The 537,500-nt window shown below is 39.7% G+C and overlaps 3 protein-coding genes, 1 long non-coding RNA gene and 1 pseudogene across 8 annotated transcripts in view; 4 read left to right on the top strand and 1 right to left on the bottom strand.

Annotated features, from left to right (window-relative positions):
• Positions 1 to 74,362, top strand: part of golga4 (golgin A4) — a 208,401-nt gene extending 134,039 nt beyond the window's left edge. For 3 of the 4 annotated variants that reach the window (XM_028817450.2, XM_051935773.1, XM_051935771.1), the window contains 10 exons: positions 1 to 69; positions 2,484 to 2,614; positions 9,006 to 9,107; positions 15,478 to 15,498; positions 18,077 to 18,145; positions 18,723 to 18,798; positions 26,840 to 26,934; positions 46,743 to 46,829; positions 60,323 to 60,392; positions 73,693 to 74,362. The exon at positions 1 to 69 is cut by the window's left edge and continues 53 nt beyond it. In XM_028817450.2, coding sequence (XP_028673283.2) covers positions 1 to 69; positions 2,484 to 2,614; positions 9,006 to 9,107; positions 15,478 to 15,498; positions 18,077 to 18,145; positions 18,723 to 18,798; positions 26,840 to 26,934; positions 46,743 to 46,829; positions 60,323 to 60,352 — 680 coding nt within the window. In that variant the 3' untranslated portion in view covers positions 60,353 to 60,392; positions 73,693 to 74,362. The remainder of the gene's footprint in view (positions 70 to 2,483; positions 2,615 to 9,005; positions 9,108 to 15,477; positions 15,499 to 18,076; positions 18,146 to 18,722; positions 18,799 to 26,839; positions 26,935 to 46,742; positions 46,830 to 60,322; positions 60,393 to 73,692) is intronic. The other variant, XM_051935772.1, reaches the window with a different exon arrangement.
• LOC127530076 (uncharacterized) lies at positions 52,219 to 54,249 on the bottom strand. The gene is made up of 2 exons (XR_007936607.1): positions 52,728 to 54,249; positions 52,219 to 52,624 (listed from the first exon to the last, which is right to left on the bottom strand). It is a non-coding gene; the product is annotated as an uncharacterized LOC127530076 (long non-coding RNA).
• Positions 74,363 to 99,777: 25,415 nt separating the features above from the next.
• Positions 99,778 to 440,745, top strand: itga9 (integrin, alpha 9). Of its 2 annotated transcripts, XR_003718143.2 has the most exons (29): positions 99,778 to 100,138; positions 125,921 to 126,048; positions 137,391 to 137,497; positions 140,796 to 140,919; positions 150,126 to 150,193; positions 152,724 to 152,853; positions 164,667 to 164,752; positions 167,993 to 168,055; positions 169,058 to 169,195; positions 173,930 to 174,035; positions 183,408 to 183,502; positions 186,239 to 186,329; positions 187,128 to 187,173; positions 190,510 to 190,664; positions 198,918 to 199,078; positions 283,910 to 284,062; positions 299,634 to 299,710; positions 339,219 to 339,366; positions 358,469 to 358,555; positions 364,094 to 364,173; positions 368,547 to 368,636; positions 389,092 to 389,200; positions 398,999 to 399,106; positions 412,504 to 412,629; positions 413,357 to 413,476; positions 414,502 to 414,603; positions 427,850 to 427,969; positions 436,786 to 438,467; positions 438,507 to 440,745. XR_003718143.2 is itself a non-coding variant. In XM_028817449.2 (28 exons), exons 1-28 carry the CDS (start codon positions 99,954 to 99,956, stop codon positions 436,882 to 436,884), a joined length of 3,102 nt encoding a protein of 1,033 aa, XP_028673282.1. In that variant the 5' UTR covers positions 99,778 to 99,953; the 3' UTR covers positions 436,885 to 440,745. The 2 variants fall into 2 exon arrangements, 1 of the variants encoding a protein (XP_028673282.1); XM_028817449.2 differs by having other exon boundaries at positions 436,786 to 440,745.
• A 36,663-nt stretch (positions 440,746 to 477,408) lies between these two features.
• fignl1 (fidgetin-like 1) lies at positions 477,409 to 499,164 on the top strand. Its single transcript, XM_028817448.2, has 2 exons — positions 477,409 to 477,516; positions 496,506 to 499,164. The coding sequence occupies exon 2, from the start codon at positions 496,531 to 496,533 to the stop codon at positions 498,550 to 498,552; it is 2,022 nt and encodes a 673-aa protein (XP_028673281.2). The 5' UTR covers positions 477,409 to 477,516; positions 496,506 to 496,530; the 3' UTR covers positions 498,553 to 499,164.
• A 13,393-nt stretch (positions 499,165 to 512,557) lies between these two features.
• LOC114663798 (SCAN domain-containing protein 3-like) lies at positions 512,558 to 514,337 on the top strand (annotated as a pseudogene).
• The last annotated feature ends 23,163 nt before the right edge of the window (positions 514,338 to 537,500 follow it).

Genomic DNA, 537,500 nt, shown 5'->3' with positions numbered 1-537,500 from the left:
TGAGAGAATTTAACACTCAGATAGCAAAGAAAGACCAAGAGATGGAGACTGCTGTCAAGGAAGCTATAAGTAATTGTTAGGGGTGGGGACAAACCATATGTTTCATGCAAGAATAATGGAATATAAATATGCCTCTCTATAGGTTTTCTCTGTTTAATATGGACTTCAGGATCTAGGTTTTGAGAGGAAAGGTTTCCTTTTAAGCATTCTGAATGCAATAACAATCATTCTAAACATTTTTATATTACTTAGTGTTAGTTCTGAAAGGTTTTGTGAGAAGTACAGTTAGAACAAGTCATAATATAACTTCAGGACTCAGGTGGAAAATAATTATCTTAGTGTACCCCACAGTATCTTGGGGAATGTGCTTAAAGATTGTGCGGTTCTGTTCCCACTACTGTGTTTTATTTCAGAAACAACATCAGAAGAATCTGTACATACTTAGCCTCAAGTCCATTTAGTATGTAGGTTTCATCCAGTTTGGTGTGGGGTCTTGTTTCTACCCCTTTTTTCATAAATGTGATACTAAGGCATAGGCAAGGATTGGAGAACATTTCGTTTGAGTATCTAATGGTTGCATCTCAGTTGTTTATAGGTGATGTTGTCCTCTTTGTTTTATCAGACTGTGGTTTTCATTATGGATTGGAACAAGTTACAGCAGAACGTGATGTGATCAGGTTGTTAATTAACACTTCAAAGATATAAGGTCATGTTCCACTTCTACAAAAGAGTGGCTTGCTATCTGTGGGTAAGGGTGGATGCAGCTGTCTCAGGTGGAGTAAAAGAAGTTTGTTTATGAGTATGCGCAGAGCTGAGTACAAGATTAAGTAATGATTTAGCATAGTGGTAGGATGTTTGTAAATTGGTGAGAGCTAAGTCCTTGAAATAAGTCTTTGATTTAATAGTCAAACTGCATCCCTATCTCCTTTGTTCATGAGCTATTTAAAGTATCAAAAACACAAAAGTGTAAGAATCAAAGGAGTCTGACAAGGTTGCTGGACTTATTCTCACTGGAATGTTGAAGAGTTTGGAAATACAGGAGATCGTTGGAATCGAACCCCTACTTTTCTCAGTCACAAAGAAACCATTGATGTTGTTTGATTTTGTCAAAAGCATGCCCCTGGGTGTCTCCCATAGTTGTTACTTGGAGAAAACGTGGGGATTTTCAGTAGTTTTGATGCTTTGCAGAGCTTTCCTAGTTGCGAGTTTATTTTGTTGAGAAAATGTTTTTAATGCCAGTGAATCAGAATGTAGATTGATTATGGTGCTGTCAGGTGATAACTGGGTACAGCTTTGATATGCCTTTCAGATAAAACTGGAGTTAGGGAAGCACACATGAGAGTAGCAGAATGCTTAGTGAAGCCTTGGCACAGGTTAGGAGCGCACACTAATATAGCTAATACACATATCTTGGTAATGAGGGAGCACATGGAAAACAAGAATCTGTGCACTAATGTCAGTATAGCAATGACATGTGCCTGTTTGGTCAGTGACATGAAACCTGTAGAAGAAGGAGAAGTAAGATATAAAAGACAGTTCAATGCAGTGGAATGATTTATGCTGCAGTGCAAAGAAAAAAACTGAGTTTTGTAGCTAACTTTAAAATGGTCACCATAGACACATGTACCATTCAGTTTAAATAAAAAGCTTAAGACAGAATACTAAACTTTGTAAGCAATAAAAAAAGTCTGATGTACGCAAAGAGTCTGAGAACAATTATAAATCACTGCATTGATATTAGCAGTAGAATGGATTTTATTTGTGTTGTTAGTAATGCTAGTTTACCTGCTCATGTAACCTGATTGGTTATTTGGGGAAATATGAAATTAGACAGCAAAATCAGATCCTAAATAATGAAACTTGTATTCAACCTGTCTTTAAATTAGTTTTCTTTGTGAGTGATTCATATGGAATTACAGAATAAAAGTTAACATTATTTTTGTTTAGTCATGTTCACACAAGACAATATACAATGTGCCTCATTAGTTGTATCCAAATAGATAAAAGAAACAAGCACATAGAAACAGCATTTTAAAAATTTCACCAAATTATTACCTATTACATTATCTTGAAATTATCACCACTTAGAACAATTTGGCAATAGGCTTTTACCTAGACATATTCAGCATACAATAAACTGTTTCCTTATCATATTCCTCTATTTAAATCAGAAACAAATTTGTTGCCCACCTTCCATCCATGCAGCTTAATTTCCACAGTGTTGTTACCTTTTTCCAAATGAGAACACAAGTCAACATCTTTGGTTGTCATTTGTTAAGCTTTGTTATTGTTGTTTTGCCTAGGAATTAAATGTGAAATTGTCGTGTCACTATAAATACTGTACATGTACTGTGTGCTATAGGCCACTCATTGTGAGAAGATTAATGAAAACAGTTAAGTAGAATTATAAAGGGAAAATTAAAAAAAAAAGCGCTCAAGTTATTTTGCAAATGCCTCTAAGTCCTGTTGTCTGCTTCCTTCAGGCAAAGCCCAAGAAGTAGAGGGTGAGTTATTGCAGTCTCATCGGGTGGAGGTCAATCAGTTGCACAAAAGCATTGTCCAGAAAGAGGATGACCTTAATAGAACTGCCAGGAAATATGAAGAGATCTTACAGGTAACTGCTGCTTTTATTCTTTATTTTTTCTTTTGCTGGGTTTCTATCAAGAGTAGCATTTGCCATAAGAATTGCTTTTTTTTAATTAAGTTACATCACCATTTTGCTTTATTGCACACAGATTCATGCGCCAGACAGTCAATCTTCAGGAGTCTAACAACATGAACAAATTCAGATTTGTCAGTGACTACTGTGGGTTTCTTGGCCACAAAATTGTTAAACAAATACAGCATTTTCATTATAAAATTATTTAGAACAATGTTGGCCTTTGGGTCTTCTGCACTATTTTAATTAATATTTCTGTATTTTTACTAATTGAATATTTGTGAGTACTTTGGGAATGATCATTACAGTTACCCATATGTTGTGTGCATGAATTGATGTTTCACAAAATCAAATCCCATGCAACTGCTGGTGTTACAGCAAACAAATAAATTTGACGAGATGACTCTTTAAAGCTGTACTGTTACGTAGGCACTGTGGAGAGATAGCAAAAGTTTAAATCTGATACTAACCTGAAAAATTAAATTCCTTGGGTTATGTGAATGCTAGCTATATATACCTTTCAAATGGTGTTGATTCAGATTTTTACAAACTGGTTGCTTTTAGTGAATTTTGACTGATATTGGCAAAGTGTTTCATGTTTTCATTGGTACAGCTTTGGCAAAAACAATTGTTTCAGATCATTTTCACCTAGGGTATTGATACTCATCTTAATCTATTGGGGTTCCTGATCACTTTTTGTTTTCAGTGATACTTACAGAATGTGCTGAATGTATTAAGTGAAGCCTATGTAAATTTACCATAGAGAAATAACACAACTTTTAAATATTGAAAGTAACTGAAGTTTAACAAAAAAAGCTATAATTCTAGAATAAACCTTTTTTCTCTTTTTGTCTTTTATCCTTTGTGTGTAATAACTTTTTTTCTGAATTGTTGTGATTTGTTCCTTTTTAAATTTTTACTTAACTTTTAAAACGAACTTTATTGGACTGAAAAATTTATTTTGTTAAATGTTTGACTCAGGCTGGATCCTACCATGCCAACACTGTAGCTGCTCGATTTTGGGAACCTGAAAAAGTTGCAGCTACACTAGCTAACATTACATTAGTTGCCACTGTGCTAAACCTAACAGTTTACTGGAATAACGATAGGGTAACAATGCATTATGTGTAGTAGTTTTGATATTGAGTGTTTAACAGATATTATGTAATGTTACAATACTTAGCTGACACATGGTTGAGGATTATTTATTACTGTCCTATAGACCTCAAGACCTATACATGTTGATAAAGGCTGCTAGCGTTCGCCAACATTAAGTGCTCTGAGTGTTGTTGTATTAAGTACATGTTTGTAAATTTTATCAACTCACCAGCTATCTTGCTTAATAGTTATTAGATGAACTGTGGAAAAGCACCACACAAACAACTTATAAAAGAGCAATTAGCTTAGATTAACTTGATTAATTTTATTGGTAGTTAACTTTACTGATTTAGTTAATCTCATTGTTGTCTCTTGTCATTGGAAGGACAAAATGGAGCTAAATTAAATTCATAAATGTATGGAATATATTCACATGTTCATTTTTTAAATATCTAAATGTTGAGCTTGATTTTTGTCCTGTATTTACTGCATTAAGTTTATTAAGATCATTCAGTAGTAGTATCAGTTCTTATTTTTTTATTATTCGTAGTTATATTGTATACATTATTTTTAATAGAAGTAGTAGTCATATTTTATTACTTGATAGATAGATAGATAGATACTTTATTAATCCCAAGGGGAAATTCACATACTCCAGCAGCACCTTACTGATACAAAAAACAATATTAAATTAAAGATTGATAATAATGCAGGTAAAAAACAGACAATATCTTTGTATAATGTTAATGTTTACCCCCCGGGTGGAATTGAAGAGTCGCATAGTTTGGGGGAGGAACGATCTTCTCAGTCTATCAGTGGAGCAGGACAGTGACAGCAGTCTGTCGCTGAAGCTGCTCTTCTGTCTGGAGATGGCACTGTTTAGTGGATGCAGTGGATTTTCCATAATTGATAGGAGCCTGCTGAGCGCTCGTCACTCTGCCAGAGATGTCAAACTGTCCAGCTCCATGCCAACAATAGAGCCTGCCTTCCTCACCAGTTTGTCCAGGTGTGAGGCGTCTTTCTTCTTAATGCTGCCTCCCCAGCACACCACCGCGTAGAAGAGGGCGCTCGCCACAACCGTCTGATAGAACATCTGTACTATTGTACTATTATATTATTATTAGTAGTAGTTGTAGCAGCAGCAGTATTAAAATTGTTGTTTTTGTTGTTGTTGTTTCGCTTGTCACAAGTTATACTCCGTTGGATATATCAAGTACCCGAGTAAGTCAAGGCTCCAGCCTGCAACTAAAATGGATTTCTACTTAGTTCATCAGTGGCGAATGAAATCATTTAAACTTTAAACTAATTATATTGTAACAGATGTAATAGGCCATTTTTTTATTGTTACGTGAATGTGCTATTAACATAAGTGTCAGTACAGGGGGAGATTCCACCTTGGAGATTCGTGAACTGCATTCTACTAAAGGATGGCTTATACTTGACTTGTTAGTATTGTGTATGGTTGCCGCACAGAGACAACAAATTTGCTAACTCTGTGGCGTAGCTAACAAGGTGGCCATGTGTCCCAAATGGTGAATTGTCAAGGAAGCCACCTGACTGCTGTTTCCTCATTCACAGTGATGTCTTGAAGTCTGCATTTTAAGGTTGCTGGTGTATTACATATTGTTATCATTTTACCAGGGTTCTCCGTGATTGACGGCATACAATAAACTTTGTTAAAATGGGATAGAGAAATGCCACTTTCCAGCTGTTTCTTCAGTCGTTTTGGCATGCACACTATATATTTTGTCACCAGTAAATTCTTCAGTGGGAGCTTATTAACAAAGAAACATGGAAAAATAAATTTAGTAAAATATTAATAATAGTAATAATTATAATTATTAATTCATCACTTGTCACCCAGTAACGCTGTAGAAATGTGTGCCTTGGTAAGCTGCTTGCAAAATGAACATTGTATAGGTAAAATTGTTCAAAATGTATTTTTAAAGATTGGGCAGTTTTCTATATCAAGTTCATGTTTAATATGCCTCTCTATCCCATCCACTAGAGGAGGCACTCATTTCCACAGCTGAGCCTTTGTTGTTGAAATTCTCTTCTGTTTTCAAAATGAACACTGGACAGCTAAAATTAAGCTAAATCTGTTTAAAAAGACTGTAGGAAGTCTTTTGTCACTTTTTCTCCACTGTGCCATTTTGTTCTACCCACTGGAAGGAACACTTGTTCCCCTATCTGGAACAGAGACATAGAAATGTGTGCTGCTTACAAAATGAACACTGGACAGCTGAAATTCTTCAAAATATATATTAAAAGGTTTTAGAAAATAATTTAAATCACTTTCATGTCTACTCTGGCCTTCAGTCCCAACCACTGGGACTGCTGCAGCTTCCATGATGAATACTGGAATTATAAAATTGTCCAAAAATTATTTAAAAAGATTGAAGGAAGTCTTCTGTATAACTTTCATGTTTACTTTGCCACTGTGTCCCATCCTTTCAAGGAGACCTTTGTTTCCTAGGCTAGGCCTTTGCTGTAGAAATGACTGCCCCTTCAGTCTTCTGCTTATTCAAATTGAACACTGGACAGCTAATGATTGAGAAAGTCTATGACTTACTACAGCTAATAAGGAAAACATACCAGCCACAAAAGGAAGTGTGAGCTGAGAGTGGTCAGTGTGCAATTAGGCTGTTCTATACACACACATCTTCTGCAGTGAAGACCCAGAGTTCGTTGCCCCACATTTACTGGGCAGGTTCTGTTTTTTGCACTCAGATCACACAGGATAGCTGTGCATCACCATGTGGAACACATGTCTACAAGCTCAAAAAACACTGACATTAAAGGGAGAGCAAAGCAAATTGCATAGAAAATGGAGAAATTGCTTTTTGTGTCATTTTGTCACTTTCTCCATGAATTGTTTGAGGAAATCTCAAAGTTAGGTGTTACATTTCAGAAGAATTCTTTGATTTTGCCTCAAGCTTTCACAAATATTAACAGTTGTTTTATCATAATCAAGGGCATGTCAGACAGACAATTAATGTGAATAATTGTCTATCTGACATACCCTTGATTATGAGAAAGTTGCAGGAGTCTCTGCAGCACACTAGGCTAGAATCACTTGCCCAGCATAAAAATGTGGTGCCCCAGGATAACACACAGATCTAAAGTAGACTAAAAACCAAAAAGCAGAGAAAGTCAGTGACTAATACTAATACAGGCATCACCATTCAGAACATCCAACTCAAAGGCACAAGTCTCACCAACTTTAGAGATGACCTTCAATTGCATGTTGAGAAAACAGTGGAGGTTACAGTCAATGAACTGGAAAACCGGTTTGAAAATATAAGGGTAATACACAGGAAGAAAGCTCATTGCTTCTCAGTCTTCTATCATGATTCATGGCCAAATGATTTAACCACTTTTGGAGAAAGTGAGAGTAACACTTTTTCATTAACTGGTACCAAGAAGCCTTCATGAAGGACGCATGTGATGTCGGTTTTGTAGAAATGGAATAGAAACTGCTAAAAAATTTAATTAAAGGAAAATTCTTAGACAAGTCTTATAACAGTGGAAAGTCTTTCTGTTCAATATGGTCAGTTTTCCACAATATTTTATATCTTGTTGATCATGCTTGTTGCGCCTATTTCAGCAGCTCAAAGTGAACCCGGCTTTTGAGCACAGAGCAGAATAAAATCAAAACTGCTAAACTCATTCAGTGTCTCAACCTTGTAGAATTTAGTCAGGATCAGCACAGAAGGCCCATCATTTGAGCAGTTTCATCCTGAGCCCTGTGTCAAATACTGGCTCATTTCAAACAAGAGTAAAAGAAGACCCAACACTGGATGGCCCTTTGACAATGACATTCTGATGGGTGACACAGACTCAGAGCCTGATTTTAAAAGGTTGCTGGCTCACTTCAGACAACACGAAAAGAAGACCAAATTACACTGTATGGCACACTGACACTGACATTCAGTGACATAGACTCAGATTCTGAATGAAATACTCTGTTCTTAATGATTGAACATAGTGTGAAAGTTACAATATTCAGTTACCCAGACTCTTCGAAGGTTGGTTTAACTGTTGAAAAAAATGCCATGTTTAACATCCAAAGAGGCTAAAGTTGACCTGGAGCAATCTGGAGTAATGATTTCAACCTATACTATATACTGCATGTTAAAGTGAGGAGGCCTTTATGGGCAAAACAAAGAGAAGAGCCCAGTGTTGAAAAATAGTCAAAATAAGCAAGAGTGGTCTTTGCCAAAACCTAGCTAGAATAACCAAAATCCTTCTTGAAAATGTTCCATTGATTGATGACACTAAAATAAGTCTCTTTTGTAATTCAGACCAGCAATTTTTTTTTGTTTGTATATAATGAAATAAACTTATAAGGAGATGGCACCCTACTAATAACTACAGTTAAATATGGCAGATGTTCCATAATGTTGTGAGGTCACTTTGATGTTCTGGAACTGGATTCCTTGTACGTATTAAAGGAATCATGAAAATCATAGGATTACCAGGACATTTTAAAGTAGAATGTGCTACCTGGTGTTAGAAAACTAGGTATGAATTGAAGATCGTGGGTTCTCCAGCAGGATCATGATCCAAAATATATCCAAAAATTACAAAATAATTAAAAAAGGACAAAATTAAATAAGTTAAACTGGCCAGCAATTATTCCTGATCTCAAATTAAAGCATTTGGACAGAGATGAAATCACTGAAGAGAGCAAGAAACTACCAACAGAAAGGTTCAAGAAGCTCATAAATTCCTGCATGTAAATGTCTCGAACGCTGTTGTCATTGACATTGGCTATGCAACCAAATTTTAAGGAAGGGTGCCTTTTAATAATGTTCAGGTCATATTTTCATTTACACATTACACATGCAAGCTGAACAAATATCTTTTTAGTTGTACAACTTTGGACATCTATTTAAATATTGTGAAGGTCAACAGTTGGTTCATTTTCTGTTATTTCTGAGGAAACTGTGCATTATATCCCTAAAATACAAGGGTGCTAATATGTATTCTTATTGTTATTATTATTGTTCACAGATATGTATCTAATACCAGACTAACAATGTAAAGCTGACCAACAGAGAGGCATCATTAATTTCATGATCTTGTTTAACTTAACTCTCTGTTGACATAAGGAGACATTTGCACAAAGTTTTGTTTACATAAAACTTTGTAGAACAGATATTTGGGTAAAAGTGTCAGTTCTGGTAATTTTTTCTTATGCAATTTTTACACCGTTATAATTTTAAAAATTGGTTACTTGTTTTAGAGCCGAGAAGAAGAAATGACAGTCAAAGTGGATGAACTACAGAAATTAACAGAAAAGCTTCAGGCTGAGCTGAATACTGAGAGGAACCAAAAGATTGAAGGGGTATGTGTTGTTGCTTGAGGAATGCGGTTCAAAGAACATAATGTTAATAAGTAAAAAGTAATTTTATGCATCTTTGTAGAAATTGTAATTTAATGAGTCTTTCTCAGTACCTGGCACATTAATCTGCATTTGCCTTATTCAAAGTCGCATCCTTGCTTTTAAAGTGATGCACAACTACTGCTCTGAGGTGTTGTTTAGAAAATGTCAGCTTTGTTTTAAGCATTTCATTATATAGTGCTTATCTGATCTTGTACGTTATTATACAGTCATGCTATTTTTGTAAGTGAGGAATAATTCTGGCATCAAAGAGTTCTCTTTTTTTTGTGAAAATCTCCCAAAAATGTGTATTTTTCTAAGCTTTGTAACACCTCATGTTTTTGCTTGTTCTTACCCCTTTGTGACACTATGAAGCTTCTCTATGGTTTATCTTATCTCAGTTGACTACTGTAACATAATCAAACTCTTAAAATGCCTACCTGAAGTTATTACACCTTTTGACTCACTTCACCCTTTTAAAAGGCAGCATAAAACCTGTTTCTGAAGACACTTGCTGTATGACCCTATCCACACATACCCAGGTATTTTTTTTAAAATGTAGCCTTTTCTGTGTGGTTTGGCCTTTTGTCCACACACAGAATGCATTTTAGGTCCCTGAAAACTGACCTTTTAAAAATATTCCTTCCTAAGATTTGCTGACTATCTCTTCCAATATTACTTTCTCTGAACAGGACCTTGTTATGTTTTGACATGTGTCACTGGTGTGTGTTACCTTAATGCAAAACAAAAAGTGCCAAAGTCTTAACTATATAATAAATAGAATTTTTTTTCTAAGCAAAACAGAGAACTATAAAAAACAGGGCCAGAAGTATTGCAATAAATGAATTATCTGACCCACTAGACTGATTGTTACTTGCCCACTATCAGAAGCATTTTGCCTAAAGTAACAACATTCTCTGCCAAACTTTTTCCTATCTTTCTCTCTGAATTTCCAACCCCAACCTCCCTAGATAACTGTTCACTCCTGAGCTCCAGCCTCTAATCACTGGGCCAGATATCTTTAGCAGGTATCTGCCACACTTTGTGTGGTTAAACCAGATGCGGTGGAAAAACTCTGCTGTTCTTTTCCTCACTTCAGTAATCACAAAATAATTACTTCTGGAGAATTTTTCCGTGTGTGTATCTATATATATAATTCACTAAGGCAAGACAACCATGGAAAGCACGCCGGAAGGGGCGTGGATTCACTAAGCCGCCGACAAGTAAGACACCCATGGCGCACGCAGGAAGGAGCCACGCCCACCAACTCTAAGACCATTGGATGTGACGACAACTCGCAGAGCCACGCCCACCAACTCAGACGTGACGACACAGAAAAAACGGCATCATTTATATTCGTCTGTCGTAGAGGACACATGCACCTCCGTGCCACGTTGACTATTCATAGAGGCATGTTTCTCGCGTAGGTGAATCGCCATATGCAGCGTGTAAAACGGTTTGCGAGGGGTATCCCATGGGATCCTTAAAACAATCCTTTACAACTGAGGTTAAAACACAATGAAGTAAGCAGTCTTTAAAAACCAATACGCCCTGTGCCTCTGTTTCATTAGCGTCGGCGGTCCTCCAATTGTAAGTCACGGACAATTGTATGTTTCCCTCTCAAAACACAATGAAGGAAGCAGTCTTTAAAAATCAATAAGCCCTGTGCCTCTGTTTCATTAGCATCTCACCTGCTTCATCCAATGGTCTTAAAGTTGGTGGCCGGGTCTCCGTGAGTTGCTCTTGCGAGCGGGCACATGACCAGGGGGTGTGTAAGCTTAGAGAACGAGGGGGGAGGGGGGAGGACCAGGTAAGAAGAGGCATGTTTGTCTCGGAACTGAATTGCTGAATGACTGTGCGACGGCGGTCGGCTGGCAAAAACTGGCCAACAAATTAAACGCGTGTGCATTGTACTTACTGAAAGCACCGTTACGGATTTTGCAAATGTTCATTTTTTTCCCTCCTTTTAGACAACTGTGTCTTTCCGGAAGTGTTCAGCTATCAATATATTATTTTTGCGGCGTTTGCCTACAGGACCACGTGCAGCGAGAGAGCGAGAGCGTGTGACACACACACACACACACACACATACAGACGCGCGCGCTGGACACACAGGAATAATAATACTTCGTTACATTGATATAGCGGTGTTCTCAGTATTCAAAGCACTATCCACACAGGAAGGAACCGGGAAGCGAACACACAATCTTCCAGAGTCTCCTTACCGCAAAGCAGCAACACTACTACAGCGCCACAAGGCAGTTAAAAAATACACCGGGCTCAAATTTGTTTTCACTTTTGTGGATAGCAGTATTGCAATTTTACTTTTCTTGGTGGCTTATTACATTACGGATGTTTCACATGTTCATTGTTTCCCCTGTGCTCAAAAGACATTAAAAAAGTGTTTCTCAACTGTGACTACAAGTACTGACAACTGTGTCATTCAGGAAGTGGTCACCCATCAATACATAATTATGCGGCGTATGCTACGCCGCTGGTTGGCTAGTGTATATGTATATATATATATATATATATATATATATATATATATATATATATATATATATATATATATATATGCATGTGTATATTTAATAAGTTATTCAGTTTTTACTTTTATAGCATCCTTCACACAGTAAACTATTGAACAGTGATATACAAAGCAAACAAAAATTTTACAACATAAATAGTCATGAAATATACATGTTAAGTTGAGCAATGATGAACTTGCAGTACTTAGAGCTGACAGTGTAAGATTAGCAGGTATGTTTACATTTAGACATGTTTTGTATTTGTTTCAATATGTTTTATGTTTTGGTATATTTTTTTAAAGTGAACTACAATTTTTGTTTATGTAGCTACATATTTAGATTCTATTAAATACAAGGGGGCTCCGCCCCCTGCTCGCTTCGCTCACATACCCATGGCATTGGGTATCCTGAAATACATTAGTCGAGCTCGTTCGTTTTGGAGCCGTGCCCGCTTTGCCCGCGGCATTTCAGACGCGCGTTGTAGGCGCCTGCGTTCATTGATTTTATCCAGGCGGGCTCGTGTTTGTATATCCGTCAGTCGAGCTCGTTCGTTTTGAACCCGTGCCTGCTTTGCTTCCGCGTTCGTTTTGAACCCGTGCCTGCTTTGCTTCCGCAGTCTCAGACGCGCGTTGTAGGCGCCTGTGCACATTGATCTTATCCAGGTGGGCTCGTGTTTGTATCGTTGAGCTGTATTGTGTTTGAATTTGGTGTAAAGCGTTCAGCAGTTTGTACAATCCCAAGCAGCACATTATTCCTAACTTCACTCCGCAGTAGTGCCACTCACAATATGGCGGTGACGCCTGTGCCTTCCGTACTATGTCGGGTTTCACTATGCTGTGTAGGCGCCTTTGCCTTTCGTACTTTCCCGCGCCTTCTGTACTATCTTTGTGGACCTGTGGGGCCTCCATAGCCTCTTCTGTTTGAATCTGGGCTGCAGCGCAGAATCCTCTTTTTTGTGTGGCCGTGTCAGTAGTTGTTAGCTATGGGCGCGTTGTTGCTTCATTTCTCATTCACGTCAGTTGAGCTCTTTCGTTTTTGGGCCGTGACTCCTTCGTGCGCAGTGGATACGACTTCGCTTGCGGTGTATGAGACGTGCGCTGTATGCGCCTGCGCAGTACGTCTCATGGTCCCATCGCCGTGTACGTGCGTCCATGCCATCCGGTTTACCATTCTCGGTTAGTAATATGGATAAATGAGTGGACTTCAGTAACCTTGATTTTCATCACTAGGTGGCAGAACTAGTGTTGTAGGCTTTTGTTTAAACTGCATTAACTGCTATTTGCCATGGTCTTGGATAAAGAGGTCATGAATTTTATTGTTGCCCAATTTCCCTGTATAAATTTATTAATTTGTATGTTGGTGCCCCATTTTCCATAATTTACACTTTAGCGGATCAATAGAAATACATTGATATATTAGAAATAAAGTGCTTACATGTGATTCAAATGTGATTTGTACTTATTTGCATTATATAGTGGATCAGTATTCTTGAATGGGTGAGATTGGCCATGTTACATTACCATCCTGATTGATTCCATAAGATGTAGGAAACTCATTCAAAAATAGAGAGATCAGTAGGAATGGTATCAAATGTCAAGACTTTAATCTCTTATTATTTATCTTACGTCATGTGTTGTTTTTACTGTTAGTATGCCCACCAAATATTTCGGTTCAAGGCATTATCTGCAAGAAGAACATGTGTATGCACTCAGGGAGCCATACCTCTTAATTATAATGGTAAATGGAAATTATGAAGCTGTCTCTGTCCCCTCCAAGAACTGTTATCATGACAAGAGAAGGTTCTAGAATCTGCTGTAATGTTTATCACTGCAGTCGTACTTGTGTGCAAAGAGCTTTCCAGGGATAAAGAGATTAACATAATTAGTAGAAACTGGGCAACCGACTGTTGCGATATATTTGCAGTGATATTTATGACATTATAGTGAACAAGCAAACAAAAATAAACACCAATAACAAAACAAAACTGGAAAAAGTCAAATACACTAGACATGTAAGAATGAGAAATTAGATAAAGACTAAGGCTTTGTCCAAACTAGCACAGATAAATTTGAAAACGCTGTTTTAGTTTTCCACGCAAACATTTTCATATCATTTTCTTAAAGTAAGGTTCTACTCAAATGGGATTTCAGAAATAGATTTTTGAAAAGCTGTCAGAGATATAGTTAGAGTTAGAATGCCTAGAAAGAAAGCTACAGACAAATTAAAAGAGAAATTCATATATAATGTGTACCCTTAATGTTTCAAGATTTTATTAAAATTGCGCTATTTTTTAAAACAATAAAAAGTTTATTTAATCCATTTTTATTTCAATTAGGTAAATAGGTGCATTAGGTTTTTAACAATACTTGTAATAAAAAGTAACGAAGTACCTGTTGGGTAATAATTTTTTAAATCGTAAGATTTTATTTAAAATTATGTACTTTTTTTTTTTTTTTTTACCAAAATCTACCTATAGGTAATAACAATTATTACCCAATCAAAAATAGTTCAGTCTAAATATAGGTATACCTAACAAGAAGAACAGTCATCATCACTATTACTTGGGAGAAGCACAACTATTGCTGTTGAAGTCAATGCTATTGTCATTGATACCATCGTAATAAATATCTACATCATTATCTTCATCTGATGACACCTGTTTATCCTCCTACAAAACATTGTCCTCTCTTTGCTTGGAAGAATGTTACTCATTGACTTGATGTCTAATCCCTACATATGCATGAGTAACGACGAGCAAATAACAAGAATGACATAAACATCTGGTGAGAAAGCAAAGCGAATGCCAAAATTAAAATACTCGGTGGACAACATTTTGCATATATTACTTTAAATTAGACTCTGCCTTATCAGGCTCCAGTTTTGGTGCAAATAATCTGGAGATCAAGATCTAAAACAAAAGTGCGGTACCGGCATCAGCTGATTGGTCCACATCTGATGTTGGTGCACAACGTGTTTGTGTAGTGATTGGTCCACATCTGATGTTGGTGCACAACGTGTTTGTGTAGTTGATGCAAAATTCCCCAATCTGAATGGCAACGTTCCCCAATGAGGACCACCACATACAAGAGGTACAAACCAGATTGCGTTGCACTTCGACCACCTCCACCCATCCTCTGCTGCCACCCTTGCACTGCTGTTGCTGCCAGAGACAGCAAACACACAGCGAGAGTGGTCACAGAACCAGAGTTAAAATTATTACCTTCCTTAACATGACCACCACCTACCTACTAGTATCAAGTCCGTTGATCAAGTTGAATTTGCTGACTATAATGCAGTATAATGCAGATTAAATGGTTAGCAAAAGTTGACCGCCAATGTCTGAAGTGATAGAGGAGAATGGTAAAAAAGCTCCACCCAACAGCGAAGTGGTACCACAAACGAAACCAAGAAGTTTATACACATAATGAATTCAAGTACGTACATTCCTACTATGCAGGCTTTTTAAAAATAACTAATTAAAATTATGTCTCATGTATGATGCGCTCCCCAGTTTTTATCAAACTAAATTTGAGTAAAAATTGCATGCATTATACCAACATTTTATTGTATTTGGGTGTCTGAAACTGTACTGCTTAACCTAATAAGTGATGCTTTAAACTATTAATGTCCCATCCTGAATAACAGTCATATCTACTGTTAGTCAAAAATATCTCAAGCTTTGATAGTGTAATAGGGAAACAGTGTTGCTACAGAGCTGTACCTTACACATAAGTAGATTGACAAAATGAAAAAATCTTGTTTTTAATTGTATGTTTTACTGTATTTTTCTCCTCCTTTTTCAGGTTAATGTGAAAGAGATTCAGGTAAGATGACCACTTCCTATATCATACTGTACATAACTAAAATGTTTTATTGATATTGGTTATATCCAGTAAATGCTCTTGCCTTCAAACCCTCTTTAAGAGGAAGCTATGACAGGGTTAAAAGTGAGGGAAATGGTAGAAGGTTTGCTTAGATGCTTTGAAGATTAATCTGTTTTTGTTAAGCTCTGTTCCTACAGTCTTGGTTACAAGTCCACTTGATTATTGATGCATGTAATTAATGATAACTACTTTGTAGTTCATTTTGTTTATACTTACGTTTTTTTTTTCTTTATGCGATTACAACTCTGACCTAAACAATGGTTTGAATTTTTGGTAGGAATGCTAAACATTTCTCAGAAACCTGATAATTTCTGTTCATAATTACATACCAATTCTGGTAGCTTTGGGCACAAGGTGGAAATCCCCACTGGATGGGGTGACATTTCATTACAGAGCCCACTCATGTATCCACCCACAGTCACACTAACATGAACCTAATTTAGAAGTTGTCAGTTTACTTACTTCACTTTTACAATTCAGAGATCATGCAGGCACTGTAAAAGATTCCTTTCCACACAAGCCAAGTTTTAAAAGTAATCTGTTTTGCTTGTACCATATCCAATAAGAAAGATGGTTTCTCTCAACAGTTTGCAGTGCAGCAGCCAAGACATATATTGTGGTTTTTTTGAGATTCTGTTACTGTTCATTATTGAATTCTGTTATCATGTGTTCATTTACGGTTTACTATGGTTAACTTCTGGAGTGCATCAATTTTAACATAATACATTTCTCCACAGTTTATTGTGTCCATATTTAGTTTGTGCCAGTTTACAGCTTTTAGACTTTGAGACATCTGGTCAAATTTTCCCTACTAAAATTAAATTAAATTAAATACAGTTTTACTTATTAAATCGGTTATCTTGTATGTCTGTAGTAACCATACTGTCTGCCCCTTTGTATGATTATAAATTAGGCCTATCCTAAGCTCTCTGCCTTACCATCCTCTAGTTTTAACAATCCTTCTCTATCCTACTGTACATTTCCCCAATACATCGGTACCCCAATTCAGTTATATCCTACCACTTTTAACAGAAGGACCCCCAATATCGCTTGTATCACAGAACTGACATACTACCCTGACCTGTGTCATTTGTTCCATTGGGAAAAAAATTACAAGATCCATACTTGCTCTGGCCAGAGACCTATCCATCCGTCCAAAATGGTCTCCTACTTGGGTGCCCCCTTTAAAGCAATGGTTTTATAGTGATCTGTTAGAGTTCCACATCCCTGCCAAGTACTCCATAATCATCAGAGTTACCATCCATCTTCATGATGCTCTCATTATGGTTGGAAACCTCCAATTCTGTTGTGGATCTCCTTGAACAGTATGAACCTCCAGTTTGACCCACCTGTCTTTACCTTTTGGTCTGAAGTCTATACCTGTGGCACTTTGGAGGTACACACTATCTCCTTGAAGGACATCTGGGCAAGATCTTCCCGTGTTCTACTAAGTAATGCAGGCTAGCTACTTCCATTTACATTAAATAACCCTTCTAAAGAATTGTTGGATTGGCAAGCATATATAGATAGGCCTCTTGAAAGCAGCCTTTGCCAAAGTAATCATTAGAAACATTGGCATCCATACAGGACTTGCTTTGCATCACATATTCTCATTTCTCAAAATTTGTTGTTGTGGATTATTACTCTTGTAAAATAAAAATTTAAATATAAGTTTAGTATGAATTGTTAAATGTAAGTTTCATTTACCTACAGTAGTTATTCGTTACCACATGGACCTCTATAAGTGGCTTAAATTCCTCTATAAGCTATAATACTTATTTATACGCAGTGTATATTATGTACACTTATGTCTGCACTTATTAGTATACATGAGAGTAAAAAGCGCTTAAGTGTAATGTGAGTGATATGTAGTTAAAACATTTTAAAATGCAGTCATCTTTTCTGTTGCTAAGGTTAGGGCATACACAATTTCGTGATTCAACTCTTTCAGAATTAGTTTACCTAATTGTTATTTGAAGTGTTGCTGTACCTAACATCATGTTATATAGAGAGATGTGCATTTGTTGAACCATGGCTCATTAAGTGCATGCTTCTAGCTGATCTGAGTAACTCCAGTGTAGCTGTCTTGGCTGCCTGGAACTTCAAGTAAACTTCTTATCTGAAGGATAGCTGTACTTAGCGATGCAGGGTGAAAGGATAGTTTTCAAGATCAGGAGAAACAACGTTTTTAATGTTTTTTTTTTGTTTTTTTTTTTAAACAACGATGTACTTGGTTACTTTGTATGATGTTAGAATTTTTTGATGATTTTCAAAATGCGAGTGAATGCTTACAATATATAAGCTACATACAGTAGATATACGCTAAGTGTGTATTTGTTTTCACAGGAGTTGGAGTGTGATTTGTCATTACATCATAAGAGGTTTCTTCATAGGGCTTTTAAGCTTAGATGTTTATGAAAAACTAAATTGCAAATGTAAAAACGTTTTTTTTAATAACATTTTTGTTGTGTACAACATTTGTGACTTGATCTACTATGCCTCTTTTATGTTTTGTTAGGCACAACTGGCACAGAAGACTACTCTTCTCAGTGAAGCCAAATTGAAGGAGCAAGCTTTCCATGAGAAAGTAAGACATTTTTTATATCAGTTTTGGAGCAATAGAAAAAATGCTTATTTATATGAGAGAAACCGTCAACTCATCCATTTTATGAAATTACTTAATCCAGGTTTTAAGAGGTCATGTCTGGATGGCATTGTTGGGTGCAAAGTAGGAACCAGCTTTGGGTTTGAAACTGCACCAAATCCAAGAATACTTTAGATGAGACATCACTAAATCCAGGAACACTTTTTCACTCACACACACACACACACACACTCAGTCACACAGGGTTTGATTCACCAGTTAACCTAGCATACTTTTTTTAACATTATTATGGAGGTGCCATAGCATGGAAACTCAAGGTGAAGAAGTTGTCTTCTCCTTTGTCCAAAGTCTGTTGACAAGATGAGATTCTGGCCATTTTTTATCTCTGTATTTTTATTTATGTCTTGTTATGTATTTATTTTTTAATCTGTTTATTTTTAGAGAATATAACTAGTTTTCTTATTCATAGTGATATGATGTAGGTGCCCTATCCAAGTAGACTGCTAATACAACAAATGTTTTCATCGTTCTAATGCTTTTTTTGCTTTATTTCACCTAGATTCATACTTTAGAAGATAAGCTGAAAATTCTTCACAGAAACTCTGTGGTTACACATTTTGGAACTCCATACAAAGGTAGGATATATACAGCTGAATTACTAGTTACAGTATAAAGCCTTTAGGAGTCAGCTGCAACTTTTCATTCTTATTAGTCACTGTCTTAATAATCTAAATCTGACTACAGTGTCTCATTCAATCACTGGCATTCTTAAATGCACACGTAGTCTGTTTATGTCCCTTAGAAATACTCATTTAATTTAGACGGGGCCTGAAGAATTTGAATTCACAGCTATCCCATGATTCTTTTGTCATCTTCCATGCTTTTGGCTGAAGTCTACATCGGCAACTCTGCTTTTGGTGCACAAGTACTGAAGGAGACAGTATACTTCCCACATCTTACTTCATTGAAAGGTCAATGGACAATTGTCCACACTCCTTTTGGCAGTGAAATACTGAAGGGGTATTTTGGGAAGTTTAAATACTTTTGTATGTGACAGCCAGTAAACCTAATTAACCTTTTTGTAAGGACAGAAATTCTTTTGAAAACTTTTTAGTATCTGCAGGTCTGTACAGTGTCCTAAAAGCTCATATTTTCACATCAAAATGTTAATGATGTACAATACCCTCTCTTTTTGATGGGGGTGGGGGGATGGAGAAATGTTTGTGTATTACGAGCAATTATTTGCTTTACCCATGTACTGCAGAAAGTGTCCAAACACTTGCTGTAACTCGTTACATGTGGAGGTATGTGTTAATATTGTTACAGTGACTCAAAGGTGATTTATTCCAAGTTCATTTTTAAATTGCTGAAATACATGATGTCATACTGGCATGAAACTCAAAATTTAGATCTGCCTTATCTTAAAATGGATTTGAATAAATGTCTACCAACAGAAAATAAGTTAGTAATTACTTTTACTCACTTAAATATGACATACTCAGTTGATCTCTTTCTACCATCTTCTGAATCAGCATTCACTATAGAAAAAAAAAATCATACTTCACTGTGCTTCATCATGGTTTGGCTATAGTACATATCTGTCCTTTTCTTATTATACGTGCAAATTACATGCTGTTGTTTGGTATTGCGTGCTTGCAGTGTACGTTGTGCATGCTGTAGGACAATCGCACCATTTTTTTTTTTTTAAATACAATGCACTGTTTTGATATAAAGTTTGAGTTTATTTCAGATTTATTATCTTTTATACACATAATTACATTCCTATTTGCCTGCAAGCAGTGCTTGAAGTGGAAGCAAATTACTGGCAGTGTTCTGTTTAGTCAATGTCTTGTTTCTCCTCCCAATTTGTTACTACCATTACATAACAGGGTGGGAGGATAACTCTTTGAGGTCGGAGAATGTATATTAGTATATGATATTGAAGTGTGTGGGGGTCTTCTTGAATTGACAAGTGATGCAATACACTAACATTCGATCAAAGGTTGGTGGTCCCCTTGAAGCTTCGAGTGCCGCTGGTACCTGCCCACTTCAAGCACTGCCTGAAAGACCAAACTAGCACATCTTCATTGCCCCTTTGTTCGGTGTCTGAATCTCACTACATAGGTTATGTAAAATATAACACCACAAGGATAGCCTGTGGCTGCCCTGCAACCCTACCTAGGATGAGCGGGTTAGGAAAACGGATGGTGAATGAAATATATTGTAACATCCTTAACAAGTTGCATTAGCCTGGGGATCAGTCACCCACGTCCCATCATATAAATTAGCAGCTTCAGGGGACTCCGCAAAAGTGGCAGACCTGCCTAAGAAGCAAAAGAATTCCATTATATGCAGTCAGAGTGAGCATTTTAAGGAAAGTGAGATACCTAAAAGAGAGATGTGAAGATCAAGAAACCATAAGCACTCTTGAGTATGCTTGTACTGATGCGGTATGCTGCTACAAATATACCCACGCTCTTCCCATTCAAACTTTGTGCATAGTGCAGTGATCAGTCTGCCGTTCTTCAGCTACAGGACACTCGTGCTGAACTAGCATAGACTAGAATGTGACATGGCTCCTGCTGTGACTATGGGTTCCTGACAGTGTTCTTGTGAGGCACATGAAATTTAAAAAAATCTGATTTGATCAGTCAATCAGTAATGACATCAGCACAGCCCAACTGAACACAAAATATTTTATGTACTACCTGTTTCTCAGTGGACCATATATTTGTCCCCTGTCAGACGAAATGATAGTTTAGCATGTAGTATTGCTACATCACGCTCCTTGGATACAGTGGCTGAGGTTGGAGAGAGTGCACAATCATCAATGGCATTGTTATGGGAGATTGGCAAGGAAAAACCACTGTTAAAAAATGTGCACATGACATCTCAACAAAGGCACTCTGAGATCAGATGAAGGAATGTTCTATAGTCTGATGAGACTAAAACTGAGCTTTTTGACTTTCAGACTAAACACCATTTTTGAATACTGTACATTAGCAAAAACGTACCATCCTCACTATGAAGCATTATGGTGGTAGCATAATGCTGTGAGGATAATATTCTGCAGCAGATCAGTGTCAGAAATTCTAAATCAAATCCATGATGATTAAGCTTTGTATAACAATGAAATGTGAAAACTTTGAAGGGGGTGAATATATTTTAAAGACTATCTTGTTTGTCTATGTAACTGTCTTTGATGGGTCACTTGGTCACAGCAGAAATCAGGAAATCATATCTAATATAAAGTTTCAGGTTGCATGAACAGACTCACAGTGATATTGGCAAGGTCATTTATCAGGAAAAAAATCTGCCTAACTTGGTATAGTTCTTCCAGGTTCTGATATGTTGTCTGTAAGGATAATGAGTGAAACTGATGAGATTCCCAGTAAAAAGAATTTTAAAACTCCAAGGAAATGCTGACTTTATGAAGTCGTTTTATTAATTAACCATATTCTTTGTTATTATATTACTGGGCTACAAAGTGCTGAATTAAGACAACTGTGATTACCTTATTAGTACAACCTCCAGATACTCTTGTTTTTGTTGGGGGAAAATATGCAGTGTTGTATTCATTGTCTGCTGTTGATGTTAAACTACCATCAGTAGTCTTTAATTAACATGCATTTACAATCTCATTGTAATGTGCATTTATAACAAGAAACTTGAACTAGAATATTTGCATGGTTAATTTTATGTATATATTGTACGTTTACCCCATTCTAGCCAGCAGTCTGTTTGGTCAAGTTACCTATATCATTAAAACAGTAACTTGGTTAATGGCTGGAATGGGAGCTTACATAGCAGTGAAGACAGTGTAGCTAGCTGAAGATTTTGTTGGAATAAAGCCTAAGGTGATTTTGGAATTAGACTCTCAGTAACGTATGTTGCCAGTAAGGCCAAACTGCACAGGATAATTTACTCAACAGCAACATTTACTTCTATAGCACATTTTCATGCAAGGTGTTAACTTGAAAGTGCTTTACAAGATGTCAAGAAAATTGCAAGTAAAACAACAAAGTAGAAATAAATATGAATACATGTACAGTCATGGCCGAAATTATCGGCACCCCTGGAATTTTCCCAGAAAATGCACCATTTCTCCCAGAAAATTATTGCAATTTCAAATGTTTTTGTATACAGTAATCCCTCCTCCATCGCGGGGGTTGCGTTCCAGAGCCACCCGCGAAATAAGAAAATCCGCGAAGTAGAAACCATATGTTTATATGGTTATTTTTATATTGTCATGCTTGGGTCACAGATTTTCTTAGAAACACAGGAGGTTGTAGAGAGACAGGAACGTTATTCAAACACTGCAAACAAACATTTGTCTCTTTTTCAAAAGTTTAAACTGTGCTCCATGACAAGACAGAGATGACAGTTCCGTCTCACAATTAAAAGAATGCAAACATATCTTCCTCTTCAAAGGAGTGCGAGTCAGGAGCAGAGCATGTCAGAGAGAGAGACAAAAGCAAACAAATCAATAGGGCTGTTAGGCTTTTAAGTATGCGATGCACCGCGGCACAAAGCTGTTGAAGGCGGCAGCTCACACCCCCTCTGTCAGGAGCAGAGAGAGAGAGAGAGACAGATAAAAACAAACAGTGAAAAATCAATACGTGCCCTTTGAGCTTTTAAGTATGCGAAGCAACGTGCAGCATGTCGCTTCAGGAAGCAGCTTGCAGAGAAGGTAGCAACGTGAAGATAATCTTTCAGCATTTTTAGACGAGCGTCCGTATCGTCTAGGTTTGCGAACAGCCCCCCTGCTCAATCCCCCTACGTCAGGATCAGAGAAACTCCGCGCAAGAGAGGGAGAAAAGTAAGTTGGGTAGCTTCTCAGCCATCTGCCAGTAGCGTCCCTTGTATGAAATCAACTGGGCAAACCAACTGAGGAAGCATGTACAAGAAATTAAAAGATCCATTGTCCGCAGAAATCCGCGAACCAGCAAAAAATCTGCGATATATATTTAAATATGCTTACATATAAAATCCGCGATGGAGTGAAGCCTTTCGCGATATAGCGAGGGATTACTGTAGATAGATAGATAGATAGATAGATAGATAGATAGATAGATAGATAGATAGATAGATAGATAGATAGATAGATACTTTATTAATCCCAATGGGAAATTCACATTCTTCAGCAGCAGCATACTGATAGCAGCAGCCTCTCCATGGTCTTCATCACATGTGATGTCAGAGCAACAGGCCGAAAGTCATTCAGCTCACTAGGACGTGATACCTTTGGAATTGGGGTGATACAAGATGTTTTCCAAAGCCTCGGGACTTTCCCCTGTTCCAGGCTCAGGTTGAAGATGCGCTGTAGAGGGCCCCCCAGCTCCGATGCACAGACCTTCAGCAGTCGTGACGATACTCCATCTGGACCCGCTGCTTTGCTGGCACGAAGTCTCCTCAGCTCTTTGCTCACTTGCACTGTTGTAATTATGGGTGGGGATGTCTTTCCTATGCTGGTATCAGCAGAAGGATGTGTATACATGTTTATTTTCTTTATGTGCATTGGAACAACACAAAAAACAGAGAAAAAAAGCCAAATCTGACATCATGTCACACAGAACTCCAAAAATGGGCCGGACAAAATTATTGGCACTCTTTCAAAATTTGGGTAAATCGTTTTATTTCAAGCATATCATGCTCGTTTGAACTCACCTGTGGCAAGAAACAGGTGCTGGCAATATAGCAATTACACCTGAAGCCAGTTAAAATGGAGAAAAGTTGACTCAACCTTTCTGTTGTGTGTCTGAGTGTGCCACACTAAGCATGGAGAACAGAAAGAAGAGCAGAGAATTGTCTGAAGACTTGAGAACAAAAATTGTGGAAAAATATCAACAATCTCAATGCTACAAGTCCATCTCCAGAGATCTTCGTGTTCCTTTGTCCACTGTGCGCAACATAATCAAGAAGTTCACAACACATGGCACTGTAGCTAATCTCCCTGGACGTGGATGGAAGAGAAAAATTGATAAAAGACTGCAAAGAAGAATAGTCCAAATGGTGGATAAACAACCCCAATCAACTTCAAAACATATTCAAGCTGTTCTGCAGACTCAGGGTGCAACAGTGTCAGCTCGAACTATCCGTCGACATCTGAACGAAATAAAACGCTATGGCAGGAGAGCCAGGAGGACCCCACTTCTGACACAGAAACATAAAAAAGCCAGACTGGAGTTTGCCAAAATGTACTTGAGGAAGCCAAAATCCTTCTGGGCGAACGTCTTGTGGACAGATGAGACCAAGATAGAGCTTTTTGGTAAAGCTCATCATTCTACTGTTTACAAAAAACGGAATGAGGCCTACGAAGAAAAGAACACAGTACCTACAGTCAAACATGGTTTAGGTTCTAAGATGTTTTGGGGATGTTTTGCTGCCTCTGGCACTGGATGCCTTGACTGTGTGCAAGGCATCATGAAATTTGAAGACTACCAAAAGATATTGGGACGCAATGTAGGGCCCAGTGTCAGAAAGCTGGGTCTGCGTCAGAGGTCATGGGTGTTCCAGCAGGACAATGACCCCAAACATACCTCTAAAAGCACTCAGAAATGGTTGAAGACAAAGCGCTGGAGAGTTCTGAAGTGGCCAGCAATAAGTCTGGATCTAAATCCGATTGAACACTTATGGAGAGATCTCAAAATTGCTGTTTGGAGAGACCTTGAGCAGTTTGCAAAAGAAGAGTGGTCGGAAATTCCAGTTGAGAGATGTAACAAGCTTGTTGATGGTTATAAGAAGTGCTTGATTGGAAATAAACATGTGTATACCAAAACATTTGTAATTGCAACAATTTTCTGGGAGAAATGGTGCATTTTCTGGGAAAATTCCAGGTGTGCCGATGATTTCGGCCATGACTGTAATATTTCGAAAAAAGCAAATAAGAATGAATTGGTATGCACTTAAAAATAAAGGTATTTAAAAGTAATAGATAAAGTAGAGCCCTTAATGGACACGGTTATGTTTCTCAAGGGTATCCAGAATTGTTCCAAATACAGCTCCTGGAAAGGCTTGATCTTTAGTATGATACATATATAAAAATTACACATTCCAAATGGTTTCATTTTGAAAGGGAAAAAGAGGGAAATACTGTCTATGACTGCTATATGCCTCAAATCTTTTCCATTTTCTGGCAATCTAATTTACCTAACAGTTCATATTTCTATCTGGGTTTCCATCTAATAATATGGGATCATTGTCTTGTATCACCAGAAATATATCAGAGCATAATATAGTCTATTAATATTCTATTAACATTTTAGTATATCGGGATCAAACAGAATCTTTCATTATCTTTGTACCTACAGGATATGAAGCTTACGTTCTATTTAAATTAAGCAAACAGTTAGGTGAATTTACCATTGACATTAAATTTCTAGGATTATGTATTTTACAATGGATTTGTTTTTAAGTCTCTTGTGATTATGACAAATTCTGGACATATGGCCAAGAATGACAGAAGAAATAAACTCTAGTAAGATGCTAGAAAAAATATCTGCAGGGGTTCTAAAATCACAAAAGACTGCCCAATCCTCACAGGGCATTCTGTTTAACATAATTGTTACTGAATAAACATAAATGTACTGAAGTAGTTATTTTTTTATGCTTCATTCTAAAAATTACAATGAAATTGATTTAGTCAACATGAAATGATATGGCAAAATAATTAATGTAACCTATCACATGAAATGAAGCTGACAGGCCCAGTATACGCAAATTATTCTTCTTTGCTTCTAATGACAACTGCATTTTCCATTCATGATATAAGTTCTGTCTCTTGAAAGATGAGGTTTATGTTGTGACTATTTAATTATTCTGAGAGGTCATTTTCCTATTTAATTATTCTGAAAATTTTTATTATATTTAAATGTTCCATCTTCTATATCTCTGTGATGGCCAATGTGGATTTGTATGCTATTGTGTGCTGGACTGATAACATCACTTCAAGAAAGGCCCACCAAATCAACAAGCTAATTAAAAGGGCAAGCTCAGTTATAGGATGCACTCTGAATCCCCTTAAGGTCGTAGTGAAGGGCAGAATTAAAACAACACTGAGTGCCATTATGAGCAATGCCTGACGTCCTCTGTCTGACAAACTTACTGTATGCTGAGTACTTACAGCCAACAAATTATTCAGCAGAAGTGTGTCAAGAAAGAGCTTCTGTTAAAAGTCAAATTTCCTCCTAGGGACAAATAAAGTTCTGTTTGTCTATTTTCCTTCCATTTTACATCTTTAATTTCTGAACTAATGGATGTGGTACCTTCTTGAATGTTACACTTGTCCTCTAAGCTTGTTTGCGACTGTACTCAACATAATATCAACAGATTCATATGCTGCGGAAGTCAGTCTCTTGTTCCAAGTCCTACTGAAAATTTATGATACATCTTAGAAAGACGTATGACCATCAATAAGGCTAGAATTGCTTGTGTTAGTAACATTCCACTGATGGTTTTGCTTATAGATTTATCTATAATGTAATGCCCTTTTAGCCAGATTTTAAATGCTTAGAACTTTTGGAGTTTCCCTAATGTCAGCTGTCTTATAATTTCAGTGTTTATAGACCCATTTGTTCAAGATTGAAACTACAAGTACTTTCTTTTATTGTCTTGAGTCCATTTTTCATTTTATTTTATGAAATCTTACCTGGGTTTTCCCCCTGTCTTTCTTTATAGATGGGAATCACCATGGTGATAGTTTATCTGAACCAACAGAGTTTGAGTACCTGAGAAAAGTGATTTATGAATATATGATGGGTCGAGAGACAAAGGTAAGACTGCTGAGATTATCTGTAAAGAAAACTGAAGTATTTTAGCTGGTGTTGGAAATGTATCTTGCTCAAAATGGTACTGCTTTTTGTACTGCGCTAGAGAATTTTCAGAAAATGGTTACTTAATCAGTTTAATCATAATTTTTTTCTGTTCCAGCCCAGGTGAACACTATTACAAAACACCTTGGAATTTATTATAAAAGGGCTTATTTATACTTTGAAATTTCATGTGTATATATATGTGTGTGTGTGTGTGTGTATATATATATATATATATATATATATATATATATATATATATATATATATATATATATATATATGTATATATGTGTATGTATTTATGTATATAAAAGAAATACAGTAAAGCCTATAAAGTCCAACATCCTTTAGATGAGGCAGGTATTAGACAATGGTATATACTGATTGCTGCTACCAGATTACCATTAATTAATGCAATTGACTAATCAACTAAAAATTTTAGTTGAATTGTATTTTCTTAATCAACTGGTTGTCTCTGACCCTCCCCCATAGTGTGTGCAGGCATACTATGAAGCTCTGTATGGTTTATGAGTAGGCTAATAATTGTGGCAGCAATATCACATTCAATGGAAGCAGGTTCTCCTAAATTTCTGGCAAATTTCTCCTCTGTGTGGGAGTATTTCACTTGAAAATCTAAGAAAGTGGTCATTTAATCATTGTGTGGTGTTCCTTAATGCGTGAACATCTGAGGAGGAAGCACGCTGTATTGCAACTGACAAGCCAAATAAACCATAAGTACTTACTCACATACTTTTATTTAACTGTTCTACAATAGTCCTTTTAGTGTTGTGAAGCTGTTTAACTTGAGAAAATCATTCTTGTGACTAGCGTAGGAATGAAAGTTAGTGTTGGTATTTCTTCGGAAAGAGCAGATAAATTGTCTCCTCAATATACATTTTCTTTTCAAAAACACAACTTCACAGTAGCAGCTCTTCTGTAAGTGGACAGAGTATGTTCCTATTCCACAAACTCTTTCAGTACAGATCAACTCCATAAACTGCACTGGACTTATTTTTTTATTTTTATTTTTTTTATTACATGTTACTTAATCAGCCTGATCACTTATTTTGTGATTTATTACAATTTAATGACTGGAGAAAATAACTAAAAAAACTTTATAAAGCTTCCCTGTGTTTATATAGGATGTTATTGCTGCTCAGTTTTGGCAGCCACTGATAAATAACTTTTCTTTCCGATCCATGAGAAGACAGCCCTGGCATAATATCTGAAAAAAAAAAAAAAAAAATCGGCAAATTAATTTAATAGACTAGTCTATTGTATTAAGCTAGCCTATGTACTGAAAAATTATTTTATTTATGTACACTTGCGAGTAGTAACAGCAACACATCTTTACAACTCCATAATCTCAAAGACACTTTGGTTATTTGTGAAGCACTTTGAGCATGGGAAAAGTACTAAACAATTTTTTATACTGTTATTATGATTCAAGTAACCACGCCCGCCTTTATGTTAAGCAAGCATCCTTTTTGCAATACATTACTGTGTATTATAAAAAGACACCATAAGCAAAATGTACTGAGTAAGTAAATACAACTATGTGCTGCATAATGTCCATTTGGGCAACTTCCAACCACATATACGTCCGTGTTCCTATATGCTTATAATAGAGTTAAGAGATTCCAATCAGAGAATATGAAATAGCAGATGCAACCAGACATTGCAAATGCAACAAATTCCCTGACATAACACTTGTATCGTATATCTCTTGTATACAAAGTGATTGCGCTTCCAGTACTGTACTGTACATTTTATCTTTATTTTAATGTAAGCATTCCCTACTTACAAATAAAAGTTTACTGTATAACAGCACATGCTTTGACTCACTGGCAGCAGTGGCCAATTTTGCTTATCACGCATTTCTATAGAATTATTTGTCTGTATTTAGTCAAAATAGGTACAGTACAGCGTCCCATATAGCTTTGCTCAGTACTGTATATAATATGGTGTTCGCATTACACCCAATTTCACACAAAGTATTGTGGACAGTAAGTGCAATATACAATACCTGTACATAGCAACAAATGAACAATTTAATTTATTTCTTAACATTTTTGTGTGTGTTATATAATATGAAAAAAAAATACATACAGTGGGAAGCCTCTGACTGAGGTGTTATTCTGTCCCCAGGTATAGTAATTAATCATTGCAATCAGCATACAATCAAAGTAAAAAGTATGTGAACCCCTAGGAATTATCTATATTTATGTCTAATTCCCATATAAAACATGGTCGTATGTTCATGTCAGCCACAATAATGAACAAACACAGTCTCCTATAACTAAAGATACACAGATTTTCAGAGAAGTTTTGACCATATTGAATAAATCATTCAAATTGTGAAACTGAAGGTTGGAAAAAGTAAGTGAACACTAAGTTAATGACTTTTTAAAAAGCTCATTGCAGTCAGAATTTAGCACACCTGGAATCCATTTAATGAAACGAGTTCAGAGGTGTGGCCTAGAATTACTTTGATTGATAAAAAACACTATAAAGTTTGAGCTTTTGACAAGAAGCATATGCAGATGGGAATCATGCCTCGCAAAAAAGAGCTGTCTGAAGAGCTACATTTGAGAATTGTTAATCTACATAAGACTGGAAAGGGTTACAAAGTCATCTCAAAGATAGATATTTGAGATAAGATATAGATATTCATCAGTCTACTGTTAGGCAAGCTGTCTATAAATGGAGACAATTTGGTATTGTGGCTACTCTGCCTGGAAGTGGGCACCCTGCCAAGATGACCCCAAGAGCACAACGCACAGTCAGCAATGAGGTAAAGAAGAACCCTAGAGTGACGGCAAAGGACTTGAAGAAGTCATCAGAACTTGCTAACATCTCTCTTCATGAGTCAACTATATGCAAAACATTGAACAAGAAAGGAGTCCATGGCAGTACACCAATAAGGAAGCCACTGCTATCAAAAAAGAACATTGTTGAACGCCTGAATTTTGCGAAAGAGCACTTGGACACTCCACAACGGTACTGGGAAAATATTTTGTGGAGTGATGAAACCAAAATTGAACTATTTGGGAGGAACAAGCAGAACTTCATTTGGTGTAAAAAGGGCACTGCATATCAACATCAAAACATCATCCCTACAGTAAAGTATGATGGAGGTAACATCACGATTTGGGCTTGCTTTGCTGCATCAGGGCCTGGACAGCTTGCCGTCATTGAGGGGAAAATGAACTCACAAGTTTATCAACAAATTCTCCAGGATAATGTGAGGGTGTCTGTCTGTCAACTTAAGCTCAGAAGAGGGTGGGTGATGCAACAGGACAATGACCCCAAACATTGCAGCAAATCCACAGCACAATGGCTTTAGAAGAACAAACTCCACCTTTTGGAATGGCCCAGTCAAAGCCCAGATCTCAATCCTATTGTGATGCTGTGGAATGACTTGAAGAGAGCCATACACAGAAGACAACCAAAGAATATGGAAGAGCTACAGTGGGGCAAAAAAGTATTTAGTCAACCACCAATTGTGCAAGTTCTCCCACTTAAAAAGATGAGAGAGGCCTGTAATTTTCATCATAGGTATACCTCAACTATGAGAGACAAAATGAGAAAAAAAAATCCAGAAAATCACATTGTCTGATTTTTTTAAGAATTTATTTGCAAATTATGGTGGAAAAAAAGTATTTGGTCAATAACAAAAGTTCATCTCAATACTTTGTTATATACTCTTTGTTGGCAATGACAGAGGTCAAATGTTTTCTGTAAGTCTTCACAAGGTTTTCACACACTGTTGCTGGTATTTTGGCCCATTCCTCCATGCAGATCTCCTCTAGAGCAGTGATGTTTTAGGGCTGTCGCTGGGCAACACGGACTGTCAACTCCCTCCAAAGATTTTCTATGGGGTTGAGATCTGGAGACACTCCAGGACCTTGAAATGCTTCTTACGAAGCCACTCCTTCGTTACCCGGGCGGTGTGTTTGGGATCATTGTCATGCTGAAAGACCCAGCCACGTTTCATCTTCAATGCCCTTGCTGATAGAAGGAGGTTTTCACTCAAAATCTGACGATACATGGCCCCATTCATTCTTTCCTTTACACGGATCAGTCGTCCTGGTCCCTTTGCATATAAACAGCCCCAAAGCATGATGTTTCCACCCCCATGCTTTACAGTAGGTATGGTGTTCTTTGGATGCAACTCGGCATTCTTTCTCCTCCAAACACGACGAGTAGAGTTTTTACCAAAAAGTTCTATTTTGGTTTCATCTGACCATATGGCATTCTCCCAATCCTCTTCTGGATCATCCAAATGCTCTCTAGCAAACTTCAAACAGGCCTGCACATGTACTGGCTTAAGTAGGGGGACACGTCTGGCACTGCAGGATTTGAGTCCCTGGCGGCGTAGTGTGTTACTGATGGTAGCCATTGTTACTTTGGTCCCAGTTCTCTGCAGGTCATTCACTAGGTACCCCCGTTTGGTTCTGGGATTTTTGCTCACCGTTCTTGTGATCATTTTGACCCCACAGGGTGAGATCTTGCGTGGAGCCCCAGATCGAGGGAGATTATCAGTGGTCTTGTATGTCTTCCATTTTCTAATAATTGCTTCCACAGTTGATTTCTTCACACCAAGCTGCTTACCTATTGCAAATTCAGTCTTCCCAGCCTGGTGCAGGTCTACAATTTTGTTTCTGGTGTCCTTTGACAGCTCTTTGGTTTTGGCCATAGTGGAGTTTGGAGTGTGACTGTTTGAGGTTGTGGACAGGTGTCTTTTATATTGATAACGAGTTCAAACAGGTGCCTTTAATACAGGTAACGAGTGGAGGACAGAGGAGCCTCTTACAGAAGAAGTTACAGGTCTGTGAGAGCCAGAAACCTTGCTTGTTTGTAGGTGACCAAATACTTATTTTCCACCATAATTTGCAAATAAATTCTTTAAAATCAGACAATGTGATTTTCTGGATTTTTTTTCTCATTTTGTCTCTCATAGTTGAGGTATACCTATGATGAAAATTACAGGCCTCTCTCATCTTTTTAAGTGGGAGAACTTGCACAATTGGTGGCTGACTAAATACTTTTTTGCCCCACTGTAAGGCAGTTCTTCAGGGAAGAATGGGCTAAAATTTCCCCCACACAATGTAAAGGTCTGATCTGCAGTTACAGGAAGCGCCTAGTTGAGGTCATTGCTGCCAAACGAGGGTCAACCAGTTATTATTCCAAAGTTCACTTACTTGTTCCACTACCACTGTGAACATTGAATGCGTTTGTAAAATAAAGACATGAAAGAGCAGAATTTTTTGTGTGTCATTGGCTTAAGCTCATTGTGTATATCAGTGCCTGTGACTTAGATGAAGATCAAGGGTCTCATTTATAAATGGTAAAAATGTTGTGTACGAACATTTCCACGCTCAAATCGCGATGTATAAAACCTAAACTTGGCATAAAGCCACGCACATTTTCACGGTAGCTCCAACCCTGGTGTTTTGCTCAGTTTTGCAAACTTACAGTGTGAGTTCTAACCACGGCGTTATACATGAGGCCCCAGATCACTTTATGACCAATTCATGCAGTATACCAGATAATTCCAAAGGGTTCACAAACTTTTTACTTTGACTGTATACAGTGAAGAAGTATTATTAGTCTTGTAGACAGCACTGTGGAGCCAAGCAAACACAAACACTTATGTCATATATTTATACTGGTCTAATCTAGGACAATTGCCTGGTAACTTCCTGTGAAATTATTAAAATGTTGAACCGTGTACTGTATTATTTACCTCTATGCTGATGCTTGCAGACTCGATACAGCTTGCTAAACAAATGTATAAACCTACAAGTTGCCGTCTTTTCCAGATCATTCATATTGCAGCGTTAGGAATCCGAAATCTTTAAGTTAAAAATGTTTAAAGAGCAGTTAGCTGTTTATATATTCTTTTCACTTGTAAACGTATGTCATTCAAGTCAGCTGAGACCAGAGTGAGCAGCACACATGTACAGTTGTACCAAGATTCTTGTCTTCTGTTGAGTACCATGGAAGTATTTTAGTAGACTTTTATTATTTTTTGATTCACGCTGTGTATGAATTTAGATTATATGCATTACCCCTTCCCTGCATATTATAAACAGACACCATTTAGGAAGTAATTAAAGCTTGTTGGAACCATGGTGAGTTCAGATGCCTGGAAAAGCTTGGAAAATTTGAGAAATTGGTGAATATGCTTAACTTCGGAAGATGAATAATTAGTTAGTATGCATTTAACCATGGATGGTTGTGCTGAATTAACAGTAAAATTAATTATTTTTTTAAGAAACCATGCACAAGTCACAACCCATTTTGCTTTTGTAGTGCTTCTTTATTTATTATGTATGTGTGTGTGTGTTTGTTTGTTTATTTAATTATACTTAGCTGTTCTTTCTCATTCTATACATAATTATCAAAACTGTTTAGCATTTATCCTTCAAATGTAGCAATATACTCAAACCTGTATTTTTTCACCCATATGTCATTCAAACTGTCTGCTTCTGTGTTATTTTAACATAGGTGTGTTGTATTTCCACTACATGTTGGCATATTTTACTGTATAATTACCTGTGCAGACAAAAAAGCTCATTGGTAATCTGTGCTAATGTAGATACTGCATGAGTAGAAAATTACTTAATATAAAACATGATGGTGTAGCTCAATGCACACGTGAAGTGGTTATCAAAAACCGACACTCCATTTATTACAGTTCTGAGAATTTGCTGTAAAGACTGAACTCGATAAACCATGTCAGACCTTTTTCACTTTTAATATCATCTTATAACTAATAATATGTATGCAGATTATATGTATAGGTTATTTGTATTGTGAGGCTGAAAGTTAAACGAAAATTTGTGGACTTAACATCCACTGTGTTACTAATATGTTGCTTTGAGTTCTCATTACTTCAAGGAAGTGCAGAAAAAATGATTACCTGGAATATTATGACTTTATCATGCACACTCAAATTGTGCAATCCTTGTACGTAACAAAAATATGAACTGTCTGTAGTTAATAATATTTAACCAATTTACATACCGTTTATAGCATCCAGTTACTGTTGTGCCATTTGCATTGTACTAGTGATGCTGTTTTTTTTTGCATATTTCTATAGACCATTCAGTGTCTTTTATTTCTTGCTTTTAAAATCCTTTACTGACATTTCTAAGTTCAGGTCATCTACTTTTAATTAAGAAAGACAGCTGGTATTTGATGACATGGCATAAGGAGAAAGGATGTCTGAAGTATGTCTGATTTAATTTATCCCGCTGTCCTTGTTGCTGTCTAGCAGATACAACCAAGCAGTTACTTCGAGGCAACTTGTATCAATATTTCAGCCTTCTAGAAAAGAAAAAAATAAATGATACTGTACATATGGTACCACTGTTAAAGGATTGAATTTGATAAAGTTGTCAACTCTGCTGTACTTTTGCAGAAGGGAATGGCTTTAGGTATTCCATCATTTACTGAATTCTGTATTGTGATTTTTTTCAAAATATTTTTATATGATATGTGTACTATAGGTTTTCTCCATTTCATATTTAATTAAAATTATTTGATGCTGGACTATTTGCAGTTTTTTGTGCCAAATTGTTTATAAGGAAATTATTCTAGTTTTAATGACCTTTGATACAAATTTTGATATGTTGCTATGAAAATGTAAATGCTGTGGCCTAAGGTATTGAGGAGAAACAAATGATTTTGATGTTGTAGGATAATTCTTTTCCAAATATTCCCAGATTGTTCACTCTGTAGAGTCAGAAATAAAAAATGCTTACAAACATGTTCAGGTTCAGATCCTTTTAATAAACCCAGTGAAAGCTTTGTAAAGTCATCTAGCAAACACAGCGTTTCCGGCATGGACTCAGTTTCACGATTTCTTTCTGTTATCTCCTACTTTTGAGAACTTGGTTTCCTGTTATTTGTCCTGAGCATGTGGCCATATTCATTCATTTGCATAGTTCTTCCTGATGAAGTGGTTTCCTTTGGTGTCTGTAGGATTCTGTGTTGTCAGTAAGGAAGTCCAGAATTGATTTTATGTCAGCGTGTGTGTCCCTAAAGGACTGCCCTCCAATCTAACCTGAGAGTGGGAGCTTGTGACTGCTGTTGGCTGTTGCTGCTAAAACTGCTTCCTGTTTAAAGGGTGGATAGATATTGGGCATTTACAGACTGTACTGTTATTTTTCCATACTTATATTTGCACATATGCATTGACAACCTAGTGATTGATATCACTCTGATTGTATTTGTAAATTAAAAACGTAATGTTTTTTAAGATTTAATGTGATATATTTTGAGTGATTAGTTTATTTTCAGACAAGGCTTTCTTTCCATAGTTTTCAATCCACTTCACTTTTGTGGTTTTGTCTCATGATAGTCAAACTGGACTTCCAGCAGGCTTCTTGTTTAAATACACAGCAAATGCCTATGTTGTCTGCAAAAGAGAAAAGATGACTCCAGGATGCTGACCGTAATATGCTTTCCAACCATCTTCAGTTCAGTGTCTTTGTGTGTTAAATTGAGGTCCGTGGCTGATTAGCATCTTTTTAAATAAGTAATCGCCACACTTTCTTCTTGGTGGGGAGGGGGAGTGGCAAGAGCCGTTCCCAGGCACGATGCGGGAGAGGGCAGTTCTACACTTAAGTGCACATGTGTAGAATCATCCGTGATCCTAATTGGTGCCGAGAGCTGCTAATCATCACAGGTGTCCCACGTCCCCATTTTAAAAGGGGAAGCGTGAGTATGAGGAAGAAAAAGATTGAGAAAAAAGGAGAATCAAAAACAGAAAAAGGCTGATCAGGGTGGAAAAATGGAGAAAGGAAAGAAAAAGGCCAATTAGAGAAGAAAGGAGGTTAAAAGAATGAAAGAGAAAAGGTGTGAGGGTGAGATCTGGTGCAAGTGTGTGCATGGAAGGTGGAGAAGGCTGACAGCCAGGAGGAGGTCCTTTACAGTGCATGAACAGCACGCGGAGGCTGATGAGGTGCCCTGCTTTGAGCCAGAGAGGGCTAGAATGGGCCAAGAGTATTGTGGAAGGTGGGCGGAACTGCCAGATTGGTGCCTCCTTGGCTGCAATAACCCACATTGGGTTAAGCTAAGGAGATGCCAGGTTTTTAAGCACTGCACCGGGGCTCAAAGTTTCAAGGACAGTTTCCTGCCCTCTGATTTTTAACTTCATTTTAAATGGATTATTTATTTGATTATTTTAACCTCCTTGCAGACTTTTTTTTAAATTGCATTATTTATTGTTGTCTTTACACTGCACTCTTTGGACTCTTGTTTCTGTTTGTTTTTAACAAAAGCACTGACCTCTTTTACACCTTCCCCTTGCTTTATGTGTTGTCCTCATTTGTACAGCTTGTCCCGGCTCCCCAAATGAGAAGAGGGAGCATGGAGTCACACTGTGTTCCTTTACCTATTTTAATCTTTTCTTTTTATTTGTCAGTTTCAGATGTAGATTTTTCTTCTTAACTCTGCATTATTGGCTAGCATTCCAACATTTTCTTTTTAGTGTTGCAGATGACACTGATATTTGGTGTGTATTTAAAGAAGCCAACTGTTGATATGTGAGGCATTTATTTTTCAAACTATACACTCTGATGTAGTTATCCTTTTATGCAGTTGTGCTTCTCTGTCCTGGTTAGATCTAGTTTGCTGTTTTTTTTTCAAGATAGTAATAGGCAGCTTTGTACGAAATCTTCAGTTTCTTGACAATATGTCACATGAAATAACAGAAATAAGAGAAACAAAACCAAAAAAGTTAAATTTCAAACTCTGTTTATTCAGCTTGTGTACAGAGCAGATAAATGTTCAAAATAGGCTCTGTTCTTACTTTATTCCAAATTTCCACGTGTCACACTTTGTGAAGCCATTCATGTTTAAAGTTGGGCCATTTTCTCAGTATATTCCTTATAGATCTTTAATAGGACTGGTAGCAAAAATACATACAGTATTGAATGTGTTGTTAAAATAGAAAAAACGTTCTTCATTAAACTATAATGTTTAATTAACTTTGAGTACAGTCTGGACTTGATTTAAATGACCACAAAGTTGTGTATAAATATGTGGGGGGCAATATGCTAAAATGGTTACATTATGTTTATTAACTTTTCTGTTTTTGCAGTAGGGAGAGGAGCTAGTAAATCAAGCAAACTGACATCTGAATAGCCACTAAGAAGGAAGAGCCCCTGCTGGTTACTGCAATAATTGTGATCTCCTACAACTGTCCCCATGCTGTTTTACTAGTCAAATGGTACAATCACTTTCCACCTTTGGCCATTGCTGCGGACAATGAGGGATTTACTCCATCTTTAATTTGTCAAAATTTTATTTTAAAACAAAGCTGTTTTAAATTTGGAGCTCATTTTTGAGAATAAATGGAGACACATTTCTGAGGAGAAAAATTTATAGCTGCTAGAGGCATTTTTCTGTTTTAAAAATGAGTTACACTGCGTTTCTTTAACATGCCATTATGTATCTGTTAAATCTTAAAGAATGAAACTTTTTTTTTAAATCCTCAGAGCATTATCTTTCCACTCTAAAACCTATAATAGTTAAGAGGAGACAAAGATACAAATGTTAAGACTTCTGTACGCTCCAATTGGAGCTGTACCTTCTAGCACAAACAAGAAAGTAATCAAAAATTAATAAAATAGGTGTAGTGGGTGTCATAAACTGTGAAAAAATGTCAAACAGTTAAAAACCCAAGTATCTGTTTTCATGCTGCAGATATGAAGTCCTGCTGTTTTTAACTCTGACAGGGATCTCTCTCAAGCTAGGTATTATTCTAAAGGATTTTCCTGTTCAAAATATAAGGTATAAGCTAGGCCTTCTGTATATGTAATCTTTGAAATGTCATCGTCTTCTTTTGTTGGTGTAAGCCCAAGATATTTTTTGCCTTAAATATCTGAAAAACACCACTTGGCTTAATAATTAAAAATCAATATAGAGCTGAAACACTAACTCTCTAAGGAGTATCAACTCTTTAACAATATTATTTTATTTACTGATACTAAATATTACAGTTCCAATTAGAATCTTTGAGGTTTTTTATTTAATGTAAAATTGAACCATTTGTCCATGTTTTAGAACATGCATATTCTCATTTAGGATAATGGAAGGTCCTAGCAGTATCTACAATAAGGTAGGAGTTAATCCTGGATGGGTCACCAGTCTATTACAGGGAGTTCAGACCCTGATTATGCAACTACCCTTCTGAAGCTTTCTTGATGTCTTCATCATCCAAAGTCAAGCATGACCCATGGCTAAATGAACAAACTCACTCCATCAGGCAAGACTGTAGGCGGCTAGAACGTAAATGGAGGAAAGATGGTCTCACTGTTACCTTTGACTGCATGAGAGACCTGTGGTCTCAATACCAGAGAGCAGTCAGAGGTGCAAGGAACCGTTTTTTTACTGACATCATCTCAAAAAATTCTGGCAATCAACGTGTCTTATACAAAACACTGAATGCTGTCCTCACTCCAGCTGCAACTGTTTTCTCTTCTCCCTCCAATGCTCTTTGTAATCAGATCCTTACGTTTTTTCTGGATAAGGTCACGAACATTAGATCCCAGATCTCCATTTCTTCTTCTGGCTCTGTTGATTTAGCCGTTCCTGTACACGGCTCCCTCACCAGCTTTGAACCCATTTCGCTCCCCCCATCTGGAAAAAATCGTCGCCTCAATGAAGCCTTCGGGCTCTCCGGACGATGTGGTGCCGTCCAGACTGCTGAAAGATGTCTTTCCTGTGATTCGATATGATGTCTTAAAGATCATAACTAGTAGTCTATCTTCGGCTACAGTTCCTCGTGCTTTCAAACACGCAGTTGTACATCCAATCGTGAAAAAACCTGATCTTGACCCTGCCATCTTCTCCAATCTTCGTCCAATTTCCAAACTACCTTTCCTGTCAAAATTACTCGAAAAAAGTAGTTTATGAGCAATTAATTTATCACCTACAGGACCATCAGGTAATGGACCTTTTTCAGTCAGGCTTTAGGCCCCAACACAGCACAGAAACCGTGCATTTACGTGTCCTAAATGATGTTCTTTTGGCATTGGACTCAGGACTCTACGTGATTATGGTTCTTCTCGATTTATCTGCTGCCTTCGACACAATCGACCACGACATCATGATCTCCCGACTCGAATCCTGGGCTGGTGTATCTGGCTTAGCCCTCGACTGGTTCAGGTCATATTTCTGCAACAGGACTCTTAGAGTCATGCTAGACGACTTTTCATCTGAATCAGTCCCACTCCCATGTGGTGTCCCCCAGGGTTCCATTTTGGGGCCACTACTTTTTTCAATTTACATCCTGCCTTTAGGTGCAATTTTTAGAAAACATGCAATCTCGTATCACCTATATGCTGATGACTGCCAAATTTATTTCTCCCTCAAGTCAACTGACTCCACTAAACCTCTTCTCGACTGCTTATCTGACATTAAGGACTGGCTGGCTGTAAACTTCCTTCACCTGAACGATTCAAAAACCGAGGTCATTGTTTTTAGTCCTGACCACAAACAGACCCTACCCCTTGGCCTCGACTTTCTTCCCATTCCAGTAACTTCGTCTGTTTCCAATCTTGGAATCAAAATGGATATGGTCCTGAAAATGGATGCTCAAGTCAACAGCACAGTAAAATCCTGCTTTTTCCATCTCAGGCGAATTGCCAAACTCAAACCAATTCTGCCTTACCACCTCCTGGAATCAGTAATCCATGCATCCATTACGTCCCGGCTCGACTATTCTAATTCCTGCCTATATGGTATTAGTAAAGCCACTCTTTCTAGACTCCAATTGGTTCAAAATGCGGCTGCAGGGCTTTTAACTGGAAGCAGCAGAAGCCAACACATTATACTGATTTTAAAAACCCTACACTGGCTGCCGGTTAGATTCAGAATTGATTTTAAGATACTCCTCTTAACCTATAAGGCTCTAAATGGTCTAGCCCCTGCCTACTTGAGTGTCTTGCTCCATCGTCACAATCCCCCTTGTGTTCTTAAATCCGCAGATCAGCTGCTCCTAACCGTTCCCAAGGCACGTTTTAAAGTTCGTGGTGAAAGGGCTTTTTCCGTCTGTGCACCTAGGCTCTGGAACTCCTTACCTTTAGTGGTTAGACAAGCCGCTTCAGTCGCCACATTCAAAACACACCTAAAAACGCACTTCTTCACATTGGCTTTTAATTCTTAACCTGTCTTATTTCCACTTGCTTTTTGCTATTATTTATTGGGTCCCCTGACCTGTTTTTAGTGTCTCTGTTTTAATTCTGTCTTAATGTTTGTTTTTAATATTTTGCTTTTAGTCTTGCTTGTTTTAACTGTACAGCGCTTTGGTCAGTTGTAATGCTGTGTTTTTAAGCGCTTAATAAATAAAAATGGTATGGTATCATTGACAGTGTCTTTTTCAGAGGTATTCAGACATACCCCTTCAGACTGGGGAATATATGGTAGTCACTTAGGATGAGGTCTGCAAAATAAGATGGTGTGTTGCAGCTCCTTGAATCTGGAGTTTGCCAAGCAGCTTGTGCAACCTATGTAGACTGATTGGGAGCATTGCCATGAAGCACAAGAGGGATGGTTAACAGCTTTCCTCACTGCTTTTCCCTGGATTCACTGACAGTAACACCAAATCAGATCAGCGTATATTGACCACTTATGTGGGTCTGTTTAGGCATGTAATCAGTTTGTAGTGTACCCTCCATATAATCAAAATGTTATTAGCACTAGTGTAAACCCTGAATTTCTTTTGAGGTGGTTATTCAGCAGGATTCTATTGTTTGAGCTCCCATGTTTTTTCCCCAGTTATGAAACACATTTTAAAATTCCCCCAGGGCAAATTATCTTTAAATTTCTTCGAACTTGGAATACAGTGATAGTTCAGCAGACAACATTCTGGGCACCTAAAGTTAACAGACTTTGATACCTGGTCGAAGGCCAGCCAAATCATGTGTCATCTTTAAAAGACATCCTGCCACAATGTAATTCTACAGCCCAAACCTCGAACATTTTACTGTTTTCCAGCATTAGAAATTTCAATAATTATGCAACACTTTATCTATTTATTTATTTATTTTCAGCACCTGTGTTAAGTTTGTTTTGGAATATTTTTTACAGATTCGGGTTCCGAACTTTCTGATTGCATCTTATATTTCAAGACCAGCCTATAATATCAATAATTATGTTTTGAGCCTTAAAACAGACACTTAGAAAGTAGTGCGCATGTTGTGCTGTTTGGGTCAACCAGACCTTTAAGGGCCACATACTACTCTGGTCTAGAGCCACTTGAGGAACTTCTAGTTTCTGTTGAGAAACAGGTTTTATTAGAAGGAGAGAAAACTGCCGTTTGGAAGATGCTGTCGATGGTGGCTGCGCAGAGGTTCTTTGTGTTGGTTGTGATCCCATCTGCTGAGCAGTAGAGCAGACGAAGCAAACAGAAGGGAGGAGGTGAGATGCAGTGGCATCCTGGGAAGGGCACAGCATGCTCGGAGCTGCAGTGACTGCCAGAGGTAGCATTTCAGACCACTGGTGACTGAATGAGGTGATGGATTGGTTAGATACAGTGGGCTGCATCAGGGGAACCTCTGGTGTCCTGCATAGGAGTGAGTGAAAACAAAGAGTTTACTTCTCTACTATTTTGTAAATTTAATTTATTTAACTGGATTGTCTTTTAATTGAACATCCAGACATTTTGTAGTTTTAAAGCACGATTTTAAGGGATTTATTGGTTTATTGAGCTATTTATTTTTTTGGTCTATTTTTTGATGACTTATTTAACTATGCACTGTTTTGCATGCTTTTTGCTTGGAATTGTCTGCTCTAAAATAAACCGCTTGTCTTCTGATCTTAAAGTCTTTCTTTTCTTCCTCACTCACCTTGGTCCCACATCAGTTAATGACTATCAGCGTCCTGAGATTGAAGGTTGTGCCCATGACTGCAGGCCTGGGGCATCACACTTTAAGCCAGGCCTGGTGCAACGGGACATTAAAGTGGGGATTCTCACTTTTGGAGAAAAGAACTCTCTTACTTGTTTAACTTGCACTACATGATTTCTAGCATAGCACAAGCACTCATCCATCTAGTTCACAGTGACTCTATTTTATGCAATGCATGAAGAATTAAAAACAGTAGTTTTCATAAATTTGGAGCTCTCTTTTTAGTAATTTCTTAGTGCTTTTGTATTAGTGTTTACTGGTGATTTTATTTCCATTTTGAGTCTGTTTTGTTTATTTAGTAAGTATATTTAGCTTCCTTTCACAATAGTTATGAATATTCTACAAATACAACATTTGTTTCACATTAGCATTTATGAATACTGTAGCAACTTTGACTTGTAGAGAATCATGGCAATGAAAATCTATATGGGGAGCCTGTCAGAAAACTGCTAATAAATAGTACTTCAAAGACCAGTTAACATTGCTTGTGTTTGTGTGTCAGTCTTTCCTCCACCACATCTCAAGTTATTCCAATATGTTGAATCTGTTATGGAAGGGTAAATGATGGTGGAAATATGAATTAATTAAATAAATCTGATTTCACAGCACCAAATATTTTCTAACTTATTGTGTTGTTTATTGGGACTAAAAGGTAAAGTCTCATTGTGGTAGTTGCAATGGCTCAGTTTCAACTCTAATATCATCTCTCGGTGGTACAACTATTGTGGATTTTTTAAGAAAAAAAATTATGAATTGAAACGATTGCTTGATTGTAATGATAACAACACCCAAATGAATTCAGTTCAGCAGATGTATGAAGGTTCAGTTCCTTATGTTACATCAATATTAATTTGGCAGGTTTGAATTTGCTACATGTATATTATGTGAATTTCTGAGTGATTTGGTGACCGTGTCCAGGAGCAAATGGGTGAGTGTGCCATTAAAAGTATGTGAGCCTTTCGTGGTTATGGAAGTTTCTTCTATACTACTTTTTGCTGATTTCCCTTGTTTATTTTTTTGTGTGTACTTTATTTTGTGATTGATTCATAGCATTTTTATAAATTAATATTTTTGTTATATTTGAGAATATCCACAACGAGAGTAAGCCTCTTGTTTCAGTATATGTTTTTGGAAGCATGTTCTTTAGATGGATTGTTTTAAAATTCATAGTTTTGGTTGTATCACAGAAAAAACATTTCATGAAAACACAGAAACTGCTAGACTATATAATTGCACCATGTAAAGTCAACTAGGCATGATGTGTCACCTGCTCATCAGGCACTTTACAGTAAATTGGGAAGTGCACCATGAATATCTGATATCATCGCCTTAATCTGACTGTATTAGATAAGGTCTTAGGGGATTCCTCATAGAGGGAGTTGCCGCTTCTTTTTAATACACAATTCTCATTTTTGCTGTTGTCTCACCACTAAAACCAGGAAAATTACTGATCTGATTGCCTTTAAGCAAAATCTCTCTTTTTTCCCTTGTGTCGCATACAACGTTTTGTTTGAAGTTTTACCGAGGTGATGATGAAAACTTTTTCATAGTGTTTACCAAGTAAATGATGTGCTATTTAAATCTCTGGGTATCCTTAGTGGAATCTCAACAAATTGGTATACAGTAATCCCTCACTTATCGCGGGAGATAGGTTCCAATGCCGACCGCAATAACTGAATTTCCGCGAAGTAGGGACACCATATTTATTTAATTATTTAACGTGTATTTGGACGTTTTTAAACCCTCCCTGTATTGTTTACAACCCACCCTTTACTCTATTAATAACAGGGACAATTGCTAAGCAATATGTAATCGGTAGATAAGTTTATACTTACTGTATAGCGAAGTACACGTAGCTATATATGACGTGATGATGGTGATGAATATGCTGCGCAGTAAAAATGATGACGATGAAGGTGATAATCCCCTGAATGCAGTAGCAAGAGCACGTTAATGCTGAATGAGTGAGATGAGACTTCCTGGTTAATGCAGCACTCCGTCGTTGAGCCAATCAGCAGCACACAGGAACTTAACTGCGTGCTCTGATTGGGTAGCTTCTCAGCCATCCGCCAATAGCATCTCTTGTATGAAATCAACTGGGCAAACCAACTGAGGAAGCAAATACCAGAAGTAAAAAGACCCATTGTCCACAGAAACCCGTGAAGCAGCGAAAAATCCGCGTTATATATTTAGATATGCTTACATATAAAATCCGCGAAAAGTGAACTGCGAAGTAGTGAGGGATTACTGTAGAACTCTGACATATGTTTATTAGTATTCTCCTGTTTGATCCCATTGGCTATTCAAAGTATTCTTAGTCATTTGAATTATTTATTTTGATGCCTTATTTTCAAAACGTTGTGTTGTTCACAATGCATTATCAGCCATTTACAAACAATGTCATTTGTTGTAGCTGCCAGCTGTTTGGTGCTAGATGTAACAATTACTTTACATCTTCTCAATAGACTCTAATCACTTTTCTCATTAGATTTCATTTTATTATCTGCACATTTGGTTAGGTTTTTAATCTCTCCTTTCAGCTATTTTATAGATCTGAAAAACTTTCTCTATTACCTTTCATATAGTTTTCTTGAGGCATACTGTACTCAGATGATGTTATGGATGAAGATGTAATGATGTTCTTGCTGAGCTATGTGAGGGTGGCAAGTCCTGTCTGTTGACCAGACTGGGCAACTTGAGTAGAATGGGTGTGGAGCATATTGCGCAGTTCTGCCCTCATACTTCTGAGCTCCACAAAACGAAATTGCAAACAAATAAATTGAATTTTGCCTGATTAGGAATTACAATATGGGCTTGCCAGCATAAGTCAAAAATAAAAATCATATAAAAAGGCTTTATGGTTTTAATGACAATGTCTAATTTAGCAACTGTTTCAAACTGTTAGCAACAGATACAGTTTATTCTATTTTGAATTTGAGCAGTTTGATTCCACTGAGCAAGTACAGTGCTTAAAGCAGGAGTTTCCTGAAAGGGAGATGTGTATATTTTGTATCAAAGGGATGATGGGAACATTTTTAGTTAATGAAAGCAAGTAAAAATCTTGAGCTAGACCATGTTAAAGGAAGACTTTTGAAACCCTGTAAAGGATAGCTAAGCTCCATTTTATCTTGATATTTTTCAAGTTGTTATTCTAATAGAAATACAGTGCAACCCCACCTTCTTGCAGAGAGGCTTAGTGAAGATTTTAATTTAGAGACTTTAAATGTCTTAATGTAAAGTAAAATGGATGTCAGTCTGATCTGCTTTCCTCAATTTGAAGATCTCCTCCTGGTATGTTCTTTTAGTTCTTTTGTACATTCTGTTAAATGTGTTTAATGAAAATGAAACTACACGTGGTCCAATCCTAGACGACTTTCTTAACTGACGTGTAATTACTAAAACTCAAATAGTACAAAAATTGAAAAAGTAATACTTGAAATAAAGAAATGGTAATTGATTTTACACTTATATGTATTCATTTAACAGATTTTATTTTTATCTATGGTCATCATAACTAAGTCAGCATCAGTTAGGGGGCTGTTTTGAAACAAGTGTTACAAGACTAAGTTATAAAAATTGGTCAAATAAAACTAGAAATGCTCTAGATCTTAAAAGTAAGCAACTGTTAAACCAAGTAAAGCATAACAGAGCATCATTAACCTTACCTTAGCGATAAAAATAACCTAGCAATTAGGAAAATATTCTCAAAACAGGGAAGTTGTACATTCTCTTGCACTCCACTCATCCAGTATATTCAGAATTCCATTTGTTGAAATCAGATTAGAGGTTCACGTTTCCAAGGATAAAAATCAAATAGTTCAAATACCCCTATATATCTCAACTCCATATAATCACTTAAATAAGTTTTTACAAGGAAATTTGAATTTATTGAAATAAATGAGAATTTACATAATAATGAAAACTGAAACATTTATATAGTTATTGTACAGATGAGCAAATATCAAAACTCATTTTCAACTTGCTATGTGAAATACCAATATCAAAAAACAACAAACGTAAATATTCATTAAAACTGTCTATTTCTGCAACAGACAGTTGAAAGGTTAACGCATACTCACATACATTATTTACAAAATTATCCTCCTGTGCTGTGATGTTGAGCAGTCAGATAGAATACTCACTCCCTGTCTTGAAAATGTTCTAGCAGTGACATCTATCAGATACCTCACGTTAGGCATCTTGAATTATGTGAGTGCAGTTTATTCAAACAAGACATCAAAAGCCAAATCCAGAAAGTTGAGTGTAGGAAAATACTAAGTGCGATCATAAATTGAATCCTCCTTGCTTATTTACTAATGTAATTAGGCTGCAGAGAAAACCTGTATAACAAATTGTATGCACTGTAGTAATATTATGTCTTTGTTTTTTTGCTTTGACTTTAACATATTGCATTGCTATGCATTTTAGTTTTGCAAGGTAATATTTTTATCATCATAGTTAATGTTTAACTATAGAATTTTTTTTTTCCTGTAACGTTAGCCGAGGGTACAGAGATCATTTAACTTATGAAGTCTTCAATAATTGCTTCAATAGTTTAAATATCTCATTTTATATCCAGTTTAGATCTTGGCAAAACTGTTGTCTGGTTAATTTTATATGAATACAGAGCTAATTTTCTTTTCAAAAGCTGCCCATGCTATGATGTTTTCCCCATGTACTCATTCACCTTTCATTACATTAATTTGCTGCCATAATTTGAAAGAAATATCTGTATAATGTATAATATTTATGTGTAAACTTTTACACATAATTAGTTTGTTTTGGAGAACATTTTGTTACACACTCAAGTCCTTTTCACTTATGATCATCTTTGTCTTTCAGACAATGGCTAAAGTCATCACTACAGTTCTTAAATTTCCACCAGATCTAACTCAGAAGATTCTAGAGAAGGAAGATTCTAGACCTCTGGTAAGGCAAATATTTTTGGTACAAAACAGACTATGGCATTTTTAGTTGTTTGTTTGGAATGGAATACTGCCTATAACTCTGTATACTGAGACATATATAAAGCAGAAACTCTCCTGCAAAGTGCTAGTGTTACCTGCTTTATTAAACTAATTTATAGTATTGGTGAGTACTACTGTTACTCAATGCTCAGTTCAGGCTCCTCATTGTAAAAGGTAATTGCAGTTTACAGGAACCGCATGATCATTATAATAAAACGCATGCTCAAAATTAGTGTTAAGTAAGGATTGGGCTCAGTTTTGAAAATTGCCACTCTGCTTTACAAACATGAAGCCAGAAATGTGAAAAATATTCTGTATATTTTATGCTAGATTTTGTATATCATACTTTTTTTTTATAAATGCTACCAACAATTTTTGACGCTGTCCATATTTTTATTTAGAATCAATTAACTTGTTATTGAGCTGATGTACAAGAGGTGTTTTTGGTTGGAATGGAATGTATGAAGGTTGATCTCCATAACCACTACAGAAACCTACCCTGCATGCCTTATGCACTTGGAGAAGTGCTCAACTTCATTTTTTTATGGTTTTGTAGATGTTGTGTTCAATTAATTGATTCTATATGGCTGAGGAGATGATCGGTCTCTTCTTTGTACCTGGTTATATAAATTCATGTTCACCTGCTTCTTTTTCAGCCTCAATACATGTCCAACTTTTCATTAAAAGCGAACTGGTCTAAAATTGTTAAGGGCCCTTGCAGATAATAACGAAGTTTACTGATACACGAGGCAGCAGTACATTCATTGAACTTGCATAAAATTGGGAGTTTACAGACTGACATTGTTACATACTTTGTAACACTGTTACCAATGCAATTTTATACAGTTAAGGGGCGGTGTTAGAAACAGATTTGTGAAACTGACATTTTTTTTTTTTTTTTTTAAGTCAGTCCTATGTAAGCCTACATATGCTTTTGTTCTGCATTACCATGTTGATGCAGTGAAGGTTGCTGGTTTACAGGTCATTATGGAGCAATTATTATTTTTACACTTGAATGCTATGCCTGTTTAACACTGCTGGCAGCTAAAAACAGACAGAGTTTCAGAACATTTCAAGAATATATGAAAATTACATTTCATTATATCCTCACCACCCTAATACTTCTAGTTTGTTTTGGGCATTGCCATATTCAGGTCAGATCATGTTGGGGAGCATGCATTGGTACAACACGTTGCCGCACTCACCACACAACAAAACAGCTCAGGATTCTGGTTGGCAACCCACCAGGCAGACATGCGGTCCAGTCCTACTCTCCAGAAATGACCATCTATCTGCCACAGCCAGGTGTTACGTGGGCGACCCCTTGGCCTGTTCCAACCGCTCTGAGTCCTCAACAGTGAGGATCCTGCAAGCCAGGTTACCCTCGGGAAATCCCTTCACATGGTCGTAGTGCCGTAACTGACGCTCCCTCGCAATGCAGGTAAATGTACCTAATTTGGGACTCCGTGAGCAACTGCTCATTCGACATAAAGTCAAACCAGCAGTACCCAAGGATTCCCTGAAGAGTCTAAAGATTTGGACCTTTGTCACTTTGCATAGAAATGAGGAACGCCACACACCCCTTTCCAATGATCCCTTTCCCAATCGGTCTGCTGACTTCATAGGAAGAGTCACCATGAATGTCACTGCCAAGGTAAGTAAACCTCTCCACTAGGTCGACACTCTCTGAAGACAGACACACTGCTGATGGCTGTGCCCAAGACATTAAAGGCCTGGATCTTAGTTTTTATCCAGGACACTCGCAAGCCCACGCCTCGCTAAGTCTCTCTAAGAGAGAAACCCGATCATAGCCTACATTGACTCCGCAAAGATCACAGCATCATCAGCAAAGTCAAGATCAGTCAGTCTTTCTTCACCAACAGATGACCTCACAGGCACTGGACCCCACTGCCATATTACTTAAAATTATTAATATTATTGCTACAGAAATATAAACTGCCCAAAAAAATGAAAGGAACACTTTGAAAACACATCAGATCTCAATGGGGAAAAAAAAAATCAAGCTGGATATCTATACTGATATGGACTGGGTAATGTGCTAGGAATGAAAGGAGGACATAAAATTATTTGATGAAAATGAAAATTATCAACCTACAGTGGGCTGAATTCAAAGACACCCCGAAAATCAAAATGAAAAAATGATTCTGCAGGCATCATTGCAACAACTCAGAATCGTACTCAGTAGTTTGTATGGCCCTCACGTGCTTGTATGCATGCCTGACAATGTCAGGCCATGCTCTTAATGAGATGACGGATGGTGTCCTGGGTGATCGCCTCCCAGATCTGGACCAGGGTATCACTGAGCTCCTAGACAGTCTGAGGTGCAACCTGCCGGCGTTAGATGAACCGAAACATAATATCCCAAAGGTGTTCGATTTGATTTAGGTCAGGCGAGCGTGGGGGGCCAGTCAATGGTATCAATTCCTTCATCCTCCAGGAACTGCCCGCAAACTCTCACCACATTGTCATGCACCAGGAGGAACCCAGGACCCACTGCACCAGCATAGGATCTGACAATGGGTCCAAGGATTTGATCCCGATACCTAATAGCAGTCAAGGTGCCGTTGTCTAGCCTGTAGAGGTACTGTATGTGCATCCCTCCATGGATATGCCTCCCCAGACCATCACTGACCCAACACCAAACTGGTCATGCTGAACGATGTTACAGACAGCATAACATTCTCCATGGCTTCTCCAGACCCTTTCACGTCTGTCACATATGCTCGGGGTGAACCTGCTTTAATCTGTGAAAAGCACAGGTTGCCAGTGGTGGACCTGCCACTTCTGGTATTCTATGGCAAATGACAATCGAGCTCCACGATGTCAGGCAGTGAGCACAGGGCCCACTAGAGGATGTTGGGCCCTCAGGTCACCCTCGTGAAGTCTGTTTCTGATTGTTTGATCAGAGACATTCACACCCGTGGCCTGCTGGAGGCCATTTTGTAGGGCTTTGGCAGTGCTCATCCTGTTCCTCTTTTCCCAAAGGAGCAGATACCGGTCCTGCTGATGGGTTAAGGACCTTCCATGGCCCTGTCCAGCTCTCCTAGAGTAACTGTATGTCTCCTGAAATCTCCTCCATGCCCTTGAGACTGTGGTGGGAGAAGTTGGACCACCTGTGCAACCTCTGTAGGGTCCAGGTATTGCCTCATGCTACCAGTAGTGACACTGACCATAGCCAAATGCAAAACTAGTGAAAAAACAGTCAGAAAAGATGAGGATGGAAAAATGTCAGTGGCCTCCACCTGTTAAACCATTCCTGTTTTGGGGGTCGTCTCATTGTTGCCCCTGTAGTGCACCTTTTGTTAATTTCATTAACACCAAAGCATCTGAAACTGATTAACAACCCCTTGTGCTACTTAACTGACCAGATCAATATCCCAGAAGTTTCATTGACGTGATGCTAGATTCTGATTTAAAAGTGTTTCTTTAATTTTTTGAGAGGTATACGTTTTGTTTTACATTTGATCTTCTGCTTCTGTCCTATTAGATGAATATTTAAAGTAAATCTGTATATACTGAAATTCTTTTCTTGGTTCAGTTTTCTGAAAGATACAGTATGTGCAACCTGAATTTTTGGATTCTCTTTCTGCTGTCTACTGCTGCAGCTTCCAGATTTTAGTGTTCTTAACATTGCCTAGGTCTCCTATAATATACAGCTAAAATTATATTAGATATTGAAATACAGATAATAAGATTGAATTGCTTAAGTATATATCTATTGCCTGCAGTCTCTACTAACAACCAGTGTTATTACTTTGAAGTAGTCTGACCCAAAGAAGTGGTCATTTCATTAATATTTTTGGAGTTTGTTTTTCTGTATTGTTTATCTTGCAAATAAATTAATGCAATTTTAGAGCGTATGATTTTTCCAGGACAGGCTTCAGTCTCCAACAACACTTACGGGGATTAATCTGGTTTGAAAATCTATGTATGTATGTATATATGCAAATGATTAACTTTTCTACAATTTTGTAACAATCAGCAAGTCACTTCCATACTTAATATGTCTGAATTATATGTAATTTTCAAAATGTATTCATTAGATATTTACATTTTTTCATTAATACAGTGGAACCTTGGTTTGCGAGCATAATTCGTTCCGGAAACATGCTCGCAGTCCAAAGCACTCGTTTATCAAAGTGAATTTCCCCATAAGAAATAATGGAAACTCAGATGATTCGTTCCACAACCCAAAACTATTCATATAAAAATGATTAATACAAAATATAAAGTAAAAATACATAAAACAAATTAACCTGCACTTTATCTTTGAAAAGAATCATGGCTGGTGTGAGTTTCTGAACTCTTTTGGGATTCCACCCAACAGGACGACACACGGAAGAGTGTCCCAAAGCAATCGCAGTCTCCCAGCGCTGTAGCAGTTAACTGTAAAAGCGAATCTGAAAATATCGCAGACATGCTATAAGCGCCTGCTTTCGATGGGTGATACAAAGAACAAGGAACATTATAAATGCGCAGGGCACAGTACTACTTGGCCACGAATCCTGCCCGACTACTGTGTCTGTGTATAGGAGAGTGGCAGATCCTGCTACAATAAATAACCGCACTGTTGCTGTTTAAAGCTGAATAAAGCTGGTGTCGCTAAAGTACTGAGACTCAGCCTAGTGTTTTGGGGCACATGACAGGGACTCGCACGTCACAGCACACACACACACACACAGTCACAATGCTGTAGTAAACACTATGCGCTCGTACGGATGTTGAGTATATGAGTGAGGCACGCCAACTCAGACGGAGAATAGGAGATGATTGCCCACAATCCCGCAGCGAGAGAGAAAGAGAAGAACCATCAGCTCAGTTGTGATCACATGACGCTCAGCAGACAAAGTGCATACATAGTACTCGGGCTGCAAGACCTTGCTCATTTATCAATTCAAAATTTATTAAAAATTTTAGCTCGTCTTGCAAAACACTCGTAAACCAAGTTACTCACAAACCAAAGTTCCACTTTATATAATTCGGAATTAAAATTGACATCTATTTTTGGTAATAGCAAACTGTTTTTTCAAACCTGTTTGTCTGCCGCATTTATCTGTAGCGTTGAAATCTTCTAGTGTTATTTAAAAATGATGGTCTTAATTTTAATCTTATATTAATAATATATACTGTATTTAGAAATTGGTGTGTGTTCTTAAAAGGCCACAAGGAGGCAGCTATAAACTAGATAGCAACATGATTGCATCATGTGGAATTAATAATAATAATGCATTATTTTTATTTAAAGAGATTTCTGTGCTTTTTTTATTATTCTGCCTCTTTATGCAGAATAAATTATTATTGCAGTATTAAATTTATTTAAATAATCATGGTTGTTTTTCAGGTAAATGTGTCTTAAATAAATTATACCAACTTAATGGTTAAAATAGTTTGTTCCTTTTTTGCATTCCAGTTTTTAAATACCAATATTATGCTCTTTTAATTTATGGTTGACGACTATCTGTTTAACTTCAGATTGTAACTAACATGCAGATTTACTTGAAAGTAGCCATTGACTGACTGACTTCTTGAATGACCATCTCTGTTAACGATACACAGTTATTTTGTGAAAAATTGCCTTTTTTGGCAGGAGCCTTCATTTACTTTGTATATTGTTTCTAACTAGAGACTTTTTAGTAAAATAAAAATATCACAGCTCAGATAGTTGTAGAAACTGGTCAGATCAAAAAGGCTTTCAGAGATTTCAGGGTGCTGTTTATTGTGTGTAAAGTTAGGCAGCTAAAGGTGTCAAGTAGGCTATTGAGTAGATTTTTTTATATAAGACTTTGCCAAATAAGATCTGTGAAGGTGTGTCAAATCCACAAACGCCTGAGAAGACAACTAGGCATCAAAAAGCATTTTTCCCCCCAAAAAAAAAAGTTTTAGAATGCTCATTCTACTACTTAAATTAGAAAAATTAAGCAAGTTTTAAAAAAGCAAAAAGTAGGATTAGCGTCATATTAAATCTCTGTATATCTTTCATGTTGCTCCTTGGAAATATCTGTCATTTGTTTGATATAATCTTCATTAGTATAACTAATCCTCCTTTCTTATTTTTTGTTATAATGGGGAAAACCCCTGGCCATCAGGACCATTTGATTTACATGTGAATGTGCTCATGTACAAAAGTGAGAAAACCACAGGGTCCTTTAGTTAAGTCAACCAGGTACTGTAAGGATTAACTGTTACTAAATGAACTTGTTGCCAGGTTAATTAACTGAAAAGCCAGTCATGAAAATATAATATGATTAAATTGAATCCGCTTTATCTTGATTTTTGGCTTTATAGGTTAATGTAATACACCATACCACAGTTTGAAGAGACCAAGAAGAGTATTGTAAGTTTGAAGTCTGTGTTAAAACAATAAAAAATTGTTTTGGACTTCATCAGTTTGTTGTAAAATAAGCAGTCCACAATATAAGAAAGCTAAAAGTAACATCTTCTCTGCTTTGATATGAATGTTCTTCAAAATTATCATGAACAAGAAGAAAACTCACAGAAGGTGTTTAAAATAGTATTCAAGCTGTCCTCTCCAAGGATCTTCTGAAGTGTTTTTTTAAAGCTGTTTTCTGTGTTCATAACTGAAGAAACTAACACAACATAGTGGCAGTGACATTCATAAAACGAGAAGCAAGACAAAACTTTTGTTTTCTTGTCTGTGATTTTAAAATTGTATTCTTTGAACACTAAAAAAAGTTTGAAAAAATCTAATACTTCTTACCAGCGTGCAAACATGCTGTGTTGTGTTCTTCCTTACATGAAGCTAGACAACTTGCTGTTAAATTAAGACAGCTGGTTTTTTTAAAATCATGCCAAAATATTCTTGAGCCTCTAACTGTTTAAATGAACATTTTCTTAAAGTGTAGGGTTTTTTTTTCTCATGTTTTTGTTTGGAGTATTTATTTGTGAACAATTTGTGTTACTGTTACTTATAATTTTTGTTTAATAAGGGAATAATAAAAAAAAAAGTGTTTCCAACCTGTGACACATTATTTGTCAGGGCTTGACTAAACCTTTTTTTTTTTTTTTACTTTATTCTCCTGTAGCTCATTAAAAATTGCTTATTCTTCCCAGCTAGTAAATGCAGCCTTTCTCTATCATAAAAGCTAATAGATGAATTTAGCTTAATCATGTCTTTTTCTTCCTGAACTTAGGCTTTTAAAACAGTATTGCTCTGCATGCAGATTGTACAGCTGTATTTTATTTACATTTTTGAAATGTACAGGCTGCTGTTATCATGTTGTCAGCAGAAATAATTTATGTTCTTTTTTCTGGGGAGGAAAATACATTCTGATTATGTGAAAAGTTTGCTGGAGATGTGTCCCAGTGGACCATGGATTTGCAGGGCAGCGTGGTCTTTTATCTCAAAGGTAGAAGGCTGTCTTGCTAGATAATTACTTAATGCCTGTATGGTTGTCTCGTCTTGTCTGATCTGGCATCCTCACCAGGATGACTAATGGGTGTCCTTTAATCACAGCTGAAGCCAGGAACTCCGTTCACAGAATTCTTTTCATCTCACTAATGTAATGGAGCTGTCTGTCACTTGACGTAGGGCTTTTTAATGCTAAGGTAAAGCAAGTTGTTTTTGTAGAATTTTAAATTTTAAGATAAAAACGTGTAATAATAATACATAGTGTAAACTATTATAAATGCAATCTACCCTGAGAAGATGCTTTGCAAACCCCACAAAGAAAGATATTCACATCACCAAATAAAACTTGTAAAAATAATTTTGAGAAGTTGCTCATTAAGGAATTCCATATAAAGTAATAAATGGTAAAATGAAAGGGTCCTGCTTTTGAAGCAAAACAATACAAATTTGCCTGAGTGGATTCATTTTCAAACCTTAAACCGAACGTGGGATTCTGCAGAGTTGAACTTACAAGAGCCCGAAGATTAACCTTTTTTATTCTAATCCATGAAAAACAAGTTTGTAGCACTTGTGATGTATTAAAAAAAATCAAGTGTACTATGTTTGAATTTTAAAAGCTGAACCAGTTCTCTTCTTATGCCCTTCAAAACATCGATTGTATAAATATGTCATGGCTTGATGTCTCTTGATGATGACCAGAGGTATTGGCCATTCTCTGATAACAGAAGAAATTGTTGCTACCATGGAATAAATTGTTAATGGAAATTCAAGCAGTAATGAAGAGATAGGAGACACTGCTAGGGGTTAGTTATGGGTAAGTTGAGTCCATTCTTCAAAAACACATGCAAGGTCTGTGCATTTTGGCGGTCCAAAATATTAACTCCTGAAATAGAGCATCACTGCATCCATTATTCCAAGGAGAATCTCAAGCTAGTAAATTCAAACTGAAGAAATTTTAAGAAGTGTTCTGTCACTTGGTATGAAATTAGTAAATATCAGTATGACCCAGAGTATTGACAACAATAGGAGCAATGGAAAAATGTTAATTTTCCAACACCAAAGAAATTCAAGGTGCAGGCCAGTAAAGCAAAATCATGTGCACAGATTTTTATGATGTTGAGGTTGCAGTGCATATTGATTAAAGGGCCCACATTACTGGTCAGTACAAAACTGATTTGCTTTGGCATTGCTGTCGGTCAATCAGAGCAAATTGTCATGGAAAGCTACAACCCATTCCCCTTGGTCTTCTGCACAGGGTTCTCTATGAAAGTATGGATTAATAAAGTTGCCACATCCATCATATTCTAAATGCCTGGCCCATTGTGCTCTCACCTGTTCCCCAACCAGCAATGTTAAGGTTAGCTCAGTGTGACTTGGTATTCTACTAACAACATAGCTATGAAAGAGTTGTTGCACAAGCAACACAAAACATTGGAGTGGAACAGAAAAACTGTGTGAATTTTATAAAAGTTGTGTTATTGTTAAAAAACATTAAGTTGAAAAATAAATTTGGTATTCCTTAAATATAGATCAGGTACAAAAGGTTTTGTTCCACACTCATTGCTTAGAGTTATTGATAAATTTTGTCCATTTATAGGCTAGTGGATTAATGAATTTAAACCCATATACACTGGTTTTATAACTATATATAGACTTAAAAAGACTGAACAGTGGTCCTTCTGCAGTCGATCTTGTCCAAAGTGTGGTATGTTGCAGTAATCTATTATAGACAAGATCTAATTAACTAGGTTTCTTGCATTGATATAGTTGAACACTTCTCCTTATTTATTCTAGTGATTGGCTGTGTAGCAACCTTCTACTCCATTAATTTAGAACAGCTGGTAATGTTTACCACAGTGAGTTAGCTAAGGAATGTAGAAGCACAGTGAGTCACTGGCTTTTGCATTTTGAGATATTTGCTGAAAAATAATAAATCCCCACACCTTCAACAGTAAATGTTTGATCGATTTATATAGCTTTTGATCAGTTTTTTTTTTTTTATCAGATGCTATTTCTTGCTTAAAAATCAACTGCTTTGTTACTCTGAATTATTTTCTTCCATGAACACCTCAAACCAGCCCCCTAACCCTCCGAGAACAGATTGGTAAGCAGTAGAATTGAGGTGTGCAGTCACTTTTTATTGTAGCACATTTTGTACTGTAACATAGACAGTATTATGTGCAAAAAAAAAAAAAAAAGTGCAACTGCATGAGCAATATGGAATGTCAAGATGGCCACATCTGTTTCTCTATGGACTTGCACAATTGACATTGATTTGCATAGATAGTAGGTCACTTCTGCAAAACAATCAAGCTAATTAAAATCTAACTGTAATTTTTATTTTATCATTTCTGGAGTCTCTTTTGATTTGTTTACTTATATCAATGAAAGTCATTTTTACAAGTAACTGTTAGATATCTGTTAGAAGGAAAGAAGTGTGGAGCATCACAGAATTTTCGCTTTTTTCTTTTTGATTGATTACTCGTGTAATTTCTACGAACTGATAACTAAACGGTGTTCAGTCTCTATGGAAGGTTAATAAATAATTTATTTAGGAAACAGCAGATCAATAGTGTTACTCTTGCTTGTGTTATGTATCTCGTTTGGCAACTTAAGTGTAGTTCAGAATTTTTAACTCACATTTGAATATATTTAAACATTTTAATACAAAATATAAAACATTTTACTTTCAATACTAACTTATTGACAGCCCTAGAAAGCAATAAGTCTATTTACCAGTATGGATGAAATCTAAATTCAAATGTATACTCACTAGCCACTTTATTAGGTACACCTTGCTAGTGCCAGTTAGATTCAGCAAGGTGCTGGAAACATTCCTCAGGGGTTTTGGTCCATTTTGACATGATAGCATCATGAGTCTCCCATTCCACAACATCTCAAAGGTGTTCTATTGGATTTAGATTTAAGGGTTATTTGATACAGTGAAAGTATTGTTATATTCACAAAACCAGTTTCAGATTATTTGAGCTTTGTGACAAGCGTATTGTTATGTTCACAAAACCAGTTTCAGATGATTTGAGCTTTGTGACATGGCGTGTTATCCTGCTGGAAGTAGCCTTCAGATGATTGGTCCACTGTAGATATGAATGGATGGAGAATGGTTGGCGTAGTACTCAGGTAGGCTGTGGCATTTACTTTATGCTCAGTTGGTACTAAGGGGCCCAGAGTGTGCCAAGAAAATATTCTCCACACCATTACACCTCTGCCACCATTTTTTGTCCAATTTTGGTCAGCCCATGTGAACTGTAGCCTCAGTTGCCTGTTCTTAGCTGACAGGAGTGGCACCTGGTGTGGTCTCCAACTGCTGTAGCCATCTGCTTCAAGATTCTATTTGTTGTGTATTCAGAGATGCTCTTCTGCATATCTCGGTTGTAACGAGTGGTTATTTGAGTTACTGTTGCCTTTTTATCAGCTTGAACCAGCCTGGTCATTCTTTTCTGGCATCACGAAGGCATTTTTGCTCAGAGAACTGCCGTTCACCGGATATTTTTCCATTTTTTTGGACCTTTCCCTGCAAACCCTAGAGATGATTGTGTGTGAAAATCCCAGTATATCAGCAGTTTCTGAAATACTCGGACCAACCCGCGTTGCGCAAACAACCATGCCATCCATGTTCAAAGCCACTTAAATCACCTTTCTTCCCCCATTGTGATGCTCGGTTTAAACTTCAGCAGATCGTCTTGACAATGTCTGCATGCCTAAATGCATTGAGTTGCTGCCATGTGATTGGTTGATTTGATATTTGCGTTAACAAGCAGTTGAACAGGTTTACCTAATAAAGTGGTTGATGAGTGTACTGTATAGATAGATAGATAGATAGATACTTTATTAATCCCAATGGGATGCACCACTACTTACCATCTTCATATATTTTACAGTATCTGTTACTTAATATGACACATAGATAAAATCTTGCAACTATTAGTCTTTTGAAAACTCAACTCCAAGTGTAATCTCTCTCAAAAAAATTATTTAATCTTTTTCCAAAAGTAACTTTAACTTTGTATCCGTCCTCCTTTGTCTTCAGTTGATAATGTTACTGTAGAATTACCTGACTGATGAAAGGAACTACAGTTAGGAGAATTAGTGGTTAAATATTTATTTGTTAAAAGATTTGATACCTGAAACATTACATTTTTTGAGTGAGTGGTTGTGGTTGCTGAAACTGAATAGACAAACTTAACAAGTACAATTGACACAGCCAACAGACATTTAAAAATAAGGTGGTTGGTATTCAGTTGCAAAGGGTGCACTATTTTAGGTAGTTCAACTAAACTGTAAGTGGATGGCTTTTCGTGTTAATGAAGACAAATAAGATTTGCACAAATATATGTCTGTTGGTTTGTTTTTTGTCATAGCAAAGTATACAAATTTGCTGTGGAAAATCTGGTGAGAAATGTGTTCAAAATTCTACTGTAGCAATGCAGCATGGAATGTAAACGTTCAAACCCCTTATTGGAAACTGATAGCTCTGGGTTCAATTGTAAATTCTGTGCTTCCATGGATTACTTTAAAAGGAGATCTAGTGTTTCTTCCTCTGTTTGTCTCGTCAATACCAAGAAACTGCTTAGTTATTGTAACACTTGGTAGTAAAACAATTTTCTGCCAGTTGAGGCAACCCTTAGTTTTAATTTTACTGCAGTCAATTGCACCCTTAAATAGTAGTCTTTTTTCCTAACTTCTATAAAAAAATACAGTATTCAGGTGTTACAGCAATCGAAGACTTGCATATGAGATACTGTTGTGTCATTTTAACGGTTCTATGAGAAATACTTGCTTTATTGTTATTAAAATTCTTGCATGTTTTCGTTGTTATTGTAATGCATTTCCATTTCTAAAGGTAACTGCTAACAATCTTAATCATGTTTATTTTTAAAAAAGTCCAGAGACAAGATCTTTCATTTAAATGTAATGGGTAAAAAGCAGTGCTTCAGCAAATACCTTCTTTTTTCTGTTTGCACTGTAATAAATAATTACAGTTTAAAAATTGTTCCACCTAGAAAGACTACCCAAAATTTACATTTCAGTTTAGGGTCACTGCTCATGCTGGCAGCACTATGTACCAGTTAATTGTTGGGTCCACTTAAGCAAATGCCCATTTACACAGGGGGCAATTTAGAGTCACCCATTCATCTAATGTGTGTGTCTTTGGAGATGTGGGAGAAAAGTCTAAGCACCCAATGATAGTTCTCACAGACATAAGGGAAATGTGCAAACTCCATATGGATAGTGACTGAGTGCAGGATTCAAACCCAAGATGCTATATCTTTGAATTAGCAATCCTAAATACTGTGCTACCCCTCTACCTAAATCTATTCAGGATAAGGAACAACCAGGGTATAGATGTAATCCATCAGTGTTCAGTCATATTTTGTTGTTATTTTACATTGCTAGCTCATTGCCTAATTTTGCACAACTATAAAATCTACTTGATATTAAAACACCAGCTGATTTGCAAATGATGGTAGCTTGTGATGGACACTGGTTTTCTTCTTAAAATACCAGTAAAATAATAGATCTTGACTCATCAACTGTTGTTTACTTAATGTATATTTAAAACAATAAATGTGAATATTCTAGTGCTACCTTGTATCAACAGCACTCTTTCACTTAATTCTAGTGTTTACTAATTCATGTTAAAAAAATGTTTAAAAATATCTAACATATTAAAAAGGTCTTTCTCTACCCACACTGAGTGGAATTTTTTTTTTTTAATTGGAGATTTATTGATTAAATTTTGCTAAAGTAAGAGCACATAAGAGATGTGGCATTGTAAACGGGGATATTGGGTTAGATGTTATGTGCTAGTACTTTATCTTGTACTCACTTGCCTAATAACAGTAACATCCTTGCCTATAAAATAAAAAGTCATTCTGAATGCTAGGGGGAGAGGATGATAGGTTGGGGCAATGTTAGCTGCACCAATACCGTCTTGCTTGGCTAAAATGTGAGCTGCATGTTCTGTTTTGTTTTCTAACCATCATCCTAATACTATACTACTAACCTAGAATAACAAGATACTTTGTTTTCTTCTGGCTCTCCAGTTTGCTTCACCTCACAGTGGCATCTTCTGACCAAAAAAAGTCAAATCTTCCAATGCTTGGTAGCGTGGTGGTGAGTTGAGTACATGTTGTCTTTTATGCTTTGTGCTAAATTTTAATCTGCATGCTAACCATGATTTGATTGCTGTATCCGTATGATGGTCTTCTTCACACTGAGATAAGAGAACCATCTGATCCCTTGCTTCAGATAGAACTGACTGCAGTCCAGCAAACAGAATTATTACACAGATATATGGCTGATTTACTTTAACCCATCCAAATGTTTTGTTTTAATTGAACAATTTATATACAGTATGAAAATTGTATAAACCCTTTACATTTAAATAGTTAACATAAATATAATTACAATCATATCTTTAAACTATTAATGTTTGTTCAGTTCAAGTTCCATCATCCACAGAGATCAGAAATGTTTTCCTGGTTTGATCTTCCAATAGGGATAAGTAGAAATCCCCTAATTACCCAGAAAACATTACTGAAATCAAAGAAAGAACCTTCTATTAACAAGAACATATGTAGAGGTCACACATATTCAGACTAAGAATTGTCACAACACTTATGTAAAAGGCGTATGTAAAAGGACAGTGAAGAGAAAGGAACACACTCCAAAAAGAACAGTGTTAAGTTTATTCCTGGTCATGTGGATGATAACAAGATTCAAGAAGAAAGATAATAACCAAATATCCAAGTAATATGAGATCTCCAGAAATGATTCGGCCAGGGAGAGGGAAACCATACTGCAATTACTTATGCATTTCAGGACATATTTTCAAGGCATGATGCTAATAAAGTAAAAACTTTCAGACAGATGTGGATAAAAAAATTAGAATAAAATATAAAAATGGATGCTGTATACCCACTGTCTGTCCTCTGTTTTTGGAATATCTTTATTTTTACTAAATATCTTCACCTCTTTTTGTCTTTTTTTTAATTTCATTGTTTTGTGGTGCAAGTTTGGTCTTTTGCATTTTGTGGATGGAAGCAGTTTTTTTTTCTCCCTTTTGAGCACACCATAACAATTATAAAATATATATGTAATAAACAGTAATTTGAGTGTTGATGTTTCTAATTGATTAAATGCGTTTCCACTGAAATAATTTTGTGAACAGAATATGAATGTGATTTTGGGTGTTTGATTTACATTTTGTTCATGAAAAACAATCACTCTTGGTTAAACACTAGATGTTTCATTATCCAAAGTGAAGTTTATGCTTCTTAAGTTCTAAAATCGATTTCATTTTAGTATTTAAAATTGCTCAGTCAAGAAAAGTGAAGAACAGATATAGGGATAAACTGAAAACTCTGAGGATAAAAATGGAGTAAGGTTCAGTATATCAGTAATTTAGGTTACACTTAAAAATCACATTGTCATACTTATTTATTTTAAATGCTTTGAATATGTGACTCTTGTAAGGGATTTGTCCACTGCCACCATTGTGAATATCTGGACATTTGCAGACTGTTATCAATTTAATTATTAGCATTCATCGTAGAATTGAGAAGTTGAACTGTGCACCCTGATTTATGTATACATTTACACACATTGATACACTGGTACAATCTTAAGTATAGTGGACCTTGTATAATAATTTTATTTATTCGCACAAGTTAATAGATCTGAATTTCCAAAAAATAAAGTGCTGTCTCAGTTTGTTCTCCAGCAGACCAGCTAGTAATTGTTTTTGTTCAGTGTGTAGCATGCCTTGAACTTTATCTTTTTTTAACTTTCATTTTTGATAGCCTGTCACAGCATGATTTAAATAAAGTAAAACAAATACCTTCTTTAACTATCTCTTAGGGATTCAGTAGTTTAAAATTGTAGGGATTCTGATTTGTTCATGATTTTACTTACCCAAGATTGATCAGTCTAAACAAATCTACACCTGACCTTCTTGGGCCAAAAAAGGTCCAATATAAAAGCACCAGTTTCTTTTTAATTTATATCATATACTATACAGTATATAGTTAAAGAACTTCTGACCAGATGCAGTTCCATGAAGCTGAGTATTTGTCCCCTTATGTTTACAGGTAGTTAGTCATGTTTCTTTCCATGGTAGGAGAGCAATACTGCTTATACCGTTTACGCACTTCTGCTCTGCAGTTTTTATACCTCAGTATCACAGTAAATTACACAAAACAGACTACACCTTATTCAGATTATGTGAAAAGGCCATAAGAAGATTTTTGATACATCCTCTGTTTCATTTGGATGAAATGCTTATTCATAGTCCATACTACTCTAATGCCTTGTGGTAGTTAATAAGTAAATAATATTAAAATTGCATTATAATTTAATATACATCTAAGAGGATATCCTAAAAGCAGTAGGATATTAAGAAAATTTTTGTTGTGATATGAATAAACAGATCCTTATTTTGAAATTGTTTAAACAGAATTGTCTCTGCTAATAGATTTTATTTTCATACACATATTTTCAGTGACAGCTCTTCCTCTAGAAAACCCAACTTTTGGAAATTCAATGTGTAACAATTATTATGACATGGTGTGGATTACATTGTAGTATCCAGATAACCTAGAATTGCACCTTTAGGTCATATATTTCTTTTGGATCTTAAAAAGGGTTCCTACAGAGTAGAATGCAATATGCATTTTAGAAAAAGCAAACACTTAAATAGTAACAAGAAAACAGGGAATTTTTTTAAAATGTCCTACCATAGCACAAATGTCAGTAATGAGTATAGCAGTACATATAATATAACTAATGCATATTTTCATAGGCCCAGCAGACTGCTAAGAGATGTCATTAAAGTCTGTGGAAAAAGTCATGTGGATGACACAGAATGATGCTAATGGACATTGTTAACGAGAACCAGATTGTAGAAAGAAAAGCACAACATAGGAAAAGAGGAAGTGGGCATTTCATGACAAGGGCCTGACTATAGTCATGAAATGGATGAAATGCATGTCTTCACACCCTTGTATATTATTCCCATTCTGGTGTCAATAAGATAGTTGAAAGTAGAACATAGAATGTAAAAATCTGCATTATTTAATTGTACAACATACTCCACATATTCAACATTCAGTTATAGTTATTGAGGAATTCTAGAAATGATTAAGAATAAAATGCATGTCTGCTTTAGTCTTTGAGTTAAGTAAGTCTTCATTTTGAAAAATGTCACCCTGTTTTGCTCAGTAGGGAATGTCTGTAGGTTGTGATGGAACTTTTGCTTTTTTCTTTCTGAATATATGCAGTGTAACTTTTACTTTATAATTACAATCATTGTGCTGCTAAAACACTTATCTTCTCACTAGATGGTAGTTGTTTGTAAACAAAAATAGCTTTTCTCCTCCATCTGAACTTGATGTATTTTGAAACTATTTTAAGGAAAATACCTTCAAACTATACCTATTTATATCATAGTAATTTAACTTTTACATAAAAACCACATCATACATAATGAAAGCTTGGTTCTTTCATCAGCAGAACAGTAGGCAATAAAACTACTAGTACTGGACACATGTGACAATGGCTGCAAAGATTATTTTTTTCTTCTGTTGGTTTTAATATTTTTTTATTTCATACTCAGAAATGTATGAAATGTTTTTGACAATGAAACAAGTTCATGCTTAAATATATTTTGTACTGGATTTGTTCATTGTTTCATAAACTGTTTACTTAATGCACATTTTATTCTCTGCTGTTCAGATATTAATGTGCCTATTTTTAATTTGGACTAGCTTGGGAAATTTTAATCCACACAAAACTGTCTATTCAAGTGTTGGATATTGTAAGTGTTCTCATTCGAAGGACATTTAAAAGGTTTATTTCCATTAACATCATTTTCCAAGAGTATGCCAAGAATGTTTAAGATCTTGTAAAATATTTAAAAAAAACAATAAAAATAAAGAGAATTCATTGTCTGTGCAGTTGAAAGAACTGGAAAGTGTGCTGATGTCTGAAAGAAATACAGCAGTAATGGATTGATCTCTAGTGTACGACCTCACAAGAAGAATAGGATTTAACAGACTTCTAGTTACTGCAGTGTTGACCACAAGCAGGATCTACCCTGTATTATCCCTAGAGAGCACTGTGAACCTTCTGAAATATCTGCTGATGGCATACAGTTAGCAGTTTCCAGCTACTTGTGAGACTTATGGGTGTTACTTTTCACATTGTTATAATAGATTAAGATATTGAATACAGTTTAATTTTGTTTATCTGAATGATAAGTTGATCTGAAAATGCAAGTTTATCTGTGATTACTGACTTGTGAGATTATCTAGGACCATGTATTGTTAATCACAAGGTGTTACAGGTTTAAAAGTTTATAAACTCAAAACTGTAATCTTAAAAACTATAAAAAAAACTATTAAAAAATATGTAATTTGGTGCAAAGGATCTGTTTTGCATTATAGGTTTTATGCTCCTGAGGTGAACAGAGCCAAAATAATAGGATCCTGAGAAATTTAAAGCACACACCGGAACATTGTCTTTATCTGTATACATGTTTACTTAGGAGGAAGATTTAATACAGATATACTATAAATAGTCACCTCTTAGTACTTTTGCAGGGTCAGACAGGTTTGACACCTATCTAGGATGGCTGCTTCTTCAATGATCTACTGTTTCTGGTCCCTTTTTACCTGTTCAGTTGGTTATCAAATCTATCGATAGAGAACCAAAGTTTTAAAGCCTTAATTTACAGGGTAATTGAACAAAGTAAGATTTCATTACAATGAAGTTCTCATATATTAAGAATTCTTTTTAGGTGAAGTTTCATTACAGAGCTATTGCTACAATCAAGGTCTTTTTGATTGTAACCCCAATAACTGTACATTTCTTTATCAACTTTCTGGATCTGTCATGCAACTGTGCACTGTGAGTACTGTTCTTAGCATTTACTGGCACTTCTTATCAATAAATATACACATCTTTTCCAGTTAAATTTAGTTTAACTGAATCTGTCATGTTCACTTTAATATTGCAGTTTTATTTATTTATGTGTATATATATATATATATATATATATATATATATATAGAGAGAGAGAGAGAGAGAGAGAGAGAGAGAGAGAGAGAGAGAGAGAGAGAGAGAGAGAGAGAGAGAGAGAGAGAGAGAGAGAGAGAGAGAGAGAGAGAGAGAGAGAGAGAGATATAGATATATCCATCCATTATCCAACCCACTATAATAGATATATATATATATATATATATATATATATATATATATATATATATATATATATATATATATACTGTGTATATATATATCTATATATATATATTATATTAAAAAAATCTTGGGTTGAGACGTGATTTTCTCAGAGACACTTAAACATCCCACGAGATAAGGAGGACAGCTGCTGTACAGGCATTTAAATGTTTGAAGCCCAGTGTGACATGCAGATCACGCAGCATGGCACAAGCAGCAGTAGCAGCAAGCCAGCTGATCAAGCATAGAGGAGGTAAAAAAATGCATTTGTTTCCAATTGTATCACCGTTTAACGGATTTTTGGAGGAGCGACCACATCTATTTAACGTGCATTCGGCCCCCCTCTTCACAACGCGAGAGGCAGAGACACATAGTGGCTGCGGGTGGAAGGGGGTGGGCGAGCGAAGCGAGCAGGGGGCAGAGTCCCTAGTATGCATGTGTATATGTATGTGTGTGTGTATATATATATATATATATATATATATATATATATATATACACACACACACACAGTGGGGCAAAAAAGTATTTAGTCAGCCACCAATTGTGCAAGTTCTCCCACTTAAAAAGATGAGAGAGGCCTGTAATTTTCATCATAGGTATACCTCAACTATGAGAGAGAAAATGAGAAAAAAAAATCCAGAAAATCACATTGTCTGATTTTTGAAGAATTTATTTGCAAATTATGGTGGAAAAAAAGTATTTGGTCAATAACAAAAGTTCATCTCAATACTTTGTTATATACCCTTTGTTGGCAATGACAGAGGTCAAATGTTTTCTGTAAGTCTTCACACACTGTTGCTGGTATTTTGGCCCATTCCTCCATGCAGATCTCCTCTAGAGCAGTGATGTTTTGGGGCTGTCGCTGGGCAACACGGACTTTCAACTCCCTCCAAAGATTTTTTATGGGGTTGAGATCTGGAGACTGGCTAGGCCACTCCAGGACCTTGAAATGCTTCTTACGAAGCCACTCCTTCGTCACCCGGGCCGTGTGTTTGGGATCATTGTCATGCTGAAAGACCCAGCCATGTTTCATCTTCAATGCCCTTGCTGATGGAAGGAGGTTTTCACTCAAAATCTGACGATACATGGCCCCATTCATTCTTTCCTTTACACGGATCAGTCGTCCTGGTCCCTTTGCATATAAACAGCCCCAAAGCATGATGTTTCCACCCCCATGCTTTACAGTAGGTATGGTGTTCTTTGGATGCAACTCAGCATTCTTTCTCCTCCAAACACGACGAGTAGATTTTTACCAAAAAGTTCTATTTTGGTTTCATCTGACCATATGACATTCTCCCAGTCCTCTTCTGGATCATCCAAATGCTCTCTAGCAAACTTCAGACGGGCCTGCGCATGTACTGGCTTAAGCAGGGGGACACGTCTGGCACTGCAGGATTTGAGTCCCTGGCAGCGTAGTGTGTTACTGATGGTAGCCTTTGTTACTTTGGTCCCAGCTCTCTGCAGGTCATTCACTAGGTCCCCCCGTGTGGTTCTGGGATTTTTGCTCACCATTCTTGTGGTCATTTTGATCCCGCGGGATGAGATCTTGCGTGGAGCCCCAGATCGAGGGAGATTATCAGTGGTCTTGTATGTCTTCCATTTTCTAATAATTGCTCACACAGTTGATTTCTTCACAACAAGCTGCTTACCTATTGCAGATTCAGTCTTCCCAGCCTGGTGCAGGTCTACAATTTTGTTTCTGGTGTCCTTTGACAGCTCTTCGGTTTTGGCCATAGTGGAGTTTGGAGTGTGACTGTTTGAGGTTGTGGACAGGTGTCTTTTATATTGATAACGAGTTCAAACAGGTGCCATTAATACAGGTAATGAGTGGAGGACAGAGGAGCCTCTTACAGAAGAAGTTACAGGTCTGTGAGAGCCAGAAATCTTGCTTGTTTGTAGGTGACCAAATACTTATTTTCCACCATAATTTGCAAATAAATTCTTTAAAATCAGACAATGTGATTTTCTGGATTTTTTTTCTTTACAGGCCTCTCTCATCTTTTTAAGTGGGAGAACTTGCACAATTGGTGGCTGACTAAATACTTTTTTACCCCACTGTGTATATATATATATATATATATATATATATATATATATATATATATATATATATAAAATATAAACATAGGATCCATCACATAGCTTTGCATGGTGTTACATGTAGAGCTAGAGCTATGGCTGCCTTTGCTTGTATCATGTAGAACTTCCTCAATGGACAGGACTTTGGCTACTGCATTTGAGTCATAGAGTCCAGCATTTGAGTTGAGCTTGTTTAATCATTTGTCACAGAAACACTTGGAGACTGTATTAGTGTTGGAGCAGGGCTGGGGTCACCATCTATTGTAAAGCTGGAAGAAAAGTACTGCTGAGGTATGAAATGTTGCACTACACTGTTAGGAAGTTACTTTTGAAATGCATAAGCTCTTCATAAACTAATCGATCCTGGCAATCTTCTTCTTAACCCCCCCAAACAAAACAAATGTTCCCAACAATATTCCATCACAGACTTCATTTATATTATCTTAGCAAGTTGTGGACAATTGTAACACGCACCCATGACTCACAGTGTGACGTCCTCAGCAGCTCAGTGATTGCACTCTGCAAAGTTACTACACCAAAACCAAACGGGTTTGATTTTGATACAAATTATAGCGACAGGCTTCTGTATGCATGAGTTAAGAAGCAATGGCGCCCTCAAGAGATTTTAGAAAAATGGCTTGTGAAATTTTAGTTGTCTGTTTGACATCTTGTCTCATGCCATGACAGAATGGAGAAAGAAAAAGGTGCTCCAAGTTCATTGTCTGCTAAAATGAGTTAACTTCATCGATTCTGTCATGTAGTCTACAGTTTATATTCAGTGATTTTATGTTGTGTAGTGTGACACCAGATCTTACTATCTCTGTAATACTCTCACATTCTCTTCAATGAACATTGCCTTTTAAACAAGTCCCAGATCGTTTCAGTCATAGGTACAAGATTTTAGAGTCTGCTTTTCTCTGTTACATATGAGAGTACTACTGTGTTATTATTTGTTTTTGCCAGGGAGGAAGTAGAGAGAGCAGCAAGACTTCAAGTTTATAGCCCTGTCCTTTTCTCTATCCCAAGAAAGTACTATCAGTTTAAAAAAAAAAAAAAAAAAAAAGCCACAATGAACTTTCATAGGACAATTAACACATATAGTGCATTTCACAGTGGAGATAGTTCTAGTTTAGGTTGCATAGACCAGTCAATTTACACAGACAGGCATTTTTAAAGTTTGGAATATGACCTGTTTTGATGCATTTGTGCCACATGTACGGTTCAGTCCTTTCATATTTTAGTTTTGATATGGAAGTTTTCTTTTGTTTCTTTGTACTGTGTGACGTAACTGTCTGTTGGTGCATATTATTAAATAACCTTTACACTGACCACTTACAGTAGTCTGGGAATGAAAGTGTTTCCTTCATGTTTATTTTTGGAAGCATGTAATATGATGAATGAAGTTAGTTTCTGATATCGCCACTCCATTCCTCATAGTAATGAAAGAACTTTTCAAGAGCAGCAGTATTATCGCTTTAGTTTAAGCCCCCCTTTGGAGTTGATGACAGGAGTATAAGAGGTTTTGTTGAATGGCATATCAGAATGGTTAGGTAACAAACTTTGTGCTAAGTGCTGCTTTTATCTCCATCAGTGTAGCCCTTTTAAATAGGGTCTCCTTACAGTTGTCCTGGAATAGCATGATACCATTTTCATAATTCTGAACAGACAGTTCTATGCACATGATGTGTCTTTATATAGCAGCTTGTGTTTTTCAGAAGAGCACACATAGACATACAAGTGATGCATTATAGAAAACGCTGTAGGTGCCTGTCGGCCATGTATATTCAGATCATTGTGTGTGTTTTTTTTTTTTTCTTTGAGACAGTACAGTATTCCTGTTAGCTGCCCTTTCCAGACGATAGACAAGCTTATTTTCATGTTGCAGCAATCCTTAAACATAAGTTAGCTCTTTCCTTGAAAACTGGTATATGGAGGCATGGCATGGAAATACTTGGTCTAAATGCATGGATCTGTCTCAAAGTGCGCAAGTTGTTGCCGTACCACAGACCACACTGCGCTTTTAAGAGGTGAGAATAGCAATCCAAACCCTAGGACATCAGACGTAGAATGGCAATCCTTGATTTAGTAACGTTTATATGATATTTCACTCTTTGTGAAGACAGAGTTGGGCTCTCTGTTTTAACGATACTGTAACTGGCAAATTCAGAAGAGGATTCAAATGTAAATTTCATGCTTTCATATTTTTTATTGTCCGTATTCATTTTCAAACAGGTATGAATTGATAAATATATATTCTTCAATGTTCACCCCTAATGAGGTACAGGTTTCATCAAAATAATTTTTCTTGTCTGCCAGTGTACTGTAGAAGTAAAAGATTTTTGGAACATGAAACATACTTCAAAAACAAATGGCACATCTTGCCTGAGTCTGATATTAAATACAGTAGTGCAGCAAAAATCATTGTCCAAAACATAAGCTTTAAAAAACAAAACAACCATATGTATTCCCTATTTACAGCATTAAATGCTTCACTTTGGCTTACACAGTGTATAAGTAAGTTTAGTGTTGCCCCAAATAATCCACTGCACTGGCTCTGATGGAGTATCTGAGAAGATACTCGAAGCATGTGCTGACCAGCTTGTTGGTGTCTTCATGAAGATTTATAATCTTTTTCAGCCATCAGGAACTACTGTGCCCCACCTGAAATCATCAATCATCATCCATTTCTCTAAAAAAAAAAATAGCCACAGAGAGCTTAAATAATTATAGACTGGTTGTTCTCACGCTGGTAAGAATGAAGTGCTTCAAGAGATTGGCCTTACAGGACATTAAATCCTGCCTCCCACCCACTTTCGACCAGCATCCATTTGCTTACAGATGAAAAAGGTCCACTGAAGATGCCATTGCTATCTCACTACATACTACACTGAGCCATGTAGACCAAAGAGGGAGTTATGTAAGACTGCTCTTCGTACAGTAGACTACAGTTCAGCATTTAATACAGAAATCCCTACCATATTGTTAAACAAGATGACAGACTTATGCCTCCCCTCCTCCATCTGCACCTGGATAAAGGACTTTCTGACAAACTACCCACAAAGGGTTATACTCAGCCCTCATCTCTCCTCTTCCGTTCTGCTCAGCACAGGATCTCCACAGGGCTGTGTGTTGAGCCCACTACTTTACTCTCTGTACACATATCCTACCCTTAACCATCCCACAAACACTATCATTTGCAGACTACACTACTGTAATAGGGCTCACAGCAGAGGGAGATGACAGAATGGTGTTCAGTGAATAAGTTAATACTGAACACCACAAAAACCAAGGAACTCATTCTGGACTTCAGAAAGCACAGCACAGAATCGTTTCCTTTCTACATCAACTGAGACCCTGTGGAAAGGTTGCACACATTCAAATTCCAGGGAACCTTTCCTGGTCTGAGAACACCATAGCAATGGCCATAAAAGCGCAACAGAGACTGCACTTTCTGCTAATGCTTAGGAAAAACAATTTGGAGAAAAAACTATTGGTGGCATATTATTGTTCTGCCATTGAGAGCATCCTGGCATACAGTATTACAATATGGTACGCCGGATGCACAGCAAAAGACAAGAAGGCTCTCCAGAGAGTCATCATCACGAAAAATCTCAGGCTCCTGTCTGCCCTCCGTGAAAGACATTGTCCACTCCCGCTATCTAACCAGTGCCAGAAATATTATTAAGGATATTTCACACCCTGGTCATCACCTGTTCAACTGCTCCCCTCCGGTCAGCATTATAGATCTTTGAAAGCACAGACTGACAGATCCAGAAATGGCTTCTTTCCAATGGCCATAAATACATTGAGTAAAAATAAGCAAATTTAATGCAGGTTAAACCATTTTTGATCAGTGCTGGGAAATATACTCATACATACATACTGCTGCTGCCCTCTTTTTAAGTACTGCATATATTTTCAATACAATATACTGTTATCTGTAAACTGGGCTAAATGTGCGATATCCTTTAGTGCAATAGCATTTTTTTTAATATATACTATTTTTATGTTGTTCTTGTGTGTGTTATGTGTTGTAGTGGGGTTTTCTTCACAAAAGTAGTGTTTGCTTTTTTGTACCCAGCAGGAGTGGGTCTCGTAATTTTGTTTTGTTTTTTTTTTTTTTTTCCCCAGTGACAGTAAAGGTTTTCTATTCTACTCTTCCTATTCTGAAAGTATCCTTTGAAATATAGGCTTAGGAATCATGTTGGAAAAAAAGGACAACATTATAGTAAAGATGTCCATCAGTGTTTGCTGTTGCCAGAAATGTGAGGCCTTGTCTGGACATTTTTTTTTCCCATTTTAATCTCCACTTTACGAGGTCATGGCCAGATGAATTCCCTTTGTGGAATAATAAAGCTGACCTTTGACATAACAGCACTTGAGAAAGACCAGAGCAGACATACTAATCTGAATCAAGATATGTAGGGTATGACTAGTAAGAAGGAATTGAAGGAGTTCAAGCAAATTGGAGAGTAAGAGATTCCCTGACAGAAGGGAGATGAAATTATGAAATGAGATAGTTATAAAATTAATCAGGAATTCAATACAGAGCCATTGGGGCTTTTTAAGGATATAACTTTATTTAAGTATTAAGTATTTTGTCACATAGAGAATAGAAGATACATTGAATAATTGAAAAAATTGTGTATTTATAATAGTACTTTGGGGATCTTCACATTTCATTTACCATACCATTTTCTAATCCTGTTAAATGCTGAGCATGTTTGTGGGGGGCTTTTCCTATCCCGCTAGGCACAGGGTACAAGTCAGGAGCAGTCCTCTCAACATGGTGCCAGTCTATCGTAAGGTGAACACACACACTAGGGCCAGTTTACAATTTATCTGGCATGCACATATTTGGACTGTGGTAGGAAACCCACACAGACACGGTGAGAACATGCACACTCCACACAGTGTGGACCCAGGACGTGAACCCTGGTCTCCAGTAGCGCTACCACTTCGTGTTGCCTCACATCTCAAATAGTATTTTGTAAATGTTAATTGAATTGAATTTTGCACTTAATTGGTTGTTGTCTTCAAAAAAATTTTGCATTATTCTTAATTGAGTACTTTATCAACATTTTATGGCAAAAGCATTAGTAATTCAAATACTTTTATATTTTATACATAGTGATTAACTGACACATCGTTACAGCTTATTGCAAAAAAAAAAACTACACATTTTTGTTTTATCATTATTTGTTACATTATATTTTCTGTTTTTGTATTACTTAAAATGTGTTTTCTGTAATCCTAGCTGTAATTGCACACATGTTGGGTAAGGGCTTATTTGTGACATCAGCCTTTGGTTTTGATGCTAAACTAATGAGTCCTTGTTTGCAAAATGCCCGTGGAGGTGTAGATTTTGATTTTATATGATCTAAGTAACCAGGTAATTTCATACTGAAAACATGAGTATGGCAGTTGCATGAAAGCTTTCACGTTTTAGAACACACCTTGAAAAATGTAATTCTGTATCTTAATTGGCCTCCCTAGACGATGTTTACCAGTGGTGGAGTATAAATAACGGATATCCAGTATTTGAAGCGTAAATCCCTCAAATGAATGAATGAGTTTAACAGGCTGAGATAGCAATTTGTTTCTACAGTTTTATCAGTGACTTCTTTTTTAGTTATACACAGCTGAGCTACTCAACTATAGTGACTTCTTTGAAAGAGAAAAAAATGTTTTCTTCTTGTCTTGGACGAAGCCACAATCTGTGCTGACACCACATTTATTTGCACAGCGCCATTAGCTGATTTGTCACCCCGATAAACTGGCCTGTCTACAGTCCTCCTTTAACCTGTCATTCCTGTACTTCATGAGTGAAAATTTATCCTTTTGGTATATCTCCAGCTCTTTGGTGAGTGGAAAGGAAATGAATGTGCACCCATCCAATCACCACCCCAATCCCACCACTAGTTTAGCATTTTTATTAAGTTTTTGCTTTTCCTGACTTAACCTCATTTCTTTGTGTTTCTAGTAACTCTTTTGCACTATAGTAACAGCCGTAGCACACTTCATGTCCATCTCAAAGAAATGTCACCATTTTCCAATTTGTTTCTCTGATATTGTTTATTTTTGTCTCTTGCAGACCTGGCTGCGCTGATAATGAGGACTCAACAACGTGTGTACACTTGACTGTGTGAAGAGATGCATTGCAAGTCCTGAAGCTGGTGTATTGGAGCGTGGCTTTTTCCTTTTCCACCTACCTTATCTTTTTGTTTGATGAATTTTGAGAAATCACCAAGTAGACTAAACCGACCAGGTAGCCCATCACCTTAGTAAACTGACCATGAACTGCTGATGGCCTCCTTGTCACTGTTCTACATGAAGATTAATATACTGTAATCAGTAAAGCAAATCATGCATTTATTCTGGGAATCTGTGGTTAATTAAGACTTTTGTTTGGGTTAAATATAATTATTATTTTATTTTACTTGGAGGCTTTTTTCTTTTTTGAATGAGTACTGTCGGATGGATTGTGCAATAAGTGGAAGGTTTTGCCTATTAGCCTGTATGATAAACATTTTCACCTGATATTTATACAGCTTCTCCTCTTCTTTGCTCCTTGGCTTTTATGGAAACGGCACTGGACTGAGGTACCTTGTTTGTCTACCATTGCTTTTGTACTTTATATTTTCTGGAACATAGAAATATTCTACTGTAAATTGTAAATAACATATCTGTAACATAGGGCAAATTGTGAATGTTGCTATGTTAATAAATTTGGAAAAGAGTTAATAAAGATTTTATTTACAGTATATGTGTCTCTAGTTGCAGTTTTATAATAACTTGATCTGTTACTATAATGAATTGCCTAATCTTGGAAGGCCATCTTATACTCAAAATCAAAGGTGAGTGGAAGGCCTCCCTCCAAAGGGAATATTCCTTCCTAAACAGTGCTGATACGGATTTATAAAAATTTTAAATCTACCCAGGATAAAACCTACAACTGAGTAATGTGCAACCAGGTATTGCCCTGACTTGTCAACAGTTTTTGGCTGAAATTTCAACTTTGACATTATTAGATGTCTCTTTATTGTGTTGACAAAGTCTTATGGAGTTATCAATGACCCCTTGTCCAGCTTATTCAGGATAAAATGGTTCTCTTTTTTAGCCCTGTGTAATTTTGCTTAGTTGGATGAATCCTGATGCTGCCTTAAAGGAATACTCCACCCAAAAGACATACTTTTTTTCTTTTGCTTACCCCTCGTTCTTTGTATTGAAAAATGTTTAATCTCATGTTCTGTGGGAAAACCGACAACAACGTTCCTGATCTAGTGGGCTTCAACAGGGGCCAGTGCTAAACAACAGCAAACAATATTTAAATGTGTATGGAAAAAAAATTTCTAGTTTCTTGCGTCATGTAATCTTCCTGTCAGTTATCCAGTCATACGAGGGTTGTCTGGGTTCCACGCGGAATCACTCGAAATAAGTAGCCAAGGATTTTTTTTTCTGTTTTTCTCATGTACTTCGATCCTTTTTAAACATTTTCCAAGTATTCACTGCCAACATCAATGCACTTTTGGGCTCTTCTGACCCACGCCGCAAAACACTCGCGAAAGGCTGTCTTTGGGAGGTTGTCCAGCTGTTCTTTGACAGCTGCAATCAGTTCCTCTCGAGTTTCGAAGTTGTGGCCTCGCAGGGGTTCTGTCACCTTCGGGAAGAGCCAAAAGTCACATGGTGCAAGATCAGGCGAGTAGGGGGGTGGGTTCAAAACGTTGACACCACTGTCTTCAATGAAATGCTTCGTCGCATTAGCCGTGTGGGCTGGCGCATTGTCATGATGCAAAAAGTACCTTCGCAAGTTCTTGGACCAGCCTCTAGCCATCGCAGAAAAAACGTCAGGCAGGCACTGAGTGGTGTACTACTCAGAGGTCACAGTTTTCCTCTCCATCAGCGGAATTGACGCGACAATGCCATCGATGTTGAAAAAGATGGCAAACATGGTGCGTTCCACCGAGCGGATTAAACCATCAGAAAAGTCGTAAAAAATCATCACTCCAAAGTCACGCACGCACGGAGTCGGGAACTTCGCCGCTAGCACCGGCTGCACACTCTCAATTTGTTTGCTTCTCGAGTTCATTCGGAAGGAAGAGAGGGAGCAAAACATCTGAACAAAAACAAGCAACCACTTGAACAATCCCTCTACACAGCAGAACAGGTTTCGACAGGCTAACACTCGACAAACGATAAAATTCCGCGCGGAACCCAGACAACCCTCGTATTCTCACAATGTCTAACAAGAGTGTGTTTTTTGCTAAAACTAGAGGGCTTTGCACCCTGCTCGTTTCGTTCGCCAACCCCCCGGCTATACGCCGGCAGCTTCGCGTCTCTGTTGCTCGCATATGTGGATTTCACTTTCACCAAACAACAACACTTTTTTTTCTCCCAGATAGGCCTCTTCATTGGGAAGAAAAACTATTGTTTTCTTTTCCTGATGGTAACACAAATTAGACGATCTACAAGTCTCCGATTTAAAGTTTAAATTCGAACAATATATTCAATCTCTTTTCGGTGTTCCGTTATTTCACCAAGTAATAATTTCCATTTCTTTGCGCTAATGTGATCTTTACTATCATTTTTTTTGAGACTTTCGAATTTTCGTACGTGCATTATCTCTAACTTGCTCTGCATGTATATTGCGCCAACGTTTTTGAATTCTTTACGATGTTCTACATTGTCATCTACTCTTTGTCTTTTATTTTCAGCCCCAGCCATGGTTAAATCTCTTAGCACAAAGTCTTATCTCGTGGGACGTGAAAGTATCTCTCTGAAAAAGTCATGTCTGTTGCAACAGCCCCCAAACTCTCAATGATTTTATTAGTACTAGGGTGTTGTACCGTGTTAGCCATTATGAATGTAGAGAAACGTCAAGCAAAATGACACCTTTTATTGGCTAATTAAAAAGATTACAATATGCAAGCTTTCACGTCTACTCAGGCCTCTTCTTCAGGCAAGATGTAATCTCTCTATATTGTTTGGTTCAATTGCATCTATTTTCTTAATTGCTGGTTCAAGGAAAAGTGTCCCTCCTTCCAAGTCAGAAATACTATGCCAGAGTGTTCAAATATGAGTCATGTTTAATATACACTACGCACCCTATGAGAGGTTCAGCAGCAATAATAAATAGCCAGCCATTTCTTTTCCAAAATCAGAAGATGAGAAGTCACAAATAGTTTATAATCTTTCCTTTACTGCTAGCCTGTCTAAATCCATGTCTGTGGAGTTGTTGTCTTCCCTTAATGCATCTGTTTGTCTGCACGTTAGTCTACAGAAATTCTACACTTGTTTCTCACTGCTTTCAATCCCCTGATGCCGTGAAAGTCGGTGCTTATCTTGTGTTGGAGTAAACTGGCTTGTCATCCCTCCGAGCCATTTGGCACATTTTAGCGCCATCTTTTGAAGGCTGCTTTATTTTATCTTCTTAGGAATGTGATTTGATTCAGAGTAAAGTGCACTCACACTATGAAATTTTGTCAGGGTCAAGGCTGAGTTCTGGGAATCTGCTGGCAGAAAGCTGGTCATCGTGGAAGTCTTTGGTGTTGCAGTTCCCCCCATGTCCTCCTCTTAATATCTTGTAACTTGCCACATCTGTCATGTATGCAGCTGGCCCAACTACCACTGGAATCGATAAATGCCAAGTAAACAATTTTTTTTTCCCCTTTGAAAGGATTTCCTGATCTTTCCAATTTCCTTCAGTTTAACCCTTTAAGATCTGAATTTTGAAATACTGAGAATAGTAAAAATGTTGGAGCACTGGTGTAACTGGGAGACTCGCACATGTGGCTCGGGAGCCATTAAAGTCATTATCTTTGCAAGATGTTTAGAATTCTAGCTAGCATTATTGAAAATGTACAGGCGGCACAGTAATGCTCCTATCTTGCAATAAGGAGGTCAAAGTTCACGTTCCAGCTCTTTGATACATGGAGTTTGCATTTTGTCCCCGTTTCTGTGTGGTTATTCTCTGGGTACTCCAGTTTCCCTCCACAGTCCAAAGATGTGCAGTTTTGGTGAATTGGGAATGGTAAATTGGCCCATTTATGTGCGGCGGTGTGTTTGTGTGTGTGTGTAAGGTTGTTTTCACCCTGCTGCATTGGTGCCCCATCCAGGGATTGTTTCTGCCTTGCACCCTATGCTAGCTGCAATAGGCTCCAGCTTCCCTGTGATTCTGCTCAGGATAAGTGGGTTTGGAAAATGGATTAATGGACTTTGTCATATGTATATATATATTGTGTACATTATGAAGAGATTACAGATGGTTGCTTATTGGAGTGCAAGTGGAAGGACATCAATGAAAATTGAAAACTAAAAGGTCAATGCATTGATTGACAGGGATCAATCTGACTCCCTCGGCATATGCTGGACGGCTCAGAGCTGGCTGCCCTTCCATCTATCACCACGCTCTCCTAGTGTATTCAGGATGTTTAGGAAAGACACCACCAACATCCCCTTTCCTCCATAAATTTAGAGGGGAATGATCCACCCCAGGAGCACCGATCACTCACTCCTCTGCCTCTTCTTCCTCACACTGGCTTGGCCCACCTGATACTGCCTTCTCACTCACGGTTCTGTTTCCTTGCTTCTCCTCATTTTTTACCCTGCAGGCTCCTTTTTTTTTTTTTTTTTTGCCCCAAAGGGGGTGTACGTGAATGTGCAATCGGCTAAACACCCCAATCAACCTCAGAGCGACACATGCACATTCCCATGTGCGCCTCTACGCTCTGGGACTTCCAATTATTTATTTAAAATGCATAGTGCCACAAGCGTCTCTCATCGCAGAGTGTTGTTTATGGTCTGGTTATTTCCCTGTAATCATTCCCTTGAATTTCACCTCGCTGACAAACTCAAAAGCTGCTTTCCACCAAAACAAAGTTTTCAAGTGTCTGTTTTGCATGTGGAAACAGTGTTGTCTTGTCCTGATGATTTGTTAGATTCAAGCGTCGGAAGCCTCTCATGATGCTTTCTGAATGTAATTTAGGATCTGATATCGGACAGGGGCCAAGTGGAACTGGGCCTCGGTGGAATGAGCCATTTGCCAAGAGAAGGTCAGGGTCCTGAGTGTGCCATCCTGTGTGCCAGGTGTCATTAAAAATAACTACCCCCACCCCCAATCCACACATTTTCTTCCTTTTCTGTTTCTTGAATGAGGGAGGTCCATTTAAAAGGGCTGTAGAGACCAGAGTAGTCTGAGTGGCCCGGGTGGTGTGTCTGTCCCATTCCCAGCAGCTTTGTACTCTTAACAGTTGTGTTTCTCATTGATGGCAGCTTTTCAATTTGGCATTGTAAGCAGTTACACAAAATGGACAGCAAGTTTTTTTACTGTCTAGTCCTGTGTGTTCTGTCACTTGCAGTGCCCACTACCTGGCCACAGACTGACCTTAAGCAGCAGCCTAATACTGAAGTGGGAGTTTGAAGGGAATGCACAGCGGGACTGACTGAATGTCCTGAGAATGGAGGCGAATCTCACGGGATGGACTGGGTGGTCACACTGAGGGCCGATGCGGACAGTGAGACACACGCCGACGTGGTGGAGGTGGGGTGCTGCAGCATAGAAAGCCCGCAGGCGTCTTACACATTCCTGCCGTATGTTTTTTTCATTAGTGTCTCCTGACATGTCTGCATGGAATGACGTCTGAGCATCTGAAGCAAATTATTTTTGTGAATTAAATTCTGCACGCAGCAAACAAACATGGGTGTCTGAAGAGGGTTTATTTTTAGCTTGACCACCAGCTCGCATGCTTTTCTACCTACACTGCTTGGGTCAATTGCACCAATGACAATCAGCGTCTTGTAAAAGATACTATAAGAAAAGGAAGTTTTCACAACAGTGAACTTTTTACAGACATTACATTACCTTAGCCGTCACCCATCAAAGAGCAGCGGAGGCTGACGGGGTGAAAAACTTTAGCATTTTGGCATCAGGGAATTTTGTAGAGAAATGCTGAGGTTACAGGGTCCATTCTGAGAAGAAGTGAGACTGCAGCATGGCAATAAATGGGTTGAGAACATGAGACCTCCTGTGGACTCCCCAAGGTTAGGTGCCAAACAAGTCACTGAGCAGCTTTCTCTCTTCAGGATATCAGTGGTCTGGAGGGTACAGTTTCAGATGCCCAACACACACTGACGCTGCCTTCCATGTGTCTCCTGGCCATGTAGATCCATACACTGCCTTCCCGACATTTTGTGCATTTTTCAAAGTGAAGGCGTCTTTCTTTTTTTCTGTGGCTTCTGCTAAGATTGCGTTAAGTATATTGTGTACTTTCATTTCTAATAAATGTCTTCATTTTATTTTATACCCACTGACTGCAGGACAGACGAGTGTCTTGAGGTGTGTGGGACACACTCTCGAAGCAGTGCGGCAAGCATTTTGATAATGGAAGACTTCCAAGGCTGATGTATGACCAGTTGTGGCCACATGCATAAGTTGGTAAGAACTGGACTGCACAATAAACGTGAACAGCATATGCAACTTAACCATCCGACACTTCAGGCATTTTGTCCTGTACACTCTTCATTTGAGAACATGCTGACTAGACCGTCCCCTTTGTACCCTTCACAGTGATCACATTTACAAGGTGCTTAAGATAACACGATTTCAGTCAATCAGCCCCTTATAGCATCTTTCACGATAAGCCAATGATTCATGGGAAATTACATTTGCATTGAAAGGTAAAGTCTTGTTTTGCAAAGCAGATGTCATTGTCAAAAACCAGGGAGTCCCAAAAAGCTTGACCACTAGAGGAGGAAATCCCATTAAAACCCTGGCGTGACACCAAAAGGGCCCCATGGAATTTTTTTAAAAATAAAAAAGTTTATTCCCACACAGTGTCAAAAGAAAGCTCTATGGAGTACAAAAGGCAAAATGGAATGACCTGTAATACAAAGGTAATCCAAAACAAACAAATCCCGATACAGATATTTAGAGTGAAGTAAAAAAAAAAAAGAGCAAAATGGTTAAAATCCAAAATAAATCACAAAAAAACAGCAAGAACTCACTAACTCCAGAGTGTATTCAAAATGAGACAGCTGGAAATGTGGGAGACCCTCCAGATTTATAGGGTGGAGGGCAGTTCCTGGTGGTCATTGGCAGGTGGCCACACCTCTTTGGGGACCACCCACAAAACACATGGCACATAACACAGGCAAACTACAGTAGATCATTAATAAAATTAATATTAATATAAATAAATGGCTTATAAAACAAGACTTTGAACCCTGGCTGAGATATAACAGACAATTTTCAGAATGTGAAGATGCAGAGGACAGGAAGATATGGAAAAAGATGATCCGCTGTGGCAAACCCTAACTGGAGCAGCCGAAAGAAGAAAAAGAAGAAGTTTAGTTCCTGTTCGGAAGTGTTTTTATGCACTAAGTCCTCAGGCATCTGCCAGTCCTTTAGTGTTTAAATTAGCAGAAAAAAAAAGAAAAAGAAAAACATGGTGCGTTTCCTGTCATTGTGGTTGTTCTGGTAGTACGAAGGCTGCTTTGCCAGATAGGATATTGAGTAAATTCCTCCATACCGCTTGGGGCATACATGTCCTTGGCAGAATTCAAGAAACAAAGTAGGCGGCTGCTAGATAACATTGGCTTTCCATGTTGTTTTACTCTCATTATCTTATTATAATGACTGTATGCCCTCTGTGATACTAGCCAGGGCTTTTGATGGGATTTCCCCCTCTAGTGGATGTGCTTAGAACTGTTCAGGACCTTTGTGTGTGGGAACACTTGAGCTCATAACATTCTAATAAATGTGTTTTTTCCTGTATTGTAGTTGTATGATGAATGAGAGAATAATTGGAAACAAATTTGTCGTTCACTGGAAATAATTAAGTTCAAACTGATAAGAAAGAGAGTCATAAAAGAAGTGAACAGGCTGTACAAGCACATGAACTTTAAACATCAGTCTTGTGAATCAAAAGAGTCTGCCAACATCACGTGTGTGTGTTATAGCACGCCTGTTGAGCTCCACTGAATTGAATCTTTTGTGCTCACTAAAAGGAGTCATTAAAAAAGAACCAGTCATTCACAACTCGGCCATCACTAGAAAGCATTAACACTGTTAATATTAAAATTCTAAATTGCATGTCTGACAAACATTTAACATGCCATGATAAACAATGTATTAAAATATGTCATTTTAATTAAGAGGAAACACAAATCAGTTTACCTGATGTACTCCTCACTTCACTTGTTCATTTATGCTTCAAATTCTGCAACCTTGTGGTTAAAAACTCCAAATGAAGTGTTTGCATGAATGTGCCCTAGTATGGACTGATGTCTATCTTGCACCGATGCTAATGACCCCAGGACTGTATTAAGCATGTTTTATGATCTAAACAAAATAAGGAATCATACAGACCAATCTCACTTCTGAATAATGATGTTAAGATACTCTCCAAAGTCCTAGCTAGAAGGATTGAGAAAGTGCTGCCTTCGGTAATAGAATAAGACAAAACTGGATTTATTAAAGGCAGACACTTAGCTTCCAATCTTCGACACCTGTTTAATGTAATATATTCACCCACAAAGTCAAACACCCCAGAAATATTATTATCGTTGGATGCAAAAAAAGCATTTTATATGATTGAATGGAACTACCTTTTCACTACATTGAAGAAATTTGGGTTTGGCCTGAACATTTGTGCATGGATCAAATTACTGTATACCAAACCAGAAGCTTCAGTTTGTATTAACACCATTAATTCAGAATACTTTAAACTAGAGTGTGGTACCAGACAAGGATGCCCCTTGTCACCACTGCTTTTTGCAATTGCCATTGAGCCACTGGCAGTTCACTGTCAAAATGCTTATGAGATAAAGGGGATTATCAGAGGAGGACTTGAACAGAACGTTTCTCTATATGCTGATGATATGGTACTGTATATATCAGACCCACAAAATTCTGTGCCTGCAGTCCTAACATCACTAACAGAATTTCAAAATATTTCTGGTCTCAGAATCAATTTGACTAAAAGACAATTTGCTCCTTCTAGTGAATTCTCAAGCACACAATATTAGATTGGACACCTTCCTTTTTATCATCACTGATCAGTATAAATACCTAGGGTAAACATCACAAGTAAACATAAAGCTCTTTATCAACAACATTTTGCTGTCTGTATGGAAAAAATTAAAGAAGACTTACATAGATGGTCAACCCTTTGTCTCACTTTAGCTGGAAGAATGAACATTGTTAAGATGAATATCCTTCCTAAGCTTCTCTTTTTATTTCAAAACATTCCAATATACATCAATAGATCATTTTTTAAGAAATTAGATTTAACCATAACCTCATTTATTTGGAATTCAAAACATCCACGTATCCAAAGAGCGACCCTACAAGGGCCAAAGGCAGAAGGTGGCATGGCTCTACCTAACTTTCAATTTTATTACTGGGCAGCGAACATACAAACTATAAAAACCTGGACATGGACAGAAATAGACGAACATACACAGGCTTGGTCCAAAATAGAAATAAAATCCTGCAGTACGTCTTTATATTCCATGCTAGTCACACCAATAAATACAAGTGATCACCAAAATACTAACAACCCAATTGTGCTTCACTCACTCAGAATATGGAACCAATGTAGGAAGTATTTTAAGATAGAAAAGCTTTTATCTGTGGCACCTCTGCACAATAAGCACCTTTTTCCACCCTCTTAGACGTACGTAGTTTTTAATGCATGGAAAACATTTGGGATTAAATCACTTATTATTTGAAACTGGAAAAAAACAAATTCTCACTTAGAGGATCTGTGCAGAACTTTTTCAAAACCTGGCAGGATCTAATCAATAACATTAGAATAGAATAAGCTTTTAAAGCACTGAGGAAGCAGATTCTCTTCCCTCTTTTACTACATTTATTTTTATTCATTTATTAATTTATCTATTCACTTATCTTCACTAGCATAAAGTTTTACTCCGTTGGCCTAGCTCTCTTTCTTAGGGGTGGGAGTTGATTTGTTTTGAACATTTTTTTTTCTTTTGTAAAACTTCAGTTATGTGTATGGAATGTTTTTTGATTTTAATAAAATCAATAACATTAAAAAAGAGCATGTTTTATGATGAATGAATGAAAGGAAAACAAATAATACATTCAAATCACAAGTAATTTTCTGTGTAGCTTCACTGTATACAAAGAAGAAAAATTACTTTTCCAAAAAGCCTAAATTCATATGTGGGATGAGATTCCAATAATTCATCAAATGTTCCCAAAAACTCTTGTCAGGGTGTGCTAATAACAAATTGAATTATAAAACCATTTCTTATTCTGCCAAACACAAATAGCGTAGATGGCAGGATTCCTTCAACTAGGGCAAGTCACCTTACAACAGCTACAACTTTTAAATGCATATATCTAAAATACAACAGGGAAAGAATTCTTTAATTCAGTGCTAAAGATTTATAGTTTTTTAGTCATGTATAACATGTCTGTATGTCTGTTTGCCATTGCAGAATACACATATGGAAAACATTTTCAAATGGCATGGAAAAACGTAAGTCAGAAAACTTTAAAATTATAAAAATTAATGTTTAAACTAAACTGTCCATGAAACCTTTCTACATTTACCTATCTCCCAAAGTCAGCTACCGGAAGTGAGAGCCTTCAGCCAGTTATGATTCTTGGCCCTCCTTCTTCACATTGTGTTAAACTGAGAAATAAGAGGAAGAACTGAAAAAATGAATTGTGATTTGAGAGCAGCCTCGGCCTTCACTCTTTCACTTCCAAGCTGCCAGTTGTGCTGCTGCAAATCTCCTGTGAACTCCATGCAGCTCCGCACAGTCATGATGGACACTACGATTCTGATGTGAGACTTTTGAAGTGTCTGCTTAAGTGGATCAATTTTTTGATTAATTTGATGCCAAACTAGGATCCATAGCAAGTGTCAAGAAAGAATCTTTCATCCAGGTTGGTGGGTCTTCCTCTTTGGGAAAAATTGCAATAATATTTGGCTACCATATCTAACGTTTATATTCCAGATATGAACCAGAAACCCATTTAAAAATGATCAAAATGAGGTGGTGACGCACTTCAGTTGACTTGTAAGCTTCACCTCCTCACCTTTTCTACTCTACAATCGAGTGATCTGGAATCAGGCGAATTATCTGCAGGTAATGATTCAGTTTAACTTAAAAAGAATCGGCAAATGTTAGAATCAATTACAGGTAACGGTTTAGCTTGAATGAGAGTCGTGTGGCTTGTTCTCGGGTATTCATTCAGCTCAAATGGGTGAGCCATAAAATTGTCTGCGGCTGGGTGCATTTCTCCTTTTCATTATTTACCTTTATCTTTCGTAAATATAACATTAGCTTCCACTGTTATGTTGATGACACCCAGCTCTATCTCACTAGCAAACCTACTGCTACTCACTTATTGAGTGCATAGCAGAAATCAAATCCTGGTTTTCTTCAGATTTTCTTACATTAAATAGTAACAAAACTGAGGTTCTCCTCTTTGGTACAAAATCAACTTTATCCAAAACTGATCACTTTTCATTTGTTATTGATAATTCCTCTGTCTCCCCTTCCCCACAGGTTAAGAGTCTGGGTGTCATCCTTGACAGTACTTTATCCTTTCAGTCACACATCAATAACATCTCCCAGTCTGTATATTTCCACTTGCGTAACATTAATTGTATTTGCCCCTCCCTCACTCCCCACACCACTATCCTTGTTCATAGCCTTGTCACTTCTCATCTGGATTATTGCAATTCCCTTTCCTTTGGTTTTTCTCATAAATCTCTTTATAAGCGTCAACTGGTCCAGAATTCAGCTGCCAGCATTATTACTAGAACCCCCTCTGTTCACCATATCACTCCTGTCTTGCAGCAGCTTCATTGGCTTCCAGTTCAGTTCCAAATTCAACTCAAAATTCTCCTACTAACTTTAAGGCTATCCACAAACTTGCCCCTCCATATCTTTCTGACCTCCTCCATGTTGCCATTCCTCCCGTACCCTTAGATCCTCTTCCTCCATCCACTTGACTGTCCCCTTCGTCTGTCTTACCACTATGGGGAGCAGAGCATTCAGTTGCTCTGCTCCCCAGCTCTGGAACTCACTACCACCTGAGCTTAGAAATATTGAATCATTTTCACTTTTCAAATCTAAACTTAAAACTCATTTGTTTAAGACTGCTTTTTCTCTTTGATTACAATTGCTCTGTCTGATTTTCACTTTTGTATTTTAGTTTTGTTTTTAATCTGTGTTTTTTCTATTGTTCTGTGTCCTTGAGTGTTTAGAAAGGCGCCTACAAATAAATAAAATGTATTATTATTATTATTATTAAGAGTGTAAAGTTGAAAACTGCACATAATTGTTAGAAATTAGAATTCTATAAGGTTCAGTTTTATGTGAATTTGTTCAATTTTAATTTGTTGAATGAACAAAGGGATTTGAAACACTTCAATATTTACTCTTCTGTTTATATAGACGTTTCCACAGACAGACGGTACTTGCATATGCGCTTTAAATATCCATCCATTATCCAACCCGCTATATCCGAGCTACAGGGTCACGGGGGTCTGCTGGAGCCAATCCCAGCCAACACAGGGCGCAAGGCAGGAAACAAACCCCGGGCATGTCGCCAGCCCACCGCAGTGCTTTAAATATTTACCTGTTAAATGAGAAATGCAGGCACACGCCCTTAACGTTAGTGTTCTGCTCATCTAACTTGAATCACTGAAAAGGGTCACTCAAAAAGAACGATTTGTTTGCAGATTGTCCATCACTGATACACAAAAGCTCCTGGAGTAATCCTGGTGACAACAATGAAACTTGTCACGCTCTGTTAAAATGGACATGTGTGTCAGACGAGTAGGTAAGAATGTCATTGGATTTTGTACATGTGACCATAAATTGGAATTTGAAGTAAATCCCATGATGGCTCCCAGCGAGTAATGGAAATGAAAACTGCTTACTAAGAAATTTCAAAAAGGCTCAGGGAGTAAAAAAAAAATAAATGAGAAGGTACAAACATCATGAATACAATCAACAGTTTAACACATGTTCAGTTGTTCTGCCAGTTTCAAATCTTAATGTTCTTGTTTGGTGTAATTATGACATAAAATAGAGAAAAAAAAAATGAGAGACTGCACACTACAAAAGCTCCACACGGGGGCTCTTCAGGGGGTGCTGGTGTACCCCTCACTCGCTGTCCCTCTTGTCTTCTATGTGATCAGTTTTTGTGACGGTGGCCTGTGATGGGCTGCTTTTTTTTTTAATAACAAAAATCAGTTTAGCTGGTATAGGATGATGGCTGCTGGGTGAAGGTGGCACTTGTGCTCCACTTCTTAATGCCATTTCAGAGGTTGTTACATGAAAAGCCCCTTCTAAGTGTCAATGTACAGTAGATGTTGCTATGGCACAGTAAGATAAAGAAGTTGGGGCCCTGCAGGACCTTACTGTGGTTTATCAGGTCCAATAAGGAAACCTTGGGGTCCCATAGACACCTGGACAGAAAGCCTAAATGAGGTTCTGGGTCCAAGACTTTGGTGTGTTTGGCCACTTGAGGTCACTAGAGAGTGCTGTGCCACGGGGTGCACTTCAACTGAACTCCCTCATAAAAGCCACATCCTGTCAGGCATCATTGAGCACAGAGGAGGCAGGAAGGAGACAAACAGGAGACAATGATAGTGAAAGGAGGCAGACACAGAGCATGCTATTAACCCTTCTTCATACGAGCTAATAAAACTTCAAATGTTCTTCTGTACTCCTGGCCTTTTTGATTCAGGTCAAGATGGCACTCAGGGGTGTTCCCTGTCGATCACATCCAGTGCCCTCTCTACCTAAATGGGATGGTGAAGTTATTGGTTATTTCAGCTGCACACATAGACAATTTAGGCCTTGTGATCAAAGGACCTGGCATCCCATCCAGGTTTAACTTCTGACCCGCGCCCAGTGCTGCCAGGACATGGCCCAGCTCCCTGCAACCCCACAGTTTGTTTACGTGGATTCAGAAAAATGGACTCAAAGGAGTATAAATAAGAGTCCATCCATCCATCCATCCATTTTCCAACCCGCTGAATCCGAACACAGGGCACAAGGCAGGAACCAATCCCAGGCAGGGTGCCAACCCACCGCAGGTAAATAAGAGTCCAAACTACAAAATGTCACCTTTTATTTTTGTAGGGTCTGTCTGCTTCTGTGAATGTATGCAGTAATACCCCAGTGAGTGCCATGTGTGCCCCACAATGAATCCGTCCTTCCTGTGTGTTGTTGGCTATCAAGCAGCCCCTTGAGCAGCGTGTAGAATGGGGTGCGGACACAGCAGTGAAGGGCATTTCGATTCATCTTGCTGATTTGATTTTCAAACTATCTGTTTAAGTCAAATGATACTTTTGATTTATTTGATTTGTTTGATTCATTTCCATTCTGGCGTATGTGGGAAGTTCGGGTTGGGGGATTTGAATTTCCATCACAAATGTATAATTTAATATTTTGTACATAATTTTGATGTACAGTGTATGTTTGTGTATAAATAAATAATATTGTTTATTAAGCGATTATGGAAGCTGTGAACTGCACTGTGAAAAATATTATGGGATCGTGCTTATCTCGTACATACAGGGAACTTTTACATAAGTATGAGATGTTTTCATGTACATGCAAGATAAAGTTCCGTTACAAAAAAATTACAGAAGTGCACTTCAGGTATCTCGTTCGAATGTAAAAGTATTCCGTAGAAGGTATTTTCACATAAGTATGGAATAAGGGTTGTCCCATAGATTTTTTCACAGTGCAGTTCTGAGCTTCCGTAAGTTATATATAATTGATTATAATATATATAGGTATGCGTGTGTGTGTATAAATATACACCTGAGAGGCATGGTGGAAGCGATCGCTGAAAATGCCAGCCATCCTTTTTAACCAATACCATCAAAAATCAGCGTACAGAGGCTAATTCCATTTATCACACCGCCAGCAGTCATTACTACTGTATATATAGTGAACTCTATATATTGTGGCAGGCGGCTGGGGGCGGTACCCAGCCGGGACGCCTGGAAGGACCTTGAGAGGGACTACGCCTCGTCCGAACCATGAGAGGGCAGTCGCCCTGGTTGGTACGGGGACCGTGGGAACAGAGCATGGGAGCTCAACGCTATAGGGGCCCGTGGTCACCGCCAGGGGGCACCCAGATGCCTATGAAGCCCTGGATGTCAGCACTTCCACCACACCCGGAGGTGCTGGCAGAAGGAAAACCAGGGACACCCGGAGTGCTTCTGGGTGCTCGTGCGGCACTTCAGGACACACCAGAAAGTGCTGCAGGAAGCTCATCAGGAGGCATCTGGAGCACGTCCGGGTGGACATAAAAGGGGCCGCCTTCCTCCATTCGATAGCTGGAGTTGGGTGGAAGAGGACGAAGCCCAGAGGAGAGGACTGGACTGAGGGTGTGTGGTGCAGGGGCACCGGGTTGTGTGCGTGGTACACTGTATACAGTATATTGTAAATATGTCAAATAAATGTGTGTGTGTGTTTGAACCATCGGTGTCTGCCTGTCTGTTTCGAGGCTGGTGTCCACAACATACATACACACACATACCTATAATATATTAGGATGTCCATGAGATGTCCTAACTCACCAAGAGCTGCCAGAAGACGGCGCTCACATACATCCCAAGAAAGGTGGAATGTTTTGGAAACAATGGACAATGTTGAACTCGATGAAAGATATTGATTTGACAGAGATGGAGTAATATTCTGAACAACCCTTGAACACTACACAATTGTTCAGTCTACGTGAAGAAGCTATTCTCTGTCAACTGAAATAAAAGTGTAACGTTACAGTACATGTAAAATGCAGTTTTGTAATAGCAATGATTTCTGTATGTCACCACCAACCATTTCTTGAATTTTGCATTAAGCTTTAATAATAATAAAGCCCTCAGCAATTGCAGGTTAAGGGCCTTGCTCAAGGGCCCAACAGAGTCCATATTGGCATTTACAGGATTCAAACTGGCAACCTTCCGATTGCCAGTGCAGATCCCTAGCCTCAGAGCCACCACTCTGCCAAGTCTTTAAACGCATGAAGGAATATGCAGATTCATACATTTCCCCCACCACTCCACAGAGTGAGAATTGCCCCAAATATCACTGGTCCTATGTAAATCCTGAGCGATATCACAGTATCAGCACACAGTGGCCATTGATACAAACTGTACTGTAGTAGCAGCACATTACCCTGAAGATCAGTGAGGCTGGATGTGTGATTGACAGTGAAATGTCACACAGGTATGCTGAGCTCAGCATTCCATGAACCTCTAGAACATTCCCTTTACATTTTATGAGGCTGGGCAGGTTCAAAAAGTCTGGTAGAGACTCCTGGGGCATTGGATAAATGGCACCTCACAATGGAACACAGGAAGAGTGAATGTGACTGAAGAAACAGCTCAAAAGTAGCTTAGCAAGTCGCAGTAAGCCTCTGTAGTGAAAGGACCAGGAGAGATAATGCGCTGGGCTCACTCTGTCCCCCAGGCCTTCCATTATGGAGGTGTCCCTCATACTGTAGGTGTTTTCTGTCGACATAATAGCAGGAAGGTGATTCATTTCAAAGAGGCTGGAGCCAACAAGCATAGGACACAAGGCATGAACAATCAATAGGAGCAGTCATTGTTAAATAAATGTGCCCGTTATTGGGCTTTCCATTTCTATCCACATTACAGTATTATTCTTGACGTTAATGTGAATTATCAACAATTATGTGCAGCTTAGTGCAGTATCCTACTTTATTATGTTTTCCTCCTTCTTCTTCTTATGGACTTCTACTTTGAGTATTATTATTATATTTGTGGTGCAGCCTTAGTGTTAGCATCAGAAAACTATGAAACATCTTCTTGAGGTCCAGTTTGTGGCTCGGAGTATCGAGAAGTTGTGACATCACTTATTTTCAAGTATGGGACACTTCAAGAAACACTTCTTATGTCCTTCTCTGAGGTAGGACAAACACTAATCTTAGAGTGACTTTTAGCGCAGTTCCTAGGTGAGACGCCTGATAAACACGGGCCCTTGTCTACTCCTAGTAGTAGCAGTGCAGCACTGCCACATAAATGTGTGGTACAAATGTCTGTCTCATATGTGCTGTTTCTCACTGCCTGGGCTTCTCACATTTAACATGAGCTTCTTCATTCCAGGTCCAAGTGTGGGAGGGCCCTGATGGACAGCATTGTCCATTGCAGGTGGATTTTCCAGGCTGTTATCAGGAATTGTTCCAATTAGAGGTTAAAAACAGAAGGTAACAACCAGTATGACCTGACTGATGCAAGTGCCAAGATCGCATTCTTTTCAGCAAAAAAAAACAAAAGGTGTTAATAAAAAAGAGCATCCCTTAAACCGACCATCCTTCCATCCATTTTCTGCTGCTTATCTAGGTCCAGGTCACAGGGGTAGCAGTCGATAAGCAAAGATGCTGAGGCATCCCTTCTCCCTGCCACCTTCTCCAACTCTTCCAAGGCCGAGGCATTTCCAGACCAATTGAGAGATATAATCTCACCAGGGGTCTGCCCCGAGATCTCCTCCCTGTTGGACATGTCTGAAACACCTTCTCAGGTAGGCATTCTAATCAGAAGCCCAGACCACCTCCACCACCAACTGATATCCATACCCCCCCCCCCGAATGTGTGCACTCCTCACCCTGAGTTCTAAGGCTGAGCCCAGACACCCTGCAAAGGAAGCTCATTTCTGCCGCTTGCATCTGCGATCAAACTGTCAGTCACTCGCTGATGGACGAATTATTCTCAGTAGCACAGTGTTGCTGCAGGACTTCCCTCTACTCTTTGCCTCTTGACGGTGCTCTTGCCCCAAGCAAATCTTGTTAGCCAGGTAATGTGTCCCAGAGGTGCCATAATGTGATGATTAATGGTTAACTTTGTGTCACAGATGGACACTTTATCTTGTGTAGATTCAGTTCAAACTTTGAGCATTGGCATCCTCAGAGTTGTCTCATTACATGCGCAGTTCTAATTGATGTAAAGAACTTCAGTGCTTTTATGGACGACAAGCCCTTTTCATTCGTCTATGGTTTCATTTCACCTGCATGGACCTGAGTGTTAAATTCCAGCTGGACTCTGAAGTTTACACCTGCCTGGGGATGGGGGGGAGTACAGCCCGTCTGTAACTGGAACATAACCTCTAGCGCCCCTAAACACAAAAGTACCACCAGCCCAGTCCTTCAGTCTGGAGGCTCCATCCCTGCTTTCAGACACCACCACAATACCCAGAGCAGTCAGCATTTCTGGAGAAATCTCATCCAGTCCCACCGCCTTATCATTTCTTAGATGTTTTGTCCACCACAGTTACCTCGGCCCCGGAGATAGACATACTGCAGCCCCTTCCAGATATGTCCTGAATGGCCTGCTGGAGCTCCAGAGTTTCTCAGCTCTTGATGACGACAGCCTGGGTGTAACCTCCACCTGCCCTTCCTGTTTTGAGCTCTTCAAGGCCACCAGAAATACCGAACTCCTCCCGTTCGAGGCCAAGCACTTCAGCCATTGACATATCTGCCTCCTTCTTGGCCTCCCAGTTACAGCGTCTATAAAAAGTATTCACCTCTTGGACTTTTTCACATTTCATGGTTATACAACACCGATTCATGGTGGATTTGTTTGGACTTCTTTTTCAAGAACAGAAAATCAACAGAAAAAGACTCTTTAATGTCAAAGTGAAAACAGATCTCCACAACGTGGTCTAAATTAATTACAAATGTAAAATGCAAAATAACTGATCACATAAGTATTCACTCCCTTTGACATAACTCGCCTAAATCATAATGAGTGGAACCAATTAGTGTTAGAAGTCACAGAATTAGTCCAATGTTAAGAACACCTGTCTGCAGTTTCAGCTGACTGCACTATAAAGGCACCTTAACTGTAAGGTCCAACTTATGGGATGCCAGTATGGTGGTCTAACCCACACAATGAAGACAAAAGAACACTCCAAGCAACTCTGTGGAAAGATGACCGACAAGCACAAGTCTGGGGATGGAGACAAGTCGCGGAAGTTTCTTAGAGGAGTCCAGTTAAAACAATCATGGGAAGAGTACGGCACAGCTGTAAATCTGCTTAGAGCAGGCCGTCCACAAAAACTGGGTGATCAGCAAGAAGAAGACGAGTGAAGGAGGCCTGTGAGAACTCTAAAGCAGGGGTCCCCTACTCCGTCCTAGAGGGCCGCAGTGGCTGCAGGTTTTCATTCTAACCCTTTTCTTAATTGGTGATCAGTTTATGCTGCTAATTAACTCCTTATCCTTTCATTTTAATTGACTTGTTTTTTAAGATTTGTTCCCCAGAATTTCTTCATCGCTCCTCTGAATTGGGTGGAGTGGTGGCTCTGAGGTAGGGATCTTCACTGGTAATGTTCAAATTCTGTAAATGCCAGAAGTGAATCTACAGCCCTTAACCTGCAATTGCTCCGTCCTGGGTATGACATTAATCTGCATCCAGCCCTGCAGGTAGGCCCTCCAGCCTGCAGGGAAAAACCTGTGGCTTTAATTTCATGGCACATTGCTGCTGTTACTGTGCAATAGCAGACATTTTATGTAATTGTTGATTTTCTCTTTTCTAAGAGCAAAGTTAAAATGTTTTGTGGATCTGAGCAGATCAGCATTCCTGTGACCTTCATCTTTCTTTATTTTCAGATAATGTATGTGTGACACAGTTTGCTGGTCATGTTTTGGCTCATTTTGTATCTCATTATTGTTTGGCTGTTAATTAAGAAAAAAGAAACAATTAAGGGGTCTGAATCTTCAAGAGAGAGTCAATTAAAATGAATTTAAAAGAAGATAATTAGCAGCAAAAACAGGTCACTAATTAAGAAAAGGGTTAGAACAGGGGTGTCCAACTCCGCTCCTGGTGGGCCGCAGTGGCTGCAGGTTTTCATTCTAATTGTCTTCTTAATTAGTGAGCCGTTTTTGCTGCTGAGTAACTTGTTTTGCCTTCGTTTTAACTGACGTGACTCACACCCCTTAGTTGTTTCTTTTTCCGCAATGAGTAGCCAAACAATAATGAGACACAAAACAAGCCACCACATGACCAGCTAAACCTGAAAATAAAGAATGGTTAAGGTCTCGGTTATGTTGGTCTGCTCAGGTCACCAAAACATCTTAATGGTGGTCTTAGAAAAACAAAAAATCAGCGGTCTGCTGTGGCAGAATGAGAACAGCAACAAGTCATGATATTCAATAACGGCTTTAATTGACAGCAAGAATTGGCTTCTCATTAAGAAACTGGTTGGAGTGAAGTTGGCTGGAGTCTGACGTTCTAATTTAGCTGGTCATCTGCTGGCTCGTTTCACATCTCATTTCTGTTTGGCTGCCATTTAATAAAGAAATGAATCAATTCAAAGGACTGAATCCTTAACAACAAGGCAATTAAAATGAAGGGAAAAGGAGTTAATTAGCAGTGAAAACTAGTCACTGATTAGGAAAAGGGTTAGAATGAAAACCTGCAGCCACTGCAGCCCACCAGGACTGGAGTTGGAGACCCCTGCTGTAAAGGATTACAAGCTACAGTTGGATGAGATTGGAGAGATGGTGCAGACATCTTTTATCGAGGTGCTTCACCAGTCTGACTTCATAGGATAGTGACAAACAGAGACTGTTAAATAAAACGTACAGTACATGACATCTCAAGTAGAATTTACCAGAAGACTTATGGAAGACTCAAAGTCAGCTGGAAGACGTTTCCATGGTCTGATGAGAACAAAATTGAGCAATTTGGCTATCGGACTAAAAGGTATGTCTGGCACAAGTCAAACACTGCAGATTATCAATAACAAACCGTCTCTACCTTGAGGTATGGTGGGGGCTGCAGCAGATCCTGGAAGGCTTGTAAGAGTGGAGGATAAAATGAATGCTGCAAAAAATGGGGAAATCATGGAGAAAATCTGATGACGTCTGCAAGAAAACTATACTTCAGGAGATTTGTTTTCCAGCAAGATAACAACCTCCAGCGGGAAGCCAAAGCTAAGGTGCATTCACGAAGTATTCGGATCCCTTCACTTTTTACGTTTTGTTACGTTTCAGCCTTTAAATGATTTTTTTCCGCTCATCCAGCTACACTCGGTACCCCAGAATGACAAAGTTTTCAGACCCTTGATTTAGTAATTACTTTGAAGAACCTTTAAAAACTGTCCTAGCCCAGAGTCTTCTTGGTACTAATGTGACAAGCCTCACACACCATTCCTCTCGGCAGATCCTCTCAAGCTCTGTCAGGTTGGATGGAGACCATTAATTGACACCTGTTTTCAGGTCTCTCCAGAGATGTTTAATTTGGTTCAAGACCAGGCTTTGGCTGGACCACTCAAGGACATTCACAGAGTTGTCCCCAAGTCCCACCTCTGTGTTGTCTTTGCTTAGTGCAAGGGTCATTGTCCTGTTGGAAGGTAACACTTTGACCCAGTCTGAGGTCCAGGGTGTTCTGGAGCAGGTTTTCATGAATGATGTCCCTGCACTTTGTTCTGTTCGGCTTTCCCTCAACTCTGTCTGGTCTCCCAGCTGAATAACAATCCCACAGCATGATGCTGCCACCAGCATGTTTTACCGTTGGAATGGAATTGCACAGGTGATGACTGATACCTGGATTACGCCAAATGTGACTCTTGTTTGTGAGGCCAAACATTTCAGTCTTGCTTTCATCAGACCAGAGAATCTTGTTTCTCGTAGTCTGAGAGTCCTTTAGATGCCTTGTTGCAAACTCCAAGTGAGCTTTCACATGATGTCTGGCTACTTTACCATTAATCCCAGAACGATGGAGTCTCATAGTGGTGGTTGTCCGTCACAAAACAGGTTCTCTGGAGCTTGCTCAGAGTGCCCATTGACTTCTTGGTCACCTCTCTTACCATGGCTCTTCTCCCACAGGTTTGGCTGGGCAGCCAGTGCTAGGAAGACTTCTGGTTATTCCAAACTTATTCCATTTAATAATTTCAGAGACCACTGTGGATCTTGGAACTTTGAATGCTTCAGAATTGTTTGTAGTCTTCCCAGATCTGAGCCTCAACACAATCCTGTCTCTAGGCTCTGCATACCATTTTTTTGCTCCCCATGATTTGTTTTTTGCTCTGACACACATTGTCAACTGTGGGACCTTCTAGAGATAAGTGGGTGCCTTTCCAAACCTTGGCCAGTCAATTGAAAGGACCCCTGGAGGGCTTCAGGTAACATCTCAATGATGATCAATACAATGGGATGCACCTGAGGTCCTAACAAAGGGTCTGAATACTTGAGCCAATGGATTTTTTTTTAGCATAAGGCTGCAACCTAACAAAATATGAAAAAGTGAAGGGGCCTGAATACTTTCTGAAGGCACTTTACACAGGAACGGCTTAAAAACAACAATGTGTCAATGTCCCGGAGTGTCAGAATCAGACTTCTGGACCGGTATTTACCAGACATCTCAGAATTCCTAGGAATTTCACTAAAAGTCTGACTAAACTAAGAATTTGTCCTACCCCACAGTACGACGTGAGAAGCGATTATGAAGCGTCTTGCTCCCAGTCCGTGTGAGGAGCAGGAGGCCACGTCTAAGACTGAATGATGTAATGATTTTACAGCACACCTTGCTGCAAATTGCTGCTCACGATATCGTTTTGTAGTTGTCTGATACTAACACTAAGGCATCACCACAAAGATGATAATAATAACAATAATAATATTCAAAGTAGTAGGAGAAGAAGAAGAAGAAGAAGAATGGAAACATAATAAGGTAGGGTATGGCACTAAGCTGCATGTAACTGTTCCTACTGTAACATCAAGAATAATAATACTTTAATGAGGACTGAAATGGAAAGATCAGGACACACATAACAAATGAGAGCAAAGCCTGATATTTATTTAACAATTAATAATCCACAGCCACACTTCCAGGAAGAATCCCCCTCCTGCTGTCTTGGCCACAGGAAACTCCTTGTAAAGTAACAGTTCCTGAAGAGTCGCCACAGTAAGTCTCTTCCAGCGTTCCCAGTTGTTTTCCACAGTCTTGTGTCGTGTCTCTCTCAGTGATCCCCCCATTTTTCTGTGAGGCTCTGTTTATCCAATGCTTTGCGAATCTCCGCCTACCTTCTGGAACCTTCACAGGCGTGTAAACTATAATGTAAATGTTCCAGTGGTCATGGCCTGCAGAGCTTAGAGTACCTGTGGGACATTTCATCGTTGGTCACCCACCCCATCCCACTTATCTTCAGGGTAATATGCTGGCTACTACAGGACAGTTTGTGTTCATGTCTATCTGCATATTGATTCTGTGCTATCGCTTGCATTTCACATACCGTATATACTCATGTTTAAGTTCTCCCGCGGATAAGTCAGGGCTTGGTTTTACCATATAATTTCTAATATTTTATAATGTCGGTCGTATAAGTTGAATGCAGAAAACTCACACTATTGGTCCAAGAGATTATGATATGCTAATGCCCACCTGAGAGAGTAAACATGGAGCACACTACCTTTTTTTTTCTATGTATTGTGCCTACGTGACCACACGGTAATACCCAAGCTATTCCAAAGCAACGTTTGCAGTGATTTGTGTTTTTTGTATCTCACACCCTCACACACCTTTACCATAAAAGCATCCCTTATTTATGATGGAACGTTTGATCAGAAGAAAATATGAGGCTGGTTTTATTTTAAAAGTCGTTGAAGTGGCGAAAGAAATTGGTAAATGCGCTGCTGCAACAAAATTTGATGTGTCTGAGAAACTGATGCGAGATTGGAGGAAGCAAAAAAAAAATTAAGTGTCATATTTTTAACTGGCATATTAGTCGAGGTCTGATTTTATGATCGATTTTTTGGGTTTCAAGACCCAACTTATACGCGAGTATATACGGTATGTGTGCTCTTCTACACTTAGTGTGATGATCTTGAGGGGTGTGCCGATTTGCATGAATGCAGCTTACTTTAATATAAATTCACATGGAGGGGTGGGGGAAATCTGCATATTATCGTTGTAGGGGCATTCAAAGTTTGGTGCAAAATTCGGGAAACATTTACTTGAGACATACCTAAATCATCACTATTGCAACGTTAGCTTTTCCCTGTGGCCAAAAAGCCTAATGTTACCAACACTTCTAGTTTTGGCTGACAGCGTATAGCTCCTCCATGTAGACGGATCGATCACCTAATGCACAAGGTTTGTCATGAATATTAATTATTCCATCTCTGTCAAACTTTGCTTGATGTTGTTCAGCTTATCCAAAATATTCCACATTTGCGTGTGCATGCTGATCTCTGCTTGAACGCCATCTTCTGGCATCTCCTAGAGAGTTAGGGCAGCTCACAAGACCTCCTAAATCCTGGTGAAGTTAGGCATAGTTTCCTAAATTGATCAAATGATTGCACTCCTCGAAGAGTAGGACCAGATTTGTAGCACTCTGAGATTTTTGAGCCAGTTTTCCTGCTCTGAGACACAACTGAGAGTTTGGGACTGGACTTGACAAAGGCTGGTTACTCCTGATCTCCATGCAACCTGATAGAACTTGAGCAGTTTTACAAAGAAGAACTGTAGTGAGAAGTCAAGCAAAATGACACCTTTTATTGGCTAACTGAAAAGATTACAATATGCAAGCTGAAGAAGGGGCCTGAGTTGCTTGAAAGCTTGAATATTGTAATCTCTCTAGTTAGCCAATAAAAGGTGTCATTTTGCTTGGCTTCTCACTACATTCACAATGGCTAGCACGGTACAACACTCTAGTACTAAAGAAGAACTGGAAAGCCTGGATTGTCTGTGTGAGCAAAGCTAATGGAAAGTGAGAGACTTGAGGCCAACATGGCTGTCAAAGGTGTATCTATTATTATTTATGTTAGGTAGAATGCCCAGTGGGGGGGCTGGGTGGTCTTGGGACCCCTGCAGGTTTGTTTTTTTCTTTTCTCTAGCCTTTTGGAGTTTTTTTTACTTCTTCTTCTTCTGTCCTCCTGGCCATCAGACCTTACTTTATTCTTTGTTCCTTAGTATTGCCTAATAATCTTATTTTTATATTTTTTTCTTTCTTCATCTGGTAAAGCACTTTGAGCTACATCATTGATATGAAAACGTGCTAGATAAATAAATGTTGTTGTTGCTAAATACTGACTTGAAGTGATCATTTGTGTTATACATTTTTAGTCTAAGTAATTTGTAGAGATCTGTTTTCACTTTGATAGTAAAAGTCTTTTTATGTGGGCGGCACGGTGGCGCAGTGGGTAGCGCTGCTGCCTTGCAGTTGGGAAGACCTGGGGACCTGGGTTCGCTTCCCGGGTCCTCCCTGCGTGGAGTTTGCATGTTCTCCCCGTGTATGTGTGGGTTTCCTCCGGGCGCTCCGGTTTCCTCCCACAGTCCAAAGACGTGCTGGTTAGGTGGACTGGCGATTCTAAATTGGCCTTGGTGTGTTTGTGCGTGTCCTGCGGTGGGTTGGCACCCTGCCCAGGACTGGTTCCTGCCTAGTGCCCTGTGTTGGTTGGGATTGGCTCCAGCAGACCCCCGTGACCCTGTGTTTGGATTCAGCGGGTTGGAAAATGGATGGATGGATGGATGGAAGTCTTTTTATGTTGATTAGTGTCAAAAAAGACAAACTAAATCCGCTGTCACTCAATGTTTTATAACAATAAAATGTGAAAACTTCCAAAGGTGTGAATATTTTCCATCTGTATTGTAAATCCAACAAGTCTCCTGCTAGCACTGCATGAAGACCTCTTTCTTTACACCATTGACAGGACCATTGGCAGGACAGCTGCCTTCCCAGAGAGCCCATCCTGAAGTATGAGACCCTCCTGTGGAGCTGTGTCACATGTTTTACCTTTCTCATATCGTCAGGGCTGTACCTGTTTTAAAAAAGTTCAAACGATGTTAACTTGCATTGTTAGTCTATTATTATTTTTGGAAAAAAAAAATCTTTCTTACTCTGTTCAGTGCAAACCGGTAAATATATTCTGTTCATATCTCATGAATCTTATTTTCCGTTTCCTTAAGAAATAAAGAAACTCTTCGTGCAATCTCGTTCTAGAGATGCACCATATTAACCCAAGCCGCAGCACAACACGCTGGCTGCTGATTAAAGACGCTGTGTTGTATTGGGAGCCCCGCCATCCTCTCGCTCACACGCGTCGTTTGCCTGCCTGCCGCCAGATGGCGCCCGTGCTCAAAGTGTAACGTGATGCGCCGTCGTCGCCGCCGTGTGAAGCCCCCTCCCTCCAGGCATGAGGTGCCGCTGTCCCATGCCGAGCCCTTAGAGCGCACACAGACTCGGCGAGTTGGTGGATCTCCTGTTCGGTGACTTCGCCCACCTCGAGGATCTGTCCTGTCACTTCTGCTGCTTTTGAACTTTTGTCACTTTTGGGGTTTCTTACTTCTGCTACTACCGCTTTTGACAGCGTGGATTGCACACGGGGGAATGTATCGTCATAGGATGCCGTGCAGAAAAGCTCGAGTCCTCCTGCGGCTATGCGCTGCGCTGGTCTCGGCGCGCCTGGTCCACTCCTACAATCTGGACCTGGAGCAGCCCACCATCTTCCATGGTCCTGAGGGGAGCTTCTTTGGCTACTCCGTCCTGGAGCACTACCACGACAACACCCGCTGGTAAGTCCCACTCGGTGGCACTCTTAGCAAAAGTTCTGCAAGGAACGAGACCAGCAGGAACAGGGAATTTGTACTGGGAAACGAGGCAGTGAGCCGTCGGCCAGCTCGGGGGCTGCGAGCTAATGGAGGTGACAGCACCGAAGGCCACCCTAAAAATAGCATAACGGTTCCGTTACCTGCCTCGGTGACATACGGAAGGAAGTCTTACAGAAACTGAGAAAGAAGCGTTGTTAGCAAGTTGAATGCACTCTCGGTTGAAGCTCCTTTGACTTGATTGTGATTCGAGTAGCGGAAACCGCGTCAGTGTCACTGGGCTTCTTCACATTCTCACTTTGTGGTTGTTGGACTTCCTTGTCCGCAAACGGGCGCTTTAAACTCGACTTGTGTGAGTCACCCCATCCTTACTTTATAAAGCGCCTTTTCAACTGCGCGTTTTTCCAAATTGATTCATCCCCAACTTCCTCCCCCTACTAATTGGTACCTTTTCAGATTTTGTCACAACACACCCCTCTATCAATCTTCATTTTATAAGATGACCCCTCGTTGAAAATGAAAACCATGAGATGTCAACTGGTCAGTCTGAGCGGCGTGCAGCCAAGCGACCTGAGTGGGAACTCCATGTAAGTGCAAAATTAGGAAAAATCTGAATAAAAGATTACTAAGGAACCGAAGTTTAATACGAGCAGTTCATGCGAATCCTTCAGTATTTTCAGTGATTATTTCACAAAACCTGTCTGGAGCAAATGTGCATTAAATATGAGATATTCGCGTAAAAATATTGCGTCTTTTAATTGCGAAACAAAAGTTATATAGCGCCTTTCAGCACTGCTCTAAAGCTTACATTGCCTTACGTATTTAGCTCTGTGATTGTTATACGGTGTCAGACATGTTTATCTGTCTGTCCATACAGTCTTTATATTAAATCTTTCCATTACGATGCACACTTTATATAGCGCCTTTCAGTGGTGAGTAGAATCGCTGCATTTGTATAGAACTATAGCAGAATTGTCTACTATATAATGCTTTACATATTTAGCTATGTATCTGCTATATAGTGCCAAACATTTTTATCTGTCAATTCATTATACAGTTTTTAATTTGCATCTTTCCATTAAAAACACACACTTTATATAGCGCCTTTCATTACTAATATTGTTGCCCAGGTACAGAGCTGTAGTAGTAAATTGAGTGAGTGCCTTAAATATCTGTCTAATATATAGTACCATACATATCTGGAGTCAGTATATCTATTATATAGTGCCGTTCCGTAGTAAGTAGGATCGTTGCACTGGTATAGAGCAATAGCAGAATTGTATATTGCCTTGCATATCTAGCTATGCGCCTGTTATATAGTGACAAACATTATATGTCCATCCATTATACACACCCTTTATACTACATCTTTCCATATACAAAACACATTTTATATAGTGCCTTTCGGTGATAATATTGTTGCGTAGGTACAAAGCTGTAGTAGTAGATCTACTTTATAGTTCCTTACATAGGTAGCTATTTGTCTGTTATATAGTAATCTATCTATCTATCTATCTATCTATCTATCTATCTATCTATCTATCTATCTATCTATCTATCTATCTATCTATCTATCTATCTATCTATCTATCTATCTATCTATCTTATATAGTGTCTTCCCAATCTACATGTAGCGTCGTGTAAAGTGATCGACAAGCTGCGGACTCAAATTTTGTTTTTATTTTTCCAACATGATTTTGCCTACGTCATCAGGACCCCCAAATGACCCCCATCGACAAGTTTTAAAAGCGACTCTCCGAGCCTCACACAGGTCAATGATGGGGACCGAGCCCTCCAACTAACTTTATTTTCTTATTTCATGGGACATTAAGTACAAAGGCATTTATTGCATACGTGTGGTTGCATTCCAAATGAAGGCAGTGTGAGGGGTACATTTGGGCTCTTGAACCCTGGGCTTTCTTCCAGCATCCCACTAATGTGCGAAGCTATGCTGGCCCCATGAACGCGTCGGCCCTGCCTTGGCCAAGTTTGGTGCCCACCCGGTGCCCAGTGCTCATCCCAATTCAGTGGATTAAACAGGGGTGGGTGAACGGGTTTGGTTTTTGGGCTTCCACGTTGCTGTCTTCTGTCCACACACTCACTGCGCCAGTGCGAAGTCTCCAGTCAGCCATGCCAGCTTTGGCACGTGAAAGGGAAGCTCATGCAGACACGTGGTGGAGGCGCCAACGCCAGGATTCGAACGGGGATTTGAACTTCGGGTCAATGGAACTGTGATCAAGAAGCGCTAACTACGTCGACCCCCAATTTAGGCGAACTGGCGTTGCTAAACTGTCCACTTGTGTGTGTGTGTTCACCCTCTGATGGACCGCCGCCCTGTCCAGCTGCCGTCCTGCCTTGCGCTCGATGCCTGCTGAGATGGGCTCCAGCTTCCCTGCGATCCTGCCCTGAATAAGCGGGTTTAGAAACTGGATGGAAAATGCAGTCTGTTTGTCATATAAAGCGCACGATACGGTTGACCCCGGCCCCCCAGTTCCCCCTCACTGCCCAAAGATGCGCACTTCAGTTAATTGAGTGTAAAGCGGCTCAGTGTGCATGTGCCATTACTGTACTGTATGCAGAGGTGACCAGGCCGGAAAGCAAGCCATCCCACCAATCCATTGCCGTATCTTATTATAGGATTCCGGAGCCAATCCAGGTAGCCTAAAGACAGGAACCAAGCCTGGACGGAGGGCAAGTCCCGGACAGGCAGAGGAGACCCTATCGCGCACTCACCGACACTCATACTGGGCAGTTTTACGATGACAAGAAGTCACGTTTTTTTCCGGGATTAGACAATGCATCCCGTTTGATAATTTAAATATAACAACATGTCCCATTTTTAACGGGGTGGTCATTTAATAAAGGCATATCGCGTCGCTAATTTTGCTCCTCCGAGTGATATCAACGAGCATGGAATTCCGGGGGATGCCGTTTGGTCGCTTGATGTGTCCCGGTTCTGGTCTTTGAAAATATGGTCATTCAAGGTAACCTTGAGTCAAAAATTAGTCGCCTTCTACAGAATGTTGCATAAAAAAAGCAGAGAACCAGGGGAAAAAACACGTAGTGATCAGGGAACGTGCGAAACGGCGCTAAAGCAGTGATCGGACCGGAATTCGAATTCGGGACCCTGCAGCAGCAGCAGACAAGACGCGTTTCTAGAATTTGATGGTAATCAGGGTCTCAGACCCCTAGTCGGCGTCTTTTTTGCACGCGATACGTTTTAAATTTCACGCATCTTGTTAGTCCAGTCTGTCCCCTTCCGAGTTTCTAACGAGGCTCCCCCCATGGAGTTTTCGAAAAGCTCTTTGAGTCGGCCGTGTTGTGGGGGCGCTTGAGGATCCCTGTTAGGTTTTCATCATTCTTTTGAAGAGCGCGTGCCTGTTGATACTTTATATTAATAAAAATAAATAGAAAACGGACGAAAGATGAGGGTCTTACGCCTCAGATGCACCCCTGTCGATGTCGTTGGGGTGAACAGAAAAGTAAGAATGAAAGCCTCGCTGGTGACGTCATTACTGAAAGTCGGGGTGTTGAGGGGCGGGGCCTAATCTGCCAGTTAAGACGCATTTTGAACTTGAGAAGTTAACAGACGCACCGCACCCCGCGGCAGTCGACATCCACGGACTCGCAGAAATGCGGTAATCCGTTTTGACTCCCAGACGTGAAGTGATCTGGAGTCGCTCGTGACCCGCAGTCGTCACGTTGTCGGTCTGCCAGTCGCTGTGGATTTCAGAAAGCTGATAGACGAAAGTGCAAGATGCGGGGGTTGAGTCATAACTGAGGTTTACTATGCAGACAACAAATAAAAGGACAAACGTTACAATGGTAAAGAAAACGATGGGCCTCAGGCGCCTTCAGTTTGAGCTACCTGACTGTGCCCGTTCAGGTTTGACCACACAGAGGTCCGTCCAGCTCTTCTCATGGCTCTCATCTCAGCACGCGCCTGTGTGTTTGCGATCAACCCGTCCGTTACAATTGCTGCGTGTCGCGACCTAAGTCTAATAATGGCGCCGGACACGCTTGCCCGTGCCCTCTTTCGTTCCAAATTTCAGACCCTTTGGACCACCACTAAAAGGTTCAGTCTTGAACAGCGCTGCACTGGTGACTTCAAAGCCAGACACAGTGACAAACTTTGTCACTGAAGCCCCCCTGTTTCATGAACAATGACCTGCAATTCCGTGTAGAGATCAATGCAAGTTGTCATTAGGCTGTTTGTCTTTGTAGCTATTGGGGCACCTTCAGCCGTGAAGATGTAGTTAATGTCCCGGCTTTAACTTCTGTGTCAACTCTAAGTCTCCGTGTTAGCCTTCATTTTCACGGGCTCTCTGTTTTTTGTCCCAGCATACAGAGAAAAGCCAAGCAAAATGACACCTTTTATTGGCTAACTAAAAAGATTACAATATGCAAGCTTTCGAGGCAACTCAGGCCCCTTCTTCAGGCAAGATGTAAGTGCAGGTCAGGTTAGGTGGTGGTGCAACGTCACCCTGAGTTGGGTTGAGAATGCCAGGTCAGGTCATGTCACGTTTCCCATCAACTCCGTCTACTGATATGATGAATCTCTTAACTTAGTGCTATAAATTTAATTTGTGTAAAACTGTGCAGTAAGGCTCATGAGATTTAATGTGACGTGCAAGATGATAAATTACAGGGGCCTCAGTGAAGAATGTGAAACTGTAAGACTGGTCATGTAGGGCAAGGAGAGGCCCATCTGGATTAGAGGGTGTCTTCAGAACACAGGAGAGCCCACCTGAGCCACTCCTGCCTCATCGAGGTGATGATGGTGGTCCTCAGTGTCTCCAAGAGAAAACTGCTTACCAGTACACAAACCTTCAGCCCCCGAGCTAACGTCATTAAACAAGATAGATAGATAGATACTTTATTAATCCCAAGGGGAAATTCACATACTCCAGCAGCAGCATATTGGTAAAAAACAATATTAAATTAAAGAGTGATAACAATGCAGATATAACAGACAATAACTTTGTATATAATGTTAATGTTTACCCCCCCCCCCCGGGTGGAATTGAAGAGTCACATAGTTTGGGGGAGGAACAATCTCCTCAGTCTGTCAGTGGAGCAGGACATTGACAGCAGTCTGTCACTGAAGCTGCTCTTCTGTCTGGAGATGATACTGTTTAGTGGATGCAGTGGATTCTCCATTATTGACAGGAGCCTGCTGAGCGCCCGTCGCTCTGCCACGGATGTCAAACTGTCCAGCTCCATGCCAACAATAGAGCCTGCCTTCCTCACCAGTTTGTCCAGGCGTGAGGCGTCCTTCTTCTTAATGCTGCCTCCCCAGCACACCACTGCATAGAAGAGGGCGCTCACCACAACCGTCTAATAGAACATCTGCAGCATCTTATTGCAGATGTTGAAGGACGCCAGCCTTCTAAGGAAGTATAGTCGGCTCTGTCCTTTCTTGCACAGTGCATCAGTATTGGCAGTCCAGTCTAATTTATCATCCAGCTGCACTCCCAGGTATTTATAGGTCTGCACCCTCTGCACACAGTCACCACTGATGATCACGGGGTCCATGATGGGCCTTTTGTCCTTCTAAAATCCACCACCAGCTCCTTGGTTTTGCTGGTGTTCAGGTGTATGTGGTTTGAGTCGCACCATTTAACAAAGTCCTTGATGAGGTTCCTATACTCCTCCTCCTGCCCACTCCTGATGCAGCCCACGATAGCAGTGTTGTCAGCGAACTTTTGCACGTGGCGGGACTCCGAGTTGTATTGGAAGTCCGATGTATTAGGCTGAACAGGACCGGAGAAAGTACAGTCCCCTGCGGCGCTCCTGTGTTGCTGATCACAATGTCAGACCTGCAGTTCCCGAGACGCATCCGGTGCAAGGCAGGAGCTTATCCTGAAAGGGATGCCACCCCAGGGTTGTCAATGCATTGTCGCCACTTAAACTAGCATGCCAGTCTGTCCAGTACACCCACCTTATGGAGGGATTCAAAGCTGAAATACATTTTCTTTCATTCTGGTACAACAGCTTAATAAAGGAGAAGACCCCACTACCCACTGTGCTATCATAATTGCATTGTGTGATGATGGTGTCTCATCACAAGACCACCAGCCTGTGCTCGGGCAGGACAGTTAGGGAAACAAGTGTCGTGTTTAACATGGATGGTCTACTCTACTATAGGGGTTCCAAATGTATAAATTTGTGGTTACTCGTATAGTAAGGCAGCATGGTGGCACAGAAGGTGGTTCTGGCATCTCATGGACTCAAAATCAAAGGTTTGCTTTGTGTATTCTGAGTGGAATCTGCATGTTCTCTCAGTGTTTGTGTGCTCCAGTCTTAATCCATCATCCAAGAAGAGGTGAATGTTCCGTTAACCTGTGAGGACGGGTGTGTTCAGAGTGGGCTCTGTGATGGGCTGGTCCTCCTGCCTTATGCCTAATGCTGTTGGGATATGCTCTGCCCCATTACCCAGAAAGGTGATGTGTTGTGCTGTCATTATACTCTGCTGAGATGTTCCCAGGCATATTAAAAAAATGAGCATTCTGGAACCTTGGCATTTCAATGTGGTGGACCTTTCAAAAGATAACAGCAGTACCTTACGTGGGGTGGACTGTAAGCTGTTGTGCTTTAGGTCAGGGCTGGGTGAGTCTGGACCCCCATTATGTGACACACACTGGTCAGTGTCACCCCATGGTGGCTAAGGTGGTGGGCCGTAAACCACAGGCCTGCTGCTGTCTTCTGACTTTTCAAATATGGTGGCTGAGTTTGTGTGAGTGAGTCTCTTTGGACTACCGCTGCTCACACGTGAAGAAAAAGACAACTGTGTAAGTAACATATAACGGGATAGAATTTGTATAAAGTCGTATGAAGAACCCCCAACTCACACAACAGAAGTTCACAATTTAATGTATTCTCATAGAGTGCCTTTTATTGTAGTCTATAAGTATCCAGTTGGCCCGTACCTTAGCATTTCATTTACCGTGTCCCCTTAGTCCCCTCAGCTACTGCGCCTGGTGGTGCTTCATGCCCACCCTCAACTTTTGTTCTCGCCTCTTTAAGATTCTGTGCCTTGTAAGCTCCGCAAGCTGAAGAAGATGACAGCAGGGCACAATAATGCTGTGAAGGTTTTTGTGATTAAGAAAATGTCAAGAAAACGAGCAGCCGGGTCGCGGCCCCCAGCATGGATGTCGCTGCGCGGTACTCCCTCAGACAGGGACAAATCAAAAGCACATGGCGAACTGAGCTGTGCCCTAAAGCTACAAAAACATGCAGCTAACGCAGAACACCCGCTGGGGAGAGCGTGGAGCAGGGCCGAGGCTGGGCCAGCCCCCCATGTGTTCGCATGACATCTTTAATCATTTTCACTGCCCACTTAGACTTTTAGGTGGTGGGACCTTGGTGGGTCTAATCTGACATCAGAGGCAGAGCATTGTGCTGGTTTGTAAAGTCTGGCATCCTCATGACTCTGACAATTGGTGTGACAATGTGGCAGGGGATGATAAGCCCACTGTGTGCTAGAGTATACCTGCCAGGGTCTTCAGATGCCGTCTGATTATGTTGGGACCACTACAAGAGAGTCTTCACTATGAAGTGACGGACAAAGTGAAAAGAAAAATCATAGCGGGTGGCCGGTGAGTCACGCAGATGGGTGTGACGCCGCCATAGACAGAGAACGCTGGGGGCTGTGACAGCAGAAAGTGGAGGAGTCTCAGTGGTCTCCGTTGATGCCACAATACGCACGTCAGTGCCACAGAGCTAGGAGGCCTTAGGAGTGGAACTACTGCACACTTGGGGCCAGCATGATGTAGACACACAAACATGGGGATCCGAAAAAGAGAAGACCCCAAATGTAGACACTGAGGCCCCCGACACTGTTAAGGCACTATATAGAATATAGACGTTGGCTTTCTGATGAAAAAGCCAAACACTGCCAGCATTTTAATGGGAGCGACCATCAGCTGAGCGTCACTGTGCATCAAGTGAGTAAAGGTGGCCTGGCACTCGTACTACTGAAAAGTGGCAACCAAATGTAGGCGACATCCCATAATCTTATATATTATTATTATTGTTATGTCTGTTACATAGTGCCTTCTGTTTTTATCTATCTATCTATCGTGCAATTCATGCGTATTTGCTATTTAGTGCCTTTCATAGCTATTGACTACCTGTTATATTGTCTTATCTATCTATCTATCTATCTATCTATCTATCTATCTATCTATCTATCTATCTATCTATCTATCTATCTATCTATCTATCTATCTATCTATCTATCACATATGTAGTACTTTTCACTATCATATACAGTATTATCAATATATTCACTATATTATGTAGCGCCTTGCCTTTCATCTTTACATGTCTTTCTGTCTGTCAGTGTTATACAGTCCCTTTAATATCAATCTGTCTATCTTTGAACAAAACTGCATTTATTTTCTTTGAAGACGAGTGAAAGCTGACCATAAGAAACATTTTTTGGTGGGCCAAAGCAATCTGGCATAAGCATCACACTGCACTTCTCACTCGTCTGTAACTACAATGATGTATGAAGTGTCTCTGTGAAGCTCTAAGCTGGTGTGTTGGTATTTCCCGCCATGCTGTATCACTGAGTGGTCTCGTCCTTTTGTTATTTGTGTCTTCTGATGTCAGTCATTTGATCTCAAGTCCCCTTCAAGATGCCGTGACTGTGACTGCCTTCTCTTGCTTGTGATGATTTTAGTTTTTTTCTGGTAAAGGAAACGGCCCTGGAGTCCTTGGTATTGAAGTGCCGTCTGTGCCGAGTCCTGAGCTCCTCTGATGTTATTTGTTAGCATTTGGTGATTTTAGCAGAGCACATGTGTTAAGTAGTTCATACACAACTTGACTTAGCAGACGCAAGGCAGCCCCTTCAGGGTGATGGCTGAGTATTGACGTTTAGATCTCAATGACCTGACTTTATGTTTATTTCTGAACTGGAACTCCGATAAGTCTGCGCTGTTTCGTGTACACAGGGCTGGCTCAGGCAGTTTTTCCACCCTAGGCAGAGCTCTAAAGGTCGTGCTTAAACCAAATTCACCTTCATACTTACATTGTTCAGGCCTATATACAAGTGTTTGTGATTGTAGAGTGGGAGAGGGTGGGTTTCCTCTTGGCGTTTCGATCGTAGAGAAATGTGTCTATTTGGCCCAAGAAAAGCATGGGGCTACTGAGGGGTCCCCTTGGAGTTTCAAGTGTGGAGTTACATATACAGTATATTCAGTTGAGGAGCGGGATTTAGGTCCATGGATGGATGGATGGATTTAGGTCCCCCTGGTGTTTCAAGCTTTATGTATATTTGTTTTAAGGAGGTTTGGTTCGGACCTAAACCTTGATGGTTCTCCTGGGATGCACTGCCTTTCTGTTTTTGGTCAGAATTCACCTGCTACAGTACTTATAGGATCACCGCACTGTGGTGCCTGCATCTCTACACTGGCTGCCAGTGAAATATTGAGCGGTTTACAAGGTTCTCCTTCTGAGCTGTAAAGTTGTAAACAGCCCAGCCTCTTAGTGTTTACAATGTCGTCTCATTCTCTAGGTACCCCTTGGGTGGGATGTCCCATGGCTGTCACAAAAGAGCCTGATGGTGCAGCACTACTATTCATCTTATGCTTGGTTCTGTCAGACTTCATTTTGGACCACAGCATCACATGCTTAATCCCAACTGAGGTCTGAGAGTTGAGGCACAAGTCTGTTACTAGATAGATAGATAGATAGATAGATAGATAGATAGATAGATAGATAGATAGATAGATAGATAGATAGATAGATAGATAGATAGATAGATAGATAGATAGATACTTTATTAATCCCAATGGGAAATTCACATTCTTCAGCAGCAGCATGCTGATACAATAAATAATATTAAATTAAAGAATGATAATAATGCAGGTGAAAAACAGACAATAACTATGTATAATGTTAAATGTTAACGTTTACCCCCCCCGGATGGAATTAAAGAGTCGCATAGTTTGGGGGAGGAACGATCTCCTCAATCTGTCAGTGGAGCAGGACCGTGACAGCAGTCTGTCGCTGAAGCTGCTCTTCTGTCTGGAGATGATACTGTTTAGTGGATGCAGTGGATTCCCCATAATTGAAAGGAGCCTGCTGAGCGCCCTTCGCTCTGCCACAGATGTTAAACTGTCCAGCTCCATGCCAACAATAGAGCTTGCCTTCCTCACCAGTTTGTCCAGACGTGAGGCGTCTTTCCTCTTAATGCTGCCTCCCCAGCACACCATGGCTCACTTATGTCTTTGTAATAATAGTTTTCTACTTTTTAATCAATATCATCCTATATAATATTTTTGTTTTAAATAAACTTTCATTACTTTCCGTATTGTTCTGCATTTCTGCTTAAGTGTGCCTAGAGGCAGGTGTTGGTAGTTTGGGCTAAATGCTACAGTTATGGCCTGCCAATATGGATTAACTCTCAAGAGCGACTAAGAGTACATGTCCTAAAAGTCTGACACAGCTAAACATGTCAGCCAATCTTCCATCATGCTGTCAGCTGATGACCTCAAAGCCAATTGTATATAAATCCTATAGGATAAGAACAGACATCCCGACTGTCATGGTTTATTATCTGGACAGGAGGCCCGAGAGGAATGACTGATGGATTGGCTGCCTGAATGAAAAGATTACTTTGCCCTGAGTGGAACCTGGAACTTGGGAGCAGTTCTATCCCCCATATGGCAGGTGGCAATGGGCCTTGTGTGGCAGTCCAGTCAGGACATCCGCAGGAGTGCTTGGGAGTTGGAGTCCGGATGTGCAGCCCTGTCGATTTACGGCCCGGAAATGCTTCCAGGGAGACACAGCATAGCACTGGAAGCATTGGGTCCGGTCTAAAAGGGAGCCAGTAACAGTCAACTGGAGGGGAAAGGAAGAAGAGCTGTGTAATTATTGTGTATTTTGGCTGATTTATTTTGGATACGTGCTTTGGAGTGATAAAATATCCATCCATCCATTTTCAAACCCGCTGAATCCGAACACAGGGTCACGAGGGTCTGCTGGAGCCAATCCCAGCCAACAAGGCAGGAACCAATCCCGGGCAGGGTGCCAACCCACCGCAGGACACACACAAACACACCCACACACCAAGCACACACTAGGGCCAATTTAGAATTGCCAATCCACCTAACCTGCATGTCTTTGGACTGCGGGAGGAAACCGGAGCCCCCGGAGGAAACCCACGCAGACACGGGGAGAACATGCAAACTCCACGCAGGGAGGACCTGGGAAGCGAACCCGGGTCTCCTAACTGCGAGGCAGCAGTGCTACCACTGCGCCACCGTGCTGCCCTGTGATAAAATATCCCTTATTTTATTCTGTTGACGTGTGATGTATTGCTGTGGTTATGGTTTGGGGCTCTCCGGTGCCCCCTTGTGGTCAAAGTAAAAAAGAATTGAAGAACTAAAGCCAGTGCTACCTTAGGGTGTACTCACACTAGCAATTTGTTCTGTGCCTGAGCACGTTTGTCCACATGGAACCCCCCTAAAATCTAGTTAGTTCGACTAGAGTAATCGCTCTGTGCCGGGCCAACTGTACCGTGCTCTGGACCGCTTGAGAGAGGTGGGCCTGGGCAAGACTCAGTAGGATTTGGGAACAGTGTGATCACTAAATGTGCCTGAGCACAGAAAACAGACATGACGTTAATGATGCGAAGAGTCATTTCATTCAATGCCATTTGAGTTATAAACAGGTTTTTATTCTCATCTTACAGCTGAACATGCACTGTAGTTGGTGAGAAAAGCTGCAAATTCTTTTGTCTTTTTGTAAAAATCTTCTTGTACGTGCTGCAGGATTAAATGCTGCGCTGCACACTCAATCAGTCTGTAAGAGCGCAGAGCATTATCCTGCCCTACACGACCCCCTAATAAATACAGAATAAGTAAAATCAATCTTGACATGCATGCTGTCACTCCGTGTTCGGATCTCGTTTTGGCTTTACACAACGTTGCATGGTCATGACAAGAGCGGGCCTGGGCCCAGAACATTAAGCGTAGCGTGAGTGCAGCGGGGGAGTAGCGAGGGGGGACAATCGGACTTGGGCACGCTACAGAACAAATGTGCCGAGTGTGAGTACACCCTAAGTTGACTTCTAGTTGGAGGGGATGTCGGACTTTGACAGCTGCAGTTGCTACTTGAGTATCTTGAGGATTTCAGTCTACACGACTTAGATTGCAGGGGATGACAAAGTATGTCACTCTGTGGTGACTTGACATCTCCAAAGTAAGGCGAGCTCACCACATGTGGACAGCCAATACTGTGCTGCCTGATGACAACGGTGCAGTACGATGGACTTCCAGGGTTGGAAAATTGAGCTGAAATCTCTGCTTTTTTGTCATTTTTTCCATTCTGTTGTGATACGCCAAACCTGAGACCTCAGGCAGAGGAGCCTCTCTTCAATTTGCGAGGTCCAAAGCACCCACATTTCTTATTCCTGGTAGCAAATGATGAGGCAGGGCAAAAGCCAAACTCTTGGGTTGCCAACCAGGAAAAACCCTGATTAACCCCAACAGGAAAAATGCAATGAAAACGTGCTTGTTGGTAAAGATAATTCCCTTGAACCAGTGATCTTTCAGGGGTGCACTTTCTCTCACTCACTCAAGTATTCGGTGAGGTCCGAAATGAGACGCCACCTTCCGGGAACACCTCCCTTTTATACCGAGCCGACAAGCCGAATGGAAGGGGCAGGGCTTTTTGACCTCAAGGGGCGGAAAAAGGAGACAAGACCATTAGTGACAGCTCCCCACCCCCCTCATCCCGGGATGGTCCCAGATATCTTAAATAAGCCTGGAAGGCGACCCTCTGCATTAATGCATTGCACTTCCGGAAGAGCATTTATTGGTTGTCAGCTCTCAGAAACACACAGGATCGTCCCAACGACTTAACACAAAATCAAACCTGTGAGCTTCAGACTAGCCAGACTGACTTGTTGGGGGTTTCGGGATAAATGACCGCTGGAAACGCAAGCACGGCACTCGCTAAGATTATATAAATTAAGTCTGGGACTGGACCATCGCTGGATGATCAGCCGTTCATCTCATCCCCGTTGAGAGCTGATGATCTGAAGGCCAGTTGTCTGCAAATCCAAAATATTGAACAACTAAGTAAGAGCAGCTGAAGCTAAACACGTCTGTGATATTTGTATTCAAAAAATAAATGGGACAAAGTTCGGAAAGCCGTAGCTCCGCTTTACCTGATGCGCATTTACATGAATTACAAATTCTCAGATCACAATATTGAAGACACGTAATCCTCATGCCATGAAAATGCCCATCTCATCACGTAGATGTTGGCAGATTCTTGAAGCTGAGGGGTGCAAACGTGATTTACGTCAATGCACTTGAGCTCCCTGCTCTTCTACCAAAATGATTTCGGGGTCCTCAGCCTCGGCGTTGGTTAAGCTTCTCAAACCGCGTCACATGGCGATTTCACTGAAATATGTATAAAGGAATAAAAAAAAAAACGAAAAGATGCACAATTGTGCTTGAAGGCAAGTCCGCGCCATCATGGAGTGTTCTGATGGCTCAAATGGATGAGCTGCTCGCTCCTCATCTGTGACACTGGTGGGTCAATGGCTGAAGCCTTGGGCTGGGAGGACATGGGGGTTAGCATATTACACATCAGTCGAAACATTTTTCTTTTCTCTCATAAAAAAAAATCCTGGGAGAGAAAGACTAGGGAGACGATCACAGAAGACACTTAAAAGACCTGTGAGACAAAAGAGATTGGCCACGGAGCGTCTCACGGGACGTAGAACATGAGGTTCTTGCAAGACACGTCCTACTTACAACCAATATTACATAAGACCACGGGCAACAAAACGCTCAGTCGTGCAAAGGCTCTGAGCACACACAGATCCAGGGCTTTCAGCGCATATAAAGCGTATAAGGACGTGGCACCTGGCAACCTCTGAACGCTCTCCGGAAGTACACTACACATAATGCTGCAACAAGCAATAAAGAACTTGGGGGTTTTGGACCTCACAGATGGAGGAGATGCTGATCTGTGTGAAGTTGTGTGTTTTAATGTACCACAAGAGAATGAAAAAGAATTGCAACTGGACTTGCCGTACCAGGAAATTAGTTGTACCCGCATGGTCAGGCAGGCTGATACTTTGGAAATGTGGTACAAAGTCACTGCATAGTCATGCAATTTGTCACCTTCTGTGATACCTACTCGCAGACTTGGTCAATCCTTTAGGGCCACATCTGTCATCTGAGGGGCACACCTTTTAAACACTGTGAGTGAACCCCCCCCAACCCAGTCGTCAAGCTCTGATGATACCCAGTGGGTGCTGTTACCCACTGGGCAGCATTTATGAAAGTAAAAATGTGCACACTCCGTACACCAACGGGCATCTACACAAAGGGGCGCTATTTGTGCTACTGAAAGGGCATGCGCCCCAGACATCAAGGGGACCCCTAAACACAGGTTCTCAAAGTCTAATAATACCGACCATCCACTATGGACAACGAGGGGCAACATCCACACACCCAACTTAGAGCCCTGAATGGGCTTCAACTGGCACTGCCTCGTTGTGTAACCTGGTATCATCAGGCAGCAAGATCAGCACCAGCAGTCGTCCCCTCCGACTTAAAGTCACGTAATGTGACATCAGCTTTAAAGGCGCCGTCACACTACACAATTTCTCCAGTCCCAGATTTCATTTATAATGTTGGAGGCAGTTGTGGCAGGTGCCCGTCGCCACCAGTCATGAGGGCTGACATACCTAGAAACTTAGTCCGACCAGCCTGCAACTCACCCCAAAGAAATCTAAAGCCGATGTCACCTTCCGTGACTTATACTTGTAGGCCTGACTGAGACTGCTGATCTGTTTGCTGCTCCATGTCAAATTACAGGAATGGAATTCGCTGGACATGTCACACCAAGGGACTAAGTGCCCACCGTCCAGCACAGTCTTGCTTGTCCATTTGTGTAACAGCCAATAGTGTGCTGCTAGAATGAGCTGGTGTCGTGTAAAGGGTTAACAGCCACAATCATAACCCTCTTTTTATTTCCATTCTGTCGTGGTACCTAAAGCACAAGACATCACACAGATGAGCTTCTCTTTCGTCTGTGAGGTCCAAAACCCCCGCATTCCTGATTTCTCATCAGTGAATTATGTGATTTGATAGATAGATAGATAGATAGATAGATAGATAGATAGATAGATAGATAGATAGATAGATAGATACTTTATTAATCCCAATGGGAAATTCACATTCTTCAGCAGCAGCATACTGATACAATAAATAATATTAAATTAAAGAATGATAATAATACAGGTGAAAAAAACAGACAATAACTATGTATAATGTTAAATATTAACGTTTACCCCCCCGGTGGAATTAAAGAGTCGCATAGTTTGGGGGAGGAACGATCTCCTCAATCTGTCAGTGGAGCAGGACAGTGACAGCAGTCTGTCGCTGAAGCTGCTCTTCTGTCTGGAGATGACATTATTTAGTGGATGCAGTGGATTCTCCATAATTGATAGGAGCCTGCTGAGCGCCCTTCGCTCTGCCACAGATGTTAAACTGTCCAGCTCCATGCCAACAATAGAGCCTGCCTTCCTCACCAGTTTGTCCAGGCGTGAGGCGTCTTTCCTCTTAATGCTGCCTCCCCAGCACACCACTGCGTAGAAGAGGGCGCTCGCCACAACTGTTTGATAGAACATCTGCAGCATCTTATTGCAGATGTTGAAGGAAGCCAGCCTTCTAAGGAAGTATAACCGGCTTTGTCCTTTCTTGCACAGCGCATCAGTATTGGCAGTCCAGTCTAATTTATCATCCAGCTGCACTCCCAGATATTTATAGGTCTGCACCATCTGCACACAGTCACCTTTGATGATCACTGGGTCTATGAGGGGTCTGGGCCTCCTAAAATCCACCACCAGCTCCTTGGTTTTGCTGGTGTTCAGGTGTAGGTGGTTTGAGTCGGACCATTTAACAAAGTCATTGATTAGGTCCCTATACTCCTCCTCCAGCCCATTCCTGATACAGCCCACAATAGCAGTGTCATCAGCGAACTTTTGCACATGGCAGGACTCCGAGTTGTATTGGAAGTATTGGACTTTCAGATGAGCATTACCAGCTCACCTACGACTAAAGACCAAGTCACACTTGTCACAGACCAGTTGGAGTGAGTCACAGGGCACGTCACATTAGACGACAGAGTTCATGGGGGCACACTGCCTCCGACTCGCTAAGGTTATGGAAATGAAGGCCATGGCTGGAAATGGCTGGAAAAGTCACATAGTGTGACATGGCCTTAACAGGTTTGATTTTGTCTTAAGTAGTAGTGGTAGGCTCGTGTGCATGTGATAGCTGACAACCAATGAGAGCGCAGCCCGAAGAACAAGGGATGTAATGTAGCTGCAAGGAATTAGGAATATGGCTGTTTTGGGGCTCGAAAAACAGAACAGGGGCTCACCTGTCACATGTCTTGTGTTTTATGTACCGCAACAGAATGGAAAAATGAAAAAAAAAAAAAAAAGGAAGGGACTGTGGCTGAACTAATTTTACCCAGAATGCATTTGTGCAACCTGTCAGAACAATGAGCAAGCTCACGATACTTTCTAAATATGAAACTATATGAAAACTTAAATCAGATGTATTATTATTTTAATTATTATTGTAACTGTGCCAGAAAGTTTTCATGTAGTTTGTCACGTCCTGCGGTTTCTAGCTGTGTAATCTAAAAATCATCAAGCGATGCAATCAACAACTGCAGTCGTCAAGTTTGACATCTCCTCCGACTAGACGACACCCTACAATGTACTTTTATGTTGTAAAATTGATGCTGGCTTAGACTTGCTAAAGTTTCTCCAGTACCATCATCCATGGGCACACCACCCACCACAGACCAAACACCTGCACCATTGCTATCTGTGTTTATGATGCCCACCTGGCGCACACACATGGCCCCTGCCCATCGTTTTGAAAAACCCCACTTCATGTCTGCTTTCCGAGGTGGGCCTTCCACTCTCACGCACACATTTATTTGGAGACTGGGTGGCACTCTGAGGATGGGACATCTGCCCAATATGCCACACTGACTGGTCTGAATGTGGGCAGGATGTCTGTCAGATTTTTAAGTCTTTGCAACTTGTGTAGGGATGCCAGGGCCTTGCCAAGCTGGAGAGAAGACTGACGTAAATGTCTGCGGGTAATTGTGACTTTTTCTCTTCACTTCATTAAAACTCATCAGTCTGAATTTCCCACTTTAGCATTCTACGACTGTGTGCACAACTAAAAGCGCGATATCATTTAAGAATTGCTGGTAGATACTGCAGCTGTCTCAGGGCTCCATGACAGCAGGTTCAAATCTCTGCTCAGTTTCTTGCAGTCTAGCAGTTGTCTTTCTATTTGGATCTGCTTGCTTCCTAAATCCCAAAGACAGGTATGTTAAGGTAATGGCTGGCGCTTTGTGTGACTGTGCCCTGTGATGTGCCCTATGATGCGCTGGTGACTGGGCCCAACTCACACACCATGCAGCCTGCTGACTTAAAAATAAACTTCCTAAAGTACTCTGGGCTTTGAAAAGGCTCCCAATACGTGGACAAAGCAGAAATCTTTAATGTGTAGCAGGCTACCTTGCAGGATAGCAACAGATCAAGAACCCCTGAACTTTTAAAATCTCAAAGCAACAGACATTTCTCAACTCTGTTACCATCCATTCGTGCCCATTTATGAAATACGCTACTGATCAAAATTAACGAAGTTTATTTTTGTAGCGTTCATGAGGATCGCTCTTTAGCCAACCACAAAGGGCTGTCACCTTCATTTTCAAGACTGTGGATGCACCCGAGTGACTCTGGCAATCCTGGACACGATTAGACGGGTCTGCAGATGAAAACTCGGGCAGGAACTCATCTGGCTGCTCGAACATGTCAGTGTCGCCACACTTCTGCAGCTTAGAGATCTGCTCCGATAGCCCTTTTTTAAGAAGCAGGATGGATGATAAGCTCTGCAGTGAAAGAAAGTGAAGCCTTTCGCAACAAAGATCACATCCCCCCCCACCAGGAATGGGTATTTCGACGCGCTGAGCGACCCCCTGCCGCCGCTCCCTCGCACTTCTGCCCCCCGCTGCTCGGTGACGACTCGCGCTTTCCTGGCCAGCGCTGGCCTCGGGGCTTCCGGTGGTGGCGGTGATTTGCTAACCGTAGTGCAGAATCCCGAAGAAAGACTCAGCCGGCGCTCGAACACTTCTGTACCGTACGGCTTAGAGGCGATCGGGCAGGACAACGCGTGGATTGAGAAATGAGCGAAATGACTGGGATGAGCTAAAGAGAGGCTGTACTCCGAAAAACACCGGGGCTCTTCACTCAGTCCTGCTCCTTTTTATTTGATTATGTGACATCCATGCCGGACACTTCCTATTCTTACCCTCCGATTACGATGCTGAAAAATCAGAAAGAAACTCAAGAAAGACACTCCAAAAATAAATATTTGGACGCGTGTCCAGTTTTTCCACCATACTGAAGTCCAATTTAAAAATAGCATGTCTGTGTTTACTAAGTGTACGTATTTTATATTACCGTATCATTTTCAAAGCACGCTTACTCCTGAGCAGGGTCGCGGGGGGCTGGAGCCCATCCCAGCAAGCACAGGGGGCACAAGGACAAGAGAGGGCGTCAGTCCATGACAGGGGAACCCCGGGGACCGAAGCAACAGAGGGAACTCACGTATACTCTTAAAAATAAAAGATGCCCGACGGCTTCTTCAGAAAGCTCTACTTTGTCTTTTACTCTGTCTTTTAATTCTGAGCCTGATTGGACGTGCTTTGTTTCAGTTCCACTTGGTACGGGCTGATAATTACTTTCCATATTTTCTGAATTTGCACCTAGATTATTTTTTCTTTTTTGCTCATTTTTCTCTCCAACCCTTTTGAGACTTCCTCGCTTACTCGTCGACGTTTCATTTATAACTTATACGCTTTATATGCGCAGAGATCCTAGATCTGTGTCTGCTCAAATCCTTCACAAGACTGAATGTTTTGCTGCCCCGTTGACTTATTTGATATTGATTGAAAGAAGGGCGTGTCTTGCAAGAATCTCATGTTCTACGTCATCGCGAGACGCTCCTGGGTCAGTCTCTTGGCACAATGTCTCATATTTGAGGTCCTCGCGTGTCTTTTAACTGTCTCCGTGATCTTAACGTGAAGATCACGTCTCGACGCCCTACTGTTTCTCTCCAGGATTTTTTTTTTTATAATAGAGAGACGTATTAGAAAGTTTTTCAAAGCACAAAGAACCAACTTCACATGCAAAGAACCCTTCCTGGAATTAAATGGCTCCATAAGAAACCACACAACCCAGTAAAGAACCATAAAGTGCCATTAAAGAACCAGCATTTTTAATGGAGTAGACACAGGGAGAACATGCAAACTCCAAATAGAGCAGACCTGATGTGAACCCTGGTTTCCTTAAAGCCTGATTTTGTATTAACTTGAAATGAACTCCACACATAGATGACTTTAGTAACTAAACAAAAGTAATCTCTAACACAATTCATCTTAAATGAAACTACTCAGGTACACACTGTTCTAAAATGGCACTTTACTGGGGGTCTTATGTTTTTCTTTTTTTTTTCTTCAAATGAAAATGAGCCTATACTGCATACATGCAATGTAAGACATATTTTCCTTGACTGAAATTTCGGTTGATTATAAACTTACATAGCAAAATCACCAAAACTAATAATAATTTAATTTGTGTATAATAATTTAATAATTAATACGTAATCACTAGAAAAGTGAATGTAACTCTTTCAAAGTTTAAATGGATGTTGATTATGCAGAGTACGTCTTCACAAGAAGTTTAAATAAGATGTGCAAAAGAAAACCAAAAACAACCCGGGTGGCGTAGTGGCAGCGCTGCTTCCTCTGAGTCAATGGGTCTGGTCCTGCCTGCGTGGAGTTTGCATGTTCTCCCCGTGTCTGCGTGGGTATCTTCTCACTGTCTGACTTGCTGTTAGGTGAACTTGTGACACTAAACTGGCCACAGTGTGTATGTGTGTGTGTGTGTGTGTGTTAACCCTGTGATGGACTGGCACCCTGCCCAGAGTTTGTTCCTGCCCTATGCCCTAACCCTACGACAGCTGGGTTAGAACATGACATGACATTTATGTGACTATGACCGAATTTCTAATTTTTGTTTTCAAAGAATGTGTATTTATCAGTAATAAAAGTAACATTACGCCCACCTGTGACAAGTTTAGTTTAGGTTCACCCTAATATGAAATCCTGGCGCTGCTACTGGTGTGGAAGAATACTTACCTGAAGAGTGGCTGCTCCTCTGTAGCTACAGTATTTGTGGCCATCAAAGTCTCCACCGAGAAAATGCCCCTGAAACGAACGCACAGAGCAGAGCTTTAGTTAGTCGAATTACTAGGTATTGGTTTGAGAAACTGGAAGGCTTTCTGATCAAAAACGCATTTTAGTCTTCTTCGGCATGGTTGCATTGTGCGATTCACAGCATGGCTTAGCACTCTCGTCTCGGTCTTTTTTCCCAAAGAAGACGGCCCCGCCATAAGCCTCCGTTTAGATGGCCCGGAGTGTAAATGACCGATGGCAGCGGACCGCTGGGACTGGCGCTGCACAATAGAGCTATTTTAGATGGATAGGCTGTTCATCAGGGACGTGTTGATAGAATTCAGTTATCTTTCGGGACACCTGAAAATCAGGACTGTCCCTGTCAAACCGGGGCGTCTGGTAACCCGGGCTGGGATGGCTGGAAACCCCAAGTAGGCGATGTCGCTTTCTACAATGGGGCTCAAGTTGCGCAAAATGAGATACAAAGCGCGAATCGGTGATGCGACACAACGCTTGGCTCCCGTTTTCAGTTTGCGGCAATAGAGCTCTCTGGGTGGAGTTGACGTGGAGCGCCCATATTTGACTGCGGTACCCGAGATGGATGTGGTCCAGATGGTTGACTCTTATCAGAAGTGCATGGACACAATCCTTTTACCTCATGGAAATGTTTTCATGTGTTTGTCAGCACACAAAATAAACAATGTCACCCACTGCGCCAGAATGCCGGAGCAGGTCACTCCATATGCTTAGGGTCTGCTTTGCCCCGACCTCATCCCGCATCCGTCAGCGAACACTTTGTATTTCATCCGGAGTCCCCGTAGCGTGCACAGCAAACTCAGTCATGAGACCCCCAACCGTTTTATGTTTTGACTTGGGGTCCTATAGCTTAAAGAGAAGAAAACAAAGACCTGCGATTGAAACGTGATCAGTATGAGAGGGAAAAGGACTGACTGATTGGGAACCTACTTGGAACAAACACCTACAGTCACACGGGGTCCCTATAGACTGAGTTTGAAGACCACTACTCTACAGTGTTTAGCTTCTTTTAAATTAGAGGTTTGAGCTGCGAGTGAATTTGACCAAATCCGTTAGAGAGGCGCCAGGGATGAGTAAAGAGCCGATCATCACCTTCACCCAATGGACGAGTAAAGAGCCGATCATCACCTTCACCCAATGGACGAGTAAAGAGCCGATCATCACCTTCACCCAATGGACGAGTAAAGAGCCGATCATCACCTTCACCCAATGGACGAGTAAAGAGCCGATCATCACCTTCACCTAATGGACGAGTAAAGAGCCGATCATCACCTTCACCTAATGGACGAGTAAAGAGCCGATCATCACCTTCACCTAATGGACGAGTAAAGAGCCGATCATCACCTTCACCCAATGCATGTGACGTTCATCATCCAGTCAGCAGATCTCCCGCTCTTTCGGTGGCACCCTCAGTGACGTCACGCACACCACGAGCTGCTAAATCCATGTAAGGCTACGCTGCACTAAAAATGTCGTCGACTAACACTTTCGAGGTCTTCTGTCTTTGACATTTACAGGTTACTCTTTTCTTTCTTTACAGTTTATAAATATTTATCCCGTTTGGTAACTAAGCTGCATTTTTTTATGATTGTCAAAATTAAGCAGCTGCTGAGTTGGCAAGGTGGAGAAACGCTAAATAAAGAAAATCCATCATCCAATAAACTCCAGTCGAAAAACGTTAGTGAAAATTTAAAGAAAAACTAATCACAAAAAATTCAGAAAGTTCCCATACACATTAAACATGAAAACTTTTGTTTACTATGCCTTTCTGGTGCTAAGGTCCAATTGCGCTCTGTGTTGAAGTTTTGCTCCTTTTCTGTAGTATATTCTGATGAACTGTTACTACTATAAACAGTTAAAATAATGGCATGAAATATTACATTCAGGCAATGTCAGCCTTCATTTAAAGCTATTTTAATATGCAATACTGTTTTATGAATAATTGTTGCATTGTCCTTAAGCTCATAATGGCACAGAATTCTAAATTTGCATAAAGTTGGTATATTTGCATAAGGGAATGCCCCTTTTCCAGCATAGCTGTAAATCCTTCCTTATAGATTCCATATTTTTGCATTGTTAGAAACAAAAATTTAAGAACGGTTAGCAAAATAATATTTTGGTGTTCTGAACATTTTCTGTAGTTATACAGGCTGATTTATGCTGTGTTTTTCTGATATACTGGCAAAACAGTAGCACACCCAATGTCAGAGGAGCAACATTTCCTTCTCCACTGGACAATATAAATTCTGTTTTGCAAACAGTAAATCACACCCACTAACTAAAAGTTTTTTGTATTTTAGTGTGGTTAGTAAATGTTGATAACTTCAAACTGGTACTTGAACAGTGTATTATTACGTATGTTATATGTTTACATTTACATCACTTAACTATTTATCTTGAGTTGGTTTGAACTGACATAATTTTAATATGTAAATGTTCAATTTGATATCAATGATAATATAGTTATAATTGAGACCCGGGTTCGCTTCCCGGGTCCTCCCTGCGTGGAGTTTGCATGTTCTCCCCGTGTCTGTGTGGGTTTCCTCCGGGAGCTTCGGTTTCCTCCCACAGTCCAAAAACATGCAGGTTAGGTGGATTGGCGTTTCTAAATTGGCCCTAGTGTGTGCTTGGTGTGTTTGTGTGTGTCCTGCGGTGGGTTGGCACCCTGCCCGGGATTGGTTCCTGCCTTGTGCCCTGTGTTGGCTGGGATTGGCTCCAGCAGACCCCCGTGACCCTGTGTTCGGATTCAGCAGGTTGGAAAATGGATGGATGGATGGATAGTTATAATTGTTGGCTGCATTCATTTTACTGAGGCAAGCTGTACACTGGTCTAAGCTCTGGACTGGGTTTTGATGGTTAAATGGTTGACAGGTTATTTAACCAATAAATTACAAATACTGTACATTTTTTACAGTGATGTTTCATGAGTTTAGGGACTTGGCAGCCACTGGGCACAAAGGGTAATTTAATTTCAAACAGGATATTCTCTGTATTTGTGTTGGCTTTTTTCTGGAAATTGTAATTTTCCTTTAAAGACAAGCTGTAAGATGGACGGGCATTTCTATGGTGGCCAGCTGTGTTTGTGTATGCCAGTGTCTGTCTATCTATCTATCTATCTATCTATCTATCTATCTATCTATCTATCTATCTATCTATCTATCTATCTATCTATCTATCTATCTATCTATCTATCTATCTATCTATCTATCTATCTATCTATCATCTTTATATAGTGCCTCTGACATCTATCTATCTATCTATCTATCTATCTATCTATCTATCTATCTATCTATCTATCTATCTATCTATCTATCTATCTATCTATCTATCTATCTATCTATCATCTTTATATAGTGCCTCTGACATCTATCTATCTATCTATCTATCTATCTATCTATCTATCTATCTATCTATCTATCTATCTATCTATCTATCTATCTATCTATCTATCTATCTATCATCTTTATATAGTGCCTCTGACATCTATCTATCTATCTATCTATCTATCTATCTATCTATCTATCTATCTATCTATCTATCTATCTATCTATCTATCTATCTATCTATCTATCTATCTATCTATCTATCTATCTATCTATCTATCTAAGGCTTTTTAAAGCCTCCTCTCAATTTTCTGGGCCTGCTTTTTTAGGACAGAATCACAAACAGCCTATCCTAGGATCACTGGATTCAGTTCAGACATAAACCAGTTAAGGGCACACTGACATACATAAACACAAGAAGCCAACATAGAATTGTCAGTCACGTAGACCTGCGGATGGATAGACAGTCACTTTTGGGAAGCAAATGAGTGTTCCATTAGTGATCTTGATGTAAGACAAAGGTGCTGAAGGACATATTTTTGCCAGTTTGCAATATATCTCTCACAATGTAGAATGTGGCCTTCAAGCAAGTCTTTGCGGACTCGCCAAGTCCCAGTTCATCCACTCCCTTCAAATGTAAGCCACCACATCTCCTCGTCTTCTTTAAAGGGAGCTGTTTAGCTCAAATATATTTTAGTCAAGTATCAGTCTGTCAAGTTGCAGACCTCTGTGAAATTAGCAGCTCCACTGAACAGCCAATCAGATTTCACGTTTATGTCACATGATTTACACAGCGAAGACTCCAACAAGGGTCTGGCCAGGGGCTACAGCACTACCTGACTGGAAATTCAATGTTGGCCAGTTGTATTTGTATATATCTGAATTCCCTGGGTTGGTTTATTTCTGTTTTGAATCCATTGATGCAAAGGTAGGCTCCGGCTCTTTGTGGCCCTGAACTAAATACTTGGGCTCAGAAAATTAAAGGCGGTTTTAAAAGTACCTTACACTTGTGGTTGCTTTAAATTGTGCTAAATGAATAAAGGATTATCAAGATCCATTATAGAGATAGACAGACAGATAGTGTTATCAGATGAACGGACTGAGGATGCCAAAATAAAGGTTAGGGTGCCAACAACTGGGCAATCTTCATTAATTGAGAAAGAAAAAAATAAAAACTTGTGTGCTCGGCACTCCAATTATAAAGGATTTTGCAGCCAAAAGGTACGGCACTTCAGTGGCAGCTTTGTCACTTGTGAGGTACAGGTCCAAAATGAAGATCTCCTTCCAGGAACTGCCCATTTTTTATTTGGTTCCAGGCAGAAGGGGTGGAGCCTCTGACCATAGTGGGCGGGATAGGTACAGTCCTTGGACATCTTCTCAGAACTCCAGCACCCACTTTCATCCCAAGGTGGTATTGCTTACTTTCTCAGAGCCTGGAAGGTGGTCCTCGGGTACGCATTCATGACGATAGATAGATAGATAGATAGATAGATAGATAGATAGATAGATAGATAGATAGATAGATAGATAGATAGATAGATTGGACTTTATTTGTCCACAGGGGAAATGAAGCTTTTACACAAGCCCAAAAAATATAATAACCAAACAATAGGAACAACTCCTTCAAACACACACAATATTTACAAAAAGGGAGAAAAAAGGTCTAAATTGATTAAAGATAACAGGGTAGTCCCAATGAGGTGTTATGCAGGTGTTTGACTTCTGCTTCTGCTGAATGACTCATTGGCTGAATGTCCTCAGCGTCAGTGTGTCAGAGAGGTCAACATTGTTCATAATGGCACTCAGTTTTTTTTTTCATTCTCTCCTTCGCTGTGACCGCCAGGGGGTCCAGAGTGCGTCACATAACTGAGCCAACTTTTTAATTCACTTGTTGATTCGGTGGGCCTCTCTTAAAGTGATGTAACCAGCCCAGAACACCACAGCATAATTACAGCAATTAGGCCTCAAATTTCACATGAACACGCAGAGTTCAAAGTAGAAATAAATATATAGAATGAGTGTGGTAAACAAAGGTACAGGACAGTAGACGTCCCACTTAAATGTAATTCTTTGTTTTTTTTTGTTTTTCCAGGATCATTGTGGGTGCCCCCAAAGCAAACTCCACTTACAGCGCTTCTGTCCGGTCCCCTGGAGCTGTGTTCAAGTGTCGAGTGCACAGCAATCCCGAAAGGCGCTGTACCGAGATGGACATGGCCAGAGGTAAGCGACAGACATGCATGTCAAGTGTCCTCCCAAAGGGCTACTTACCCTGCATTGTATTTTCCCTCCTACCTGAGGTGATGGTAACAGATTTGAGGTGCAATATACTAAAGCCTTGTGTTGCTCCTTTCTTCAGCGTTGTCTCTGTTGGTCACTGTTGATCACCATTGTTAGCAGCTTTTGCTTGCAATCATCATGCTGGTTTCCTTCCCCTTTTCACAATCAGACTGAGATGGGTGACTCTGAGTTGAGTTCTGTTTGTGCAAGTGTGGCATCTCCTCTGCTGTGTGCAGCCTGATTTACTTTTTGTCTTGATTTCATGTCTGATCAGTCTGATAGAATGTTGTGTTATGAGGCGTTTGTTTTCAGGTATTATTGTGAGAAAAAAAAATACTGTAGATAGCCATGAGATGCAACCATGTGTTTAAATGTGGTGATTGACTGAAAGGGGTCAAAGCCTGAATAATCAGAGAGACCGAGCAAACAAGACAAGGGGGCAAACCATAGCATTGCAACTCAAGGACACAAAGGGAGTTCAAAAATCGAAATGATAGCTAGCACTTGGCCTACTTGCTTAGAAATCGACTACATTAAAGTCTTTGTTTGTTTGTCATCTGAAACACGGAAATGCCACCTTGTTTACACTGTCACTACCTGTGACATAAGGAGTACGGCGATCACAGTCAAGTGACTTGCCCTCCTGTGCTGCGTAAACAAAGAATGGGACAAAAGAAATCAAAATGAAATTTTGGCAGAATAGATTAAAACAGTTAGAAACCTCCATAAATGCATTCTCTGTGCTAAAAATGTAAAAGTACACAAAATAAATACTGTAAATACCAATGTGCCATTTCTACAAGGAACACAAGATGAGGAGAATTGAAAATCTTTAGTGCAATCACAAACACATTCTGAAGTCCCAGATACCAGGCCGCCCCTCTAAAACAGAACTCGGCTAATGGTGTTTAATGGCCTTTGGGAATGGGCATAACAGGAGGGTTGCATGTGGCGTAAATAAGATTCTGGGAATATCAGTCCACATTTTGGGAAACAAGTGGCTGTGCCATTAGTGATCTTGATGTAAGACTTGTTTTTTCCCACTTTATAATATAAGTCTCAGAATGGGGATGTGACCTTGAAGCAGGTCTTTGCGGGCTCACCAGTCCCAGCTCATCCACTCGCTTCCAATATAAGCAGCCACAGCTCATTGTCTTCACAAGAGGGCACTATTTAGCTCAATGTATAACTTCTAGTTCAAGAAGGGTCTCGCTGCAGACCTCTGTGATTTAGCAGCTCTGCTGAACAACCAATTAGATTGCAAGTTTATGTCATATAATTTACACAGTTAAAACTCTGACAAGGATCTGCTTGGGGCCTGTAGCATTATGTGACACTCCTACTACAAAACAAGCACCCACTGTACTAACTTGCAAGAGACAGACTCCATACATACAGAGTGGCCAGACTGGGATGTAAACCCAGGATTTTGGAGGTGTGAGTTAGGAGGGCTAACCATGATGTCATGCAGTAATTCAGCAAAATACTGGCTGGTCAAAGGAGTCATGAAATAAGTATTGTTGGGAAGGATCAATCAATGCAGTTTAACTGTATACAGTGCCTTCATGGACAGAACTTTTATCATAGGTCAGGTCAGGTCAGGTTGGGCACCATGCACTGGTACAGCGCATTGCCACACTCACCACACGACAAAACAGCTCAGGATCCTGATAGGCAACCCCTCATGCAGACATGCAGTTCAGTCCCTGCCTCTGGAAATGACACTCTATCTGCCGCAGCCAGGTGTTACGTGGGTGTCCCCTTGGCCTGGTTCAGCCAATCAGGACCCCAACAATGAGGATCTTACGAGTCAGATCACCCTCGGGGAATCTTGTCACTTGGCAATAGTGCCGTAACTGGCACTCCCTCACAATGCAGGTAATGTGCCTCATTCGGGACTCCATGAGCAACCACTCATTGGACACAAAGTCTAACCAACGGTACCCAAAGATTCTCCATAGAGACACAGTACAGAAGAAGTCCAGTCTACATCTCAGGGCACTGGATAGCATCCATGTCTCGCAACCATATAACAAAACAGGGAGCACCAGGACTCTAAAGACTTGGACCTTCATCCTTCTGCACAGATATCGGGAGCGCCACACACCCCTTTTCAGCGACCTCATGACCCCCCCTCCCCATGCTCTCCCAATCTGTCTACTGACTTTATAGTAAGACTCACCAGAGACATGAATGTCGTTGTTGAGGTAAGTAAACCTCTCGACAAGGTCGACACTTTCTCCGCAAACAGACACATTGCTGATGTCTGTGCCTAAGAGGTCGTTAAAGGCCTATTATTGTATGCTTTGTAAAATGCACAAGAATGCGGTGGGGAATCGTTACATTAAGAAAGGGTTCACATCATAACATGTAAGGATCGGGATCCATCCACCTAATGCCTGACGCTCCCTTGACTTCTCTGCACACAGCAGCTGTTTCTTGGCTCTTTTATTCAGCGACACCCTGGATAAAAGTCAAATCTCCCTGCTTGCCTCGCTATATAAGGCAGAAAGCCGAGCGATACGCTGCAGTGCAGCTCAGCACTGATGAATGGGCCGGCCGTGCCGTCATTCTTGGACGTCTGTGTGTTTTGGGTTGTTTCCCACGGCTGGAGCAGAGAATGAGCAGACCACGAGCGGCCGGCCGCTTTCCTCACACGCTTTGCCGAGGTCTTTATTAAATGGTGCCAGTGTGCTGAGGTGCCATGCTGCCCCTGGAGAGCACTTGGCCAGAAGGTTTTACTTCACTCCTGGGGCTTTTAGGCAACCCAGCTTTTGTACACTTAAGTATGCTTTAAATGTGTAAAGAGTCCAGGGCTTCTCCACAGTCTGGAAGGTGTCTGGTAGGTAGGACAATGACACAATACAAAAAGGACAGCCATTGCTGTATTTGTGCATGCAACTTGCATAGAATTTACTATTTCTGAGTGCTGAATGTGTAATCATGATGTACTTTGCTATCAATGGCCTGAAGAGAAAACAGGCTCTGCCAGGCCTGCTTGTCCGAGCGTTTTGTCATTTTCAGACTACTGTCGGGGAATAAAGGGTCAGAGAAATCAAACGGCGGTGTTTTGTAATTAATACAAATGCTGGCAGCTGCAAGTGGGAAAGACTTTTTTCCATGGGAGTCAATGACTTCCTGTCTAAGAGCTCCAGTTATAGTATCTTAATGCAATAAAAATAACTTCAGGAGCCCGGAGGACAGGAATCTGTCTGCTGTGATTTCCATTGTGGATTGTTTTCTTTTTTCAATGAAAAATATAAAGTTAACTATAGGAAAATGTTTATTTAAAAAACAAATATTAAAGACTTGAACAGTATATTACCACATCACAAGTCATTATGTCACATAATGGTTACATGGTCAGCCCCTGAAACATGTTCTCCCATCAGGATCTGCCCATGTTCATTCTTAGGAGACTCGCTGTTAGTCTGGATGGAGATTCTAGTTTGGTTCTAACTGAACAGAATTTCTAGAATGGAACACATCCTGATAACCGAGGCCAATGTGTCATGTTGGATCTATTAGTAAGACTTTAAACCACTATGCAGTAAGGACAGTCACCATCACTATCGTCACAGCACTCATACACCCCTTCATTTTCATATTCAGCTTTTTCTGCCGGCAACACGATGGCAGAGTAGTTAGTGCTGCTGCCTCATGGATTGTGTGACCGGTCTCTGTCTGTGTAGAATGTGAATGTTATGCGTATATGACGGTAAATCACAAAGCAAATGCAATTTTAAAATTACATGGTAACCACAACAAATACAAGCTGACGAAATACAACACATTCACAATGGCTTATGGGTAATTTGAAGTCACACAGTGCAGTGCTCTGCTGTTAGTCTAGCTGGTTGCGGGATTGCAACATTGTTAAACAAAGCGCCTCATTGAGATTTCTTTAGCCAGAGGGAATGAAATCTGCTGAAATTGCTCAGTGTGGAAGTGAAAATAGCATGACTCAACGAAAAGTTTATGAACTGATCGAAGGATTTAAAGCGGGAAAAGCAAGTGAAACCGATGAAGCTCAATCTAGTCGACCATCAACATCATTCACATAAGCCCACATCAACTTGGCTGATGCCTTCATCATAGAAGATCGACTTGGATATCAGCTATGGATTTGCACATGCCGTAGTGCATGATGACTTGGGGTACCATAAACTTTGAGCAGGATGTATACCAAAACAACTTACTGATCTACACAAGCAGCAGTACATTGAGGTTGCAACTCAAAACAGCCTTGCCGCTCCATGACAATGCACATTCTCATGCAGCGGTCACAGCAGTGGAGGCAATGCGACAGCTACAGTTTCGAAGTCTTCCACATCCCCAGTACAGCCTTGATGTAACCCTATGTGACTGTCAGATCTTTGGTTCATTTAAAGAGGCTGTTTGAGGTCTCAGTCTCATCTCTGATGATGAGGTTAAGGAAGTGGTGCAGACCTGGATTCATCTTCTTCTCCCAAGGAATGAAGGAGTTAGTGCAGTGATACAAGAAATGCATCAAACTGTTATGTTCATCTGCTCACAGTTACCAGTATTATAGGGTACGTTGCCTTTGCTTTTTGATTTTTTCTCGTATCTTCATGGGTTTTCCCTAACTCATCTTTGAAGATATGCCTGTAATAATAATAATTCTTTACATTTATATAGTATGTTTGTCACTACTCAAAGAACTTTTAGTGAGAGGGGAGCCACTTCAGCTAACACTAATATGTAGCATCCCGTGGATGTTGTGATGGAAGCCATTTTGGTGCCATTACGCTCATCATACATTAGATATGAGATGGTGAAGTGGTGAGAGAGAGATATAGCCAATTAGAGACAGGGGATGATTAGAAGGCCAGAATGACTAGGCCATGGAGGGAAATGTAGCCTTGGACATTGGGATACACACTACTCTTTATGAAGGATGCCTTGCGATCTTTTATGGCCACAAAGAGTCAGGACCTCAGTTTTACATCTTATCCGAAGGACGGTACCATTTTTATAGCACAGCGTCCCCATCACTGCACTGGGCCATTGGGATCCACATTCAGACTTCAGGGTAAGTGTCCCCTGCTGGACTCATTAACACCTCTTCCAGCAGCAGCCCAAGCTTTTCCTAGGTGGTCTCCCACTGGCTAGGCTGAAACATGCTTAACGTCAGGTGGATGACCATTTCTCTGAAGTGTATGTGGTATGGCTGCTGATATTAATTAGCCTGTTCATATTTGAGGGCCCTATGATGGACTGCCCACGGTTGATTGCTATTTTGTTCCCATTGCTGTCAGGTTAGGCTCCAGGTCACACACCCCTGAACTGAGATTAAGTGGGTTTGAAAATGTTATGAAATTTGTGCTGGTCAAGGCTTTGAGGAGTTCATTCTATCACAGAAATAATGGTCACAAGTCAAGGACCCCTTCTAATGGAGGTATTGGTCCAAAACAGGGCTTGCAAAGAATATAACATTAATGTACAGTATATTATATTCTTTAAAAGAATACTCTTTCCCATGTTGTTTGTTGTGATAGCTCAGAACAAAATGTATTCCTGTGTTTTTTATGGAAAACAGAATAAACAAAGGGCAATGAAGGAAAAAGGCAAACAATATCAGTACTCCCATGAACAAAAATCTCATACTCATCGCACCTTCTCTTTCTCAGTTTATCTAACAATCTTTTAGCCAAAATAGTATGTATTTGAGACATTGTAACACACAACTGGATTCCTGACATGTGGATTAGGCAGCATGAGTGTTCATGGATGTTTTGATTTTGCTTGCTGCTGTTCAGCGTTGGCCCTCATTGTATCATGATCTTTGTTATTGCCATTCTCCATAAAAAACAGAGATTAAAAGACTTTCTTGGTCATCACTACAAGCAATATGAGGTAGGTTAGGTAGACTTTATATAAAAAAATGACCATTTTCAGGTGGAATATTCCTTTAAATGATTATAAAAATAATTAAAATCATTAGTATATTAGTTTGTATTAGATACTTTATGAGTCGTTCATAAATGACGTCACACTGTTTTGTCACAAAATTGATCCCCCCCAAACACATTTCGTCACAAATCTCCTAACTCCCTTTCACGAATGATGTCACAAACTTTGGACCACCCCCTTACAAGTTACAAATAAGTAAACCTACTTAACACTTTCAAACCAACAATGCAAAAATCTTATCAGACCTTGTTTTGCTAACGCAAGTTTCTATTTGGTTTACTGTTGCATAATCAAATAACTGAATTCACTGAACTGTTTTATTCTAGTACAAGTTTATTTGTCCTGCCACGGTGATGAGAAGTGGTCTGCCATTGTGCAAGCAGGGACACTGCTGACATTTGCATAATTTCTGGCAACAGGGAGTCTACGGAGGTCCAGGTCATCTTCATTTTGCCACTCTACAACTTCTCCATTTTCGATTTGTGTGATTCCCACCACCAACTCACGTTGTTGATGGGAAGCCAGTCTTGCTGGTCTGATGATTTGATGTTTGTGGACTGCTGTGTGGCTTCACAACATCACCAGGGAGCCAGAATATTGATGTCCCTCAGTGTTGACTGGATTACCATATAGAACAGAATGCAATGTTGTAGCTGAACGATGAAGGACGTTGTTCACCTCCAACTCAAAGCTGCAGACAGAGATGGAAACTTGTGTGTGGTTACAACTATTGCTCATTCAGGCACATTACAAAAGTGGCACATTGACCGGTGACTAAGTTCAGGTGTTGGCTTACCTTCTGTGCAGGATAGCTGAGCTGTCCTTTCTGCATAAATCCGAGAGTATGGACTTTATCCATATTCATTATCAGTTACCATATAGTTCTGAGACATCACCATATGCCCACCACCCCTCCACCTTCATCACGTAGAGTCACAGAAGTCATGACATCATTTATGGTAGGCCCCTTGAATGATTATAAAAAAAGTACATTTATTATTACAGTACTGTCATATTAGTGTAAATGACACCCTTTAAATCATTACGGCTCTCGTTATTCATTTGTGTTATGGCAGCACAGTACAGTGATCAGAGTTCTTGTAGATGCTGTAGCTTTGTACATTTCCATGACGGTGTTATCTACTGTAGATGTTCTGATATCCACTCCCATTCTGAAAATGTCCCTGTTGGGTTGCCCCTCTCCGAGTGAGTGGGTGTTGTGAGGAGTCTCGGACATTCACAAACTGCCATGTGATTAGTGATCCCTGGATAGGCATTCGTGCACAGATTTTTCCAGCATTTGTCTCTTTATTCATGTCGTAGTGAAGGTGTTCTGCAACTCATCCCTGTTTTTGCATGTGCCTCAAGAAATGAGGTGAATGTACTGACACCCCGTCAACTCCTTTGTTCTTTTGTGTGTAAAATGTCTATGGGTTCATGTTTTCTTTTCAGTTTAATAGATATAATTTACGGACACAATGGCCGTACCACTGTATTGCTTACATGAGTGTATCTTTAAATTATGTTACTAAAAAATTAGCTGACTATACTTCCTTAGAAGGTTGGCGTCCTTCAACATCTGCAATAAGATGCTGCAGATGTTCTATCAGACTGTTGTGGCGAGCGCCCTCTTCTACGCGGTGGTGTGCTGGGGAGGCAGCATAAAGAAGAAGGACGCCTCACGCCTGGACAAACTGGTGAGGAAGGCAGGCTCTATTGTAGGCATGGAGCTGGACAGTTTGACATCTGTGGCAGAGTGACGGGCGCTGAGCAGGCTCCTATCAATTATGGAGAATCCACTGCATCCACTAAATAATGTCATCTCCAGACAGAAGAGCAGCTTCAGCGACAGACTGCTGTCACTGTCCTGCTCCACTGACAGACTGAGGAGATCGTTCCTCCCCTATACTATGTGACTCTTCAATTCCACCCGGGGGGGGGGTAAATGTTAACATTATTAAAAGTTATTGTCTGTCTGCATATCTGCATTGTTATCACCCTTTAATTTAATATTGTTTTTTATTAGTATGCTGCTGCTGGAGTATGTGAATTTCCCCTTGGGATTAATAAAGTATCTATCTATCTATCTATCTATCTATCTATCTATCTATCTATCTATCTATCTATCTATCTATCTATCTATCTATCTATCTATCTATCTATCTATCTATCTATCTATCTATCTATCTATCTATCTATCTATCTATCTATCTATCTATCTATCTATCTATCTATCTATAGCATGTGCTTTGTTCTCTTAAAATTAAACTAAAAAAAAAAACTGTTTGCTGGAGTCCCAGCCCTTTCCTCATAAGATGACACTCTTTGGTGTGTCCCATAAACTGGGTGGGCATGCTTTTTGTTAGCTACAATTTCCATTTAGCTATAATCAGCATGGGTGGCTCTTTGGTAAAGAAAGCACCATTTTTTATTTTAAATGTCAGACTGCAACCTCATCATGAGATACACTCAAGTGAAAAATTAAGTACACTCCATGGAAACTGTAGTCTTTTTTAACATATTTGAACAGGCAAATGGTAGATCTTCATTCAAACAGTGTCTGCAGGTAAAGGCAGTAAGTACATTTGAATAAAAACAAATATTTGAATTTTGACTTTTCAATCATGTATTCAAAAATAATATCAACAGATGTAATGGTCTGCTGGGGAGAAATGAAGTCCACCCTTCACCTCAAAAGCATGGTAATGCCCACTTTAGTAGAAACGACTTCTTGTAAGCAGTTTGCCTAACTGCTCACCATATCTTCTTAGTGATATTCTTGAACACTCCTTCATACAAAGCTGTTTGTGGATTTATGATGCAACAGAAGTCCATAGCAGCGCAAGTTTTCTTAAAAACCGTGTGGCTTGGCATGGGCTGGTGGGTGCATGGCCATGGGGTGTTCAGTGGGGGAAGCGAGCTGATTGCCTGTTACATGCAAACGTGACAGCTCAGCTGTTCCCCATTTAAATCCTGCGAGTGGTTAGGTGGAGCTCCTGATCCCATGAGATGGAAAAGGAGCTTGTGCAGAGAGCCAAGAGAGATCAACGAGAACGAAAAAGGAAAGAATATGGAGGTAGGAAAGAAACACCTGTAAGCAGAGGAAGGATTCATATGGAGCTGGTCCTGTTGTGAGCTGGAGGCAGGCTGTTGGGTTTTATCCCAAAAGGAAGAAGCATATAGCACTTGAGGGATGAGGTCGCTTCTGCTAAGTGACCTTTGAGCAGGAGGGCCCCACCAATGGAGCAAGCTCATGGGTCCCTGCAGACGTCAAGGCATGGCGGAAAGGGACATAAGTTGGGCTTGGGGCACCCCAGAGGTCACCAGATGAGGTGTTTGAGATGCAAGGTCATGAGAAGAATGACTGCACCAGCCAAGTTGAGGAGACCTTAAAACAGTTAGCTGAGGAGATACTAAATTAGAAAGGAAGTATGGTGGCTAGTACTTGGATTTTACAGAGACTCATCATGTTTTAACCTCATTTTTATGGATTATTTATTGATATTTTACTATTACTGTTAACCTTCACCCTAACACCTGTTTTTTTGGATTATTTATAGTAATATTTATATATTTATATAATGTAGTGAGAAGTCAAGCAAAATGACACCTTTTATTGGCTAACTAAAAACATTACAATATGCAAGCGTTCGAGGCAACTCAGGCCCCTTCTTCAGGCAAGATGTAAGATGTATATTTATATAATATAATTATTTATATATTCACAGTATATTACGAAGATACTTCAATTTTTGAACATTGTGTTTTGTTTATATAAAAGCACTCTTGCACTTTGCACCTACACCTAACTGTATGTGTCCTCTTTGCATGGCTCATCCTGATTATTGATGGTTTTGGGTTTAAAGATGGCATGGCATCTGGAGCCAGCCTGGACCATCACAGGATTTTCTTGCACATACTGCCCATTTCATATCTTCTCACAACATTTCAAAGGCATTCGAGTCAGTCCATAATCCTCCATTTTGTCTTTTGGAACCATTCATTGGTGGATTTGCTATTGTTCCTTGGATCATTATTATGTTGAAAGGTTCATTTCTGGTTCAGCTTCAGCTTTTGGAAAGATTGCCACAAAAACTTGTCAAAATCACTTTGATATGATGCAGATTTATAGTTGACTCGATGACTGCAAGCTGGCCTGGTCCTGATGCATAAAGCAACCCCAAACCATAACATTTCCACCACCACACTTGATATGAGGTTCTTCTCCTGAAATGCTGTCTTCAGTTTGTGCCAAACATGTCTACTATTACTGTATCCAAACAACTCTCTTTGATTCATCTGTCCAGAGCACACTGGTCCAGAAGGCCTGGTCTTTGCCTAAATGTTCAATAGCAAATTATTGTCTTCCTTTAATGTTTTAGGACAGCAACAATGTTTTCTCTGCACACATTACATGCAGGTCAAATTTTTGTGTGATCTCTTTCTGACTATAGATGCATGCACTTTCATACCATCTTTTCCAAGAGTTATCTGAAACTCCGCAATGAAATTTTGGGGGTCTTGTGGATGTCTTTTAGTGACCAATGGTCAGCTCTTGGGCTGAATTTACAGGGGCTTTCAGTCCCGGACAAATTTGCTTAGAGTGAGATGATTGATTTCAAATTAATTAAAATCCAGACTCATATGATCCACAACCTTCTTTCTGATGGCCTTACAGATCTCTTTTGATCTTGGCGTGATGACACCACACACGTAAATAGCAAGGAGAACACCAGACCCTCAATATGTGTGGTTTAAATAAGGCATGGCCCATCTGCATACTCCCTAAGGAAATTCAAATCATTGGCACTTAATCTGGAACACCTGATTCTAATTTTATGGATTTAAATTGGTCATGAAAGTAGGAGTGCATCTTTACATGACAAATCAGCATTTTTATTAATTTACATTATGAGATTAAATATGTCAGTTTTATGTGTTATTTGTTCAAGTACTTCTCCTTTATTTCTAGCCACTGTTTTCATGGAGATCTAAAGTTTGCCTGTTCAAGTACGTTGAAAAGTCAGCAATTTCCATGGGGTGTACTTACTTTTTCATATGAGTGTAAATGTGCTGCACAACACTTTTAACCTGATTATTTGATTTTATGATAACTAGCTAAATTTCAACTATCAAAAAGCTTTAAACTATCAATGTAGTGCCTTTCATGATGATGGATATATAAAGTCCTTTTGAACTTTTAGTTCACCTTCCAACCCAGGCACTAAAGGAGTGTGGACATGGGTGACATGTTAAACAAATCCTATGGTCAGCTTGTGAGTAACTTCCCAGCATGCCCTTATCCTCTAATATGCACGGCGGCACTGCTGCTGCCTTTCTTTTCTTTGCAGGTAATGACAGGACACCAACATGTGGAAAGACGTGCCGGGGAAACAGGGATGATGAGTGGATGGGAGTGAGCTTGGCTCGGCAGAACAAGGCTAATGGCGGAGTGCTGGTAAGGAAGGCAGACAAATAAAGATGTGCCATCTTTGTTGGATTTTGATGTCTTGCCACTGAAGGACCTTCCTGGGAGTTAAGGTCAAAGGACATGTGTACTGTGCACTACTGCCCCCTTCCTCACATCTCATTACAGCCTTGGCACCTGGGTTCTCACTGACTTGATGCCCCTCTTTGGCAGTTATGGTTTCTTGTCTGACACAAGTTGATAAGGATTCTTTTTCAGTTTAGAAGCTGAATTATTTGGCTTAGTAACTGTAATTTGGTTATCAATGCAATGCAGCATAAAATATCTGGAGATCTTCAGTCATGTCAGTGGTGAGGTGCTGGTGGTGTTTTATGTTAACAGAATAAGAAGAAGGCCTGTCTGTGGCATAGAACCTGCATTAGAATGAAGTGGACTGGTCTTCCTAGGTGGAAACAAATATGAGGTGATCCACCTTCCTGAACTTCATTTCAGTATAACAGTGTGGTGTAGAAGACCTCTAGCTCTTCTTTGACTGTAAGAGGTGGACACATCTGAGCACATGTGTGAGGCCTAGAGAGTCTCCCTTTACTGTTTCCCCTGATCGGCCTGCTGTCATGGGCATGTTATCATGGGACTTGAGGTGACATATAGCTAACTGGTCTACCTGTTGGACATTCTTTTCTTTATTTTTGACAAGTTATAGTTGACCTTCCTCCCTTTCTGTGTGCTGGACATTTCCATGTACTGGACTGGAAGCAGCAGACATTTAATTGTTCTAAGGTGGAACAGGTGCTTTGGGTTTTGTGTCTCTCTTTGCTGCTGTCAGCAAAATGTTACTACAATGTGGTGGAGGAAGAACGTTGGACTGAGTATAATGGATAAATCTTTCTTCTGGACATTTAGTCTTCGTCACTGCATATAAGGCAGAATACCAGTTGTTTTGTTTTCTTTTGATGGATGATTCCTACCTGCTGCTTTGAGCTATTTCTCATGTGGTAAGTTACACTGAGGAGTGTGTGATGACTCCTCAGGGCAGTGTATCACACAAGACCATGAAGACCATCCTTTATGGTCACCTTAATGGGTTAGTTGTGATGGACCTATAGACTAAAGAAAATAAGTGTGGTCAGGTGAAATGGACTAATTCCCTTTGAGCAGGACCACCTGAATGGTTTGGAGGTGATGCTGTGAATCTCACCCATGTACAATGCATTCAGAACATATTTAGAACCCTTCACTTTTTTCTCATTTTGTTATGTTCCAACTTATACTAAAATCATTTAAATTCTTTTTTTTCTCACATTAAGCAACACTCAATACCCCAGAAAGACAAACCAAAACAGAATTTTCGAATTTTTTGCAAATTTATTAAAAATCAAAATGAACCATCACGTTGCTACAGGTGTTTAGACCCTCTTACTCAGTACTTAGTCAAGCCCCTTTGGCAGTAATTACAGCCTGCAGTCTACTTGGGTATGACGGGACAAACTTCACGCCCCTGGATTTGGGGTTTTTCTCACATTCTTGACAGCGGATCATCTCAAGCTCTGTCATGTTGAATGGAGACCAACTATAGACAGACCCAGTCTGAGGTCCAGAGTGCTCTGGAGCAGGTTTTCATTTAGGATATCTCTGTACTTCTCTCCACTTGTCTTCCATTGACAAAGTGGCTAGTCTCTGAGTCCCTGCCACTGTAAAACAACCCCACAGCATAATTATGCCACCACCATGCTTTACCGTTGACATGATATTGTGCAGGTCATGAGCGGTGTCTGTTTTCTTCTAGACGTGATGTTTAGAATTGAGATCAAACAGTTTAATCTTCATGTTTTTCACAGTCTGGAAGTCCTTTAGGTTCCATTTTGCAAACTCTAAGCTGGCTTTGTTTTACTGAGGAGAGACTTCTGTCTTGCCACACTGCCATAAAGGCCAGCTCAGAGGAGTGTTACAGTAATGGTTGTCTCCACAAAGGATTCTCTTGTTTTTGGTCATCTCTCTTTTCAAGGCACTTCCATCCTGATTTTTCAGTTTGACCAAGTGGCCAGCTGTATGATGAGTGGTGGATGTTCCAAACGTCTTCTTCTATACATACCACTGTGTTATTGAGAAGCTTCAATGCTGCAGAATTTTTTTGTAGCCTCCCCAGATCTGCACCTCGACACAATCCTGTCTTTAAGCTCTGCAGGCAATTCCTTTGACATCTTGACTTGGTTTTTGCTCTGATACACATTACCAAGTCTGGAACCTTCGTATAGACAAGCATATGACTTTCCTAATCATGTGCAATCAATTGAACTGACCACAGATGGACTATAAACAAGGTGTAGAAACATCACAATGATGATCGATAGAATGGGATGTGCCTGAGCTAAATTTGAAGAGTCATTTTAGCAGAAATAACGAAGCAAAATGTGAATAAAAGTGAAATGACCTGAATATTTTCTGAAGGTACGGTATGATATTTAAATTCTTGACTCTCCTGAGGTGAAATATGGTGAAACTGCTTGTCTCCATTTGCAAGGAACTGATCCGGACAGGTCACATACTGCATCCCCCAAGTGAAAGCAGACCACGTGCTACTCTGTGGTTTGGGCAGAACTCCCTCTCTGCTTTGTCTCGTGTTTCCTTCATTCAGGCTCTGCCAAAGTAACAAACCGGCGTTGTGGCGGCTGCCTCTCAGACAGCATAGGGTTCGGGTTTCCTACTGACCTTCCTTTTGCTGATGTGTAAAGTACTCCAGTGGAGTCCGGCCACTCAAGCAGGGCACTGCTTTCATCTTCAAACCCCAACCCTCCTGGCTGCTCCTTCTCCGGCGATGACAGATTCATTCCTTGCAGTCCACTCCTCGGCCATTAATTATCTTTTTTTTTATTTTGCTCTTAGAAACCATCACAGTTTGATTTACTGTGCTAATTAAAGAGGCCAGTCGGGTGGCATTGAAGTGCAACAGGTTGTACTTATCAGCAGGAGCTTTGAAGTCACCTCCCACACTTTTACTACTTTGTCAAATGCAATTTGTAAAAGAACAGCATAATAGTATACATTTTAAGGGTGGGCATGGGCTACAGGGGGTGTCCTACAGGTTAATGTGTAAGGATCCCACAGGTAAGACAGTGAGCTGTGTCTTCTGTTGTCTCTTTTCTGTGATTGCTCCATAATTTTCCTTTCTCAATCAAATTAGTCTCTTTGTAGTGCCTTTTATGGAGGGCATTATGACAACGCAATTGTCCCTTCCACACTGGATCAAGGAAACAGTGCCTCCTGTTCTGTTTGGCACTGATTGATAGGCACTGCTTGCCCATGACGTATCTCCTCCTGTGTGTTGCAGGCCTGTGCTCACCGGTGGAAGAATGTTTACTACGAATCGGACCACATCCTGCCCCACGGCTTCTGTGCCATCATCCCCAGCAACCTGCAAGCCAAGAGCAAGAGCCTCATTCCCTGCTATGAAGGTAAAAGCAAATATGTTCAGGATGGCAGTAAGCCTGTTGAGAGTTTCAATATCGGAAAGCCAACTGTAGGATGGCACTCGCATGTACAACACACGCAGGCAAACACATACATGGTGAATACCTCAACAGGCAGTACACACGTGCATACATTTGTAAAGATAAGTGCACTTCACCACACAAGCACCAACATGCACAGAGCCCATACATCCCTGTACAAGTGAAGAATGAGTGTTCACAGCTGAAATGTGCCTCTAACCTTTTTATATTTTAAATATGTGAGCAAAAGCACATACCATTAGACAGATGTGTGCACAATGGTAAACCTGAACACATGCACAGACAAGAAAACAGATATACGCTAACACAAGTATGATAAATATTAGTCCACAATCAAGCAAACAGAAACACAAATGCATAAAAATAAACAAAACACAACATTAATATACTGATGGAAATGTACTCCTGTACTGTAAATACTCTAGGGAGGAGTATACACAGTCACAGCATAGACACAAATACACACGGCAATAGACACACACACACACTATTAGACAAAACGCACAAGTACAGGCCAATACATATACGCAATGACAAAGATAAAGAGTTGGGGCACCACTTGGTGAACACCATTTAATCGAAAGTGACGAAAAAGCCAAAAAATATACAAGAACTTTAAGAAGAGGTTTCAGCCAGTGTGTGAGTGGCATGGCATGTTATTCAGACGTGAGTCTTGATGTGACTGATGACTTCCGGTGAGGCTGTGGACCAGAAGGGTGGAGTTTGTAGCAGAAGTAGAAGTGACTTCATTGGCCATCCAGCCCCTGCCTGGTCTTCATTTCTGAGGGTAAAGCAGAGAAAGGTATAAACAACAACACCATCCTGTGACCTGGGGTGGAATTAAAATTAACATAGCAGCCCTGAAGATTCCCCTTATTCACACATGTTTGACAAGAAATTTGAATGCAGACAGGTAATCAAGCATGCAGACCATTTCATACACTTGTATGAACACAGGAGCATTCAAATTTGGACCAAACACAAGTGAATACATGTATGTGAACTTACGTAGAAGCATGTAGAGTATATGCATGCATGCTTACTATATGTAGAATACATATAGACCCACTGGCACATCTCTGCTGCTGATCATTTTAACAAATTGGCAATATAAGTGACGGCCATGTGCTCACTCAAATTTGCAAAGATGCAGTTTCCAAGAAGGAGACATCTTTTAGCATAAAACATTATACACTGCTTTTCCTCATCAAAGGTAGCATATACAATTATGACTGGTTGATTAGCACCTTTACAGAGTAAAGATTTACCAGAGTACAGATAATTACAGACAAGGCCCAGAGTATAAACAGTTTGCTTCCAGATCATCCCAGCATTCAGTTTTGGGTTGTTGTCACTAAAACTAGTTGCTTCCAGTTGTCTCCATGTTTAAGTCAGCAGACCAAACAGTGTGGGTCTCCAATGGGAAGGCCGCTGGATCGAGTTTCATTGTCCTTTCTGCAGAATTCTTGTAATCAGGCAAGCTGCACTCATAGCTGACAGTCCATTAATTTAATTCTTGCTACTTGAGAAGTGCCATAAAAATAAGAACCATTTACTATTGAACAGTGTGTAAGGTGACCACCTTGTTGACTGTTTAGGTTGAATGAACCAGAAACAATGAAAGTTTTATAGAGAGTAACTTCAGATTAGGTAGTCTCTTGTTCTCTTTATATGTTTTAAATTATTAACAGGTTGCATACAGTCCTCATGCAGCATGTAGCTTTCTTACATTATGTTGTTAAATGTTTATACTGAGGGTTATTGGACATTTTAAAATGCCAACACTCATTGAATGGCCAACTCAAAGGCTTCCAGAATTATGGGACTTGGCGTCAAGGTGGGCTGTAAATAAATAGCTTTCAGCTCTCTAAGTCACCCTCTTGATTGTTGTGTTTCTGTCTGATAGATAGATAGATAGATAGATAGATAGATAGATAGATAGATAGATAGATAGATAGATAGATAGATAGAACTTTATTTATTCCCAGGGGAACTTTGGGTTTTTACAGAAGATCAATATATCAATAAAGAAATAAACATTATTATGTTTTAACAAACAGTCCCCTCTCAAATACACACCAGAATGACTAAAAGGAAAGGAAACTTCTAACTTGACACAGCAGTCACAGTCATGAATATTATAAAGGTGCATTGCTGTTCATATAAAGGAGCCCCCGCAGTGTTTCTTGACACACTTCTGCTGAATAATTCCTTTTCTGAAAGTCCTCAGTGTCAGTGTGTTAGATAGATTATGTGCAGTATCGTTCACAATGGCACTTAGTTTTGTCTTCATTCTCTCCTCCACTTCTCCCTCCAGTAGGTCGAGAAGTGTGTCCCATAACTGAGTCTGCCTTTTTAATCTGCTGGTGATTAGGTGGGCCTCTGTTAAAGTGATGTTACCAGCCCAGCATACCACAGTGCATACTGACAGGACATAGAAGATCTTTGGTGTCAGTAACCAGTTTTTTGGTTTTGCTGATGTGAAGCTGAAGACAATTCTGTTTGCCCAAAGAAACAAACTTCTTCACCCGACTCCTCTGTCTCATCTTCTCATCAATATACCCCATAAGTGCAGAATAGTCTGAGAATTTCTGCAAGTGACATGACCTAATGGTTTATTTATATAACATTAGGCCATTAGGTCATTTATAGTCAGAGGTGTACAGAGTGAATGGAAAAGGAAACAGGACCTTGTGGTGCTCCAGTGTTGCTCACATCTGCATCAGAAACATAGTCCTATAGCCAGCTATACTTCCTTAGAAGGCTGGCGTCCTTTAACATCTGCAATAAGATGCTGCAGATGTTCTATCAGACGGTTGTGTGCTGGGGAGGCAGCATAAAGAAGAGGGACACCTCACGCCTGGACAAACAGGTGAGGAAGGCAGGCTGTATTGTAGGCACACAGCTGGACAGTTTGCCATCTGTGGCAGAGCGATGGGTGCTGAGCAGGCTCCTGTCAATCATGGAGAATCCACTGCATCCACTAAACAGTATCATCTCCAGACAGAGGAGCAGCTTCAGCAACAGACTGCTGTCACTTTCCTGCTCCAATAACAGGCTGAGAAGATCATTCCTCCCCCACACTATGTGACTCTTCAATTCCACCTGGGGGGGTAAACGTTAACATTATTCAAAGTTATTGTCTGTCTGTATACCTACATTTTTATCACTCTTTAATTTAATATTTTCTTTATCAACATGCTGCTGCTGGACTATGTGAATTTCCCCTTGGGATTAATAAAGTATCTATCTATCTATCTATCTATCTATCTATCTATCTATCTATCTATCTATCTATCTATCTATCTATCTATCTATCTATCTATCTATCTATCTATCTATCTATCTATCTATCTATCTATCTATCTATCTATCTATCTATCTATCTACAACAACAACAACAACATTTATTTATATAGCACATTTTCATACAAAAAGTAGCTCAAAGTGCTTTACATAATGAAGAAAAGAAGAATAAAAGACAAATAAGAAATTAAAATAAGACAACATTAGTTAACATAGAAAGGAGTAAGGTCCGATGGCCAGGGTGGACAGAAAAAACAAAAAAAAACTCCAGAAGGCTGGAGAAAAAAATAAAATCTGTAGGGGTTCCAGGCCACGAGACCGCCCAGTCCCCTTTGGGCATTCTACCTAACATAAATGAAATAGTCCTCTTTGTATTTAGGGTTCTCACGGAGTCACTTGATGCTGATGGTTATACAGACTTCTGGCTTTTAATCCATCCATCATTGTTGGAACATCATGGTGCTTTGGGTAGATGGTGGTGGCACAAGCCACCACCAATAGGACACCGGAAAAGAAAACAGAAGAGAGAGTAGGGGTGAGTACAAATTTTGAATGAATAGTTATTATAATGAATTGGATATACAGAGTGTCAGGATTAAATTACAGTGAAGTTATGAGAAGGCCATGTTAAAGTAATGTGTTTTCAGTAGTTTTTTAAAGTGCTCCACTGTATTAGCCTGGCGAATTCCTACTGGCAGGCTATTCCAGATTTTAGGTGCATAACAGCAGAAGGCCGCCTCACCACTTCTTTTAAGTTTTGCTCTTGGAATTCTAAGGAGACACTCAGTTGAGGATCTGAGGTTGCGATTTGGAATATAAGGTGTCAGACATTCCGATATATAAGACGGGGCGAGATTATTTAAAGCTTTATAAACCATAAGCAGAATTTTAAAGTCAATTCTGAATGACACAGGTAACCAGTGTAGTGACATCAAAACTGGAGAAATGTGTTCGGATTTTCTTTTCCTGGTAAGGATTCTAGCAGCTGCATTCTGCACTAACTGCAAACGATTGATGTCTTTTTTGGGTAGTCCTGAGAGGAGTGCATTACAGTAATCTAGCCGACTAAAGACAAACGCATGAACTAATTTCTCTGCATCTTTCGATGATATAAGAGGTCTAACTTTTGCTATGTTCCTTAGGTGAAAAAATGCTGTCCTAGTGATTTTATTAATATGCGATTTAAAATTCAGATTACAATCAACGGTTACCCCTAAGCTTTTTACCTCCGATTTGACTTTTAATCCTAATGCATCCAGTTTATTTCTAATAGCCTCATTGTATCCATTATTGCCAATCACTAAGATTTCGGTTTTTTCTTTATTTAATTTGAGAAAGTTACTATTCATCCATTCTGAGATACAGGTTAGACATTGTGTTAGCGAATCAAGAGATTTGGGGTCATCAGGTGCTATTGATAAATACAGCTGTGTGTCATCAGCATAGCTGTGGTAGCTCACGTTATGTCCCGAGATAATCTGACCTAATGGAAGCATGTAGATTGAGAAGAGCAGCGGACCCAGGATAGAGCCTTGTGGAACACCATATAGAATATCATGTGTCTTTGAGTTATAATTACCACAACTAACAAAGAATTTTCTCCCTGCCAGGTAGGATTCAAACCAGTTTAAGACACTGCCAGAGAGGCCCACCCATTGACTAAGGCGATTCTTAAGAATATTATGATCAATAGTGTCAAATGCGGCACTCAAATCTAAGAGGATGAGAACAGATAAATGGCCTCTGTCTGCATTTACCCGCAAGTCATTTACTACTTTAACGAGTGCAGTTTCTGTGCTGTGATTTGTTCTAAAACCTGACTGAAATTTATCAAGAATAGCATGTTTATTGAGGTGCTCATTTAACTGCATAATGACTGCCTTCTCTAGAATTTTACTTAAGAAAGGCAGGTTAGAGATGGGTCTATAATTTTCAAGAGAAGAGGGGTCGAGATTATTTTTCTTAAGTAGGGGTTTAACTACCGCAGTCTTAAGACAGTCTGGGAAGACCCCCGTATCTAATGACGAATTTACTATGTCAAGAACATTATCAATAAGCACACCCGATACTTCTTTGAAAAAATTTGTTGGTATTGGGTCAAGGGCACAGGTGGATGGTTTCATTTGAGAAATTATTTTATGTAAATCAGGTAAATCTATCCTAGTGAAAGACTCTAATTTATTTATTATGGAGTACTGGGGTTTCGGGGGATCCTTAGTGTTGGGGAGATATACTATGTTATTTCTAATATCATTAATTTTTTGATTGAAAAATACAGCGATAGCCTCACAGGTTTTACTGGAAGTACTTAGAAGGCATTCCTTTGAGTTACCTGGGTTTAACAGATGATCAATTGTCGAAAATAACACTCTGGGATTACTAGCATTGTTATTTATAATCTTAGAGAAATAGCAGCGCCTCTCAAGACGGACTGTGTTATTGTATTCTGTTATTTTAACTTTTAATATCTCATAGTCAATAGTTAGTTTAGTCTTCCTCCATTTACGCTCAGCTCTACGGCATGTTCTCTTTAAATCAGACACTCTTTGGGTCTTCCAAGGTATAACAATGCTAGAAGATTTTTTAACTGTCTTTTCAGGTGCAACTATGTCAACAGCAGCCCTCACTTTAGTATTAAATCTTTCCACCTTACTATTTACATTCTCCTCGCTATTATAGTTGGCACTATAAACGGACTGATTGGTTAGAATGTTTGTAAGTTTTAAAGTTGCTGATGAGTCAAAGAAGCGTTTTTTTAACAATATGCTTCTCATGAGTGTTTTCTATCATTATTTCTATATTAAAAAGTAGAAGAAAATGGTCTGAAAGACCCGTATCAATGACCTGCTTTATATCAACTTTTAGTCCTTTAGTAATTACTAAGTCTAACGTATGACCTGCTTTATGTGTAGGCTGATTAACGAGCTATCTAGTCCTTGAGTCACACAAACTGTGGTCTGCCCAACAGATAGTCCATCATCCAAGACACCACAGGCTCATCCACCTGCATATCTCTGAGTGTACTCCTTAACAGAGATGTCTGGATGGTATTGAAGGCACTGGAGAAGTCAAAAAACATAATCCTCACAGTGCTGCCAGCTTAGTTGAGATGGGAAGAACCCTAGTGGAGCAGATAGATAATTGTATGACAATAAATATTTATGGATCCATACTCACACATGTTGCCTGAATATGAATATGACAGGATTGAATATGAATATGGCTGCATGCACATCGCGTAGAAATATGTTTAGGGTTCCATTTCTTTAATGAATCACCCAAATGGACATACCTTAATAAAGTATCTATCTATCTATCTATCTATCTATCTATCTATCTATCTATCTATCTATCTATCTATCTATCTATCTATCTATCTATCTATCTATCTATCTATCTATCTTATCCCAAATACTAGATAGATAGATAGATAGATAGATAGATACAGCGTCAATACAAAGATCTCAAGTGAGCATTTTACTGCACAGTCTGGTTACTTGCACAGAATCATTTTCTGACTGAAATATATAAGGATAACACCTGTATGGAAATGCAGTTTCAATCAGATGTTTTGCTGTTTATTGTTACAGTAATATGATGTAGTGGTCCAGTGGTTTACCTTGCTTCTTTACAAGTCTAGACACTAGAGTTCAATGTCTGAATGAAGTTCACATGTTCTTTCTTAGTTTTCACACTATCCAAACATTTAGACTGATGTGTAAGTTCAAATTTGTCTCTTGTGAATCATTGTGTGTGTGTGTCAGTGTGCCTTGCATTAGACTTGGATTTCAGCCATTTCTCATGGAATATTAAATATATGACTACTGTTTTACATAGATGAATATAAACCTAGCTTAGCTGTTATTAGAGTCGGTTCTTTTACTTCACCAGTCTGTCTGTCAATCTTTATTTTCCTAAAGTACCACTGAGCACAGCAAAGCATTTAAAATGTATCAGCAAAACGCTGGGCATTCAGTTCTGATTTAATTGATCCATGGCTCTTGTTGTAAATGCACCAAGAACACAAAGGTAAAGATTTGGGATCCAAACTGATATCCCCGTTTAATGAGGATAGCAATACTTGGTACTTTTGGTTTAGACTCTGTTATTCAAAAAAGTCACTTCTAAAGGGCAAGCCTTGTCTCCTTCAGTTGTGGGTTCATCAATGAAAGACCCATCCTTTTCTTATATAGCTGATAGGATGAAAGGAGCGGAATGTCCGATGCTGAGGAGGAAGTGATGACAAAAGTCCTCCTTGGGCCTCTTCCTGTGTTCTAAGGGTAAACAAGGTTGTTAAACATGGCATCAGCCTGCTGTGTTTCCCCAATTCCCACCTTGGTAGAGCCCTGAACACGCTCACCTTGACACAAGTGCCTGGCACTGTATAGCTGTATTTACTTTGCAGTGAGCACTATCATACGGTGCCTTATAAAGATAATGAGTGTGCAACAAAGAGGAACACAGTGTAACAATGTAGGCTACAAGATCACTCTGACTGATAGATGAGATTTTAGAATGGATGCTTCGCAGAAAGTTACAGCGAGGATGTTTCACAGACCCAAATCAGCTTTCATCAGGAAAAAGACATTGGAATGGCAAGTATTATGGTGTCCACTGTACCTGCCACAGTTTTACACAGGATAGATGACAGGGCAGAGACTCTGTAGTTCTCGTGTCTGTGTAGGCTTTCTTCCCACTGCTATGGTGCACAGTGGTGCTGACAGTGTTTCACCATGAAGAATTTAGCTGTGTTGTCAGTTACCTTCTAGGAGGTTTCATTAGTTCATTTGTATTTTTCATATTTTGTTCACATATAAGTACTACCATTTTGAGTTCACGTAGTCATGATGCAATCATCATGATTTTGTATTTAAGTTATAGTTGTGTTAAAGATGCAACAGTAAAAAAGTCATTGTCTAATTAGCTGTGCCGTTCTAAATATTAAATAAAAACTTATTGATGCGTCAAAACTCTTTTAAACTTTACTTTCGGTTTTTACTTTCAACCTTGCCTAGCAGTTTTGTTTGTCAGCCAATCCTCTTGTCCTGCCGGTTTCCAACCCTGATTTATATTTTTGACTACATTCTTCTCCCTGTCCTTTATTTATCATGCTAGCCTTCCTGCTTGCCACTTCCTGCATTTGTGGCATACAATGCACTTCCCATGTCAGGTTAAATGGCAGCTGTAAGCTGGTCTGTTGTGAAAGTCAGGGTGTGGCTGAGCATGCTGACCAGTTACTGATGCTGTTCAGAAAGGCTACGGTTCAAGTGATTTGAACAGGTTTAATAATGGAGGACTGTAGGGTTGATACCTGGTTTAATGTACTATGCCTGAAGAGTTGACTCCTCTAGCTTGCTTATTTCTGTCACCCAGAAGGCTCTTGTCCACCTCGACATTTCATGTTCTACTCTTAAAATACCAGTTCTTCCTTGAGCCTTGAGTGGCAGTCTGAATGCTCAGCTAGTGATTGTTGGATTTATGCAAAACTCACACATCTCCCTCAGATGTAGGACATTTAATATTCTGGGGAACTTTACAGGCTCTGTTGGGTCTGATTTACACCGACAAGGACTTTCCTCACATCGCAGTCCTTCCTTTTAGTCAAAAAACTCTCTCTGCACTCTGCTTTTGCAACTGTTTCCATGACTTAATGGGTCTTATGCAGCACTCTAGGCCTACTGTTTTCAGTAATGTGACACCTGAGCCCACACTGCAGACTTTTACTCCTGCTCTCCTCAGCCATTTCTGTGGAAATTCACAGAGGAAGAACATAAATTAGTGCTGGCAAGAGACACTGGTATGGCTCTGAGCTCACAAACTCTTGTTTTGTTTTTCTCTTGCAGAGTACAAGAAAAAGTATGGAGAGGAGCATGGCTCATGTCAGGCTGGCATTGCAGGCTTCTTCACTGAGGTTGGTAACACCTTACGCTCTGTAGGCAACAGAGAGTGAAAAGGCACACAAGCAACGTCAAGTCCCCTTCTAATTTCTAAAATGTTCTCCAGTGCTTTGACAGCTGTCCTCAAATTCACTACCACTGCCCTCTGGGCTTCTCTGATGTCCCACTATGGCATTTCTTGCACACCCAGTCCTTCCCACTGTCTATTGATCACTATACCTGGGTTCCCTGTTACCTAAAATACCCTACAAGCTTTGCTTATGTCTCTGTAGAAGTCCTTCTTGTGCTCATAAGTTTTTATCCAATGCTGTTTTTCTCCGGTGTTCTCCAAGGCTTAGTCAGCCAGTGCCAGGTTTCCCATTAAGGATTGCAGGCACAGCGCCTTTTAAATACAAGGAAGTAAAAACATTTAAAAAGCTGAAGATATCAGGACATCTAAGGACATCTAAGTATTAAGGATTATGGCATAGATAGATAGATAGATAGATAGATAGATAGATAGATAGATAGATAGATAGATAGATAGATAGATAGATAGACTTTATTTGTCCCAGTGAGAAATTATTTGACTTAAAACCTCAAATCTGTACTATTTAGCAACTTTTTTCATAAACTAGAAGGTTGCCTAACCCATTCTATTGGTCTCAATGTATAGCATTAGAATAGCTTAAAGGCAATCAGCGTAATGTGTTTTGCTTTTACTAGTCTTTTTGCACCTTTCAAAATTAAAGTCTTGTGGCAGATGGGCAGATGAACATCAAATCTGTCCTTCTTCAAGAACCTCTGTTGTTCTGTATGGTTTATTATAGTGCTCCTTAATTCTCTCCAGAGCCCTCTAATTCCTATCTTCTCCTCTCATTATTCAAAAGCTCTATTAGGACAGCATTGGCTTTACACCAACAGGTGGGGTAAAGTAATTATTACTGGAGGACATCTGTAATTTTAGTCCCATCAGAGTTGCTCATGTCATTAACTTCTTGCAGAATGTGTGTTAACATCTCAGTAAAGATTATGGAGATGTTTACCTTCTGATAAAATTCCATAAAAATAACCCCAGGTTAATCTTGTCCCATGCAAATAGACATGTCAGTAAAACGGTGGCATTATTAGGTAAAGAGTCCACAAGACCCAGTGTAGACTTGTTTTAATCAATTAATCATGAATTCACACAAGTTTATTTTCTCCATTTTCTCTTGTTATGGGCAGGAGCAATATAGTTAAGTAGCTACAACATGTGCAGCTGTTTGGAGGCGACGACATTGCATAAACATAGAAGGCACGCCGTTCTCTATAATTTTTCCAGACATACTCTTATCCCGTGAGAATCCAGGGTAAAAGTGACCAATGTTGTGTTATAACAGTGACTTTACAGATACATCCTGAAAGCTAATCCCATCCCAATATGGCTTATGACTCCAGATGTTTTTCCCACTGTTTCCCTGGTCTTCTGCTGTCTCCATCTGCCTTAAAAACTCCTGCAATCAGGTCCTGGTGACACCATTAAGGTGAATTAGGGATTCACTTAGGGTGCAGAGGGGGGTTGGGGTTTGCACCCAGCCACACAGGTTAGCTACTGAATAGTTGGTTGATGCACTAACTAATTAATACGCCACATTAATAACCTAACTCCGGCACTGCGAATGCGAAAGGCATTGTTTAGTTCTCTCATGTTCTTCTCAGCAGGTTTTCTGGTATTCTGCTCTACTCCTCCTGTTGTCTGCATTCCTGCTCCAGGAGTTATGTTTTCTGTAAACTACTCTTCTTCTACCATTTCCACATTTTTTTCAAATGAACTGATACATAATCTTGCTTGCATATATGCCAATCCAAATGTGTGCTCACATGTACATGTGAAAAAAAACATGGAGACACATATGGACACACATACACACACTCTGCCAATACTTCCAAAGAAGAGGGTCTGCTTGTGTGAAGGGGCTGCTTTTGTTTCAAATTGTGTGTGAAGCACATCTCCATGGAACATAGCAGACACATTGGCCAGAGTTCCTTGGGTTGAGAAGGTGATTTGCAGGTGATATGGTAGAGCAGGAACAGATACTTAACTGTTTTCTTGTTCTCAGTGTTGCTTTGGAGCAGCCCTGAAAGCTGTCTTCAGGCCTCTTCTTGGCAGCAATATTTCTCATTTTTTTGTCAAACTACCCCATCCTGTTTGCCAATCTGGGCATATTCACCTTCCTTGGGGCTTTAGGATTTCCCCATTACCCTAAAATTTCATTTACTGGAGAAAACAAAAATATCAAATCTAACACTGATAACATTTGCATTAAGAGGCTTGAAAGTGTTGGGTGGTAAGCATTTATCATTAGTATTTGGTCCTGCATCTCTAGCACAACAACTTTGGCCAGATTCTTTCTAAACCTACATTTGAGTGGACTCTGTGTACACTGTGAGGTCAGGTGGCACTGGCATAACTAGATTATTTTGTTATTTCACTTTGGCCATTGACGAGAATACAATAATATGGCCTTCCAGACTGAATGCAATTGCGGTGGCACTGACTGTTTCCCTTCTCTTCCCTTCCAGGAGCTGGTAGTAATGGGTGCCCCAGGTTCATATTACTGGACTGGCACAGTTAAAGTGGTCAACCTTACTGATAATGCCTCTTACAAACTGAAGGATGGGGTTATTGGAGCCAGCAGATACAGCTATCTCGGTAAGTTGAGAAAGAGAAAGCTGGAGAATAAAGTTTTGGTGGTATAGTCAGGCAGCTTTCTGAATAGAGGGGCTGCTGTGAGGTCAATGAAAGCAAGATATTACAGTAATGCCAGTGTGAAGCAAGACAGGATGGACATGTTTCAGTAGATATCATGCAAGAGAATGGATTTAAAGTTACCTTGAGGGCATCATTAAGAGCACACTTTAGTAGGCACAGCCATACTGAAAATATTGATGGGTTTTGGATTTAGGAGGCACAGCAAAGATCAGAGTTGAAGACCCCTGCTCTATAGTTCAAAACATTAGTAAAAAATTCAAAGAGCCAAATACAATTTATAAGTTTAGATCAAAATTTTACATAGGAGCTCTAAAAACACTAAATTATAACACTAGAAAATGTTGTGCAAATGATGTCATTGTGAAGTTTTTGCCTCAGAATTTTTTACTTTGATTTTTGGTTCTTGTTTTGGCTTAGACACACAGTCGTCTTTTTGGTAATAACCTCCACTTATTCTGAATGCCCAGTCCACCCTCTCTTTATCAACCGTCAAGTCCTCTCCTTGTGGCAATACACTGAGGAAACAATTAGTCCTGGGATGTTATCCTTCAACCAAAGAAATGGGAGATGGTGGAAAGTAGGGCTCAGAGTAAGGCTGCAGTTACTTCTGATGGTACTGCACGGTATCACTAGTCTCGTTTACTAATGGGGTAACTCGTGCTTTAGTGGGATGTGACCCTGATAGGAAGTAAATATGAATTAATGGGGGATGAAGGCATTATAAAGTGAATATATTAATATATAAAACTAGAGGGTTACCCCCTGCTTGCTTCACTCGCCAACCCCCCTGGCTTACGCTACGAGCCAGCCACTTTGCGTCTCTGCCACTCGCGTTGTAATGAGGGGGGCTGAACGCACCCTAAGGAGACGCGGTCGCTCCTCCGAAACCCCCTTTTAAACGGTTATACAATGGGTTTTTTTTTACCTTGTCTTTGCTCGATCAGCTGCTGCTGCTGCCGTGCCGTGTGATCTGCATGTCGCGCACTGCTTCGAACATTTAAAAGCCTGTACAGCAGCTGTCTTTGTCATCTACTCTTTGTCTTTTATTTACGGCCCTGGGCGTAGTTAAATCTCTTGGCACATTTTCTCGTCTCGCAGGATGTGAGTTCTTGGTATTTTTTTAGTTTATAATTTAAAAACGGAATAAGAATCTGAAAATCTAACAACATCACATTAAATTTCGATAAATTCTGAAAAGAATGATACCAAACATATATATTGTAGGTTTTAAAATAAGCCCAATTTAAAGCGTGACAAAAAATGTGACATAAAAGCATCACATAAAATCATTGCACAAAATCGTTGCACTTTTAGGATTAATATTTTATATATAGAGAGAGAATAGATATTATCTGCTAATGATCACGAGGCAATCTGCCACCAACCTGGATCTCTGGAACTCTGACTGGATGTCCTTAGGGACATAACACACTGCTCTGCACCAAATGGAAAGTGGAGGTGACAGAGAGTAGGGCGATGTGTTCATTAGTATTTCTGCTTGAGGGCTTTAAGTGGGGATCTTTTAGGAAGGCTGTCACCGCGGTGCCACCCAACCAGACCCACAAGGTGTCTTCTCCACATGCATGGAACCCAACATTTGTCTTTTTTTTTCTTCTGTTTACTAAAACAGATGTGTACCAACACATATACACTATGTCAACATTTAAAAGTAAAAAAATGTCATAAGGACATCAAGTGGATGTGTACACATTCAACTTATGTGTATTGAGCTCATGTACTCACAAACACAAAATCACACGTTGAAGCTTTAACTCTTTCTTAGCTACACTCACACTCTGAACATTTCACTTGTATGTGCTTATTTGCAACACATGAACTCAGTCCTAAAGTCTGGGTTCATAACTCACACACATTTCACCTTCTTGTCTGATCTCCCTACTCACACACACACAAACAAACGCACACACAGACTCTCTATATTTAATGTGCTGTTTCCAAGGAAGATGATGTGATTGCCGCTCAGACTTTGCAGCTCACGTCACCTGCATTTCCTCATCGGGTTACTCAAGGAGACGTCCCTCCCAACTCCAGAGTCCTGTCAGACCCTTGTGCGTGACTTGATTCTCAGTGCTGCTTAACACATCATCTTATTGTTCTCATCATAGTTCAGGATCCTTCTGAAGTTTTGAATTTAATTAATTAATGTGTTGAAATTCTGAGGCTTTGTAGGGATGCATTTTATTTTAATTCTTTTAGGCCTGACAAAAATATTGTATGCATTTTGTTAATAGCAACAATCAACAACACCTAAAATTACAGAACTTGCTCTCGTCATATTCCACACAAGTACATTTCTAATCGTAGGCGCACATCCACCCCACCATACATACTCTGCACATTCCAGATTTCTGTTATGGCCGTTATTCTCAGGTTGGACAGATAAGGCCTGCCACCCTGGCACTGGGCCTCTTGGCAGCACTGTGTATCAGTTGCACTTCTGGATTTTTTTTTCATGTCTGTTTGCTTTTCCCTGAACGTGGTGACATCTGAAAAGTTTTTCAGCTCAGCACAACTGCTCCAGAGTTCAGCTCTGTACTTTGGGGGCAGGGTAATGCTGATAAGGGGGGCTTAAAGGTTCTGATTTTAAACTTGCTATATCCTACAAGACATCCTGGCTGTTAAAACACTTTAAGCTTTAGTCTGCAAATATGTGAAAGTGTCCCAATTCATACAGAGTTTCAAATTGTGCTGGCTGTTTATTGAAGAGTTTTATGACAGCATTTCTGCTTTGTAGTATTGCATAATGCATGTTAGCTGGCACAATATTTTAAGACGATGTTTCTAAATGATTTTGTGGTAGTGTTCTATATGTAATATGGCAATGTATAACATTGTTGGACCTGCTTAATCCAGGCTGGTGTTGTCGTGCACCAGGGCCAAATAATGAAAATGACCAAAAGCATTGTTAAATACAGTATCATACTTTACTTAAGACTTTTACTTAAACATTAACTCTCACAAGTGTTATATGGGTGGGAGATGGTGGCACTGACCAGAAAGCAGGAGACAGAGCTGGAGGTAGCAGAGTTAAAGATGCTAAGATTTGCACTGGGTGTGACGAGGATGGACACGAGTCCATTAGAGGGCCAGCTCAAGTTGGACGGTTGGGAGACAAAGTCAGAGAGGCGAGATTGCGTTGGTTTGGACATTTACAGAGGAAAGATGTTGGGTATATTGGGAGAAGGATGCTAAAGGATAGAGCTGCTAGGGAAGAGAAAAAGAGGAAGGCCTAAGCGAAGGTTTATGGATGTGGTGAGAGAGGACATGCAGGTGATGGGTGTAACAGAACAAGATGCAGAGGACAGAAAGATATGGAAGAAGATGATCCTTTGTGGCAACCCCTAATGGGAGCAGCTGAAAGAAGAAGAAGAAGTGTTATATAATATGTAGTTGTACACAACATTGAACTTAATTGTTATTTTTGGGTTTGAGGTAATGCAGACTATGCAGGGATAATGGAAACAACATTGCAAATAACTTTGGGAATACACATCCCATGAAAAACACTATAAGTTAATTATTGCATGATTTTACTTCATGATTCACATGAAAGGCATGGAATAAATGCTGAAGATCTGAACGTCTTACATTACAGATTGGTTATAATGGAAACCACAGAACGGGGTCCTCAGTCACAAGTTTTTGTTACAAGGCGTTTCCTAATATGAAATATGTCTTTGCTGATAATTATGGTTCTGTGAACTTTAAAAAATTCTGGTGCTCTTATTTCAGAAGAACATAAGAAATCTGAGAGAAGACCATTCAGTCCATTAAGCCCATTTGTTTAGCTAGTAGCTAAGCTGTCCAGATACTTTTTAATGCTGGTTCAAATACATGTCTTGGTAGTTTGCATAAAGAAGTACTTCCTGGCTTAAGTGCATCTTAAATGCACTTCCCCTTAACTGTGTCCTCAAGTTTGTGATTCATCATTTAGTCAGAAGAATTCTACCAGATCTACTTTATCAATACCTTTGAGAATTTTAAATACCTGGATGAGGTCCCTACGTAGTCTTCTTTGCTCAGTTTAGTTCTCCGCGTCTGTCACAGTAGGACATGTCCTTAAGTCCTTGGATGCACTTGGTTGCCCTCCTCTGAACAGCTCTAAGTGCTGCTATGTCTTTTTTGTACCGTGGTGACCAGAACTGCACACAATACTCCAGATGTGGTTTTACTAGTGCATTACATATTCTGAGCATAATGCTCCTTAATTATTCAACAGTCTTTATGATATAATCTATCTATCCATCCATCCATCCATTATCCAACCCGCTATATCCTAACACAGGGTCACGGGGGTCTGCTGGAGCCAATCCCAGCCAACACAAGGCGCAAGGCAGGAACAAATCCCAGGTAGGGTGCTAGCCCACCACATTGCACACACACACACCCCAAGCACACACTAGGGACAATTTAGAATCGCCAGTGCACCTAACCTGCATGTCTTTGGACTGTGGGAGGAAACCCACACAGACACGGGGAGAACATGCAAACTCCATGCAGGGAGGACCCAGGAAGCGAATCTGGGTCTCCTAACTGCGAGGCAGCAGCGCTACCACTGCACCAACATCTAACCTTTTTAATTGTTTCCGCACAGTGTGTAGATGATGTGAAAACTGTGTCAACGTAAACCCCTAAATCAGCTTCTTTTTGTTATTATTGTTTTCCTTTAGTCATAAAAATAATTGTGCTATTTTTGTCACCATTTTGTTTTTTATGGGCACTGCCATTCTGTGCCACTGTTGTTATGATGTGGTGTGGTTGTGATTGAGCAAGTCTCGGATCCTCATCCTCATATCTCATTTAGCCTTTCATTGTGCATTGTACTATATAACTATAATGAAACTTAATATTTAATTATATGGCTTGTTAGGGCTTTCATTTTGCCAAAACAAATTTTGATCACATTGTACATTTTCCTTCTCTGAAAATATTTTCCATATGTTTTGTGAGCCAGAATAGATATTGTCTTTCTTGGTTCATACCCTTTATTCTCCCATTTATTCCTAAATATTTTATTAACACTGACACTTAATGATGCATGTGCACATTTAAATGAGACCAAGGCTACATCCATATTGCTATGTTTTCATTTAAAAATGCTGTTTTTAAATAAATATAAATGATTTTCATCCACACTAGCATTTTCACATTGTTTACAGAAGTTTCTCTGTCTACACTGAAGTGACCGAAAATGCATATGACGTAGTCGTTCACTTACAATGGGCAATCGCATATTGGTGGAAACAGGAAGAGGAAGCGGCTACCATGCTAGACATTTATTTGCAGCTTGCATTTACACATGGAGAACAGCAATGGTGAATACAAAAAGCAAAAAACAGAGACAGATGAGAAGGAATTGTTACTGAGTATAACACAAGAGTAAAAGGTGAGCAAAGTGGCTGAGAAAATGTAATTAGGAGGATCCAATCAGGAAAGAGCCACATAAAGCACAAACCAATCAGAGTGCGATTATAGTCAAAACATATTCAAATTGTGATGCTGAGTTGGCATTTTTAGAGGTCTCAGTTTTTGGGGGTTAATGGTTCCAGAGTAGTGTGGATGAAAGGCAAAAGCGGAGACTAATGACTGTGTGGACAAGGCCCAAGTTAGCTGGGGAGCTTCTGCTTCATTTGTCATTTGTATCTCATGAACAGCAAATAATTAATATCTCATTAAAGCTGTTAAAATCTAAAATAAGCAATAAAGGGCCCTGAAATGTGAGTTAATGAATATTAGGCCCAAACAAAATTATACAGTATTAGGTTTAGCAGCAAATAAATGGATTTTAATTAAAAAAGTGTTGGAAGTAAAAACCTGAAGTCACTGTAGCCCTATACACTATGATTGAGGACCCCTGCTATAGAATACATGCTAAAAATATGAATTTGATGATATTTACCATTAAAGGCTCTACAAATGACAGACTTAGATGATCGTTGGGACTTTGTTTCATTTGCACAGAGCTAGTAAGAGGTGTTAAAAGTGCACAAAACGTATTTTTATACCTCGACTGCTTTTCATCTCACATGACCTCTGTATCAATTCACAGGAAGTGTGTACTTTCCTGATACTTGTTTGCAGAGATTAAATCACATTTCAAAGTAGGAAGCTGAGCACTTGCAGACTAATGCTTCCAGTACGAGTTGTGTGTCACATCCATTCATCACTACATTTGAAAGTGTGTTTATTCTGGTAAGGAAACTGGCAGATATGCCTTTTTTTGCTGAGTTGTTGTTTGCAATAAATGGAGGTAGAGTGATATTTACTGATGAAGTGAGTTGCTTAAAACACTCAGCAAATGCAACTTGCAACTTTTACAGATCACTTTCAAGGCAAAAAATCCAAAAAAAGTCCAAAATTACCTACTAGATGAGACTAAGCAGGATGTTCATCAAGGTGACCTCATAGAGTCATGGAGTTGGCTTATTCAAAATGTATCTGAAAAGAGATGAATATAGGGAAATTAGCTAAAAAAATAAAAACAGACAGAACAATTAATTAATTTAAATATACAAAAAATAAAAAAAGTCCATGCAAAATTATGGAGGATAAGAGGAAATGATTCCAATGTGTATGAGCTTTGAGGCAGATATGCTACTTGTGTCCCACGTGTAAATGTGGAGCCATCTTTAGTATAGATGAGTACATCAGAACAGGCTGAGTTGAAGTGCGTTCTGGGTATTTTAGACATAAATCTTGAGGGTTTATTTGCTGATCACTGGTAATTAGTTCCTTCAGTAGATGACCATATTAGACATGGCAGGTCTGCTCAGTGGCCGCACTTAATTGTTAGTATTTTTAATTGGAAGAAATGCTGGTGAGCCCATCAGAGGTGCCTACCCTGTGGTCTTTGTGTGGATTGCAATACCCCAGTGGAAGGATGGAGACGCCATCCTGTAAAAATAGTGCTGCCTTTTAGGTGAGATGTGAAGACAAGGTGCTGACTTTCTGTGTTCATAAAAGACCTCTGGGCACCCTTTGATAACAGAATGGTGTTTCCTGATGTCCTGGCTAAACTTCCCACCATGACATTTTCCATTCTGGCATATAGTTTGCCAATAATCTTCTCCACCTAATAACTAATGTGCGGTGAGCGTACCTGCCGAAGAATGGCTGTCATCACATCATCCAGGTGGATGCTACACATTGCTGGTGGTTGAAGCAGCTCCCCATTGTCCACATAAAGCACTTTGAGTAGCATGGACAATAAGACACGTGTAACATATGTGATAATTTGAGTATGTCCAAATATCACACAGAATGGCTCGCTGGTTAATGTTGCTGCCTCACAGTTCCAGAGTCCTGAATTCAGATCCTGGCTTTGGTGCTTTCTTTGTGGAGTAGGCACATTTTCTTCTGTCTCTAGGGCAGTTTTTCTCTGGTCTGGTGTGAATAAGTGCAGGTGTGTTCCTGCTTTGTGCTGGATGCTGTCAGGATAGGCTTTGGCCTCTGCAATCCAGAACTGGAGGCCGATTCCAAAACAGATGGATGGAAAAAGCATTCATTTTAAAGTATATGAAGAATAAAAAAAATGTTATATTTCTTCAAATTAGAAAACAGAACACGTATACCATGCTGCAGATGATGAAAACAGCCTATAATTATAGAAAGCGTGTTTATGAAATGGACCTGAGCTTTTAGAGGTTATGGAACAGGGACAGTCCATCATTGTAATGTTATGCTGGCACAAAGTTCAATTTAGTGTGCAGATAGACAGCAGACATTGGACATAAAAAAGAGTGAATCTGGACATACAGCATATACAGAAGTCTCTTGAGTCATTAGAAGACAAAGCTGTAAGAAAAGTCAGAGAGTGTGAAGTCAGAGGAGGATAAGCTCTGTTATTTGGCAAAAACGACCCAAGAGATAAGGAACTCTGCGATGTGACCAGTGGGACATGTCGGAGAGCAAACAGGCCAAACAGGGTCACAGAAAGAGAATATCTGAAGTTAGAAGAGATGGCGGGCAAAGAACACTAAATACTAGCTATGAAATCATAAACATGACCTAGACAACCTGACTACAGATCCACATTGTATGGAAAAAAAACATCAAAAACTTCAAAAGTCTTTGTTAGACAGTTATCTTATCAAAAGATCTCAACTCTACATCGGGCTCCTCTCTTGCTCACTGAATCTTAGCCTGGAGAGGTCTATTAATTTTGTACATCTAAGATGTCTCACTTAGAGGTTTTCCAGTGCTGTTATTTGTCCTGGTGTCTATATAAACACAGGGAACTCCAGTTTCAGTATTACATCTTGCCTGAAGAAGGGGCCTGAGTTGCCTCAGAAGCTTGCATATTGTAATCTTTTTAGTTAGCCAATAAAAGGTGTCATTTTGCTTGACTTCTCATTACATCCATAATGGCTAGCATGGTACAACACCCTAGTACTACAATATAATCCCACAAACTTATTGTCAAGTGATAGCAGGTCCATTCTGATTCCCACTTAATCTAAACGAGGGGTGTGAAGTCTGTGCAAGGAATACTGGACACTAAACAATAGCAAACCCTAGGAGGACTGCCAGTCCATTGCATGGCACACTCACACTTGGCCAGGTTAGAGCTGCCAGTCATCCATACAGTGTCACATCAAGTGAACAACTTGTACAAAGCGTGTTAGATGTGATTACATCCAGACGTATAGCATCTGCACAGCAAAGGTTTTAGTTCTGAAAAGATTCTGCAAGTGGTTTTCCCATTACAGGTAAACAGTATCAAAAATGAAACGGTCGAAGATCAGCAGAGCCATTATTAACACAACCTAACACGTGGAAGTCTGTCCATATTGTGTCTAAACAGAGACTGGAAACAAAATAAACAAAGAAAGGGCAGGGAATATAAAATAATATTTTCAGATGGATGGTGTTCTCCTCAGATAAGAGTTAATGAAAAACATGTAAAGGATGAGTGCAGTGAGGGCAAGGGCACTTCACAGATAGCCTAATGACCTCCTGGTCAAAGGAAGTGAGGCACACAAAGAAGAAATGATGAACACCAACTACCCTGACTGCTGGTAAATCACAGTTCTGAACTTCTTGCAAAACTTTGTTCAAGCCCCTTTTTTGTAACAGTGTGCTTGTATATGTTCTGTCTGTGGGGGAGATGGAATGTGAACCACAAAATGTAGGAAAGATCAGTACCAGGATAGCAGAAAGTTAGTAACCAGTGCTGCAGCAGATAGAGCCAGAGATAGAAAGGATCACAGGACTTTGCATTTATGTGTCAGAAACTAACAAGAAAACCAAAATGCTAAGAAAATGCATAGTCAAAATCTTTTGCTAGATTTGTAAATTTTTAACTACAAACAATAATCAAGTCTTCAGATTTCCTTAATCACAGGTATTGTAAGCTTACAGCACTGACTTTTAAAGAGCTATGTTAGTGATGGAGCATGGTGCAGCCATCTGAACCGCACCTCCAACAACCGCACATGGCGTCATGGTAATGGTCCACAAAATGGTGGCGCCCACAAAAAACAGCAAAATGGCCCTGCGGCAAGCAAAACATAATGATCATTAATATTATCAATATTATAAAATTATTATAAAATTATCAATATTATAAAATGTCTACAGATAACATGTTCTATAAACTAACATCCATCCCTACGTTTTCCAAACCCATTTTTCCCTTGAGGAGGGTTGTGGGGAAGTTGGAGCTTATCTCAGTAAGCTTCGGGCACAATGCAGAAACAACCCCAGGGCAAGGCACCAGCCCATCATAGGGTTGACACACAGAACCACACACACCCACACACACACGCACACACTCCCACGACACATACACACACATACATACACACACGGGTCAATTTAGCATCACCAGTCCCCCCCAACCTGCATGTGTTTAGACTGTGGGAAGAAACTAGAGCACCCAGAAGGAGCTGTAACACCCCATCGATTAACACACAGAGATAACCCCTGAAGTTCAGAACTAACTTAAATAACGTTACCATATTATCTTGACACAAGAATTTCTTTTACGCAAAAAAAATATTTATGTCTGAATGGTAACAGTGTATTTTGCACTTGAATATCACTGGCACTAATTCAAACTTTCATGTGCTATTATCAGAATCATTTCTAAATTTGTTCTGTAATATTTCTGCAGGATTTTAAAAAATTCCCTTTACCTTCTTATCAGGGTTTTGAAACATGGAGAATTTATGTCTGCTCTTTAAATATCGTTCAGATTTATTTTCTGTCGACCCCTTTTGTTTTCTTTGTGGGCGCCGCCATTTGTTGGTCTGGACGCTTTGGTAGCTTTGACACGACCACATAAAGGTCAGTTCCCAAGATTTCTGGGTCACCTGGGACTGGATTGAAAACAAACAAGCTGCTTGCTCGGTCTGTGTTTCATATTGAATTCTGATTGTTTAGAAAATTTACGGTTGTTATTTCGATGATGATTTGGGGTTCCAGCTTGTATTTTGATGAAAGATAGGAACTTTTTTGTTTTCTGAATTAAGCCAGGCTCTTGTTTATGTTTCGTCTTCTAAAAATAAACTTACTGTGCTGGCAGAATATCATTCTTAATTTTTTCATGTGAATGTGCCTGAACATCAAAGCATATAATATTAAAAGAGAACGAGATGTCAAAATACTACACACAGAATGTCACTTTAATGACTTTTTCACTTGTCTGTGACAACACCCTACTTTTTCCTCTCTGTATTAACTGGATTTCTCCTTTTCCCACGGATGAGCTCATGCATGATAATAGAGCATATTTACCACAATGCCTCTATTGCTATAACACATCAGAATGCTCTCATTCTGAAACAGACATTACAGCAACATGCCAATAGTGCCACACTAATGTCTACAACATGACAGTGCCCTGTACAGTAACAACTGGTACCTGTCAGAAGGTAATGAAACACAAAGAGGTGACCCATAGCTAAACTGTCCTTGCATTTGTACATCCATATGAAATTTAACAAGCCTCAATGCTGGTCGAAGTCTACATGCAGTCCAAGGTTGGAGGTGGTCTCCCTCATTGTCCAGAGCACATGACCCTTGACTTACCGAAAAAGTGCTCCTGGGTGTCCATAGCATGGATGGAGAGGACGGTTTAAAGGTCTTGTACCATATGCCCCTTGAATTACTAAAATGGCATCCCTCTGTGTCCATAGCATGGCGGGACGGGGTATTCCAGAGTGCATGCCGCTTGAGTTACATAAACGGTGTCCCTTAATTTTCATAAACAGTGTCCCTCGGGCGACTGCAGCTTAGGTGGCCCCCTTTGTCATGCTAATGAACTGACCACCCTGAGCAGCCTACTTCTTAGGAGGTGTTACAGATTTGTGCAGTTCCCTATTTGTTGTAGAGGTCTAAGTTCAAGTCCTGGCCTCATCTATATGGAGTTTACACAGTTCTCACATGTCAGGGCTACCTCCTGATTTTCAAATTTTTGACCATGAGGCTGACTGTTGACTCTGAATTGGCCCGGTCAAAGTGTGTCTTAGAGTAGAATGACACCTCCTCTAGCACTTGTGCACTATACTGTCAGGCCAGGCCCTGGAACTTGCAACCTTGTAGAGAATGAAAGGGTTTTAGAAAATAAATGGATTAGCAGTGGATTGTTTGATGTTAGTTTAAATGGCAAGTGAAGGCTTTCTTGCATGACAGCATTTCCTATATAATAGAAAGCAAACATTTTGTCAGCAATCCTTGGAAAATGTGCTCAACTGTGGCCGTGAGAGTCTTTTTTTGGTTCCCCTTTCTAGGTTATGCTGTGACTGCTGGCCATTTCTCCCAGCCGACGGCTACAGACGTAGTTGGAGGAGCTCCACAGGATGAAGGGTTGGGAAAGGTGGGTCCTTTTTCAACATGGTGACATCACTATTTGGCCCAAAATGTATTTTTCTTTTGGCAGAATGCTCAGTCATTGCTAGCAGCTTAGTGCTTTGCCAGATCTGATTTTCACTTTACTGATGGCTGCGGTCATTGAAAAAATTGTTTTAATGGTACAGGGTAATTTAGGTCTTTTTTTAGAATTATATTGTATTGACGAGGCAAAACGGTGGGAAACAGTTTCCACCTGAGCAGTTCTCATCTAGTTCAATTTTTAGTACTGCTGGAATGTATGTATACATAGGGCCAGGGTTCAAAAAGATGGAAGCATTGTGTGTGCCTCCTGACGTGATTAACAGTTCATATCAATGGTTTCCATCCTGGCTTTTCTAACAAAACTTAGGCTAGCACAGCACACAAATGAGTTGTCAGTGATTCTGAAAGGTTCCTGGAGCACATACAGCTTCTTTTATGACACTGAGGACACCGGACCTCCATGGTATTTGACATGGAAGTGCCTTATTAGATTTTAGTCCAGAAATCCACAAAATTGTATCTGTGGCCAGAACTACAAATTCCTGGATGCTTGTGATGTCAATGCAGATAAGTATTTTAAAATCAACTGACTATAAATTTCAACACAGGCCATGAGCAGACATTTTCAGTGTGGGAGATTAATTGAGATTTTGAAAAAGACTACTCAGTACAACATTAACGTTAAGGCAAGTGGAGACCTGGTTATCCTTCACCATCTGTGGATATGGCCCTGCACACTAAACGTTCCTGCAGGCCTGAGTTCTTGGTTCCAAAAATGAAGTGTTGTGGTAGTCCCTTAGTGATTTGGGTGTGCTCATTTTCTTTACTATGTGATTTCTGCCAGACTTGCCAGTTGCCAACTGTTTTACAAATTGGTCCAAAATCAGGAGAAAGCCGTTGAAGATTGTAAAGTCACTGCTCGCACGGTTTGAGATACGTTCGAACTTCATCCAAGTGACCTATGGGACTTTTACTGTTGGCGTGAGTTCTTTAGATGTGAGAGGTCATGCAAGCTGATTCTGTGTTTCATTTCCCCATGACCAACTGGGGGGTGGCACCAAGTTTATGCATTTAAAAGCAAATCTATGAAAAGTTTATGGACGCACAGGAAGTAGGACAGACAGGTCGAATTTTGGCAAGAGGGTCATCTTATCTTTTTCTTTTCTTTTTTGGATACACCCAATTCCTTGGAGGAAAAATGACTGTTTCCTTCTCAGAATCCATTCTGTGCAGTGCCAGATTGTGTGGGTACTGTGAAGTCTCACCAGATAAACACGCAAGATGGTTCAAAAAGCCTTCAACTGTTCACGAGTCCGTAACTTTGCATTGTGGATGCCTGCTTCCGATCAGCTTTCAGTACAAATGAACCATTAAGTGTGAAGGGGCTCCAACTTCTTAGCATCACACAAAATTGCACAGATATGTATTCAGTGGCATGACAAACTATGTGAACCCCTTGGAAATAGCCAAATATATCTGTGTTTACTAGTAACACACAGATTATATTACTCCTGTACATATTAAGTACTTCATACAGAAAACCTGAAGTCCATCCAGTGAAATGAGATTGGAAGTGTGGTTTAGAGCTACTTTGACCAAAAAAAGACTCAAACATTTTGAGTTTACTATTCACACAAAGCATCTGCTGATCTTAAGCAGGCTTAACGAAAAAGAGATGTCAGAAGAGCTACAGTAAAGAATTGTTGATTTGCATTAAGCTGGAATAGGTTATGAAGTAATTTTAAAGAGTTTAGATATTCATCAGTCCACAGTTAGACAAATTGTTTAGTAATGGAGACGATTTAGTACTGTAGTCGCTCTACCAAGAAATGGGCAACCAGCCAAGATGACTCAAAAGGAACAACGCAAATTGCTCAGTGAGTTAAAAAAACAACCCAAGAGGAACAGCTAAAGGCTTGAAAGAATCATTGGACCAAGTTATCATTTCTTTTCATGGACCTAACAAACGCAAAATGTTGAACAGGCCTGGGGAACATGGTAGGACATCGAGAAGGAAGCCACTGCTCTCTAAATAAATATCACTGAATATCTAAAGTTCACCTTGACACTCCACAGAACTACTGAGAAGATGTTTTGTGGACTGGTGATACTAAGGTTCAATTTTTTGTGAGGAATACACAGCAGTACATGTGACATAAATAGAGCACTGTGTAGCATGTAAACATTATCCCATTGATTAAGTAGCATCAAGATTTACAGCTAGGTTGCTGTCTCACAGACTGAACAACTTGCCATTTTAAAGAGGAAAATGACTTCTTAAGTTTATCAAGGTATTCTCTTGATAATACCAGGGTGGCTGTCTGCCAGCAGAAGCTCAATAGAAGCTGAATAATACATCAGAACAACGACTCTAAATATTAAAGCAAACCTGCTACAGAATGGCTTAAAAAAACGAAAAATATGCCTTTTGGAGTGGCCTAGTCAAAGGCCAGTCCTTAACCCAATAGAAATGCCATGAATGACCTCAAGAGAACCAATCACAGCAGACGTCCGAAGAATATGGCTGAGCTGAAACAGTTCAGTAACGAAGAATGGTCCAAAATTCCTCGTGAACGTCATACGGGTCTGATCCACAGCTGCTGGAAAACCCTGTTAGAGGTTACAACTGCCAAGGGGGGTTTGACCAGCTATTAAATCAAAGGTTCACTTACTTTTACCATGGCACACCGTAAATGTTTGATGAAGGTCTTCAATAAAGACAAGAAAGATTATAATTGTGTGTTATTTGCCTAAGCATATTGTGTTTGTCTAAACTTGTAATTTAGATGAACATCAGATAACATTTTATAACCAATTAATGCAGAAGACCAGAATTAATCTGTCATAAAACCCTGACCCTCAGTCCATTCCAGAGGGTTCATATAATTTTTCTTGACACTGTACAGCCAAGCACTCAGGAGAGATTTTCACTACTATAACTAAGGTGTGAGTCCATTCTTTCTCTCAAAGAACAATGATGCTGAATTCAGCACACCTGTCAGATTCCATATCACAGACCATTCAAAATATTCTGGACCCTATGAAATGCTTTATATTGAGGGTTCCATCCTTTTGGTGACTGCCAGCATGGGATCCGTTGGTGCTGTAATTTGCTAAACCTTATGAGGCTAAGGTCTTTTGTCACTTGCCACCCACTTACCCCTTTCCTGTAGCAGTGTTTAAGTCTGTTACAAATCATTTTTTCTTTTTTTTTTCTCCTCAGGTGTATATTTTTAGAATTGAAAAAGGGTCTCTGGTTTTGTTCTTTAAAGCCACTGGAAAGAAGGTAGAGTATCCATTGTTGTGATTACTCCCTGTGTCATTGTGGTATAATTATGAATAATGGTAACTGGATATGACAACAATGCCTGGAGACTGCATGTCACTTTCTAACATGCCTCAGTCTCTTTTTTATCAAAAATAGAAACATTTTGACTCAGGGTCCATAGTCTTTTCAGGTAAGCGACATATTTTAGGGTGAGGTGTCACTAACCCTAGGTCGGACTATCATACCCCATCCTTTTGCCCTTTTGTACTGGCAGGGCTGTTATATGATTTTGCTCATGTGCAGTCCTCCTTTTAAGACATATCAATATGACAAGCTCTTCCTGCTTGCTGTACTTGAACCCTCTTCATTGGTTCACTTTGGCAGGTTCATCCCCATACCCAAACTCCCAACTCACTGTCCTCCATAATTTATACATGAAATCCTGGGTTGCTCCAGTGATTCAAAACCAGCATGCCTTTCAAACCTGTTCACAGATTGGAGGACTTATGTTAGTTAATCCAAAAGTATGGACTGGCTGACTTAATGGAGGCAGCTGACTGATGCAATCATTGTTCAGTCTGTTTGCTGCCGTTCATGTTTTACATTCGTGTGAATTTGAGGTGAATTACATCAGAGTGAAGCAGCCTTATAAACTTATATGGAAGTCCTCCTGAATGAATTATTTCCAGGCTGATATTCTACTTTTCCTAGCTGAAGTTATCTTGACTGGCTGCTGATCTTGCGCAGCTCAGCTTAAAATATAATAATCACAGGAACTCAACAAACAATAACAGTATCCTTTCTGAGACAAGTTCAAGGTCCCCCCACTGATAAGCTGTGTGTGGTCATCGCACTTGGAGTCATTCACTTTCCTGTAATGTTGTGTGTCCCAGCGTTGCATCCATAGCCAAAAAGATAAAACGTTTTCCTGAATGGTGTGCATCTTGGACCAACAATACAAAACCAAATAAACAAGATGACTGCTAATATACTAACTTATGACTTGTGAATGGTTTTCAGATGGGCTCTTACTTTGGCTCCTCCTTGTGTGCAGTTGACTTGAACCAGGATGGTCTGTCGGATCTGCTAGTGGGGGCTCCCATGTTTAGTGATGTCAGAGATGAAGGTCATGTTGCAGTGTTTATCAACAAAGGAAACGTAAGTACGGTGCCTTAAAAATAATGAAAGCTGTTATGCAAAACCAAAAGTGTGTGCCTGGTCTGTGAAGACCATTTGTCTGTGAAGACTGATTAGGAATGGGTAAACTACAGTGGACTCTGAGATGATGTGAGCAATGGCCTGTCTGGCTGAGCGTAGGAGATGCTTCCTGTTTCGGACTGAGAAAGCTTTGTTGTGACAGCTTAGATTGGGATGAGTGACTCCACATTTCATTCAGGTCAGTTTAGCTTGAGGACATGGTGTCCTGTTCACTTGCATTGCTTGTAGTCAGGATGATTTTATTAAAGCAGCATTCCCATTCTGTACTGTTTGTCACCTCATGTGAATTCAGCTCAGTGTAGATTACTTCAAAGGCATCGTTTTTCACACAGATTGATTCCATTTAACCAACTGTAGGTAAATTCTTTTCAGTTCATCTCACTGTGTTGTATTCGAGTGGACTTCAAGTACCTTGTGATGGGGATAACCATAAAGTTGTTGTATAAAATGAAGTTTGATGCAATGACTGACTAGAAGTAAGTCTGCTTGAAGTCCAGTTATTTGAAAGTGTGTGCAGTGGATGATTGTCAGTTCAGTTACAGTTAAAGTTTACCTCCGTTTGCTTCAGTTAAGTTCAAGTTCCATTTCAATGACCCCTGTTTAAGTACAAATTGGCTTTTCAAACAGAGTTTGGTTCTCACCTGCTTCCTGAATGAATGGATTTCAGTTCATGTATGTCAATCCACTTCAGTTTAATTCAGTTCAGTTTATCACATTTCCATTGTGTTAGATTTTTTTTATATTCAATCCACTTTTGCTTAGTTTAGACACACAGTATGGCATAGTGATTAAGACTTTGGACTTCAAACCCTGTGGTTGTGGGTTCAAATCCTGCTACTGACACTGTGTGCCCATTAGCAAGTCACTTTACCTGCCTGCACTCTCATTGGAAACACAAAAGAAAAGTAACCAACTGTATCTCAAATATTGTAATTCACCTTGGATAAAGGCATCAGCCTAATAATTAAATGTATCTTTAAAACATATTCATTCCATTGTTAAACATTCTGAATCTTGTTCAGGGTCATAGAAGCAAGAGTGAGGTTAAAAAGCTGCCAGTCCATCACAGGGTACACTCATGCGTAAGGAGTAAAAGAGCAAAGAAGTAAAGTTAATCTAACGCAAACACTTTTGGGATGTGGTATAAGAACCAGTGTATCTGTAAAAAAATCCTATCCAACATGTCTCTGACAATAAGCAGCCTGTCTCCAGGGTGTCATGAGGCAGCAGCGCTAACCTTAATGCCTAGCTTAATAGAATCCACTAACGGCCCTGTCACATTACATAACGTTTTCAGCGATTTTCATTTAGATAACCTTGGCGTGTCGGAGTCAGCCGTGTAGTCTCACATTCCTGGCCACCCCTACAAAATCAAGCCAAAGGGGTGGGCTTGTGTGTGTGCAAAAGTTCAGAGCAAATGAGCACTTATTGGGATGTACAATGCATATACTGCAGCTGCGAGGAGTAAGGAATGCAGGTGTTTTGGACCTTGCAAACAGAAGAGAAGCTTGTCTGTCCGATGTCTCATGTTTTATGTACCACAACAGAATGCAAAAGGGCAGAAACTGTGGCTGAACTCTCTATCCTGAAAGTATATTTGGAAAGTATTTGCCCTGTTTTCTGGGCTGTCAGCATACTGTGAGTGTGCAATACTTTGAAAACTGGAAACTGTACTGGAAAGTCATGTAATTTATCATAGCCTGCGACTGCAAGTCATGTAATCTGACCTGCTCAAGCGATGCAATTAGCAGTTGCAGTCATCATGTTTGACATCCCCTCTCACCAGAAGTCACGTAATGTGCCACTGGCTGTGAATAAGTACATGTATCAGCTGGAATGTTATATTTCCACTTTTGTTCAATTCCCAATTAGGTCTAAATTAATTCCATTACTGTTTTAAATTCTTTTACAATTTTTCTTAGATTTGTATTCTTTTGATATACTATATGCAGCAACCTGCTGGAAATGTTCAATCAGTCAGTAGTATCCAGTGTGATGTTCTACACTGGGAAGTAACTTGAGCTCAAAAGACACAGAAATTCCTAAACAAACTTATCAGGAAATCCTGCTCCATCACAGGGCAAACCCTGGACACACTGGAAGCTGTTGTGGAAAAGAGGGTAATGGCAAAATTCGATACTATCACGAAAAATCCCCTCCATCCCCTCCAGGAGGCGCTGTCTTGGAGTACTTTCAGCTGCAGACACATTCCACCACGGTGTGCTAAGAAGTACCTCTGGGGGTCTTTTCTGCCCTCTGCTATCAGGCAATTTAATGATTCCTCCTGACATACTCTGTTTATTTTGAAATTTTTCCCTTCCTGCACACTGTACATTTATTTATTTTTATTTATTTATTTACTTATCGATTGATTGATTGCCTGTATTATTTGTCCTGTCAGTCTGTATCCTTGTTACTTTCTCGTATATGAAGTATCGGGGAAGTATTGTAATCGTTCAAAGATTTGATGTCAAGATTTTGATGAATCTCAATGTTTTAGATCTCCCTGACTTTCTTGTATATGAAGTATAGGCAAAGTAATGTAATCCTCTAAATATTCCATTTCGAGATTTTGTATTTCTTATTTTGATGAATCTTGACGCTTTAGACCTCCCTTAATCCAAAAATACCATGTGTGTATGTAAACATGAGTACACTTTCACATAGGTCAGCCAGATTTTGCATACAAGTATTAGGTACAACTTTTGGTTATTTCTGTTAGCCGGAAGTGGTACTTTACCTTTTGTTCACGCAGCTGCAGAGTCCAATTTATTCAACTTTACTTTTATAATAATTGCTCAATATATTATTAATTTGATTTGATTTGTTGTTGATGGTTCTTTAATGTACATAATATAAAAATATAATCATTGTCTTGCGTTTACTCCTCAAATATCCATCCCCATATCTGAGTATATGAGAAAGTCTAGGGGAGACCACTCCCGATTTTTTTTATGTTTCTGCTGCTGTATGCATGTGAATTTCCCCATGGGATTAATAAAGTTTAACTAATTGAATCGAATCTAATCTAACTTCAGTTTAAAGCCACTCACTTAAAATCAGTCAGAAAGTCATCCATCCATTCATTTGTTGAATTTGGTTTTTCCAGTACAACACTTTGAAGAATCCACAATCAGGGAGCTTGATTGCTGTAATGTTTTATCATCCTTCCACTCATTTTGTGACCCAATATTTTTCAATAAAGGGACACAAAGCAAGAACCAGCTGTAGGTGGGACACTGGTCCATCCCAGGCCATGCGTACTCACAAACGGCCACACTCATTCAGATTGGGCCAGTTCAGAGTTGTCAGTTAATCTTCTACCTCAGCCAATTCTTATATATTGTTGGTTCATTAATAACATCCGCCATTACAAGACACTTTACAAAGACATTAAGTAGAGAGAATGGATTAGATTGATTAAACACATGAAGAGTGCAGTACTGAAGAAGTGAAAATAATGCTTTGTGCAGACATTGTAACAACAGATGCTACACTGAGGATTATGGAGAGGCTGAGCAGACAGAACAGTTCTGGGAATAATAAGAGAAGGAGACTAATCAATGTTACAGCTGTTGAAGACCTAAGAATGGACCTGTGATGACAGAATCTGAGAGAGTAAGGGCCCCAAAGTTAAATGATCAGCCTCCTAGAGGTGTGCAGCAAGGCAATGGGACAGTCTCAGAAAATCTTAGTCGCCTACCTGCCCGGTTTTGTAAAGCATAAGGATTCTGGGATGTTGGTGACGTCATCTTTGTAAAGCAGCACAGAGGTGATTCTGTGTCTCATCTGATGGTGGGGAAGCAGAGCCAGATGACATGGAATGAAAGCACAGTGGCTGTAACTTAATTTTTCAGGTGTTTTTACATTGCTGTCTTATGCGATGCCTGTATTGTGAAAGGCCTCATGACATTTCCGTGTGAAAGGCACTATATAATTTAATAATTGTTTTCTTCAACCAGCAGGAGATGAGTCATTTTTAACTTGAACTTCAGTTCTGTTTTCTGATTAGCGCTTTTCATTTTGTTTTTCTTTATCATGATAATGTAAGTTTAAGAAACACTGCTGGTATTCCCCAAAAAATAGCAAATGCAACATTGTTGAGAAGCAGAGCTTGTCTCTTTTTGTGATCTTGATGCATAAAGCACCTGACATTTTGAGTTACATAAGAAGTCTGAGCTCTGTGATGTATTTGGCAGTGGTAAAAGTTAAGAATGTAAGGCACTTATTAGAATGGAAGAATTCCAGTTAAAAACTCCATGTCTTCCTGGGCATCATCCCATTGACAGCCTCTGCAGAACTGGTGTGGGTAATGGTGTGCATATAGCGCCTCTGAGTAGATACGAGATAGTTTAGTGCCATAATGACAGGGCGAGTTATTTACTGTAATCTTGTAGGGCTGATGCTGTCTAGTCAAGAACATTACAATGCAGTTCCTCTGTATATATGTTTTTTTTATATTATTTATATTGATAATGACTAATAAAATTTCTTAAAGCCAAATTCCCTGAGTTCCTTCTGTAATCATGTTCATAAAGAATGGTAACACCCAAATCCAATGGCTTCTGGTAGAGCATCAGGTGCTGAATAGTTTGGTAGTGTTCAACACCCCACTTCATCAACCCTCCTAACAGCAGCATGCACCTTACCTTGTCACCCTGTTTTCCATGGCAGGGTAACCTGGAGGAGAGAGTACTGTTGAATGGGGACAATGCATACAACGCACACTTTGGGGAAAGCATCTCAGCTCTGGGAGACATCGACGATGATGGATTTCCAGGTCAGTTTGTGGTCCTTTAACTATCGTTTTTCAATCTGTTGTGTTCACACTTTCTTGTAAAATTATGCAAGTCCATCGCTGTACTTCAAGCAGTGCACTCATGAGTCAGGGAATACGCCCTTAAATTACTTAGACTATTCTGAACTATTTGATTCCTAACATTTCATTTACAAGATCAGCAATCAGAGGTTTCTCAGCAATTTGGGAAGACCTTTATTATGTTCAAATGGAAAAATCCAGTAAGCAAGCAAGATGTTATTAGACGTTTTCAAAAATAAGTGAATGGAATTTTACCGAGTAAGAATTTAAGAATCAGTGTTCAAGATGAACCACTGTCAAATACTTCCTTTTTAAGTCTTAGTAAGAGCTAATCGAAGTTGCGTTGTAGGGGGCTGTCACCAGACATTCAAAAAGTGGACCTGCTGCAATAATTCATTTGGATAGAGTCTCCTTTGTAGAGAATTTCCTGTTAGGGTTACACATTCTATCAAGTACATCAGCTCATACAGTTATTCATCCATCCAATATATGAGGGTAAATGAAAAAGTAAAGGCAATTTGAAAATTATGTGGTAACTACAATGTATAGAAGCTAACACAATACAGCACATTTCTGATGGCTTGTGGGGCAGTTTGAAGGCACAGCTCAGTCCTCTCCCGTTAATCTAGCTGAAGCCAAGGTCAGATGAGCATGGATGCTCCACGGCGGGATTGCACTACTGTTGAACAACACCCTGTAGGGAGATTTCTTTGTGCAGAGGGAGTGAAGAGAGAGATAGAGGTTAGGAACACATGCTGATACAGCGCATTGCTGCACCCACCACATGACAAACCAACTCAGGATCCCAGATTAGGACCTGAGTGTAGCCATGCAATGGGTGACACCTCAGCACCACACTAGTTCAGATGGAATGGAACCAGTGTGACGTTTTTTTTATGGTGGCTGGAGTGCTAATTCTGCCACCAACCCCCAGGTTTTCCCTACAGGTTGGGGGGCCTGCATGCAGGGCTGGATGCAGATTAACGTCATACCCAGGATGGAACAATTGCAGGTTAAGGGCCTTGCGCAAGGGCCCAACGAAGTAGAGCAACTTTCTGTTGTTTATGGGGTCCAAACCTGAAATTTTCTGATTGCCAGTGCAAATCCCTAGCCTCAGAGCCACCACTCCACCCTGAGGGAGAGAAACCTGCTGAAATTCACCAGTTTGCAGCAAAAGAAGAGGAATGCTATCAATAACATGTAACACACATCTCCATGCAGCAGGTGCAACAGTGGTGGCAATGCAACATTGTCTTCTACATCCCCTTTACAGCCCTGGTTTGACACCATTCGACTATCACAAATTTGGTCCACTTAAAGAGGATCTATGTGGTTCTCTTCTGATGATGAAGTTAAGGAAGCATCCAATCCATGAATTGGGTACAAAGTAGAAATCGACCATGATAAGGCACCAGTCCAAGAAAGGTATGGAGAACCAAGGATTTAATAGAGTCAGGTAGCAGTGATGATCACTGTACCATCCTACAGAAATCCAGCAGCATCATATAATACATTAGAGTATCATTTACATATGATAAACATCATGGGCCCAGTAGCAGTGTACAGGAAGGGAAAAAGAAAACTCAAAACATGACAAATGTGCTGAAGGAAGCAGACTTTATACTAATTGTTCTTGCATGAAGTAAATTTCTGGGTAAACTCGGCCAGTTGGCCACTTGTGGGCATTCTAATGCAATATGAGCCAAATGATGCAGGCACAAGTTGAAGACTGAGATGCTGTCATGGGTATTGACAGAACAGGATCAGCCTGTAATGCAATTGCTACTCTCATGTGTTCTTCAGTTGGCCTATAGTTAGAGTAGAATGTCTGAATAACCACCAGATAGATAGATATAGATGTCTTGGCATTATGAAGTCAAATGGAGCCCAGGTTAGCGTTTCTCTAAAGCAGTACATGTTCAAGTGTATGTGCACACACGAAATGTATGCATAGACTGCAATGTGTATATGTATACGTGATACAGTATCTGCCAAATAACAAAAAGAGAGCACAACACGTGTTTCACCCTTATTGGGGCCGACCTCGTGTATTCACTCACCGGCCACTTTATTAGGTACACTTTGCCAGTACCACTTCGGACCCCCTTTTGCCTTCAGAACTGCGGTAATTCTTCATGGCATAGATTCAGCAAGGTGCTGGAAACATTCCTTGGGGATTTTGGTCTATATTGACATGATAGCATCACGCAGTTGCCGCAGATTAGCCAGCTGCACATCCATGATGTGAGCCTCCCATTCCACAACATCCCACAGGTGTTCTGTTGGATTGAGATCTGGTGACTGTGGAGGCCATTTGAGTACAGTGAACTCATTGTCATGTTCAAGAAACCAGTTTGAGATGATCTGAGCTTTGCAAAGTGATGTGTTATCCTGTTGGAAGTAGCAATCAGAAGATGAGTATACGGCAGTCATAAAGGAACAGCAACAATACTCAGGTAGGCTGTGGCATTTAAATGATGCTCATTTGGTACTAAGTGGCCCAAAGTGTGACACACCATTACACTACCATCACCAGCCTGAACTGTTGATACAAAGCAGGATGGATCCATGCTTTCATGTTGTTGATGCAAAACTGTGATCCTACCATCTGAACATCACAGCAGAAACCGAGACTCATCAGACCAGGCAACATTTTTCCAATCTTCTGCTGTCTAATTTTGTTGAGCCTGTGTGAACTGTAGCTTCAGTTGTTATGATATAGCAGGTCTGCGGCTCCAAAAGAATGGCGTTTTTTTTTAAATAATCCATTGGCCATGTCAGTTTCTGTGGGCACACTAGCACAGCCATGGGGAGTTGATGAGGTAATTGGGGCAAGATGCACCTGCATGTGAAGATGCGATCATTCTCAGTTGCTTCGTTGGCTTCCTGTGGTGTGTGATTGAGACACTGTCAATGGAGCCATATAAGTATAGCCTAGGAGGAAAAAGAAAGTGAAAGAACAATATAGAACGGAGGTTAGAGAAAGAAGAATGCAGGAGGAGAAAAAAGCTGGTGTGGGAGCGAGCAAGAGAGAGCAGGCTCGCTTGAGCAAAGGCAGGCAGTTGGAAGGACAGCCCTGGCAGTATGTAAGGCCGACACTCTGGGGCGGATGGATTGGGTTACTCCTGCTGAGCTATTCAGAGGAGCAGGAGTGACCAGGATCATAGACGGCTCACCGCGTAAGGCCGAGAAGGCAGCGGGAGTCGAGGATGCTTGGGAGGGACAGCCCCAACATGAGAGCCCTGGCCATTAGGGAGTCGAGTCTCAGTCCGGCGAGTGAGCTGTATGCAGCCAGGTGACGGAAGGCTACTGGACCAGTTGAGAGTCAGCTGAACCTGCGGTTAGGGCAACTCCTGTGTTGTAAGGCCCGTATGGGAGAAGCATGGGAGCTGCCAGTTAAAAGGAGAAGGCACCAGGTTTTTAAAAAGGACAGCTTCCAGCCAGTATGTTAACCTTATTTTAAAGGATTTATTTATTATGGATTTTAGCCTCCACTTGTCACCTGTTTTTTAAGGATTAATTATTTATGGACTGTTTTTGTACACTGCACTTTATTGGAGAACATTTGTTTTGATTTTTTTGTTAATAATAAAAGCACGGGACACTTTTACGCCATCACCTTGCTCCCAGTGTGATTTGTCCTCATCTGCCAGCTCATCCAGTTACATTACCAGTGGTGTTGGGTTCAAGAGGCTCCCAAAATTGGAAGCAATAATGACAGGAGATGAAGACAGAGTACTGTATATACTCGAGTATAAGATGACCCGAATATAAGCCGAGGTACCTAATTTTACCTACAAAAACTGAAAAAACTTATTGACTCGAGTATAAGCCCAGGGTGGGAAATGCAGCAGCTACTGGTAAGTTTCAATAATCAAAATAAATACCAATAAAATTACCGTACATTAATTGAGGCATCAGTAGGTTAAATGTTTTTGAGTATTTATTTCAAAGAGAAACAGTAAACTAGCTCTGTAAATGGAGAAGAGGGTCAACAAAAACAATATGGTATCTCTCTCCCTCCCCTCTCTCTCTCTCGTGCGCGCTATCTCTCTCTTGCTCGGGGAATGCACAGGGAGAGACTGAACACGTGCGGAAATCATCGGCGTGCACAAACCGAAAGGGAAACTGGCTTGTTCATATACCGGGGGGTCAGCGGGACCTGACTCGAATATAAGCCGAGGGTGACGTTTTTCAGCATATTTTGGGTGCTGAAAAACTCGGCTTATATTCAAGTATATACGGTAGGTCCCCATCTGATTATTTACTTGTGACAGAATCCGCTAATTTTCTAAACTCACTTGTTCCTCTGTATGGCCTTAGGGGAATTCAAGCCTGTCCTGGAAGCTTTAGTGGCAATGCAAAAGCCAACCCTGGACGAGTCCATCAGAGGCCACACTCAGACATGACAGCACTCACGTCTCCTGCGCTCACATAGACTTACCAGGCAACCTAACATGCTTACTATATGTTTCAAATCTAAGAAGAAGATGGAATGTATTAAAAAAAGAAACCTGTCCCAGGCCCCTGGAGTACTGTCCTCTGCACCACAGTACGGCCCCAATCCATCCATCCATCCATCCATTGTCCAACCCGCTGAATCCGAACACAGGGTCACGGGGGTCTGCTGGAGCCAATCCCAGCCAACACAGGGCACAAGGCAGGGAACCAATCCCGGGCAGGGTGCCAACCCACCGCAGGACACACACACACACCCACACACCAAGCACACACTAGGGCCAATTTAGAATCACCAATCCACCTAACCTGCATGTCTTTGGACTGTGGGAGGAAACCGGAGCGCCCGGAGGAAACCCACGCAGACATGGGGAGAACATGCAAACTCCACGCAGGGTGGACCCGGGAAGTGAACCCGTGTCTCCTAACTGCAAGGCAGCAGCGCTACCACTGCGCCACCGTGCCGCCCGGCCCCAATCCTTATATGCAAATTAATTAATTTTGGCTCAAAATCAGTGGTGCTATATGGAATTTAGACAAACAAAATGTTAAGTACACCTTTAACAAAAATCATACATTCACACACATACATAAAACATCTTTAAAATATAACACATTTGATGAATAATTCATGTAAAAACATAGTATGGCACAATAAGAAGAGAATTTACAATTCACCAGAACAATGATAAATTAATTAATTAAATTAGGGGAGGAAGGCCATGAGCATATGTCCAAAAAGGTGACCACATCCTGCAAAAATGCTCAGATCTCAAGTGGAGAACATATGTCAAAGGCAGCAAGGCAGCCAATGGAGACAGCCACAATTTATGAAATGACTTTTTTTTGCAACATTTTCACCATACAAATTAACAAACAACACAGTTATTCGCACACTGTCTCAAATCTTCTGTGTTTTTTCACTTTTTTTCCTTTTTTCCTTTACTTAGAATAATAACATTATGAACCCTAGTCATTTAAAACTATATGATGCTCACACACTAAAATGTAGAAGCTGGGATTTTTCAGTAATAAAATGCACATTCTTATGGATCTGTTTAATTTAAAGCCCTACTTGGAACTTTCTATAATGTCTTTAGTAAACAGACTGGAGTTAAATAATATTTGTGGAGGAATGTAAAATTAAAGGGTGCATTCACTCATTTTACATTATGGGCTCATTATATAACTCTCACCAGTTGCCCTGATTTTTTTAATACTGTAATTTTCATTTTTCCTTCAAAATGCTTATTTTTGTTGTGGTCTAAAATCCACTTAGCATATAATTTATTTACAGTAATTTTAATTGTTTATTGTATGTCAGGATAACATTACCATAATGTTTTCACAAACGTACAGTTTTGTAAAAACAAAAAGTATCTTTTTACCAGTAATGGTCTGATGTCATTTTGCCCATTGTCTTGCATACTAACAGAAGGCAGGACAAAGCTGCATCTTTTAAAATTTCACTTGCATATTGATATTTAAATACTTCCAAAATGTGACTTAAATTTAAATAATTGAAACTATGAAATAAACAATGCATCATTCACTTTAGAAAGGCCACTGCAGGAGGTCTGTGTGATGATTACAGGGAGTGAAGGATGAGAGGATGGACAGCAGAAAGGTGTAATAATGTCAAGTGTATAATGTTTCTCTTAAATTGTGAGCTCCTACTCATAAATAAAAGGACACACCACATTTTTCTTCCAGGTATTGTTGTCAGAGGGAAGACTTACAGAGAATAACAAACATATTAAGTAAACAGCATGCAGAGATTGTGGTCTGATTTTACTGTCAATGAATCATCAAGGGCAGGGAATGCACCCTCTGTGTGCTGCCTTGTGGGCCTACTATTTTAAAGGACCCGATGGTACATTTACATACATAAGTCACTGCAGAATTTTAGTTTCAGGATTAACCAAATACTTCCCAATAAACTATTGCATGTTCTAAGTAAAAACCTTGTCTGACTTTTTTTTCTAATTTCTCTAGCAATGTTTTCTGATTGAATGAAAACGTCATAACCTTTTATGCAAAACCACCAACAAAAACAATTGTGCTATGTACTATATATATTATATATATATATATATATATATATATATATATATATATATATATATATATATATATATATTAAATAAATCAATGACAGATTTGACTTGCTCAGATCAGTACATTTTTTGGGTACCTATCTTGCTAGATTTTCCAGTATACCAAGTCATCATGAACTATCTCACGTGCAGATCCATAGCTGATATCCAAATGTAGATGGTTGACCAGATTGCTTATCACTGGCTACACTTGTTCTTCCCGTTTTAAACCTATCTATCCATTCATAAACTTTTGGTTGAGTCCTGTAGTTTTCATTTCTGTACCGAGCTAACATCCTTTCCTGAATTTCAGCAGATTTCATTCCCTCTGCCCATAGAAATCTCACTACGACATGTTGTTCAACAGTGATGCAATCCCACAGTGGAGTGTCCATGTTCATTTGACCTTGGCTTCAACTAGACTAACAACAAAAACAACAACAACAACAACAACAACATTTATTTATATAGCACATTTTCATACAAATAATGCAGCTCAAAGTGCTTTACATGATGAAGAAAGAGAAAAAAGACAAAATAAATCAGAATTAAAATAAGGGAACACTAATTAACATAGAATAAAAGAAAAATCCGATGGCCAGGGAGGACAGACAAAACAAAAAAACTCCAGACGGCTGGAGAAAAAAAAAAAAAATCTGCAGGGGTTCCAGACCATGAGACCGCCCAGCCCCCTCTAGGCATTCTACCTAAAATAAATGATCAGAGCAGAGCACTGTGCTGTGTGTGTTCGCACTACCCATAAGCCATCGCAAACATGTTGTTTTGTGTCAGCTTCTATATATTCTATTTAATTAATTCTATTAATTCTATTCTTGGGCAGCACGGTGGCGCAGTGGGTTTGCTTCCCGGGTCCTCCCTGCGTGGCGTTTGCATGTTCTCCCCGTGTCTGCGTGGGTTTCCTCTGGGTGTTCCGGTTTCCTCCCACAGTCCAAAGACATGAAGGTTAGGTGCATTGGCGATCCTAAATTGTCCCTAGTGTGTGCTTGGTGTGTGTGTGTGCGTGTGTGTGTGCGTGCGTGCCCTGCGGTGGGCTGGCGCCCTGCCTGGGGTTTGTTTCCTGCCTTGCACCCTGTGTTGGCTGGGATTGGCTCCAGCAGACCCCCATGACCCTTTAGTTAGGATATATCGGGTTGGATAATGGATGGATGGATGGAATTCTATTCTATTCTGTCACAGTGTAATTTTCAAATTACCTTTACTTTTTGATTTACCCTTGTAGAATTTTGTAGAATATTATCCATTGTAGGATATTAGAAAATTCATAAAATGTGTTTTTAGTGCACTGAAGTCCTATATTTCTTATTATTGTAGATAACAAGGACAGAGAGGCAAGTTTATCAACATATGCAGTATGGATCCTAGCCAATCAGTGTACCATCTGGCCATACTATATTCTTGATCTCACTAGCATCACTCTTCTCTTTTGTTTTTTTTTGTAAGTGAGTTAATTTACATTAAATAAACAGCTTTGACAAAACTAGTCAAAAATAAAGCAATCCACACATTTTTTATTTTTCTTAGAGGAGTGATTAAAATGGTGTATTAAGAGTCACTTTGTGTGGCCACAGCAGTATTCCTACAGGTGCTAAAAAGGCCTACTTCTTTGTAAGAGGACAACAGCATATGCAAGAGTGACCAAGGACATGTTGCACAATGACAACACATGCATAATGAACAAACTAACCACCTGTCTGCCCACTTTACTGTTTATTGAATTATTGGGAAGTGTTTTCTTAGGTTACAATCTATCTATCTATCTATCTATCTATCTATCTATCTATCTATCTATCTATCTATCTATCTATCTATCTATCTATCTATCTATCTATCTGTCTGTCTGTCTGTCTGTCTGTCTGTCTGTCTGTCTGTCTGTCTGTCTGTCTGTCTGTCTGTCTGTCTATCTATCTATCTATCTAACATTGAAATTGTTTTACATTAACAACGAGCATGTCCCGTCAGGTTGTTGTATGTTACTGTACATACACCTGCCACTAACAGGACATTGCAGACAATATGGCAGTCACTTAGGCCTGGTGAGTTTAACCAAGTAGACTGAAGTCAAACAGTCAAACTGGAGCCTGGCAGCAGCCCTGTTGTATGCTCCTTCATATGGCTGTACCACCACAGTTTACCGCCATGTTAGTATTTGGAAATCTGCTCGGTTCTGAAAAACTACTGTCTGCAATAATATTTATTAACTTATTTTTTAATGTGTGAGTATAACCATCCAGTTGTAGACATTAGGGACTGTTTTTCTTTTGAACTTCAATTTCCACATCATTGCTGCTAAAGCTGGTGAAGGTTCTATTGGATTCTGAGTGGGGTTAAGCCCTTAGAAATGCTTGCTGTGTTTTCTTGGAGGGGTCTCGCCATCTTGTCCCCACTTAGTGTCACTGATGCTTGCCTCTCACACATGTGTTCTTTGGATGGAGATAGTAGTCATGTGTAGATTCCTTTTGAATAACATTATAATGTATTCAATTTGGGAAGGGCACAACGTCATAACAGGTTTTATTGGTAATTCCCACTGCCTTCCTTACCACTGCCTGCTCCATGTGTATTGTTCTGCATTTTATGAGTGTGTTTATTCATTTAACTTAGAGGTATGCTGTTCTAGAAATTCTAAGGTTTCGGCCAGCCCTTATGCCCCCACAGCTCTGTGTTTGTCACTGTGCAGCACACCCAAAGCACCATTGAATCATTAAGGACAGATGCAAATGTTCTTGATGCCGGTTGACTTTTCATTTGGTTCTGGCAGACGTTGCCATTGGAGCCCCTAAAGAAGATGACTACGCCGGAGCTGTGTATATCTACCACGGGGATGCAGAAGGGATAGTGACAAAGTATTCCATGGTAAGTCAGAGTGTGAAAGCTTTTATTTTTTATGCTTCCACAAACCATGTTTTTTTATATTAAGAAAAAGAATGTAACTTCACATTCAAATACATTCAAATACAGTATGTCATATGTTCAGAAAAAGATGACCACTTGAAATTTGCTACTTACTAGCGTGGGTTCCTGCTATCACACTTTAGCATGGTCTCTCTTAGGTTAGAGTGTCTTTGTTGTGTGTTTGTATGTTTTTTTTGTCATATAGTGCTTTTCTTAAATCACTAGCATTCTTGTTTAATACTGTATGTATACGTGTAATGATACCAAGTAGACATTGAGTACCTACAACAAGAGGGACAGAGAGAGACATAGAAACCACCAGATACATACAGTAAGCCTGCAGAGAGATAAACGGACAGATGGATATACAAAATGAAGCCAGTCTTGGAGTCTGGCAGGTGGACAGAGGAGACAGAAGCAAGCAAATATACACAGACGTCAAGCAAGCATACACAGAGATGTCTAGACACAAAAGCAGCCAGTCACAGAGATTTGCATTGGCAAGTTGTCAGACGGACTCTTAAAAAGACAGATAAACCAACAAGCAGGCATATGCTGATAGACACTAACAGGTGGAGAGTGGGACACACAGACAGACAGAAAGACTGGTAGAAAATCAGGAGATCAGACAATTGCACAGAAAAGGACAGAGACACAGAAGAGCGAATGGTCAGATAGACAAACAGGTTAAGGCCTAACTAAGCAAATAGAGAGTCAGGCAGACTCCCAAGTAGACACACACACACTGACAAAGAGAACGACAGGCTGACAGGTAAATATATAAGGCCTATAAAAAGTATTCAACCCCTTTGGAAGGTTTTACTTTTTATTTTTTGCAACAATCAATCAGATCTGCTTTAACTTGTCATTTTTGAGACTGGTTGACACAAAAAGACTAATGTTAAAGTGAAAACAGACCTCGGCAAAGCAGTCTAAATTAGTTACCAATATAAAACACATATTAATTATTTAATAACTATTCAGCCCTTCAAGTCAGTATTTAGTAGATGCGCCTTTGGCAGCCATTGACACCTTGACATTGTGTGTCCACGTCTCTATCAGCTTTGCACATCAGACACTGCACTTTTTCCTCATTCTTCTTTACTCTAGTTCTGTCAGGTTGCATAGGGATTGTGAGTGAACACCTTTTTGTAATTGATGCCACAAATTCTATGTTGGGTTGAGGTTTGAACTCTGATTTGGCCACTCCAGGACAGTAACATTGCTGTTTTTAAGCCATTCTTGTCTAACTTTTGATTTACGCGTGGGGGTCACTGTGTTGCTGGAGAACAAATCTTCTCCCAAGGTGCAGGTTTCTTAGAGACTGCATCAGGTTTTCCTGGAGGATTTCCCTTTATTTTGTGATATTCATTTTATTCTCATAAGCCTTCCAGAACATGCTACAGAGAAGCTACCCCACAGCATGAGGGTGCCACCACCATTCTTCATGAGGGGTTTGGTATATTTTTGATAATGAGTAGGTTTTTGACTGCACCAAATGTGATGTTTAGTCTGATGGCTGAAAAGCTCAATTTTGATCTCATCAGACCACAGAACCTTCCTCCAGCTGAATTCAGAGTCTCCCATGTGTCTTTAGCTGAAATGTTGTGTGTCTTTTATTTAACGGTATCTTTCTCTCTGCCCTTTCCCATAAAGATGTAACTAGTGAAGCATCTGGGCAACAGTTGTTTGCACTGTCTCTCCAGTCTTATGTGCCATTGCTTATGTCTTCTTTAGGGTTATCATGTGGTGGCTTCCCTCATTAGTCTTCTCCTCAGTCGTTTTTTGTGGCTAGCCTGCTCTAGCAGATTATCAGCTGTGCCCCATTCCTATTTCTTAATGACTGACTAAACTGGATTCTCAGGGATATTTATTGATTTGGATATTTTCTCGTTTCCATTCCCTGACCTGTGCTTTTCAATCACCTTTTCAAGGAGTGGCTTGAGGTTGTTCTTTTATCCTTGTTGTATAGGTTAGTCCACCATACCAACTCACCACAAATTGGACCTTCCAGATAAAGCGAATTTATACTGCAATCATTTGAAACCCCTTTGTTACTCACAGGTGTCTCCATTGAACTAATTCTGTGACTTCTAAAACCAACTGGCTGCACCAGTGATGATTTAAATGTGTCATAATGAAATGTGTGAATACTTATGTGATCGATTAGTTTGTTTTATATTTATAATTAATTTAGACCACATGGCAGAGATCACATTTCACTTTGACCATAAAACATCTTTTTCCATTGATTGCTGTCAAAAAGCCAACTAAATCCACTGTAATTCAATGTTGTAGAACAGTAAAATGTGAAAACTTTGAAGGAGGTCAGACTTTTTGTAGGCACTGTAAGTCAGCAGGAGACTTTTTGTCATGACAAAGACAAATGTCTGGCCATGTTAGAACATTAAAGAAGCTGCTGTCCAACACTTAAGCAGCTGAAGTCTTTACTTCATTTTGCCATTGTATATCAGAAATCAACACGATGTGCAGGTTCTCTTTTTCCTCTTATGGTCATTTATGCTAATGTTACGGTTTTAATATAACACAGTGTGAGAACCGGCATTCAGTTGGTTCTTTTATTGCATATTTCCCAAACGTCTGGCTGGCAAGTAGCACAGGGGCTCATAGAAATATATGTGTTTGGTTGCTGACACGCTTATGGTAATTTTATTTATTTTCTGACATCTACTCCAGAGGATTTCAGGACGGTCAATCAACCCAGCCTTGCAGATGTTTGGCCAGTCGATATCAGGAGCTGTGGATATGGATGGAAATGCATACCCAGGTAGGTGGATCTGACCAGATGGGAAATCCTGGTCTGCTAAAGTAATTGAACCAAAAGCTCAAAAGAAATAATCTGTAAACATCTTAGGTGCTTCTGGGACTGGTTGGGTTTGTTGTTTCTCCATTTCCAAATCCTGACGACTATTCCACTGTAATCTGAAAAATGAAGCAGGGGACATAAAAAAGGACGGGAAGGGAAAAAAGGTCAAATAAAAATGCAAGTGAGGAGGCAAACAATTGGCATCAAGCCAGTTTAAAGAAAAAGATGTGGGATCGATCCTGCCAATGTAGGTGATGGTCTTCAAGTGAATGCCCACTGTCCGAAGTTTTTATACTGCTGACCCGGAAGGGCTTCATGACAGAAGCAGAAGCTGAGTCCTTCGCCAGCAAGCATCTAAATAACCAATGGTGAAGGAGATAGTATTAGTGAGAGTGCCCTTCTCTTCTTGGGGTTTTATTGTTTATCTTTTTGGAGCCCTGAAAATATTCCTTAATCATGCAGACTTGAGAATGTATAAAGACTGTTATGAAAAGCCTCACTAAAATTAAGCAAAAAAGGAATTTCAGTTTAAATCTGTATGTTGAAATGTTAACACCTATACAGAACATCAGAGGGGGAAATTTCTTAAGTGAAAGAGGAACAGGGTGAAAATATGTTTTTTTTCTGATAAGAGTGACACATATCTTGCAAAAGTATGAAGTGGCCTTAGGGGTGCCTGCCGGATACTAAATGATGATGCACGTAGCGGAAGAATCACTTGGAGTGTGTTGATGAGTCCTGTTCTTTGGTTTCTTGCAGATGTCACCATTGGAGCTTTTATGTCAGATCATGTGGTTCTGCTGAGGTGAGCACTTGCAGTGACTGATACATTTACTAGTAGTGAATTGACTCTGCTTCCTCCTCCTTTTCCTCCTCCTCTTCTTTCCCTCACTTTTGGATATCTCTTAAGGATGGTCCTTGTATTCTGCCACCCTTCTGTTTTTCACAGTTGGTGATAAAACAAAAATCAAATGCAGGAAAAGCACCCAGAATGTAAGAGAAGCCCTTGTTTCTCCCAGAGATATTTCACTTTATGAGCGCTGACTCTGAAGATGATTGTGTATCACGGTTAAGGCTCCAAGGTCAATTAAATGCATTTTCATTATTTTTTCAATGTTTTTAAATTTTTTTTTCTGGCTGGCCATTGTTCTCCAGGGCTCCGATCGAGCTTTACTGGAGTAATGTCACTGTAAACAGCTGTCAGCTTGTATGTGTTACTGGGCATGAGTGTGTGTTCCCTGTCATGTAATGTAATAGCACTCATTCCTTTTCCTGTAAAACAGAACTCAGAAATACAAACTGTCAGCTTTTGTGATCTTGTTTTGATTAACCCAGGCAGTCTTTGTGACACCATCTTCAGTGGTTTGCCCTATTTGCTTATGCATTTACACTTTAATAAGTTTACTTTAGAGCACTTTTTTAATTTGTTTTTATGTGTTTTGATTCTTAATTATTTTGGATTGATTTTGTTTTGTGTCCTGGCCTTTTTTCATTTATGTCCTCTTTTACATTTGAGTTACTACGAGCAGTTTAATTAGACAGGTGCTTATTCAGACCTCACAGGGTTGAGTAAGTCAAGCAAGTCCTTGCGGGCATGTTCAGGGGTCTTGGAGAGGTTTATGTTCTCTGATTAGTGTCAGAATTTGGTAGCATTTTACACCATTCCTTACTCTTGTTTGTTTTCAGCCTAATTTTCCTTTATCCGATGTGTCATTTTATGTATTTTATGTCATATAATGACAAAACCACTTTATCTCCTGGCACAGATTAACGGGGATTGTGGAAGAGAAGTGAAAAAGAGGGTGCAGGCAGGGTGGAGTGGGTGGAGAAGAGTGTCAGGAGTGATTTGTGACAGACGGATATCAGCAAGAGTGAAAGGGAAGGTCCACAGGACGGTAGTGAGACCAGCTATGTTATATGGGATGGAGACGGTGGCACTGACCAGAAATCAGGAGACAGTCCTGGAGTTAGCAGAGTTAAAGATGCTAAGATTTGTATTGGGTGTGACGATGATGGATAGGATTAGAAATGAGTACATTAGAGGGTCAGCTCAAGTTGGACGGTTGGGAGACAAAGTCAAAGAGGCGAGATTGCATTGGTTTGGACATGTGCAGAGGAGAGATGCTGGGTATATTGGGAGAAGGGTGCTAAGGATAGAGCTGCCAGGAAAGAGGAAAAGAGGAAGGCCTAAGCGAAGGTTTATGGATGTGATGAGAAAGAACATGCAGGTGATGGGTGTGACAGAACAAGATGTAGAGGCCAGGAAGATATGGAAGAAGATGATCCGTTGTGGCAACCCTTAACGGGAGCAGCCGAAAGAAGAAGAATTCACATATTCTATAAAATCTTTCTTTCCATTCTACTTTTTCTAGTGGGTTATTTTCCATATTGTTTAACTCGATAGCCCTATTTTCTCTATATATACTATCCTTATCATTACTTTCACTTTTTTCAATGTTATTTTTCACAATCCATGGCATCATTCAACATGCACAGGAAGAATTAGAAGTCATGCCAAGAATGATCTAGGTCATGTTTTTACTTTGTCTTTATGGGTAATTGAATGTACTGGAGATGGTCACAAAAGGTACATTTATCCACATAAAATTAAATGTGCAACACAAAAAGTGTGCGGAAAGTGAAGGGGTTCATTCTTTATGATCAATAGCTCTGCTTTCTCTTCTGTCTTTCTTTTAGTTACTTTAACTCATTTTCGTTTGCTCTGGTATTATCTATCCCATCATTCCTTCTAATTTATTTTTTTCTTATTTGTTATATGAGAATCAACTCTCCCTTTTTCCCCACTGTGAAGCAATTCTTCTCAGTCTTCTTTTGTATGTACTCTTTTGAGTCTTTCTTTCTAATCTTACATTTCTATATTTTTAAGAATGATCATTAACCTTATAGCCCCTTCTTCTCTCTGTTCTAATCTTTTTAATTTTCTTTTCTGCAATGTTTAGTTCCTTAGAGTTTCCCATTTTCCTTTGTCTCAAACACCTTTACTTGTTTTTCTCTTCTGCTTGGCCCATTTAATATTTTTCTATTAAATTATATTCATAATTTTATTTGCTGCAATCAATAAGTGTGTTCACCCTTTGCAACTCTCTGTTCTATTCTGTGATTTGTTCAAGACTTCATTCCAAAGTAGTTTCCTGTAATTAGCTCACTACAGTCATTTACTGTACACTTCCACCCTTCCTCAGTTCTTTTATCTCATTCTTCTCTATACAGTCATACCCCGTAGTCTACCATTTCCTCTAAGTGACTTGCTATAATCCTTAACTCTGCTCGTTTCTGCTGTGAATTGCTTCAGCGCACTCTTCTCCTCCTCCCTTTTATCTAAATTGTTCTGTCCTTCACTCTAATCTGACTTCTACCACTTATTTGATTCCATGTAATCATTTATTCATTTTCTCATCTTGCTTCCTCATTCAGTTATTTCTTTATTCTCTAATCTGCCTTTTATTAACTCTTAGTACTCTTATCCACAGTTTCCTAAAATTTATGGTATATACTAACCCTTTCTATTCTCTCTTCTCTGCCTTTCATTTACTACCCTCTTTCATTTCTTTATCACTCCTTCCCTCTGATCTATTTATTGTCAGAATTTTGCTGATTAATCTTTTCCTGTAATCAGTTTTTTGTTTCAGATAAATGTAATGTTGTTCTCTCATATCCCTCTGTTTTCTCTGTTCTGCTGCCGTCTGAGATCTGCTCCCTTATGTGTATCACTTTAATCCTATTGCTGCTTGCAAACTTTTTTCTGCACTTTTTCTTTCACTTCTCTCTTCTCTTTCCTCTAGTAATTTTCTCTTTCCTCTTCATACAGCTACAGTCACAACATCCCACACTACCAACTATTGTTGCTGTACTGCTTTCAGCCTTTTTCTGTTTGCCCTTATAGCATGTCATTTGGGTCAAGCATTTGTTTAATTGATTATTTTAATGACTAATTAACTGGCCATAATTTATTTATTATGTGAACTATCTTTATACATTTGCCTCTCTCTTTCGTTCCTTCTTTCTCGTCTCTCGTTTGACATGACAGTAGATGATCCTTAGCTCTGTCTTTCTCTTATGCCTAAAGCACTATTGCAAGTGCACCTTTACTGAGTGCCTATGTTGGTTTGTTTTCCTGCAGAACTCGTCCTGTTATCACAGTGGACGTGTCCATACTTCTGCCCAGTGCCATTAATATCACCTTTCCACAGTGTAATGATGGTATCCAACAGGTCAACTGCTTCAACGTTTCAGTATGCCTCAGTTTCAGAGGAAAAGAAGTGCCAGGAAGCATAGGTGAGTGGGATTATAGGATCAACCAATAAAAGACAATTCTTTCTGTCCTTCTTTGAATTTGGTAACAACCTAACGAGTAAAATTAAAAGATGGTATAAACAGCTTATTAGAGATTACTTGTATTTAGTGTGGTAGCTCTGATCTCCAAAGTAACTTACAAGTAACACATAGATGGTACATTTATTTACATTATCTACAGTCTGAGCCTCATTTGGAGAAGTTTAAGTACCTCGGGGTCAATGCATTTTTTTTGTGTTGTACATTGCCATGATGATGTATCCCAAGATTCACTGAGAATGCACGACCGGTGACAATATCAGGTCACTACATGTATTCCCATACTAGTTGAGACTGGATGAACATAATGATTATGCACAATTCACTTTGTGATTCATGGTATTAGCATTTAGCTCTGAATTTTTGACTTGTGGTTTTGGTTTTGATGGTTCGCTTTCTGGCTCTCGGTATTGACCTTTTGGCCATGCCAGTTCTCTAGGTCTATCCTCATAAAATTTTTGCTGGTTCACTTTTTTTGCCTCATGAAAAGTGCTGTATTTTGTAATGTTAGTCAAAAGCACAAATGCTAATTTATTCCATACTAGCTGTACTTACCCAGGTAATAGAATATGTTTATACACATCTGCTCGGTATCTTTGCGTGTCTCAGCCTCTCATTTGTGCTTCTTTAAAGCCTGCTTCTCAGACCTTTTCATTTCAAGGCACCTTGCTCACCTCCTGTCCTCTTTTTGACTACCATCAATGTTAGACAGGTCATCATTACCTACTGAAAACATTATTCATATTCTTGCAAATGCTTCCAGTCTTTGAAGGCAACTCAGATTGCATTTCAGTTGTATTTAGTGACCCAACGTTGCATGGTAAGTTATTAACTTTGTTGTCATTGAAGTGCTTCATTTCATCTCCTTTTTGTAAAAATAATCAGGAATTGAACTTCACATCCCTGAAGTATTGTGCCAGCATCCACCATAGCCAAACTGACCAATCAGATCAAAGTCAAACTGACCAATCAGAGTGCTCAGAGGAACACACACACACACACAGAGTAGCATTTTTTTTTTTAGATTTCTTGGTATGATTTCAGTGTTCATTCAGCACTGGAGCAGTATCAGGATTTCAAAGTTACCATGGGGAGATGGGATTGTGGGAGGTTGTCCTGTTAGGGCAGTGATTATAACATAGACATATAAACATTTATAGTATTAATTCAGAAGAAGGAGCAACAATATAAAGTATTTTAAATTAATACACAGGGATTGAAAAGTAACCAGATTTGAAACATATGGGTGCATAGCCGCACTGAGTCTCATAGAAAAGATATCATGAAAAGATATAATGCATCATATTGTAAAGCTAGAAGTCAGTGTAGTGCATACAGACAGTATAAAGTGTTACAGAGGTGGTGACAGATGTAAACAGGTGTGATCATGTATATGAAGGCATAACAATGCTTAGGGTCCAACATAAATTTATCCATATTACTAACCGAGAATGCTAAACCGGATGGACGCAGGGACATCCGGCCATGGGCCGTAGCCGCAAAAAGACGTACTGTGCAGGCGCCCCAAGAAATGAGGCGCCGCGAGAGGCGGACAAGACCACAGAAAAAAGGAGTGAGCACAGAAAAAAGGAGTCAAACGCAGGCGACGCACACAGCGCCGCACGAGCAAAACCCCCCCCCCCCACACACACACAAAGCAACAGACGGGACACACACAAAGAGGACGATTCAACAAGCCCCTGGCACACAAAAAAAAAGAGCCCGCAAACCCAAAACACACACACACACACATAAACAACGTACAAGAACAAACAAGTCATGAATTCACGATCACAGGTACAAAACGATACGGCTCGGATAACGGGACCAAACACAATTCACACTATGCAGCATAGGTGGATCTCATTACAATAAGGCACTATTAACCGTTCAAATGCAGAAAAGGCTCCATATTAACAGTGAGTGCAATACTCCTTATTACTTATCCATATTTCTAAAAGAAAAAATGTCGCGGCTCCAAAAACGCAAAGCTCAACTACAGCTTCTAACTAACGATGTACCTAAAAGTAAAAACTTTATGAACTGCATTAGATCCTACAATAGTTCATTTGCTTTTGCATCTTCCGGAGTAAATATCAGGCCACCAAAAGGCAATGGCCCATACTGCTTTTGCATATGTGCACAAATACTGCATCGCATTGGAACAGTGCACCCTGAAACAAATCAACAACGCAAATATGCACAAATCTACGACCACAGTAACATAAATAACAAGTGACACACAAAGCCCCATTTCTAAATGAACCGTCCGTATTAAACATACGTCATCTCAACACGTTCACAATATGCAGCATAGGTAGATCTCATTACAATGAGGCACTATTAACCGTTCAACCGCAGAAAAGGCTCCATATTAACAGTGAATGCGATCCTCCTTATTACTTATCCATATTTCTCACGCTCAAGAACAAACAAGTCATGAATTCACGATCACAGGTACAAAACGATACCGCTCGGATAACGGGACCAAACACAATTCACACTATGCAGCATAGGTGGATCTCATTACAATAAGGCACTATTAACCGTTCAACCGCAGAAAAGGCTCCATATTAACAGTGAGTGCAATACTCCTTATTACTTATCCATATTTCTAAAAGAAAAAATGTCTCGGCTCCAAAAACGCAAAGCTCAACTAAAGCTTCTAACTAACGATGTACCTAAAAGTAAAAACTTTATGAACTGCATTAGATCCTACAATAGTTCATTTGCTTTTGCATCTACCGGAGTAAATATCAGGCCACCAAAAGGCAATGGCCCATACTGCTTTCCCATATGTGCACAAATACTGCATCGCATTGGAACAGTGCACCCTGAAACAAATCAACAACGCAAATATGCACAAATCTACATCCTAGATCCACATGACGCAATCTATCAATCAAAGTGCTGCATCGCAACAGGCACGGATTCAAAACGAAACACCTCCCGTCTCAGACATACGTTAACGGCAAGGAAGGCTACAACGGGCTTCTCACACAGCACAGGCAAATCGATTACAGCTCCAAAACAACACGTCCCAAATACTACACATGCAACAACGCGCCTCTCAAACGGCACAAGCAAAACATACACCATGAAAATTCATTCGGATTAATCAATGTCATTTGCAATCATTGTCATTCAGTTCAATTCCCTGAAGAAACAACTGGCAATACAAGTAATACATTTACACGTTGTTGTCAAAAGGGTCAAATTAGACTGCCTCCTTTACATTCATATCCTGAATATCTACAGAAGCTTCTAACTAACGATGTACCTGAAAGTGAAATCTTTATCAACTGCATTAGATCCTACAAATCGGTATCCACTATGAACATTAACGGTGGCACTGCACGTGACATCCGTCTTGCAAAAATGTTAATTATTGATGAATGTACAATGGCATCCAGTCACTTACTCAACACCATTCATAAACTTCTACAAACGTTTATGAATAATGATATTCGCTTTGGAGGAAAGGTACTTTTATTAGGAGGAGATTTTAGACAGTGCTTAGCTATTCTTACACATGCCATGCGCTCGGCTATTGTTCAGTACACCTTAAAATACGCAGACATTTGGCATTGCTTTCAAAAGATACAGTTAGTAAAAAAGATACGATGTCCAGAACCAGATCATAACAATTGCTTATTACAACTGGGAGATGGTACACTCACCAATACAGATGGACTTCACCCACATATTATTACAATTCCTCAAGCCTTTATCTGCGATGACTTAGTTACAGACAGATTTGGAACAGCAATCTCATTAGACCAAATGCCCCTTTTAACACAACGCACTATATTATGTCCAAAAAATATTAATGTGGAAAACATAAATACCCAAGTCATTCCATTACTTCCTGGAGAGACACAACTCTTTATAAGCTCTGACAAACTTGACTCTGATCACAACAATAACCATCTTCATTGACATTACAAGTTCTGACCTGGAATTACCTTTTACACTTAAACGGCGTGTACAAAGAAATTTTCCAATAGACCTTTACACTGTGCCACACACTTTATTGTTTGCTTTCTATTTGCATCATCTACACCTTCACACTATTCTATATCTCATTCATACATCACGCTCTTTGTCATTCCCAACACCAGGGGTTGGTGAGCGAAGTGAGCAGGGGGCGGAGCCCCCTAGTATATAATATAAGGGCACAAAATTACAAATAAAATGGTATGAAGAAGATCAATATTCTCAGATTTAAACTTTGTTTATATGTCGTAAAATACAATAGGGCCCAATCCATAAAACCCTAATAATGGATTAAATTGAGTTGGTAGGTAGATAGATAGATAGATAGATAGATAGATAGATAGATAGATAGATAGATAGATAGATAGATAGATAGATAGATAGATAGATAGATAGATAGATAGATAGATAAACACTAGCAGACACAAACACAGCTGGCCACCATAGAAATGCCCGTCCATCTTACAGCTTGTCTTTAAAGGAAAATTACAATTTCCAGAAAAAAGCCAACACAAGTTAGGTCCATAAGTATTTGGACACTGACACAATTTTAATAAATTTTGGCTCTATATGCCACCATAATGGATTTTATATGAAGGAATAATATAATCAAAGTATAAACTTTCAAGTTTAACTCAAAGAGTTAAACAGAAATGTTGTATGAGCCATTTAGGAATGACAGCTATTTTTAAACATTGTCCCTCTATTTTCGGGGCTCAAAAGTATTGGGACAATTGACTTACAAGCAGTTCCATAGCCAGGTGTGAGCAGGCCCCTCCTTCTTTTATTAACTATTAAGCAGGTAGATGGTCTTGAGTTGATTCCAGGTGTGGAATTTGTATTTGGAAGCTGTGTCTGTTACATCTCTGAGGTCCAAAGAGCTGTCCATGCAAGTTAAAAACAGACCATCATTAGGCAAACAAAACAAAACAAACCCATCCGAGAGATAGCAGAAATAAGAGAAGTGGTCATATCAACCATTTGGTATATTCTTAAAGAGAAGGAATGCACTGGAGAGCTCAGCAACACCAGAAGGCATGGACCACCATGTGCTGGATCACTGGAGAATTCTTTCCTTGGTGAAGAAAAAACAATTCATGACATTTAAACAAACCAAGAATACTCCCCAGGTGGTAGACCTATCATTGCCAAAGTCTAAAATCAAGACAAGACTTCATGAAAGCAAAGACCTTCAGTAAAGACCTGGCAAAGCATCACTAGGGTGGAAACTCAGCATTTGAAGTTGGACATGGGTTCCAGATTTTGAGCAGGCATTGACTACAAAGAATTTTCAACTAAGTATTGAAAATGATTGTTATATCCATGATTATCTAAGTTTGTCCAAATACTTTTGAGACACTGGAAAGGGGGGTACCATGTATAAAAATATTTGTCTCTTCTAAATGGCTCATAGAATTTTCCTGGTAAACGCCTTAAATTAAAAATGAAAGTCTACACTTCAATCACATCTTGATTTGTTCATTTCAACTCCATTGTGGTGGCGCACAGAGCCAAAATTCTGAAAATCGTGTCACTGCCCAAATACTTGTGGACCTGACTGTAGATAGATAGTATAGGGAGGGCGAGTGAGAAGGCAGAGCAAGTCCCAAAGTATTTGGGGTGCCATCTGGGCAAACCCAGTTTAATTCAAAGAAAAAACAAAAATGAACTTAACAGTTAATGGCATGATCAAAGTAATACTGGCAATAGTGTCTTATCGCCCTCTAGCGATGTTCTCTTGCTGTTACAGGTATGGAATTGTTCCGAACATTTGGTCTCTCAGGTCCAAATGAGACCCCACTTCCAGGGACATCTCCCTTTTATATCAGTTAGAGTGGAAGGGCAGGGGCTTCTCTGGCTCCAAGGGGCGGTTTCTTGGCACAAGACTGTTATTGACAGCACCCCCTCTCATTCCAGGGTGGTACAACGTCCCTTAGGTGAGCCTGGAAGGTGACCCTCTGGTCTACATGTGTGACAATAGATAGATAGACATATTTCTCCAGTTCAGAGATGATTTAGATGACTAGTTTGCAGCAGCAATGTGTGTTACTGAGCAGTTGAAAAACAAGGAAGTAGTCTTTGAAGGGGATTGCTGGGTTGTCTTAAGGGGACAGACATCTGTTTCCCTGAAGGGCAGGAAGCACCTTGCCCACTTATACACTGTCCAGCTGATAATGCACGTTTCACCGTGGCCAGCTGAAAGAGGAAGTGAGGAAGCGTTTAGTGGGGGAATGCAATTCAGGCTGCACATCTGCTCAAGTGTTTAACTCCCAAAAATAAGTTCATTTCTGCCTTTAAAAGTCCACATGTGAGCTTAGACCTTGCACTTGCCTTTCAAGTCACTGTGCTTTAATGAAGTGTTGCTAGCTCAGCCCAGCTTGGTAAGACAGAGCAAAGTGAGACACGTGGCAGTAGTTGTCCTGATGTTTATCTTTTCATTGTGGCTAGAGTCACCAAGTCCAGATATTAAAAAAATAAAACTGATGCTATTGCACCATTGCTTTATCGTTGCCTTCTCTGTGCTGTACCCTGCATTCATTATCCTAACACATGGACATTTCCTGCTTTCTGCCGTATCCCTTCCCCATTTAGTCTCATTATTCAGAAGCGTTACCCTGCCTCTGCTCTGCCCTTCCCTTCCATCATCTAGTTTCGGTAAGGAACGTTGTTACCCTTAATGATTATTTCAAATGCGGTGCCTCCTTTGTGTGACGTTATTGCACATTTTCATTAACCACTTCCTATTTTTGTATTGATCGAGCCCAAAAGGCAACAACATTGTTTCCATGGCAACTGTAACAAAATGTTATTCTAAGAAGGTTCATCCATGTAGCATCTGGTGAACCCAAATGCAAAACAGCAGCACATTGCTAGCAGCAACAGTTAACTTTTTGTAAGGGATGTGATTAGGCACAAAGCCCTTCTTAAAAGGGGGAGGAAAATAGAGCTGTTATAATAGTGTCACATGCCGCTCAAGGTCAGACTCCTCTCCATGAGACTTGTGATATGTGTGTGTGTGTGAGTAGCTGGGTGTATCGAGACGCAGAAACAGGAAAACACTCAGTTGGCACTCCACCATTTCACAAGAGAGCTACTGTATGCTGCTTCTTCCTCCCTACCCAGCATCACAAAGGAAATGCACTCAGGTATTGTGTCTTTATGCTGGCTGCCTTTGAACCTCCATTTTCACTCCTCATGCTGTCTTTCCTTGCAACGTGCACGTTACAGCAGTGGCCCTCATACAATTAAGCATTAATCTGTTCACCCTGGTGGTTTCTCTTTAATTCAGGAATCCTTGATATATTCTAGTCATGGTGGTTTGGTTTCTCATTCAGGACACTTATCAGACCCCACCACCATTGTTACCTTTTTGCTTAAAAATTGAGAGATTACTTTCAGTTTATCCTTCCATCCTCACTACCCTGGTGTTTTGAACCTCTGAAAACGGAGACTTTTGAAAATGATCTCCAGAGTCGTAAACTTTTGAAGACGCAGCCTCAGCGATGTGGTGTAGAGGGGTGGGAATACGGACTCTTATCACAGTCTGATTTGTTTGTGCTTATTATGTAGCCCTTCTCTGATTGGATCCTGCTCGTTACAAGATCTCATTCCCTGATTGGTCAACCGTCACAGAAGAGAAACGTATTACAACTTAGAAGAGCTGCTTGCCTTGGGGCTTGTTGTGTTGCTTATCTGTATGCACCTAATTTTTGTGTTTTGTACAATTTGAATGTTGCCTACATGCACCTAAAGAAAATAATATACTACTCATTACAGTTTTGAGTTAAATCTCATGGCCAGCAGCATTACCATTCCTTCAAGGGGTTCTGGTTTTGGACAAGACGTCTGTGCTCTGTGCATGCCCAGTGTAGGTGTGCCATATGCGTTTTCGGTCATTTTAATGTGTGCGGAGATACTTTTGTAAACGATGTGAAAATGCTTGTGTGAGATCACTTTCATTTAAAAGGCCATTTTTAAATGAAACGTAGTGTTGTGGACATAGCCTCAGGTTCAGGTTACACAATTTGCCACATTATTGAGAGATCACATCACTCCTGTACTCAAATTGCTAAGATATAAAACCAAGACTGAGGTGAGTGTGGCAAACAAATACAATACAATAGAATACAATTTATTGTACTGTCAAGTCATCTCCTTTAAAGAAAAAAAGCCTAATGGTCTTCTTTTTGTTTTCTGCAGGGCTGGATTACAACTTCACGGCAGATGTAATGAAAAAGGAGAAGGGTCAGCAGTCAAGGGTGATTTTTGTCCTGAATGGGGAGCTATCAAGTCATGTGACCGAACACATCCAACTGTCTCACATGAAGGAGAAGTGCCAACACTACCTGGCCTATGTCAGGGTAAGCCGGGGTTTGAGAAGGCTGGGAAGGCAGGCTCCATGACTTGTAACTGTACATGCAGAGAAGGGATGAGAACTATGGAGCATTGTTTAGAGAAAACCAGACGGAGGCCCTGAAAGACCTTTATGGTCCAATAGTGTTAATATAGAGTATCCTGTGGGGAAACAGGGCAGTGCCAGACCTGGTGGTGTTGCAGATGCTAGTGTATGTGAAGCTTGACAGTCAGCATGCTGGGATGGTTGTATTCACTGTCTGCTTAAACTTCTTGTTTTTTGCACTTGAGCAACTGAAATGCAGTTACTTACCAGCGTTTACATTTGTGGAACTCAAGTGTTTGTTTACATACAGGAACTGGCAGCAGTGACCACATATGTTATGCCAATGAAGCAACTTAATTAATTTAAAGTGTCAAACGTCTCAACCACTTTGTCAGTGGCTTGGATTTTTTTGTTACAGGTACAGAAAGGCACTTTAATGGCTTGTTGGTATGGTTTTCAAACTTGTATGATGTGTACTGCGGGAATATGGCTGTAGAAAGCTTTACTTCAGTGTAATGTTGCTTTGTCTCCAGGGCTACACGTCCATTGTATGGTCCTATGCCAATGAAACTTGGGTGGGTCTAGATGTGTAAAATTATCCATGTGTTTGGAAGTCTCAAAGCTGTTTTACTGATCTAATGAGTACAAGTTGTCATCAGAAATGGCTTTAAACTCTTGGTGACTAACTGTTGATTAAGTATTTTTACCAAATAATGAATTTGATTCATACATGTGGACATGTGCCTGAAAAACGGCACCACGCTGGGGGTGCAAGGGTTTAAAAACATCCAACAAGCAATAGGTATTTGCTGTATTTATTTTATGCAGCTCCTTTCGTATCTATCTACATTTAGAGCACATTTCTTAGAGCAGCTGTGATGTTCTCACTTCATTCATCTGGCACCCACATTCCTGCTCTCTAGCAAAAACCTCTTTAATTATGGAGTGAGGAAGACTAGGCATACATTTTATACTCTGTTTGATTCTTGGGCTTAAGAATCTGTAAAATTATACTCTCGATAAGACAGCTGTTTTCCTAAACACTTGACTGAATTGTTCATTTTCTTATCAGGCAGTAGGCATATTCGCTTTAGGCTACATCCACACTACTATAATTTCATTTAAAAACAGCATTTGAAACAAAACAATCTCTGTCCACACCAGCACTTTTACATTGCTTGAAATTGTATCTCCATCCACACTAAAACGACCGAAAAAGAGTATGACATAGCTATTTGTCTACACTGAGCACAGGCACATTTTGTGGAGAAATTCTTGAAGTGTTAATAATGTTGCTAGCTATAGCTTTTATCACAAATACGTAGCATCTGGTAAACTATTTGCCTTTTGCACATGTATATAACATTCAAACAATTTTAAACACAATTTAGATGTATACCAGTAAACAACACAACAAACACTGGAGCTCACCTCCTAAATATTCGCTACATTGGAATATGGTTTTCTTCCATAAGGGAAGGCCAGTCTTGGAATGAAATGTTGTAATGAGCAGGATTCAATCAAGAAAGGGCCACGTAATAAGTACAAACAAATCAGAGCGTGTTTAGAGTGTGCGATTTCGCCCATCCACACTGCACCAAGCCAGCATTTCAAAAGTTTATAGCTCTGGAGAACATTTTCAAAGTCTCTGTTTTCCAGAGTTAAAAATGCAAGGGTAATGTGGATGAAAGGCAAAAATGGAGAGTAATGTCTGTATTTTTAAATGAAAACGTAGTAGTGTGGACATAGCCTTAGATTCTCTTATCCTAGTGTTTAACTTGGCCATCTATTTCTTAAACAAGGGGGCTCTGCCCCCTGCTTGCTTTGCTCGCCTACCCCCGGCGTTGGGTATCCTGAAATACATTAGTCGAGCTCGTTCGTTTTGGAGCCGTGCCCAATTTGCCCGCGGCATTTCAGACGCGCGTTGTAGGTGCCTGCGTTCATTGATTTTATCCAGGCGGTCTCGTGTTTGTATATCCGTCAGTTGAGGTCGTTCGTTTTGAACCTGTGCTTGCTTTGCTTCCGCAGTTTCAGACGCGCATTGTAGGCGCCTGCGTTCATTGATCTTATCCAGGTGGGCTTGTGTTTGTATCGTTGAGCTGTATTGTGTTTGAATTTGGTGTTAAGCGTTCAGCGGTTTGTACAATCCCAAGCAGCACATTATTCCTAACTTCACTCCGCAGTAGTGCCACTCACAATATGGTGGTGACGCCTGCGCCTTCATTCTGCAGTAGTGCCACTCACATTATACCGGTGACGCCTGCACCTTCCATAGTATCTTTGTGAACCTGTGGGGCCTCCGTAGCCTCTCACATTTGACTCTGGGGTGCAGCGCAGAATCCTCTTTTGTGTGTGGCTGTGTCGTTAGTCGTTAGCAATGGGCGCGTTGTTGCTTCATTTCTCATTCACGTTAGTTGAGCTCTTTCGTTCTTGGGCCGTGACTCCTTCGTTCGTGGTGGATAAGACTTCGCTTGCGGTATATGAGAAGCACGCCTGTGCAGTACGTCTCATGGTCCCATCACCGTGTACCTGCGTCCATATCCGGTTTATTCTCGGTTAGTAATATGGATAGCTACTTTAACATAGCTTATTGAATTAGTTGGATGTGTTTTCTTAAGTTATAATCTATCTATCTATCTATCTATCTATCTATCTATCTATCTATCTATCTATCTATCTATCTATCTATCTATCTATCTATCTATCTATCTATCTATCTATCTATCTATCTATCTATCTATCTATCTATCTGACTGAGAATTATGAAGAATTACCTATATATATAAAATTCTTTTTGCGTTTTGAAACGGAAATTATGTATGACTACGTGATATGGAAATTATGTATGAAACGGAAATTACGTATGACCACAGAACATATTATAATACAGGAACTAATCACTTCGTTTGTGGACGCCATTTTTATTTCATCTTTACGAATTGTTATTATTTGTGTGAGAGTTATTTTACTGATATTGAAAAGAAGTAAACACAAACATGCCGATCTATCCCATAGAAGTGCGCCCGCGTCGCCATCTCCCAGCCCTCATCTCTGGACTACAGCGCTGAGCCGTCCGTCGCCAGGCGCGTTCTGACAGGGAAGTTTTATTTATTCGTCCACGTGACTGTCGCGGAAACTGCCACATTGTAACTTTTTTTAGCTGGCAGTACTTAATAGTAGAAGAGATGAGGAAAACAGCTTTGCACCTTTCTACTTTTTAACTGTGCCAAGCTGTAAACAATGTGAAAATGAGACCGCCTTTAGTGGCGAGGGGTCGTGAGAACAAAGTGGACGCTGGGAGGCGTGGAATGTCGGGCTGCTCCGCCGGATCGAGAGCTTCACAGTTTCGGCCAGCGTCCTCTCTTCTCACACTGTTTGTGACACTTCAAGTGCCCCGCCGGCTCCTGGGAGAGTGGAAATCTTTGCGAATGAGTGTAATCGGCGCCATCAAAGCAGGACTCTGTTTGTAAATTGCTCAGCATGACTGTCTCTTAAGGTGAGTTTCGGTCACTAAAACCCCACAACATTCAAGGTTCCTTTTGTGATGAATTATTTTAAGAAGTAAATCACAGGCATGCAGTGCAAGGTTGTCAGGCAGAAATTTGGACGATCACATAGAAAATGTAATTTCTATGCCACAGCAGTCGTGTAGCGACTTTCACAAGGGATCTACTACCGAGAGATGATTCAAATACATTTTAGCTGCTCTTAATACTACTTACCTGTTGTGCTATAGCACCTTTAAAATGTAGTTTACCACAAACCACTCCAGTAGTGATCAATATATCTTTACTTCTTAAATGTTAATGTTTTACTGTTTAATAACTTATAGACTACTTTTTATTTTTTTCCCTTGCACTCAGTGAGCGAAGCCACTGGGTAATCAGCTAGTTTTATATACAGTACAATAGATGATACTGAGTCATCCACCTGTCTGTAAGTATTATTCAAATATATCTGACATATTTTTTTACATAATCTGAGAAGTATTTGTAAGATACCCAAACATAGAATGTACAATATTAAAATGTTAGCAAAGCTGAAGGAGGCACTTTGAATGTGTACCCTATATTTGCAAAATAGAAATAAATCCTTCTGACTGGGTGTGTGAACATTATATACTGGCCCCAATAAACGTCTTTCTTCTCAGGAGGTAGTCCAGTAAACATAATTGAACAGTATGTTGAACTGGGGAACACAATGCATTGTCTTGAAAACCATGTCCTTGTATAAAATTACCCTGAACATGAAGCATGAATTATGCAATTTAAATTGTGTAAATGTGTGAAATGCCTTTGAGTTAAAACCTTCCACCAGAACGTGTTTGAGATGACATTTAAGAAGACATGATAGAGGCATCACTCTTTAGGCTCCAAGTTTTCCAAATACTATCCAATAACCCATTCATGTTCAAACACCACCAGGTTCCTGTCAGCATCTCTCCATGTCTTTAATAATCTGCAGTGCCAGATGTTGACTTACACTCAAGCTGTGCCCTCCATAGCTAGCTTTAGGTATAAATGTAACCTAATCAAGGGTGAGCAGTAGCAGGGAGCTGTGCAGATCTGTGTCTGTAACTCAACTTTATCAAGAACGGCTGCATTGACGTGCATTACATAACACACCACATATGTTCTACGATTTAACTATATTTCATTTGCTTTGAATATTTAAATGATATATATTAGTGCCTAAAGCTGAAAGAAAGACACTGACCTGTGTGCACATCAGACCTCTATGGGAATATTTCCATCTTTAAACTGCTGGCACTGTATTCTCTCTTTGAAACTTACTTGTAATTCAGAATTCGAAAAGAATTTGTAAAACCTGTAAAACATATGAAGTATGAGCACCTCAGATGTTTTTGATAATATTAAGTAGATCTTTTGCCAAATTCTTTTTGTCTTCATTTTCAAGTGTTTGTGGCTGTGATAGGTAAAGAATGTACTGAAAGGGTGGCTGTGAGGTTTGAATGAATTGGTAGTTTGGTTTAGGAGATTTGTCTCAGTTTGTCTAACAGGATAGTGCATCCTGACCACCCATATTACATGTGAAAGGACAGCTCGACTTAAACTTTGCCTACTTTGCTTAGGGGGTGCTTTGTAAATTGTCTTTCTACACCAGCTCTCAAACCGTTTTTACTGTTAAAACCACAGAGATAGCTGACTTCCTCAGACTTGTCATTGTTGTTTCCTAAAGTTTTTAACCCTAGAAGAAAAGACATGGCCATTAGTCTCTGGATTAAAAAAACATTACTCAGAATCTGTGTATCTGTGTACCATATGTGGTCCTCACTAAGTCACACCACTTGCTGGAGGTCATTATTTCAGAATGTGGAAATAGTAAGGAAACACCATTCTGAATTTATTTTATAGGGAACCAAGCCACTACGTGCCACTAGAACAACTGTATGTGTTATGGTAGAGTATGAGCCAGCATCTTCAAGGAATATAGTATATCATGTGTACAATGTTCCTAGACTTCATTACAAATGATTAATTGGGTTGACTGAAAATGGAATAGAGGCATTATAATCCTGTAGAACACCCTCCATGGGGACAGGAAATCCATGATATCATATAAGATGCAGGTGACAAGGTCACTTTATTAAACTGAACATGCTAGAGTCTGAACTGATTCATTAACACTAATGTTAAGCACCAGTCCTCAGTAAATTTTATATCTTTTTGTCACCCACAAATGTTTCCGTCTTTGCATCTAATACCAAAATATCTCAGAAATGATCTGTCACATTTAATCTATAAAGTAATATTCGGTTAACTCAAATGTCCAGATCCCAGCAAAACCAAACAGTGGTCATTTTCTCAAGTCTGCTCACGATGCTGGCTGGCTCTTCTGTCTTACAACAGTTCGGCAAACCTTCAAAAAATAGAAACGACTCTCTCTGCCAAATACATTCCTCCCCCCCTTCATTTTAAACATTTTTGTTTTACTTCCCAGCTGAGAAGCCAAGCATTTTTCCTGCTTTTAAGTTTAATGTAACCTGTGATCGACTGCAGCTGCTGTAACTATTTAAGGGGCGATGCTGCTGCTGATTGGCTAATGCTCAGCATGTCAGAATAACCTGACCTATCGCAGCGACTGGCACAAAAAAATGAACCTGCTCAAGACAGCCAGCTGACTGACTCATTTTTAGGGACCTTCTGGTTGGTGGTATCCTCAGGGTGTGGGAATAGAACAGTTCCTGATGAACGTATTCTTCTTTGGTTGAAATTCAAATTTAGAACTTGTTTTCCTGAAGGAGAAAACAAACAGAGATGTAAGTGGTATAGAGGCTTGAAGTAAATCTTAAGAAATGGAGAAGACTATCTGGGGCCAGAGGTGGGACTCAGTGATAAAGCTGATCTCAAGCCTGTTGGACTAGCAGACAACAACAACATTTAATTCTGTAGCACATTTTCATACACAGGATGTTGCTCAAAGTGCTTTACAAAATGTCAAAGAAATAATTACAAGCAAAGAAAAAAACAAAGTAAAATTAGATGACAATGAATAAATAGTACATAAAATGAATAATGCACACCTACATAAGTTAGATAAATAATTAAGAGAGATATAGTCCTTAAATACAGAATTTTTTTAGGAGTTTAAATGCAAGTCCAATGATAAGGTCAGATAACCAGGAAGAACAAAAAAGCTTCAGTTAACTTGGAGAAAAAAAAAACAAAATCTGCAAGGGTACCAAGGCCAAAAGACTACCCAGCCCCACTGGGTATTCTATCTAACATAAACGTTCCTAAGTTATTCCTTACTGTGTTTTTAGCTTCATCTATCAGGATTCAGTGCAGTGGGTCTCATAACAAGTTGGGGTATCCACTTTCATTCAAAGCATCACAAGTGGCTGCAAAGGACTTTGATCAGGTGGTGGTGGTGCAGAATGTCATCACAGAAGAACCAGAAAAGAAAAAATAGAAAGAGTCAGTGGTCCTGCCCTGACTGAAGTCCATTGTTTTGGACTGGTACTGCTATATTGCAAGCCTTACTGGGACTGTCACCTGATCATAATGTACAGGCAGAATGAGCAGAATAAGGGCTGGAGAAGCCAAGGTCATACAGTAGAGCAGTGTTGAGGTCTGAACCTGTGACCTTGCAGTTTCTGTTCTTGCCTATTGGCTTCACTATATCTAAAACACCATCATATAGGTATCATGTTGAGTATTTATTTCTTTATTTCACATTATATTATTTCATTATTATACCACAAACAATAATAGACTGGGGAAAAGAGGACCCTAAGAGGTACAGAAATCAAATTAATTATTTCATGCTAAAACTAAATAAATTAATTTAACTAATTTACTAACCAGATATTAAAATTGATCAGCTGATTTGTGATTAACTTTAAATATCATCAGTGCAGTAATAATGTTTGTTTATATGTGTATTTTATATCTACTTTGAGGTTCAGTTTCTGTTATTTTCACAATTTGCTTTTTAATTTAAAAGTTATTTTTTGTTTGAGTCTTAGTTTTCTTTATTTACATTATGCCATTTTGGAGGTCACATGACCGTGACTGTCACACTGATGATGTAATGGAAGCTACAATATAAACATGGCGCCACACTTTGTTATCTGTCGGTAGATGGAAACACTTTCTAAACCTTAGTAGCAATGTTCTTGTTCTTCTTTGTCATATTTCTGTACGATGTGGTCATTGCCCTTCATCGACGTTGGCTCTCACATAATTGAAAGGAAGCCCCACTCTTTGTCTTGGGTGTCCTCTCCTCTTAACTCCTTCAACACACCCATGAAGTATGATATTTGCAGTCCAAGTATTTGCTAAGTAACATATTTAATAAATCAAGAGGCAAATGGATGTCTTTTCTGTATAAATCTTAGTATTGTTCAATTAATTATAAAACTACTAGCTGTGTAAGCCCGTGCTATAAAAAGCCCAGGCTCCTAAAAACCATGGATTCTGGCACTTCAATCAATCAATTGCATTGGTTGTGCATTCGTGGCTATGCAAGGTTCTTTTTCCTTAGTGGTTTTGTTTTGCCGTTGTGCTCGCCTCCATTGTCTATCAGCGGCTAAGTTAGTTTGTCTCTCCTCAGAGGTTTTGTTTTGCCGATGTCCTCGCCTTACTTGTGTATTAGCGGCTCAGGGAGTTTCTCTTTTCTCGGTTGGTTTCATTTTGGTGACAGAGTCGCTTTCTTTGAGAGTCATGCTGCAGCCTTGCACTTCCGGGCCACTTCACATTTCAGATAGACAGACACACACACTTCCACGCGTAGATGTTTATATATAAGATAAAACACATTAGTGACTGAATCAATCTAATAATTAGTTACATTAGTTAGCTAGCTAACAGGGAAATTGATACTTTTTTAAACCTACTGAAACACTTTCTATCTTGTTTTTCTTCTCTTAAGACTGGACAGTGAACCCAGAAATGCAAGGCAGAGTGTAGTGTCACTGGCGAGCTTGAGCTCATCCTCACATGATACTCAGATGGAATGTTTTCCCCTTATGACAGCTGATTAGTCCATGTGTATATGACAGTCTCTTGGCAGGGCTCCAGACTTACTGTATACAAACAAACATGCTATTTGTGCAATTACAGTAGCAAACACATTAACAGAAGAAAGCATTCATGCAGGCTAAGATGGCTAATGACAGTAACTGTACTGTAGAGATTACATCGACATTAACTGTATATTTAGGGAAAATACTCTCTGACTCTTTCAACTCTTTGACAGCTCTATAATTTCCAGTCAAGGAGGCTTTTGATGGAAGGGGAACCCTGTCATTTAAACAGTTGCATTTCACCCATGTACAGTTGGCATCATCCTGGGAGTTCATTTTTGGCATTATGGGCATTCATGTTAGTGTATGACTAGGGCTTTCACTGCCTAAAGATTTGTGTGGGAGCTCATGCACCATTTAAAGCACTAGCACCTCTTATTGGATGGGCTTCTGACTTGCAACTGTTGTTCCTATTGCTTAAAGGTTCTGTTTCTAGTGACTAGTTCCTAAGTTTTGGGAAATGTTATTCTTTCTGAGGACAGATGAAGTTCCAATTTCAGAACCACAAGTTTTCCATCAGCCTCAACTGTGACCTGATGTGCCTTATTTTGGCAGTGGGCCATGTGGGCTATCAGGTGCAGGCAAGCTGTACCATAACATGAGCTGGTCACTAGGGACATGTTTCTTGCAGAATCTGAAGCATCCATAATATTTTATTAATAATATAGTTGCTGTCTGAGTCTAGTTTTGTTTTATGCATTACGTAATTTGGGGTCTCCTACCTCCCTGAAAGTTTCCTAGAAGGTTTAACTCTATTAGCAGAGAGCACAGTGTGTCTCGGATGCTTGTATTCTGATCAGGCAACACTTTTCTATCTAAAACAGAAATGGTTTAACCCTGACAGACATTTCAGCCAACCAATGAGGATGCAAGTGTATTCAAGTAAAAATTTGAATGAATGAAGAAGGTTTAGAAAGTAGATGGATGGATGGATGGATGATGTGTACAGGAGGACCCCATTCAGGAAGTGGGGCATGGAAGAAAAAAGCCTGAATAATTTAAATGTGGTGAGCTAGGTTATGGACCATGTGGACTTTACTCATTCCTTCATGATCAAGTTTCTTGCAGATACATTTATTGCCGCCTACATCTCAGAGATGCGTAGAATGGGTCGATTGGTGACTCTAAATTGTGCCCTGTAGTGGACTGGTATTGTATCTTGTGTTGGGTCCTTCTGTGTGCCATTTGCAACTTTGGCTCCATGTGGCCTTGTAGTAGAAAGGAAGATTCAGCAAATGGAATAATGTGTGATGTTTATTTGAGACAATTAAAAAATAATCTATAATAAAATTATTCTTATGGTATATGAAAAAATTACAAAAAAAGAAAAAATATTGCAACACTTCTGCTACAAGTAGAACAGACCAGAAATGATTGCTTTTCGTCCACTTTTCTTTTATTTATTTTGTTATTGTTCTTTATTTGCAAGGATTTGTATAAATTAATCTTAAGTGATACAGCATTCCATATTAAAGTTTATAAAATGTTGTCACAGGCTGCTGGCGTCTTTGCCCAGCCGGGTCGCTTCTTCCCTGAGAGAACCAGGGGAGTAAGTGTGGGCAGCACAGTACCTCCCCTGGGACGTTAGATGGCAGCCTCTAATGGGTTGCAGTGGTGCCTGGGACTCCCGCAGGGCCTCCTGGGAGATTATCTACAGCACTGTTGGGATCCAGGGGTGCCACCAGGGGGTGCTGCACTATTCCTAAGCCCGTGTGGGTGGTTCTTCTGGCACACCCAGAAGTGCAGCCAGAAGTGGGGCAATGAGCACCTGGAACACTTCTGGGTGACTTATGTAAGGGACCAGTAGAGACTACTCATTGAGCCAGAGTCGGATGGAAGGTGGACAAAGCTTGTTGAGGAGAAGTGAAGGATAAAAGAGAGAAGTAGAGGAGTTATTTGTATTGTGTGCTATTGTGCTTGTGGGACTATGTTGTGCCCATGGGAAATGGGGATGTGGTGAAGAAAAATAAAACATTTGTGTGCCTCCTGCGTCTGTCTGTGTCGGGTTAAGCACTGGTATAGCGCCATCTATTGTCACAATGTTTTCTGACACTGCAACCTGTAGAAGGTGCCATATAAAATAAAACTCATATAACATGTGGCAGTGTTGTTGATGCTTTAATAAATCACTTTATAAATGTGTGTCCTTGAAACTGAGGTATTTAAAATGAAGCCTATTTGATTAACATAGCTACTACGTCTTTAGTAGGATTTTGACATTAACCACTAAGGAGATGTTCATCTATATATGTACTGTAAAAAAGAATATCAGTCTGTTTCTTATATAACCCTACACACTGACCAGTCTGGACCAGATTTGGCCTAGCTATTCTCTAGGACCATATGGACAAGACTGACTACTTCAGAACCCAGAGTTTTGACCCTGGGGGTCCCAGTGAGTTTTTCTGAGTGCACTACACTTTATACATTAGTGCCACCTACTGACTCAGAATAAGTGAGACATCTGAACAGTTTGAAGCCAGACTAGCAGACAAACTGATCAGAGCTTAGCATTACTTACCTGGGCAATGTTGCATGCTGTTTTTATCTACTGTAATATAAATATGAGTATCATGTTCTTTTGGTGGGAGTATTAGGTGAGGCCTGAGTGAGAGTAGAACTCCAGCGCAGCACAAAGGACAATCAAAGGGCTGTTATTAAACGCCTACTTTGTCAACTTTTCTTCATAATTTAAGCACTGCAAACTGTCCACCTTGAACTAAGAGGACAAGCCAGACATAACATCTTTCATAGTAACAACCCAGCAAGGAGTTACCACAATTCTTGAATTCAGTGGGACCGAAAAAGAAGAAATTCTTGACTCACGAGAGCAAGGGAATTGATAGAGAGACAGCATGGATGACAGATGAGACTGCTAACAATAACAACAGGGTCCTGAATTAAAAAACACATAAACATTTGCTTTCTTTCCTTAACCCGTTCAATAAATATACTCAGGCAAAGCCAGGTATTTCGGCTTGTATGTTATAAATGTTGTGTTGGATCCTCAGGGGACAGCTAAACAGTAATAAGCTCTGTACACCCTATGAATGTTTATTTATAAACTAATTTTTTTTTTTACTGCTTAATGATTACGTTTCTTCATGTTGAAGGCATATGTTGGTACGACATTGGCAGATGGGTGATTCTAAATATGCCGGTGCTCCTGTATGTTCAGTGCACTGATTGGATTTTTATTTTTATAATGTAGAATTCCTACTAAATACATACTTTACATGCTAGAGTTCTGGGGCACAGTTTAGCAAATGCATGTTTTCTTTTTTTTTTTTCGCTGGTGTGGTTCAGGTGCCAGTAGAGGGCATTTCCTCTTAATATCGCTCTGCTGGTTCAGCTGGCCAGTCTCAACAAGTGGTATCTGGGAGGCATTTCCTCTCCCTTTTCCCTAAAGTTCAGCTGGCTAGCAGTAATGAGCTCATAACCAGAAGGTGTTTCCTACTCACTTTCACCCATTGCCCCACTGATGATATGGCTAAGCTGTTTTCTCTCCTATTGCTCTTATTATTCAGCCAATTGAGGTGTAACTGGGAAATGTTTCCTTTTCTGTTTCCGCTGTATTGCACAGTTGACTGGAACGTTACAGGAGGTCTTTCTTCCATTGCTCCTCTCAGTACTGTCTGGATGACTTGTACATGGGAGGCTTTTCCTCCACCCTTTTCTGTATAGCTCAGCCTGCCAGCCTTAATGATTTTGTAACTGGAAGATTATTTCTCTTCTGTTCCACCCCATTTTTCCACTGACAATTTGATTAAGCAATTTTCTGTTCTATTAATTCGGCTTGCTGTGGTGTAAGATGGAGACATTTGTTTTCTTGTTTTCACTGCTATACTGCCTGAAGTATAACTAGCAGAACTTTCCCACAATGCCCTTCTCAGTCTCAGTCGTCTAGTTTAAACAAGTCGTACTTCTTTTCTTTTCTCAGTAAGGCTCAGATGCTCAGCTTGTATGAAGCTGTAATGGTAAACTTTGAATTCTTTCCCCCATATTGCTAAAGTATGTTCTGTACTCTTCATTCTATGGTTTAGTTCAGAATACCCGGCTAAGCTGTATCCGTGAGCTTACTATTCTTTTGCTTCCTAAGGCTGGGATGATATTGGCATTGGATGCAGTAAAACTGTAAAACACAATGTGTTGGATTGACCCCACCATCGCAGCAAGTGGCTTCACCTGTAATTTAAAATTAAGCAATAATTGTACTATACTGTACATGAAAAGCATACAGAAAGGTTTTATTTGTCACTGTACTGCTCCGTGGCTCACTTCTGTTTCTCCCATGTCAGAGATATCATTTTGGGTGTTTTAGTAGGCTAACCTTTTTCATTTATGCTGGCAAAAGAATGTTCATGAATTCAATAATGTGGTTTATCTGTGTTCGTCATGTCGTATATAGGCTAACTGGTGATTCCCTGCCTGAAATAACAGTAAATGATCTCAAAGTGTCTTATCTGTTTCTGTTCCATAAGAGTCTGTGGGGCAAGCAAGCAAACAGAACTGCCTAGTCTCTAGATAACAGAATGTCTTGATAATACCAAAGTGAAGCAGTTTGAGATAATAAGCCACAATGGCAGGGTAAGGACACGCAACCTCTGAAAAGAAATTCACCGTAAAACTAAAGAACTGTGAAGTACCACACAAACCAGCATTACTTTTACAAAGTACCTCTAAAATAGTTGTCTAGTGATGGACATTTGACCTAATCTAGTTTCCTACCTTGTGGGTTTGGGCCCCAGTTACTTTGAATTGATCAAGTGAGCTCAACGTTGGACTAATGCATGAACATTACCACAGGATGCTTTACTAATACTGGGTGTTTTTTCCCTATTCTTCTACAGTAGTGGTCCTGACAGATGCAAGGATTTACTCACTATCACCTTTTTGTCAGTTGAAAGAATTTATACAGCATCTTTGTGTTTTATGTTGAAGACCTCATTTATTAGGGGCCCACCCTGCCAGCAAACAATCTGATAGCTAACATCCTGTGAGCATCTTCTGTTCATTTTTAAGATTCATAAATGAACAGACTGCTTTTATACAAAATCTTGTCCTTTGTGAATGCCAAGGCTGTTCACAGAAACAGTACAATTGTTTCAGATTTTAAACAGTGTGAGAGCTAAAAGGTTAACTTTTTGGCTCAGAAGCAAACAATAAATCAGTAATAAAGATCTATGAGGAAGCACCAAAAGCATACAGTATCAGAGATACATATGATAGTATTTATCTGGATTTTCAGGTGTTTAATAAGGTAATACATGAAAGGTCAGTGATGAAAGTAAAGCAAGTGGGATTTCAAGGCGCAGTGTGTAGGTGGGTACAAACTTGGCTCCAACAAAGGAAGCAAAGGGTTATGGTGAGGGGAATTTTTTCAGCAGTAGGTGAGGTTAGAAGTGTTGTACCTCAGGGAGTAGTGCTGGGCATTAATAGTAAAATAGACTAGATGTTGCCCCCTCGTTGTCAATAGCAGGTATTCAGTATTATTATACCTCGACGACCTGTTTGGTCCCCCTCAGTGTCCAGAGCACGCACTCCTTCAGTGGTATAAACATTGCCCTTTTGTGAATATACCACAGACTTTAAAGAGGATGCGCTCCTTGCTGTACGGGTGCATGCACAATTCCACTTTTGTAAGAGGTGGCCAGGAGGTAACAGCGCCCACCCAGTATCATCACAGTTTGACGACCTTTGGGGTCCCCCTCGATGTCTGGAGTTTTCTTACATGGTGGCCCTAAGTGGCTGTCTATGTCGTCTAATGGCTTGACTGGCTCTGTTGCTGGGACTGCTGCTGTTTTTAATACACATCATCACTCTGGACAATAATATAAAAAACAGGTTAAGTTTGCAGATGATACTAAAACAGGTGGAAGAGCAGATAATAACAAATCAGCTGAAGTGTTAGAGGTGGAATTGGACCACATACAGGCTTAGACAGATTTGTAGCAGATGTAATATAATGTAAGTAAATGTAAAGTATTACATGTAGGAAGTAGAAATGTTAGATTTGAATCCAACATGGGAGATCTGAGCTAGAAATCATAGTGGACTTGTCACTATACAGTACTTGGATGGCAGACCTAGTTGGAGAGGCAAGCAAGGCTGGTTATCCTGTGGTCTAAATGTGGATCCCAATGCCCCAGTACAGTAATGGGAATATTGTGCTGTTAAAATGGTGCTGTCCTTCAAATGAGACGTAAACCCAAGGACTTTAATACTCTCTGTGTTCTTAAAAGATCCCTAGGCATCCTTTGTAAAGAGTAAGGTTTTCCCCAATGTCCCACCATGGCTTGGTCATTCCGTCCCCCTAATCATCTCCTGTCCCTAATTGGTTCTCTCTCTCATGCTTTTATCACCAAATAGCGTATGTGTGGTGAGTTTACTGGAACAATGATGGCTGCCTTTACATTATCCAGATGAATGATGCACAGTTGTGGTAGATTAAGTGGCTCCCCACTCTCTAGTTCTTAGAATAGTGAGAAAAGCATTATATAAATGTAAATTGTTCTTCTTCTTATCAACATCAACAAGTGTACAGAAGCAGTCAAGACAGTTGATAGGATGTTATATTATACATCTCAATGTGTTGAGTAGAAGTCAAGGGCTGTTATGCTTAAATTATAGCGCACTAGTGAGACATCACTTGTAGCACTGTGTACAGTTTCAATCTCTATATTACAAAAAAGACATAGCAGCATTAGAGGAAGTCCTGAGTGGAGGAACTAGGCTGATTCCAGTCTGAGAGTATGAGTTATGAGGAAAGACTGATGGAGTTGATTCTTTTCACTTTAAGAAAACAAAGCTTAAGAGGTGACATGATTGACGTGTGTAAAAATTATGAAGGGAGTTAGCACAGTGGATCTCAACTCTTAATTAAAAATATTTTTTTCAAAAAGAACATGTAGACATATTTGAAAAAATTCTTAAGGGCAGATTTCGGAATGTTTTTCTTCTTTTAACAAATCAGGGAACTTCAAACCTCTGTTTAGGGGAATAGGACTGGCGAGCTCATTGGGCTGAATAGCCTGTTCTCATGTTCTAAAGATTATACTAGCTACCTCAAAACTTACAGTTCAGTGTCTTACAGTACACTGCCTATTATAGTTGCCACTAAGTTGCTGTCCTACCATAAAAAAATTCTTTAATTATGACCTTCTTAGATATAATAACATAAAATGGCAAAAAAAAAACAAACAATTGTAGTGCAAAAGAAAAATCAAGAAGAGGAACAAAACTTGAAGTCAACTTTGCAAATAAATATTCTGCTGCAGCCTTTCATGTCCCTTAGACTTGTCTTATGTTGAATTATAATTTTTCTTTAAATGGCCACTTTTGCTAAATGCATATTAGGCACATTGTAACTTTGCCTTCTTTGTAAAGTGCCATGTACAAGTTCCTGGTATGAAGGACATTACATAAAATAGAGATTTTTGGATTGGGTAATGCATTACATTGTTATTAAACAAGTACATGTTGTCATAACAACCATGCAAATAGAATACTCAGTAAACAGTCATTAACGACACTTTATAATGTAAAGAGTTACACGAACTGCCCCATGTGGCAGTTACTTTATTAGTTCTTCCCAATTCAGAGCAAAGCTCATGGCTTATATATTTTAATGTGAACAAGCTGCTCCAAAGTAGGCTGCTGCTTCACATTTCACACCCTATAACCTTCGCACAAATTTACTGACCCATCATATACTTTCCAGATGTGCTGCAACATCTTCAGCATGATGGACAGCGCAAAGAGAAATGAGGGGGAGCATACCACAGGCGAGCGTGGAATTGTGCTGTGTGCAAGTCCTTTAAAGCACAACCTTGCCGCCTGCTGGCACTGAAGTCTGCGCTGGCTCCAGGAGTAGGTGTGCGGCTTTCTGTCGCAGACCATTATAGGTAAACACGGGAGATTCACTTCCACTAACAGTGTCACTTTTTAACTAGGCTTCTTTAAAGCGCTCAATTAGCATTTTCCACAATGCCAGAGGTGCAGCATTGCAGCCGTGGAGCCTGTTATTGGAACAGCAGCAACCTTTGATTAGGGGATCTTTTATTTTTTTACCTTTCTTTCTCAAATAAGTTTTTTCTTATCTGTCCTCCAAGCTTTTATCTTTTTTTTTAAGTTAGCTGGACAGAGAAACATAGTAGAGACAATGGACAAAAGGAAGGCAGGAGCTAACGGTGGACAAGATGTCAGTCCCTCACAGGCCATATTTATTATCACTAAGCCTATTTAGGGTCACCAAACAAAGTATCTTTGGACTGTAATGGCTATGTCACATTAGATGAAACGTTCAAGTTATGACAGACCAAAGAGTAAGAAGATTGGCAAAAAGGCATGATTAACTGGTCTGTAGTAGGGCGAGACAACCACTAAGATATTCCAGTAATGGAGGCTTGGAATTACCAGCAATTTTGTGTGTCTGCCATAACTGAACTTTTGTTTTTATTATTGGTCTTAGATTTATAGACATCAGGTTTTCAATTGATGGTGAAAAATTCAATAAGGGAGATTGAGGAACAGTACATCAGATCTTTGTGTGATTGTTCCAACTCACTGTCTGTCTTATTTTTAATAATTTAGTAAAAGGGATTTTAACTAAGATTATGCAGGTGAATTGGTAATTCCTAAGTTGCCACGTGTGAGCGTGAGAGAGGGTGGGTGTGGGTGAGTGGGCCCCATGACAGACTGGTCCCCTGTCCTGGGCTCTCTTCTACCTTGTGCCAATGCTGCTGGTATAGATTCTGGACATCTGAAATCCTAAATTAGATTAAGCAGATGTGAGAATGTTATATGTAGCTGGTTTCAGCATCCGTTGTTTCGTTTTCTGAAACTGGGCATTTTAACTCATTGTTGATTATCCCAGTGTCATTTGTATACAAGATTTCTATCTGTATAATCTAAGGCTTTACTACACGTTGTGACAATAGATGGCGCTATACCAGCGCTAACCAGACACAGACAGACACGGGAGGCGCACTTATAAAAAACAAAGATGCTTTTTATTTTTCTTCGCTCGTGTGGAACGTCTTCCCTGTCCATACAGTCCAAAGCACAAATGACCTCTAAACAATACTTTATTTTCTTTCTTTCTCCTCCACTCTTCTCTGGCAAGCTTAGTCCCTCTCCTCCCGACTCTGGCTCTTGAAATGGTGACTGCTGGCTCCTTTTATAATGCCCCCGGAAGTGCTCCAGGTACTTGTTGACCTACTTCCAGCAGCACTTCCGGGTGTGGCGGAAAACCCGCCCAAGAGAGCTCAGCAGCTGTTGCAGCATCCCCAGGCGGCACTCCCGGCTGTCTGTGACACTGCCCCTCCACCAGCTTAGCCTTGTTGGCCACAGCTGCTCGTCCTGCGAGGGCTGGTTTTCTCCAAGATTGGAAACGGTGTCATTTGGTCCAAGGCTCTGCCCTGCAAAGACCAAATGAATAAGTCCCGACGTCTACGTATTCTTCACATTCATTGTTTTATATAATGCCTTTAACATCATGCATCATCACAAAGAGATTTACAGAGTAAACTAGATTGTAAAGCAATATTAAGTTAGGAAATGTACACATGGCATAACATTCAGGTATGATGGACAACTGTGCACTGAAGTCCTCAATGGGTGGAGGTCAGTAGGTACAGTAGATTCTAAAATCTACAGTATAGGAAAAAACTTAGTCACCAGAATTGGGCAAAACACCCTGGACAGGACTCCTGTCCATCACAGGGACCATTCTCACTCACACACACACTCTGCAATTTGAAATTGCCAATTAACATAACCTAAAAAATAATAAAAAAACAACTTTTTTATTATGAATTCCTTCTTTGCTTGAGAATTTCTGACCTTTATCATTTCTATGAAACCGGACTTACAAAGCTATTCAGTTATTCATGACAAATGTTAGGGAATAACAGAAGTGAAAAGCAAACTTTATAACAGTGAGTGACCATTATGGATATCAGGCGAATGTGGCACTCTGATGGTAAATTATAGGGAGACCAGATTTTCAAAGTCCCAAACTGGGATGCTTGTGTTGCACATATTACCACACATAAAGCCCTTCCTCATTTGTTTAATGCCTGCTTTATCTCATCATCATCAGAGACTAGGGCACAGGAAAAAGAGTTTCAAAAATGAATGTATAGAATCCCACCCAGTGACTGATATGGAAAAAAATAAATGGCAGTACTATCTGTTTCTGTCTGCTCCTTGGTCCTCATCACTGTGCTTTCCAAATTTAACGAAAGTCCTTAATCGATCTTTCTGCCTCGGACCACACCTTTATACTAATTACATCGAAGAAAGAGGGGTTGGGGTATAGTTGGGGGAGGACTCCCTTTGAGTTTCCTATGCAGTATTTTGAGGATGTTTGTTTTGAGAGAGCAATGTTTTATTAGATGGATACCCTGTTAAAACCAGGACATTTTGATATTCTTCAGTTTTTTATCAGGACGCATGGCCTGAAATTAGGACTGCCCTTGTCACCCTCGTAAATTATAGTGACAGTGAAATAGTGAAACCTTGTAGTCTACAGATAAAGGGGCTGTGAGGCTGGTTTAGTGTAAGGTTAGTACCAAGTCAATATTTATTTACGTCACAGGGTAAATAATTCATAACTAGATAACATTTTGTTCTCCTTGACTGCATTTTGTCCTTTTAGTTTTAGGACTGTCTTTTAACTTATCTGTTACACCTTAAAGCATTTGGAGGGCTGAGGTGATGATGCACTTGTTCTGTGTTGCTTGCACTCAAGTCACTGAGAAGACTTCATAAAGCAGAAAGAATTTGCTGAGACTGAGGCTTCCACGTGCAACTCACTGAAATTTTTGATGGAAATTTGCAGTCCCTTGTGCACCCAAGTAGCCATTGAAAATCCAGTGACAACGAGTAACTTCCTATTCAGGCATGCTGCCTGTTGGTGTTTCATGAACTTGTATTGGTGATCTGTTTGCCGTCACTAGCGACTATCAGAAGTGAGCAAGAAGAACAAGTTGGCATAACCACTGTCAATGTAAAATCGAAACAATAAACTAAATTGTCGAAGTTGCACAGAATTTTAAAATGGATGAGTTTGCAGATTTGCCAATGCTTTTTCAGTGGGGGATTTTCAAATTTTAAAACTGTACAGCACAATCTGTTCAAGATATCCTAACGAAAATTTAACTGTCTCAACAAATTTGCCACATTTCAACAAAATTAGTTCATTAGGGGGCTGAGTTATTTCATATGGACAGACAGGTGGACAGAATGATAGACCTGGCTATCACAATAGGTGCTTTGAGCATTATATGTTAATGCATCTAAAAGTGGACACCACTGCAAATAACTACATTTCACAACAAGCACGTTTCATAGGACAAAGGACATTTTTTTTCTCTCTGTTAGTTTAAATTATTAAATAACTTTTTTCTCTGCTATCAGCAGCATCAGAGTTTTAAGGTAATCTCATCTGGGCTGTTTTTACAGCAGCTGACCCATTAACATGGGAATAACAAAGAATAATAATGTACATTGTGTAGTTTAGCAGTGGCAATGGAATAAACCATTACCATAAATGAGAAGAATGTATTAAAAATATTTCACAGTACAGATGAAAAGGAAAAAGATGGAATGCTGGCCATTTCTAAGAGGCGAGAATATTGCGAAATCTAAGTAGATCTCACAATAGCCAGCAGATCTGTGGCACTGTGGTGTGCCTAAACATGAAAATTGTACCAAAAATGTGGTGACTTTTTTACTCCTTTTTCTTTTAAATTCTTAACAAGCCTTGTACACATGAAAATACAACAACTACTGCTACTATTACCAAAGTCCACGCCGCTTTATGAGAGTGTCATATAATTGAGTGGAACTGTAGTTTATTTTCTCTTGCACCATGGATGTGATACCTTTAATTTTAATACTTGCACTTGTTCTCTAGCGCATCCATATCTCCCAAGCCTGCTTTCCAGAGAATTCTAAAGTGCAATGGGCCAGATGCACTTATCAAAAATCGCAAGGCAAGATATTTGGTCTAACATGTTTGTCTAAAGGGGAGAGGTGGGCACCCGTGGCTGGGAAAGCACTCACCATTCTGCATTCTCTTCTTGGGCTGTATCATTTTGAGTCTGGGTTTTGTAAGAGGAGACTTGTGCGATTTAAAGAAATTAGAGTTAATGGCATGAAATTTTGCTAGGGATAAAAAAAAAAAAAAAAAGCCATTGCATTTCTGCCCCTGCTCCCCCACCTTTCCCCTTGTTCAGCCATTTGTCTTACTAGAGTGTCTCTGCTCTTGAGCCAGCCTTTCATTCATAATCTGTGGAATGCTAATGAATACCATCTGCGGTCAAAATTAAAAAGCACCCTCTTGAGTGCTTATTTATAGTGACTTTGAGACTCGCAAAGGTGGGAACAGAATTCCTGTTATTATTTCGACTGTGTGATACATTAACGGTAATTTCACCACTAACTTGCGCCCAGCTAATTAGCTCTGCCTGCATGAGGTGGCACAGAGTTTAAGAGGTGGAGGAACGGGAAGGGGTGATGATTTGCCACATGTCCAATGACCACAGGGAATCCAATGAACATTTATGGCTTTAACCCGCTAGTGTCAAGTTGAAAGCAGCGTCAGGGGAACTCCCTGGGAAAAGGCCCTTCTCAGTGTGTTGGTATATCCAGAAGGTCTTCCATGACAATAAACTACAGTTTATACTGCACCTATTAGAAGGTGTCATATTATGATGGGGCAGTTAGTACTGCCGCTTCATAACTTTTGGTACCCTTGCTTAAATTCAAGTCTGATGACTGTTTGTGGGGAGTTTTCTTGTCCTTTCCATATCTACAGGGGTTTCAGACATTCTAGTTTCCTTTTTGCATCATGTGTCCTTGGAGAACTGCTGAAACTAAACGAGTATGTACAATGTGACACACTGAAGTCTTGTCTAGAGCGGTTTCATCCTTTAAACATTATGCTGGAAAGTTCTCATCTTCTTCAGAAGTGTAATCAGATGTGCAGGTTTAGTACTCAAATTAACCTTTAAGATGAACTGTAATCTTAATATCTTTATTTTCTTCAACTGCAAACAGTTTTTGAGCTTATTTTTATGTAACGTTCTTAGCAATTTAGCTTAACTGTCCCAGGTTTAAATATCACACCATCCATAAACAGATTGCCCCTTTCCACTACAGTGTCGGGGGTCTTCTCCAATGTATTCATTTTTGTATCCTACATCACACCGATGTGTGACTTACTGTAGGTTGGCTGACAGTTCAAAATAATCCCATGTGTGTGTGTGTGTGTGAAAGAGTAGGCCTAGGATTGGTTCTTCCTTGTGCCAACTCTGTTGGGATAGGTTATGTGTCCCTAAACTGGATTAAACAGTTTTGACTTATGCATATTGCTTGCACACCCTTTACAATTTATGAAGTTGGAATGGAAGCCCATTGCAAGGCATACATATGTATTGTACACCCTGAAACCTACAACCCAATAGATGTAACCTGTATGCACAGAAAGTACTCGGACCCCTGCACTTTTTTCACATTTGTTATGTTGCAGCCTTTTACATTCATTTACATTCATTTTTTCCCGCAGCAAGCAACACACAAGGCAGCAACACTGAAAAATATGAAAAAAGTGAAACTGTCTGAATGCTTTCTGAAGGCTGATGTTTTGAAATTTAGTCAATATTTCATGTTTGTAAAAATGAACAGTGTGTGAAGATGTAATTGGAAAAAGGGCTACATTAATTACAAAAAGAATGTAGCAGTCACCAAATTAACACAGGCCACTTTACTGTCACTTCTCCATTGGACCCAAATGGACTTTAAACCTCCACCTGTTGCATCTGTTTTTCTTCTGTCATCTTATAAATGTAGTGTACATGGAAAATATAGAAAGGCTTCTCCTCTATCATGTTACATGCACTGATTAAAAGAACGATGTGTACCTTTTGGCTGTTAATAGAGAAGAATTTTTCATTTATATGAAAAGATTACTAGACAGATATCTGGCTATGTAATATTTGTTCATGAAAATGGCCTTGTAAACCCTAATAATTTATATTGCTACGGGAGGGATATGAACACAAACGTGACACAGAAATAACCGCAATTCAAAACCTGATGGAAACTATGCACTCTGTTGCCAAATGGTTTTGCAGAATAGCTCCAGTTGCTTGGTACAACTCATCAAGCTCATTTGGCTAGCTACACTGTCCCAATATCTTATCCAGATACTTTTTAAAAGTTCTCAAGGTTTCCACGTCATCTACATGACTTATTGGTTTCTGATTTCTACAACCCTTTGTATGCTAAAGTGCTTCTTGTCTTCAGGATTCAATGCACTTCTTAATGTCAGCTTGGGTCCTCACACCTGTGATTCGCTGTTTATTTAAAAAAATTTGGAAGACCCAAATTAAGACGCCATTCATTCTTCTCTGCCTAAGAAACCAGATTAATTAGAACATTAGTAGAACATGCTGTTTAGCTCTGCACAGTCTACTGCTATTTGTTTTATTTAGTATGGCAAGCAGAACTGCACGCTGTATTCCAGATGCAGTCTCACTAGAACCTTACACAATGTAATCATAATGTCCATAGTTTTATAGTCAACACTTTGTATGACATACCCTAACATATTATTTACCTTTTTAATTATTTCTGCACATTGCTTAGTGACAATGCTGCATCAGTGTCAACCCCTAAATCTTAGTGCTACCCATCTTGTATTTATAACCAATGCTCCTTTTGCCTGAATGTAGAACTTTGCTTTATTCTACATTAATCCTACATTTTCCAGTTGGTGGTCTGGATTTGAATATTGTCCAGGGGCCTCATTTACAAAACTTTGCGTGGATTCAAGTGTGGGAATATACACATCCCATAAACCTGATGTGCGCACACTGTTTACCCTTTAATAATCACAATTACCTTCTAGATATGTGTACGTGAACATGTCTTGAATGCCACCCTGAGGCACCTAATGAGTATGTTAATCAGCCTCATGCATATGCATACACAATGCTGTAGAACTTCATTGGCTGGTAGCTCCTTTCTGATGTTTCGTAACCCCACTACCTTAATTTAAGAGTATCTGCCTGTGCTCCGCAAATGAGAGTGCAGGATCGTGTGCTGCATTGTAACGCCTCTCCTTTGCACTCTGGGGGTCTGGGAAAGGTGTAAGGTGGCAGCGTCTGAGCAAGTAGCTGCTATTACCTGGCACACATAATGAGGTGATTGTTGTTAGAATGAAAAATACAGGCCACATAAAAACAGTGAGGGTTCAGCCAGTTCCCTTACCAACAAGCCAGCCACCATTTACAGTACCGTTACGAATGAGAAAGCTAGTTTGCCCAAAAATAAATGTAATCCTCCAGGTTCATATTTAACTCTCATTTTTCGCATTCTTATCTTGTGATATTAAAAAAAAATCTATATTGTTGCAGGAAAATGCCACCCTTACCAAAGTGCCACTTGAGACAATCGCCTTATCGGCTGTCAAAACACAAAGGGACAGCAGAAAAAGGTTTGGGGATCAACGCCTTTATATTGTAGCACACAATGCAGAAATAATTGGCTCCAGAGCACTTTCTGGTTCCGTGTCCAAAAAGGGACAAACTGAGGAGGGAAGATGCTGGGTTCTTATAGAGTCAGGGGAGGAAGAGGTGGGTCGAAAATCAAAGAGCAGGAAGTGACATCGATGGGAGGTGTGGCTAGGAAAGGGGTATAGGAACTAAAGGAAGCTTTTTAGGCTGGTTTCTCCTCGGGTGATCAGAAGAGGGAGAAGAAAGGTTAGTGCACTTCGGCAAAGCCTGCTCTCATATCATGCCCTCGGTTAAGCTCTTAGCCTGCCTCCAGAGCGCATATATGTGACACGGCCAACACCACGCATTGACCCTGCATAAGATAATAAGAGATTATCTCATAATAACAAAATATCACTGCACAGCAGCAAATTATATTGATACAATAGTTTGAAATGTCTTAGATTAGGTATTAATTATGAGTAATAAATAATGGATAAGGATGAAAAAAAGGAGAAGCAACATAAATAGAACTAAAAACCCATAGTCCCAACTCTTAGGGTGCATTATTATTATCACATGTTACTATGATTCTTAATCTTCTTACATAATACGCTACTGTGGCTGTCTGTTTGTCTGTCCAGGATTTTGAATCACCTGTAGCTAGCAAAATGTTTGACCGGTTGACCTGAAATTTGGTACACATATACTATGTGACGTCTACTGTCTGCTTTTGGGGTGACGGTTGACCTCCAACATTATTCCTCTTTTTATTTTTATTTTATTTTATTGTAGGATGAACTCTTGGCAGCGGCCAGCAGAGCGGCCGTGCAGCACATGTGTACAGGCACTGTTCTCATTCCCTACCACGTTCGTCGTCACTTCCCCTACCTCTTCATATCTTAAATCATTCTTGAAGCAGATTGAAGACTTAAGGGCCAGCATAAGTGAAAAATTAAAGAAAACATACTAAGTAATTGCAACACAAACACTGACTTAATCAGTTTTAACGCAAAAAGATGTGGACGAAAGAAGAGAAGAAGTTGGCTGCTAGGGTGGAGAAAAGAAGAGCTGCTTAGGAAGCAGCAAGTGCATCAACCTCTGAATGCTACACATACAGAGAAAGAGTATGAAAACTATGAATGCTCAAGTCAAGTGTATTCACTGCACGTTATTGTGCTGTGCGCCGTTACTGGTAATCATATATTTTGATCACATGGTAATTATGCTGGTAAAAATATTGCTTATGAAAGTTTTATTTTTAAGGTGGTGGAAATAGACCTACAGTAGTTTACTGTTCTTCTCTATTGATTATAGAGTTCCATAAGCTGTTTGTAAAAATGTTAATGAGACTGACAAATGACCCCAAAACCATATTGATCAGCATTAAATATTTAAAGTCTTTAAATATAATTCAGTTATGAATGTGATCCCTTCCCTGCAGCTAAACACAATGATCCACAGTACTAAATAATATCATTGCCAACAGGGTAATAAATGAGCTTGTGAAATTCCAGTTTGACTCCCCTCCTTCCAAATGATCCAACAAGGTGTAACTGATAACTGAGTCAAGATAGTGGAAACATGGCAGCTGCAGTATCTTCCTTATGAACCTGGTGGTTCGAGACCTTTGAGAAATTCATAGGTCAAGCATGCAGCACCTCCTAGCAGGTTGTGGAGGACGGGGAGATGTTTTTGAAGTTTTTCCTCCACTGGAACAGGATTAATGTTAAGGTGGGCAATCATGCAGAGTGGGGGTGGCACTGACTTGAACAGCTGAAGTACCTCTCAGATTGTGTAGGTGTGATGGTAAACATATCTACATTTCATACAGACAAGTCTTTTTGCTACCCTTCTTCTGAAGCTGCTAGTTTTTTTAGTAAATGAACCACACCCAGTGTGGTGGCGCCTAATGAGACGGCTTTCTTCCTTACATTCCAGGGCCTGATATGTATATAAATCTGTTTATTTGGCTGCCCAGTAAACAGGATCTGAATGTGACCTGGAGGTCAGCAGATGAGACTGGCTGCACAGGAATGAGACCCCAGTGGCTTTCTTCTGAACTCCAGGCAGTGTCTGCTGAGACTAATTGGATGAAGGTGTTGGGTAATAACAGCGCAGCACACAGCACAGTGCAGACTCCTGTGATTTCTTGAAATTGCAGTGTCTAGGTAGAAATGGACAGCAGATGTGTCTCAGTCAAATTCTATGGCCAGCTCCCTAACAAATTCAAGTGGCAGCTCTGCATCGTGGTTGGTGTGCTGGCACAATAAAGAACCCTGTGATCTTTGTGATATCAGAGCTGTCTGACACTGCAACGGCATTGCCAGAAGTGAAGTCACTTTTTCATTGACAAGGTTTATCATTTTGTATCTTGTCCATCACTTCCACCTCTTCCCTTTTGTTGGGGGCACTCCTATCTAACCTCGCACCAGTGTTCTTGTTGAGTTTGGCCGGTTTGTATCACCCGCACATAATAAACTTTTCTCAATTATCAGTCTTTCAACACCTCATCACCAGCCATTTCCCTCTTCTAACTTCCAGCCAGGCAGGCTTTATTCTTTTACAATACCTTTCACAGGCAAAACTATTACAGGGCATCTTTAAAGCAAACAACAATGCAATACAAAGTGATGAAAGTAGTAGGGGACAAAAAGCCACCCTAGTGCCCCGTGGCATTGCCCAGTGGACGAAGACTTGTGATATTGTATGTCTGACCAGCCTTCTTGCCCAATAAAGACATCTAAACCGGTTGTGCTGTTTTTCACAGGTAGGGAGATACCTACTAGTGGCTGCAGCCCTTGATCTGTGCAAAATATAAAGTCAGGGAGCCTTTGAATGTAGACATCCATTCTGGAATGAACGTCCGCAGTGCGCTCCTCTGAAACTGCTGGCAGCTGCATATTACAATCCTCTCTATTCCTGTACATTTGGAGTGTCGACAGCTTATAGAAATGTCAAATGACGCCTCGAGACTTCCTATGCAGGCTGTAATGAGACGTGAGAGTTTAACGAGGCAGACTCTTAATGCAGCTGTAAAACTGCTGGGAAAATAGTGGAGAGCTGGCCAGATAAGAAACATCCAGTTGGGTCTTAGCATTTTTCATTTGAAGAAAGAAGAGAGTGTATAGAGCTGCCAGCAACAAAACTCAGTGATCACTCCACAAATATAGATGGGGGAGCGTAAAGCAGAAAGAATGGTTAAAATGGTTAAAATCTGTACTTTTCTCTATCTATCCCTAGTTTTTAAATTACTTGGCCAGTCCGGGGTTGAGGGGGGTACCGGAATGTTTCTCATTTCATCACAGGTTACATTCGTGCACACATCCTTACTCAGTGACAGTGGGTTCACTTAGAGTCACCATTTAACATAAAGCGCTTTGGGATGTGGGAGAGAATTCACATAGACATGGCGAGAAAGTAGAATGTTCACACAGGCAGTGCCTGGGTTGGAATTTGATCCCATGAGATATGAAGCATCAGCAATAACCAACCATAATTAATTCATTGATCTTTATAACCTTATATCTTGGCCTTTATCCTGCTCCTTTAGATTTACTTTCAAAGTACTTTTTGTGGGGTTTAATGTTATGTGGCATCTTTCATAAAAAAAAACAAAAATTCCAGGAAATCAATTCATATATTGTAATTCCTATCCATTTAACAATCCCTATAGTTCTTAAAATGATTATTCTAATTTAGGTTTGCAGGGAGACAAAGTCTAAGGCAGCAGAAACAGAGCCAATGCAGATATCCATTTCTGGTTTCTACACCAGTGCATAGCAGGTCATTTTTGTTTAAAGAAACCTCCCACAATCCAAAGATCTGTTTTGAGTTCATTACAGTAACTGAAATAATGAATGTAGTGCTTGAATAATTACTCAAAAGTACTCTTCAATCTGCAGATGATAACAAGCTCAGGATCAGGATTCGGAGCGTCCTGTTTTGTAATAAGTGAACAGTGCAGTATAGTGGATGAAGATTATGAGTGTCCCCTGCAGTCCACTCACTAAACATACCCTGAAAGAGTGAGCCTGTCTGCATGAAGCAGGGCACATTCCTACTAGTCCAGCTTAGGAAGGGAGGGGAATGTGCGAGGTGGAAAGAGCTGATTACAGAGAAGAATAAATAAATAAAAGAGACAGTGAAAGTGCACAGCTGTAGTAGACACTGCTGAGTCTCGCTCATTTACTACTCTGAAAACATCAGTCTGCATGCCGGGACTAAACACGAAAAAAAATAAATACCAATTATGAAAGTATATCTGGAGCCCCAACCCATTTATCTCTGTACGTGTTTCACTGCACAGTAATGGTCCTCCTGAACTCCAGCTATGTTGCACATTGTTTTGAAGAGAGTTTTTTTTTTTAATGTCATATTTCAATTCGAGATTAAATGAACACATTTGGAGAATGTGGTGTGCATAGAAGGTTTTATTTAGTATGAATTAACTAATTCAATGAACCTTTCAAATAAAAATAGATACAATACGTCCAAGGTATTCTGAGATGTTTAAAAATAGTATGAAATACAATACTACCAGTAACGGCGCACTGAATACACTTGACTTGAGCATACATAGTTTTCATCCTCTTTCTCTGTACGTTTAGCATTCGTTTGCTCAGAGCTTGATGCACTTGCTGCTTCCTGAGCAGCCCTTCGTTTCTCCACCCTAGCGGCCAGCTTCTTCTCTTCTTTCGTCTGCCTCTTTTCGCATTGAAAATGATTAAGTCAGTGTTTGTGTTGCAATTACTTGTACGTTTTCTTTAATTTTTCACTTATGCTGGCACTTAAGTCTTCAATCTGCCTCAAGAATGATTTAAGATATGAAGAGGTAGGGGAAGTGACAGCGAAGGTGGTAGGGATGAGAACTGTACACATGCACGGCCGCCCTACTGGCTGCTGCCAAGAGTTGATTCTACAATAAAATAAAATCAAAAGAGGAATAACCTTGGAGGTCAATCATCACCCTGAAGGCGTATAGTAGACGTCACGTAGTATATGTGTACCAAATTTCAGGTGAAAAGGTCAAACGGTTTGCAAGCTACAGGTGATTTAAAATCCTGGACAGACAAACTGACAGCCACGGTAGCATATTATATAAGAAGATGAAATATAAATATTGCTAGATTAAAGCCGTTTTAAAATTATTCTGTACTCAAAAGAAGTTATAAAATGTTTCGAATAAAGGAATTTTCAAATAGTGCTATATAATAAACACAGAATGATTAATAAAAGGGACTGGTACCCAGTCCTAGGGGAGGTTCCAGCCAACATAATCTTGAGATTGACTAAATTCTGAAAATGGATGGATGAAAGGACTTTGTGTGGAATGAGGTGTACAACATAAAGATTCATTGAATAAAAGTGATGTATCCTGGTGGTGCCATGTCTAGCAAGGCTTACTAACAGATCCAGGATCTGAGTTCCATTCCCAGCCCAGTCATTGCCTGTTTTGAGTTTGCATTTTATTTCTGTACATGTTCCCTGGGGATTCGGAATTTGTCTCATATCCCAAAAAGATGCAGGCTAAATTAATGAACAACTCTAAATCAGCCTGGTATAAGTGAGGCTATGTCCACACTAATATGTTTTCCTTTAAAAACAGTATTTTTAAATAAAAATGATCTCTGTCCACACTAGCGTTTTCATATAATTTATGAAAGTATCTCTATCCACACCAAAGTGCATATAACGTAGATATTCATCTACACTGGACATACTGTACATCAATGGAAAAATCCTTGAAGGGATGGTAATGCTGCTGGCCAGGGAATTTATTGCAAAACTATAGTGACAGGTTAATTATTTGTCGTTTGCAAATGTATGCAGCATTCAAATGGCACAGAAAGTAGTTTAGATGCACACAGGCCAATAACACAGCAAGCGTCATAGAAAACAAATCCTTTATGTGTGCTTTCTTGGGAAGAAGATTATTTTCTGTGAAAGGTGACCAATCAGAGAATTAGACATTGCAATGAGCAGGATCCAATCAAGGAAGGGCTACGTCGTAAGCACAAACAAATCAGAGTGTGGGTAGACTCTGCATTTTCAAAAGTCTACATTTTCGCCTATTCATATTGCAATGCCAAGCTAGCGTATTCAGAAATATAAGGCTTTGGAGATTGTTTTCAAAAGTCTCCATTTAAAGATGTCAGGGTAGTGTGAATGAAAGGTGAAAACAGAGGCTAATGTCTTAAACAAAAGCTTAGTAGTGTGGACGTCACCTAAGTGAGGGTTGTGGACGTGAGGGTGTTATGCATTGGATTGTTGCTCAATCTTTCATTATGCTGCAGTAGTATGCGATAGAATTCAGTTCTCCACAACCATGTAGTAGACAAACTATGTACAGAAAGTAGTTAGATGAGTAATTGCAAAAACTTTCAATTTCTGATGTCTGCAAAACATTCAATAGAATATAGAGATTGATAGAGAGAAAGTGCTTTGAGATAGTGCTGAGTTTGGGAAAAAAGTAAGAGATAGTACAAGCAGTTTAATATGAAGGTAAACTGAATTACCTTTAGGAATTGCTGACTATGGAAATGTAATAAAAACATAAAATTAAATAGAATATTTTGTTATCTTTAATTTAACAAAAATTAATTCAAATAACTGCAGACATTAAAATGTGCTATATGAGCACCATTATTTTTAAGAATTTTAACATACTTTTTAATATAGAAAATGTACTGGGCATCCACCTGTGATGCTCGAATGAAGGCAGGTGCCCCAGCTGTCCACAAGACCTGCTCTGGGACAAGCCTGGATACAATGAGGAATGACTTAAGGACATTTATGTTAGGTAGAATGCCCAGTGGCGACTGGGTGGTCTTTTGGCCTTGGAACCCCTACAGATATTGTTTTTTCTCCAGCCTAAATGAAGATTTTTTTTCTGTCTTCCTGGCCATCTGACCTTATTATTGGACTCATCTTTAGAGACTTATAATATATAAAATCCAACATCTGTCTGTCTGTCTGTCTGTCTGTCCGCTTTTCACGAGAGAACTACTTAACAGATTTAGATTGTTTTTTTTCTATAATTTGCTTGAACATTCCGGTTGATTTTGCGACTTCTCTCATCGTGCTAAGTATCATAGTATGCTTGCAGTAGTCATTTATTCTTGGAAATCCGAGAGACAGTCTGTGGGCCAAGGGGAGGGGGAGGCAGGACCTCAGGAGTGGAGAGCCAGATAGGGCCCTCCTCACTCACACGCCAGCCTTCGTTCAAGTCGCTCTACCTCTCGCCACGTGTTGCAGCATACCTTGCCTCAGCTTAGCTAGAGATTCCTGTTTGTTCAGCAGACATTATCATCATCTAGAGATTGTTAAGGAGTAACGTTTGATGTTTTTGAGATAGAGATCACAGCTCTGTGTGTTTTAGAGGGTAGCTGCTGATTGGCAGAGAAATCACGGTCACATGCTCTTCTCCCCATGCGGGGGACGCTCTCCCATCAGAGCTGAACATGTTCATATACAGTGCCAACGTTTGACATTGGCGTGCACCTATCTTCCGCTTGGCAGAAATGCATTTTTTTTTTTGATTTTTAAAGTTTGTCCTGTTTCACTCCTACGTGGGCAGAGCCACAGGGGACAGCTAGTATTAAATATACTTTTCAACTAATTATATATCTATGTTATTTAAGCTCATATTGATTTATTTTGTATTGCTTATTCATTATTATTCTTACCTAATTTCATTAGTTTTTCTTTACTTGTAACTTTTTCTTTAACATCTTGTAAAGCACTTTGAGCTACATCCTACAGACGTAAATGTTGTTGTTTGTTATCATTTTCATTCCACTTTTTGCTCAGAAGCAGAAGCAGAAATCTCGACAAACTTTAAGAAGTATCCAAAGGAGATCTTGAGACAGTTTAGCCATTAACTAAACAAATGAACTTGATAAACTAAATGGTCTCCTTTCGTTTGTCAAATTACTTATGTGGTCATGCTCTGGGTACATTTTTCCAGTTTATACTTAATTTAAAGCCTTTGAGAAAATGTTCTGCTCAAAATGATATCATGAAAAAGACTAACAGAAAGGAATGTGGATTAAGTTGACTCGGCCTGATTTCACAGGACGAACAGAAGTCCTGTCACTTCCAAAGATAGCAGCAAGCAGAACAGCTTTGGGCCACTGAACGTTATAAACACTTGCGCACAGCCTGTCGTTGTTCAGCAGCTGACATCCTCTTTTGGAGATGCTTCTTTCTTCTGGAGTCTTCTTAACAGGTGGTCAATGGGATATTATAAGAACTATCTTACTCACACATAAGGGTTTACCTCATAATTTCAATAAATATAGTGTTTTTGTGCCAAACTTTACCTAAGTAAACAATAATATTACAGAATGAAAGGAGTCAAACATTACATCTGGGGCCCTAGATTAGTAAAGATGGGCCAAATGTTCTTCCAGAGAGTTATTACTATGAAAAACTTAAGAAGACAGACTGATTCAAAGAATTTCTGAGGAGAGCACTTTGTAATGAACGAGTACTTGAAAGACAACATGAAATCACTTGGCTTGAGGCTGTGCTGTGACATGTGTGACAATATTTTTTCTGTGCATATACTGTAGCACCCAGACAGAATGTATTCAATATTGCTTTACTACCAGTAAATACTGAGTGAGGGGGTGATACAAAGTACTTCCCTAGTATTTGGCAAGTTCCTTTATAATGAATCTCCCTTGCAATGAAGGCTTGTAAGGTCTTGTTTTAAACTGTTGCCTGTCTAAATGCTCCATAGAGGCTCAGTAGTATTATAGCTGGTGTGAAGAATCCACGGGAGAAGTCATAAGTCATTAGTACTTTATATAATGTACTAGCCGACGCCCGCCGTAACATACGGTGGTGTAAGAATAAGAACGGAAAACGGTGAGAAAGGAATTCAGAAATCAAGAAGAAATAAATACTTCTTGAAAGACGCAGTGTGCATGTAGAATTTCTGGCCAAGTAGGATTACATGTGAAAGTGATAAATAAATCAGGCTTTCCGAATTTACGTACTATGGCCATTGCATCCTGATAGTTTTGTTGCATGTATCTTGGACTTCCTGGAAATGTGGACGGTAATATGATCATTTTGCCTACACGTACATTGTTATTTTCAGCATTTGCTTGCAGTGCGTCTGATAGTTCCACGCGCAGATCTTTGATGTAATCTGAGATAGTTGAGATGCGCGCCCTCTGTTTTAACATACGCATCTACGACGTACTGTTGGAATAGTTTGCCGCTGGAGTGCAAAATACTAAATGTATTCCTCATTGCTAATCTGTACGCGTAAAATTGACATTGAGTAAGCCTTATTCGCTTGGCGGTTCTTTTATCGGGTACATGTTGTAAATCTTTGTGCCAGCCAATGTCTCCATAAGGGAATAAAAGTGGGTAAACCACAGCATCGCAATTCATATTGAGCGTGGAAATCTGTTTACAGGAGTTGCCTATGGGATATATGCAAATGTCCCTTTCAGCAGGTGTTTCTCCATCTTCTCCGACGAAATCACTGCAACATCGGTGTGACATGTCGGGGCATTGTATCGTCGTAAATCCTACCTAGAGTTTTCCTTGAAAACCATTCGTACAGATGCTGTTAGATTGGACTGAGCGATTTCATGCATGTGTCTGTAAGATTTAGCAAAGGGGTTGATGGTTCTGAGCATGGAATCTAGCTGGAGAAGTACATTTTTGCTGCATGCAGAGTTTGCTTTATTTTGTAAGCGTACTTCAGTAGCTCGCACTGTGTCAAAAACATACAACTGTCAATATCCTGGAGAGGTAGAAGTCTTAGCGTATAGTGGAGAGATTTGGTTTTAAATTTGCCCATGTATTTTAAAACAGTATGGTCTGTGGCCAGGAGGTTGAGTTATCTGTGCACCCATGGAAGCAAACGTTAGAGAAGAGTTGTATTCTCGAATGTGTTCACGATAATTTTTAGCTTCTGATGTTTGCTGTGTAAGAAGCGGTTGTAAAGACACAGGTGGCTCCTGCAAAGGTGGTAAAGCTACTTTACCATTGTGGCAGCACCTCGAGTACTTGTTGGATGTATTACGCTCAGCAGGCCAGTATAGTGCATGACATGGAAGAGAACGAAAAGGAATCGAGAAATGCCGTGTCGGCTGCGTGTGGGCAGGACCGGTTTTGAAGTGGAAGCAGGACGAACCAGAAGAGAAATATATATAAGAGATTCTGTACTTCTATTTTGTAGACCTGCTTAGTCCTAGTTAAGTGTTACTGGGGGTCAACAGAGCAGAGAACAAGGACAGCTTGTAACGGCCGACCCCTTACCCAGCCGGCAGATACACCTCCAAGACCTGTGGCCTGGATAATTTACTGAGTTTGAATCTAAGTGTCAAGTCGTACCTCTAACAAATTAAACTTTTCCCCACAATCGACGGTGTAAATATAAGCACAACAGAAAAGCAGGTATGTAAAATTAAACTGATTAAATGTATTAAATGAAATAACAAGACAAATGCAAAATAGAAATAAATATAAATATCCCTCCACCACAGCAACAACGAGACACCACCATATATAAATACAACAAACCCTCCCTTGCCCCTGTAACATTTAACAAACAACGAATAACAACAATGAATGATATACGGAATGAATGATCGTGAATTTGAGTCTGGTTATAAAAACTGTCCTGAATACGAATGACTGAACTAGAGAAAAGTGAGTTGTTTGATTTTCCTGGCAATTGGAGCAACCTCACAGTGATTCCTTGGCGCGTGGTGAATGATGATCCGACCCCGGGGTCTCTGCAATTGAGGGATGGAAGATAGTCCGGTGGAATGAAAACAAACTATTATAAAAGCGCGATGTGAAAAAACAACAGGTAAGTTGATCCGTGGTTGTGAAAAAATGGTCTCCTTCTTTCTCCTTTCCTTTCTCTTTTGCTATTCCCTCCTGATTTCCTAAATAGTCCTGTGACGGATGTAATTAATTGATAGTGAACAGGTGTTTTCCAGGTTTGGGGCTGCGGTCTCCTTTCATCATCGGGGACAGCATTCACTGACACACACATAAACAGCAAACGGGACGATGGAAACAAGACGCACGTAGTACTAACATTTGACGACACTATAACTATGTAGCCCTGCTACAAGCTTCCAGTAGAATATGGCCTTTGCTGCATTAAACCTGCAATTGGCTACATAGAAACAAGTGTTTACAATGTGTCCAAATTCAATTTTACACAAATATTCTTATCATTGAAGTGTATATTCATTAAAATAAGCATGTTCCTCCTTAGTTGTGTTCCCTACTTACAGGTATAGTGCATTTGGGACAGTTTTATAGCTTATTGGGTCATTATGCACAGAGCACAATGACATTGTTACCTGCATATGTTAATCAACATGAAATGTGCCACCACTCTCGGTGTCATTAAATAACTACCTTATCTCCCAATGTTCCTGCATATACATTGAATTTTTTTAAATTCCAAAACACTTATTATCAAACATTATATTCGTTGAAGTTTGAAAACTGAAAACTAAAACAATTTGTAGTAATATACCATCATTGAGCAATTTTTAGGAGCACTATAGTAATACAGCCTCAGTTCTTCATGGCATGAATTCCACGAGATGATGGAAATGTTCCTTTGAGATTTTGGTCCATGTTGACAAGATTGCATCACATAATTTCTGTGGATTTGTCAGCTGCACATTCATGCTGCGAATTTCCTGTTCTACCACATCTCAAAGGCGTTCTATTGGATTTGGATCTGGGATCTGGGAAGGCCGCTGAAGAACACTGAACACATCGTCATGCTCATGAAACTAGTCTGAGAGGATGTTTGCTTTGTGACTTGACGCATTATCAACGAAGAAGCTGCCATTAGAAGATGGGTAAATTGTAACTGAGAAGGGATGCACATGGTTAGCAACAACACTCAAATAGGCGATGGCATTCAAGAAACAATTGATGGGTATTAACAGGCCCAAAGTGTGCTAAGAAAACATTCCCCACACCATGATCCACCATCACCAGCCTAGACTGTTGACAGAAGGCATGTTGGGTGAATGGATTCATGCTGTTGCTATCAAATTACGACCCTAGTATCTGTGACCCTTAGCAGAAATCAAGATTCATCAGACCAGGCTTCATTTTTGTCCAGTTTTGGTGAGTCTGTGCCCACTGCAGCCTCAGCTTTTTGTTCTTAACTGACAGGAGTGAGGCCCAATGTGGTCTTCTGCTGTTGTAGCCCACCTGTCTCAAGGTTCAATATGTTGCGCATTCAGAGGTGCTTTCCTGCTCACCATAGTTGTGCAGAGTGGTGATCTGACTTAACGCCGCCTTTCCATCAGCTTGAACTGGTCTTACCAACAAGGCATTTGCGTCTGCAGAACTGCTGCTCACTGGATGTTTTTTTGTTTTTCATACCATTCCTAGTAAACTCTATGAGACTATTGCATATGAAAATCCCAGGAGATCAGCACTTACATAAATACTCAAACCAGCCCATCTGGTACCGACTATCATGCCAGGGTTGAAATCACTGAGGTGAGATTTTTTCCCCCGTTCTGGTGTTTGATGTTTAACTGAAGCACCTGACCTGTACCTGCTAATTTTATGCATGTCATTGCTGCCACATGATTGGCTGAATCGACAATTGCATGGATAGGCAGGTGTGCAGCTGTTCCTAGTAATTTGCTCGGTAAGTGTTTCTCCATTCATGTAATACATTAATAACCATATACTGTATATGCATTAAGTACAGAACACAACTGCACATAAAAGATACAGTGTATTGTGTGGTGGGCCCATTTCCACTGCTTTGTAACCATTTGCTCTGTGAAACTCTAAGAACATTCATTTTAGCGAATAAACATGGCACAGTGACACACACTGTGTTGCTTACCCTGAGAAGCATAAAAATACAGAAAACATGCTTGTAGGCAGTTCATGTGGTTTGAGTGTTGTTTATCTCAGCTGGCGTACTTGTTTTGCTCAGAAAGTCTTTTTTTAACGAGAACAGAAAAGTTTCAGTGGTAGGCTTCGTGGGTTTAGTGCTGGGATTTGTCTGCACCACTGCTGGCCACAACCACACCTTTGATAATCCCAGTAATTGTACAGAGTCAGTGCTGTGTGGATGCTGGTAAACCACTGTTATCTGTGGTTTATTTCACTTTGAAGGCTGCTTGTTACTGTCAACCAGCCTGGCATGTGCACACAGCTGCCACTGCTTTGAAAGTGGTTCAGTGGTGGCTTAACAACAGAAAAAGAAGAAGAGCCTTGCAATATAGAATCAGTTCTGGGTATAGGAATGACTGCTATGGAGAAGCTGTGCGATTTAATTCAAGTTGTGTGACTGGTAACTTCAGTCAGGCAATATTCACCTGGTGCCAAGATTTTTTTACTGAACATTTTATTGAAAGCCCTGTTACATTCCATTAAATATACAGTATATCATCTTCAGTACTGGTTATGTTAATTCATGTATAGAGCCTGCCATAGGACAGCAGTTTCACAAAGTCATGTATAAAGCATCAAGTGCAACCTTTGTAAAATGCAACACCACAAAGTGCTTTGGAATGAATCAGGTACAATTTTACCTCGGTCTATAGCACCTTTCACAACAATCACACAACACTTATAGCGAAGAATGATAAGCAGCACAACTCAAGAGGAGTAAAACAAGACAGTGAAAACACAGAAGGAAGTGAACCAGAAAGAGCAGCAGAATTGCCCTCTGGCTGACTAGGCATGAATTAATACACTGTGGCCTTTTTTGTGTGCTGATTTTATACAGACAATTCCTTAATTCCGTTGTAAGTATGTCCATCCCTCTGCAAATTGGATAGATGTCACATGGTGAGTGTTAAGGAAATGAAGGCTACCTTACATCCACAACATCTGTGAATTGAAGAGACTTTGTGGAGCATAAAGAGGGATGTATTAAATATTCCTGATCTCAGCTGGTAGTGTTGTGACAACTACCACTAAAGGAGCTGTCTCACACCATATCAGGGAAACAGCTCATCTGTGGATGGCATGGGTGAAGATCCGGTGTGAGGATAAACATTATGTAATGACCTCACCATAACAGATTTGAAAAGGAAGACACGGCAGGACAAAGAAGTGATTGCGGAACAATTTGCTTGTAACCATCTAAGAAGAATACACGAATGTAAACAAAAATGAACCTCACTGAACTAGAACTATTTAAAATTATTAATAAATTCCTCACTGTCATGGCCCTGAGAGACGCCATCAAAGAAATCTCTGTTTTTTTACAGAGACGATCACCCCACCCCCATGCTCGTCCATTGTCCTTATATCACACATCTTCCCATCACCCCCCACCCCGCACTGTCCAGAAATTCCCACTTCAATTTCCAGCCCCTCCATTCAGCGTACCACCCCTTTTTCTTCCTTTTAGTGTCAATCACATCCCCGATGGCAGTCCTCTGCAACGTTCTCCGCCCTTTCTGCTAGATTCAACAGTTCCTTTGCCCCCAGGCTTAACCCCAGCTGGGATGCTACAATTAGGTGTGAACGATTCAAAACTGGACAGCCTCAAATGCTTTTTAAGTTGAAAGAAATATCACATCTTATGGAGAGTTGTGGCTACTTCAGGCATTCTGTCATTTTGGGTATTGTGGAGAATCAGCTTAAGCCTCCTATTTCAGATGACATTTAATGCTGGACAGGTTACAATTCGATCAGATGGAGCGGAAAAAGCAGGAAGGGGTCTGGAGACTTATGTGAATAAGATATACTAAAAAAGTGAGGCACATTGCAATTAAAGCTGAAATGTGTGATCCAGACTTTGAAATGTAGTCTGAATTTGTCTGCGTTACTAAATACGAGAGGGCTGATTCACTTAGTTGTGAACACTGTAAACATGAGTCATACTGAACACTGCCGTCTTCAACCAGGCAACTTTGGAGAAAATAAACTTCCAATATTTTCCTTGTGTGGACACAGCGAAAGTGAACCTGCTGTATTCAGATGTTAATGGTTTTAAATGTAAACCTGGGGTACATCCAGACAGGTCTCACCATCTTACTGCCACCTACAAGCCTTTATTGACAGTAGCAGCTCTTCATTTTTCAAGTTCTTATGTGTGGTTGGAGGTTGTTGTTTGTTTATTATAATATATGAGGAATTTGAGGAATTGAAAAAAGAAAGCTTTAATAATTTTTACTTACTGAAACTTTAGTCTCCGTCAAAGTACTCTCCATGTGAATAAATGCACTTATCCCAATGATTTTCCCACTGGTGGAAACATTTTTGGAATTGCTGAAGAAGAACATTGTCCAGGCCTGCCACCGGTTTTTCTTTGACTTCCTCCACGGTACAAAAATGTTTTCCTTTGAGTTCTTTTTTCATATGCGGGGACAAGAAAAAGTTGCACGGAGCAAGATCAAGTGACATTTCCCCTAAGTGAAAACAAAATTTAATGCAGACTCACTGTTCTTTATGATCACCCATCACAAGTGTAGTGATGCTTGAAACTGCTTTTAAAGAGGCAGCTTTAAGTAAAACACAGGTCTGCGAGTGGTTTTCATGTTTCAAACGAAGGGAAATGTCACTTGATCTTGCGCCATGCGACTTTTTCTTGTTATTATAACAACTTTTTTCCTCTTGGGGACAAATACATTATGTCTAATCTAATTTCACCAGTGGAGTCCTTCAGGGTTCTGATTTTGGGTTTAACTTTTTCTGATTTAAATTGATAACATAGATTTTGTTATAGTTAGTATATTTGTAAAATTTGCAGATGATATTTAAATTGAAGGAATGACAGACACGGTAGAGGTAGCAAACACAATTCAAGAAGATTTGGACAGACTTCAGAACTTGACAACCACATTGAAAATGCAGTTTAATGTGGAAAAGTAAAAAGTATTACACGTGAGCATAATGAACATCAATGATAAACACAGCATGGAAGACACTGTCCTACAGGAAGCAACCTCTGAAGAGGATTTAAGGTTTTATGTTGACAAAACATTTTCATCCTCTAAGCAATACACAGAAGGCAAATAAAATGTTATGATATATCTTAAAAACTGTTGAATTTATGGGATTCAACAAGGGATGTTATGCTCTGACTATATACAGTATACAGTAGTAAGGCCATGTCTGGAGTATTGTGTGCAGTTCTGGTCATCACACTACAGGAAAGACATAGCAGCACTCGAAGCTGTGCAGAGGAGAGCAATCAAGGACATGTCCTACTGTGGCAGACACAGGGAATTAAACCTGTTCAGTCTCGAGCAGAGGAGACTAGGTGGAGACTTAATTCAGGTCTTCAAAATTATCAAAACAGAATTCTTTTGACAAAATGACAAATCATGTACTTGGGGACACCCATGGAAGTGTATTTAAAACTGAAGCCAGGAAGGACATCTTCATGCAAAGAGTTGTGGGAGTCTACTACTAAGACATGCATCCATCCATCCATCCATTTTCCAACCCGCTGAATCCGAACACAGGGTCATGGGGGTCTGCTGGAGCCAATCCCAGCCAACACAGGGCACAACGCAGGAAACAATCCCGGGCAGGGTGCCAACCCACCGCAGGACACTAAGACATGCAGTTGAAGCAGAAACCTTGAGAACCTTTAAGAAGTATCTGGATGAGATATTGGGACAGCTTAGCTATTAGCTAAAGACATGAGCCTGATGGACTGAATGGTCTCCTCTTGTTTGTCAAATGTCTTTTGTTCTTATGTTACTGAACCTACGCTTTCCTATGTGTGTCCTAGAGAGTGAGAACTTTTTCTGTCAGCAGCGATCTCAGACAGGAATAAACCCTTGAAAGGATGTGCTCATACCAGAACACGACAATGGGCAATCAATCTGACAACATCAAAATAAACCAAGTAATGGATATGGAAAAGATTTATAGATATGGAAGGCACCATATGGAGACCACCATATAGATTACATTGTTGTTTGGTTTGCAAGTGCCTATTTTATTCTGGACATAATAAGTTATTTATAAATATAAATAAATAGTATTCAACATTAAACATTTTTTAACATTTTTTTACCCCCATCTATATGTAAAGCGACCTTGGGTTTGTGAAAGGCGCTCTATAAATGCAACTTATTATTATTATTATTTATTATTTAATACTACGCATAAAATATTTCTTATCAAGTGTCAGTACTAAGCTGCCTCTGACAGGGTGACTCACCCGTAATCAAAATCAATAGACCTCCTAGGCAGAGAGACTTCGAATTTTACTTCGGGAATTTAATACTTCTAGTGGAATGTGTGGTAAAAATTGGAGCATTTAACACACTATTATTATTTTTTTTACTTGCTTCCCTGTGTTGCCTTACTCTTTCCACCCCAATCCCCTCTATTTTGTTTTGATACCACCATCCAGATATCTAGCTAAAGGACTGTTAAATTGTCAAGAGAGAAGCAGTGTTATGCACATCCTTCCCAGATGTAATGGAAGGTCTCCATCCACAAGCAACATTCTGGGTAAAAAAGAAAATCAAGACAGTAAACCTATGCTCCAGTGCTCCTATGGAGGCCTGAATCTGCTTTGAACCATGCACTGACCTGCTGTGCCAGGTCAGCTAGGGGGTTGAAAGATTATGATGATATATGAGCATGCAAACTGTTTTGCTTTCTGTTCCTTTAGAAAAGGCTTCTTCCCTCCATCCTGTTGAAAGCCAACTGGACTCTGTCACTGTCATGCTGGCTGCAGTTGAAATGATACAGTTCCCAAGGGAAATTTGATAAGGAAGCCTGCAAGAATTTGTACTGCTGTCTCCCACATTTAAAGAAAAATCATAAAAATAATCCATAAAGTGTGTGTGCTTGCAGTCAGGAGTGGCAGCTCATCCTACAATAAGTTCCTGCTGAGAGTCAAACACATTCCCACCTTTATCAAAAATAAAGTGTGGGGTGTTAACAGATTCTTATGCTATAGTGGTATCTAACAAACTTGTCGATCAAAATCTATAAAGTGTCCAAATTTAAAAAATTAAACAAATCCATCCACCTTTGTGACCCACTTAGTAAAACAGAGGGTCTTAAGCATCCAGATATTATCTCAGCAGCATTGGGCCCAAGGCAGAAATCACCACCACAAGTCACATGAGCACACAACTCCCACACTGTACCAATTTAATAACATGAGTTGAACCAATATGGGATGTATATCAAAGCAGAGTATTCAGAGAAAACCCTCATAGAAACTGTGAAGGAGGGACATGTGAACTCCATGCCGAGAGTGAGTGGGACAGGAATCGAAACCCAACTGCTTGAGTTGTGAGAAATGGGAGCAAACCACTGCAATCCTGTCATGAACTTATTGTTTTAACTATACTTCATCTTCGTAAGTATACACAGAAAGCAAAAACTGGCCATTTAAAGTTTGTTATGAGCACTCTTTTGAAGTTTTAAAGGCTTCTATAGTTTACAACAGGAGAAACCAGCCATCCTAGATAATTTACTTTGACAATAAACCTTATCAGATAAGAGCAATTACAGATACACCATTTAATACGTGAAAATAGAGCAAAAGCCGATGAAAACCATCTCTATTTATACTATATAAAATCCAGCATCTGCCTGTCTGTCTCTATGTTGTGACAATAAGAGACCCGAAACATTGTAAAGGTTTGGGGCAGCCACCCGTATAATGTGTTCCAGGCTGTAAAAGTCAAAGGTTTGGTAGCAAGTGAAGTTTACAAGACAGAGTCCAAAACAGAACTGAATTCCAGAGGAAGGAAGTGAGGCTTTATAGGAAATCTGGGGGAAGTAATGTCGTCCTCTGGGCCGGGACCGGAAGTGATGTCGTCCTCGGGCCCGGGACCGGAAGTGGCGTGTCCCGAGTCGAGGCAGTGGCTCCTGGTCTGCAGGGAACTTAGAAAGAGCGTTAGTGCACCCTGCCACCCCCTGGGCAGATGTGTTACCATTATTCTCCAAGCCCTTCAGCCACCTCCTATTCACACGTGTGTGACAATGTCTGTCCGCTTTTTACGAGAGAACTACTTAATGGATTTAGATTGGGTTTTTTTCTATAATTTGCTTGAACATTCTGGTTAATTTTTGCGACTTCTCTCATCGAGTCAAGTATTATAGGTCGCTTGCAGGAGTGATTTATTTGCACTAATCCGAGACAGATGCTACGGGCCGAGGGGAGGGAGAAGCTTGATGTCAGGAGTAGGGAACCGGGTGAGGCTCTCCTTACTCACACGCCAGCCTCCATTCAAATTACTGTACCTGTCACCACGTGTTGGAGCATACCTTGCCTCTGCTTAGCTAGCGATCGTTCAGGGGCAGCTGGGTGACAGACAACTCGGCGAAAAGACAACTCGGCGACAGACAACTCAGCAAAAAGACAACTTGGCGAAAAGACAAGTCGGCGCCATCCTTTACCAGTTAGGTAGGTTCAAAGAGATTTTTTAATGATATTTAAATGACAAAGTAAAGTTTGTTCGTCAATTACTGTATATACATTTATTTTCAACATTTTAAATCACGTTGTCATTTAAATATAATTAAAAACTCCAACTCGCCAAGTTGTTTTTTCGCCAGGTTGTCTTTCGCCTAGTTGTCTTTCGCCGAGTTGACTGTCACCCAGTTGCCACCGAGCCGCTAGCAATACTTGTTTGTTTATTGATTTTTAAAGTTTGTCTTGTTTCACTATTACGCGGGTGGAGCTGTATGGGACAACTACTTAAAGATGTAACACAAGTTACATTAGGAAAGTTTAATATTCAATTCCCCAGACCTAATGCAGCACTCCTTACGCTACTCATGCTTCCTTGTACTCATTATCTCAATTTTTTTATTTTTAATAAATTTGCAAAAATCTCAAGTAAACTTTTTTCACATTGTCATTATGGGGTGTTGTGTGTAGAATTCTGAGGAAAAAAATGAATTTAATCCATTTTGGAATAAGGCTGTAACATAACAAAATGTGGAAAAAGTGAAGCACTGTGAATACTTTCCGGATGCACTGTATGTCTCAACTTTATCACTGAATCTCACTAGTTCTGTCTTCTTCCTATTTATCTTCAATCCTCTATCTTTAAAATCTCTTCTTCATTCTTTCAACTTCTTTTCCTCTTCCCCTTTTCTGGTGCTGCACAACACATTTTCTTCAGCAAAAAGAAAAAGATGGATTGTTGGTCTTTTATTCCACAACTCAGCACATCCATAACCTGATCAGAGAGGTAACACCTAAAGAATATCTCTGGTGCAGACCTACTCTAACTGAGATCACTCCCTCATATATATCTTGGACAATCCTCACATACCTGTCTGGTTCTCCTTTCTCTCTCATACACCTCCAGACTTCTTGATGTGACACTTTATCATAAGCCTTCACCAAATCAATAAGCACCATATGCAAACCTTTCTGTTTATCTCAATACTTCTCTATGACCTGCCTCAGTGCAAAGAGTGCATCAGTTGTTCCACCTTGGCATAAAACCAAACTGCTTCTCCTCTATGGTTGTCTCTTCCCTAGGTCTTCTCTCTGTAACTCTTTTCCAGCTTTTCATTGTTTGTGATGTTAAGTTTTATCCCTCTATAGTTTCCACAATCCTGAATATCACCCTTCTCCTTATAAATGGGTACAGTCACACTGTTCCTCAGCTCTTCTGGTATTCTTTCCTGTTCATAGAATGTCTGCATTTGATCCTCCAACACAATTGCTCCCTCTTCTCCAAAATTGTTGCCTTTCCTTTCAGTGTCCCCTTTATTTCCTCCTTCCTTATTCTTGGAAGCCCTTCATTTGGGACTTCATTCCCAAACACTACCCATGGATTTTCTTTCAGTTAGATACTCCTGATTTCCATTTTAACTAGTCATAAATATAGCTTAAGTTTCAATTCTGTCTGGTTAGAATTACATTTTAAGCATCTAAAAATGATTCCTGGTGAATTGTGCTTAGATAAATAAGTTGACGAAGCTGTTGTAATCTTCTAAAAAACAAAAAATTAATTTTTTCAAAACTAGGACTCTTGTAACAAGGCAATATTGAAATGCTATTGCATATTTTACGCTGTAGAAACAGAAACTTTAAACCGAAACAAGTATTTGAGGAGTTTAATGGATAATTACCACTTGCAAACAAAAAGATTTTATTGGTACAATATCAATGTTGCCATCAAAATGGCTCCATTATTCCATTTCTCCCTGAAAATATTTCTTTTTTTAAAGAAAAGAAACAACTGGTAAAGGATCAACTACCTCATGCTTATTCAAAATACCCCAGTTCTCTAACTGAATAGTTTTTCAGCTCAGACCCATTTCTGTTTAGGAGAAACTACTCAAAACTACAAATGACAAACGCTTGATCATTAAAGAGCTTAACTAACACACAGTCTTTAAAAAGGTGACTCTCTCATCTCTGTTATTGTATCCATATGCGTTAATAATAACTTTGTTGTCCTTAGCAGCCTGTTCCTCTTTAATTAGTATCCATACAACAATGAGCTCACTAACCTTCGTAAGTTTATTAGACAGTTCAGCCACCATCACAAGAACACTGGCTGCACTGCTGAGAAGGACTGTCTTATCCACTCCTTCCATAAGCTTGTCTGACGTTATATATTAATATCTGAAGAAGCTCATCATAGACATGTTTTTGCTCCTTATTATTTGCCTACTCCCATTGTCTTATCTTGTTCTTGGTTCTAGAGAACCAAAGAGGCTGCAAATGTCCATTCTAGCCCATTTCTGCATGGTATTGTTTATATATTTGTATTTCAATCCAAAACGTTCAAAACACTTCTCATAGAAATTTAACAAGTATGATTAGCATTTGATGTCCATTTTACTAATCTACTTCAGTTTTGTGCAAATTAAACTTTTAAATGAATCCCAAATGGCTGCTCTTTTTACTGCTTATTGTCATTTGGATCTGTATCTTAATTATGTTAATGGTTACAATTTGGAGACGATTAAGGGAATATAAACTCAGAATAGCAGTTGTCAAATAAATCAGCCTTGGACACACAGAAAGGTTTGGGACATGCCCCCCCTACCCCCTCCTCCCCCAAGGCTGCAAAAGGTTTTTTTATTAGTTGCACTGATGTGCACAGTTCGAGTTGTCAGTATGAACTGATTTCTTAAGACAAAATGGCATCTTTATAGACCAGGTCCTGGAAGTGATGTCATCTTGGATACCAGGACCGGAACTGATGTTTCAAGATGGAAGTGATATCTTTTGGGGTGCCAGAATCTGGAAGTGACGTCTTTGAGTAAATATCAGGCAGGTTTTCCCGTATTTGATCTGCAGAGAAAACAAAGGAAGGTTTATCGCACCCCACCACCCCCTGGCCTGGTGTGGAATTACCTTCTTTCGGTCCACTCAGCTTCCTCCTATTCGCATGTGTTACACGGTCTTAAGATGAAAATATGCCAACTGTATGTATTATAATGATACAAGTCGAAAACACATTATAGAATGAGAGCTGAAATAAATGACAGATTTACAAAAGATACGATTAATTAGGACACTAATGAGAGATTCTACTCAAATAATGACAGTGGAAACACAGATGCAAACAATTAAAAATGCTGACGATCACAAACTACTTCCATCCAACTTTCACTTGTGTAGATAATAAGCCTGACTCAAGCACATACCAAATGAAGGAGAAATGTTTTACATTAACATAAACTAAAGAGCAGCCTCTTTAGTGCAAAGGTCATACTCTGGAATCCAGCAAGATTAGCAAATTACCTACCCAGGACAGACTGTTAGAATAAAAGTAGCACCTTTAACTAATTAGACATATATAAACGAAAGACCTGTGTTTGTATGGAGCAGTCCGCTCTGCTCACGCTCAACCACAGCCACTAGATGGCACTTGCATGCACTTTTACATTTTTTAGGGCTTGCATGCACCTCACTTCTCACTACAAAAGACTACTGTGCAGCAAACGGCGCCTCGCAGCAATGACATCGTGCTAATGACACAGAAGAAGAGATGCAACGTCGAAACAAAGCAAACGCTGCTGCTTAACAATGTGCAAATGGAACACCTCAACAACGGAGGGCAAGACTTGAAGTTTTCACTAAAAACATTGTCTATCTGAATAATAGAACTCATATGCCAGTGATATGGCTAAGATATGCTATCGCCAGTATTTTCTTATGAAAGCCAGTGGGGCTGCAAGCACAAGGTTGGTCCACGTCCTCTGCAATTGGTAATTCTTAAGAGTTAGCTGACGTCTCTCCAAGTTCACGAATATAATAAAACTGATATGGTCTCTTCAGGCTGTTTTTTGTCCCGAAGACCACACACAACTAACAGTTATATACTTACTAACCCAAGTGCCATGGGATGTCCAAGAATTATAAATACTTGTGGATTTTAGTACTGTTCAGTTGTGCCTAAATCCTACTTAAGGTTACTGTGTTGGGCTTCCTTGGTATAAATTAAGGAGCCTTCGAATCATGCAGAGCTTCGACTGATTATTTAACAAAGAGAAAATCACTGACACCACCCACCCTCACAAAATGGCCAGTTTGAGACTAGAAACTAACCCAACTAACACATCTTTTGGTGATGTGGGAGGAAAATGCATGCATACATGGAGACGACATGCAACTTCCATACTTACAATGATCGGGTGTGAGATTAGGACGCTGAAATAGGAGTCCAATTAAGATCAGTAATTAGCTGGATTTCTGTGACTACCAAGAGACCAGAACTGGTCACCCAACTCTACAATCAGCTACTTTAAGAATCTTTAAAAGAAAATGCTGAATATATAACTGTGATGTGAACAAGAGAAAAAAGGCGCTGTTGTTTAAGAGATTGACACACATTACAAATAACATTTCCCACTCCTTTTTCTCAGTGCTATGCACATAATGTATGGCACCAATCTTATTGATGTGTGATTCACAAATGAATAATTGTTTTTGAGCGACTCTTTTCAGGAAGTCATACGAATCAATTCAGCTGAGCAGAACAGTAGCATTATGGTGCATGCGTGTTGCTGCAAGCATTTTTTTGTTTTGAAGGGAAACATTTAAAGTGTATGGGCAAGTAGCTCCTGTCTTATTCATGATTCTCAATATTCTCTGATCATATTTATATTATTCTGTATTGCACTAATTGCATTATTGTACAATTAATTTTGCATAAGCCTTCTATCTATAAACAGAAACAATGCTGGTAGAAGCTCATTTGGAGCCCCAGGCAGGGATGGGAGACAGTGCCTCTTGATGTCCATAACATGTGGTCAGTATGAGACACTTAGGGGGGAGTCCTCCCTCGGTTTCCAGTGTTCCAGTGTTTAGAAAGTGTGTGCCACTGAACTTTCATAAACAGTGCCCCTAATGGATTGATTGGCTTAAGCTGTAATCACCATTTACAAATTTTTTAGTGTGGGGAGCCTGTGCTGCCTCCGGCAAGATGCCATCCTGGGTGTCCGCCCATGTTGCCCATACCTAAATTTGCCAATGAACAGAATAGTAAATATGAAGGTGTTTTATGTTCCTGTGTGCGTTCAACAAATTAAATTGAAGTCACACAAAACTGAGCTTATCAAAATTTACACTTTTAATTCCTAACAATTATATGTTGTTTTCAAGTTTAGAAAATTGATTTGCAGCTTAGCAGGACTCACAGACTGTAGATACTGCTTAGCCGATTCTTTTGTGTTTAAACAGAAACATAACCGGCAATCGAGTTGCACAAATTTTGTTCATTGGATTCTTGAAAAAGTGAACCATTTCAGAGCTCAACTGAAGTGTGCTGGTCACTAATTTTTGATTATTTGTAAGAAATTTGTAAGGGTTACCCCTTATAATTAAACATTCAATATGGTCACCATAGTTTTGATATTAAATTTCAACATTTACTTCCCTAGAAATTATGTTGGACCAGGGGTTGGATTTTACAGTAGAATGATGTTTTCATTTATAAGAAATTTAGAAATATTTGCATTTTGCCATAGCTTTAAAAGCTTAACGCTCCTTTTCCATTTTCCTATTAATTCACCTTTTTTCTGTGGAGTTTGCTACCGTAGTCATATCACATCTACTGCTGAGTTTGGAGTAGACAGCAGACCCACTAGTGTGCTTTTTATTAATAACTGAATAACACCTGGACAATGGGAGTAAAAGTCATTAGGATGATGAAATGGAACTTATCTTAACAACCAAGGTAAAACAGCATTAATTATCTACAGAATTTTGTTATGTGACAGCTTTACTGGATAGGTAAGTAAGTATGTCTGTCACCTCCATTATCAATAAGGCACTACATACATCAAATGGTGCTATTGAGCCAAATTTAAATGTTGTCTGTGAAGGAAAAATAAATGGAAAGAAAAATATATTCCTTTATGTGAGAGTTATACTGGGCCGCTAATCATGCCCAGTACCTATGCAGTTTCTCCGTATCAATCCGACACTACGTACTGTACATTCTATATGCTAGCTTACTACTGCTTGGCGTGCATTATTCACGTTACAGCTTCCATCATGCCTCAGTGTATGTGTTCATGTAGAGCGAGCTCTGTACTGTTGAATGCATTACATACATGTATGTGCCTGTGCTAAAGTGGACATCAATATTCATTTGTATTAAATTAACTTGACTGCTGCCAGCAATGCACACAGCTGAGTGCAGTCATTAGACAGTAGTAATGACACCACACCAATAAATTCTGAAAGATGCAATAGTTTTTTTTCCAAAATGAGACCTCCACTACTTGGGGTCCGCATCCTACTTCTTTGGAATTACCTGACGTCTCTACAATATATGACTCTAGAATCAGTATGCTTTTGCATGCTAGCAGCTTGATTAGCTCTCATGTAACATACATAGGTTATGATTTGGAGATTTTTGAGCATGCAGAATCTATTTCTGCACATATTTTTATATTCCCCATTCCTTTTGAGGCTATGATTATTTTTATTGCATTTTTTAAAATATTTTGTGCAACAATTAGATTTTTTCTTTTATTGACAAACGCTAGTATTTTGTATTTTTCTTTATGGTCATGCCCATATTGTTTATGGTTGTTTTGGCCATTGGTAGCACATGACCAGAACTCAGGTACATGAGGTCACAGGCATTTTCATATTTAAAATGTGCAAGTGCCATGCTTGATGATCCCGCACCCCAACCGGGATGAACGCTGGTTCCTTACCAGGAGGGGAGGCCGGAATGGAAGGATGGAGATGGACAAGTGTCCTAACTGGCACAGGTGCTTGTACCTTTCCCGTAAGAGGAGCCTGTAGAGAAGTACAGATTGCATCGTGTCTCCTCAGGGTCATGGTTTTCCCAATACACACAATGACAGTATCCCATTGGTGGAACCCCCCTATGGATACCCACAAGACAGGGTGGGAATTGTCTTGTGGGACAGCCCTGTACTATTGAATGCATTACATACAGTATGTGCCTGTGCTAAAGTGGAGATCAAAGCTCATTTGTATTAAATTAACTTGACTGCTGCCAGCAATGCACACAGCTCAGTGCAGTCATTAGACAGTAGTAATGACACCACATCAATAAATTCTGAAAGATGCAATAGCTTTTTCCAAAATGAGACCTCCACTACTTGGGGTCCAAATCATAATTCTTTAGAATTAGCTGACATCTCTACAATATATGACTGTAGAATCAGTATCCATTTGCAGGCTAGCAGCTTAATTAGCCCCATATAATATACATAGGTTATGATTTAGAGGTTTTTGAGCATGCAGAGTCTATTTCTGTACATATTTTGATGTTTCCCTTTCATTTTTTAAAATATTTTGTGCACCAATTTGTTTTTTTCTTTTATCCACAAATGCTGGTATTTTATGTGTTTCTTTATGGTCATGCCCATATTGTTTATGGTTGCTTTGGCCATTGGGACCACGTGACCAGAACTCATGTGCGTGAGGTCACAGGCATTTTCATATTTAAAATGTGTGAGTGCCATGCTTGATGCTCCAGCACCCCAACCAGGATGGACGCTGGTTCCTTACCAGGAGGGGAGGCCGGAATAGAAGGATGGAGGCAGACAAGCATCCTGACTGGCATGGATGCTTGTACCTTTCCCGTAAGGGGGCCTGTTTGGATGTACAGATTGTGTTGTGTCTCTTCAGGGTCATGGTTTCCCCAATACACACAATGACAGTAACCCATTGGTGCAACCCCCATATGGATACCCACAGGGCAGGGTAGGAATTGTAGTCCTGTGGGGCAGCCCTGTTGGGTTTCTTGTTTAACACCAAGGGGAGCACAATCCCTTCTTTTGATGGGCTTCCACCTGACATGCACTGCTGTGGCACTGGAAGTACTTCTGGGTCATGCATAAAAGAAGCAGGTTTTCCTGACTGAGGAGGAGATTAATGAAACTATGTGGGAATTGTGGAAGGAGGAAAAAGAACTTGTGACTTTGTTATATTATCTGAAAAGAGGAAGTTGGATACTTGTGAAGGTATTGGCTTAAATAAAGCTCCTTGTATTTGAACCCCTGACTGTGTTGTGTAATTGTGTTTGGGGCATGGTGACGCCCCCTACAGGCTACAGATGGCAACACACCATCAGCAGCTTACAAGTTTCTAAATTTTCTCAAATACTTTTGGTATGTTAGTTATTGCAAAGTTCTTTTTAGGGACTTTTTCGTTATTCATTGACTGGTATGGCTCATGGATCTTCCCTACTATTTGTTTGTGATGGCCGTCTTCTCCTGCTTGTTGAACTTCCCTTGTCATGCATCATTTTCCTGTTCGGCATGTGAGTTGTGAATCTAAGAACAGTACCAATGCAAGGTGAACCCAAGCAAATCATATCTGCCAGTGGTTAGTTTCAAACCTGCTCATCATGTTTCCTTCTAGATTTTTTATTGATGTCAAAAACATTTATCCTGTGAGAGGATGAATTTGTGAAACCTCTTAAAATGTGGGGGGCTGAAGCATTTGAACTATTTAATTGAACTATTAAACGTCTGCTGCTCTTGTTTAACATTTTTCCAATTATGTTCACATCCAAGGAAGTTTTCACTTGTAGCCATGGATTTCCACGACCCATTCTACACACCAATCGCCCTCCCCCTTCACAGTCCTAGAAACTGAAAATGTTTTTCAGCAGCCACAACTGGCTTCAGACCAAGTTCTGCACAAATCTAAATATTTTAATAATTGGACCTCAGACTTGAAATCCATACTTTTCTAATTAGTCACTCGGAGGCATGTGATCTGAATGCATTTTTAATTCTGAAGCACTAAAGCCCTCTGGCAGCGGAAGCAGTGCAGTGTCTGGCACCCTTGTCTGTGAGAACAGGGCTATCCCATTAGGCTGAACCTTAATTGAAGTGAGCTAATGAGCGCCCCCTGGCTTAATGTTTGCAGGATGGGGAGTTATTGGACTGTCTACATTTTTATGAGGCTCTAATTTTCATGGACTGTGGAATAATATCTAAACTGTTTTCAAGCTTCATATCTGCCTTTGCAATTTACAATGCATTTTTTAGCAAGTTTAGGGTCGCAGTCACATTTAGTGCTGAGTCAGAACACCGCTAGGCATCATTAAGGCTGGGCTCTGTCTACCATAGGCACCTTGCTTTATTTCTGATCTTCTAATTGAAGTTCCACATATTGATGCAGGGGTGCTGTTGATGGATGGATTGAAACATATAAAACATTATAACCTCAGTGATTTTCAGCTTCACAAAGTAGCAGAAATGATATGTCTCTTACATTTTCATTTCATATAACTTTTCCTAAAATACAATCCTTTGTTTGGATTTTGGAACAGTACCTCCCACTTCCTTTTTATTTTTTTAATGTGCTTTCTTCGCTTGAGTTGTAGTTGATGGAGCGATGTAAGCTTTGACTGCTGTGGTTTTGGATAACTGCTGGGCTTATATTCAATTAGATAAATATGGTGATAACCGTTGTGACCGTTTCGATCTTTACATAAAAGAGCGGATCACATTGGTTGTGGTTTAGAATGAATGAAGGACAGAACACTTTGAAAGTGCAAGGTTAAAGAATAATCAGAGTCTGGCACGGATTGTTGCCAAAATTTCTGTATTCATTCAACAAAATAAAAGGGCTAGACAGCACTCAAAGTCACGACAAAACAAAATCAAAAGTGAAAGACTTTGACTTGTTAGAATCTTTCCTTAATTTTGAAAATGAATTGCAGGTTCTTTCTGAGCACGTGGCTTGCTCTTTTAGAGATGGTTGCTGTTATGTCCCATGTTTACAGGCATATATAGAACACAAGGATCAGGGCCACATAACCATCATTCTTGAGTGCTTAAGGAGGATAGCAAGTCCACATATAAACCACTAAAATGTATTTCTTGAAAGTCACTGTGCACTGGAGAAATTCCTAATGACTGCAAAATAATAAATACTATCCTATTTTATATAAAAATAGTGATCAGGTAGATCCAAGTAACTATAGGCCAGTAAGCTTGACATGCCTTACAGATAAATTAATGGAAGGAATTATTTAGGAAAAAATTGAGCAGCACATTGCAAGAAGAGTGTTCTCAAATACTTAACATGTGTTCAGATGAGGCAGGTCATGTTTTACTAACATGCTGGAATTGTACGAGGAAGTAACACAAGCATTCAATCAGAAAGGTGCATACAATATTATTTATCTTCATTTTCAGAAGAAATTTGATAAGATGAGAGTTCAGGGCACATTGTGTATGCAGGTACAAGATGAGTTAAAACACAGGAGGGGAAAGGGTGACAGTGCGAGAAACCTTATCAGAGTTAGGTGACATTAAGTGTGGTATCCATCAGGAATCACTGTTGGGCCTCTGCTGTTTTTAATATACTGTATATGAATGATCTGGATAGGAATATAAAGAACAAGCTGGTTATGTTTCTAGATGATATCAAGTTAGATGGAATGCCGGATAATCTACAATTACTCGGATGATTACAGATGGACCTAGATAGCATACAGGCTTGGGCAGATTTGTGGCAGATTCAATTTAATTTAAGTAAATGTTATAAATTACATATAGCAGGAATAAATATTAGATCTGAGTACACAATGGGATGTCTGAAACTATAAATTAACCCTTATGAGAAAGACTTAGCAGTCCTAGCAGTGGACTCATTTTTATAGTAAATCCATAGTGTACACTGTTAAAAATAATTATTCCTTGTAGAACCCTTGATTGACCAGTGACCATTTCATTCAATGCATTTAAAACTGGTTCTTTTGATTTTGAAAAGGTTTCTGATATTTGGATAAAACAAAAATCTTTACTATATAGTAGGCTATCTGGCAGGGTACTGAGAGATCAAGAAAATCTGAACTTAGTCCGTGTTAGTGTATGCAGCAAGAGTCCTTTTAAAATAATGAACCCTTTGGAGTTTAATAAATCTCTGCTTACCAATTCATGGTTATTTATGGAGCTTGTTCCAGATGTAAATAAGTAAAGGTTCTTACTGGAATCTTCATATAGATAGTTCTAATAGGAACCATAAATGGTATCCCTAGGGAATTGTTATTTTTAAGAATGAGCAAAAGCCATTAAGAAGGCTAACAGAATGTTAGGTTATATAGCATGAAGTGTAGAGTACAAGTCCAAGGAGGATCTGCTCAAGCTTTATAACACACTGGTGAGGCTCATCTGGAGTACATTATATACAGTTTTGTCTCCAAGCTACAAAAAGGACATAGCAGCACTAGAAAATATACAGAGAAGAGCGACTGGGCTGATTCCAGAACTGCAGGGGATACATTTTGAAGAAAGATTAAAAGAGCTGAACCTATACAGTTTAGGCAAAAGAAGATTAAGAGGTGACATGACTGAAGTGTTTAAAATTATGAAGGGAATTAGTACAGTGGATAAAGACTGTTATTTTAAAATGAGTTCATCAAGAACACAGGAACACAGTTGGGAACTTGTTAAGGATGTTATTCTTGACATTGAGAACCATAGACACATGGAATAAGTTACCAAGTAGTGTGGTTTAGTAGGACTTTAGGGACCTTCAAAACTTGACTTGTTGGTATTTTGGACAAAAATTAGGTGGATAGGATTGACAAGCTTTGTTCCACTCAATGGCCTGTTCTTGTTAAAAAATTTCTAATGTTCTAATGACTCCATCAACATGCAATGCAAAAGTGATCTATTCTAAAGTGGAGGTGCATGATGACATCACACACAACTAAAGTAACAGTAAAGAAATTACATAAACAAGAATAAGAAATAAAAGCAAAAGAATAAGACCAACTGAATTTTGACAGTATTTCTACAATATGTTAGTCTGAATGATGGGTGTTTTCTCAAGTAGGATAAAACTGAAATGTTTCTCCACAATAAAGTCTTTATTTTTCTTTCGCAAACACTGCAATAGGGAAGTTATAAAAAATGTAATATATATATTAACTAGCAGAGATGAGAAGCACCAGCGACAAAACCAAAGCAAAAGATAAGAGTCCTTAGTCGAGAAAAATATTGCAAAAGGTATAACCATAACTAACTATCCTTTCTCAAACCTTTACTTTAAGGTTACAGTTGTTATGTTAATTTAAGAATCCAAAATCTTAGATTCTTAAGATGGCACCTTCTTAAATAGACATCTAGCAATGATATTGTGCATAACGATGGCTGGCACAGGATGCTGTTTCCATAAGTAATATGGCTGCTGCCATGAAAATCAAGTTGAAAAGGGCAACGTCTGCCTTGAAAATCACGAACAAGATGGCACTGTGATGACCTCACCAAAAAGTACTCGCAAAGGTACTTTTATATGAACTAGTTTGCTTATAAGGCACCCATATATGAAAAGGGTGTCATTTTTGACTTTCCACTCATGGGTCTTGTGATATATATAGGTTTATAAAGGTTTAGGGCACCCTTAGGCAAACCCTGTATAATAACGAATAACGTCTTGACAGATGCAAGTCTATTTCTGAACTGGAGGCAAGATACCGGTGGAGCCAGTTAAGAGGTCTGCAATGCAGAAGAGGTGGGTGTCAGTGGACTGGAACCTGGGAGTGATGTTACTCATTGTCTTTTGCTGGTCGTCAGGTCTGCAGGAGAAAGGAGAGAAAAGGAATTGGTGCTCAGTGCCAATCCTCAACTCAGGACGGAATTGTCATTAGATGAGACTGGAAATGAACTTCCAAGTGCATATGTGTGACTATATATATACAGTATATATATATTTTTTGTGTCAAAAATAATAAAAAAAAACATTGAAATACCAACAGCATTCATTCATGACATTGCCTGCCAATAAAAAGTTTGTATAACTTTGTCCATGGGGTCAATGAGTAAGGTTACTTTGTGCAAGTAATAGAAAGCATTTCATAAGTAAAAAGTGACTAACCAATTTTACAATGATTAATACTTCATTGTATACAATTAAAATAATCCATCCATCCATCCATTTTCCAACCCGCTGAATCCGAACACAGGGTCACGGGGGTCTGCCGGAGCCAATCCCAGCTAACACAGGGCAGGAAACAATCCTGGGCAGGGTGCCAACCCACCGTAGGACACACACAAACACACCCACACACCAAGCACACACTAGGGCCAATTTAGAATCGCCAATCCACCTAACCTGCATGTCTTTGGACTGTGGGAGGAAACCGGAGCTCCCGGAGGAAACCCACGCAGACACGGGGAGAACATGCAAACTCCACGCAGGGAGGACCCGGGAATCGAACCCAGGTCCCCAGGTCTCCCAACTGCGAGGCAGCAGCGCTACCCACCGCGCCACCGTGCCGCCCCAATTAAAATAATACATATTATAATTATCAAATTTTATTATTAATTTTATCCTTTTTAAATTAACTGTTTTAACTTCACTATGTTAATTAGTGTTTTGCCTTACAGCTGCTATATACATAGGCATTGGTACTACTGTACAGTCATTTTTATTTAAAAAATCTTTCCAGTCATCATCAGCCTCCTTAGATTTCGAAGCGCCCACCTTCCTTCCTTCCTTTCCCCTCCAGAGCTTTCTTCCTCTGTTGTTTGATTTCCACATTGTATTCTCAAGTTCTTAATATAATCTGTTTTCTTCACAACATTTGGTGTATGTCTTCCCACCTGCTCCACAGAATACATTTGCAATTTCTCCACTCAGCTTGGTTCCAAAGGTTTCTCCAGTGTTTTGCCTTCATTGTCATTTGTTCATTCCCCTTCTATGTCTTTCTGTATCATCCTTATAGCACAATATTTTTGCCTGCTAGATGCTAAAGCTGTGTACATCCCAAAGCTAAACTGGCCCTGTATGTGTCATTTATGGTTGTTTATTATTTTTTATTACTTGTCTGACACCTTTCTATGAGCTACCTTACAGCATTTGAGATGCGGTTGGTTACACTTCTTTTGTTTTTCTTGTTGGAGCACCGGTGGGTGAAGTGACTTGCTCATGGTCACACAGTGTCAGTAATGGGTTTTGAAGTCGAAAATCCAAAGTCTTAACCCTGCAATGGATTAGTGCAGGTTAGTTCATGATTTGTGCCTAAAGCTACCAGAATATTATTTAGTCCCAAGCAACCCTTAGCAGGATATACCAGATTCACTAATAAAAGTATGGATGGAATTTGTTCCTTTAGCATTCATCAGTTAATTTGCCCAAGCAGCAGATTTTGGAGCTTTTAACGGGATGTTTGCTTCTCAGTTCCAGGGTTTCCCAGCAAGCATTAGGGCTGGCAATAAGATCCCTCGTTTAGAAAGAGACTTTTAAGAGCCAGGCGGGAGGTCACTGTGGAAAAACATTTGTGGAATGAATATTTAAGTTGATGCCAGTGGGAATTATAATGAACTAGGCTGCTTTTTGAACATTCCAGATGCTTTTCAGGCTTTATTTTATAGGGCTTATGTTGCTCATTATGAACGATTTGGTGTCATTTAGTTCGTTTTGTGACTTACACTTTGCTTCCGGTCCCAACCACCTCATTTAAACTTGATTACTACATTTATAGACAATGTTTATGTGTGGAATTTATTGCACACATTTTTGAGGGTTTTGTTAGGGGTGGGGAGGAGGAAAAAGGGAAATCTGACTTTGTACCTCTGTGTGTAAGATAGAATTGTGAATCTGAATTGTTTGTTTAACAGCTGGACCACACAAAGTTGTGGGGATGTCATAGTACAAGCACTCAAAGACATGATTGAGGTGGGCTGACACATAGACATATTGGAAGTCAGAGTCTTAACTGGAATTTGACAAGTTTGGCTCCCATGAATACACCATTAGGTGAATTGATTGAGAGATTTGATGGATGGCAGCAAAAGAAAGGTGAAGAGTTTGGCTTCAGAGAAAAAAAATCTATGACTTAAGCTTTATTTGAACTGGGTGCCTTATTTATTATTATGCTGTTCCATTACATAAATTAATTTTTCTTAGCTCTGAGCAGTCTATTACAAAGGTTTTGTTACACTTTTCTTATTATTACTTTAACAAAGGTTTTGTTACACTTCTCTTATTTCTACTTTACTATTGTGTTTTGTTAATTTTTTAGGTGCATTTGCATATAATACAAAACAGCACCTACTGCAATAGCCATGTCTGTCTGTCTGTCTGCATGAAACATCTTGGCTCCCAATGGCCTGATTTTTTTGAAATTTAGCACACTAATTCTTCAAGAAAATTTGTTTGGACATTTCACTTTTGAATGAGATATCTCAAATATAGAGCGCTGTACACATTTTCAAAATTTCAGAATTTCCCATTGAAAGGCATTGATAAATTTGCAAATTTCTCCATCTTAAAACACAGAAACATCAAGTAGTTTCCTGTTACAATTTTATCTTCAGAGCGATTCCTTCAAGTTGTATATTTTGTATCTTTTTTTCTTTTACTCATTTAACAACCACTCTTGATGACAAAACAGTGAAACACCTGCAGTTGTGTCCACTGAAGCAAGTGCACTTCACTGTGGGACACAGGATGGGTCAGATATAGGCAGGGTGAGATGTTAGTGAGGTTGGATGACTGAATATTACTGTATAAGACAGGTAAGATGTTAGATCGATGTGTATCTACAGTATTTCTGGAATTCAATAATAATGATATCTTTGTTCGTTCGATAAAGTAGTAATGACATTGTTTGCTTCTTCACCACCATACAAGCTAACTACCATCCATTATTGTACCAGAATGCAGGGTTAGATCTTGTTATATGCTAACAGTCTGCTTCTGCCTTCCTGCAATCCCACACTTGTTTCTGTGGCTGCAGAGCATCTTGCACAGGCCTCAGTAACAGCAGCTCACTTCTCCTTAAAATCAAAGCATGTAACTGACATGGTATTCATGTCCATAAAACATGTTCTCAGTATTTCTGTTACACCAAAAACAACCTCATGGCTGCATTATCTAAAGATTATAACGATTCAATATTTCTCTGACACTGTAATTTATCATAATCATAATTTACCGTAAATAATTGGCTTACAGTAGATGATGTGAATGTTACCCCTAAATCCATTTCAGAGTTCCTGTCCTGTACAACAGTGTCTCATTTTGCTCACCTGTAGTACTTTGCACTTTTCTACATCAGACTCCATTTCCCAAGAGTTCACCCAGTTCTAAAGATTGTCCAGCTCTTTTTGAATTATTTTTGCTGCCTCGTCAGCATCCACATCCTTCCAATTTTAGTATCCTCTGTGAATTTTACAAGTTTAATAACAGGCTATCATGAAGAGAAGTAACAGAATGATAGCAGCTAATTATTTATTATTTCCCTTATAGTAATTTTTTTGTTTTCTGTATGGGAAATAGTCGCGGAAAAAATTAATTAAATTTAGCATTTGATGAAGCACTTTCATATTACCATGCCATATTGAAACCGATTGTATTGGGTTGCTACGTTTTCCTGTTCTTTGGACTATCACTTTGCATGTGGTATATGTCTTATTCTTTTACACATTATATGTATACTGTAAAATTTTGCCTTTTATTATGAACACCTTGAGCAGGAACTCAGTATTAAATTCACTATATTAAGTGAAGTTTGGGCATTTGAATAATCAGTATGTTGTTAATCAGTAGGTGTGCTGGGCTATGTGGCTACACTAATCAAGCCTCAATATTCTTAAATTGAGCATCATTTACCTTTTTGACTTGGTATGATTAGTAACCTGGTGGTCACACATATTAAAGTGTCATCCACTTGTGTTACCACGATACTGTGACAGAAGTCAACTTGCTGACATATCTTTTCTGTGGATGTACTGAATTTTTATAGTGACCCTGTGGCATTGCAGTGTAAGCTTCTTGGCAGATGGCATACAATTTAAAAGCCTTCAGCCTGAAGAGACGCAATCAGGCCTCTGATCTCATCTCACCGGTGCCTAATGTACAAACAAAGCCATCACAATGTTTAGGTTAACTTTGTGAATGTATACAATGTCCCAAAGTCTTGTTTGAAACTTTTTAGGTTGACGTGAATCTCATTGTTTTATGGACTTGGGTTTTTGCCAGTTCACTTTATGCCTTCCACTAAAGAGCTTTTTTCTTTCTTTGTGTCTGAGGAGTTGCAGTCCTTAACTGGAGTGGGGGCAGGATTAACCAGTGGGCTGATGGTGGGATTTTTTGATCCAGCTGCTGGTAACTATTTATAGCAGCACACTGGCAGTGTTAGGAGGCTCATGGCTTGTACCTTCTATGGCATTATCCAGCCTGCATTAAAAGCTTGTGCCATTCTTTTAACTATTAATATTTGATGTGAATTTTATGCTTTGTAATGACACAGCAGTTAAGAGTAACCTTATACAATCGTAATCACCGCTAGCTGGAGAGCTACATATTCAGTGATGGATATGGCTGATTAAATACACTTGTATATCAGTATGTCAAAATTGTAATAGTTAACATATTTTAAAAACATTGTGTGAGAGTAGGATAGTGGTGCAGAGCTGGACCCTAATCTTATTCTCAGCTGGGGTGCTCTTTGCAAGGACATTGCATGTGCTATCCATTGGTCTCCCAAATAGACTCTCCAAAGAGATCAGTAGTCTCCGAACTAACCTGAAGTTATTGCTGTGTAGGTGAGTGTGCCGGCGTGTATATGTAGCTGGTCCCTGCCTTGTGCTCATCAATAGGCTTTGGCTTCACACAATCCAGAATTATTTAAACACATTGGTGGCTTGGTAAATATCATTTGTGCTTATCAACAACAACAACAACATTTATTTCTATAGCATGTTTCATACAAATGATGTAGCTCAAAGTGCTTTACAAGTTGAAGAAAGAAAAAAGAAAAATTTAAAAATAACATTAGGCAATACTAATTAACAAAGAATAAAGTAAAGTCTGATGGCCAGGAGGACAGAAAAAAAAAACTCCAGAGGGCTGGAGAAAAAAAAAAAAAAAATCTGCAGGGGTTCCAAGGCCATGAGACCACCCAGTCCCCACTGGATATTCTAATTAACATAAATGATCTCAATCAAGTCCTCATGGTTTTCAGGCTTCACGTGGAAGAATTAGACGATGATGGTCATGTGGACCTCTGGCCTTCAATCCATCAGTGTAAGGACAGCATGGTGCTTTGATCAGGTGGTGGTGGCGCAGATCGCCACCACAGAACACTGGTAAAAGAACAGCAGAGAAAGTAGGGGTTAGTGCGGATTGCGGAGCCATGATAAAAACGATAATTAAATGCATATGCAGAATATCAGGGTTACACTAAAATGAAGCTATGTTAAAATAATGAGTTTTTAACAATTTGCTCCACCGTATTAGCCTGGCAAATTTCTGTTGGTAAACTATTCCAGTTTTTAGGTGCATAGCAGAAGGCCGCCTCACCACTTCTTTTGAGTTTATCTCTTGGAATTATAAGCAGACACTCATTTGAAGATTTAAGGTTCCGATTTGGAGTGTAAGGTGAGAGGCATTGACGAAATGTAGGATGGAATGAGATTATTAAAGGCTTTGTAAAACATAAGCGGCATTTTAAAGACCATTCTAAATGACACAGGTAATCAATATAGTGACATCAAAACTGGTGAGATGTGCTCGGATTTTCTTTTCCTAGTTAAGATTCTGGCAGCTGCATTCTGCACTTGATGTCTTTTTAGGTAGTCCTGAGTGTGCCCGGTGTTTAAAATACTCCACTTTCATGCAAGTTCTGGATTTACATTCTTCCATTAAGTTTATAAGGGCTGCATGGAAGTGCAGTGGTAGCTCTGCTGCCTTGCAGTAAGAAGACCAGGGTTTTCATCCCATGTCCTCCTAGCATGGAGTCTGCAGGTTCTCCCTGTGTCTATGTGGGTTTCCTCCCACTGTCCAAAGACATGCAGGTTAGGTGAATTGGCAATGCTACATTGGCCCTAATGGGTGTTTCTTGTGTGAGGGTGTATACTTGCCCTGCAGTGGACTAGCACTCTGTCCAGGGTTCCTACATTGTGCCCTATGCTACTCTGGTCTGAGTCAAGCAGAGTAGAAAATGACATGACATTTAGGGTACATGAATTGCATAAGCAAATGTGAAAAGGAATGGAAGGCAAAATGTGCTAGTTTGCATCAGATTTTCTTTGGAAAGAACTTTATGATATTGACCACTGTGAAGGACATAATATAAAAAGGCAGATTGGTAGAAATTGTCAATTTATTCTCCTAGTCTGCATTTTAAAATATTTTTTTCCTTGTGGAGCACTTAAAGTGCAACACATCTGTTTTCTTTTGAGCTCTTGTTTTCTGCTTTGTGCATTAATATATTTCAGTATATTGGATAAAATTTTCTGAACCTCAGTTATTGTTTTATGGAATAATATAACCATAATAGTCACAAATATGATTTTTCCCAAGTACTGGGAATCAAATATATATTCTGCCTTATTTATGTTGTATTTTAGACCACAAAACATGTATATTTTAAGCATAAATTAGCCATAACAGCATGTCCTTCTGTTCATAGAAAAAAAAAGCTTTAAAATTGAAAGGGTGCTTAGTAAGCCTAAAAGAAGGGAACGAAAATGGATAAATAACTTGTACGCTTACATGCTTCTGTGCACACATGTAGGCTGTATGCTTAAATGCTTGTTACTGTATATACTGTAGATATGCAAGCATACCTCATTATTGAATTAAATATCATGTTTAATATAACAATTTTATTTGCCATTTAAAAACAATACTTTTGCAAACTTTTCTGAAGCATGTTTCACTTTGTCATTATGGGCTACTGAATGTAGAGTGATTTGCAAAAATGGCAATTTTATCCATTTAAAATGAAATCTACAACAAAATACCGGGGGTGGGCAATTGGAATACTTCCTGAATCCACTGTATATATTTGTATGTATATATATATATATATATATATATATATATATACTGCGGTGGGTTGGCACCCTGCCCAGGATTGGTTCCCTGCCTTATGCCCTGTGTTGGCTGGGATTGGCTCCAGCAGGCCCCCGTGACCCTGTGTTCGGATTCAGCGGGTTGGAAAATGGATGGATGGATATATATATATATATATATATATATATATATATATATATATATATATATATATATATATCTATATATATATATATATATATATATATATATATATATATATATTTGCAGCTGGAGATCCACGAAGGGAGAAAAAAGAATCACGTATCATAAAATAGTTTTTTATTCCTGAGCTCTCAACCCCTATCAGGGGTCTTCATCAGAGGATAATGCTAAGCATATATATATATTTATAGCATTCATAGTGTGAATCTCAATCTGATTGTATGGGAGGTTACCTACCAGGTAACGCATGTGGTTGGTCTGCCAGTCTGCAAAAATCCGCCACAGGGCCCTCTCAGTTGCGAGAAGCAGATCATTAAATGTTGTATCGTTTACTGTCAAATAATGCAAAGATTACGCGACACGTGTTTCACCCTAATTCTGGGCTTATCAGGCATACACACTCAACTGAGAGGGCCCCGTGGTGGATGTTTGCAGACTGGTAGACCAACCACATGCGTTACCTGGTAGGTAACCACCCATACAATCAGATTGAGATTCAGACTACGAATGCTATGAATATAATTACTCCGATCTCCAGGCTGTCAAGTAAACGAACCACATGCCATGGCACAGTGTAAAGAGGCTTCGCTTCTGACGCTGACGTCCGAGTTTCGATCACCGAGAGGGGTGCAATGAGTGTGTACGCCTGATGAGCCCAAATAAGGGCAAAACACGTGTCGCGTACTGTTTGCATTATTTGACATTAAACTATGTAACATATATATATATATATATATATATATATATATATATATATATATATATATATATATATATATATATATATATATATATATCTGCGGTGGGTTGGCACCCTGCCCAGGATTGTTTCCTGCCTTGTGCCCTGTGTTGGCTGGGATTGGCTCCAGCAGACCCCCGTGACCCTGTGTTCGGATTCAGCGGGTTGGAAAATGGATGGATGGATATATATATATATATATATATATATATATATATATTCTCAGTACAAGTAAGTGAAATGGGCTAAATAGTTTAAATAGTCTGGGGAAAATGAGCCATGAATTAAAAGAAAATTGTTCAGCGGATGTTATGTCTTTAATAAAAATGATTACGTTTGCTTTTAAAAATGTAGGAAGCAATATAATTTTACAGTAACATATTAGACACAAATGGTTTTCCTTTCTTGTGAGTTTAAATGGCAGAGACATAGAAAAATCAACAAAGCACAATAGAGAACTTCAAAGTATGGTCCTTAACTAGGTTAACTATGTCAAATTAAACAAACTTCTAATTGCATTTCTAATATCTCTCAAAAACATACTTAGCTTATAGAGCCCCACACGGACTTTAACAATATTTCTACAACACTGCAGCCAACATTTTATTTTGCTTTTTATTAAACCAACTGCAGTCTATCCCAGGAGTGCCAGGAATAAGGCAGACACCAGCCCAGCAACAATGAGACAACCCCCAAAACAGGAATGGTTTAACAGGTGGAGGCCACTGACATTTTTCCCTCCTCATCTTTTCTGACTGTTTTTTCACTAGTTTCACATTTGGCTACAGTCAGTGTCACTACTGGTAGCATGAGGTGATACCTGGACCCTACAGAGGTTGCACAGGTAGTCCAACTTCTCCCAGCACAGTCTCAAGGGCATGGAGAAGATTCCAGGAGACAGACAGTTACTTAAGGAGAGCTGGACAGGGTCGTAGAAGGTCCTTAACCCATCAGCAGGACCGGGATCTGCTCCTTTGTGCAAGAAGGAACAGGATGAGCACTGCCAGAGCCCTACAAAATGACCTCCAGCAGGCTACTGGTGTGAATGTCTCTGACCAAACAATCAGAAACAGACTTCATGATGGTGGCCTGAGGGCCTGATGTCCTCTAATGGGCTCTCTGCTCACTGCCTGGCACCGTGGAGCTTGATTGGCATTTGCCATAGAATACCAGAATTGGCAGGTCCACCACTTGCACCTTGTGTTTTTCACAGATGAGAGCAGGTTCACCCTGAGCACATGTGACAGACGTGAAAAGGTCTGGAGAAGCCATGGAGAATGTTCTGCTGCCTGTAACATTGTTCAGCATGACCGGTTTGGTGATGGGTCAGTGATGGTCTCAGGAGGCATATCCATGGAGGGACACACAGACCTTTACAGGCTAGACAATGGCACCTTGACTGCCATTAGGTATTGGGAAGAAATCCTTGTACCCATTGTCAGACCCTATGCTGATGCAACGGGTCCTGGGTTACTCCTGGTGCAGAATAATGCTTGGCCTCATGTGGCGAGAGTATGCAGGCGGTTCCTGGAGGATGAGGATGAAGGAATTGATATCATCGACTGGCCCCCACGCTCACCTGACCTAAATCCAATAGAAATCCTCTGGGACATTATGTTTCGGCCCATCTGACACCGCCAGGTTGCACCTCAGACTGTCCAGGAGCTCAGTGATGCCCTGGTCCAGATTAGGAGCATACCCCCCACCAACATTTTCAGGCATGCATACAAGCACACGGGGGCCATACAAACTACTACGAGTTGCTGCAATGAAATTTCAACAAAATGGACTAGTCTGCCGCATCATTTTTTCACTTTGATTTTCGGGGTGTCTTTGAATTCAGCCCTCTGTACGTTGATAATTTTCATTTCCATCAAATGATATCAGTAGAGATATCCAGCATGATTTTTTTCCCATTTAGATCTTATGTGTTTTCAAAGCGTTCCTTTAATTTTTTTGAGTAGTTTATATTTTCTTTTTACAATAATCCCTGAGATAATTATCATTAACATGTAGTTTATGGGCAGTTCTTCAGATGTAGTCATTGAAAGCTTGACAGATTCTAGTTCTGACGATGATTTTGCTCTAGACCAGGGGTGGGCAATATTGGTCCTGGAGAGCCGCAGTGTTGGCAGGTTTTTGTTGAGCGTCCTGGGAAAGTTTTCATTTAATGAAAGAAATATATTTGTAGTAAAGCTGTTTCTTTTTGGAGCCATGACTCGTTTGGTTCTGGTGTTTCAGAGGCACGCTGTAGGCGCCTTCGTTCATTGTTTTTATCCATGCAGTTTCGTTTTTGTTTTTCTATGGGTGTGTTGTTAGCTAGACGTCGTTTGCTGTTAGGAATCATAATTGAACCCCTGACCGCAGGCACTGTGGAGTAGCTGACTGCTGGCACTGTCAGTAGTCACCACTACCTCAAGTTTAAATACATACACATATATAGATATACGCAGCATTCACTGTGTTTCCCAGTAGACATGATATGTGAGCCTTATTGCGAGTGGCAAAAGTGGCATTTAAACTAATACAGTTAGACGTGGAAACTGGGTTTTCTGATGAAAAAACAATGACATTTAAAACAGTATCGTTTACATACAACAGATTTTGGCGAATCGTTTAAATGCAATTATTAATATCCATTTATACACTAATAATGGCAATTATTAAATAATAATAATTATAATTATTATTAACCATTCCTCCTATATAAGTAACATTTCGGGGACTGCCTTCACACTCCTCTCGCTCACTCAGATCTTGTAATTTGAGAGTATTCAGTCTGGCAATATGGTGCAGACTTAGTTTGTGGAAGACAGACACAACTAAAGACATGAGCATAAAATGATGGTTGTCAATTTCAAACTGTGTTTCCTCAATGTGCTCCTTGAGAAAAAACATCATCAAGTTTGAGAAATGTTAACAACTAACAACAATCTACATAGTGACTAAATACGTTTAGCCAAAACATTGTTTGGAGGCTCACTTGAGCAGATAAATGCATAGCTTTGCTAGCTTAGCCTGGCTTAGCTAAAGTAAAGATTATAAAACGGGATTTTCTAATGGCCAAATATAACCAAAACAATTGTTCAGCCTTACCTTTGAAATGTAATCCCCCGGGATCTGGTTTGGAGCGTACAGCGGTTTGTACAATCCCAAGCAGCACATTATTCATTACTTCACTCCACAACAGTGCCACTCACAATATGGCGGCGACGTTGACGTACGATTCTGCTAGTCATGAGGCGTCTAGCTATTCTGTGTCAATGTTTAAATATTTCACCATGGCAACTTGTTGGCGTACACGCTTTACGTCAAGTTTAGTTTACAGGTTGTGTTGTGTTGTTTGGGCGCCACTTACTGACTTTGGGAAGCCGCTGGGTTTGACTGTTGGGCGCTGTGCGAGTGTGCGTGTGCTTTTGGCACGGGTTGTGTGTGGCGTCCGTGTATATATACAACCTTCGTAAACATTACTAAACAAAGATTTTATATGCGGTGGTGTGCGTGTTGGGGCGGCGGTTGTATTGTGACCTGAAGTTTAGTTTACAGGTTGTGTTGTGTTGTTTGGGCGCTACCTACTGAGTCTGGGAAGCCGCTGGATTTGACTCTGGGGCACTTAGTTGCAGTGCACGTGTGCTTCGATGCATCTGTCATCCTGCGTCCGTGCATATATACAACTGCCGTTTAGTAATATAGATAAGATGTAAAAGGCTGGATGGATGGATGGATGTAAAAGGCAAAGCAGCCAGCAGTTCTCCATCTAACTTGTTTCCATTTACATCCGTGTGTGTTCATCATGCACTGTTTAATTTAATAAAACACTTAATAAAAAAATGTGACAGACTGAAAATCAAACATTTTAGGCTTCAAATCATTTGGATGACGTCCTGGGAAAGGAAAGAATCTATGATATAAGAACTTTACATTGCAGACTAACAAGCCGTAAAATTAAATAAGGTCTGAGATTGGCAAGGATTGGTTTCTAATTAAGCAATTGGGTTGGAATGAAAACCAGTAGCCACTGTGGCTCTCCAGGACCAAAATTGCCCACCCCTGCTCTAGACCAAGACTCCATGAATGTGCTTGGTGTCTCCAGCGTGTCTGGCAAGTTTCAAAGCTGCCATTCACTGCATCTCCAAGGCAGATGTTTCAAATAGAAAATGCTACCTGAGATAATGTCAGTCTGTTCATAAGCGATCGCATGTTAGAGTTAATTGTGAGCCCAACAGACATGTATAGCAACTGTGTAGCACACATCGAAATCAAATTCTCATGGTGCACATGAGGTCTGATGTCCGTTATGATGAGCTGGTGGACTTCTTTGCACATCAAGGCAAAATTCACAAGCCCAAAGGTGAAATCTGATGGTCAATAAGATCTTTAATTGAAATACCTTATGGACAGCAGATCACAAGTGAAAAACATTTTGGCTTACTTGTCAGGTGTTTACCTTTATTTGATAACAATTTACCTGCCACTTCACACGGTAGTGAGAAATCCTTTTTGAAATAAACTGTTCTTTGAAGCACCATTTAGAGAGGTTACCTAAAGTTTACACACATTAACAGAGAGCTGTAGTTGACCAATCATTTATGCACTTTAGTGGACTTTCTTCAGAACAACAGGTAATGTTTAGAAAGCTGCAAAAGGCACTAGTTTTTCACCGTAATACACCCCATTTCCCTCCATGTCCCATCCTACTTTCCTCCCATTACTATCATCATAACTGCTTTCAGAAGTGAGTTTTTCCATGTTTAGTTTGAATTGTTCAACTCCTGAGATTGTTCTGTGATGTTCAGACCTGCATCTCAAGCTCTCAAGGCTACCTCATGTTTATAAGACTGACCACTGCAGGTATTACAAGTTCATCTCTGACCACCAAGAATGAATGTCTAGTCCTCCTTGTAGGTTTAATGCTGTACCATAACCTGAGTGTTTCCTTCCCGAGGTTGAATTCTACAGCCTCAGTGGAGGATGAGGAGGTTGGGAGCATGCGCAGATTACAGCACATTGCTGCACCCACCACATGGTTAACCACCCGGACCTCAATGACTGACCTTTTAATCCTCACATTGAATCTGATGCCCTTCCAATGGAACAATAGATCTCTACCCCCACAGGTGGCTTACTAACCCCCGAGTTTAATTTCTGGCTTTCTTCTGCATGAGGAGGGTTGGTGACTTCTGAGATCACTGACTTAAATTAGAGACTAGCCCTTGAGGAGCTATCCCTCACTCAAAGTGATTTTTTTTTTACTTTTGAAAGAATAACTGAAGCTCCTATTGGCCCACGAATCACAAGTTGGCTCTAAGGGGCAAGTCAGAAGAAGGTCACTCTTTTTTTTGTTACTTCCTATCAGCCACATAGAGGCTTTGTTTTCATTAGTTGGTCTTTAAAGCCACACTGTTTACCAAAGTTGACTTTCTTTATCTTGATAGTTTACACTTTACATGAGGTGCAAATACACAGTGCATGAAGAAGTCTGTGGAGCATATTGTAGCCTGGTGATCTTGGGAGCTTCCTCCTGGGACTGAGCAGGATGCGAAGCTTGGAAAACACATGTGTGTTCAATCTTTGGCTATTAAGACTGTGAGAACAGAACTAAGAAAAGTGCATCCACTTGTACGGAGCACCATTGTCCAATAATACTGACGTAAAGTTTAGCCAGCAGTAAGGGTGGGCTGCATCTCATTGCAATGCAGCAGGGCCCCTGAATGACCTCCAGCTAACAAATACATTTCTTAATGATAACCTAAATAAACTGTGGTAAGGTCAAGAGTTAATTGTTCTTGAATATCTTTGAATTATCCGTGCAGTTCTAGTCTCCATATAATAAAAGAGTTTACAGATTACAGTAAGCAGGTTTGGGGCCTCAAAATTCATACGTATAGCATGAAAACGCTATTGACAGGGTACAAATATGCTTCCCTCAAAAAATGTGTCTGCGGGACAAATGTAGGATTGAAGCACTGTGGGGTAGACAATGTGAATTACAGTACATCAGGAACAGGCTGGAAGCCTCAACGGCTTTTTGATTTATGATGCTAGTTTTAAAAAAGAAGTGTGAAACACAGGGGAGGTGAAAGGTGAAAGGTGAAAGGAGGGCTTTGTGCTTTCGGTCACAATCAGTCCATCAATTGACATTATAACACATGTAGAGATATACTAACAGAACAATCAGTTAGCCAGGCATCAAAAAGTACTTATATAAATAAAAACATAAATTGATTAAGTATGCTTGAAATTCATTGACCTGTTGTTTGTGGGCTTTACTTCATATCATAACTGGGAGATTTAGAAAGCAATAACAGCCCTGGGTTTGGAATGATAATTTACTTTACTTACAGTATGTCCCACTGTCATACCATACATAAATCAAATGCTGTAGCTACTGTACCACTCTTTGTGCTTTTATTATTTTCAAGGACCACCATTGGTTACTATGAGAGAGTTTTCTGGGTTGTGGGGTGCTTTTCATTTTGAATACCATATACTGTTAGAGCAAAAGAGCAACAGAATACATTAAGATATGAAGGAGATCTCAGTGACCCTAATATTGTGACTATTAACAGTAACTGTTAAATATGAAGGAGCAGAAAGTCTGATCTTACACAGAGCTCCAGTTGTATGCTAAGCCACAGGCTACGTCCACACTATCATATTTTCATATTAAATTAGTTGTTTTTAAATGAACAGGATTTCCATCCACATAAACATTTTCACATTGCGTATGAAAGTGTCTCCATCCACACAAAAACAACTGAAAACACTTATGACGTAGCCATTCACCTGTACTGGGCACGCGCATGACAACAGGAAAATCCTTGAAGGGATGTTAGTGCCATCACTCCCTGAGTTTACTGTAGGGTTTGAAAATTATAGCACTGATTCCTCACCAGTTTAAATTTCTCCTGTTTTAACTGGCAGCCAATGCAGCGAGGCTGAAAGAGCAGCTGTGCAGAAAAGTCGCATCATAATGCCAACAGATGGATGTGTAACTGGTTAAATTGAGATGTCTCGTTAGCTGAGTGGCAGAACTGTGATGTTTCCAGTAACCCTCATTTAATTCCCTCTGCCAGCCTTGAGTCAGGGATGACGTGTAGCGGCTAAGAAATTCCTCAGTGACGGCACCCTGTCCAGGGTTTGCACCCTATGCCAGCTGGGATAGGCACCAGCAGACCCCCGCGTCCCTGTTAAAGACAAAGCAGGTTAGGCAATGACTGACTGACTCTTATCAATATGATCTCAGTTGTCCATGTGCTCCCAGGTGTCTATCCTCACACCCAGTCTAGGAAGTAAATCCCTCTTTTGCTACTGACTTATCACCACAGGACTAGTCTCGTTCAGCAGTTTGGCACAGCAGGTATCAGTAGGAAGAAATTCTTTGTGCAGGTGCTTTTAAAGGCCTTGCCATGAGCATCGTCAAACTAATTGAGACAGTGGAAATGCGCCAGGCGGAGAACGCCCGGATGTGCATTAAACTTACATTTTCTAAACAAACCCAAGACATTAAGCGCTTTAGAAAGATTCACAGTGCCAAAGAGACATCTGCTCCAGGGAGTTGGAGCGAGAGAACGACTGCTTTGACTGATATTTCTGTCACAGAGTGATGATTTGAAACACTTTTTGCATGATGCACTGCTCCTGGAGGAGCCAGATATGTTCAAAAGTTTGGAAAGTCAGGAGACATTAAGAAAAATAAAAAAAAAAACAGTAAAAATGTAAACAGAAACTATACTTATTTTGGTAACTTTCCACAGTCAGATTAAAGACTAAAGCCATAGGGTCAGTAATAGTGGGGGCCAAGAGGCCATTGACTTTATAGCTAAACTACTTGGCAGAAGAGGAGCAAATGGCCTCAATAAAAAAAGATAAAAAAGTGAAATAGTAAGCAATGGAAAGCAAAGGTGGGCAAAGCAGAAGAAATGTGTGGTTGTAATGCCAGACAAGACAGAGAACTACACCTGGCGTTCTCTCCTGCAGTGAGGATAAGTGAGTCAGTCTGGGCGCCATCTGTAGAAATGTGAAAACACTTTTACTGTATCTGTAATGTGCCCTGGAACAGTGTCAACTCTGGAAGTGCCAAGGCTTCAGGTGTAGTCCTAACTGCAGACTCATCGGTAACCCAGATATAATCCCTTAATCTGTCTGGTCACTGTCTGCAGAAATAATGAAATATTGTGAAAAAGTAAAGAACCTTGAGACAATGTCTACTGTGGAAAGTTGATCTATCTATCTATCTATCTATCTATCTATCTATCTATCTATCTATCTATCTATCTATCTATCTATCTATCTATCTATCTATCTATCTATCTATCTATCTATCTATCTATCTATCTATCTATCTATCTATCGATAAAGGATTAGGAATTAGCCAGTACCCCATTTAATAAGACCAAGTACAAGAAAAATAAAAAATCCCAACAATGAAAAAGAATTGCCGACATTACTCAACTGATGCTTCCTCTCCTTCTAGTGCTGACTTTCTTTACTTTCTTGGAGCTCTGTTCTCTTTCAAACCTAGTTTGCAAATGAACTTCACGCACTTCTGCCCTTTAAATAGCTCAAGGGGTGGGACCTCTGGGGATGAAGGGGCGGGACCTCCAGGGGCAAATCAGAAATGACATCAGCAGGCTTCATTGTCCAGGAGAGAGAAGAGGCAGTTAGCAACCGCATTTTCCCAGATGCTGGCTTGTGAGTCCTTATGTCAGAGTTGTCACGTGGATGCTTCCAAATTTGGTCTTGTGTGCCACTGTCTATCCACACAGAGCAACATGTCTCTGACTAACTCACTCTCTGAGTGATAAGAAATGTTTGTCTTTTTGAAGACAACCAACGGAAGAATTGTTTTTGCTAATGACTCAATCAATCAATCAATGGCTTTGTGGCCCGGAGAAATCCAACCTTGTGAATAGTGATGAACAAAACTGGGAAGTTTATATTGACATACAGTTTCATATATATACTCCCTTAAGACTCATTCACACTTATTTTTGTTTTTCTTTCCACCAGTGCGTAGTGCTGGTAATTGCCTGCACACCAATTAAACTATTTCAAGTTATGCCTCTTGTTCACATCACATCATAGGGGCAATCAAAAATGTTTTATGCTGCATACTTTCCCTATAAAGGCACCAAAATGCACCAAGCCACACATTACTGTGTTTTCTCCATAAGAATACTCACAACACGGAAAGCTGCTTGCCCGCTGCCGACATTATCTAGAAAACGCCCTTTCCTGCTTCTTGATGCCTGCAGAGAAGAATTTGCTCACTACGAGTTTAATTTCTGCCTCTGATGCATCTTTAGGATTGCAATCAACAAGCTTGTCATCATAATCAGCAAAGTGGAAATCCTCTTACCAGTACAAATGACATATGATAGTTCAATAACGATTTTTGCTTTTTCACTACAAACCTTTATTTAGATACTAAATGGCAGGCAGATGCTTGAGGAATTAATGCATGAAAACACTTTTAGACACAAAGTTAACATCTTTCTTCTTGTGTCATTAGTGCCACATGTTTTGCTGGAAGCAAAACACCATTTATTCCACAAATTGTTTTAAGTGAAATGCTGAATTTCACTGCAAAGTCAATAGCACTCATCACTAATAGTCAGCAGTTCAGAGAAATTCATAATGATATTGCACATTTAAATGTTAGACAGGGTGACCTTAGTGTTAGTCTGTCGTTGTTGTGGAATACCCAGGTGGTAGTATGCCACTTAAACAGCAACAATCACAACAAATGTAATAAAAACAGTTACAGAAATCTGTATCTGTGATGTGCCTTGAAACAATGAACATCCACTACTTTTAGTCTCGGGCTACATCCATACTGCTACGTTTTCATTAAACATGCAGACAATAATCTCGGTTTTTGCTTTTCGTTCACCCTTACCCCAGTGCTTTTAACCCTTGAAAATGGAGACTTTTAAAAACGCTCTCTGGTGCTGTGTAAATACTGAGTATGTCAGCTCTATGTTGTAATGTGGACAGGTGAAATCATAGACATTTGAAAACACAGACTCTGATCGCTCTCTGATTGGTTTGTACTTGTTACATAGCCCTTCCCTGATTGGATCCTGCCCATTACAACATCTCACATTCCAACATAGCAGACGTAGAAGGGTTGCTTTCCATCACACTTGATGTGTTGCTTACCTGTATGTATCTAATTTGTATTTTATACAGTTTGAATGCTGCATACATAGACAACAGTCAAATAATTTAGCTACAGTTTAGCAATGAATCCGGTGGCCAGCGGCATCACTGCCCTTTCAAGGATTTTTCAATGTCTGCATCAATGCGTTTTTGGTTGATTTAGTGTGGATGGCATCAAGGACAATTTTGTAAAAGAAGTCAGAAAGTGAAAAGTGTGGATGTAAATAAATTTTGTTTAAAAACACTGTTTTTAAAAGAAAACAGTGGTATGGAGAAATAATGCTAGGTAGAATAACTGACCTACTTTCATGCAATTTTAATGCTTGCTCCCCCCAAAACGTCATTTCAGGTGAATTAGTTAATTAGTTAACACTCAGTCACTAAGTCGTAGAACTAAGAGCACACGCTGATATGGCGCTTTGCCGCACCCACCACACGACAAACCAACTCAGGATCCCAGATTAGGACCTGAGTGCAGCCATGCAATGGGTGACACCTCAGCACCACACTAGTTGAGGTGGAATGGAACCAGTGTGAGGTTTTTTATGGTGGCTGGAGTGCCAATTCTGCCACCAACCCCCAGGTTTTTCCCTGCAGGGCTGGATGCAGATTAACGTCATCCCAGGATGGAGCATTTGCAGGTTAAGGGCCTTGCTCAAGGGCCCAACAGAGTAGAGTCTCTTTTGGCATTTATGGGATTTGAACCGGCAACCTTCCCATTACCAGTGCAGATCCCTACTACTCCACCCATAGAACTAAGGGCTCACTTATTTTTATACATGAATAATTTTGGCATACTTTGTGTTTTATTTTGCTGCATGGACATTTTTTAAACATTCAAATTGGTGAATAAGTATAATTTATTTCTATTAGGAAAATTCTCTTTAAATGTGCATTTTGTGGTTTAAAAACAAAAACAATCTAAAATTATTCAATGGGATCACAAACTTTCAAACATGACTGTACTGCTGGTTCTTCACAATGCCAGTCGTTCATTAAGTTGAATCAGATGGAGAAATAGAGATGAAGCAACACATTGTGTGTCTGTTTTATAAGCTTGTTAAAATAAAAAAGCCCAACCAGCTGTTAGCACGCTCTTGTAATTCATCATAAAAGGCACTATATAAAATTTTCCCCCCTCCAATGCATCATTCAAAGCCTGGCAGATGTACTGTGTTTGTTTTCACCTCACTCGACTCGTGCACACATACGCACAATGTACACTCTCGTAGGAACGCCGCCATGCACAACTTCTCCGAGACGTGAAATAAGAGCCTTCAGGCAGAATCAAGGTGAGCCTCGATGGCTGTTTCATTTGGCTTGTCATTTCTGGAAGCGGAAACTTGCTCTGATATAATTGTTGCTCCCCCTCAAGGCAGTTGGGAGGTGATTGGCGAGGGGGGTGGGGGGGGGCACCCCCGGAGACCACCTGGGCAGAACACCAAGAGGAAATCCGTTAATTAAAAGGAAGTTATAAAAATCATTTTACACAAAAAGATATGCAGTTAACACAAAGGCCCCTGTTTAAAAGAGTAAGAGGGAGAGAAAAAGTCATAGGGGATGATGGGGTCAAAATGCAGTCAGAGCGAACCTAACTCTACAGATGTGTACCCCACTGGCATTCGGTAAGTGACGAGGTACACACGCACAGTTTAGTATTTGATTTAGTTTAGTTGCTTAACCGTTGCACAAATAGAATTCCTGATCTTCAACTCTCAAGGGTCGTATAGCTCTCTTTCATCTTCATCAAGTTGTGTGCCGTTATGTCACATGTGTAATCTGACCTTTGAGACCACTTGCCTTCCAGTTATTAAAGATGTCTGCACAGTGTGTGTACAGACAGTGATGTTGGGTACAGGCGTTGATGTGTACATCCTGCTGTTGCTCTTGTAAAATGTCTGTGTGGCGTCTGAATGTTCATGTCGGCAGCCTGTAACACATAAATCCATCCTCTGCTTTATAACAAATGGGCTGCATATCTGCACAGATACTGTCGTCCCAAATGAACATCTTGTATAAAAGACTTGCAGATCGTAAAATGGTTTAGATTCTTTTCTTTATAGGAATACACATTATTGTCTGTGTTAAAGTAATATGTGCTGATTACTTCAAGTAAGCCTTTTCTACAAAAATACTTTGCGGTCCCATGTAAAACTATCTCTGCTTCATCTGCCTAGATGGTAATGCTCCTTAGGCAGTTTACTTTATGGGAATTCATTTCATGTTTCATGCTGTGTCTGCATGGATCTTAATGTCACAAGTTAAGCATTCTCCACCAGAATTGCCAGCTGCTCTGTGTAAAAGCTGCCTGCACTACATCTGCATAGACAGCAATTTCCACTCAGCTGTTCTTTATAGCAATACAGTACACCTTATGTTCACCATTAAAGTTATATGTGGAGCATCTGAACAGATGCTGATATCACAAGTGAACACTTCTCTACAAGAATACCCCTCCGCGCCCTGCAAAAGATGTCTATGCTGTGTCTGCATGGGCAGTGATGGTCTCTAGATGATTTTATTTATAGGAACAAACCTTATGGTCTGTATTAAAGCTGAATCTAGTGTGGCTATGGGGATGCTGATGCCTCACATTAATTATTTACCACAACAGCACTGTGTTTATCTGTGTATAGTTGTCTGTGTTCCTTCTATGTGGACTGTAGTGTCTTACATTGATTGAGCGTCCACATAAACTGCTGTTATACTCATTCTGTACTACGAGGACCATCCACTGCTGGGTAAAGCTCATCTGTGCAGATGTTCATCACTCATGTGCATTGTTTCTACTCCAAAATGGTAATATCCCATTCCCCAATTTTAACTTACTCAGTGTTCATGTAGGTAACAAGCTCTTTTGCACCTTACACTTTGCTGTGTACAGTGCTAATAAAAAGTACTCACCCTCTTGGAAACGTTCACATTTTCTTGTTACAGAACACTAGCCACGCTACCTGACAAAGACAGGTAATAGAATAATTTCAAAATTTTTGTAGTCTCTTGCCTAAAGTGTACCTTCAGTGCCTTTTTTCGGTATCTGTATGTGTCTGAACCTCTCTTCACCGGTGCACACTTTCTCCTGTGTGTTTCTGTAACGACTGTTTCTCAGACTCTCTCCTTGTTTTCAAGGCTCCTTTCTTACATCCTGTCCACTTTTATAATTGCCACCTTTGATGGTGACTTTCCTCGTGCCTTCCATGCTGTTTCTCATCCTTTTGTGTCTCACACTTGCACTTCTGCTGTCGTTGCGTTACCAAAGCCAAACTGACCAATCAGACCAAAGCCAAACTGACCAATCAGACCAAAGCCAAACTGACCAATCAGATTACTCAGACAGACTAGACACACAGACTTTAGTGTTTTATTATATAGTGGATAGATTGAATCGCAGTGGATTTAATTGGGCTTTTTTGACACAGAAAAAGAATCTTTAATGTCAAAGTGAAAAGAGATCTCTGCGAAGTGGGCTCAGTTAGTTACAACTATAAAACCAATTGCATAAGTATTCACCCCCTTTAATATGACAAACCTAAATCATCACTGGCTTCAAAAGTCACAGAATTAATTCAATGAATGTCACCCGTCTGTAGTCAAGGGGTTTCAATGCCCCTTTATCTGGAAAGTCTATCTTGTGGTGAGTCAGTATGGTGGACTAACGACTCTAAGCAACTTTGTGTAAAGATAATTGAAAAGCACCCATCAGGGGATTGAAACAAGTAAATATTCAAGTCACTGAATATCCCTTGGAGTTCACCACCATGAAGCATGGCTGTGACAACATCATGCTGTGGGAATGTTTCTCTGAAGCAGGCCCTGGAAGACTTGTGAGGGTAAAATGAATGCAGTAAGATACGGGGAGATCCTGCAGTAAAACCTGATTCAGTCTGTAGGAAGCCTACAACTTTGGAGAAGATTTGTTTTCCAGCAAGACACTCACCTAAGCATAAAGCCAAACCTACAAAGGAATGGTGTGGGGAACAGCCCGGACACAGACAGGTAGACATGATGATTTCACCACACACACGTTTATTTACAATATTTATCATAATCAAAGTGCACAATACCCAGAGCCGCAGCATCAATCACCACTTCAGTCCTGGCCTTCACAATGCCTTGTACTGTCTCAGGTCCACCTCCACTCCTCTCCTCCAAGCTCCGTCCACTTCCACCCAACTCTTGCTCCCGAATGGAGGGAGGCGGCCCCTTTTATTCACACCCGGATGGGCTCCAGGTGCTTCCCGACACTCCTCCGCTAACACTCCCCTGTGTGGTGGAAGTGCCGGCTGTGCACCTGGACGGACTCCGGGTGTCCCCGATCCTCTTCCCCCCAGCACTTCCGGGTGTGGTGGAAGTGCTGAGGTCCAGGGTTCCCAAGGCAGTGGGTCGCCCCCTGGTGGTGACCACGGGCCCCTACAGGGTTGAGCTTCCCAGCTCTGTACCGTGGCCCCCAACACAACCAGGGCGGTCGCCCACTCGTGGTCTGGTGGAGGCACAAGCCCTCCTCCAGTCCTCCTGGCATCCCGGCTGGGTATCACCCCCAGCCGCGTGCCACAATGGTTTGAAAACAACAATGTTAATGTCTTGGAGTGCCTAAGTTAGAGTTCAGATCTCAATCCAATTGGGAATTTGTGGCTTGACTGTTTTACTCACAATCCCCCAGTATAACCTGACAGAGCTGGAGCAGTTTTACAAAGAAACATTTTGAGGCATGGCAGTGTCCAGATGTGCAAAGCTGATAGAGAGAAACCTGTCCACACATATTTAAAGCTGGAATGGCTCTCAAAGACGCACCTACTAAATACTGACTTGAATTGGTGAATATGTTTGCAATCAATTATTTTGTGTCATATATTTGTAATTAATTAATTTAGACTACTTTGCAGAGATCTGTATTCTCTTTGGAATCAAGTCTTTTTCAGTTGATCAATGTCAAAAAAGACATTAAATACACTATGATTTAATGTTGAATAACAATAAAAATGTGAAAACTTTCAAGAGGGAGGAATCTATTATATTATCCACCTCTTAATGTGTCATACAAAATCTGTCTTCACTTCAGCTTTAGGCATATTCACCCACAGAGAATTATCGTGCAGTGCTGTGACTTGTTGGCTTAAGCTCATACATAACAAGCCAACATAGTCTACATCTTACTTTCTCAACACAACAGGATATTCCAAGGACACCTACTTCTTTGTTAAATGCACCTTAATGCGGCTGAAGCCCACTCATTATATGTCATCATATGGCTCCTCAGAGAGGTGAGTGGCATGAATGCCCACTGGTAGCCTTGGGATGCTCCATCTGTTAGCATTTCCTCACTCTCACTTAGCTAACACTAGAGATCGTAGATTTTGACCTTCCCTAAAATTCTTGGTGGATGATAAGCTGAATCCACACACACTTGCGTAAATGGTTAGTACGAATATGAAAGGCGATAGTGTAGCCCTAAGTCAGCCACTTAGTTTGTGTGGGATCTTTCCAGACGTTTCCAGTATATATGCAATATCCACTGTCACAAGAATGATAATAGGACATTATAAAGGTTTAGGGCAGCCACCTGTATAATATATCCTGGCTGCAAAAAGTCCAAAGTGGAACTGATTATATAAAGTCAAGATGGCGGCTTTAAAGGCCAGAGTAGGAAATAACGTCATTGGGGCTGGAAGGGGAAGTGACGTCATCAGAGGCAGGACCGGAAGTGAAGTGGGCAGGAAATGGTGTTGTCAGAGGTGTCAGAACCCTGTGGGATTTCCTGAGAATGGTCTGCAAGGGATTGAGAGGTACAGTTAGTGCACCCCGCCGTCCCCTGGTTGGACGCGGAATTGCCATTATTCAGGCCCTTTAGTTGACTCCTACTCGCACGTGTGTGACACCACCTAGGTGTACAGTAGTTCTGGGGTGGTTTGCAGGTAGTTAGAGGGCAGTAATCAACACAAAGGCATCTTTATTATTCTACAGTCTCAGAATGCATTCAACCTGATTTTGACCTGCTTGGAAGAGGAGTAGCAAGTTTTCCAACCAAAGAGGTCATAAAACTTATGTCCAAAATTGAACCCCTGGTCAATCAAATGATAATTGTAGTGCATTACTAAATACATTTGTGGGTTTTTGTGAGTCTCTCTACACACTTGCTTCCTGGAATCAAGAAACTCAGACTGAAAAAAGGACAAAAGAAAATCTTCCTAAACTGTTGAAATCCACAGCTGCTGAACCTAACTGTGATGGAAAGCTCCTGTCAGCCATGCATCTTCAACATGAGGGTTTTGTTAAAAGCTAAAAAAAAAACATACACTTAAATAAATTGCAACTTTCCTCTGAGTAATAAGATGATGCCAGAGATGCCTTTGTGAAATGTGTTATACGTGTTTGTTTCCTTCCTGTTCTGTGTTGATTAGCTCCATATGTCCTCACGTGTGGTGAAGCAATGGGGGGGTCTGTACAGCGTCCCCTGCAGAAGCTTCAAAATGCTGCCAGGACATCGGTTGCAATTTAACGAGTGTCATTTTGAGTTAAAAATTCTAGAATACAGAAAAACACAGTTGGGCAAAGCACCCTGTTATCTTACCCCCTACTGGGGTATTGGACATGGGCTGCTTGACTAATTCCTACTTTTTCTCTGCTGTACTAACAGAAGCTTACATTATCTACCTGTGTGTATCGGCGTCAGTCCCCCAAATTATCAGATCACCTGGTCGGTATGGCTTACTAGCTGCTCTTGCCTTGCCTTGGTGCTTTAATTTTGAGATGATACATTCCCTACCTTGGTCTAAATGGGGCAACCCCCCCCCCCCCAACTTACCAGATCACCTGGTGGGTACGGCTTACTAGCTGCTCATGCCTTGGCAGCTTAACTTTGAAATGATACTTGGTGCCCTTGTATCTTGTTAGTCTGTTTGGGAATACAAAACCTTTCTTCATTTTACTTATCTCAGATGGAAGCAGTAGGATTCTTGCAGAAAGAAGAACAATGGGTCTTTTTGCTACCTATGTTAGCCACATACACTCTCTGGTTGCCCACTGACAGAGGTTTCTTCAGTGGTCTTCAGCTACATATACAGGATTAGATGAAGTGTGCAGCAGTAAAATGGTATTTCTAAAGGCAGAATGGTTGCAGTTGCTTTGAGGCGGTTCATCAAACTGTAGGAAAGGCAAAAGGGTAAAGATGGTGTTGTAACAGAAAATCTGGTTGTTTATAAAAACACAAGGGCTGACTCAGTAGTCAAGAAGGAAATCCATATTAAATAGTAAGTGTTTCAAAATTCCACAATTTGTTTAGTCTTAAATTGTTAAGTACCAAAATCTTATTAAATGCAAACAACTTAAGGTCATTTTTCCTCAATCTCCCAACCTTAATATTGATAATAGTGGTGAGCAAAGCCAAGCATGGAGACATGGGTTCAGCTGCTGTGTTTATTTGAAGAGCCACTTTATTCCAGTGTCCCCCATAACGTCTCACGCACAGGTTGTGAACCCATAGCTCTAGTCAATAACTACTTGACATAGCGCTACTTTAAACAACAATTGAAGAACAAGTTGAGTTGCACTTACTTAAAAACTATGTGAGATAATTTAAAGACAATCTCTAAAATTCTGCTTCATTTTTTAAAGAATGTTCATCCTTGACACATGGTGGGGGGGGTGGGTTTGGTTGTGGACATTAGTTTGAAAACCTCTGCTCTACCCCAACACATACATAGACCTAAGGAATCAGGCCTTAGAATTACTTGCCTTATAATGTAGCATGTGGGCCACTTTTGGACCTGTTTTTCCCTCTGCCTCCACGCTGCCATGTGTGGCAACAAAAGTCTTCTCAATTTCTAGCTGGTGTTTGGTGTCAGAGCCATTGCCTCACGTGAAGGCAAAGCTAATATCTTTCCTGCACACCTGTGTTCTAAAACTTAACCATGTAAGCATTTGCCACTGGTGCCAACTCATCATATTTAGCCCTTCGTTAACAATGCGAGATTAATGGGAAAACACAGAAGCTCTCCTGCTTGATTGTTTTTTTATATATTTTTTTTCCAACGTTCAGTTAAGTTCGAAGTCAATCAAAACTTTGCAGCAGATTTGGGGCCAAGATGCAGTCATCAGACTCCAAGGCTCGAGTCCATCCTGGAGTGTTGCTCTGAATGAACACAGGCAGTGAGATTTATTAGGTGGGCTGGCCACATTCATATCAAGCTTTTGTGTTCACTGCACAGTTCCCCAAAGATTTTTCCTTAAAAGGAAATCCCAGACAACAGGAGATTGTGCTTCCAGTTTCTCTGCCTCCACATCCAAAAGCTTTCCCTGGCTGTGATGAGGATTCACTGGTAAGCTTCAAAGTGCCTGCTTGACCGACAAGCACACCATCTCCAACACAGAGTAGTCAAGCCACTTTACACATTTAGTGACCACAGAGGTAGAGCATGCTGTCTGTTTCAAAACATAAGATGTTACAAATTGAGGATGCTGTTAGTTTAAATCTGAGTTCAGCCTTAGATTTATTAGCTTTCCTAGCCCTACTTAGCACCAGCTTCTTACTGGGGGCTCAAGCTGGTTTAGGGGGTAAGTCAGAACTGCTGCTACAGGTGTCCCTGAGCCAAGTCAGCTTACTTCTATTCATCCACCTTCCAAGCTCACTTACTGAATGAACCTGAGGTGCCAGAGCCAATGTGCACAGCATTAGACATACTGTAGGAAAAAACTCTTGATTGTGATGCCACTATCTTGTAGCGAACATATAAAAATACCTACATAGATCTGTAGAGAATATGCAAACTTCACATAGACAATTAACAGGCCAAGATTTGAACCCAGGACACTGGTACTGTGATACAAAGCAGTGCTAACAACTGTGCTGCCATGCTGGTGTTCCCTTGGTGGTTTCATTTTGGCCCAGAGGATGTCAGGCAGGGAATCCAGGAGAATCCTTTTCTGCTGTTCAACCCACTGTACCTGCAACACATGGATTTATTGGCATTTATTGACCTTTTTCAAATGAAGGTTTTGTCCTTTTTATCCATAATCCTCTTTAATAAAACCCCTGTGTGCGTCCAGTGTCTGTGTGTGTGTGTGTCTTCGGATGAAGTGCGCATGCACGGGGCACGGTGCGATGCTTCAAAGGCTGACTGACTCATCACACAAGACAGAGAGGGTGGGACCTATAAAATATTGCGCGGCAGATCCAATCAGATTTCGGTAAATGAGGTAAGACCTAAAACATAAAACAGGAAACATCCAATCGGGTACTGAGACGCGGAGACCAGCTTCCCCATTGTTGTGCAAGTGTTCACTCTGAGGATGTCAGATTTGCGATTAAGAAGCTTGACCCGGTAAAGTGTCAGTCGTTAAAGGGGGTTTCCTAAATGTACGAATTTTCATGATATTACAATAGGTTGACTTTTAAAAGTAGATTTATTTTCGCACACATTACATCAGTTGCTTGGGAGAATCTGCTGATTGCCTACCGTTGTGACAGAAAATTAAACGCATATTATGGACAGCAAAGCCAGTATTACTGTCAGAGAAAATTACAGGCATTTTATGGGAAAAATTTAATGAGGTAAAAGGTCCCTTGCTATTTAATATAGACTGTTCCTACTAATGTTTATGGACTACTGTTCTAGCGCCCGTTATTGTAACGAGCTTAATGTCTAGTAAGTTAATAAGTGTTTGCTTGCTCCAGATCATTGGGTACAGCATTTTGTGACAATATCTATCTATCTATCTATCTATCTATCTATCTATCTATCTATCTATCTATCTATCTATCTATCTATCTATCTATCTATCTATCTATCTATCTATCTATCTATCTATCTATCTATCTATCTATCTATCTATCTAATATATATATATTATCTGATATATAAACGTCTACGTGTGGAAGTGTGTGTGTCTGTCTGTCTGTCCGGCCCGGAAGTGCTAGGCAACAGCTTGAAGTTAAAAGAGTTGGCAGGGCAGCTCCAAATTAACGAGTCAGAAGAAGAAAGACGTACCAGGCTACAGCATAAAGCTGAAAGAGAAAATGACTCTGTTGCCAAAAAATGAATTCAAAAGAAGTTATTTAGCAGCAAAAACAGGTCACTAATTAGGAAAAGGATTAGAATGAAAACCTGCAGCCACTGCGGCCCTCCAGGACTGGAGTTTGAGATCCCTGGTTTAGTGTGAAAGATGTTATGTTAAAGAAATATTGACTTATGGCAGGCAATCTAGATTTTGAAACCTGTTCTTGACCACTATGCTCATAAAGAAGTGACTTTGTGCAAATTTCAAGCTCAAACACATTTACTGTGAAATATTAAAAAATTTGGGACTGAAACATTAAGGCAATCCTTCCGCTGTCCTGCCTGGTTACTGGTATACATGACTTTAGCACCCAGAAAGGCTCTTTACTGAATGATGAGTATGTCTCCTAATAGTTGACTTGACCCTTCTGTTTGTGTCTGCAGAAAGAAGTCAAGGACGTTTTCTCTCCCGTTGTGTTTGAAGTGGCCTATAGTCTGGGGGAACATGTGATTGAGAGCAATGGGAGCGAGCAGTTGCCAGCACTCACCCCCATCCTGCGATGGAAAAAAGGAGGCAAGATTGCCCAAAGAAACCAGGTAAGCCTTTGACTTGTTGGCATGTCTGCCTGTAATGATCTGTTTTTCTGTCTCCCTTCCTTTCAATGTGCTTCCTTTCTTTCTGTTTACCTTGGTCTATGTTTTGATACAGTATGTCTGGCTCTTCTGTGCTTTTTCCTAGGCCTGTCTACCTTTCTGCCAATCCCTTTTTGCATGCTTCCCTATACTCAATTCTAGATGTTATTTTCTGCTTGTCCCTTAATTTCTTATTTATTTTTCCCTTTCTGCTTTTTTGATCAATGGGTAGCCTGTGCCTCTGTCTCTCAGTTTGTCCAGCTGCATTGTTGTCCATCTTGTCATTAAAGAGATCAGTGTCATGCCTGCCCACCTTGATATAGATATGCTAAGGTGTGTCTCTAGACCATCAATAATGGTTTTATATTTTCTGTACATTTAAGCAATTCTGTCTTGTATTTCTGAAGATTAGATTAGATTAGATATAATTTATTAAACCCTTGGGGGAAATTCAAATGCATACCACTGTAAAGACAAAAACATAAATTACACAGATATCAATTCAAAGTAATAAGAATAAGAACATACAATAAATATTATGCTAAAGATTAACTGTAATAAGTTGAAGTTTGTACTATTTTCCTGTGACTTCTGGCTGGAGTGATGGTAGGGACGTTGGGAGAAAGCATTGAACTTCCTAATGGCCATAGGCACAAAAGATCCCCATTACAACATGGAGTTATGAGCCTGTGGCTAAAAGTACTCCATGAACGCAGCCCCTGGAGGAAATGGGCAGAATTACCATATATACTCGCGGATAAGTTCTCCTGCGCATAATTCGGGGCTTGGTTTTACTATATAATTTCTGGTATTTTATAATGTCGGTCATATAAGTCGTATGCGGAAAACTCGCGCTATTGGTCCAAGAGATTATGATATGCTAACGCCCACCTGAGAGAGTAACCTCGGAGCACACTGCCTTTTTTTCTATGTGTTGTGCCTATGTGACCACACGGTAATACCTGAACTATTCTGAAGCACTGTTTTGTGTTTTTTGTAACTCACACCCTCATACACCTTTATTGTAAGAGCATCCATTATCTACGATGGAGAATTTGATCAGAAGAAAATATGAAGTTGATTTTTAATTAAAAGTCGTTGAAGTGGCGAAAGAAATTGGTAACTGCGCTGCTGCAACAAAATTCGATGTGTCTGAGGAACTGATGTGAGTCAGCCGGGGTCTGATTTTATGATCGATTTTTCAGGTTTCAAGACCTGACTTATACGCGAGTATATACGGTATTCATAATGTCATCCAATTTTGCCACCATTCTCTTTTCCTCAACAGCCTTCACAGTGTTCAGAGTCAGTCCTGTGATGGAGCTGGCTTTACTGATAAGTTTGTTGAGGCATTTTGCATCATCTGAACTCAAGTTGCTTCCTCAGGAGAGCATCACATAGAACAACACACCGGCTACAATGGACTGGTAAAACTGTCCCAGCAGCTTGTGGCACACATCAAAAGACTTGAGTCTCCTCAGGAAGTTTAGTCTGCTCTGGCCCTTCTTATACAGCACCATTGGGTTGTCAGATCAGTCCAGTTTGTTGTTCATATAGACCTCCAAATATTCTCTGCAACACTTCAACTTCCCTCTCCTGTAAAGTGATTGGTCACAGGAGCTCCATATCACCACCAATTGTATTGTCTTGTTGATGTTGATCTGCAGGCGTTTTTACCTGCACCACAAGTCCAAGTCCTCTGTAGCCCTTCTGTTCAAACTCATCTCCATTATCGATACAGCTATGATGCAGGAGTTGTCTGAGAACTTCTACCGTCTTTTTCCGAAAATAAGACACTGTCTTACTTTCTTTTTTGGTCCAAAATACGCACTAGGGCTTATTTTCGGGGGAGGACAAAAATAAAAGTATATTTATATATTTTTATTTAATATTTATTTATTTTACACAGAATACAGAAATTAAAATTTATTCAATTACAGTCATGTCATCTTCTTCTGGAACATCGTCATAAATCAAGATTTACACCCCTGGAGTCTTCCACAATTCCCTTTTTGTACTCGACGGAATAGCTCTTTCGTTTTGTACTCATTTTAACTGCGGTTAAAAATTATTCACTTTATAAAAAATAAAATTACGTATGAGGAAATAATCAGACTTACAAGACTGAAATGAACAAACATTGTATCTGCACTGTCGCTCAATGTAGACTGCTGCCTTAACGAACAATTATTTATAGTGAGCGCCAATGACGCGTTCCGTCGCATTCCGCATATGCATGCCCCCCTCCACCCCCTCCCCACCTCATTCGACCATACTCTGCGATACGCGCGACGCAGTACAACACAGCAGAGCAGAGCGGACACAATATTTATGTATTCATGCTGCCTTATGTTGTATTTTTAAGATAAATTCCAAGAATTAATTTGAAACGAACTGTAGAGGTAAACAATGAATTTCTCGGAATATTTTATTTCAAACATTTCTCTGAAATACGAGTATTAGGGAAGCTAAACATACTTAATACATCAACAGCATTTTTTAACGAATTCTTTTTTTCACATTATTTTAACTAGGGCTTATTTTCGGGGGAGGGCTTATATTACAAAAAGTTCCGAAAATCTCGATAGGGCTTATTTTCGGGGGATGTCTTATTTTCGGAAAAAGACGGTATACATGGCAAGAGTTGGTATTACATTTACTTATCTGGCTGACACCTTTATCCAAGGCGACTTACAACATTTATGACATTTATAACATTTATTACATTTCTTTTGGTTTTCCAATTGGAGCACAGGCAGGTCAAGTGCCTTGCTTGTGGTTAAACAGAGTTAGTAGCGGGATTTGAACCTTTTGAAGTCCAAAACCTTAACCACTACACCACACTGCCTGCTCACTTTCTGTAATGTACTGGAAGTCTGTTGTGTAGAGGGTAAACCGGAATGGAGACAGGACAGTTACCTGAAGTGCCCAAGGGTTACACACCACCATCTCTGACACACAGCCCTTAAGCCTCACAAACTGTCCGTCTGTTAAGCAGGTAGTCCTTGACCCAGGAGCCTGTGGGACCTTTAGGATTCATAGTCCTTATCTTGTTCCCTAGTCTGTGAGGCTGGATGGTGTCAAAGGTGCTGGAGAAATTAAAGAACATGATCTTCACTACGGTTGCTGGATTGCAGGGTAAAGCCAATTGAAGACAGAAGACACACATTTACTTGACTTGTGACCTCATCCTGAGCCTCCCAGCATCACACATACAAAAAAAAGAAACAAATTCCAACAGCACCCCCTGCAGCGCCCCCCTGCATAGCCATCTCTGACGCCATCTTTGACAGAGGTGTTCTCCACAAAGGGGTCATTGTACTGCAGAGAAGGATGTTTGCTGACACAGCTGGGCATGATGCTATCCAGGAGCCCAGTGATGACCTGGGGCTTTTCTGGCTTATGGAGGCATTAAAGTGCTGTAAACGAATCCCACATAAGTGGACATGCCATGGCTCACCATACAAGGAGAGAAAGCGGGCGAAAACGTTTAGGCTGCCAGTCGCTTTCTTAATGAGTATTTATTCCAATTCTGACAAGACCGCTTATGTTACCATTTTAAGCATTGGTAATAATAATAATATACAGACAGGATTAGCTCTCAGACAAAGCAATGTAAAACAGTGTCAATGTAAACGCAGGCTTGGTGACCCCACAGTTCTTGAGGACAGACTGGGTAGAACACCTCCTTGTGCTCTTTTGGCTGCCATGTAGTGTGGAATGGAATGTAGTGTGTTTCACTTTTAGATTTTGTGTTCTTTATAGCTTTAGATGACATAGTTAAGATTAGATTAGATAAACTTTATTGATCCCATGGGGAAATTCAAATGCATACAGCAGCAGAAACCGTACAGTCTCCCAGGGCAGGTAATACATCTGATCACTCAATTGATAAATAAAAGCATAAATAAATCAATAAATATATAACTAAGTAAGTAAATAAATAAAAAATAAACTTAACAGATACATCGGGTGGAAGCATTAAATTGTCTAATAGCACTGGGCAGAAAAGACCCCCAGAGGCGCTTCTTACTGTACTACCTGGATTTTAGCACATGTCCACAGAAATAAAAGTCTATGAAAGGCTCTGTGTGCTAAGTATTTCTGAATTATTACCCATAAATCTAATGTGCCCATGACTTAAAGCGAAAGCAGTGCAGTATAGAGAGAGAAGGGTGCTGCAGCGGAGAGCAATGGGGCAGTACTTGAGAGCACATATTTTCTTTTATTTATGAATATTATGAAAATTTGTTACCAAACAGTTTCTTTTCTGCATGCTTGTAGCCATATGAGTTCCACGTGTCTTTGAGCAGGCTGCCGAGTCTCAGGACAGAGAAAATTTCTGCCTTCTCTTGGCTGATACGCCATTGCCATAAATTCCCTGTTCCAAGTCAAGTGGTGTGGCGCACTGTACTGTGCTTAACTGGGAAAGTTTTTAAAATCTGTCCATCAAAGCACTCATTTCAGTTTAAATCACCATTTGCTGGAACGCACTCAAGTCACAGCATTCTTCTTCAGAATAAACTAAAAATAAAGACTTGGAAAAGAAAATATTGGCATGACACTTCGGTAATAATAAATAGCTGTACTATTACTGCTAACAACCGGGTCATATAATTATAACACTTAATAACACTTAACAAGAATAGGCAGCCATTGTGGTCTTTTGGCTAAGGCAGTGGACTTTACATGACAAGACTGTCCATTCAGATTAGGCCTCTGACTCCCTGTGTAACCCAGGACAAGTCACCTAAGCTGGTGGGACATTACATGACTTTCAGCTGAAGGGGATGTCAAACTTGACAACTGCCACTGCTGATCTCATAGTCTGAGAATGTCAGATGATGTGACCAGAAATCACAGTGCAGAACTAATTACGTGACTCCATGATGACTTTCCATCACAGTTTCAAAATTCCAGAGTATTATAAGACCACCTCTTTCTCTAACGACCAATAATGTGCCGACTGACAGCCAGTCCCTTGTGAAGGCTTTATAGGTACAGCCAATTCAGAAACAGCCGTAGCCTTTTTGTTCATTCTGCTGTGGCATGTAAAATATAAGGCATCAGACAGACACACAAGCCTTTTCTTCTATTTGTGAGATCCAAAACACTCATGTTCCTTAAGGCCATGTCACATTACGTGACTTTTCCATCAACACCGAGGCGCAGACTTCATTTACAGTACATAATCTTAGAGTGATGAAGGCAGTCATGGTGCACTCCAGAGTGTTTCCTGGGTTTGTCATGGTTCTCCCTAATTTAGCCGGATTGATTCCTGTTCCACATTCAATCTTCACTCAGTAGTAAAAAGTGGAGCCCTCCCAGTGAGACTCTGAGTGAGTCATTCTGTTGCCCAGAGAGCATTTGCCACTCAGCTCATACCTTTACCCAGTATTCTACTGGACAGTTCCAGTTCATTGCAGTTTTTTATATTTATGGGGCCTCAGCTTTACTCACCTGGCACAACCTTTTTTAGCATTCTTTATGAATATAGCATTTCAGCAACCATCACACCACGCCAGCTGTTTCCTTTTGCTTTAATACACTGACGTTTGCAGAGCACAAACTTCCCACTGGTTCACTCAGACTATTTTTAAACTAAGTTAATGATTCTTTTGGCCGGGTTGTGCATATTCCAGGCTTTTGTGTTGTATGTGTCCCATGCTCTTCCAATAAAATTTTAATCACATTTCACAGGGCTGTTCGCATAATAAGCAGATTGACCTTATTTTGCAAGAAAACTCTTTATTTTAGGATGAGCTCACACTGATCCTCTGCAGTGTTGAATTTTATTTGTAGTGGAAGTATTATGTCAGTCTTCTATGTCCTTCACATCTATCTATCTATCTATCTATCTATCTATCTATCTATCTATCTATCTATCTATCTATCTGTCTGTCTGTCTGTCTGTCTGTCTGTCTGTCTGTCTGTCTGTCTGTCTATCTATCTATCTATCTATCTATCTATCTATCTATCTATCTATCTATCTATCTATCTTCTCCAGGTAACACATCCTCACCAGCTACAAACTACTACTATTCACAGGTTTATGGTCTGATTATGTGTGCACAGTGCTGCTCTGATGCAGAATTGACTTTTTCTTCAGATTGTTGTGAGAGGTAGCCCTAACACCATCAGACAGACACCAGCTCTACTAAAAAACACACGCTTTTATTTATAATAAATTCCCCCAAACAGTCCCGCACAGCACACAGTGCTCCTGCACCATTCACCCTAAATCATGGGCCTTTTAATGTCCGTGGGCTGCCTTTCTTCCTTGCACTAGAGCTTCTTCCTCCTTGAGCACCCGACTCTCGCTCCTCATCTGTAGGAAGGTGGCCCCTTTTAAAATCACCCAGATGTGCTCCAGGTGCTCGCTGATGTCTTTCTGGTGGCACTTCCTGGTGTGGCGGAAGTGCCGCATGAGCACCTGGAAGCACTCCGGGTGTCCCTGGAAGGTCTTTCCTCCACCTTCCCAGGTGTGGTGGAAGTGCAGATCTCCCGGGCTCTATGATGCTCGGGGTGCCCCCTGACGGAGGCCACGGGCCCCAATGGGTTTGAGCTTCCTCGTTCCGGCCCCGTGATCCCCACCCTATCCAGGGCTGTTGCCCTTTCGTGGCTCCCAGCCTCCTGCCACAGTGCCCATGCTTTGTTCTCTAGCACATGTGTAGTCGACGAACACAGGACCATGTGGACACAAACATCTGGAGGCACATGGACCACCTGACATAACTGCTGATAAAATTTATGTCACATGGACCCTCATAGCTAAAGAATAGGTTGTCCTTAAGTGGACAACATCATTCACAATGGCATGCTGCAGTGGACTCAGAATAACACATTGTTGTAGATAGAACTTTAAATAAAACTTTTTTTGTCTCTAGGGGGAAATTCAGGTTATTACAGAAGCTCTTTGAATAAACATAAACGTAAATAGGTAGATCCATACAAAAATATATGTGCACTAAAACACCAGAATGACTGAAAAGGAAGAAATTTTTATTAAGAAAGAAAAGTTCTGACTTGGCAGCCAAGATCACAGTGAGGCAATGTGCAGGCATAGTGCTATTGGTTTAAAGGAGTCCCAGTCCATTTCTTGACACACTTCTGATGAATAATTCATTGGCTGAAAGTCCTTGTTGTTAGTGTGTCAGAGAGAGGATGTGAGGCATTGTTCATAATGGCACTCAGTTTTTTTAAAAAATTCTTTCCTTTGCTACGACCTTCAGGGGGTCCACGGTGCATCCTATAACTGCACTTGCCTTTTTAATTAGCTTGTTTATTCGGTGACCCTCTCTTGAAGTGATGTTACCAGCCCAGCACACCACAGCGTAGAGAATCACACTCACCATTACAGAGTTGTAGAAGATGTGAAGGATGTCACTTCCCACATTAAAGGAACACAGTCTCAGAAGAAAAAAGACCCCGCTGTTTACTTCCTTATATAGTTCCTCTGTGTTCTGAGACCAGTCAAACCTGTCATTAATGTGGACAACCAAGGACATGAAGGATTGGACCACCTCTACTTCCAATCCCTGACCAGACATAGAGGCTCTTTGGTACGGTGAAAGTCAATTATCAGTTCATTGGTTTTGCTGATGTTAAGATGCAGACAATTCTCTTTGCACCAAGAAACATACATCTTCATCTGACTCTTGTACTCTGTCTTATCCTCCTTATCAATACACCCCAGAGGTGCAGAAGTATCTAAGAATTTCTGCAATGACATGACCTGCTGTTATCTTTATAGTCTGAGGTGTACAGAGTGAAGAGAAAAGAAGGCAGGACTGATCCTTGTGGTGCTCCAGTGTTGCTCACATCCACATCAGAAACACAGTCCTAGGGTCTCACAAACTGTGATCTGCCCGATAGATAGTCCATTATTCAGGACACCATAAGCTCATCCACCTGGGTATCCCCAAGCTTACATCTTAACTAGGATGGCTGGATGGTATTGAAGGCACTGGAGAAATTAAAAAACATAATCCTCACAGTGCTGCCAGCTTTGTCCAGGTGAGAATAAGCCTTGTAGCATCTTTCAAAAGATACCATAGAGTTGTTATGTCATGTGGGCTAAAGGATGGACCACGAAAGAAAAGAGAGCCAGAAACAAAGTAACAGTCATAACTGAAAGGCAAGAGATCAAAGAGACACAACCTGAAACATAGTCTGTAGTCCCATAGTCCATGAGCCCCCAAATGGAAAAGAGAAAAGAGAACTATAAAGACTCAAACAAATTTAGATTTTAGTTTCTTTTTTTGAGATATCCACAAACTCTGACACTTAGGTGACCCCAGGAAATGAACTTTATACCCTATAATGCCTGACATAATTTCATTTGTGATGCTAGCAACCAGTAAACAAAACTACGCAAAGCAGCGACTCCCAAACAAAACAATGTGGCATCATGGGAGAACACAATTAAATATATAAACATACTAAAACAACCCCAGTTTAAAAAACTAAAGTCAGTAATGGCTCCAGCAACCTCGAAAACATATACAGATAAATAATTCCTGTAAAAAAATGATAGAATATCAATGAAAAATAACTAATTATGAGAGGAGTGCACCATACTTTTTAAAAGTATTCCACATCCAAAATACATGTATGACTCCTCAAATAGTTTGCCCACTCTTACACAGCTAATTGTTCCTAATAAATTAAAGATTCAACTATGTGAGTGAGGTTACATCAACACTACAATGTTTTCATTTAAAAATAGCATCTCCATCCATACTAAAACAACCAAAAACACATATGATGTGGATGTTCACCTACACTTAGCGTGCGCACATTGGCAGCAAAAATATCCTTGATGGGATGGTAATGCTGCAAATCACAGGATTTATCACAAAACTGTCATGCCCATTAAATTATTTGGCTTTTGAGCATGTATGCAGCTTTCAAACTGTACAAAACACAATTTAGTTGCACACAGGTAAGCAACACATCAAACACCATGCAAAACAACTCTTCTGTGTCTGCCATGTTGGAATATGTTTTTCTTCCATTAAAGGGCGACCTATCAGGTAATGAGAAATTATAATGAGCAGCATCCAATCAGGATTGGGCCACGTAATAAACATGAACCAATCAGAGTGCAATTAGAATCTCTGTTTTCACCTATCCAGACTACAACGCTGATGCTGTGTTTTCAGAATTGCACAGCTCTGGAGAGTATTTTCAAAAATATTTGATTTTAGGTGTTTAAAATGCAATAGTAGTGTGGACAAAAGGGGACAATGGAGACTAATGTCTGTGTTTTTAAAAGAAAACGTGGCAGTTTGGACAGGGCCTAAGTCGCTATGCCAATACCTAAGATTAGTTTTTCTGAAGAAGGTTAAGGAGTTGTAATGTCATACAGCTGCTGTCTTTATACTGTATATTAGTGACACTAATGCCTTCTGGGCCAGTTTAAAGATGGCAGTTAATCTTACGAGGTGAGACACAAACATAACCGAACTGGGTTCTATTCAATAAGGGCGCGCACAAAAAGGCGACCTTCAAAAGGGCGACCTCAATTGGGCGTGGAGAATAAAAGCGCACATAAATAAAAGCAATCTTCAAAGGAGCGACCTCAATTGAGCGCCGAATAAAGGCGCACGTAAATAAAGGCGAGCTTCAAAAGGACGACCTCAATTGAGCGCCGAATAAATGCGCGCGCAAATAAAGGAGCGCTTCAAAAGGATGACCTTCGGAGCGAATTAAATTAATTGTCCTTGATTATGCTAATAGACCGCATCTCGAATATCTTCGTGGCATTGCACATAATCTACAGCTTCAAGTGTAACTTGCTTTCACCTTTTTATACATTCAGTCATTGCCTTCATCTAATTTTCTGTAATTTTGAAAACAAGGAAATATAGAGAGCTTTAGAAATAGTTCGTTAGTAGTAGTTCGTTAGAAGTTCATGCATTAATTAATTGGATGTTTTAATATTCTTGCTTTCACCTTTTTATACGTTCAATCATTGCCTTTATCTAATAAATTTTCTGTAATTTTGTTGCGTTTGCCTTTATTCGCTGCGCCCAATTGACGTCATCCTTTTGAAGCACTCCTTTATTTATGCGTGCAGTTATTCGGCACTCAATTGAGGTTGTCCTTTTGAAGCTTGCCTTTATTTACGCGCGCCTTTATTCGGCGCTCAATTGAGGTCGCCCTTTTGAAGATCGCTTTTATTTATGTGCGGTTTTATTCGCCGCGCCCAATTGAGGTCGCCCTTTTGAAGGTCGCCTTTATGTGCGCGCCCTTATTGACGGATACCACCGAACTGGGCTTGGGGCTATCCTGGAAAACCGTCTAGAGGTCGGCTGGACGTGAATCATGGAACTATATCCCTCCTACACGCCCTCTCAAACTGCCGACCAGCTAGGTATGTCCTGCGAATAGCCCAGTCGATATTTGTACAACAATCGCTACATGAGCTGCCATGACAGTGTCGGGTGAAAAAAGCAAACAGTGAGACAAGATAAGACAATGCTCCCGTGCACTATACTTTTCCTGTAAAGCAGTTTTGACTGACAAAAACATTCCTGTCCTTGATCATCCTCCCTATTTACCCGATTTAAGCTCCCTGTGATTTTTACTTGTTCCTGAAAATCAAAAGTGACCTGAAGGGAACACATTTTTCTTCAATGGATGAAGTGAAGACAGAAATGGCAAGCCTGTTGAAGAGCCTCAAGCAAGAACACTTCCAGCAATGTTTCATTCAATAGATACGTATGGAGCAGTGTAGAGATAGAGAGGAGGAGTATATAGGAGGTGACAATGTTTAGAATGCTGTAATTCATCAATAAATATATATTTTCTTTACCAATCCAGTTATTTTTGTGTCTGACCTCATATACTGTACATGTCTTTTGGGCCTAGGAAATAACTGCAGTACTGTACACAGAATAAAACCTTGCGGCAAATGTATAAATTCTATACAAACATACAAGCCAGGCATTGAACTTGGAACCCTACATCTGAAAGTCAGTGATGCCAATTACTTCACTACTAATTCATAAATATGCAGGATATAATATATTATTGTACAAAATTACAGTCTGGCCTTCCCGGCATATTACAGTGCAGGGAATCCATTCATTGAATGCTTGCATTGACACAGGATTCTTTCTTAATAGACCATTTCAAAAGTACTTCTACTATCTAAAATCTGTTCAGATGAATGGATAGCTAATTAGAGGAATAAAGAACATGAGGAGCCTTTGGTGGAACGTGACCCCAAGTCAATACTCACATTAAAAACACAATGGCCCCTCAGGGAGGTGAAAAACAGATGCCTCGGGGGAGAAGGACTTTGGCTAACAGGATTGTTGTCTGTGCGCTGAATTCACATATCGTAAAACCCCAGGAGGCCAGTGCAGATATTTGTCCCCTGGGACTTGGAGCTAATTAAATGACCTTTTCCTGTCATTTTCCCGTTCTCTCCAGCAGCCTGAAAGAGCAGATCACTCATTTGCAGTTGAAATGGCCCGCCTGCTCACTCGTTTCCTGCCAGGCTTTTCTTTTGTTAGGCTGGTGTTTTAAAAGTTAAATGATTTCCATCCTTCAAATGTGCTATAATAACAGGAAAAAAACAAACAGTGAGATGAAGTGAACAGACTTTGCAATGTGAGAGGGTGTAAGTGTGACTGTTTACCTCAGATACCGCAGGAGCCTTTGGACATTATCTTAGGTGCTTGACCTCCTTTCTATGTTACATCATCACTCTTCGCAATCAGAGGAGTCATGGAGTAACACATGATGAAAAACTGCATATCTTTTTATTCGGATCACTTCTGGTTTCTGTTCCTCCATATCACCAGGACTCACTTTCACAGAGGTTTGCTTTCACCACATCTGATGATCCAGCATGATTTAAAAATGCCATTTCTTAAGCACCCTTCACATAAACCAGTCATGTGTCTTAGTGGATACGATATTGGATAATAAAACACAAAATGCAAATTCAGTTACGGTCAGCACTGCCTCGCTCTGTGACACTGACTGAGCCACTGTAAATGCCAGTGCCGACATTGTAAGAATACGGAGAGCACCTATGGGTGGTGAGCACTGTGAGCAAGGTGCTTTATGGAGTCCCGAATGTCCTTCATGACACTTCCACTATTCATTTTACTTAAAGGAGGAATGGATGATCACAGAGAGAGTCGGCTGAACCAGTCCCCAGCACCACTATGGAATGGCATGAATTATAGCAAAAGAAGAATACCAGGTGTTAGCAATCAGCCCCGAGCATTTTGTGGTTCATGAGCGCAACCCCTATGGTCGCCTCATTATGGGATGTGAAAGCCAAACTCAGAGCCGCTGTCATTTGTGAATGGGTGTGTTAGTGTGTGTATATCAGAGTAGCAACATGTGGGTATATGCGTGTATACAGTGCTTATAAATAAGTATTTAGCCCCTAGGCCTGACCTCATGTTAACTTTATTATTTTGCATTGTAATGTTTTAGAAATAGACGGATGGAAGTAATATAAGTGTTTATTATGCCTGCTGTGACTTGACACACTATATGACATAATAACAGTTTGTTCAGTTACACTTTATATACTCCATACTGTTTCTAGCTTTTCTGAGTCCTTAAGCAGTATTCTTATTTTTTGTGCTGAAACACAATTCTTTTGGTGTTGCTTCTCCATCGACTGCAAGGCCAAGAATGGTCTCTTAACTTCCCTACTTCCAGAAATGACTCTGTATATATAGTGCCTTTTAAAAAACATTCACCCCTTTGGAAATGTTCACATTTTATTGTAATATGAGATTTAATTCCAATGTGTTTGATTTGTCTTTTCTGACATCAGTGAACAGAAAAAGATGCTTTTATGTCAAAGTAAAACCAGATCACTGCAAAGTGGTCTAAATTAATTACAAATATAAACACAAAATGTCTGATCGTATATCACCCTCTGTAATATGACACCCCTAAATCATCACTGGTACAGCCAATTGGTCTTAGAAGTCATCGAATTAGTTTAATGGAGATTACCTGTCTGAGGTTTCGATTGATTGTAGTAGAAATCTTCCTAATCTGGAAGGTCCACCCTGTGGTGAGTCAGTAAGGTGCCCTAAAGCCGATGTCACATTAGGCTTCTTCTAGCCGCAGTTGCTGATCTTGTTGCCAGACCATATCAGTTTAAATGACTTAAAATTGCTGCTCATGTCTACTTTACCGACTGAGTGCCAGCACAGTCATGCCCGCCCCTTTTTATGACAGCCAATAGTATGCTGCCTCATGGAGTTGGCGCTATACGAAGGGTTAACAGGTTCAGTCTCCGCTTTTTTTTCTTTTTTCCATTCTGATTTAATACATAAAACATGAGACATCAGGAAAATGAGCTTCTCTTCAGTTTGCAAGGTTCCTTGTCAGCATTCATTTTGTCATTTTTGTCATGCACATACTGTTCGCTCCTACGACTAAGACAAATTAAAAATATTTGATTTTGTCAGAGTGAGTCAGAGACTAGTTCGTCTTAGTCGTTATACATGTTGCATTAAGCAATCGGCTTCATGGGAGCGCGGCGCCAACTGCTCCCAACTCACTAAGATTATGTAAATGAAGGCTACAACTGAAAACTGATGGAAAAGTCACAGACTGTGGCATAGTCTTAGATAACACAATGAAGACTAAAGAACTCCCCAAGTAATTCTGTGAAAAGATGACTGAAAAACGCAAGTTAGGGGTTAGGATACAAGAAAATATCCAAGTCACTGAATATCCCTTAGAATTTAATTAAATCATTCATTATGAAAAAGACAGAGTATGGCGGAGCTGTAAATCTGCTTAGATGAGGTTGTCCATAAACACTGAGTAATTGTGCAAGAAGAAGACTGGTGAGGGATGCCAGCAAGAGACCAGTGAGAACTCTGAAGGTGTTAACATGCTACAGTGACTGAGACTGGGGAGACTGTACAGACAGTGACTGTTGACTGGGTGGCCCAGTATTGCCAGTAGGTACAAGGGAGATTCTGAAGTTAGCTGAAAAAGTTTCTATGGTCTGATGAGACCAAAATTGAGCTACTTGGCCATCAGACTAAATTCTATGCTTAGCATAAGCACATTATCAAAAACACCACACCTACACCGTGAAGTATGGTGGTGGCACCATCATACCTTGGAGAGACTTCTCAGTAGCATGTGTGAGATTTGCCCGGACACCACCAGTCGGAAACCACATCTTTATAAAATGCTCATGTTTATTAAGCATTAACAGACAGTCCTCCACAACACACAGTACTCAGAAACACCAAATCACCCCTGAATTCGACTCTCTCAATGTCTTTGGCCACCTTTCCTCTCCTCCTGGGAGCTTCGTCCTACTCCCACTCTTGACTCTGGCTCCCCGATTGTCTGAAGGCGCCGCCTTTTATTCCCGCCTGGATGTGCTCTAGGTGGCTGGCGACGACCTTCCGGCAGCACTTCCTGGTGTGGTGGAAGTGCTGCCCTTTCACCGGAAGCACTCCGGGCGTCTCTGGCAGGTTCATGCGCCATCTTGCCTGGTGTGGCGGAAGTGACCATTCTCCGGGTCCCACGAGGCTTTAGGTGCCCCCTGGCGGTTGCCACGGGTCCCAACAAGGTAAATCCTTTTCCCTCTTTTCCCGTAGTCCTTTTATAGTCCGGGGCGGTTGCCCTCTTGTGTCCCGGAAGCTTTTAATGTCCACTTCCGGTCTTTCCAGGCATCCCGGCCAGGTAAGGACCCCAGCAATCTGCCACACAGGCTTTGAAAGGCTTGTGATGGTAGAAAGTAAAATGAATGCAACAAAATAAAAGGAAATCCAAAAGGAAAACCCAAATCAATCTGCAAGAAACGTACATTTTGGGTGAGGATTTGTTTTCCAGCAAGACAACAACCCCAAACATATAAAGTGAAATCTAAACAGGAATGACTTAACAATAAGGTTAAGTCATGGAGTGGCAGAGTCAGAGTCCACTTCCCAATGTAATTGAGAATTTGTGCCTGGACGTGAAAATGCCTTTTAATCCCCATACAACCTGACAGAGCTTGGGCAGTTTTGGAAAGAAGAATGGGAAGAAATGAATTTATCTGTTATCCAACGAAGGCTATTTGAGTTTGGGACAATCACTGCTAAAACTGCCCTTTCCTCTCACTGGAAATCTTCTGTTTCCTTTTCTGTTTCTGTCTGCATGTCTTCCTTCTTTATCTTTTCCTTTTGGAGTTGTCAGCGGTGAGAATCAATGGAGCATTTGGCTCTTATGTTGTACAGGATGCCCCTTGGTCCTGGCCCTAACCCTAATCCTTACCTCTTCTTCTTTCTAATGGGGTCAATGCTGTGATGTTCCCTCACTTGCTGGTCCTCATGGGCTCCTTTATTGTTTTGCTGTCGCTCTCAATTTTAACGGTTAATGCTTGAGTTGTATTACAGGGTGGTAGGGTAGGGTCCATTACTGGCTGAATGTTTAAGACTTTTCCACTTTGCTGCTTTGTCTGTCTCCCTGTCAGCTCTCCTACTGAGTGGACTCAGTAGTTTTGTTTTTCATTAATTGCACATCTTTACAACTCTTACAGACGGTGTTTGAAAGGAACTGCCTCTCCGATGACTGTGCAGCTGATCTGAGGCTACACGGACAACTGCTGCTGTCTGGGTAAGTACAGGCGTTTCAGATCTGCCAGGGAGTGAGACAGGGCACAGAGGATAGTTATGGTGGGGAAGAGGTGCACAGTGAGCAGGAGATGTTTAAAATGGCCTCTGACCTCAGTGAGCTTCATTTTGCTTTTAATTAAAAGCACAAAGGCACATACATATTGGGAAACTGCAACATATGCCGAAATGCTGAAGTTATTGCTATTTTTCTGAAGTGGTGGCTCTGATTTGTGAATAGCACTAAATAAATAAAACTTGTTATTAAAAAATCATTTTGCAATAAATAGTATAAAAATGTTGTGAAAGACCCCATAAATAGTGATCAAATAATGCTGAAACCTCTATTGGAGAAGTCTAGGCAGAAAAAATAGCAATCCCATATACTAATGAGAAAAACTACAAAAGAAGAAGAAGTAGAAGAAGAAAAAGAAGGAGAAGAAGAAGAAGAAGAAGAAGGAGAAGAAGGAGAAGCAGAAGAAGCTATACAAAGAGCTTTAAATAAGTCTGTAATACTTGTGAAGGGCAATCATTAAATCCTTAAATAGTTGATTGTGAGAGGTTTATGTTTCACGGATCTAGCATTCTGAGTTCAATTTCCATGCCATCATTATCTGTATGGAGCTTGTATATTCTCCCTGTGTCTCTATAGATTTTCCTGTAGATATTCCAGTTTTCCTCCCACATTTCCAGAGATGTTCAGGTTAGTTTAATTGGCCTCAATGCGAGTGTAAGTGTGATCAAACCCATTGATGGACTGGTGCCTTGTACCCTGTGGTACCAGGAAAGTCTTCAGTCCACACCGACCTGAATTAGATTAAGCAGGTTTGAGAATGTTATGTTGGTTTATTGTTGCAAGGCTGACACATTCATGCAGCGGTTTGCTTCGCAGCCTCATTGCTTCAGGTCCTAGGCTTGAATCTTGGCCTAGTCATTTTGTGTACAGGGCTTTAATGCAGGTGGGGTTGATGGAAAAAAAAATTGGCCTGGTTTGAGTAAGAACTGGTTTTTGAGTGTGGTCTGAAGTAGACTGGTACCCTAACCCAGATTTTTTGTGCTTTATGAACCCAGGATAGGCTCCACTGTCACATACATACATATCCTCAAACATTTATTTGGATTAAGTTGTTTCAGATACTGGATCTATTGATGACTTCTGTGGTAAACCCCTTGGAGCGCTATGAGGCCATACTGCATAACTAGCTGAAGTAGCTGATGTTGGCCAGATATATTTGAATAATGGGTTAAGATAAGAAAGCTGATATTTATGTGGTTTTCAAATATTGACCTTTTTGTCAGTGTTGTCTGAAATGTAATTGTCTAATTTGTTAACTGCACCACTATTCCTCAACATTCAGTCATGTGAGCCCCTTGAGGGCCCCATTTCTTCTCTTCATTGGACTCCTACCTTAATTAGGCAAGCTGTTATTTTACAGTTTATATGTTTTTTATAACCATCTATAAATTACAAACTGGTTATGGTATTTTTTTACTGAGTGAAGGAGAAATTTACATGTGTTAGATGGATAAGAATTCATTTTTTCCTTTTAAATAAATATATATATATATGTATACAGTAAACTAGGGGGTTCCCCCCGCTCGCTTCGCTCGCCAGCTACTTTGCATCTCTGCTGCTCGTGTTGTGAAGAGGGGGGGCTGAACTCTTCTCCGAAACCCCCTCTTAAACGGTGATACAATGGGAAACAAATACAGTATTTTTTTACCTCTTCTTTGCTCGATCAGCTGCTGGCTTGCTGCTGCTGCCATGCTGTGTGATCTGCATCTTGCACGGCTCTTCAAACATTTAAAAGCCTGTACAGCTGCTGTCCTACTGCTTGTGTTTTTTTTCCGGCCCCGGGCATGGTTAAATATTTTGGCACAAAGTCCCGTCTCGCAAGATGTGATTTCTTGATATTTTTTAGTTTATAATTTAAAAACGGGGTAAGAATCTGAAAATCTAACAACATCACATTAAAGTTTGATAAATTCTGAAAAGAATGATGCCAAATATATATATGTAGGTTTTAAAATAAGCCTGATTTAAAGCGTGACAGAAATGTGACATTAAAAACGTCACCGTTGCACTTTTAGGCTTAGGATTATATATATATATATATATAGTAGATATATATAGTAATGAAAACAAAAACAAAGAGAAAAGGTTTAGGGATCCACTCCATATATTTTAAGGATTTGGTAAGGCAAAGAGCTGTATGATACAGTAGTCGACCGAGACGGACTCACCAAAGGGGACTGACTGCACAGCAAAGGTGGTATGCTTTTATAGCTGAAGTAAAGGAAGAGGCGGGTCATCTGATAAAAAAGCAGAAATGAGGTCAACAAAGGGTGTGGTCTGAAGACAGAAGAGGTAGAGGACTGGATGTTACTGCTCCTGTAAATATGGGAGAAGAGGCATTAGTTCACCAGATTACCCCCTATACCTGTGCTTCAGCATTAGCCAGATCCCCCTGCTGCCTCCATTTTGCGTGTGTGTAGTATACATCTATATATATATATATATATATATATATATACTAGCAAAATACCCGCGCTTCGCTATCTACATATATATACATATACACATCCACATATATATACATATATATATATATATATATATATATATATATACACATATCAACATATATATACACACATACATGTATATATATGTGTGTGTGTGTATGTATATGTGTGTGTTTATGTATGTGTGTATATATATGTTGATGTGTATATATATATATATATATATATATATATATATATATATATATATATATATATATATATATATATATATGTATATATATATATATATATATATATATATATATATATATATATATATATATGTATATATATGTGGATGTGTATATGTATATATATATGTAGATATGTGTATATGTAGATATGTATATATATGTATATGTATATATATGTTTATGTATATATATGTTTATGTGTGTGTATATTATATATATATATATATATATATATATATATATATAAAAGACAGCAACACTTATAACAATGACAACACAATTACATTGACAATCATGTTACGTTATTTTTAAAATGTTTCCTTTTTTTTTCATAACCTCTTTAACACACTACTTCTTTGCTGCGAAGAGCGGGTATTTTGCAAGTATATATATATATATACATACATATACACACATACATGCAGTTTCAATAACATAGAAAGCAATATAAACAACATTAACATCATTATCATATGAGAATATGAAGTAATATATAAGAAGCTCATTTCATATAAATATAAATTATTAAACAGTAAAATCTTCTTCTGTAATTTGCTACCGTGGCTATTTGTTTGTCTGTCCAGGATTTTAAATCACCTGTAGCTCGCAAACCGTTTCACCTATTGACTTGAAATCTGGTACACATATAGTACGTCCCGTCTACTATCCACTTTATGGGTGATGATTGTATTACTCTTTTTATCTTTATTTTATTTTATTGTAGAATCAACTCCTATCTGCGCACACCAGGGCGGCCGTGGGCGGATGCGTATGGTGTATTCACTCCACGTTATCGTGCATTGCGCTGTCACTGGTATTTTGATAAAAGAATTTGAACAACATATAAGAAGCGTATAAATTATTAAAGAGTAAAACATTAACATTTAAGAAGTAAAGTTACATTAAGTACTACTGCAGAGCCTTCGGGTATACCTCATTTTTTGTTTGCCCATTACATGCTTAAATGTATACATTTTTTGGTGCACCTACCCGAGAACACGCGACATATAACCGAGCGTGGGAGAAGCATGGATTTTAAACACGCGTTGAGTTCATCTGCTGGTCTCCCTCGTGGAATAACTGGTAATGTTTGACTAAAATCTACAGCGAGTAAAACGACATTACCTCCTATTTTTTTTTTTTACGATCTCTGAGATCTTGCTTTTTTCGGTTCAAGGCTTCATAAGCTCTTTTATGTTGTATGGTGTACTTATCCCAAACCATCATCTTTGAATGTTGCAAGACTTTCGCCTTGTATGTAGATCGGGGTAATTACATTCATTGCATTCCTAGTCTGAATCACAATCTGATTGTATGGGTGGTTACCTGGCACTGTAGGGTTGCCACCCGTACTTTAAAATACGGAATCGTCCCGCATTTGAGAATGAAATTGCGCGTCCCGTTTTGAATCAATATGGGACGGGATTTGTCCCGTATTTTTTTTATCATTTTTTTTAAAGCAGCGTCTCATGCAAATCATCCCACACGCATTGTATGAAGATGCCTCCTTTCCTACTTTTGATTGGGTAATACTTGATGTCATCGTTAGTTTGATTGGTCTTTTTAACTGTCCAGTGAGGAGGGCGGGTCTTTTAAGTAGAGTCTGCAAACTGTTGGCACTGAGATGTGGCACCCGCTGCAGTATGCGTCCCTTATTTTTTTGTATTAAAAGTGGTAACCCTACCTGGCAGGTAACACTGATGTTTGGTCATGAAGTCGTCTAAAATCCGCCACGTGCCCTCTTTTAATTGCGAGAAGCAGATATATATAGCCAAATTCTCGCGCTTCGTTGCGGCGAAGTACTGCTTTTAATTTTTTAAGAAGAAAAGAAAACCTTTTTAAACGGATCGAAAATATACCAATTACAATTTGTTAAGGATCTGTTTTTTTGTGAACCTCGCTTTTCACAGCTGTCGCGCTACGGCGTGTGTTTCGTTTATTTGACAGTATGTAGATCGTGGTAAATACATTCATGGCATTTGTTTTCTGAATCACAATCTGACTGTATGGGTGGTTACCTGCCAGGTTACGCTTGTGGTTGGTCAGGAAGTCGCCTTACATCCGCCACGTGCCCTCTTTCTGTTCCCAGAAGCTGATCATAGAATGGTTTTAATAGTTTACTTTCAAATAATGCAAAGAGTATGCGACACGTGTTTCTCCCTAATTCTGGGCTCATCAGGCATACACACTCACTGCATCCCCTCTCGGGAATCGAATCTCTATCGTCAGCGCCAGAGTTGAAGCCCCTAACGTTGCGGTCAGCAAGTCGGCTAACATCCGCCATGTGCCGTCTTTCAGTTGCGAGAAGCAGATCATAGAATGGTTGAAACTGTTGCCCCTAACGTTGCGCCACGGCGTGTGGTTCGTTTATACCTCGTGTCTTCTCATTAAACTTTTATCTCGCGAATATGTTATTGCAATCCGCAGCGGGAGCGTTTCTATAAACTTAATTTAAACTTACGTTTTACACCGTGCTTTGTTTCCCTTATGAACATGCTTGTATGCTTCACTCGCTCCCTTCTCAATTGTTTAATAAATTTTTTGCTCTTCGCTGTTTGCGGCTCTTCCTTCATTTCTCCCTACTGCGTTCTTTTATCTCGCGAATATGTTATTGCAATCCTTAACGGGAGCATTTCAATAAACTTAATTTAAACTTACGTTTTACACGGTGCTTTGTTTCCCTTATGAAGATGCTTGTATGCTTCACTCGCTCCCTTCTCAATTGTTTAATGAATTTTTTGTTCTTCGCTGTTTGCGGCTCTTACTTCATTTCTCCCTACTGCATTCACAGTCTTTTCACATGATTACGTGGGAGGCGTGATGACGTGACACTCAACTCCGCCTCCCACGGCCATCAAGCTGCCGTCCATTACAGTATATTGTCAAAAAAGAGGTTCCAGTTATGACCATTACGCGTTGAATTTCGAAATGAAACCTGCCTAACTTTTGTAAGTAAGCTGTAAGGAATCAGCCTGCCAAATTTTAGCCTTCCACCTACACGGGAAGTTGGACAATTAGTGATGAGTGAGTGAGTCAGTCAGTCAGTCAGTGAGGGCTTTGCCTTTTATTAATTAGTATATATATATATATATATATATATACACAGTGGAACCTTGGTTCACGAACGTCTCGGCACACGTACAACTCGGTTTACGACCAAAAAGTTCGCCAAACTTTTGCCTCGGTTCACGACCAAACACTCGGTATACGAACAAGCCAGGTTCCCTTTCGGTTTGTTGATGTTCATTCTCTCCCTGTGCATTTCCTGTGCAGCGAGCGAGAGAGAGAGCGCGAGCGCACACGCACACACACACAGAGAGGCAGCGCAAGAGACAGAGGGCTGTACACACACACACAGGAACACGCGCGAGAGAGGCGTGTGCATACACACACAGGAGCGCTCTAGACAGACACACTGTGAGCTGCAAAGCAGATCGCACCTCCAGAGAATACAGACGCCCCTGGGAAAACCCCTAAGAAACATGGACAGACTACCTTCACATTCCTCCTTTCCCTTCTTGCCGGCTCTGTCGCGTAATATGCCTCTCGTGCGGTGCTCCGCCTTCTTAAAAAGCCTGCACGGGCTTCTTTCAGTTTGTTAAATTGGTTGCTTGCTTCTCCTTCTTTCTCTCTCAGACAATCTGTGCTCCTGGCGGAGCTGTCATCTCTGACTTGTCATGGAGCACGTTTAAACTGTTGAAAAGAGACAAATGTTTGTTTGCAGTGCTTTGAATAAAGTTCCTTTTTTTCTACAACCTCCTGTGTCTCGGTGCAAATCTGTGACCCAAGCGTGACAACACACACAGGCGCTCCAGGCTCGCAAAAGAGAGACGCACGCACACACAGGCGGGGGAGAGAGAGGCGCGCGCTAGAGAGACACACACAGGTGCTCCAGGCTCGCAAAAGAGAGACGCACACACACGGGGGGGGGAGAGAGGCCGCGTTCGCACACACACAGGAGCGCGCTAGAGAGAGACACACAGGCGCTCCAGGCTCGCAAAAGAGAGACGCACGCACACACACACAGAGCGATTGAGGGACGCACAAGTTAGAGAAGGCTTGTTTTTGTTTTCAGTTCTGTTTCCGGTGATCGGTTCGTAGCCTGCATTGTTGCAATGTTACTTTTCTTGGTGGTTTATTAAATTACGGATTTTTCAAATGTTCCTTTTTTCCCCTGTGCTTAAAACTCATTAAAAAAAGTGTTTTTAGCGAGAGCGGTTCCTAGCACTATAGCGCGAACTATTGCAGTGTTAGTTTTCTCTGTTGTTAAAGGTTTTGTCAGTGTTATTCAATGTTTTTACATTTAGTTTACCATTACGCTGTGCATTCTATGGTATAATTAACTATATTTGTGCTTAAAAACTAAAAAAATGTATATATTTACATACAGTTTCTACGGTCTGGAACGGATTAATTGTATTTACATACAGTCCTATGGGAGAAATTGCTTCGGTTCACGACCAACTCGGTTTGGAACGAATTATGGTCGTGAACCGAGGTTCCACTGTATATATATTTATATATACAGTGTATCCGGAAAGTATTCACAGCGCATCACTTTTTCCACATTTTCTTATGTTACAGCCTTATTCCAAAATGGATTAAATTCATTTTTTTCCTCAGAAGTCTACACACAACACCCCATAATGACAAAGTGAAAAAGTTTACTTGAGGTTTTTGCAAATTTATTAAAAATAAAATAAACTGAGAAATCACATGTACATAAGTATTCACAGCCTTTGCTCAATACTTTGTCGATGCACCTTTGGCAGCAATTACAGCCTCAAGTCTTTTTGAATATGATGCCACAAGCTTGGCACACCTATACTTGGCCAGTTTCACCCATCCCTCTTTGCAGCACCTCTCAAGCTCCATCAGGTTGGATGGGAAGCGTCGGTGCACAACCATTTTAAGATCTCTCCAGAGATGTTCAATCGGATTCAAGTCTGGGCTCTGGCTGGGCCACTCAAGGACATTCACAGAGTTGTCCTGAAGCCACTCCTTTGATATCTTGGCTGTGTGCTTAGGGTCGTTGTCCTGCTAAAAGATGAACCGTCGCCCCAGTCTGAGGTCAAGAGCGCTCTGGAGCAGGTTTTCATCCAGGATGTCTCTGTACATTTCTGCAGTCATCTTTCCCTTTATCCTGACTAGTCTCCCAGTCCCTGCCTCTGAAAAACATCCCCACAGCATGATGCTGCCACCACCATGCTTCACTGTAGGGATGGTGCCAGGTTTCCTCCAAACGTGACACCTGGCATTCACACCAAAGAGTTCAATCTTTGTCTCATCAGACCAGAAAATTTTCTTTCTCATGGTCTGAGAGTCCTTCAGGTGACTTTTGGCAAACTCCAGGTGGGCTGCCATGTGCCTTTTACTAAGGAGTGGCTTCCGTCTGGCCACTCTACCATACAGGCCTGATTGGTGGATTGCTGCAGAGGTGGTTGTCCTTCTGGAAGGTTCTCCTCTCTCCACAGAGGACCTCTGGAGCTCTGACAGAGTGACCATCGGGTTCTTGGTCACCTCCCTGACTAAGGCCCTTCTCCCCCGATCGCTCAGTTTAGATGGCCGGCCAGCTCTAGGAAGAGTCCTGGTGGTTATGAACTTCTTCCAATTACAGATGATGGAGGCCACTGTGCTCATTGGGGCCTTCAAAGCAGCAGAAATTTTTCTGTAACCTTCCCCAGATTTGTACCTTGAGACAATCCTGTCTCGGAGTTCTACAGACAATTCCTTTGACTTCATGCTTGGTTTATGCTCTGACATGAACTGTCAACTGTGGGACCTTATATAGACAGGTGTGTGCCTTTCTAAATCATGTCCAATCAACTGAATTTACCACAGGTGGACTCCAATTAAGCTGCAGAAACATCTCAAGGATGATCAGGGGAAACAGAATGACCTGAGCTCAATTTTGAGCTTCATGGCAAAGGCTGTGAATACTTATGTACATGTGCTTTCTCAATTTTTTAATTTTTAATAAATTTGCAAAAACCTCAAGTAAACTTTTTTCACGTTGTCATTATGGGGTGTTGTGTGTAGAATTCTGAGGGAAAAAATGAATTTAATCCATTTTGGAATAAGGCTGTAATATAACAAAATGTGGAAAAAGTGATGCACTGTGAATACTTTCCGGATACACTGTATATATATATATATATATATTGTCACAGATGGCTGGGGGTAGTACCCAGCCGGGATGCCCCAGGGGACCGGAGGAGGGCTTACGCCTCCCCCAGACCACGTGGGGGAGAGCGCCCTGGTGGCTTTGGGGATCACAGGAACTGAGCTTGGAAGCGGAACCCTATAGGGGCCCGTGGTCACCGCCAGGGGGCACCCCAATGCCTTTAGAGCCCTGGCCCTCAGCACTTCCACCACACCCGGAAGTGCTGGAGGGAAGCAGACCAGGGACACCCGGAGTGCTTCCAGGTGCGCAGCCGGTACTTCCGCCACACTGGGAAGTGCCGGCGGAAGATAGTCGGGAGGCCACTGGAGCACGTCCGGGTAGGGATAAAAGGGGCCGCCTCCCTCCATTCGAGGGCTGGAGTCGGGAGTGAAGGACGACAAGGTCTTGGAGGAGGAAAGGAGGCGGCCTGAAGAGTGAGGCATTTGGATAGGCCTGGACTTTGGGGGAGTTTAGGGGGTGTGCTGTACTTTTGTAAATATGGAGTATGTAAATAAACGTGTTGTGGGTGAACCAACGATGTCCGCCTGTCTGTGTCCGGGCTGAGCTATATATATAGGGCGGCACGGTGGTGCAGTGGTGCAGTGGTAGTGCTGCTGCCTCGCAGTTAGGAGACCCGGGTTCGCTTTCCGGGTCCTCCCTGCGTGGAGTTTGCATGTTCTCCTCGTGTCTGCGTGGGTTTCCTCCGGGCACTCCGGTTTCCTCCCACAGTCCAAAGACATGCAGGTTAGTTGGATTGGTGATTCTAAATTGTCCCTAGTGTGTGCTTGATGTGTGGGTGTGTTTGTGTGTGTCCTGCGGTGGGTTGGCACCCTGCCCGGGATTGGTTCCTGCCTTGTGCCCTGTGTTGGCTGGGATTGGCTCCAGCAGACCCCCGTGACCATGTATTCGGATTCAGTGGGTTGGAAAATGGATGGATGGGTGGATATATATATAAACACACACTAACTGTGCTCCCCTTTAATCTAAGTAATCATCATAGGCCTCAGTTTTAATATTTGTGATGTGGCATCCACTGGAATGACAAATGCAATGCATTTTATTTGTGTGATGTCGACAGATGCACAGAGAGTCACACAGACTCTTATCTTTTCATTAAGGTCTATCTATCTATCTATCTATCTATCTATCTATCTATCTATCTATCTATCTATCTATCTATCTATCTATCTATCTAAAATGTTCTGGTTATTTAGACAACTATTTACTAAAAAAACTCATAAGTGGGTAATAATGAAATAGCTGCTCCTTTCTGAGTCTGTTGTGCTGCTGTCTGTTCTGATCATTATTATTTGTCTGTATTCAGATACATTTAAGAAAGCAGACTCCACAGAAAAAGTGAATGAAAAAAGTAAGCATTTAAAGATACCTAAAAAAATGGTCCTGTATGTACAATGCCTTTAAAACGTATTTACTCCTTTGGAAGTTTTCACATTTTTTGTTATATAATATTTAATCACAATGGATTTAATTTATTTTTTTGACACTGATCAACAGAGAAAGACTCTTGAATGTCTAAGTAAAAAGAGATCTCCACAAAGTCAGCTAAATTAATTACAAATATAATGCACAAAATACTTGATCACTTAAGTATTTACTGGTCCCACCAATTGGTTTTAGAAGCCACATTATTAGCTCAGTAGATGTCAACTGTCTGGAGTTTCAGTTGATTGTAGTTTAAATACATCCTCTAGCTTGTGGTGAGTCAGTGTGGTGGTCTAACTTACACAATGAAGTCCAGTTAAAATAATCAATAGATTATTAGAAAATTATTAGAAAAAGTCTGATACAGCTATACATCTGCCTAGAGCAGGCCGTCCACCAAAGCTGAGTGACTGTGCAAGAAGGCGACTAGTGAGGAAGGCCACAAAGAGAGACCTGTGATAACTCTGAGTTACAAGCTACAGCTGGTCACACTGGAGACACTGTGTAGACAACAATTCTTGCTTCACCAGTCACAGGTTTATGTGAGAGGAGGAAAGGGAAAGCCACTGTTAAAAAATGCACATGACTTTTTGTCAAGAGTTTACCAGAAGGCACATGAGAAACTCTGTAGTCAGCCAAAAGAAGGTTCTATGATCTGATAAGACCAAAGTCATGCTTTTTGACCTTCAGACTAAACACCATGTTTGAACATTTCATAGTACCAGAAACACATCATTCCCACCATGAAACATGGTGGTGTCAGCATCAGGCTGTGGGGATGTCTCTCTGCAGTAGGCCCTGGGAGACTTGAGAGAGTAAAATGAATGCAGCAAAATACATAAGGAGGTAAACCTTGTTAACTCAGCCAGAAACCTGAACATTGACAGAAGATTTGTTTTCCAGAAAGTCAACAATCTCAAACATAAAACCAGTGCTACACAAGAATGACTTCAAAACGTCAATGTTAATGTCCTGGGGTGACCGAGTCAGAGTCCAGATCTCAAATTGAGAATTTGTGGCTGGATTGGAAAAATGCTGTTCACTCTTAATCTCCATTCATCCTGATAGATCTGGTGCAGTTTTGAAAAGGCGAATGGGGAAAAATGGAATCGACAAGATGTTCAAAGATGACAGAGAGACCTGTGCACACAATTACTGACTTGAAGGGGAGGAAATACTTGTGTGATCAATGATTTTTGGGTTTTATATTTGCAGTTAATTTAGATCACTTTGCAGGGATCTCTAAAGTCTTTTTCTGTTGATCAGTGTCAAAAAAATCAACTTAAATCCACTGTAATTTAACATTTTATAACAATAGGAGTGAATACTTTTACACGCACTTGTATACTAAAGCATTGCATCTTTTGTCTAGTAGGGAAAACCTTAGATTTGCATATTACATCCTACACAACTCTTAAAGACAGTACAAATGGACAGTTGTGCTGATTTTATGCATTTAAAAGTGCCGCTTTGCTCTTCTGCTTTTTTCTTTTTTACATGAGCTTGCTTTTCCTAGAGGACTTGTAAGACGTGCTGTACTTTGCTGCCGGCGCTCCACATGACGCAAGTAGCAGCCTTCTGCAAAACGTTGCGGCTTTAAAAAAAGCTTATTTTCTTTAATGGGTGTGGGCATCTCTTTTTTTTTTCTTGCCATGTCTGATTTCCATTTTCTCATCTTGTCCCAGAAAGCGGAAGCCCAGAATTTCTTTCCTTTTTTTTGTGAGCAGGCCGCCTTGTATGATCATTAATGAGCAGAAAAGTCAAGAAAATGTAATGCTGACTGTGCTGCTAAAACTTCCAAGAGTGGTAGCATATTCTCAGGTTTAGCTTTACTAGTTTATTGTCACGTAACTGCTAGAATGTTCATTTTGAAGAGAACATTTTCAACTTGGATTTAGGTGTGAGATAATTAGAGGTCAGATATCTGTGGCGTAGCGTAATGGACACTGATCCTCAAGAGAAAGGGAGAATTTTTATAGGATGAATGCTGGGAAACTTCATTTCAATTAGCCAGTAAAAGACTAATGTGTGTCTCCCATTGCATAGTAGTATTTCCTGAAAGTTTAATATAACACCTTCAAGATCAACCACATCCCCACACAGGGACCAGTTTGAATGGACAGTTAACTTAACCAGAATGTTTTTGGGCAATGTTTCTGAACCTTTATGGTGCTGCAACCCAGTTTTTCCTCTTTAAGTCTATTCACGTCCCACAAGCGGGGTGTCTTGGTGAATCGAACACATCTGTAAAACTGGGGAGAGTGGAACAATCTTTAAGGAATACGGGGATGAATATCGCCCTGTGATGTTGATCACTTAGGCTACCCACTACAACCCACTCGCGACCCAATTCCATACCCAACAACTGCAACTCACGACCCACCAGCATTAGTGGTTGTGAATCACTGTCTTTGGGGAAAGTGGGAAAATACAGGAAGAACATTTGTACTCCACATGGCCAATCGTCAAACCCGTGACACAGGACCTGTGAGGAGGTAACACTTCCCACTTCACCATCATGCTAACCTTTCAAATCATTCCTTAGGTATTTATTGTTATACTTCTGACTACTTAATTGGCTCACACAGGGGTGCAGTTTTTTTGTTTTCATTTGATATAGCTTGTTAATCCCTAAGGGGAAATTGTATTTTTGAATGTCCTTCAGAGGTCAGAACATGGGATCAGTCATTGTACGGCACCCCTGGAATAACTTTCAGGTTAAGGTTCTTGCTCAAGGGTGGCACGGTGGTGCAGTGGTAGCGCTGCTGCCTCGCAGTTAAGAGACCTGGGTTCGCTTCCTGGGTCCTCCCTGCGTGGAGTTTGCATGTTCTCTCTGTGTCTGCATGGGTTTCCTCCCACAGTCCAAAGACATGCAGGTTAGGTGCATTGGCGATCCTAAATTTTCCCTAGTGTATGTGTGTGCCCTGCGGTGGGCTGACGCCCTGCCCGGGGTTTGTTCCTGCCTTGTGCCCTGTGCTGGCTGGGATTGGCTCCAGCAGACCCCCGTGACCCTGTGTTAAGATATAACGGGTTGGACGATGGACGATGAGCCTTGCTCAGGGGCCCAATGAAGTTGGATTCCTTCTGGCAGCAATGGGATTTTGATATGATCCAGATACCAGTCAGATCCTTAGCCACAGAGCCACCACACTGCACCAAACAAAAAATTTGGAAAAAAAAAGAAAAATTTGAACCCACACTCTAGTTGTTTTTTTGTCTGGCGCTATAGCCTCTGACCGCTAAAGGGCAACTTCTAACTCACTAGAAAATGTATCATTCAGTAGTAACTCACAAGACAATGACTAGGGATTTACTACGTATTAACAACATGCTAAAGGCGGCTGATTTACAGTGCAGTAGTAACTTGTTGGACTGTAAGGATTACTACGGACTAGGACTAAGGATTTACTACGGAGTAATAACTCAACTGGCAGACCCTTATTGAGTAGAGACTAATGATTAAAGGGAAGCAGGGAATTTACTGTGCAGTAGTAATTTGCTGGATAAACAATGAAGATTAACTAAGCAGTAGGAACTCTGAGACTCAGAATTTACAGGACGTACCATCCCAGTGATTTGTTAGGTGGTAGTAACTCTTTGGATCGAGACCAAGAGTTAATAAATGACTTGCAGGATATTTGTAAATCATTAAATATACTAGTTAAATAGTTGATAATAGCTCAATGGAGAAATAGTACTAATTTCCTGAGAATGAATAACTCATTGGACTGAGACAGAATCCCAATTAGTGTACAATAGCAATGTTTTTAAGCAAATATTTGAATCAATCTATTTTATATGTATGTGTGTGAGAGAGAGAAATTGTTCTTCAGTTCCGACATATTCTTTACAGCTTCTCACTGTCAGGAATGTGCACTTGGAGATGGGGCTGGGATTAGTTTTGGTTTAGGCAGGGGTGCAATAAGCTCTTTTGATGGGAGTATGCAAGATTTGTTTTTTGACCCCGTACAGTTGTACATATCGAGTCCATTATGACCTCATCTGCTTGTATAACTGTCTGGTTTGGGGCTGCCTCTGTTCAGGCTAAGGCCAATCTGCAACACATCATCAGAACCTGTGAAAAAATCGTAAGCCGTGACTTACCTCACATTCAAGTCCTATGTGAGTCCAGGGTAAGGAAGCAGGCCGCAAAGATCATTGCTGATCTGACTTACCCAGGACATCACCTGTTCCAAAGACTTCCCTCTGGCAAACGTGTTTGTGTAGTGAAAGCTAAAACAACGTGTCACCTGAAATGTTTCTTTCCACAGGCAGTTATTCTCACTAATCAGGCCTGAGCTTCTACTCAGTATTTATGTATACCTTGTGACACTAGAGGGCGCTGTCGCTCCTCAAACCATGCAGACAAACGTCCAAGACACCAAGTAAAAGCACCAAGAATTCTTTTAATTATTTCTTTTCCCAATATTGTGCTCCAAAGCACCACAATCACCCAATAAATAATAAATCAATACTGCAATCCAATAAATCAATCCTTCTCTTCCAGCAGCTCTGTCACACTCCCTCCCAACTCCGGCTCTCCTTGCTCGGTCTCCCATAGTCCTTTATATAGTCCTTCTGTCCATGTGATTCCTTAGCACTTCAGATGGAGACTTGTATTTTTTCTTCAGCCCAGAAGTACTTCTGTTCTTCCGTCCCCATGACTTGGGAGTGCTTCCGGGCTATAGGGAAAATACCGTGCGTCGCACGATGGCACCCACGGCATCCAGCAGGGCTGTGAAGCTGAACTCCATCTCTCATGGTGCCCTGAGGGAATCCGGGGCACTTCCATGCTGCAGGAAAGACGCCATCTAGCGCCTTGGATGTGTCGGCAAGGTTGAGCTGCTGGCCATCCATCACAATCTGCACTTTAGACTACCTGGACATTTTAAATTCTACCTTATCACTTATATTTTTTGTTTTTCTCTTTGATGCTTCTTCATCTTTTATCATTTTATGTTCTTTTTACATTTATCTTTTGTATTATGTGCTGTCCTTGTACAGTATGTTGCACCAATACTATCAAGACAAATTCCCAGTACACATTAGTGTACCTGGCCAATGAAGTGAATTCTGATTCTGACTTCAGTCAAAGGTGTACTTATGGCCATCAGCCTTGAAGACCAAGCAATGTATTTGAGTCCACCATGACCACTGCCCCTTGAAGACAGAGTGATGATGTCCTTTAGTCTGCCATGAGTGGCGGGTTAGGTGTTGCCCCCTGAAGACAGAGAAGTATATTTTAGTCCACCGTGACTGGGGGTCAGCCATAGTCAACAAATAATGAATAAAACTCTTTTCTTTGTAGCCCACCCACCTCTTTTGTTAATCCCTAGGTTTGGGGATGGAACTGATGCATGTCAGGAAAATTTTGTTGATTCCATTTTTGTTTTTGTGTCTGTGTGTGTTCATTTTTTATTCCAATTTGTTATCGACTTTCATCATTGTTTCTGTGACATTATGGTCAGAGACACTTCAGTACTTCCTGGCTGATGTTTTATTCAGATGCAGTACAGTCAACCCCCCAAATTTTTTGGAGGTTACATTCCTAGAGCACCCGCGAATTGTGAAAAACTGCAAATTTTGCATGTGGTCAAAAAAATGCCTATAAATGCTTATTTTTATAGTTTAAACCCTAAATATGCCCCCAAAACACTTTAATTTCATTTCAAACTCAGCTTAATACATTACCATAAAAAAAAGAATGTAAAGGTAAACCCGTATATTGTACAGTGCTGTACTGCTATGTCTCCCGCAGTGCTAGAATGTAAATACTGATGTTACCGCTATACAGTTAGTACTGTAATTCATGCAAGCGCGTTTTCTTTGGTATGCACTGTTGTTTTCTTTGGTATAAGTAGGGTAAATACAGTAATAATTTAATTTAGTTTAATAAAAATACAGTAAAATGATATTGATTGAAGATGATGATGATGAATTAGCTGTGCAGTACGATGAAAGTATGTAATGAAGATAATGACTGCACAGCAAACCAGAGGATTTATAGCTCCTTGGGTGGTGCCTCAAGTTTAGGTGCTTGGGCAGCATCTTAGGGCTTTAAGAAGAACAAAACAAAAAACACACGAACACTCAGCGAAACACTCGAGATAGCTACACGCGGTAAACTGTGTAAAATTAAGCACAGAGACAAGATAAAGGGTTGGGGCTTCCGGCCCCGTATACTGTACAGTATGCCAAAACCAAAAAAACAGCACTAGTTTAGTACACATCGACATTCGACAAAAAACAGGGGGAAACTGGGGAACATTTATAGTGGGGGACCGGAAGCCAATCAGAGGAATGCTGGGTAAGGAGATGAATGGTCTTCTGGGAAACGTGATGTCATCAGAGGGAAGGAGAACGAGGAAGTGTTGTTATTATGGGAGTATTAGGGTGTCAGCATTTCCTTCTTTCTGGGAAAAAAAGAGAGAGAGAAGTTAGATGCCCGCCATTCCCTTTTTGCACCGAGTTTCGCGCTCGCTATTGAGTCCCTAAGCGCTCGTGCGTGACAACTGTTATGATGCGGGAATGCTGGGCTGTATGCGTCACAGGACAGCAGCCAATCAGCAGCAAGGAGAAATGAATAACGCTCTCGGATTGGCTATTTTCAAACCTCCTGCCTCTGAGTACAGGGGAATTTCACCATCCCAAGCCGTGTTTTCCTCTACAGTTGTTTTGTGTTTTCTCTACAGCACAGTATTGCCACGAAAAATGGCATAAAAAAATTGCGGAGGATATTTGTGGTTTCCGCAAACAATTATTAGTTAGGTTCTAAGGAAAAATCTGTGAACAACTGATGCCGCAAACTCTGCTGCAAACTCTGAACTGCGACTTCGTGAGGGTCGACTATATTCGTTTTTCTTGAGTTGTTTTGTTTATCAATGGGTGCTTGAAATTTGTGGCTGGTGACGCAGTACACTGCTGTGCCATGTGGTACGCAACTGTGCTGACCCACATGCACTATGAAAGAAGTCAGCGTCCCCAGCAAAGTGTCCAGACTTTGACTCATCAAAAGTGAGACTTGCACTTACACAGCAGGCAAAAGAAAATCACATTAGGGAAAGAAAGTCTGGCTTTGTTTTGTGATTTCAGTTTTGGTTCAGTCCTAATATCATGAAGAAAGATTTGTAATGAATTCCATGTCCTGACTCTGCCAATGTAATTGACTCTTCTCCTGCCAACTCTTAAACGAAAGACCTTTACAGTCTTCTACTGCTCACATAAATACTTTTGTTCTGTGAGACTTCCAGTCTGTTCCACCAAACACATTACACACCATGTGTACACCAGTGTGGGACCATAGTGAAATTCTTCCGATACTAAACATTAATTTGTCATGAAACATATTAGAGAAAATTTATATTGCCGTAATAATCTGCTTATGCACACTTTATAACTAAATTTGTGCCCTCTGTACTCATTTGACACAGGAGGTGCCGGCAGTTGAAAGTCAGTGGACAGCGACACGTGATTCATGCAGCAGTATTAGCTCAGTCCACCATGAATGGCGGATTACTAAATGGGAATAATTTAGTGGATAGAAGGTGGGATATTTTCGATTAGGTTAACTCACTGCTGACCCGTGACTGAATATTTACTATACTAGGTGAGATGTACAATGAGAAGATAGACTGACTGTGATTACTTTATTGGCGTGAGACTGTCTTCTGCTAGGTGGGATTAACTCTCTAGAAAGAGACTGAGACATCCTGAATGATCTGAAGCTGCTGGCAGAGATTGATGAGTCAGTGGGTTTATTTACTTTTTGGTCAGCTGAGGGGTGGCATGGTTCATTTTAACCTCTGCTTTCAATTATATATCCGTTGTTGTGCTGGCATTGTAGTTATCTGTCTAAGCAGTTCCGAAATTCCTGCTATCTTTTGGCCGCCTTGATGAGGTTTCCAGAGTTCAAAAGCCACTGACGGTTCAGTTGTTGTCAGCTGTTTTCACTTTGGGAATGAAAGCAAGTTTATTAAACTGAAACCGGAGAGTCGCACTGCCAGTGCCATATTTACTGATGAAGTCGTGTACTGTGAGATAAATAACCATGAGAAAGGAAAGCCAGCAAAAAAATAATCTTTTTTCACAAAATGTAGTCAAATTGTCAAGGCAAACTCTCCACAGAAAGAGTAGCTTCATGTTCCAAATGTGTGGAGTAAAGAGCCACTTGGGATACAAAAGCAAATATAAGCAAAACAAGTTAGCTGAGCTGTGTGTCCATTGCCCGGTGTCACAATTCAAGTTTACTTTAATGAAACATTCGAGATAAACAGTTAACTGTGGTAAAAGTGAACCCAAATGGCAGGCACAAACTAAATGTATACCAATGTTTGCTCGTTCCTTTGATTCTTCTTTTATGTGTCATGCCTAGCATGGCATGGAAGCACAGTGAATTCTGGAGATTAGAAGTCTTTACCAAACAGCACTGGTTGTAAAGCAGGCACCATCTCTGAAAGGGATGTCAATTCGTTGGAAGACATTTGCACACTCACGCCCAGTCACTCACTCGCTCACAATTTAAAGTCATGGATCGGCAAAACATGCATATCCATAGGAGGTCAGTGGAAAACCGGAATATCCAGAGAAAAACATATGCAGACCTGAGGGAGTTAGCACTAATCACTGCACCGTCCCAATCCACTGTCAATGACCACACTCCCTCTGCCCTTTGTGACCTGCTTCAGCAGAGTAGGAGAGGCACCAAGCTGGAGACCCCATTTAATAAGTAAATACCAACAAAAATAATACATGATGGCACAACTAAAGAGACAGCTGTAGTTACCCACAAATCAACATTTTCACAGGAAGAAGGAACACTCAACACAACATGAGAACAGGTTTCAGTTCCACATTCTGGAAACCACCAGTTTTTATTGCCTCTGAGGGTAAGGGGCGGGGCCTGCTCTGGGACCTGGTGTGGGGCCTACTCTAGGACCTGGGGTATGGCCTTGCGCTGGGACCTGGGGCATGGCCTACTCTGGGAGTGGAACTTCAGGTGATAGAGATGAAGCACTTAGGGACAGTGCCCCCTTTCATCCTGGAGTGGAATCACTTACCTCAGCAGAGCCGGGAAGGTGTGTGCTCGCCTAAAGAATACTAGAAATAGCTGGTTGATGTTTCAATACAATACAATTTATTTTTGTATAGCCCAAAATCACACAAGAAGTGCCGCAATGGGCTTTAACAGGCCCTGCCTCTTGACAGCCCCCCAGCCTTGACTCTCTAAGAAGTCAGGGAAAAACTCCCAAAAAAACCTTGTAGGGAAAAATGGGAGAAACCTTGGGAAAGGCAGTTCAAAGAGAGACCCCTTTCCAGGTAGCTTGGGCGTGCAGTGGGTGTCAAAAAGAAAGGGGTCAATACAATACAATACAATACAATACAATACAATACGCAGAACAGAACAAATCCTCAATACAGTATAAAAATAAAAATTTTAGAAGTTCGGAGCAGAATTTAACAGTAAATGATATCACATAAGAAGATTTGGATATCATATATATATATCATATTTCACTGAAGGAAGGTACAGTTTAACATGCTGCGATGGTAAAGAAGACATGACTTTTTTACAGACAAATTATGTGTTGTACATGCCATAGATAAATCAATTAAAAAAATAGAAGTACCGTATATACTCACGTATAAGTCGGGTCTTGAAACCCGAAAAATCGATCATAAAATCAGACCCCAACTTATACGCCCATTCAAAAATGCGACACTTAAGTTTTTTTTTTAACATCTTCTTGCCTCCTTCCATCTCGCATCAGTTTCTCAGACGCATCAAGTTTTGTTGCAGCAGTGCAGTTACCAATTTCTTTCATTTCAACGACGTTAATTTCAAACCAGCTTCGTGTTTTATCCTGATCAAACGCTCCATCGTAGATAAGGGATGCTCTTACGATAAAGGTGTATGAGGGTGTGAGATACAAAAAACACAAATCAGTGCAAGCGTTGCTTTGGAATAGTTTGGGTATCACCGTGTGGTCACGTAGGCACAATAGAGAGAGAGAAAGGTTAGGAGCACCCGCTGATACAGAGCATTGCTGCATCCACATACTGTAGAAAAAAAAGGCAGTGTACTCCGTGGTTACTCTCTCAGGTGGGTGTTAGCATTTCATAATCTCTTGTACCAATAGCATGAGTTTTCCACATTCGACTTATACGAGCAACATTATAAAATACCAGAAATTATGCGATAAAATCAAGTCCCGACTTATCCGCAATTATATAGGGTATATGTTTTGGTGTATGCACCCATTTTCTAACCTGTGTATTCAGTCATTGTTGTAAGTATCTAAAAATACTATTTGTTTTGGAAATAACTTCAACATCATTTTGTTTTCATTGACAATGCTACCTTTTTGTGGTACCGTTTCCATGTTGCATTGCGTAGTTTCCGGTGGTGTGGTCACGAAGGTTTTCTCTAGTCATGTCATTGATGCAAGGATATATAAGCTGGCAGTAGACAACAATCACTGTTAAAATTTTGATTCTAACTTTTTTTTAAGTGTTTGATTTAAGGCAGACCATCTTGTGACTGTGTTTTTATGGCTAGGATTTTTGATTAATGTGTGGTTTGGTTTTGATGGATTGACCTGTTTGACCCTTGCGCATGTAAATTCCTGTTCCATCTTCTGACATGACCTTTTCTACCCTTGTCACCTACCGTTTTCCCATTTCTTGTCAGTATGAGGAACCCAGGTCTATCCCAGCAGCATTGAGCATAAGGCAGGAACCAACCCAAGGAAGGATGGCAGTCTATTGTGGAGCACAATTATGCACCAGAACACAGGGGGGCAATTTAGAAGCAATAATTAACCCAATAACGCATGTCTTTAAGATGGGGACGAGAATCAGATTACCCAGGAGTCTAACCTGGGATATGATCCCAGAGCTTTGGAGCCGTGCGGCAGCAGCACTAACCAAAATGCCCCATCTCATAAAACATCCTTCACTGCATCCTTGGCCACCTGGCGATAAACCAATTTTTGTATTTTTTAAAACAGCTTTATTCTTTGCTGTCTGTCCTCCACTGTAGGAATGCTAAAATGAAAGGAGCCAGGAGCTGGCAGAGAGTCAGCTAAGGAATGGCAGAGTGACTGAAATGAAACACAAGTTCTGTGGGACACGGAGCTGGGAGTCTTTCACTAATTTTACTCTGCTGCTGTTGTGCAACTAACTCTACTTCATCTACCAAGTATGTGTGTGAAAGAGAAAGGGAGAAAAAACAGTATTTTTTTTATAGATTTGGTATTTCTGCAACATGTAACAAAAGAAGACCAGTGTTTAGTTTGAAATGTCACATTATGGGCAGTATGGAGTTATGGAGTCCAAGAGAACACTAATAGGAGCCTCTATATGTCCTCTGATGAATTTTCCAACTTTGTTATTCTTACTTGGAAAAAATGACTGTTTTGTAATAAGGGCACCAAGACAGTGTTCACGGACACCCTTATGTGTGCTTCAAATGGAGCAGACCTTGTGATTGCTAGAACAGAGATTAAGACCCCACCACTACCATCACCACTTCCGCCAGAAGTTCATGAGGGACGCCATTCCAAACCTTCCTGGCTGGGTGCCTTACCTCATAGAAGGATACAGACAAAGCAATTAGTAAAATAATGGAGGGCACTGGTTCCCTAATAATAGTTCTATGAACCATGGCAGAAATTAGCAATGGCAGCTGTAAAGGACAGGGCCCCCTGTTAGTAATCACTGTCTGTAATGGTGTAAAGCCGAGGAGATCTGTGAATTGTCCTCCTGAACTGAATGCACACATCACCTGTTCTTTGGCTGCAAGTGTTGTAAAACATCTCTGGTGTGTCTATATAAAATAATACTTCTGTCACAGTGGCGTAACATAGTGGGGGCGGCAGGGGCGGCCCACCCCGGGCGGCACTTTTAGGGGGCGGCAAAATTTCACAATAAATAATAATAATATCTTGTAAAAATTTGAACCATACCTAAATAAGGGGGCGGCGGAATTTTCCTCCGCCCCGGGCGGCTGACACCCACGCTACGCTACTGTTCTGTCATTCTTGTTCTAACGCTGTATACTTTCTGGTAGCTTCAATGTCATTTTGTTTTCATTCAGAGTGCTACCTTTTTGTGGTCTCGTTTCCATGTCGCATTGTGTAGTTTCCGGTGGCGTGGTCAAGGAGGTCTTCTCTGGTTACGTCATTGATGCAAGGATATATAAGCTGGCAGTTGACAACAATCACTGTTCAAACTTTTGATTCTAACATTTTTTTAAGTGTTTGATTTAAGGCAGACCATCTTGTGACTGTGTTTTTCTGGCTAGCATTTTTGATTAACGTGTGGTTTAGTTTTGATGGGTTGATTTGTTTGATACTTGGACATGTAAATTCCTATTCCATCTTCTGACATGACCTTTTCTACCCTTGTCACCTACCGTTTTACCATTTCTTGTCAGTACAGTCAGGAGGAGCCCAGGTCTATCCCAGCAGCATTGAGCATACGGCAGGAACCAACCCAAGGAAGGATGGCAGTCTATTGTGGGACACAAATACGCACTAACACACTGGGGGCCAATTTAGAAGTAACAATTAATCAGATTACCTAGGAGTCTAACCTGGGATTGCTAGTGTTTGTTGGTAGTTGTCACAGGGGCACACAAATTTCGAGCATTCCTTTTCTTGCATTTCAAACATCTTGCAGGATCTCTGAGTGAGGGACTGTGTTTCACCTTTACACTTCAGCACATTCACTTAGGTTTCTGGTCAGACTACTCGGAGAAACTCAAGGTCACTGTTGATTTGTTACTTGGTCTGGCAAAAGAGGTAAACTGCATATTTTGTGAAAATATATAGAAAAATAAATATTTTGATGTGTTGTACCAAAAAATGGCATTTCGGCCTGACTAAGTTGTATGTTTTATTGTTATGTCACAACTTGGAAAATTCGGATAGCCTTGTTTTCTTTGAATTGTCTGACTTGTACTTCTGAGTTGGTAGTGCGTTCACATGGAATTTTCAGCTCAACAACACAGATTTACCATTTGTCCGAAAACATGTGAATGTGGCAATTGTCTTTCCTGTGTAAAGCTGGGGGAGACAGTTACTTTAATAATAAAATGAGGAAGCTAAACATTATCTGCGTGATCCTGATGGGACTGTGTCCCCTTTAGTGGCCAAGAGATATTGCTGCCACCAGTGCCAGTGCTAGGTTATTTTGCACCCTATAGGCCAAGCTTATTAGTGCGCCATCCGACTGTTTGATAGCTAACCAGTGTGGCTAGCCCCCCCCCCCCCCCCCACCCTTATGATCTGTGCCCTAGATGATTGCCTCATTCACGTTAATGGTGGCATTGACCCTGCTGCTACCACACTCTCATGAAAGTTTTCTGCCTTTTCCTCTCCAAGGTCACCTAGCACAGTTAGTGGGCTTGCTGGTACCTTTCTGGTGCCATCACAAGTGAGTGCCCTGTATTTTAAGCCCCTCTGCTTTGTAACAAACTTTTATGTCAGAAGCGTTTCTGATCTCTTGCACATGCATGCCAATAGTTTATATAATTCATAACAAACAACCATACTATGTTCAGAAATTAAAGCTAAAGCAGGATCAGTGTTACTAACTTCTGTTCCAGTTGATCAAATTTTCTTTACTCAGCTTTATCCAGCTTCATGGGTGTCCCTTGAAACATAACCTGATGTGCCAGAAAGCGTGCCTCAACTTGGCCAGAGTCCAAAAGAAAAAGAAAAAAGAAAGCCCTAAGTTCTTCTTCTGTTTTTACTCCAATTTTTACTTGGCTTGACACAGAGGGGCTGCAGTATACGGTGTTATCTCTTGTACCTTTGTTAACAAGTCCCTGTGCTTTGGGCCCACCTTGAACTTCGCAAGCTTTGCTCCACCACAACCCCCTCAAAAAAAAAAAACTCGTCTCCCTTCCCCCAACTCTACCACACCACTTCGGCTGCTGGAAAAGGCTCAAAAGTTCACAGTGTATATATGACAAGGGCCAAAACCCAAACATTTTCTCACCCAGATGGAGCAGGCAGATGTTTTCTTTCTTTCGCTCCTCAACAGGCATCAGAGCTCTCTACAATTATTTGTAACTAACAGTGATATATTATATTAAATTAATTGATTATATGACTTTCCTGAGCAATGTTTTAGTGACACTGGATTTGGAAATGAGCGGAAATTTAGTTAATTTAGATTTTCAGTCCACTGGAGCACTAAGATTTATGATTAGCTCAGGTAGCTTTACTGTATAATACACGCACAGACAATATACTGTACAGTACAGTACATTTATGAAACAGAGTGTAATACTGTGCTGGCATTTTGACAGAGTGGTTAATGCTACTGTCTCACATCTCCAGGGACCCAGATTCAAGTCCCCATCTAGTCACTGCCTGTGTGGAGTGTGCACAATCTTGCCATATCTATGTGAAACTCTCCCGTTTCATTCCACCTTGCAAAGGCATGCATGTCAATTTAACTGGTGGCTCTAAATTGGGCATTGTGACAGTGAGCGCTCCTTGAAATATATGCTGGTCTATGCCAGGGCTTGACTCTGCATTATCTAATCCTGGGCCATCCCAGACTTGAGAATCAGGATCTCCTAACAAAGATCTGTGGTAACCGGCTAATAGCACCCTCTAGTGGCTGCTGCAATCTTCACACGACTGGGTCTTAGATAAATAAAATGCCAATGTCTGTTTATTCAGTACAGATATTTGTTGTGAGTATGGGTACTGTATGGTGTGTGCATATGTATGTTTGTGTATATAACTATAGATATATATTAGTATATGTGCATGTGTGAATGCATATTTAAAGAAACCTATTTAGAGTGTGTGAGTATGTTTGGGCTTGTAAATCTAAATATATACAGTGCATCCAGAAAGTATTCACAGCACATCACTTTTTCCACATTTTGTTATGTTGCAGGCTTATTCCAAAATGGATTAAATTCATTTTTTTCCTCAGAATTCTACACACAACACCCCATAATGACAATGTGAAGAAAGTTTACTTGAGGTTTTTGCAAATTTATTAAAAATAAAAAAATTGAGAAAGCACATGTACATAAGTATTCACAGCCTTTGCCATGAAGCTCAAAATTGAGCTCAGGTGCATCCTGTTTCCCCTGATCATCCTTGAGATGTTACTGCAGCTTAATTGGAGTCCACCTGTGGTAAATTCAGTTCATTGGACATGATTTGGAAAGGCACACACCTGTCTATATAAGGTCCCACAGTTGACAGTTCATGTCAGAGCACACACCAAGCATGAAGTCAAAGGAATTGTCTGCAGACCTCCGAGACAGGATTGTCTCGGGGCACAAATCTGGGGAAGGTTACAGAAAAATTTCTGCTTCTTTGAAGGTCCCAATGAGCACAGTGGCCTCCATCATCCGTAAGTGGAAGAAGTTCGAAACCACCAGGACTCTTCCTAGAGCTGGCCGGCCATCTAAACTGAGCGATCAGGGGAGAAGGGCCTTAGTCAGGGAGGTGACCAAGAACCCGATGGTCACTCTGTCAGAGCTCCAGAGGTCCTCTGTGGAGACAGGAGAACCTTCCAGAAGGACAACCATCTCTGCAGCAATCCACCAATCAGGCCTGTATGTTAGAGTGGCCAGACGGAAGCCACTCCTTAGTAAAAGGCACATGGCAGCCCGCCTGGAGTTTGCCAAAAGTCACCTGAAGGACTCTCAGACCATGAGAAAGAAAATTCTCTGGTCTGATGAGACAAAGATTTAACTCTTTGGTGTGAATGCCAGGCGTCACGTTTGGGGGAACCCCCCAACAGATAAACAGTCTTCCACAGACGCGGTGATTGCACTTCGGGATGCTCTTCGGTGTGTTGTCCAGTTGGGAGAGGTACCAAGAGAGTTTAGAAACCTCACATTTTCTTGAATGAGTGCTGCATTAATAGGAATGTTTCTTGAACGAGCATTACTGAACCACATAAAAATGGCTTTATCGACGTCTTCAAATGCAGCAGTTCGCATATGTTTGCAATCCGAGATTTTTCTTCTTTTTTTGCTCGGTTTTTCAAGAAAGTTGACAGTGTTGATGGCGAAATTCCGAATTCATTGGCAACGTCTTTTTTCTTTTTGCCTCAATCGTTTTTTTTCTAATATGAACTGTTATCGTTTTTTCGTGTCTGCCATTTCCATAGGAGGGTGACAATGAGTTAAATTCCAATGGATGTTTTTCAAATGTTGACGAGCAATAAGCAAAAGGTATCACTGAAAACCACCGAAAACAAAAACAGCAAAAAAAAAAAAAAAACAGTATAGGAAAGTTCAAATAAAGAAATTTTTTTACAGTATTTCTGTTTGGGGATCGTTGTGCACAACTGAGCTGCGACCACAGAACTAACTGCTCCATGGATGATTCATTGAAGTATTTTAAGGTCACTTCATTGTAATGAAGGTATCTGCTGAATATACTTCATAGTAATGAGATTTCTGTAGACTCGTGTCATATGGGGAAACTGTCGGGACCATAAAAATACTTCATTGTAATGAAAATTTCATTGTAAAGATATTTGTTGTAACAGAATTTTAACTGTATATATATATATATATATATATATATATATATATATATATATATATATATATATATACAGTGGAACCTCGGGTCATGACCGTAATTTGTTCCAAAACTCTGGTTGTAACCCGATTTGGTCTCATCCTACTTACAAACAATTCATCAAAGACACTTTAACGTCCCACAAGACAAGGAAGTGAGGCAAAAGGACAGCTGCTGTACAGGCTTTTAAATAATCGACACTCAGCGCAACATGTGGATCATGCAGTTCAGTAGCATCTAGCAGCAAACCAGCAGCTGATCCGTCCTTAGTGTGTGTTCAGCCCCCACCCCCGGGGTGGGCGAGTGAAGTGAGTAGGGGGCAGAGCCACCTAGTGTATATATATATATATATATATATATATATACAGTATATACACTACATACGTACATATACATACATACATACATAGTATTCATTTAAGGCTTTTTGAAGATGACCTGATCAAGCTTTGTTTGATCTGGACCTAAATGGGTTAAAATACTTCAAAGAAGCTTTAGTGTACAGTCATGTGCTGATTTATGGCCGATTGAGTTGAGGCCATTCGTACTTACGGCCAAAGTTCCCTTTAATTTTTATTTTACTGATGAATGGGTGTGAATAATAGGTGAGGTGGTACTTTCCTTTTACAACCAATTTCTTCAGTCCCATAACACTACACCAGCTTTTCCATGTCAAGTATCAGTCAAGCGTTGTGAAGTACCAACAAATGAACGATGAGTTTTCCCCGTGATGTAACAAACATCACAAAGCACCAACATGTAAAAGACGAGTGGGTTACCCCAGGAAGTACTGAGTGATCGCTGTGTAGCAATGACATTTGAATGACGAGTGCAGTTTCTCATTCAGTTGGGGGTAAGTGAGTGGCACTATAATAAATGAGCGGCAGTTCAAAAGTGCTGCATGGCACCTTGAAAAATGGCAGCTGAAACTTGATTATCTATTTGTGCTTCTCTGTACCAACAGTTAAAGGAAGTATAGTGGTCACCCACACCTGACCCACAGAGTTTCAATTGCAATGACCTTTACACTTTATTACTGACCTGTGGCCAATAGGCTGGTCCCAAATGGAAGGAGAGACAGCCTGTCAGGGCTCCCCTGACACACTAGGTGGCATCACCTGTAAGGCATGCTGGGAACTGTACAACAACAACAACAACAGCATTTATTTATATAGCACATTTTCATACAAAAAAGTAGCTCAAAGTGCTAGTAGCTCAATGGAGCAGCCTTGTTGGGTTCCATGGGTTCGACCAGAAAACACTTCAGGAGATACATAATCCCTGCTTTCTCAGACTTCCAACTGATCCGGAAGTTCTTCCTATGGGCAATGCATTTGTTCTGGAAATACACCCGGGTTCCACATAAAAGAGCCGTCCTGCCTCATCCAGGTGAGTTGGAGTCAGGTGGAAGACAGGCAAAGCTTACTGGGTGGAGTGAAAGGAGAAGGATAAGAGAGAAGAAGAGAGTTGTGCTGGTGTTTATTATTATAAAGAAGCCAGTCGTCGAGGTCCTTTATTATTATAAATCTTTTATTTGAATTTGGGTCTTGTGTCATTGTGGTTGTGTCTAGAGTTTGGGATGCTGCAACACCACTTACTGGTCATAATACATAAGTACACTAGTGTATGGACACTCTTTACAGGGTGTATACATATCCCATGAGTCTGTATGCTTGTATTCGTGCACTGTGTTGCCTATTTTTGTTTACATTGTAGCTCAAATAGAATCTGAAGTGTTTTGCTCAGCTTGATCTTTGCCTTTCTTTTGAAAATGGCAAAAACTTGAGAAAAAATGTTTGTTGTGAAGATTCATTCACATTTTGCTATTCGTTGTAGTTACACTCTTCACTTCATTTGGATATTCCTAATTTTCAATGTGTTTTAGTGTGAAAATATAAGTTTGGTGCCACATGTCTTTTGATTAATAGTACAGGGGGCACACAAGGGCCAGCTAATAATATCCAAATATCCCTTTGATCATGCGGTCTTCCTTGACGGTGCTTGGAACTCTTTACTGTCGAAATGAATGGGGGCCGGGGGTGCAGCTTGTGGTTGCTTTCTTTAGTTAGAATCAGATTTTGACTTGGTGCCCAGAAACAAGGAATGGAACATAATTCCTAAATAAATAACATCTCTGCATGGAGAAAAACTCTTTGCCTGCCATACTTCATCCATCCAGCATGACTCAGGATGACCTCCACGTGCCTCCTTTTTCAATCTCTTGTCCCACAAGGTTGCTGTTTGCCCTCTTGCCTAGCGGGTGACTTTTAGACATGCTTGATATCTTTCATTCAGATTTTTTCAGATGAGAAAAAGATACTTGTTCAGATTATAGCTCTGAACTCCTAAAAAACAGCATAATCCCCCCCACCGTGCCCCTGATTATTACAAGAGGTGGTTGGCTATTACTTTGTCATAATGCTCATGATCAGCTTTAGTGCTTCTCTCTGATTTTAACTCCTTATAGTGTCGATTTAATGTGACTTTCAGCTGTAGGTTCTTAGCTTTACATAGAAATCTACTGGCTAGAACAATAAATAATGAAGATATTGTGTATTAATCAATTTTCTGAAACTGCATAATCCAGTTATAGGGTAGCAAAGGGTTGGAAGCAACTCTGTGATCATTTGACCCAAGGCAGAGACATCAGTCAATTGCAGGACACACTGACACTCACTCAACTCATGTCACCAGTTTGCCTAACATGCATGTCTTTGGGATGTCAAAGGAACCCCAGTGTAAATGTGAATTGAAAAAATACATTTCTCCATTGTGACAGTTTTACCAGTACAGACTTAACCACATCTTTCTTTCAACTTATTTGAGCCCTGCACAGAGCGGCCATTCCACCGAGATGGCCCTACTTACTGATGTCCACACAATATGACTGGTTAGAGCTACCTTGACATCACTGTGTAATTTAAGTCCTAACTCTTGGGCAGATCTTACCATGTGACCTGGTGAGGAAAGATGTGAAAGGATCACAAGGTAAACACAGGGGGTGCCTCAAGGGTTAGTGCTGGGCCCTCTACTCTTCACTGTATACAACTCTTCAGTAGGGCCTATCATCTTGCCCCAAGTTTCCTCATATCAGTGCTATGCAGATGATATGCAGCTGTACCGGTCATTCCCTGCAGAGGACCACTCAGTATCAGCCATGTTGCAACCTGGGTGAAAGTATATTAGTAAGTAAGTAAATTTTATTTATAAAGCACATTTTTAAACAATCAAGGTTAACAACAACAACATTTATTTCTATAGCACATTTTCATACAAATGATGTAGCTCAAAGTGTTTTACAAGATGAAGAAAAAGAAAAAAGACAAAATATAAAAAATAAAATTAGGCAATACTAATTAACATAGACAAAAAGTAAGGTCCGATGGCCAGGGAGGACAGAAAAAACAAAAAAAAAACTCCAGACAGCTGGAGAAAAAAAAACAAAATCTGCAGGGGTTCCAGGCCACGAGACCACCCAGCCCCCTCTTGGCATTCTACCTAACATAAATTACCTCACAATCAGTCCTCATTTTTTTCGGGGTTCACATGGAAGAACTTGATGATGATGGTCATGTGGACCTCTGGCCTTCAATCCATCAGTGTAGGGACAGCACGGTGCTTTGATCAGGTGGTGGTGTCGCAGATCGGCACCACAGAAAACCAGAAAAAGAACAGTAGAGAAAGTAGGGGTTAGAACAGATTACAGAGGCACTAGGAATGATATTGATAATTAAATGCATATACAGAATATCAGGATTAAACTAAAATGAAGCTATGAGAAAGCCATGTTAAAGTAAGTTTTTAGTTTTTAAAGTGCTCCACGGTATTAGCCTGGTGACTTTCTATCGGTAAGCTATTCCAGATTTTAGGTGCATAACAGCATAAGGCTGCCTCACCCCTTCTTTTAAGTTTAGCTCTTGGAACTCTAAGCAGACACTCATTTGAAGATCTAAGGTTCCGATTTGGAGTGTAAAGTGAAAGGCATTCTGAAATATAAGATGGAGCGAGATTATTTAAGGCTTTGTAAACCATAAGCAGTATTTTAAAGTCAATTCTAAATGAGACGGGTAACCAGTGTAGTGACATCAGAACGGGAGAGATGTGCTCAGATTTTCTTTTCCTAGTTAATATTCTAGCAGTTGCATTCTGCACTCGTTGCAATTGATTGATGTCTTTTTTTGGGTAATCCCGAGAGGAGTGCATTACAGTAATCTAGCCGACTGAAAACAAAAGTGTGAACTAATTTCTCAGCATCTTGCAATGTTATAAGAGGTCTAACGTTTGCTATATTTCTTAAGTGAAACAATACTGTCCTAGTAATCTGATTAATATGCGATTTAAAATTCTGGTCAGATTCAATAATTACCCCTAAATTCTTTACCTCCGTCTTGACTTTTAATCCTAGTGGATCAAGTGACCAAAGTGCTATACAGTAATACAGTATATACATTAAGAAAACAATAAAATAAAATAATACAAACATGCATAAAAGAACACATTAACAAATCATTTATAAACCAAAGAAAATAAACAAGTTTTCAATTTAGATTTAAAAAGCATAATTGATGAATCTGATCTGATGACAAGAGGTAATTTGCTTCATAACTTGGTTGCTATGGAATAAAAGTCATGAGCGCTCTTTGTTTTACACGAGACTGTGGATCCACCAACAGGTGCTGATCAGAAGATCGTAGTGATCTGTGTCGACAATAAGGGTATAATCAAATCAGCAATTTATGAAGGGGCTAGTCCATGTAGTGCATTAAAAACAAACAATGAAATCTTAAAATAAATACACTAAGCAACAGGAAGCCAGCGAAAAGACGCTAGAACCGGTGAAATATGCTCTCTTGTCTTTGTGTCAGTGAGTAGTCTAAGGCTGACTCAAACCCAAATATAACAAATTACAGTAATCTAATCGAAGAGAGACAAAGGCGTGGGTAACCATTTCTAGTGTGGGAAACATGAGAAAGGGCTTAACTTTAGAAATAATCCTAAATTGGAAAAAAAAACAGCCTTTACAACGGAACTAATTTGTTTGTTGAAACTAAGATCACAATCAAAAAAGAACACCATCTTCAGCTCAATGTGGCAAAGAGGGACATTCTTGTTATCTGAATTCATCCATCTATTTAGCACCCCATCTCTGTTCAGCTCACATTATTATTGCTAACACCTACTAAGTCTGTACTAAACCTTGGTGTGGTGATCAATGACCAGCTGTCCTTCACTGACCATGTCAGTGTGACCATGTCATTGAGTCTGTACTCAGCCTTGGGGTGGAGAATGATGACCAGCTGTCCTTCACTGACCATGTCATTGAGTCTGTATTCAACCTTGGGGTGGTGATCGATGACCAGCTGTCCTTCACCGACCATGTCGTTGAGTCTGTACTCAACCTTGGAGTGGTGATCAATGACCAGCTGTCCTTTACTAATCATGTTGCAATTGTCTTTCAGTCTTTCAGATTCACTCTATACAACATCTGCAATATCAGACCATATCTGGCAGAGTATGCAGCACAGCACCTGGTGCATTCTTTGGTCCTGTCATGTCTGGACTACAGCAACTCTCTGCTGTTGGGAGTACCTGCTCGTGTCACCAAGCCGCTGCAGATGATTCAAAAAGCAGCAGCACATCTGGTGTTCAGCCTGCTATGGCGGACACATGTCACTCTTATTTTCAGATCACTACATTGGCTCCTTGTAGCATCCTGTATTAAGTTCACATCCTTGATGCTTGCCTTCAGAGTAGTGAACAAGTCAGCAGCTACATTTATGGAGACACTTGTGAATTCTTGTATGTCCTTCTTGCCTACTCAGTTCTGCTGAAGAGCCCAGGCCACCTCTTTGTGGCACCAAATCTCAGTCTGAACTCTTTTCAAGTGTAGTTCCTAGCTGGTGGAACGAACTACCCAACTCCATTCAAAATTCTGATTCCCTCATTGTATTTAAAAAGTGTTTGAAGACTCTTTTGAATTTCTGTCTAGCTGTTGGGTTTTTGTAACCTAGGACTTGTAACTAGCCGTATTTTGTTCTGAGCTCTTCACTTGTGGTAGTCTTGCTGAAGCCAACAACCATGAGTTAATTGTGCTTAGAATTACGGGGGGTCACTTTGATGGTTCACATTTCTTAACCAATCCAATGGCTCATGAAGGCGGCGCTCAGAGTAGCAGTGATGATTTTGAAATGCAAAGATCACATTTGCTCTCAATAACTTGGTCTGACAGACAGCAAGATTCTGTCTATAATGAAGGAAAATGATGATTCAAGGGATAATGCAAGGGAAAAATCTCTCTGTAGCATCAGATTGTACATTGGCATTCGACAACATCAGTGCACAAATGATAAACATGAATAATATGTTGTTGTAGGTGCTGCATGGCCTCTCTGTTGTTCAGCGTTACAACAATAGTGTAGGAGTCAACGTAAGCTTGAAATAATTGGCAGCTATATTCAATAAAATATGAACTGCAAAATATGCATTTGAAGTAAACGGTGTGTCACACTTCATCAAAAGGACTGCCACTAAGAGAGTTGATAATGAAGAGCTACAGGATCTGCAGATTTCAATACCCACGAATCAACAAATCTGCCTAACACCACCGGTAGATACACAGATGAGGCCGCACAACATCCACCTTCTGAACACATGTCTAAACAAATACCTAAAGAAATTTGACATTACTGTCTAATTGGAAACATGCCGTGACAAAATAGCTTCAGCGTTTTAATAGTTGTGTATCCATTCACCATAACGCTTATCTAAACTTTATTTCTGTTGTTATGTCATAAAGTGATGCAATAGTTAAAATGACAGACAGATACTGTTGCGGACAAAGGCACTTCTCAAACATGTGGAGCCCAGTAGCAGCAGTGGTCTGCGTGTATGCATCTGTGTGTCAGTCTCCACTGTCGCAGCACTCATTGCAATGTGTAAATTAATTATTAAGCTTCAGTTAACTTGTGCTACCGAACTCCTGAATGGATAACAACCATTTTAACTTTTGATTTTCTCTCAATGTCAAGAGTTTTGTTCAGTATATTTTGCTCTCTATTAAACCCCAGTGGTAGTTTTAAACACACGGACTGGAGGAATTTGGAGCAGATGTTTTAGGAAGATGCCCTGTAGATATAGCCTTTGCAGCTCCAGATTTCTCCGCTGTTCACTACACACTTTTTAATGAGTTGTAGAGCAGCCTGACCTTGCGAGGCTACCCTTGTGGTGATCAATTTTGAAACTCTGTCATGTAACACTTGTTCCTAAACAGTGCTCCAGACTGATGTTTATTCAGCTATGTTGACCTTGTTGATAAGTCACTTTGAGTAAAAGCAAATGATAAGGAAATAAATGTAAATGTAATGTGGCACAAAACTCAGTGTTGTGTTTGTATTGTCATTTTACCAAGATGGCGATGGGAAAGGTAGAGGGCTGACGGTCTAAATCCTGCCTCCAACTGCAGCATTCGCATGTTTAGCATTTAGCTTTTTTCTGACAGAGACAAAGCCTTTGATTTTGCAGGTTGATTTTAATTTCGTTTTTACCTCTTTCAGACAAAGGTATACATGTAGGATAAAGAGAGCTGCAAGAAGTGAGCTTGTGTGCCAGTAATATTGTGAAAGCATTGCATTTGGCGAACACTCAAGATTCCCAGATCTCATTACAAAAGAAAATATGAAAAAGCACAAGGAGATCTGAAATGTTCCACAGAACTATGAGAAGTGCTTACTCATTCGTGTTTGTCAGGAAAGGACAGAAAAGCCCAAAGAGCCGCATATTGCACGTTGCACCGTGACTCATCGGAAAAGCACGCATTTCATACTTTACAAGTCGTTCATGAACTTATTGTTATGGGCAAACAAAATACAGTACAGTATATCTTTTGGATCATGCCTTTCATTGGGAGCATTTTGGACAAAGTCTTCTAAAGGAGCATGTGGGCACAGCTTTTCAGAAATAAAGCATGTTGAGTGCTGTAGCATCTTTCAGAGTTTTTTTTACAATATTCCAAAAGTCTGTTAGTAATTATCTTTTGTGAGTGGTGAGTGATGCTGAACAAAATTATGGATTTCAGATTTTCAAGAAGCTAAAAATCTGTTTTACATGACTTATTTCAAAAGTGTTCTCTCTCATAATAGTGTTTAATATAATTATTAAATTACATAATCCAGAAGGCTCTCAATATTATTATAATGGTGCTTTTTGAAGTGAATGACTTTACAATGGCATCAACCAGAAGCAACCAGTTTTAAGTTTCCAGAATTTTATATAGCTCTTTTCAAAGTGAAACATCAAGTGCAGTGCCGTCCAGAGATGGTTTCTGCCTTGAACCCAGTGTTGTAGGGGTAGACCTCAGCTCCTCACAATAGGTAGGAAGATGATTAGTCGGACGAAGGCTAAATGGATATTCCTGACATCTGAAGTCTTTCATGTGATATCCTTAAGGTGGCAACCAATGGAAAAGTGCTTTACTAAACTACCAAGTGCAATTTTTCCGTTTATTTGATATATAATTCCTACACCATTACTGACAAAGCTGTGTGTAACAGAATTGATGCCCTCATCAGTATTCATTTTATGAAGCACCTTTCTAAGCTAATACTCTCATGACAGTGTGCAGAAAAATTAATTGTTTCACAAATGTGTTTTATTTTATTTATTTTATATGGCACCTCTACATACAATGGGGATTAACTAAAATGTCAAGTTCGATATTCTAAAAATGTAATACTTGTCTAGAGCAGCTTTCAAAAAGAAGTTACAGACATAGCAAGAGCAATGATCCACATCTCTGTCCACATTTATTTTAAAAAAACACTTCTCAAAGTGAACACTCTCATGATAAAGTTAAAAATTAGCTAATTTGTCAGCCATCATTTATAGTAGATTGTGCTTTTCAAAGCACATGTATTAACAATAGCAGCTAACTGCAATGATCCAGAAACACAGAATGCTTTGTTTCAAAGTGTCTTACAATTGGGTTTTAATAAAAAATTCATATCACTTAAATCTATTACGTTATTTTTAACACTAGACTTCCTGAGGAACCTCACCTCACACGCAGATAAGGAGCCTTGGCTTGAGCTGGGAGAACTTTTTGCCCGAGCTGAGCTCCGTCAAGGTGGTGGATGGAACAGCAGGCTGCTTGCTGCTTGTGCTGATCGAAGCATTTACAAAACAAAAGACGCTGATGGTAGAGGTGTGAAGGGATTTATGGTGGGCCGGGATTACAAGTTTTTTCGTAGGCTTCAGGAATTCCAGTGTTAAAGAGTATCTTTTAAAACTGGAACACTGATTAGTTGTTGTAGAGACATAAGTAACAAAAAACGCAGGTGTTTTCACATCCCTAGGACTGTGCTTATGGACATGAGCAACACTGGAGCACCACAAGGAACAGTCCTGCCTCCTTCTCTCTTCACTCTGTACACCTCAGACTACAAATATAGAACCAGGTCATATCACTAGCAGAAATTCTCAAATGATACAACACTTATGGAGTGCCTTGATGAGAGAGAGACACAGAGTATAGGAGTCAGGTGGAGAACTTTGTTTACTGGTGCAAAGATAATTATCTGCATCTTAACATCAGCAAAACCAAGGAACTGGTTATTGACTTTCACCAAACTGTAGAGCCTCTATGTCTGGTCACTGTTCAGAGGTGGTCCACTCCTACAGGTACTTAAGTGTCCACATCAATGACAAGTTAAATGGGTCTCGGAACACAGAGGAACTATTTAAGAAATGGCAGAGCAGGCTCTTTTTTCTTAGGAGACTGCACTCCTTTAATGTGGGAAGTGACATCCTTCACATCTTCTACAAATTCGTGATGCCCAGTGAGATTTTCTATACTGTGGTGTGCTGGGCTGGTCGCATCATATCAAGAGAGGCCCACCAAATTAACAAGCAAATTAAAAGGGCAAGCTCAGTTATGGGACACATTTTGGACATCCTGAAGGTTGTAGCAAAGGAGAGAATGAAAATAAAACAGAGTGCCATTATGAACAATGGTGCACATCCTCTCTCTGACACACTAACAAGGAGTATGTTCAGTCAACAAATCATTCACCAGAAGTGTGTCAAGAAATGCTACAGGAGCTCCTTTATACCAACAACAATATGCCTATGTAATGCCTCACTGTGACTGGAACTGTCAAATCAAAAGTTTTCTTCCTTTTTAAACATTCTGGTGTGTGTCCAGACTATAGTGTGTGTGTCTAAGTTTTTATTTATTTATTTAGTACTAGGGTGTTGTACCGTGTTAGCCATTATGAATGTAGAGAAAAGCCAAGCAAAATGACACCTTTTATTGGCTAACTAAAAAGATTACAATATGTAAGCTTTCAAGGCAACTCAGGCCCCTTCTTCAGGCAAGCTTGCATATTGTAATCTTTTTAGTTAGCCAATAAAAGGTGTCATTTTGCTTGGTTTTTCTCTTTATTTATTTATCTATTTATTTAAAGTGATTCTGTAAAAGGCAAATTCCCATGCAGACAAAAAAGTTCTGTCTGTCTAGTCTGTTTGCTTTGTGCTAAATCGGGACATGGTTAGATATTTTGGTTCAATCTCCAGTTAGTTTGGTTGCATTTCATAATGCAAACCTTTAAGTAAACCAGAAACAAACAATCAACACCTCTTTTGCGTGTTGAGGACTTCTTTCTTTGGGAAGAGACTATTTTTTATAGAGGGTCAATAACAGCTGCTTTTGTGTACCACCACATTTGCATTAATTTCTGTGGTTTGTCTGTTGAGCACAATTAATATCATCTGATAGCCAGATGTTTAGCTGAAAACGATGGGCTTCTTTACATACTGCTGAAAGGACATGACCCTATAGATGATGGCAAACTCTGCTGAGGGCACACAGTGATGTCTTCAGCTTCATTTAGAGAGTAGACACTTCAGGCCAGTTTCATTTAACTGTATGATGTTGCACATTTACTCTCTAGTAGCTTACTATGAATGTAACCTGTATTTAGTTTCTCTCAAATTACTTGTCTACTTTCTTAACAGTTAATACTTGTTAATACTGTATTTTTGGAATATCTGATTATCATTTACCACATTGCATCAAAGTTAATGTGTCTCCACGTGTTCGTATCATGTCTGAAGAGCAATCGCATTTAGAGATCACGCCACCTGCATACATCACTATTGTTGTGTATTATTAGGGGTTTTGATCGCTGGGAACACAGGGCACTACTATTCATTTCTTGCCACCTCTGTATATGGCTCAAATGACCTGATCACAAGTGAATTTACAACTTGTTTTTGATGTGGTCAACTGCTATCCCATCCCAAGAGAGATAGACTGGCTCCAAGCCGAATCAGGTGTTAGGCTTGCTCTGACCGACTATGCAAGCTATTCTGTGTGAACTGGGTTATATTTGTATGGATGTGCGTGTTTATGGTTTATAATGCAATTGCCTAATCACCTGCAGCATTTTTGTAGCATGACTACCACAGCATGCACAAATGTTAGCCATATTGCACAATATTTCCTGCAGTTAGTTCAGTCCCATGTCAGATAACAAACAGGTACATACTTTATGTGGACTTCTCCAGGGTTTGTGTGATGCCACACTGAGACCACAATTTCTAAAGCATCCTGGTCTGCAACACAGAGTGGTTGACTTCATTCACATCTAAACGAACAAGACTCTGACGGAAATCGATCCAGAGTTTGAAAAAACTGCTCCAAATAAACTAGATGTGAAAACACCTTTAAGGAAATTATAATTTTATATAATTATAAAGCATTCTTTGTAATAAGAATTACTACACAGATGTTTAAGGTAGAACAGAGGAGTGTGTTACATTTGTCTCATGATAACAGTATGATACAATACAACTTGTTTTTTGTATAACTCTCTTCACTGAGTGCAGCATAGAGTACTGTGAACAATTCTCAGTTAAAATACAAGTACAGTACAGAATATAAAACTTAATAAATACAGAATTGGTACACATATAAAAGCAGATTTGTTAAAACACACTAAGAACAAGGCAGAGCTGATTAAACAAATGGGTATCAACAATATTTGTCCATTAATTAACTGATGAACAAGCAAAGTTTGTCCTGTTGACAAAGGAGAAGATTAATTGTAAAAGCGAAAGTCAATAACAAAGTTACAGTCCTGGAGACCATGGGTAACTGGCTGCCTACCCCAAGTCCAAAGATCCAAAGATTCAAAGCTCCTTTATCTGAGATGATCAATCTAGTAGAGCAGCCTGGCAGTAGAGCAGTGAAACCAAATGCCACATTCAGATACCGAGAAGAAAAACAGAATAGAGTAGGGTTCGTAACAGTTCAAAAATATTGTATCACTTATATCACTGTACAAATGACTAATTATCAAGAAATACAGTATGCACAGCTAATCAGCAGCTCTAGTCTGGGTACACTATACTAACTAGTTTGTCCTGCAATTGGTTATCAATGTTTCAAGCACAATGTTACAATATTTGTTTAGTCTTTCATATTGTGCATTATTTTGTGGAAAATGTGGTAATTGGGCTGCATAGCATTTATCAATAAATTAATGTGATGTTTTTGATTCCCTTTTGCTCTTATGACAGGATGGAAAGCAAACAGTACTTGGCCCTAGGAGCTGTGAAGAACATATCTCTAAATGTAACCATTTCCAATGCTGGAGATGATGCCTATGACACAAATGTCTTCTTTAATTTCTCCAGAGAGCTGTATTTCATCAAAGTGTGGCAGAAGGTAAGAATTGAGTGGCCTTATAGTCACATATCATTCTTCGAAAGTTTGATTGACCTACTTCTTGATACAGTGGAACCTCGAGATACAAGCACCTCTGTATACGAGAAATTCAAAATACGAGGAAAGTATGAGCGAAAAATTCAGCTCTAAATACGAGCATTGGCTCGCATAACGAGCCACGAGCCAGGCTGTGGGTATAGCTCGCGGCTTAGCGAGGGGGCGTGGTAGCAGTTGCGAGCCGCGATCTGCGGTGTCTGCGTTTCTCACTTAAGTGCACAGGTGGGAAACTGCCCACATCAATGATTGTTCCTGTGGCTGATGGGCTGCAGCTGCCATGTCCTCCCCGCATATATAGAGAAGCGCGAGCCGGTTAAGGGGGAGAAGAAGTAAAATAAAAGAGAGAGAGAGAGAGAGAGAGAGAGAGAGAGAGAGAGAGAGAGAGAGAGAGAGAGAGAGAGAGAGAGAGAGAGAGAGAGAGAGAGAGAGAGAGAAGGCAGGAGGCAGGCAGGCAGGCAGGCAGGCAGGCAGGCAGGCAGGCAGGCAAGTGCAGGCTCGCGCAGGCTCGCGTGTAGCTGAACAGGCGAGCCAAACAGCTGAAGCAGGATGGTGTAGAGAAGGTCAGCTGCATTAAGAGTGTCTCGCCTGTTGCAGAGCCCGCAGGTGAGACGCTAACAGAGAAGAAGCACCGGGGATTGTCATCTGTTTTTAAAGACTGCTTCTTGTTGACGTTTTAACCTCGTGTTAAAGGATTGTTATTCTTGTGTATTTTAAACCTCCACTTCACAACTGTTTTAAGGATTATTTATTTAAAGATTTATTGAATGCTCTACTGCACTTTGGACACCTGTTTTGATTCTTTTAATAATCAGTTATATTATTTACCAGTGTTATTTATTAAAGGTAGACTACAGTATATATAATTTATCAGTGTTATTAGGAAAATTGATTTTTATGTTAATATATTTGGGGTGCAGAACGGATTAACTGGATTTCCATTATTTTCAATGGGGAAGTTTGTTCTAGATACGAGAAATTCGCTATACAAGCTCAGTTCTGGAACGAATTAAACTCGTATCTAGAGGTTCCACTGTATAACCTACTGTTTTCATATTTTTATATGCGACTTTTGTGCTGTGAGGTGAACAAGCTGTCTTCAGACAATGAGGCAGACTCTTCCTATTTCTGTATTCATTAAATATCCACAACCTCCTATATCCCCACCCATGCCAGCCACAAAATTCACAGTGGAATGAATAAATTAGATATTACTGATTAAAGTTCCAAAGTTTAGCTACCAACAATATGTTCAATTGATTGATTAATTGATTGATAGCTTTATTTATTAATTGAGCAAGAGCACGGGTAGAGTGAATTCCTAACTGATAGGTTAATTGGCTGACTGAAAAATGTACAAGTGGTTTGAAATACAAATAACCTTATTAGTACTCTGAGTGGAGGTTGGTGTATCATTTAAAATAAGATTTATTTAACTAATTTTCTGAAAGAATATCCTAAACATAATTGTCCTAAGGTCAATCAGCAAGAATTTACTATCTTAGAGTGAGTGTGGATGCATGTGTAAGCATGATAGTTTGGACTTGCACAGGGTTTTGTATCCATCATACCAAGGATCCCTCAAGTTTCATTGAACACAGATGCCCTCAGTAAGGGCATATGTCACATAAAGTCCTAAAAGGCAGCTTATTTTGTGTTCTTTCTTTTCTTCTCTTGTTTTTTAATGTTGCATAATTTTCCTGGCTCTCTGTCTTGATGTCCATAAACATCATTAACTCACAGCACTTGTAAAGGGAATTACACACTGATCAGCCACAGCAATAAAACCTCCGACCGATAAAGTGAATGGCATTGATTATCTCATTATAGTGGCACCTGTCAAACGTTGGGAAAGATTAGGCAGCAAATGAACAGTCAGTTTATGAAGGTGTTGTGTTGGAACCAAGAAAAATGGGCAAGGTGTAAAGTGTAAGGATCTGAGTGACTCTGAAAATGGCCAACTTGTCATGGCTAGATGACTAGGTCATAGAATCTTCAAAATGGCAGGTGTTTCACAATATGTAGTGGTTAGTACCTACCAAACGTGGTCCAAGGGAGGACAACTGGTGAACCTGCAACAAAGTCATGGCCGTCCAAGGCTCATTGATGCATGTGGGGAGCGAAGGCTAGCCAGTCTGGTCTGAGCTCACAGAAGAACTATTGCAGCACAAATTGTGGAACACTTAATGTTCGCCATGAGAGAAAGGTGTCAGAAGGTACAGTGCATCATAGTGTGCTGGGCATGGGGCCGGGTAGTCACTGATGGGTCAGAATGAGCATCAGAACTGAACCATGGAGCAATAGAAAAGGTCTGATGAATCGTGTTTTCTTTTAGATCATGTGGTTGGCCAAGCGTGCATGTATTGTTTATTCAAGCATATGATGGCAGCAGCATGCACTATGGGAAAAAGTGAAGTTGGCAGAGGGAGTGTAATGCTGTGGGCAAAGTTCTGCTGGGAAACCTTGTGTCCTGGCATTCATGTGGATGTTATTTTGACACATACCACCTACCTAAAGATTGTTGCAGACCGTGTACACACCTTCATGGCAATGGCATTCCCTGAAGGCAATTTCTTCTTTGAGCAGGATAATGCACCCTTCCACAGTGGAAAACATGTCCAGGAATAGTTTGAGGAACGTGACAAGGAGTTCAAGGAGCTGTCTTGGCCTCCATTATTAAAAGATCTCAATCCGATCAAGTGTTTGTGTGATGTGCTGGAAAAACAAGTTCAATCCATGGAGGCCTCACCTTGCAAATTACAGGACCTAAAGGGTATGCTGCCTCATGTCACATATCAGAGAACATCTTCAGAGGTCTTGTGGTGTCGATCTTTTGATCGGTCAGAGCTGTTTTGGAGGACCTACACAATATTAGGCAGGTGGTTTTAATGTTGTGGCTCTTTGTTGTATAAAGTTAAGATTGATTGCTGCATCGTTGTAGTCACCTTCTAATGGTCATTGGTAAAATACTACCATTACCACTGGATTATTTTGTACCACATAATCAATTATTTATTTTATATTTCTGATATCTAATCATTGTCTGACTAGCTTATAAATGAACCTTTAAGTACATTTTATAGGGAGTAACTGTGGCGAGTGCTGATCTGTTGATCCAGGCTGCAAACAAATAAACAGTTAAGTTGCAGCATGGGGTAAGGTGCCAGGATGAGATGTCTTGTGGCTCCTTCTGATCTGATCGTCATTCTATTGTACTGCAGATGAAGCCCTGCTTTATGTACTTTTACTTTCTGAAGATTCTGAATTCAGACAAAAAAATTATTGATTCAGAGTACAGCAAAGTAAAGCTCAGTCCAGGTATTTGTATAGCAGTCCAAGTTTTGTTGTTCTCATCTCCACAGCCACCACACAGTTCTTGCAAGTACCATACTGTATGTACAGTCTCAGTATGATGTTGTTTAAAGGTGTACCTTATGAATATTGAAATTGAATTTATTGCATGTGATTTTAGTTTAGTGTGTTGTGGATGCACAACAGGAAAATAAAAGCACTACAGTATATAAAATTTAAATTAGTCACATTTCAGAGCTTACTTGTCACTAGGGAAGTCTCTGCTGCTGTCTTTGCTTATTTCTCCACTGCAGCCCCAATCTGGACTCACTTTTCTTTTATAGACTACCATTATGTTAACAAATGGTTTGGATTTAAAGCATTCAATGGCGTTTAATAAAAAAATGGAAATAATAAAAAAGAACCTTAAAAAAGTTCAGAAATTCGAATGGATTTCAGATGGCCTGCAGTTTATCATCCTGTTTTGAGCAAAGTTGGCAGCATATCATGTCTTTACGTTTCCTGTCTACTCTTCTTTAATTAAGCTGTATTTTTCCTGGATCAAGTTCTGATATCTGACTCTTTTTTTTATTAACAGCCCAAATGCAGCAGCAATTAGTACTGCTTACTATTTTCCGCTAGATTATTTTTGACAGCTTTATATTTTCCGTACTCTTACTAGGAGCTTTGAGGGGTGACCAGAGGTGTTCAAGGGTCATCACCAAATTAAAAGCTTAGAGCCTCACTGGAGTCGATTGGACCTTTCTGGCTTTCACTTCAGTAGCAGTCTAAATCTGGCTAAAGCAGCAGGGAGCAGAGCAGGGCTGGTGTCTACTTGGACTGTAATCCTGATTAGTCAATAAAGCGATTTTCAGGTGAAACTGAGTTTGACAGATATGGAATGAGATAAAGATTCATCAAAAAAAGAACCGAACTTATGTCATCACCAATGACAGACACACGACCAGACCTTTGATGGATTCTGCCAAAATCATCTGTTTATCTGTTCCATGGTGTGTTTATGGAGTGTTCTGAGAGCTAGCCAAGGAGACATGAGATCTGTGGATAGTACAATCTGTTTTTTCTTTTTTTCCATTGCAATCTGATATCGGCATAATATATTGTACTATTATGATTTATTTATTAATATGGTGCAATTTAAGAGAGTATTTTTAAAGTGGAAAGATCTGTAGATAGGGGATGTGATCAGAGTTTTCCCTCAGGGGTGTGTCCTGGGACCATTACATTTTCTGATTTATTTTAATGACTAGCCATGGTACCGATCAAAAACAGGTAATATAATAATTAAAAAATTGTTGCTATCTTTTGTCGTACATGTACCTTCAGCACCTTTCCATTGTATTTGCGTGTATGTAAACGTCTCTTCACCGTGTTCCTGTAAAGCCAGCTTCTCAGACTTTCCGAGGTGCCTTTTTTGGACTCCTGTCCAGTTTTTTTTACTTTCCATCTTTGAAGGCAACTCTCTCAGTGTGCAACTTTACACCTCCTCGTGTGTCTCACACATGCACTTCCTCCTTTGTTGTGTCACCAAAGCCAAACTGGCCAATCAGATTGCTCTGATGGACTGGACACACAGACCTTAGTGTTTTAGGTTTATTTAGATTTCGTTTTTGTTAGTAAACTTGTGAAATTTGCAGATGATACTAAAATTGGAGCAATAGCAGACATAGAGGGGGCAGCAAAAACAATTCAGAAAGCCTCAGATAAGCTTCAGAACTGGATGAACACCTGGAAAGTGTGGTTTAATGTGAAAAAGCACAAAAATTGCTACACGGGGAAAAAAGAAACATCAATTATGAATGCATGATGGGAGACAAACCATTAAATGAAGCAACCTCGGGAAAAGGATTTAGGGGTTTGTGTTGACACATTTTCATCATCTAATCAATGTGCTGTCATGATTAAAAAGGCAGATAAAATATTACGTTATCTCTCTATTCTCTCGATTATAAAAAAAATCTTGGGGAGGGATTCTAGGGAGACGAGACGTGATCTTCTCGGAAGACAATTTGAAGTCCTGCAAGAGACACTTTAACTTGCTCCCAGCTCTTAGAACAATAGCAAGCGACAAGCAAAACATGCAGCCTGCCAACAGTAGAATGCCAGCAGATGATCCAACTACATCTCCTTGCGTGCTTTCAGCCACCCTAACCCCCCTCCCACCGCAAGCGGCAGAGACGCAAAGTGGCAAAAGGACAGCTGCTGTTCAGGCTTTAAAATGATCGACGGGCAGCGCGACAGCAGCAACAGCAGTAGATGATCCGACCGTTTCTCCTTAGTATGTGTTCAGCCCCCCTTCACAACGCGAGCAGCGTTATACATTCTGCGAGAAAGACATTTAACCATGCCCGGGGCTGGAAATAAAGGACAAGTATTGTTTTTACAATGTCACACGAGACAAGGCAGTGAGACATCATTTAAAACAAGTCCAAGGACATCTAACCTAGCAGTTGTTGGATTGCTTTTGGCAGTCACGCTTCATGTGCTCCCAGCTCTTAAAACGACAAGTGACAAGCAAAACATGCAGCTCACCAGCAGCAGAAAACCAGCAGATGATCCGACAGCATCTACTTAGCGTGTGTTCAGCCACACCCCCATCACAAAGAGTGCAGCGTTATACGTCCTGCGAGAGATAGAGATGTAACCACGCCCGGGGCTGGAAATAAAGGACAAGTATTGTTTTTACAAAAGTTTTAAAGTAAAAGTGAAAATAATGCATATGTAACAATTCCCATGAAAATAACAATCTCTTTTATTTGTATATCTGGTAAACCAAACCCGGGGATAGGCAAGCGAAACGAGCAGGGGGCAGAGCCCCCTAGTATTTTAAAAACTGTTCTATATAAATCTTCCAATGCCCTGATGTACTTAACCAATCAGTAATTGCAGGCAAGACACCAGGACAAAGGGTATGTGGGACCGAGGAGTCAGTTGGGCAAAGAGGGAGATGTACAAAGGTGTACTTGTGCAAAGAAAATTGCTTTTGTTGTTGCCAAAATCCATTAAATACAGTATAAACAATCAGAACATACAAGTGCACTTTAAAAGTGATACAGAACTTAACCCAAAACAAAATAAATAAACAACACCTTGCTGAGAAAAATAAGTAATTCACAAAATGCACAGTAAATGTACAAGTTCCTAAAAAAGGATATGCAGTATATAAATATTACTTTCTCCCTGTGTGGATAGCGCTTTGAGTACTGAGAAAAGCGCTATATAAATGTAATGAATTATTATTATTATTATTATTATTACTACTTTAAAACATGTGTTCCTCTCCTAGCTCCCACCTTTCCTAACTTCCTTATAATTCTCCCCAAAAAACAACCAAAACAGTCTGTCCATACTATGGCTACTAAAAAAATGCTCAGCCATATACTCAAAAGGCAATGTAGGCTCAACTTCAAACAGGTAACTCACAGGCTTTCCTCAGCTACCAGACAGGAACGTGGAGTTGCCCTCGAAACATAAAACCATCCACCCCCATTTGATTTATATTTTCTCCAGCCTATCAATTGATACTGGCTAGAACAGGGTTGCCAGACGTCCGTTATATATTGATCATTTTGTCCCCAATCCCGTACTGACCTTTCAGGGACACCCAAATGTCCCGTATTTAGTTCATTTTCAAATTTCGTAATAAAAATATATTTTTACTACCTTCTAACGGTACTTAGTTGTAACTTTATAAGTAATTATACTTTCTTTTCTCAGATTCTCTTGATGAAAATAACCTAAATGTAACTAGGAAACAAGTGTTTGCTGCCTGTTTGCAACTTGTTCAGTTGCTGTGGTTGATGGAGGACAGCGACACTGTTAGCGTTTTGCTCTCCAGCCGCGCTGCTGTGTAGTTCTGTATCAGCATTGCAACATACAGCGTCAACAAAGTGGGTTGTTACTACTTGCCATGGCAAACTTTTTTTCTAACTTAAAAACTAATCCATCCATCCATCCCAAGATGCCAAAACGTAAGTGTAAATTTCATGATGAATATTCCAGCGAATGGACTTTTATCAAACAAGGCAGAAGCTGTTATGAAGCAAACTGTGGCGTATGTAATTGCACTTTCAGTAAATAATTTTCAAATGATTTTACTTTTGTTTTCCTCATAACCCATTAAAATCATTGCTATATGTTTTTAACTTATGTCTCTACTTTTATATAATATATTGGTCTGGGTGTGTAAGGGGCATGTATACATTTATATATATAGTAATATAGAGGGAGATTTTAAGAGTGTCCCGTATTTCTAATTTTCTAATCTGGCAACCCTAGGCTAGAAGCATACCTCTTCCCTCTTCGCGTGCACGCGCAGGTTCTAAGCAGCAGCGTTTACGTGGGGGCGCCTGCATACTTCACCCTGACTGTCTCCAGCATGCGCAAATACGCACTTCAGCGACGTGTTCCCCTGGAGAAATTAAGAGCTGGCAAATGCATACTCGTGGCTAGTGGCATCGGAAATGATTGAGACTGTACAAATGGCTAGTAAGCCTCCCAAGCCGAACGCCTGTTCGATCAATGATCAAGCTCACAAATGACACTCACCACATTACCAGTAGACAGACAACGCCATCGGCCACTGCAAGACACCAGCTTGTCCCGACTTCTTCCTTAAGCTCACTTGTTGCAATACGCACTACATTACAAAATCAAATGACATTATGCTTAGAATATAACACCGCATCTGGAGTATTGTGTGCAGCGGTCACTACGCTACATACAAAGACATACCAGCGAGGAGAACAACCAGGTGCATCCCAGGACTTAAGGATATGACAGACTCAGAGAATTAAACCTGCTTAGTCTCGGGCAGAAGAGACTGTAAGGGGAACTAGTCCAGGTCTTCAGAATTCACAAAGGCATTTATAAAGTAAATTCAGTCAATTCTTTCAACTTAAAGGTGAATCACATGCTTCAGGACACCAGTGGAAATTAAGGGGAAGTGCATTTAAGACTGAAGCTTGGAAACACATCTTTGCAAAAAGAGTTGTGGGGATCTGGAACAAACTACAGAGTCTTGTAGTTGAAGCAGAAACCTTGACAACCATTGAAAAGTACCTGGATGAGATATTGGGACAGCTTAGCTATTAGCTAAATGAATGAGCTTGATTAACTGAATGGTCCCCTCTTTGTCAAATTTCTTATGTTCTTCTGTGTGTTCTTAATGTGTCGTACTTGCCCCAGTTTTATGTATTGCAGTGGTCAAGCCAACTGCGGGTTGTCTGGCCCTTTTAATAATGGTTGGAGTTTGGAAGTGCAGGAGCACCTAGAACTAAAGCTAGGCATATGCCAGCAGGGCTTCTACATGCCATCTTGGATCCGAGTTCATGGCTGGGGCTTAAAAGCCCCTTTTAACAATAGAACTGTTGACTTTTGAGTTGGAAAGTGAGTTAGAAAGTTTGCAATAGTTTGGAGAAATAACAACTTGGGATTTGAGGATAAGGCACAAGAGATAATAGCAAGGAGTAACTTTGTTGCTATTTCTGGGTGGAAAAATATATATATGACCCTCCACCACACAAAGAGAAGTGTATGTCATGTGTAGTTAGATCCAGCGGGGCAGCTAGGGTATTTGTTTCTGTAAAATTATTTGATACTTTGTTACTTCTCATCTTATCCTTTCCTTTTGCTCATTTTTTATTTAATAATACACTCTTTTCCATAAACTTTGGCATCCTTGGCACTTACTCTAGGTTCGTGCCACTCTTAGTGAATGCTGCATCCTGTCTGTATCTCAGTTACTCATAATTTTTAAACTGTGCTGTTAACCTTGCCCTGTTTCTCATTAGCACAGTACATACATTTTATAGAGACTATTTTTCTTCCTTCTGCACTGATCTGGATTCTGCAGTTGTCAATGAGATGGGCATTTTTCTTATTTGATTGCAGGTACAATTGCACTTTTCTTGACATTTTAATTTTGTACACACAACTTTAGTACTTTCAAGATCAAAATTCCAGCCTCAGTAGTTGGCGAATACCAGTAGGCTGCATGCAGTGGATGCTGGGGCAGTCATTCTTCTTCTTTCTATCATGTAATCAGCTTCAGTGGTTTGCTTCACACTCAACAGATGTCACTGCTCTTCTTTTTCTCTCTGCCATGTCACCTTCTTGATAAGTTTGCCTATTCTGTTTGCCATAATAAAGACACAAATCCTGGTAACTTTGTGAGAGTTTGCTGCTGGCCACATCTTATGAGTACCAGTAGGTTGCGTACAGCCGATGGAGAAGCTGTCATTCTTCTTCTCCCAATCACATAATCAGCTTCTGAAATTTGCCTCACACGCAGCAGATGTCACTGCTCTTCTGTTTCTCCCTGTTATGTGACCTTCTCGATCAGTTTGCGTATGCACGTTGCTGTAAGAAAGATGCAAACCCCAATAACTTTGTGGGGGTTGCTACTAAGTACAAGTTTTGCTTCACCAGCGCTTATATCATAAACTTTTGCTTAAGATTAAGATCAAGAGTATGGCTCCAGCGGTTCATGAGTAATCATGTGACAATTGCATGACAAAAACACCCAACCGTTAAGATTTTATATATATATATATATATATATATATATATATATATATATATATATATATATATATATATATGCAGCTGGAGATCCACAAAGGGAGAAAAAAATGAATCACGTATCATTAAGTAGTTTTTATTCCTGAGCTTTCAACCCCTACCAGAGGTCTTCATCAGAGGATAATGCTTAGACTTACAAGAATCAAAGGCAATATATAGCAAAACATTACGTGGAGGTTGGCTAAGTCAGTGTGATCGGGGGGGGGGGGGTACAGTTTACTTATTATGAACATGTTCTTCTTAAGTTTGCTTATGCTGGATTTATGTCCAAGTGTCTGTTGATGGCCTTCTCCCTGGTAGGGGTTGAAAGCTCAGGAATAAAAACTACTTTATGATACGTGATTCATTTTTTTCTCCCTTTGTGGATCTCCAGCTGCAAATATGCACACCGTATCACAGACCTTCTCTTCCATATATATATATATATATATATATATATATGTACTGTAAATAGGTACCTTTTATGCTATTAGCTTATGGTGCTTGTACTGAATTCTTGTTCATACAAGTGCAAGAAGATGGTCACCACTGGTACGAAAGGCAGAAAGTTCAGTGTATGAGAGATAGAAAAGTGTGACGTTTGAAGAACCAATTTATGTCTCCTACTGGCCGCTGAAGTGCCATCATTCCAACAGGTGCCTAGGATGCCTGATTGTACAGATATGGAATGTGGTCACAGAATGCTAGCAGGAGGTAACAACTGGTGTAAATGTATGATACTTGTAAAGGTTAGCTTTGTTTTTTTTTTATTCAGTTTTATTCTCTCAGTGGCATTCATGATCCCCCCCATATGACTGCTGTTTTCACATAAAGACGCGTTATAACAGAGGTGAACTCAGATCATGACGACGGTTCTACATCGGAGCAAGAATGCACGTTGCACTTTTGCCATCGCCTTACTTTGTATATAAGAGCCAGATCGAATGTTATTTACTTATTTACCTTTATTTATTTACTTACTTCCTACAGCGTAAAGTCACAAGTAGACTGCAGAGCTTCCTGTGTACATATACAAAGCACAGCGATGGCAAAAGTGCGACGTGCATTCTTGCTCTGATGCAGAACCGTCGTCATGATCTGAGTTCACCTCTGTTATAGTGCGATGTGAAAACAGCAGTGTCAGATGAGGGTGGGATCGTGAACGCGACTGAGAGAATAAAAAAAAAAAACAAAGCTAACCTTTACAAGTATTATACATTTACACCGGCTGCTACAGACTGAAATCAAATGTATGTTTTTTATTCTAAAATAGTAAGAATAAGAGCAGCTCACTTCTCAAAACGGACTCGTCCAGGATCAAATCTGTAAAGTTTTGATTATCAGTCAACAGTTGATACCATTCTGCCACCAAAGCGGTGGTAGCAAATGCGTGTGTCAATGTCGCACCCTAACGTGGGTTCTTTTTCTGCAGTTATATTCTTGAATACAAGTGCACTTGTTCTGTTATATTTGTACCTTTTGTGAAAGTGTTTATTTGATATTTGGAATTCAGGCTTAACACATTATACACTTCATGTCTAGATTTTGTCAGTTATTACTAAAACATGAAAAATGTTTCTGTTTTAATGATGTGTTTTACATAGATTGTTGTAGACACGGAACACACATGAAATGCATGTGTTCCAAATAATGATATAGTATTTATATAAGGTGTCATTTTGCTTGACTTCTCACTCTATACAACTCCAAGCAACTGACACGCAGGTAAAGAGACATGAGCTGAAAAAACTGTGTGGCGGTGGGGGATGTGATAGCAGACTGCTTGCTGCTTATCGACACATTTACAGGACAAAAGACGCTGATGGAGAGGTGTGAAGCGATTTAAGGTGGGATGGATCTACGAGTTTTTTCGTAGGCTCTGGTAATTCTAGTGTTAAGTTACTTAGTACTTCTGTGTTCTTCATTTGTTTATCCCTAACTACTCCATTTATATACAGTATGGTAAAAGCACTGGTTATATATACAGTACTTTGACCTCCTTAGCATTTATTCTGAGTGATGTGGATTGCCAAAAGGATTCATTCCAATCACAAGAGGAAATGCTGGCTCAGATTGCTACAGTTTGAATGAATTGGATGGCCTGTTTGGAGCTTTTTCGGTGCACAATTAAAGACTGACGCCGTGTGTTTGTTGCTTATAGAAGGCTCTGCGGTGTCTTAGGCTACGTCTACATTACTGTTTTTTCATTTAAAAAGGCAGACATTACATTTCACCTTTAATCCATGCATCCCTGGGGTTTTTAACCCTCAAAACTTTTGAAAACCATCTCCAGGATTGTACATTTCTGAGAACGGCAGTTTTGCAGTGTGGATGGATGAAAACAGAGACTTTTGAAAACACAGACTCTTATCGCACTCCCATTGGTTTCTGCTTATTACGTGGCCCTTCCATGAGTGGATCCTGCTCATTACATTTTCTCTGCCGTTTTGCTCGCCTCATACTTGTGCATTACTCTCAATAACAATTCCATCTCATTGTCAATCCATTTTGTTTCTTTTTTTGACATTTCTGTTGTCTGTGTGTCTAAACAAGCTGCAAATGAATTTCTAGTGTGGAGGACACTTCCTCTTCCTTTTTTAACCGAAGCACATGTGGCCAGTGTATTTGAACAGCTACATCACATGTGTTTTCTGTCATTTTAGCAAATTTCATAAATGCTGGCAAATTACTAATGTAGACAGAGATCATTTTCATTTAAAAATACCATTAACAAAAAACGTAGCTGTGTGGGCATAGCCTTAAGCTGAAGAGATAAATACGGCTTATACGTGGTAACTTTCAGTCTTCCACTTTTGGAAATGCTTGGTTAAAGAAGTGCAAACTAACAGTTGGCTCTAGGCAGGAGACACTTTTCATCAGTGCAGAAAGAAACTGATGGGACCCCTGAGTTTCTCACAATACAGGCCTACTGTATAATAACATTAGAAGACTAATACAGAGACATTGTTGCAGCTCGAGGAGCCATCGCTGGTGTGTTTTATGGAGCATCTTGAGAGATTTGTTAACCTGCTTTTTTAGCAGAGCTGTCACAACTGTAAAATCAGATTAAAGTGAAACAAAAAAAATGGATGAATGTTGATGCCCTGCGTGCAAAGTATTAGGAGAGTAGAAAGTCTCCTGAAATTCAGTGTAATAAATTTCACATGGCAGCCGACTTTATATGGAAGCACAGGTTACAGCGTGGTGATCAAAGTTCTCTTTGAACAAGGGATCAACTTGGTGCCTTTCACAGCTCAGTGGACGACGGCATTATGCCTCAAAGTTTGCTTTATTACAAGATAATTGATAACTTGGAAGGCAGGCAGAGTGAACACAAGGTGACAGTAACAACATGAGAAAGCAAATTACAAATGTGTTAATGTGAAAAGACTCCAAATGTGAGATTTATTAGCCGGGAACTCTGCCATTACAGAAAATGAGGGAAGAGCATTAGGAGGCCTGACTCATGGATCATTTTCTCATCAGACGAACGAAGTAAGTCGGAATTACAGCTTCAAAGTTTGACTTACTGAAAGAGGTGGAGGGTTTAGCTAGCAGAAGCCTTTGTAAATGATTTTTTTTTTTAAATTTTTATTTTATTTTTCACCAGGCTATTAGGGATGACTACCGCAGATTAGAAATCACTGAAAACATTGCTCAATAGGCTCACTGCAGTGATGCTGCTTTTTGAAAATATGGTTTTCATTTTGGCTCTGCTGCTCCCCTGCTGAAGCTTACATTGACAGATAAAGGCGAGGACTTTGAAAACGACTCAGAGTTTCCTGATTGGGATGGGGGGGGCACTGATGTCATCCTCTATAAATAGTGACAGCAGTTCTCAGTCAGAGCAAAACACATGGATTGTTCTGATTAATCAGCAAGTATAGAAAACCATGTGGGAAATGGAAAAGGGTGGGAAAGGAAGGGGGGGGGGGGGGGCTTCATAGATGAGGAGGCTGCCTGCACTCTACACTTAGATATACAGTACAGTACATTTGTCATCTATCTATCTATCTATCTATCTATCTATCTATCTATCTATCTATCTATCTATCTATCTATCTATCTATCTATCTATCTATCTATCTATCTATCTATCTATCTATCTATCTATCTATCTAGCTGTTCTGTTCATAAAGTTGTTTTCCTATTCATAAATGTATCTATTGTACTGTATCTCTCTATTGATTTCTTTGCGTATGTGTTTCTGTCTGTCTCTTTGTCAGTAAGTACTATATATTTCATTATTTTTCACACTGTTAAAGAAGTTTAGTAGACAGAGCTATCAAGACAGTAAAGGGAGATTCTTTCAGAACACAACTAAGTAATGAAGTTTTGTTGGGAGAGTTCTCAAGACTTACATACATCAGACTAGACAGGGGAGACTAGACTGGGACATACTGACATTTGTGAACATTTGTTAGGTTGTGCTGTGCACCCTAGCATGTCAGGGAATATCAGTAATCAGAGACTCAAGAGACTACAGGAGGGTGCTATGCACTGTTGCCCTCAGTTTATTTGTGATAAGCCCAGGCCTTGATGGTTTCCAGTGATTTGCTTGAAGTAAGTGCAAACTTGATTTGGCATTTTTAAGCTGAAGACTTTGATAAGTTTCCTGGAATGAGGATGGAATTCAAGTAAAGTAGAGACCAGCTGATAATGTACTAGAACGAGATCAGCTATTCTTATTGCTAGAATTGTACGTGTAACCCCTATTGGTAGCCCCAAGATTATTTTTGATGTTTCATCTTCTGTTAACCCTCTTATGGTTAAATTTAATAAAAGCTAATATTGTGTTAGAACAACATGGGGGCGTAAGTGTTTACTTTAGTGACTTTACTGCTCCAGAGTCCAGGGTTCAAATCCCCGGGTTGGTTATTGATTCTGCACAGTTTGCAGAGTTGGTTTCAGTTTTTCTTCAAGCACTCAGGTTTGTTATCCCACACCCCAAAGATTCATTAGGCTCATAAACAGGCTCTGAACATTGTTAGTTATAGTAGTAGGGATGTGAGTGCGAGTGGTTGCCATGATGGATTACTGACCCATTATGGATTTTTTGCTTGCACACAATGCTGCCTGTAACTATGAACTGATTAAATGGTTTTAATAATGAATAGATAAATGGATGGATATTATTGTGGAACTAACATATTTCCCATACTACCCAGAAGTACTCTTCATTTGCAGTAAACTATATACTGTGTATATATATGTATGTGTGTGTGTGTGTGTGCGTGTGCGTGTACGTGTGTGTGTGCATATGTGTAAAACATAGACACTTCTGGCCATTGTGAATTTCCCCTTGGGTATTAATAAAATATCTATCTATCTATCTATCTATCTATCTATCTATCTATCTATCTATCTATCTATCTATCTATCTATCTATCTATCTATCTATCTATCTATCTATCTATCTATCTATCTATCTATCTATCTAAACTGCAACACCATGAAAGACATGATATTTCAAAGCAATATTTATATGGCAGGTCACTCATAATACATGTTGTAAAGTGCATGATTAGAAGTGCAACTCAGTCGGGCATGGGCAACACAAGTCAGCCTTTAGTATATCCACCACAGGCAGAACTTGTACAGAGGCTGGCATGGATATGAAATGACATTGGATCTGGGTTTGTGAAATGACATGACATGCAGTCTATATACATGTGCTAAGTCTATCTATCTATCTATCTATCTATCTATCTATCTATCTATCTATCTATCTATCTATCTATCTATCTATCTATCTATCTATCTATCTATCTATCTATCTATCTATCTATCTATCTATCTATCTATCTATCTATCTATCTATCTATCTATCTATCTATCTATCATCTGTGGTAACCACAATTCTCCCTCCCTTAAACCTGACATATGGCTGTCATTGTCTTTGCCGGGCCATGTTTGGTCCCTAAGAGTACACTAAGTGCCATCAGTCACCTGACCTTCGCAGGCATCTGTTACACACACTTTGAGAAAGTCCAGGGAATGTAACTCATACATATTTGCATATGTGCTGCATTTGCAATCATTTTCACACTCTACCATAACCTAACCATTCTTTTCCCTATTGTTGCAGTTTTAATGGACAGCAGTTTGTGTGTGTACATATATATGAAAATTTACAAGGACAAAGAAAAACAATTAGGTCTCTATCTCTTTCTTGAAATGAAAAAAGTATGGAAATGACAATGACAGTGTGGTAATTAGTGCTGTTCCTTTTTTGCTGGTACTTTAGTCTTGGAGCTCTGCCATTTCTGTGAGTTTGGAGGCATACTGTATGGATGGATTGGTTGCACATATATAATAAGGGCATGTACTGTAACTGTTCCTGATCGGCTGCATTAAATTGCTTGCTCTGATTATTTGGACTGTTTTGTGTTTTCATTACAAACAGTCGATCGACCCAATTTTCTTTATATAGCACATTTAAAAATATTTATTGTCACAAAGCAGATTTACAGATTTCCAGGCCTTAAACCCCCAGAAAAAGTCTAACATGTCAGTGACTTCAAAGGTAGTAATTGGCAAGACAGCTTTGATTTGAATATTGGAAGTGTGTTTGAATGTTGTACTCCTGTAGGAAGTTTATTCCATAAATAGGGTGCTTTATGAGCAAATGCTTTATTACTGACTGTGGCTTTTTAATTCTAGGGAGTGCAAGATATCCTGCTCCTCGTGATTGGAGCAGGAATTATGCAGATACCAGTAATGGTGGACTGCACGATAACATGCATTGAATACACTTGACTTGTGCATTCCTAGTTTTCATCCTCTTTCTCTGTACGTTTAGCATTCATTTGCTCAGAGGTTGATGCGCTTGCTGCTTGCTGAGCAGCTCTTCTTTTCTTCACCCTAGCGGCCCGCTTCTTCTCCTCTTTCATCAGCATCTTTTTGCATTAAAACTGATTAAGTCAGTGTTTGTGTTGCAATTACTTAGTACGTTTTCCTTAATTTTTCACTTAAGCTGGCACTTAAGTCTTCATTCTGCCTCAAGAATGATTTAAGATATGAAGAGGTAGGGGAAGTGATGGTGAAGGTGGTAGAGATGAGAATGGTGCCCGCCCACCCTGATGGCTGCTACCAAGAGTTGATTCAACAATAAAATAAAATAAAAGTAAAAAGAGGAATAACCTTGGAGGTCAATCATCACCCTGAAAGCAGATAGTAGATGTTACATAGTATACGAGGGTTGTCTGGGTTCCACGCGGAATCACTCGAAATAAGTAGCCAAGGATTTTTTTTTCTATTTTTCTCATGTACTTCGATCCTTTTTAAACATTTTCCAAGTATTCACCGCCAACATCAATGCACTTTTGGGCTCTTCTGACCCACGCTGCAAAACACTCGCGAAAGGCTGTCTTTGGGAGGTTGTCCAGCTGTTCTTTGACAGCTGCAATCAGTTCCTCTCGAGTTTCGAAGTTGTGGCCTCACAGGGGTTCTGTCACCTTCGGGAAGAGCCAAAAGTCACATGGTGCAAGATCAGGCGAGTAGGGTGGCGGGTTCAAAACGTTGACACCACTGTCTTCAATGAAATACTTCGTCGCATTAGCCGTGTGGGCTGGCGCATTGTCATGATGCAAAAAGCGCCTTCGCAAGTTCTTGGACCGGCCTCTAGCCATCGCAGAAAAAACGTCAGGCAGGCACTGAGTGGTGTACCACTCAGAGGTCACAGTTTTCCTCTCCATCAGCGGAATTGACGCGACAATGCCATCGATGTTGAAAAAGATGGCAAACATGGTGCATTCCACCGAGCGGATTAAACCATCAGAAAAGTCGTAAAAAATCATCACTCCAAAGTCACGCACGCACGGAGTCGGGAGCTTCGCCGCTAGCGCCGGCTGCACACTCTCAGTTCGTTTGCTTCTCGTGTTCATTCTGAAGGAAGAGAGGGAGCAAAACATCTGAACAAAAACATGCAACCACTTGAATAATCCCTCTACACAGCAGAACAGGTTTCAACAGGCTGACACTCGACAAACGATAAAATTCCCAATAGCTCAAACAGTTTGTGAGCTACAGGTGATTTAAAATCCTGGACACACAAACAAATAGCCAAGGTAGCGTATTATATTTAAAGATATTGCAAAACTGTGCAGAGCTTTAGAAGTGAGCAGCAGTATGTTATCTTATTTTGTCTCACCTTGCCTTATCTTATCTTATCTTATCTTATCTTATCTTATCTTACTGCTATGGAATTTTACAGGAAGCCAATTAAAAAAAACAGGGTAACGTACAGTTTTTGGTTTTTGTAAGCACTCTAGCTGCTGCATTCGGAACTAACTAAAGTCTTTTAAGGGACACTGAAGTGCAAGGCATTGCACTTTAGTCTAGAAGTCATAAATGCATGGTTACTTTTTCATTGCCATAAATCGTAATCTATAGACACACCCAGGTCTCTGTTTACTGTCCTGGGAATGATAGAGCGGCCATCAACAGACATGGTGCATCCAGATAGCCTTTTTGTAGCAGCTTTAGAACCAAGGACCTACACCCGCTATCTTGAGTTTAACAAGAAAATTGTGATCTGCCCGATGTCTTTTGTCTATCAGGCAAACTTCTTTTGTGGAAAATGTGGACACTTCATGTGATTTAACTGATTTATAGATATGGATATCATATGCATAGCAATGGAAGTTAATTTCATGCATGGAAATTTTATGACCAACAATTAACATCTGCAAAGAGAACAGCAAAAGACCAAGAACTCAACCCTGAGGGATTCCATATTTTTCCCTGCTTACAATGGATGGTCACCACAGTCTTCATTTATGTTTACAGTGTAATCTTTACTTCTTCATAACCTTTAGCTGAGTCAATATGAGTATGGAATAGTACGGCTGGAACATGTCTGTATGGATGACTGCTTAAATTCACAGCCTTTTTTAACAGATTTGTATCATACTCCAATAAAATTGAAGTAAACCACTGATTTGGATATCTTCATTCAGCAACAACACAGACTATCCAGCAAATAAAACACTAATGAACTCTGAAAGGTTACGGCTCTCAACTTGTTTGGAAAGTCCATCTGGTGAGCTTTCCTGCCTGTAGCTTTCATCAGCCCTGCTGTTTCAGGCTATTACCTTTATCAAAATGATATATAGAGATGATTTTAATTAGCATTATGATTACTTTTTATTATTCCCTTTTTTATTTTTGACAGGAAGAAAAGGGCATTTCCTGTGAACTCTTAGAGTTGGATTTCCTGAAGTGCAGTGTGGGGTTTCCGTTCATGAGATCTCAGTCCAAGGTAAGATTTGGGATTCCCTCATGTGCACATGACAGAGGAGAAAGCCGTCTCTACACTCCAGGAGGATCTAGGTGGGGTTGGAGGCAATGCTTAGCTGTCATATTTACGGAGTGATGAAAGCAATGCTGTGTGCTGCACATGGCTTGTGTTAGCCACGAGCAGCTGTGTCTGTTCTGGAGGTCCTCAGGGCGTGGGACAGAGGGCTACCTAAAGTCTCCAAGGTGTACTTTTACAGAAACCTCATTCTTCATGTCTTGTTTCTTGTTTTCCCAAAAAAACTGAAAGAAGTGACTGTAGCCATGTGCGATGAAAGACACTATTGAATATTGATTGATACTTCTTAAACTATTTTAAAAAAGTACTTAGATAAACGAGTGTACCATGTGTGTTGAAGTCTGGATCACTTCATTCAAAGTTACATTTGCAAAATTTTTTAAAGCATGGCCACTCGTTCTCTCAAATGGAAGTGGCATCCTCAAGTCATAGGTGACTGCAGTCGTTGGTCGTGTTAAATGATTAGAAATTGCAGGAAATGTTAAATAACACAATTCTCGGATGACTTTTAAGTGCACTTCACTTTTCCAAAGTATCACGAGTAAGTTTGTTTTTCTTACACCCAGTAACATGCTGCCTGACATAGTCGGGGCTCATGCAGCAGTTTACAGGTATGGTGAGTTCAGATGCAGTCTCTGCCCTTTTTATTCTTTCATGTTATTGTGGTTTGTAAAACATGCAACATCAGACAGACGGGCCTCTCTTTTCTTTAGAAGGTCCAAAACACCCACAATATGGCATAGCGGTTTGGGCTCTGAAATTGAAATCCTGAGGTTGAAGGTTGAAATGCTGCTATTGACACTGTGTGACCATGGGACATATCAAGGTACGATATGAACAGGCAATTCTGGTCATTCAGAAAACCCTGTAAAAAGTCTCATGGTGTGGGCTAAATCCAGACACACAGGCAAACCTCAAGTTCTGTCCAGGGTCTCATTTCTACATGCAGAATTACAAATAAATACTTATTTCTGTAAGCTAAGTTATTGAGCCTATTTTTATGCCTCGACAGAAGTCAGTAGGATGCTTCAATTGGAAACAAAATTAATGGCACCAATTGTTATCTGTCAAATGTTGTAAGCCACCTTGAGTAAAGGCATTGGCCAAATAATAATTACTTATTGCTGCATTATACAGTGCATCTGGAAAGTATTCACAGCGCATCACTTTTTCCACATTTTATTATGTTACAGCCTTATTCCAAAATGGATTAAATTCATTTTTTCCTCAGAATTCTACACACAACACCCCATAATGACAACGTGAAAAAGTTTACTTGAGATTTTTTCAAATTTATTAAAAATAAAAAAATTGAGAACGCACATGTACATAAGTATTCCCAGCCTTTGCCATGAAGCTCAAAATTGAGCTCAGGTGCATCCTGTTTCCCCTGATCATCCTTGAGATGTTTCTGCAGCTTAATTGGAGTCCACCTGTGGTAAATTCAGTTGACTGGACATGATTTGGAAAGGCACACACCTGTCTATATAAGGTCCCACAGTTGACAGTTCATGTCAGAGCACAAACCAAGCATGAAGTCAAAGGAATTGTCTGTAGACCTCCGAGACAGGATTGTCTCGAGGCACATATCTGGGGAAGGTTACAGAAAAATTTCTGCTATTTTGAAGGTCCCAATGAGCACAGTGGCCTCCATCATCCATAAGTGGAAGAAGTTCGAAACCACCAGGACTCTTCCTAGAGCTGGCCGGCCATCTAAACTGAGCGATCGGGGGAGAAGGGCCTTAGTCAGGGAGGTGACCAAGAACCCGATGGTCACTCTGTCAGAGCTCCAGAGGTCCCATGTGGAGAGGGGAGAACCTTCCAGAAGGACAACCATCTCTTCAGCAATCCACCAATCAGGCCTGTATGGTAGAGTGGCCAGACGGAAGCCACTCCTTAGTAAAAGGCACATGGCAGCCTGCCTGGAGTTTGCCAAAAGGCACCTGAAGGACTCTCAGACCATGAGAAAGAAAATTCTCTGGTCTGAAGAGACAAAGATTGAACTCTTTGGTGTGAATGCCAGGCGTCACTTTGGAGGAAACCTGGCACCATCCCTACAGTGAAGCATGGTGGTGGCAGCATCATGCTGTGGGGATGTTTTTCAGCGGCAGGAACTGGGAGACTAGTCAGGATAAAGGGAAAGATGACTGCAGCAATGTACAGAGACATCCTGGATGAAAACCTGCTCCAGAGCGTTCTTGACCTCAGACTGGGGCGATGGTTCATCTTTCAGCAGGATAACGACCCTAACCACACAGCCAAGATATCAAAGGAGTGGCTTCAGGACAACTCTGTGAATGTTCTTGAGTGGCCCAGCCAGAGCCCAGACTTGAATCCGATTGAACATCTCTGGAGAGATCTTAAAATGGCTGTGCACTGACGCTTCCCATCCAAGCTGATGGAGCATGAGAGGTGCTGCAAAGAGGAATGGGCGAAACTGGCCAAGGATAGGTGTGCCAAGCTTGTGGCATCGTATTCAAAAAGACTTGAGGCTGTAATTGCTGCCAAAGGTGCATCGACAAAGTATTGAGCAAAGGCTGTGAATACTTATGTACATGGGATTTCTCAGTTTTTTTTTTATTTTTAATAAATTTGCAAAAACCTCAAGTAAACTTTGTTCACGTTGTCATTATGGGGTGTTGTGTGTAGAATTCTGAGGAAAAAAATTAATTTAATCCATTTTGGAATAAGGCTGTAACATAAGAAAATGTGGAAAAAGTGATGCGCTGTGAATACTTTCTGGATGCACTGTATGTCTTCAAAAGCTCTATTAAAGACACCACATGAAATAAAGATTAGGGGAATGCTGTGCATGATTAGAGTTTAACATTTAGCCTTCAAACAAATCAGACAAAATAACTGAGGTTTTTTAGTGTCATAACCGTATACTGTTAAATGTTCACATCATATACCAAATCATATATAATCATAGAAATAATACATTTTATTTATATATTATTATTATTATTATTATTGGTATATTATATTATATTAATTATATTATTATTATTATTTCCCATGCTCAAGGCATTGTTCGTAATATAAAGGTAAAATATAAAGTGTATCTCACTTACATTAACATGTTAAAAACTTCAAAATTATGAAAAAGTACACCAGTACTGTTAATGATATTTAGATAATAGAAAAAATAGCTTTTTTCGTCTACTTATTGTAATCGTAACAAACTAAGCACTTTCTTATTTTTCAGTTAGAAAATGTACGAAAAGAATAGGATTCAGGTGTATTCTGGGATTAGGTCAATTGGTCTGAAAGTTTGAGCATTTTTAATTATTTACTTCATCAATGATATTTTCTTTTATTAAATATTTTATGTAGGGTGGAGGTTGAACTTTGTTTTTTTTGTTTTTTTTTTTTGTTCCTGCTTTCTTTTTTAACTTTCCAATTTTTTTTTCTAGTTTGACTTTGAAGTCATTTGTTGTATAAGTCTAGCTTCATTGTATGCAATGTTGTTTTCTTGAAATAAAATGAATACAATTTAAAAAATGATCACAGAGGTGTGTGATGTGTGGTAGACCACCACACTGCTGTTTCTATAGGGAGCACATTCAGGCTTAATCTGCTGCCGTTTCAAAAGCTCGCACTGACTACTGAGGATCTGTTTGCCGACAGGAGTGGCTAGCTGACATGTAAAAGAGGAAAATACTGAATACAAAATATGCAAGTTGAAGTGACCTCGCTCAAATAAGATTTGAAATGGTAAACTAATCCTTAATTGAAGTTATACAGAATGTTTCTCTGTTGTTTTGGTGAAAGGCGACATGCAAGGCAGAGCTATTTGGTGTAGGATGGATTTCATTATCATTTTCATTGAGTATATTAGCATACTGTAGTTATATTAGCTGTGACCTTAAAAAAAAGATTCTGAGGAAGAAGGTACCCTTTATTGCGAATAATTCTAGTAACATAATGTGTCATTGGCTACTCCTTCAATTCTGCACTTGATATTGTAAGTTGAAAAATAAAAATGCCATCGCATGTTGAATTGTGGCAAAAACAGTGACACGCAGTGAATAATTTTGGTGCTAGCAGTTGATGCTGTGACCACAAGGGGGCACCACTGAGCCCCACCCAGACACCAGACATAAGTCCACAAAATACAGTTCCAAGTTGAAATAAAGGTATTTTATTATTTAACAACACCTCAACAAGCTTTGTTATTAGTCTATTCAATATAATATACCAGGGACGTTCAAAAAGTTTCCGCACTTTTTTTAACTCTATTTATTAAGAATTTCAAAAACAAATTACATCACTTTTCTACATAGTCACCTTCCTTTGCGATGCAATTTTCCCAGCGTCATACCAACTTTTTAAAGCCATCAGCAAAAAATGTTTTTGGTTGAGCGTGAAGCCATTGATGCACCGCTGCTTTGATATCAGGGTTCTTTCTTCATTCCTTGTGGTCATGGCTGTAGCTGGACGTCCAGAGTGCTCTGCATCCATCACACTAGTATGGCCATTTTCAAACATTTAAATCCATTCATAGATGACTCTACAAGTGAGAACTTTATCCCCATACTGGGCACACATGCGGAGATGAATTTGTGCTACCGGCACACCTTCTGCCCACAAAAAGCATGTTCCTCTTTGGTGCAAGTTATAACTTTCTCAGCCATCTTCACCACAGGGTGACAACTCTAATAATAAACTGGATGGGCAGCTAGCTTGCCAGACAAAACTAGTCACCAATTACTACTCCTTTCGCCTTCACCGTTTCCAACGAAAATATAAAAATGCGGAAACTTTCTGAATGTTTCTCGTAAAAAATGACTGCCTTTTCTGTCTTTCAACTTCCACAAGTAGTATCGTCCTTTTAAAAACCAACTCAGCCTCCCTGACGAAGACGAGGTGACTACTTTTATGCTGGACCTAGGAACATTTGCTGTGGCACAATAGTGTAAGGTGGAAGCCCCCCAAAGTAGGGACAGTGATCCCCTGCAGCCCCTACTGCAACAGGGCTGACCATTCAGGCTACATCTCCCACCATGCTCTGCAGGTGTACAAGTGGGAGCTCCTCCAGGCAAATACTGACACCCTGTATATTGGGGGAATGTACTGTATGACCCCTGGGAAGCAGACATCCTCTGTCCTTCCACTATTGTCTCCTGACTGGGAAAGGAACTGATGACCAACATGGCCAGAAAGCAAGCAATCACCCTCCATCCTAGGCAGGACACCAATCCCTCCACCATGGCACTCAGAGTGCTTAACTAGTAAGAACAAACCAACCCAGACAACATTCAAGTTCATGACATCATGAACCCTTTGAGGACCTGACGTTCCTGGCCAGCAGTGGTCTCCATTATATTATATTGGCAAAAATCAATGTATTCAATAAAGCGTCACTGCTTTGGTGATCTTCACTCTGAGGATACAACAGACTGGACCCATTTTATTGCGAACCCAAGAAATTATTCAGCAGGTCCCTTTTGTTATTTATTTATTTTTTCTTTTTTTTTGCAGTACCATATGGGAGTCATTTTTGATACCAGCCACCTGTCAGGGGAAGAAGAGAGTCTGACATTTCTTGTCACTTCCCAAAGGTAAGGATATGCAGCTTAGACCTCTATATACAGGGTGGTCCAGATCTAATTATGCAACTGTTCAACTGACAACCGTCTCCCCGCCATTTTGGAATGCAGGGCAGGTGCTGCCATCTATCTATCGGCAACAAAAAGAATTTGAAAAAGAGTGAAATCTCTATGTGCAGGGCAGGTGCTGTGAATTCTCTATGTAATAAACTTAAGTTATAGCGTAATGAAAATTGCATAATTACATCTGGACCACCCTGTAGATGGTGGCAGGCAGCTCTCACTGTTATTGAGCATTCCACCATTGGTGTTGCTCCAAGTAGTAACCAGCCATTTGTCAATCATGAAATAAAACCACATAAAATAAGTAATGATGTCTGTTCTGCCATCTTTGTAGAGATTCTTTGAAAGAGCAGCAATATAGTTAAATCAATAAGGCACATCCAACCCAGTGTGGCTGCTACTCAGCTCTTACCTGTGCTATTTTCTGTCTGAAGGTATTTGCTTACTGGAGATGCCTAAGCATTTGTGGTCTTTGTGTCCCTTTTCTTAGACTTTGAGCTACTGCTGGCACCATGAGAGACAATGTGGGTGACAGCCAACAGCATCTTTGTTAGGGCAGTGTTAAAAAGGCTATAAAATTTTAGAGACTAGGGGGCTTCACTTGCCAACCCCCCACATCTCTGCCGCTCACGTATGTGGATTTCACTTTCACCAAACAACAAATTTTTAAATTCTCACGGATATTCCTCTTCTTTGAGAAGAAACACTACTTTTCCCTGATGGCAACACAAATTTTAAATCCGAACAATATATTCGATCTCTTTTTTTGCTGTTCCATAATTTTTCACCAAGTAATAGTTTCCATTTCTTTACGCTAATGCGATCTTTACCATCATTTTTTTGAGACTTTAGAATTTTAGTATTTTCATTATCTCTAACCTGCTCTGCATGTGTATCGTGCCAGCGTTTTTGAATTCTTTATGACGTTCTACTTTGTCATCTACTCTTTGTCTTTTATTTCTGGCCCTGGGCTTGGTTAAATCTCTTGGCACAAAGTCTCGTCTCGCGGGACGTGAAAGTATCTCTCTGAAAAAGTCACGTCTTGTCCCAGAATAAAAAGTTTTCCCTCATCCCAGGATTTTTTTATTATAACAGAGAGATAATTTTCTCACTTCCATGCCCAGGAGAATATTTTTTGCATCCTCTGTCCATATTAATTGTTCTTTGTTTCACTCACGAAGACCACTATTAAGCCAAGAAATCCATAAGCAATGACTTTTACTGCTGCTCACAGTTTTATAAATGTTCTCCCTTGTATTTAGATAGACGGTTAGAATCTTTATTGTCATTGTCACTTTTACCAAGGAACAACAAAATTGAAGGTGTAGTTGACTCAGTGTGAAGCATAAGAATTAAAAAGACAAGAATAGAGAAAATAATAACAAACTGAATAGTAATAAAAGTACTTTACAAAATATACAAATTGCACTGGTTAAATGTACAAATTGCACTGGTTGACTTAAGGTCTATATTGCACATTGGGAGAATGATATGGAGCAGTTCAGAGCCATGATTTCTTTCGGATAAAAGCTGTTTTTAAGGCAGTTTGCCCTGGTTTTCATTGCTCTGTATCTCTTGCCCAATGACAAAAGCTGGAAGAGGCAATGACCGGGATGTGATGAATTCTGTAAAATGTCCATTGCTTTTTTGCGGCATCGTGAGGTGTAGATTTGTTCCAGAGTGGGGAGGGTACAGCCAGTTGTTCTCTCCGCTGTCCTGACGATCCTGCGGAGTGCTTTCCTTTCTGAGGAAGTGTAGCTACCATACCACACACACAGTCCGTACGTAAGCACATTTTTGATGGAACAGTGATAAAAGGCAAGGAGCAGATTTTTGGGTAGATGGTTCTTTCTGAGGATTCTCAGAAAATACAGTCTCTGCTGCACCTTCTTCAGCAGCTCCTTGGTGTTGGCGCTCCAGGTCAGGTCATCCTCCAGCTCAAAGCTCAGAAACCTGAACACCCAGACCCTCTCCACACAGGCCCCGCCAATGATGAGTGGCTGGATGTCAGTTTTGTTTTTTCTAAAGTCAATAACAAGCTCCTTTGTTTTTGTGATGTTGAGGAGCAGGTTATTGACTCTGAACCACTCTTACAACCACTCCACCTCATCCCTGTATGCCAGCTCACCCTCCTTGCCCGAGATGAGTCCGACCACCATTGTGTCATCCGCGAACTTGATGATCTTGTTGCTATGGTGAGTGGGGACACAGTCATATGTGTAGAGGGCGTAGAGGAGCGGGCTGAGCACACAACCCTGTGGTGTCCCGGTGTAGAGGCTGAGAGCAGTGGAGGTGTGGGGACCAAGATTGACCCTCTGGAAGCAACTAGATAGGAAGTCCAGTATCCAACTGAAGGTGAGTGATAGAAGTCCCAGATCTGCCAGTTTGGACACCAGTCGTTGTGGGAGGATGGTGTTAAACGCTGAGCTGAAGTCCTCAAAGAGCAGTCTGGTGTAACTCCTCTGTTGGTCCAGGGTGGTCAGGGCAGCATGAAGGGCTGTGGCCACAACGTCCTCTGTGGATCTCTTTGCTTTGTAAGCAAATTGAAATGGGTCCAGGTCTGCTGGCAGGCAGGCGATGATATGACTCCGCACCAGTTTCTCAAAGCACTTCATGATGACAGACATGAGTGCCACTGGGCGGAAATCATTCAGACTGTTCGTGATGGATTTTTTTGGCAGTGGAACAATGATGGAGGACCTGAGGCAGGATGGGACAGTGGCCTGGGACAGGGATTGGTTGAAAAATCCTAGTGAAGATTCTGTTCAGTTGATCTGCACAGTCACACTGTCGGGTCCTGCAGCCTTCCTCGGATTCACCTTCCTCATCACCCGCCTCACCTCACACTCTTCCACCGTGAGTACTGTATGTTTCTGTTGTGAACAGGTGGCTGTGATGGAGCTGCTGTTGGTGTCGCCTCAAAGCGGGCAAAGAAGATGTTCAGCTCCTCTGCCAGAGAAGCGTCTCCCTCAGTGGCCGAGGAGTTGCTGGATTTGCAGCCGGTGATGTGCTGGACACTGTGCCACACCTGCCTGGTGTTGTTGCTCCTCAGATGGTCCTCTATCCTCCTTCTGTACGCTGCCTTGGCCTCTTGGATGCCTCTCTTCAGGTTCGCTCTGGCTACACTGTAAAGAGCCCCATCCCCAGACTTGAAAGCAGTATTTCTGGCTTTCAGCAGGCTCTGGACCTCCCTCGTCATCCAGGGCTTCCTGTTGGGATAAATCATTATGCGTCTGTCCCTGGTGACGTTGTCCGTGCAGAACCTGATGTAATCCAGGACTGCAGTAGTGTGGTTCTCCAAGCCTTGGTGATCGAAAACTTCCCAGTCGGTTCTCTGGAAGCAGTCCTGCAACTGTTGGGAGGCCTCCTCAGGCCAGATGGTAACAGTTCTTTTCATAGTGGGACCTTGTTTCCTGAGAGGGGTATATGCAGTGATCAGAAACAGGGACGTGTGATCAGACTGGCCAAGGTGTGCTAGGGGTTTAGCCCTATAGGCCTGTCTGATGTTTGTGTACAGCTTATCCAGTGTTTTTACTCCCCTGGTTGTGCACTTTATGTTTGATGGAATTTGGGAAGAACTGCTTTCAGATCTGCATGACTAAAGTCCCCAGAAATTATGTGAACAGCCTCAGGATGCTTGCTCTGTTTACTGCTGATGGTGTCATGCAAAAGCCCCAGAGCCGAGCTAGCATTAGCATCTGGTGCTATTTGAAGAAGTGAATGCAGTTGTGCATTGATCTTCTTCAAGAGCTGAAGTTTCATTTTCCTCAGCTTTGCCTGTGTTTCTAACATATTCCAAATCTGAGTTAAGATAGGGAAGCAAATTAAGTTATATACTATTTCTTCATGTTCATACTGTTCAGGGGGCAGTCTCAGGCATAAAACAGGTACCACTTCACTGAGGTTCACAAAGTCCCAACTGTAATGTTCAGAAATCTGCTCATGTCCTCTGTGTACAAACCATGTGCAAGTCAAATTCAGGATGTTGAACTGAAAATCTGACCTTCAGCCATTCTGTCCCTCCCCTTGAAACCTCTTTATATTTCCTTTTGTTGAAGACTTAGCCAGAGGTCTACAAAGTTGGTCCTAGAGGGTGGTAGTGGCTGCAGGCTTTTGTTCCATCCCGATTTTTTATTGCTCAAACAACATTTTAAAGCTTCACTTTAGTTGTGTGGCTTGGTAACATTCCCACTCTTATTTGCTTATTTCAGTCTTAAACAGCTGCAATTACTGTTTCTAATGGAGTCTTTTTTCTCTTTTTAAGGAGCTGTGTAATTTGGATAGATTTCTACTTATAAATTGTATATAAATGTGTCTTTCAGTGCAAACCCCGAGCATGATGACACTCTACCAGATAACAACCTCCATCTGCACATGCCGTTGATCCATGAAGTGGACACCACCATCACGGGGTATGTAGGATGCTGTCTTCTGATGCATGACTTCTTGTAGTCTCATAGTGTTATATGCATTTATATTACAGTATACTACTGTTTCATGGAATTTTCCCCCGTGACCCCTTTTTAGAGCTACTGTTGTGATATTCATGAATGTGGAATATTCTATCAAAATATACTCAAGTGCAAGTTTAAACAAAGTGTCAAATGCCTGTGTGTCTGAGATCTTTCTGGTGACTTGTCTGAGTCCAAGTGTCCATGGAAATCATAGAGTGACATGGTCAGTCACAAAGAAAATCAATAAATAAGCCAGTCATCAATTAGCTAATCAGATGATCTGCAAATCAAGAAATGAAGTAGTCAGTCAGCTAATCACTCAAAGTTACCTTACAACTAATCAATAAAATAATCAATTAATAGGTAAATAAGCAATCAGTAGGTAAACCAGGTCATCATCAGAGCAACCAGTAGTTAAACTAATCATTTGGAGACTAAGTAAGTAAGTAAATAATCAGTCCTCAGTCTGGACTTTTTAGGAAAACACAAAACAAAAGAAATCAAAGGCTTTCTGTTGTGAGTGTCAACAAGTTTTCATGAAAGGCTAGCTGACTGAAGGAGAGACGTAGCCATCTGCTACCTGATCAATGGAAAGTCTAGAGAGGCATGCACACTGTCCAGGCAGGGGACAAGCTATAATGCCCTGCACCCTCTTCCTATCAGCCATATGGGACGTTCAGGTTTTCTCATTTAACATAACGTGTACTTCTCAAACACACTTAATCCAGTTCAGAGTCTGGTAGGCCAGATCCCTATCAGCAGGGCAGGAAACAATGTTGGATGAGATACTAGTCCTTCCACAGCTAGTGCATGCACATCCTTACAGTCAGGTTAGTTTAAAGTAACCAATTAATATAACCAGTATGCTTTTATGGATGGGGGAGTAAAAATGGAGTACCCATAGGATAACTCATAGAGACATGGCAAGAATGTGTATACTCTACACAGATACTAAACAAATTTAGGATTATGAATACAGGAAGCAGCTGATCGTTTCCCATTTGAACTTACCTTTTGTAACATTTGTCCACTTGATTGCAAAATTAAGATTCATAACTAGAAGCCACTGTGTTTGCAGTTCCAGAAGTGTAAAATTTGGTGGTTACTAATGTTGGTGACTTCAACCAGTAGGAACTTTGGATGTAACTAACATCTATCATCATGTTCCATTTGTGAATACAACATTTTTGGCCTGTTCTTTCCAAATGTTAATGACCTTAAATCTATCCATCCAACTCCTAGAGGCAAAAGCATGGATGCCAGTCAGCAGCAAATGGGCCGATGGGTGACTCTAATTTGACTGATTAAGAGTGAATGCGAATGTGTTCTTGAGCTTGACCTGGGATAGATAGGCATCCTATCAGGACGGGCTCAGTCCTCCACCTAATGTTGTCGTAATAGACTCTAAATCTTTGCAACCTCGTATTGGAATGATGGAACTCTGGAAAATAAAATGATACCATAAACTAATATTTTCATATTTGTGTGATGCAATTCACTGGTGTGGATGGCTAGAATTGTGGCACAAAGCAGAGACCAGTCCTGGATGGAGTACCAGTGAGGTTTAGGGCTCACCCACGCAAACATTGACTTTCACATGCACTTTTATGGGGTCATGCACAAATCTCTGAGAGAAGACACCAGTACTGTGACAAAAGTTCATGCAAATTAAAACATAGACTTCATGGAGCTTAAAAACTTTAATTGAGCAGTCATAATGGGAGGACAACACCACAATAATCATTGAGTTTTGCATGTATGTTACATTTAATCCAATTTGACATACAGACTTTATGGAGTTTCAATAATTTCATTATGAACAGGGGTTCAATAAAGTGAACATCACAATACCATTAACAAGCCATTAACCTTATTCATTTGTGATTAAACATCTATTTGTGATACTACAGTAAACCAGCAAATACAAGGAAATAGCATTCATTGTTCCAAACCAGAAGAGAGTTACCACAATTAAGGAATTTGACCACAAACAAAAATAATAAATTCTCAACTCATGAGAGCAGAGAACTTGATAGTTATCAGAGAGCTAGCATGGATGACAGATGGGACACTTGTATCTCTACCAGAAATAACAAAGAGGTCATCATTTAAAGAAAGAGGTAAATATTTGCTTCCTTACCTTAGACCATCATACAAATACTGTATACACTGGCGACTTTGGGTACTTCAGCTAGTAATTTGATAAGAATGCTATTATGATGGTAGTAATAATATTGAAGTTGTTGTTAACGACACCACACTAGCACACCTAATATTTTTATAATCATAATTGTGCAGCTGTTATTATTCAGTAAACTGAATCCCTGGAGCCAAGCCACACTTTACCCGTCACTGAAATACTATTACACAATTCATCAATTAAATAGTATTAAACACATTATAATAATAATTGGTGACATTAATAATGTTACACAGTGGACAGTGCTGCTACAGAACTTCACAGTTCCAGACACCTAGGTTCGGTTTTCTTCCTGATCACTATCTATTTGAAGGGTTAAAATTCTTGAGAATGTTGTGCATATTAGATTTGGGTGCCCACAAATCAGGTCTTTATCATCTAATCAACCAATGAATAATTGAAGCAGTAAGTCAGTTATTATTTACCATTCAGTAAACCAGTCAGTCTTCAGTTAGTGTGTTAACAGAGCAACCAGTCAGTACCAACAGCCCGACAATCAGTCACCTACTTAAATAATCTACAGCATCATAGTAAGAGTCGGTCAATCATAAATGAATGAAACACGTTTTTGCCCATCCAATCAAACAATCAATAAATCACTCAATTAGCCAGTAGTCACCGGTGTGAGAGGGCTGAATGCTCCAACGGGCCTTTCGGAAAGGAAGCCCCTCCAGATAATCAGATGCACATGCTAAATGCTAGCTGGGTGGCAGCCACCCTCTGGGAACGTGGACTTCAGTAAACTCTGCAGTAAGCCAGGAAGTAAAAAGTATAAATAAAAAAAAGAGTTTGTTTAATTTTCAGTATGAAATGAAAGGGTTAGCATTAAGTAAAACATAGGAATTTGTTTTTCTGTGATATTTTTTGTAGCAACTGTCTCCCTGACATTATGTTTTATATAGATGCACTGGATGTTTTTTATATACGTTTATTTTTTATAGAGTTTTCATGAAACCCCACTTCTGAGTGTTTCTCAGGCTCACTTAGCTCTTTCAAATATAAACTGTGTGTTGACCAACCAGAGTTGTACTTTCCAAGCCAAAATTCATTCTCAGCAATTGGAAAATAATTAAAATCCCAGGCAGCTTCAATGTGTAGCCACTGAATGAGAAGCGTACTTATTTTTTTCATTTTACATCAAGCTGATGTTGTAAATTGCTATGGGGTTTATACAATGGGCAGAGGGCCAGCACTTTCTTAAAGAGATGGTTTATTCAACCCAAGATCGTCCAATGTATTTTGTTTTCATCCATGCACAAAGTTGCACATATGGCCCTTGGTACTTGCACTTTCCTTCTAATTGCTTAATGTTTTTTTAATTACGAAAATCTAACTCTTCAATGTCAACTCTTCAAGTTTGCCATTTGCTTTTTTGCGGAATTATTCTTTTTCAATGAAGTATAGAGTATGACATGCCAACTTCCTGTACCTCCTACTGACACCCCTAATTCTTCCCACTTGTTGTTAAAGACATGGTGTTCTCTTTGCTTCCTTCCATCTGTCTATTGAGGACATGTCATGTCTACATCAATGGACTTTTCCCCATGTTTGCTGACTTCCAATATCCCACTGAAAGTGCGGCACCCCTTGCTGCTCTACAGATGGCCTTCCAATTCCTAGTAAACGACTAATATGGTGCTGTGTTTGAATTGTATAGATTATGGAAAAAAGAAAACTGACAAAGCCTGTTTGATCTGATTGTGGAATATTCTAATCCCTAAAGTATGCCTCCATCGCTCTGCTCAAAAATGGCGTAATGTGAGACTTAAGAGTCAGAAATAAAGAAAAACATCAGCTCATCTGCCAGTTGAAGAGAACATAAGTTGTAAAAGGAATACATGCTGCCTTATGGTTAAAGTATAAGCTCAGGATTTTTCAAGTCAAACTTGTCTCTTTACCATAATCATATATATATATATATATATATATATATATATATATATATATATATATATATATATATATATATATATATTCACGGCATTCGTAGTCAGTTTCACAATCTGATTGTATGGGTGGTTACCTACCAGGTAACGCTTGTGGTTGGCCAGCAATCTGCTAACAACCGCCATGGTGCCCTCAGTTTGTGAGGAGCAGATCATAGAATGGTTGAAATAGTTTACTGTCAAATAATATATATTCATGGCATTCGAAGTCTGTGTCACAATCTGATTGTACAAACCACACGCCGTGGCGCAACGTTAGGGGCATTGCCTCTGGCGCTGACGTCCGAGGTTCAATTCCCGAGAGGGAGTGCAGTGGAGTTTGTACGCCTGATGAGCCCAGAATGAGGGTGAAACACGTGTCGCGTACTCTTTGCATTTATTTGACAGTAAACTATTTCAACCATATATATATATATAAATATATATATATATATATATATATATATATATATAGATATATATATATATATATAGATATATATATATATCTATATATATATATAGATATATATATATAGTGGACTGCGAAGCTAATCGTACCCCCAAAATGATACTGATATATATATATATTGTGAAATGATCAGACTCAACACACTTAAAAAGGTTTAGGGCAGCAACCTGTATATTATCCCTGGCTGTAATGGGTTTTGAGAGTGAGACAGTAGTGTCTTTGATGGAGTCCAAACAAAAACTGATGAATAGCTGTTAAGATGGTGGCTTTAAATGCCAAAGCCAGAAGTGATGTATGGGAACTGGAACTGACCTCCTTCTGATGTCATAACCGAAGTGACATTCTTCTAGGTGCCGGAACCGGACATGACGTCTTTAGGGATGAGTCAGACAGGTTATCCCGTGTTTGGTCTGTAGAGAGAACAAAAGAAGGTTTAGTGCACCCCGCCACCCCCTGGCCTGGCATGAATTACCCTTACTTGGTCCATACAGCTTCATATATATATATATATATATATATATATATATATATATATATATATATACGATGAGATTGAGCATTTAAAACTTTTATTTATTCTGCAGACAGTTGGATTAAGCCCAGTGGTACTGAGAATCTAGTCTAGATACTACCAGTATCAAGTCTGGGTTCAACTGCTGGCTGTGGAGTGACCCAGACCACGACAGGTATTTCCCTGTGCTTTTCAATGTAAGAGGCTCATGATAGGCCGGAAGGCTGGCAAAGGTTTAATGGGTACAAAGCAGAAGACAGGCTTGACAAGAGAGTCCCTCACCAGTAAGAAAGAAAGCCAACAAGAAACCAGTACAAGGGAGTCTGACTTCCCAGTATATAACCAGGATCCCAGGACAGAACTATTCCAAAGCACCAGGATAAGTGCAGTGCCATGGGTGACTATTTTTTTATGCCAGTTAATAAAACTTGTAACTTTAAGAAGGGAAATGCTGGAACTGCACTTTGTGGTAAAAGGCAGACGGCCATGTAAAAGTTAAATGACCCTGGTCTTTTTGATACAGTTCAGCAGTTATGAATTAAACCAACTATGAATGGCCTGAGGGCGTCGTTCTTGGTGGTCTCAGAAATCAATCAAGATTCTCCACGCTCTGAAAGTGTCCCCAGAAAAAGAGTCACAGCATTCCTAAGCCAAGAACTGGTAATGAAGCCCAATTTGGTAAGAGATGAATGGAAAATTCTTAGAGTAGCTATGCGCTGCAGTCAGACAACCTTCAACAATATGACAAAGTTTCCACAATATTTATGTTTTAGCTGTTTTTTTTTTATTAGTTATTACGTCATGCTAAGTATGGACCAGCTGATCATTTTCACATATTGTACCCTAATCCACCAGCAACATGCACAGAGAGGTACTTCCATTCTTAAACTCATCTTGTAAACCCATGATGTCATGATGGCAATCTCCAGCACATTAAAGGGAAGGCGTCTCATGCTAGTGGCTTAAGTGATCCTTTTTTCTAGACTGCATTTAATAAGCATTTTATAAGAAAATTGGATTACTAAGGGACAAGAGAGGAGCCTCCATTTTTCCTCCATTTTTTTCTGACATTCGGCCTTCTCGTGAAGATTTAGAAACATATTGAATGCACCCTCCTAAAGGCACATCAATCTTATTCTTTTTGTAAATCTTGTAACCAAAAATGGCTACAGCCAAAAGCAACAATCCTATTTATATTCAAAACACCCTTAGTAATAGGTGACACATAAGAAATAATCCCAAAACCAAAACAAATGAACTTTTTATAATGGGGTTACATATAGAAGTCATTAGGTAAAATCTTCATGTTTGCTGATTCCAGCAGCTATGTGTCATCATGTGGCCTCATATACTTTTATTTATGTTTATCTAAGGTGACTTACATAATCAAGTAAACAGCAGCCTTTAAAACAAGTGTTACAGAAAAAGATTATGAAAATTGATCACCACAAATGAAGAGCTTTGAACAACACAGAACACAAAACTAGTTACTCTTTTCTTTGTTACAAAAACCTCTCCAACCCATTATCCATTAGACAAATATTCACAGAACAATGAAGTCTTCAAACACTGCTTTAACACACTGAGCGAGTCAATAGTTTGAATGGAGGTGGGCAGTTCATTCCATGAGCTAGAAACTACATATGGAAAGAGTCCGGATTGAGACTTGATGCCATGTAGATGTGGTATCATCAACTGTTGTTCATTAGCAGACCTGAGTGGATGAGAAGGAGCTTTGGACCTTTGAGTTCTGACCCACTGACTACACTGTAGACAACAAGCCAGAGTTTGAACTTACAGTGTGCTGCTACAAGGATCCAGGGAAGTTAACTGAAAAGAACAGTGAAATGTGCCTGGTCTTGGCCGGTTGAACTCAAGATGTGCCACCGTATTCTGAATCATCTGCAGTGGCTTAGTGGCACATGCATGTACACCTGAAAGTAAAGAGTTCCTGTAATCCAGATGGGATAAGACCAATGCCTGGACCAGAAGTTGTGCTGTAGACTCATTCAATTACACCTTGATTTTGCAGATATTGAGTGATTCTGCTTGAATTTTGAATATTGAATATTGACTGCAATGAGGTCAATGAATGATAAGTAGCCTTTGATCATAATTTGTGTACTGACTTGGTAGGTGCTAGTGATAATGAGCAAGTCTCTATAGAGATGTGGCTCCATCTTTGCCATGTTGAGCTGAAAATGGTATTCCTCCACCCAAGTTAAGACAAGTAAGTCAATAAGACAAGCCGAGATTCTAGCTGAGACTGTTTTGTCCTCTGGTGGGAATGATAGGTTCAGCATATAGGTATTGATTGAAGCCTAGTGGCACATCCATCCAAGCATCTAAAGGGGGTGCAGTGTAGGCTGTAGGTAGCATTTTAAAATGTCCCACACATGTTGTATCACAGAAAGAATGCTGATGACATTTTTGGCATTCATGTTATAAATGGTGACAGGATCTCCTTGAAACATCACTGAACACTTGGGGTGCCTCTAACTAGCAGAAGAGGTAACCAGTTATCATAGCCTTAACCTGTTTTCTGATCTTTTTGAAGCTTGCATTTTGAGAATGTTTCCCAGATTACATTGTGTATGTGCTGTCTCTTTGCACAACACTAGTAGAACTGGATCCTTAAAGATAACAGTTCATGGCAGTCCAATCTGCTTAAGCTTGTCACAAGTGAAGATGCAGTAACAGATATTCTTATGGCTACTGGAGACCCATTCATCCAAGTCATTTGTTTATTGTCTGAGGCATTACCAGGAGATATGTAGTACATTTCTAGAGATGATGGAAAGTGTTGACTATAGAAGATGTGATGGTAATGTAGGGAGTTATGTTTTTTGTTTGAGCAAACCAGAATCTTCTGATGGACGCCATTGTTCCACAGGCATGCCTGTATGGCGATCATGTGTCACATTGTGTTGTCTGAGCATCTAGTCTGATGATGTTCATGCTTATCTCGTGGTACAAATGACAAAAATGTTACTGAAGCACCTATTTTGCACTCTAGCCTTAGTATACGGTACATTGCCTTATTGTGGAATCTGCAATCTGTTTTTAATACCACCTCAACCTCTGTTTCCTTGTGTAACAATTTTTTTTCATAAATTCTGTGCTGCTTAACTCCTTTTTTGTCTGTAAAAATGGGACTCCAATTCTCTGACGTTTACTATGAAACATGCAGAAAATATCCTATTAGCTGTGAACTTATTAAGCATCCAAAACAAAATAATGAGTTAATGTGCAGTCTTGTGCCTTGAGGTTTGTTTCATTTTTGTTTGGTGCTCTAAAAATAGAAAGGAAGCTTTTTTTCATTCGCCTGCATTTTACTCCCACCAGACTTACGTGTTTTTGGCCTTAGCTGAAATAGGAACAGAATGTGCTGATGAGAACTTAAGTCACCTGTATTTCTGTCATGCGACTATGTCACCCTGTTTGACGAAGGATGATTTACTGCATCTGGTTGTATTACAGTTAGACCTCTGTTCAGGTTAAAGTCAATAGTATCTTACTTTAAAGTACAACTTTAACTACCGTTGCTGTGCATTTTTTACAGTGCCATAAAGATTTTGGACAGGAAAAGAAACTGGAAGAAATTCTCCGACTATGGGAATAACACTCAGACATTTTTGTAAAGCTTAATAACTTGAGCTTCATTCCACCAGACAACTGAAATACGGGCTGGCAAATAGACTAAGTCTTAGTAGGAGATTAGCAGTAATCTGAACCCCAGCTTTCATTACAGGCTTGTGTCGATTGAGGAGAAGACTCAGAATGACATGGTTGATAATCAAAAATAGACAATAAATAAGGCAAACCATTTTAAGTAAGCGAGATTGCTTCCAGTAGTTGCCATATATTTTTCTTCTGACTCAGTAACGTTGTAGGTTGTTGAATACTCCAAAAGACACACAAGCATTGGTTGTCCAATCTTTGTTTTTCAAGTTTAGGATGCTGAAGAGTCAGAGCCTGTCCAAGAACTAGCAATCATATAGCAGATGTTAAACCTGGACAGAATTCTAGTCCATGCCAGGATCATAAATTAATATCCTTAGATTTACATTTTTTCTCAAAAAAACATGAAAAGCATTTAATTTTTTGGCTTAAAAAATTACATTTTTATTAAATCTCATCTTTATACTGTAAAATATGCAAAACACTAAAAGTACAAAGTCAGAAGTGTTAAAAGTATAATAATGCTACAAATAATAATAATGAAGATTAATAATAATAATATTGAATAATAATTATGCTAATACATATATACTGTCAAAATATATCTTTTCTATAGTATATCCTTGAACGGGAAAACTGCTTAGGTGTACTGTACAGTCATTTGCCCGATACAGTAGTGCATAACGATTCATCTCAACAACAATTCTTTCGATTACATCATCATCAAGAAATACTGTAACTTCAGGTAAGTAAGTGGATCTTAGCTGTCAAAGATCATTTTCGCATAATCAAAACAAGGTGGTGTTGGTTTATTTGAAGCAGGGTTAACAGAAACCCAAACGCAAGTGTCACTTTCATCATTAGAATCACTTTTGGTTTCACTATCCATTTCAATTTCGCTGTCTGAAGACAGATTAACCTCGTCATCACTGCTGATGAGAGGCTCCTTAACATCACTGCTCATATCACTGTCAAGAGCGTGCAACACCTGGACTGCTGAAAAATGTTTCTTAAGAGACAGAATTATAAGGTTAGAAGAAGATGCATCTACATCGCTACCAGGGTAATGCTCAGGCCTGATGCTTATGTAAGACACGCCTATATCATTGCCTGAGTAACACTCGGCACTAATGCTGTTGGCACTTTCACATCCCGAGTAATCCTTAGGTCTTAACGTGAGACATGTCTATATCATTGCCCAAGTGACACTCAGGATTAGCAGTTTTAGTACTGTGTTCACACCACGAGTAACACTCGGGTGTAACACCAGGGACATTAAAAAACATCTATAAATATCCACCTTAATAAAAGGACAACTGTCTATGTGTATGCATGTGTATCTGCCCAGTTGCTATATGCCATTTGGTGGAACTGCCCACCTTGATTCGAACTACTGACTCACTAAAAGAATCCAACAAAACTGGACATGTGTCTGTATATTTGTGTGTCCATCCAGCATATTATAGGAAGTTTTGTTGGATTCAATGAGCTTCTCATTGTAGAGAATATATTAGTAACCAATTTTTTTCTAAAGATATGTCAAATCCTAGGAGTCTGAGTGTTTACCAGTATTATTTGATATTTTGTCACATTCTATGATCTTTGCAATCAAAACATGCTGCAAAAGAAATTCCTTATTTTAGTATCTGTCAGGATCATTTATTGCTTCATTATGACATACTGCTAAAAATGCAGTCCCACTTGATTTTGTTAATGACGACACAGTGCCATGTCTTGTCATTAATAATAGCAATAAGCAATGTTTGTTCTGAGGGGCTGTTTTAGTCAAGAGTCAGTTTCAGCTAGTATTGTTATGTCCTAAGTATAATAAAATTTAAATAGAGAGCCATTCCATTACACTGTCTACCTCTCTGCCTGCCTGTAGTGCCAGTGATGAGTGTCAGAATGGATTCCTTGCTCTATACATGGCAGTTCAGGTGGCTCACTGTTCTTAATAGGACTGTGTGACTTTACGGCACAAGATCAAGTAATGTTTAGTGATATTGCAGGCTATCTGTTTTTTTAGGCAGAGTGTGTGTGGTTCCCATAGAGACTTTACTCACTGGTGCTAAAGGTATATAAAACAATTTACACAATAAACTAAACGTAATGACGGAACTTATATTGTTTTATTGGATTTATTTGTAACCACTCTGCAATCTTCTCTTTTTTTCTCTCTATATATAAAATGACAAAACATCTGGAGTCCATCCGTGCCCAGATGTAAAATAGTCCGTCTTTTGGGCATTGCATAGCAAGCCTTCCGGTGTCCGTCAGTGCCCAGGCGTAACACTGCAGTGATCACCTGGCATCCACAACAATATCTTTTAAAAAGAAGTTACCTTAAATTAATCCCTTTGGGAATGAATAAAACCTAAACTGAATTCTTCTTTGGATGAGGAGTAATTAGAATATGATGAAGTGGGAAAAAGAAAGACAAGCTAGAATGCTGAGTGAGAAGAAGCAGAAAAAAGACAATTTCAGCTGACTGTTAATGACCAGACTCCATATATATTCAAAAAATCTTGTAGGAAACAAGATCAATCAGTAGTTCCTTAGCATTTGCATCTATGGATGCCAGGATTGTGTCTTCACCAGGTTTTGGCCCATATTGTTTTTGAATTAATGGTGTGATTTACCATTGCGCTGGTGCATTACATCCAGCTAATGGAGAAAGAAAACAGTTTACCAAAAATATTGTATACAAAGAAATATTTAGATACTAAAGACTACAGGTTTAGTTTTATTCAACCTCAGTCCATAAAACAGACTAATTAATAATGTTAAGAATGACATATACCATGAAGAAATTTTTCACACTTCCAATAACATGGGGGCTATTTCTGCTCTATCAAATGATTCTGACTTTAATTAGTCTTGCAGGGCAGACGTGATTCTCAAACAAGAATACATGTCTGGGGACAACCCGTTCAAAAGTGTGTAGTGAATAGTATTGAAATCCTGTGCTGCAAAGACTATAGCCACAGGACTTCTACCTAAAACACCCATATTCCATTTCTCCAGTCCTTGTGTTTTAAACAGCATCAGGGGTGTCAAATAGGAATAAACAAGTACTAAACAAAAGACTTGACGTTGAGTGAAAATAAAAAAGCTAAAATTGCTGTTATTAATTCAGGAGCTTAGCAGTACAAGGTAAATAAAGCTTACAAATTTGTACCATAATGAGTGCTGTGACAGAGGAGAAAGATGCCCCCACACACAGAGTACTACAGCTACTTGGCTCCACGTTTGAGAAGTATTTCTGTCTGCTATGATATCTTTCTGTCATTTTTAACCATTGCATCACTACAACGTAACAACAGCAAATAAAATTTAGATAAGCATTGTGGTCTATGGATACACAATGTGTTAGAATGCCACAGCTATATTCTGGCATTGCAAGTTTGCATTTTCAGAATGCCAGTAATGTTAACTTACTTTAGTTACTCGTTTAAATGTGCAGTCAGAAGGCGGGTGCTCTGCAGTGTTATCCGTGCTTTGCTGATGTCGTTAGGCAGATTTGTCGATTTGGGTGTTTTAAGTACTCAAATATGCATCTACTGTAGCTCTTCGTTATCAGCTCTCTTAATGGCAGTCTTTTTCACGGAGTGTGACACACCATTTACCTCAAATGCATATTTTGCTGTTCAAATTTACGTGAAAATAGCTGTAAGCTTACATCAACTCCTACACTATTGTCATAACGCTGAGCTACAGACAGCACACACACAGCACCTGTGAAAACATATAATTCACTTTTACCACTCTTCCATTGATGTTTTCAAATGCCAATGTATAATCTGATTCTAGAGAATGGTTTTCCCTTGCAACAGGTTATGCTTTTTTTTTTTGAAATGTGCAATTTGTTCTCTCACACGCGACACACATTTATATGTCTAGAAGAGTTTTTTTAGGAGACTTTGACTGTAGACGATTCATCGTTATCAGAAACTTACTCTCTGCCGGTTAAAGTTAACAAGAGGCCCATTGCTCTTTACAGTTCAAAATCACCGCCCCTTACCTTCATGAGACATTGGATTGGTTAAGAAATGTGACAGTCAATGAGCTGTCTAATTGTCCACACCCAATTTTAAGCACAATTCACTCATGGCTGTCTCCAGACGTACATATTATGTGACTGCCTTCAGCAAGATGAGTCTTTAGTAGAAATGGTATTTCTGCAATCCTAATGGTGTGTCATGTGGTGGGTGCGGCAATGCGCTATATCAGTGCATGCTCCTAACCTCTTCCTCCTCCTAATATCACATTAACATACAGTTTCCCTTTTCCTATTTTTTACTTTAACTCTATTCCTGTTCTAGCATTGTACCATTGTGCCCATTTTACTAAACTGGATTTTCCGTAGTATAATATATTTTGATTGAATGATCTTTTTATTAATTTGTGTTCACTGTAAAGGGCACTGTAGTTAATAAGGTTGATTTTCTTCTTCTTCTTTCATTATAACAGTTAAGAGTGCTTTTGATAGGAGCTATATCACTTAAAGTCTGACTGCAGTTGGTGTAATAGGCCTGAAACTTAATAACAGACAATGGGCCAAATTACTCAGTGTGAAAGTTTTTCCTCTTTTCTGCAAGCAGGAAACCTATATTGAGATTTCTTTTTTTTAATGTTTTTGGGTGGGCTACTATTTTCTGTAAAAACTAATTTTTCAGGCCTTTTGGAATACATTCCACACATCCACACAAGTGGCGTAAATCACATGTGAACTTTGGGGGATTAACCCGATGCTGTGTTTGTGTAAAGCAGTGCTGCTGGGGTAAGGCACAGATATTTCCCTGAAAGGAAGTATTGTCTCCTAACCATTTCACCCTTGGCAATCAGTAACTCCCATCTAAAACAGCAAGCTATTTGCAAGGACCGCCACAGCAAATTGATGCCAGACCCATCTGGTGGCGGGTTTCCTACCCTAAAATGAAAAAAAGAAAAAAAAATGCTGTGTTATTAAAGCATTTTATTTCTGTTCACCAGTTTACTGAAATGAACTCAAGTAGCTCTTTTTTATGGCATAGTGGGAACATTTTGTTGGAATTTATACAAAGGTTTGTATGAATAACAAAGGCAAGCAGGCAAAAATAGGACACATATTGACTGGATTATGGTCGGCCCTGTGTGATAAGATAAATTATTATTTGCTTTGTAAAGCACACTGTGACCTAGCTCATTTTAAAATGCGCTATATTTAAAATATAGACTAATTATTATGTCTATCATTTGGCTGACCATTATTGTCACAATATAAATTTTTGAATTATTTGGTGAATAATGTCGGCATGGTGACACAGTAAGTACTACTTCTGCCACACAGCTCCATTGATTTAACATTCTGAGTAGACTGTACACTTTCTCTCCATGTTGTTGTGGCTTCTTCTCTGTGTCTTTTCTCCTTCATCACAAAGATTGAAAGTCAACCCTAAACTGGCCCCATATCCACTCACTAGGCACCCTGAACTAATACTGGGTAGGGTCTCCTTTTGCTCTCAAAACAGTCTCAGTTCTTGGTGCCACAAATTCCACGAGATGTTAGAAACATTCCTTTGAGATTCTGGTCCATGTCAACCTGACTGCATAAGATATTTCCGTGGATTTGTCACGTGCACATTCATGCTGCAAATCTCCCGTTCTACCACATAACAAAGGTGTTAAGTTTGATTCAGATTTGGTGACTGGAAATGTCACACTGTACTCAACCAGTTTGAGATGACTTTTGCTTTGTGACCTGGTGTATTATCATGCTGGAAGTAGCCAGTAGAAGAATTGTAATTTGTGGCCATTGTAGAACAGACTGGCATGAAATGAATGAAACACAATGAAAGGAATCAATCGATCCATCTATCCATCTTCCAAACCTCAGCTGTCAACTTCCCCTTAAATGCAACCATCATGGAGGAAGCTTGTGTCATGTAAATTATGGCAGCATGTCTTCAAAAACAGTGAACCCCAAAAGGAGACCAAGGTAATGGTCTGTATATATACATTTTTATCATTTGTTCATTAGATACCATTGTCATCTACAAACTCCTGAGAAATGTCATCAGTACTGCCTCTGGAACATTCTTCATATATGTTGAAGGATCATTGTACCAGCTGCAGCACCCTCACTGAGGCAAAGAAGACCAGCATCAAAACCATAATCCATTAGCTCCAGTTCTCTTGAACAGGCCTCTAAATCAGACTGGTTAACTGCTGTCTCTCCTCACACATCTTCTACTCAGAAAGGAGCTGAGGTTGGACAACCTTGGGTTCTCATAGAAAGTGGTTTATTTTGGTTGGAGGTTGAATTCTGGTTTGATAAGTTAGACTTGATCGTATGGAATATTATTTTCTTCAAATAAAATCAATAATGAAAAAAACAAAAAAAAGAAAGAGGTTTAAAGTCTTTTGTGGGGTTTTCCTTACAAAAGGCCAGATTAACATTAAATGCTGGGGGAACACAGCTAAATGAACCATATGATTTTTCAACCATCTATGGTCAAATACAGATGGGCATCATTCTCGTTTTCCAGTGACCACCAAGAGTTGGAGCGGAACAGGAAGAAGGGTTGTGGGACAGCAGGAGTCAATCTCAGGAAGTATCAGGCACAAGGCAGGAAAGAGCTCTGAACATGGTGAACAAACACACACACACACACTCACAGAGGCTAATTTAGCATCACCAACTCACCTTGTGCTACAAAAATAGTGAATGTCCTAATACAGCTCACGATAAAAATCACAACATAAAAATAAAAGTGAATTATAGTGGCCATAAATTGGATGATGCAGGATTGATTTTATTATAGAGGCTTTAGAATTTCCTGAACTAGCTTGCTCTATTGCTCAATATAGAAGTGCAGTACTATTTAAGATTTCTACACCCTGTCCAGGCATTGTTCCTGCCTTGTAAACAATGATCGCTGAGATAGACCCCAACTGCCCTGTGACCCTGCCCTATATAAGTGAGTTAAAAAAATGGAAAGATAGATAGTTTTACAATTGATTGATCTCGTATCAGAAGCCAAAACAGAAGTTCCTGTTTGTGTTAATTGTAATAATATTTCTGTAAAGTATTAATTTCCCCTTGTGGACAAATAAAGTATCTATCTATCTATCTATCTATCTATCTATCTATCTATCTATCTATCTATCTATCTATCTATCTATCTATCTATCTATCTATCTATCTATCTATCTATCTATCTATCTATCTATAGGATAACATAATTTATGGTTGTGCTCGTTAAGGTTACTACAAAATATAAGTGATTTTGTAAAGCAATCATTTTGGAAAATAGTAGTAAAGGCACTATAAAAACATTCATTGCCCTAGAATAAGTACTCACTCTTAAGGACTGATTTGTATAAAGTGCTTCCTGATAGCAGTCATCTTCTATGGCCCTAGAGATTTGTTAATCAGATTGTTAAAAGTGGAGGCCAGTGCTAGAGCTAGTAGAAACTACAAGTTTGAAATACTCAAGTAGAAAGTGTTAGTGGCAAAGTGTCTCGTAAAATAGCTGTCCAAATTGAGCTCTGCAGTTGTGAGAACATCCAGCTCTCTTTGAAAATGCTCAGTGCCAGTGAACGTTAGGGAGAACTTTAATTTTAGCCGTGTCCTTCTGTCTTCTCTCTCAGAAGCAGCTGAAGGTCTAACTGTTAGACACGCTGGCTGCAGCTACTGGTCTTGGGTATACTTCAGTGTTTATTTCTGGGCCATTACCAGAATTTCTCAAGCCTACACACCTGACTAAAATGTTTTTGCTCTTTCTTCCTAAATGTAGTTTGCTAGTGACTTATTTTGAGTATTTGGAATGGAATTGCTATGATACAGTAGACAGCGTGACAGTGTTGCTCTTCACAGTTCCATCCCTCATTGATGCCAAAAAATAAACAAAACACTCCTCCAATATACTTAGAGTACTGCTTATGTAAAGCACATTGGGATCTCTATAAAATAATGATTGATTCATTTATTTCCTTCATTAAGTAAGTAAATATTTTTACAGCTGAGTGTCATACTTAATTTTTTAATATCGCCCATTTTGTTGTTTTTTTATTTCATACTTGACTAATGTGACACTTTTATTTAGTACTTGTGTAAGAATTTGGATTGTGAAAGTATGACTTATTTATGTAGTACAGTTATTTTGGGCAGTTTTGTCAGAAATATTAAACAATGTGATACTGAATTATGAGAGTTATATAATGAATGTGGAGGCAATGTTATCATAGCATCATCACTGTTAAGTTCTGCCTACAATGGTTTTCCTAACTAATGACTGTTACAGATAGATGTATTTCAAATTATGAAAAAAGTGGTCCACCTCAGTCATTACCGTTTTATTAAAATCAGCTTTGTTGAGAACAATGCATTACAATCAGTAGCTGGTAAAGGAAGATTTCATAAAAATGTAAGAAAGCTTTTTTGTTCAGTGAATTGTTACCATATGGAAACAGCTCCCTACCAGGGTGTTTTAAAGGGGCGGCCTGGGGACCTTTAAGTCTTTACTCTATATTATTTCTAGAATCACTTGTTGAATAGAAATTGATGAGCCATGCTGGGATGAATGGCCTGCTCTCATCAAAACATTTTCTTCTGGTTGTATGTATAAAAAAGGGAGAATAGAAGATTTAAAACAGCTCACTGCAGCCAGCATGGAGCAGAAGGAGAATGATGAGTGGACAGATTGGGTTCAGCTACAAGCTGTGTTTGACGTGATGTCTATATGATTAAGTGTATCATTTGTATATGCAGTAAATCTGAAAATATTCTCTCCATACCTAGAATAATACTGGCAGAATCTACAGATTATATACATTATATTTTATATACATATTATTAAAATACACAAAGGGAAAATAAATTCAAAGAAACAGACAGAAAACAAAATAAATTCTGCTGCTCCTATGAAGGCTCATGCCTCGATGTGATGGCTTCCACACTAGTCAACATAACAGGTACACCTAGCATTGTCCCTTTTTGTCTCCTGTCTCCCTGTCATTCCCCTCAGACTCAGACAACTCTTCTAACTAACAGTTAATATTTGTGTTACCTTCTGTGGAGCAGATAGATAATTGAATCCTCCACTCCAATATTTGTCCAATTGGCAGACTGCAGTGGATCCAGGTGGTCTACCATAAGATCAGTCTCTCAAAGGTCCTCATGATGTGAGACATACGAGCCACTGGTCTGTAGTCATTTGTGAAAGGCCTACCTTCTTTGGAACAGGAACAATGCAGTGCAGTAGCTGCACTTTTCCTGCATTGCTTGAGTCCAGTGGTTATGCCTATACAGTATATTCTACCATATAAACACTGCATGTTATCTAAATAATCCTCTATGCCTATATTAATACATCACACAATTTAAATGTTATGAGTCTTATTTAACAAACTGTAAACAGCACTGTTTTTTCACCCCAATTTAACTCCTATACAGATGCTAAAGGGATCAGTTCCTGTCCAAAGCTCACTTACAGCCATGTGGTTGTGACACAACAAAAAGTGGTAGGGCATCAAAGTCTAAGCAGGGCTTAACTGAAATCTGTGTCTTCTGTAGCTGCTCTCACCAGTTATTTTGGATTGTTTGGGCTATAAATTTAATTAGTAAGGTATATTTGGCTGACAAGCATATGACATGGTGCCTTGAGAGGAGTTGTGGTATTGTATGAGGAAGTCGGTAGTGGCAGAGAAGTATGTCAGAGTTGTACAGGATATGTACGAGGGAAGTGTGACAGTGGTGAGGTCTGCGGTAGGAGTGACAGATGCATTCATGGTGGAAGTGGGATTACTTCAAGGATCGACTCTGAGCCCTTTCTTATTTGCAATGGTGATGGACAGGTTGACAGATGAGATTAGACAGGTGTCCCCGTGGATTATGATATTTGCTGATGACATTGTAATCTGTAGTGAGAGTAGGGAGCAGGTTGAGGAGACCCTGGAGAGGTGGAGATATGCTCTGTAGAGGAGAGGAATGAAGGTCAGTAGGAACAAGACAGAATACATGTGTGTAAATGAGAGGGAGGTCAGTGGAATAATGAGGATGCTGGCAGTCGAGTTGGCGAAGGTGGATGAGTTTAAATAAATCAACAGTACAGAGTAATGGGGATTGTGAAAGAGAGGTGGAAAAGAGAGTGCAGGCAGGGTGGAATGGGTGGAGAAGAGTGTCAGGAGTGATTTGTGACAGACGGGTATCAGCAAGAGTCAAAGGGAAGGTCTACAGGACGGTAGTGAGACCAGCTATGTTATATGGGTTGGAGATGGTGGCACTGACCAGAAAGCAGGAGAGAGTGCTGCAGGTGACAGAGTTAAAGATGCTAAGATTTGCATTGAGTGTGACAAGGATGGATAGGATTAGAAATGACGACATTAGAGGGTCAGCTCAGGTTGGGAGACAAAGTCAGAGAGGCGAGATTGCGTTGGTTTGGTCATGTGCAGAGGAAAGATGCTGGGTATATTGGGAGAAGAATGTTAAAGGTAGAGCTTCCAGGCAAGAGGAAAAGAAGAAGGCCTAAGAGAAGGTTTATGGATGTGATGAGAGAGGACATGCAGGTGATGGATGTAACAGAACAAGATGCAGAGGACAGGAAGATATGGAACAAGATGATCCACTGTGGCAACCCCTAACGGGAGCAACCTAAAGAAGAAGAAGAAGATTTGGCTGACACTTTTATCTAAGGCTACTCACAAGATCAATACATTCTACAACATTTAAGATTTTTTTTTTTACTGTTGTATCACAAGCAGGTTAAGTGACTTGCTCAAGGTCACAGAGTGACACTGAGATGGAAAATGAACTGGCACTTTTGCAGTTTAAAGTTCTGTGCCTTTAGCCACCACACCATCCTGCCTCAGCTGTAACAACAAGTTACATCTGGCAGTTCCATTCCAGGATTTATTCTAGCATGGAATGTTAGAGAAAATCATTTTGAACAGTAGGGCCAGCAACGTAAGAGAACTCTATTGTGAGAAGTGATGTTCATACCCTAATACCCAAGCAGTCTTTAAAAGCCAGGCCTCTAAGCCAATCTCATCTTTTTAACTTCTGCTGCAATAAGTCTCAAGGTGTTATATTAACTTTCCAGAAGTCTTCCATTGCTACTCTGTTTCTGGTAGTCTCAAAATAACGACATTCTGGAAACACAGCTCACACAGACCTCACCATCGCATTTCCACATTACAATGCAGAGCACATTCTAACTGGCAGTGATGTCTTCTTTCTGTCTTGGAAATCCCTCTTGATTTTTTCTCATATATTTTGCTGTCTTGATGGCAGTTTTGACCTTCAACACTTCTTGTCACCCACGCACAATATTCTTTAAGACCTGCAGCAGAAATTCAGCATTTCTTTCAGAAAAACATTAGATGAAGGTGTAATCTAAAATTGTTTACCTTCTGTGGTTGTAGAGTTGTGACCTTAAGTTGATGTTTTGTGTTGTTACAGAGGCTTTTACTATTGTGGCAGGGCTGTATCAATTAAACTGGTGGTCTGGAAGTAGCACCAGTTTGTGGTGTTTCCTGTAGCTGCTTTCCAGTGGTAATATGATCAACAGAATGGCAGGCCACCCCTTTGCTCTGGTCACACTTGTTGTATCAAACTGACCGTTCACATCTTTTATTGTCCTCAGGATGATTTCACCTTCCTCCTTTGAGTATGGAGACTCAGTGGACACATCCCGGTTTGTTCAACTGGAGGATATGGAGTGCCTCTTTCAGCCTCTCAATTACACCTTTCAGGTAATTTTTTTCAGTATAAAATTAAATGAACAAACATCTTCCATCCTCCTCCTCATACAGATTAGGGAAACATGTATATTATTTTCCTTAGTCTCTTGCAGCTTTTATGTGTTCACAAGATTCAACGTGCTTTGGCAACACTTGGTGTAAGATGGGGACCAATCCAGATGTGGAGCCAGTCCAAAGTGGGGAATATTCAAGCACAATCTCACATTCAGTCAGCCTAGACCGATATATGTAGAGTTGCATGTTAACCTAACATATCTTTAGAATGTAAGAGGTGAACCGGAGAGCCAAGTGAGACTATACAAACACCATACAGCCAGTCATCTGCAGCTGGGAGGCAGGAGAGCTAAGCACTGTGCCACTATGCCTGCCAGAGACATGCAAAGAAATCCTTTGTGATACAGCATAGGATACATTTCCACCATTAAGTATCCCATTCTTGGGTGAAACCAAAACAATACCTGACAGGTATTATACTAACCTCAACATTTGATCGGCCCCATAAACTTTTACCTCCATCTACATGTCTCCCACAGCTTTTACCCAATGTCCTCATACACCCATTTACTCTATCCCTACAACCACATGCTCCCAGTTCTTTACCACTCTGCCTAATGTGTAGCATCTCTTGTGGTAGAAATTTAACAGGACAAATCAGTTATCAGACAAAAGAAAAGCTGTACGTTGTATTTTTTAAATACTCCTCGGCAAAATGCCTTGGAGGGAATATTCTTCAAAAGCAGTCCATTACAGCATGGTCAGAATGGTCATAGAAACAAAGAATAGAGGTTCATTTTATAAACTACTGAATTTACATACAGTGTCAATCAATGCATACATTTTACGCTGGTTGGTTTGTTGGTATATACCCAAATGATTTATATAAAATAAAAGTCTATTATATTATATTCTGGTTCTTCTTTATACCCTTGAAAGTTCTGTGCATATAACAGCTGTCCATTCTGGTTGTTTATAGGACATCTGCTGACTTCTTAGTCATCTTTCAGTACATTTTGTTGTTCACTTGACCTTTATCTGATTTCCGACATTTATTAACCCTTCATGCTATTTCTTTTAGATAAATGCATTGTTACCCTAAAATTATTCTTTCACACTTTACCTCTTCCAATTTATATATATATCACCTGCTGCCATCACCCTGTTTCCTTAATTCCCATAACCCCCCAAACCTTTTACGCTGTTCCTCTAGGTTCCCAATGTAAACACTCTTCCCACCCATACACCACAAGCTGTACAGCACACTGGTAAGGCTTCACCTGGTGCATGGTGTGCAGTTTTGGCCCCCGGGCTACAAAAAAAACAGCTGTGCTAGAAAAACTCCAGAGAAGAACGACTAGGCTGAGTCTGAGACTGAGAGGTTTGAACCATGAGGAAAGATTTCAACTTAAACAATCAGATATTAAGAGAGACCATGATTAAAGTTCTAAAATTATGAAAGGAATTGATATAGTGGAGCAAGGCTAATGCTTTAAAGAACAGGGGGTGACAGTGAGAAACTTGTTAAGAGTAAATTCCACACAAACATTTGATAGATTTTCTTCATACATGAACTGCAGACACCAGGAATAAATTACCATGTAGTGTGTAGAATAGGACTTTAGGGACCATCAAAACTCGACTTGATGTTATTTTGAGGGAATTGGGTGGATGTAATTGGTAAGATTTGTGGGTTTGAATGGCCTTCTCTTGTCACAATTTCTCTAATATTCTTGTTTTATAATGTTCTAATGTTCATATACCCCAACCTCTTCCATTTGGGGTCAGTTCAAATATCAAAAGATGAACTGAACAGTTAAAACAAGTAAATTGATCTAAAATAGTAATTGGGTATCAGAATGCTCCAGGACATCAGAGGGATAAATACTGATGGGATATCAGAGGATTAACAAGAAATAGGGCATTAGGGAGATAATCATTGATGAGATATCAGAGTGCTGACTCTAACGGTGAATAAGAGGGCAAATTGTTAATGCTGTATCAGATGCCAAAAACACTGAAGTGGTATCAGACTGCTAAAGACTGGTGAACTATCAGTTCAGTTCAGTTTATTTGTATTTAAGCACACTTCTGCTTATGAGCTAATTTCACTATGCATTAATTACAAATATGCTATATGACCAAAAGTATGTGGGCACCACTCCAAATTATTTAAATAGGTGTTTCAGCTGCATCTATTGTTAACAGGTGCATATAGCACATAGCCATGCAATCTCCATTGACAAACACTGGCAGTGGACTTAGACATAGTGAAGAGCTCAGAGACTATAAACATGTCACTGTCACCAATGATGCCACCTTCGCCGCAAATCAGTACGTGAAATTTCTGCTCTGCTAGATTTGCCCCAGTCAAATGTAAGTACCATTATTAAGGAAAGGAAGTCTTTATTGTCACTGTACTAGTACAATGAAATTGTAAATGCTAAACCTGTAAACAGTACATCAAACAACGATGAATAAATAATGTAACTCGCACACATCCTATGATGAATAAGGGACAGAAAATTGTTTTTCACAAAAGTAACTGTGGTACGTACTGGAGAAAAAAAAATTATGAAATAGAAGTTCCTAGGATCAACAGCAGCTCATCCATGAAGTGGTAGGCCATACAAACTCAGAGTGGGGCCGCCTTGTGTTAAAGCGTACAGCATGTAATATTGCCTGTACTCTGTGGTATCACTCACAACAGAGTTACAAATTTAATCAGAAAGCAACATCAAAACAGGAACTGTGCCTTGGGAGCTTCATGGGTTTCAATGGCTGAGCAGATGCACACAAGTCTAAGATCACTATGTGCAATGACACGCGCCGGCTGGAGTGAGTAGTGTAAAGCACACCGCCATTGGACTCTGGAATAGTGGAAACACGTTTTCTGGACTGATGAATCACACTTCACTAGATGGCAGTCTGATGGATGAATCTGAGTTTGGTGGATGGCAGGAAAATGCTACCATCTCTACTGCATAGTTTCTTCTATAAAGTTTGGAGGAGGAGGGATAATGGGGCTGGATCTCATGGTTCAGGTGAAGATTAAGGTTAATGCTACAGTATAAAAAGATATTTTAGACAATTGTGCTCTTGTGGCAACAGCTTTGGGAAGGTCCTCTTTAGCTCCAGCATGACTGTTCTCCTCTGCACAAGGAAGGGTCCATAAAGACATGGAAGAACTCAAGTATCCTGCACAGAGCCTTGAGTTCAACCATATTGAACACCTTTGGGATGAATTGGAACACCAATTATGAGCCCGGTCTTCTCATCCAATATCAGTACCAGAAATCACAAATGAATCCATCCATCCATCCATTATTCAACCCGCTATATCCGAACACAGGGTCACGGGGGTCTGCTGGAGCCAATCCCAGCCAGCACAGGGTGCAAGGCAGAAACAAATCCTGGACAGGGCGCCAGCCCACCGCAGGGCACACACACACACACCAAGCACAACACTAGGGACAATTTAGGATCGCCAATGCACCTAACCTACATGTCTTTGGACTGTGGGAGGAAACCAGAGCACCCAGAGGAAACCCACACAGACACGGGGAGAACATGCAAACTCCACGCAGGGAGGACCTGGGAAGTGAACCCAGGTCTCCTTACTGTGAGGCAGCAGCGCTACCACTGGGCCACCATGCCACCCTATCACAAATTAATTTTGTTGAATTTGGTTAAATTCCCACAGACACACGCAAAAATCTTTTGGAAAGCCTTCCCGGAAGAGTGGAGGCTGTTACAGCCACAAAGGGGAAGCGATTCCATATTATTGTCCATGGTTTTGGGGTGGAACGTCCAACAAGCTCATATAGGTGTGTGTGATGATCAGGTTAACACAGAATACAGTGTTGAAACATTTTACAATATAGACAAATATATGAGGAGCAGCATTGATGGTGCAATGGTAGTGCTGCTGCCTCACTGTAAGGAGATCTGGTTCTGCGTTCTAGGTCCTCCCTTCATGGTGTTTGTATGTTCTCCCCGTGTCTACATGGGTTACTTCCCACAGTCCAAAGACATGCAGGTTAGGTGGATTGGCGATAATAAATTGGGAACAGAGTGTGATTGGGGTATGAGATGGACTGGCATCCTGTCCAGAGTTTGTTCCTGCCTTGCACCCTATGCTATCAGGGACTGGCTCCAGCACCCCCTTGCATTCCTATACTGAACTAAGCAGACTAGAAAATGACTGACAAATATTTGAGGATATGCTGAGATATGTACAGGGTGGTTTTAAGCCTCACTGTCCAAGCGCAGCTTCATTCTGAAAACAATGGTAAGTATCAGACAGCTAAAACAGTAATGGAGTTAAAAAGGGATTAAAATAGTGATAGAGTATAACAGGGTACCTGAGGACATGAAAAGGGGACGTGGATCTGAGCACATTCTCCCAGCCATGCACTGTTCTTGTTATTCCGGGCAATACCCCATCTGTGGGTCCCAGGCGAGTATTGGTTTCATAACTGCACCCGTGCCTTCCAAGAGTTCCCTGGCGTGTGCAGAGCTGCTGACACTCTGTACGAAGGCCTGACAGACATACCACAAGCGAGAACCTGAGTTCAAAAGCAGTGACTCTGGAGAGCCGTCAGGAGCAAATGCCTGGATTGGTTTCCTGGAAGTTAACAGCGAGATGCTTCCTCCTCCTCGACAGGCAAAGCCTAACTAACTCATTCCAGAAATATTTCAGAAAAACATCTGTGTCAAGGCTAAGAGATGGTGGAGGGGAGGCGCGAGACAAAGAAATTCAGAACTTAAGAAAAAGCCTGATTTGCGGTTTCTTCCTTTTGAACGGCAGCCCTCCACCGCCAGGTTTTCTTTGGCAGGCATCTGCCCCCTTCTTCCCCCGGTCGTGTGGTGCGTAGGGTCTCTCAAAGATGCAGGCACAAGCCAGTACTCTCGGCACAAAACACGACCTGCACCACTCCTTCTTCCCTTGGGGCGTCAGCTCCACTTGGACACAGGAGAACGTTTGTACTGCGATGTTGGAAAAGCTGGCAGCGATTAACAGAATTTCTCAAACACAGTCAATGGAGAATGTGGCTCATTGTGTGCAGAAAGACTTGCTGCTGCTTTACAGTTTTATATTATTAACACGAGAGCAAGAATGGTGCTGTTACCCAGAGGGGAGATTTGAAAAACTTCCTGCTGTGTGTGTGGGGGAGACAAAATTGGGCACCTTTCAACATTTAATGTATTTTTGTGGTTTAAGGGTTTTTCCTGTAGGAGGTATTCGTCTTTGCAATATTACAAAAGAATACTTGACTTCTGTGGCCTTGTGACAAATCAGATTGGTTTTAATATGACTATTGGAGTTTGAGTTGTAATGTAAATTAGACATGATGGAGCTGCACAGAGGAGTCTGTCCTCTGTTATCACATTTAAAATGCTTGATTTATTTGTACAGTTTTTTTTTGTCCTTATTGTAGTATTTTATATTCAGTACTGTGGCATGATAGAAATTCTCATATGGCCCGGTGACAACTTTCTATGCACTGTAGGTCTGTTTAGCATGAACACTTACACAGAGATGGCCACCCAACAGCCATCATACTTTGGTTTAAAGAATTTTATTTTTTGGCAGCTTACATCTGACGTTTGTGGGATTTTCATTGTTAAGGCATTTTTCTTTTTTCCTGTTTAAATTTTAAACATTGTGCAATTATGTGCATCATGGATGAGGGGGCCACACAAAGGTCTACATTTGATCACGGCACCAAAAAGGACACTTAATGGTCATTTCCTGCAGGTTTAGTTGAATTTTTGTTAGTGTACAATAAGCTTTGTGCTTTGAGCTTTCTTCCTCCAAATTTTGTTCCCACTTGCACTTTGATCCTTTTGAAAAGTATCTCAGAGTAGGAAAACAGTTATAACTGGCTCAAAAATCTCAGAGTGTCGCAAATTTGGCCCTGCTCCTGAGAGTAAGACTAAAAGCATTTTATCAATTTTCCAAATTTAGGAAACTACTCCTCACTTACCAAGATTTACGAGCGTCCATGACTTGCCAGGGGCTGCCAGAAGACAGCCTTCAGGCAGAGATCAGCATGCCCATCCTATAAAAAGATATTAGTTTGTCAGAGATGGAATAATATTGTAACAAATCTTCTGCATTATGTGATTGATCAATCTATGCAGAGAAGCCATGTCCTGTTAACCAAACTGAAGGTGCTGGTAACATTGGATGTAAAATGCAGCTTTGCAATAACGATGACTTGGGTATGTCACAGCCACTCATTTCTCAAATTGTGCACTAAACTTTGAACACTCTTACAATGCACGAGGTAAAATGCAGATTTACAAATTTCTCCTTAACTCCACATGAGTTAATGTCATGCAAATCGGCACACAAATAAAAGCCATTGCCCCAAATCTGGATGACCATGCATATATATATACATGTATATATCAGCCTATATACATCGGACTTCCAACACAACTCGGAGTCCTGCCACATGCAAAAGTTCGCTGATGACACTGCTATCGTTGGCTGCATCAGGAGTGGGCAGGAGGAGGAGTATAGGAACCTAATCAATGAGTTTGTTAAATGGTGCGACTCAAACCACCTACACCTGAACACCAGCAAAACCAAGGAACTGGTGGTGGATTTTAGGAGGCCCAGACCCCTCATGGACCCCGTGATCATCAGAGGTGACTGTGTGCAGATGGTGCAGACCTATAAATACCTGGGAGTGCAGCTGGATGATAAATTGGACTGGACTGCCAATACTGATGCTCTGTGTATGAAAGGACAGAGCCGGTTATACTTCCTTAGAAGGCTGGCGTCCTTCAACATCTGCAATAAGATGCTGCAGATGTTCTATCAGACGGTTGTAGCGAGCGCCCTCTTCTACGCAGTGGTGTGCTGGGGAGGCAGCATTAAGAAGAAAGACGCCTCATGCCTGGACAAACTGGTGAGGAAGGAAGGCTCTATTGTTGGCATGGAGCTGGACAGTTTAACATCTGTGGCAGAGCAACGGGCGCTGAGCAGGCTCCTATCAATCATGGAGAATCCACTGCATCCACTAAACAGTATCATCTCCAGACAGAAGAGCAGCTTCAGTGACAGACTGCTGTCACTGTCCTGCTCCACTGACAGACTGAGAAGACCGTTCCTCCCCCAAACTATGCGACTCTTCAATTCCACCCGGGGGGGTAAACGTTAACATTATATAAAGTTATTGTCTGTTTTTACCTGCATTATTATCAATCTTTAATTTAATATTGTTCTTTATCAGTATGCTGCTGCTGGAGTATGTGAATTTCCCCTTGGGATTAATAAAGTATCTATCTATCTATCTATCTATCTATCTATCTATCTATCTATCTATCTATCTATCTATCTATCTATCTATCTATCTATCTATCTATCTATCTATCTATCTATCTATCTATCTATCTATCTATCTATCTATCTATCTATCTATCTATCTATCTGTGCTTCACAAGCGATAAAGCCCAGGTGGTCATGGGTGTATATACTGTACTATATTGTAGTAACAACTATATTTTACTGAAGATAGTTGGGGATGGATGGGTGATTGGCAGTGAAATGTTGTACAGGTGCTCTGAGCTGTGTCTTCCACAACATTTGTGCTCCACTTTACAAACCGGTGGAGATTCAAGAAGGCAGGCACAGACTCCCTGAGCACTAGATAAATAGAACCTCGCAGAAGATAAGGGGGGATCATGGAGATAGACAGACACGTCATGTGACTCCAGAAGATGATCTGGATCAGTGGATGGGTGAATGCGACTGAGGAATAGTGCAAGAATAGTGGTGGCTAGTTTCAGTAACTGTTACTTTATGAGACATTTTTCATGGCCATAGCAGTGGGAAGGTCATTCTTTAGAAAGTGGATCATAGATTGTTAAATAAACGTGCGCATTACCAGGCTTAACTCTCATTCTTGATGTGTGTGTCTCGGTGCTCGTTACAGTATTATTGTTGATTTTGTTGTTAAGTAGCAGCAATTACATGCAGCTTAGCGCAATATCTTACCTTATTATATTTTGCTCCTTCTTCTTCTACTACTACTTAGAATATTATTATTATTATTATTAGTATTATTATTATCTGTGTGGAAAAGCCATAGCGCTAGTATTAGAAAACTACAAAGCATTGTTATAAGTGCCAAGATGCGGCTTGGGGGTGCCATAACATCATAAAATCATTCATTCTTAAATGTGAGGTCTTACTCCTCTCTGGGAATGAGAGTAGGATGCTTCAAAAGTGGGTAGGACAAATTCTTATCCTAGTCAAACTTCTAGTGCAACTCCTAGGAGTAATTCTGAGACGCTTGATAAATACAGGCACAGATTTCTCCTCCTAGATATCCTCTCAGCCAAGAATGGTATACAAAGAAACACTTGCTCAGGCCATAACTCTTAAAAACATTCAAAGTTTGTTTTTTTTTTTTTAATTATGAATGCTGTTTTGTGAATCTTTACTCATGGTTTGGGTACTCTGCTTTTATGCCAGTACTTCAAATATGTAGTCTTGTGGCACCTTAGGGTATTAGTATTAGTGATGTAATATTATTTCCAGTAGTTATATTTCATTATTATAACACTAATAGTAGTTCTACCAATATATTTATACAATGGCCTCCTGTAGTGAACACTGTCTTGAGTACAGAGCTAAAGATCAACTGGTTGACATGATATTTTTTACAGTTGGAATGCAGACATGTCAAGTGACGTCTTCAGGGTCACATGACAAGTTGGAAGTGAAGATTGGACTGACAGTCCAGTGGCTTTGCCTCTAATGTCACAATACCTGCACCAATAGTAAGGTCACTGGATTTTACTATTAATAGACGTAGCGCTTAGGTAATTACTATTATAAGTAGAAGTAGTATTAAATGCAGTAGTAGTACACTGGTGCCTCGTACTTTGAACTTAACTCGTTTCAGGAGACCATTTGAACTCTGAATTGTTCGAAGTCTGAATCAATTTTTTTTAGAAATAATGGAAAGTGAATTACTCCATTCCCAGACCCTAACCAATACCCATTTCGATAAACTTAAACAGCAAATACGCTTAAGGGTAACGCAAGAGATGCTTTCACAGTGAGAACGTGGCACGAATTGGGTGCAAAACAGATGATGTTTATGCTCACTGCATAAGCTTCACCTCTTGCTGCATATTTTTCACTGCATAGAAGCATCGTTCAAACTCTGGATCAAATTTCTCTTGAATTTAGCATTCAAACTCTGGAACGTTCAAAGTAACAATCTTTCAAAGTATGAGCACCACTGTACTTTTATTTATTACTATTAGTGTTACTTAACATGGTGCCAGAGGATGACAACGTATAGCATGGTTGAACATGCTGGTAAGAATTTCACTGTATTTTGTACAGATGACAATGCTGCTACTTCTTTTACTTTTTATTATGCGTATTAGTATTTATAATAATCATAGAACCTTAGTATTATTATTATTTATCACCTTCAAACTCTCTCCTTCTAATTACTAACATATTTAAAAATGTAAATAATTTCAGGTATAATAATAATATTTCTATAACTTTTGTCATCAGACCAGAATCTCACACTTAAAGTCAAAACTGAAAGTTTGACAAATGTTCATGTGTCTGTGTCTGCCCAAACCAAAAGCCAAGATCGTCTCTGTAGATTTCATCATTTTTGTGTTGAAACAGAAGTCAAATTTCAATACAGCACTGTTGTTCCTACTACATTTTATTTTACTATGATTATTAGTATTCTTGCTTTTTAGAAAGTACTCCTAAGAAATCACACATCGTGTTTCCATTTGTTTTAGGTCATCAACACGGGACCCAGCAGCCTGCCAGGATCTACTGTACACATCTTGATTCCCAACCGGCTGTCCAGTACTGGTGTGGAGATGTTCCTCATTTTGGATATAGTGGTATTTTTTCACTTTTCTGTCCTAATATTTGAAATTCTTTTGTGTCATATAGTTGATGAAGGGTTAAAAAAAATGAGAAAGCAGTCCTGTGCATTGTGCCAGACACTGCTGTGCAGCCAGATTCATTCTGTTTTAAGAAGAATTTTCAGGTCATGCCATATAATCACACATCTTAATACTAGCAGTTAAACTGACAAAATATTTACAACCAAGAAATGTCAGCGTTTATTTGAGTATGGAACTGGAAGTATGTGCTGCGTGTTTAACCCTCTGTTTCCTGTCACACGATGCTTTACACTGGAGTACAGATTACTGTCAGTAAAGTACAGCAGGGTAGAAGAAGCTCTTAATTGATTTTAATTGATAAAAGTACTGTATCTTATAAAGATCTCATATTATGCAATAGCTCTAAAGTAATACCAATTTTAAACTAATTATTCCTATTAAAGGTTCACCAGTTTGTCATTTTTATGACCAATTCTGAGCTTCAGCCACTTTGGCAGAAAATTGACTCTAAATATAGTTGAAGAATCTGATCTACTGGTAATGTGATTGCTAAATGGGGGGTTCAGAAGAATTCAGGTTTTTAGGAAAATCTTTCTACATTTTTAGAAAGTAAAAATCTTAAATAAAATTTTAATTTTCCATCCATCATTTTCTTAAGTGTTTAGTCCAGTTTTATGGTCTTAGGGACCCATAGCATTGGAGGCAAGAAAGGAATCTTTCCAAAAAATGTTTTTCAAGTTGGTGCTCGACATATTGTTCCTTTCTCTGAATCCTGTACTTGCAATTGTACATTATTTAGACGAGTGTTTTTCCAATGCAAGGTTGAGGCATTCTTCTTTCTGAATTCCTTTCCGAGCCATGGTGGTATGCTTGTTTTTTCCTTTTTAAACAGCAAGCTGAAAGGGTCAGAGCAGGCCATCTCTCTCTGCTTGTCAGAGAACTTTTACACCCAGTTAAACCGCTCCCTCTTCTGCTTTGGCCTTAATCTTGAGGAGTCTAAGGGTTTAACTTTTTATTTATATATTTATTCAAGTATTTCACTGTGCTGACATTCAAAGCATTTTTTTTTCAAAGCATTGCTAAAGCAGTAGGCTTTTTGATTACTACAATTTGGAAAGGTTGTAATATGGGCGGAGTTTGACTTTAGGTGGGTGCGGGGCAGACGAATAATAAAATTGCACTTTTTGGAGTCTCAACTGTACTGCTACATATTTGGTTTGATTTTTGGTGCTCAAAGGCCAACAGGGCTTTTTCCATCATTCGGTCCTCTTTCAGGATTGCTAGGGGCATGGCCTCTAAGGTCGGGACCCATGCGTTATTGATGCAATGGGATAAAAGGATGGCTATGGGTGCTAATCTTTATCCAATCAGCAGATGCCAAATGTCCCAAGATTATCTTTTTGTTCTTTTCTTGCGTGTACTTTCAGTTTTGACCCTCTTATTCTGTCATCCATGATTATTGTTCTCGTATTGTAATGTATATTTACAATACACTATATTTACAATCACTTGAAAACAACAGGCTAGTTCAGGGGTGGGAAAACTATGGCCCGCGGGCCACATCCGGCCTGTTGGTCTTTTTAAACCGGCCCGCCGAAGACTGGTACAAAATTGCCCAAATCAAATCATATTATAATTATGACTGCATTAATTTGACCTTGTCCTATAATGCCTGGCGTTCCACCAGGTGGCGCATTAGGCGCAGTGATACATTGACTTGATTTTGCGGAGCGCGGGTTACTCTCTGTTATTACTCTGCTACTGCTCTGAACCAATCTGCAACAATGAGTGGGCCAAAGAAAAGAAAAGTCGACAGTGAGTGCCGAGTGTTTAATAAGGAATGGACAACTAAATACTTTTTCACTGAAGTCCGGGCAAAGGCTGTATGTCTTATTTGCCAAGAAACTGTTGCGGTTTCAGAGGAATACAACATCAGCCGTCACTTTTCCATCAAGCATGCTAATTATGCTAACAACCAGTCAACGCAAGAACGGACAGCTACCGTTCAGAGGTTGGCAGCTAGTTTGCGGGCTCAGCAAAACACCTTTATCCAACAAACTGCCATCCAAGAATCAAGCACGAAGGCAAGTTATGTGCTGGCATTCAAATTAGCAAAGACCAGCAAGCTCTTTCTCCGAAGGGGAGTTTCTCAAAGAGTGCATGGTAGAGACAGCAGGTATCTTGTGTCCTGAGAGCAAGAATAAATATGAAAAAATTAGCTTATCACACAGGATAGTGACTCGCTGTGTTGAGCTAATTGACGAAGACTTAGCTAGCAAGTTAAACAAAAAAGCGGAGTCATTTACATTATATTCCTTGGCACTGGTTGAAAGTAATGACATAAAGGACACCGCTCAGCTTTTAATTTTTATCAGAGGTATTAATGACAATTTTGATATAACGGAGGAGTTTTTGGCCATGGAATCCCTAAAGGGGAAAACGCGGGGAGAGGACTTGTATTACAGTGTGTCGGGTGTCATAAATAGGCATAAGCTACCTTGGAGTACACTCGCCAACGTTACCACAGATGGATCGCCAAATCTGACTGGAAAAAAACGTTGGGTTGCACAAAAGAATCCAGAAGAGGGTGAAAGAGGAGAACCCTGAGCAGGAGGTAATTTTCTTACACTGCCTAATCCACCAGAAAGCACTGTGTAAATCTGTATTGCAGCTTGACTACGTTGTGAATTTCCCATTGGGATTAATAAAGTATCTATCTATCTATCTATCTATCTATCTATCTATCTATCTATCTATCTATCTATCTATCTATCTATCTATCTATCTATCTATCTATCTATCTATCTATCTATCTATCTATCTATCTATCTATCTATCTATCTATCTATCTAGCTAGCTAGCTAGCTAGCTAGCTAGTGAAGCCAGTTGTAAAACTCGTTAACTTTATTTGAGCAAGGGGACTTCAGCATCGTCAGTTTATTAAGTTTCTTGAAGAAATTGACGCTGATCAGTTGAGCAATGAACACTTCAGATCTGTTCTGAGAATTGCCACAACAAAACTCACACCAGACTTCGATGCACTAGCAAAAAAGGGTGATCAACAACACTGTTCCCACTAAAAGTGAATGTAAATATTAACACTGTAATGCCTTTTTTATGTTTATGTTTGATATGTATGCATCTAGTGCTGGCCCGGCCCGTCTGTCGAATCTTAAAAGTCAATGTGGCCCCTGAGCTAAAAAGTTTGCCCACCCCTGGGTTAGTTCAATTATAAAATCCCCAAATCCGCAGATCATGGCTCTCCAAGTATCATTCATGTCACTTAAACTCCTTTAATACTTTGCTGAAACTTGACAAGCTTTGTTCATTACTTTCACGAACTCTCCCAATCTATAAGAATCTGTGAAGTCAGAACAAGCATGTTCTTTTACATACTCTTTTTTTTGTTATTAAGTTTATTCCAGTTCTGTTAAAGTACATTGGGCTACTAGCCCAAATTGTGCTTGAAGTAATAAGTTATCTTTCTCATATTTGTTACTAAAATTAAACTGAAACTGCAACTCAACTACCTTTTATAATGCTTCACTCTTTTAAAGGTACAAACTAAAAGATCTAAACAGTGAGCCCCTGAGCATGTAGAAGGCTTACATTATTTATCTGATACAGTAATATCAGCCAAATATTAGCCCCTGATAAAAAATGTCTAATTACTATTGTTAATGTGTCATTATTTCATAAAGAACTTTCAAGTTTTCAAACATTTACATTTTGACAGTGGCAGAGATCGAGAAAATTTTCCCTTAGCCAAAAAATGGAAGATGAGTCAGGTTGGTGCAGAGATAAGATTAGTTACCAAGGTGCAAGGACCATGTTGTAGTCAGGGTTTTTGAAGGTCTTGTGTAAACCTGTACTTTGTTTTTGTAATATTTACATTATTTTATCATTATTCTGTCAATGCCATTTTGTGTTCTGTTTGCTGGATGGTCACCTCATTCACAATTGCTATGCCAAATTGCCAGTTACATTGAACAGGGGTCATGTAGTGCATTGTCTCAAGACTATTAAAGATGGCAGCACACCACACCTGACATCTGTGTATTGGATCCCTTTACTAAAAACTCTCCAACTTTTCTCATTAAAGTAAGTGGAAGCAAAAAGATACTTCAAAGAACATTTTAGTCTTAGGACCTCTTGAATTGTCTTTTTAGGTTTTTTTTTTGATTGGTTGCTTTTTGCTCTGCACCTAATACTGATGAATAGGAATATCTGGCAGTGGAACATTCAAAGACTGGATGATCTCTGCTGTTCCCATTAGCTCATGAATGCAAAACTATGTAACATCTAAAAAATGAGTCTAGCCTTAACATTATAACTGAGTTAAAAAATACAAGAGGTGAAACTTTTTTTTTTTGAAGAAATGATAAAGAAACACTTTCCTTAATACCCTTCCACCTCCAAGCCCTAAAGATGAATATGAAAACAATATGAAAATAAAAAGGAAAAATAAGGGAGGAACCAGGAAATCTGTGAAGGAAGATGGAAGGCACACGTCTGGGCAATGCAAAAAGAATTAAAATTGCTTTTTTTTTCCAAGTCCCAATAAATTTTTAAGTGGGTGGTAACCAACCACACTTTAATCTATGCATCCAGAACTTGGCTATATCCTGCACACTGTAGGAACAATTTTGAATAATGAATTTATGAGTGCATAGCTCTTTAGTTTCAGGCTGCCATAAGGATGTCTTATACTTCTTAATGCCAAGCTGCTCCCCTTTATGAACATAACTTCTAAAAAGTTTTTTCTTACTGTACTATTCAAGAAAGTACAGTAACATAGTATTACAGGGCTTAGGTAGCAGGTATTTGTAAACACTTGTACCTGTAAAGTGCTGGTAAATGGTGTGCACTATGGTGAGAGTATACGTAATACTCAATGTTACTTTATTTTTGTTTAAAGAATGCATCTCATGTGACACATCTAAGAAATCCCAGACTATTGGGCAGAACTAATTTCATGCCCCTGGCTGGTGTAGTTTAATGCGTCTGTACTGCTGGCATGCAGAGTGGTCATTTTTCAGCTGGAAGCAAGCAAGGTCACTGGAAACACACAGTCGTACGTATTCACATGGCCTACAGCTGAGACTGGTAATAAAAACCTGCTGAAAGCATGCTCTGCAGGACAGAAACAGACTATAGAAAAAACAAATAAAGGATAGAACGCTGCAATTACCCCCAAATTCCTGAGTTTCCACCCAAAGGGACTCTAAAAACCACATGATGGAAAAGGTGGAGTCTGATAAGGAAAAAACAGCAAGTGCTCTCTGGAGAACACCAACGAGGAAGGCAGGAACCGATTAAACTGAATCCCTCTTTGTAGAGCACAGTGACATGACCAGTGACAAACTCTGTGAACTCATTTAATTCAATTTATTTTTTATAGCGGGAAGACTTTGAAATAATGTGTATATTTACAAATATAATATTGTAACAATAAAACTGAAAACACCATGCAACATATAAATATGCATATTGTAACAAAAAGCCACAGACCCGGCACAGACTCACATGTATAAAAACAAAGGAATTTTTTTTTTTCTTCACCTGAAGGGCACGTCTTCCCCATGATCCCCACAGGCACAACACAGTCCCAAAACACCACAAAAAATAAAGCACACTGCACTCTTCTTCCTCCACCACTCATCCTAGGCAACCTCGTCGTCCTCCTCCCGACTCTGACCAATGAGTGGTGGCTGCTGACCCCTTTTATAGTCAACCCAGAAGTGCTCCAGGTGGTTGACTGCTGAGTTTCGGCTGCACTTCCGGGTGTGGTGAATACACTGCCCATAAGGGCTCAGGAATACCAGCTGCAGCACCTCCTGGTGGTGCCGGCGGTATCCAACAGGGCTGCACCCAACTCCAATTCCCATGGAGCCCTGCGGGATGAACTAGGGATGAACTGTAAATATCTGTAAACTCTGAAATGGATTAAGAGTTTAAGACTGTCATTTCATATATATTGTGGTGGGCGGCCGGGTCCCATACCGGGATGCCCCTTTGTCACTGGATCCGGGGGAACACCCATGGGCTACACCCTTCGTTCCCCGGAACACTTGGTGGCAGCCCCCCTGGGTTGCATTGGGACCACAATGGTGGAACACTGGAGCTCATCCCTGTTGGGCTCCATGGCCACCACCAGGGGGAGCTGCATGGCTTAATGAGCCCATGTGGGCTAAACTGCAGCCACACCCAGAAGTGCAGCCTGAAGTAGGTCAACGAGTACCTAGAGCACTTCCGGGGGTGCTATAAAAGGAGCCTGCAGCCACTACTCTAGGCGCCAGAGTCGGGAGGAGGAGGAGGAGGAGGAGGAAGCTGCCTGAGAGGAGTGGAGGATGAAGTACCTGTGTAGAGTATTTTGTTGTGTTTTGTTGCACTGTGGTGTTCTTGTACGGGACTGTGTTGAGCGCCTTTCACAATATATATATATAAATATATATATATATATAATATATATATATATATATATAGAGAGAGAGAGAGAGACTGACTGATTGACTGACAGACTGACTGACTGACTAACTATATATATATATATATATATTGTAACAGATAGGGGGCACTATCACTCCCTTGAACCCACTGATCAGACGCCAGACATCAGATAAAAGTCCAATATGACTTTATTTTATAATAATAATGTGCACCAAGCACCCTCCAGTCCACAATACACATAAATAAACAATAATCAATAATCCTCCACTCCCAGACGCGTTGCCACCCTTCCACCCAGCTCAGCTCGTCTGTCTGGGATTTCCCACAGTCCTTTATAGTCCATGACCTGGAAGTGCTTCTAAGCCCTCAGTCCATGTGATTACCCAGCACTTCCGGGTCAAGTGAAAACTCCTTTTCTTCATCAGCCCGGAAGCACTTTATTTCTTCCAACCATGTGACTGGGATTTACTTTCGGGCTGTATGGAAAATAAACGTATCTATGTCTCCCTGCAGTGTCTCCTGGCGGCCCCGACGTTATCCAGCAGGGCTATGTATTAAAACTCCATAGTCCATAATGCCCTGCTGGAATTCGGGGCATCTCCACGTTGCAAGGAGGGCTCCATCTAGCAGCCTGGGGGTATTGGCCGGGATGAATGGCCTGCCATATCTCACAATATATATATATACAGTGTGTATATATATATATATATATATATATATTGTGATGGAAGGCCACAGCCCTTTCCCAGCCAGGAGGCTGATATATGGGAAGGACCGAGGACATGTTCACAGGGTAATGCTTCCTCTGGAGCACTAGATGGCAGCCCCCCGGGTTGCTGTAGCTCCAAGGATTCCTGCGGGGCACGAAAAGACAGCCGATAAATGGGTCAAACAAAAGCAAAGCTGAGTCAATCACAAGGTTCAAGTGTTCAGGAGTTCTGTCCTTCAGGAGAGTCAGTTTCAAGTATCCGATGCCATCTTTCAGGAGTAGGCCGACTTTATAGGGTTGGCACTGGAAGGGGCAGAGCTTTTTCTCTGTGGCAGGGCAGGGTCATGCGTCCTCCTTGGGTGTCTTTCATGGGCTTGCATGTGTACAAGGTCTGCCAGGAAATGAATGAGACTAATGTTAAAAAGAATTTTATTCTAAAAATGATTTATTGTAGCACATGTCCACCTTGGAAGCATTCTCAGAAGTCAGTAGATTGGTTACGGATCTTAGGATCTTTTCAGTCAACCTCAATAATGTCATGACAGTCCTCATCAAGTATACAGTATATGTAAATACTGTATGTGTATTTACACTATATAAACAGAAAATAGATTATGTGTAGCTAAGGTTGGAAGGTATGGCAAGCCTAGCTGACAGTAGAGATGGGATCAAGTAAACTTCAGCCGACACAGATCCTACAGAAAATAAAACTTGAAGAGCCATCAACTCATTTAGACGCACAATCTAGCCTAGTTAGGCTAACTATCAACCCTGCCCTACCTTAAACATTTGTAAAAATGAAGAGAGAAATAAACAAAAAAGCAGGTAGGGGACACCCCTTTTAATGGCTGAGTTGTTCAAATGAAAAGATAAAGGTTTTGAAAAGAAATATTTCAGTGAGGACATAGCCTTTAGGTGACTTCTCAGTAATGGAGCTGGTCTGTCCTACTCTGAAGTCAGGTTCCAAATGAACACTGTCTTCCAGTTGGTGGGCATTTAACTAGCAACAGATACGGAAGGGGTAGAGCTTGGCACTCTGCAGACTGAAAGTGTTGTCAGTAGTCTGGAGAGTTCCCTTCCACTCTAAAGGAAACGGGAACTGTACCAGAGGCAGTGTTACTCCAGAAACCTTCCCTGAATGAATCCATACCAGTGATACACTCCGGACCCTAGTGTGTGTGACACATTTTATAGAGTACAGAAGTGCAGTGTAATGTCCATGATTTGGGAGAAATCATGTGTGGTCTGATGCCAGATCAGTCATTATTCATGGCATTGTTTTTTTATCATCTGTAACATTAGGGAATATCATCACACTCCAAAAGCAGGAAACTGTTGGATAAAAAAGGAGTTTGTAACATTGAGTCATGTTCACTCTATACAGATGTCTGATTGACATTAATCAGCCTGAACAGACTTTTCAGCAGCTGTAGCACATACCCAATGTGATTTCAGTCTGAATTTGAATCTTGAAGACAATGGGGCTTATATAGGTAGTTTTGAGCTCTATAGCTAAAGGATCTACCTCATTCAGTAGTTTCTATGTCTTTGACATTTGAAGAAGGTCTGCATCTTGTGTTTACAGTGTGTGCTCATTGGTACGGGCATTAATGAATTCTGTAACTTATAATAAATAGAAGCAAAACCATTCATGGCTTTACATGTCAAAACAAGGATCTTAACATTGACCTATAATACTAGAGTAATGTCATTATATCTGCCAGATTTAGCTGTGATCCATTTGAATTAGGGTAGAAATCAATTTTAACAACTTATGAGCAAAACTTTGCATTAATCATCTTCCCAGCATTATTCATTATAGAAACTACCTTAATTTTCCTACATTGCTAAATTGTGGAAAAAATCAGCTGGTGCAGTAACTTAAAGATTAGAAATAAATCAGTGTTAAAGAAATCATGCATCGAGCATAATTCATTAGTATAGTTAATGGCCCAACAGCAAAAATATTACTAGATTTCCTAACCTAGTTTATTCAATAAATAAAATGTGTTTAAAAAAGCGTTCATTGTTTACTTGTGTGCCCTTAACCTAATATTAGGTTTGGGTGAAGGCTTGAAAATATTCACCTTCAAGCAATTGCAATAATAGAGGAAATCAGGAAGGGGCAAATACTTTTTCACAGAACCGTCTAAGTGAAATTCAAAATTGTGCTTCCCAAAGCTTTCTCCTAATGTCATCATATTAAGAGAAAATCAAATTGGTTCCAACACTAAACCCTGAAGGACTCCATATGTAATTTCAGTAAAAGGCTTCACACTGTCATCAGGCAAATGGACCTGATGGAAATGATTTGATGTGTAGAAGTAAGCCACCTAAGAACTGTGCCTGCAATTCCAGTAGCCTTCTGAAATGCTCTGGTTCACTGGGTCAAAAGTCACTGTTAAGTTTAAAAGCATGATTTGTTAGGAATTTTCTGCATTATTAGGCTATTATTGATACAGCAGGTAAAAGCTATGTCCTAGCTATGACCAAGATGAAAGCCATGCTGAAACTTTCAAACAGATTACAGCATTTAACCACAGTCTTGATGAAAGAGAAATAAAGTATTTGAAATAACTTCACAATTTGGTAAATATAATTTTTTGAATTTTTGAATTTTACTGAAGATCTTATTTTTGTTTTGATCTAATTATGTGGAGAAGTAGTCAAAGCAGGCAAGTAGTGGTCTTTCTTCAAAAAAGTAAAGTTTTCAGTTCACTGGTAAATGTTAACCATCTATTCTCTGGTTGTCAAGATTTTTATTTTGTAGAGCGTATATAAATAAAACCATGCTGTAAGTCTTTTCCCACCATGTTTGTTTTGTTTCTTTGTAAAGATGTTTTCTTAACGCTATGGTTTCAGATTTTACAAATCATTGAACCTCAAAATACTGGTATTATTTAGGTTCCACATTGTTCTGTTTCTTACCTTATGATTTAATAGCAAGCAACAGAGTGAAACAAAGGAAATTAATTAATGATCTGATATTCATCCATCCATCCAGTATCCAACCCACTATATATCCTAACTACAGGGTCGCGGAGGTCTGCTGGAGCCAATCCCAACCAACACAGGGTGCAAGGCAGGAAACAAACCCCGAGTAGGGCACCAGCCCACCGCAGTGATCTGATATTATTTTGTTAAAAGAAAAAATAATTTCTTTTTTCAATGACAGCACTATGAGTGATAATTAGGTTCCCGGTCCTAATTTTGAGGTTATTAGTTCTTCCACAATTGGGAAAAAAAGATTGCCTGGAAAACCTTTGCTCACTGTGTCCGCTTCCTTTTTCCAAAACGTCAAGACTGACTCCACAGACCAACATGCCTCTACTTTGTTTGCACGGTCCAAAACATTCTTTTTTACTTTCTCGTTTACAAAGTATATAAAAAGTATTGTAATCATCCAAAGATTCAATGTTTTAGACCTCCCTGATTTTCTCGTGTATATAATAATAATAATACATTTTATTTATATAGCGCCTTTCTCATGCTCAAGGCACTTACAGAATATAATAAAGAACGGCAGCGTATACAGTATATAGCATTGTACAAACCAGATAAATAAATAAAGAAGATTAAGACAGTGAATTCTGAAAAAAAAAAGAAACAGATAACATAATTGATGGTCTAGCACACACACACAGGTTAAATTTGCATCTTGACAGAGAAGTAAACTGAGAGAAGGGTAATAATGTCAAGTAGAGCTAAAAGCCTTCCTGTACAGATGAGTTTTGAGTTGTTTTTTAAAAGAATTCATGGAGTCAGCTGACCTGATTAATTTCGGTAGGTCATTCCAGAGTCTGGGCGCTATACAGCTGAAAGCCCTGATACTCATGGAGTGTAGATTAGTGAGGGGCACAACAAGGTTGCCAGAATCAGAGGACCTTAGTGGGCGGGCAGGCACATAGTGATGGAGAAGGTCACTGATGTAGTTTGGCGCGAGGTTATTTAAGGCTTTGTAGGTTATTAGTAGGATTTTATATTCGATTCTGTAAGACACAGGGAGCCAGTGAAGATGGAGCAGGATGGGTGTGATGTGCTCGCTGCTGCTGGTTCGAGTAAGGACTCTTGCAGCTGAGTTTTTAATAAGCTGGAGCTATGATATAAGACTAGAAGGGGCACCTGCCAGTAGGGAATTACAATAATCGATGCAGGATGTGATAAAAGCATGGACAAGTTTCTCAGCGTTAGAAAAGGAGAGGAAGGAGCGAACACGGGATATGTTATGGAGGTGAAAGTAAGAAAGTTTCTTAATGTGATTTATGTGGGCGGAATAAGAGAGGGAGGAATCAAAAATGACACCAAGATTTTTTACAGTAGAGGCAGGTCTGATGAGATCACTGCCAAGATAGATTGGGAAGGAGCTCATTTTATTAAGTTGCATTTTAGTCCTAATTTGCAGGAGTTTAATTTTATTGCAATTTAATTTTAAAGAGTTCTGCTCCATCCAGGTTTTAATTTCACTAAGGCAGGTTGTGAGCTGAGAAAGCTCTGATGAAGTTCCACTTTTAACATTGAAATAGAGTTGAGTATCATCTGCATAAATATGATAACCCAGTCCATAGCTACGGATAATATGGCCAAGGGGAAGCATGTAAATACAGAAAAGCAGAGGACCGAGGACAGAGCCCTGAGGAACTCCTTGTGTGACTGGCGCTGAGCTGGATCTGCTCTTGCCAAGACTAACAAACTCTTGCCTATCAATCAGATAGGACTTGAACCACTGGAGGGCAGTGCCAGAGATACCCAGCATGTTCTCCATTCTGGACAGTAGAATGTCATGTCTGACAGTGTCAAATGCTGCACTGAGGTCTAACAGAATTAATATGCTGGTTTGTCCAGAGTCTGCTGCCATAAGCAAATCATTGGTTACCCGTAGCAGAGCAGTTTAACAGCTGTGCCACGCCCTGAAACCAGACTGAAAGGGTTCCATCAAATTATTAGAGGTTAGGTAATTGGTGAGTTGGGAAGCTACAACACGCTCAAGAACTTTTGACAGGAAAGGTAAGTGGGAAAATAGGCCGGAAATTGTTAAGATTGTCAGCATCAAGACCAGACTTTTTTAACATTGGGGTTACAGAAGCAATTTTAAAAGTGAGCGGCACAGAGCCGGTGTCAAGGGATGAGTTTATTATTGTTGTAACAGTCGGGATTATGGCATGAAGGCATATGTATGAAGTGTATGAAGTATAGGGAAAGCATTGGAATCCTCCAAAAACTCCATTTCGAAATTTTGATGTATCTCGGCGTTTTAGACCTCTCTGAGTACGAAAATACCATTTTTGGAATGATGTCTGTGTGTCTGTCTGTGTGTGTATGTAAACATAATAACTTGAGTACTTTTTCGCTTAGGTCAACCAAATTCTGCATACAAGTATTAGGTACAAAACATAGATTTCTATCAACTCTTGGGCTATTTCTGATAACCGGAAGTGGTACTTTACCTTTTATTCATGCAGCTGGAGAGTCTGATTTATTCAACTTTACTTTATAATAATTGTTCAATATATTATTCATTTGATTTGATTTGTTGTTGATGGTTCTTTAATGAACATAATATAAAAATATAATCATTGTCTTACTGTTTACTCCTCAAATATCCATCCCCATATCTGAGTATACGAGAAAGTCTAGGGGAGACCACTCCTGTTTTTTCTTTGCGGTTGCTTTTATTCTTCACTGTTAGTGTGCATTGTATGCATTGTAGGCCTTCTTCTGAATGAGCACTCATTGACTGTTAACTTTTACAAACTCAACAGCATACCACAATAAATTTCAGCTTTCTTTACGAAAATCAAGCCAGTTTAGTTTTGTTGTAGTGAGCTGTTGTAGGGGCTGCCCAAAGTAATAAAGTACCTGGGGGTCTCGCACTACACTACTGGTGCTGACGGACACATCTACAGCTCACTGTGTTTTCTCAACTTTATACTACTGAGAACTGAAAATCTTATAATAATAGGACTGAAAAATCTGTGGAAAAGTTGAAGGTGAAACTGAAAGTCAACTACTAAAATGTATTTCTAGCAAGTAGTGTGGAGTGTGCAGAGATTTGACAGCTGTTCTGCCTTTTGCATACTTCCTTTGAGTGTTAAAATGTTAAAGCTGGGTCCAGCCAGCCTGATATGTTTAAAGATCAAACCCAAGCCTTTGCTCATCGGGAAAGCATACTCCCTACTACTAAAATCATTCAGTTCACAACTTCCTCTTTCGTATGTTCTTGTTTGTTTTACAGGTTGGTCAAGATGGGGGGAATTGCTCATACCACAAAAACCCGACTCCATGTACCATTCCACAGGAAAAGGAGAACATTTTTCACACAATCTTTGCATTTTTCACCAAGTCTGGTCGAGAAGTGTTGGTATGTATGTTAGTCTGTGAGTCTTCCTGAAAAGAAAAATGTGTTCCTCCCTTCTGTGGCCTCCCTGCTTTGACTCCCCTCTGTGTAAAGAGATCATTTGTATGCCACTTACATTGTTAGTATAAAGAAAAAAATCCCTATCTTGGGGTAATGTCAGTCAGTAATGAGAACTAGCTAAGGCCCTAGACCTTACACAACAAAGTTGGCTGTTCAGTTCCTGCCTCACTGTGTGTCCCTAAGCAGATCACTTAACCTCACTGTGCTCCAACTGTTAAAAAACATTTTAGTGTATCCTGATGTTCTATATGGCCTTGTATAACAAGATTAGCCAAATATACCATATAATGATTAAACAATAATCCAGTAAACATGCAAATCTTTGAAATTTGTATACCATATTCCATCCTCTGCACCTCACTCCAACTGACTCCTTTCTCATTAACCTAAAGACATTTTGGGTGGCTTTACATGTATACTTTTGTTCCGCCTAAACTAAACCTCATGGCCAGTTCCAGTCTTCGAGGAAGTTGTTTCCATTCTACGGCTTTATAAGCTTACTAATAGCTTAGTAAGCCAGTCATTCTCCTATTAGGCACTGTTCCAAACACTAGAAAAGCCAAAAAATCCTTGAAATTCTGAGTGTCCCCGGGACCACCTGAAACAAGTTCAAACTGCAGATAATGTTGTGCTGTTTCATAAAATCCCCTTTGTTTTTCCTCTTCTCCAGGACTGTGACAGGCCAGGCAGACCTTGCCAGATTATTAGTTGTAAACTCTCTTCGATGGCAAAAGAGGAAACCAGAAGTATAGATCTGCGGATGTTGCTCAACACAGAGATCCTCAAAAAGGTGACAGGAAACGTTCTTCATTTCGTCTGTTCATTTACTGCCTTTAATGGCTATTTTGTACTATTGCTATATGTTGAGAAGTTTAAAAAAGTGATGTCTTTTAATATATGGAGAGTCACTGTGAATCTTCTTGACCCATACCTTGCAGAGCAGAATTAATATATTCTCATTTACAGCTCGTGTTTCTTTCTTACTGTAGTTTTTTCCCAAAAGATAGGGATGAGAGTAATGATGCTGACACAGTAAGAAAAAGTCTGTTTAAAGTGTTTGTTCATCATCATCTAATTTCCTTCAGGTTTACTTTCAGACTTTCGTTCCTTCAGGAAGTCTTAACACATTGATATGATTGGCAATGGTAAATATTATCCATATTTAAAAACAATTAGGCAGATTTTGACTCAATGGCCACACTTTGTCCTCTGGTAATTCCATTCATACTCTCCAGTGTGGGAATCAAACTAAAGTGGGTAAAAGACCATTGGCTTTGATGGTCTGCTGTTTACTAATCGTAACCTGAGTCCTCTGTTTTGCCACAGCTTTTGTAGCATCATTTGAAAAGTTGGCTCAGTGCAGACACCGTCCACAAATTAAGCAATCGATTTCAAACCTGACTTTTCTGTACAGCTCAGTGTGTAACACCAGAGGGCACCTGCAGTTATTCTAAATGACATATGGTATCTGTAGAAGTGCTTACCGGTCCCTCAAATTTACATAACCCAGGGTACCTCAGAAGCATCCTTTCTAGGATCTTTTCACCTTTCCGTGTTGCCCTCCATATGGTCATTATCAAACATACTAGCCTAAAATCCCCATCAACTGATGGAGGTCCATTTACTTGCAACACAACAGAATGTGGGTATTACCATTAAAGAGTCTAATTGCTGATAAATCCCTTCCATTAGAACCCACACCAATTTGTCTAATCAGGCTGTAGTGTTGGTACAAATGATGCTGTTTTCTTTATAAGAGTTTCATCCATGTGGATTTGTCTGTTAGTTTACCACTGACCATGTTGTCTTTTACAGGACAGTTCTTCAGTAATACAATTTGTGACACGAGCCAAAGTGGCAGCAGACAGGAACTTTCGAGTAGTGGAGGTTTCCAATGGGCTTTCAGAAGACACCACCGTAAGTATTGTTGTCTGAGAGAGTGACTGCTAGCAGTTTGTGTCCCTCAAATTTTGGAGTAAAGGACTGGCTCCAGGATTTGCCTTATTTTTAGTTGCCTTAACATACGGTGTGAGAAGCACCTACTGCTGTTGCCATGTCTGTCTACCTGTCTGTCTGTCTGTCTGCATAAAACAACTCGGCTCCTACTGCATAGATTTTTGCTGAAATTTGGCACCACTTCTCTTTAAAAAAATTGTTAGGACAGTTCAATTTTTATTGTGATATATCACATAAAGTATGCCGTACACATATTTTAAATTTCTTACTTTGAAAAGCACTGGCCTATTTTCAAACTCTCGTCAACATTTAAACAGAAATACAGTTAGGTCCATAAATATTTGGACAGAGACAACTTTTTTCTAATTTTGGTTCTGTACATTACCACAATGAATTTTAAATGAAACAACTCAGATGCAGTTGAAGTGCAGACTTTCAGCTTTAATTCAGTGGGGTGAACAAAACGATTGTATAAAAATGTGAGGCAACTAAAGCATTTTTTAACACAATCCCTTCATTTCAGGGGCCCAAAAGTAATTGGACAAATTAAATAACTGGAAATAAAATATTCATTTCTAATACTTGGTTGAAAACCCTTTGCTGGCAATGACAGCCTGAAGTCTTGAACTCATGGACATCACCAGATGCTGGATTTTCTCCTTTTTAATGCTCTGCCAGGCCTTTACTGCAGCGGCTTTCAGTTGCTGTTTGTTTGTGGGCCTTTCTGTCTGAAGTTTAGTCTTCAACAAGTGAAATGCATGCTCAATTGGGTTAAGATCAGGTGACTGACTTGGCCATTCAAGAATTTTCCACTTCTTTAATAAACTCCTGGGTTGCTTTGGCTGTATGTTTTGGGTCATTGTCCATCTGTATCATGAAACGCCACCCAATCAATTTGATTGCATTTAGCTGGATTTGAGCAGACAGTATGTCTCTGAACACCTCAGAATTCATTCGGCTGCTTCTGTCCTGTGTCACATCATCAATAAACACTAGTGTCCCAGTGCCACTGGCAGCCATGCACGCCCAAGTCATCACATTGCCTCCACCGTGTTTTACAGATGATGTGGTATGCTTTGGATAATGAGCTGTTCCACGCCTTCTCCATACTTTTTTCTTGCCATCATTCTGGTAGAGGTTGATCTTGGTTTCATCTGTCCAAAGAATGTTTTTCCAGAACTGTGCTGGCTTTTTTAGATGTTCTTTAGCAAAGTCCAATCTAGCCTTTCTATTCTTGAGGCTTATGAGTGGCTTGCACCTTGCAGTGCACCCTCTGTATTTACTTTCATGCAGTCTTCTCTTTATGGTAGACTTGGATATCGATACGCCTACCCCCTGGAGAGTGTTGTTTACTTGGTTGGCTGTTGTGAAGGGGTTTCTCTTCACCATGAAAATGATTCTGCGATCATCCACCACTGTTGTCTTCCGTGGACGTCCAGGTCTTTTTGCGTTGCTGAGTTCACCAGTGCTTGCTTTCTTTCTCAGGATGTACCAAACTTGTAGATTTTGCCACTCGTAATATTGTATCAATTTCTCGGATGGGTTTTTTCTGTTTTTGCAGCTTAAGGATGGCATCTTTCACCTGCATGGAGAGCTCCTTTGACTGCATGTTGTCTGTTCACAGCAAAATCTTCCACATGCAAGCATCACACCTCAAATCAACTCCAGGCCTTTTATCTGCTTAACTGATAATGACATAATAACAGACTTGCCCACACCTGCCCATGAAATAGCCTTTGAGTCAATTGTCCAATTACTTTTGAGCCCCTGAAATGAAGAGATTGTGTTAAAAAAATGCTTTAGTTGCCTCACATTTTTGTGCAATGGTTTTGTTCACCCCACTGAATTAAAGCTGAAAGTCTGCACTTCAAATGCATCTGAGTTGTTTCATTTAAAATTCATTGTGGTAATGTACAGAACCAAAATTAGAAAAAAGTTGTCTCTGTCCAAATATTTATGGACTTAACTGTATTCTATGCAAGTTCAACTACAAATTAGTTTATTGTTATAATTTTACTTTGATTTTAGTTCTTTCAGCTTGTATATTTTTTAAATATTTTTCCCTTAATCTGTTTGAAAGTCAGTACTGATGGCAAAGCCATGAAATGACCTCCAGTCATGCACAATGAAGCAGCTGGGGGATGATATGGTCAAATATACTCAGTTGGAAGACTGAGTATTACCATATAAGAAATGTATGATGTTATTTGTGCAGCTTTTTAATAATGACATTCTTTATTTATTCAAGAGTAGTAATAATATTATTTATTTGTTCATCACCGTACAAGGTCATTTCTTCACTTATTGTCCCAGAATTCAGGGTGAGGTCTTGGCATATCCTAATAGTCTGTCTCCTGCCTCCAGCCCATCCCACTCTTGTTTTTGCTGCTGCATGTCGTTTTATGTGACACCCAGTCACATAATGTAGAAATTATTGACAGATGTGTAGGTAACTAAACGTGTACTCATTATTTCCGTTACACTACCATTGCATACTCTGAAGATTATAATGGTTCAGTATTTCTCTCACACTGTAATCAATCGGCAAAATTATTTGTTACCTATCATGTTTACATGTAGCTAACAATATTAGCTTGAGACTTCACTATACAGTTGATTTTTACATCTGCAATGAGTACTTCTTTGAAGAAATTTGAACTCCAGTTAGCCACAGACCCTTGATATCCAATAACAACTAACAATGGCACATGAATTCCTTTTTATCACTTGAATTTAATTGCTGTCTGTGAAACAAATTTCAGTCACATGATATTATAAAATGGCATTAAAAACATACTCTAGGTGCAATATTAGTAATTACAAATACTTGTAATTTTATTCTGTTATTACTGTTATTTTTTTAAAACAGCTTACTGTTGAAAAAATATGTAATAAATAAAACCGTGATAACCAAGTCTTTGAAGAAGTGACCAGAATATGTAAAAATATTTCAAATTTCAAACCAGCTAGCCAAATTGCCTAACACACCTATTATGCCATATGAAATCTGCCCATTCTGACTGCATCTGGTTTGGGTCTGGAGCACCATATTATTTTAGATGCATGTGATAGAAGATGCTTTATGAAAAATTATGTTACAAATTGGTGGTTTCTATTGGACTGCAATTTATATACATGATGTGTGCCAGGCTAATAATCATAGAAAATACCCCCAAATACACTTGAGAGAAGCCCAGTGCCTAATTGACTTGAGTGGTTCATTGATGACACAGAGGTGCTTGTGTCCTTAAACCCTGTTTCCACTAGACTATGGCAACCTAATGGATGGCCCAGATGCACAATATGCTACCCACGTTAACTCATTCATTTAATTCAGCTCCCGAATTCTCCTGAGATGACTAGGACACAGTTAACCACTTAAATACCAGTGTCGTGTAAAGCAGAGGTTTCCGGCCACACTTTTAATCACATCCTTGTTCTGCTTTCTAAGTAAATTATTACTGGATCTGGCATATTGTTTCATTAATACTGATTGATATGTCTGCAAGTTTCAAGTGCCATCTTTCCTTAGAGATTTGTATTCCGTCTATTTGTTCTCTTACTATAGAGACTAATTATTCAATGTAGTTTTAAATGCTGTTTTTCCATATGGGGCAGACAGATTTTGAGTGTCAAAAGACATCATGTACACCTGCCTATATAACTATCTAAGCACAGTTGTGCTCACCATTAGGAAACACTATAAAAATAAACCTTTCTTCATTGTTGTCCTTTAATATGGTAGAAGAAAACAACCAATTATCATCTTGGAGTTTCTGGCACTAATGGTTGTGATTAAAGGACTGATGAGATCTGTGAATACTGACCCGACTGGCTTGCAGCTGTATAAATGTTCTGCATTCTTTTGAACACTGGACTGGTAGAAGAATGACTTTTTAACCTTTGATTACAGAAAAAAACGCAGATTGATTTTTTTTTTGAGTCCTGAGAGTAATGCCAACTAACTTGTTTCATACCGCTGCTGCATTCCAGTTTCTCCTTATTATTATTTGTTTTAAAAGTGGTAGTGTGGGAAAATTTGGGGCCATGACACTTGAAGATTTATCACAAGCTTCTCTGGGTCTGAATAGGCTTTCATGCTACATTGGGATCAAATGTTCATGAAACGTTTGGACAGCCGGCAACTTGATATCGCGTTATGGGGCTCTGAAGTAGAGAAAGTAATCCTTTATTTCATGTCGGCTTCATTTGAAGGTTGGTTTATAAATGTGGTACGGGGGTGTGGCAGGTCAAATTGCAGTCTCACCGCACTTAGTCCATGGTTCCATTCCTGGATAAAGTGCTGTCTGTGGAGAATTTGTTTGAGTTTCTTTCCAAAGTCCCCAAAGACATACTCTTAGGAGGACTGGTATATCAAAATTGGTGTAATGTGCCCTTCAATAGGCTTGCAGAGTGAACTCCAGAATGTCATCGCCAGGATAAACTGGGTTTAGATAAGTGATGGATGATGCTGAATGCTGCTGGGAAGTGACATAGGGTGTATTTTTTAGTTGTGAATAATAAAAATAATGTTAGCAAGAAGTATCACAGTGATGAGATGTTTAGCACCTCACAGATTTAAGTTTTAGCTTTTGATTTGTAACTAACCCACTTTGACTCAGCCACAGGACATCCAGATAGATTGTTGCCTACTCAATAAGGCAACATTTAAGATAAAACTAAAATGACTTAGACAGGTCCAAACAACTAACCTTATACCTTTTACAAGAAATGTACTTGTAATATCCCATTAGAAAAGAATGAGATATATTCATCTTAATTTTATCATTTCATCACAGTGATCAATACTAGAAAAATATATGCAAAATAATCATAGTCTAGAAAATAAACTGTTCCAGCGTGTGATGGATCCAATAACATGTTTGACAACTATTAATCCCGAGGTAGGAACATCAAAATCCACTTGTCCATAGTCACTCAGAAAATGTATTCACCTTCCAGGAGATAACAGCCTTTATAAAGCCTTTATATCCCAGAGGCATGCATCCATTACATGACATAACAAGTGGATCTCCATTCTGCCTGTTTAGGTCCTCTTGCTTTGCTCAAACACAACTGTAGGCTAATAGGTTCCTCATGCCAAGCATGATCTCCTGTCTTGTTATTGCGGTGTAAGATATTTTGATGATTACTTCTCTGAGATGATTATACAATAGGCAATTATGGTATAACATCATGTGTCCTTTTACACTCTTCTGAAGAATTATTTTTCAATTGATAAGTCTAAAGTAGGAAAAGAAGACTATTAGATAGATAGATAGATAGATAGATAGATAGATAGATAGATAGATAGATAGATAGATAGATAGATAGATAGATAGATAGATAGATAGATAGATAGATACTTTATTAATCCCAAGGGGAAATTCACATACTCCAGCAGCAGCATACTGATACAAAAAAACAATATTAAATTAAAGAGTAATAAAAATGCAGGTAAAAACAGACAATAACTTTGTATGATGTTAACGTTTACCCCCCCGGGTGGAATTGAAGAGTTGCATAATTTGGGGAGGGAACGATCTCCTCAGTCTGTCAGTGGAGCAGGACATTGACAGTAGTCTGTCGCTGAAGCTGCTCTTCTGTCTGGAGATGACACTGTTTAGTGGATGCAGTGGATTCTCCATAATTGATAGGAGCCTGCTGAGCACCTGTCGCTCTGCCACAGATGTCAAGCTGTCCAGCACCATGCCAACAATAGAGCTTGCCTTCCTCACCAGTTTGTCCAGGCGTGAGGCGTCCTTCTTCTTTATGCTGCCTCCCCAGCACACCACCGCATAGAAGAGGGCGCTCGCCACAACCGTCTGATAGAACATCTGCAGCATCTTATTGCTTATTGCTTATTAAAGCAACAGACTAATATCAGTACTAGTTCCTTACAAAGAGGCACGGTTTTAGAACATTTTCTCATAACGAACGTTGCTACAGACTTCCATCCTGGTTGCTGTCTGGAGGAAATTTGTATGTTTTCCTCATATTTCATGTGGTTTAACTCACTGCAGTACTACAGTGTCCACCTATTCTGAAAAATGTGTTTTAGATGGCAATTGTGAATTAGTGGATATGAGCCCTGTAATAGACTGGCATCCCATCCAGAATTTCTTCTTGACTTCTAATCAAAGCATTAAGGATAGGTGTGAACCTACAGAAATAAATCAAGAGATTTTGATTGAGGAAAACAGAGAAGCATTGTGTTGATGGTGAAAGTTGTCTTTATGTGCTTAGCCATTTAGAAATTTCGTTTGTCATCAATAGACCATTGTGAACAGGTGGGAAAGATGTCAGATTGGTTCACAACCCAGTCATGGCTCATATTGTGATCCTTGAAGGAGTCTGAGGGGTCAAAAACTACCTTCAATGACTTTGTAAGAATATGTTAACATATGCAAAATACATGGCAAGAACTTTGTTCAGGTTTACATCATAGAAGACCTTATATCTCTATATATATAAAATCCAACGTCTGTCTGTATGTCCGTCCACTTTTCACGAGAGAACTACTTAATGGATTTATATCATTTTTTTCCTATAATTTGCTGGAACATTCCAGTTGATTTTGTGACTTCTCTCGTTGAGCGATGTATCATAGTTCACTTGCAGTACTGATTTATTTGCGCGAATCCGAGAGAATTGCAGCGGGCCAAGGGGAGGGGGGACGGCGACCTCCTCACTCACGCACCAGCCTCAGAACATGTACCATAACTCCACTTAGTTGAACAAGAGAAATACTTAATGGATTTAGATTGTTTTTTTTTTTCTATAATTTGCATGAACATTCCAGTTGATTTTGACTTGTCTCATTGTGCTAGGAATCATCGTTCATTTGCAGGAGCGATATATTCGGGCTAATCCGAGACAGAGGCTCCGGGACGAGTGCAGGAAGAAGTGTGACATCAGCAGTAGGGAGCTGGGTGGGGCCCTCCTCACTGTCCTGTTTCACTGCTACATGGGTGGAGCCACAGGGGACGGATAGTAAAAAATAAACATGGATTGCTTGAAAATGCTATCACTTAGATAGATAGATAGATAGATAGATAGATAGATAGATAGATAGATAGATAGATAGATAGATAGATAGATAGATAGATAGATAGATACTTTATTAATCCCAATGGGAAATTCACATTCTTCAGCAGCAGCATACTGATACAATAAATAATATTAAATTAAAGAATGATAATAATGCAGGTGAAAAACAGACAATAACTATGTATAATGTTAAATATTAACGTTTACCCCCCCGGGTGGAATTAAAGAGTCGCATAGTTTGGGGGAGAAACGATCTCCTCAATCTGTCAGTGGAGCAGGACAGTGACAGCAGTCTGTCGCTGAAGCTGCTCTTCTGTCTGGAGATGATACTATTAAGTGGATGCAGTGGATTCTCCATAATTGATAGGAGCCTGCTGAGCACCCTTCGCTCTGCCACAGATGTTAAACTGTCCAGCTCCATGCCAACAATAGAGCCTGCCTTCCTCACCAGTTTGTCCAGACGTGAGGCGTCTTTCCTCTTAATGCTGCCTCCCCAGCACACCACTGCGTAGAAGAAGGCGCTCGCCACAACTGTCTGATAGAACATCTGCAGCATCTTATTGCAGATGTTGAAGGACGCCAGCCTTCTAAGGTAGTATAACCGGCTCTGTCCTTTCTTGCACAGCGCATCAGTATTGGCAGTCCAGTCTAATTTATCATCCAGCTGCACTCCCAGATATTTATAGGTCTGCACCATCTGCACACAGTCACCTTTGATGATCACTGGGTCTATGAGGGGTCTGGGCCTCCTAAAATCCACCACCAGCTCTTTGGTTTTGCTGGTGTTCAGGTGTAGGTGGTTTGAGTCGCACCATTTAACACTTATTATTCTACCAAACTTCTATTACCTTGGCATACATATTCAATGTGAAGATGCATACCTTTTCTATTCCATTCTTTGAAATTACATCCTTACATTTCTCCTGCGATGCTCACTATTTCTTGCTATTTTATTCTCTCCTCCTTGACGTCCTATCCCACTGATTTGAATCTGTACATCTGTTCTTATCAATATGTGATGTACTGCTTAATTCATTCCATCCTGCAAACCTGGCCAGAAGTATTTTTGAAACTGAATGGTTGGATTGATTAAAGTTAATTTGCTTTGTATGGCACTTTACTACATAAGGCACTATATAAAATGAAGATTGATTAAGTGATTGGTTTTTTTCAATTTTGAACTTCCCATACTTTCCTTGACATTAAAATCTGAGAAACAGATGTGCAGGTCACAATGGAGTGAACTGGAAATTAAATGAGAGCACTTTCTAGAGATTAAAAGTAGTCCCTTAAGATGAAAACTGGCCTCGTGCTTCATAAGTAGATGGTCCCAATGGTCTGTGAAAGGCACAAGCATAACGAGTGAGTGCAAGTGTGTCTAAGCTTATGGTATATGTATTGTTAACAGGAAGAGACAAGGGAAAGAAGAAATCAAGACAGGAGGGCAGCATTTATATGAGGATGAAAAAGAGAAAGCCATCCCTGTGGGATCAGAGAATTAAATGCTTTGGCCCCAGAAAATGTGGAGACAAGGATACTGAATAAGGAATGCATTCCCTTAAACATTTTTATCACAACATTTTCAAATTGTATTACAGGTATCCAAAAAAATGTCAAAATGGTTTTCGAGTGATCAAAGTGCTGCCAGATTTTTTTTCCTTCAAAGTATTCATTGTTCTTATGCCATATTTAAAACAATACCTGTACATTAATTCAGAAGAGTGGTAGACTCTGTTACATTTACATGTATTTGCTTGGAAGATGCTTTTATCCAAAGAATCCTTTTATCCTCATGCAACATTTCGAAGAAATTGGGAAATGACAACATCATTGATCAACCACAAAATGAAGCCAAACCCATTAAATAATGATTCACACGTATAATTATTCATACCACTGAGGCGTTATTACAATGTGTGCTGACGTGACAAATATATTAAACTTCAAATTGATATGATGTATAGACTCTATTGTAGTTCCCTTTAAAGAGGACCAATGCTGTGTATTTTCACTGAAGTACTTTTTTTGTTTTTTGTCAGATTATATTGGCTACTTGATGTTACTTCTAAGTATTAGAAACCAAAGCAATCAATTTTTTTGAAAAATTACAATAAGTAAAAACACATATGTGATATACTCCCTGCAAATGACAGCTGTAAATCTCTTGCCTTACAGCCTATTTGTAGCCTAATGGTTTGGCACAACACAGCTTGTTTGACACTCCTTGTAGAGTCCATAAGTGGTCGTATATAAAGCGAATGCGCTTTTAGGGACTTTTTTCGCCCATGATGATGACTGACTTATGAGATGATTTAGGCATCCAAGAGCCAATTTCTTAGAACCATGTACTCATCTTGCCCCAGCATTAGAAAAACAATTTGTTCAAAATTGGGCTGTATCTGTACAATCAGTTTCCTTATGGTATGAGTGTATGGATCAACATAAAAACACAACTTGCACCAGTGTGTGGTTTCCTAATGTGATATTCCATATTGCAATAAGGACACCTAGCGAGAATGAAGATAAGTTTATTAACCACAAGCAGTTTCATTCTATTAATCTGTGATGCCAAGATGAGGCTGACAATCGTCAGAACTGCTGTGGCATAATGCCACATAATAAAGCATCTCTGATTACAAATGCCATTTGCAGATCGAAATCAGAGAGCATAGATGTGCACACTGCCAGTGATGAGCGATCCGCTTCATTGCCTGAGATCTGACTGATTTTTTTCCACTTCAGGCATGGTGCAGCTGGTGGAGCTCACTGTGGTCATGACAGCAGTAACATGTTAGTTTTCTTGTTGGTGACAGCCGCTTTGCATGCCTTTAATTTGAAGATGAGAATGTTTATTTTCTATATATTATATGCCTGGCTCTGCAAGACTTTCATCAGGGTGACTCAGGGCCGACTTAACAGCATTATAGGCCCCAGACAAAGCAGTGCACTGGGGCCCCTACCTACACAACCACTCAGCAAGTCACAACATACATACATTAGCATGGGGCCCCCCGGCAACTACCCAGCGTGCCCATGCATTAAGATGGCCCTGGGGTGACTTGGGTGTGCACCATGGGGCTCTGCTCACAAAGGGCCACAGCATATGTGAAAAAAAAATGCCTAATAACAGGAAAAGTCCATATTTTTGCCTATACAAACACTCATAGCAACCCACTATCCAGTAGTCATTCCTACCCAACTTTATAAACCTTTCCAATCAAATCTAAATAAAAAGCTTATAAAAGAATAATATGAGTTCTCATTGGTTAATATAAGGGGAGAACAGTCAGAGCAGGTGTCTAATAGGTCAATTTTATGAGATCCAAACTGATGGACATTCAGAACAAGAGGCCACTGATGCAGCAAAAAGAAAATCATTTTTGAAAGGAATAGAAACAAAACAAACAATTTTAGTGACATTTCAAAAAAATAAACCAAAATGATGATTTGAACAAGTACTTTAAATAGGCCATAAATACAGCACTTAACACTAATGAGAATGACCTTACATACTCAGGGCCGGCACCACCATTAAGGTGAATTAGGCGTTCACCTTGGGCACAGAGCAGGGTTGGGGGGATCCAGCTGCACAGGTTAGCTACCAGACAGTAGCTTGGCATATTAATAAGCTTGGCCTAGGGCGCAAAATAACCTAGCACTGGCACTGTATATACTGTATACTGTATATTCAGGTCAGGAGAAGGCTAATATCATTTGCTTCTAGCAGCAATGAACTCTCCGATTCCTGCAACACCGACATAGATGTGAACAGCAATGTGGGGGACAGTGTGGTCAATGCAGAAAATAATGTGCACCATACAATGCCACAATAAAGCAAATGTATTTTTTAATTTATGCGATGCCAATATGCAAATCCAAAACACTCTTTTATATATCACCTTTTTGACACTACGTAACCCAGTCTGGTTAAACTTTACATTAAGTGTCCATAATTACACTGTAACTACTATGTAATTACCTGTATAAGTACAGTGTAACTATGAGTTATTACTCCGAATTTACTGTGTAATACAAAGTAACGCTATAGTTAATTACTCAGTTGTCAGTGTTATTCCACAGTTTATATAATTACAATGTAACAATTTATCACTGATCCAAAAACAAGTGTACTTACATAGTTACATTGTATCTGTACTTTCAAAATGTAATAAAAACATTAGGGTATGTAACTACAACTATGTAACAGATGTTCCATGGTCTAGACAATTTTAGTGGAGAATTGCAGTGATAACTGCATAGGTTTTTGATGATATTTCAAGATCTTTTTTAAATGGTGAAAACACCTTTGCAAAATGGTTAACACTTTTTCCCAAAAATCTAGAGGGGCTCCTCCTTGACATGTTTTGCCTAGACAAGCATTTGTCACATTCTTGTAGTTGTATTACACTATTTATTGTTTAATTTTTTGGGCTATTATTATACCCATCCCTAACATAACACTGCCAAACTTGCATCATTCAATCAAGGTACACAGGGCCGCAGAGCCATTCCAAGCATCACCGGGCACAAGGCAGGAAACGGCCCAGGATGGGGAGCCATCCCATTGCAAGGCCAACTGACAGACATACCAGCAGTCACACTCTCACACATATGGCCACGTAACCCAACCTACATGTCCCTGGGATGTGACAGTAAAACCCATGAAGAAGACATAGGGAAACATGGGTAGAACGTACAAATTTTACACATATCTCCAAACAGAATTCCATCTCAGGATAATGGATCTGTGAGGCAAAAGCGTTAACCATTTTGCAAAGGTGTTGTCACCATTTAAAAAAGATCTTGAAATATCATCGAAAACCTATGCAGTTATCACTGCAATTCTCCATTAAAATTGCCTAGACCATCTGTTATATATTTGTAGTTACTGAACATACCCTGATGTTTTTATTACATTTTGAAAGTACAGATACAATGTAACTATGTAAGTACACTTGTTTTTGGATCAGTGATAAATTGTTTTATTGTAATTATATAAACTGCGGAATAACAATGGCAACTGAGTAATTAACTATAGCGTTATAATATATAATAACTTATAGTTACACTGTACTTATACAGGTAATTACATAGTAGTTACAGTGTAATTATGGACACTTAATGTAAAGTGTTACTGGACTGGGTTACTTAGTGTCAAAAAGGTGATATGTAACAGAGTGTTACACTTAATGCAAAAAAAAAAAAGATTTGTATGAATGTGACGCACTCATCAATTCATTTTTAATACACTAATAAACAAAAAAGGATACAAAGTTTTCAGTTTTTTTTACTACTTCAGTCCCTGTACCTGATTTAATGTTTGCATATGTGATGTTCATAATGCGTTAGTAGATGTGTGTGTCTAGTGGGGTAGTGAAGTGAAGTGAGGTAAAGGTGGCATTTTAAACACTGACACCCAAGGGCCTGTGCAGTCTTAATCCAGCCAAAAGTGTAATCTTAAATATGCTGAACTAAGTATTTTTAAGAGTAATTCAATTCATTTCAGATTGAATTTTGGAACATTTGTGCACCTTAATGCAAAACAATAACTTGCCTATTTTCGAGGAAAGCTTTGAAATACTTGTTGACGCATTAAGCAAAGAGAGCTGATGAACACTGACCTGCACAGGCTGTATGGTGTTTGGGGTCTACATCATGTTAGCATCCTTGTTTTGAAATTGAATAAATGAGACAAACCTTAAGTAACTTGCCCAGATGAACTGCAGTTCAAAGACACACAAGTCAGTCTGCCATCACTCCACACTACTCGTTTGCTATGGCCCTTCTGTCTGCTGCCCACTTTCATAGCACCAGAGATGCCAGTTATTAATGAGGTGAGAGGCCTGCGTTTAAGCACAAGTGAAAGTTAATGTCTTAATTGGATCTAAACGGAGCTCTACTTTGGCAGTGAAGGTAATAATTTTCCATTTGCTTCTTGGTGTTAAAAATACCCGCTGTGTCAGAAACAGAGCCCGCTATTGTGGCTGCCAGACTGGCTTGGTTTAATAATAGCTAAATGACTTTGATAAGCTATCTGTGCTGCAGCTGCTCTTGCAGACTGCCAGTGATCCGTCCTGTCACCTCTGGATTGGTGCCAAGCCCAATTGCAGGTACCATCCTTTGTGACTTATGCTATGAATGTATTTTTGTCTTTCAGGTGGTTTTTGAAGCCCTGCACAATCAGGAGCCACGTGGCTATGTGGTTGGCTGGATAATTGCAATCAGTCTTTTAGTGGGAATACTCATTTTCCTGTTACTTGCTGTCTTGCTGTGGAAGGTAAGTCATCTGTTGTGACGCTTGCAAACCTGAAACATTTTTATAGTGCTGATAGCACGTACTGGACAAGGCTTAGTTTTACAGTGTCTGGCAGAGATAGAAATTAAACAGTTTGGTTTTCTCTGCCAGAAGGCTTACTTTGTTCTAAAGGAAAGAAAAGAAAAAGAAACTGCAAAGTAAACAGCCAAACATCTCATAACGTTAAAAAAATGTGGCTGGCAAAGTAAAAACAGAATGTAAGTGTCATTGCTGCCCTCTGCTGGAGTGCTGAGAACGTTCAGCTCCTCAATATGTGAAATACCTTTCAGTGTCCTGGTCCAAATTTTTCAAAACATACGAAATCTGTTAATGTCGACAAAGGTCATGAAAATAGATTTGAAAATATTGCAACCACAGGTTGAAAAAACAAAGTAGAGCCTAAAGTAAGCAAAATTCCTTTTAATGTATCTGCCCACCTCCCCCACCAACCCTTCCCTTGCACCTCCTCTACATTTGAATACTCCCATGTGAGACACTGACCCCAGAGAGAATATCTTTCACACCAAGCCAAATAGATTCCTCCAAGCCAAAAATGTTTCTTACTTTTGTGAACTTGGTATAGCCCAGTGATTGTATCTATCCATTTGGAAATGATGTGGTGGTGACAGCCCTCCTTCTGGGAGCAGAAAGTGGTGTAACAGTAATTAGAAATGGAACTGTTGAAAGAAAAAACACTTTAAAAGCCAATGTAGAAAACTAGGGACGACTATATGGCCCTGAAACACATTTTCTATTCCACACACTTTCTCAATGATATGAAAGGAAAACGTGCTGGATAAGATCAACGTAATGTCTTCAGCAGGACACTCAAGTGGAATGCCAAGGGGCCACACTTAAGACGCAGTCACGCAGGCTTTAGATGGCATTTCCTGGGTACCTTCCTCCCTTCTTAAATGAGTTTTGAAGGTTGGGCTTGTGCCAGCTTGAGTCACTAGAAAGGCGGCATTATCACACACAGATGTCAAACCTAACCTATAGGGTGGGATTCTGAAGAACTGAGTGACCCCACAAGAGAGCAGTTGAAGGGGCAAAGATGCAAAGCCTAAAGTCAGAAGGACAGCAGCTAAGTGATGGGAGGTGATGTTGTCTGATTTGACAAGGATAAGAAAAAGAGAAGTGACCAAGAGCACAGTGGTGTAACAGATTAGGAACCATCTAGGTAGACCCAAGAGGCCCCTAGAATGTATTTGTAGCATTTTTTTAAGATGCACTTTGGTTTCATCGTCTATTGGCAACCATCACTGCTGGTTCATGAGTAAAATGCCATTTATTTCTTAAACTATAGGGCACTTTTTCAATTCCACCCCACAAACGTCCACCCCATATGCCTCAAGGGAACTGTGAAGTAGGTTAGGTAAAATAAGTGCTAAGAAAAAAATGATGATCATGTTATTCAATGTATACCTTTCTACTGATGATATGACATTTTCAAAATAAAATGAAGGCCTGGGGTCAAGACTGTTTGTTGACACCAGTAGAGAACCCGTATACACATCTGCATACTTTTTATCCAATATGGGGTCATGGAAGCAGGAGCCTATCCTAGCAGCTTCAGACACAAATCAGGTACCAACTGTGAACCATAGACTGGTTCATTGAAGGGTGACCTGATACACACTTACTTGGGATCATATTAGAATTGCCAGTCAACCAAAGATGCAAACCTTTGCGATGGTAGAGTAAAAACCAGAGTCCCCAGGGAAGAAAAAAGTCTGCACAGGCACAAGAAGATTGTGTTGACTTCACACAGAGTATGGGATTCAGAGTCAGCATCTGGAGCTGTCAGGCAGCAGTGCTAACCACTGTACCAGCATGCTGCCTGGCATAGCACTTTTTAACTAAGTATTCCTCATATCACCCAAATTTGTTCACATCTGGGTATAGAGTTGAAAAGCAGGCTTTTTATTGGACACTGTCTCTCACAAACATTTCATAAAATATGTACAAGCTAGACCATCCATATAGTGCAACAAGCTATTTCATACTTGTTCAAAGTAGCTTCTGTGGGTCACTGTAATGAACATTTTTAAAAACCATTTCCCTCCAGATGGCGTTGTTGTTCAAAAATTTAAAAAGTACTAAGCTCTTATCAACGATTTAATGTATTGTTATAATGTCTACTTAGTCTTCAGAATCAAATTTTTCCAATTTTCATGATATGCTCAAAGCAGTTTCTTGTGTAGAAAACTATATATATATATATATATATATTTTTTTTTTTAGAATGTGAACTTTTCTTTTCCTGGCACCACTAGCCTGTTTCTGGGTTGCATGGGTAGGCCCTTGGACCTCGTATGCCTTACGCTAGGCATTCATCTGCTTTTGTATACTTGTGTGGGCTTATTAGTTCGGCCTTGGGGTTTGGATCAATCGGTTGATATTTTTTAAGGAGTGTGTGAGTTACACATATTGCTGTTTTGGACTTGTTGTCCTCATTATCATGTAATCCTGTTGATTACTGACATGTGTGGATGCTAGGAATCACTGTTGCCCGTTAAACCCAGCAGATAGACACGCAGGACACCAGGTAAAAGCACTAAGAAGTATTCTTTAATAATAATAATAATAATAATAATAATTCTTTGCATTTATATAGCTCTTTTCTCTCACTACTCAAAGCGCTCAATTCCTTTCTTCTTATAGCAGTGCCCTCCAAGCACCACAGCCACAATAACACAAGCAAGTATTAAAATCAGCACAATAATAATCACAATTTTCTCTTTCTCTTCTCCTCCACACCTCCAAGCAAGCGTTGTCTACTTCCTCTTGACTCTTGCTCGCCTGCTGGGTGTTTTGCAGTCCTTTATATATTGTCTGGAAATGCTTCTGTTTTTCCATCCATGTGACTTGCCAGCACTTCCGGGTCAGATGGAAAACTTCCATTAGCCCGGAAGTACGTCTGGGCTTCTGTCCCCATGACTGGATAGTACTTCCAGGCTATGCAAAAAGTATGAGTCCCAAGGTCCTCTCTCAGTGTCCCCTGGCAGTGCCTACAGTATCCAGCAGGGCTGTGATGCCAAACTCCATATCCCATGGTCCCCTGTGGGAATCCAGGGCACCTCTATGTTGTACAGAGGCTGTCATCTAGCATCTTGGGGGAGACAGTGTCCAAAAGTAGCTGCCTTCCCCTATTCTTTCATTCTCTGGGCGTCCCAACCAGGTTGAGCTGCCGGCTGTCCGTTACACATGCCATAAAATTTAGCACCTACTGAACAAGAATTGGAAACTTTGGAATATTCATTTACGTATCAACTTTTGCTGTTGAATATTTGATGTTGAGATATTTGCAATACTGTGCTTTAGAGTTTGTACTAAATAGAGATATGCTGATAGATCTTCATCATGAGTGATTATTTTTTTGATGCCATTATTCAGTTGACATTTTATCATCACTGGTTGTGGCAGGCTAATGCAATGTGAAACACATTATCACTCCCCCACCAACACTGCCAATGTCACCCTGATTTTCCACGGCACCTCCCATGCAGCCCCATTCATACTGTACCACTGGCTCTGCTTCACATCACTCACTTGGGGGCAGAGGCAAGTCCTTCTGAACTCTCTTTCCCCAAATCCATGAGCTGAGCCAAGCTAATCTAGGATCCTTCCCAAGTCTCACTGGTAGCCACACAACACAGGCCAGCAGATTTAAGCAGCAGAGCAGATTTTATTTGTTCTGCTTTTTAAGAGTTTGATCATCTCTCTCACTAACTCAGTCACACACACTCAGGCACACATCCTCTTCACAGCTCCTCTGAATGGCTCTGCCTATTATGAATGTGTCTCTCTCTCCCAGGTCCGCATGGCCATACCAGAATTTTCATGCCAGAAATTCCTTTTCCTCCTATAAGGACAATTCTTTAAACTGGAGCGAGGCATGACACTTGATGTAGATCTATTAAAAAAAAAAAATCATCCTTTGACCTAAGTTTAGTTTGTGAAGGATTTACTGTAGTGCGTGTAAGAGAAATGTAATCAAAGTGGCTGTAAGTTCATGGGAAATCAGATAAAGTGAACCTCCCATGTTTAGTTTACTGATGAAAAACGAAAGCGACAGCACCATCATTTAGGGGCACATTAAAGTCTTTTAGAAGTCCATGTGTTCCCAGGCAGTTGAACAAATTGGGGGTATTCATTGTCAGGTCCATCTGGTCAGTGAGCCTTTCCAGATTGTTACTTTTTTCCACAGTCACTGGGCAAAGCTGAAAACTGACCATTAGGTGAAGACAGATACTCAGACTGCAGTTCAGCTCTTGCAGCCACAAATAACCATAAATAAGAAGGATAAAAAAGTGCTTAGAAAAATTCTGGCACCTGCTGAGGTCTATGGTCTATATTTAATCAGCTTGCATCTACTGTACTTCAGTTTACTATTAATTTATTGTGTGCATGATCCTGGAGACTTTTATGTGTTTGATTATTCATCCATCCATCCATCCATCCATCCATCCATTATCCAACCCGCTATATCCTAACACAGGGTCACGGGGGTCTGCTGGAGCCAATCTCAGCCAGCACAGGGTGCAAGGAAGGAACAAATCCCGGGCAGGGTGCAAGCCCACCACAGGACGTTTGATTTTTCATTAATTTGTTAGTCTAATAAACAGACAAGTCCCCTTAAACACTGACATTAGATCCAGGCTTTAAAATACATCTACTCTACAAGTATGCAGTATCCATGGCACAGATTTACAACATAGGTTTAATACATATAAGTAAAGAACATATTATTAATTAAATGCTAAAACATACAAAATATTCTCGTTATAGTAATAAAAGGCTATATAACTGATACACAACATTCAATAATTACTTGACACTCTTATTTTTCCAAACCTTTTCGATGTAATGCAGGTTTGCTTTGTGCTGTAGTCTGTAAGTCTCAAGCATGAGGTAGGATGGAGCATCTACACTGGATAAGAAACCAGTCCACTGTGGCATCACACAATTACAATTAAAAATAGCACTTAGTGAATTGCAATTTTCAGAGTCCTTTACTTGTTGTTTTTAATGCTTTGATGGGATCTTGTAGTCCATTGGCTGAGGCAGTTCACCTTAAACTCATAGACTGATATCTGAGTTTTTGCCTGTGACTCTGGACAAGCCTGTCCTCCAATGGTTGAAATACACATGACAAATGAACTATATAACAGTGCTTGTAAAGTCTCTTGTAAGTTTTAATATATACTGTATATATATATATATTTAATTTTCTCTGACGGCAATACAGGCGTGCGCGTCGGTAATATGCCTTTAATCTCCTCTGACAGTAATACTGGCTTGTATGTGGCTGTAATATGCATCACTGTATTGTGTACCTTTAATTTCCTCTCGCAGTAATACTGGTTTGTATTTCCGTAAAATGCCTCTAACTTTCTCTGACAGTAATATCGCACATCGCACCGTGCCCCGCGCATGCGCACTTCATCAGAAGACACCTACACACAGACACCTGGACGCACATAGGGATTTTATATATATAGATGAAACAACAAGAAAAATAGCAAAATAAATAAATGTATATATCCGTCCACCAAAACAACAACCAGGTGACAACACTATATACAGTATATATATACACACAATAAACCCTCTCTTGCCCTTGTAACATATAACAAACAATACAAATAACAAAAATGAATGAGATACGGAAATGAATGGTCGTGAACTTGAGTCCGAGTAACAATTGTCCTGAATGCAGATGACTGGTTAACCGATATGTGGAGTGTTTGGTGGATGATGAAGTCCGACCTCGGGGTCTCTCGTGATGAGGGTATTGGAGTAAGTCCGGCGGAATGAAAAACAAACTGGATGCAAATGCGCGATGTGAAATACAGCAGGTACAGATGGTTCGTGGTTATGAAAATGAAAGTCTCCTTCTCTCTCCTCTCCTCTCTTCTGTTCCCTCCTGATTGTTTATATAGTCCTGTGCCGGATGTAATTGATTATTATACACAGGTGCCTTCCATAATTAAGGGGCTGTGGTCTCCCTCCATCATCCGTCTCCCCTTTTATTTATGGGGACGACAGTCACTGATGCACACATTAAACAGCAAATGGGACGATGGAAATAAAACGCACACAATACCAACATTGACAACACTATTACTATGTAGCCCCGCTACAGCGTGACGTCATGAGCGGGGCGCTCCTCATTCATGCGCCAGCCTCTATTCGAATTGGTCTACCTCTGGCCACGTTTTGGAGTGTACCTTGCCTCCATTTAGCTAATGATACCTGTTTGTTTATTATTTTTAAAGTTTGTCCTGTTTCACGACTATGCGGGCAGAGCTGCAGGGGACAGCTGGTACTGTATAAGCGCACTTTAAAAAATGAATTCTGTGGTTGTAGTGTGTTGATCTGAAGAGTTAAATGCAAGCAGCAGAGATGCAACTAATTACTTAGTAAATGACAAGAGAATGTAGGATTTATACACTGAAATAAAAATTAATAGCCAAGTTCAAAACTCAGAAGGAATTATTTTTCTAGGGATTCATTTGTTAGTTTTATTTTGAAAAGTCTTCCATATTTTATTGCAGTTTGGGGACTAAGGTTCTGTGCCAGTAAAATGTATTCACTCCTTAAAAGTTTTTACCTTTTATTCTTATGCAAAATTGTGTCTTAATGGGTTTAAGTTGGCTTTTTTGACACTGATCAACAGAAAATAGCCTTTAATGTCAAAATGAACACATATCTCTGCAAAGTGGTCTAAATGAAGTACAAATGTAAACCACAAAATAATTGATTTATCCATACGACACACCTAAATCATCACTAGTGCAGCCAGCTGGTTTTTAGAAGTCACAGGATTAGTTCAAGTCACAAGTTACAAAGGCTGAGATTGGCGAGATTGTGCATACAAGTGTTGCTCAGGTGCTTCACCCGTCATATCTTTATGGAAGAGCAGTAAACAGAAAGCCACTGTTAAAAAAAGAAAAAAGTAAAAAGGCACATGACATCTTGGCTAGAGTTTGCCAGATGGCACATTGGAGACTCTGATGTCAGAGTCAGTTCTAAATTCAGATAAAACCAAAATGAAATGCTTTGGCCATCACACTAAATGTCAGATTTGGTATAAGCCAAAGTTCACCGTGAAGGAAGGTGGTGACAGCATCGTGATGTGGGGACTTGTGAAGGTACAGGGTAAAGGGAATGTAGCAAAATACATAGTAATCATGGAAGAAAACCTCATATAGTCCACAAAAAACATGTACAGTATATTGAGAAATATAAAGTATTCATGAGATTAAGCATAAAGCCAAAGTTAGCTGGGAATAGCTTAAAAACAGCAATGCTAATGTCCTGGAGTGGCCAAGTCAGAGTCCAGATCTCAATCCAAATAAGAGTTTGTGGCTGGAGTTAAAAAAGACTGTTCACCCACAATCCCCTTACAACCTGACAGAGCTTGAACAGTTTTGCAAAGAAGAATCAGGAAAAGCACAATGACAGAGACCTGTGCACACAGACTCAAGGCTGACATGGCTGACAAAGGTGCAGCTACTAAATACTGACCTGTAGGGGTGATCAATTATTTTGTGTTTTATATTTATTAAATTTGGATCACTTTGCAGAGATTTTCACTTTGAGTCTTTTTCTACTGATCAGTATCAAAAAGTCAAATTAAATTCATTGTGATTCATTGTTGTATAATTACTAAATGTGAAAATTTCTAATTGGGCAAATAGTTTTATATACACTGTACGTGCACCCTCCTCTTTTATAAGCGAGATGCAATGACATCACAGGTCATGAACTGTCAGTACAGTGTAACTAACAAAAGGGGTCATTGCTATGAACAATATAGTGACAAAACAACATTCTAATTCACAGTGGTTATAAAAAAGTCACCAGAATTATGTTAAAATAAATCACATGCCAAAATAATAACACATTTTACACAATAAAATATTACAACAGGAACAAACATGTTCCAGTAGTTGAATTCACTTGGGCCAGCTCCTTATACCCCTTAAGATACAAAACTGAACCCTTGTTGGCCATGAACAGATGATCCGGTGCTATTTGTTAATGAATATAGATAGATAGATAGATAGATAGATAGATAGATAGATAGATAGATAGATAGATAGATAGATAGATAGATAGATAGATAGATAGATAGATAGATAGATAGATAGATTCATACATACATACATACATACATACATACATACATACATACATACATACATACATACTTTGTTTTTCCACAAGGGTAGTGTAATGAACCAGCTCACTATCCAGGATGGGTTCCTCCTATGTGTTTCTTTCTATTAGCTTCTTGTGACCATAAAAAGTGGCCTTTGGGTGTGAAAATGATTACATTTTTTGATAATCTAAAACTGTAGGATTTATCATTAAGTAAAATTGTATGTATTATCTTGACATAACTCAGCCTGGATGAGCCTGGGCTTCTGGCATTGCTACCTATGGTCCTCTGGACAAGCTGTCCATCTGGTGAATTAAAAAATATTAAGAATGTTACGAGCACAAAACAGAGTTTGCCCTAAATGTGCTTCTTGCTTCTTCTCACTGTCCCCTTCAGCAGTTCCAGTTTTTGAGAAAAAACAACTCTCCTAATGTGAAACAGCTCTCGGTGTTTAGAGGCTGCTGTTTCCATGGTTATGCCTGCCGGGCATTGCTTTTCTGCATGTCATCTGCTGCTCTCCCATTTTCGCTGAGTATGCGGGGTGTGTGTGTTACAAGCGAGTGAAAAAGGTGCAAAGTTTGCTAATGTCTCTCTCTGTGTCTCCCTTTCTATTCCCCTGCCTTCGTAGATGGGCTTCTTTCGCCGAAGATACAAGGAGATCATCGAGGCGGAGAAGAACAGGAAAGACAGTGATGAAAGCTGGGACTGGCTCCAGAAAAGCCAGTGAGCAAATGGCTTATCCACTGACTTCATGGGACTACAGCTCTACCAGCTTTTTGGTTTGCCCCACTGAATCTTTCATATGTGGAAGAAAGAAATCTCCTCCTGATATTTCGGAGGACTGCTAATTATTTGTTTTTTTTTTTGCTGCAATTTTTGATTATGTCTGTGGCACTCTTCCTGAGTATGGCAGTCATGTGATTTTTACAGGAAGAGTTCTGTGTTTTCTGTAATTTTTTTGGTCAAAGCTGAACTTTAACCAATAGAAAGGGATGAACTGCAATAATATGGGTGGACATCAGATCGTAAAATGTGGTAAAAAAAAAAAAAATAACCCTCAGGGTATTGAACTCTTGTCAGCCAAAGATATTTTTTATACATATATGCTTTTTATACTGAATCTGTCTTGTAACAAATTTTTTGTATCTTTTGGACATATCTACATATTTCTTTCAAAGCACTGACTATTTACAGCAATTTTAACAAAAAAAAAACAATATTTTTAGAATTTGTAAGCTAAAACTTGATTAGGGAAAATGAAGGTGCCTACAACTGAAGCGCTCCGGACATTTCCAGAAGTGCCTTAGAATGTACACATTTGGTCGAGGGGTCAGCGGTCAAATGAAGCCCAACTGCAGATTTGAGCCCTTAATGTGAGTCGGCACACAGCAAGTCAAAAGAAGCAGAAATACCGACAGGCACTTGAGATCCAGGTGGGTTTTTTGCTCGCAAGCAGCTGAGGCACTAGCCAGCTCACATTTTCATAGATATTGCCCATTTTTCATTGATGTGAAAAATTACTGTAATTGAAGACGTCTCCATTTCATTGTGATATTTTCCCCAAATTCAAAAACAAAGGAACAAAATACTAAGTCCATAAAGAATTACCAAGTTGGAGCGGAATGATGGGCCATGTGGTCCTGAAAGAAGGAGCCAAAGGATCTAGCAAAAATGCCAAGCTTAATATAATGCTGATCGTGTTTTTTTAGAATTCTTCCTTTTTAGCTAATGGCTTTGTCAAATATTAAGTGACATAACGTGAGGTACACATGAAGAGAATAAGATCTGCCATTGTCTCATCTAATACCACCCACCTGTCCATCTCATAACACCCTGCCTTTGTGGTAATGGCCACACACAAACACACTTCTGTTCTTCACCTCACAGTTCCTGGCTCTCCTTTTTCTTTTTCCATTATTATGACCCTTACCCCCAACCCTTCCTGCTTGCATCTATAATTCCTTAAATTGCATTAAAATGTCACATGCACTCTTGGGAAAGAGGCATCCAACTGAAGCAGGCCCATTCTGATGATGCTGTAGAATGTATTACTGTATTTAGATGCTTTTATTGAAGGAGCTTGAATCATTGACCGGAGGGCAAATCTTAGATCAGGCTTAGAGGACAAAGTTCATTTGACAGAATGGTCACCTCCATGACCCTCAGCTGGACAAGTGGATTATAGAAGGATAATGGCCTTAATCCTATTGTTCATTCATTTTTCAAGCTCACTTTCTCCTTTACAAGGTTGTAGAGTCTATCCTGGTAGTACTAGGGGCAAAGCAAGAAACTAGAAGGGATCATACAGGGGTGGTTAACAGTCACCCTGCCCTCAAGAAACCAGGTAAGCCAAGAGAAAGCCACAAGGACATGTGGAGACTGGGCAGACTCCACACAGACAGAGATTAGGATGGAAGTTGAGTTTGGGTTTAGAGGGCTGTGAGGTGACTTTACTCTCCCTTCATTTTTTAGTATGAGGTATGCCTTACATTCTTCAGGCTTTGGAAGTAGATTTTAAGGTTTTGAGTCGGCAGCTACTCTTTCGATCCTTCTTACATCTCCAAAGTTTGGAGTCAGATGGTGTAGATGTACAGTAGAATACCCAGTCTGATAATTTTACTTCTGTGTTTATATGGTTTATCTTGAATTTAGCTAGCGTTTAAGACATATTGTATTGTGTATCTCTTCCCCAAGGCAGAAGTGCCCTGACAACAAAATGATTCACTTCCCAAATTATAATTCCATGGAAAGGAATGGGTTTTATTTTCAATACACATCTGCTTGGAGACCAGTGACTCACATCTCTCTGGTTCACATTTATCAAGCTGAAGTGGGTAGGTTATGACTTTGAGGCAGCAGCACCCTGAGAACACACACTGTGACAGCTGGAATCGGGCAGTGATGACCTGCCATGTTCATTGTATCGATAATGAGGGACGCAGCATGGCCGTGCAATAGTTAGGACTATTTCCTCATCATTCCAGAGGCTTAGACATAAACCCCAGCCTGGTCACTACTTGTGTGGAATTTGCAGTTTCACCCCATGTCTGCATGGGTTTGTTTGAGGTACTCCAGTTTTCCTCCCTTAATCGCTAAACTGTAAGTGTGACCTGTGGTCAGCTTGGTCCCTGGTTGGCACCTGATGCTATCAGGATAGGTACCTTAAAAATGCAATGAAGTGGTTAGAGGTGGTCTTTCCACTGACACAGGAAGAAAAACTTATATTGGTGTAGAGGGTCTCTGCCTTAGACAGATCTGCTATTAGACCACAATGAATTTGATGTGATCATAACTGGTTTCTTTAGCTCAGCTTTAGATCCAAGAGACATAATGGCTTAGTCATTGGCAGAACTGCCTCTTTGCTATATAGGCCTAGGTTTGATTACCGGCCTGTTCACTATCAGTATGGAGCTCATTCCCTATAATCCAATTTTTATGCGAGCATCCCATATGCCTGGATGAAAGTTCAATAGGCTTCTTGAAACTGGCCTTGAAGGAGTGAGTCTGTATTTGTGTGCCCTTTGATGGTCTGGTACCTTGCTCAGGGTTGGCTCCTTCTTTGTACACAATGTTGCAATAAACAAATTTAGAGAGTGAAGGAAAAATAATTAGATTTTGAGAGGCTGATGTGATGGGATCTGTTCACTTATGCCAGTTCTGCTTAGCTATTTTAAAACCGGCATTTCATCAGTCTGAAGTTGTGGAAGTTTATACTTTAGTAAATATGAAGTGTGGGTAACTCTGAAGTAATAGAGTATAAGGAGTATGTGTCTCTGGGGCAGACCTGTCCTGAGAACAAACTGAATTGCTGCCCAGTTCTTCATCAAGCTGACATGGCGGGCAGGGGACAGGTGATGTTGCAGACATCTGCTCATCTGTCCATTTTCTGCGTTTACCTGAGTTCAGGATGCTATGAACCATGAGCATCCGTTCAATGAGCAACTTGAGCCGATTAGTTTTAGTTGACTGAGAAGTCAGCATTTCACAGGACCTGAATTTACATTAGTGGTAGGAGTGAAAGTCATAAAAAATGACTGCAGCTAAACTTGTGCTGCCCACACCACTGGCAAATCTGAATGGCCATGATAAAAAAGGTGTCCCTAGTCAAAAAAGAGAACATAGCTCATGAACCATGACAGTTGGCTTAAAACGAATCAGCACCCTACGTACTGTAGCTAACCCAATTCTTAAACCTGTGCCCTCCACTGGACCTGTGGTGGTTTTGAGGTCCTGTTTCACTGACACAAGAACAATGCACATGAACTCTTTTATTTTAATTGCTGTCATTAATATATTTGGTGGTTTCTTACATTTCAAGTTATTAAAAATCAAGAAATTCTATTGGATACTTCAGTATCCTGGAAATACATGTTAAGATAAAGAGGATTCTGTTTGAAATACTGTACTTGATAGTGGTGTTTATTTCCATATTCAGTGAATCCTTTACTAGGATGGTGGAGCTGCTTTCCAAATTAGTAGGAAGGCACCCCTAGAGAATAAACCTTATTATGGATACACCATAGGAAAAAAATAAATCTTACTTTTGGCTCCTGTAATAAAAATAAAATAAAACACTGAGAAGCCTTGGCGTGGCCTGTTGTGTGGTTATGTCTGGGATGGGGTGAAGCAGGATTAACATCACTGATCTGTACATGTCCTGGCTCTGTTGGCCTTCTCCATGTTTCTCTTTTGAATGTGTCCCTCTGCTGGCTGAGCATCCAGAACTTACGTTCAAGTCAAATCCCAATGCTGGCACACACTTTGAACCTCTATGAGTCACACAGCAGAGCTTCTGTCCAGCAACCTCAAAAGCTCATCATAACACTTTTGAGATTGAACCAGCCTTTTTAATCAGTTTGTTTAGCCTGATGGCATCACCTGCACTAATGTCATTTCCTCAGCACACAGCCGCATAGAAAAATACACTGGCCACAACAGAGTGGTAGAAAACATGTGGCTTGTATACACCAAATGACCTCAACCTCCTCAGGAAACAGAGGTGAGGTGACTCTGACCCTCCTCATGTGTTGCATTCAACTTGAAAGGTGCTAAAAAATCTTAAACTGATTACAACCCCACACCCCCTCTAAGAATTCCTCCTACCATCACCTCAATAATTTACCCCCGGGATTAGAAATCTTCATTTTTCAGCTCCTCACACTAGTGAGGCAGCCAACAGTCAGAAATGGTGACACCTGGCTGAACTCGGCCCGATTTAAATGGCAACACAGTGAAGCAGTGAGGTGCCCGCCAGCCTTCTGTGGCTTTGTATGGAGTCACAGGCAGTGGGGCACATGGTTGACTGGTTCTTGAGTTATAGCAAGAGAGAAAAAAAGTAGTGTTTTTGTATTGTCATTTGAGAAAATATGGATTTTACTGTTCTGTCTCCACCTTCTCCCCATAAATTAAAGCAGCAATATAAAAACACAGAGTAGTCTAGACCATTGAGTGTCTCGTTTTTTGTTTTTGTTGCATTTAAATTCAAGTTTCTCTGAATTTTCCACAGAAGTTGAAATTGAGTTAATAGGTGGCCTAAGTGGAGGGCCGAACTTACAGAGCTGTGAATCGACAAGAAAGGAGATCAGAGACTGGGAAACAAATGTGAGGCCAGCAAACTCCCCAGGCTGCTTCCATCACTCTTGCTGAAATGGAGAGCACACAGGGCCCAACCAGAGACAGACGTATCCAGCTGTTTGCTTCCCTGCCTTGGGCAACGAAACTAGGCACTCTGGCTCAAATCCCACGAAGAGATCATTGTGCACCCCAACACTTATCTGCTGTCCATTGTTCAGAAATAAGGACATTGTGCTTTGTTTATGCTTTGGCCATAATGGATGGATGCAATATAAAAAGGTGGTTGTCTGCCTGATCCCTTTTCAAGACCTTTGAATGATAATACAATAGCCCTAAAGATATCCTCCCCTGCTAACGCTGCAGCACTCTGCTTCATTGCTTGTGCTTACATATAAGAAGAGGGGACCAGTAACACAGTAAGGCAATATGGAGTGATAGTGGGGAGATGCAAACATACCTAGATAAGCAGAACCTCAGAGAAATGTGTGAAAATCACCAAACAGAGATGTATACATTCACTGAGCAACTTATCAGGATCACTGTCCTAGTACTGGGTAGGGCCTACTTTAGCTTGCAAAACAACCTCAGTTCTTCATAGTATTGATTCCACAAGATGTCAGAAATATTCCTTTGAGATTCTGATCAATGTTGACATGATTGCATCACACAATTTCTGCAGATTTCTCAGCTGCGCATTCATGCTCTGAATATCCTGTTCTACCACATCCCAAAGTTGTTCTATTGGATTCAGATCTGGTGACTGGGAATGCTACTGAAGAACACTGAACTCTTTGTCATCTTCATGAAACCAGTTTGAGATGACTTGCTTTGCAACATGGAGTGTTGTCACACTTGAAACAGCCATTAGTAGATGAGTAAATTGTGGCCATGGTGAGCAACAACCCTTAAATAAGCTGTGGCATTAAAGCAATGACTGATTGCTACCATCAGCTTGGACTGTTGACCAAAGGTAAGTGGAATTCTACTTCTGGTGACACATTATGATCCTATTATTCTGTGTGTCTCAATAAAAATCGAGATTCAGACCAAGCCATGTTTCACCAGTCTTCAGCTGTCCAGTTTTGGTGAATCTGTGCTTACTGACAGCTCCTGATCTTCTGCTGTTGTAGAACATCTGCCTCAAAGTTTATCGTGTTGTGCATTCTGAAATACTTTTCTGCTCACCACAGTTGCACAAAGTGGCTATCTGAGTTATTGACCTTTCTGTCAGCTTGAACCAGTCTGACCATTCCACTCTGACCTCTCTCATTAATGAGGTGTATCTGTCCACAGAATAGCTGCTTACTGAATACTGGATCTTTTTCTTTTAGTTTTAGCACCATTCTGAGTAAAATCAAGAGGTTGTTGTGAACAAAAATCCCAGAAGATCAGCAGGTACAGAAATACTCAAACCAGCCTGTCTGCCACCATCAGTCATGCCAGGGTTATTATAATCACCAAGATTATGTATTTCCCCATTCTGGTGTTTGATGTGAACATGATTTGAAGCTACTGACCTGTATTGGCCCAGTTTTATGCACTGTGCTGTGCTGCTGCCACATGATTGGCTGATTAGATAATTGCATGGAGAAGCAGATGTAAGAAGATGCTATATAGTGCCCGACCCGACACAGACTGAACACGGGAGGTACATGTAAAATAAACCAAAATGCTTTTTATTTTCTTCGTCTGTGGGCCACGCCTTCCTCGTACCCACAGACACAGCACAGTCCCAAATAAAGCACACCAAGCACTCTTCTTCTCTCTCACTGGAACCAACACTCCTCCCAGGCAACCTTGTCCTCCTCCACCCGACTCTGGCCGCTGAGTGGTGGTTGCTGGCTCCTTTTATAGTTTACCCGGATGTGCTCCAGGTGCTTGATCACCGACTTCTGCTGCACTTCCGGGTGTGATGAATATGCTGCCCATATGGGCTCAGGAGTCCCAAACACAGCACCCCCTGGCGGTGCGTGCGGGACCCAACAGGGCTGCACCCAACTCCAATTCCAAGGGAGCCCTGAGGGAATCCGAGGCACTGCTTCACCCCAGGGGGGTGGCCATCTAGTGTCCAGGGGGAGGTATTGCAGTGTCCAGGGCTGCTCCCCCTGAATATAGTGTGCAGGGGCATCCCGGCTGGGCATGGATGCCAGCCGCCTGCCACACAGGTATATTAAGTGTTCCTAATCATTTGCTCAGTGAGTGTATGTCAATGATGTATACATTAAGCTGTAGTCCCTAACAGACTGGCCTAAAGGCTCCTCTGTACAGGATTCTTAGATATGCATATGTGAATGAGGAGACAGAACTTACTTCCAGGTTATAGCACTGCCCAAATGGAACTAACTCCTCAAAAGAAAGACAAGCTAAATTAAACTGATGCTATTTGTACTAATCAAAGCCCACTATCATACAGCTAGCCATGGGTCTCAATGGCCAGTACAAACTGCTTTCTCCTGATAAGCAAAGTCAACTATAATAAAATCAATGTCTCCCAATTAGCCATAATGACATGACATTTCCTAATTATTAGCATAAGTTACTAAATAATAAAAGAGAAGACTTTCTCCTAATAAATAATGATAAAATTAATGCTGCCTCCTAATAACCACCTCTTAAAAAACAACACAAGCTGTACTAGGATCAACCACAGTTCCTAATAATTACAATAAACTACAAAAAATTAATTTTGCCCTCCAATAAAATATAGCAAAATCAATGGCATTTCCCAATAATCATCATAATAAGCATATTCTGTAAGAAAATCAATGTCATCTCATAATAAATTTTAGCAAAAGTAATGGCAAATCCTTATAATTACCTTAGGTATAAATTATTGATACAATTAATACTTTCTCCTAAGAAATTATAATAAAAATCAAATTAATACTGTATCTTAATAAGATATAATAATATTAGTGCCATCTCTTGGTAATCAGCAAAAACTTAAAAAAAAAAAATCCATCTCCTCTTCTGATAAATTACACTAAAATCAATGCCGCCTCCTAAAAATAAGACTAATACCATCACTTAATAAACTATAATAGCATCAGCGCCATTTCTCACCAATAATTATAATCTGTAATAAAATCAATGGTGTCTCCTAATACATTAAAATAAAATCAACATCATATCCTAGTTATGAATATTCACAATGTATAATAAAATGAACACTGTCTCCTAATAAGATACAAAACAATCAGTGCTTTCTCTTAAAAGAACTACAGTTATATTAAAGCCACCTAGTAATTATTAACATAAACTAAAATAGAATGAATAAATGGTTAACAAAAATTGTAATAAAATCAATATCAGCTTTTAATTATGACCATATATTACAATAGAATCTACTACTAAGATATAGTTATCAACAATGACTCAGAAGAAATTATTAGCAAAATTAATACTGTCTCCTAAAAGACTATAATACAAGTCAAAGTCATTGCCTGATAATAACTATAAACTAGTAGTGTGGTGGAGTTTAGGGACGCCTCGAGTCTCAGCTTGATGTTATTTTGGACAATCTTTTTGAAAAGGATGGATGGGCTTGTTGGGCTGAATGGCCTATTCTCATCACAATTTTTCTAATTTTCTAATACTGTCTATTTACAAAAATGTAATAAAATTAGTGCCATCTCCTAGTAATCATCACAAACTGTAAGTAAATACATGTATATTCCTAATAGATTATACCGAAATCAGTACTGCATTCTAATAAGCAGCATAAAGTATAATAAAATGTGTACTGTCTCTCAATAAGATATAACCAAATCAATGCCATCTCCTCACATTCAATATAAGCAACTTCAAATCAATGCTTTCTACTAATTAACTATAATAAAGTTAACACAAATACATAAAAACCAACATAAGGTGCAATAAAAGCATTGGTGGCTTCTAATAAATTATAATAAAGTCAAGCTCCTTTCCTACTTAGAACAATAACTATAACAAAATTAATGGTTTCTTCTAATAAGATACACTGAAGTCAATGCAACTCCTAATCAGTATGAGCGATGGTGAAATTAATATTTTCTCCTATAAGATAGAGTATAGTCTCATCATAATTAAAACACATTATTAAAAATCAATGTGGTCTCCTAATAATAAAGTCCATGATGTCCCCTAATATAACCCTCAGATGCTGCCTCCTGATACACCATACAAACTACTGCTGTCCCCTAAAACCACTTCAGTGAGGTAGAATATGTAAGACCCAAATCTGAAATCCCACCTATTACCAGCTTTCTTGTATTTCTTGATACAAACCTGTTTTCCGGTGACCTCCACAGATAATTAATAAGTATATTAACTTAGGTAGTCTTATACTAATGGATTAGAAAGTAACACAGGTATGTTCACATTGACCTCACAGCCGAAAAACGTTTTGTTACTGTCCTGACTGGCATATCCCACAGCTGACATTTTCTCATTTCCAGCTCTCTTCAGGTGTTTTATCTGCTACATTTTCTATGGCTGATTATTTAGGCAGGCCTCTTAGAGCTGGTATGCATTTTTTATCTATCTGTCTTGTCCCTTTCCACTTCAGTCCATCAACTGAACTGGATGTTTAACCAAGGCAGCACCTCTGCAGACATTTTCTCCTCTATTCTTGTTCTTTTCTATAACAGATTGTGGTTTAATTGCAAACATAAAGGCACTCGCCAAACAGGACCGAGTCAGTGATAGACAGTGTGCCTAAGCTGCTGATCAAATCATCAGATTTTGTTTTGTGATATCCATTTGGTTCTTGCTGACAGTTTTCATTTGTTAAGCGCTGACCAATAGTCCGTGACTGCCCTCTGCTGGCTAACAACACAACCTGCAGTCACTTCTTCCATTCTTTTAAAATAATTCATTCAGACAATGAAAGGTGAGCAAAATATCAATGCAGACCTTCTCCCAGTGTCCTATACCATGTGCCTAGAGTAAAACTTTGGACTTTTGTGAAAGACGTAGAGCCTACAAGACAAGACATGAAGCAGCAGAGACTGACTCCAATACACCTCACTTTAAATCTGGCTAGTGCATTTCACTCAAGGCTGGCTCAGAGTGCTTAAGCAAAATAACAGTAACTGAAAAGAAAAAAAAACATGCAGCATTTACAAACAGAGGGCGGCACGGTGGCGCAGTGGGTAGTGCTGCTGCCTCGCAGTTGGGAGATCTGGGGACCTGGGTTCGCTTCCCGGGTCCTCCCTGCGTGGAGTTTGCATGTTCTCCCCGTGTCTGCGTGGGTTTCCTCCGGGCGCTCCGGTTTCCTCCCACAGTCCAAAGACATGCAGGTTAGGTGGATTGGCGATTCTAAATTGGCCCTAGTGTGTGCTTGGTGTGTGGGTGTGTTTGTGTGTGTCCTGCGGTGGGTTGGCACCCTGCCCAGGATTGGTACCCTGCCTTGTGCCCTGTGTTGGCTGGGATTGGCTCCGGCAGACCCCCGTGACCCTGTGTTCGGATTCAGCGGGTTGGAAAATGGATGGATGGATTTACAAACAGAAGCACAAATATCTGTTTAAAGTAATACCAACAAAGCAGATAGATCAGATGAGGCTTGACACTAACAATGTGGATGGCTACATTCTCTGTGTATCAACAGATACTGTCCTTCTGGTCTCATCAAGTTATGAGTAGGATGAAGTGATTGTCACAAAGTCAGCACGAGAATGAGCCTCTTCAAATTAGAGGTCCTCTACCAGTAAGAGTGACTTCTCCCCGAACATATGGGGTGAACAGGTGCCCCAAGCAAAGAGTTAGAGAATCTCAAGATCTTCTTTACAAGTGTTCGTGGGATTGAACAATGAATCAGTGCAGCAGCTTTAAAAATTGTGTTCTTAGATCTGGTGATGAAGTCAGAGCTAAATCTGCAGATGAAGTTGTTGATTTACTGGTGAGACTACATCGAGCATACCCCATGGTAATCAGAGGGTGTCATTACTGCTCCAATGTGGGCTGAACACCTGAATCTTAGTCTGGTAATAAGAAATATGCAATAAATTTAATATGGACAGGCCGGCCCATCCATAGGCAAGCTAGTTGATTGCCTAGGACAGCACTTGCCAAATGTACCACTTTCTCTATAGATAAAGAAGATAAAACAAGAGTATGGGAGTCAACACTGGAATTTGGTTTCTTGCTTCAAAGAAATTTGTGGAGGTGGTGCCGTACTACAAGTGCTTGGGGGTCCAGATCAACGACAGGCTAGACTCGTCTAGTAATACAATATAACAAAGGACAGAACAGACTCTGTTCTTAGGAGGCTGCACTCCTTTAATGTGGGTCGTGACATCCTTTACAGGTTGTACATCTCTGTGACAGACAGTTCAATTTCCGATGCTGTGATGTGCTGGGCTGGTAACATAACTTCAAGAGAAGCCCACCAAATCAACAAGATGATTATGATGGCAGGCTTAGTTGTGGGATGCACTGTCACACTTCTGAGGTAGTAGCAGAGGACAGCATTAAGATAAAACCAATGACCGTTACAAACAAATTCCCAAGTAGTCAGAGCTGGAAATTGCACCTCCACCTCCATTACCCTGAACACTGGCATCCCCCAGGGGTATGTTCTTAGTCTCCTACTGTTTTCACTATAAGTATATGATTGTATAAAATCTGCAGATGTTACAGATGTGGTAGGCCTCATCAGCAATGATAACCTGAAGCCCTACCAAGACAAAGTGGCTGGCCTGTCATTATGGTATCAGGAAAACAGTCCGGCCAACACTGTCAGCAAAACAAAAGAGCTCATAGTGGACTTCGGCACGGAGAAGTGAAGAACGGAGTGCAAGAAGAATTCATAATTAATTGCAAAGTTATGGTATTTGAAGGGCGGCACGGTGGCGCAGTGGGTAGCGCTGCTGCCTCGCAGTTGGGAGACCTGGGTTCTCTTCCCGGGTCCTCCCTGCGTGGAGTTTGCATGTTCTCCCCGTGTCTGCGTGGGTTTCCTCCGGGCACTCCAGTTTCCTCCCACAGTCCAAAGACATGCCGGTTAGGTGGATTGGCGATTCTAAATTGGCCCTAGTGTGTGCTTGGTGTGTGGGTGCGTTTGTGTGTGTCCTGCGGTGAGTTGGCACCCTGCCCGGGATTGGTTCCTGCCTTGTGCCCTGTGTTGGCTGGGATTGGCTCCAGCAGACCCCCGTGACCCTGTGTTCGGATTCAGCGGGTTGGACAATGGATGGATGGATGGATGGTATTTGAAAGTTCCTCTAAAGTGCCTCTTTCTCTTGCGCGATTTGGCTAAAAAACTAATTAGCACGTCATCATCTCATAACAGGCTTAAGCTTTGAGTCTGGTATGTTTCCATCCTACTGTTTTAGCTCTAGACTGTGCTCAAGAAACTAAGACACACAGACACACACACAAACAAACAGACACACACCCCATCATCAAGATATCAATGTTTTTGGTATTAGGGAAACCTAAAACGTAAAGATCTTTCGAAAAAAATGGAGATTTAAATTTTTGAAGAATCTAAAACTTTCGCTACTCACCTAGAGACAATAGATTATGGTGGGGGGGAGTGCAAAGCAAAAAGGTGCACTAAGGTAGCCAGGATCCTGACAGACCCCTCTGAGCCCTTCTACTGCCTTTTTGAAAGATTAAGATCTGGCAGGCACTTGTGTTGCCTCAAATCAAGAACAGAACAGAAATATACTAATGGTCATCTTGTCAGGCATTCCTCAAAATTGTAGAAATAGTCATTTATTGTTTGTATTTTTAACTATTATTTATTATTTAACAAGTATTATACCTTTGTCTACACTTCTAAATGTTCTATATCTATTTTAAATGTGCATTTTTTAATTTAATTGCACAGTACAGGGTGCTCATTGACCTTCATTTCACTACATACCCTTGGGTGTGTACATGTGACAAATAAATAAAATCTTGCAAACTTGAACAATGCTGCACATCCCCTCTCTGACTTATTAACACTGAGGACGTTCATCCACAAATTATTCAGCATAAGAGTGTAAAGAATGCTACTGGGGCTTACCTACTGCAAAATACAGTAATCCCTCACCACTTCGCGGTTCACTTTTCGCGGATTCACGACTTCGCGGATTTTATATGTAAGCATATCTAAATATATAACGCAGATTTTTCGCTTCTTCGCGGGTTTCTGCGGACAATTAGTCTTTTTACTTCTGATAGTTGCTTCCTCAGTTGGTTTGCTCAGTTGATTTCATACAAGAGATGCTATTGGCGGATGGCCGAGAAGCTACCCAATCAGAGCACGCAGTTAAGTTCCTGTGTGCTGCTGATTGGCTCAGCGACGCAGCGCTGCATTAACCAGGAAGTCTCATCTCATCTCACTCATTCAATATTAACGTGCTCTTTATACTGCATTCAGGGGATCATCACTTTCATCGTCATCATTTTTACTGCGCAGCATATTCATCACGTCATATATAGCTACGTGTACTTCGCTATACAGTAAGTGTAAACTTATCTACCGATTTCATATTGCTTAGCAGTTGTTCCTGTTATTAATAGAGTAAAGGGTGGGTTGTAAACAATACAGGGAGGGTTTAAAAACGTCCAAATAAACGTTAAATAATTAAATAAATATGGTGTCCCTACTTCGCGGAAATTCAGTTATCGCGGTCAGCCTTGGAACCTATCTCCCGCGATAAGTGAGGGATTACTGTATCCTTATAATGCCTTACTGTTACTGTCCCTTTTATCATTAGCTAAGTCAAATGTTTTGTCTCTTTTTAGAAATTCTTGTGTGTTTTTGAGGAGGGTTTACTGAGCTTCGTTGAAAAGCTCATTTTTTCGTTGGGGACACATAAAGTGCTATCTATCTATCTATCTATCTATCTATCTATCTATCTATCTATCTATCTATCTATCCACATCCTCTGTTTTTTTTAGAATATTAGCACAATCTAGACAAGAACAGGTCATTCAGCCCAACAAAGCTCACCAGTCTTATCCACTAATTTCATCCAAAATAAAATCAAGTGTAGGTTTGAAGGTCCCTAAAGTCCTACTGTCTACCACACTATTTGGTAGCTTATTCAATTTGTCTATGGCTCTCTATCCGAGAAAAAACGTATTAATTTTTGTGTGAAATTTACCCCTAAAAAGTTTCCAACTATTTCTCTATGTTCTTGATGAACTAATTTTAAAGTAATAGTCTCAATCCACTAAACTAAATACTTTTTATCATTTTAAACATATCAATTCTGTCATCTCTTAATATCCATCCATCCATCCATTTTCCAACCCGCTGAATCCGAACACAGGGTCACGGGGGTCTGCTGGAGCCAATCCCAGCCAACACAGGGCACAAGGCAGGAACCAATCCTGGGCAGGGTGCCAACCCACCGCAGGACACACACAAACACACCCACACACCAAGCACACACTAGGGCCAATTTAGAATCGCCAATCCACCTAACCTGCATGTCTTTGGACTGTGGGAGGAAACCGGAGCGCCCGGAGTAAACCCACGCAGACACGGGGAGAACATGCAAACTCCATGCAGGAAGGACACAGGAATCGAACCCAGGTCCCCAGATCACCCAACTGCGAGGCAGCAGCGCTACCCACTGCACCACCGTGCCACCCATCTCTTAATATCCCTTTGCTTAAACTAAAAAGGCTCAGCTGATTTAGGCTTTCTTCATAACTTGTGCCCTGTAGCTCTGGAATCATCACTGTTGCTCTTCTCTGGACTTTTTCCAGTGCTGCTATGTCTTTTTTGTGGCCTGAGGACCAAAACTGTACACAGTACTCCACATGAGGTCTAAACAGTGCATTATAAAGCCTAAGCATAACTTTGTTTGACTTGTACTCTACACGTAGTACAATGTAACACAACATTCTGTTCACATTCTTCTTGGCTTTAGAACACTGTCTGGAAATTTATAGTGATGTGTCCACTATGACTCCTAAATCCTTCATACAATTTTCAGACATCACACTATGTATTCAAATCTCACATTTTTACTTCCTACATGTAATACTTCACATTTACTTACACTAAATTTCATGTGCCACAAATCTGCCTAAGTCCCTCTGTAATGATTCAATAGATTCCAGATCATTTTCCAATCCACCTAGCTTGGTATCATCTACAAACATAATAGCAGCAGTCCTAGTACTGACCCCTGTGGGACACCATCTTAACATCACCCAATTCTGATAGGGTTCCTTGCACCATAACCCTCTCACATCTGAAAACCTCAGAAAAATTTGAGTTTAGAGAATTTGCTATTTTATTTTCTGTATTTTTAATTCTCCTTTACTATTACAGATGCACTTCAGTTCCTCCTTGACTGTTAATTTACTGCTAAAATTTCACACACTAACATTGAGATCCTTTAGCCAACGAATTGTTCAGCAAAACTGTGTCAAGAAACACTGCTGTTACTTCTTTATACCAATGTCAATATGCCTTTATAATGCCTCACTGTGACTGTAACTGCACTTTTTATCTTTATCCATATCAAATGTTTTCATTCTTTTTAGTAACTTTAGTGTGTATTTGTTTGTTATAATAGATAGTGTGAGGTTTCTGAACTCTTTTCGGATACCCCCAATAGGATGACACGCTGCAGCGCAACCACCACGTATGTGGAGGATTGCTTGTCTATTACTGAAGCAACCACTGGTACGCAGCGTAGCACTATACTGCCACAGAAACAAACTATGAGCCAGTTGAGATAGCATTATATGCGGCTGTTGCCGATGGATGATGCAAGGAACAGTGCATAAATGCAGGGAACAGTAAAACTTGGCCACTGAACTGGCCACGATTATGTCGTTTGCTTTGTCCGTGTATAGAAGAGTGGTAGCTCCCGTTGTAATAAATAACCCTGCTGTTCCTATTTCAAGTTGAATAAAACTGGTTTGGCTAAAGTACTGAGACTCAGCCTCGTGTTTTGGTGTGCAAGACAGTGTCTCATGCATCAGAATAGTTACTTATTGAGCTTCTGTAAAAAAAACTATTTCTCCCTTGGGACAAATAAAGTACTATCTATTTATCTATCAATCCTACTTTGGGCTGCCCAAAATCTGAAAAGTACTCTTTCCATCTGCTCAACACACCTTCCTCACTTGTGAGTATGTTTCCATCTTAATCCTTAATCACCCTAACCTGCTGCACATCTTTCCCAGCTCGGTCCCACTGTTTAGCCAATTGGTACAGGTCCTTTTCTCCCTCCTTAGTGTCCAACCTCTCATACAACTCATCATACGCCTTTTCTTTAGCCTTTACCACCTCTCTCTTCACCTTGCGCCTTAACTCCTTGTACTCTTGTCTATTTCTGCATCTCTCTGACTATGCCACTTCTTCTTTGCCATCTTCTTCCTCTTTATACTCTCCTGTACTTCCCCATTCCACCACCAGGTTTCCTTTTCCTCTTTCCTTTGTCCAGATGTCAGGCCAAGCACACTTTGTGCTGTAACTCTTACTACTATTTCTGTAGTTGTCCAGCTGTCTGGTAACTCTTCACTACCACCCACTGCCAGTCTCACCTTCTCCCTAAACTCAACCTTGCAGTCTTCCTTTTTCAAATTCCACCATTTGATCCTTGGCTCTGCCCTCACTCTCTTCCTCTTCTTGATCTCCAACGTCATCCTTACAGACCACCATCCTATGCTGCTTAACTACACTTTCCCCTCCCACCACTTTGCAGTCTTCAATCTCCTTCAGATCAGCTCTTCTGCATAGGATGTACTCTACCTGTGTGCATCTTCCTCCACTCTTGTACATAACCCTATGTTCCTCCCTCTTCTTAAAATATGTATTCACCACAGCCATGTCCATCCTTTTGGCAAAATCCACTATCATCTGACCTTCTTCATTCCTCTCCTTGACACCATACCTATCCATCACCTCCTCATCTCCTCTGTTTCCTTCACCAACATGTCCATTGAAATCCAATCCAATCACCACTTTTTGCCCCTTGGGTACACTGTTCATCACTTCATCCAACTCACTTCAAAAATCTCCCTTCTCTTCCATTGCACACCCAACTTGCGGGGCATATTCACTAACAACATTCATCATCACACCTCTTAAAGCTTCATAATCATTACTCTGTCAGACACTCTTTTCACCTCCAAAACACTCTTGACATGCTGTTCCTTCAGAATAACTCCTACGCCATTTCTCCTCCCATCCACACCATGATTAAACAATTTGAATCCACCTCCAATCCACCTGGCCTTACTCCCCTTCCATTTAGTCTCTTGCACGCACAATATATCAACCTTCCTTCGCTCCATCATATCTGCTAACTCTCTCCCCTTACCAGTCATACTGCCAACATTCAAAGTTCCTACTCTCAGTTCCAATCTGTTTACTACCCTCCTCTCCTCCTGCCTCCGGACACGTCTCCACCCTCTTCTTCTCCTTCTTCTTCTTCGGCCAACAGTAGCCCAATTTCCACCAGCACCCTGTTGGCTAACAGTACTGGTGGCGGTCGTTGTTAACCCAGAGCTCGACCGATCCGGTATGGAAATTTGTATTGTTGTCCGCATATTGATTTAGCAAATTTTACACCGAATGCCCTTCCTGATGTAACCCTCCTCATTTATCCTGGCTTGGGACCGGAATGAAGAAACACACTGGTTTGTGCATCCCCTGTGGCTGGGTTACTCCATATGCCTTTATTACTGATCCCCATTTTCTGAAGTTTTGTGAAAATGAGTCATTTTGACCCCTTGTATCTCTTTAGGGAGTGAACCCCTGAGGTCGACTGATGAGGCATGCACAACTTCAAGTTCTTTTGATTGTTTTGTTGAAAATAATTATTGGTTTACTCTTTTTCATAACAGTGTAATTTTACACACAGAATATGGTCAAAAAATAGCTTCAAAATGAGGATTTCTAGATCTAGAGAGCCAAAAATGAGGAGGAGGGCCCCAAAAATATTGATGTCTTACATAATTAGACATCAAGATAAGTCAAACTGTATAGCGCATGTGTGGGATTTCTCATACTAGTGAATCAGGAGATGCTGGACAAACAGAAATTTTAAGGGAATTAAAAACGTTGATAAGTAATTCTTATGAACACAATTTAAATACCCCACACCCTGAACCTATTGACTAGCAGTATAATCTTTGTAATCTCTGTTTCACATCATGGAATTTTGAAAAACCTGCAAATAAGCAAACCCACTTCTTAAGTTCCAAGGTGGGACCAAGACATGGCAAGTTTTCATTTTTTTACAGTGTATAACAATAAATTGTATTCCATAAAGAATATCGGTCATTATGTGTTCTTATACCTCTGACATTGTTTAGGATCATTTCAGTTTGGCAGTGATTGGAAAGACTGAAAGCTTTGATAGGTTTATAGGTCATTATTGTCATGTGCACAGAGTACAGTGAAATTGTAACAGTCGCAGGGACACCAAGATTCACACCATCCAAAGAGGGTGATTTATTTATTTTATTGCGGGGACCCCAGGAACATACCCAACCCAGACAAAGACATTGATAAGCAGCTCAATAAACCGATAATTAATAATGAATATATAAATCAAATAATGAAAAAGAACAAACCATATGGGAAAAAAGTGTATGCAAAAGCCCTCCCCAGTTCCTTCACAGCAATAGTTATTTATATACGTACACATAAACAATAAACACTAACCACAAAATCCAACACAGTTCAATATACCAGGAGCAGATGAAGATGAACGTGTGAAATTAAATCCCTGTGAACAGCCTACTGAAAGAAATGCAAAGTTTTGTCCTACCAGGTTCCCATTGCAGCATGAGGATTGTAAGTGATTGGAAGTGCTCCTCAGATAAAGACAAAGCCAACCAAGACAAATTTACATCAACAAGCAAGCACAGGACAGCACATACAGTATACCCAGACAAAACTGTAATCCAAGGTAGTGGTAGTTTGTAATCCAATTGCATGCATACTGTCTAGAAAAAAAACTGACAGATGATCTTGTGTTATTCTTATCTCAGTAGCACTGGGTGTAAAACAAGAAACAATCATACTGGTACAAAACTCCTTTGCAGGGCTCAATCACACTGCAAAGAAGAACAGAGTGTGTTGCATGCAATCCAGTCACAGAAATATATTAATAAAGTGTCAGCATAGTTTTAATCCAGTTAATTGGCATAGATATGTTGAAACAGTGTAATCGGGTGATACAGCAGCCAGTGTCCATCAGGGGTTGATGAAATGCAGTAATATCTCTTCTCCCTCTTCTACAGATAGCCAGAAAGGAAGCCCAGCTAAAGCACAACCAGCTCCCTCATCCTCTTCCTGACCACACCCTCCTACTGACCTCACTTCCGCCAACTCCCTCATGGACCCACCTCTTCCTGCCCACCGCCTATACAGTTCAACCACCTCGCCTTTCTGCTCAGTCCTGTTTTGGACTCAGTCCCAGAAACTAATCTGGTGTTACTTAATATTCAATTAGCTGTTGTTACAATATACGGGGTGGATCCCCAAACCTTTTTCTGCTTTGTCTCCCTTTTCTTACATACTAGTGCTGGAATGCCTATCTGGTAGCTGCATTTGAACTATTTGCTAACGCTTGACAAATGCAGCTACATACACTTTTCTTGAACTGGACACTTCTGTAGATAAAAGAGAGACCAAACCAGGTCCACATTGTGCAGTTTTTCCATTTACTGTCTCTATAGCCCCCTGGCACAATTACTTTTTGTGACAGCCCCAAGGTTCATTTAAAGAAAAGTCAAATAATTCCAAATATGTCGTATACAGTGTTAAGTGATCAAGTAACCAGAGCAAATTATTATTGCTCAAAGTACAGCAGCATAAATTGTTATTGCACCTTTTAAGGAATTGTATATTTCATATTATATATTGTATTACATTAGTATATTGCACATTACAAATATAGCTTATTGCACATGTTCAATTAAAAGTGATCTCAGACTGAGGAGATTCAGAGTTCAGAAAGTTTATGGCAGATGGGAAAAAGCTATTTTTTTTTTCTGTTTGTGCGTACACATATTGACCTAAAGTGTCTGCTTGACGGGAGGAGCTCAAACAAAGAATTTCCAGGATGAGTTTTGTCCTTGAGAATGTTTTTGGCCCTTCTCACACAGCGAGTCTTATACAAGAGTTTGAGTGATGTCAGTTCAGTCCCAATAATGGCCTTTGCTGATTTTACGACCCACTGCAGGGCTTCTTTAGCAGCCTTGGTGCAGCTGTTGTACCAGGCCATCATGCAGTTAGTTAAGATGCTCTCTATAGTGCATTTATAGAAATTAACCAGCAGCTTCTGTGGGAGGTCAGCTCTCCTTAGCTTCCTGAGAAAATAGAGGCATTGTTATGCTTTGCCTATTATAGCCAAGATGTTGTCGGCCCAGGACAGGTCCTCTAAGATAGTGACTCCTAGAAACTTAAAGCTGGAAACTCTCTCCACAGCATCTGCATTGATTGTTATTGGACTGTGATTGGTCTTTTTAGTAGTCCTAAAGTCCAGAACAACTTCTTTGGTCTTTTTGGTATTTAAGACCAGGTTGTTGGTGTTGCACCATGCTGTCAGATTCTGAACCTCTTCCCTATATGCAGCTTCATTGTTGTCTGTTACAAGCCCAATGACAGTCGTATCATCTGCAAATTTAACAATAATGTTTGATTGGTGGATGGGTTGACAGTCATGGGTGACGAATGCATAGAGAAGGGGACTTAGTACACATCCTTGTGGCACACCAGTGCTCAGGGTAAGGGTGGAGGATATGTGTTTGCCCATCCTGACAGACTGGGGGTGGTTGGTGAGAAAATCCTGTAACCAGTTGCATATGGACGGAGCAAGTCCTAGTCGATAGAGTTTTTTGATCAGCTGGTTAGGTATTATGGAATTAAATGCAGAGCTGTAGTCAATGAAGAGCATCCTAACATAGGCGTTGGGCTTTTCCAGGTGCGAGAGGGCAGAATGTAGAGCCACACAGATGGCGTCCTCAGTTGATCTGTTTGACTGATAGGCAAACTGGTGTTGGTCTAGATCAGCTGGCTTTGATGTGGGTGATTACCAGTTGTTCAAAGCACTTTGCGATGACAGGGGTGAGAGTGACTGGTCAATAGTCATTAAGACAGGTTATCCTTGGTTTTTTGGGAACAGGTACAATGGTTGATTTCAGGCACAAGGGGACTACACCTGAGGAGAGAGAGAGGTTGAATATGTGTGTAAATACTTCCACTAATTGGTCAGCGCAAGCCTGGAGCACACGTCCTTGCACATTATCAGGACCTGCTGCCTTCCTTGTATTGATGTTTTCGAGTGCCCGCTGCACATGTAGTGGATGCTTGCTTCTGTGTGTAAAACTAAGAAAAGTCAATATTAAGAACGATAATAGCAGAAAAGAGCACCTTTTCGGGGAGCAGAAAGCCACAGCATCCGTGTGCGCCGCCATTGTCCGGCAGTCTTGTCACTGTCATTCCTGATTTGATGCCACTCCACTACAGGGCCGATTCAAGCATACATCCATACTTTGTGTCTGTCACTATTAATTTCTCTTGTGCATTTATTTTGATATAGTAAGTCAATTAGTTTGGTGGGAAGATAACACTAGTGACTAGGGAGACGATGAAAAATCCCCACTGACAAAGTCCAAGTGAAGGATTTTAACCATTTTATTTATGTGTTTGTTCATTTCTTGTCTTGTGTGTATGTGAGTATATCTAAAGAGTCACAGAGAAAAAGAAAAAAAGAGTAAATAGTTTAGAAAATATAAAGTGCAATATAAATAAAATTTATTATTATTATTATTATTAAGAAGAGTAATCAATACGCTTCTTTATTCTAGGAGAAACATTCTCTTTTTTTGTTTCAGCTAAGTTAAAATGTTTTCACTGTGGTTTCAGATTCTTTCCGACTGAATGGCCCTGGAATATTACAGCTAATTCCTCTATTGATCTTTTGCCATTGCCTTTATGGTTGCGGGGGCTTTGTAGTTAGCTTAGGTAACGGGTGATAGGGAGCAAGTGGTTTTGAAACTGGGCCATAAGTTACTCACACAGTTTTCTCATTCTAATTTACTACTGCTGTTGGTGGGTGCCAGTAAAGAAGACAGGTAATAGCAGCATAATTTCTTGGAAGGAGACAGTGTGTTCAAGTGTACCATGGTTTCCAATCTGGCGTGATTTTACAATTTTATTTTCCCTCAGAAGCCAGTCAAGACTGAAATGAATGATTCAAGTGTTTTCAATACAGTGAGTTTGCTCTGCTTTGTGGTGGTTTAATGGAATCCTTACAGCTACAAGTTTAAAAAATGTCCAGTGTTCTGTCTTCTTGTATTTTGTTGCCATAAAGCTTTACTGCCTACATATTCATGGTCACACTAACTTTCCTGTGGTGTTCCAAGAATAGAGTGTATTAATGAGACATAAAGTGGAAGATTTAACCTAGCCTTCTCCTTCTGCCAGGACGATATCCATCCTGTCTGGCCATTCCAGGATCAGCTTTTAAAATAAACTTCTTCAACTACCCCCAGGCTCTGCACATTTGCTTGTTTTTCAGAATCCCCAACACTGTGGCATTTCATTAGGCATAAGTTCTCTCTGTAGTATTTATCTTGCTGGTGGCACACACTCTTTGCAGTCTTCTGTACCTGGTGAAATAAACATTGAGGTTGACATCACTAGCTGTATATGCAGTTCTAGTTGCATTGTCTGTATCTTTGGGCTATTTGATCGCTTTGCTCTTTGGTGGCTGCCAAGTTCAGAAGTCTTCATAGTGCCACATGTGTCATGCGAGTTATTCTTGAGCTATGCCCTGCCTTATCTGTCACATTTCAAGTGGGCTTTAATGTATTCCTGGTTCTTCAGCACTAGCTCCCGGAAGAAATGACTGCCTTCAGCCCCTGCATATGCCAGCTACTTTGCTAATAAGGATATGACCTAATGATCACTGTGGTTATTAAAACATCAGCCCACAAACACTACCACCACCTCACTCCTTCCCTACTACTCATTTGTCCAAATGTAACCTTGGCTCACAACTTATAATTAATCAAGCTGGGTGACTGACAGGCTAAAGTCATCTTAGTCGTAGGCATGTGGTTAGGCAGAAAAGAACCTTTTAAAAACAAGGGTGTAAGGAGGCCAGTAGAAGAAGAACCCCCTGAGGAGCAAGTCAGGTAGCAATTTAAACACATTTCATTGTTTGAGAATATCCACCCTCAGTGCAAATCGTCCCCACTGCTGAGATGACTCACTTTAAACAAATGGACATCTCATTCATTCTCTTTGTACGTGTCAGGGAACCATCAAACTGATCAATTACAGATGCTTCTTTCTGGAAGCAAACATGAGCTGAGCGGGGGACTGCAGTTTCATCTGTATGGTGTGAAGGCACATGAGTGAGAAGCACAAGAAAAAAAATAGAGCAGCATAAGAGCACAATAATAATAATAATAATAATAATAATACATAGGCATTGCCACAAAGCAATATCAGCCATTAACTCAACAGTGTTATCATTTGTATGTATCAGTGTCCTTTGGACTTATATACGATAAGACTTGCATACACGCAAAAAGAGGATCGAAATGTGCTTACGCAACTGTCGGGATTTTATAAAAGAAAATGGGAAGTGAAAGTGAGCGTATATTTACGAAAACTCTGAACCACGCACACATGGCATTTCAGAGAAACTGGGAAATGATGGCACCCTTGATCAAATAGGCAAATGCAGCCAAACCAGCTCAATGTAATCGGAGCACTATACTACTCTCATATTGAAATAAAGGAACCAGGCAGAATGAAGCTGCTTTTGTTAACCGTAAGCTGTTACATTCCATTAATGAATGAGGCATATGTGATGCCATGAGGTGGCTGAGAAACGTGTCCCAGTGAATTGGGTCAGCATTTATTTTGAGGCAAAGTAGCTTTGACACATGAGATGGTGCTATACATGATGACTGGCTTGTTGGTTAGGCAACTGGGTGAACCCTTAGCGTTTTCCATGGCCTGTACAACAGCAAACACATCATTACATGTGACAGGTGATAGCAGCTGTCCCCTCAGATGCTGGCACCTTACGTCTATTCCTGACCCCCAAAATGCAAGGGGAAGGTGCTGTAATGCTGCGAATAATCTTGCGCTCTTAGTTGTGGACCACATTCAGATACTCTTGAATGCAGGTAGCAGGGTCTCGACGCATCAGAAGCGAGACAGCTCTACCAGCCAATGAAATTGCAGCATCGTGATTGCATATGTTTGACATCGATTAGCATGCTTCATATATGGATGGTTCAGGGCGGCATTGGATGCGCGTTCCCATATGCATATTTACAAGGTGATTGTTATTTAGAAAGGTACATCGTGTAGAAATGTGAGTACTCCAGAATCTCTTTTTTGGTGTATGCATTTTCCTGCTTTATTTTTAATTTTAACGTGCACAATTGGCAGTTTCTGAAACTTTGGTTACCTAGGGAAAGTTGTGCCCGCTCCTCTAACATAAACAGATTTGGGGTTAATAATCAAAGTCATCTATGCTTTGTTTATGCAGAAAAAAATAGATTTTTTGCCTTATATGCATATTCACACTTAAATTTAGCTTTAATTTATCTACTCTAATAAAAGATTTTAGCTTGTACCAACAATATTAGGCACAACATGAAATGTGACACAAGTCTCTTTTCAAATAGAAACTGCCAGAATAAAGTTCAGATTGAGACAGAGCTAAATGTCAAGCACAAAATCACTTAAGCAGGTTGGAACACAAGAGTGTCCCACTCATAGTAAGTTGCACTGACTTGGGTTTAGCAGTAGCAAATGTAGTCAGGAAAAGGTACTGGGACTACTCACTAGTAGTTAGTTAGCTGGTAGTTGTTAGTTATGTTATGGTAACTGTGCTTGCTGGAGAAAAGACATGCCATATTCATTGGAACGGGGTGTTTCCATTGTGAAGCCATATATTCGCACAGGCTCCTTCAAGCTGACAAGTGCGGAATTCTTAAAATAGTATCCTTTTATTAGTGCTCCTGAAAAATATTTTGGACAAAATTAAATAACTAAATGTATTATGAAATATAATATAAATCATATCAAACACGTGAGCATAAATATTTAAAAATATTATGAGACATATACATTTTGCTCTTTATGTATTCATTGAATTATTCCTTTATTTATTTCTATGACACTGTGTGCAATGTGAAATACACTTTGAAATTAAAACTGTCATTATTAGTCATCAAAGTTGGGTGGGTGGGCTCTAAAATGTATTGTTTTTGGATTTGGTTTTGATTAGATTATTTGATTAACCTTGGTATTGTACACGTAGACCTTTGACCATAAAGGGCAACAATTTCAGATGACACGTCAGATGCAGACTTCTGAGAGGAAGGTGAGTTCAAAGTATCCTGAGTTAAAAAAAGGTTTGGGCAGTAATTCTGGGCAACTTTTTCTGGCACTCATATCTACCATGGATGTGCAGTCACAACTTTAAGCATGCGTGCTGCTTACCTTGGGAATCCTGTGGCATGACTGCCCTTAACCAGTGGATCACAACCTTTTTTTACTTGCATAACCCTTGGAAGCCCATTTTCAATACAGTAATCCCTCCTCCATCGCGGGGGTTGTGTTCCAGAGCCACCCGCGAAATAAGAAAATCTGTGAAGTAGAAACCATATGTTTATATGGTTATTTTTATATTGTCATGCTTGGGTCACAGATTTGCGCAGAAACACAGGAGGTTGTAGAGAGACAGGAACGTTATTCAAACACTGCAAACAAACATTTGTCTCTTTTTCAAAAGTTTAAACTATGCTCCATGACAAGACAGAGATGACAGTTCCGTCTCACAATTAAAAGAATGCAAACATATCTTCCTCTTCAAAGGAGTGCGTGTCAGGAGCAGTGACTGTCACAGAGATAGAGAGAAAAGCAAACAAATCAATAGGGCTGTTTGGCTTAAGTATGCGAAGCACCGCGGCACAAAGCTGTTGAAGGCGGCAGCTCACACCCCCTCCATCAGGAGCAGACAAAGAGAGAGAGAGGGAGAGATAGAGAGAGACAGAGTTTGTTTTTCAAGCACAAATCAATACGTGCCCTTCGAGCTTTTAAGTATGCGAAGCACCGTGCAGCATGTCGTTTCAGGAAGCAGCTGCACAAAAGATAGCAACGTGAAGATAATCTTTCAGCATTTTTAGACGAGCGTCCGTATCGTCTAGGTGTGCGAACAGCCCCCCTGCTCAATCCCCCTACGTCAGGATCAGAGAAAGTCAGCGCAAGAGAAAGAGAAAAGTAAGCTGGGTAGCTTATCAGCCATCTGCCAATAGTGTCCCTTGTATGAAATCAACTGGGCAAACCAACTGAGGAAGCATGTACCAGAAATTACAAGACCCATTGTCCACAGAAACCCGCGAAGCAGCGAAAAATCCGCGATATATATTTAAATATGCTTACATATAAAATCCACGATGGAGTGAAGCCGCGAAAGGCGAAGCGCGATATAGCGAGGGATTACTGTAAATTCATATTAGAAAAATGTTTGCAATTTATATAGAAGAGGTTATTTAAAATTTATACGTTGTAACTGTAAGTAAATGGGCCAATAATTGGATTAAAAAACAAATTAATAATAAGTGAACAAACAGTGCATATATTTTTATATTCAAAAATTAAGTTACAATAAAAATCAACACATTTAATTTATTAATAAATGCACTAATAATTATAAAACTTTGTTTTGAAATTGAAATAATTTTTATAAAACATGCAACAAATCTTTATTGTGATCTTTGAACTTGCTTTGAGGCACGAAATTTTTTAAAATCAGGTTCAAGTGATGCAAGATATAGTCACAAATCTAGACCTGCAGTCAGCTTACTACAGTATTTATATTTTATAAAGGCATAAGAAAAGAAATCCTTTCCAATAGTTCTGTATTTGTAAATAGGAACAGAAGCTTAAGTGCCTTGTCCGTCAGCTGTTCACATTCTCCGCTTATGTCTGCCCAACAATTAATAAGGAATTTTCCTTTGAATTAAGCTCTCAAAGATGTATCAGTCGACACTTCAATCAACTTCTTTATCATTGGTTAATAATATACCTGCTTGGAAATACTATTCTTTAAAATGATTTGCAATCTAGCTGTCCTCAAGGTTTTGGGAAGTACTTCTAGAAAGATGATTTTAGCCCTTTCAAAGGTTCATTTATTTTCTCGCTCATTTGCTGGGAGAGGTGCAGGTTATTCTGAGTTTAGTAAATTGCACAGTTTCAAGCTGGCCTTTTTCAATACGCATCATCTAAAGGGTTTAGTGTTTTAATTATAGATTTGATTTTGCCAGAAATATTGAAGATCATTACCAAGTTCCTCTGAAGGCTTCTTCAGGAATGACATTTTATTCATACAGGAAGGTGCTTTACCTGTGGATGCAGTGGAGGTTCCAGGTTTATTTGGTGCTATGGCTGGAGTGACACTGTGATATAGACTTGCCCTACTCAGTGGATAGACCACAATCCCCCAGTGTTTCAAGTCTGTACTATTATTATTAAGCGGCTCTTATATATATATATATATATATAGATATATATATATATATATATATATATATATATATATATATATATATATATACCAGTGTGTATATATATATATATATATTGTCACACACGTGCAAATGGGAGGCAGCTAAAGGGCTTGAAAAACGGCAATTCTGAATTAAACCAGGATGTGGCAGAGTGCACTGACTCTTTTTCTCCTTTTCCTGCAGACCATTCCGGGAGATTCCACCTGGCCCTCTTGACGTCACTTCCGGGTCCGAGCCTATGGAGGAAGACCTTGCTGGCTCCAGCCCCTGTGATGTCACGTCCGGGCTCGAGCCTATGGCTGAAGACCCTTGTGAGCTCGACCAAATATACAGGTGGCTGCCTCAAACCTTGTTATGACTCAGAGTGGAGTTTCTGACACTGGCATAGGCGGCAGGATGGTTGGATCCTGGAGGAGAAAGGGACAGATCCTGCAATGAACCCAGGTGGGAGCATACTGGGGCCAGGTTTTCAGGTGGGGAGGGTGTCCCGCGATTCAGAAGGACCCAGTGTTGTCTCCGCTCCTGGTGCACTTGACTGGACAACGCAGGCAGGCCAGGGGGTGTGCGGGAGGGGCTCACAGACTTGGGCTGCCCCAGAGGGGGGAGGCGAAGGGGGCTTATTATGCTGCTATTAGTGCCCATCTCCCTGTGAAGGCAGAATCCCGAGTTCCACGTAGTGGTGCCCCAGGCTGGCAGGTGAAGAAAGTAAGACAGTGGGGACTCGACCTACAGCGGCAGACCCACAAGCAGGCCTGGTCGTTATGGGCTGAAGTAGGGCACTGGTTACGGAAAGGGAAAAACACGCCCTACCAAATAGTGGAGCAGGTGGCTTGTTACCTGCTCCTAGAGACAGTACTCTGCGGCTTCGCCCAGCGGGTCTGGGGTAAAAACTTTATTAATATGAAAGGTCTGATGAACCTCATTGAGGCACAGAGGAGGGCCTCGCAACCTGGGGGAGCAGAATGGTCCCTTAGTTGAACTCAACCGGGGTATGTCCCTGAACGTAGCCTCCTCCCCTACAACCTGAAGCTTGTGCCGGTGTCCGCGGAGATGCGTGCACCATTGTTGCCTGCCGATTTGTGCTACCACAACAGTGGTTAACATTTAAGACCAGTATAACCTGTGTTCACAGAGAAATCTGCTGGTACAGGTCCGCCGTCTGTATCATCAGTTACGGGGGATCGGTACGGAAATTAACCATGGCGGTCCACCCAAATCCACCACATCCAGTGATACTGGGGTGGTCTGGTCTAAAATTAAAAGCGTTGAGACACATACCACTCGTGGGTTTAACTTAGGCCTAGTTGTAGACGGAGATGTGCCGTCTCATGTGCCGTACATTTTAGTCCTTGTGGATTATGCTACCAAATACCTTGAAGCTGTTTCGTTGTGCTCAGCTACTTCTAAAGCCATTGCACGGGAATTACTAGGGGTCTTTGCATGTGTCGGCATTCCTAAGGAAGTCCTGACGGACCAAGGGACGCCTTTTACCTTGGCGACGTTCAAGGAGACTGCCAAGTTACTTAAAATAAAGCATCTAAAGACCACGGTATATCATCCTCAAACCGACGGTTTGGTAGAGAGATTCAATCAGACTCTCAAACAAATGCTTTGTAAGGTGGTCAACAAGGATGGAAGGAACTGGGATCAACTCCTCCCTCTTGTCCTTTTTGCCTATCTGGAAGTCCCTCAAGCCTCCACGGGTTTCTCCCCTTTTCAATAATTGTATGGGCGACAACCCCGGGGCCTATTAAAAAGATGACTCAGGCGCTGCCGAGAGTGGCAGCCTTTTCAGCAGCTCCATGTACGACTTTATTTTTCTACCTTTTATTTTTCTCTTTTTTATTATTTTTCTCTTTTTTATTATTTTTTATTGATCACTCCTATCACTTTCTTTTATGTGGATTCGTTCCCTAGACACTCTTACTTTTACAACGTGGACATGGATTTTTTCTTCTGAATTTCCCCTTGGGATTAATAAAGTATCTATCTATTAGATATCTTTAAAGAAGGATGGGAAGAAGAGGCTCTTCCCTCTACAAATATATTGGCATATATCGCGCAATTACGCGATAGATTTGGTAAAATTCAGCCCCTCATTAAAAGTCACATGGAAGAGGCACAAGCAGCACAGGTCCAATATTACGACTGTGGCACGTCTCTCCGGAAGTTCCGCCCGGGAGATTGCGTCATTGTCCTAGTACCTACCTCCCACTCTAATTTACTTGCCCATTGGCAAGGCCCCTACGAAGTTAAGGAGAGGAAAGGACTCGTCGACTATTTGGTGAGTCAACCCAATCGTCGGCTGAGGGAGCAGGTTTATCATATAAATCTGCTGAAACCATGGAAGGACAGGGATCCCGATCCCTCCTCCGGTCAACCCCGCTTGCTCTTTGCTCACATGGCTAGCCTTAACTTCAGTGCGGATTTAAGACACAGACAGAGACGAGAACTGGAAGCAGTTATCCTGTCCATCCCGGAGGTAGTGAGTGAAAACCCCGGAAGGACCTCTCTGATTAAGCACGACATTGTGACAGAGCCCAGGGTTATAGTCCGAGAACAACCGTATCGTCTTCCCAAGGCAAAAAGAGCTGAAGTGGAGCTTAAGATCAAGCACATGCTGGAACTAGGAGTAATCGAGGAAAGTCATAGTCCCTGGTCCAGTCCCATTGTATTGGTCACAAAGCCTGATGGGAGTTGAAGGTTTTGCAACAACTTCCGTCGACTTAATCAAGTCTCCCAATTTGATGCTTATCTAATGCCACGAGTGGACGACATCCTCGAGAGGCTTGGCCAAACTCAATATTTGACCATACTGGACATGACAAAGGGGTACTGGCAGGTTCCTTTAACGGACTCAGTGAAGGTTAAGACTGTGTTTACTACTCCTAGCGGACATTGGCAGTATCGTGTCCTTCCATTTGGGTTACATGGGGCTCCTGCAGCCTTTCAGTGTCTGGTGGACAAAGTGCTCAGGCCTCATAACTCATACAGTGCTGCCTACCTGGATGACGTGGTCATCTACTCCAGCACATGGATGGAACACCTACAGCAGGTAAAAGGGTATTGCGGACACTTGGTGAGGCTGGGCTTCGGATTAATCCCAAGAAATGTTTCTTTGGATTGAGCGAAGCCAAGTATTTAGGCTACCTGGTGGGAAGGGGTACCGTGAAGCCACAGTGCTCCAAGGTTGATGCCATTTTGAAATGGCCCTGTCTGCGAACCAAGCGGCAGGTCCAAGCCTTTCTCAGGTTAGCGGGGTATTACTGTCGGTTTGAGAGCGGCGCCCTTGACTGATTTGACCAAGAAGAGGGCCCCAAACTTTGTATGGATTGAAAAGACAGACGCTGCATTTAGTGACTTGAAGCAGGCCCTTATGTCCGCACCTATTTTGAAAGCACCTAACTTTTCTTTGCCTTTCATCCTCCAGACGGACGCTTTGGACACAGGCCTGGGGGCCATGCTGAGCCAAAGCATCAATGGTGTGGAACACCCCATCATGTTCCTGAGCTGGAAACTGTTGGAACAGGAGACCAGGTATGTGGTGGTGGAGAGGGAGGCTTTGGTGATTACTCAGCTGAGGTGAAAAGTGGAGGTTAAAATCCAAAAGAAAAAAACCTTTAACAAAAACAACGAGGTTAAAACAATGGCTGGAAGCAGTCTCTTTAAAAACACAAAGCCTGGTGCCTTCTATTAGTTTTGACTCCCCTGTTTCTGCCATCCAGGCTATGCACCAGGGGAGTCACTCTACATGCAGCTGACCTTCTTTTCTCTACTGGTCTGGTGGCCTTCCGATCCCTGGCTCCAGTTCTGCTCACCTAGACCGAGACTTGGGCTCCCCAGCGACCAGGATGCTCACACTGGGGCTTCTATTCCAAATCTCCGACTCCCGCTGCCTTTGCTGTGGCGAGCCAACCTTCTCTCTGTCACTCCTGCTCCTCCGTCCATCTTTTCTTTCTTTATCCTCCCCTGCTAGCCACCTCGCGCTTCTATATATAACAGGGACGTGTATCAGCTGTGGCAAACAGCAGCTCCCGGGAACAATTACGGATGCGGATGACTCCTCACCTGTGCATTTAAGTGAGAACCGCCTGCATCACGAATTCCCCGGAAACCGCTTGGCCACACACCACCATGCCCCCTCGCTAAGACGCGAGTGTGGTGATTATCTATTTTAAAAAGTGGCCTTTTTGACGTGAGCTGTGGACCCGCTACACCACAGCTCGACCCAATGGGTCTGTGCTGAGGGGTGGGGGGGCCTTGTCAAACACGTACACATGGAAGGCAGCTAAAGGGCTTGAATAAGGGCAATTCCGAATCAAATCAGGATGTGGCATAGTGAACTGACTCTTTTTCTCCCTTTCCTGTGAGATTCCATCTGGCCCTCTTGCCGTCACTTTCATGTCTGAGCCTATGGAGGAAGACCTTGCTGGCTCCAGCCCCTTTGATGTCACGTCCGGGTTCGAGCCTATGGCTGAAGACTCTTGTGAGCCCGACCCCTTTGACCTCACTTTCTGTTTTCCCCTTTAAAAGCCTCCACCTTTTCCCAATTCTCTCAGTTCTGTTTTGGACTTGGTTTTGTGCACATTAGTGCTGTTTATATTTTTGCAACTTTGCAGCCAGGATACCAAATATACAGGTGGCTTCCCCAATGTGCCCCCTTGTTATGACTCAGAGTGGAGTCTCTGACGAAATATATGTATATATTGTGGCACGCGGCTGGGGGTGGCACCCAGCCAGGACGCCCAGAAAGACAGGAAGAGGGCTCATGCCTCCTCCAGACCATGAGCGGGCGACCGCCCTGGTTCCTTTGGGGGCCATGGGTACAGAGCAACCCTGTAGGGGCCCTTGGTCACCACCAGGGGGCGCCCCAGTGCCTGGAGAGCCCTGGACCTCAGCACTTCTGCCACACCTGGAAGTGCTGGGGGAAAGAAGACTGGGGACACCTGGAGGGCTTCCGGGAGCACAGCCGGCACTTCAGCCACACAGGGGAGTGTCTGCGGAGGAGTGTCGGGAAGCACCTGGAGCCCATCCGGGCGTGTATAAAAGGGGCCGCCTCCCTGCAAACGATGACTGGAGTTGGGCGGAGGTGGACATAAGTCTTGGAGGCGGCCTGAAGGAAGCAGGCACTGGAAGGAGAGGCCTGGACTTTGGGGGATTGGTGCTGGAGGCACTGGATTTGTGCACTGAACTATAAATATTGTAAATAATAAACGTGTGTTGGGTGACGTAACGATGTCCATCTGTCTGTGTCCAGGCTGCTTCTCACAATATATATATATATATATATATATATATATATATATATACATACACACAGTTAGGTCCATAAATATTTGGACAGAGACAACTTTTTTCTAATTTTGTTTCTGTGCATTACCAAAATGAATTTTAAATGAAACAACTCAGATGCAGTTGAAGTGCAGACTTTCAGCTTTAATTCAGTGGGGTAAACAAAACGATTGCATAAAAATGTGAGGCAACTAAAGCATTTTTTTAACACAATCCCTTCATTACAGGGGCACAAAAGTAATTGGACAATTTACTCAAAGGCTATTTCATGGGCAGGTGTGGGCAAGTCCGTCGTTATGTCATTATCAATTAAGCAGATAAAAGGCCTGGAATTGATTTGAGGTGTGGTGCTTGCATGTGGAAGATTTTGCTGTGAAAAGACAACATGCGGTCAAAGGAGCTCTCCATGCAGGTGAAAGAAGCCATCCTTAAGCTGCAAAAACAGAAAAAACCCATCCGAGAAATTGCTACAATATTACGAGTGGCAAAATCTACAGTTTCGTACATCTTGAGAAAGAAAGCAAGCACTGGTGAACTCAGCAACGCAAAAAGACCTGGGGCCTCATGTATAACGCCGTGCGTAGAACTCACACTATAACATGGCGTAAGCACAAAAGCGGGAATGTGCGCACACACAGAAAAATCCAGATGCAGGAATCTGTGCGCACGCAAACTTTCACGTTCTTCCACTACATAAATCCCGATCAGCTTGAAAAGTAACGCACGTGCACGCGCCTTCTATCCCGCCCCAACTCCTCCCAGAATTACGCCTCTTTAAATATGCAAATCGATATAAATAGCCTTCTGTAAAAAGACAATGGGAAAAGCACGGGGGAAAATATAAGAATTTCAGCGAATACCAAGTGGAGGCAAAGGAAAAATGTACTATTTGTTGGTTTAAACAGTGGTATAATCAACAAAAGGAAGTTGATCGAGTAACATAGTGTCGGAGAAACTCGAAAGCTCAAGTTCACAAAGTCGCACAGTGCCCGAAATAAAAAAAGAAGTCACATATCAAAGTCGGCGTGAAAAGGCGACTCGTAGCCCACCGTCTGAGTGTCATATGAAAGCTTATTAGGGTACACAGAAAAAAATAGGCACACAGTGGGAAAAAAAGCACGAAATGTCAACTTTAATCTCGAAATTTCCACTTTAATCACGTAGTTTATTTTCTCATTAAAGTAGAACATCATAAACTTCATCTTAAAATCGTTTATTTTACTAGTTTCTCAAGTATCACGTTAAATGCTTTGTTCTGTATTTGATCTTTTATGTGCTCTATGTGTGTGAATCACTACGTGCTTCCGTTCTTTCTCTTTCTCCGACAGGACACAGAATCCATTACATTTGTGATATTACAGCTCTCTGAATAATTAAAATACTGAGATATATACGTGATATCATTTTCATGATGATAGGAATGAAAGCATGTTATTAAACATGGGAACACGGTGGCGCAGTGATTGTTCATATCTCACGCAAGAGTCTTGCTGCGCCATGTGCGACCTTCGATGAAATAATTTATTACAGAAGTACTGTCTCTTTCAAACGTACTAACCTCCAATTCCTGTCCTTACTTTTCTTTCTCCAAATGCCCAATCGCCATACAATCAGCTCTGTAATAGACGTTACGCCATCTGTAAGCTTAGAACGCCGATTCTTCAAAACTTTTAAGGAACATTGAAATATCTTCGTAGTACATGTTTAATTATTCTATCCGTCTGTCTTTCCAGTGTCGCGTCAGCGCAAGAATACAACGCAATGCAGGAACAATCCCTGAACTAGCTAGCGCTGCGGCACCGTGTCCTCACATGTTTAATTATTAACAATACAGATTATTTAAATGAAGTTAAAGTTTTAGCTGTATAATGTAATCAACATATTTTGCTGCATTTCATCTTAAAAATTAACACCGTCATCATATGTAAATACGCGCTTTATAAAGTGGCGCAGGTTGTGCAATATTATAACTGTAGTGCAAGTTTACAGTGAGGTAATTGTACTTATAAGTAAACAGTTCTACAAGGAGCACTTGATGGACTGATTGAGTGCGTTTAGAGTTCTTGGGATGAAACCTTTTCTAAACCACGAAGTCCGTACTGGGAAGTCTCTATAAAGCGTTTTACTGTGGCTCAGGCAGCGTCTGCTTCATGCTGTATACCGATATTTCTCTTTCCGATCAGCTGCTGCTGTGATTCCCCACTCAGATACAGTGATATAAATACTTCGAGTGGTGCAGCGAGAGTAATATGGAAAAAGATGATCTGCTGTGGCAACCCTTAACGGGAGCAGCTGAAAGAAGAAGATGCAGTGAGAGTTACAACGCTAAAGCAGTTATGGTATTTGGAATACTATGGCTATTCCCTGGACCATTATATTGCTGCAGATTAATTACAATCAGATGCATTACACTAATAAACAATATGCAGTTAGTTTCAGTGTATTTATAAAGCAGCGTCAGGAATGTGGATCTAAGAAAGAAAGGTGATCACACAGGAATAGTAGCACTGCTTTGACGCTGGGTGCCGCCAGTCTGCAAAACCGATCAGAGAAATTGCGTTCGCCAAGGTATGAGTTACCGTTGAAATGTGCGTGGCTTTACGCCAAGTTTAGGTGTTATACACCGTGATTTGAGCATGGAAATGGGAGTACGCAACATTTCTGTGCGTACGCACCGTTAATACATGAGGCCCCTGGACGTCCACAGAAGACAACAGTGGTGGATGATCACAGAATCATTTCCATAGTGAAGAGAAACCCCTTCACAACAGCCAACTAAGTGAACAACACTCTCCAGGGGGTAGGCGTATCGATATCCAGGTCTACCATAAAGAGAAGACTGCATGAAAATAAATACAGAGGGTGCACTGCAAGGTGCAAGCCACTCATAAGCCTCAAGAATAGAAAGGCTAGATTGGACTTTGCTAAAGAACATCTAAAAAAGTCAGGACAGTTCTGGAAAAACATTCTTTGGACAGATGAAACCAAGATCAACCTCTACCAGAATGATGGCAAGAAAAAAAGTATGGAGAAGGCGTGGAACAGCTCATTATCCAAAGCATACCAAATCATCTGTAAAACTCAGTGGAGGCAGTGTGATGACTTGGGCGTGCATGGCTGCCAGTGGCACTGGGACACTAGTGTTTATTGATGATGTGACACAGGACAGAAGCAGCCAAATGAATTCTGAGGTGTTCAGAGACATACTGTCCTGTCTGCTCAAATCCAGCTAAATGCAGTCAAACTGATTGGGCGGCGTTTCGTGATACAGATAGACAATGACCCAAAACACACAGCCAAAGCAACCCAGGAGTTTATTAAAGCAAAGAAGTGGAAAATTCTTGAATGGCCAAGTCAGTCACCTGATCTTAACCCAACTGAGCATGCATTTCACTTTTGAAGACTAAACTTCAGACAGAAAGGCCCACAAACAAACAGTAACTGAAAGCTGCTGCAGTAAAGGCCTGGCAGCGCATTAAAAAGGAGAAAACCCAGCATCTGGTGATGTCCATGAGTTCAAGACTTCAGGCTGTCATTGCCAGCACAGGGTTTTCAACCAAGTATTAGAAATGAACATTTTTATTTCCAGTTATTTAATTTGTCCAATTACTTTTGAGCCCCTGAAATGAAGGGATTGTGTTAAAAAAATGCTTTAGTTGCCTCACATTTTTATGCAATCGTTTTGTTCACCCCACTGAATTAAATCTGAAAGTCTGCACTTCAACTGCATCTGAGTTGTTTCATTTAAAATTCATTGTGGTAATGTACAGAACCAAAATTAGAAAAAAGTTGTCTCTGTCCAAATATTTATGGACCTAACTGTATATATATATGTATGCATACACACACATATATACAGTAAATGGGCATCTTCATGCAATGGTTGCTTTTGGGGGAGTTAGGATAATTTTACAGAATTTAAGCTGAAAGTTTTAGTAGTTTAGTGAGTTCAATTTAAATTAAATGGATCAAGAAGATTTTTTTGCATAATGAGTTAATTTTGAGCTACAGTATATTCCAAGAATAATCTTTAAGAGCTACGGTGGCCTTAATTTTCTTTTTCTTCTGTGTTATTCTGAAACTAAGAAGCTCCCTTTTCCTCTGTCAGATTTCTGTGCTGAAGCACTTAAGTCAGCAAAACTGTTAATTACATAATTTTTTCATCAAATAAACTGTCTACTTGGAATTAATATATATATTTTGTGTAAAAACAAGCCTTTAGTCGTAGATGCTTCGGTTATTAATAATATCATTTTATTTTGTATTTATTTGACATTGATGGCAACATTTTAGATTACCATAAATTTATAACTAAATGTGATCCATCTGTATGTTACTGAATGTATCATTAAATGCTATTCCAGTAAACTTATTATATTTATATAAGCATTATCATGCAATTGTACCAAGCCTTCCAGATCTTTTTATTGGCACTCTAAATATTTTGGAACAACAATGTAATAATAAATTTATTAAGGTTCATATGTCTTAATTAAATTAAGATTTATCCAAGAATGTATAACTTATGAGGGGCATTATTAAAGGTAAAATTAATTGGAAGAAAGCTTGGTTAACTTCTAAGAATTGTCCTCTATTTCCAAAGGTTTGTGAAATCCAATATAAAATTCTTCATAAAATTTAATCTGCTACTTATATGTAAAATGTTTCCAGATATAGATATTAATTTCTCATTTTGACATTGACAAGCAGAAGTTCAGCACATTTTTTGTGAGCGCCCCTTCTGCAGATACCTATGGAAAGAAATGTCTGTTTGAAATTACCAGAAATGATTTTTTATTACATTTTTTTAAATTAAGATATTACAGTATTTTCCTTTATGAGAACACGTTTATTATCTATTAAGTTTATTTCTGATCAATTTTTAAACATTATTTGGTAAATATTTCATAAGTGTAAATGAATCATATGTAGTCCATTATTCAACATTTTCTTTACTGATTGTTTGGTATATGTGAAGTCTATTGAGTTTAATGAACAGCCACAAAGCTCTTAGTTTAAAGCCATACATTCTGTTACTGCACAATTTCTACCCTTATCAGATTATTACTGATTTCTTTTTTTGGGTATGTTTACATATATTGTGGAAGTTATTAGAACTGGACATTTATTTTTTTTTCCCCCAACTAATTTTTAAAAGGCCCGGAATATATTCTGTTATATTTTAGTATATCTCATTTTACGCATTGATTGATTTTATTTTATGTTGTCTAATATTTTTATTTCTTTGCTTATTCACCTATACAATTTACTGACAGCACTTGGAAGTTGTATTTTTATTTATGACTGGTTCTATAAAAGGTTATTAATTTACATATTGTATTTCACAATACGTTTTGTCACAAATACATTACACAACAACCAATGGCGCAGTGAAAAACTAAACACAGCACTGTTGCCTGATCTTTTTGGTATTACATTATACTTCAGGATTTTGGTTATCTCCTGCATTGCAAACACGTATACATTTGATTACTTAGTGATATTTAAACCAAATGAAGGAAAAATGGTATTACAGTCTTAAAGAGTGAAAAGAAATCCCAAAGAAGATATTCATTTGGCATGAAGAGTCAAAGGGGAGGTCATGGCCAGACAGCCAAATAGTAAAAATAGCATTTTCTGTACTTTCACCATCACCAGCAAAAGGCTGCAAATTAGCCTCACTATAAATTGACAAAAAACAAACATGGTAACATCTTACATTACACCATGTGCTTTTGAACTGAACTTGCATTTAATGTTTGAAGTGAATTTTATATAAACTGCCTAAAATTCAGTGGACCAGTTTAGGATGGATCACCCATTTTCCAACCCAATTATACACATGTCCCGGATGTGCCTGTGTAAAAATGTCAGTACCACCTTATGGCCAGCCAGGTCCCTGAACCATGTCTCTGAGCATCTATAGGCTATTTCATTTGGAGAAGTGAACTACAATTTGCACCACATTCTATGGCTTACCTGGGGGAAATGTTGCATGAATCTTGGGTGCATGTGGCACCTGGTACCTTTGCTTTGCTTGTGGAATTGGTGTTTACTCAGCTATCCCTTGTTCTTCATGGAAATTGGTCAATTGCTGTTGGGTTCAACTGTTTTTGTCAAACACACGATTTTGGACCTTCTTTATTAAACAGGATTAAACATTCTTCTTTATTGTATTTGGATCTGTTATAAAAAACTTATTTCAGGAAAGGGACTGACACATTTTGTTAAGTGAGATCTGTCAGCAGCTTGTGTGCAGAATTCCTTTATGCCAGGGGTTTCCAAGCTCAGTCTTGGTGTACCATTGTGGCTACTGGCTTTAATTCCAACCAGTTTCAAAAATCAGTGGGGCACTTTTATGCCTCAATCTAATTGTTTACTTCATCTTTTTATTTACTTATTCCTTATTCAGAAAAATGCTCTAATTTACATTGAGAAGAAATTTGGAAGTGTATTTTCTTTGTCACAGTTAACAAACACTTAACTTTCTTTAATAATTTTTCCTTCAATCCACCTTATTTCTGAGGTATTATTTGGTCCTTAAATTCCACCCCAAATACTTACAATTAGTGACAAGCAGTGTAGACAAAGGTGCAAATGACACAATGTTAAAAGTGAGCCACTTCTACTCCATTTGTGTGCTAATTAATAAAAGGCTTAACTAAGCAGTCCTCAATTTCAGTCCAACAGACCACCTTAACTTAATTGTGTCAATCCAGAGTTTATAAAATAGATTTTTTAACATTTAGGAAATGTAGCAAGCATTTGTGTACCTTTTGTTTTGCTTTTTAGATTAGATAAATTTCACTAACACCTTAAGATTTTGCTATTTTTTATGTTCTGGTCATTTAGGCTTTTTCTTAATAATTAGCTTGCAAGTGAATGTTATAATGAAGCAGCTGCTTCCCTTTTGTATTCAGGGTCATATGCACCTGCTCATCACTAATCGTCAGTATTTGGATACAATTAAGGGGGTGAACTGCACAGGGAAAGGTGAATTAAAGTAAACAAAGTTATCATTTAAAGATATTACTAAAACATGCAAATTTCTATTTTTTGTTTACATGTAAATATACTAACATATTTCTGAATGCAAAATAAGAGAAGAAATAGACTAATTAAACTGATCATTTACAAGCAAGACTGAACCATTTATTTTTCAAACTTGTTACAATGAAATCCCGCAGCCGTTGTGGTACCACTGGATTAAATTTAGGAATTGTTTCTTTATGCCGAATGGTTGAAAATCCGTGATGCCGCAATCTTCATTAAAAAAGAACAAACCTGTCGACATTCACCAAAATACTCTCCGAGATCGTTCTGGCTTCACAGTGACCGTTACTACGGAGGAACACAAAGCACAGCCTTGTCTTAACGAAAGAAATATGACAAGTTAACAACAATGTCTAACATAAAGCATTTACGACCCTAGAGGTGCTTTCCTTACCTATTGTTCCAGAAGGGGGTTTGAGCGAAACTGTAATAAGGACACAAGTTGCTTTGAGATTTACTACGAACAACGTGTCAAATCGCACAACTTTGTGAATTCAAGTAATACCGGCCCGAGTCTTAACTAAATCGACCTGAAGTTGTTTAAGCATTTTGAGCTACTTTTTGTATGAAAATGTGCTATATAAATGTAGTTGTTGTTAGCCACGGGGGATTAGATGTCAAAATACTCAGAAACACCAGCCCTTGTTTGTATTATCAGCCGTGGGCGAGATATCTCACTTGTGGCAGTGACACTGGAGAAGGACAGGTCTAATAATAGGCGGGTACACTTGTGGGCCGTTGACCACTCAGTGCTTTTTTTCCTTCTGGTCATTTGACTGATTAGGCTACTATCCAATCCACGCTAAGAACATTCCTGCTCATAAAAACAGGAGGCGGAGTCATTTTTGTTTTCCAGTTGCAAACATCGTGCTCCGCGATTGTAACTGCTTCCGGGGTGCAAACACTGGCAGTCGGACAGAAGGGCGGCGGGAAGTTTGGTTTATTTACGGTAAGGGGAAGCTGTATGATTTCTCCTCAGTACAAATGTTTCTTTATAATAAACAGTGCCAGTAGTTTATCTGCAGTTTTAAACAAGCGTATGGCACAAAGATATTTATATCAAAGTTATGTTTCTTTATTTCACGTTTCCTTTGGTTGCGTGTATTGGGCTGTACGTTAGAATTTCAACAAATCCTCGCCAGGTCCTTCAACCCTTTTCGTTTTACAGACTCCTTAGAAAGTGAAATTTTAAGTGGAGTTTTTAGAGGTGATTGGCTACTATTTCTCAACTAACGGCAAGCCCTAGCTTCTGTGTATTTATTCAGTGCATTCCTTTCCAAAGTTAGCCTTCTATTAATAAATATTCTTAATTAGGAATGTTACTGTGCAAAGCCGCGACATTGATTAAGTGGGTTAGGGAAAAAGTGATTTATGTTTTTTCTGACAATTTACAACGCCTTTGCGTGTGTGTGTGTGTGTGTGTGTGTGTGTGTGTGTGTGTGTGTATTAGTTTATATGTATCTGCATATATTATGTGTGTGTATATACAGGGTATATATATATATATATATATATATATATATATATATATATATATAAAATATTCACCCCACTGAATTAAAGCTGAAAGTCAGCACTTCAACTGCATCTGAGTTGTTTTATTTAAAATTCATTGTGGTAATGTACAGAACCAAAATTAGAAAAAAGTTGTCTCTGTTCAATTTTTGGACCTAACTGTATGTATGTATGTATGTATGTATATATATATACAGTATATACACACACACTATTATTGACTATATTAAGGTATTATGCAATTTTGTTTATTTGAAGGGTGTGTACATAGTGAGTTCAAAACATATTTGTAAGTTTCTGTCTGTAGCATTTTCTTGACTTTTTACCATTGCTTTTTTTTTTTTAAAAAAATTCAGTCCTTTATTTCTGTATCATGTTCTGTATGAATGCATGAGCAGAGTGGAGAGATTTTATAATTAATAGCAAAAGCTTTGAAGGAACAAAGAAATGAGTGGTTATAACAGTATATGGTATGTGTTGTGTGTCTTGTAGTTCAATTAACAATTTTTAAAATTGGAACAATTTTAGTAATTCTAGAGGCAAAAAGTGGGGAGAGAGAAAAGAAAAGCATTTCCTGTTTAGTTACTGTAGGATATAGATCAAAAGATGCATGTATTAAGCTAGCTGTGTTACCTGGCTTTGTGTAGGAAATTTCATAAGACTATAGGCCACAGTTATAGTGCTGTTTGTTAATCAGGAGTATCAGAAGAACTATACAACTAAGGTTTTGTGCATATGATATTTGTAGTGTTTTTAACCAAGGGCTAATATTATTAGCAGGCATTGTATAATGGTGGTTAAGGCTTTGGACCTAGGACTTCAAACACAGAGGTTGTGGGTTCAAACCCTGCTACTGACCCTATGTAATCATTAGCAGTCACTTCACCTGCTTGTAGTTCAGTTGGAAAAACAACATGCTGTGACTTGGCTTTTGTTGATGGTCTTTGCAAAACACAATTTTACAGGAAAGTGTTATCTTTTTTTTTTTTTAATTGAAATGAGTAATAAGTAGGAATAATGTCAAATGTAAGTATATTATCATTAGATGTTTACGATTTTCGTTTGTTTACATCATTCACTGAAGTACGATATTTTTCTCATGATTTTGTCAGATGCAATTCCCATTGATAATCCCTAGAAATGAATGTATATTTAAAACCGTGCTTAAATTGGATATAAATAAGTGCTGATAATGTATATGTTACACTGATATATTATCGTGATGAGCTACAAGTGCGCAGGACTTCCCTTTCAGAAATTCAAGCACCTATAACTAAGACTGACATTTCACTGTTGTAGTTTACACTGCCATGATCAAAGTGGAGGAGTTGGTGATATGGGTTTGGGGTCAGATTTCAGCACTGCAACTGGGGGCTGGAGGCAGACAGAGCAAAATGTATGTCCAAGATGAGTGTCGGTATGCATCTAAGAGTATTGGCAGTCAACAGTAAAACAACAGTACTTGCTAACTATTAAGCTCTGCAACTTCCTTGGGTTTCGCCAAATGTTTTTCTTCCATTTCACAACGTGATCACATCTCTTTTTTCATGTCCAGGACACTGCCTTCTCTTCAGTCATCCCTTACCTTATTGGTTAGTGGTGCTTTCGGCGTACATCACCATCACCAAATTTCAATTAAATCTGTCAAGGCATTTTTGAGATTTTGAGTTATTTATTTTTTCTATTGTATGGGAAGAGGTTTAACCTCTAAATACTGATGCATCAAAATGTCTTTTCTTAGCAAATACCTAGTGCCCTAGATGTACCGTCCTGCCAAATTTCACCTTTTAACTAAATTGGAAATACAGTGATCCCTCGCTATATCGCGCTTCGCCTTTCGCGGCTTCACTCCATCGCGGATTTTATATGTAAGCATATTTAAATATATATCGCGGATTTTTTGCTGGTTCGCGGATTTCTGCGGACAATGGGTCTTTTAATTTCTGGTACGTGCTTCCTCAGCTGGTTTGCCCAGTTGATTCATACAAGGGACGCTATTGGCAGATGGCTGAGAAGCTACCCAACTTACTTTTCTCTGTCTCTCTTGCGCTGACTTTCTCTGATCCTGACGTAGGGGGATTGAGCAGGGGGGCTGTTCGCACACCTAGACGATACAGACGCTCGTCTAAAAATGCTGAAAGATTATCTTCACGTTGCTATCTTTTGTGTAGCTGCTTCCTGAAACGACATGCTGCACGGTGCTTCGCATACTTAAAAGCTCGAAGGGCACGTATTGAATTTTGACTGAAAAACAAACTCTGTCTCTCTCTATCTCTCCTCTCTCTCTCTCTCTCTCTCTCTCTCTCTCTCTCTCTCTCTCTCTCTCTCCCTGCTCCTGACGAAGGGGGTGTGAGCTGCCGCCTTCAACAGCTTTGTGCCGTGGTGCTTCGCATACTTAAAAGCCAAACAGCCCTATTGATTTGTTTGCTAGAGATTGTTTTCTCTATCTATGTGACATTCTGTGCTCCTGACACGCACTCCTTTGAAGAGGAAGATATGTTTGCATTCTTTTTAATTGTGAGATGGAACTGTCATCTCTGTCTTGTCATGGAGCACAGTTTAAACTTTTGAAAAAGAGACAAATGTCTGTTTGCAGTGTTTGAATAACGTTCCTGTCCTCTCTACAACCTCCTGTGTTTCTGCGCAAATCTGTGACCCAAGCATGACAATATAAAAATAGCCATATAAACATATGGTTTCTACTTCGCGGATTTTCTTATTTCGCGGGTGATTCTGGAACGCAACCCCGCGATGGAGGAGGGATTACTGTAGTGTTTTTGTTCATGAGTGAGTAAGTTGAGTGTGTCAGTCAGCTTTACATTATTTATACAGTACTGTATATACTAAGATGATGCTGACAAAATGTCGTGTCTCAGTGGCCTGGGTCAGCCTGTCATTCATTTGTTTTGAGGCAGGATGCTCCATACATGAATGTTTCAGGGTGGCGTTCATGGTGCAATCACGTACAGTGGTGTGAAAAACTATTTGCCCCCTTCCTGATTTCTTATTCTTTTGCATGTTTGTCACACAAAATGTTTCTGATCATCAAACACATTTAACCATTAGTCAAATATAACACAAGTAAACACAAAATGCAGTTTGTAAATGGTGGTTTTTATTATTTAGGGAGGAAAAAAAAATCCAAACCTACATGGCCCTGTGTGAAAAAGTAATTGCCCCCTGAACCTAATAACTGGTTGGGCCACCCTTAGCAGCAATAACTGCAATCAAGCGTTTGCGATAACTTGCAATGAGTCTTTTACAGCGCTCTGGAGGAATTTTGGCCCACTCATCTTTGCAAAATTGTTGTAATTCAGCTTTATTTGAGGGTTTTCTAGCATGAACCGGCCTTTTAAGGTCATGCCATAGCATCTCAATTGGATTCAGGTCAGGACTTTGACTAGGCCACTCCAAAGTCTTCATTTTGTTTTTCTTCAGCCATTCAGAGGTGGATTTGCTGGTGTGTTTTGGGTCATTGTCCTGTTGCAGCACCCAAGATCGCTTCAGCTTGAGTTGATGAACAGATGGCCGGATATTCTCCTTCAGGATTTTTTGGTAGACAGTAGAATTCATGGTTCCATCTATCACAGCAAGCCTTCCAGGTCCTGAAGCAGCAAAACAACTCCAGACCATCACACTAACACCACCATATTTTACTGTTGGTATGATGTTCTTTTTCTGAAATGCTGTGTTCCTTTTACGCCAGATGTAACGGGACATTTGCCTTCCAAAAAGTTCAACTTTTGTCTCATCAGTCCACAAGGTATTTCCCAAAAGTCTTGGCAATCATTGAGATGTTTCTTAGCAAAATTGAGACGAGCCCTAATGTTCTTTTGCTTAACAGTGGTTTGCGTCTTGGAAATCGCCATGCAGGCCGTTTTTGCCCAGTCTCTTTCTTATGGTGGAGTCGTGAACACTGACCTTAATTGAGGCAATGAGGCCTGCAGTTCTTTAGACGTTGTCCTGGGGTCTTTTGTGACCTCTCGGATGAGTCGTCTCTGCGCTCTTGGGGTAATTTTGGTCGGCCGGCCACTCCCTGGGAAGGTTCACCACTGTTCCATGTTTTTGCCATTTGTGGATAATGGCTCTCACTGTGGTTCGCTGGAGTCCCAAAGCTTTAGAAATGGCTTTATAACCTTTACCAGACTGATAGATCTCAATTACTTTTGTTCTCATTTGTTCCTGAATTTCTTTGGATCTTGGCATGATGTCTAGCTTTTGAGGTGCTTTTGGTCTACTTCTCTGTGTCAGGCAGCTCCTATTTAAGTGATTTCTTGATTGAAACAGGGGTGGCAGTAATCAGGCCTGGGGGGTGGCTATGGAAATTGAACTCAGGTGTGATACACCACAGTTAGGTTATTTTTTAACATGGGGGGCAATTACTTTTTCACACAGGGCCATGTAGGTTTGGATTTTTTTTCTCCCTAAATAATAAAAACCATCATTTAAAAACTGCATTTTGTGTTTACTTGTGTTATATTTGACTAATGGTTAAATGTGTTTGATGATCAGAAACATTTTGTGTGACAAACATGCAAAAGAATAAGAAATCAGGAAGGGGGCAAATAGTTTTTCACACCACTGTATATTTACAAGGTTATTGTTTTCATGTACATTTACTTGCTTGGCAGAAGTTTTTATCCAAAGCAGCTTACAAAAGAGATAAACATATTGTTTAAATTAAATAGAAATGTGTATACGTGAGGTTTTGTAAATCTGATCTATTTTTTTTTTTGGTGTACACATTTTCCTTTTTTTGGACGTGTGCATATTTTTCTGCTTGAACACACAAATAAAATCATAAATGAAGCCCCTTGGCTCTATCATAGAATATTTTATTATACATGCGTACTGATTTCAGTTTAAGAAGCTTCAGTTAAGAAAACATTTGATATAGTTTCATTGCATTCAGTGTAGTATTCGGTGTTATTTTCCCCCTAAATTAGTGATATTTACAGTTTAGGTTTAGGTCCAGTTTATGGACATTTGCTCATGAGTAACAAATAATAGCTTACTTTCCCATTTTTATGAGCTCCATTTTCATAACTACTTGCATCTTTAATTGTAGCATATATAAAATCCAATGACCCTAATCTAGTTTAAGCATATTTGATAGTAGATATGTAATATACTGTATATTAATTTTTTTTATCACTGTTATGTAAAATCCTTTTGAGGCAGGTTAATTGATTCTTAGGTTACTGGTTTTGCTTATTGTGTTCAGCAGTGTCATTAATTGGATTTTGGTCACAGTCAAGTTTTTTAAGTGCCGTATCCCAGATTATTTTTATAAGGTTCACTCAAATTAACTTTTTTTTTTTTTTTATATAAATATTTTTTGCACTGTTTACTGTGTTTCAGTAGATCCATGATGACCAGTAAGAGGGCAGAAAGAGAATAAGGATTAAAATGTCCATGGTTTCCAGTAGCTAGTGAAATATATGTCTACTACATTAGTTTGAGGAGAAAACAACATCATTAAAGCAAGGAGCCTGAAGCTTTTTTTTTTTTTTTTTTACAGCTGGAGCAAAGTTCTCTGTGTGTGTATATTTATATATTAAAAACCTAAGCTTAGAAAGGTGTGCACAGTGTACAGATCTAATTTATATTCATCCATGTTTAACGCTAATTGAGGAGGAAGTATTCCTTGAGTAGTGCCTTTCGATTTATCATCTGTGATTATGAGTAATGCTGATTGGTGAAATTCACTAAATTGTTTATCACAATGAATATCCTGTGTTTGACAGTAACTTTGTTTGCCAAATATTTTTCTGTAAATTTGCCATGTGGCTGGCAAAGACTAAAATTTTTTTTGTCATGACATTGCTTTAACAGCCATGTGCAGAACTTTCACACATGCTTACTATAAGATCACAATCCGATCACTACGCATGTGTGATGTTATGACTTTATACAGTGAAATTTGCTCCTGCATGCATTAAAAAAAAAAAAAAAAAAAAAAAAAAGTGGAGTGGTGACATGTTGCATATTAATTAGCAAATGCAAATAAGAATTTCCCTGTACCCCATACATGTGACAGTAATGATCCTATATAAACCTATAATGATTTCCTTTTTCTTTTATAATATTTCAATTTCTTATCACAGAGACTGGTCAAGTCAAATTTGCAGGTAATTGTTAATACTAATTCTTAATTGGTATGCTATTTTCACGTTGATTACCCTTATTTCTGGAAGCATCTGTCTCAACTCTCACAGAAGTGTGGATCAATATACTGTTCATATCTTCACAGGATTGCGGTACTTGTTTTATAGCAGTGTTTTTTACAGCAGTTGCTCTTTACCATGCTTCCCTTGTTTAGATTAGTATATGTTCATACACAACAGATAAACATTACATTTAAAATGTGTAATTTTTCTGCCATACATTTTTTTTCTGGTCCTTACAGGATAAAAATGATTTTTTTTTATCAGTAAGATTGCTAGCAGCACACTAATAACAAATGTAACAGAAAATGGTTTTGCAAATGCAGTCATGAGAGATTGATGGGTTAAATAAGACATCACTAATCAACCTAGAGTCAAGATAATTTTATTCTTATACTTCTTTTTTGAGTAACCTGTGTTTTTCATTATTTGCATTTTTCCATTTTGTTTTAGTTTGCACTAAAGCAATCATGAAATGATTTAAATGAAAGATTAAAAAAATGGCATTAACTGTGTCTCATAGCTGAGTAATACCAAAGTATGCAGACATGAGGCTATATTAATAGTGATTTTGCTTTTTTAGGGAAAAAAATTCTAGAAAAGGTTTGCAATATTTTACTACTTGTACATCTTTTTGACCTTCAAGAAGTTATTGAGAACATTGTTTTTGAAGAGCTTATGATAATTATCTAAAACTGAGTCCACAGGTCTCTTTAAGTCTTATAAACTATTAACTTCAGATATGTAATGTTTACAGGTTCATTATCCATTTTACTTACCACAGCAAGAAGATACAGTCTACAGTATAATGCTTAGTAGTGTTTTTGCACAGTCTTTACTACTATCTTTCTCTCTTTGCTTGTTTAATGGCCAGTTTTTGGGATCACTCACGTTAGCCAATTTCTCCAAAAATTTTGGAAGTATTAGGGTAGAAAGCTTTACAGTTGGATGCCATTCCTGACATAAAGTCCCATAGTTGCTTTTTACCACACATAAGTGCTAGATCACAGACGTACCAGTGTTTATCACTGTCTTTAAGTCTTCAATAACATTGTCAAGAGTCTGCATGAGGTAGAAACATATTTTACCTTTACGTATTCTCTCAGTACCCTCTACTAGTGCTTCAAAAGCATTGAGAGCATGTCATCTCAAGGCACAAAACTTAAGGTAATTTAAATCTGTTTGTCATTTTAAATGTTTGCCAAGTATAATTGAATTGCCTTTTTCCACAACAGTTTTTGAGATGGAAAGGGCAAACTCAGTAGTCGTGCACATGTTGCTACACGTATTATTTTTGTGCACATTTGTCTCTATGTGCATTTGTTGGCCTGCTTTTGTTGATGCTAGTTTATCAATATACTGGCTGGCCTTGTTTACAAAAAAAAGTGTCTCTGTTTCTTTATCAAAGACAAATGTAGCAGTCAGTATTCTCTGTGCTTTTAAAATGTACAGAATTAAGCTTTGGTGACAGTGCAGAGGCTTTGGGAGGAACCATTTTTAGGTTGTAATCGATAGGATTGTTCAATAAAAACCCTTCTTACCATCTTCAAAATCTGTACTTGACAATAGATTTTGTGTCATGTATTTTAGTCTTTTATGACTTGAATTTGAGGAAGCAAATAACGTAAATGCAAAACACATTCAGATTTTATCTGAATAATACGTTATAACTGCATGATGTTTCTGAAATGTTGAGCTTATTGTACTTTGTGACAGTCATTTTTACAATAGTACTCTATTTATACTGCAGCCATATCAATGGACCTACTATTGTTGGATGAAACTTTGCACACCACATGGTTGATGGGAAAGGGCTGTAATGGTAAAATGTACATGTGAAGTGAAAACACTAAATGGTACTTGTAGACTAGTCAAGACAACTAGTGCAGCAGATAATAAATCCATCTTAGCCAATCTATGCAACCTTTACACTTTATCATGCAACACATGATATTACTTAACAATTGTGGGTCCCTGCACTGAATACCATGTAGTAGTAATAGAGGTTTGTTTTCTAATAATTTAACATTGCATATATTAGTATATTTTTGTGAACACAAGATACAACCTCTTCAGTTTGACTATATCTGTTGTTGATTTTTGCCCAACAATATCAAAAATATAACCAGAAAAGGCAACTCAAAATGCAGCTTAAAAAGGTATTTGGCACTGGTTTTTGGCAGTTAGAAATTAAACCAGCAGAGAGAATAAAACACCAGATACCCCGGCAACAAGTAATGAAAAGCAAAAACTGCTGGTGCCACCTGACAAGTGATTTACTGGTACAACCTGCCTTTGGCTTGTTAGAGTGCGATCCTGCATCATTGCATCGTGTAAGATGAAGATCGGTTTCCTGCAATCTGTTAATGCTCTCCCGGGAATATTTGTTGTAAATCAAAACAATGTAATTTTTCACAGCGACCGGCAGGTGGAGCATGAATGTCCTCTATCAGCATTTTTTAATCCATATAATTTTTTTCTATTTAAAATGTCCTTTATTAAATTATAGTGTTTGCCTGGCTGTGGGGATCTCAATTTCTGATCCCGGAAGGCTTGCATGCCCTCTTTAAAGTTGTTAATGAAATCTGTTTTTTACTTACACAACTTGATCCTGCTGTAATTTCGCTACATTAATGAGGGAAGACTGCCATAGTGTTTAATGGAGATGAATGACATGAATAGTCCCTTTGTCATTTTTGTTATTTTAATTTATTTTCCTGATTAAATTTAAAATTGCATTATTAAATACAGTTCAGTAGATGGTGCATCAAAAAAGTTAACACTGAATATGCCCAAAAGAGTGTCTCTGCTGGATGGACAGAAATCTGCCTATGTTATGTAGATGTTTGCCTTTTTTGTTTTTATATAATTCTAAACTGCAACAACAGCCTCAATATTTTTTTAAATTTATGGAAAAAAATCACTTAAAATACAAATTGTTTTGCCTACTTATTGTATATCAGAATTGTAAAAAATTAATTGACTTGAATTATACCAGATTCATCTTTTTAATATAGAAAATTATAGTTTTGCACTGTATGTGTATTTAGTAAAGCGACTGCAAAACAGTCAAACTATTAAAAACAATTTAATACAAAAACGCAGGAAGTTTGTTATTTGAAAATGCAGAGAGAATAAATGTACAAGAGCAATCAATAACCATAAATATGTGAATATGGTGTGGCCACCAATTACAATTGTGAATGTCCAGAGTCCCAACGTATAATGGTCAAGTGGTACTGAGTATAGGATTACAGTCTTAATACCAATGTATAAACTGGGGTTTGTAAATAGCCCTTGTTGTCTAGAGCAGGGGTTTTGAATCTTTTTAACTGCATGCTAGTCTTTGTAACTTAGCCAAATTGATACACCACTATTTACTTTTAAGATCAAAAGTGATAACATGAATATAAAATTATAGCATTTGAAAAACAAAAGAAAATATAGTATTTTTATTGAAGGAAAAATAATAATTTATATCATTTAATAAATAATAACATAACTCATAAATAACTTATAAAGGTATTTCATTTGTGGAATATGCTTGTTTACCTATATTAGTTTGGTATATTTGGTGCGATTTGTCTTTATTTTTAGCTCCAAGTCCAAATTGCTTCTGTATTTATTTTTTAGATATAACACAGATAAAAAGCCATTTTCACTCAAGTATATCATACTGAGTGGTAGCAAAAGAGTTTACAGCTTTATCTGCAATGAGAAGATATTCAATTTGTTTTGCAAACAAAAAGTCTGCTAAAACCACAGTTCTTATAGTAGAGGTCCATCACTGGAGAGTTCAATCAACTCTTCTTTTTGTTGCAAAGTCAAAGACAGTGGTAACAGATTGACTCTGATAGAAAATGGATCTTCAATCCAAAATACCGTTGATAATTTGTCTGGAAAACAGACCTGAAATTTCAAGATTAAGCTCATTCAATGATCCTCTATATTTTCATCCAAAATTTTGGTTACTGTATCTGCAGCTGTTTGTAATATTAATGGCTCACCAATTTTTTTTTATCCTTTGGCTTTGTATGAAGATTTGATGGGTTTTGTTTTTATCCCGGAGAAATGCTTGATTTGAGATTTATTTCCTGATAAATCTGTTTAAAATACTCTAGTAGTAGTAATGGCTTGACAGCTTATCGTAGTAAATCAGAAATTGAGGTCAAGGAGTATTTTCTTCCTTGGTGTAATTAAATGCATATACAAGATACATGGAATTGAATTTCTAATAGCTGCATTATGTTTCTTTTTTTGAACACAGAGTTAAGAATTCTAAACCGTCATCTTCAGCTTCATGAACATTGAATTCTGAACTGCTAGCTCGTGATTCTTAGTCTTAGTTGTTCTTTGTTTTAAGAGAACCAATTTTCAACAACTTATCCGTATTAAATAAGGTTTAAATATAAATTTTCAAAACTTTTTAACCTAATACAGTCAAGACTGTCTTGATTTCTGACTGATACAGACATAACAAAACTTTAAGACGTTTATGTGTGCTGAATTCTCTTTTTAACTACAGAGTCTCACGCTATTTCAATGGACTTAACATTAAAATAAATTTTATAATTATGCTGATAAGAACATAAAGTGCATGCAAACAGTTGGCAGCAATCAATTTTCGTGATAACTTGATTTTTTTCTTTGACATTCTGCCCTTTTACATTAGTTTTCTATATTTTATGATTATGTTTTAATTTACTGGCTGTATGCTGTGTACCATACTTTGGGAACTCCTTGTAGAGAGAATACTCAAAGGCAATCCATAGAAATGTGTAGTATTCATTATGATTTTTTTGAAGAAAATGGCCAATGAACTCAGGCCAGAGCTTTTTTTCAGGTCTTTAAATACATGACAAAGCAAGAATAATTTATTGAAGGCAGCATCATTGAGGTGCAGTGAAATTGAAGTAACTGACGCTGCTGAATGAAAGATCGACAAACAGTAAAAAATAGTAATTCAAGAAGAGAACATTAAAAAAAATTGCACTTTATTGATCATAAGCATTTTTTGGTGGAGGCATTTTGTATATTAGAAAACCTGCAGTAATTGTTTTGTTGTTAGAACCGTTTTATTTTGATATCCTGGTATGGCTAGATGGAGAACAATGCCTATGTTTCTTGTAATTCGCTCTTGTGTCAAGCTTCACCAAAGTAGTTTTATGACTTTTCTGTATTTATGAATGAAAAAGTACATTCCCGGGAATTAGTGCTGGGCGGTATACCGGTTCATACTGAAAACCGTTTTTTATTTTTTTTATGATGCGGATTTTTCTTATACCGCAACACCGGTTTAAATTGCCTAAACGACGTTCGGAACGTGGCGCAGCGGGAAACTGTTCAAGTGGGGACCTTTTTCACTGCTACACCGCTAAACACAGATTTGTTGCACTAGGGCTCTTTTTCACTGCTACACCACCAAATAGTGGGCGGTAGCATAGGAATGCTGCGTGGTGAAAATGGACACACATAGATGCACTTACAATAACATAGAAATCAATATAAACAACATTAACATCATTATCATATGAGAATATGAAGTAATATATAAGAAGCACATTTCATATAAATATAAATTATTAAACAGTAAAATGTTCTTCTATAATTTGCTACCGTGGCTTTTCGTTGGTCTGTCCAGGATTTTAAATCACCTGTAGCTTGCAAACCGTTTCACCTATTGACTTGAAATCTGGTACACATATAATACGTCACGTCTGCTATCCGCTTTATGGGTGATGATTGTATTACTCTTTTTATGTTTATTTTATTTTAGAATCAACTCCTATCTGCGCACACCAGGGCGGCCGTGGGCAGATGCGTATGGTGTATTCACTCCATGTTATCGTGCATTGCGCTGTCACTGGTATTTTGATAAAAGAATTTGAACAATATATAAGAAGCATATAAATTGTTAAACAGTAAAACATTAACATTTAAGAAGTAAAGTTACATTGAGTACTACTGCAGTGCCTTCGGGTATACCTCATTTTTTGTTTGCCCATTACATGCTTAAATGTATAAATTTTTTGGTGTACCTACCCGAGAACACGCGACATATAACCGACCGTGGAGAAGCATGGATTTTAAACACGCGTTGAGTTCATCTGCTGGTCTCCCTCGTGGAATAACTGGTAATGTTTGACTAAAATGTACAGCGAGTAAAACGACATTACCTCCTTTTTTTTTTTTATGATCTCTGAGATCTTGCTTTTTTCGGTTCAAGGCTTCATAAGCTCTTTTATGTTCCATGGTGTACTTAATAAGTACTAATTATCCCAAACCATCATCTTTGAATGTTGCAAGACTTTCGCCTTGTATGTAGATCGGGGTAATTACATTCATTGCATTCCTAGTCTGAATCACAATCTGATTGTATGGGTGGTTACCTGGCACTGTAGGGTTGCCACCCGTCCTTTAAAATACGGAATCGTGCCGCGTTTGAGAATGAAATTGCGCGTCCCGTTTTGAATCAATACTGGACGGGATTTATCCCGTATTTTTTTTATCATTTTTTTTTTTAAAGCAGCGTGTCATGCAAATCATCCCACACGCATTTTATGAAGATGCCTCCTTTCCTACTTTTGATTGGGTAATACTTGATGTCATCGTTAGTTTGATTGGTGTTTTTAACTGTCCAGTGAGGAGGGCGTGTCTTTTTAGTACAGTCTGCAAAGTGTTGGCACTGAGATGTGGCGTCAGCGCCATAGTTGAAGCCCCTAACGTTGCGGTCAGCAAGTCGGCTAACATCCGCCATGTGCCGTCTTTCAGTTGCGAGAAGCAGATCATAGAATGGTTGAAACTGTTGCCCCTAACGTTGCGCCACGGCGTGTGGTTCGTTTATACCTCGTGTCTTCTCATTAAACTTTTATCTCGCGAATATGTTATTGCAATCCTTAATGGGAGCGTTTCAATAAACTGATTGAAAATAGTTTTGCATTTACCTTTTTAGTAAAAGGCGAGCTTTTAAGCCTGAGAAATCACCCCGTAAATGCACACGTTTAATTGCACATGTGTTAATATGTATGCTTACACAGTATTAAAAGACAGTCAAAAATTAACGTCATTTACCTTCGTTCCCGCGTGTGACTCGTGCTGTAAATGTCTTCCTTGTTTTTAGTTCACGTGATTACGTAGGAGGCGTGATGACGCGATACGTGACTCCGCCTCCTCCATTACAGTGTATGGACAAAAAATATGTTCCAGTTATGACCATTACGCTTTGAATTTCGAAATGAAACCTGCCTAACTTTTGTAAGTAAGCTGTAAGGAATGAGCTTGCTAAATTTCAGCCTTCCACCTACACGGGAAGTTGGAGAATTAGTGATGAGTGAGTGAGTGAGTGAGTGAGTGAGTGAGTCAGTGAGGGCTTTGCCTTTTATTAGTATAGATTTAAGTTAAACCTGTGCGATACCCATTCATACATCCAGTTTTTTGGAGCCTCGTCACACCTGCGATAAAGTTCTCTACACTGAACATAATAGTGCAACTATCAGTAATGATACTATTATTTATTTTATTGTTATTATTTATTAGTTTAAATATTATGCAGTTTAATGATGATAAAGTTGTTTAAAAAGTCACTTTAACGTGTCAGTGGACAGAGATTGTTAACATTAACAGAAAGTGTAGTTGGTTTACAAAAAATATTTACTATTTATTCCTTTTCTAAGACATATTCAGTGTAATACAACTTTTGACAAGCACTTCTGGATATTTTACTAAGTCTAAATGCCTCTTTGTATGGTTGAAAATATGTTGTCAAAATTATAGTTTAAGTTTTTGCAAAATTTGTTCAATAAAAAGGTTCTATATTTTGACTGAATCTGTCATGCAATGTGATACCTTCTCCATTAGTGCCATCCCCTTGAAAACTATCACTTTATGGGGCAATGCAAACCTGTATTAATACTTGTGTGCACGTTAAAATGTTTTTTTTGTACAATGAACAATACTCTTGACAGTGGAATAGGTTATTCTTAGCCAGTAATTCCAGTGGAAAATGTGGTTAACATCCACTCATGCATGGGGAAAAAAATACCACTGAATACCGTGAAACCGGGATAATTTAGAAAAATACAGTGATATAGAATTTTGGTCATACTGCCCACCCCTACCGGGAATATATATAAACTTTAACTTTTCAGGTTGCAAGGGCGAATGTCTCTGGATTTTGATTTTGCCTTTATTTGTAAGGCTAAACTGCATTGTAATGTATGAGAATAGAATATTTCCTTGAAAAAGGTTTCGGCCTAGGGGATGTGCTGCAAAATAAACTGATCACTTTTGACTTTTGCTGCATTGTTAACTGTGTTAGATTTTACCAACTGAAGATGAGCCTTGACTGTAGGAACTGCAGAATTTTTTTATGTATTCCTTTTAAAATTTAGTTTAAGCAGCACACAATTGTACAATGCTTATGTAAAATAATCATATACATATTAACTTAAATGCGAATAATGTGTCTTATTAGCAATAATTACAAATCATAAACAATATGTAACTCTTTATGGTCTATAATATATAGCAGATTTTAATAACGTAAAGTAAATGGGCAAGTGATATCAGTGGATACTTTGGTCTAGCTATGTAATTGCTATTGAAAACATAAACAGTGCTTGTGTATAGTTAGCTTTTTGCTATCTTGTTTCAGTTTAGGTGGATATTCAAATGACCTTTATATACTGTTAACACTATGGGGCACATCGGAGGCCCAAACACCAGACACAAAACCCACAAACACAATTCCAGATTAAAATAGTTATTCTGTTTTTATGACAGCATGTTAACAAGCTTGTTTGGTCAGTCCAGTACAGCACAATAATGCCACATATTTATCCATCTCCTTCCACTGCTTTTTAGTGAGCATTGTGCTTTTCCTCCTGACTCAAAGAGGATTTGACAAATTAGTAATTTTGTCCTAATCATGGTTAAAACAATGATCCTAAATGAAAACAAGTGGTCTGTGTTTTCATCTCTGAATAGGTCAGTATACCAGTAGAACTGTGTCCAGATTAGGTACACCTGCTTGAGTGACTGCATCCCTAACGCAGTGATGACTTCTTACAGCTGCCAGGTACCAAAAGGTCATGTGTGAATGTGTAAGTACACCCTATTATATACAAGGGTGAGTCAAAAGTTATCTGCACTCTGGCTATAGAATTTATTTTAATCAACTTTCAGAAAAGACAAATACATAATTTTTCGACATAATCTCACTGCTTTTCAGTACACTTTGTCCATCTGTCAACAAGCTTTTATATTCCTTCATTAAAAATATTTTATGCTGAGCTGTGAGCCACGTATGCACTGCTGTCTTCACCTCTTCATCAGATGTGAATCTTCTTCCTCATAAGGCTTCTTTCGAAACCCAAGTCTGTCATGGATTATTGCATAGGCACAGCCATGGCTGATTTGCAAATGATTTGCCACATCATCTGCTACTGTCACTTTTCTGTTCAACAGAATCATTTCACGTGCACGCTCAGTGTTGGCATCAGTCATGGATGTGGACGGGGTTCTAGCTCCTTCTTCATGGCTGACACTTCCTTCTCTATCCATTCATACACACTTCTTCGTGACAAAACACTTTCTCCATACTGTGCACAAAGTCTTCAATAAATATCAGCACCAGATACACCCTTGGACCACAAAAAACGAATCACTGCATGTTGCTCTTCTTTCATGGAAATCACAAGTGGGGCGCCATTGTTTATCGCACTGCAGTTACAGATGATCTGATGTAACATATTCACACTTGCACAGCACTGACTGGGGTGACAGAGACCTTGTACGGAAAGCACTGATAAGATATTGCAGTCAACAAAAGTTCTAGTATAACCGGAGTGCGGCAAATTTTTGACTCACCCTCATATAAAATAAATTTCCTTTTTCTTCCCCAATTTTCTTCAAGATAACGGAGACAGAAATTTTGATATAAAGTAGTTATACTCGCTAATCATTGTGTCCGAGAATGGCAACATGTTACATGTTCATTAGTGCATGGAAGTAATAATTTTACTGTACTATTCACATGAAAATAATGACCCTATAAACCTATAGTACAAAAGAAAAGTGAACAAGGCATAAAATAGTTCTGTGGTAAGAAATGAACTGTTGATGTAAAGGGCTTAGTCAGGGACTGACACAGCTTGTACAGAATATGCAGATAACAGATGAGCTACAGTTAGTCAAGTGATAGCCGATTACAATAGCGATGCCAATAAAAACAAATCAGAATCCGTAATTCATCTTATTGTTTGAAAGTTCTTCAGTTGTCAACAAGGATATCATTTAAAGCATTTTCATGAGTACATACAAAAGACATTGGAAGTAGAAAAGCATCCAGTGGTTTACTGCTATTTCACACTAATGGAAAAACAATCTGTCCTAATGGTTATATAATTATTTTGCATATGTTTGTGGCACAAACTAGGTACCTTTGAATGCCACAGAATATTTGAGCATTATTACTGATCAAATGCATGCCTTAATGACAGAGTATTTTTTTTCTTTCCTTCAGATGAATGCTCTTTTCCCCAAGGAATATTCAGTTTAAATTGAGTTGCCTCTCCAATCACTTTTCTTTATCCAATTGAGCAACTAGAGGATATGTAGCATAAGCTAGTGGTGACTCTCTGCACTGATTTGCAACAACTATGGGACACAGTGGAGTTAACATGGGCTCAACTCTTTGTGCTGTTTTTTGGCCTTCATTTCATTTGATGTCTCTATAAGCTCAGACTGTTTTGATGGCCAAAGGGAGATTATCTTACTACTGGGTATGTGCACTGCCCTAGTAAAATGTTTGCTTGATGCTTATTACTAGAAATAAAGCATATCAGACATAAGAAGGAAAATACAAAATTTAAGGAAATATGACCACAAGAATTTACATTTTTAAATCCAGATTTTTTTTAAAAACAATGCAAAATATTAAACCCACATAATCATCACACATTCAGGACCAAAGTCTGAGATTCAGAATTACCCCACATTTTACTTGTGGTCAGTCTGGAAACATTTAATGAAGTATAATGAAAATGTACCTCTATATTCATAAAGAGAAAATTAGTTTCTTGACCAAACTAGCTCATGCTAGAAACAAATAAGACTAAGGAAAGTATTGTTGTGTATCGAAAGAGTTCTGTGACATTGCTTCTTTTTGTCCATAAACACTGTAGAAAATTGCCCAGATAGTTGACATTTCTATTGCTATTGACAGTCTCACTGATTTGACTGTTAAGAACAATGTTTTTTGTTTTGGTGGCTTGATGTCACAGGATCTAATGCAGCTATTTCACAGCTCTAAGAACTTAGGTGCAAGTCTCTGCTTGTAAACTGTGTAGTTTACATGTTCTTCCAGTTTTCTTTTTTGTTTCTTCCCACATACCTAATGCATCCAGGTTAGGCTTATATGTTACCCTAAATTGGTCCGCTTGGGGTGGGGTTTTATGTGTGTGTGGCTTGCAGTGTACAGCCATTTTTGCTGATTTGATTGATGCCCCCTGCTGCCATAGGCCATGACACCAGTGACTCCTGGAGGGGACTGGGCGGTCTCGTGGCCTGGAACCCCTACAGATTTTATTTTTTTCTCCAGCCTTCTGGAGTTTTTTTTTGTTTTTTCTGTCCACCCTGGCCATCAGACCTTACTCCTTTCTATGTTAACTAATGTTGTCTTATTTTAATTTCTTATTTTGTCTTTTATTTTTCTTCTCTTTATTATGTAAAGCACTTTGAGCTACTTTTTGTATGAAAATGTGCTATATAAATAAATGTTGTTGTTGTTGTTCCTTAATGGACTGAACTGAGGGAACATTTTTTTTTTTTTTTTGCAAGTGGTGTCGTAATGGATTAATTTAATCCAGCACTTCCTTCAAACTAAAGTGTTACAAATTTTGTACATTAAAATTGCTTCAGTTACAAAAATAGTCTTTTAACAGCTGTTAGCCATCAGTGTACCAAATACCAAAAATAAGGAACATGTGATTTATTATCCAAAAAAGTCACATTTTAGTATTAATACTATTTTCAAACAGGATTAGCTGATAATAAATGTAAATTGGTGGCTTAAAGTGTTGAATTGTAACATATGTATTATTTAAACAGTGTTTTACTAGTATTGATGCTATATTTTAAATGCTTCATTTTTTTATTACAAACTGATCCTACAATAGCTTTTTATACCCATGTTATTTTTATTTTATTTAGAACATATTGGAAATTGCTTTAACTTTTGTTTTCCCTTTCTGCCTAGGAACCACATAAGGCAGTCTGCTAATATGAGTAGTGCACACCTGAATGAATGGCAGAAGCGGTCCATTGGCATTACATCTGGCACCTGGAAACCTGAACAGAAGGCAGATGCCTACCGGGCAAACATTTTAGACATCCAGTATGCATGGGCAAGCGGAGACCTCTCAGATGGTGCTGCCAGGAGCTTGTTCAAGAGGTACGCAAAGAAGTATTCAGCCATTGTGGATTCTGACAGTGCAGAGACTGGCTTGAATAACTATGCTGACAGCGTCCTGCAACTAGCCAGGTGTCAAAGGAACAACAGTGACAAGTGGGAATCCTCCTTAACTCAAGAAAGTGTACTGAAGCTAAAATGCGTGCAAGAGATGATTGAAGTGGGCACAAAAAGCAGGAATTCCCTCGTGGCACCAGCTGATTTGAACTTGACAGTTGCTGGTGAGGTCAGTGCTAATGCGAATGAAAGGCACCTGAAAGTTGTCTCTAGTTGCAACTCTAAAGGTCTTGCATCTAAAAGTAGAAGTTGTGCTATAACCAATGTGTATGCAGACAGAAGACCACCTGTTCAGAAGCCTTTATTTAATCATTGCATAGGTGCTACCAGTGCATCTGGCTTATTCAACAGTAGCTCCTCAGTCACTGTAGAAACTGCCCCTTCAGTACTTATAAACCAGGAAATGCCAAGTTCTTCTTCAGGCTTGAGTCATTTTGGGTCTGGACTTACTCACCCTAATGTCACACAGTCAGCAGTTTCCCAGCATTCCAACTCAATTAAAAGGAAAACATTCTCCAGCACCTACATTGACGAAGGTACTAATGCTCACCAGCCTTATAATACCTTTGAGCAGGGACATTCTGTCAGTCATGGTGGGATCAGAAAGAACACAGAAGAGAACAGTATGTCTAGCTTCCGGACAGCAAAGGAACAACTGCTTGTAGAACAACATAAAAAAAACGGAAACCACCCTCAACGAATGCCTGTGATGTCTTCCTATGGAGGAACAAAAAAATCCTTGGGAGCTAGTAGATCTAGAGGTGCTTTTGGAAAGTTTGTACCACCAGTGCCCAAGCAAGATGAGAATGAAGGCAGAGGGATGATTTTAAAACCTTCAGGTGCATCTTCTGATTCGACCATTCCAGTTGATGAGCGACTGAAAAACTTTGAGCCAAAAATTATTGAGCTTATCTTGAGTGAAATTATGGATCATGGTCCCCCAATTACCTGGGATGACATTGCTGGACTAGAGTTTGCCAAAGCCACCATTAAGGAGATTGTAGTTTGGCCCATGTTGAGACCAGATATCTTCACCGGGCTTAGAGGGCCACCCAAGGGCATTCTCCTTTTTGGTCCTCCTGGAACTGGCAAAACATTAATTGGGAAATGCATCGCATGCCAATCTGGAGCAACCTTTTTTAGCATCAGTGCTTCTTCACTCACTTCTAAATGGGTTGGTGAAGGTGAGAAGATGGTTCGTGCCTTGTTCTGTATTGCCCGCTGTCACCAGCCTGCTGTCATCTTCATTGATGAGATTGATTCTCTCTTGTCTCAAAGAGTAGATGGTGAACATGATTCTTCTCGCCGAATAAAAACTGAATTTTTAGTGCAGCTGGATGGGGCTACCACCTCAGCTGATGAAAGAATTCTTGTTGTTGGAGCTACCAATCGGCCTCAAGAAATTGACGAAGCAGCAAGGAGGCGGCTGGCTAAGAGATTATATATTCCTCTGCCAGAAGCTTTGGCTCGTAGGCAGATTGTGGAAAAGCTGATGTCTCAAGAGAACTGTCAGCTTGAAAATAATCAACTTCAGTTGATCATTAAGCAGTCGGAAGGTTTCTCGGGAGCTGATATGACCCAACTCTGTCGAGAAGCTGCCCTTGGTCCCATTCGCAGCATAAAAGTCATGGACATCTCCACCATTACACCTGATCAAGTCCGAGCCATTGCCTACTGTGACTTTCAAGATGCTTTTCGGACTGTGCGACCCAGTGTTTCAGCCAAAGACTTGGAGCTGTATGAAACTTGGAACAAGACCTTTGGCTGTGGTCATTGATTAATGTGGGCCTTGAAAGGTCATAAGCAGAAAATCAATTTTAGGGTTCCCAAATCATTAATATTTATTTGTTTAATCTACATATTGTTTGCTTAAGACTCATTAATAAACATAGAATGACTTTTGTCTTTCAAAAATGGATTTGATGTGCGAGTTGGTGGCTGTTGGAGGTTGGGTATTCCTTAAGTGATGGGCACAAATCAGTCAGGTTTGTTTTTGAAGTTCATAAGTAACTGTCCCAGGGCTTTTCCACTATAGTCAGAGGAGAGCAGTTAGCTCAGATTAAATGAATATTTAGATGGCTTAGTGAAGGATATGACTGTCGTAGTTTTTGCATAAGCTCTAACCCAAGAAGCATCATCCATGCACAAGTTGGTAAACCCGTCCTCCGACAGTGTCTGGAACTTACAGGCAAGGAACAGTGATGTAGTGGGTGGACATGGAGAACAATTAAATGGTGAATTATTATTCAAAGCAGAATAGCTACCCCATCAAGTAGTACACAAGTGTTTCTGGTGACTGTATGGATTGGAGCATTCAGGTCAAATGTGTCTTGTTCTTCTTCCTGAGCGTCTTTTCTTCAGTATTTGTAATAAACATGTCTTTACTCTTTTTCCATTTGTTTAAGTCATTGTGTCTGTACTATTTCACAGTATTTTGATTTCTGAAATTTTTGTTTTACAGATGAAGTTATTTATTATGTCTTGAAATCAACGGAGATTAATCTACAAATATAACAGGGACTTGGTAGGATGTCCACAGCAGAGTACTTTAGTGTCAAGAATTTTTAATTTTGGGAAGCCAATTTGAAAAGTATATTTTGTGCTGCAAATACAGTGTATTTAATAAGACTAACTACATTTCCTGTTGTTTTTCAGCTGCTCTCTAGATGGCAGTATATAGTCTTCTTGTTTATAGTCCACGTGGTGACATGTAATAAATAATATGCATTATACACACATGCTTGTTCTGTTAAATTAGATTACTAAAATTTGCTTCCTATTAATAATTAAGAATTCATAATAGTCAATGCATAGTTCAATTGGAAAAAAAGAGTAGTTGGGACACAGCATTTAAAATGATCACATAGCTTTCATGTGAATATTTTTCTTCAACAAAACACAAGTATGGTGGCACAATGCTTGACATTGCTGCTTAGGAATTGTACAAGTCCGGGTTTAAATCCCATCCTGTTCACTTTGAGTTTTTCTCTTTATTTATTTATTTATTAATTTTTATTGTAATCATTCCATACAAATAGATCAATTTATAACCAAACAAAATTGAAGAAAAATCAAACCCCACCCCTGAGAAGGAGAGCTTAGCCAAAGGAGAGTTGCTTAGGGCTTTTTAATAAGGCAACAAATAAACAAAAGAAAGGGAGAAATAAATATATATGTAAATAAGAGATGGAGAAGGGAATTAAAAGCGGTTATAGTTATTTCTCTTATTCTAAAATAATATTGATTAGATCCTGCCAGGTTTTGAAAAAATTTTGTACAGATCCTCTAACTGAGAATTTGATTTTTTCCAATTTCAAATATTATAAAACATCGGTTTCCCATTGACTTATCAGAGGAGAGTTAGGATTCTTCCAATTTAACAGAATAAGTCTGCGTGCCAAAAGTGTAGTGAGAGTTTTTCTCTTTTTTTGAAAGACTTGTGATGTAGATTAATTAGTGACTATGTATTTTACTGCCTGTTGGCAGACTGATGGAAGGAAATGTATATTTCAGTAATAACTAAATTAGCCACCCACCTCACAGTAGTCAAAGTATATCCCTTTTAATAAAAATATCCATGCTACATTATTATCTTCACAAGATTATGGGAGAGCCAAAGACTATTTTGGCAACACTAAGCCTTAAGGTAAAAAACTGACCCTATATAATCAGTTAGAAAATGGATGGATAATTATCTTATGTCTGTCTTTGCACCACTGCTTTACTTTGGGAAGAGACATGGTAGAGTTCAGGGATTTGGTACAGATTTTCCTTCAGTTCCTTCAGAATTGGGGAAAATAGTCCAAAAGAAGCACCAATGAAGACATGGATGAAAGTTGGGGAAAGTAAAATGAGGCGAGTGATGTCTAATGAAGCCCTAGATTGTGGTGGGTGGGCAAGCGACTGACCCAGGTAAATCCAAATATGCAGATTAAACTAGTTGTGTATGCAAAAACTTAATAAACTTTATGTGTGAATACTGGAATCGACAGTCTCAGTCCTGGATGGCTACCATTCCCACGGTATCCATAGTCTGAGGAGAACTAAAACAAAAAAAGTATATACAAAGGGTTTTGTTTTAAGCAGAAATTAGATGTTAATTAACAGATTGAGATTGAGATTGTTTACAATCAAAATCTGCTGCCATTATAACCCTCCAGGCCTGGAACTGAAGTGCCTCCTAATTTGAAACAATGTTTACTACCCTCTTCCTGTCAGTAACTGACATTTTTTGAACCAATCATTAATGGTGTAATTAATTTTTCACAACAGATTACTTCAGTAGACTGCTCATATAGTCAGTAGATAAAGTAACAATATACAGTAATCAGTGAACTCTGTAAGACATGCAAAAAATGCTAAAGACCCAGATTAGTGTATATTAGGCATCCTTGATTTGTGTGTTTCGGTCTTAATGGAAGTGAAAGATTTTGAAACCTGTGGTAATATGAAATCTGCCTTTTTTTTCTTTTTCTCCCATAAGTATTTGTTGATCCATTCAAAAATCACTTTTCAGTTGAACAAATAAACAAGAACATAGTTAGAAACTAACAGGAGAAAAATGTCATGAAAATGTAGGCATTAGCACTTGTCAAATTCTACAATTCTGAAACAGGAACATGGCTCTAAACATTACAGCAAATTAAAATCCCGGTCAAAGAACTCAATCACCAAATTTACTCCAAAGCATCTGCTTAATTGTAGGCACTGCTAGGCTGAACAGGCCCCTTTTTTGAAGACTAGCTGTTTGGAAAATGTGGGACTGGTGATAACATCTGGTCAATCACATGGATAAGGACAGAGCATGACACAGGCAAAATAAATATACCTGTTGTAAGATGTACAATGGTTTGTTTTTTTTTTTTAAATTGAAAATTAAACACTGAATGGCTTCTGTGAGAGAAATCATTGGGGATTTAAACAGCAGGAGCTCCATTCAAACTTGGTAAACTACTAAAAAATTTGTAAAGAGTTTTAGAGGAGGTCTGGGTGGTACAGAATGGACAGCGCAGTAGAAAGGCCCGCCAAAAACATTTTAAGTTGGTGTTTATTTTTTAGGATGATGTTTATCTATTTGTCCTCTGTGGAATGTCTTTTTGGAGGACTATATGTTGCTGTTTTTGTTTGAGAAAGAAAAATGAGATTGACATTTAAACTACTGTTGCCATTAACCTTTAAGTATTTTGTATATATTTGCTCATTTAGATGAGTAGAATATTTTTAAATTAATATGAAAACCTCCAAGCATCTTTTTTTTATTGCTTCTCTGCAGCACACCCAGGAACCCAAGATGACAGATGCGTGCTCCCCATGCTCCCAGTGGCATTTGTTTCCTGTTTGGCACTTAAGAACGGTGGTAAGTGGCGTGTTACTGTAACCCACAAGGTGGAGTTATTTACTTAGTCAGCCTTATCTTGTATGCTTTTGACATGCCTCCACAGATATACGGTTTTCCGCTCCAGCAGATACAGTAGTAGTAAGCTGATTACAATCAGCAATGGGACAAAGTGTTTTTCAGAAATAACTTTTCAGGCAGTTGTCTTCTTTATTTGGAGTTAGAGACTACAAATTCTTCATTTACTAAACTGAGGTACCTTATTTTATCACTTCTTTTCCTTATATCTTCCATTTAACCATAAAATTAATTAATTTAATGCTGTTACATACCTTAAAATGCAGTTTACCCTCTTCCCCATTAGTCATTCACATAAAGGTGTCCCTCTTTAGTTATGTGGACAGTTCAATCTGTGTTTTCAATAGGCTTTGCACTATACATACATAACTCTCTAATGAAATATTCATTATTGCTCCATATACAATATGTATTTAACTTCTACCTATTTTATTATTATGTTACATTACTTGCGTTTCCTTTTTATTATATATTATTGATTTTCTTTATTATGCTTTATCTGTCTGGAGAAATGTTGTTAAAGTTCTTTGCTTCTGGAGATTTCTAGGGGAAAAGCTTCTAATTACATAATGTATACTTTATTTCAACATAATCATATTACCTTAAAGTTCTAAAAAGTGTTACCACACCGTAACATTTCAGAACCTCACAACTGATGACCTGCTCATCCTGGGGACTTTTGAATTATTATGGCCCTCCATAAATTTCCACCATCCAAACTTCTGCACACTCCAGCAGAACATGGAAAAGATCATCACTGGAGCACCAAGAGCACTTCAGCTAACAAAGAGAACAAGCAAGTGTCCTCACCACTACTGCATCATTCTCCCTTGAGTTCTCACTTAATACAAGCCAAGTATAACATCTTTTTGTGTTACAATTTTTTTTTTTTGATGGATGCGCAGCAACAGATTTCATGGATTTGAATCTTCAGTTTTCCTTACACATCCTAAAAATATGTTTTAGGTTAATTAGTGACTCTGAATTGATCAGTCATCAGTTTTTGCAAGAGTGGGTCCTGTGATGCATTATTTGCCAATTCTGGTTTTTGCCTTTCATATGTGGTTACTTGGTTTTGCTGTGTCTCACTGCAACTCTGCAGTGTGAAAAATGAGTTTACAGGATGAATGTTTGGATAAAGCTAGGCAAAAAAAATGTAATAGTTTATTAATCAACAATGAAACAGGTTTTCACAAATCAGCAATACTAAAAATACAACAATTGGAAAATAAAAAAAAATACTGTATACTGACATACTGTATATGAATGATGTTTGAAAGTGTATGTACACTTTAGAAAAATAAACATTCAGTGTTTAAACAGTGTATGAAATCAATTGCATAGATCTCATAGACCCATTCACAAATCCAATAATTTTTAACACCAATTAGCTGTAGCCATATGTTGATCTCATTGACCCATTTAGAACTCCAGCCTTGTTAACGCCAACTAGCCATAACTGACACGTTTTGAAAGACTCGCCACCTTACTTTGGGGCTAAGTTTGCACAGCTGGATAATTATATAAGTCAAAACACAGTTTTATAACTACCTGTGTAACAAGCAGCCTGTCAGCACTGAGCGCTCTGATTGGTGGATAGGTAGAGGTAATTAACCAGTTTGGAGTGCTACGAGTGGCCACTTGTCTGCATTGCAGAGAAAATGCAGTGGGACAATGCTGCCAAATACCAACACCCCTTGTGGCTGGCAAGTTGTCTTTTTGTAGATTGGATGACCATATTCTTATTTAAGTACATCTGGATAGAATATTTTTTCTTATTTTATTATTTGCTGTAGTCTTTATTTCAGAATTTTTACACCTGACTTCTACCAATGTCTTCCATCAATGTTAACATGACACACTACCCAAAGATTTTTTTTCCCTTATGCACTCTTCAAGATCTGCTTTTCATATTGGGTATTTTGATTTATCTTGTTTTCATCTTTGTTATGTGCCAAGAAGAAAAAAACATTTAAAATAAATTACCCAACCTTCCCCAAATTTCTACTGATGTCCTTTTTTTTTTTTACCAAGTTTTCAGATCTACAGTGACATCTGTGCTCCTATTCAGATGTAGTAAACTCAGAAATTTACCACCCCCAAGTTCTACTTTAGCATCCTTTTTATTGTTTTAATATGTTCTCCCCGTGTCTGCGTGGGTTTCCTCCGGGCGCTCCGGTTTCCTCCCACAGTCCAAAGACATGCAGGTTAGGTGGATTGGTGATTCTTAATTGGCCCTAGTGTGTGCTTGGTGTGTGGGTGTGTTTGTGTGTGTCCTGCGGTGGGTTGGCACCCTGCCCGGGATTGGTTCCTGCCTTGTGCCCTGTGTTGGCTGGGATTGGCTCCAGCAGACCCCCGTGACCCTGTGTTCGGATTCAGCGGGTTGGAAAATGGATGGATAATAACAATTGCAAAGAGGTCATTTCACCGCATAACAAACTAGCTATCACTTAAAAAATAAAATAAAAAACAACACAATGTTATGATCTGTGATATTTTTCCAGTTCTTCAGATTCATGTCACACAACTGCTCTTTTTTGTGTTCATATTTATTATCTTTGTTTTTATTTTATTTTATTTTCATGAACAGTACATACATTTGCTTGTCTTTATTTTATCTTGCTGCTATGAATTTTGTGCTGTCTCTTTATAATATTAGTGAGCTTTTCCATTTACATTGCCAGTCTTGCTATAGTCGGTTTGTGTTATTTGTTCTCCTCAGTATGTTCATGTATTACTATTAATTTTGTTCATAGAAAACTGGAGTTAAAGCTAACTTTTGTGCACACAAGCTGATTGTTTTCTTCATGTTTTGTAAGCCTGTCTCAAATAATCATTGCTTATTTCAAATACAAGTGACATCTTACAAAGCAATTCATACATACAGTAATATGATTTAATGATCTACGGTAGGAGATTAATTTTGTTCTCCTCATAATTGTTGCTTGAACATTAGGTTGTTACCCAGTCTCGCTGTCTTTACACTTTTGGGCCTCACTTCTGATTATGTCAATTTTCCGACCCAACAATTCAGAAACTGTAGGATTTATATCAAACCAGTCCAAAGAGTTTTCCCAGTATCTCTGAGAGCTATACTATAATTTTAAAAATTAAATTTTAAAACTCCTTGTATAATTGGGAGCTGCTCATTCTCTGATTTAGGGCTGTACATTTCACGTATTTTGTTAAAGCAAGCTATTTGATTTGCAATAATATTAACCTCAGTAGGCAATTTAGAATCACTAGTGCAATGATGTAACTGCAAAATGCCGTGCCTCTTTATAATACACTTAATTGAAAAAGCTAGGCTCTTCTAAAATGCTTAACAAAGATTTTTAAGAAATATGTTGAGACACCTAAATTTGATTTGATAAATGAGACTGTTTGAGAAGGATTAATCCATCAATAGATTGTGACATTTGAAATTTTAAATTATTTGACTTTCCCCTTTAAATGTTAATTTTTTTAGTGTTATTAATCAGCTAAAGTTCCATGCATGTGCTGCATAAATCCCACAATAGTAAATGTTAGAAACCTGACAACACAGTGACTTGATTACAAACCTTGACCTGAATAGGTTTAAAAAGTGGCTTTATGGTTTTTTAAATGAGATGTTGTAAATGAAAATACCCTAATTAAGAACAGTACAGTTCAGTAGATCTACATAGACGCAGATATATATATTTTTTTTATTTTTCAAAATCCAGAAAAGTACAATGGTATGCTGCTCAATCAAACATAATAACAGATACAACCATTTTTTTTTCAAAATTAATATAAATGAGGTTAAAAAAACAAAGCAAAACAAGATACAACCCCCAGCCAAAAGAAAGAAAAAAGAGAGACTTGAACAAAATAAAAACCCCATCTAACTTTTTTTTTTTTTTTTCTAATTTTATAAAATAAGTATAACAGTGTAAATCATAGGTACAGCATGCTTATTCTAAAATAACATTAATGAATTCTTCCAATATTTTAAAAAATGTTTTGGACATATTCTGTAAGAAAAAATAGATTTTATTTAGAAGTTAAAATAATAAAGAGCATTGCTTACCCAGTGAGTTATAGATGATGGTTTGGGATTCTTCCATTTGAGCATGATAAATCTGTGTGCTTGTGGGGTGCTATAGGTTGTTACAATTGACTTATCTCCATGCAGTGTAATGCCATCCAGAAGTACACCAAATATCAAGGTTAATGCATTAAGAGTGATTGTAATTCTGAGGATATTTGAGAATTATGTAAAGATTTTTTTCCCCAAAATAAAGTTAATTTACCGCATTCTCAAACATATGGCCTAGTGATTCTTGAGCTAGATTGCAGAACTTGCAGGTTGGGTCTTGCCCTAGGTACATTTTGGACACTTTTAAATTAGAAAAATATGCCCGGATAAATGGGGAGGGTTACGTCAGGAAGGGCATATGGTGTAAAATTTTGCCAAATCAATATGTGGACAATATGATCCACTGTGGCAACCCCTAACGGGAGTAGCCAAAAGGAGAAGAAGATCATCAATGATAGACCTTTAATTGAATTATGGAGTGCTTAGCTAGAACTAGAGTATATACTATGTATGGGTGAGTTTCACTCCTTTTCTGAGGTGCCAATTTAAAGGTCCCTTTCCCACAGTTACATTTTTCAGTTGAGCCCTATACAGTAGTTGCCATACTTGTACAAAGTGTTTGGTTCCAATAAATAATGATTTCAGTAGCCTTGCAAAGTGGTCACATGCCAACTTATTGTTATAATACTGAGGTAATGGGTGGGAATTCTTATAAAGATATACTTTTAAATTTGCTAATTTAGAATGTTTTCTCCCCCTTTAATTGTATTAGAGGATGTCGATAGGATGGCCATATGTGGTGTGTATAGCACAGTGTGCTTGTAACAAATGCATTCTAAGAAGTTCAGTGTTCAGGAGGGCTCCAGAACTTTGACACTTTCTTAATTCTAAAGCTGAAAAGTCACAAGGTGTCAAATTTAAAAAAAGTCACCACAGGAAGCCTTTTGTACCATAATTTCTTCTGGTCCTGCTATGAGGCTGCAGCATTTACTATAAGAGACCATTTTTAATATAATATGCTTGGCAGCTTTCTCCTGACTGACCTGTCCTTCTGCTATATCTGCTAAACTCTTTGTAGCCAGTGTGTTGATGATAATAACATCCTAAATATGGTATAATGCAAAATGTATTAGCTATTAGGGATATGACCACGAAAGGCACATAAAATAAAAGTAATTTAAGCTGATTTCATTAAAATGGAGGTTGCACCCTAACTGACCCATTTGTGCAGAGGCAATTGAAATGTCACCTGGATTATGAAAAAATTGGAGAAAGGGTGGGTGGTAGTATTTGGTGATGTAAAGGATTCTGTTCTTAATAATGCAGCTATTTTATTGGTTATTATTCTTTCTATTGATTGGAGTTTCATTGACACATTTTCTGAAACAAGGTAATGGAATACTTTGTATCAAAGTTAGTTCAATTAAGCAAAATATTAGATATGCAATGGAAAAAGAGTACAAACCCATTGTTTAGCACAGAGGCCTAGTATGTTCCCAAGCCTCATGGCCTTACCGCCTTGTTCTTCTGCAGAGATGCTTTAAGTATATTTAATTCAAACTTTTAAAAGTGGACTCCTTCCAGATAATGTTGGTTTCTGTTATTAAAGCTTCTACTGTTACTACTGAAGCGGAGTGTGCTGCTAGATAAGTCACCTCAGTCTCATTGAACTTGCAGATTGTTTGCTAAACTATATCAAATCAAGAGGTTCCCAATTCAGATTTCATCTTGGTCACTGAGTGCCTGTGTACTTCCATGTCAGGTAACATCACCTGCCTTCAGCTTATGACATTGCATCTTCTGAGAAGACTGTAATCAGATCCATAAAGGACTGGAAAGGTGAGGCATTTTACTTGATATTTTTCCTTGAGGTGAGTCAATTAAGTGCCACATGTAAAGCGTTTCTGCCTCTGTTAACTGTGTCATTCTGAGGAGTCTGGTAGTCAGTTGAATATGAATATTAAGAAAAAGCTTTTCTAGTTTAGATCCACATTCAGCCCAGCATAGCTCAGAGCTCATAGTTATTGGAGTAACTTCTGCAAAATATCAAGTGAAAACAAGTTGAACAGGAAGAATAATACAGTAGTGGTAGCACAAGACTCTTAGCCACAGGGATTCTAGAGATCCCAAATTGTGAAGCTGGCATGCATGTTTTTCCAGTTCTGCATAAATCTATGCCATGCGTACTAGAACCTTTCTGGTTACCTGTCCCATGGTACCGCACTTCCTAAATGTTTATGCTGCATGCTCGAAATTTGTCAAGTTCCGTTTCATTGAATCCTGCCTATCTTGGCATAATTGTGTGCAGGACAGGAATGAACCCTGGGTCAATCAACTACAGGGCCCACTCACTTAAACACTTGTACTCATATAGACCAGTTTATACTCATCAGTTAACCTGTCATATGTGTCTCTGGAAAGGTGGAGAAAAACTGGAGTAGCAGACTGTCACACACGTGCGCATGGGAGGCAGCTAAAGGGCTTGGGTGACGGCAGTTCTGAGGCATGCCGGGATGTGGCAGAGAGCACTGACTCTCTTTCTCTCTTGCCTGCAGACCTTTCCCTGGAGATTCCGTCTGGCTCTCTTGACGTCATTTCCGGGACCGAGCCAATGGAAGGAGACCTTACTGGCTCCGGCCCCTCTGATGTCACGTCTGGACTCGAACCAATGGATAAAGAACATGAGCCTGATCCTTATGACTTCAGTTCCTGTTTTCCCCTTTAAAACCCTGCCCTTTTTCCTAATTCCTCAGTCTTGTGCATACATTTGAGTCCAGAACATCAGTGCTGTTTATTGCTAAGAAAACAACTTTGCAGCCAGGATACCATATTATATGGGTGGCTGCCCCAAACCTTTATCTGTGTATGTCTCATTTTTGTGACAAGACAAAATCACATACTCGGGGAGAATATGCAAACTACACACACATTAGAGCCAGGAATTGGCTTCAAACCCAAGACACTGGATTCAGGTGGCATGTCGTGGCCCAATTTCTCTGAGATATTCTGTTCTCTTCATAGAGCGCTGCATGATCAGTCGAAGAGTAAAAAAAAAAAAAACAGATAACCACCTCCTTCAGGTAATGGTTCAGTAGTACTTGCATGGTCCTTCTGTTAAGGCAGAAGATTCCTAGTCAAATCCAGTTCTGGCACCAGCTCTTTGCCTGTCTTTAAGTCATCTCGCCTTATCTCCAAATGCCATGCAAAGCCCTAGTAAATGAGCGTGTTGATACCAGGTGGGGTACAGTTTAGATTCTGTATTAAACTCAGTATTCCCTTGGGGTGAGGAGGTTTTTGTTCTATTAGAGGTCAAGGGTCAGTCACCAGTCTGTGCCCTGAAGTCTTTGCTTATCTGCCTTTGTGTCATTTCGAAAAGGCTGTGAGGAGTGACAAATAATAATGGTGATTGACAATAATAAAAAATATATATATATTTTAGTGTCTGCAGGTGTGCCTTTCACGCTCTGAATGATGCAGTGTTGCGGAGAATTCTTATGGCCAGTGTCATTGTGTTATGGCTTCCCTAAAGACTTTTTACTCATGTATTTCTCCTTATTTATTTATGTTTTTTTCATTATGTCAGTTACATCACCTAAAATTCTGTTTTGTATTCCATTTTTGGGTGGTCATCACTGTTTTATGACCATTTTGCATGGCTGTGGTCATAATGTTTGCAGTTGCTATGCCCACTGCTAGTCATGTGATTTGGATGGGTACATTTTGTTGTGTGTGTCACCTTGCTCCTCCTTTAAAAGATGGCAGTACACATCTTCTTGCATTCTAGCATTAGATATTGACTAAATAAAAACAAACTTTGTTGTGAGTTAGGGGAAATCATGCTTAAGTTACTTTTAGGTTTTTGGGTGTCTCATCTTTGTTTAGACTGTGTAATTGACTTGTGTTCTGTTTTTATCATGTTATGTGATGCATGCTATGACATGAACCTAACACAAAAGGTGCCAACTGACGTATTTAGTTCTTTTGTAATTTGAGGATAGGAAGAAATGTCAAGAACAGCTATGTAACTGTTACCTGTAACTTCTTACCTGTGTCAGTTTTCATGCTCCATCCTATGTATTTCACTCTAGATATCCCTATGGCAGGCTGACTGACTGGGGCTATCTTTACTTTCATTCCTTTACTTCATCCCAGTTTATAGGATTTCTCAAAGGTGTCTGCTTGAAGACTAAAGGAGCATAAAAGGCATAAAAAACAAACTTCTCATTGATGCTATTAACAGTTAGACAGAGACACTGGCTTTAAGCTCTCACTTACTAAAATTATGCTTATTTGCCTCATAACAAATGGCAGCAAATTTAAAGAGTGTGGACGCTAGGGCCGCTGTTGCCTCGTTGAACCCACCAGACAGACGTCCCAGACACACGTATAAAAGCACAAGAAGATTCTTTTAATATTTTCTTCAGTAACGTGCACAAAGCACTGCACACTCCACAATTCTCCACTCAATAATCAATAATACAAATCAATAACAATAAATACACTCCAACTCCCAGCAGCTCCGCCACACTCCCACCCAACTCTGGCTCGGTGTGCTGGGGTTTCCCACAGTCCTTTTAAAGTCTATGACCCGGAAGTATTTCTTCTCCAGGTCAACACCACATCTTCCTTTATCAGTTGTCCCAGAAGCACTGCGGGCTTCCGTCCTCGTGACGTAATTGTAAAAGTCCCCGGGTTCTTGGTGAGCTCCCTCTGGCGGCACCCACGGCACCCAACAGGGCTGAAGAGATGGACTCCATGTCACATGCTGCCCTGCGGGAATCCGAGGAACCATTTCCATCCAGGGGAGCTGCCATCTAGCGTCCCAGGGGATATAGTGCCCTAAAAAGGCTGTCTTCTTTTGTTGAGGGACGTCCCGGCTAGACTGAAACGCCGGCTGTCCATCATAAGAGGTACAAAGAATCATTCAACCTGTGTGGCTTAACTCTTTGTGAAGACTCCTTGCAATTGTCTGTTAGCATCAGCTCCTCTCCTTTCTTGCCCAAAATGAGCACACACACAAAAAATACCTGGCTTTCCTGTGAACAGAATCATTATCACAAACTCAGTGTTACTTTCTCAAAGGACTCAAAATTTGCAAAATCAAACTATGCAAAAAAAAAAAAAAACCTTTGGCTTTCCCAGAATACACTGCATTCCTGTTCAGCTTCACCAAAGCAGGCTAAGACTTATTACCTGTATCTGTCAGCTGAAATCGTTAAAGTATCCCCATTACAGCTTCTCTTTTGGTTACTTGATTCTCTTGGTGTTTTTAAGTGCCCCCACTGCCCCTTGGCTATGTTTTTGTCTGTCCACTAATACTTCTTTTCCATTCCTCAGTACAATTCTTAAAAATTCTAAGATTCATTTTTCCTTTAGTGTTTTGGCATGCCCTCTTATAAATCATTATATCTCAATGTGCCATTTAAACTAATTGTAAACCTATTGGGAGAGGAAAGACACTACATATACATATATATAACCATACAGGTTTCTTTAAAGCAGAGGTTCCCAAAGTGGTCGATATCGACCCCTTGGGGTCGAAATAGATTTCCCAGGGGTCGACATAAACGAAAACTGATTTTGGGGGTCGACGAGGTCTAAAAATCGACCCCTATTAATTAACACAAGTTCTTATTTGAAACTTTCAAGATACTGTATAAGTTGTGTTACGTGTACCAACTTGTTATAAGAATGACTAATATTTTAGTAGGAAGTATCATTGTTGTACTTTTAAAAAACTCAACAAGTCAATAAGCGTGGACAAGTTCGTGCAAGATAATGAGTTCGAGCGTATAAGTCTTTCGGGCACGTTTTGACTTGTTCTGTATTTGACGCATATACGCGATTTAACACGAACGAAATCATGATCAAGTTCAAGTCCAAACATGCTTCTGATATTTTACTATATAACAAGCTTGCACTCTGCGGTGGGTTGGCACCCTGCCCGGGATTGGTTCCTGCCTTGTGCCCTGTGTTGGCTGGGATTGGCTCCAGCAGACCCCCGTGACCCTGTGTTCGGATTCAGCGGGTTGGAAAATGGATGGATGGAACAAGCTTGCACTTAGGTTGAAAGTTCATTTGCGTTTTGAAATTCGTTGGAGCTTGAATGATAATACACTCATCTACTAATTTATTTCAAGAGATTACAAAGTGATTACATAGTTAAATAAAGTGAATTAAAATAAAGTGATTGAAAAAGAATTTACAAAGTGCTTAGTTACCTACGCGCGTTTTATTATTGTTTTTTTAAGTAGTTTCTTAAACATATTTTTTTTTTTGATTTGCAAGTTTACTGCGAGTTTTATGATGGCAGACACGAAAAAAAAATGCAGACAATACAGTTTGGACTACTTGAAGTTTGGATTTATTCCATCTCTATCAAATCAACACTTGCCGATGTGTCTCATATGTGAAAAAGTATTCAGTAACGATGCCATGAAGCCTTCAAAAATGGAGGACCACTTATCAAGAGTACATGCTGACAAAAAAAGTAAGCCCTTGTCATTCTTTCAAGCACTTATAGAAAAACTAGAGAAAAGGCCATCCATAAGATCGATGTTTGCGTCATCATCTATGCAAGACGTTGATGGTTTACGAGCGTCCTATAATATATCTGTACTAATAGCGAAGTCGGGGAAACCCCACACAATTGGAGAGCAGCTTATTTTACCAGCCATTGCGGAGGTCCTCAACAATGTATTGCACAAGCCCGCACATGATATTATAAAGAGAATTCCTTTGAGCAATAACACCGTTCAGAGACGAATAGACGAGATGGGTCGCGACGTGGAAAACATTTTATGCAATTTCTTACAGACCAACAGATTCTCTCTCCAGTTGGACGAGTCTACATTACCTGGCAATGAATCTCTGTTGTTAGGATATGTTCGATATATTAAAGATGAAAATATGTGCCAAGAACTGCTTTTTGCTACATATTTAGAGACTGATACCAGAGGAGAATCGATTTTTCAGGCCGTGGAACGTTTTTTTTACCGACAAAGCTATTCCATGGAAGAACATTGTTTCTGTTGCGACTGATGGTGCACCATCTATGGTTGGTCGTCATCGAGGTTTTATAGCTCACTTAAAGCGACAACTGCCTGAGGTACTGGTCATTCACTGCGTGATTCACAGACAGCATTTAGTAGCAAAAAATCTGTGTCCTAGATTGCACCAGTCTTTACAACATGTTATAAATGCTGTCAACAAGATTCGAAGCAATTCTTTGAACTCTCGGTTATTTGCTCAGCTATGTGAGGAAAACGACGAAGTCTTTACTCGGTTACTTCTGCACACTGAAGTTCGCTGGCTATCAAGAGGCTCTTGCTTAGCAAGATTTTCAACTATTTTTGAATCTGTGTTGGAGTTTTTACAAGAAAAAGATCCGAATTTGAAAGAAAATCTGAACAATTGTAAAACAGATATTTATTACTTGACTGATATCTTTGGTATGTTTAACAAAGTTAATTTGCAGCTGCAGGGTGACGATCTCAACTTGATTAAAACAAAATCAATAATATCGGCCTTTGTGGGTAAACTTATCCTTTATAAACAAAATTTAAGCAGAAAAGAATATTCACAGTTTCCGCATTTGTCAAAATTACCAGAAATGCTTCAAGACGATGTTATTTTATCATATGTCACTCACTTGGACGCATTACACAAGGATTTTACTAAGAGGTTTGAGGATCTCTTAAATTTACAAATTCCTCAATGGATAATAAATCCGTACAATATCACAGCCATGGAAGAAGCTAATGTGATAATGCAAGAAGAGTTGATCACCATCAGCACAGACGAGGAGCTTAAGCAGAAGTTCAACCAAGGCTATCAGAAGTTCTGGTTGCAGCGCAACATTGAAACACAGTATCCTGCATTGTGGAACATTGCTGAAAAATACCTTATCGCTTTTCCATCATCATACCTAGTCGAAAAAGGCTTCAGTGTGGTTACAAACATTTTGACAAAACAAAGAAACTGTTTGAAAATCAACGAACGCGGAGATTTAAGGCTGCAACTCACCAATATTGAACCAGATTTAGCTAGATTGGTAGAAAGTCACCAGGTTCATCCATCACACTGAATTTTTTATTTTTTTATCTTTACTTTGCGATTTAAATGTTTTTTTTCAAAAAATAATTACCTACTTAAGTATTTTTACGTAATTTATATTAATAATTATTAATTACACTTGATATTTACTGAATTTTATGTCTATTTATTTTGTTAAATTTTGATGAGAAAATGATGTCAAGTTTACTCACTTAACCAACCGCAAAGCTTTTAAATTGGTAAGTATTTTGTATCATTAGGAAAAAAACTAGAGAGAGAATTTTTAAAGTAATTTGGCTATGGGGGGTCTGAGGTATCAGTTCATTTTGGAAAAGGGGTCTCTTGCCCAAAATAGTTTGGGAATCCCTGCTTTAAAGGATTCTGCTTGGAGTTTAAGAGCTCAGAAGATGATGCTGGTAATTCTCACATCATCATTGGTAGGCTTGCAGCAGCCTTGAGTTTTATTGTATAAAAGGAATGCACTTTTGCATCAGACTTCATTTTGGGGGGGGGGGGGAAAGGAGCCCCCACAATAACTTTTGTTGCTTTCATTGTAAAGGAAATTAAGCAAGCGTTTCAGTAAGGAGAAGCAGAAAAGGAAAACCATTTGTTACTTCCCTTTTCGCCTGTGAAAAGTACAAGTTGTCCATAGTAAGCAGAGCGGCCAGGGTGAAACAATCCTTCCCTATTTTTGGATTCATTGTCCTCCTGACTCAACTGAAACAGCTCATGTGAGAGATGTTTGGCTGGCTTTTGCTCAGTAGGAGGCAATGGCATACAAGGCAAGGGCATGCAGCACCACTGCTTGCTTTGTTTATTTGTTGATATCTTTAAATTCACTTTTTCCTTTCAGAGATGTTAAGGTAATGCATTGGTTAGCACTGCTGGCTTATATCTCAAGGTACCTGAGTTTATATTTTGGCCTGGTAACTTTTGTGGAGTTTGTAAATTCTCCTGTGTCTTAGGGCGTTCTGTTTGCCACCCATATCTCAAAGATGTGCAGATTTAACTGATAGATAGATAGATAGATAGATAGATAGATAGATAGATACTTTATTAATCCCAGGGGGAAATTCACATACTCCAGCAGCAAAAAATATTAAATTAAAGAGTAATAAAAAATGCAGGTAAAAAACAGACAATAACTTGAATAATGTTCAACGTTTACCCCCTCTGGTGGAATTGAAGAGTCGCATAGTTTGGGGGAGGAATGATCTTCTCAGTCTGTCAGTGGAGCAGGACAGTGACAGCAGTCTGTTGCTGAAACTGCTCCTCTGTCTGGAGATGACACTGTTTAATGGATGTAGTGGATTCTCCATAATTGATAGGAGCCTGCTGAGTGCCCGTTGCTCTGCTACGGATGTCAAACCGGCCAGCTCTATGCCAACAATAGAGCCTGCCTTCCTCACCAGTTTGTCCAGGCGTGAGGCATCCTTCTTCTTAATGCTGCCTCCCCAGCACACCACTGCGTAGAAGAGGGCACTCGCCACAACCATCTGATAGAACATCTGCAGCATCTTACTGCAGATGTTGAAGGATGCCAGTCTTCTAAGGAAGTACAGGCGACTCTGTCCTTTCTTGCACAGAGAATCAGTATTGGCAGTCCAGTCCAATTTATCGTCCAGCTGCACTCCCAGGTATTTATAGGTCTGCACCCTCTGCACACAGTCACCTCTGATGATCACGGGGTCCATGAGGGGCCTGGGTCTCCTAAAATCCACCACCAGTTCCTTGGTTTTGCTGGTGTTCAGTTGTAGGTGGTTTAAGTCGCACCATTTAACAAAGTCCTTGATGAGGTTTCTATACTCCTCCTCCTGCCCACTCCTGATGCAGCCCACGATAGCAGTGTCGTCAGCAAACTTTTGCACGTGGCAGGACTCCGAGTTATATTGGAAGTCCGATGTATATAGGCTGAACAGGACCGGAGAAAGTACAGTCCCCTGCGGCGCTCCTGTGTTGCTGACCACAATGTCAGATCTGCAATTCCCGAGATGCACATACTGAGGTCTGTTTGTAAGATAGTCCACGATCCATGCCACCAGGTATGAATCTACTCCCATCTCTGTCAGCTTGTCCCTAAGGAGCAGAGGTTGGATGGTGTTGAAGGCGCTAGAGAAGTCTAGAAACATAATTCTTACAGTGCCACTGCCTCTGTTCAAGTGGGAGAGGGATCGATGTAGCATATAGATGATGGCATCTTCCGCTCCCACCTTCTCCTGGTATGCGAACTGCAGAGGGTCGAGGGCGTGTTGGACCTGTGGCTTCAGGTGGTGGTGAATCAGCAGCCGCTCCATGGTCTTCATCACATGTGATGTTATATCGACAGGCCGGAAGTCATTCAGCTCACCAGGACGTGATACCTTTGGGACTGGGGTGATGCAAGATGTTTTCCAAAGCCTCGGGACTTTCCCCTGTTCCAGGCTCAGGTTGAAGATGCGCTGTAGAGGACCCCCCAGCTCTGATGCACAGACCTTCAGCAGTCGTGGCGATACTCCATCTGGACCTGCTGCTTTGCTGGCACGAAGTTTCCTCAGCTCTCTGCTCACTTGCGCTGCTGTAATTGTGGGTGGGGATGTCTCTTCTATGTTGGTATCAGCAGAAGGATGTGTAGAGAGTGCAGTACTCCGAGGTGAGAGTGGGTTAGGGTGGTCAAACCTGTTAAAGAAGATGTTCATTTGGTTTGCTATCTTCACGTCTCTCTCGATGGTGGTACCCCGCTTCGAGCTGCAGCCAGTGATGATCTTCATCCCATCCCACACTTCCTTCATGCTGTTCTGCAACTTCTGCTCCAGCTTTCTCCTCTACTGCTCCTTATGTAAGTAAGTGTGCCCTATGTGAGACTGGTGAGCACTTTCAAGATTGGTTCCTGCTCTTAGCCCAGTGCATCCATACAGGACATACTTCAGTTTCCTTGTGACCCTGCATTAAAATCTGCAAATTTGTCAGACATGCTTATGTTCTTTATAGCTTGTCTGTATTTATTGGTTCTGTATAATATACATAAGTACTTGTTTCATCTTAATAAGTCTATTACAACATTGGTTTATATCATAAACCTCATAAATTCTTTCATTTAGTAAAATAAAATGTTTACAGCAAATATCGCAAAATGAATAAAAGATTAATTACTTCTTGGTTCAATTTCAGTTGTTATTTACAAATACAAATTAAGGAACAGCCAGGCCCATCATCAAAAAACATTTTATAAAAAAATTAGCTTACCCAACCTACATATCACAAACATTTAAATATTTAACTTTGTTTATTTGAACACAAAGGCTTCCAACATTTTAAACATTATAAACATTATTTAAATGTTTTTTAAGGTATAAACAGGTCAGGTAAACAACCCTAAATAACATGTAAGTAACTAAGTCCAGAGGGTCAATATATCCAAAGTATCGAAGAATTGAACTTCTGTTAGTGAATATTCATTTAATAAAGACCTCATACTCTGAGAACTGTAAGTCATACCTTAAATGTTTCCATACTGTAATGTTTAAAATGTGGGAAGTATTTGTGCTCAGATGTGTTTAAAGCCCTTGTGCTCAAATATATTATGTTTAATATTTAAATATGTTTGTGATATGTAGGTTGGCTGATTATTTTTTTGATAAAAGGATTCTTGATGAGTGACCTGACTTATACAAATTAAATTAGGGAACAAATTGCAGCTGGTTTGGTATAAGTTGATGGCTTTTGTGATTAATTGTTGTTTACCTCCAGTTACTGAATGGAAATCTTCCAGTCATGAATTACTACACACTTGCCTCTCATTGCTGAGTTGACTGGCCTGGGAATTCCACAGTGTGGAGCATTTATTGTGTTCATAGAAATTACTTATGAATGCTTTGGAGTCACGTAAGGGGTTTTTTTTTTTTTTTTTGGTCTAGTGCCTCCTGACTCACCAATACAAAAAAACGATCAATGATACTGTTTGAGGTGTTGATGTCTAGTTAAGCAAGACATCAAGATATTTTTGCCCGTCTAGAACTGAAAAACAATCACATTTAGGCCAATTTGGAGCATATTTTTGCAGGAAATTACAACCTATGATAGAGCAATCCAAAAGGTGTCTTCAGCAAAAATGATCAGAAAGACCTAAAGTTGTGTGTGCCACGTCAGGTGGAGTGTTGGTTTATGCTATTTAGAGTTTGCTGATTATGAATACGGTAATATTTTTAATATTTGATTCTTTACGGGTGGTCCTAGTCCTCAGAGAGTCACTTTCATAAGTCTAAAAATGACAAATTTAAGCATGTGGAGTATTGTTTTAGACATTTCAAGGTCAGTTATTTCGAATATGATGATACTTTTGATCCTTCACTAGGGATCTATCTCTTCATGGATGCCTAGCAGATGGTGAAAAATGGCACATCTATTACACTTGAGAATATTTAGACTTTATAAATTTAAATTGAAGCACATATTTTAATATTTGAAATATTTGACGCAACTATTCTTTTTATTATGTATTTTTACCTCAAGTAAATCATTACATTTCTTATGAACACCCTGAATTAGGGCGGCTTATGCTATTTAATTTAGCATTGTTTACAAACTTTTTAATTGCAGCTGCTAAAACCACATTAGGATGGTCCCTGTTTATATCCTTGCTTTGTCACCATAGTGCTTATATGTCCCTAAATCAGGTCACCTTGACTTGGCTTCATATGTCTTTTACAGGAAGCTTTGAGGCTTAGTTAATATTGTATGAAATACCATGTTTCCCAAGCTTAGCCATGCATTCTTAAGAACAATGTCACGTCACCTACTTTTGTCAGTGGCGGCTCATTCACTAAGATTTTTCATTTACCGCACTCCAGGGGCCTCATGTATAAATGGTGCGTACGCACAAAAATGTTGCGTATTCCAGTTTCCACGCTCACATCGCGATTTATATAAACTAAACTTGGCGTAAAGCCACGTACATTTTCATGCCAGCTCAATCCCTTGCATATACAAGTTCTCCGTTCAGTTTTGCAAACTGGCGGCACCCAGTGACAAAGCAGTGCTACTGTTCTTGTGTGGTTTCCCTTTATTTTTTAGATTCTCAAATACCCTGAAATTAACAGCATATTGTGTTTAGTTCAAGGCATCTGATTGTAATCAACCTGTAACCATATAATGGTGTACCGAATGTCCAAAATATTCCAAATACCATAGCCACTTTAGCGTTGTTACTCTCAGTGTACCACTTGGAGTATTTAAACATAACGTGTTTGAGTGTGGAATCACAGCTGTATAATAGGTGATCGGAAAGCTCTACGGCAGATTGTGTCAAGAGCGGGGAGAAATATCGGGATGCAGCTTCTAGTACGTGCCATTTGAACTGCTTCCATTCGGCAAACGCTTCAGAGCCTTTCCTGTACAGACCTCATGGTTCAGAAACAGTTTCATTCTAAGAGCTATAAACGCACTCAATTAGTCTATCAAGTGCTCCCGGTAGAACTGTTTGTACTTATAAGTACAATTGCCATAATGTAAATGTGCATTACAGTTGTAATATTGCACAACCCGAGCCACTTATGTATATTTTTCACTGTTTTTTATCCTATATTATTATTGTTGTTATTTTACCATTTTATAGGAAATCTAGCCGACGCTCACTGTAGCATACGTAAGTGTAAGAATAGGAATGGAAAACAGTGAGAAAGGAATTCAGAAATCAAGAAGAAATAAATACTTTTTGAAAGACACAGTTGTGAATAGGTGTTTTGGTGGAGACGACAGATAATGAGTCGAAGGATCTAACCCTAGAAAACAATAACAACCCCAAAAAGATGTTTTTTGTAGAATGTCTCTAAGTAATTCCTTAAGCTTAATCCAAAAGACTTGTACTACAATATCAGGTCTGTGCTCTGGTCTTTGGGTATCTGACAGTGCATGTAGAGTTTCCGCCCAAGAAGGATTACATGTGAAAGTGATAAATAAATCAGGCTTTCTGAATTTATGTACTATGGCCATGGCATCCTGATAGTTTTGTTGCATGTATCTTGGACTTCCTGGAAATGTGGATAGTAATATGATTATTTTGCCTACACGTACGTTGTTATTTTCAGTGTTTGCTTGCAGTGCATCTGATAGTCCTTTGTATTGTACCACACGCAGATCTTGTTGATGTAATCTGAGATAGTTGAGACGCACGCCGTCATTTTTAACATACGCATCTATGATGTACTGTTGGAATAGTTTGCCGCTGGAGTGCAAAATACTAAATGTATTCCTCATTGCTAATCTGTACGCGTAAAATTGGCATTGAGTAAGCTTTATTCACTTGGCGGTTCTTTTATCGGGAACATGTTGTAAATCTTTGTGCCAGCCAATATCTCCGTAAGGGAATAAAAGTGGGTAAACCACAGGATCGCAATTCATATTGAGCGTGGAAATCTGTTTACAGGAGTTGCCTATGGAATAGATGCAAATGTCCCTTTCGGCAGGCGGTTCGCCGTCTTCTCCGACGAAAATCGCTGCAACATCGGTGTGATATATCGGGGCATTGTATTGTCGTAAATCCTGCCTAGGGTTTTCCTTGTAAACCATTCGTACAGATGCTGTTGGATTGTACTGAGCGATTTCATGCATGTGTTTGTATGATTTAGCGAAGGGGTTGATGGTTCTGAGCATGGAAACTAGCTGGAGAAGTAAATTTTCGCTGCATGCAGAGTTTGCTTTATTTTGTAAGTGTACTTCAGTAGCTTGTGCTGTGTCAAAAACATACAACTGTTCAGGCAGTGTGGGGAAGGGTTTGGAAGAGGACGAATAGGAATCGAGAAATGCCGTGTTGGCTGCGTGTGGGCGGGACCGGTTTTGAAGTGGAAGCAGGACGAACTAGAAGAGAAATATATATAAGAGATAAGTTTATGGACAATTTGCATATTGAATCTCATTGTACCACACAATAACAATAAAGGAATTCAATTCAATAGAAGAGAGCGCATATTTAAGGATGATGACAACTGGCTTCTAAGTCGATTTAGGTTTCTAGGTGCTATCTTCTTGGAGCCCTTGATATCATTTTTAAGATGAAATACTGTAAAGTATATATATTACATTATACAGATACATTTTAACTTCTGGCGACACGGTGGCGCAGTGGGTAGCGCTGCTGCCTCGCAGCTGGGAGATCTGGGGACCTGGGTTCGATTCCCGGGTCCTCCCTGCGTGGAGTTTGCATGTTCTCTCCGTGTCTGCGTGGGTTTCCTCCGGGCGCTCCGGTTTCCTCCCACATTCCAAAGACATGCAGGTTAGGTGGATTGGCGATTCTAAATTGGCCCTAGTGTGTGCTTGGTGTGTGGGTGTGTTTGTGTGTGTCCTGCGGTGGGTTGGCACCCTGCCCAGGATTGTTTCCTGCCTTGTGCCCTGTGTTGGCTGGGATTGGCTCCAGCAGACCCCCGTGACCCTGTGTTCGGATTCAGTGGGTTAGAAAATGGATGGATGGATGGATGGATTTTAACTTCTTTTAAATAATATATACTGTTAATGATTAAGTATTCAAGGACTCTGTGGCGCAGCAGTAGCAATGAGCTGGCACCCTGTTCAGGGATTGTTCTGCCTCATGCTGTATGCTTGCTGGGAATGGTGCGACCCTGGATGGATGGATAGATGGAAGGAATAATTGAACATTTACTACGAAGATATTTGAATGTTCTTTAAAAGATGTAAAGAATCGGTGTTCTGAGGTTACAGATGGCTTGACATTTATTAAAGAGCTGATTGTATGGTGATTGGTTATTTTGAGAAAGAAAAGGAATGACAGGAATTGGGGGTTAGTATCTTTGAAAAAGACAGTAATGTTGCAGTAAATTATTTTATTGAGGGTCGCACATGGCACAGCAAGCATCTTGTGGGAAGCAGGAACAATCCCTGGAAGGGATGCCAGCTCGTCGCTACCACTGTTTTATACATGCTTTCATTTCTATCATCATGAAAATGATATCAAGTGTACATCTTAGTATTTAAATTGCTCAGAGAGCTGTAACATCATGAATGTAATGTATTCTGTGTCCTGTTGGCGTACGAGAAAGCCCGTTTAAGAAGCACATAGTGATTCACACACATAGAGTACATAGAAAAACACATAGAATATGAATCATTTAATGTGCTACTTTAATTACAATGGGATTTGAAAAACTAGTTAATTAAACGATTTTAAGGTGAAGTTTATGACATTCTACTTTACTGACAAAATAAACTATGTGATTAAAGTGGACATTTTTACCTTTTTTTCACACTGTGTCCCAGTTTTTTTCTTTTCTCTATACCCTAATATGCTTCCATATGACACTCAGATGGTGGGCTACGACTTGCCTTTTCACAGCGACTTTGATATCTGACCACTTCTTATTTATTTCGGGCACTGTGCGACTTTCTGAACTTGAACTTTCGAGTTTCTCTGCCACTCTGTCACTCGATCATTTTCCTTTTGTTGTTTATACCACTGCTTAAACCAGCTAATAGCATATTCAAAAAGGCGTAATTCTGGGAGGAGTTGGGGTGGGGCGGCAGGCAGTGTTACTTTTCATGCTGACCAGAATTTATGGAGCAGAATAACGTGGAAGTTGGCATATGCACAAATTTATGCATCTGGATTTTTTTGTTCGTACGCACATTTCTGCTTTTGTCTGTATGCCATGTCTTAGTGTGAATTCTATGCACGGCGTTTTGCGTGAGGCCCCAGGTCTTTTCACTTAATTGAACTGTTCCCTTAGGAACAGAGTTATCAAATTGTTGTCTTTTCCAAGATTTAGGGCTGCCACAAAGGTGTCTATTTTTTCTTTGTTCTTGAACATTTTATTTAAAATGTGCATAGTATATGAGAAACAATAGTAAATCTATATTTTAAAAAGAGTGTTATTTTATTGCCAGAATGATCGAAGCAATCATCAAACACCCTGGACTATCCTCATTAACATGAAAGTGGAAGTTAAGTTAAAGTGCTTAGCAGACACTTTTATCCAAAGCATCTTACAATAGAGGTCAACCTAATCAAGTAAACTTCAGTCTGGGGGACTGTTTTGGAACAATGTTACATGACAGGGTTACAAAATTGATGTTGTAAGTGAAGAGTTTCAAACAAAACCCAAAACTATTTAATCTTTCCATAGTTATAAGAGCTTATTAAAGCCATTATAAATTAGACACATATTCACTGAACAACAAAATGTTTTAAATGCTTCTTAAATTTGGTGAAGAAACACCAGTTCAGATGGGGATATGCAGCTCATTGCATCAGCTAGGAGCTACATATGAAAAGAATTTGGGTTATTACTTGATGCAGCTTTGAGGTGGTATCATCAGACGTCATACATTAGCAGACCTCAGTAAGCCAGAAGGACCACAGGACCTCACGAGTGTCTCCAAATATATAGTTGCTGACTACTACTGATCATTTACTACTCTGTAGGCAAGCATCAAGGGTTTGAACTTAATGTGTGCTACTAAAGGTAGCCAGTGTAGCAGCAGGGTCTTGGTTGGCTGAACACAAAAATATGATGTTGCATTTTGAATTATGTGCAGTGGCTTGGTAACACATGCAAGTACTTGTGCAAGTGGACAGCTACAGTAGTCCATAAGTGACAAAACCAAATCAATGCCTGGAACACGGGTTTTGCTGCATGCTCTGTCAGATACTGTCTAATTTTGCAAATCTTGTACCGAATAAAGCTGCATGAATGAGAGACAGTTGCAATGTGGTCATGAAGGACAGTTGGTCATCAATCACTACCCCAAGGTTGTGTACTGATTTGGTGGTTGTTATCAATAATTAGCTGAGTGGAACATTTATGGTGTGTTGAATTGACAGGGTGGTTGTGATGATAGGAGGTCTATCTTTTTACCAGGTTGAGCTAATATGTCTGGTTTTATTGTGACTGGGGCAAAGAAGCAACTGAATTGCTGTTTACCACCCAGCAGTGTAGGAATTTATGGTGCTGTGCCACATCACCAAAAAAAAAAAGAAATGTATACAGTATATAACAAAATCATCAAAATTGAAGTTTTTTCTTTTTGTCCTATTTGTTTTGTTTGTTATTGGAGTTTTGTTTTTTTACAGTATTGCCTCTCTTCTGTATGCTTTACCTTATCATTTGTGTGTGTGTGACCCCACCCTTGACCAATTACTGAGTTTTGCTTTAACTTCTTGAAGAATAACCTCTTCTTTGTATTGATCTGCTGTCCATGCATGGCTTTTTTTTCGCCTTCTTTTTGTATCTATACTGAACTAACACTATTCAAAGGTATCCCTGCAACTGCAGGGCTGACTTTTTGCCCTTTCAGAGCATACTGTACATCTGAACCAAAGAGATGTGTGTAAGCAGCCAAAATTTGGTCTTCTAAAGCAACATCATACATTTGAACTGCCTGGTCCAGTGTTTAGAAAGTTTGAGGGCACATTCCTTTGAGCTTTATTAAAGAATAATGTTTAAAATTCTGATATGTAAAAAGTGGACTTCTATGGAAATGCTGTGATTTTGATTTGGTAATTTTTGACTTCTTGCGCTTTTGAAATAATAATAATGCAGTACATGCTGTTTTTGCTTATACTGATCTCTTTCCTGTCATCAAAAGTTGCAAGTTATTTTGTATAACAATGACAATTAAATAAGTCACTGAAAATACAATTTAATAAATACACTTAAAAAAAAAAAGTGACAAACCAGTATAGGAGGCAGCAGCACTCATCATGCTTAAAAAGTAAGTGTGCCCTCCTTCAGTTCCGGGGGCTTTACATATCAGGTATAAATGAGCAGACAAACAAGCATAAAGAGTTGAGCCACCAGGTGGTGAACCATGTTTAATGGTAGGTTGGATTGGCAAGGCAAAAAATATAAATGAAGGTTTTAGGACATTGTTGAAAGGGTGACGTTTTGTTCAGAAGGTATCAGGTGGTAGAGGTGGAAGTGACATCAGAGCTCCTCCAGTCATTGATCTTCAGATTTGAGGGCAAGAGAGGAGAGGGTAGAAGAGACAGGGTGCAATTACAGTGACTGCAGAAGCCTTGAAGATTCCCCTTACTCACATGTGCTTGACACAGGATATTATTAACAATCGTTTAGTGCTTGATAAGTGTTAGAACATGGCCATCTGAAATAACTTCAATAAAGGGGAGAGTTATAGCACTATTTGAAGATAATCTAAAGTCACTTCTTCTTACTAATTTGCAAATGGAGAACATTCAAGTCAGTCAAGTCTTCCCAGGACTGGATGTCTCTTCAAATTCACCCACAGATCAAGCTATATGACGCTCTGGGATACTGCAAAGAAACAAAGTGCTATGTTTTAGGTTCTACAGGCTACTGTCAGCATAATAAATGCTATAGTTTAAGTCTCATCCATCAGAAAAAGACTGAATAAATAACCTTTTCATAGAAAGATAGCCACGAGAATGCTTCTCTCCACAAACTATACCACCACCCCAACCCAAAATATGGATGCTCAGCTTAGGTTTGCATCTGAATCAACCCCAGAACTTCTGGAACAGTGTCCTCTGAAAAGATGTGACCTGTTTTGTTTTATTTGTTTGAATTATTCCATGTTTGACAATGGAACAAAAACAATATGTCACCATAACCTCATGGCACGCTTTAAGCATGGTGGTGGACGAGCAATGACTTCAGATTGTTTTGCAGCCACAGAATAAGGATTAATTATGGAGTCTACTATGAACTGTTGGCTTCAGTGTATTCTAGTGCTATAACGCGGCTAAAATCCCATTGCTGCATGCAGTAGAACAATGATCCAAAGAACATCAGCCAAGCTACAGCTGAATGGCTGAAATAGAAAAGAATTAATGTTTTGTATTGATCAGGTCAAACTCCAGACATCAACTCCATTGAGACAGTTTGCATTAACAAATGAACTTAAAGCAGTGTTATAAGAAGTAGAGGACCACAAGTAAGAGACCAATAAACTCTTACAAAAAAAAAAAACAATTATTACTTCAAGTTATTTCTACTAAATGTGGTGTTATAGACTACTAAATCGGGGAATTTACAAACTTTTCATACTTGGCATCTGTAGGCTGGCTTATTTTTGTTGAAGAAGAAATTAATTTTGTTTGTCACCTGAATATGAATATTTTTATTCTCAGGACTTGACAAGGACTACATTATTGTTAATTATGTCCTGATTTGTAAAGTTTTAAATAAAAAGAGGTTGTGTTTTTCCCCTCTTATTTGTATACTTCTCAAATTTGAGCTCACCATTTGGGGAAAAATTGCAGAATCAAAAAATATGCTGAGTCTTGTATGTGTGTGTCTGTTTTGCTTTTTTTGGCTTGCTTTATTTTTGGGAAGAACAGCCACAGAAATAGTTCCCCTTCTCCTCTAGGCAAATCCTTTGCATCCTAAAACAGAAATGTGACCAAACCCTTCTGATAAAGACACTTCCCTCAGCAAGAAAATAAAACAACAGAAAAAAAAAAAAGTTGAACTTGCAGATGGCTTGGGTGGTGGTGAGATTGCTTTGCAAATTCTGTCCTGTTCCTGGCATATATCTTGCTAATTTAAGCTGTTGCATCTTAATTGTACACTCCTACTGTACATGTAATGTGTGTGGAGCTAAAAAATCCCCATACCTATGGCAGGCCAAATCATTTATTTTTGTTTTATTAGACTCTGTACTTTGGCGATTCTAGATTGGCCCTAGTGTGTGCTTGGTGTGTGGGTGTGTTTGTGTGTGTCCTGCGGTGGGTTGGCACCCTGTCCAGGATTGGTTCCCTGCCTTGTGCCCTATGTTGGCTGGGATTGGCTCCAGCAGACCCCCGTGACCCTGTGTTCGGATTCAGCGGGTTGGAAAATGGATGGATGGATGGATAGACTCTGTACTGTCTAACTCTTTTTTTGTCTTCAGTCCATACATTGATAATTTGGATTATCTCCTAAATAGGCCCAAACGATCACTGGCACTAAATATTTTTGAGGCTTAATTTAACAAGACACACAAGTGATAGATTATAAACGGGTCCAGATTAAGACTCTGGTAACTCCTGGGCTCAAGCACCTATAGACTCACACACATGCACAATGACAGTGACCAATCATATGCCCTTTACTATACAATACATCATCTATTCTAAGAAACAAATCCAGCCAATTTAGGGGCATTTTGTAATGTTACTGCATTTCACTTTTGTTTTGCTTTTAGAATTCCCTCTAAATGAACATAGACCACAAGGTTCTCTGGTCAGTTCTTGAGTGGTTTATCCGATCACCAGGACAATCACGAAAATGCTACTGAAAGTCATAAACTCACTACTTGCAAGGTATCCGATATGTTTTCACAAGATCAAAGTGGCATACAAGCTCTATGGATTGTTGACATATCAAAAAAATTCTGGCACTGTTGGCTTCCGTTTCTTAGGTGTGAGATGAGAGGTCCAACAAGGAAGTTCTGCATTTCAATTCCCATTGACCAATCACGAAGTGATTCCATGTTTATCCTTTTGCAAGCATAGCAATGAAATACATGTGTATGCATGAGAAGATGATGTTCTATCTGAATTGATTTTTCTCCTACCAATTTCAAAGTAAATGAACAAGTACATGAAAGAGACGCACTCAAAATCTAAAAAGACCACTTAAGGTCAAAAACAGGAGACTTAAGATAATGAAACACTTAAGTGAAAACAAAACTAAACTAATAGTCAAAAAGCCATTATAAAGTCTTTGCCCTGAAATGTTACAGAAATACTTTGTATTTTATCCACAATCTTGGACAGTGGCTGATAAGAAGGTGTGATTTTATCACTTTGATGATGTCACCCCACATGACTTCTGGGTACAATTCCCTAACTACTCACTGGTTTCAAGGGTCAACTTCAAATCACCCTGGGCAGCAGGAGACATTACACTTTAGAATACTCTCGAAGGGGTAACACCCATAGAGTGTCCAAATGCACACAGTTCAGTTGATACTATTTAACCTTCCCCACATGAAAGGTTGGGTTCTTTATATTAGGGAAGTTGGGACACTGCACCTTTCTCCAGTCCAGTTCTCCGGTTTCATTCTGTGGCCTATCTTACAATTTGAAACCCATCCTCTGTATCCCAGGTAGACATCTTGATGACTACAGTTAAAGTTATACCTTTCCCTAACTTCTCTCTCTGGTGTCTTCACCCTGAACAGCTAGCTCAACATTACCTTCACAGAAACTCAACATTATAGCGACAGCTTTCTCACTGGAGCAAAACTTTGATTGGAATTTCCATAATTATTATTATTATTATACAAAAATAGCTGACCAACTCAGATTGTTAGTGTCCACAAAAATACTATTGCAGCACATATAAGAAATTAGTTCATCTCACAGAATGAGGGAAGTGTAGTCACCCCTCTGTATTTTACTGTTTCTGTGGTAAATAACCCTGCAATACTGTCCATTTGCTAACCTTTATACTGTTATGAGTCAACATACTGTATGCTGAATAGTGCTGTATACTCTAAAAACAAGTGCAATTAATTTTGTTACACATAAACCACCTGCTCAAAGTCTATAAAGGACTGCCTGGTTGCTACTGCACAAATACTTTCCCCAGAGAAAATGACATTGTTTCACACCATTAGCTCGGGTCTTCATACTGTGTTTGACTGTATCAGAACATGGCATGAAATATTGAGAAGTCCATTCAAGATTTTGCTGCTAATTCTGACTTTTACTCAATTTTTTTTTTTTTGGAAAAGACAACATTAATAAACAATTAATAAACACTTGTCACCTGGTGATTTTTGCATGTTGTTATTGTAGAATTTGAGAAACAAGATTTGATGTTTTTGGAAATCAGATTGGGTCAGGTTAGATTGGGGAGCATGCACTGGTACAGCGTGTTGCTGCACACACCACACAACAGAACAGCTTGGGATCCTGGTTGGCAACAACCCCCCCAAAAAGGCATACACGTGGTTCAGTCCTACTCCCCAGAAATGACCATGTATCTGCTGCAGCCAGGTATTACGTGAGTGTCCCCTTGGCTAACAATGAGGATCCTGCGAGCTAGATCACCGTTGGTGAATTGCGCCACATGGCCATAGTGCTATAACTGACACTCCCTCACAATGCAGGTATAATGTTACTTATTCGGGACTCCGTAAGCAACTGCTCATTCAATACAAAGTTAAACCAGCAGTACTCAAGGATTCTCCAGAGAGACACAGTACAGAAGGAGTTCAGTCTTTGTCTCAGGTCAATGGATATCATCCATGTCTCGCAACCAAAATAGCAAGATAGGAAGCACCAGGACTCTAAAGACTTAGTCCAGAGATGGGCAAACTACGGCCTGTGGTCAGCATCTGGCCCTCCAGACTGTTTAATCTGGCCTGCCGAATATTTACAAAATTGCCCTAAAGACTGCATTCATTTCACCATTTTCCTGCAGTTACCCGGCAGATTCCACTAGATGGTGATCTACTGCATTTGTCAAAGGCGAGTCTATCCTCTCTACACACAGATATTCACTCTTCATCCATCCATCCATTTTCCAACCCGCTGAATCCGAACACAGGGTCACAGGGGTCTGCTGGAGCCAATCCCAGCCAACACAGGGCACAAGGCAGGAACCAATCCCGGGCAGGGTGCCAACCCACCGCAGTTCACTCTTCATGTTTGCCATTACATTGACCCCTACTTTAAAAATGAATGGGCCAAAGAAAAGTTGAGTTTTTAATGAGGAGGTGGCAGCTAAATATTTTTTTACCGAAGTCCGATCAGGGGCCGTATGTCTTGTTTGCCAAGAAACCGTTGCAGTTTTCAAAGAATACAATATCAGCTGCCACTTTTCCACCAAGCATGCTAACTACGCTGGCAATCAGACAATGCAGGAAAGGATGGCTACTGCTCAGAGGTTAGAGGCCAATTTACAGTCACATCAAAATATTTTTTTCCAACAAACTACTATTCAGCAGTCAAGCACTAAGGCAAGTTATTTGCTGTCATTCAAATTAGCAAAAGCCAGCAAGGCTTTCTCTGAAGGGGAATTTTTGAAAGAATGCATGGTAGAGACAGCAAGTCTGAAATTGGATAGGTTTTATGCATCACTGTTTTGTCTTGGTAGAGTAATATATTACTCTACTTTCCCCTTTTGTATTATTAATATGTAGCCTCTGTCAGAATGCCTCAAATCTCCCAGACTTACCACTGTTTATAAGATACTGCACCATATAACTTCTCCCCACCTTCCCTTCTACATGTATAGCCTCAGGCAATTGGGTGTAGTAAAAGACAAGCAGGAGTTAAGTTACAATTTAATCAATGTATTATTGATAATATAAATAATAACAATATACAAAGTACATTTGAATATTGGTCTACTTAAAACCTAATAAATGTTGATGTGTAGTTTCAGGTGGCACACAGACTTGTTAGTTAAAATGTTTCTCAACCTTTAAGTATTTGCGACCCGAGTTTTCAGAACAGTTTTAATCGTGCCCACCTAATGTTTTTTTGAAACCATAATACCGTAAAATTTATTACTTTTTTTTTTTGCTGCCGATACACCACTACAAGTTTAAAATTTCCCTATGAATAGTGAAATTTTGCTACATATGGCAACATTCGCACCCGCTTTTTCGCACCCCACAGTTTGAGAACCGCTGAGTTAAGGCATCATTTGTGGTCAGCTTTCTTCAGAACAGGCCACCTGCCTGTCTTAATATGGCTGCCGAGCTGTGCTCTTCATTGTGTTGTCCTTTTAAGTTCATGATGTGAGATGGTCTTTCATCAGTTTGGTTAGAGAGAGGGAGAGCTGGGTAAAGCAAGCAAATTTATAGATTTTCTGTCCAACCCCTAGAGCCAATAGGGCGTAATGGTACTTAAAGGTTTCTGATACAAGCCAGTTCCAAACAGCCATACTTCAGACCAATGGGGGGACAGGATACCTTCACACCTGCCCTCCAAACCATGTGTTAAGGTAAAGCTTGGCAGTTAGGCAGCCTGGCTTTCCTGTGGAGTTTGAATGAGAGAGTCAAAAAGAGAAATATTAGCCAAACTTGTTTGAAGCACTTCCCCCAACCCTGTTGTAAAATTACAAAGAGACTCATTCCTAAAAGGGGATAAGGGATTCTTAACCATCAAACCATTGCTGTTATTATAAAAAATGTAACACTAATATTACATTGCTTTGTCTAAGTTACAAATAAATACATACAAAATATTTATCAACTTGTATACAAAATTTCACAACACTCACTAAACGAAGCAAAGTTTATAAACATCCAGAAGATGGCACAGAAGATGCTGACGTTTGGCTCTACCTACGTGTGTTCTCAGATGTTCAGCGTGATGAACATCAACAAGGCAAGCCACAGACTCCAGTTAACTAACGAACACCTGAGATGTGTCCTGAGAATTGCAACAACTAAACTGACACCACTATACACTGGCAAGAAAGGGTGATTAACAACACTGTTCCTATTGAATTTGAATACTGTAGGCAGGTAATCTTTACCTTTTAGGTAATTAGTGTCACATGTAATTTATTTTGGTTCCTTCGCAACTGGACTGGCCCGCCTGTCAAATTTTAAAACCCAATGTGGCCCTTGAGCCAAAAAGCTTGCCCATTCCTGACTTAGACCTTTGTCCTTTTACATAGATATCAGTGACCTCATGACCCCCCCATGTCCTCCCAATCCATCTACTAACTTGAATGTCACTGCCAGTGACCAAACATAACACAAACACAACACAATTAGATACTGATAATGGCAATGCAGTTGTATGGTTTATCCATGAGAAAACGTGGTGGTGTGACAACTGATGGTGCACCAGTTCAGGTGGGGATTCAGAAGGCATGACTTAGTCAGGATCGAAGTAATTTCATTATGTGTCAGTGCATAGTTCACCAATAAGATCTTTGTTCAAAGTCTATATGTCTGAACAATGGGATAACAACTGTTGTTTTCTGCATTAACTTCATCAAAAGTAGACGACTCAGTAACCACCAGTTCAGGAACTGTTGAAAGGTTTAGAGACAGACTATTGAGAGTTAATTTGCTACTGTGAAGTAGCATTGGTTAAGGTGGGCAAACATGCTGACAAGATTTTTTGAGCTCAGGAATGCTATGAATGGTTTCATGGAGATGAAAGGAAAGGGTGAATGAATTCTGTAATGTGGTGTTTGTGGTGGACAGCTATCTGTGAGAGCTGAGTATTCAACTACAAGGTCCAAACCATCTCCTGATCTCACTCCCTTCACATGTGAAATATTTCAAGTTAAATTATAACAGGGCCAGATGCAACTTGACCCAGAGAACATGGGTCTATTCCCTATTCTTTGTGATGAAAATCCTGAACGAACTATTCGAAGGGAATGTGCTCATTTGCAGGGGTAGTTTTGAAGATGTGAAAACAAAATAACTAGATCTTAGCAAATTGTTCTAACCATTCGTTCTCAGTCCAACTGAATTGCCCTGGTCTATGCAGCTAGTGATGATTGTACTGCTGACCATTTACCAGCTAAAAGGCCATCACTGTAATATGGACCTGCTAGAATTCTACAAACAAAATGCAGAAGTTGACAGGATTCCAAATATTAGAAAACATGCACTTAAGATAGGGTCACTGTTTGGGACAACATAACACTGTCAAAGACCTCACTCATAAATTATAGATTTTATTCTAAACTAATGGACATCCACTTTTAGAACCAGCTGTACATGGCAAAAGATGCAATTTCCACTACAAATACCAAAATATTTTCAACCATTTTGTTAAATTTAAGGTTAATTGAGCTTGGCATTAAATTTGCGTTGACAGCCAATTATGAACATTCAATCAGCATAACATGCAAAAATTGTGTCTTATAGTGGTCTGTGGCCTGCTATCGTATATGTAATTATTAATCAGGCCCCAAACAAGAAAATGCTTCCCCACCCCCAATTTAAGCAAACGTTAATAGTTTATCTTTTATTTTAATATGTGGTGAGGAATAATTAAAAAATAGGCTAATGGTAAGCAAACATTCATACTTTGACTTGTTGATATAACCATAGGAATTTAAAAATAATTCATGGTGTTTAATAAAGTAAGTGGTTTAATTTTAATACATTGTCAGGAGTTATTAAAAAACAGACTAAAATTAAAATGTAATTGTATTATTTCAGAGCACATTGTTTTTTCTTATCTATTAAATTGAGGACAGCATTGCGGCACAATGATTAATGCTGATGCCTCATTGATCTGCTGTTCTGAGTTTAAATTCTGTTTTCCAAGTGGAGTTTGCACAAACACTTTACTGTAGAATTATAATGTATACTGTATTTTACATTCTATATATGCTGGTGTATTTTATGCATGTATGTGTGTCATTTAAATTGTATTAATGTCAATTTTCTGAGGAGACACGAAAGTACTATGTACACATGACAGTAAGTTTGGACTTCTTCCTATGTATGTCTGGGTTTATCTTCCACAACCTCAAATATGTGTGAGTGTGTGTGTTAGTGGACCCTGCAATGTCAGTTCCTCTATTATGCTGCTGTGCTTTAAACAGGTTTTAGCATGTAGTGTAGCTGTACAATTTATAAAATCTTTACATAAGGATATAAGCTACCGATAAATAGTGAAAAATTATATAGTGACATTAGCACAAATGTTATTTAACTTACATGCCTTTTTACAATTTATATTAAATTTATATTTGAACACTTTCAAGAGAATATACAAAAACATGTGAGAGTATTATGTATTTTTTTAAATATTTTAGCATAAATTGTGTATCATTGCAGTTTTGTGTTGTTGGATTTTGTAAACATTCAAATACATTAATTTCCTCAGGCGTTTGCATACTGCAGATTGTAAACTATTTTCAAAAAAGACTCGGTTATTTTTTCATTTGCATGTTTGCTTGATTGCAGCAGTCTAGGTTTATGCAGACATTTTTAATTGATTTATTTATAAGCGAGAGGAATCGTGTTGTCCTCTTTTTACAGTTTTAAACATTATCAACTTTAATGTGTGTTTCTTTTTTACATATGGTAAATTATTTAGCTATTAAATTAGAATGTAAATAAAAATGATGTTGATGTTTTGTAAGTGACAATACAAAAACTAAGTAATCCCACAACAGTCTAGTTTTATTTCATTTTGCAAATATAGAAACAAACTGTAAATCCATACTGCCAAGCCACAAATAAATGAATGAGTTGTAGCAAGCAACTTAAGTTTAAAATAGGAAATGTTTGTGTTAGCAATTTGTTTGCTGTTTCCCAAAATATGTTCTTTCTCAAAAGTGAAGAATTGTCTAAAAATGAACACAGTGTATGAAGTACCATGACATAGAATTTAATTTGGTTTTATAATGCATGTGCATCTAGAGCAAAACTAGAAATAAACGCACTGTGCATATTCCAGATGGCAGGAGTAATAGTCCAACTGTATCTCCAAGGAGAAAGTCTCCTGCTCTCTGCCAAAATGTAACTTCAGTCATCAGTGACTCCCATTAAAGAACTGAACAATGATTGCACTGTTCCAATGGCTTCAAGTTCAAGTTCAAGTAGGCTTTATTGTCACTTCAACCATATACAGTTAGTACACAGTGAAACGAAACAATGTTCCTCCAGGACCAAGGTGCTACATGCAACATAAATTTACAACATAAATTAACAGAAAAACTAAACTAGCTAACTAAGAGGCCTAGTTAGCTGGCTAGCAGAGACAAGACAGAATGACCTAACATAAATTACCTAACATGAATTACAACATAAATCAACAAAAACTAACTAACTATCTAAGGAAGACTTTTTTAACCAGACAGCAGACAACAAAGTGCACGTGCAATGTGCAAACAAAAGCAACAAGTGACAGTGCGACAAAAACACAAACGTAACATAATAATATGGTGTTGTGGTGATGAGTTGAGGTAGTGGAGAAACAGTAAACATTCCTTAGTTTAGCAGCAAAAAAAAAAAAAAAATTAGGAAGTAAAGAAGTTAAGGCTTCTCTTCGTCCTGCTTTTGTATGTGTATATTGTAAGGTTTCTAAACTCTTTTGGGACCTCCCCCATGCCGAAGAGCCTCCCGAAGCGCAATCGCTGAATCTGTGGGAGACAGCTTCTCCATTGCCGGGGCAACCACAGGCTCCCAGCACTGCAGTGGCTCGCTGCAAAAGCAAATCCGAGCCAACTGCAGTCGTGCTATAAGTGCCTGTCGTCGATGGGTGATGAAAGGAACATTATAAATGTAGGGAACAGTATTACTTGGCCACAACCCTGCCTGATTGCTGTGTCTGTGTATAGGAGATTGGTAGGTCCCACTACAATAAATAACCATGCTGTTCCTGTGTCAAGCTGAATAAGGCTGTTTTTGCTAAAGTACTGAGACTTTAGAGGTGCAAGACAGGGACTCACACGTCACATAGTACCAGGAGTTGGGTCCTTACACCGATATATCCCCAAGAAGTATAGCAACCCCCAGAGAAAGATGAGGCTCTGGTGGCTGCCCCTGCCTTGGCGCGGCCACACGATGTACTGCCGAAGATGGCTCCCTCAGAAGACAATTAGCGTTTCCTATTCTGCTTTGACCGTATGGCATCATTTAGAAGCCCTCCAAGCCATACGGAATCTCCCTCCTGAAAGGCTTGATGATTATGACTACCTGAAGCAACAGATCCTCCTCCGCATGGCTGTGAGCCCGGTGGTCAAGGGGCGCCAGTTTCAGCTGTAGAATATTCATTCAGATTGCCCAGTACGAGGACAGATCCAGGGCTGTGTGGACCCGATTAAAAGCTGGATCCATGAGGACCCTTTTGAGCACATTGCTCGCTGTTGATGATTGATCCCTCATGTCCTGTCAGGGATAGATGAGAGCCTTTGTGATGAAATGTTACAGAAAGATATCCACTTGCTGCTGGATCTGACCCTTAGACTAGAGGGTGCACAAGCTACCTGGAAACAATGGGGCTACCCAGGCTTGACCCTGATTTCGATCCAGCCAGCACAGACCTTCAGGGTCACCAGCACCACAGGTAGAAGACGCCAAAGTGTGAACACGAGAGTGCAGACTAAATGCAGCTGCTTTCGCTGTTTTCAACTGGGACATCTGGCTCGGTAATGTCACCTCCCACCTGCATAAACAATGGCTATCGGTCTGGCCCAGGTTTGAGGCTCGCAAGTTTCTCTCAAGATCTTAAAAGAGGACAGTTTTAAGGTCTCTATTATGATGGCTGGACCGAAATTCTCGGCACTGTTGGACTCTGGTAGCAATCTCTGCGCAGTCCGCCTTGATTTGCACCCGGGAAACCCCTTATAAGACAACAGACAAAGTTAAAAACCGCTGCATCCAAGGGGACATTAAAACATACAAAACTATATTACTTCCTCTGAAATTTAAAGGGAAGAACTTTAAGGTTTGGACTGCCATATCAGACAACTCACTCTTGCCACTCCTATTAGGAAGCCCATGGGTCTATATATAGATAATAAGCCAGCCACAGGGGATGCACAAACCAGTGTGTTTCTTCATGCCAGTCCCAAGCCCAGATAAATGGGGAGGGTTACGTCAGGTAGGGCATCCGGTGTAACATTTTGCCAAATCAATATGCGGACAACAATACAAATTTCCATACCAGATCAAAGGAGCCCCGGGTTAACAACGACCACCACCAGTACTGTTAGCCAACAGGGTGCTGGCAGAAATTGGGCTACTGTTGGATGAAGAAGAAGAGGGGGGAGACATGTCCAGAGGCAGGATGAGAGGAGGAAGGTAAAGAGAGTGGAACTGAGAGTAGGAACTTAGAATGCTGGCAGTATGACTGGTAAGGGGAGGGAGTTAGCAGATATGATGGAGAGAAGGAAGGTTGATATATTGTGTGTGCAAGAGACTAAATGGAATGGGAGGTAGGCCAGGTGGATTGGAGGTGGATTCAAATTGTTAAATCATGGTGTGGATGGGAGGAGAAATGGGGTAGGAGTTATTCTGAAGGAACAGTATGTCAAGAGTGTTTTGGAGGTGAAAAGAGTGTCAGACAGAGTAATGATTATGAAGCTTGAAATTGGAGGTGTGATGATGAATGTTGTTAGTGCATATGCCCTGCAAGTTGGGTGTGCGATGGAGGAGAAAGAAGATTTTTGGAGTGAGTTGGATGAAATGATGAACAGTGTACCCAAGGGACAGAAAGTGGTGACTGGAGCGGACTTCAATGGGCATGTTGGTGAAGGGAACAGTGGAGACAAGGAGGTGATGGGTAGGTATGGTGTCAAGGAGA

Source organism: Erpetoichthys calabaricus, chromosome 13 (assembly GCF_900747795.2).
Source record: "Erpetoichthys calabaricus chromosome 13, fErpCal1.3, whole genome shotgun sequence".
Taxonomy (NCBI): domain Eukaryota; kingdom Metazoa; phylum Chordata; class Cladistia; order Polypteriformes; family Polypteridae; genus Erpetoichthys; species Erpetoichthys calabaricus.
The sequence above is the reverse complement of the archived record's forward strand: the minus strand, read 5'-3'. Positions and strand labels throughout refer to the sequence as shown.

What these genes read in the sequence shown, in the direction of transcription:
- itga9 (XM_028817449.2), top strand. Translation starts at nt 99,954, where the DNA reads ATGTATCGTCATAGGATGCCGTGCAGAAAAGCTCGAGTCCTCCTGCGG. An exon ending in GTGGACACCACCATCACGGG is followed by an intron (nt 368,637 to 389,091) that starts GTATGTAGGATG and finishes TATTGTCCTCAG; the next exon opens with GATGATTTCACCTTCCTCCT. An exon ending in CTCTCAATTACACCTTTCAG is followed by an intron (nt 389,201 to 398,998) that starts GTAATTTTTTTC and finishes CATTTGTTTTAG; the next exon opens with GTCATCAACACGGGACCCAG.
- fignl1 (XM_028817448.2), top strand. Translation starts at nt 496,531, where the DNA reads ATGAGTAGTGCACACCTGAATGAATGGCAGAAGCGGTCCATTGGCATT.